Raw genomic sequence first — 576,716 nt, forward strand, 5'->3', positions numbered from 1 at the left:
TATAGGTTTTGATTTGGCAAAACCTAAGAACAATAAAGATATGCAAAACAAACAAAAACAGGTAGACTTTGAATGGCTTTGAAATACAGCATAAAATACAGTATATATACACCTATAGTGAAACATTCCAGCCAAGAGCTCGGCACATGGCTGAACGAGTGAGCTTCATCAGAGTGTTGAGCTCCTGTCTCGTCAGGAGAAAGCCCCTCCTCCTTTCTCAGTGCCATTGTAATGGAAACTCTCTGTCAGGCCCTTATATTTTTAGGAAAGGTTATTATTGTTCTGTTGTTGCTTGCATGCCCCAGGACGTGTTCCCCCGAACAAGGTCAAAATTCCTGTTTTGTCATTCTACCAGAGAATAGGCGACTCACCCACAATGCTCTCTGTTCGCTGTGGTTCCTGGTACTTGTTTGTCTTCCATGGATACAAATAGACCTGAAATGGCATTCGGCCGAAGCTGAGTAAGGCTATTGTGACAGAGACTAGTTTGAATTCAGTTTGAACGCAGCTGGAAATTATGCTGAAGTCATTTTCTATAGGTGGACCAGGCTTCCAGACGACACAAGTTCATCCTTGAAGACCCAATTCTGAATATTCTAGATAATATTTCAGTTGCCTGTAGTTTTACACATAGTCAACCATCACACAAGCGGTTCCGATGGTGGATACTGAGGCCTTAAAGGTCCAGTGTGTGGGATTAAGTGGCATCTAAAGGTGAGGTTGCAGATTGCAAACAAGATTCCGCACGCTCTATAGGCCGCACGATGCGGAGGCTATGCGGAAGACAGTCGAGTCATGCCGGCTTTATGCACCGATGAGCAGCTTTCACAGAAATCAGTGGGACTGCCTCTGTGGCTGTGTCCAGGTATAATTATAACGTCATGGTGGCGGACTCCGTGGAAGAAGAACTGCTCCTGAGATATAAATGGCTCATTCTAAGGTCACGAAAAGGCAAAAAAATGAAAAATGTCAAGGTTTGATGTGTGTGTGGTCAATTTATATTTCCCAGATTTCTTCAAGGTCTGCTCCCCTCTGACACACCTGTAACACAGTCAGTTAGGCAAATATGTTGTTTTGCAGTAATTTGATTAAAAATATCCAATATCTTTAAGTAAACGCCATACACTTCTAATTAAGCTTCACGTTTTAAAGACTTTTCTTTAACAGGCTTTGGATGCTGTGTAAGAGCCTCTCTCAGTGAAATGGCACAGGGATTAAGGGAACATTTAAATTAATACTTCTTTTGTACCTCCCTGCTAATGAGATGTAAGTATGCCTTCACAAAAGTTTTTTTTAAAGAAAAACCTCTGGGCTGGGATGTTTCTGAGGCTGCTGGGACCGCTGAAGCTTGATACTATGGGACAGCTGCTGCGGCTCCTCCGTCCCCCTGCTGTGAGGGAGCCAGCCGGACCTATTGTCTTTTCCCAAGAATGACCAGAGAATGTGGCAACTCCTCGGGTCACATAGTCTTTACTTCTGTTTGTGTGTGTTGGTGACTGGGGTGAGGGGTAGGATGTGGCTGTGGCCCTGTCATTCACATCTCTATGGGAGCGCATGCCATCAGAGCTAATTACCTGCCTGGAAGGACCAATTAAGATTCCCTCTAATGCCCCCAAACAAGAGGGCTACAGTAGTGAGGGGAGTATGTGCAGCGATGAACGTACGTGCAGGACAGTCGCATGAACATCAACTCCAGACAGCTTCTTTTCTTATTCTGATTCAGACAAATCTCTTGTTGAGAGCTTTATGTTTAGTGAATGTACAGTAAGAGTAAATCCATTGTGTTTTGGCCCTTTCCTCTGGACCTGCTGTAAAACCCAACACTTTGTTTGAACTGTGCTGCCTTTATCTTTTCCCTAACTGTATGAGAGACGCAGTCGCAGCTGGACTCCAGCGGCACTGTGAGATAATTATGATAAGACATGGCCGAGTCGTTCTATGAACAAACATGGCCACCGAGGCCAGAGGAAGGGAAGAACAATGGAGGCAATTTGCAGCAGATTGGAGGTGTCAGCAGTCCGTCATTACAGTTGCAGCAACGGTTGTTGGCTTACTGCAAATGAGCTCTCTGTTGACCTTCCTTAAACAGTGCGTTGAAGAGCTTCTGCACGTTCAGATGATTAATTTCTTGTCCAAATATCTGGTACAAATATTTGTTCGTTGTCCAGGTGAAAACCCTCATTATCAACTCCGAGGGATAAACCCCAAACATTTTATCCTTGACTGACTGCACTATGGAGCATTTGTACCTCACCATGTGTTCGGTCATTCATGTCTTTCTATTGCAGCTTTTTCAACTAAATTTCTTTCGATAAAAAACTAGTATATATAGTTAGAGGTCTGGCCAAGCACTGCAGACACTTATGCACTTGTTTTCATGCTGTTCTATACCATTTATGTACATTGTCTTGCTTTATACTGCATTGCTTACTTAACTGAGATTATCCTCTGTTTTTTATTGCTTTACACATTATATTTACTTATTCATTATTTCCATATTGGAGCCTCTCAGACAAAGAATTTCACATGAGTGTAATAGTACAACAGGAGTAACAATATCTTGAATCTTGAGATACAGTATAGTCAAATAACAGTGATCGTAGAATCAAGATCCGGGCGATCCCATATTATATTAAATGATTTGCTGGAGATAAACACGCTGATCTTTTCTGGATTGGTGAAAACAAACTAAAAAATATGAGAAAACCAATAAACAAATAAGATGCCTCCAAAATGTATCAAATAAAAGCGAATCAGTTTCATTTTCAGCTTTGTATTTAATCATGTAATGCCCAGTAACATAAAGATCATTTCCACTCAACATTAAATGCAACATCACATGCGAGGGGTGCAACGAAACGCCTCTCTGAGTGACAAATGTGGCTGTTTATTGGGGTTCAGATGAAGTTAGACTGCAGCATATTGTCAACACGCCGCACGACTAATTCTGTAAAGAGGAACATTTGGCCTCGAGCAACCTGGTTGGAATCTGTTTATCCACGAATCCAAGAGCTGTATTTCACCTTAATAACCCCATCAGTGCCCTCCCCTGACATCAGCAGGGGAGGGAGGTTTAATGTGGTTTTGGAAGGTGGAATAGTGCTTTAAGGTTTGCGCTTGTGTTAGAGTCACACATGACCACCTGCCAGACACACTGGTGCTTTATCCAAGAAAGAGAAGAAAGGTAGATGAAGAGCACTTTCATTTGCTCTTGTAAGGCTGTTTTCTATTTCTCATTTATGATATAGAAACCTATGATGAGGAGTGTGAAATGTCAGACTGACTGTTGGCAATGTCGGTTTCTGCACCACGGATATGTTGCAATCTTACTTTTTTTATAATCAATTTTAAATTCTGTGTTGTGGCAACACTGTGATCTTTCAATGTGCAACTACATAGAAACACTGATTACTGTTATTTCAAATGGTTTGATTAACTTTCAATGTTTTTCAAGGCCAATTATGAGAAATGCAAGTCCCACATTTTATATCCAATTTGCTATTGAGGTGACACTAAAATTACAGTGATTGCAAAATGAGATAATTGCCACTATTATCATCATAGATCATTTTATGAGTCAGTTTGAAAAACATGAATATTACCTGGGCGAGGCTACATGAGAACATCACAGCATTTATTCAGTATGAAACTGTTGTCTGCAGAGAGCTAATAAAAGAGATTAAAAAAGCCCAAAAAACAAATTATATTTTCATTTATCAGTTTTCCAATCTGATAAATTCGTTAGCATTGAGCCTTTCTCACCAGACCAATAAAAAGGTGCCTATAAAAATGACTCATCGATATATGAACAGGCTATTCGCAAACAAACAAGTTACATAAATTCAATCGCAAACAGAAAATGAGACAGAAAATCACTTAATATGAATTGAATTTACTCCGGTGGAATCAAAAACCTGATACCTATTTGTTTTGTTCTATTATAATCTAATGAATTCCGCATGTGAATAATGAAAAACCCTCTGACGGATCGATTGAAATGAAATTGAGTTGACCTCCAGGCTGAGGTCAGAAGACCCAAATGCCGCTTCAGCCAAACTTAACCTCTGCCTGAACGCCCTGCGTGTCCTCTATCCGGTCTGACAGCAGCCGTTGTTTCTGGGGAAGGGAGGGAGGAACTCGTGTCCCCTGATGGCTCACTCGAGGGTGACGGTTTGGAAAGTCCACTTTGACCTTTGACGTCGGGCCTTCAGGAGTGGACAGTCATTGCGCCCCCCTCCTCCACCCTCTCAGAGGCTCGTCTCTGGCTGGTCGACCTTTCCGATGACCTCTGAACACTGTCCGTGTCAGTCATGTTTCGGCTGTTTGGCGTGTTTGACTTTGAACAGCAGCGAGATCTGCAGCTAAACACTAACATCAGGTTTATCTCAGTTCGAGACAAAAAAGACAGATGAGATTTCTGCGTTTGATGCCGCGGTGCAGCTGCTCTCTGGTCACTGCCGTGGGGAAACTGGTGTTCAGATTTGACCCGCTCTTGAAGGACGTCAAAAAAAAAAAAAAAAAAAAAGATGTTAAATGTTTAGATAAGGATGGTGGTTATGCCACTAAATACCCCACATTTGAATGAAAAACGTAAGATGCTTAGCGACACTGAAGTCATGCAACCAAAGTCATGCAACCGAAAGTAGTTAGCTTTTTACCTCTGGCGATTGCATCTATGCTCAAAAAAATCACAATCTTGCTCAGCAGAACGCGTAAATATCATAAACTTGTGTTTGCTGCAATGATCCAAAATCCAACTCAATATCCGATAGGCTTTGTGCTGAGGGAACCATGGCAATGCTAACTTCCTGGTTAGCACACGTGCACAGAGCTATGTGGAAACGAGGTGTTAGTCTTGCCAAATTATTCTCACTACAACTACAACTTTAATATCTTTAGCCTACATCCTGCTCTATAATTATCATGTGGCTTTCAATGTCAAGTTCAGGAACCCCTCAAGGAGTCCCAAGATAAATCTATGGGGTGACATGATGATTAAAAATAATCATATTTTTAAAAAAAAAGACTTTTGTTTCACTGATGTTTGTGTTACAGTCCCCCTAATAAATATTGGATACTTCAGGCCTCTAAAAAGTCCTTCACATAAAACAATCTGAGCAGGAAGGAAACACTGCTCACGAGCCAGATCCGCACTGTGGTGATTTTCTGTGACAAAGAAGACGAAAGTAGACGTTGCTTCGTTTCAAAGAGGCCACAAGACAAAAAAGGTTGTTTTTTAAACACAAAGCAAAACCCAGCAGGGATTACATTTACTTCTCAGAAAACAATGTGAAAGCTCTTGTCCTCCATTTAAAGTAAAACATTAGTATTAACTCTGCAATGAGAACGTTACTCAAGGATTCAAGTTAGAAGTGGGTTTTGGAATACATGATATATTTTACAGGCACATAGCGCCCTCTAAAGCTAAAGGGCATGAAGACTGTTCAGTCTCATGTAGATGGATTTGTTTAACTGATTTCAACACTATCATTACCTGTATTTTGATTTCACATTCTGTAAATTGGTATTGATTATTTACACATTAAAACTACAACATGGATTGTGTGCATTATCAGTCAAAGGGAGACGAAGCACAAAGAAATGCATCATTTAAAAGTGAACAATGATAGAGAAAAAGAATCCAGCCATTTTATTAATGCAAACTTTTGATGTTTTTTTTTTTTTTTTATTCTCCAATGAAAAAATTACAAAGCTTTTTTTTCTCAAAAACAAAAAACTATTACAGGTTCAGAAGAATTGCAATATATTTACATATGTTCAGCACTGCACAAAGCTACCACAGAACAAGTGACAGATATACAACCTTTTGTTGAAGCTCTCAAAAACAGGAGCGTTCTGATATGCATATCAGGGATCTTTTACAGAGACAAAGCAAAAGCAGAGTAATAAGTAAAGTCAGTCCATGTTCACCATCTGGAGGTGACTCTGGAAACTGCACAGAAATCCCTGCACTGTCTGCACACCAGACCAATGAAAAATAATGGATTTATTCTTTGGAATGTTTCACATGATCTCTAAAAAATATAAATGAAAGAACATTTTCTATCCAGATGAAATGTGTAACACAACTGAACATGACTTGATTAACACTGATTTGTGATGTAGCTGCAACAGAATATGACTGTAGTAGAAAGTGATCAGATTTCCTGTAGTCTAATAATTTGTTGTACTTTGATGGAAGTCAGTTATTTCTAACAAAATGCACAAACACAAAATGTGAATTGCTAACAGATGAAGATTCATTTTAAGGACACTATATAAAGTGGAAAAAACATCACATAATGCTGAATGTGGAAGAAAAAACAGACTGAGAAAATGTACACTATATTGTTTTTATTTAAAAAAAATGGAAAAGTCATTTAATAGATTTGGAAGTTTTCTTAATTTTACAACATTTGTACAAAAGAGTTTGATTATGAACAAATCAACATCCCTGGTCTCAACAGAGCAAATTTTGGTGAATCTTTTTGACGATCTTCGTCAATTGATTCTTGCCTGGACTGAACGATGAAACGATCTCCTCGATCTGTTGGATCCTGGAAATAGAAGAAAACATCCAATATCACTGTTTTGTTACTATTAGCTTTTTTTCCATCTAGCGCTTAAATATTTCCAGCCATGATATCATTGTGCTGCCTCAACACTGTTGCTCAAGTGCTTTTAAATTGGCAGTTCTCTCCTCCCAAAAAGCAAAGAAAGCACTGTTGTGCTCATTTTAAAAGGTGAAGTTGAGTGAAGCTTACGTTGTTCCTCCAATCATGTTTTTGAAGTTCTGCACTTGAAGGACACAGAGCTGGTCAGCCAAAGTGACGGAGAAGATCACCTCAAACTTGGAAAGTTTCTTGAGACTGCTGAAGATGATGTGCACTCTACAGGAAGAAAAAGAAGAATGTATATATAATGGTGTTTTTAATTACTTAATTTAATAATGACAGATCATACACATTTTGTTTCTCCAATGTCAACAAATTGCATCACCAACCATCATGTCAGGGTAGTTTGTGTCAGAAGACCCAAATTTCCTTTTAATGCGGAATTTGAAGCCACTTCGTCGGCTTTGTATGAACAATGTCCAGGCAACTGTGCAATGTTTATTAAAAAGGGGAAACACGGGCGCGCTGGTAGTCAAGTGGTTAGAGCGCATGCTACAAACGCAGTGGACCCTGGTTCGAATCCAGCCGGAGGACCTGTACTGCAAGTCACACCCCCATCTCTCTCCCCTTTCTAATCTATCCACTGTCAAATAAAAGGTGTCTATGCCTCAAAAAAATCTTTAAAAAAACAAAAGGGGAAACACGACCCTGGTGCTTTAAATCGAGATGTGCTTGATGATATTATAACAATTTTGAATGCTCATCCTTAAATCTTAAATTTAAAGGTTATTTTCAACAAAATGCAATACTGATTTTGGACAAATAATCTATTCATGGTTTGCGGGTTAGTATAAAGTTATGTATAGTTTGTGTGTTCCCATGCAGGGGTAGAATTTTATGAATTAATCCTTATCTATAATATAATCTATATTTTGCCAACTGGTAGGTGCAAGTATGAAGTAAAAAGCCTGAGTTAGGTTTAAAGATTCTTAACATTAGAAAAGTAGACACTGACATTGATTGATACATTAAATCAGATAAAAATGTCCGAAAAATCCCTCACAAATTCATATTTAAGACTTCTAAGGTCCAATATTTTTCGAATTGAATTTAAAACATATCAACACTTCAAAGGAGCTGCACACACCCTCTAAATTATTTATAGAGTTGCCTCAAAAATGGTTCAATCGAAGGAAAGAGTTCTTACTGAGTGTCCACACAGCTAAGGTCAAGAATACCGAGCCTTAGCCCTCCCCACATGTTCAGCAGACGCAATTCTTCTCCCAGCAGACGACAGCGACCCACCACCAGGCCCACGTCGTGGAGCAGCTGCATACAATAGGAGGAAAAACACTTTAGATGCAAAATTTCCGAGTATCTGGGCAAAACAGTTATTCCCACCATGGCAGGAAAACAAATTGAGGAGGCACAAGGATGAAAATGTTTTCTGTTAGCATTTCCCATTGTAAAATTCAGTATCTGGACTGGATCTACTGACTGAAAGAACTTTAAGTAAGATTAGTACAACATGCAGCTAATCATGTGTCAATCTCTTAACCGAGGACACAGATCTCCAGTCACACCTACCTTTGGAACATGTCTGCATGTCGGATACTTCTTCACCCAGTCAGCTTTTCCATCGATGTACTGAGAGAGTAGCTTGTGAACAAGGCAGGCATGACCCTGTGACTTCTCATCTAGTTAGAAAACAAAATGTACAGCAGTCAATTACAGTCACAAGAATGTTCATCATACTTAAGATGCTGATGGATATATGTGTACAGTTAATTCATTATACTGCAATATTTGAATCCTTTTTCTCACCATCAAGCTGATGTTTGAATGTGATGTGTGATATTTTCCTCTCAGACTGATTATCAGCTTCATTTCCTTAAAAAAACAATCAGAAGGTAAATCATTATTTGTCAAAAAAAAGAGGAAAATAATTTAATAACGCAGATAAGTCTTAGGCATTTTAGGCAGCATCCGAGGCATGTCCAAAACTGGTATCAGTATCAGAACAACCCTTGTTCTGACATAAGTGTGGCCAAAAATTCAATATGGTTGCTGACAATAACAATGCTTTTTTTCTTTTATTTGTCTGTGCATGCAGATGCACATCTTAAAATCTAATACATCCGGGGCTGCAAGATATGTTCAAAAAGTGATACTGTGATTGCAATATAAATCATGATTATTATGGATGACTACATTTTTCATCACAATTTCCACTGTCATTAAAAAATTTGTAAAATCATGAGGATGTGGCATTTCTCCCAGTCTCTGTCAAACAAACATGTTTTATTACTTCTGGAGAACAAACTTTGTGGACCAGAGCATCTCTGCAGTACTACAAAATTTCATTAAAACACTGTTTTGTGTCATATTTTACCTTCATAAAATAATTACGCTCTTGTGTTTTGATATTGCACTTAGTCATATTGCAATTTTGATTATTCTGATTCTGATTAACTGTGCAGCCCTACATACCGTGGTCTGTTAAAAAAAATATATATATAAAATAAAAAACTAAATAAATCAATTACCATTTGATTTTTCAAACACCAACTGTAGATGGAAGGTCTCATGGAGGAAAGTGTAGACCATGCACTGGTCTTTCTTCTCTGCAAACTTCCATTCATTCACCCTGAGGAGGTAAAATTTGTTTTAAAAAAATAACAATAAGGTTATCACTTTATTTAAGTACAAAAGCTATTTTTGTCAATAGACTAAGAAAGAGTTAGGGGCATACAAGGGGACACAAACTTTAAATTAGTAAAATGAAAGTGGAAATGGTTCAGCATAAGCAGGTTTTGAAATTAAGACTTTTGCCTTAAGAAAATTGATGAATTCATAAAAAAACAAAGACTTACAAATGAAGCGCAGTGATGTGCCTCTCAAGGTTCATTGTCTCAGCTTTCAGCCTGTTCCGTTTATTTGAATTCTGCTTCTTCTGCATCTCCAGTTCAGTTATCTCTCTGCATTAAGAAAGAGAAAAGACTAAGAAACAGAAGAAACCTTTTCTATATTTATAATAGCTAAACATGAAAAAGATACTTATAAATGTTCTCAACTCACCGCTCATTATTCACCAAAGCCTCAGTGACTTTCTGCATTTCTGTAAAAAATAAATGAATAATTCCGTTCAAGTACATAAAAATAAAAAATATAACACAATTAATTTATATTACGAGTTACCTTCCTGACGTGACTTCAGACTTGATTTGTCGTCAACGCCTTTTTCTTCAACTGCAGCAACTTCTAAACCAAGGAAAAACAGAGGTCTTACAGCCATTTCACCTTTTGCTCTGCCTGTCCCTTGTGACAATACAACCTCACCAACACAGCCCACAGTTGCCATACCTGTTTCTAATTCACGAATACAGTCATCCAAACTTTTTATCATCTCATCTGCTTCCTCAATTGTTCCTCTCAACCTCTGTTGCTCCTCCTGAAAAAAAAGTCCAATAACCATTTGTATTCTCAAAAGATCATAATGTTGTAATTGAGTATTTCTGTTTGAAGACTCTCACCAGATTTGCCTGCACAAGGTTTGAGTACAGCACCTCCTTCATTTCATGTGACTGAACTTTGCTCGTCTTTCTGAACAAGTTGTTTCTCTCTTTTAATTTTGCACCAAAAGATTTGAGCTGTGAAATAAAACAAACACACAATGAGGGTGAGGAGTAAACATCATATGCCCAACTGATGCTCTTCCTATTCAAGTTAAGGTTAGTCAGGAAAAAAGATATCTGTACTGTCCTTTTAGAGTTCAAACTGCCCATACAAACTGCAGTTTGATTAACACATTGAGATTTTAATACCTCTTTCTCTGAAGAATTTCTTATTTCTTCCCACAGAGGTCCATTGACAATTTTCAGGGGTCTGTCTAGATCCCGCATTCGCTCCTTCAACCTAAGAAGAGGTCAAAACAGATATTCAATCAAAATATTAAAATTTCAGGCAACAAACACTTCATTTAAACTTCTTACATCACTCTCTATGCCACTATCAAACGAGATATGATGTTTTTCATAATACGAAGCTGTCAATCAAGGTTTAAGTGAGATTAGAGAGGTTTTAAGGACACTGGTTTGAACCCAATAGCCATGAACACTTCTCATGGAGGAAAAATCACAATGTTAACTGTAAAAACAAACAAATAGAAAGCACTAATACATGTATACTTAAAGGTTTTGTGAAATCTGAAGCGTACATACCCCTCCACCTTCTCTGTAAGGTTCAGGACATCTGTCTGATACACCACCTGTTTAGGACGGTTGATATGCCTTTCTTTTAATGAATCCATCGATGTCCGATCGGAGTCTGACAAAAGCTACAACAAAAATAAAATAAAAAGTCACATCACTACATTTGGCTGTTGTTTTTCGTATAGCTTTTAAAAATTATATATATATATATATATATATATATATATATATATATGACAATATACTTACTCTCCCAGGGAGGACACTCTGCCGAGGATTATGGATGACAAAGTCTATGTTGAAGAGTTTAAAGAACTCCAACACTGTGATGGTGCCATCATCTACTTTCTGTAACCAAAATATTGAAGGCAATAAATAACTGATCTGGAAGAAAAAAAGTATATTTAAATTATAAAATATAAAAATTAATTCATAAAACATGTCAACAATATACCCTCTGCATATCACTGGCATAGTCTTCGAGCTGGGATTCAAAAAGACTTTGTCGGAAAGCTGAAAAGACAAAAATATCATAACAAAATCAAAATAAAAACACAATGACATCAGGAAAACATCACAATATAAGGACCCTCATGACTCTCAAACTACATGAATTGATCACAACTTACTTGATTCAAAAGTAGCTTCACATTTGATTGTGGCCGTGTGACTGCTGTTGGAGTCATCTGTGGTCTGTGTGTTTATGCATGAAGCTGTAGTAATGTTACTATCACACTCTACAGGATGAGACTGTGTTTCCTGGCAACGAATTAAACAAAGAAAGGAACAGAAAAGCAAATGAAGAATGCCTTCATAAACACACAAACAATATAATAAACTGTAACATAACGTATATTTTAATTTCCAGAGTTCCAATCCTTTCAGAACAGCCATGTCATAATCACCAATCTGTTACTTTTGAATAGTCTCAACTAATTAAGTCCAATGGCATCTAATAAGCAGTTTTTCTAAAAAAAATTCCAATGGATGTTCAATTTAAGAGCTGAGATAGCTTTGATAAGCTTTTAATGTGAACCAATGGTACAGGAAGTATCATCTTTCAAACTTAACCACAATCAAAAAATCGTTAAATGGAAAAAAATGAAAGAAGTTGGGTATTTAAACTGTATTTGTACTTGGAGAAGAATAACTCAGAGCAGCAGAGATATGAGGATAATGTGTAGAGTTGCAAAAATGTGTCGTTAAGTTGTGTATTATATCAACTGCCAATTGTGATAATGGATTGATCCATATGAGAAATTTAAAAAAGTACTTTCAGCTTCTTAGATGTGAATATTTTCTGATTGTGGACAATTTGAGGACAGTATCTTCTGTTTTAAGAAACGATGATTAACATTTTTGACCATTTTCTGATATGTTATAGACCAAACGACTGATCTTTTTATCTAAAAAAAAAAAAAAAAAAAAAATCAACAATGAAAATAATTGGTAACTGTGGTCCCAATAACTGTACTTTCTGTACTAATAGGATCAGTAAAATGTACATTTTACATTACATTTACATTAACAGGAATGTATAACAAGAGAACATCAGGAAATCTATCATTATCATCATGATAGATATACTAATAGAATCAGGAAGATTATAATTTAAGAACGGTCTCTCATATAAACCTGGTTCAATAAGTTAAATTGAATAAAGATCTTGTTTTGAGAATTTGCAGTACTACAATCTGACCTACCAGTTCGTGGGTGGCAGTCTCACTGGATCCTCTCATTCTCTTCTCAGCCTCCGTATCATTTTCATCTACTGGCAAAGGTCTCTTTTGGCCTTGGACATCTCTCATAAACTCCTCTTCGAATACATTATCCTCTAAAGGCCCATCCATGTAGAACTCCCTGGAAGGACTCACTTTTTCCTGGGCTCTTCGGGGACTCCTTGTGTCCAGTATTTCTGACATATCTTCAATGCTACCAAGCTCTTCATCATAAATGTCGCTCACATCATCGACAAAGTCGTTCAGTTGATTAGTGACGTTGACAGTGACTGTTCTTGTACGTTCTCCAACTGAATTCACTTTGTTTGGCTCGTCTGGCTTGCTTCTTTGGGGGAGTTTTGGCTTAAAGCCTCCCACTGAGAGTCTTGACATAAGTTGTTTAGTCTTCAAGTTGAATGGAGTTGTGGAAGTAGTCGAGGGTTGCTCTTCTTCCATAAGACATTGATCTTGTGCATCTTCTTCAGTGTCTACCGAGCCCATTTCCAGTTTAGGCTCCATTACAGGTAGGGATTGAAATTTGTCTTGGTCGTGTTCTAGCTGAGGCAAAGATGCTGTGCAGCTTTCCATGGCAATAGTATCAGGAACTGTGTTTATCATGTGGCTCAAACGCCTTATTTTAGAATGGAGATCGGCAAAACTCTTTCGTCTAGACTTCTGTGAAGGCACTGTATCGCCATCATCATCATGGTGAATAGCACTGGGTGAACAAGTTTGATCTGTAGGTTCAACTTTCTTCCCATTATCAGTTTCATTTAAGTCAAGAGAAACTGAATGAGTTGTGATTTCCACACCTTCTGGGCTGGATGATCCCAATGCTCCATTTCTTTGTGGTGAAGTCATCTCTGTTTTAATCAAATGGTCAGAATTAACAGACAAGTCCTGTGTGGAAGAAAGGCCTGTACATGTTTGTCCTATAATGTGGCCTGTTTGAACTTCAGTCATAGTCATGCTTAGATCATCCCCCGTCATGGTTTTATCTTTTGGACTCTCCAAGACAGCTGAAACAGAACCTGGAGCATTTTCAGTATTGACATCAGATTTCTGTGTTTTAAGTTGGTCCAGGATGCCATTTGAGTCTTCAGTTTCTGGAGGGGTCAGTGCGTTAGGAGCCACTGCTTTGGTGTTCACGGGATTAGCCCAGGGACCACTCATCCTGAATTGGGAGTTTTTAAATCCTGGATCCAAAGTTTGAGCTGATGAAGATCGGTTTCTACGTGGACGACAATTCTCGCTCTCTCTTTTCTTCACAGATAAAGAAAAATCCACATTTTCATTAGCGGATAAAATGTTAAAATCTCGGTGTGGAAGAACTGAATAGGACTGCACTGTTTTTTCTCCACATGTAGGTATAAAGTTCTCATTTTTATGTGACTGTTGGTTGAAATCAGTGGCAATGTTAACAGTGTGACTTCTGGTCACATCCATGGATCCATCATTTGCAGTGAAACTCACTGTCTTCTCTTCACAAGCAGGCAACATGCTGCGATTGGGATGAAACTGTGGGTCGAAGTCAGTCACAATATTTACAGTGTGACATTGCGTCACATCCATGGCTGCATCATTAGCAGTGAACCTCACTGTCTTTTCTTCACAAGGCGGTTGAAAGTCCAGATTTTTATGTGACCTTGGATCGAAGTCAGTGGCAATGTTGACAGTGTGACTTCTCGTCACATCCATGGCTGCATCATTAGCAGTGAACCTCACTGTCTTTTCTCCACAAGGCGGATGAAAGTCCAGATTTTTATGTGACCTTGGATCGAAGTCAGTGGCGATGTTGACAGTGTGACTTCTCGTCACATCCATGGCTGCATCATTTGCAGTGAATCTCACCGTCTTCTCTCCACAAGCAGGTACAGGGTCCACATTTTGATGTGATTGTGGGCTGAAATTAGTGACGATGTTTACAGTGTGACTTTGTGTCACATCCATTGCAGCATTGTTTGCATTGAATCTTACTGTCTTCTCTCCATAAGCAGACACAAGGTCCACGTTTTGATGTGACTGTGGGTCAAGGCCAGTGACGATGTTTACAGTGTGACTTTGTGTCACATCCATGGCTGCATCGTTTGCGTTGAATCTTACCGTCTTCTGTCCAAAAGCAGACACAAGGTCCACGTTTTGACGTGACCGTGGGTCAAAATCAGTGACGATATTTACAGTATGACTTTGTGTCACATCCATTGCGGCATCATTGGCAGTGAACCTCACTGTCTTCTCTCCACAGTCAGGTAGAAAGTCCACATTTTTTTGTGAATGCAGTTCTAAATCAGTGGCAATGTTTACTGTGTGACTTCGTGTCACATCCATACATGCATCATCTGCAGAAAACCTGACAGTTTTCTCTCTGTAGTCATCTTCAGCATCAAATTTGCCCTGTGGAAAGGAAAAAAAAAACAATCACTGTCAGTGTACAGTCATAGAAAACATCAATGTTAAGAAAGACATGTTAAATTAGCATTACTAATAGTTACCATTTCACCAGATTAGAGTAACTATTAGAAAGTATGCTATTTTTTTTCAAAAAGAAATAAATGCTTTGATTAAATCACTGTGACTGGAATAACTTTACAAATGTGTTTATTTCAGATGAAACAATATGTAGCATGGTACATAGCAAACACCGCTCTAAAATTCTGTTAACTTTATTTTAAATAAACAGTATTCAGTGCAGTTGGGTTGTATATTAATTTAGTGAAGTTTTAAGCTCACCTGATGTCTTAGTAACTTTGTCTTTAAGGATGGCTTCAATGAGGTTTCCAGACCTGTGGAGAAGGGGAATTAATAGAAAAACTCATTTGAAAAAACAGTCAGACCCTAATTACCCTACTTAAAAAATTATAAAGGGAACCAATATATACAGGGTGTCCCAAAAAAATGTATACACACTTTAGCAGCTGATAACTCAATTGTTTGTTTTTTCTTTGCAGATTAAACCCATTGGAATTAATGATGGCAGCCAGACTAAACTTTGAAGAAAGGAACTTCATTCTAAAATGCTACTGGAAGTGTGAAAACGCAAAGACAACACAAAGTGCAAAGACAATTTAGGCAGAAGTTTCGAAAAGAACCATCAACACGAGTTACCATCATTCGAATTTGAGATAAGTTTGAAGCTGATGGAACTGTTCAGAACGTCCACGAGAAGCGTTCCGGAAGACCGGACGTCAGTTTGAGAACAGGCAGTGACAAAACAATAAAATTATATTTGTAAATTCTATCACATTTTGAAAATTAAATGAATTTCAATAAACAGCAACTTGACAATTATTTAAAGTGTGTATACATTTATGTTGTAATATGTTTATTTATTTATTCTATAAATTATCATATTACCAAAATTATTAAAATGTCACATTTATGGTTTACTTTCATAATTGTCATAAGTTTCTTATTTGGGTGACTCTCACTTTAGATTATTCGGTCAACATTTGAGGCAAGAAACAAACAAACAAATAAATCAATTAAATAAAAGTCAAACTTGAAGGTTTGTGGTTTCTATACCTGTATGTTTAGATGATCCAAGTGCTTCACTGTTATTTGGCTCCAAAGTCATCTCTGCTGTGGGGTACATGTCTGTGGGAATAGACTGAAAAAGATCCTCTGAGCTAACGAATCCTTCAATCTGGCCTGTTTGAGCCTCAGTCAGATCCATGCTGACATCATTTTCAGGACGGATTGTACCCACATTAAACAGCTCTCCAAAGCTCCTGGCTGTATTCAGTGATCGATTTTCTTTACCAACATCAGTTTTAGGCTGTGACAGGAAGCTGTTTGGGTTTACAGTTCCCTTTGCAACTGCTGTAGCAGGAGGAACCATTCTGGCATTCACAGGGTTACTACTTGTAGCACTTGTTTTGGAGAGACCTGAAAGGAAGTGTTGAAATCCTTGATCCAAACCATTGGCTGACGAGCCGGGCAAACCACAAGTCTCACGTTTTCTCCCAACCAGCGTTGAAGCATTGTCCACTTTTCCACTGATGCAATTTTGCTTTGGAGGAGCTAATGAACCACTGTCAATGTTTACCGTGTGACTCTGAGTCATGTCCATGAACTCATTACCTGCAGTGAACACTATTGTTTTCTCTATGCAGTCATCTTTTGTCTCAAGGTTGACCTGAAGGAGAAAAGATAAAGAGTACATTATCCCATACTCATGGGAAACTCGTGAAAACCAGCTCTAAACAGACCTTTCCGTGCTGTCATTAGTTTTCAGAATGTCAGTACAGTACAAAGGATTATTTACAGACTTAAAACAAGATCAGAAATTAACATGACACTTATTACACAACCCCCAATAATTACCAAGTAACATATTTGAAATTTCTTTGAAATTACCCTCCAAAATTAAGACCATAATTACCGCATCATGATTTGATAATTACACAGTTACCATGAAATTTCTGGGCCTGTGTTACAAAATTAATTCTAACAGCGAAGTAAATTAATCACAAACTCACCTTGTGTTTTTGATGAGAAGCATGTAGAGAAGGATTCGTCATGGATGTCATACCTAAAATTGAAATGTATTAAGATGCTATTTCAACTGTATTCAATTCAGTTGTGAAAATTTTAAAATACATTTTTCAAAAAGTGACCTGATTTAGTTAATCTATGAATGAATTATTTGTTTCAAAATGCAATACCTTTAGGGTTGAATGATGCTAGCATTCCACTGCTCTGCATTTGTTTGGACACTGCTGTCTGTGAGATTCTGCTTTCAGGCTGGGAGTACGCTTCTTGCATGGGAAGATGACACTGAAATGGACCATCATCATCAGCAAATCCCCGAATGCAGCCTGTCTGCGCTTCAGTCAAATCCATGTCATCCGTTGGACAGAGGGGACTTCCGTAAGATAATTCACCAATCTTCCTGGATGTGTTTAGTGATTTCTCCATCACAGCAGAAACAGACATTGGGGCCTGATTCTCTTTATCCACATCAGATTGTTGTGTTTTAATCTGGGCCAGGGAACTGTTTGTTTCTTTAGTGGTTGTTCCTGCAGGATTAATACTTGTGCCATTTGGTTTAAAGAGGCTGGCAAGGAAGTTTTCAAATCCAGCATCCAAACAAGGCACTGATGACGATATGTTTCTGTTCTCTGTACTTAAATCCATGTTTCTGCTAGTGGGAAGTGATACTAACCCACTTGTCATGTTCATAGTATGACTTAAGGTCATATCCATGGATCCCTCATCTGCAGAGAACATCACTGTTTTGTCTCTGCTAGTGGGTAAAATGTCGAAGTTTTGAAGGGAAATGTCTGCAAGTATGTCTGCATCATTGGCAATGTTTATAGTGTGACTTTGGGTCATGTCCATGAATGCATCATCAGTCGAAAACATCACTGTCTTCTCCCCAAAGTCATTCCCAATACCAAAGTTGACCTGGTGAAGATGAGTAGCTTTATGTTAATTAACAGTCACTGAATATCAGGTATTCATTGATGAACATTTTAATGATATATTATAACAATAACAAAGAAACTAAACCATTTTGTGGCAGTGGCAGTTGTAGGAAACAGAGCAAAGATAAAACAGCAAAGCAAAACAGACTTCCTGCTCACCGTATCCCTTTGTTGAGAAGCATGTAGAGGAGCATTCAAGAGGGTTTCCATTCCTAAGTTTGAAAAGTTGAATTTTGTATTAGTCATCTTACACTGTGACAGACGACTAATGCACATAGTAACTTGGTTGTTTTATATTTGAAAAACGAAATATCCCTACCTGTAATTTGTTGAATCCCATCTTCAATGACCGCAACCTGGGCCCTTATGAAAGAAGACGATTTTGATGTTGTTAGCACAGACAAAAAATAACCAGTTCTGTGAGACTGTAAGTATAAGATTATATAAAATACAGTTTAATGTGTCGATTTTGAAAGGATCAATTCCCTTTACCTATTTTGTGTGGCTGCCGCTGCTGTGAAACAACACAGGGCAAAATTACAAAGTTGCTTAAAGTATGTAAACATTTTTTAAAATCTTTTTTTAAATGAACATACTTGTACATATAACATACTTACTGAATGGTGTTAAATCCTGTAAAGGACTTCGGGCAGGAGAGGCATTTTTCACATCGCTGTAAAGAGAAAATACAGATTATGTTGACGTGTCAGTGTTCTTGTGGAAAACTAAACCTTTTTTTTTCTTCTAGTGTCTCACTTTGAGAACAGGAGAACATCATTGGCAGGGGCAAAGCTGACTCTTCTTGAATTCCTCTTCTCCACTGGTTTGGCACACTCCACCTTAGTGAAAATAAAATGTATGTCTCTGTCCTTAAAACCAAAATCTCCACTTTTACACACAAACAAAGCAAGGGAAAAATTGTAAATCAAGCAAGCCAATTACCACACACTCCTGTTGCACTGGGTCAGGGAATATGATCGATTTCCGAGGTGCTTTTAAAATCTGAAAATGATAAATTGCATAGAATAATGATTCAGGCTCTGTACACGAGAAAAAATAAAAATATATACATTTGTCCAGAACATTATTTGCAGCACTAACCGAGGAAATGCGCCGCTTCGAGAATCCACTGCTTTCACTGTAACACAAGACATTAAAACACAGTAATATTCAGTTCTGGTGTATGTGCATGTAGGATTTTTTTTATTTATCCATTGTATAAAATGCAAATACAGTCTTACCACATGTAAATGCTAATGCCAGGTGCAAAGCTGGCTTTCAGGAAATGTTTAGACAGTTGCTTAGAGATGCAGGTACACAGCACGCATGACCACCTTTCTTCAATAACATCATTTTACTCACTCATTCCTAGGAGGATCCAGAGGCTCCATTTTCACCTGTAAACAAATGAAAACAGGACTTGTTGATACAGTAAATTATTACATTTAAGTTGCTAAGGCATTAACATTTCAGTGACACATATGCAAAATTTCCTTTTCTTTTCATTGGTATGCCATAGTAATGGCCATCTTTAGCTTGAGCATTAAATATATAACCAAACATATTATGTTTTGGGTGGAAAGACATGCAACTCAGGCGAGACACAATGCTTTTCTTTACAGCTCAGGGATTTAACTTGATCCTGTATTTGGGACATTACGGTAACTACTCAGGGCGGCGTAAACTGGGTATGGATATCCCCTTTGTCAACATACGCTTCATATGTTATCACAAAACACCTTCGCCAAAACCATTAAATGCAGAAAGCAAACACATTACTACTGATTTCTAGCAAAGACATAAACATTTATATTAATTCCCTTTTTTAAGCTAACGCTAACGTCTGTGTGCTATTCACAACATGGAGAAAATAACTAATCATCATAGAAACAATACAGCACTTAAATTTACCTTGTTGTTCTTCTTGTTAACTAATTCCTCACGTTTTAAAACGTATACGGCTGTGTTATTACAGCTAAACTAACACAAAACTGTTTTCATGTCGTTTATTTTGTCTGGGTCGACACACGAACCTGCAAACAGCAGCTAACGTCAACGAGCCTCGATGCTAACGTCTGGAGTTTTGAATTTAGCCGCCTCCACGCATGCGCAGTGGACTCTATACAACGGGCTCGTCTACTTCCTCGATTCTTCTGAGGATTTTTTTCGGTTACTGTTGTAACTGTTATCAGTTATATTGTTCATATAAGAGATAACTGAACATAATCAAAAACTAAAAAAAAAACCCTGACTCCCAGAAATGGCGAAAACTAGTCTTATCTATACAGGAAGTGACATAACACACCGGAATTGACCATAGAGGGCGGGACGTTTTTGAATTCGTCCAGCTCAGTTTTTGACTGTTGACAAATCTCGTTTTTAACGTTTCCGTAAAGGTAAGCATTTGTTGTGTTATTACCCATGTCAAGAATATGAGCATTTCTCAGCTAACAGCTATTTTGAACGCCAAACTTGCACCTAAGCTAAGCTAACGCCGCTTGTCTTGCTAGTTTTTGAAGTTCGTGTTGTATTTGGAAAATCGCATCAAACTCCATTCAAAATCTATCAAACTCTACGTTCCGCGTAATAGCTATGAAATGGAACCAGTTATTGAATATTTTAAACACATACTAGCAGAACATGTATACGAAGAGTTTACCTTGTTGAATTATAGATAAACAGTGTGTTCAGTGAGGATGTCCATGACGGACTAAACGTGGTTATATTAATTATTTCTTCATACAGGTGCCTTTGCCAATAACGTTACAGCAATGTCTTCTAAAATACCAAGAGGTGAGAGTATTCCATTGCATTTCTGCACTTTGTTGGCGATTAGTGTGTATTTAACTTTCATGCAATCAAACAAGGCCAACATCGTATTAACAATATTATGTGTTTTCCAGGTGTGCAGCTACCTCCAGAAACGAAGAAAACGGCTCATAAAGACACAGCAACTGTGTCTGCGACAGCAAATGCTGCCCAAAAGTCAGACGGCATCCTTAAATCTCAAAAAGAAAATGTGCCAAGGTGAGAAATTGCTAATCAACCTCATTGAGTATAAAACGGCATATAACAAGTCAGAATAATGTGGTAAACTGCTGGATAGTCCAACAAAACCACCTAGGTTTCATGGTACTCCACACTACTCCTCTGCCACAGATGTGACAATGTTCAGGGTAAAACACAGCCGCATTATTGTCTTGAACTGATCTACAGAAGGGCAAAGGGATGAACAGAAGTCATGGGAGTCATTACTTAAGAGTTAAATACAAACTAAAGTCATCGAGTTCTCCATCCACAGACAACTCTTTAGCATCTTTTTGGTGTAAAGCATCACAAACTCCTGATACCGAGCCTCTGAATGTTTGCTTTTACGTCTGTGAACTTAAGTTATTTCAATGATATGTTTCAGAAAAAATGCTGCTCCTAAAGTGCACAAGGGGTAAGTCATCATCAGTTTCTTTCCTGAGGATGTGAGACTACTCAATTCATCCTCCACATTAGCCCACATCCATTGTTTTTAACTTCATGACTTATTTCTGAAAACATTTTCTTTTATATCTTTGTCGTATAATATTGCACATCCTGAACATGCAATGGCCTCCAGCCTTTACTTTATGTTGATTCTTTTCATAGGATCTCCACCAGGTATGGGCAACAGGCAGAGCTCAAGGAGCAAAATCAGCATTTGATTGCTACCAATGAGGAGCTGCAGAAAAACCTCACAGACACACAGGTGCAGGAAGTACTTTTAATGAAGTATTTAGAAGGTTGCACTATAACCAAGTGTTCCTGATCCATGTCACTTGGCTGTTGTCAACTACAATTGAACATAACTGATGTCCTTTTTCACTATACGCCATTAGAATCTGTGTTGCTTTGTTAAATTCTGTTCTATATTGCAGCAAAGAGTAGCTGAGTTGGAGCTGCAGTTCACTGACCTTGAAAAGGAGAACGTGGGGTTACAGAAAAACCTGAAGGACTGTCATGTTCTCCTTGTCGGAGCCAAAATAGATCCGGGTGAATATGTGTCCTCATTTTCAAAATGTGTTTTTCTAAGCCTAATGTATGCTCTGGTGCTCAGTAGAAAGTAACAGAAGATCATTTTGATTCTAAGTTTTAGGAGAAAGAGTTGGAGAAGCTGCACAACAAAATGAAGATCAAAGAAAAGAAGTCATGGTAATTATACATATATATTTTATTAGAGTTTACGTGATGATATAAGTAGGGTTATTAGTTATGTACTTTATCAGACTTCAAATCAAAACACAACACAAACTCACAAATAACTACGAGGATGCACAATATGGATTACCTATAATGACCTGCTTGTGCTGGCCGATACTGATGAGATAACCAGTAATTTCCTTAAGTTTGGTACATGTACACCTAAGGGGAGAAATGCTCAGATGTAGTGAGCACAGAATGATCATTTAATATTCCATAGCGCTAATAAGATTTTTTTTTCGTTCAAACTCATTGACTTTTTGCCTTTGGTACCATTGCCGATCATCTATTTCTTGTTATACTTGTTGTTGTTCATCTGTGATCACTGGCAGATTGTAAAACAACTGTGCATAGCCATCACTTACTCTATTGGAATGTCTAGATGCTGCGCTTGTTAAGTACATGAAAGCAATTTCTCTTCATGTTATCTTCGCAATGTATCAGCTGAAAAATCATTTCAATTTCCCAATATCGGCCCAATAAACATATTGTGCATGCCGATAACTACAAACTGGGAAGCAGGTGAAATTACAGTAGAAACACATACATTTAATAGTTTGTTCAAGAAATGTGAAAAAATATTTTCCTTTTTTTAGTTTTTTATTATTAATTCAAATCTACTCTATACTTGTATTGTAACATACATGGTTAAATGCAATCCTCAACATCTCTATTTCAGAGTGTCTCCACAGACCTGCTGCATGAATTAAAAGCATTTAGAGACGTTGCATCGCAGCAACGTGCTCAACTAGAGGTGAGTCAAACATGTTGAAAACTTCATATTGAATAATGTAGACCTTGGTGTAGTTGATTTGAGTAATCATTGGAGTGTAATTTAAATGTCGCTAATTTCACACTCTTATAGGAAATCCAAACAGCGATGACAGAACTCACGAAAGCACGGGAACATATGATGCAGGAGAGGGAGAACTTTTCCCTGGAGGCTGCTGAAATGGAAAAAGCTCTCAAGGAAGCAGAAGCTCTCTTGTTGTAAAAATGTATAATTAGACCGTGACAAAAATGTGTATATTCGTGCATAATATTTTTTTTTTTACCCAATGTTAATTAATGAAACTGAATAAAATATTCTTATTTCTTGGTGTCCCTAATCTCGACATATTTCATTCAAAGCAAGCTTTTTCACTAGGTTCCCTGGGTTGAAGAGATGTACAATATTTTAGCCACCTCTTTTACACTTATCCACATCCTGTTTGAGAGGAAAGTTATTGTTAAGAGTCTATCCACAACATAAGATACTTTTTATATACAGTCGGTTATATAAAGGTTTAAAGTCATTAAAACACACCTTTTTTTCTGATTGTAACTGAGTGAACTTGCAAACAAAAGTCTGGTCCTAACCTAAACGATTTTTCATACCCACTAATAACTATCAAGACACAACAGTTATTTCTTTGTACTTGCTTGTAGTACCTGCTTCAAGTTGGCCATTTACTCTCAACAGTGGTGGAACATAGGTCAGTACTTTTACTGAAGTTCTGTACGATGTAAAGTCCAATTTTGGGGTACTTGTTCTTCAGTATTCCCTTTTTATGCCTTATTGTGCTTCAATTCTGTGACATTTTAGAAGCCAATAATGTACGTTTTCCTCCTCAACATTAGTTAGCAGTTAATTTACAGATTTCGATGAATGATACAAAATATATTAATATCTTTATTATAATCCAGTGGCATGAAATGGACACTAGAGCTTAAAAGCCATTTAACTTTTTGTAATTTAAGTAAAAGACCTCAGTACTTCTTCCACCACCCTTTCTTTCATTGTCCAAGGATTTATTTTTTCTTTGGTGTGTTCAAGTAGGGGTTGTCGAAGATGTCCAGGTTGGTTTTCAGAGTGGCGGTGCTGCTGCTGCTGGTAGTGTTGGCTGAGTTTTTACCGGCCGCTCCCTCCCCTGAGTGGCTGGTGTTGTAGTAATAGATGAACAGGAAGAAACCTGCCGGGCAAAGAAAGATGACCAGCATTTAATCAATCAAATGTATTTTAGTTTATCTTTACACTTGCTCATGTAACAAATACAGTAGATTGTCCATTCTTTTAATATGACACTTTAGTGAGCCTGTGGGAGAATAGTATAAGACTGTCATTAGATGTCCTAATATTTCTCCATGTTTTAGCCAAAGCTAAACAAAAAGAGATGGTACAGACGTCTAATTTGGGTCAAATAATTGGAATTTGTTTGTACGTGTTACTGCTGTGATTGGTGTGGTATTAACAAACGTGAGAAGAGTGGAGAATTACTTTTATGAACGGGTAGTGCACTAAAATCACACCCAACCGTGCCTAAAAAACCCATAAATTTTTCTATTTTCTGATGAGAAAGTTGTTCCTATTTAAAATAAAGAAATCCCACTGACATATATATCTCAAAACATCAGCAGACACAATCTGAACTAGATAGATTACAAGTGAACTTGATGAACTGACGCTTTAACTATAAAAATATTGTAAATACAGTTATAACCACTAGATTAGCTGAATTAGTATTAGTTTGCTTTGGTCGAACCATAAAAAGGTTTTTATTGTGCAGTAAGCAATTATGTTATTGGTTCTCCATTAGTTAAAACTGCATGGGGAATTTAGCCTGATTAGCACTGTCCTAAGGACCCCCTAATGAAAATATCACTCTCTTCAGTACTGATGTGCAAATTGATACAGAAATACAGATACACCAAATTCCAAATATGTCTGTTCTTGGATCAATTTGCATATTAAAAGATTGATTCAGCCAAATTCAGTTTAAGCCCTGACCCTTCCTGTTACAGATACGGATACAGATTATTTAGTTGTTTTAAACAGGTAGAAATAATTGTGATGATTGCCCATTCCTAGTAAACACCTACCTCCATGAGCAGGAGTATAAAACAGGATAAACACATAAAAATAAATTGAAACATTATAATTTAGAGCTGCTGGATCCCAGTTGCGAATACCTTGGAAAGAATTAAGGGCCGTGAAAATGTAGTAGGAGGGGATCCGGAAGACACCGTAGGCGAAGAAGGCAAAACCCCATGTGATACCCAGCATGCAGCACAGTCCCAGGATGGTAATGATGCTTTTGCCACTTCTGCTATCTTGCGCGTTGCCTACGGCGGCTCTCTTCCAACAGAAGAGCCAGGACAGTACGATGATGAAGGTAGTGAGGGTGAAGATGAAGACCAGCGCATAGTAGCCTATGTTGACAATGTAGTGGGTGTCACTGTCGGTTATCCAGCACCTTGGAACAGAAAAAAACATCTCAGTAAAGGAAAGGAAACATAGCTCTGCTGTATGATTGGTTATAGATAAAGAGTATGTTTTGGCTTAGCAGGTAAAATGAAGATCCCATTTTAAAAAAGGGAGTAAATAAGGTGTGCTCTATTAAATCTGGGGTCTCAGGGTGGAGCTACACTGGACAAAACACTGGATGGAACCATTTCGTTTTTATTTAGAGTCATATTTTTAAAAGAAGTCCCCAGCTACAGCTACAGTTGTTCAGCAGAATGCTGCGATTCTGTTTTGCTGTAAACCTCCACAAATATCCATGGACTATGAAACTTCCCTCAACTCTCCATCTGCAAGAGGGTGAGTAGTGGTCATAAATGTTTGTCTGTTTTAAATATCCCTGTTTTACTTGTGTGAGTGAGAGTGTGTTTGTGTGATTGGTTGCAGGTGTGTCTGTGATCATAGGTTGTCCCTGGGAGCTGAGTCCCCTTCCTGCCTGAAGACAAGAGCTTAAAGGCCGGCTCTGCCCAGTTCCTGGGGGCTCTCCTCTGTTGTCCCAGACTGCCAGCAATGCATGACTGTGAAAAATGTGTTTGTTTTGAATGAACTATGTTAAAAACGCTCGCTGCTGGTGGTGTTTGGAGGATGGGAAGAGGGGAGTCTCATTCTCTTGTTGCACCAGGGTTTCCCCTAGGCCCTGGTCGTAACAACCTCCACAAATATCCATGGACTATGAAACGTCCCTCAACTCTCCATCAGCAAGAGGGTGAGTAGAAAATGACTTTTGTCCTCGCCAACTCACATGGCCACGTTTTCCTCAGTGTCAGAAGTGGAGATGACTTGTTCACCGTATTTTCCGACGGCCAGCAGGATGATCCCAATGACACTCGGCAGCACTGGAAAATGGAGAGGGAAAACAACAGAACTTAAAAACTTCTCGTCCATGATCAGCTCAGACAAATGAGTGACGTGTACTCACCCCAGCTGATGATGCAAACTTTGAGAATGTAGCGACGGATCATGATTTTGCCTTCCATGTACAGCTGAAGGCAGAGGTGGAAGGCCTGCACTGCGAACCAAGTGAACGTGGCCAACATGAAGTAGTGCATGACGGCCGCCATGATCTTACAACCCACAGTGTGCTTTATTTTTGCCACGTAGTTGTTGACAAGGAAACTGAGGTTAAGCAAGAACATGGCTGTCACGAGTTGGATGAGAATCCTTGTGGATTTACTGGCCTTGGCCCTCCTGTGGGGAGAGATGAACAGATAGTTCATATTCTGTGACGAAAAATTATGCAAACTTCAAACTGTGTGCATTTACATTCATCATCACTCATTTGGCCACGACACAGTTTTTAGATGCAAAGTGAAGTCCAACAGTCCAGCATGTGCCTGTGAGTGCTCATACAAGATAGGGAAACGGGCAGATGGGAGGTTGTGTCATTTCCATGGCAGTCGAACAATGATGCTTCTATTCGACAGTCTCATTTCCCTGACGAAAATATCCTGGAGAAATACATACGCGGTGCTCTGCTATTCTGGACGACAGTTATCTTCATAAACATCAACAACGTTAGCGACTGTTTTTTTTCTGTTTTGTTTTTTTCCAGTCTGAATGACAGTGATCATTTATACGATGCTTCCTTTTATGATGATGATGATGATGATGATGATGCTTGTAACTGTGTCTGTGTAGGCCTCTCGGATGGCTGAAATGTAACTTATGATGGATCTATCGGTCGTGAATGAGTTGGCCGAGAGCCTCTTTTTTTTTCATGCAACATACTGTTAGTAACCTCTGGATACGTTTCACTTAAATGCAGACCCACGGATAGTGACATGTTTGTATGCTGTGCTGGTCGCCAACAGACGAAAAATTGTTCATTGTAAATATCACAACACATAATGTTTGATGTTTTATTTTACATTATTAAAGGTTTTTTATGTGAAACATAATGTAGAACTATGGTATTCTGAAAATTGTGAGGGTTTAGTAGAATTACACTGAATAGTTTAAGCAATACATGAATACACGTAACAATCAAAGGTAAAATCATTGGTTCCTTTGGCTGAATTGTAAAAGCCAGAAGTGGCGCTAAATGAAGAAGAGATTCCCCATCATTTTAATTATGTGTTTTCTCTTATTTATTAATGTTTTTGTATTGTTTACTGTAAAGCACATTCAGTTTGCCTGTGCGTTAAATGTCCTATCCTAATAAAGTTTACTTGACTTTTCTTTACTTGATAAACAGTTGAGATAAAGACCTGTGCACCTTTTTCTTTGCTCAATGCGCTGGTAGCTGTGAATCGATTTTACCAGCTGCTTTCATCTGCTTTTATTTCTTCTGTCCTGGTTTTGGGTTTCAGTTAAGTTGTTTCCTGTGTATTCTATTTTAAGGTTTCACTTTCCACCTCCTATCTTCGTTGTTTTCCCACCGGTTTTCTGTGTACGCCTGTGTTCTGTTAGTCAGATCCCTTGTATTTAAGTCTGTGTTTTACACCACTCTTTTTTGGTTTGTCTGGGTTTCACATTTGTTCCCCGGTCCTGTGTCCCCCCACGTTTGGCGTTTGGACTGGTCTGTTTAGTTTTTGATTCCTATTTCTTCTCCAGATTTTTATTGCCAGTGTTTTGTTTTTGTAGACATCATCTTGATTTCATTAAAGCCCACAATCAGAAATACTTTACTGAATGGATAAATTAGGGCCTCCCAATTTATCAATATTATATCGTTATCGGTTATTCATAAAAAATTTCATTATGTTAATATTTTGGGAAAGTACCACTAGTGATCCCTTCAGTATTGCCCAATATCGATATTGAGGTATTTAGACAAAATTATTGTGATGTGTGATTTACTTGTCAAAATCACTAGATATTTTTATGTCTTGATAGAGCGTAAAATGTATGCATTATTTAAGGCCATATCCTCCAGCCCTAAGATAAGTTATTTAGTCATTTCACACTGGGATATTATTCTTACCTCTGTGGAGAAGGCTCGGAACGAAATTGCCACCTTTTATTTTGGAAAGTATCGCTTTATTCTACATGCATGTTATTTCCTGATAATTTCTCTGGAATTTTTCAAAGCTGTGTCATCCTTACCTCAGTAGGAAGTGCATGAAGAGGACTATGCCAAGGAAGAACATGGACAACCCGCAGCCAACTTGGGTGATGATGGTGAGCTTGTAAAGGTCAGAACTAGAAATGGTTTCGTTAAGAGGAGTCTGCAAAGAGCAAGAACACTTATAAGCATTTTTCCCCCAGGAATCAGGATGGCTTTATTACAATTTGGAGGAAATTTAAAATGAGGTCTCTACAGTACACAGTGCAATCAGTTTAGAGGGTCATATAGAGGAATGTCCAAATATTTTTATTCCACCTTGAGTGCACAACATTGAAATATTACAAAAGAAGTTAAACGTACCAACAAGATGGCAAAGAATGTCAAATGTGAACACTGGCATGTTATGTTGTTTCCAACTTGTAATGTCTCACATCCCTTGTCGGTCCAGTTTGGTCGGCTTCCTAAAAGACAGGAACATGTGTCTGGTGAAATGCTTAAACTGGAGGGTTTTTAAGTTCATCTCAAGTGTCAATGTTCCAGCGAGTCAAGGTTAATCCAATTTGCCCCAGTGTCACCCAGAATTTAGCTGCGGAAATGTCTGAGTAATGACAGTAATCAATCCACTTGCAATTTGCAAGTGGGGAAAAAATACCTTCACCATTCCATGATTGACAAGACGCATTTCCTTCCTGTAAACAAAACAACAGAACTGCATTAAAAACATGCGCTTGGTTGGCAAAGAAACTAATGTTGATGCGTTTGTCGTTTTACTCACAAATTTCATATTACGAAAGCTGACAGATATTTTGTCTGTGAGATTCCTGATTGTGGTGCCCATTTCAACGGCTATAACTTCATTACCTAAAATAGTGCTGTTGTTCTCATCCTGGAAAAAAAAAAAAAAAAAAAAAGAAACAATCACAAAATTACAACATGTTGTAATACATGTATGGTGTCTCTGCAGTGTCATTGAAGGTGAAACTGAAATATTTGATTTTCTTACCTTGGTCATATTGAGGAATCGGAACATGGCTGCGAATGGTACACTAACATTCATGTCGAGAGACTGCAGAAACGCTTCTTTTGGCACTGCAATAGATCTCGAAAATACATCCAGTTTATCTTTGTCATCTACCATCTGAAGGGAAGAGCATAACGAGTTTGGTGTTATAGTCAGGTGCATGTACAGTTTGAATCCCAATCGCAAGGATATAATGTAAGCAGTTAACCTCTGTAAACAACAGATACTGAAATGGTTAATATGTGCATCAAACTTCATATGCTTATTAGCCAACTTTTCCGGGGGGGGGGGGGGGGGGCGTCATAACATGCCAATGAGGCTGACCGCAGTTCAAGTTACACCTGCGTACATTTCCAGCTGTTCTTGTAGAGACAAAACAGTTTTTCACAGGAATTCAAATGCAAATTTGGACCCTCTCCATTTATGATCGTGGCCACCAAAGCAGCTATTATACACCTAACAATAATGCTTTCCTAACCCCAAGCCAAGTGATTTCTATGTGGAAATATAACCAGGGCATAAGCACAGCGTTTTGACAAAAGAGATATTGAAGAAGCGTGCTTGGCTAACATTTACTCTGGTGACTGGGTTGACAGTTTGTACAATTACGAAACTATTCACTTTAACTGGGTCCTATCAAAATCCAAGAAATGACATAGTAGTACGGATATTACTCTTGCCATTTTCCTAAAAATATAACTACATTATGTGACCAGTTTTAAAGAATAACATTTTCCAGCCAAAGATGTAGAGAGTTGGTACCTCCTGTTCTCGTACCTCCATCAGCAATATTGGAACAGGCAAAGCTACCAATTCCAGCAGTACAGAACAGGTCAAATAAAAAAAGCTTGAAAAGAAAAGAAAGCTACCTCAAAGAAAGAAAGGACTAATGCAAGTGTGGAGACATAGACGGGGGGGAGGGGATTGCTGACTGCAGAACGGACAGGAAGTTAGCTAAAAACATTTTTTTACTGTTACAATACAAGTAGATAAGAGTAATGCACCTACATTTATGCTGGCGTTTGGAGACATGTAAGCAAAGAGGACTTCAGTTACGTCATCAGGCTCTGTTTCTCTCACTAAGACACCATCGACTCCTTCACCCAAGGTCAGTGCGGCTGAAGACCCGTTGATGGAGGAGGCAAGGTCAGACATTTTGGTCATGACTTCACTGTTGACAAATGGAAGAATATTTATTCCGTATTAATAAGGTACCATGCATGCATCAGTACATTTTTATTTAAAAAAAATGTAACAATTGTACATTCAAAACCTGAATATAAGCAATATCATGATGAACAGTTTAATAAGCCTAATACATTTTCTCTGTTCCAATTAAAAGAGAAGGGTTTATATAGTTTGCATGGAATAGTTTTAGTTTAAAGACCACTGCCACTCTCATGTCTGTGTGAAAAGTTTGGAGTTGGAAGACAGAGGCTAATAACGTTAGCTTATTTTAGCTAAAAGGCTAAAAATATAAGCAAACAGTGAGCCTTGGACAATCCAACATTTAAAAACATCTGCCTAATTCTCTACTTGCTTTGTATAGACTGTCAGTAGTATACCGTTCGTTTTTGTATATAGTACTTTTAACACTTTTGATCCTTAAGATAATTATGTACGTGTTTTAACTAGAGAGGTTAGCCTGTCAGCTAGCCAAGCAGGTGTTCTTAAAAGATTTACATGTACAAATAATGATAGGACCAGTCACCCTTCTATCTCATTTGTGATTTAAATCCCTTATCTAGCAAAAAGATCGGAACTGCTTGCTTTCACAAGACGGTGTATGTCAGTCACTTTTATTTTTAGCACCTCCTCCAATCACCGACTGTTAAACCGAGCCACAGCGACCTAATATTAGCGTGTGGAAGATGGAGGCGATTAATGGTAGCTTAGTTTAGCTCAAAGGAGAATAGTGTGTATATTAAAGGGTGTATATTCGGGTGTATATTATACAACAACAATACATCAAAGCTACAGCTAACATTAGCGTAGTTACATTAGCTATAAACAAACTACATTACAGTCGTATGACTTCGACATCACCACTACTAAGCATCCATACACTTTTTTTGTCTTTTTTTACAATAAATTGAATAACTTAAAGATGAAAAGTGAGAGTTTGAATACTTTGCATTACACTAAAGACAGAATAATGGGTAGAGGAATCTTGACCTGATGTGACCTTTTTTTTTTTTTCAAACTAGTGGGTTTTTCAGAATAGTGGGATTCAGTTTAGCTCCACAGTGGTATCAGTCTTCTCATCTGATTTTTGTGAAGACAGCAAATAAATACAGATTATTTTATTTCATGTATTTATCAGGGACTAGGTCCAACATACATTAATTTCACAAACATGTTTCCCCATATTACTAACTACCCCTTTAATAGATTAATGGAGCAATTCTTACTTAGCTTGGTCAGAGCGGATTCCTCCTCCGTCTGTGAGGTTGAATGATATGTTGATAGCTTCTTTGAGAGCTTCAGCGTTAAATTCCTTTTCAGGCTTCTTCACTGGATTATTACAGTTGATACAGCACGAGTTCTGTGCTGCTGTTATGTTGATGAAGTACAGGTTATTTCGACCTGAAAGAAAGAGACACCCAGTTTTATCTCAAACTAGCAATTTTAACAATTTGAAGACATTTCACTCTTGTTAGTTTAGCATATTTGCTAGTTTTAGCATATTTGCTAAACTAACAAACATTATTTTACAGGTCTTTTTTCAGTGGGATAGCGCCAGATCCGTGCAAAATGCAGCCGCGAAACTTGATCTTGACTTGTGATTTTCATCTTTTTTAATACCTTTTCTGTGTTAAAGTGATGGTCATGTTGGTGTTGGAGACACATATTGAGCAGGTCAATATAGTTAGTATAGCGGTTTTATCAAAAAATAAATTGCTCTACTGTTTTTTTTTTTCTTCTTAGTCATTGTACTTCAATAGCAAACATCTGTAAGGTCAGGTATAGTGTGTAACAGTTCCTAACACTTAAAGGAGACCTATTATGCCTAAGTGTGTTTTATAGATTCTTGTGCATCCAAAAGGTCTTGAAAACTAAAAAGGCCAAAGTCTGCAACAACAGAAGTTCCTTCCTCCCACAGGAAACACTGTTCCTGAAGAGCCTCAGACACCTCGTCAGCAGTCCTACCTGTATCACTGTGACTTTGTGACATCCCATTACATCACCATGTAACATATTTGTAAAATTGAAACCTATATTTACAGAAGAATTGAAGCTAACTTGAAGCTGAAAATGCAACAGAGCCGACCGGAGATAGGGTGTCCGGTGCTGGCTCAAGCGTGTGTACGCTGACCAATCGGAGCAGACTATAAAGCTAAAAGAATGAGCATGATATGTCTCCTTTGAAGCCCATGCCCACAGCATAAATAACATAATATGCAATATTTGAAAAAAATAATAATCCAGAAACGGTAGAAGTTTGAAGATCTGCACAAGCAACAGTTACATGCTTTCTTTGCTTACCTGGAAAGAACTCATTGTCGTCGTTGCAGAGTTGTTGATCGTAAGAAGATCTTTTACATGTTTCTGTTTTAAAACATGTAATCTGGCAAGAACCTATCAATGGTCAGAGTTTAGTGAGTAAAGAAGGAATACAATACCAAAGCATTAGATACAGAACATATGACTTCAGAAAGTGAATAGATACAATTATGTTACAGGGTCTTTTATATTATTCAAAGTTTACTACAAATATAATTATAATTTATTAGTCTGTTTCAGCCATCAATCAGTTTTTTCTGAGTAAAACTGTAAAAGAAATGGGCTTACCTTCGCTACTGATATGCTCAAATTCTGGTGTATAAGAGAAATTGAATTAACAAGAACAAATAATAAAGGTGAATAACTTTTCATTTTGTGTTTTACAAAATTTGAAAGATGACATTAAATGTTATGTAATATCACCTGTGAAGTTGGATAATGTGGTGTTGCACTGCCTCCCATGCAGGACATTCAGGTGCAAATTGTGGTTCACATGTTTCCTTAAAATCCTCAGAAGGTAAGGATAAGTACCATTATTTGTCTTCATACGAGGCCAATATCCAGACTGTTCTGTTAATTAAAAACAGAATTATGGTTTGAATTGTATGTTGTTGAAAACGTTCTGGAGTCCGTTAGTGTAACAAGTAGATTGTACTCACCTATTGCTGTTGTGTTGTGGTGCAGAAATACAAAACAACCAGTTGCTGGTGAGAGGAAAAAAATATTGTCTTTTTATGTTAGGTAGTAATTTCATTATACTCTTACATGTCTTGCACACTTTTACAGTAATTCTCCAAAAGCAGAATTACCTACAAACAAAGTGTAACATCTAATAATTCAGAATTATTTACAGAAGGTCAGTTAATGTGTGAGTTAAAAAAACTGAAACTTTAATTGTGAACCACCGGCCAAAAGCAAACACCTAATGTACAAAATCACTGCTACAAAAAACCAACACAAAAAAATGTTGATCATGTAGACTTTGTAATGACAGAGAGGAAGAGCCTTTGCATCTTTGCAAATATTGAGCTGGAGAAACTGGATGAAAACTGTCTCCAGATATGAAAAGCATTATTACTTTGTTTGGTCAAATAGTTTTACAGCTCAGTAAAAAAACAATTTGAATTTAGGGGCACTATGTAGTTTTTTGGGGAAGATGGTCAAAGTCGGAATTCAACATTTACAATATTAATGAGGTGATAACTGAATAAACAAGCTGTTCTCCAAGGAAAACAAGGTCCCCAGAACACTGTCAGTTAAATCATATGACCTGCTGAAGGGATCAATCTTCATTTCATTGTATGTTTTAATTTGATTGTATTTAAATGTATTCTTTAACATGCTTTTTGTGTTCTAGTGTCTTTTGTTGTTTTTTGTGAATATTGTATTGTATGTTGTCATATAGTCATGTGTTTATTTGTGTTTGCCTGGATCACAATAAATTGTTATTTAAAACAACAGCATAAAAAGAAACACCCATTGTATTTGGCCAACTTTTTGAGATGCAGTCAGTAAAGCATCCTTTGCTGACTGACTTCACTTTTCATGCCAAACTCATATTATGAAAAAATAATGAATAATTATTAGTGGTCCTACATACTTAAAGAGCGTTTTGATTAATTCACAAAAAAGCTCAAACAAAAAGAGATTTATATTTGCCACAGTGGTCAGCCCCGGTTTAACAGTCTACTGCAGGTCTAAAGTCAGCGTTTGCCTCATACAAACTAGTTGAAGCACATCCGAGTTCAGAAGTGTTTCCAGCCATTCACAATGACCATGATTCCTATAGCTTCCTATGATTTATAAAGCAACAACTACTGTTTATTATTGTTTTGACTTACTCTGATTCAAAAGGCTATCTGTCTTGATGATGCCTGTGAACTTATCAGGAACAACAAAAGTTGGTTGTTTATCCTTCAGACATTCTTTGACTCCTACTCCAGAGCTCGTTCCTGGAGGTAAGATACCACAAACAAATCAGATGAGAGGAACAATGGCGTTTTCTAACACAGCTTGGTTTTTTTTACACATTATAATAATCATAATAGATCTTTAAACGATTGCAGTTTTCAATATGCATGCTCAGAAAAATGTCCTTCATTCTCAAGAGAATTAAACAATGTGATATATAAGCACAACAGATGTTGTGATGCTGGGGTCCCACCAGCCTTTAGTACTGAGAGATTGTCTCTACTTACGAATCCACAGAAGGCCCACCAAAAGAATCCAACTCATCCAGTCCATGTTCCGTTGATGGCATTAAGTCACGGGCAGGGTGTTTGATCCAGTCCCCTATACACTAAATGAATATCAGGTATTATTCAAAAGCACTTTTTGTGGAAGAGAACTCCTACCCGTCCTTCTCTGGTTGAAGTGAAGTCGCAGCACTAGACATATGACAACTGAATCTGTTGACCTAACGAAAATGTTATTAAGCCAACTTTGCATAGCTTCCCGCATTGGAAAATTTTGTTTTGCAAATTCACTGTTCCTGAAAACAGCACAACACATGAATCCTTGTGCCACTATCATATGCAAAGCGGCCCATGTAACGTTACACTTGGGTGAAGTTCCAGTGATGATGTGACGGAGTGAGAGGTGGCTGTGACATTTGGACAACATGATTGTCAGCTTCGATAAAAAGAATAATTTAAATGTGTAAATACTAGTGATGGAAAGTACTGTGCTTTTCAGGTACTTTTACTTTACTTGAGTATCTCCATTTTCTGCTCCTTTATACTTCCACTCCCATTCATTTTGGAGACAAATACTGATATTTTACCAAACTAATGTTTTGTCATTTGTTTGTTTGTGTTTGTATCCATGCAGGAATATATGTTATATATAAGACAACACTCTTAACACTGGTAAAGGCCAAATAATTCAGAGGTTTGGGATGAGGATAACTTTTACGTGCACTTTTTTTTTTTTATTGTAAAGAGAAGTAAAAAGATTTTTAAATGTATGTTTGAAAGGATCTGGCAGACCCAGCCGATGAGATCTAGCTGTTGAACTATGTAAAGAGAGAAACGGGACAGGAATATTTTCTGGTTACATTTTCCATCACCTGTGGGCTCGCTTTTTGCATGGCTCACTGTGTTCATTTCACAAGCCGCAAACTGGTCTATTGCTGGAGACAGAAGAAAGGAGATAACATCTCTGCTCTGCTCAAATGTTTCAACTACGGCAGAACACAGCTAACATTTGATCATTGAAATTCTTGCTTGCCTGAATAAATGAATCATGAAACACTGAGAAAATAACATTGAACCACGCCGCTCTCATGTCTCAATTAGCTTCAAGCTTCATATTGAAAGGAAAATGTTTGACATTTTGAGAAGAGAGCTCATTCACATCAGGCTTATCATGCTTCTTTGTTGATCTGGAGCACCGAAGCTGTATTCACAGTATTGTGTTTTTAAAGAAGATTGAGTGACTATTTGCAATTCACAGTTACTTCATACACTAATTGATCAGTAATCAAATTAGCTGTATTTCAGTTACGCAGAACTTTCAAACCAATAATAAAAACATAAATACAGCTACATTGATAAACCTTTGTGTAGCTGAAATCCAGTCTACTGGATGCATGTCAACCTGACTTGGATGACACTAGATGAGCTTTATAGAACCATTTTACGCTTTTTTAATGTATTATTATTATTATTATCATTATTATTATTATTATTATTATTATTATTATTATTATTATTATTATTATTAACATTTTAGTCCCCATCTACTTCAGTTGTTTAAGAGAACACTGAAACGTCGTGAGTAGATTTTGACAGAAATGTTCTTTTTTGCGGTGAACTTTTCCTTTAACGTATTACTGGCGTGTCCTGCTCCGTCCTGAAGGGGGCAGCACTCTGGTGTGGTTACATTTGTTCTCGCTCAAATTACGTGAAGAAGTGCATGGCGGAAGAACAAGACACAGCAGCAGTCACCCTGCAGACCCTGAAACAGACAGAAAGCATGAATGCACGACATTGATCCACAGTGAGTAAACAACAGAAGAAACACAACACACGTTTGGGGGATTAGCGTTTAAAAGCTCTAATTTGACCTTGTGTGCACGTGTTAATGTTTTCACCACAAGGACTCAGTGTCTGTGAACAAGTTGAGACGTGCAGGACAACTTGTACAAAATGCCAATGAGCCTGATTGTGTATTAACTCAAATGATTGTTTCCAGAACGTTAAGGTAACATTAAACTCTGCCCGGATGACTGTGAACAGCTCTCTCGGTCAACTCCGGACCCGTGTCTGAAATCATACATTTTAATGTTGACATGTCAATTCCACATACATACATACATACATACATAATTTTTTTTTTTTTTTCAAGTGTCATGCACCCAAAGGTGGGCTTACCTTCATGGGCTTAAAAGACAATGCTCGCATGACCAACAGAGGCAAGAGAAAGCACGAAGAAAGCAAGACAACTTATGGGTGTTTGTGTCAACGAGATTATATTAGATTCAAACCCACCCCATTACACACAAACACTCTCTTGCATTGGTGGTGAGCATCTGGCAGAAACAGTTACGTATAAAGCTCGTGAAAATATGAAATATAAAATGATTGCCTGCTCTTAATCACATCTAGCGGCCCATTTGTCCCTTCTCTTCTCATCTAGGACATGTCTGCAGGTTGTCTGAGATGGATGCTAAGCCGAACAGTGAGGGTTGCGTGTGGCGGCGGCTCTGGCTACTGGACCCCGGCATCAAGACTTACTATATGCAGCGACAGATCTAACATCATTGCTTCCTCCTGGAGATGGTCTCCATTCTCCACCACTGTGGGAGACACAGGACAGGCTCCTGTGGCGAAGAAAAAAAAGAATCCTCATGGTGACGCCACAGTCGGCGCCGTTGGCCGCAAGATCCCACAGCAGCATATACAGGTGATAAGTGAAGCGGGAGAGAACTTGGGCAAAATGCACCGTGCAGATGTGATCAGAATCATGGACGAGAAGGGGCTCAAGCTGGTGTTGCTCAGTCAAAACAAAGATCCTCCCGTCTACAAGCTGATGAGCGGCAAACAGATCCATGAAGAGCAGCTGAGACTAAGGGAGAAACAGAAAGCAAAAGCAGGTAGGTGGTGTCCCTGCAGAGGTTTATATCAGAACTTCGATTTATACAGAGGTTCTCAACCTGGAGTCAGACATAGTTTCCTGTATTTCAGATCTGTGACTGTCTTACAATAATAAACTGTCTTTATTCTCTCTGCAGCCCCTACGCAAGTGAAAGAGCTCACCTTTTCATCTGGCATCGCAGCTCATGACCTTACTACTAAGCTGAAACAAGTGGAGAGCTGGCTGGAGAAGAAGCACCATGTTAGAATTACTCTGCGATCAGGACGAGGGGCCCCTGCAGTCGACATGGTGAGGAAGAACGTACTTTTCTCAAGGGCAGTAGGGAGATGAGGGATTCATGGTCAAAATCTCGTGCTTCTTTCTGTCATATCTTAAAAGATTTTTTGTTGTGTTTTTTTTTCCCATAGGACACATCTCTGGACCAGATGGTGCAACAAATGGGGATTATGGTAGGATTTGTTTCCAAACCGAAAGTCATACGTGACGGTCAGGCGGCCATGTGCATCCTGCGACCACCTTCAGCAAAAGAACTGTCACAAAAGAACAAGGCCGCAGCTGAGCTGTCAGCCGACTCCAGGTCGAAAACCTCTCAGAACAAACCTGAAAGCAAGACGGACACAACAGAAGAGACTACACAGCAGTGAACTGATGGAAATGAAACATTTTCACACAAAAAACCTTCACAGACTGGTTTTAATTCCTGATTCAGACTTGACTTGTAGAGTGCTGTTTTGGTTTTCAAGAAAGCTCAGGTGTGTTGTAATGACGCATCAAACAAAACAGCCATTAGAGATTAGTCCTCGGACAGTTTCATCTTTGTGAGCCATGTCGAGAGCTACACTGGTACCAAAAAGGTCTTGTGTATGTGCTGAGCTGATGAAGTTGGACTTCAGTTTGACTTTAGCTGTATTCATTTCTCACACATCTGTACTGGTTAGTATCTTAACCAGTCATCTGCTATATAAGCCATGGTGTGTTCTTAAGAATGTAACGTGTCAAGTCATTTTTATAATTTCATGAAGCCCGATATCACTATCTATAAACTATAAACTGTAACCGTTTTATGTCATTTAAAAGCCTGATATTGATCAGGTAATACAACTGGGGCATCTATGTAAAGCCCTTGAGGATCAGCCTTGATAAGCTTGATGATCTTCACAATAATGGGTCGAAATTGTTTGAAAGAGGGAGTCATTCTTGCCATCAACGCTGTGGGAAAGTGTTTCATATGAGATGAAAGTAACAACACCGCATATTTTTTCTCTGCTTTATTCAAGATTCATCTTTATGTTGTCTGTAAAAAATAAAAATAAAAGCAAATTTGGCGTACAGATACATTCACTTGTCACAGATAAACGTGTTTGTTTGACTCAAGTGTCAGTCCCACACTTTATCAACCCCTTTCTCTTCAAACAGCAGAGATACTGTCCTGGAGATTTTTATTTATAAACGAAATTCAATATTTCCCTATACATAAAAAAAGAAATAAAAAAAAAAAAAGAGAGAAAGAACTTAAAAACATAAAACCACCTTAAGGCCCAAAAAAATAAAAATCTTTCCTAGATTGTGTTAGAAAACAAAATGAAACAAAAGCAGCTGAACTAGCATGCACGAACAGCATTTGTCAATATGCCTCGAGTACTTTGTAGGAGGAGAAAGGTTTAACAAAGTGATAGTCCAGGTTGCCGCAGTGAGGGCACTGCTGGACGTTGCTGTACTCGGAGAAATACTGCATCCCGACTCGAACGTCCACCACCGGCTTCCCGCAGTGTTTACAGTTGAGACGAGCCTGAGGACACACACAGGTCAATTACAACATACACGTTAAAGAGTAATTCCACTATTTTTTACACATTTAACTGCTGTTACAGGTCAGACTACTATAATAAAGCCTTTTGTGGCTCCAGAGGAAGGCTGCATGTGATCTGAAAAATGGAGTGATCACAGTCACTCATACCCTTTTCACACTGGCCAAAATACCCAGTTACATCTGGCTTTTGTGTTCAAAGTCAATGTGAATTATGATATCTGGATTTACTCCCTGGTCAATTCTCTCTGCAGTAGTCAGCGGTACATTTCACCTCCAGTTCAGTTCGTCACGGCAGTGGTGTGAACACAGCACCCGGGTGGACACGCTAATTTACTCTCCTTCTCAGTAGCAATGTTGTGACGTGTGTCGATGTTAGCGGCCGTTGGATCGTTAATACCTCTCCATCCGTCTCTTTAAAGCAGCACTCGGACAAAGTTCAGTCTGCACTGATAACAAAAAGAGGCGAGATGTCTCGCTGTTCACAATTTGAATGTTATTGTTTAAGACCAAAACAAGTTTAACGTCTTCCGGATGTAATCTGATGAGGTTTCTTATTCATTTTGCAGCCCTGACTGTAATGGAGTACAGCTCCACCAACTCCTGTGGGAAATATCTAATATCTCTTTAGCTCCTGAATGTTCCACTATGATCATCAGCTAGTTGCTAACTGTGTCTGCCTGCTCTTTGGTGGACAGGTGGCTTACAGGCTGGACACACTGGATGTGTGAGAAAGGCATGTGCGTGCCATTCCATCTTGCTTTTAATTTCGGCGTCCATGTTAACAGGGTTAATGGCGACATCATGTCCGATCGACATCATACCAGCGTTTCACTACAGTTTTAATGTCTGCATCTGTAGAATACGTCACAGACATGAAGAGACACAAAAAGTGAAGAGCAGTTTCTTTTTTCCTGCGCATTCTATCTTCTTCTCCCTCCCGCTTTCTTGCTCTTCCAGCAGGGGTAAATTAAAATCACATCATCATATTTATTGCTAATTATAAAAGTGCAGATCCCACGTAAACAGATGGCGGGCAGGAGCTGTGCTGCAGCAGCAACACAGCCTGTGTGAACACAAACACGCGAGCGAGCAGCAGCAGCAGCAGCAGGTCAGTAACGCAGCAGCCACGCACTACACAAGCATCCAGTGTGGCTGTTACAGCAGGTTTATGAGAGCTTTCCTTTCACTGAAAACAGATGCCTGCTGTGGGCGGAAACAGGTGGATAAGAAAGTCACACCGAATCCAAACAAGAAAAGAAAACCCAAAACAATGAGCTAAAAGACAATAAAACATTCCATTTCACTGAGGGTTAACGGTAGTTATTCCATCAACACGATCAGCCCCTCTCACTCAGTTGTTTGTTTTATTGCTAATCAGGGTTCCTACCTGGCAACACGGGGACGCGGCCAGTATATCGTAGGTGTACATGGTGCCCAGTTGGTGCCAGCTCCCGTCCCAGCGTGACTTGCACTTGATGCAGACGATCTTGTGGACACCTTCTAAACAGTCCACACAGATGGCGTAGAGGTGCATTAACCTGCCTGTTAGAAATGAAAATATATAATTAGGCATTATGTTTGCTAAATAGCAAGTCAGCTTGTCTTTAGGCTAAAATAACAAACTGCTGATCAATTTGTTTGCTCTTTATCAACGACTGGGCCACTGGACAGTCTGACTACGACTGATTATTACAGTGATGCCTGTCACTAGAATTAAACGTTCTCAGCTCTGCACAGCCTCCATGTGGAGGACTCTGCGGCCCAAAAATGCTCGGAAACGGTTGCAAGCCATGTTTTTTAATCCACGCTTTAAACCTCTTAAAACTGAAGTAACGGTGGAAATACAATGATTTCCAAAACTGGTCACAAGAGAGTTTGCGTGTTCTGGTGTGTTTTCAGTGAACTTGTGCTGGAAAACAAGTCCCTCAAAAATTGCTTGGTAAAGCAAACACATTCACTTCCATTTCCATCGCAATCAAAAAAAATCAACCACCGAATAAAGAACAAAAAACAATCTTGAGCAAAAACTTTGCGAGGAGCGTGATTTCACCATCTCTCTTTCCTCTGCATTTATATTCTGCCTGACGCAGAGGTCTGAACACTGGAACCAATAATCCTTTCGCTCTGATGCATATCAAGGACTATACATATCAAAGCTTGTGGGTCAGCACATCAAAGAGGCTCCGTGCAGCCGCTGTGCTAATTCACATTCATGTTGGACGGTGCAGAAGCCAGCAGAAAGCCTTTCATGTCACAGTATGGGCTCACTAACGGATTAACCGGTCATAATTTGTGTATACAGAAAGTAAACAGACACAATTTGAACACTTTTGCCAGGAATTGGATTTATGATTGAGCTAAATAATTGCACCAATAAATATGTCCTGTTTTTTTTTAGTGATTGGAAGCAATCCTGGCAGCTGAGTTCCTGGAGATTTATTCATCTTAGTCTTTTGTGAGTAACATAAAAGGATTAAACCACCGTGTCACAATACAATCGTGTGTCGTTTAATGATAACGTGAATTGAATCTTGAAATGAATGTACAAACTATTAGACATTGTTTTCAAGCTATGTTAGGTTTTTGTAAAACAATCTCACTTCTCATGCCATGATCTTCAAACCCGCTCTGACCTTGGAGGTGGCAGGGGACGTCGTACTCAATCTCGTCGTGGCGCGAGGGGCTGAGAAACAAAGTCCCGTCCACCAGGGGGAACTGTTCGAACACGGGCAGCGCTCGGTGGCACAGCGCACAGTTGACCACGTTCCTCTGGCTCGCACTGAGGGCTGACAGAATAAACCTACAGGACGCAATATGGATGACATATTTGAGACAACATTATTAAAGGGGAATTACAGTTTTTTTTTTTTTTTTTCAAACCTGGGCCCTTTTTTGACATATTTTGGTGTTTAAAGGACACAAAAAGTTTTGGAATTGTTCCAGTATATCGTCTCAGACGGCAGCCGCCACACAGGCTACAACGGCTGGAAAGTAATCCTTAACTGTGTCCACTAAAAGCGATTCTCTGTGCCAGTGAGGAGCTCAGATCGTTATTCTCAACAACATTCTGACAACATCATGGAAAGGATGCCGACAGAGACGAACCTAATCCTGTTTGTTTAGCCAGAAACAGCTGCCTTGTCGTTCTGGGGAAATCCACCAATCTCCATTCATAGAAACACTAATTTTATCATCATATAAACACAATTAATTCAAAGTTGAAAGACTCAGGAAAAAAAACAAAACAACGTCTTGGTTGTCTTTTCACTGTTCCAACAATCAGCAACTCTGTGTTAGATGTCAAACTCTTCCGCCTCTGCAGGCTGTATGTCTGCTGTCTGCCCTCCCTCCTGCTCCTGTCCTGTCCTGATCACTAACTGAGGGTTTATCACTGAGAGAAACCTCTTTTGCATAACATTTCATTAAAATGTAATTCATTGTTGTACAACATATTCAAAATAAGGTTCCCAGTGTTTATTGTCAGACCACTTCAGTACTTATTAACATGAGTTACTTTGGACTCTCTGACTTTTGTACAAAACAAGTTATTTGAATTTGAAATCTTTATTATTTTCTAACATATCAACAAAATGAAGTTGTTGGGGTTTTTTTTGTTGAATGAATGTGCTGCGGAGAGTGTGAAAAAAACAAGATGATTGGTACTACCAGGCTTCCCAGCATGCATTATGTGAGTGCTGCAACTCTCCAGAGACCCCACTGTATGGAAGTTTGAGAAGAATAGACTGGAAGGAAACCTGCTGTGTGTCTTTAACAAATGTTAGGTTAAGTCAGAGTTATTTCTTTTGGATATAATGAACTCAACGTGAGCCATGATGAAGGTCAGTACTGAATGCAGCCCGACCTCACAGCCGTATCACATTGTTTTAGACCAACTTTTGTGCACAAGTGATTCAACCGGCAGTATTTTCACAGTTTCTTTCTTTCAAGGTCGATACCAACTTTCAAACTGAGACAATGTTAAGTTAAAGTCAATCTGTCACGTTTGACGATAAAGTTGTTGAATCATCTTGCATCTTTAGCCTTTAAAACTTATTTTCTCTCATTTTCAGTTTAACATGTTGAAAAACTCGCCTTTGAGATGACATTAAACTAATCAATTTAAAGATCCCATATTTGTGCAAGGTGAGATATAAAGCATCTAGGTGCAATTTCACAAACAAGTAATAATCAAAAAAGAGGTTTGGAACTTAAAAGCATTTAAATATTTTTCGCAGACATCCTCAATAAAAATATGAACTGAGAATATGAACATAGTTTGGGACATTTAAGTTCAGTTTGAGGGCAAAAGAGAAATCACGGTTGAAGTGTTTGACAGTGCACCTGCGCAGCTCTTCTCCCTGGCCTGCCTGGGCGTCGTCCTCCATCCGGACGTGGTAGGTGTTGAGTTTGTGTCGAGGTACGTGGGTGAGGAGCTCCGAGAGGTCCAGCCTCCTCAGGAACTGCACTGGGTGAGTGTGGGTGCCATCGCCCACGCTGCCGGAGGTGAGCCGGTGGTGGAGCGGGAGGGCGAAGGACAGCGGCAGGGGGAGGACGGACCCCGAGTCGAGGTGAGCCCCGCCGCCGGGGGCTCCCATCGAGCAGCCACCGCCCCGACCCAGAGCGCCCCCCCCGATCAGGAGGTGCTTCCTCTGCGGGTCCATGTGGACGGCTGATTTGAGGAACTCTCCAAGCGGACGGGAACCTCGTAGTCCTGCTCCTCCGCCTCCTGGTCCGAGGGCAGCGGTGGGGGAGAAAGGGAAACCAGTTGGAGGAGACTGTCCAGGAGAGTCACAAGGAGACTTCTGAGGGGGCCCCAGACCAAAAGGCCCTCCTGCAGCAAATCCTCCTCCTGCTGCTCCTCTCTCTGAAGAGTTCTGACGGTCCACTGATTGTCTCCGAGGTAACTCCTGACTGGAGGCTCTGTGGGATAGTTTACCTCCTCCTACCGCTCCTCCTGGTAGCTTGCTTTTCTTGGGCTCCTCACAAAGTCCGTCCCCGGCCCCCACAGCCCCTCCAACGGCCCCGTTCCTGCCCGCGCTCCTCTCAGGCGGCTTCTTCTTGCGCTCGTCCTGCATGCGTTTCACCTGATACCAGTCGGTGTCTTTCTTTAGATGGCCCTGGCCGCATCGGCAGGAGCAGAACCTGAAGGCCAGGTCGTAGCCCTTCTTGGTCCACATGTTCTGCCGGCACTGCTTCTCGTTCCAGGACCGCGCTCGCCCAATGCAGTTGAACTGGACGAGGATGGAGCTCTCCCACTCGTAGAAGCACTGCAGATGCATCCAGTTGCCGTACGGGCAGAGCTCGTTGTTGCAGAGCACCCGCTGGTAGTCATCCTTCTCCAGGTCGATGGGACGGGCCAGGCTACAGCCGAGGGGGGTCGCACACTGGCCCTCTGGATCAGTAAAGACAAAAGGAGGGGAGAGAGGATTAAATGTCATGTTCGCATCACAAATTCCCACAAAAGCCTGATTTATTCACATACACGCTGTCCAATAATGGATTAATCCCTTCAGCACTAACAAATTTCACTTCACTTTCGGGTGAAGCGTCATCTCTCAAAGGGATATTCCGGCGTAAATTTAACCCATGGTCTAACACACCCTGACACCGAGTAAGACCCCCCCTCGAGAGATCAAGTTTTCCGACCGCTAGCTTATGTAGTTTTAGCGACCTCAGAAAAGACCGCACGATAACAATGCACTGCAGTCTATGCCTCCAACAAGAAACCGCCATTAAAAAGCCACTCCTAGCAACAAATAATGCTCAGAACAGCACCAAACCTCAGCAACAGTACAAATAGGGTCCCAGCACATAGTTCCAGGCATCAAACAGATGCTAGCTTTGCCGGATTTCTATTGAAAAGACAACACAACTCACCACTCTCCTGCAGCAGCTTGCTCATTGTGGGGAAGCCCTGACGAGTCCATTACTGAGTGCAGTTAGAAATGCTCAATTCCATTCTTTTCCCTGTCAGCTCTCAATAATAAGCAAGACACATATGAACTTTGATTGCATTTCCATGGAGTAATAATCATACATTTTGATCCTTGAGCTGCGGAACTCTACTCTTTTGATGGTGGTTTCTTGGTGGAGGCATAGACTGCAGTGTATTGTTATCGTGCGGTCTTTTCTGAGGTTGCTAAAACTACATAAGCTAGCGGTCAGAAAACTTGATCTCTTGAGGGGGGGTCTTACTCGGTGTCAGGGTGTGTTAGACCATGGATTGAATTTACACCGGAATATCCCTTCAACAGCACAGATTTAACTGAACAACGGAGAAACCAGCCCAAGTTATATTTTCTGCAAGATCCTCGTCATCATCAACTTGATGTGAGGTGAAAAAAAAAAGAAAAAATGTTAACGGAGAGATTCCGGTGTCCTCGCTGCCTCCTCGCCATCGATTTACGAAATTCAACTAGGCCACCGAAGCCTGTGAGCTGCTCTCTATTCAAGCACTGCCAATCAGTCTGGATGTGAATCAAGCAAATGTGGGCACACAGTCTACACAAGAAGTGGCTCATGATAATACACTGTGGGTGTGTGTGGTGGGGGCAGTTTCCTCTTTCCTTTTCCGGTACTGTCAATTCTTTTCTCTCTCTTTCTCTCTAAAGTCACCGCACAGGAGATAAAATATAGTTTCCCATTCATTTTTAGCTTGATGCCTCATGTCATTGGAGAAGTGATGTGTTGAGTCGACACAGAAACCCAGCAATAGGCAACAACTACATAAAGATACTGTCTCCAGAAGGGCAGTATGGATAAAGCACTTAAATTTCTACATCCATCCTTTCTTATGTCCTTGAATGACTATGGCTGTAATTTATATATGTGATGGAAGTTTGCCTTTCTAAATAAAGAGAGAATTATATATATAAAAAAAGATACTGTCTAAGTTGACATCACAACGCACTTTAATATTTTTTATGATCTTATAACATAACAATGGTAACACTTTATCATAATCTTCATTAATAAACGGTAAATATATATAATATATAAGATAGTTTAACTATTTTTGTGTATCTTGACATCACTGCAAATGAGGTAAATAAAGGTTTGAAATGTATAAATGTATAAACCATTTCTAAAATAACTATTTACTAAAGTTTAATTGAAGGTGAAATATTTCAGACTAAACAAATCGGGGCGGCATATCACGTGAGTAGCTAACTGCTACTAAATGTACTTGTTTATGACTGTACCTACTGTTAGCTAGTTAGCTCAATTAGTTGTATTGAATGTATACTATAAAAAAACAAATAGGGGCAGCATATGACCTGAGTTGCTAACTGTATTCTGTTTAAGACTTAGGATACTGTTAGCTCAGTTAGCTATATTGAGCTAAGTTAGCTATATTGGCCTTAAACTCCAAACTCCAGCAGAATATCACTAGAGCAGCTAACTGCTGCTAACTGTAATCTGTTTATGAATGTAGCTTTTAGCTTGTTAGCTCAGTTAGCTATTTTGAACTCATAATCCAAACAAATAGCAGCAGCATATCACCAGAGTCGCTAACTGCTGCTGTACTACTGTATTGTGTTTATGACTGAAGCTACTGTTAGCTTTTTAACGCAGTTAGCCATGCAGCTAGCAGCAGAGTTGATGTTCTCACAGCTAGCACAGGTACTTTGAACCGCTGGGAGAAGGAGGTTTTTAAGGCCTGGGGCTAGCTGGTTAGCATGCTAACTTCAGTAGGTTAACTCTACTTCTATTACTTCACTTTCTGGTGAAACTTTTCCTTAATTTGTGTATGCTTTAAGCTAAAATTCGTACATATTGCAGCTTTAACCATAAATTTACCATTCATTCATACATCATTCAGGTTTATTTTCTGAGTGTATTATTGATTCATCAATTAAATTCTAGTCAACATAATTTTGCTGTCCTACCAAGAGTATCAAACTCAAAGATAACTTGTTTTACTTTCATTTAAGACAAGAAAGAGCAGCATATCTAACATATTTTTACACATATTTATCACAATAACATATTTAAGAGGCTGGAAAAAATGCTTGAAAATGTAAATACCCAAAACAGTTGCTGATTAGTTGTTGTTCTTTTGGGTTAACTTAAGATAGATAGGGGGCACTATGTAGATTTGGAGAAAACATGGAAATATATACAGTATTAATCAGGTAATAATAAATAATACAAACTCATACATATGTATTCCATAACTAAATAAACAAGCTGTTCTCAGAGGAAAATAAGATCCCCAGAATACAGTTAGAAGTGAGAAAGGTGGCAGGGTCCGCCACATATAAACAAAGTAACACGGTATGAAACTGTGTTGTCCTTCAAGGTCAGTTTGTTTATTCAGTTTATTCAGTCATGGAAACAAAATAGTTCATTTATTTGGTTTGTTTAGGTATAAAAACTCAGTCAATGAAGATCTTTCTCTTCTGATAAAATATCAGCCCCAAAACTGCACAGTGCATCTTTAATGATTGACACATTACTGATTTAAACTTAACTTCACTGGAATGTTAACTACAATGACTAAAAAACACACTTTACAGTGCAGCTTTGCTTTTAAAGGTTTACTTGATAAATGTTATAACCATGTTATTAACTATAATGACAAATACACACGTGCATCTTTGCCTTTACAGTTTAATCCATGTTATAATAACGTAATTATACATCTATATTGCGACCTGATAGTACTTATCATAAAATATTGAACCTTTAATATCGAATATACTAACTAATATACCCTAATATTGTGCAATAACCTACACCTGATCTGAGATGCTGTTTTTCCACACAGACGTCCGACTCAAGCCACATTTGTCCCACATTTACAAAGTGCAAGAAGCCAAGCAGGACAACTTTTCCGGGCAGTTGTAAGTCTGTGTTGGCTGAAGTTAAACTTGAGTGCGCAGACAAGCGGTGAAAAGTCAGTATTACCCTTGAGGAAGGCCACAACCAACAACTGTGTGGACGAAGTGCGCGTTAGGAAAAGACAGCTGAGGCCTGCAGAGTAGCCTGCACAATAAACATAACAGTCATCTAGCATTAATGCAGATGTAATGACATTCACATGAGTGTTGCATTGTGCCATTAGCAGTCTCTGAGGCTGCACGTGACAACGAGGGATCTTTTTTTAGTGGGTTATAATCCCTTTCACAACTAGAGGATCTCGTGGCGCCAGCATCCATTCATAAATCTCACACATTTAAAGATGTCTTGCTTATCGTGCACAACTCAAACGTGTTACAACCAAAACTAAAGGCGGTTTACAATAATACACTACCTGTGCTACAATTCGGCTAACATCCGACACACCAAGCAACACCTGTTTCAGCAATATTTAAACTTTTCTCTTACTGTTCTTGCACCAAAACAAACCACAGTGGCCTTTCAAAAAAAAAAAAAAAAAAGAATCTGCGTAAAGCAATCACACGACCAGAGATTCCAGTCTAGGTGAGGACTAGCTCATTGCTGGTTCACAAATACACCCACGGCAAAAACAAAACCACTCTATTCATACAAGGCCTCAAGTCGTGATCGACCATCACAGCCAGTGCGCTCCGATAACAACAGAGCCCTTACATTGACACGTTTTCAAATAGAAGTTTGGTACAGCGGCGGAACGAGGTGGCGGGGGTACAGTGGCGTTTTGCAGCGTCCTAAGTGCACGTAAGTGACAGTCGCACAGACAAGACAGACAGAGCTTCCCCAGGCAGGAAAGGCAGCATCACCAAACTTCTACATCTGCGTCCGTTTCCTCTCTTACCACTCGAGCGCTCGTTTCTGGGTGCAGCAGCAGCCGCGGCCGCGCCTCCTGTTGCGGCCGCACAGGCTCCATTTTCCTGCTCATCTCCGCTACTGTTAGTGCGTTTGCTTTTCTTTCCCTTGTTGTTCTTCTGGTTGGGCATTGTACTGGATTCGGATGTCAGTGTTATTGTCGACCTCTATCAGCGGCTGCTGTCAACGCTGTGGGACATTTCTGTGGACTCCATGTCTGCAGTGTGTTTGCAGTGCTTCTCTCTTTGTGTTGTTGTTGTTTGGCTGTCCTCGTGCACCGACAGAAAGGCTTCGTGCAGCCCTGACAGCACCAGTTAGGAGGAATAAGCTGCTATAACCTTTAAGAGCGAAGGCGTGTCCGTCTCTTGTTTTGATTCCTGCTCCGCTGTTTTCTTCCACCCACTGACGTCACAGGACCCCGCCCCCAGCACTGGCCGTCAGCGAGTTATGCAGCGTTCCCGACGTGTGGGAAAGCTCGGATTTTCCCGCTTCAAGTGGATGTGTTACTATTTTAAACTTTAAAGGTGCACTAAGGAAAAGTTGTACTGTTTGGCTACTTGCACTTTCTAAATATGGAACAAATTTGAAACAGCATCTCAGATCACGTGTCGTTATTGCAGTTTAGTTATTAGTGGTTCAATATTTTAGGGTAAATAGTAACAGATCGCAATATAGATATTTAATAACATTGTTATAGCATTTATCAAGTAAACCTGTAAAAGCAAAGCTGCACTGTAAAGTGTGTTTTTTAGTCATTGTAGTTAACATTCCAATGAAGTAGAGTTCAAATCAATAATATATCAATTATTAAAGGTCCACTGTGTAGTTTTGGGGAATACATTTTGAACAGAAGAGAAAGATCTTCATTAACCAAATATTTTTTTATGTCTAAACAAACTAAATAAACAAACTCTCTTTGTTTTCATGCCTTAAAAGTGAATAAACAAACTGACCTCAAAGGACAATAAATTTCATACTGTGTTACTTTGTTTATATGTGGTGGACCCTGCCACCTTTCTAGCTTCAAACAGTGTTCTGGGGCCTTATTTTCCTTTTGAGAACAGCTTGTTCATTCAGTTAATAATGTAAATATTAAAATTCTGATATTGAATTTCTTCTCTAAATCTATATAGTCCCCCGTTAAAATTGATCAAAAGAAAACTACTCTGCAACCACTCTGGATATTTATTATAGTTACATCTGCAGTCAGGTAGAAATCACCAGAGATTCATAAGATGGATAGACTTAGTCTTCTACTAAGACTAAGCCATTATTTATTTCATATCGTCAAAATAGTTAACATATCAGTTTGAATTAAATGGCAGTTGGTTTGCCTTTCCCAACTCTTGGTACACTCCATATACAACTTATGTAGAGCTACAAAACGATGTGCTGTTGATCAATATATATGCAAATGTGACTGATAAAACTTAATCAGATCAAAATAAATTTAACCTGAAGGTGCCAAATCAGATAGTCCCACTGTACCTGAATGCAGCAGCAGACTCAGCACAAGTTGATAAGAAGTAATCAGTGTCACATACCTGCAGAGAGGCATCAGTGTCTTATTTAGCAGTAATGACAGCACATAGTTCATCAGTCTGGGTGTTGATAGTCCCAGGAATCTCTGTGAAGTAACTGAAGCTCCACATAATAACTGCACCAACAGGTTGTGTCTCAATCTACTGTAAGCAATCAATGCTATTTATATTTAATCTAATACTTTACCTCCAGAGTTTGTGAAAGGTCTGACCCTGAGGCGTTCGGGGCACCAAACTCCACTTGTAAATCTTACAATTTAGAGCACTCCTGTCTGTTACTGTTCAAAACTTGTTTAAAACATTACAGAAGAAATGTATCAAAACAGCAGTTGACTCACATCCAACACACTAAGTAACACCAGTCTAAGTAGTATTACAACTTAATGCGTTTCAAGATAACGAGTCATTAGAAAAAACACGCAGCAGAGCAGGTTCAAGGCTTCAAGTGTAAAGTTTTTATTCCTTGGAGTTCATCCCACAGTAACAGACACCTCTGTTCATTTTGGAATGTGTTATTGCCAATACAAAAAAAGACAGTAATGACGCACGTGAACACATAATGCAAGCATCCCACTAGTTCAGAAATGGCTCATGGTATTGGCACCGCTCTGATCATAATTTTCTCCTCTTGCTAAATGCTGACTTGTACTCAGTTTGCATTCATGTTCAGGACGCCATCTGAACTCACTCCAGTGCAACAACAGCAGGACAATACAAAATGACAGTGATGCAGGCAGCAGGTTTCTTTCTCACGCTTGCTTTTTTAACATGACTAGTCTCTTCTAGGCTACATTTCAGTTTCATTCATAACTAAAACATGATTATGCTCATTCAATTTTCCTGATTTTAACCCAGTTGTGCCACCAACGCCGTTTAGAGCACCATCACACAGTGAGTGAATGGCTTCATGGTTGAGGAAAAAAAAAAAGTCACACAGTTCAAGTCTAGGAGACAATACCTGAAACCTAAAAGATTAAGGTAGGTTGATATGACAGCAGTGAATGTAAAATGGTCTTATGAAACTTGCAGGTGAGGCATGTCAACTGAGTGAATAAGAAATAGTTTGATACTATACAGGCAAAGATTTGTGACGTTTGAGTGGCAAAATTGCATTATTACAATTATCAAATCAATTGTATGATTATAGACAGAATTTTAAATGCAACAAATACATCTTTAAAATGCCTCTTTTCACAATAACAGTTATTACCTTCATTTTGTTATTTTGTTTCAATTGTGCTTTTTCCCCCCAAAATGTTATTATTTCAAAAATGTATTTCCCCTGTGACCTATCAATGCCAGATTTCATGACAAAGTTTTACTAAACCAAGAAGATAAGGATGGAAAGACAAGGTTTGTGATTGGCTGTTAGCTTTGGGTCTGAATGAGTTAACAGCCAATCACATAGCTGGAACTGTCATGGCAAATTCGTTGTCATGAAGAAAAGCACTTTCAATTAAAATGGTCACTTGGAAAAATGGCATTTCGAAATAAATTATACTTCCAGGAAAAGGACATTTTGAAACAGCTGGAATTAAATAATAAATACCAAAATGTTGTTGTTACATTGTCATGTGTGATAAAAGCAAATGGTTTCAATCTAAGTTCAAGAACATTATTTAATAATGTTTGCCTATGTAATTATGTTGGATTTTATTCATATCACTATCTCATTTATGTAATTTCGCCCACTCTTAGCCTCTGTATGTAGCTGGGAGTGCTTGTTAAGGATATGTGGCCACACCTGATCTGCAAGTATCATTTCACCTACAGTTACGGAACAAAGAGTGGTAAAAACAAAACATTTCAAACTAATAAAACTATAAATGCACATCTTGTGTCGCAAGTAAGACACCTACCTTAAGCCACAGGACAATTATTAAACATATTTTGGTCGTGTCGATTTTTGGTCCTGAGAAACATTTGTAAATCCGTCTTCCGCATTTGGCACCAATCACCCTGTAATTACACACTAATAAAAATTGCACGAGAAATACATTCGCCATTTTCTCATTTACTTTTTCTTACGAAAAGGCAAGTTTTGGAGTTTGTTTAGCAGAAAGAAAAAAAAAATCAGTATTGACCACTTATAAAAAGATGGAATAAAAACTACTCTAGGAGATTGCAATGAGTACAAAAAGGTGCAAAAGTCTTTCTTAAAATGCACTTGTTGTTGTAGTTTTTATGAAGGAACTGTTCTTATTTTTCCACAAGCACTGGTCTAATAATGTCTTTTTACAAAGTCCACGAGAGGTAGTATAAATGGCTCATGTAAACGATGAATGGAACTGCCATTTGGTGACACTGTTGGTGGACACACACTACCCTTTGTCTTAAAGCTGCACTAGACTAAATGTGAAAAAACTCAATGCAATACATGATTCTAAGCCAACATGCCACGTGAGGCTGTTGCGGAGAGACTTTTCCTGGTGCAGCTTTAAAAACAAGAATCCATTACTTACTACTAGTATAGGTCAGAGTGTTCCAATTAAAAACCTTTAGAAGAAGTCTGTCAAAGTTGCTAAATGGAGACAGTATCTTGTTCTGTGCATCCTTTATCCTGACTCTGATACCACCAGGAGAGGCATTTGGTTGTGATAGTATTCCTATACTGTACTTTTTCCAGAAATCAACAATGAAATCAACGTTTTGTACAAATTATTACATTCCTGATTTGTGCGTTTATAGTCTTACAAGTGTATCAAAATGACATGTCAGACCCGTGGTTGAAAAAACAGCATCGCCTGAGAAAGACAGAACTTTTCCTTGTTGTTATGTGGCATTAATCAACCCCTGATTAATCTAAAATATTCTGAAATACCCCTGTGTGATTCTGCCTGACACAGTGAAATCAAGTGAAATCATAAGCAGACATGCCTGCTGGGTCCGTATGTGTACTGTTTGATCTAATCATCTCGGTCGTTATGTTGGAAAATACTGGAAACTTGGAAACGTCAAATACTGAGCCTTACTGTACATGAAGGAAGAGAACTGAAAACAGAAGCTCAGTGATAGAAGCTCAGTATTTGGAAGGACTTGGTATGACCCACAGCTGCTCGGAGCCCATCCAGTCCCCAACTTTGGCCTCATCCTTGGAGCAGGACAACTTCGACGTCATCGTGGACGCCTTGTAGAAGCATCTCGCCTTGGTAGTTGACAATATTCTTTCTCTTGGCTGCCCTCAGGGTGCCCACCAACGCCTCGAAGATGTTGGCGCAACGGTCGTCATTGAATAAGACTCCAAACTTCACGGTGACTTGGCCGTCAGCATCTGCAAATTTTTTTTTTTTTAAAAGTGGCACATATTGAGTCAGTTAGATGAAGAGTAGATGCCCGTTTTTATTTTTTATTTTTTTACTCAATGATGTCTTGAAGTTGCTTATTTCTTCCAACCAACTGTCCAGAATCTAAAGATTTTATGCAGTGATATACCACTGAGAAAAGCAACACACGCTGACATTTTAGAAGTCTTTAAAATTGTCAACAGATTGTGAAGAAATTACACATTTGATGTTGTGACGTATTGTCTGGCAGGGATATCTACTGATTTTAGCATGCTAACCAGCCCAAAGCTCCTGTGCTAGCAGCGTAAACGCCAACACTTCTTGCATATTGCACCCAAAACAATAGAGTATCCATTTTTGCCGGTCAGCAATCGACCAATTGTTTCAACACTAGGGGGCCTTGCAGTAATTTTGCATTCAATTGGTTGGCCAGCTGTAGTAGTGTAGTTGTTGGAAATTCCCCATGATCGTAAATGCAACATTAGAGTGCTAAAAGCTAGATGCCTTAAAAACAAACAAACAAAAAAAAAACTGATCAAAGTCCAATAACTGCATGAGAAACCAAAAGAGACACAGTTGGACAGAGAGACCTCCTTTGCTTTATAAGTAAATACAGGTTAAATGGATCTAAATACCTGTGTTCAAATCGGTAAGAAGTGAATGATCATATCTACTTTTGAGAGCTTGAATGCACCATTCCTGCTGTGGTACACCTGAGCCCTGAGATATAGAGGCTCAATTTCTGTACAGTGTCTGTACACCTTGAAACAGTGTAATCTGGTAGTCTATTTATGTTTTCATGAGCTAGATCATCACGTGATTGCATGTTTACTGTTCATCAGAATTCATGTCATGACCAGGACAGGTGTCAGTTTTGTCATGCACGCACTTCAAGATTAAAGAATAACACCATCTTCCAAAACCAAATCGTAGCATGAACTCACTTTTACTGCCGAGACGCTGAATCTCCTGCACCAGCAGTTCGACTTCATGAGCGACGTTCATTGTTGCTAGAAGGGAAGACAAAATCAAGACATGAATACACCCTAACAAAATCTACTTAATTCTTTCAAAGAGTCAAGTACATTGAGTTATAGTAATCCTGATGCCACATAACCAAACTCCGGTCAAAATTGTGTCATTTTCTTGTTCTGTTACTTCAAGGAAAAACGCAACAGCGTTCGTGGTGCAACGATATTGCAGGTATTTGGGTGGGAACATGAATTCCATTGCTGCTTAGCGAGGAACTGTATGCCGAATTTCTAACAAAAAAGCCCGTATGTCGGAAAAATTATGAACTTTTATTCCTCCTCACGATTACATTTGATTATCAGCAACGCAATTCTAATTTTGACAGATTGTTAAAGGGAATTCGGGGACTGAGATTCTCTCTCCTACAGGAAAGAGGGTGTTGTGGCTATTACGCTAATACAAATGCCATTTTTACTGGTCAAATATACACACGCACGAACAATACATTTGATAGGATTGGGATAAAATCGATTGTACAGCGTCCACATCAACGTAACAAGCTGCAACACGAACAGGGCGGACAATGCGGAAGTGGGATATTAGCACTCCATGCTAGCCATAGTAAAGCACAAATCCTTGTAATTCCTCCATTTCAGTGATGTGTAGTCGCCCTTAAATTTGGCTTGATATTCGCCATGCAGACATGTTTATATAACTTCAGATACAATAGAAAATATTCCAATGAGCAGCAGATATGAGCTCGCCGGCATCTTTAGCTAGGTCGTAGCGTTAAATGATGAGGGAGGAGGACCGAGCGCTTCCAGACGGCTGCACGGATTGAGTATGCGGCGGCAAAACGGACTAATAAAAAAGCGAACACAAAACCAGGTTGAATGTAACACTAACACATACCGGTTTAGCTTTTAATTCTTCTTGATTGCAAATAGCTGACAGGCGACTTACTGTTGAATCGGCTGCTGTGGAGAATGTCGCTGCGTTCAGTGTCCGCTCGGAAGTTACCGTTTTATGCGACTTTAAAACACAAGCGACCCAAGTGTACGGATTAAGACGATTTTATGTACTGGGAACAGAGGGTTTGATAGATATTGCATACAAGCTTTAATTCATTCTCTCATTCGTGTTGTGTATGATAATTTAAAGACAAGGAGAAAAATCTTTAAACACCGAACTGAAAATGTGACATTTGTAGGAAAAGATTGCAAGTATATGAGCAGCATTTGTTGTATAGCTTTAATGTGTAATAAGATAAACACACACATATATCAATACTTATTTTTTCATACACTGAGTGCAGGCTTTTTTGGATTACTATCATGACTTCTGTCATTCGTTGTCAAATTTCCCGTGACACTTCAAGGCACCATTGCAGCTCATCTGACTTCATCGTGACACAATGCGATACCTTCACGGTATGTGCTCCATATATGGCATGGAACAGGGATCCCCGTGTCTGTAATCTGCCCCTACAAACAATTTACCTCTACCAGTCCATCTCACAGTCGATACACAGGTGTTGAACTGGGAAAGAGTCAACATTCAACTGCTAGATACAAATATATTGTGTTTGCAGACTTTCAGAGGTGAGTCCATCACAGACGTTTTCCTTCACACAGAACATTTAGACGTTTGAAACCTCTATTGCCTCATTTATCTTTACACATTTCAAGGAAGGCCGCAACGACAGCTCTTAAAATGATTTGCTTGAGCCGAGAGCTTGTGGAAGTGGGGGCTTGTTCTGGTTAGATGAAGCTATGAATATTTAAATGAATTATCATTATTTATTACCATATTATTCAAGATTCAAGATGTGTTATTGTTTTGGGTCACACAGGTTGTACAAGCAGTCTTTGCTTGGAGACCCCACTACAGAAATGGTAAATAGTAGTTAGTAAATAAGTTGTATATAACAATAAAAGTAACAACATAAAAATAAAGACAGCAGAGATGAGGTGAATGTAAATGTACTATCTATGTGTGTACCTGAGACACAACTAATTACAGAATGTAATGGCAAACAGGGTGTATTGTTGTGCAAAGATAATATAAGTATAACATAAAGCTAAACGTTACAAAAACAGAACTAAAAGTGGTCAAGTGATCAAGATCATTTAAACACTTGAAGACAACAGTGAGACAGACGGAGGACAGTGTCAGAGTCTAGCGTCTGAAAAATACAGCCAATCACCGGCTGTGTTCTACAGTGCAGTAGGCTAACCTGTCCCATCTTGTGTCCGCGGAGCTTTTATTTTGAAATCCCTCATCCGGGTCCCTGCAGGCCAAGGAAGCTCGCGCTGACTCGGACGGTAGCCCTGTGACGACGCGAGACGTCAAGCTAGCCTTAAAAAACGTGACGGTGGGAGCAGAAGTGTGGTGAGTTCGTCTTCAGAACAAAAGCAGCAGTTATGTGTAACTGAATAAATGCTATGCTATCTATGATGATAGATTTAGTAATGTATATAAAAGCTTTTGTTGCATTCGAATTGTATTTATAGTTTGTATATTTAGATTTAATATTTCGGGGGACGGGGGTAATGATTTGATTGAATGGGATTTTATTTGCTCTTTCGAATGATGAAAACATATTACAAACACCCTCACCCAAAGAATCTTTCTTTGAAGAAGTAACTAACAACTGGATGTTGATCCATTATAGGCTACCAAAACTTTACAGAGAATTCATCATTATTAGTATTTTATCTATAAATAACAACATGACACCCTCTGTTGGATTACCTTGCCAGGGGGCCCCATTAACCTAATTTTCCTCCATCTGTCTGTACAATGTGAAGAGTTTTTGTATGCTGAAATACAGCTTTGACTGCTGTCAACTTTATGCAACCATAACCTTGGCCTATATCCCATTACAACTATGGACAGATTGACCCACTAGGGAGCTCTAAATTCAGCCTTCTCAAAGTTTCCACGGATTTTTTATCCAGGATGGTGACGTGTGATGACCAAGATAGGTTCTTGGTGATGGTTATTCGAAGGAACCTGTGACTGTTCCCCTGCTCAGTTGCAGCTCCACCGATGTAGACAGGGGCGTGTGTCTTCGCCTCCTTTATTTTCTAAAATCAACAATCAGCTCCTTGGGTTTGCTGACGTTGACCAGGAGATTGTTTTATGTGCACCACTCTGCAAGACAAATATCTTAAAATAGCTTGGGGGGCTTGAGAAAGGGTAAAAACATTGCCAGGATGTGAAGTTGAAGGGGTGTTTTAATTTGAAGAACCCTACCGGAAGTCACACTTTCACTCCGAGTGGCTTGACACTGGCGGTAGGAATGGCGGCTAAGATTACTAGAGGAAGGAACCCAAAGACCATGAAACTTTACTTCTAACGGCCCCGCAGAGGAATTTGTCTCTAGCGAAACGCAGAAACGCCATCCCACAACGGATTACAGGGAGAAGAAGTGCTATAACGTGAGGCTAACGCGGTAAACGACCGGGCTGAGGAAGTGGAGGCACTTTGCGACTTGCTAGTTAGCTTAACGTTGGTGCCACTGACTTTGATTCAAGGTAGCTGTTAGCTCGCAGTACCACTAGCCAGCTGTTGGCTACTTGGCTTGACTGGCCCAACAAGTTAACTAAGTGATTAACTGCATGAAGGCACTCCTGGTTTGGATCTTTGAATGGTGATCAGCTCTCTTTGATAGCGGACAGTGTTAGGGGTTTTTACCGAGAGTGGGATCGGGCGACAACAAGTCGACACGGCGCGTTGTGAACATTATTACAGCTAACCCTCAACGTTAGCTAGTACAGCAACGTTAGCTAAGTTGGGATCCTGAAGTCTCGCCCATTTTTTGGATCCTGCCCCAGCCATTGGCTAAGGGGCTAATCAACAGCCAAGTAGTCTGCTTTTCAGGTCCGATTGGCACTACGATGGAAAGTCTAACGTTGACCGATAACGAGCAGAAATATTACTCGGATTTGTTCGTTTACTGCGACACGGACAACACCAAAAAAGTGGCTTCCAATGGGAGAGTTCTTGACCTTTTCCGGGCGGCCCAGCTACCCAGCGAAGTTGTCCTGCAGGTAAGCTAGCGTTAGCGGGTGCCAAGCTTTTTAAAGTGTTATCACCAGACCCGTGAGGCTGGCCCCGAAACAAAGCCCTGTCATTCTACATTTTACTGACTTGCCTGGCTGTCAGAGCTGACCTGTCATCCAGTGAAGCTATAGTTGGCTAGCCTGGGTGGTTAGCAACGCTGCGCAGCAAGAGAGACACACCTTCTTCTGGCTAATGTTAGCCGTAGCCAGAGAGAGTGGGCAGACAAGTAACATTAGCTGTGGAATTTGGCACAAATGACCATCTGAAACATAAAGCACATGCTTGTATGTCTGCCCCCGTGAGGGTCTTTTCGTGGGCATGTGTCATAACGCTGGAGCAGATCATGTCCTCAGCAGCCCTTTGCCTCACATTGCTGCCCACTGTTTCCTGTCTCCCCACTCCATTAAAAATCTGTCATTTTGTTCGCCTCTGGGTTGAGCTGACACGGTGGAAAAGGCAGACACAATGTCACAGAGTCCACACGTCAACGTGATTTATAAAAGTTGTCACCCTAACCCAGACTGTCTGGGCAATACACGACTTGGGGGGGCGGGGGGTTTGTATCATCCAGTACCACAGTCCAGCCTTCACACAGAGCTCGTACATGTGTATTAACACTTGCCTCTTGTGGGATTATAGAATTCATGTGATGGTCACACCGTCCAGACTCTCTCCCTCTGCTCTGCCTGTTAACTATGACTTATGACGAGCAGCCAGTAAAATCTGCTCGCAAGCCCGTGTTGGTGACTCCAGATCTCCGAGCAGGCCAAGTGTTTGCAGTTTTGTCTGAGTCAGAATCTTTTTTTTTTTTCTTTCTTTCAAGGTCAACAAGAGGAGCTGAAGAATTAGGCAGTGTGGCAATCTTGGAAAAATGTACACACACTGTGGCGGGCTTGTGAGACACATCCACGGCTACAGTGTCCTGTTGTAACAGGCTGCTTTGTGTCCACACATACTCAGAATAAGTCCTTTGTCAGCGAGAAAGGGACCAGTCAGCTGTGGCGGCTCTCGGCACCAAAAAGGACTCACACTTGAGGAGTCGGCCTGATGTTGTGGGTGTTAATCGGCCACGGAAAATCGCTGTATCGGTGCGGTGTGCGTGTGTTTCTGTGGCCATTTTGAACATCTTGTAGCCTCTGTTTTGCTGCCTGATGTACCGTGTTGGACAAAGCCTGCTCAGCGTGACGTCAAGTGCAACAAAATATGTGATAATCAGGCTCAGTAATGGCGAGACCTACTGAACATCTGCCAATGAATGAAAAGAATAAATACGACTGTCGCTTGGGCTGTTTTTTGTGAAGTACAGGAGGTAAACTGCAGGGCTCCAGATCAGCTTTTTACATTGGCTGCACTGGTGCGCCTAACTTTTTAATTTACGTGCCTCCAGTAATGCATTTTTCGTTTCGTTTCTTAACACAGCTATGTCAATGATTGTAAACAGGAATACAGTTGCAAACACGTCTATTTTTATTTTTCAACAGTTTGCAATGATCTCACATTTCAGGCGAACCGTTCCAACCAGTGACAGTGTTTAGTCGCACCTGACAGATTTTTGTAAATGCACACTGGTGCCCTGAACTCCATCATTAAATATCAGTAGAACTTAAGTAGAATATAGCAAGTGTGTATATCAGTTCTAAAATGTTAGTTATATTTTCTTCTGCCAGTTATAAATTGTCAGATGAAAGCTTCTCTTCTCTTCTCTTCTCTTCTCTTCTCTTCTCTTCTCTTCTCTTCTCTTCTCTTCAGCGTTTCACATGAGTACAATGTTGTTAACTGTTCCTCCTTGTCCTTTGTGTGTGTGTGGTGGGGGTTTAGATCACAGAGCTGTGTGGAGCCACTCGGCTGGGTCACTTCGGGCGGAGCCAGTTCTACATCGCTCTGAAACTCATCGCCATCGCCCAGTCCGGTCTGCCCCTGAGGGTGGAGAGCCTCAACTCGGGTGAGTCCACCTTTCTGAACCCCCATCCCACACCAGTCAGCTTCTCAGACACTGGACTTCTCTCTTCTCCAGGCTGACCAAAATCTTTTTTCTATTTTGGAAGCCATAGTAAATTTAAAAGAGGTCACGTGACGGGACGCAAGGGTCAGGATAGAAAAGGAGAAGGCAGTCTGCGAAATGCTTTTATTCTCTGTGTCAGATGTAGGGATCCAGCAGTGAAACGATTTCACTATTAACCAATGATTAAAATGTTGCTGTAAAGGCTCAGCTCCGCCGAGTGCTTGTTTTCTACTCTCAGAAAAACTGCGATGTAAACTAAAAGACACAAAGCATGAAAAGGAGCATTTAAATGTTTCCTAAATTCATGCTCACCAAAACGGCATGTAATCTCCTGAAGGGCATAGCACCCACAAAAGAGTTGTTACCCATTTAACTAGTTAATTTCTACAAAAATTGCAATTTGACTTGACGTTTAGTTCTAAAATAACTAAAAACGCTCATACATCCATACTTTTGTGAGATAAATTGATTAATTATTATTGTCAAATTTGGTGTTTTTTCTCAGACTATAAACTTGCCATCAAAATGTAGGATAGTTGCATCCCTTGTTAGATGATTAAAACATGCATATTAAAATAAATAAATCACAGTTTTTCCTGTTGTACGAAGAGAGGGGCAGCCATAAATTGAAGTTGGTGGTTTGATTCCAACGTCCTTCTGTCTACATGTCAAAGTGTCCCTGAGCAGGATGTAGTTTCTCACTCTGTGCTCGTATGGCAAATACAGTTTATACAAAAAAATATGATATATGGTGACGCTATCAGAAATGATTAGATTCATGTTATGCCTGCCGTTCGGCACGGTCGGTGGCAGCAGCTCATTATTTGTGGAATCAGGTGGCTGACAGTAAGTGCTGTTTCTCCTCGCTTTCTATTTATCTTGACTAAATAGAGTCTGTAGTCGCAGCACTCGAGGGTTTAACTGCAAAACTGCATTTTTCTGTTTGTCTTTGGCGTGACTCCTCTCAAAGCGACATGATATCACATCCACCCGCTGCGTGAAATATTGCAACATGAAGTTGCTGTAATGATTTCATAATTTGATTTTAAAACGTATAAGGAAGCACAGAGGGGCCGCTTCCTCATAGCACTAAGACATCGTGTTTCAACGGGACGCTTGTATTAAATTTGGGGTTTTTGTAACTTGTACTCTTAAAGGAGCACTGTGTAGTTTTGGAGAAGAAATTCAAACTCATAATTGTAATATTTACAATACCAATGAGGCAATATTACAAACTAAGAAATGTTTATTTTTTTCCATAACTGAATAAACAAGCTGTTCTCATGAAAACAATGTTTATTGTCATGTGTATTTATTTTTAGGCATAAAAGAATCAGTCTGTTTAAAATTGCTTCCCCAAAACTACATAGTGCACCTTCAAAGGTAAATCCCAGAAGTTACCTGATGCGGCGAGTTAAAATGTTTGTCTACTTTGTGCTATCAGACAGTCACCTCGGTCATGCTGAGATATTGCAAAGAAAGGTATTTACTTAAACCAGCAGGAGATAAAGCTTCCCAAGGTGAATAGTGAGTTCAGAAAACATTTGACACGTAGGATATAAGTAGATTGTTGATTTGGTTGCTTTAGGTGCTTTCTATACGACTGTCAACAACACATATTGGTCCTGCGTTTTCTGTAACATGCATTCAGTTCTATTTGGAAACCACATATTGGCTTTTTTTTAATTTAGCTCCTGAGGTCTGTTGTTCACTTCGAAGAGAAGGATTTGAGTTAAGTTGAACACTTCAGTTGATTATTGCGAATTACTATTATTATTATTAATGTCTTGAAACGGCTGTCTAGCTCTCAAAGTCCTGCATAGTTTTCCAGATTACTTTGAATTACCACAAAGAGGGTGGAGCCTGCCTCTTTTCAGTCATTCCAAAATCCTAAACCTGTCATCATGGCTGACGGCCCGGCTTATCCATGGCATTCCCCCTCAAACAAGTTAAACCGGACGTGTGGAAATATATTCAATACGTCCAGTTTGCACACCTATCTCCGGTGGCACAATATTCTTTCTTTACAAAACACAAGGTCAAGTGATACAAGTATGTTTTAGTGCCATGTTAATCATATTTCATAATAATGGCGCAAATATTGCCAATTGCTATTATGTAGTTCAAGATAATAGTGATATGAGCGGAATGTAACAACCTTAAATCCCTTTTTTTTGGTGTTTTCCAAAACAGAAACATATTTGACCTGCCAGTATTTGTGGAAAAGACGAGCAGCAAATCCTCATATTTGAGATGCTGGAACAAGAAACTATTTTGCATTTTTGCTGAAAAAAAGGAAAGAAAGGATTTTCCATTATTGAAGTAGTTTGCAATCAGGTCAGTTTTTACATCAATATCAATGTCAGCATAAACAAAGCCGTATACACTGCAGTGGGTTCAGTATCTGCCAGCTTACACCTCGGCTCGCTTATGGCTAATTATGACAATCCAATAAAACATGCACCTCGTTTGTTTCTGTGCCAGCTCAGCTAGCGTTAAATCAAGAGATGAGCATGGCACTTCCAGGGAACATCTTATGGTGATGCACCTTGTGTGCGTTTTAAACGCTTTACAGATCAGATTTCTTTGTCATATTGCTGTTTTGATCATTTCTGTCTTATTTTGATTTTTATCTTTTCTTCGAAGCATTGGCTTAAATAAGTGCGACACAAACAAGACTTCTGAAACAGTAAAATTGTCTGGTTTTTTTTCAGAAGACCTATGGCGGAGGAAGATTATCTATTTTTGCCATTTTGTTCAGACTATTAACTTCATACAAACCCACTGTATAGGAGACAAACAGGCCATTTACTGCAGCCACAGAATATTCAACAGACCAGCAGTCAGAGCGTGTTTTATTTTGAGGAAGCAGCCTGACTCTCGTTGAAAGGGATACTGTCAAACTGTTGTTCTCATTGTACAGCTGTCACTCTCTCTCTCTCTGTAAACAACTATAAACCACAGCTCATTGCAGCAAGTTCGTGCTCCTTATCGAGGCATTCTGGGAAATGTAGGCAGTGAGTAATGGAAATGGAGGCAAGTGTGGCATAGTGAAGGAAAGTGGCTACACCAGAAAAACTCAACTGACAAGTTTAGTCAATGGGCACCGATTTTGGTCATCAAAGCAGCTGAAAATCAATATGAAACAAATCTGTCCTCTAATCCCGTGACTGGTTTGCTGTCTCACCAGTCAAGGACCTGCCGCTGCCCAGGTTCGTGGTGGGGAAGAACGAGGCGGAGGCGAGGCACGCAGCGTTGTACCAGGACACAGACAGTCAGGGGTTGTACCCCGCCTCAGCCACTGCAGTAATACCCCGACCACCAGGCAGGGGTCACCAGAACAAGAAAGGTCCTCCATCATCCACTTCACTTCCTGTCCACGAGGTCATCCAGCCCCTGGCACCCAGCATAGAGCCTCAGGTGAGTAAAGTTAGACACTTTTTTTTGTGTGTTTTATATCATCTGCACTGGCAATACGTTAAAGTATTGGGTTTGGCTTGGGGTTTAAAGGGAAAAGATGCTTACTTTTATCACAATTACTTAATTAATAACTGAATTAAAAGTGGATTTTTATGATATCAATCTTCTTATCATGGTACATTCATTTAATTTCCTTCTCCAGCTAAACCCAGTAGTTACTCGAAATATGCCACTTGAATACTGATGTTTTTCTCGTGCATGTTTGAATACTTGTAGCTTAAATTGCTCTCATGTTTCCTGCTGCTGACTTTCATTCAGCAGTGTGTTGCCTGTCAGTAATGTAGACCTGTTCCTCAACTCATATCTGTTTGCATCTGTTGTGAAATGTTCATTCACTGGTTGCTTGAACATGCCATATCTGTGATGAACAGATAAAAGGCTTTGAAGTGATATGTGTTGGCCTGCACTTGGCTCGGATGTGGCACATTGAAGGCGGAAATCTTTAGTTTTAAGATAGGATCTGAGCGTTAATACCCATAACCTGTGAAACCATAATGAGACTTCTGCACACTTCTGCTTCTTCGTTGTCACATTAAGATTTGAAAAGATTGCATGCCAGGAGACTGTCATTAGATCTTCAGTTGTTTATTGAATACATATTTCATGTGTTTGATTGTATTTACACGTGTTTCCAGCCCGAGCCGACGTCCCCGGTGGTCTCCCCTCACCAGTCTCCCCCCACCTCCCCTCCCTCGTGGAGGAAACACAAGCGGCAGCACAGCGGAGGAAACGCAGAAAGACAGCCGGTGGTGGCTGCAACCGGAGTTGTGTGGACGCAGTTCAGAGAACCACAATCAGGTATGATTTAGTTGACCAGGTAGCATGAAAGGGTGCCAGCATATGATATGGCATAGTGTTTCCTGGTTTGAAAGGCTGCATTGCAGTGAAGTGATGTAATTTTCTGAGCTTACCAGACTGTTCTACTTGTTCTCATACTCAATGTGTTGATAGTTTATGAAAGTATCAGCTGTCACCTCAGGGCTCCAGACTAACTTTTCCATTAGAGAAATCAGCGCTCCTGTGGACGAGAGACAGAGAGTTTGTACGATGTCAAACTAAGATCAGTATTACTCTACAATTATGATTTATCAGTTCGGTGTAAGAACTGAAGACTGGATGCTCTGACTCATATGAGCAGATGCAACGTGAGTTTTATGTGCATTGGTAGCTCCAGCTTGTATAGGCTACCTCTCCTGTGTGAGCTGCTGTGTAGTCACTACGCTGCATTTTTCTGAACTATGATAATCTGGTCTTGTTTCACCTCTCGTACCCATCGACGCACCGACTCACTCCCTCTTCCTCTCATTCGGAGAGAGAGAGGGGTGGATTCAGTTCTCATTACAATGAATGTATATACAGTAAGGAAGTGGATCAGATGGTTAATTCTGACATGTTTTGATTTCTTATTCGATTTTGTATTATTAATATTAGTGCTGTGGTGGCCACGGTAAAACGCTGCTCCTGGTGTTTCACATGATATGCAGTGAGCTCCTGTTGATAACATTTAAAGACGGACGTATGAAAATGGTTGCAAAATTTGAGGAGATTTTAAAATATTGTATCTATGCAGTGTATTGCAATATATTTAAAGATGTATTAGTTTAAGGCCATATTGCGCAGCCAAACATGTATCTTGGGTTGAAGCGGAGCTGCGGCAATCAATTGACAGTCAGTCTGTTTGAATTGTTTCTTTAAAGACAACAAAAGCCCAAATTCTTCCAATGTCTCATATCTCTTGCTTTTCCCTCTGTTGGTTAGTTTTATATGAGACCATCAGGATGTTTCACTATGACCTTTGTTGAGAAAACAACCACTAGATTAAATGATTCTGAAAGTACTGGTTTGCAGTAATTCCTTTTGTACTATTAAAGGAAAACACGCCTTGATTGTAGCAATGAAGAGGCAGAGTTTCACTTGTTGCGGGCCAGTGATGATAACAACAATAACAACAACAGTAATGAATGAAAATGTGACAGACTAGGCAGAAAAGTTGATACTAGTTGTGAGTTTGGTCAGACGGAGTCAGCACGGAGCAGATTGTAGTTGGTTGTGTTTGCGTTACTTCCTGGTGTTTGCAGCTTCTTCATAAACGATGTTTGCTGAGAACGGCAGTTACGGCTGTTAGTCATTATGGGAACAGGGAGGATGTCACTTGATCTGTGCTGCGCTTTCATCAGCACAAAATAACGATGTAAATGTTTAGAAAAAACAAGAATCCTTTGTAGAGCTGCAAAGGTGCATTATTCAGTCGATGGAGAGAAAATTAATCAGTAGCTGTTTTGATATCTGTTATCGTTATTTTTCAAGCAAAATACTGATTCCAGCTCTCAAACATCAGAGTTTAAGAATAAACTGAACATCTTTGGGTTTTAGGCTGATGGTTTCCTAAACAGTCTATAGAAATAAGTCACTTTTGGCTCTGTTTAACTGCCATTCTTCACTTTTTGGGGACCTATTATCAACAAAATGATACGTTGATTTGTAACCGTTAGTCGCCACTCTAATCCTTATAACACTTAACAGTTTATTTAATTGTAAATAATTGTCGTCACTGTACGTTCACTCTCCTCCTCCCTCCAGGTCCAGTGCCCGTTGAGGGAATGTGGTCGTCCCACTCGCCTCCTCCTCCAAGTCAGGAAAGTTGGGTCAGTTTCACGGCAGACACCCCGCCATCCAGCGCGCTCCCAGCAATGCATCCCTCATCAGTCCAGGTAGGGCAGCTTCTGTCAACGTCTGCGTATTAGAGCTCCTCAGACCTGCTGATTGACCCTCTGATAAATTACAATTATATTTTGTGCATCTCACCTGCTGGTGCATCAACGTGGCTTTGAATTCTTACGTAGGAAAGCAAATCCACTCTGACATCAGTTAATCATTATCATCACATGGTGGACCTCTTTAAAGGGATAGTTCGGGTTTTTTGAAGTGGATCATATAAAGTACCTATCTATAGTTGATCTGTTCCCTACCGTAATCACCGATCAGCGCAGCCTCAGTTTGGAGAAGTAGAGAGCCGCTCCAGCCCAGAGGCTCAGCTTTGTACTGCAGTGAACGGGGTCCAGCAAAAAAGCGAAATTAACCACCTAAAACAAGGCTCACGTAAAAAAATCTATATCAGGTCAAGTGTACGTTGTATAGGTAAAATTCACACCGCTTTACATCGCCGTCAGACCACGCTTTCTTTTGGCACTACATTTTCTCAACCACAGAACCTTCGTATCCCTAATGCACTAGCGTAACTGGGCAACAGCTGATCTGCGAGCGGCGGAATACAGCGCGAGGCCCAGTTGCTGGACGAGAGGTTTACTTTAGATAAAAACGAAACTGAACTCTCCGTATCCTTCAGTATTAGCGCTCATGCGTAGGGATACGGGGGTTCTGCGGTTGAGAAAATGTAGTGCCAAAAGAAAGCGTGGTCTGACAGCGATGTAAAGTGGTGTGAATTTAACCTATACAACGTACACTTGAACTGATGTAAAAAGTTTTTAGGTGAGCCTTGTTTTAGGTGGTTAATTTTGCTTTTTTGCTGGACCATGTTCACTGCAGTACAAAGCTGAGCATCTGGGCTGGAGCGGCTATCTACTTCTCCCAACTGAGGCTGCATTGATCGGTCATTACGGTAGGGAACAGATCGACCATAGATATGTACTTTATATGACCCCACTTCAAAAAACCCGAACTATCCCTTTAATCAGACGAAAATGCTGCATCACACATTGCAAGCATAATACGTGACATATCTTCCTAGCTACAATCGTGCGTAAAACAGGAGTCAGCAATTATATCAGTGCTTTATTATCTTCCAGCAGAGCAAGATACTTAAGCAATACATACTTAAATATACTTAAGCAACTTGAATGAGTTCACGCAGGAAAAGCTAAATAAAACATGATAAGGCCTCTGTATCCTGTGCCTTGTTTCAGGCCAACATCATGCTAATGTTGAGTAACAACAGCAGTAATTGTAATTCTGAGCTAAACAACATTATAATATGCTTCTGTCTGTCCCACTTTAAAATTATTAATGATGATAATGATAGTAAATTATCACATATCTAAACAAAGCTAGAGTGCTTAAAAGTAAAAACTGAATAATTTCAAAATTATGACAAATGCCACCAGTTAAGAAAAAGCCATTAGATAAGAATGTAGTTTTAAGAAGAGATTTAGAAGAGTTTGCCTGCATGCCACTAGGCCGGATTCCCAGAATATTGTGATTTATTTTTCTATTTAGTTTAAATGATTCCTCAAATGAATTTATGAGTTAAGGTATTTACAGTTATTGTCCAAAATTACATCAGTTCACTGAAACAATGCACTTCACAGGGAATTTGATAATTATAAATGAATCTAAGCATCTTTTTCTGCATTTTAATATTTTAAAAAAGTATCCATATCGGCTCTTATCGACCGATAAGCCATCACCAGTATATCTGTAATAGGCCAATATCAGCCAACTGTTATATTGGTTGGGCTCTAATGTTTTGATGAAATTATGTCTGTCCCTCTAATCCAAATTTTCAGAAAAATTTAAACATCTTGGTATAATGAAAGTATTTTTTCATGAATTAGAATTTCTTACAGTTTCAAAGTCCAAGACACCTACAGCACATGTAGCCACTGAAGAAACCACACTTGGATAAACATACTTTGTATTCGCACCTGCTCTACTTGATTATGTACGAGATTGTGTGTGTTCCTTTTAACCGGTGCTGCTCTCTTATCATTTTCTGTGAATGTCCCACGTGGTTTCCCGCAGGAAAGCACAACGATACGAACAGTGGCCTCAGCAGCAACGACCAATGAGATCCAGCGACAGTCCAGCGGTTACGATGATCCGTGGAAGATCACGGACGAGCAGAGACAGTATTATATTAACCAGTTCAAAACCATCCAGCCAGACCTCACGGGCTTCATACCCGGTAGGAAAATCCAGACACACAAACACTCGCCACACAAGACTTGTTAGAAAGTGGATTCTTTAATCATCTGTGTGTTTGTGTGTTTAAGGTTCAGCAGCAAAAGAGTTCTTCACCAAATCAAAACTACCGATTTTAGAGCTGTCACATATTTGGTGAGTCATCACCATAATCGTCTCTGCTGTTTATTTCGTGAAGCATGTAGATGTTTGAATAAGGGTCGTTTTCACCATCATTTGAAAAGTTAACCACTTCTTCTATGCGATGGGTTAGGGCGGGATAAAACTGTCATGGATGAGAAGTCAAAGTGATTTAAATGATATTGTCTACGTGAAGTCACACATGTTTCAGTTTGTGGTAGCAACTGGAGAAAATCAGTTTTTCTGGTAAATAAGAAGCGGTAGAAAGAAAAGTTTTGTCTTCTTTTATATAAATTAAAATGTCTCAGCGTCTAAACCCCAATCTAACAACCTGCCATTGTTTTTTAAGGGGAATAACATTTTCCTGGATCGTTGCTCAGTTAATTACTGCATATAAAAACCAGCTGTCAGCTGTTACGAGCCTTACAGGCACATTTGCGTAGGAGCAGGCCTTAATTTTGGTTGTCACAACTTGCTCTGAGTCGGGATTCAGCTCTAAATGTTGTGTTCAGCTCTTGAACTGGGCCTGTGTGTTCATACGGGCAACTGAAGCAACATCTGAAATAGCAAGAGCAGACTAATCTACCTGAGTGATCTGGGGAAGATAGAGTCAGATTGAAAGGCAGCACATCCATTTAGACAAACATCCCTGCTATCACTGTGACACAGTCTGTCAGGCTGGCAGACTCACCGATGTCTACTGTGTGTTTAAAGGGAGCTGTCAGACTTCGATAAAGACGGGGCTCTGACTCTGGATGAGTTCTGTGCTGCCTTTCACCTGGTCGTGGCCAGGAAGAACGGCTATGACCTCCCCGAGAAGCTACCTGAGAGCCTGATGCCAAAGCTGATTGACCTGGATGACTCAGCAGGTACGTGCTGTCAGTTCTTGGTGCCCTTTCTCTTAATTTCCCGACTTCAGGCCCCCCAAAACCTGTAAGGTGACTGCACTGCAGTGTGCAAAACCTGAATCGCAGTTGCTGATGGATATACTGTTTGTTTTAATTGCCCTTTTGATAAATAATAAAACATTTAAAAAATATATATATTATTAAGATTGTACTTTTAAGAGAAAAACATTAATATTTGTTTCTTTTGGAGGTTTCAAGTTCCATGTAAATATGTAAATATTTTTAGCCATTCATTATCCAACAACGTTTTCCCTACATTTGTGCAGGATTTAAGTGCTTTCCTCTGAGAAAATTTCAAATTTTCATAATTTTGGATTAATATTGGTATACATAGAATTGAGACAGCTTTAGCAAACCAAAAAGGGTGGGCTTTGGTGCTTCACCTAAGCCGTCTAGTGATAGGGTAATGACAACCCTGTATAATAATCAAGTTTATATTTATGAGGGTTTATTTTACTGATTAATAACTTTTACTACTAAACTTTAAAGATGCACACAAGATTTCCTTTGGTCAGTAAGCATAAAATCAATGACAGTAATATTTAATGCAACTTTCAAAAGACAGAAGCCTTAAAATAGCTGTGAAAATGAGATTTCTCAGACTATTCTATTTAGTTTAACATTTGGACTAGACCCCGAACTTTATATTAGTTGGCTGATATTGACGAGATGAAAACCTGTGTCTCACCTGTTCTATTCAGAAGTTCCAGAGCCGACTGCTGATGTCGGATACTCGGGCTCCCCGGTGGAGGTCACCCCCAACAAATCTCCCTCCATGCCTTCACTCAACCAGGCCTGGCCCGAGATGAACCAGAGCAGCGAGGTTCCAACATGCACACAACACACATGAATACTTAGTATATTTCCACACATACCGTGAGCTCTGTGTTTGTTTGCTTTTGCCTTGTGTGCATTTGTTTCATCATAATTAATTGATGAGGGTTAATTAGATGAAGTTGCTTTTTTCTTTATCCATCCATCATGATTTGATTGCCTCTTCATCCTCTTCATCATCAGACATAATTACTGATAATTCAGCACCCCTTCTCTCACTTCTCGGACTGTGGTGGTAGCCTGCTGTTCTGTTCGAAAGTCAGCGATGTCTGTTTTTGTCTCCGCACCTGCTGACGGTGTCGCGTCGCCACGTCGTCTGCTGCCGACGACTGGTGATGTCGCGTCACGTCAGAGGGTCAGGCTGATGATGTAAATGTGTGATGTCACTGCACTGGCTGACTGACATGTTTTTTCTCACTGTCTGTCTGTCTCCTGCAGCAGTGGGAGACGTTTAGCGAGCGCTCCTCCAGCTCACAAACTCTGACCCAATTTGACTCTAACATTGCACCAGCTGACCCTGTAAGTCAATCACTTAGTATGCATGGTTTCACCATTAATGGACAGACATTAACCCTCTCTGGATCTCTCTGCTTTCTCTCTCTCTCTCTCTGTCTATCTATATCTCTCTTCATCTATCTCTACCTCTCTCTATCTCTCTGTCTCTCTCTGTGCATGATGTTCTTTCAAAGTGCAGTCTGCTGCGTCAGCAGTGGTCAATGTGTTGTGATTTGGCTGGCTTAGCTTCTATTGGACATCACCTTTTTTTTCTACAGTGACATCCACCAATCACTAGTGCATTTGCAGATTGTGACAGATAATTTTTTTCCTTATATGGTCAATGCTGGAAGTACTTAAAAGTCGTGTGTGGTGTGCACTGTTGAACTGTCTGTCCTGAATTATTTTCTGTCCCTCTAGCAGATTTTCTTTTCCTTACAGCAGTAATTGGCTCTGCACAATTAATCAGGCATGCAGTGCAGTATCGACTACCATAATTGGCCTTTTTGCAGGAGTGTGCATCTTTTTTAGATTGGTTTTGGGCACGCTGAAATTGTGGGCAGCACAAATCACTGAGCAGAACCCTAAAAAACCCAATTTACTCAATTTGGAATGGCATAACGTTGAGCTGCACTTTAATGAAATATCACAGTCAGACATTTTACCATGAGGGTGGACATGCACAGAGTTAAAGAAATACTAGCACAAAAGGATAATGTACTTCGAGATACAATATGTAACATTTCCGCAAAAATGTCTTAAAAACAACCAGGACTTTATTTTGTATTTTCCCACAAAATCCTCCAGTGACAGCAAAGGCAGGAACATCTTGTAGACAAACAAGCATAAAGTATGATCAGCATAGTTTTACAATCAAAGTACATCAATAAAACTTTTCCAGTGGAAACAGCACAATAAAAAATCTACATAAATCATCCAACAAGTAGGCCAACGTGCGTATGAAGGTCAATGGCTGTGGGGCCGAATAAGTGTTTGTATCTGTTTGTCTTCACTGAGGGAGTCTGTAAATTCAAGGCATGCGTCAGAGAGTGAGGGAGGAAGTCAGTGAAGCGAACTACCTCAATAGCCAGTCTATTGTTTACCACAGTTTGTATTGCCCACAGGCAGTTGTAGTTATTTAATAGTGAAGACGACTCCCATGATCCCACGCCACTGCACAGCATCATAAAACTATTCCGTTGTTGTCTTTTGCTTTTATTTTGATCGAGAGACCCCCTAGTGACAGAAACAACATACTGTGCGTTTAAAGTGTCCAAAAAGGTACAAAGTAGTATAAAACGGAAATACTTTTAATTCGAAGTTTGACAAAGTTCTTGTATGAAGTTTTAGTTTTCGTTCAGTACCGTCCTCCAGAGGCCTGTGATTCATCTTATATCACAATGTCTTCATGTCTTCTTGTAAATTGATAACAGAAGAAAATCGTGAAAATAGGTCAGCACCAGTCAAAAAACTCTTGATGTGAATAAAGCAACGATAAAGTCAAGTGTTCACTTTGTTTGCATTTGATAAACAAGGCAGAGCTGTTGCATTGCAAACGGAGTCAACTGACAGATGGAGGCGAAGCCCGACAAAGTAAACTGTGAATGAAGTGTGGCGGTCTACAAACATGTCTCCTTCTATGAAACCATATAAATCCGTCTGTCTCACCTCATGTCCCCTCTGTCCTTCCCTCAGGACACGGCCATCGTCCACCCGGTGCCTATCCGGATGACGCCCAGTAAGATCCACATGCAGGAGATGGAGCTCAAGAGGACTGGCAGCGGTGAGACAACCTCTGGCTTTGTTTTTCCGCTGTTCATGGACTGTTACTTGAGCTTTAAATCACTTATGAGTTACAACCTACAATAGAAGCTGCAGCAGCACATTTTTCGAGACACAGTCCGATTTGAGTGGCTTACATACGAGTGCATGTTGAATGTTGAGTCCCTTGCTGAATTTGGTGTGTGGGAGAGGTAATTACAACCGGAGAGGCTGCCATTTGTTACGTGTAAACAGAAACATGTGATTAAACATAATCAGTCTTGATTTCATTATTCATAAACAGACAGTGGAAGTGCGCTGTGGTCTGGCTTATCATCAGTTTTTGAATCTTCTCATAAGGTTATTGTGGGATGAAAAATGAGTGCTCAACTGCGTGTAATTAACTGCAGTACAATTAAAACATCTGTCATTCCTGTTATTTGTCAAACCTTTAGACCACAACCACCCGACCAGTCCACTGCTGGCTAAACCCCCCGAACTGTCCGAAGAAGCCAAATTACCTGCCTCCATGAAGTTTGTAGCCGCCAACACCGTAGGTGAGTAAAGGATGGGCTGCCGTTTAAGAGTCCCCGCTTCAAAACGTTGTGTTTTGAACTGCACATTGTTTTGGTTTGTTGGTCACCAAGTTGATGTGATGTTTATGGGATTTTGTTGTGTCTACCATTGAAGGTGATGGTTACAGCAGCTCAGACTCCTTCACCTCAGACCAGGAGCCAATCACAAGACAAAGGTCGGTGATTTTGATGTTATTGTTGGCGTTTGTCAGACAAAACTGTGGTTATGTGTTTCATTTGTATTGCTAGAAATAAGAGATTATTTTTATGAATTGCTTATTCATCCGTTTATTTCAAATGTTGTTTTGTGAGCATGAAGGGACTACGTCAACCTGATTGTTTGTTGTTCAGGTCTCAGTCGGGTACGTCTCCAGAGGCTCTGAAGGTGGTGGCCCCCCCTCCGCCACCGCCCAGGCCCCACCCCTCTCACTCTCGCTCCTCGTCTCTCGACATGAACCGCACCTTCGCCGCCACAACTGCACCAGGACAACCTCAACCCTCTACGATAGCTTACCCGCCTGCTGTGCCACCTCGACCTCTGCCCACACAGGTGAGACAGACAAAATAAACTCTTAACAGCAGCAACAATGTGCCAGACACTGCCATGCAACGAAACATGAGGTCTAACTGCATCATCACCCCTCTCTCTCTCTAGACATCAGTACCACTCACTGGGCATCGTGCAGAGGCAGAGGGGGCTCCAGGAGGCGGAGCAGTACTCACCACCACCTCCCCCCAGCAAATTCCCCAACAACCCAATTTTGCCGACTTCAGTCAGTTTCAGGCCTTCGCTGCGTCCGAACAGCCTTCCAGCCTGCCAGAGGTCGATATACACAGTGAGCCTGGACAGGTGGGTTGTTACATGGAGTGTGTGTAGTTGTATTTCCAGGTAGTTCAATTGTAAATGATGATGAGTTTTCTTGCCTTTCTCCCCCTGAAAGCCTTTTCAGACAAGCACATTTACAGCTGTAGTTTTATTGACGATGCCATTCTGTGTTCAAAGCTTCCAAGAGTCATTGAGCAACAACATTAAGAAGTTGACTCTGAACAAAATAAAATGAGTATTGTAACTTTAGAAAACAGAAGCACTTTTTTTATCCAGTTGAAATTGTTCAGCAACTACTGAAAAGAAATCTGGCAACATCCACAGGTGATAAACATTTCTAAGTGACATCAAGCGACAGGATATCTTAGTTTATTCCATGGCGACATCAAACCTAGACTGTCGGGGCTTGACCTGTCGTGTTTTTGATCATGAGTTTTTTGTGTCTCTAGGCGGAGAAGCCGTCGGAGGGAGCCGGCCCTTTAAGAACAGTGAAGAGCGATGGCCAAGCAGACGAGAGAGTCTCAGCTACTGTGAACTCTGTGAGTCAACATCTTCTAGTTATTACGTCGAAATAAACTGAATACATGATGCTCATACTTAATTCAACACACAACTCAACAATATTAGAAACACGTTATAACCAGAATAACATTATAAGTCAGAATATAAAGATTTGGATTAATGTGACCAAGCTCAAGATAAGCCAAGGCTTAAGCTGCCAATCATTGACTAGGTTGATTTGTTTGTCTAGAAATGTCAGAAAAAGTGTTGATCCCATTTCCCCATTTTTAGACCAAACAACTAACCAACAATTTAGAGAAATTCAGTCAATAGACAATTAAAATGTATCAATTTGATCAATTATCCAAAAAGATTTCTGCTGAATTCCTGTTGATCAACTTAGCAATTAATTGACTTATGTTTCAATAAGCTCTAAACACATTTGATAATACCAAACCTTTACCTTGCAGATACAACATAAAGACACTTCCTCACGAACAATAAAAGGAGTTGAATCAATGTTTTTGTTGATTTTCTCCTGTTTTTTTCCATCAGGCGAAAGGTTCGTCCGGTCCCCTCGCCCCTCCTCCGAAACCTATACGCCGAAGGTTGAAGTCTGAAGACGAGCTCCGACCGGAGGACGAGCAACACGGTCCACAGAAATCAAACGTTATAGCTGCTGTCCTGGCCACTCAGCCCTCCATCCCCAGGTAGACAACTTGGTTGGTTAAAAGGAGAATTTAAGACTACCTTTGTATCATGCGTTACAAGACGTGTGTGTGTTTGTGTTTTCAGGTCAGTAGGAAAAGACAAAAAGGCGATTCAAGCTTCAATCAGAAGAAACAAGGAGACAAACACAGTGTTGGCACGACTTAACAGTGAACTTCAGCAACAGCTGAAGGTAGGCGGCTCGTACTCTTTAATCTTTTCCTCCTGACTTTTTCTCCCCTGGTTAAAAAAAAAAAAAAAAAAAGGGAAAAGTCACTCATAATGTTTAATTTTCCAGGACCTGCTTGAAGAGAGGATATCCCTGGAAGTCCAGCTGGAGCAGCTCCGACCTTTCTCTCACCTTTAACCAACGTGAAGAGGAAACCCTCAGCTGTATTTCACCTGAAGCGAGGCTGTGGCCCTCGCTGTGACCCTCCATCACTCCCTCCCTCCTTCCTTCCACCATCTCAGCTTTCCCTGGGGGCTCCGACCTGCCACAGGGCGCTCCGTTAAAACTGTTAAAACGCTCGTATCACACATGTATTAATCATAAACCGGAAGGACCCGAGAGTCTTAATTTGAGGAGGAGGTGACGGGAGCGAGGGGAGGTTTTACAAACTGGCACTTTTGAATTTTCTCTGAAGAGAGGTGAACGTGAGGATGACAGCGTGGTTAGGAGCGGCGGATAAGACGCTCTGAAGACAAACTGCTGGTGTCCAATAACTCTGACTGAAGAAGAAAGGCAGAGTGTGTTTGTCGTGTGTGTGTGATGGTTTGTGCATCTGTGCTCCTGTTTAGTGACTTACTTGAGGTTAGCACCAATATGTTTATTCTCTGTGTGGGTACAGACTCAGCCACACCAAACTCCTGTCAGAAAACTGGTAAATTTAAAGAAAGTTCAGTATTTTGGGATAATGCACATCTTTACTTTCTTCCTTAGAGATGAATGAGAAGATATATATTGGCCTCATGTGTTTTAAGTACAGAAATGGAGTCTGCGTTTCACTGAGCTTGGCAGAAAGACTGGAAGCAAGAGGAAACGGCTAGTGTGGCCCAAGTCTTAGCATGTCTTTAGTTAAAAACCTCACCTACCTGCACTTCAAAACTTCAGTAATTAACATGTCTTGTATTTGTTTAATCTGCACAAGAACAGAAAAGTCAACACAGTTAAGCATTTCAAAATGTTGAACTATTTTCTAATCGTCATCTCACTTATAGGCAAACCTAATTCTATACCGCTGTGAACACCGTAAAAAAATGTTTGGAAACATGACTTCAGGAATTCCTGAATGTCACCATTTTCAAAAATATCTGCTAAAAATAGGTAGCAGAGTCACGCTACAACATATAGAAGCTTAGACAACACGAGGAAGTCTACACCAGGAAATCTATGCTTGCTATTAAGGAAAGAATGTAAAATTGGCATTTTTTTGACTGGAGTTTGGTGTGGTCGGCCGCTCCTGAAAATAAACTGGGCTACTTCTGGACAGGACTTGGCGTGTGTGTGTGTGTGAGGCCTTTTAATGGCAAAAATCATCATGGTGAAGGCTTTTTTTTTTTCCCCTCATCCTGCGACATGAACTCACCTCGCTCTTCTAACTGCCCCTTGAAGTCTACGTGTGTGTGTGTGTGCGCCTGTGTGTTGTCACGATGCAGTGAATGAAAGAATGTGCTTTGTCGTCTTTCTCTATGTTACACAGTGTTTGGGGATTGATGTGACTGAATGGTTTAACTTTATGCCAAATGACTGAACTCTCTCACCTCGACTTGGGCTGTGTTTTAAAGGAAAAAAATGCGACTTCTTTTCCCTCCTCGAAGGTTTTCTTTCGGTTTGCTGCATTTATTTCCAGTCTTTAATTTTCACCTGGATGCGAAACCATTCAGTCAAAACAGACATTCACTTGAAGGGGTTCGAAGATATTCCAGCTGCTTGACTGCAGGAGGCGGCATTTATGAAGAATCGCGTTGTCGATTCCGGGAGAAGTTTTTCCTGTGATTTCCCGGTCGGCGAGCGCACAGATCCAAAACTGACGGTGCAGATGAGAGTTCTGTTTTTTCCAATCGGGCAGTCAGCACTATGCAAGTACGGGACGATACATCTTCAACTATACTTAGCTGTTTGTACTATTATAGTAGCAACTGTGTGAGCAGTATACTCTGTTTTTTTGTATCTTAGATCTTCCAAAAAAAAGACAAAAAAAACCCCCACCATCTACTGTATGTTTGTGATTCATTTTTGCCTTTTTTCTGTTTTGGTACTGGCAAGCAGTCCGCTTCCTCTCCGCGCCCCGGCTCCAGAGGGAAGTATACTCCAGATCAGTGTTTTATCAGGGCACTTTCACCCTAAAAATCTGCAAGATACGACCCTTAAGTGGTTGTAGATGAAGCTTAAACGGAGACCAGTCAACAGAATGGGAGACCTGAATGACCCAACTGCACTTTGAACTCCTTATTTTCTTTTTGTTTTTCTTTTCTTTCTTTCGTTTGTTTTTTTTGTTTTTTTATAAACTTGTCGTGTTCCTCTTTGCTTTCTTTTTAACCTGCATGTTGTTCTTGTCTTTCGCGTGTATTTAAAAAAAGAAAAAAGAAGATGCTTTAAGAAGAAAAAAAATAATGAACCACTTGAGTTTTATTTCTTCAGTACAACCTGGAAACTGTAAGGTTTTGTTTTTTTTGTGCCAGTACCCTAAACCATTCTGTCTTGTTTTGTTGGGTTAAATATCTTCTTTTTTTAAATGTAAATGTCTCGTCCCTGGAGCTTCCTGTGTGTGTGTGTGTGTGCAAAGAATCTGCCTTACTCCCCCCCCTCACCCCCCCAGACTGGCGTTCAGGTTTCCACGGTGGCTGACTGACCTCTCTTCCTTGTTGTATCAAGGCTCGCCTTCTTTTTTCTGCTGTTGAGGACGAGTGTGTGCGTGCGTGCGTGTGTGTGAGTGAGTGCGTGTGTTATATTGTTTCCAGACCTGGAACTAATACCATTTAAAACCCTATTAAAAACATTGATGTGGGATTGATTTATGTTTGCTAGCACAATAGCTCCCCCCTTTCGTCCCCCCCCCCCCCCCAACCCACGAGGCAATCCACGGCAGGCAGAAGCAATCAGTCGATAACAAAAAAAGTATTTGATGGGATTTTGAATGCTATTTGCTCCCAGATCTGTGTTGTATATTGTATATGATACACACTTTTGGACTCATATGTAAATTTGCATTAATTGCTGACTAACGGCGAAAGAATATTCTATTTAATTCCTTCTCTCTTGGCTGTGGGATCCTAGATGTTTAACTGCATGGATGTACTGTATCTCTGCAGAGTCAACTAGCAGCTGTGTGATTTTTACACAAAAATAAAAACGGCACAATATTTTAAATGCTGCTCTCTCTGCTGACTTCTTTGTCGTTCTGTAAGAATACGGTCCTGTCGAAACACACACGTCTCTGCTCAGGTCAGAATGGTTTTAATGACAAACTCAAACTTGCATTTTTGCCCGTGTAGCTGTTGATATGTAAAGGTGCACCATGTCGTATTGGACAAGAAATACAAACTCAGAATTTTAATGATTACAACATGAATGAGGTAATAATACATATAATATTTATCTGTTCCATAACTGAATAAACAAGCTCTTCTCAGAGGAAAATGAAGTTCCCAGAACACTGTTTGAAGCTACAAAGGTGGCAGGGTCCGCCATATATAAACAAAATAAAACAGTATGAAACTGTGTTATCCTTGAAGGTCAGTTTTTTATTCAGCCATGAAAACAAAGAGTTTGTTTATTTAGTTTAAGCATTAAAAAAGATTTTAATGGTTCCTCCCTAAAATTCATTTAAAGGTGTAAAGAAGTTGTGCGCAGATTGGCCTAAAAACTGAATGAAATCCAGCCTCTATCACATCTGTATCTCTCTATCAGAGCCATCCATAATTTCTTACAATGGAAACACAGAAAAAGGCTCTAGTGTGTAACCAGTGTTGATCCTAGAGTCTGTTGGGGTCTTAAATAATCAACCAAAATGTTAAACAACATTAAAACCAGGACGATTAAAATCTCATTTAATGACCTTACTATGTCTTTGTCACGCTGTAAATAACAACATTGATTTTCAGGCAGCAGTGCTCCACAGATTAAAGGGGGGTCGTAGCTGTACTTGTGAAATGTAAAATGTACAAAATGTATAAGTACCTCATCCAACCCCACATCAAAAACCCCCAACTATCACTTTAACTATCCATTCACACCTTGTTAAATCTCAAGAATGAAATCTATTTATCAAAGATTTTGAGACTTAAAAAAACTGTTTTAGTCTGTAGATTCCTGTCTTTAAGCACATGTGCATACAGGTTCAAAGGTTCAACACCTAAAACGTTTGGATTGAATGTGGCTTTTGGTAAACAAAGTTCTTGACCTCCATTTTGCAGCACAAATTCAGATAATTTGTCAACATAAATGACAGAGACACTCAGTGGATTCAAGCAGGCTTTATTACATCTCTATGTATTGCTTCAATGACAGGCTGCTGTACAGAGGGAGCCCAAAGAAATCCTGAACGTAATCAACTCCCACAGTATTTCACTTTCTCGACTTCAGTGAGTTCAACTCCAGCAAATCAACCACTTCAACCAACTCTGAAGAAATCGATCAGAGATCTTTAGAAGGGTCACCCAGGTCATCGAAGTCACTGAAAGAGCCTACGAACAGAGTTTTACAAATCTGTGTTATACTCAATCTTCCTGGAAGAAGTACCGGTTTAATCTTTGTGTGTTAAAAAAGCCTGAATGCAGAGAAAAAAACATTTTCAGAGTCGCATCAGTTAGGACTCAAGCATGAAAAGTGCAGCTCACATAATGTATAAGATGTTATGTTGGAGGTACTATAGACATGAGAAGGCCTGTTATCTACAGCTACTGAATATCTTCTCTTACAGCAGGACAAAGAGCTCTAGTGTAATGATATAAATCTCTGAGGTTAAACTGTGTCTTTTGCAAAAGCGGGACTCTTTTCAGATTTGCATCAGAATCAGTTGTTTGGTTTCAGGAGATTTTTCAGGTGAGTTTTGATGAATCCAGAACTTTCTCTGGTCAGCTGACAGTGCAGGGGGGGGGGGGGGAAGCCAACGGAGACTTTTATTTGACCATGCTGGAAAAACAAAGACAGGAAGAACAGAGAGTGTGAATTATTCTTCAGTATCATATTAATTTGTTAATTTTCATGTCATACACTTCATCTGGTGTTTCCTCGCATATTCAAAATCTGAGAGGACAGCAGGGACACTAGTCTTATTATTAACAGTAATCCAGGAGACAGATAATTAAACTGATACACATTTACAGGGAAAATAAAAATCTTAGTTTTAAAGCCGAGAATTTGGCATCTGAGCCAAAGTACCGCATTTTAAAATGTATTCATTTGATCAGCAATCACCAAAAACGGCGACAACAATAATCGGAGAAATGCTGGACCGATTATCGGCCTGGCTTTAATTTACACAACTGAATACATCTCTTTAGAACGCTCTCTCTCGATCTTTGTAACAATACAAGTCTGAAAAAAAACAACATTCCTCTCCTAACCCACTTACTAACTCTACCATATCAGAACTAACATATTTCTTCAAGGATTAGACACATGGTGGAAGCTTTTGATAAATCTAGTTTGTGGAGCTTGAATTAAAACATTTTTCCCGTCACTTTTCCTGATACTATTTCATGTTTTCACTGGAGGTCGAGGAAATTTTGACAACCGAGATTTCAAAACCAAATTCAAATTACACTTAAAGCAACTACTATTACATTTAGGTACAAAAACATTAGCAACTACTTTAATGACACAAATGTAGTTGAGTAAATTGGCATTTTCACGCGTGCAAGTGGTAAATATGAAGCTACAGCTAGCAGCTGGTTAGCTTAGCTTAGCATGCAGATCAGCAGTTCGGCCATTGATCAGCATTTGATCAGAAAAAAACAAGATAAAACATGTTGAGGACTGACTTTAGAATGCTAGAGGGCAGATTCTGTTAGCTTGCCCCCCATGTTTCCAGTCTCTATGCTAAGCTAAGCTAACCAGTTGCTGGCTGTAGCTTCGTATTAATCAATTTCACCCAACTCTCGGCAAGAAAGTGAATAAACATCTAATGCACCCCAAAACTATTTCTTTAACTGTCGGCCATTTTCCCTTCTGTCTGACACTCACACGCTGGTTTCCTTGTAGCGGTCCAGAGCCTTCTGAGCCACCACCTCGGAGAACTTGGGGTCGGTCCAGGGGATGTCGCCCGGCACGCTGACGTTCATCGGCGGAGAGTCAAAGACCTGCACAGACACGGCGGTTTCTTCGTGCTGCTTCTCCTCCCCAGCCGGCTTCTCCTCGGTGTCCTTGCAGAGCACCTGCACAGTTTTTCAGGGAAAAAGGTTAAACACATCTGCATGTAGTGGAAAGATACAACCTTTAACCTTAAAAGTAAGGCTGAAGGTCGCTTTAAAGGCGCAACATGTAAGAACTGATAACTGTGGCTAACTGTAGCCGCCGCTAGTTAGCTCAGGATAGGGCTGGGGCTAGTTGGTTAGCATGCTAACTTTGGTAAAAATCATGTGTAATCCTTATGCTAACTAAAAATACAAGAAAGCCTTGAATTTGAAATTCATCCTGAACGTTTACTCTCTACTTTTTATTGAAGATGCCCAAATTTGATGTCTTTTGGATTTCTTTTAATACAGACCCCCCCCCCCCCCCCCTAAAAGAAAGATGCAGCGCTACAGTGAATGAAATCTACGTACCGTCTGAACCTGGAAGATGTTGTCTTTGGTGTTATTGGCCAGAGACGACACCCAGCCGAACTGGCTGTTGAGCATGTCCAGGAGGGAGGAGGTGTTGACCATCTGCTCCTCGAACCTGGTCAGGAGGTTGTTGTACAGCTGTGTGAAGCGCTCGGCCATGGCCAAGGCCTCCTCCAGCTCCTCCTTCAGAGGGCCCTCCAGGGGTCTCTTCCCGGAGCAGTCTGAAAAGGACAACAGACAAACCACCTCTTCATGGAGCTCGGGTAAGGTTGGAATAATCCCTCGTGATATTGTCAGCTAGCTCCTGCTGTACTGTCAAATCAAACTTACTCTTAAAACTTGCTTTTGAACAGATTTTCCATCTTTCTATCTTTTTATTCCTTTTACTGCTCTTAAGTGTGTTTATCTTTTTAATTCCTCGCATGTGATGTCTTTTTTCTGACAGTCCTTTACTGCTTTGATGTATCTATACTTCCTGCTCTTATTCTGTCTTTTCTTAATTCCTCTCATGTGATGTCGTCTTATCGTCCTTCATTGATTTAAATATTTTATTCATCTCAATTTGTATACTTCTTTCTGGATACTTTTTACAGATACAGTTCTTTCTGGAGAACTGAGTGACCATAAGCCATTTTTAAGAAAGCATTTGAAAAACAACATGATTCAACGTTTTGGGGTCTCAATTTCAAACTTTTATTTGTGTGCAGGTGTTTTTTTTTTTAAATCTTCTTTTAATTTCATTTCATAGATTGCAACTGACATTATATACTTTTCCTCATTCTTTTTCTGTGATCTTGCCAGTTTTTTGGCTTTTATTCCTTTTACTTTTGCATTCCTACATTGTCTGTTTTGCCTTCTTGTTTTAACTCACCTTCGACTCGGCTTCCTCATGCTTGGCGCTTGTTGTTGAGTGTTTATTCTGTAATATTTTCTTCCCAAGTTTCCTGCTTTTGCTTGTTTTTCAAAGTCCTTCCTAAACTGGTTTTAAAAGTGCTATATATACCAAGTTTATTATTGTCATTATTATTATTATTATTGTTATTATAGGCTAATTCATTCTGGCTTCGTTCAGCCACAGCAGACACATGTTCTTAGACAAACAGCTTTACATCGAGCAAATTTGTGAAGCATAACACCTCCAGCTGACGTGGCAGGTGTCGTGTGAGTTTGTGTTGGTGTAGAACTGTATTAATGGGCCTACAAGTATAAAGACTTTCTGGCAGCATTTTGCAATTTCACGGAAAAAGACAACCTTCTCCGTTTTTAGAGGAGGACGCACGGAGAGGAGACACAAAGTGTTCCAGCTGCAGAATATTATCTGAAATCTAAAGATAGATTTCAGGCTGTGGTTGTTTATGGAAACAAGGCTGAGGCTGAAGTGATCCTCTGAACGTGAAATCAATGTGATACGTCTCCCGTTCATGCCAGAGGAACAAATAACATCAACACAAAGGGAGAGATAATTAAATGACACACTCTCTGCATCCGCTGGCCTTCATTTGAGCCTCTTCCTGTTTCCAGCGTTCACATGAATCATAATTGTGTCGCTCTAATTAAAACATTTCTGGATCGTCACCATCCAGCTCCTGCTGACAGGACACAGCCAGGACACAGCAGCTATTATCATTATTATTGTTTTATGACATCTTACATGACTTGTTTATTTATCAAGGTTGTTATTGATATTTTATTTTTTACAAAATATATTTTTTGCCTCAGTAAAGCTCATTTTGTCATGCCCCTCATCTCCATTATCATACACACATTTATGACTCATACTATTCGTCTCGATGCAAAATAAAAATTCAAACACTTCATCTCACCAATGTGCTGGATCTCTTTGCATTTCTGGCACTCTTCGCGGAACCTGAGGCAACCGGCTGAGTTGCGGCGGATCTCTCTGCAGGTCATCCTGCCGTTGCCAAAAGGTTTGGTGATGACCACGTCCTCATTCACGCTGCCGTCTGCGACCACACACAAACAGTCAGTCACACTTGGAAACTTTGACACTTTGGTGATTTTTAAAGAATGAAAATAATAGAATAAGTAAACTGTAAGTAACAAAAGTAACATTTTTATATCACACTTTGTTTCACTGTTAAAAATGAAGCATGTTAATGTTATTTTTTGCCCCCTGAAGAGTCTGTGCACACCACTGCTCCGTGGTCATCAGCCTCGCAATGACGATCAACAGGAAAATCGAAAAAAAAATTTGCATGCAAACTTTCCTTCAAACTTTCTGTAAGGAAGGGGAATTCTTCTATCCAGGAAGTCACTCACAAATCAACACAAAAATCAACTCAAATCTTGAATCCAGTTTCCAATTTGATTGCCCTTACATGACAACAAATGTGCAAAAGCATCTATAGTCATGGTTTAAGTAGAACATGTGATAAAACGTACCCTCATTCGGAGGTGTGTCTGAGTCCATGTCCATCATGGAGCCCATAGAGCTGAAGAAGTTCCTGCTCATGCCCGACATCGGGGAGAATAAGTTCTGGAAGCCGTGGAAAGGATCGCGGAACAGAGAGCGAATGCTTCGGGTCTGGCGAGCGTACGGTCCCAGGAAATTAGGAAGATAGAAGACTGGTGGGTTGTAGTGCACGTGATCCGCCACCTGAGGAACGCCAGAAGCACAGAGACAGAGCTGAGGATGCTGTGTTGTACTGACAGAGGGAAGTGAGTGTGCTGTCGTCGTTATTGTCAGGCATCTTTTGTAACTTATTGTAAAAGCAAGTGTCATCATCAAGAGAACGCAGTCATCACTTTACATCTGCGGCCTACAGTACCTTCATGCTGTCTGTGAATATGCTGTCCACACCGTCGGCCATCTCGGTGTATTTTTCCTCCAGGTTCCTGAACTCTTTGCTCTGTCGCTGTCCCTCCTGCTCCAGGACGTCGATCTTCTCCCCGTTGATCCAGATGGAGAACGGAGACGTTCTGTTCAGCACGTCCTCCAGCTGCGGGTGACAAAGGAGAACTTTTGACTTCGGATCAAACATTAAACATCTATACAAAGTGAGAGGGGAGGAAAGCAGAGAAAGTGAAGGGCTGAAGAGTAGCTGTCGTGAAATATTCGTGTTTCTGACTGTCATCGAGGGCTGATATTGATCCTGTCTGGAACAGCATTGCCAGAATATTGGTGACTTCATGTATCATTCAGTTTGACATTTTACATGCAACTGAATTTATTGTAAATGAGGTATTCTGCATAATACTCATAATCAGTGGTGGAGGAAGTACTCACATCATTGACTTAAGTAGAAGCACTAATACCACACCAAAAATACTGTTTTACAAGTAAAGATCCTGCATTGGAAGTGTTGAGTAAAAGTATGTGAGTATAGGACGATAGCAGGATTGTACTGTAGGCTGTTGAGGTGCGGCCCATTTTGAACTGCTTGGTTTGATACTGTAACTCGTGATAATTTGTAAAAAATCAGAAGATAGTGGCAGACAGTCCAAACCACCAAGTCAATTAAATAATTAAAAATCATTAGAATAGAAACAGCAGATACACACATTTGAGAATTTAATGTTTTTCATGAAAATATCTGTAAATCGATGACTCAACTATTGTTTTTTTACGCATCCGACTTGTACATTTTTATATGATTTGTGTGCAAAAACGTGTGCAAAAATCTTATGCTGTAAAGTCACTAGTGACTAAGAATGTTACATGGACATACATTTAGATATAACAATAATTCCCTTTAAAGTGTGTTGAAGTATAAGTAGAAGGAGAAGAAAATTGTGCCCAAAAATACCTAAATTACCATTAAAGAAACCCACAGTACTAAGTACAGTAGTTACATTCCAACACGGATAATAATTAACATTTTTTAGATACTTGTGTTAAAGAAAAGTTGCACTGCAGTCACTTTAGCTGAAGCAGCACTTCATTTGATTCTCAGAGCAGCATTTAATCAATAAAACTGCATTAAATCCTTCATAAAGCAGAACATTCACCAGTTAATATCTGGATTACAATCAGCCCCATATATATATAATTCAGTATGAAGTATAGGTGTGTGTGCACATGATGGTCTGACCTGACGTCCCACCAGTCCAGATCCGCTGCTGCAGGTTCGAGAGTAGTATTTAACGCAGGTGTTCTTCAGACAGGGCTTACACTCCTCCCATAGAGTCTTCATCGTCTCATTACAGACCTCCTCCTCCTGCTCCAGCTTGGTCTCCATCTCCTGAGCTGCACGCATCGCCTCCTGCAGCGAGACAAAGAGGTGAGCTTTTATTTTGGTAGGATCCTTAGAACTGAGGCATGGTTAGTAATGTTTACCTTTTTTTTAATAAATGTTTTTATTCATTCATTTGACAGACAAAAGTGCATACAATGAACAATAGGTACTTTTCTTTTTCAAGAACAATAACAATCTCTTATCCCCTCCTCCCTTCTCCCCCCTCCCAGTCCTACATAATCTTGTTACAGATCAGTCCAGATGAAAAATAAATAAATACATAATTTACACATCCTTCCTTTTAAGTAGATAAACAAAATAAATGAATATACAGAAAATAACTACATACAGAGGGGTTGCATTGTCAGTGGGTTAGAATAGAGGGAGATGGGATATGGTGAAAGGTTAATTGTCAGAGGTGAGCATTTCATTTGTCAGTAATGTTTACCTCAAGGACCAAATGTTGGTTATTAATCATTTTGAGATCATTAAATACACTGTTTTTATTAATTTATTCAGTTTTTGTTTTTGTTGTTGTCGTATGTATGTCACAGAGAAAGTGAATAATGTTGTTAGAGCTGATTCGACACCAGTAAACTTTTTAAAAGAAAAAGGCCGTATTAATCCATTTATCATCAAGAAGTTATAGAAACACAGCCTCATTGTGGCATCAGTGCTGATATCTGACACAAACAGTGCAGTCAGGCACCTCTTTTTGCTCCTTGGTCTTCTCCAGGGCATCCAGAAGCTTCTGGTGGTCCTCTGAAGATTTCTGCATCACAGTCTTCATCTCCTTCACTCCGTTAACGGCGTTTTCAATCTGTCGATCCAGATATTTCTCTCCCTGCAGGGAGATCTCTGTACAAACAGACACAGCACATATTCACTGCAAGTGTGGACGCCTGTATTTCTGACCAATATGAAATAATATTTCATTTTTTTATATCATGGTTGTTGTCTGGATAATCCACAGACTTCACTTTATACAGTTTCTTACTGGAAAACAAAATAAAATAGAGCTGCAACAATTAATTGATTTACCTATTAGTCGATTGAAAGAAAGTTAATTGCCAACAGGATAATCGATTAAAAGTTTCAGTTACAAGTTTAAAACATTTGCTGGTTCCAGGTCGCTCAATGTAACATTAAAGAATGTAAAAAAAGAGTTCTGGGGTTACTGACTGCTGGCCGGACAAAAGCAGCAACTTATAGACGTCTCTTTGGGCATTCTTCACATTTTATTTTAATTTCGTAGACTAAATGATGAATCAACTGATCATAAATATAATCAGTTGATTTATCAATAGAAAAAATACGGGCAGTCTTCAAATAAAATACCGACAAAAAATTAAAAACATGAAACAGTTTTTTGACCCTTTGAAATTCTGATGTGGGTGAAGTGAAACTCACGGTACAGGTCTTCTTTTGTTGGAAGCAGGACACCGTTGACCGTGGCCACCAGAAGGGCGACGACCGCCAGGATCTTGGACGCCTTCTTCTTCTTCATCATCATCATCATCATCAACATCCTCTCTGACTCTCACGGGGCCAGCAGGCAATGATGAGACAAAAAACCTGGGGGGGGGGGGGGGGGGGGGCAGAAAACATCAGATGTGAGAAGCCCTCCTGACTGTGTTGTAATGTTGTTGTACCGTCTTGTTGCGTCCACTAGAGGGCGACATGCGCTGCAAAGAAACCAGAGACCTACGCAGTGAAGAAATCATCATGCTTGCTCAGCAGTTTTATACCCCTAAAAATAACCGCACGGATCAATACTGATACATAATGCACACCGTCGCCTGCTGATGGATCGCTTTCCTCGTCTCCCCTTCATTGTCAGTCAGCAAGGTCGCAGAACTGACCTCAGATCAGTGTCTCAGAAGTGTTGCATAAAGAGAACAGCGAGCCCTTTCTCTGTTAACACATTTTTTTCTGCGCCATGTGCTCGCTCAATGACAGCTTCAACAGAGCGTGACTGTAGCCCCTGATGCTTTTTCTTCACGCTGTGATAAAGACAGAGGGAGAGTGTCATCACACACACGGACCACGCAGCCTCTTCTCTCTGCTGATCATTTCTGCAAGCCAGACATAACTCTCCCCCTTTCCTCCCAAACTATCTGTCGCTGAAAAGCAAAGTATAAACATTATTTCGATGTGCAAAACAGAGCCTCTATTCTTCTGGTTTTTATGCTCCCACCACATTTTGGTACCTGGCTGCAGGGATTTGTTCCCATTTGGCCTCAAAAGCATAAGTGAGGTCAGCTGATGTTGTTGGTTTATGAGGCCTGACTTGCAGAGTGTGTTCCAATTCTCGCCCAAAGTCATCAGATGGGGTTAAAGTCAGCGCGCTGTGCAGGACTGTGAAGGTCTTTCAGAAACTAAAGGCGACAGAGCCTTTGTCGTCATTGATCTGATCGTACCTGAGCTGCTGTTGATGATGTCTTTTAGTTGCCTTTTTTTATTTTAATGTTTTTTTAATCTATAATTGAGGAATTCTACTCATTGCTCTGTGAATAAAGTTTCTCCTTTTTTTTTTGTTCTTCGTCCTCTATTTTTTGAAAGTGAGCATAAAGTACAATCCCTTGGTCACTTGGGAGCAGCGGAAACTAGCTTCAAACACAACGCTGACACTGCAAGATTAAACTGATATGGGCGACTTGTTAGTTATCTTTGATTTACAGTCGTGTTTTTTGCCACCTGCCGCGATAATTACTCTCTTTTGGCTCTGTTTTTGGTCTCCACCGACTCCAAAACAGGATGTACCTGGCTCTTTAGCTGATGAATGCACCACTTCACTAGCTAATGTTTAATGTTGTCTGTCGTTTGATGCTAGGCAGTCAGCGTACGCTGGCGGCTCTCCTCTTTTCTTTGTATTAATTATTTAAGTTGCTCAAATGCACAGCGGGACTTCCTGCGCTTCACTGTTCGTTCTGACTTCGTTCCTTAATAAAATAAAATGAAACCAGACCGTAGGCTATAACAAAGCAGTGGACATATGATGCAGCTGGCCAAACAGACGTCATATTTGGCTTAGTATCTGTCACCTCGACTCCTCTCTCCTCGTGTCTTACTAGTGAACTTTAGTCGTATAGTTGAAGTTCAGTTAAAGCTAAATGGTCAGCAAAGAGCAAAGCTGACCCACGTTCCATAAAAAAAGTTTTGAGCTGTGTCTGCTGTCGGACCTGTACGTCTCTATCACGTTGTGAAAAACAGAATAAATCTTATGTAACTTGTTTTTTCAGACTTAAGAAGCACTTGTTCATCCTCTGCTCGCCCACCATCTCCTGTTCCTATGGTAACAAGCAGAGTACGCACGGCAGGTTGGTTTTGCATCATATTAGGTATAAAACTGTCCAGTCAACATGAATAACTCACAACTTTAGGATTCATTTCTTATTACAACAATGTTTCCACTTTTTTCCTAATGTTTCAGACACATAAAAAAAAAAGAAGACAAAAAAAAGAATCCAGACATTGTTCGTATCTTTGGAAACTTTTCTCACCTTTGAGGTAAAGCAACTTTTACTCAGCACAGTGCATTCTACAGAGGTTCTGGTGTCCGTTTTCATCGCGTTAAACTGAATGTACTGGTGGTTTGACCTCTCTAAATCTGTCTGCTTCAGTGAAAAACTGAACAAAATGTCCCCAACTGTTCCAAAGCCCAGCAGGCCTTGTAACGCACCTGGGAGCAAAACAAAAAAAAAAAAAAGAGAGAAAGAAAATGTCCCACTTTTCCGTCTCTCCATACGAGCTCACGTGTTTATGAGTTTAACATGAACAGAGCAGCGAACTGCGGACGCCTACGCAATGAGGTCACTGTTCATCTGACAATAAAGCCCCTCGCTCGCTTAATTACAGCATGCCAGTTACTGTGAGGTTTGTAAACAGGGACTGGCCGCATCCATTTTTTTTATTATTTTTTTTTCACGAGAACAAAACAGAATGAGTAAGTCTTGACGTGCAGAGGGGGGAAAGAATGAGCAACACATAAAGCCAGAGAGAGTTAAACAGGGAGAGAGAAAGAGAGAGTAAAACAAATAAAAAAAGGAAAAAGAGAGAAACGGGAAATCATTTTGTGAGGCTATTTGCCGAACAGCAGCTGCGGGGATCCTGGTTGCACAACTGAAAGAATGCAAGCTGACCAGTTGTCCACCGGTCCAGATGTTGCCTGCGAAGCCTTCCAGAAAGTTCAGTTTCAGTCTGACGGAGGGGAAATACGACATGTTTCACCGGCGATCATATCTGCATCAGATGCTGCGTATAAGTGTATCATTGCGTTATCGTTATGTTTTATGCCACGTCATCATCTTTTTCGTACATTTTCTTCTCAACTCACCGTTTTGATCACTTCCGACTCGACTTGACAGAAAATAAATGACTTGAGACTCGACTGAGACTTCAAAGTTGAAGACTCTTTTATTTTGATCTAAAAATAACAGCTTACAAATAATTGTAATGTCACAGCGACCGGTAATAAGTCGAATGGTGTCTCTGTCTCAGCCACTCGGGACACTACGTCACACACGGCTCCAACTATTAGTGATTTTGGTGACACTGGATCACATTTTTATGGCGGAAATGTTTTCTGGTTTTCTCTCTGATTGTCCTTCAGCTGCTCTGCCTCAACTTTTTTCCTGTGATTTACAGAGTTTCCTGAAAGCATCCTGTAACTGCTGCGTAGCGTAGCTGTAAGCTAGCTCTGCCCGCGGGGTTGACTCTGCTTGGAACTGGGCTTAACGGCTTCTTTGTACATTAGGACGGAGGTGAAGAGACCGGAGAGAACTTTGATGGGAATACAGAGAGAGAAAGAGAGAGAGTGACTGAAGAAGAGGGAAGAAACAAGAGACTCAGACCGGCTTTTAGTCGTTGGAGGCGGCTTTGCTAAATAAAAGACTGCATGATGCAAAGCTGGACTTGTTCGCCGCTCGATTGTGAGTATTATTAGCGGGCTTGCTAAGTTATGTGTTTTGTGTCATCGGACTTCATATTTGGCTGTGTTGGCAGAGTAGTCAACTTGCTAGTTTTTAAAGTGAGGGTGAGTCGGTCCAGTTTGAGAATGTTAGCTGGCGGCATGTTCCAGCCCGGTGTTATTGTCTTTGGTTCAGGTAATGTTAGCTTGGCGCGACGTCACTCTTCTGGGTAGACACTAGACACAAGTTTTTAAAACATACTCGGAAATGGTAAGGGGGCGCCAAATCACAAACACAAACTACTACGTACTGTTGCTTTAAAGACTCGTGAACTTGACTTCACTTGACACACGATGACTCAAATGACTTGTTTTTTGTATTTCTTATATTTTCACATTTGTAACAAGACACGTACTCAAACTTTCCCCTTTACAAAGACCTGATACTGTTTAACATGAGGCTGAAACAATTTGTCAGTTAATTGCTGAATTAATCAGGAGAAAATGAAGTGGGTTAGGGGTTAGGGTTAGGGTTAGGGGTTAGGGGGTTACCGGTTCCAGACTCCATTCTGTTTGTAATTTATTGTTTTGATAATATAATAAATTGAACATCTTTGGGTTTGGGAGGGTTTGTTGAAAAAAAAAAGAAGCAATAAGAAGACGTCTCCTTGGCATCAGGGTGACCGTGACTGTGCATCATTACTGCTGGGGCAGTACTACTGTTTGTTTTTTTTTAAAATAAATTCTTTGGACAAGTATTTGCACAATTTAATGATATTGTCTGATCCACTGTGATATCTGCCTGTATATGACTTTAGAACTAAAATGTATCTGTTTGTATCTGTATCGGAGCTGCTGTAACATATGAATATCCCTCCTGGGATCAGTAAAGTCTTATCCTGTCATATGTTTATGATCTGCCATGTCTAAACTATCAGCTGATAAGTGCACGTTGATCAATTCCCCATCTGTTAGGAGCTCAGGACTGCACAAACGACTTCCCCAGTGCCAGAATAAGAACAATGAACTAATCTGGATCATCTGGGCTACAACAAATGGGACACTGGCGCATGTGGCCTCATTTCAGCCTCATTTTAAGTGTTTGGGGATGTCTGCACCCAAAGGATTCACTTGTCATATGGTTATGTAGAAATCAGGGTCAGTCATTTGCATACATGTACTTCACTTGTATCACCAAATTGCATGTTTCTAACTCTATTTCGCAGTTACCGTTGCTTGAGTTTACAGCCTGAGGTGTATAAAAGTGAACCAAGCACAGGGTGACATCATCTACCCTTAATCCAGTTGTTTTGATCCAAAGATGGAGGTCACACCCATGAGTAAGCAATACAAACAGCAGTCACCTACTCAGTCTGCATGTAGAAAAACATCTGAAAGGACCAAAAATAAAATATAAACAGTAAAATCAAGACATATTTTGCAGCCGAATTTAAGTTAGAAAGGTTTATATGACATTTCATTAGCTAAACCTGGAAAACACACCCAATGTGTTGCACTTTTTTAAAAAGGTGTCATAATAACACTGTTTTTCCCGATGGACCATTGTCCTCTGAGCATCTCCGAGCTGCAGACTCTCAGATTGAAAAATAAATAAAAGCCCTCTGACTCACCTGTGTTTGTTTCCTGAGACTCCAGACCGTCTGAAGCTGCTCCAGTCTCTCTGCTGCTCGTATTTATAGCGGAGGATAACGGGGACGCTGCAGGCATGTGATTCACTGAGCAAGCACGCCGCCCGCCGCTGCTACCGTCGAGCTGCAGCCGAACAAGGAACAACTTCCTGTAGCGCCCTTCAAAATAAATCCTTAACGTTTCTTCAAGGGAAACATGACATCAGTAGGGGAAAACATCACCGTGTTCTCTCATGTGCAGTGTATACAATCTTTAAATGTCATTAAAAGCTCGTAAAGTTATCAAACAGTTGCACATTTTGGACAGTAGCTTCTATGCTAATCTGTAGGCTGTGGTGCTAAACTATTTTTGCGAGGGGCAGGTTAGCCTAAAGTTAGCTTTACTTTGAGAGAATAGAGGGGAACAGCTGTCTAGTGTCTAGTGTATTAATCGATACACATATTTTACCTTGTTTGATCAATGTGTTCAAATACCAAAGTGTAAAATTAGCTGGTTTTTGTGCCACACTAGCTAGCTAACCTTTAAAAACTAACAAACAAAAAAAAACTTTACCAAACATCAAATGAGAAAACAGGTGCTACAGGCGTCACACTCCAATATGATTCAAGTATAGGTTACCTTAACGACAAGAAAATAAACAAAACAAACAATGCAAACTATACACCAATAAATAGGCTAGCAACAGTAGCCCAACTGACATCGGTTGATATTATAGTTTATCACGGATACATTGGCATCAACAGAGCTGGGATAATTTATAATGATCAAATTCCCACTGAAGCTTAATATTTCCATGCACCAGTGTGCACCAATAAAGTTTATTGTTAAACTGTCAAATATTCTGCCTCTGTTACATATCTTCACTACAAGTGTTTAACATTTGAGGGATCAGTTAAAAAAATGTGTGTATCAGCTGATATAGAACTTTGTACTCCTTACTGTAGTATTGGCATGGGGCTCTATATGAACTTAACAATTAACTTTAAAGTCGAGTTTAATCAATACACAATACATAAACTTTGCTTGGCTTTGAGCCGTTGTTTCTCTTGTGACCTGATATAGCAGAGGTCCAGCAGGAGGTCTGTGACGTCCTACAGGTCAATCAACATCAGTCTCTAGAAGGATTTCATGACCACAGATGTCAGGGTGACGTCTGTAGTACCAGAATGTATCATTATCTTTCACCTCACATATGATCGTTACCTTTCCTTCTTGCATATTGTTACTACCCATCATTCACCTTACACATTGACACTATATTTTGACCATACTCCTTTGAATATGTGGAGTTTTGATCTGATCTGAACATGAACATGAGTAAGTGACAGTCTGACATGGGGTTAGCAGTGACCTCAGCTTTATGAGCACAGAATAGACATTGAGTTCTCAGGACACTTATCAGTTCAGTGTAGGCACCGAGATACTTTCAAGGCCATCTGATTTTTCACTCTGAGCCTCCATTTTTGCGTAATTATCATAGTATTCTATAAACTGTGACTGTCTCTGTAGCTCTGCGTCAGACTGAACGCCCTGGTGTGCAGAGTGCTTACCTTTCAGCTGAAATAGATTGACTCTGTTATTCTGTATTTTTCTATTTTACCATTTGTTAAGTAATACGAGACAATCATTCGCTGATTCATCGTTTATTTGTTCACTTCTCTACAAGGACAAGAGTCCTGTGACAGAAGATTTCTTGGATATAACGGTTACTTAATCTATTTGTCTCTTGTTATATATCACAGAGCATTGTGCAAGTGTGAAGGCCTCAAAAGCAGTGCCAGCGTGTCATTGAATTCTTTATAAAATGCATGACTTGCCCTGATGACACATTTTTGCAAAAACATCACAAAAAAATAAATACATTTTTGCTCTTGTTAGATATTTTATCTTATTCTGCTATCATAGGTTCTATGAAATATAGAAATAATACTGTCTTGGCCTTAGGTTTGTTCTCTGTCATTAGGAAACATATCATATTCATTCTCCTAATTCTATTACATTATTTATTTTGAATTTTTTAAAAGTTTCGCTTTTATTTTGAAATCCGACTGCCTCTTCCTGTCCTCCAGTCTTCCTCACTTGACGCTTGTTTGAGGACTTTTCCAGAAGTTCAGTAATTTATTGGCAGCAGCTTTCAGAGCTGCTGAGCGGAAAGACAAACATCTGATTCATCCCGAGCGTGACTCAACACTCGCGACTTCACCAACAAACATTATTCACAAAACGCGTTTATAGTAAAGGCCTCTGCAATAAATCTAAAATATGAGCAGCATCCAGAGAACAGGTAATAACACATGTCCTGCACTGATGGTATGTTATAAGAAATAGTAATAATAGCTCAGTTTACCTTTTCGATGCCACAGTCTGCATTTGTTTGTGGGTGTGTGTCCTGAAATATATGATGCCTTTTAAAGTCCAGTTGCAGCTGCAGCCAACTTTGAATTCATTTCAGCTTGATACACCTGTTCCTTCATCATTTTTATATACACTTCTCTTTAATTAACTGTTTTTAATCTAATTTTATTATTTTATATGTGGCGGACCCTGCCACCTTTCTAGCTTCAAACAGTGTACTGGGGACCTTATATTCCTCTGAGAACAACTTGTTGATTCAGTTATGGAAAAAAAACCATATCTGAGTTTGTATTACCTCATTAATATCGTAAATATTACAAGTCTGACTTTTAACTTATTCTCAAAAAACCTAAATTGTTTCCCTTTAGTCCCCTGTGTAGTCATACCTGTACTATATATGTCAGTAAAAGTCCCTCTCAAGTTTTTAAGGGATAATATGATACGTTTGTGAGACAACTAGTCAGGCATTAAACCACTACCCTGTAACTGGGGCCCCTGAATACAGTGCAAACATCTTTAATGCTATTGACTACATGTGCTTTTCCTGCTTCTACAGGCCAGATTGTTTGGTGAGAAAGTCGAAGGAGTCATTTTGTAATTAATAACTTTATTATTTTTTAAGAAAAGGAGAAACAAGAGTCTGTTTTTCTTCTTCTTAATTCTAGAGATAGATGTTTTTCACAGATCGGTGATGTGACGCAGAGTTGTGTCCAAACACCCGAGAAGTCCCTGAGGTCAGACCTGAGGTCAGACCTTTTGGATTGTTTTGATTGAAATCCAACCTGTGTTAACATTTACTGTAACTTTCTGTTAGGTTGAGGAGGCTTCTGGGAATTTAAAACAGCAAAAGGAGGAGGAGCACAACACCGAAAACTGACCGATTTTTTTATGCCTAAACAAACTAGATAAATAAACTCTCTTTGTTTTCATGAATGAATAAACCGAATAAACAAACTGACCTTAAAGGACAACACAGTTTCATACTGTTTTACTTTGGTTATATGTGGCGGATCATGCCACCTTTCATGTTCTGGGGACCTTATCGGTTATGGAAAAAAAAGACATTTCTGAGTTTGTGTTTGTACCTCATTGTTATTTAATAGTATAGTAGTAAATATAGTAAATATTAAGAAGTTTGATTTTCTTCTCCATAGCTACATTTTGCCCCTTAAAGCATCTTTAAACAAAACTGTGATCATTTAATGCAAAAAAAAAAAGAAAGAAAGAAAGAAATATGTCATCTCAGGGGATGGGTGTTCCAGTAAATCACACACACACACGCACACACACACACACACACACAGATTCCTGAGTTCTGTGTCAGCATCACTCTTCTCTCTGCAGAGTTGTTATTTGCTATTTTGCAGTTCACCGGCAGATGTTTTCACTGTAAACCTGTGGTTGTTAGATCGCAGGTTCTCTCGTTTGCTCAGCTGCATTCCTTCAGACTCTAACTTAGATCTCAGAATAATTGCTGTCTCATAGCACTAAGCCGCCTGTGCAAAAGAGTCAATAACACCCAAAATGTTAACCGCATGCAAGAAAACACATCAAGTCAGTCATTGTTTCCAACGACCTCAACATGGTTTTGCCGTCAGTACAAAAGATTTACTGGACGCACAAATAAGAAGAACACAGAGTCATAAAACTCTTCGGTGTGTCACAGGTTTTAGCTGAAGTGCCCTTACAGCCAACATTCATGATCTCCAACACAGACAACAGGTTGTGTGGCTGGTGATGATAGATGATAGAATGTTCGTTGGTTCAGATTTAGGGCAGAAAGGAGGAACTCAATCAGCATCCGATGACATCATCCCAAATTATCATGAATTTTTGCAAGTCAGGCCTCAGCACTACCCTCAGAAAGCTTACGGGAAGAGCTTCTCTCAGTGCAAGCCCCCAAATGCGACACTAGGTGGCAGTAAACCCTTTGTTGTACAGTACATTCTCCTCATCACGTCACTGGATGAACTCACCGGACCTGCCTCTTCTGACCCAGAACTTCTAAAAATATGATTTTCAGTGTTCAATTTTGTCTGATACCAGATGCGTGGACATCTAATCATATCTAAAAGTATTTCACAAACACATCGAGACGTAAATTAAGATTACAAAAACATAATTAATTAATAATTAATTGGATTTATCAGTATTCAATAAATTACATCGATTTGGAGATCAGATTCACCAAAGTCACACTGTGACACGAACAAACGAACAGATCAAGGCAGATCAGTAGACCGGCAACTCCTGTGTTCTGCGTGGTAAAAATGATGATGGAATCTGTTGGCTTTGGAGACAGCGATGTTGTGAAAAGTTTTGTCCGACAGCAAGGTGGTAAAGCGGGGAAAATAATAATAAATAATAATCTAAATATAGCGTGAACTGACATTGAGTTTTTAGATGGTTCAGATATGCCCCTGTCCACAGCAGGACGTGTCTCAGCTTCCTTCACAGGTTCGACACACTGGTCTATCCACAGTCCTGTGTCTGCTGTTGAAATCTGCAGGTTTTTTTGTGATCCACAGTGATCCAGGTGCCAGCTCAGGAAGTTCAACCCTGCCTCCGGAGCGCCTGATCCGCATCTATCTTCCTGAAACATCGACAGCCACGAATAAACAGAGTAAATTCCTTACATCAGTGCACATACTTGGCCAGTGAAGCTGGTTCTGTAAAAAAATAAAATAAAATAAAAGTCTTGTGAAATTCCAGCCGGTCGTGTCACGGCGTCTCTTATTTAACGACAGCTGCTGGCTTCAGTTGTTTTATTCTGCTAAACAAACTCTCTGTCCATCCAAAACTCAGCATGGAAATGTGACGGCATCTAAATCACACGGATCGTGTGGAGACGAGTGACACCGGGCAGATATCCTCCTGCCTCCTCTCTGGGCCAGATGTTCATTTTCATAGTGTTCCTGTCATTTGCTCCTCTCTATCCTTCCTTTTAAATTTATAGAGACGTATTTATTTCCTAAGTACTCCGGATGGAGCTTCATCAAACCAAGATGTTGTTGCAAAAGAACACATTGCTGTGAGATGACCGTGCTGAATATCGGAGTCTTAGAGCATCTTGCAGTGTTGATCCTTTATTTTAATTTACAGCCTCACTAAGCCACACACTCACAGCATTAAACATACTGAGAGATGCTTTTTATCATGTAAATGCAACACAAGAAGAACTTTAATGTGATTATTGTTACGTTATAGCTACTGTTATCCAATGGGACTACCGATATCTTTCTAAAAGATAGTTCTGGACAACACACCGACATTTGTTTTTAACACAAATATGGAAAAGAGTCCTCTGTGTCTTAAGCATAATGTATAATTAAAGGGGGATTCCAGTATTTTAAAACTTTGCCATGTAAATGATTCATACTTACCAAAAGTTTTGGAATCAGTCCAGTGGATCACCTCAGCTGGCACAGAGACAATGTGATCCTTTGGGGCAACTGCGACCATCAAAGTTGCGTCCACTAAAAGGGTTTATTCAAGCCCCTGACACACCGAGGTTGTTATTCTACATGTCGGCTAAAGTTGCGGAAGTGATTCCTACAGATTTTAGGCTGTTTATAACAGTCTTGTTCATACAGTTTTGCTCTGAAATCTCACAAAGTGAGCTGTTAGGGCTGCTGCTTCATCTAGATTCTCAAAATCAGTTAAATTTTCAGCCATGGCTTTGGTAAAAAAATACTGGAAATAGTGGGAATATTAAATATCTAACAAATCTAAGTCTAAGTTAGTTTTTCAAATTTTTCTTCTTCATGAGAGGAAAACTTAACGTGCGCTCAGAGCGCGGGCTTGCTGAAGCGTGCACTGCTGTGTCCTGCCCCATCCGGATGAAATACCAAGTTTTTCCCAAAGGAATTGTTGCTGTCATGTCATCAGATGCTTAGATAACAACCTCAGGCTGTCAGGACAACAAACAATTTTAATGGCCGTAACTTTGACAGTCGTAGTTGCCCCAAAGGATAATGATGGAGCCATTTCAGCTGAGTTGTTCCATTGGACTGACTCCTAAACCTGCAAATACAGGGCCCAGGATTCAAAATACAGGAATTCCCCTTAAAAATGGTGGGATTGTACATTCCTTCAATAGTGATGCTGACTAGTATTTCATTAGATTTACATCATATGCCATTTTCTGACAATAAATCCTGTACATTTGTCCTTAAGATCTTAGTCTACAGCTTCTGGCTCTATCTGTTACTGCTTCCTTTGTCGCAGTTGTTTCAAGTCTGACAAAAACATGTGGATGTTTAAAAAATGCTACACGGCAGAAACTTACATAAGTCAGATTTACAACATCACTCAGGCCAACAGTGCACATGTGGGACTGAAGTTCACTGGCCTAGAGGAACGCTCTGTGTTGACTGTTTACCGGCGGTAGATCCAGTGTGACTAAGCACATTATCTGTTGCGTGACACTTTGCAAACTTGTTTTTTTGCTCCACTTTGTCAGTATGCGTGTGTCTCTCTGTGTGTGCTCATCCAGATGGTTGTGAGGGTTAGGGTAGAGTGTCTGTGGATCATGTGCCAAGCTGCTCCACCTTTAAATTGGCCAAGTAGTGAATTGAACACACATGCCCGGAGAGAGCTCTGAGCGAGCCGCTCCGCTGGCCTCTAACACAAAACACAATTATCGCGAGGCTTAATTGGTCCCATTGGTGGTACTGAGCGACCCGTATCTGACAGGCCGCAGATTAACTTCAAACATTTGGAGCATTCTGGTATCAATTTAGTGGGAACTCTGTTCTCTGTGTGTGTGTGTGTGTTGGATGCGTGAGTATGAATGCGCTGGAATGTACGCGATCTGAGCTGATTAAGAAACTTCTGATCAAAGGCCGGCGGCTCAGTGATCAAGAACTTTGGTCATTAAATCCCCATTTTCACAAACTGTAGCATCCAACGCTCATAAAGGAAAAGACGGAAGAGAGGGATGAATTCAAAGCAATGTGAAGTAGTTCTTTAAAGGGACATTATTCAGGCTGTTTGGTGTTTTGCAGGAATGAAACGTCACGATAAGAGTATCTACAGTTGTTGTCGTGGTAGGAACATCCATCGTGGTATTTCTAAATACTTTTTCTTGATTGGTTAACCATGATGACACGGCTAATTTGGTAATTGTATATACTTTGTCCTGTTGACCCTTTAGGACTGAACGTTGCCTTGTCCATAAACTAAAGCTCGGGAGCACTGAAGAGTTTTTTTCTCTACAGGAGGAATCTTTCTCTCTCGTCACAATAATGTGCTTATACTCTGGTTAGGTTTAGGCATTACTATCAATTGGTTGTTGTTAGGAAAACATAATGGTGTGGCTTAAAAAACCTGTTTTGGCTGCCACAGTTCAGCTTAAAGGAGAACTTCGGTCGATTTAAACATGCAGCTTCATTGCTCAAGCTACCCTTGACTTGCCAGTACAGAAGACGCGAACACATTTGGTCCAGCCATTACAGAGCTCCGTGAACGGAGATTTAGCATTGACAGCTAACAGCATGGGGTCAGAACTTTACACTGTGTTTTAAGCGTCTTAACATGCTCCACATCTCACACCAAAAGTTATGCAATATCAGCAGACACCTTACAACACAGCACTGTAGCGTGTATGACTCAAAATAAATAAAAAACGCTCAACGGATTGACTAGTTTGGTCTAGCTACCGGAACACACGGATGTCAACAAACAGGTATGTGGCTTCTTGCACAAACACACTGTTTTAACTACTTTTTTATTCATTTTGAGTCATACACGCTACAGTGCTGTGTTGTAAGGTGTCTGCTGTTGTTGCATAACTTTTGGTGTGGGATGTGGAGCATGTTAAGACGCTTAAAACACAGTGTAAAGTTCTGACCCCATGCTGTTAGCTGTCAATGCTAAATCTCCGTTCATGGAGCTCTGTAATGGTTGGACCAAATGTGTTCGCGTCTTCTGTACTGGCAAGTCAAGGGTAGCTTGAGCAATGAAGCTGCATGTTTAAATCGACCGAAGTTCTCCTTTAAATGTATCCAGTAGTGTCACACTTAAAAATGTTGAAACGCCATAGTTGCTTGTCAGGAATATAGCTTGATTTTCATTATTCTTTGTCATTTAGTTGCTCGGTCTAATGATGCTTCTCAACATTTATATTTGAAAACTGGAACACAACAGCACATTATCCTCCTGATAACTGCAGCTGGTTATCAGATATGTTGTTTAACCTTGAAATATGGTCCCATGTCCAACTATTTTCACTAGTCATTGTCCTTTCAGTCACTGATCAGTCCAGAATGACTATGACTTCCCCGCTCGTTTATTGTATTTATCCCTCATTTCCTTTCTGCCCATATTTACCTGAGGAAGATGTGTTGCCAGGTTGTGAAAAACCACTTTGCCTGCTCCACCATATTGAGGTTAAAAAGAGTCATGACAATTTATGACTTATTTACTTAAAAAAATAAGACGTCCTATCTTCAGTTCATCGAACTATTAGTCATTTAGTGGAGATCTTGGTTTTCCCATTTTGTTAATCCATCAAATTTGTGTTGGTGAACATCATAAATTGTGACTGAAGCAGCCAAGTAAACTTGTGGAAACCTTGCGTGCCAAAAGTTCTCCCTGTTGATGTCTCATTACTGACTTATTTAAGATTTATATCAAAACCAAGTTGCGAGATTGTTACGGCTACACCATCACATCAAATGGACGTGTCTTCAGTGTTTTCCACAAGTTTTTCTCAGAATTCATCCTGACACATTTAGCACCTTTGGAAACATTTGCCTCTCAATGAGAATGTAAAATGAAGCTTGGCTGCATGTCATGAGTCTGTAATGACCGACCCGCCGGATTTAAGCATTATATAAGCTTCAGGAAAGACAGCATCACTTAAGTCTCTGAAAAATACACAGCAGCTGAGCGGTGTTTGTTGATGAGCATGAATATAACCCGCAGAAAAACCATAACATACACCCATCGCCTGCAGCAAGTCACCGTATTAAAGAGTCAAAGTGAGCGCAGGAGAGGGAAAAATGAGGGCGCTGAAAATCCACAGCCAGACAGCCACCGGAGCTGCCTCGTCAGCCGGACGGCCGGATGTGTGTGTTGGTGAGAGAATTACACCTGCTGTTAGTCTAACACACTGGTAGTCGAGGTGAGCTGGTGCCAGATAGGGATTATAGCTTCAGTGTGTGTATGTGTGTGTGTGTGTGTGTGTGTGTGTGAGTGTTAGGGAGAGTTTGTGTAGATGTGTGTTCACAGAAACTATTTTCCTTTCTCGCGAGCCAAGGCCAGAGATATTCAAGGTGCTCACTACGCAACGTTAAGACATTTGTTAGCAATTAGCCTCAGCCACAAAACTGACTTTCAACAAAACACATGGACCCTCCCTCCTTCTCCCTCTTCTTTTTTTTCACCCTGTCCCTTTTCCAGTCCCTCCCTCGCTTTCCAGCTCCTTTGTTCCCCTCCCATCTCTCTCTCTCTCTCTCTCTCTCTCTCTCTCTCTCTCCTTCTCTACCTCTCTCTGTCTTTCTTACCACCCTTCTTCCTTCTCTCCATCCCCTCTTGCTCCATTTCCTCCCTCCCTCCCTAAAGTTGCACATGGTTTCTGTCTGAAGGAGGTTCAGTTTCCTCCGGCACTGGATGGGAGAGGGAGGATGCCAGAGAGCTGCAGGCAAACATACATGTTCAAACCTTGAATGGGAGCGATGACCAGATTTCTTCAGATTTGCAAGAACATTTGAAAAAAAAACATACCTATAAATCAGACAGTTCTGTGGGTTGCAGAAGTGCAATTTTTTTTTTGCCCATATGGAATAACAATAATTGTTGTTTAAATTTTGTGGAAGTAAGACATTTTGGGACTTTCGTCTTCCTTTGGAAATCTGGAAAATATGTCCCAAATGAATCTGATGGCACCTCAAAGGTAAATTTGCCGAGTACTTTTGCTGATCCCGGACACTTCCTTTGCGGGGGGGGAGAAAAAGTGGTGAGGACTGCAACATCACGGCCATCAGGTTGAACATCAGCAAAGTAGACAACAAGTTGTTTATGAAGGATTCTTGAGCAAGGAATCATGAAAGGTAATTTATTTTAACATCTTCTGTGTTAACTCTGAACACCTCCTGTTTTCCTGTCATGCAACAAACTTTATTTAACCAGTGCCTGTTTGCATTTGCCAGTGCGAAAAACACTTACAAATGTAGACAGGAACAGTATCTGTCATTGTGGCATGCAGGCGAGCACCTGCACATGCGGCGGCGGCCACATATGCTTCTCATCTGCTGTGAAACTCGGCAGTGTGGATCCTGAGAAAGTGCCGGTTTGTTGTTCTTGGACGTGAGACTTTGATCAGTCAGCTTAAAACCTCTGTACGTGTGTGCGTGCACACCACAGCCCTGTTTCATAAAACATAAAGTGTTCTCTAGCCCGGCCAATCTGCCTGAGATTTACTTAATATCCCCTTTAAAAGAGGGCGAGTGAAAACACGGCGCATGAATTTGAGCTTTTTCACAACATGGCATGAAAGGGGAGCTGCCACTGGCTTTGAGGAGGGCAGAGGCTTGTACATGGTTCCCAGACGTACAGTATGAGGAGTGAAAGGCTGACAGAGATGAGAGAGGGAGAGGAGAGAGAGCAGGAAGGAATCCCACATGTGGGGAAGCAGCTTGGAAATATGTTAAGAGGTGCTGACATATTCATTACCAACAGTGACTGGCGTATAATGGATTCATTTCTGTATATTGTTGTCAAAATGTATGCTTTGCTCTGTTTTGATTATTATTATTATTATTTTGATTACTTTGGTGGTGGTGTTCCTTTGATGGATAATTTTTCTGATACTTCCACTCATAAATGAGCAACTGTACTGTTTAGAAATGTGGAGATCCAAACAGCCTTTTTTTCTGGTAACGTTAAAATATGAAGGCTAAGAAGCCAAAACATAGTAAAGTTACAACTACATAACAGTCTGGTCTTACATGTTTCCTTATCATACTTATTATTTTAGGACTAAGCATCTCTACACTGCAACAAAAGAACAATGCTGTTTTATTTATTCAGTGGTAGCTTTGATAGCTTAGCTGACACTAAAATATATAAGGAACTGTGATTTCAGTGAGCAAAATTGGTAGTTGCTAGCTAGAAATGGGAAGCACTGAATCAAAGAGCTAACATTATTATTATTATTATTATTATTATTATTATTATTATTATTATTTTAACTAAACCAAGGAGCTAATGTTTGGATATTTAACTAGCGAGACAGTCGATCAAAATCTGCTTTCAGCTTGCAAATTCAACGGTTGCTAGCTATAAATAAGAAGCAGTTAGCTGTACACTGCAACGAGAAAAATTCAGTGTATTTAACATTACTCGTCTTCTACACGGGTCATCTTTGTGTGAAGATGTGGACTTTTTGTGCAGTTAGCACGGTATCATGGGGCCACCAAGTTCACATTAAGGATCTGTTTTTCAGGGTTCACTTTTTCAAAACAAGTCGGCTAGAACAATTTAAATAGCCAGCTAAAGGCAAGTGTTAGTAATTAATTAAGGTGCCAAAGTTTGGTAATTTAGCTAGCGAGTTACAGCCGACAAAATCTGCTAGCAACAGTTGAAAAGCTGACGGTTGATGCCAGCTAAAATGAGTCATTTTTTTTCGTAATTTCATGTTGTAAATCTGCCACTGTCTTACGTGTCAGTGTTAACGTGTCATACAAGAATGGAGAGCAGGCAAAACCTGTGGGCAGACGAGAACGTTAGCAAATGGTCATCACATGCATTAAAAAACACAACATTTTGGTTCATTTTGCAAAAAGTTTCACATTAAAAACATTTGTGATAGGCTTTCATTACAATCAACATCAAACTCAAAGACAGTTGTGTTTTTGCCTCTGTCGAGCCTCGAGGAGAGAAGCAGCCCTGAAACACGAGACCATCTGACAAATTGACTCCAAGAACATTTACAGTACTCCCATCAGCCAAACGGTACAGGAGGTCTGTTAATGTGGTTTCCAGTCCTGCAGAAAAGCGGGTCCAGCCCAGCCCGACCAGAACAAAACATGCTGCCTCATACATTCCTACCAGTGCCGGAGAGGAGGGGGGAGTCGGAGGAGGTGAGGGGAGAGGGGGAGGACTGGAGCAGGTGTATGGCTGGCAGAGGAAAAGGAAAGAGTGACTGAAAGGAGGAGACGGAGGCACAGAAAGAGAGAGAACGTCTTGTTATTAGACATAGCAGCGGGGATACATTTACAGTCAAAGCATTTTGAATTTGGATTGAAAGGGGAACAAAGGAGACATAACAGCTGATTGCCATGTTGACTTGTTCTCTCTGTGACTCATGTGCACCTTTTCATTTATTTTTGCTCTCTCGGATCAATTTTCTGATTGTTTCTGCTGGACTTTTTCATGTTTTTACACCAACTCTCACAGCATAGGCCTGCACATAAAAAGTTGAATGTGCTGCAACTGGATCCTTAATGAAAAAGCTGATATGAGTCTGGATACAAGTAGCGGCTTATTAGTACTTCTGCACTTTTTTGATTGGTTTATAGATGTAATCTGAGGTTACGTGTTTTACTGTCTTGATATAATGTGAATATTATTAAGTTGAGATCATTTAACATCATTTTAGTGCATTACCTTTTTTAGGTTCAGTCTGAACAGCTTAGCAGACAAGCTAACGTCAGTTGATTCTGTTGGCTAACAGTTACATCAGTTTCCGGATGAACATTTTTCGTGACGATCATCTCACTTTACATTGTGTTGCAACCCCTTTTAAACTCAGTACTTGCACCAGGTAGTGTAACGTAAACGTTTTACGATACTTCCTGTATCAACCCTACTATGATTTTATTGTCTTAAAGTACAATTTGGGGTTGATTGTGTTATTTACAGCATTTTGATGCTTTACCTTTTCCATGCAGTCTGAACAGGTGATATATTAGCATAATAATGTTATTTTTGTCCGTTAATTCTGTTGATTCAGTTAGCTTCAGTTTTAGCCCTTGAAAACTGATGTTATAGCCTGTAAGGATAACTTTATTTATACGAACGCCTGGTTAATCGTGTCCAGATTCGTAATTTAGTTGTCTGCATACTTTCAACCATTTATTCTGACTTTCTTTTGGAAAGCTCATCTTGTTCTCACCTGTCTTTCTGCAAAGTTCCTACAAGGTGGTGATCATGTGAAATTTGAGGGCTAGTAAAGAAAAAAATACTGAGATTATTGAACACGCCCTTTGGCCTCGACGCCCTGTAAACCTAACCAGGCTTGTCTTTGTGTCTCTGCCTGGCTGTCCAAAGAGGTTTAGTCCTGAGAAAACACGATGCGTTCATGGGATCGTGACTCTGAAAATCTCCTGTTTCACTGCCGAGCCACAATAAAAGAACATTCTCATGTAATGGCTTGTCTATAACTTTGGCGTTTCGCAGTTTGAAGCAACACATTCCAGGCGTTTATAGTTTTTTGCGAGGAGACCACACATTCCAGTCAGAAGGCACCTAAACGGTTTGGATGTCAGCATAGGGTTTTGGAAAAGGACTCCTTTGGCTTTATGAGATGTGGTCAAGACCTCCACTCTGATCTGGAGCAGGGCCCATCTCGTGACTCCTGGTTTCATTTAAGGCTGGGAATTGCTGAAGTTCTTGAAGGGGATTTTCCGGTCAAAATGACTTAAATGAGACGATGAAAGAAAGGAAACAATCGCAAAAAAGCATTTTGGACCTCGTGTGGAGAGAGCTTTAATATCTGCATGGTAAATCGCATCATGGACTTTTTGATGAGGTTGCAGGACAAATCAGAACATGTTGCTCATAACATTTTGCACAATAGTGTGGTGAAAGTGAAGTGCAGAGGGGGACTGAAAAGAGGGAGTGGGTGGGGAAGGGGTTTGGAAAGTCCAAAACCCCCCCATGGGGAACCGCCACAGAGGAACCACAAACATGAAGTGGTGCTGACTCAAGTACAGGCCTGGCGCTGCGTTCACAAACACCAAAAGTCCGATGGTGAGAGAGGATGGAGGGAGGAGGGCTGAGTGACTCCATGTGGGTGGAGATCAACATGTTTTTATTCTATCATCAATTACAGTCAGTATTTCTGTATATTGACACCCACATTCACCTGTATCATGATGTGTGGCTTTTCTGTGTAATGGTAACGCTCGGAAAAAGTTTTACTTTGCAGCTTGCTCTGATGTTTTCATAGGTGTGGCAGCGGGACACTGAAGACCATCTGATTATCTTCAGTCAAGACTTCGGGCCTCGTGCAAGAAAAATTCGTCTAACTTTGTGATGTGAGATTCGCTGATGTGGGGGTTCTAAGTCCAATTCAAAAAAATCTCCATTAACTGCACAAACTTGTCTAATTTGTGAGTGAAAGTGATAGTTTGGGTCTTTAGATGTGAGGTTGTATGAGGAACTTAGCCCTAATCAGTGTATTACCCAAAGTATATGACCGCCAGCTCTCCTCTGAGTACTTAAACGTAAACCTAAAATTAAGTGGTATCCAAAAAATTCTTTGTTTCTCTCCATTCACTACCATACAGTGTTTTTTGGAAGTCAGGTCAAAGGGGGTCCATCGGAAGAGGCGCGTCTTCGGCGATCTATAGAGCATCCGGTGAATAATCAAAATGAAACACCCTGTTCAGACTCTTGATCGACAGCACAATGAAAGTCAAATATGTTTACTTCAAGATACAAGTTTTCAGCACTTAACATTGTTGAGGCATAATGAGTTTTGTTTGTATTTAGCACCGACATAATGTTGAACAAACTGTTACAGACCAGGGAGTTCTATTTACGACGGTGGTGTCGCGCCAAATTTCTACATAATGTTGCTTTAAACTCCAAATCAAATCAGATCACGGCGTTACAAATAGACGTCAACCAACTGAAAATGTTGACGCGTGTTAAAGTATAGATTTGTGGTGGTTATAAACAACATCCCCCATGCGTTTTAACTATATCAAGCCTTAAAGCTTAAACAGTGGGCTAAAGTTGTTCACATGAGGAAAATATTAGTATTCAGAGTGGCCCAAATTTCTTGTCCACATATTTTAGAGGCACCCTTGGTGGAGGAATGTTTTTCATGGTTTGAGCTCAGCTCCTTCGTCCCAACTAAGGGAAATGTTAATGTCAAGGAATCCATTTATATTCTGGACAGTAGTCTTCTTCCGACTTTGTGGCAGCAGTTTGAGGAAAGGCCTCTAGTTACTTTAAAATGGCAGTGCCCCCATGCGCAAAGTCAGGGCCAGGAAATGGTTAGAAGAGAAGAATTGGACCGGCTTACACAGAGCCTTGACCTCAACAGACCCTCTAACGCCGACGTTGAGCCAGGAATTAATGTGGAAGCCAACATCAGTGTTGGACCTCACTGATTCTCTTGTGGCTGAATGGGACCAGAATTTGTTGGAAAGCCTAGAACCAAATGAGTAGAGTCTGTTACAGCAGCAGACTAAGGCCCAGGGTTTTGGAAGATGATGTTAGGAGATCTAATGTGGGTGTAGTGTCAGGGTGTCCACATACTTATGGTCATGTAGGTAGTTAATATTTCATCAAAATTGGGTTCAAAAGCACCAACCATTAGTATTGTAGTCCATGGCTAACACTGGTATTATTCATTATTTTAAACGTCCAGTACCCTTGAGCAGTGCTGCTTTCCACGCTGATAACACAAAGGGACCAGGTGTCTAAGTAGCACTTAACAGCCGTATGATATAATTTGTCACAAGAACTATTCCTGGCAGAATAAAGACCTGTGGTCATTTCCCGACCTTGTTTTACTTTTATTAAATTACACAGCTTTTTTTTTTTTTTTTTACTGCTTTTCAGTGGGGGAAAACATTTGGAAATGTTTAGTTTCTTTGGATTTTCTTCAGCACATTTTTCATACAAACAGACATCCTTTAAAGTGTATTTACTTTTTTCACAACACAAAGTGCCTGCCGGGCTCTGAGTGTGTATTCAAACTGCAACCAAGCTTTTCCATCCGCCTGACTCACAGTCTGGACAAACAGGACCAGAAAGACCTTTTCCTATATGTCTATTTGGCAGAACACTATACCACCAATCATTTATTATTTAATCTCAAAAAGTAGTTGGATAGCCTGTCATTGACAATGCTGGTATTGATTTTTATATTTGTGATTTTGGAGACATAAGAGTACATTTCACCTTGCATCTTGTAATCCTTTTTTCTGTTCTGTTGTTTTAAATGTGTTTTATGCAGCAGATTTTCGTCCTAATCGAAATTTCCTCCAAACACAAAGTGAAGAGTTCAGTTCAAATTGAATTTGCCTTTTACCTTCAGGGTTGTTTGTTCCCCAAATAATGACAATCTGATGTGCGTCTTCAGTTATGAACATCTCTTATGTAAGTGACACTGAAAAACAAGTAGGGGCATGAGGAAAGAAGTGGCTCTATGTAGCGAGATGGAAAATAAGGTGGAAGGTGGATGGACATGTAATATACTGGACTTACGTTCCCCTCACCATCCATTAACTATACTTAATTTGCCATAACCACGATATTTCTCTAATCTTAACTATACTGTATATTCCATGTGCCAATATTGTAGAAAGCAATAATTTGGTAAACATAAACCACAATTTTAAAGAATTCTCGACTGTTTGTTAGTTCATCCAACAAATGTCCAACAAATAAGAAAGTCAAGGAAGTCAAGGAGATATCATTGAGCAAGTCCACCCAAGGAGGAGGTAGGGCTTAGATCGGTTTACCCCTAATCTTAACCTTAACCTAACCAAACCTTAGACAGATTGTCACATCATAAGAAGGGACAGTGATTAGTTACAACTTTGAAAGGCACCCTTCAGAAAACGCTTCCATGTGTTGTTCTAAAGGGCGAACAACGTTATATGTTGTTTAATCTAGAGGACTCGTTGCCCAACACGTCGCATGTTCTACCACTCGTGACCAATTAAAAATATGCATTGTGCTTTAATAATTTTAGAGCCCTGAAGAGGTCAAAGTAGCCAGTAATTCACAAGCATCAGAACAAGAGTGGCACGGCTTAAAACAAAATCTGGAGACAAAATTTTGCGGACAGAATTGTGTTTGTTTTTTTCCCCCGTGTTAATCATCTTGTGACCCCTCATGGGGCACCAGACTGTCAGGCTTTGAGTTTTATTGCTGTCACAACTTTGAAGGAATGCTTTGCTTGTTTCGAGGTCTGATCTGGTTGGACTGAGATCTTGCTGTGATGGTGGTTGTGAATGATCTGATCCCACTCAGGAAAATAGAGGGCATGCGATGAAGGGTTCACGCCGCTCCTCCTCGTTTATTTTCGTGTGGGAGTAAATGCTTTGCCGCACCAGATTTCGAAACGTTGAGGTTGTAAATTTGACAAAGGAAAGGCTGAACCAAACGCATTTTTTTTTTGTACAGCGCTCTGCCTCTGCCTGGTCAGTATAGGTGTGACCTGGGAGGCCTGTGTTGTGCTGCTGTCGGATCGGCTCAGTTCTGTTCTGTGTGTGTTGGACAGGTCGACTTCCTCGCTAACGAGACAGACATGAAGGATTTTTCCACAGAGAGCAGGGAAAACATGAGGAGACACACACACACACACACACACACACACACACACACACACACACACACACACACACAGGGAGATGCAGGAGGAGAAGCACACCCGAGGAGCAGACGGACACTTGAGGGTGGAAACTGATTGTGATCGATTGGAATTTGGAATAATGTGCTGGCATTCGAACATTTGAATCTGAAACCTTTCTCACACCACAGAAGTCCAGAAAATGACAAGAATTCAGTTTTAACCCATATTTTAATGAGTGTGGGAAAGGATTTAGACCAGTATGGGACATGAACCCCAGAATAATAATAGCATGCATACCGTATGATATTGTGACCATATGGGATATTACTGCCCCGAACATACTCTCACGACTTACGACCGCCATCAAGTTGAAGTCGTGACTTTACATTTATTTTTATGTCTTTGGAAAAATGGTCAATGGATTTTTGTGTTCCGTGTTTTAAAGGTCCAATTAGCAAAACAGGGCAAGTAGTTTGGGACGGCCACCAACCGAAGGCGCCAGTTGGGAACGAGACTGGACAATTGACTATCTTACAAATGTGACCTTTCAAGCAGTTAAACTTCCCTTTTTGGCCACTTGGGGTCAGCAGAACAAGCTGTAAAGAGTTGCATGTATTAACATTATAATGTTCATATACATGTGAGCAAACTGAGCAACATTAGCATTTGGTGTTATGTTTCTCGCATAAGGTAAATACTCGCTCCATCATATGTCAACAAAGGTAGACATCAGTCAGTCTAACCCTGGATGCAGGTCAGCCTTCCGTAAATCCTCATGAACTAAAGTGAAATACTTTGGCAACTGCAGAGCAACGATTGAGAACGCAAATGTTCTGCGTGGACATTCTTATATCTTTATTGTGTTCCTGTCTTTTAGTTGTTTGGAGGTGGCTGCCTCCCCCTGTCCTTCTGTTTCCCTCCCCCCTCTCTCCTCCCTCCATCATTATGTCATCCACACAGACCTGACCTCAGCTGTTCCACCGCTGACTGACATAAACATTCATCTCATCATGTTGTGTTGGCAGAGCGCTTGCAAAGTGCAATTTGGCTGAGACAATAAGCTCATTTGTGGAAAGCCTAACATTAAAACGTTCCCTTTCCCATAACGCTACGTGCGCATGTGTTATTTGCTTTTCGTAGTCAATGAAAGAAGGCATACTCTTCTCTCTTTAGAATTCATCATGAATATCCAGTTTTAGGTAATACATTTGCGCTAAAAAGGTGTCGTGTGGAAGTGCTAGCTACATGGGTAATGGTTTTCTATCTTTCCAAAATATACTTCATAAATAACAAATGATTTTGTTGACCCTCCGTCAAACAGTGTGTGCAGCTGCTCCTGGTTTTACTTTTTTCTCCACAGCCATTTTTCTCTCTCTTGTTCTCAACCAATGAGAGGCCAGACCTCTCTTCATGTTGAGCTGATTATGTGGTTAACCGCAGGGGTCGATCCTCAACAGACCCTTTGGTTTCAGATTTGCATCCTTTTGTTTTGGCTCCAGAAATGGAACAAAACAGAAAGGTCTTTTTACAACATGCAATAAACCATAAACAAGTGAATCCATCCTTACAATTTTTCAATTGCATAAAAAGTTCAGGATGCACAGTGGGAGAGAGACACAAACGCATCTGTCAATCGGCAAAAACCTGTGTTTTTTTAACCCATTACAAGATCCATTTTGAGTCTGAGCTAAAAAAAGAAAAAAATGTATAACAAGTGATCTAGTGGAAAAAAAACATGTTTTAAGGTCTTAAAAGTTAAAAGTCCACGCCAACAGGAGCTCCTTTCTCCCACAGAAAAAACTGCTCCTGAGGTGCGCTTAGATTCTGTGACTTTGTGACATCACACTACATCACCATGTCACAAATTTGCATCATATATTCACGGTTGAAGGGAAGCTAACCGGAAGCTGAAAACACGAAAGAGCTGACCGAAGACATGGTGTGTGTTGCTGGGTCAGGCGTGTGTGAGCTGACCAATCAGAGCAGACTGGTTCTTCAGGAGGAGGGGCCTTAAAGAGACAGGAGCTAAAACAGAGTGTTTAAGACAGAGGGGGAAAACAGTGAGTTTTCTTTTTTTTTGCATAAAACATGTATATCTATTCTAGTAGTAACCCAAAATAGAATCATGAACATGAAAATGAGCATAATATGTCTCATTTAAAAAAAGTGCATGTGCAGGGTACGTAAGATACTCAAAAGACGACAATGGATTCCGACCCAGTGACCCTCTAAGCCATCACAAACTTCCTGTGTGTTCCATTTCTAAGCCCCAGTTCACCAAAATATGCAAACACGGTTAGCTAGTTCCTCACTGTTTGAGTTTTGCCAGTGCCAAATGTAAACATAGTTCTGCCAGAGATGCATCAAGGACTTGACCATTTATGGCAAATGATAATATAACCAGAGGGCCCTGCTTTTTAGAGCCAATCCCTCGTCAGGAGGTCCCTAGTCAGCTGGCAGCGCACATGTCAGAGTCACCTTTAACTTACAGATGCATTTTTGTTGGACTGTTCCTTTAAATTACATCACATCTGTCTAGACTCAGTCAACACCTTTCCCACATTGCTGTAGTTGGAAACGCTGCAAAGTAGCTGCACACGTTTTTGAGGTGAACTGCTGAAGTAGGCCTGCAGTAACACAGCAATGTCTCAGCAGTCTGACAACTCAGTCTGACGACTCAGTCTGACACTGCTTGCATTCAGGCTAACTCCTCTGGTTGCAGAGTGTCTCTCTCCAGCTGGTCAACAACTTGCCAAACCCCTTTTTTCCCCTGTGTATGAGTGTGTATGAACATGTTTCCCAGCTCTTTCCCTTCAGAAACAGCCTCCCCTGCAGCCGCACTGAGTGTTTGCCTTCCTGTTAATCCACTGCCACACCCACAGTAACTAAAGTGTGGGGTTGGATACCAGATTGGGTGGTGTACACTTAATGACGTGTTATATAAAGTCCATTGCTATTACATTCAGTTATGAAAACACGAATGTGCTCTGGGACCTTGTCTGGTTTATTAGGCCCTCTGGTTGCAGTCTATGGAAGTCATGGGTCTTTTAGTTTGGTGCTTTCCAGCCAGAGTGTGTGATGACAGCCCCCTCAGACACATGTGCACACACATAACACAATACTCCCACCAGAACCAGCACACAAAACCAACAACTGTTCTCATACTTTGCACCACAATGGGGCTGATTTCTCCTGAGTGAGCAACAGCCCGGAGAAAACATTTCTTCTCTTTGTGCTGAGATAGCAGCCACATACTGAACGTACTCACAGGCTGTGGGGGATTGTGGGTCAGCTGGTTTGTGTGATGGATGAGAGGAGTAATAAAAGTTGTTGGTGGCTCCAGTGTAATTGGTTTCTGTCAGCATCATTTTGATGAAATGTATGTTTTTTGTGACTCTCTTTCTTCATTTCTTGGCAGATAACTATGGTGGATACGAGAACCAGCTCTTCAAAGGTAATGATGGAGGTTTTGTATTGTCCTGAGCTCAGAAACATACATGGCAACCAGTTCATGACCATCAGCCATGTGATAAATACAGTACTGTCAACCGAATTCAAAGTCTGTGGGTAAATTTGGGAGTGATGTATGATGGGAAACTATACTTCTGAATTTCCACAGTCAAGTAAGTATTTTGCTGCTCTTACAGCATGTATATGCTTACAAGAGGTGATAAGCAAAATGGACACCAAGAGGAGATTATCTGATTTAAGCATTACAACTGGAGCTAGCTAAATGATCCAACCGAAGCCTACAACTTTACATGCTTTATCTCCTTTGCTTAATTTTTGAATTTCTTTCAAAATAATGGGTCCGTTTGTAAGAAAAGTTCCCAACTCGACGGGTCGACCGCCATCCTAAAGTGCCGGCTTTGATGAGTTGAAACTCAAAGATCTTTTTTTTATTTTTATAAAGAGATTGGAGAGAGGCAGGCTAGCTGTTTCCTACTGTTTCCAGTCTTTAAGCTAAACTAAGCTAAGCTAATTGCCTCCTAGCTGTAGCTCATACATTTTAAATATGGCCAAAAAGCTTGTGGATAACTTGTGGATTTACTTCATTCTCGGGCATGGGACTTTACATTGTGATGACATCACAGGTTTTTAAAATTACTGTTCTCTTTCCGTAGATCCAAAATTCATAAAAAAGAAGTTATATTTGACCATGTTTATGGTTCTTGGTGTCCTGTCATCAGTTTTAAAGACATATCTATTGTCTTGGTGGTTTATGAGGAAGGAGTTTTCTGAGCCACAGGGGCCAATGGGCAATACTGATAAAGACTTGAAGCTAGAAAAGAAATGTTGTTGAGGGTGAAGGCAATGTATTTGCTGACCTGTGGAGAGAACCAGGTTAGAGCTTTCCTCATTGTTTCAGTCTTTATGCTAAGCTAATATAAAAGAAGCCTAGCTTTACGCCCCACATTTAAAGTAGAGAACCAAAGAAATATGACTCCTTTTATATAATTCTCAACAAGAAGGCAATTAAGTATACAGCATTTCCCAAAATGTCAGACTGTTCGTTGAAAACAAATACAACCCGCTGTTTACAGGGCTGGTTTAGTCCATAGAAAATGTTTCATGATCTGCAGACCTAATTTTTAGTTTGTTTGACATATTTTTGATTTAACTTGGAGTGTGTCACACTCTCATGATTTCTCTGTTATTTGTTCAGCAGTGGAACATAATGTTTGGTTTTCATGTTTGCATTTCTTCCTTGTTATGTTTTTCAGAGGAGGATTTCACTGGAGAGGAGGAAATGCCTTCATTTAGAGGTGGCGGCCACACACACGCATCACACACAAGTCTAACAGCAACAAACAATGGCGTCTGTATTAGCCTGTGTTGTGTCCATACGCATGACTTTTTTAAAAAAGTTTTCCTCCTAGAGTGTGACAACGATAGATACAGTTATAATCTGTTGATTTTGATTTGTCATGTGTATGCAGGTTTTCGCGCAAATTCAGCCGTTCACGTGTGCATTCGCCTGATGTCGTTGCAGGTCGAAGCAGAGGAGGCTGCTTGAGGTGCCAGCAGAGCCACTCTCTCCAGCTGGCGGTCAAAGTCCTCTATGGATTTGTTGCATTCCTCATCATTACCGTGGCGGTGCTGGCATCACTCGGTGAGCCCAGTTAGACTTTTTAATTCTTCTTTTTACAGTCAATGAATCCTGTCTCAAATAGGCACCACGGAGTCCCCCACCGAGATGCTAATCCCCAAAAGGTTGGATGCGGTCAGCGGTCAAAACAGCAGTTCTCAACAGTCTTGTGATTTATTAGGCAATTCAACTGATTAATGCCGACACTGTGCATCAAGAGTGAGAAGTAGACCGAACATGGGAAGAGATCAGACTTTTCCTGTTCCAATGTGCGTGTCTGTATAAAACAGTCCATTTGACTCCCACGGATCAAATGAATGTGGTCCTGACTCCTTCATGCCATGTTTTACCTGACAGCCGCTCAGCGTCCGCAGATGCTTTTCACATCAGCGTCACGTTTTATTGGGTTCGAAAGCCGTAAATCTTCATCTCTTACTGCCGTCCGGGGGGAGAGAGAGTGAGGTTTGGTAGAGTGATGTAAGCTCCCACAACACATATACAAGTTTGTTCACAGCTACACGTGCACAGAAACATAGTACAGTTCTGTTTTGTTCTGGGTCTGATCCGAATTTTTATTAAGTTACGCAAGTGCTGGACAGGTTCACTGAAGTTTTTACTCAGCCACCTGGAGTCACTGCCAATTTAATAGCATAAAAAAACAATACCGTATGTATTTTTAGCTTTTACAAGCCCAAATCTTTTTTTTTTTTTTTTTACAGTTAAGCACAATCAGCACACACCTCATTTACTCAGTAATATCATTAACTAACCTGTAACAAGGTGTTTTCCACATGTAGACACGTGTTGACTGCCTGAGTCACCGTTTGTCATTTTCATTCTCAATGCAGACGACCTGAAGCCACAGATCTCTTCCCTTACTGTACTTTGCTCTTTGGCGAACTAAATCAAATCTCCTGCTTCGGGAGTTTTTATTGTTTGATGTGAAAAATGCAACACAGCCGCTTTTAAACATGTACCCACCAGCTGGTTTCAATCTGGCGACAGCACTTTCACAGCGTTTGCTTTCAAAAGTCGGCGTGGTCGTTTTGGCAACAAGAAAGTGACGTATGGCTGCTCTTATCTATGAAAGCTCTGCCTCGTCCTGTTCCACTCTGCTGTGATTGGCTTGTGACTGCCGGTTAATGTTGTGAAATGGTCTATTTGAACATTAACTAAAACCTAACAACTACTTTCGATGCCTAAACCTAACCAAACTGCCACCATAAGGAAAAATACAGGTCAACCGCATCTAAAAATAATGAATAAAATTTGAATTTGAATTTGCCTCAAACATGACATGAACCTGGATCACCTGGGTGAACATCATCGTAACCCATTCATTCACTACAATCTTGTCTCAAAACTTGTCCCAACTGCCTTCATCTACACTGGCACTCACAGCAAAGTCAGGCTGGACTTGCACAGTGTTGTACTTAAGTACTTTGTACTTCAGTGGGAACGCAGCCATGGTTACAACAGGCATTTTGTCAGATCTGTGATGCTGAATTCTGTTAATAGTTTAGGAATATTGAATTAGTTAATCTGCAACGAGTTCACTGCTAACCTAGCTAGCCATTAGCCATAAAGGAGAAACTGAAGACATAAACACAGGACATAATAATTTAAAGATATAACCTGTCTTAACCCAACTGTAGCTTCACATTCACAGAATGTTAAAATACCGATTGCCCATTATTTAGATTTTCTGTATCTGCATCTTACTTCTCTTGACACTGACACTGTTCTGTACCTTGAGGGACAATGGGTGGCTCTCTTCAAACTATCTGGGTTTTGTAATAAGTGGCCTTCGGAACAATAGGCAGTCCCCAGCTATAGCAAGTAATTTGACCATGAATCTATATTTTTTTGTTAACTGTAAACAAGGGTATCATTTACACTTTTAAAAAACCTACTTTTAATAACCCTCACTTTAATTGTTTTAGGTTGGTTTTCTCAACTAAGTCTCCCTCAGCATCTGTGGATTCATAAAAATGTTATCACCTTGAGCTCAGCGCAAGAAGCTAAACCAGTGGCTGAACATAATTATCGCTGTAAATGTCTGTATTGAGGATTGGCAAAAAGAGATCAACATCCACTAAACAAATATTGTGTGCCAACACTCATTTAAACAGGCATGCTGTGCAGAATCGCTGCCCTACTTTAATGTTTTATGCACATAAACATGAAAAAAAAAAGAGATCTTAGTTCATGTTTGTTTCTACTTCCCGCGCAGCTGTACAACACCAGAGCCTTAAAAAAACTTGAGTATAAACAGAGCAGATATTGCACTTGGCTCCAACTCCCAACTGTGAGCGTGCACGAGGAAAAACAGAGAGCAGTAACCTTTGATTTTATGTTCCCTGCTGAACATCTGTTTCATGAAAAATAGATTCTGTAGAAAAAAAAAGAAAATCAGTTAAGTAACTAATTTGGAATGAATGAACACAGTTGTTTAGCTCTCTGTGACTACATGTGTATACATCAGCTGTGGTCGATATACAAAAAGGCTTTTATGTTTCTATAAAATGTATTTATTTCTTCTTGTATCATCGCTACAGCATATTTGCACTGACTGAATTTGGCCAAAACCCTGAGCCGTGTTCAGCGTCACTGTCACTGCAGCCGGTACAGTGGAGCAGCAGGTGGTGTGTGCAGAGTGCACGTGGAAGCATTTATATATGCAAACGCGCATACATGGAACAGGCATTCATTAACCCCCCCGAGTCGTGTCTTAGGATGCTGAACGCGCATAATACAAATTTACACGAATGTACACGTGTACACGCAAAAACTCGCACTCACTAAATTGTTGTTGCTCTCTTGGGAAATATGCTGGAGGAGCAGGACCTGCCCAGCTGGCTAAACCATCATTCATTAGTGTTTTGGTTACATTTGTGAGCTAATGAAAACTTTACGTGTTTCGTTGTCAGGGGCTTAAATTACTACTTCCTGTTTTTACTCCGGAACAGCAATACGTGCGTGTGTTATCTTGTTTTATTGAACATTTCCCTTCACTGAATCAACTTGACTGTGTCTCCAGTGTTCAAGAAGGTCGACAGCCTGTCTGAAGAGGAGTCGGTCTACCACACGAAGATCTCCAGGGTCCAGCAAGGAATCGAGGGTAAAGTAGCTGGACTGACGAAACACATTGTCACTTTTTGATACACGAAATGATAGTTGGGGACTTTTGATTTGGGGTTGTATGAGGTACTTATCCCTGTGTCAGTGTATTATAGACGAGTATTGTAGATGACCATCAGCTCTCCCCTGTGTGGCGAGGCAGCACAGACAGCCTCTGAGAGCCTAGAATTGCTGTTTTCTGCCACTATAAATAACTATGATAAGATAAAATAAGCCTTTATTAATCTCTGGAGGAAAATTCAGGTGTCAAAGCAACAACAACAGCAGTGAAAATGATTCAAAGCTCCTGCCAGCGACTAAATGGACCTTGTGGTGTGATTGTTTAGTTAACCATATAGACCCTGCATATGCACCAGGCGGTTTAGGGTCATTCATGTGGTGTGAAGCAGTACAGCTGATCGGGTTTAATGTCAGGGGAGGTCAACAGACGTTTTTTTTCTCTCCCAGAAAACACGCAGATGGATGCCAGACGCTTTCATTTACAGTGCATCATAAACAGACGTTTCTTATCTCCTCTCCTTTTCTTCCTCTGTTTTTTTTTTTTTCCTCACAGATCTGAGCTCCACCTCTAACTGCTCAGGCTGTCTGGATGTGACTCTGTACAGCGAGGAGATCAGCAGGCTGAAGAGAGAGTTTGAGGACATCCAGAGGATGATACTGGGACAGGAGCAGGTACTGAGACGTCCACAAATCGTTTGTTTTGTTCAGCCAACAGTCCAAAACCAAAAGATATTTAAGAAGCAAAGAAAAGGAGCAAATCGCCTTTAAACTGGGTTATAGACTGACTCCATCAATTTCTAATTGTCACTTGGATCGCTGTTCCCCTCCAGGTCCTGGACCAGGCCTCCCAGTCCCAGAACACCCTACAGGACACCAACAACCGGCTGACACGTGACATGCAAAACCACCTCATGTCGATCAAACTTCTCAATCAGTCACTGGAACGCTACCTGGATCGGGTGGAGGGCTGGAAGGAAGTGATCGAGGAAACTGAGGAGAAGATGAAGACTCTGACGGAGGATCAGTACAATGTCAAAGCTACAGCACAGCAAGTTAACACGACAGTGGCACTCAGGTGAACGAAAAGATGCAGCGCAGGAGACTGAACACATGAATTCTGTCTAGAAGCTTGAAGATACAGTCACATTTGCAGTTTTGGATGAAAAGGGACTATATAGACAGTCTCATTCAAGAAATAGAAGATACAAATAAAGCAGACTGTTTTAGAATAAGCTAAATAATTTGAATGCAGCTGATGTTTAATGTCCAGTTGTGTGTTTTCATCTTCTGCCCAGCACGATGTGGATAGACGCCCTGCAGAGAAAAGCCGACGAGGAGACTCTGGTCCTCCAGAAGTTGACCAGCGACTGGCAGAACTACAGCCGGGTTCTGAGCGCCATCAAGTCCAACATGAGCAGCACCACGCAAAACATGCGCTTCCTCCAGAACAACATCATATCTGACCACCAGAGAATCGCCATGTCCACTGACGTGTACTACGACCTCACCCAGCAGGTGACCCCGAGGAGGAAGAGTTATCGATGACCGGCCTTTGTATGAGAATGTCAGTGAGGTTCCTCACAGATAGAGCGAGTTGAACATCTGTTTGTATTTTCTTCAGGTGATGAACCTGCAGATGCAGCTCGACAACGTGACGTCTTTCATGGATGAACACGAAGAGAACATGCACGACCTTCACTACCATTCCAGGTAACACGCGAAACACACTAAGTTCACAGATTCAAAGATGAATCTAGATGTTTTGCTGCCGAGGCCCAACATTGCGTACAGACGTCCCTACACCTTGATGACTGAATAATGCACACACGCCTGACACACCTCTTTAGATACTACGAGAACCGGACGGGTGAGCGTTTCTCTGCTCTGGACGGTCGTCTGAACTCCATCTCGATGGAGATCGACACGATCTCCTCCAGCCTCAACGCCACCGTCAGCCACGTCCAGAGCATGTACAAGTACATCAACATCGAGAGCTCGTCCTGCCAGAGTCGCATGGGCCAACACAATGAAGATCTGCAGGTAGTGGCCACAGAGGAATTCATTCATCTTGCTCACCAATCTGTTGATATATATAATAGAAATAAGAAAACTCAAAGTCAGGTTGAATTCCTCTGTGATAAGACATTTTTCTTGACCTTCATCCTCACATCCCCCTTCTTACTTTTGTACAGAACCTGAACAACACAGTTTTGTTACTCCTCCACTTGGCCGACACACTGAGACAACAAAACATGTTGTTGAACGTGCGACTGGATGTGGATGTCAGGAACTTGTCCATGGTGATGGAGGAGATGAAGCTTGTGGACGTTCACCATACCCAGCTCATTAAGAACTTCACCATAGTAAAAGGTACAATAAATGTTTTCCTATTTAAAGATAAATCAGTATGTGTACACTTTATTGTTGATCGTCAACATACTATCTTCTCTCAACAGGTGCTCCTGGACCGCCAGGGCCCAAAGGGAACCGTGGTGAGACCGGCTCAAAAGGACCAGTGGGACTGACTGGGAGTAAAGGTGACCGAGGCCCGACAGGAAGCCGTGGTTCTGTTGGAGAGAAGGGTTCTCTTGGGCTTAAAGGAGCACCAGGTGAAACAGGTCCCAGTGGAAATAGAGGGTCTGTAGGAATCAAAGGAGCTAAAGGATCTATTGGTACTCCAGGACCGCGTGGTGAGAAGGGCCAGAAAGGAGACATAGGCCTCCCCGGTTTAGATGGCAACGACGGACCAGTCGGGCCTCCAGGAATCCAGGGTCAGACAGGAATACCGGGCTTCATTGGGCACCCGGGACCGAGGGGAAAACCAGGGCCCGTCGGGCCGCCTGGTCCACCAGGATACCCTGGAGCTCCAGGGTTGCCGTACCACCATGATCGAGTCAACAGCCAGCAGCAGTCTGTAACGCCTGCCACTGGGTCCAAGAGACAGTAGAAAGATGGACGAAGACATGGACTCAGAAAACGTTTGTACAAAGAGGCTTAATAATAAATGACAGACACAAACTGAAGGAAATCATCCAACGACTCTGAGATGCAATAATCCATTTCTTTTGTGTGTGCGCAAGACAATCAAGAACTTTATGAACGACAAATCAAATTCAAGATGGGGCTTTAAAGGAGGCATTATCCTGAACATATGACATGGCCACAACCAAGAGGAAGGTCTAAAAGATAGAGAGCAGGACTGCTGCCACAGACTGAACTGCTGTTGAGAAGAGAGAGGAGGCAAAGATGAACTTTTGTACAGTGGTATGTTGGAGAAAATAACCTTTACATTGTTCTCATGGGAGTGACACCAAAGACAAAGAAACCCCAAAACAAACAAGTCCCTTCCATTTATGAATAAAGTAAGATTTTTTCTCTGATAAAAAAGACAACTTCTCTTATATGTTGGAATTAATAGGAATAAAAAACATCTTGTCTTGTTGGATATACTGAAAGCAAAGACTGTTTGAGGTTGTTGTCAAACCACCAAAGCCTCATGGGGGGATAATAAATAGGAGGGCTGTTAACCACAGATTTGGAATTAAGTAGTGGTGTTTTCCCATCTGGACTACTTGAGGGTTCCCATTCCCATGCACTACTTTATATTATGGGCACAGAAAAAAAACAAAACTTTTTTTACATTACGTACACGTTGACACATCCTTTTCTGATGGATGGCACTGTTTGTAAATTTTCAAGCCAGTTTGCTTCTCTCTTGGCATTTCAGAGCAGGTACTCTGAAGACTTTCTCTCATCTACTGGGCAAAACAGAAGTGACGTTGCAGAATTTATGGCCTGTGCATTTCCATTCTCCTACACTTTTGTTTGGCATTGAATTAAACATTTGCTTTGATTGTTGCTCTTGTTGGACAAAAGAAGGTAAGATTGAAGAGAAATAACTCTTAATGACTCCTGTTGAAGTGTGAAAACATTATGGGAAATACACTCTTTCTTTCTGAGAGTCTGATAAGATGATCATTGTCAGTCAAGTGTTCGTGTGCAGGAGCTGGAGACAGGATGTCATTAGCCCAGCTTAGCATAAAGACTGGAAGCAGGGGGAAGGAGGTAGCCTGACTCTTTCCATAGATCAATCACTAACACATTGTATGTTGTGTTTTTTTAATATCCGTAGTTACCTGTCAGGAGGTTTTTAACCTAGCTTAGCATTAAGAGTGAAGCACAGGGAAGCAGCTAGCCTGAATCTTGACAAATAAACACGTTTTATGGTGTTTGCTGTAATCTGCAACCAGGTGGTTATTAGCCTAGCTTAGCATTACGGCTAGGAGCAGGACAAAACAGGTAGCCTGACTCTTTCCAAAGATTACTAACTGGTTGTATTTTCTTTGTTCAAATCCGTACAACAAAACAAAAAAAAAAGAAATGTGATTACTACATTAAGGGGAGTTTAGCGCTCTAATTAGTTCTTAAAAAAACAACAGTTTATCCATTCTCCACCAGAGCTGAAGACGCATTCAAGCTGTTGTTTGCTTATAACAACAGCACATAACTTCCCCGTGCATGATCTGATATTGCCATGTTGTTGTTATTGTTGTTGCTGTTGCTGGTGGACCATGGACATGGTTTTCGTAAAAAGCCAGAGCTTTGTCCCTGAGGGAAAAAGACCAAAAATACATACGTGGGAGAAGGTGTCCTTTGGAACACATGTTTACAGTTGTGAAAGGGTGTATTTAAACCCAAACCATGTTTTCCTAAACCCACTTAGTGTAATAATAAGTGAACAGGATAATATTATGTCCCAGCAGGATACGATCCCCACTCCTATGAGTGGGCGTCTTAAACTTCACTCAGCCACAATTGCTTGCTTGAAATTTGGTTTTTGTCGCTATTTGTAAGTTGAGATGATGGTCCTGGAGCAACATTAATCAGACGTTCGAGGAACAACACCAACACAGCAAAAAAAGATACTCTTTGCCCCTGCCTCCACTTTTTACACTAAGCTAAGCTAAGCTAAAATAATTGCCTCTGATTCCAGTTCTGTACCTTATGCAGAGATATAAGAGTGGTATCAACTAAGTGTCTTTCACAAATATTGAACAATTCCTTTAAGAGGCCCGAAAAGTCATCCAACACATCATGAATGATGTTCGTGAACGCGTCAATTCATGAAAAAGCGTTTGTTTTTCTGCGACAGGATTGTTTCCTTTCCCTCTTTCTACTTTTAACAATTGTGATATCAGAGACAGGACTTACAGGAGAGGTTTATGATACGTGCATAAGTAATCTTTTATATCTCAGAAAAAAAAAAAAAAAACTTTTACAAAAAGGCAAACCTACTATTTTTGTAAACCTGTGAGTTGTAATGAAATGCGACTGGCTTGCATCGAACTTCAATAAAGCTTTTTTTTTAACACTCTTATTCCTGTCGGTGTCCTGCTGCACTTCCACAGCAGAGTGCTATTGTTGCCCTGTGAGGGAAAAGGGAGCGGCCATTAATTCAAAACACATGTCAGCCCCTCCCATTAGATTTTTTAGGTTTGCTGCCACTGAACCGAAGATATTCGATTGGCTTGATTCACCCTGATGTTTAAACCTAGGTACAACTGTATCTAAAATCGGGCTTATTGTTGTGGAAAGGAGCTGAAAACCTCCCTGCAGCAGCCCTGATCTCCTGCTGAATTACATTATCACAGCGCTTCCCTCTTTTCCTCCATGCTGGAACATGACAGGCCTTGTGGGATGTTAGGAACCTGATATCCAACAAAAACTTCCTTCAAGAATCCACCCGGATCCCTCATTCCTGCAGTCTCCATGACTGTTCAATATGTGCACGGAACATTTGCTCTAAATCACTCGCTGCTTTCACCTCAGAAACCCGAAGAAAAAGAGCGCAACATCGGTGCTGTTTCCAATCTGTGAAGCAGGAAAAATGTGGCTGAGATTATTCTGATATATGTCTGCTTTATTCTCACGTCAGACATCCTTCAGTCTGACTAGCATGATTTCTCTTCTTTCGCAGCAGACTTGTGAGAGGGAGACCTCCTGCAGACTCCTGCGAATCTAAACTATTCCCACATGTGGAGCCATAAATCACCGGGACTGCTGCTAAACTGTTGGAAGGACAAATTTGCAGGGCACAGAGACACCGCATCCAGCCACAGAAGAGACACAGCGAGAAAGCAAAGGGACGAGGGAAGAAAGAGAAGGACTTCTAGATTAGCAATTCACTAAAGCTGACGCGGCTACAGTAAAATATTTCAGATTAAGATTTTACGAACAAAAAAACCCTGATAACTTTATACAGAACACATTTGAATAAACAAGAGGCTCACAAACCTTTTGTACTTTGACTTCTGACTGCAGAGGTGACATGTGTTAGTAACAGATTATTTTTACACTGTGGTATTGCCAGTGCTGTGATAAGTACCCAAAAGTAAATCCTGCGTAAAAGATACTGTGTTAAAATATGACTTTAGAAAAAGTGAAGGTAAAATAAGAAAGACTAAAAGTCGTAAAAGTATCTGATGTTAAATCAAAGCATTAAAAGTGATGAGTGAAAGTAATCTTTACATATATTTACGTGTGTATGCCATGGGTTGATTCATTCATTGTTGCGGTGACCACAATCTGTTGTTTGTCTTTGATTGTGGTTAAAAATCTCCTGTCCTAATTGGCTCTGATGCAGTTTGCAATTAGGAACGTAACTAGTAATTGAAGTTATCAAATAAAAGTACAGTATTCACCTCCAAAATGTAGTGGAGTGGTAGTAGAAAATAAAAATACTCAAGTAAAATACAAGTACATTAAAGCGTACACAAGTACTTGAGTAAATGTACTTCCATCCTTGGGTATTGCTTCACTTCAGTACTCCTTTCACCACCGGCGACTGGCAGTCGGAGCACGTCGAAGATAACATGTCATATATGTTATTTATTCACCAGAACACCACAGAATCACTGTGGGCGTCCTTTGTTGAGGGCCAAGGACTGAAGGCTCCAAATGAGTGCTTGCATTGCTCTGTGTCTTCTGGATGAACTTAGGAAATATAGCGAAAAGAGATGCTAATCGAATGTTACTTCTCTGCCACAGCTGGCCCTATCGCGGCCCTGTGTCCTGTACGTTCTGGTCCAGAATAGTGACAGCTATAGTTTAACAGCTCGAGTGTAAGTGGCTTATCGGCCCGTCACTGACTCGATCCAGTTTGCTTTGTGGGTCCTGAGTCTATAAATGCTAAACTGATTGATGCTGTCCATTCACCACAGATCACAACTACATCTTAATTCATCAAACATTTAAACTTTTATCCTTTTCAAAGTGTCTTTTCCAGCCTCGGCACCATCCAGACCTTCATATCAGATCAACATGCAGGGATTCATGTTTCAGGTCGTCGGTCGGCCACAGCCTCGATCAAACCGAGCTTCACTTGAGTAATATGGGAAAATCATCAGGGTAACCAAGGCCTGTTTAATCTGGCAGGACTCACTTGTTAATTTCGGTTCGCCCTGTACACCGCAGGCTTACTCGCAAGGTATTTTTGAGATCTTTTAAATGTCCGGAGGTCACTGGTGGGAGCTTAATTATTGTTTTGCTATTTATCTTAGTGGCTCAGCATCTCTAATCCGAGAGAAACAAACACCGCAAATCTAGTACAGTGTCATCTCTTCGGTGGCTCTGGTGACGCGGCATTGTTTTTATCGTTCTGCTCTGAGTTTATTCAGGGGGTGAAAAGGTATCATTAACCTGTGTAATGTTGTAGAACCACAGCAGAGAATTGAGTTCAAACACGTTCCATCTCCGATCTCCGACACGGACAGAAAGAGAGCGGCTTGAAGCAAATGCAGTGAAGTAAAGAGTGTGAGAGGAGGGCACGGCGTGCTATAGCTGAGGTGAAAAACACCACAGCGAGCCAGCATAAACCCTGCAGCCAGATGTGCTTTCTGGATCACTCTGCCAGGCTTCGGCTTTCCCAGGTGGAATATATTTCACTGCTTCGTGTGTGTGTAATTTTCTCACCTCACGGGGCTGAAAGCTCTAACTTTCATAATTTACCTGTTACTTGTGTTTCTGAACGTCATTAACGACCAGGATGTAACACCTCTCTCCCTCTTCCCACATGAACACTTCAGGCCTGATTGGCTGTGAAGTGGCTGTGATGTTCTGTAGTAATGGTTTGTTGCCTAATGGACCCCACAGGACCCGGTGCTTTCTGCTGACTCAGCGAGGTGATGTCATGGCTGAGATCAGATGGCTGAGCGCTGGATCTCTGAATTTCACACATGATGCTGATTTATGTATAAATAAAATCATCAGGGGCCGTTTGCCTTTAAACAAGCATGTCAGGACTAACATAGGGTTGTGATGTCACAACTATACAGTCATAAGCCTCAGCCATGACCCCAGCACAGCTGAGACAAAAAAAAATGGCAGCGCTGATTTGGAATCATGGCAGGACGTGCTTGCTCAGGCCTGTGGTAACTTGAACTCTTTGGTAAGAATCAAAGCAGCTAAGGCTTATTTATTTTTGTCAGAACCAAAATAGTTTTCACATCCTCATATATAAAATGTTCTTACACATCCAACACAAAGTTAAAAACGTAGGTTACGCGATGATAACCGAACTGTCTCTGGTAACCTTGATTGAAGATTTTTCCAAAGGACGAACTCTCACGCTCAGCTTTTACAGTGTTGTCACTCTCCATAGGTGACAATTAAGCTTCATCATCCCATCCCATATTGATTTTTCTTCACGTGCTCTTGCACACCATTATAGAAAAACACAATCTTTTTTACTTTGACTCTTGTTTCTGTAATGATTAATGATTAATCTATGGCTTATTTTGCTAACTTGCCTGTTAAAATGAAAGCAAACAACGTCAGTGTCACTTCAGAGGCCTTTTTCCCATTTCACAGACTCTAAAACACACATTTTGCAAAGCCGTACGACCTTTCAATTGGACATGTTTATACTTAATCATCACTGAGCACTTACATCATTATGAAGATCGACAGCGCTGGCGGCTGAACCCTTCACCTGCTCAGTGTTCGCGCCACTCATTAAAATAACAACCTTGTAATGCAAATCAATTCCTCTTCCAGCGTTTCTCTTTTGGGTAAAATTAAAATATACTGACCTCCTTGCGGACTTTCAGAATAAAATGATTCCTCTTGATATTCTCCTTTTAAATTGCATGCTTTTCCTCAGACTTCTGTCACTCTGATTCCCAGGTCAACTTGCGTAATTTCAGTCATTATGACATTAAATCTGCCAGAAGTGGGAGGTGGCACAGGGAGACATTACCTAACCTGGACCTGCACACACACACACACACACCTACACACACACACACACACACACACTTCAACATTTGCACATGCACGCCCACAATTTGAGACGTTAGCTAACCGTTGACTTGACAGGCCCCCATAGAGCTAATTATGGAGACAGCTGTAAAAACACACTTGGCCTTTCTCTCTGGCTCAGGTAACCATCATTCTCTGATTTTGTGTTGCTATGTGTGTGTGTGTGTGTGTGTGTGAGAGATAGAGAGAAAGGCTCACACCTGCTGCTGTGTGAGCAGTGAGTCAGCAAGTAATTCTGAGAGTAAATAAATAGATTTGTGAATAGATTGAAATGCACAAAAAAAGAGTTGAATTGTGATTGCAGCGGAGACGCTGCGCACAAACGAGACTGACGTTACTGATGGCTTAAAGACACTGAGTTGAAAAAAAAGGGACTCGGACAGGCCTTCTGAGCCCCTTGAGCTATCCGGATTGAAACTCTGTTTCCGTTGGCAGCGATCGCAGCGAGGAGGGCGGGAGGGCCGAGAGTGTCCGCAGAGTCAAGACAGGCCATGAGGAACAGTTTGAGCCCTTCCTTTGTCCCCACAAGTTGTTGTATCACGTTAGGGCGTATTAGATGTGTTATGTTTACGTGACCTCGTGGGAAGACAGATTAATACGCTTGTTTTTTCTGAAGTAATACACTTTGGGAAATACACTTATTCACTTTCTGTCAGAGACTGGGATGATCATGTAGATTACATGGGCTATGGAGCTGGAAGTGATTAGCTTTGACTAGCAGCTAGTCTATTTCAGCATAAAAACTGGATGTAGGGAGACACCAGCCAGCCTGGTTCTGTTCAAGGTCCCATCTTGGCGACATCAGCGTCCGCCAGCTACTTCAAATTGTACAACATTTGTGCTCTTGGCTTTATTAGTGACACGTGTTTAACCTTTGACAGAAAGTTCTTCGTCCATCAAATCCTGACAAGCCGGGCTGCCCCAGGGAGGAGGAGGGTCTAGCTGATCCAGTTTAGATTTAAGGCCGCTCCCGGCTAATGTCCAGTCGCAGGGAAATTAAATTAAAAATGTTTAATTCGACCAAGCTACGTGACATCAGACACTGTACTGTCTAAATCTTTACAGAGACTGTCTCCACCGCAGCATCCTGGATCAAGCTGCTGCACGTAATGGGCTGATTGATCATCGATACAGAAATCGCTGTAGAAAGAAAGCGATGATGAACGTTTGTGTAGTTGTGGTGTAACTTTGACTGCCATTAGCACAATGACAGAGGAGACAGACTATGGATTTATGACAGATGTAAAAACCCATTTTTTTTTTTTTAATCGGAAAGATTTCTGCTCTTCCCAAGACACGAGTCCAAGAGACTTTTTATTTTTTCAGATCAGATAATTTTACTTTCTTGCTGAACTGTGAAGTGCAGCAGCAGCAAGACTCTCCACTGGTCCCTGCCCGACCGCTGCCCTCCCAACGTTGAACCCTCTGTTGTGGGATGCCTCCCTGTTCGAGATCCGCTGCTTCGGGTCACGTCTGTTTGCTTTTGCAGAGTCCGCCATACATATGGAATATGCCGCCTGTGTGTGCATCTGGGCGGAAGGATAGTGTCAACATGATTGAGAGCAAAACCAACATACGTGCACAAAAAAAACCCTCATACATGACACACAGCAATTTCTTTGACCTCACACACCTGTTTACATGGAGCTACATTGAGTTATTTCAATAAGTAACCTACCATTTAATACAGAGCCTGAATTAAAGTGTTATACGTTTGTTTTCCTTGCGTGGAAGCAGAGGAAAAAGTGAGTTAATGCGCTATTGTAACCATGTGTTTGGAGTTTGCAGAGAAGCTGCAGCCAAATGAGGAAGATTAGTTTGCAGCCGCCGGCTGAAGAACGTCAACTGATTTATTTCCCTCTGTTTTATTTCCGGCACATTCAGGCACGCGTGTTCCGGATCCTTTTTTTTTTTAAATGCTTATTTTATTGGAGCTAATTCCAACACAAATGTTGCGTCCCAGCCTGCGGAGGCCTTGGGAGAAATGTTAATGAGCAATTCCTCGGATGCATAAATCAGCAAGTTACACAACACATGTGCAGCTGACTTACAGATACACATAAAAACGCGATACGAAAAACTCCTTTTATAGCAGCACAGTGAACTTTGTTTGCCATGTGGCCACTTGTGGACCGACTTTTCCGAGGTTGCGTTCTGTTTGTTAGTGGAAGAGCTTTAGGGATTTAGTCAAAAAGTTCGAAATTGGTCATGTGATCACCTCTTTTGCAATCTGAAAAGTCTTGTTTATGACCCACATGATCCATTATTTGCTCTCCAGTTTTGCCAAACAACCGATTTCACTGTAACAGCTCAGGCTCTTGATGGTCGTCATCGCAATTTAGCAGCGACATGACGGTGTTCTGGCCTCGCTGTGGGTTGGTGGGTTTTCTCTCATCGCTCCTCTTGCTTGGCAGAACGGGCCGGATCATGTACGAGTCATGTGCGGCCCACATGGCAGACAGCTGCGGTAACCCAGGCGAACGAACGAGACGGTTTCTCGACATTTAAAACCTGTCATTCGGTTATTGAAATAAAAACACATTTCTCCTCCGTTTTACCATCTTCGCCTCAGTCACAAACTGCTTCTGACAGTTCTCGGCACTCGTCGGCAAACAGTCAAAAGCAATTTGCTACACATCAGAGGTCATGCAAGTGGAAACAACTGTAGTGTATATCACAATCCCGCTCCACCTTTTAGTAATAAAAATGTTCCTGCGGTCCGTTGTGTTTCTCTTTGTGCTTCTTTTCCAAGTCACACGATTCAGGATCATCCCTATGTTCCCCGGGTCCTATGTTCCCCGCTGTTCACCCAAAGGGTTAGGGTTAGGGTTAGGGTTTATTAGTCTTTAAACATGAAAAGGGGAACATAGGACCCAGGGAACATCGGTACGCTCCCACAGATTCTAATGAGTTCAATAAGACCAAACGCTTCGAGAAGCAGCGGCTGCTTCATCCAAATCGATGCAGCAGCAGCAATCTTGAGCTGATGAAAGTTGCTGCTTTAATAAATCTGTGCTAATAAATAAACGCATTGACATTATCATTTGTTGTTTTATTTGTTTTCCTGAGATTCCAGGTTTTTTTTTTACTTGTCTATCGCGGAATGTTGTTTTTTCCCGAGATAATGGGATAATTATAATAATACTGTTGATAATACGACATAAATATGGACATTAGCGATCTTGAGGGGGGAAAAAATACAATATAACTTGTTGTCACAGTAAAACTGAGGAAACAGTATGTTTAATCCGTGACTGTTTAGGGCTTCTGTGCCTTCTAGGATCACACTGCTCATTTCAATGCGCTGATTTTGCACTTCATAGCTGAGAACAATAACACATCATATTGAACCGTAATGTACTGTTTCCATAGCAAAAATGTTAGACCATGCAATTAAAATGTCTGCAAACTACAGTTAATTACTGATGTGCATAAAGGCAAAATAACACACACTAAAAAACACCACCTGGTTTGTGATCTAGGTTGTTAACTCTCCAGTAAATGCTAACCTGCATACGATATCACATACAGTAATGGATGAGTGGACTACCTGCTGAAACATGCGTCAAATCCCAAAACACACTGTAGTCTCTCTCTTTAAAACACATGACCCTGTGCAGACACACAGTCAGACCCCTGGTTAACCTTCATCCAGTGTTTTTTGGGAGGAGCGGCAGTATAAAATCCTCTCTTCATTTCCCTCCCTGTGTTTAGAATAACAGGAGTGCAGCTGCTCCGAATGGAAACTACTGCTTTTTCAGATACTTCACTCTGCACTCTGCTCTCTGTTTTGTTTCAGAGCTCTGCGTTGATTCAGCACAGCGGCGCTGCCAGAGGAGGGATGTTGGCCATTACGCATTTAAATAACCTCTCCTCCGTGTTATGCAACTCTACATCTGTGTTTCTCCATACTGTAATCCTGCCCTTCCTACACACACTGATCGTAAACATTAGCGGACACACACACACACACACACACACACACATACACGTTTGAGAGGAGTTACTGGGCTTTCTGGGATTCATTTGCACACAGGAAAAGTGATTTTTGTTTTTTTTTGCCTAATAGCCTTTCCCCCCGTAGACCACCATTATAAAAGACATGTCAGCTAAACTTTCAACAGCATACAAACTACAGACACAATCAATTGTGACTGTAATCTATGTGGGAACAACATGTGATTTGCTCTGTGTTTTGTGCCATATCAATTTAAATTACAAAGTGAGAAGGTGCAGCACACAGTGGTGGAGCAGGAGTCATGCATTTGAAACCCTACTTAAAGGGTAAATATGTAGTTTTGGAGAAGAAATTCAAACTCAGAATCTGATTATTTATGATAATAGTGTGGTAATAATACAAACTAAAAAAATATGTATTTTTTCCATGACTGGATAAACAAGATGTTCTTTGAGGAAAATAAGGTCCCAAGAACAGTGAATGATGCTAGAAAGGTGGCAGGGTCCGCCAAATATAATATAATAATAATTTAAGGGGTAGCATATCACTAGAGTAATTGCCAACTGCTGCTAACTGTAGTTGCTGTTAGCTAGTTAGCTCAGTTAGCCTTGCAGCTAGCATTACGTAACTGGGAGTTCAGAGCTTCTGAAAATATTGTTTGTACCACTGTAGTTAGCATGCTAACCAGCTAGCCCCAGCCTGCCCTGGTACAAAGCTCCCTTTGCTACGACGGCAAACACCAACACTTGCTGAACTGCTAACAGAGCTAACTAGCTAGTTGTAGCCACAGTTAGCAGCAGTTACCTAATTCTTCGGCACCTTTAATCCTTCACTTTATCAGACAAAAATCTCATTCAAAATCACAACATTAGGGAACATTTGGTTTTCAAATTGTAATCTGAAAAGTAACTAAAGCTCTCAGACAAATGTAATGGAGTACAAGGAACATTTGCCTCTGAGATGTACTGGAGTAGATGTATAAAGATGCTTAAAACGGAACTACTAAAGTGAAAGCTCCTTGAATTTCCACTCATAGTAGTATCACAAAGTACTTTTCTTTAAAAAAAGCAAAGAACCAAAATTCTTGGCGCAGAGTCGACATGTTGAAATGTTACAAACAAGAGTCGTCTCATGAAAATAAACAAATTCGTCAACACAGATAATTATTTCCATGAGGAGCCCATTATGGTGAAGCTGTAAATGTGACAAGGGCCTCAAATGCCCCTGATAGCAGCTGTACCGCTGTGGGTTTGTAGGAGTCGGGGGGTCCCCGTGACAATCAGAGATAATTATGGCATGTTTATAACGTCACCGCCTGAAAAGCACAAACATGTACGCACACGCAATCACCCACCTCGACACATTCCTGCGCTCCCATGTAAACAGCAGAGAAAAGACACAAGAACGGAGTCAAAGCCTGGTTATTTGGAGATGGTTTTAGGGGTATTTAGGCGTAAGTCTGCCTGATTCTGAAGGGCTCAAAGTATTTACGTCCAGAAGAGCCTCTTATTCCACAGGATGATGGATTTCCACTGAAATTCTACTGTACTGAAAGGCTAATAGTAACCCGTACTTGGCCTTTCCTGCATGTAATTCTTTCTGTGTTGCATCACGGATCACAATTTCCTTCTTTATATTCAAACAGCCTTCTCTCGCTGTCCAAACATTCCTCTTACCGACTCGCAGGAACCTCTCCCCTCCATCAGCAGACCTGGCTCCCATTAGCGTTTGGAAACCACTCAGATATTTGGAGCTGTGATTGATAAGCTGGGCCTGCTGGGAAGTCACGAGTATAAACTGCTGACACTTCCGCTGCTCCTCGACTTGATGCTCCAGGGGGATTAAAAGAAATGTTGGCCACCGTCTTTGGCCCCTGCCTGACCCACGGGGGCTTTATTACGCTGTCAGGAAGATGTAGTAAATGAGCGATCAAGTGTCACACCTGTCATGACTGGGTGAAACACAAAAAAGATAATGTAGCCACAAATATGTGGAAAAAGAGAGAGGGGGAATAGTTTGGATTCAGGCCGCAGCCCTCAGGGTTCCAGTAAGAAGCCAGCACGGAAGTCCTGAAGGGTGAAGTTCTTCGAATGGCCACTTGAGGCAGGCTCCAAAAGCATTACAGCAGAACTAAGCATATTTAAAACCTGGTACAAAAAATCAGTTATAGTCTCCATATCTAATTTCCCCTCCAATGAAAACAGAAAGGGGATGAGTTTTTATATAACTTGCTCATTCAATTATTTGAAGGCTTAAATTTATGCACACTTAAGGGCGCAGCCGCTTTGAGTGGCAGCTAGCGAGCTGTTTGCAAGCTCAGCTAACGCTGTCATGTTTTTGGACCCATAAGCGAGACACAAAATAGAGGTTTAATGCGACCAAACCTGTATCGTGATCCAAAACTCAAAATCTGACAAAAAAGGCGGGCAAAAATTCTGGCAACAAAACGCAGAACTAAGTTGAGTACAAACCGGTGTGACGCAGGCAGCAAACACAGGTAAAACACGACGGGAAGACAGGAGTACGGGACAGACGGGAATACAGGAACACACAGACGGGAAGAAAACAGACAAATCAACAAAGAACGAGGGGAAAACAAGAGCTATGATAATCAGGGAGTGATTAACTATCTAATGGGACACAGATGAGCAGGAAAACAGACAAAGACCGGGATCGGAAAGTGAAACACATCACACACGAGGATGAAGAGAACAAAGACACATAACATGGCTTTGTGTCGGATTAAAGCCATATTGATTCATGAACATACAGGGAGAGGATGGGAAAAAGAAAAGACAAAGGAGGACAACACAAAGAAACAGAGAATCTGGTCAGGATCAAAACTAAACACAGACACACAAACGTCCCTGATGCCTGCTGTAGCTTGGTAACTTGTGGCTAATGTTGAAGGTACCTTGCTTGTTTCCACCTGCATATATAGAAAAATAAAAGTTGTGTTTTGCTGCAGCGACATCAACCTTGCAGGAGGAAACAAGGGATCAGCGGTAAATGTGGTTTCGATGTAACGTCTCCTCCATTGTCTCATTTGTTTAACATATTTACGTCAGTGTGTTGCGTTTAATTTGCCCTAATCCTAAACATCTCCCCCGGCACTCTTACCGTAAATAACCTTAAAATTAGAAACGGTATACGAAACTCGCGCAGGCCGATGAACACACGCAAACGCACAAACAGATGCCAGATTGAACAGCAGGAGAGCACATGCATGTGAAGAAAAGAAAAGAAAAGCAAGACCTCACTGCAGAGCATCACCTGGTGTGAGTTAGTGGCGCAGTCTTTATAAATCTGTCATAATTTGAACTAAATGGGGACCAGCGAGCTGGTAGAGCCACAGCAGTGAAGTGATACTTGAGGAATTCCATCTCTGTGAAGTTTATGAACTTTAATGGAAACACTGTTGACGGTTTACTTCTGTTTCGACTGTTTCAAAGGTCCAGTGTGCAGGATTTGGTGGCATCTCGCGTTGAGATTGCAGAGGGCGACCAATGAAATACCCCTCATCTCACCGATTGTTTTGTGCCTTCTGGGCTTCTGTAAGAACATGACGGACTTTGTGGAAGAGATTCAAAACTCATTCTAAGGAAAGAAAAACACAATGATTCTGAGTTTTCAGATGACTACACACTTATCAAAACAACTATATTTTGATTATTATTCTATATATACTGAATTCAAATACTGTTCTTGGAGCTCTGTAAATCCCACACACTGGACCTTTAAACTGTAGGCTGCTCCCTCAACTCAACACCAACACCATACTGGAAGAAGTAGCACGTTCTTAAAGTTGCTTTACTTTGAGACATTTTGAGACATGTCTAGTTATACCGTTTTTAAGGCTGCGACACACTTTGTTTGGAATCACGTCCGACTGGACCAAGAGGCATTAAGTTCAGTCCGGGCCAGTTCATGTTTGCAGCGGGAGGTTCAAATCTCAGCAATGATTCGATATGTTTTCTGAGCCAGTGTCCCGCTCTTCTTTTGAAGATTGTTTTAAAAATGTTGGATTTCTTTTACTGGAATCTGGTCCATCAAAATACAACAAGAGAGGAGTAGATAACGGAGACTTAATGTAAAAAAAAAAAATGGCCAGGAATAACAAGCAAAAGGTTACAAGGTTAAAAGTGCGGCATTAAGTGGGGAAATCTGTTTTATAATCGAGCTTGTCAGCAAGAGCTCAGCTGAAGTTTACTGCCTCAGTTTTCTGCTTTGGCGCAGGAATATGCGCAAAATTGTAGTTTTGCAGAATGTTACCTGATGATGTGACACTAACCATAGTCTGGTGACCATTTTTTTTTTTTGATGTGCAGCATGAAGTTTTTGTCTCTCAAAAGAATACTGCAGGATTCAGCTCTGCACTTTCATGCTCTGGATGGACAGTTAAAAGACAGGATCTGAATCAAAGCAGCAGAAGCGAACATGTCATCTTTTTCATTCTTCCTTGTGAAACCCTTGGGCATACATTACCCACAATGCAACTCCACGGCCAACGGTTTGGACAGAGATTCAGGTGTGTCACACTCAATGTAACCTTGAGCTGCTAGCCTCAAGCAGAGATGAGGAGCAGCTACAGAAGTCTGGTGAGCGCACGTCTTTTTAACTCCACATCTCTCGATCTTGACATTCTTAAACTAGGACTAGAGTGACATCACTTGAGGAATTTTTCCAGACTTCATGCAGTGCTCCTCTTGAAACCAAAAAGACAAACTCATCGTTCTCCCGAGAAGGATTGCTTTCCTCTCAGAGCAGTTAAAGAATTCAAAGAGACGTTTGAAAGCAACTGGTGCCTTTTTTTTTATCAAGTCACGAGATGTTCCGTAACATGTGTCCTCTGCCGGGCTGTTGAACTAATTGCTATTGTTGCCGGGCTGCAGACCTTTAATCTGTCTTTATGTGGACTGACATCATTTGGAAAAACTGGTGAAACCACGTCTTCACCAGCAGCTCACAGGCACAACATGCCGCCCTGCAGACATGCCTGAAACGAACGAGGGTCGCCCTTTAGGGGCCGTCGTGGGTGACTGGTCTGCATGCACAGTGAAGCATCACACACACACACGAATGCTTGCACACACACAGACACACACATACATACATACATACACACACAGATCTCTCTCTCTCTTTTTCATCTGCCATGTCTGTTTCATTATCCAACAAAAACAAACATGGCTGTTAAACACAGCTTGGTTAAGTGTGTGTGTGAACAGGAACATGTGACACTGTGCTCTGGTGTGAGGTCGGTCAATATGGCTGACACATGGGGTCAGAATGAATCATTTCGTTCTCGAAGTGTGAAGACAGTATATGCAGAACGACTAGTGGTGTCTGTGGCATTTTTGTGTGTTTGTGTGTGTGTGTGTTATCACAATGAGAGACACCGAAATGGTTCACTACCCTCCACATACATCTGTGTGTGTGAAGGTGTGTGTGTGGTCCTCATCTAACATTTTCAACCATCAGCAGATGTTAGAGTGACCACCACGGGGGTGGTAGATGCTATTTCCAGTGTGTGTGTGTGTGTATGTGTGTGTGTGTGTGTGTGTGTGTGTGTGTGTTTGACCACTCTACAAGGGTGGTAGAAGTTATTGTCACTGGACGCCTAGCAGATAAAACAACATGGCTGAGACCACCACAGACTCTTACCCACACACCACACACATACATATATACACGTTTGCATGCACACACACACACACACACACACACACACACACACACACACACACACACACACACACACACACACACACACACACACATGAGCTGTGTGTAGACCATTTGGCACCATGGGTAACTTTACTGTTTACCAGGACTAAATAGAAAAAAATGGTTCTTTTTCCTTTTAGTCTCTCATTTGTTGTCGGTGAGGGATGGACTGTGGTGACGATGACAACATATTTCCTATACACAGGGACACACACACAGCTATGACAGGGGAAAAAAAAAAAATAGAAGCAGAATTTAACATTAATAATAATCAAAAGGAACAAACTAATAAAAGATATAAATTAAGCAAAACAGGAAGTCCAAAAGAAGGAAAGAAGCCGATATTTCCAACATAACTGTTCCATATTGGACCCAGTCGAGCCAACACCCTCAACCACAGAATGAGACCTTTCTTCCTCGCTTGCTCAGGTGAAAGTCCTCACTAACAGACAGTTTCTGGCGTCCTGGATTAAAGGTTTTCCACTGGAGAGCGGCCATAGTGGTACACCAGACAGTGACCTCTGGCTGTGACTGTCGGCGGGTTTTAGAGGCCAAATACTGAAGATTTCTTCATTAGTTTTGGGAGGAGGTTCTGAGAGACGTCCCTACCTCTGACGTCAATGAGTCTGAATCGAATCAAACGTGGACGGCATTCACTTGTTTATAAACAATATTCCTGTGGTTAAGTAATGATGGATTTAAAATTGTGGGTCAATCGTTTCCAGATATTTTCCAATCATTTTGTACAAGTCGGTGAGAAGAAACCATCATTTGCAGAGGTGGCACGAGTACACACATTCTTTACTCAAGTAGAAGTACAGATTCTTGTTCAAAAAAAGGATGTGGTGAACACAGAAGTACTGATTCAACCCTTTCAGAGAAGTAAGAAAGTACCAGCTTTGAAATGTTCTGAAAGTATAAAAAGTTAAAAGCATCCCTCTGAAGCAGGGATGCTGAAAGTCAGTCACAGTCTGTGGTGCTGATAAGTCGGTCTGTGCAACGATGTTGTTTTATGTGGCAGATTAACCAGAGAATTGTCAAGTAACACTAGGCTTCACAATCAAGGGAAGTTTTTAATATCATGTGGACAATCAATTAAAGGGTTTTATAATGCTATTTAGACAATCTACCTCCTGTGTCCATGCTCTGAAGGACATTCCTATCTAGTCATTTCTGTGCAAAGGTAACTGAACATCATGTCATATTAATATAATTCAACGACTATGAAACTTCATAGAGAGTCAGTAGGATTTGGTTTGATGTTAGTAAACACACCAAAAAGAGAGATGATCATTGAGTCTCCTTTCTAGGACGTCAAATGAAGACAAATTCGGGTTGGTAATCAAAATAAATAGGCTGAAATCAGTCTTGTGTTGTTGGGAAGGCTGCGATAATTCCCCTGAAATGAGTTAAAACTGGAGGAGCAGCAAGGAGATGCATCCTACTAACAGTAAAGTATTCATTTAATAAATGGTTCACTTCACATTTAGCCTGAAGATTTGTTTTCCAGCACGCTTATGAGCAGGTGAGATGTTTTATTGTAACCGCAACAGCTGGAACATCCTGGATACTGACTCACGTTTTCTCAACCGGAGAGCAAATACAGCTTCAGCTATTTACAATAGATCCTCAGCATTTCTGCTGACCTTTTTCAGACTGACAGGTGGGTGGAGTTTGCTGCTTTAGGAGGATACAGCCAGAAACAAGCTGCTTAAGTCATGTAAAACTATGAGGAATCCATTTATGTTCAGGTTTAATTGACTGAAATCTTCCACAGCTATCAAAATATTGACTTTCGGAGCACATCAGTGCATAAGGTCATAACGAAAGTTCCTCCAGTGCACAGTGGGAAAAATAACTCTGAATAGGCAGAATAATACCTCCCTTTTAAGCCATTAAAATACTGGGAATGAAGCAGGGCCTGGCTGACTTTGGGCTCAAGTTAAAAGCTAAGCGACACATCCACATATTGAAGACATGAATTATGGGAACCATGGGTGTTTGGCAGGACATCTCGTCATTTTTACCTCATAAATATGAAATTAAATGTCAGTGACAGAGCTGGACCGGCTCCCTGCCGAGGAAGTCTGTCCTAATTTGTTCTGCCAGTTCACTCCGACGCTCCCACTGTCACTGCCAACACTTTTATTGTGGCTGATTGGGGCCACCCCTCTGCCCTCTTGCAAATTACAGTGTCTCTCACCAGTATTTTACTCTCCCATCGCTTTAGAAGCAGTAAGTCCTTTTCTGTCTCTTTCAGCCGTGTTACCACCTTTTACCATCACCTGACCTCCATGCCAACACAAAGATAAACCTGATAATAACACATATTATTTACGTTTGACATTTGGAAGAACGTGTCTATCTGCAAAGATGTGGAAGGTCCAAAAAACATATCAGCAATCACACAACAATTACATAACTTAAAGCCAAACATCTTTCTTTTACTCCAAACACTTCATGAGTCATTAGCTAAGATGTAAAATGCTTAAGTGACAAATATGCTTCACATATGCAGCTTGAAACAATGTGTGTATGTGTAAAAATATGGAAGAAATGGTCCAAAAATAATGTGGAAGAATAATAAATCGCTTCAGCATTCACACAAAAATTGCAGAATTAAAAGCCAGACCTCTGATGTGGTTTCACAGTATAAGTATGGATATATTGTCATTCCCACAGCTACAGTACAGAAACAACTATATAGCTTTGCAGCCTTTTATGACCTTGAAAACACTATTCCCGACATTTATTGTGGTAAGACCTTGCACATAAAGCGACTGCGCGACAGGAAGTGCTTCGGTTCTGATTTATTTTCCATGTGAGCGAGCCTGCAGACAGCTTCTAATTAGCCGGTGGATTCCACAGTTTGTCGGTCACAAACAAACTACAAAGCAAAACTTCACACACCAGTCAGACTTTAATATCCACAACAACTGGAGCTGAGCATTCTTATTCTGTGATGCAATATCAGAAACCGAGGCCTTTTTCCACAGCCAGACTGATTTGTTGAAAGCAACGAGGCAAAACACTGGGATTTTAGAGACAAGAACCCCCTTGACTGAAGTGGGAACTGAGCAAAATATAAACACTTAAGCAGACCTTTGCCGCAGGACAGTTTCTAGATAAGATGGCTGCTCCACCTAGTGTTGAAACAGCAGACTTCACATTCTGCATAACTGCATGCTTGGTGATCTCCTGTAGCCTCAATCATCCGCAAAACATGCAAGACTTATACACAGGAATAAAGTGAATTATTCATAAATTATTTTATTATGTTATTTTTTTTTATTCATGAATTAGTTAGTTAGTTGTCTCTACTGTCCCACCTCCAACAAAGGAACTTTGCACAGTCTTTCTGACGATTGCTGTTTACATCTTTGCTGGATTAAGAGTCTTCCAGTAAATGCTGACTCCTCATCACAAACGGAGCTGAGTCACAGACCAGATGGAGACTCTGAGAGGACATATAATGAGTGGAAACCTGGCTCAACCACAAATGTCTCTAACAAACACTGAGTCCTGCAAGAGAGGAATCAGTGTGTTGTCTATATTTGAGATTGAAGTGTGTAGTATGTTTGTGCCATGTCACAATATACCTGCAATGGATTTTGGTGTTGAAATCTAGATGTTATTTTTCGGTAACATTGACTGTTACACACTCAGTTATTTTAATTAATGAAACTAGTCATAGTTTTCTTTCATATCCACAATGTGCAGGAACCAATACTTTATTTTCCACTTCAGCAGCTAGTTGACAATCTTGACATATCTATATATCTATATCAATCTTGACTTTACAAATATATTGATTCTTTATTATTTAGTTCACAAAGTAGACCCTATGATGGGGCATCTGACCTCTGACCTTTTGAAAAGGGCTATACATCTATATTTGCAGTTATGGAATCTAAAGTAAATGTACTCAAGTACAGTTCTGAGGTACTTGTACTATACTTCAGTATTTCCATTGTCTGCTACTTTATATTTACACTACCATTTGGAGGCAGATAATGTACCCTAACCCTTTCACTCAAATATGACTGTTGGGTACTTTTTAAAAAACTGTATATTTGAGATGTTCATGACCTTTGAATTGTTCAATTAACATGTGGGACTGCAGAATCGAAACTTGTGAGCATTTATTAATGAATTAATTTATTATGAATGCCCACTCTTTTGCTCTTATTAGTGGCTTAGAAATTATCATATAAATTACACTTATTAAGCAATTTACTATGCATTACAAAAGCCTTTTGTTACAATTAAGAAAACACATTTTAAAGGGTGATTGAAGGTGACTCAAATTTCTTTGTGATCGTGTTAATCAATGTAGAATAGTCACAGCCTCAAATGCTGTAATTAAGTACCGTGCATTGGGACATCATGACTGTGATTGTTCTCCTTGCTGGTTGTTGCGTAGCAGATGTTCAGCCTGCAAAAACAAAGCAAAACTGCTGTATCAGTTTCCTCATTTTCAAAGAAGGCTCTCAAGTTTGTTAAAGAAGGTCTACTGTGTAAATACCAAAAAGTCGACAGGGTCCTCTGGTTTGATCTTGCTGCAGTCCAACATGGCCTTAGTGAGCGAGGGCATCACGTACTTCATCAGGTAGTTCCTCAGAGGAAGAGAGCGAGCTTCCAGCAGCTCGTACTCCTGTCTCTGCAGCTCTGACAAATTCTTCTGCTAATAAACAACAAAATATTCCAATTCCTTATCATTATTTACTCTCCATTACTCATTATGTCTGTACATCCTCTCTATAATGCTGGTATGACACACTTTTGTGGCTTCGTCTCTCCACTCACCCACTCTTCGTACTGTGAAACCATCTCAGCCAGTGCAGTTTCATTCCTCAGTTTCTTCTCAGCAGCTTCTGCAGCCAGTCTCTGCTTCCTCTCTTCCTCTTTCTTTCTGTCCTCCTCCTCCTGCTCCTCTGGACTCAGGCCGTAATTCTTGGGAGTCCCCACTGTCTCAGTGATCTTCTTCATAATGTCTGTGTACTCTGAATCACCTGTCGTGACCTCTGGAGAGGAATAAGTCATACTTATTGTAAAGAAATACTTACTACAAGCCTCTCTACTGAATGTTAGCGGAGTGGAGCAAAAAGCTGGTTAGCTTAGCTTAGCATGTAGCCTGGAATCAACAGTCTACTGTAGCTCTGTCTTAAGTTGACCTCTAACGCTAACTAATAAACATATATCTTGTTTGTGTAACCTATTAAATATGGAAATTGCCCAGCCCGAAACTCATCATAGAATGGCAAAATCCATACTTTCTTTGCTATAATTTCTTCAATATTCTGGTAATGCCTTGCCATTTATCCATCCTGCAGTAACCTTTGAACTTTGAGGTGTCTTTGAGGACAGTACCGATATGTTCTGGGTGAATCTCGAGCTCATCAAAGTAGTCCAGCAGAGTTTCCTCCGCAGTGCTGAGTTGTCTGTATCTCGTCAGACGAGCGACAAATTCCTCCTGGGTGTATCGCATTTTCTCGGCCACGCTCTGTGGAAGTCCCTGTGCTCTCTTTGTCAGGAAATCATCTGTCGCATCCAGGGCAAAAACATGTTCTGCAAAACACAAACAAGTGGAACAAGACGATGAAACTGACAGAATGTTTTGTATTAACAGAGGCATGAGCTAGTTTTAAGATCCTCTGCTGAAACAACTGATTGGTGGGTTTTCTATCTTTGTAAGAAGTACATCAACAACCTGGTGTTATCTTCTTGTTGTACACAGGCTTGAACATCCCCTTCTGGCTCTCTGTGCCCTCATCTGAATGATAGAAACGCCACATCAATATTAGTGTAATCAATGTAAATACACTTTACAGTAATTAAATGAATGGATCAAACATACCATAGAAAATCAGCTTTGCTTGCTCATAAGTCTTCGGGAATCCATCGAGGACAAATCCTTGGTTCCTGCATGGCTTTGAATTCAGCTTTTCTTGCATAATGTCAACAAGTAGATCATCAGCCAGTCGACCTAAAGGACCAAGGCAGTCGTTTAAAAACCTTTACAACCCTACTCCAAACAAGTTCTGTCTTATCTTAAAATGACCCCTGGCCCATAATACTGAGGTATTATTAAAAAGGTTAAATGAAATTAAAAACTTCACTTACATTTCAGGAATTTATTAAGTCAATATACACTATTGATCTCATCATGCTGACTCAACATCAGGCCTGTTACTGGTTGTCCTTTTCCCTGCTTTTATCAACAGTATAAGTTTGAAGTTTTCCAAAGACTGCCATAATCAAACATCCACGACTTTTGAAATGTTAATAAATAAATAATGTCTACTTTATGGCTTTCGGATGCAGGGAAGATGGTAGTTCTTGTGTACGGCTGCGGTTCTACAGTTTAACTAACCTGCATTCATTTCCATGCTTTTGTTGAGGTCTTCCAGTTGTTTCCTCGCAGCAGCTGCTACCTCTTCACTGGCATATTCAGGCTCAGCTTCATCCACCATCTCCTTCTGCAGGATAAGGGAAGAAGCATGACAAATGAACATGAACGTGTTTGTTGAGCATCATTGTTGCCATACAAGAGTCTCAAATTGCAAAATAGAACTTCCACAAGAGGGCAGCGCATTTCCTCCGAGACAAATATGAATAAAATGCAATTCTTTGATTCCACTGACCAGCTGTGTGATCTTTTCCTCTATGACCTCTTTGATCCTGATGTGGTGTATTTGGTAATGACTGCACAGCTTCTGTGCAACTGTGGTTTTACCCACAGCTGGAGGTCCAACCAGACAGATTCTGAATGGCTAGGGACACAAAACAGGAAAAAGAAATCAAACCATGGTAGACATGTAGATGAAGGATCTCAGTCATCCAGGTCATAGTAATGCTAAGTAGGCAAATGGACTTGTTTCAGTTTCTTGAAGACGTTTCATCTGTCATCCAGATAGTTAGAAGAGAACAAGCCTCTTGGATTAGTCAGCTCCAGTTCCCTATGATATTGCACTTTAAGCAAACCATGGTAGCTTTAAGCTGGTACCCAAATAGCTTTTACGCCCCAAATACATGTTTAATTTAAGGCATACTGTACACCAGAGTAACAGAAGGTTGTTGTTGAACACGTTTTTCAGTTTATCAGTGACTGCCTTTAAGCTGTGTGTGTATCTAGTATCAATTGGGTGTCAAAATTCAACTGTTTGTCAACCGTTTTGAATTTGAAGGAGCTGAAAACTCACAAATAGCTGCCGGGTGTCTTTGTATTCCTCCACGATGCTCTCCATGTTTTCTACCATCCCAGCTATAGACCTCCAGCGGAGACTGAAGGAGTCTTTGATGATAAAAGCATCTAGGCGGAGGTTGATACTGATGTAATCCAATTCCTCTGGCTGAAATGAAAACACAATATGTGTGATATTGAATATTTACTGGTAGAATATGCCATGGTGTGCCATAGAAGGCCAGTAACATCTTTATTACAACTGCAGGTTACATCAGGATGGATTACTGATCCTGTATCAAGAGCCACTGAAGATAGTTATGGCTCAGATGTGAATTAACGTGTGTGTTAAACAGACTTAAAATATATATTTGATATTTGAGTCAACGTTGTCATCCTAGACACATAAAATCTAGTGCTGCTTCATCTGTATCAAACAGTAGACATTTTTAAGAGGTAAAGTGTAACTCTCCATTTTAAACTGATAACAGTATGTTATATTACTGTTAAATTGATAATGTGGTATTTTTGTGCATGAGCATTTCTATGTTGGATTGCCAGGCTGAGAGAATTATTATTAAATGAATATTTGAAAAGTATTATCCTGTAATATTCCAGTTGAGATTCTACCTTATCTAAAAAATGGCATACTGTACCTTAAAAGCTTTCATGGCGATTGCTTCCTGTGCTGGTACTTTGTTCAGTTTTCCCGGCCCAAGTGAATCGCTTATCATCTGAAGGGTAAAGAGTCAGAGAACAACAGTAATTGTTATCATTATTTTGACGTGTCACTGAATGACTGATTGACTTGATTTGTCATTTTGTCTTTGCAGATTACAGTAGAAAAATTCAAAATAGATTAATAAGTAGGATTCATCAGCCAATTATTTTCACAATTCATCAAATAACACATTATCAGCCTGGCCAATTATCAGGGCTGATATTCAGCATTTTTCCAATTGCAGATAAAATTAATTAATCGAAAATATGCTATTTAGGCTTTTAGGAAGCATTCTTTGTCTGTATTCACCACCATGTGGTCTCACTCAATGTCCTGCCCACAGCAATATCTGATTGGTTATATGTCACAGGTAAGAGTCTTATAGTCTAACAATCTGAATCTTCAAAGTGACTAATGACTAAAACTGTTGAATAAATGTAGTGGAGTGGAAGTATGAAGCAGTAGAAAATGAATTATAAAAGTAAAGTCCCATAACAGTTCTAGAGTAAATTGCACTTTGTTACTTTCCATCACTGCCTTCAGATATCAGTTATCTGTCTCCTTGATAACTAATAATCATTATCATATCATATATATTGCTCGATCCCTAATTAATTAATTGATTATCAAAAAATGTACCAATTGATACAGCTCTAGTCATAAAAAAACACAAATGTATTGTCTATTTTCTTTCATGTCTTGCTTCATTCATGTTACCTTCACAATATCCTCTAAAGTGTTTTTGGAGTCATCAACAGCAAGAATGTACTTTGACTTTGGCTTGAGTTCAATGATATTTTGGAGAACTCTGAGAAAGAAACACAGTTTAGTCCTGCAGTAAACATCTCAAAACACAAACTGTATATACACGCAGAAGTACTGTAAATTAAAATCACCCTCCAAGGTCATAAACGTGGATCATTGGGATGTAATTTGTGCCCTCTCCAAAAATAGGAACTTTTGGAAACTGCATTAACCAAGACACCTGTTCAAAAATACAAAAACATTTCCTATAAGATGATATTGCAATTTAGTCATGCAGCACACACACACACACACACACACACACACACACACACACACACACACACACACACACACACACGCATGCACACAGTGTACTGAGGTATTATTGAATTAATATACTACCTTGAAAAAGTAGTGAAAGAGATTCTCTCCTTTTCCATACTGAAGACCGCTGGCTACAACATAACCAGTAAGTCTGGACCCCTTCTGTAAGGTTAGCAAGATAAAACATTTCATTCATTTTCCTATTATTTATTTCTACTCTAAAATCCTACCACTGTAGGAATATTCTTTGAGTGTGTTGTAAGTAATGTACGTACACCCCTGCCCAGTTTGAGCACAAGTTTCTCCAGATTATTGTGCATTTTGAAGTTGGGATGAGGCCTTCTTCTTCTGAACTCCTCCTCTGTTAGAAGAATGTCTATTTTATCCTGAAATGAGAAAATGACAATCACGTTGGTTGTGTTTTATTCACAGAACGACTCGGCAGTTGACAACACTTCCTGCAGGCTCACCAGATTCTGTGGCTTGGTCCTGGCCCATGTCATCACGGTGGAGACTAAGATGAACATTTTCCGAGACTTGAAGTTCTCCATCTCAGCATGAAGGACTGTTTTTAGAAGAAGGAAATAAAGTACAAGAACAATCAAGGAAACAGCTATAAGCTTACATTTTTTTCGGATCACCTAGTAATAATTCTACTTACTTCTTACCTGTGATTGCCCATGTTGCTTCTTCAAGCTGCTGCTGTGAGCCACTTTCTGAGATGTTGTATACAATGACATCACACTCCAGCAGTCTCTCAAGAAGCTCAGCCTGAGTTGGTGACTGCCAAAAGAGACCCAATGTACATATTGTCCATAATTTACATTGTCATCGTTACAGTTAGTGTAAGCGGTGGTAACAAGTTTACCAAGTACCAATGCAACAATATAAATTGCTCAATTACAAGTTAAAGTCCTGCATTTAAAATCTTAAAAGTGGTATTAGCAAAAAGTACTTCGCATTTTGAAAATTAAAACTACTCTTATGTAAAATAACTCAAAACAGTATCTTGTATCAAAATTGAACAGTATTGGATGGACAGTGTACTCGAAAGTCATACTTGAGCAAGCGTGAAGATATTTTGGTAAAAGTGAAAGTCACACATACAAATAGTATATAAATGAAAGTCTAAATACAAAATGTGGTACTCTGGCTCAGCATGCAATCTGCAAGGAAACCAAGTTATCAAACAAATGTAGTGGAGTGAAAGTGGAGTGTGATACAAAAGAAAATTCGGCCTTGTCATATTGATAACATTATTATGTAGCAAGACAAATCATTAAAAAATAATAGGCCCAATACATCTACAGAATTTATAGAAAGGTGCAGGATACACGTATCTCTTTTCCTTCAAAACATGAGTGAATTTTATTCTATATTACAAGTAAATGTATTTTGTTTCATTCTACCACTGACATTGGATTATTATTATTACTCATGCATTAACTAGTAAACAGCATTTTATGATGTACTTGGTCAATATGATGAGCCAATTTTAACTATGAATGATACTTTACGAGATAATCATGTGTTTTGTATGAAAAAGTAACCTGCAGAGTCGAGCAAAGTCAAGCTGTCAAGTATCTGGTGATAATTACAACATTTGGGGCGTGAAATGAAATGACATAAACTGAAGGTAGCACACCAAAACTGTATTTAAATGAAGTGCTAAACTAGATGTACTAAGTGACTCTCCAGTCTGGAAACGATAAACACCGCATTTCTCTAGACAAACCGAGGAACGTCAAGGGGTTTGAATGCCTGACTCACCGTATACTGTTCAAGCAGAGTGCTTTCTTTGTCACCTCTGGAGGAAGCAGAAACAGTTCCCACTATCTGAAAAGCAGGTTCACCTTCAGGGGAGGCCAGTGTCTGTTCCTCTTCCTCCTCCGAGTTCTCTCCGGCAGCGCAGGTCGATAAAAACTGTTCAGTGCAGTTAAGTCAGACAATAAACTGTAACGTTAGTAGACAAGCGAACAGAAAAGACTAGCTAGCTACTTTTTTAGCTAACATTACCTTGGCGATGTGTTCGGAGGAATACCTGTCGACGTTGTTGATAAAAATACGTTTTGGACGAGTTTTGTCCCCCATTTTGAAAAAGGGCGAGTATCTGCGTTTACAAATAGTTTGTGCTTTTTGTTTTAATAATTTACTCTATCACTAAAATAAGTGTTAAAGCTCTTGCTTACTAGTTGTCTATATTTGTGGTAATATCTGTTGAGTTGCGTTGTGGACCGTTGCTATGGGCTTGCTCCGGTTGCCATGGCTCAGCCAATGAGAGTGCGTGGAGTCAGTACGCTTTACTTCCGGGTACTTCACATTTACCCACAGGATCAAGTTACTGAAAAAGGGTGATTTTCATAAAAAACCGTGAATAAAAATATGACGAGTTTTTCATGAGAAATATATTTTTAATATAAAAAACCCAAAAAACCCAATAAAAAGAGGTTTGTCTCATTCAACCAGTACAGCTGAACCATAGTATACAGTAAATATTCACGTAAATATGTGTATTAATTAATTTCTACTTTTAATACCTTATTACATTTATTGCCATAAAAATACTTTTGAAACTTAAGTACACTTAAAATCAGTTTTTTTATGACTGTAAGACTACAGCATTCATTTGGGTGACTTTCACGTTGACCAAAGTAGTAATTTCACATCTTTATCTACACTCAGGTATTGCTTTTGGGTATATTTTAACAACTTCGTCAGAGTAATATTTAAATTTCTGCATGCCACTGTTGCACTGATGTGAGCCCATAAGGGAGAGGGTTGGTGTGTTTACTGTCTTTACCATGTTGCCCTTGATAAAACAGTATTCGAAGGGAAAGTGTAGCTTACTTTACATCTTTCAGAAATTTCATAAATGCAGCATTAAAATTACACTCTGTAGATTTATAGTTGTTCTACTGATATGAACTCTAAGTCCTATGATATAGGGAATTAAAATAAGTGTACTATGTTATATCAATTAACCTTTTCGTATCATTTTCCCATGGTGTCACTTAAGTATCCCTCTAATGCTGCTGTAACTCTCCTGAAGGGACTGCCAATTTAACACCCCCTCATGCAGCTCTCTATCTAACTCATAAGCCACACTCTCCTGTGGGCCTGCAGATCCCCTCATGGCAGGACAATGGAGCGCTGACATGGAAACTTTCAAAGCACCCCACATATTTATAGAGCTGACATTATCTGAGAAACTGCTGGCCGTGCTTGATGGTGTCTGCTCTACACAGGCCTCAGCACTCAGTAAAACACACCCTGTCATACATTGAAAGCACAGTGATATGGAAGGGAACTACATGGATGATTGGTAGTTTCTGGCCATGTATAGTAAACCTGTGATTCCTGATACTGAGAGGTGCATTCCAATCATGGGAATTCAAGGAATATGATCAGTTTCGTGGGGAAGTCAGAGAATATACAGGAATTTCCATAATTTCACGGTATTGGTCTCAAAAAGCAGTCGTGTTTTAGAGGGAATATGTTTAGGTGATGGCAACATTTGGAAAAGCCAATTTGGAAAAGCCAATTCCTCCTGTGCCCTTTCTCAACCTCACGTACCATATAATGATTTACAATTATAGCTGCTGATGTGATTTGTTCTGATTAACATGTCGACCAGCATGCAGTTTGTCAAACGCTGGTGAGCCGTCAGCTGTTTACAGCGGGCATGTGGCACATTACAATAACGGCTGTTGGTGCCAAGAACAGCACTGCTAGTTCATTGTCAGTGGACTGTTCACGATATTTACCCCTCTGCAGTGAGATTATTCGAAAAATTTTACTCAAAACCAAGCAAAAAAAAAAAGGACACTAAAACTACTGATATAAGACATTTAGTTATCTCTGTGTATAAGATAAAAACATTTTTTTGCTCAACTCAAAAAACTCCTAGAATATTTAAGGAATACATTTATCCATAGTGTTAAATTGTAACAAGTAAGCCACTTGGCCTGAAATCTGCTTGATTTAATTACTGATGATGATTTCTAGCATTTTTGTACAAGGTTGGATTCAGAGGTCTTTCAGCAACCAACATTGCAGTGAATGTAGCACAAAAAAATACTGTGTTCTTTCTTTTACCATTTAACAAAAACAAGTTTAACATTGTATTGCCAATTGTAAACAAACCACTGTCCAAGTAGGACTGACTGTTAAAAAGCAATTGTTGCCAGCAGCTGCTGAAGTATGTGCGTGTGTGTGTGTCTGTGTTTGAGGAGGTGGGGGGGCTGGGTGGAGAGCGGAGGGGGCAGCTGCCAGGACACACACCGTGGGCTTCCTACATGCCCTTATAAGGACGAATGTCTCTCAAAACCATGACCTATTAAAGACCAATCTGCCTTATCCTGATAAAGACCTGGTGATAAAGACGGAACTCTGCCAAAAAGTGCTTCGTCGACTTGAAGGCAGCTGTTGACAAAACACAGCGCCGGTTTCATCCAAAAGCTAACGTGATGTCTCTGACTTTTACTTTTTGCTCAACAATGTGAAGCAGTTATCCCTGAAAAAGAGAGTCTGCTAATCAAATACTTGAAACACTCTGTTATTTGTTCACTTTAACACAGTGTTGTACAAATGACCCAAAAGTCATATTTAAGTAAAAACAAATATATCATGTAAAATATTACTCTGGTGTAAGTGGAAGTCACCCATATGAATAGTAATTAATTAAAAAAGAAATGTTCTGACAATTTACCAGCATCAAAAGTACAAGTAAAAGTATATTATACTTGAGGAGTAACATTTTCAGTATTTGCCTCCAAAATGCAGTGGAGATGAAGTATAAAGTAGCAAAAATTGGAAATACAGAGCAGTAATGTACAAGTATGTAAAAACTGTACATACATCTAAGTACTTCCATTGCTGACATTTCCTCCCTTTTATTTTGATATGTTTGGTTGGTATAAATGTCACCAAATCATTAAGAATCATCCAATCCAGCTATTAGTGACACTAAACTACAGTTTTGAGAGCTTAACTTGACTCAAACTTTATTCGAGTATTTTAATTTCATTCTTTTATTTTTACATAGGAAACATTGGATCAGGTTATAAAATATGGTCACTTATGGCTCGGAAAAACCAATGTGGCGACGGCTGTTATGCCAAATTTGACACTTCAAAACAGTAGTACATAAAGTGGAAAATGTCACAGTGGGTTTACCCTTGTCAGACATGCATTAATAATACACAATGATCTCCTAATATAACAACATATGGACTCTTTTTTCGTTGTTGTTTAGCTGAAACTTCATGCAAATTCTCTGTTGACTATAGCGTAAAAAATATAATTACGCTATGCTCTATGTTGTTTTCTGTTTTTACATGTAATCTTATCCACTTATGTCTCATTACTCTACTTGTCTTTATTGTGAATGACAAAGTACATTTCTGAGCAACTGAGATCCCTGTAGAACTGAAACAATAAGTCAATGAATGTACTAGTAACTTAACAGAAGATTCATCAGGAACTATTTTGATAATTGATATAATTATAACTTTTCAAGCAAAACTGACAGCCAAGCTCCACTTTCTACTTCTATACTGCGAGGATTTACTGTTTTTTTTTCCACTTCATGGGAAAGTAAACTCAATATCCGATCATTGTGTCAGCTGTTTTTCACTTGACCAACCTAACAAGACACAAAAGTATTTTGCAGACTACGGTGATTCACAATAGAATCCACCCAAAACTGCATTTGGCAAAGATACAAGATGTAAAAGTAACTCAAGTCTCTGTTATATAAAAGCTCAAAATATAAATAGACAAGTAGGTTAGTAGCATCTCTCTCTGAGGTTCATTACAGCACATGGCTACAAATGGAATATTTCAATGTTGATGGTCGAAGTGGTATTTACATTCTCACCGCACTGCACGGAAGCCTGATAGGGCTCCAGCAGGGCGACGTAGGCACTGTGGGGGCAGTGCGAGGTGACGAATAAGGACCCTGAGCTCTCGCCTCGGTCTGTGGCGACAAGCAGCCACTGGCACCTGTTGACACACCATTCCCCTAAAAGGAAACACTGGAGCCAATCAGAGCTCAGAACGGCCCAGGCGATCCCAGGGATCTGTCATCTGCTGGAGGTCTGGACCCCAGCCTCAGCTCCCAACCTCCCTCCCCCTCAGCTGTCTGGCATGTTTATGGACCCCCCTTCCCTCCTCACACATGCCACGACACTGGCAAACAGTCGCAGGCAGGTCCCCTTGGACGGCTCCTTAACCAGACAACATCTCAGATATCCATTACACCCTGCAATCACCCACATCCCCAGTGCCCTGATTGAGCTTAGTCATATTAACACATCCTTTGGGATATGAAGGGCAGCTCCATAAAGTATGAGTGGGAGAAAGTTGCTGCTATATGAGGCAGAAGATGATAATGATGAAGTTGAGTGCCTCAATCTATCTGGCACATTAAATTTAAAGGGCTTATATTGATTCTTAACGTAACACATCATTCCAACATACTGTAGTTGAATAAATCTAATATAATGTACAAATCATATATATTTGTCTCAGTCGTTCATATTAAGAATGTCTTGGAGCTCATGAGTCGCTGAAACGAACCACCATCCAGGCAGCAAACCTCATAAAACTTCATACTCCTTCTTAATCTGTCCTTTGCCTTTAGTCTCCAAGACAACATCCCTCTAGTCTGGTGGTGTCCCTGACATGGGATCCACTTTACTGAACAATTTGCCAAGCAGCACTTAATTTGGGCTTGTGCGAACTCCTGAGCCCGCCCACCGGCCCCCAGCCTCAGGATGCAAGGACATATTTAAGGACGCCCTCGCACCGTCGGCCTTTGTCCCAGTGGAAACTCCAGTCTTGTGGTAACAACTTGGTGAGTCCCTTTTACAGCGTTCTTGCTTTGTTGGTGTTTGGACGGTAGGGGATCAGGGAGGATGATGGCCACAGCCACAACATGGATATATTTATTTTTTTTCCACCGTGATGATGTTTCTGTGATCAGAATTGATAACATGTTGGGGGAATGACGAGAGATGAGCATAAGAGAGAGGAAAGAAAGGAACATTGAAAAGTGGTGGTGATGAGGATTTCAGGAAGTGGGCTGCACTCTGGAGACTAGGACAGACTGAGGTTTAGGATGCAAGGATGATTGTGGTGGAGTGGCTGGCATGAACTTCTATCTTAGATAAGATACAACATAGGAAAACTTCATAAATTTAACAGACGGTGGCAAATCTTTATATTAAATAGAAAAAATGAATAAAAAAGTTTGAAAAGAACTACTAAATTCTGTTTCATGGAAATGCTCAATGTTTTATGAAGCTTAAAACTCTCGATCATCAAAGCCTAGTCTGCCTCTTCGGGCCAAGACACTCGTCCAAAAGAGATGTTTAATTCAACTTTGTTTTTTCTACACGTCTATAGCTATTTAAATGCAGGGTGGTACGCTATAGAAACTGGCCTCTGTTAAGTCATTACAATGACGTTATACTACCTTGAAATGACTATACTGAATTTGGTGTGATTAAATTAATAAATAAGATACGAAAATGTCTTCAAACTGAAGAATATTGGTCCGATGTGCATTCTTTGATTACTTTTAGGCTTTTCTAGTTAAAGGTGCACTATGTAGATTTCGGGAAGACATTTTAATCAGAAGAATAAGAGCTTGTATTTATGACTAAACAAACTAACTAATCACTCTCTCTTCATTGTCATGACTGAGTAAACATAATAAGCAAACTGACCTTAAAGGACAACACAGTTTCATAATGATTCACTTTGTTTATATGTGGCAGGCCCTGCCACCTTTTAGCTTCAAACAGTGTTCTGAGGACCGTATTTTCACCTCAGAAGAGCTTGTTTATTCAGAATTTGTATAATGACCTCATTAAAATCATAAATATCAAAATTATTAATATAGTACATAGTACAAAAGTATATAGTGCCCCTTTAACTGAGAATAAAAAGTTTAAAAAAGAATACAAATCTATTTTGGGGTATTACACTATTGAAACCACAGACTGGCCTCTCTGAAACCATTTTAAGGAAGTTGTACTAATCTGAAATTACTATACTGTCCAGAATTACAGTATTGATAATGCTGAGTTAAGTGTGATTAAATCAATGAATAAGATATGCGTTGCCTAATATGTCTGAGTCAGTCTTGTAGGACAACCTCAGAGGAAGGACAGGAGGTATACATGTTTGATTTTCCCTCTAAACGTTATGTTTGGCTCCATGCAAAAAAGCATTTCTTAGAAAGCTGCAGCAGCCATTTTACCTTAAACTCACAGATGTTGTTTTTGAAGCCTGTGTAAACAAGGGGATGCTGCCACTTGGGATGCAGACTGTGTCCAGAGATTCTGGAAGGATCCGAGCACATGGCCTGCCTCCAAACAGAGGAGTCCACTATGTGGCGACAGCTGAAGAGAGACCCAGGCGTCCGGTGCCACTTGTCAGAAGACACACCGCCTCAGCTGTTAACTGGCGCTGGCTTTACGATGAGATACAGTGGGGGGAGGCTTTGGGGGGGCGGAGGAGGGAGAGACAAGGGTCCCGAGGCCGAAAATAGACCTGTGAGAGTGAGTGTGTGGGGGGTCAAGCCATGTCCCGTTTTGGCTTTTCAGGCAGCTGTGAGACTCAGAGAGGAGATTAGGGCACTCAAAGGTGTCTTCATACTGAACATGGTGCTACATAGTTTCTCAGGTTGACTCAACAAAGTACTGTGGAAACTTAATTGAGCACATTGACAAAGAAAAACAATGAAAACAGCTCAGTGTCCTGACATCAGCAGTAATAGAAGCTCCTGATCCTGGCAAAATAGAACGTTTCTCCGAGCTAATGTTTTGCTTCCATCCCTTGTCTCATACAGAAGGCCAGCCCAAAAAAGACCAAACATGTGTGACGACGACGAGACCACCGCCCTCGTGTGCGACAACGGCTCCGGCCTGGTCAAGGCTGGGTTCGCCGGTGATGACGCTCCCCGCGCTGTCTTCCCATCCATCGTTGGACGCCCCCGTCACCAGGTACGAAAAGAGGACAAGAGTTTTGGAAAGATTTTTGTATGGTTCAGTTTCAGCGTCTGTCAGTGTTCCTACGATTCTGAGATGCCTTTGCTTCGTTCTCAGGGTGTGATGGTGGGTATGGGTCAGAAGGACAGCTATGTGGGGGACGAAGCCCAGAGCAAGAGGGGTATCCTGACTCTAAAGTACCCCATCGAGCACGGCATCATCACCAACTGGGATGACATGGAGAAGGTGAGATTGTACTTCTATATGTTGTTCTTTTGAGTCTTTTTACATATATGAAACTGAGTCCCTGACATACTCTCCCTCATTCCTCTTTCACAGATCTGGCACCACACCTTCTACAATGAGCTCCGTGTGGCCCCAGAGGAGCACCCCACCCTGCTGACTGAGGCCCCCCTCAACCCCAAGGCCAACAGAGAGAAGATGACCCAGATCATGTTTGAGACCTTCAACGTCCCCGCCATGTATGTGGCCATTCAGGCTGTTCTGTCCCTGTATGCCTCTGGTCGTACCACCGGTGAGTCTCTACCAAGGACTTAAAACTCCTTGACTGCGACATCGCAGGCAGATAAAAATGCACCCTTCACAGAACAAGTTCTGACAAACTGCTTTTTCTTGATAGGCATTGTGCTGGACTCCGGTGATGGTGTGACCCACAACGTGCCCATCTATGAGGGTTACGCTCTGCCCCACGCCATCATGCGTCTGGATCTGGCCGGTCGCGATCTGACCGACTACCTGATGAAGATCCTGACTGAGCGTGGCTACTCCTTCGTCACAACTGGTACGAAGACAAACCAAACACTATATCATTTTTAAGATGATTGATATAAAAAAAAAGGCCTGCAGGTTTTCTGGAGTTTGCCACAAATGACAAATTACAGGAGGTGGTAAAATGATTTATAATAAGTGACTCAAAATAAAATAATATTATTACAGTAAAATAATATTACAATAATGATAAAATAACATAGAAATATCCAGCTAAAGTTCGCCAATGTTGGGCAACGTTAGCCACCGTTGGCCAGGCATAGCAAACCCTAAGTTTATAAATTATAATATAGTGTGATTTATTCCTTATAAATGTAACTCTACATTTGGAAGAGTCAAGATTGGGGAAAAGTTAAGTTGAGGTATTTTTGTAGCATAATCGAGGTATTGAGCATAGGATTTCTGATGTTAGCTGATATTGCCATAATGAGCCAACTAACGTTAGCTTGCTGCTTATACTTGACCAAATTGTAATAGTTATAGTAGTAAATGGAGCAAGTGTATTATTTTGCATATATAATGTATGAATCCAACTTGTCATTATGTCTATTGATTTAAAAGTGTTAGAGTCTCACTCTGAGTTAAGCGTTAAGCTAACATCCACAAGCTAATGTCAGACTATTTGTCACGTCAAGAAGGCCTCAGCTACGCCATAAGAGTGAAAATCCCTCATTGAGTTTCTCATGAATACAAGTTTTCATTTTGAAGAGAAAGCATTATGTTAGTTTCATCTTTCAGTATAAACAGACATGGAAGATTTCAGATGATTTCATTAACATCGATATATGGATCAGAGAGATATCATAGACTAAACTGCGACATTTCCTCCTTCCAGCTGAGCGTGAGATCGTGCGTGACATCAAGGAGAAGCTGTGCTACGTTGCCCTGGACTTCGAGAATGAGATGGCCACCGCCGCCTCCTCCTCCTCCCTGGAGAAGAGCTACGAGCTGCCCGACGGTCAGGTCATCACCATCGGCAACGAGCGTTTCCGCTGCCCCGAGACCCTGTTCCAGCCTTCCTTCATCGGTGAGTCCTGAGAGCAGATACAGTTATTGTGATGGAACTCCATACAACCATGATTGTGTTTAATGTGGCTCTGAGACAGTTTATGTGACTGTACTCCATCTACTGGCTAAAGTCTGAGTTATCTCCTTTTCTAATTATCTAATGGCTGATAATTAGTATGATTCTAGCTTAACTTTGATTATAATAATGGGCATTGATTAATAACATGATTGAAATTTGTTTTATTTCTCACAAAAAATTATGTATGAGCTCTGACAAAAACAATAATTTGACAAAAAACTATTTAACTGTGTTTTTAAAAGGTACTATTTAATAAAGTATGGGAGAGGACTAGGGCTAGCGTAATCGCAGAATTCTGAGAAAAATATACTTAATTGTAACCAAAAAACAAAACACAAAAATCCCCCCCAATACTCTTTCGTAATAAAGAGATTACTATAATTATTATCATTATTATTATTTTAACACACATTTACCATCAGGCTCATAAACACTCACCTTTCTCCTCTCACCTGCTCAGGTATGGAGTCTGCTGGTATCCATGAGACTGCCTACAACAGCATCATGAAATGCGACATTGACATCCGTAAGGACCTGTACGCCAACAATGTGCTCTCCGGTGGTACCACCATGTACCCTGGTATTGCTGACCGTATGCAGAAGGAGATCACCGCTCTGGCCCCCAGCACCATGAAGATCAAGGTGAGCTCACTGACTGGTTACACCCAGTGAACAGGAAGTGTTTTCAGAAAAACAATCCTCTTACCAATCCGTACCTCTGCCTCTCCCCTTCAGATCATCGCTCCCCCTGAGAGGAAATACTCCGTCTGGATCGGTGGCTCCATCCTGGCCTCCCTGTCCACCTTCCAGCAGATGTGGATCAGCAAGCAGGAGTACGATGAGGCTGGCCCCTCCATCGTCCACAGGAAGTGCTTCTAAACCTCCAACCATCACCAAAACCCCCCACACCAACTGCACCAGCCCTCCTTCCATATCTATATTTCTACTGTTCCTTTTGCTGTATATACATGTACTGTTGTAATAAAAATAGTTTCTTTTAACAGTAACAATCTGGAGTCTTGGTGTTTTAATATATTCTAGCATGTAGTTTTTTGAAAAGCATGATTTATTTTATTAAATTGGTCGCCTAAATCAGGGCGCTGAGTTGATCCGTTGATAATACGTCTTTCTCTTTTTATATAAACCTTAAATGTGCCAGAAAACTTTACTTTAATGAAATCATACAGTAAACTGAAGGCCTCAAGACACAATTTAGATTTTATTTTGATCTTCAGACCATGTTAGATTAAAAAACAGTTTTATTTCCCACTTAACAAAAGGAATAAAAGATATAATCATTTCCTCTTTCAAAGAGAGTAAATAACTTCCATGAATGGCATACCATCAAGTGAATTCAGAATCTGCTGTATTGGCCAAGTATGTGTCAATATACAAGGAATTTGTCTTTGGTTGCTCTCAGTGTACTATACTAAATAGACTAGCTGCATTTACATGGACAGTATTTCTTCAATCTGATAAAATCATTCTAAATTATCATTCTTAAAAGTCCATTTTTCATTTTTAGCTTTATGACAATGCATTGTCTGGTTAATGTGAGAAGGTTTTTAAATTAAGGAGTAAAACACTTACTTACTCCTTCAGTTTATAACCAAAATTTGAGGTTATGTGTTCTTTAATGGACAGGGAAGGTATGAAACCCAACCTTGCACATACATAAAGTTATACAATGGATATAAGTGTGTACAGGTACCTTAAATGTCTACTAAATGTATTTAGTTTCTTTCTACCACTGTCCATCACCACCTGAAGCTGAAGTGACAGTTTCAAGTTGAAAGCTCATATCTACCACCTTCCTCGTGAGCCCTGAACACAGCACTTCAGGCCTCACTTCCTTGTCACCTGTGCCACAGGTGATATGGATGAGCATAATGAAGCCAGCCCCTTTCAATCACCAGTGGTTTTACCAAGAGACTGACAGAGATCATGGTTAAACTGTTTTGACAAGTCTCTAAGTGATATTTGAATCATGAAAGTCACAGACAGTAATGTGATCCGGTTTCACCTTCAAGTTCTTCATGGGATAACAGTGAGGAGCTTTGAGAAGAAGAAGGAGAGACTGTTTATCGGCGGGGCGAAGATCTTTGGTGTTCCTCTGGAGAATTTACCCCGGAGATACATCCCTGAGTTTGGACTGGTGCCGTGGTGAGTAGGACGTTTGTGATATCGCCCAGGAGCACAACAGCTCATAGATTAATGCTTTTTTTTTTTTTTTTTTTTAACATGTTGTGTCTCAGCTTTTTGGTGGAAGCTTGTTCGTTTCTTCTGGAGCGCATTGCGACTGTTGGCCTGTTCAGAAAACCAGGGTCTCTCCCTCGCATAAAGACCCTCAGGGTGAGATTTCATTCATGCTGTTTTGTCCTGAAGAAATGGTGCCAACTGTTGGATAATTTTACACTCTCTGTGTCTGTTCCAGGCCAAACTGAATAAAGGAGACGGGTGTCTGTCCACAGCCCTCCCCTACGACTTGGCCACTCTGATCAAACAGTTCTGCAGGGAGCTGCCAGAGTCTTTGTTCCCCTCGGAGCTCCATGCCGCTCTGCTCAAAGCTCAGGCGCTGCCCGACCTGGAGGACAGGACGTCAGCCCTCCAGCTGCTGTCCTGTTTGCTGCCTGCAAGGAGCTCCTCCAGTCTGCACTACCTGTTCAACTTCCTCTCCAAAGTCTCCCACAGGTTTGGAAAGAAACACATGTAGACAGAGAGCGTTTCTTTCTTTACAGCTTTCAGAAAGGGGATGTTACAAATCGTAGTCTTGCTGTTATCATGTGTTTTTTTTGGCCTTCATTCTCTTTGATGCTGTCAGATGCACCGAAAACTTGATGACCAGCACGAACCTCGCCACAGTCTTCGTCCCGTGTCTTTTACCTCCTCCCAACAAGACAGAGATGTCTGAAGGGCGACTTGAACTGAGGGTCCTGGTCCTTCATACCTTCATTGAAAATCCTCACATATTTGGTGAGAAGCTAATCCTCTCGTTGTGACACTGTACCTTCAATTAAGGGTATTGAACGTTCAGGTGTTGGTTGCCAGGTGTGATTCCTAAGGCGGTAATGGACAGTATGGAGTTTCTGATGAATTTTCCTCTCCTGAAAGACGCAAAGAGAGGACATAAAAAGAGACACAGTTTCAAAGGTAAAACTATAATGAAGCTGAAGTTTTCTCAACTTAAACCCTCTTGTGTGCCTTTTTTTTTATTTTCATTTTATTTTTTTTTTATATTTAAAGGGTTGCATTCAGTGAAGACGGTCCCCTTGAATCAAGGGAGGTCAAAGGTCAAACCTGCAGTCTCAGAGGTGGAGAAAGTGTCCACCTCAGGAGGCAGAAAACCACTAAGGAGGAGCCTCGGTCTGGATTCTTTCCCCGGTGTTCTGCTGTTTAGGACTTGTTTTGCAGGTAAACACAATACAAAGAAAAATGTTCTGCAATTGACGGGAATTCATTGAGAATGTAATGACATTAAAATCATTTACAGAACGTGGTGACAAACCTGCAGGGACTTTGTTGGATAGTCCCAGACCCACTCGCAAAGACTCATGCAAGGCCCCACAAGAGAAACAGAAAAGGTAAAAACAGAAAGATGTGAAAAATGTATAATGCAGATAAGCGGCACTCCAGAAGGCACTTTATCATGTTTTCTCTAGCGTAGGGGCATCCAAGAGAAAATGTGAGCAGAAAAAATCAACAAATGTTGCACTGTACAAGTAATCAAAAACTATTTGTATAATTGAGAGTGACCTCATAACACAAAACATTTTTCTCCACTATTTTGATCCCTTTTTTTTTTTTTAATTCTATCTTTATCTTTATCTTTATTCTATCTCTATTTTTTTAGAGATCTGCATTTGACTCATTTCCCGAGGTTCACCAGAAGTTTGGATGCAGGCAGTTCTCCTGTGCTCACTGGTGTTGGGAAACTGAGGCTCACACCGTGGGGAAGACGCACATCACTATAACGTGTTGAATATTAAATGCTCATGTGGGTCACCCCATATTTCTGTAGCATTCAGACTATAATCTCTGACAGTCCAGTTTGTATTTAAAAGGTGACTGAGGGTGGTTTAGGGTTTTCAGTCGGATGACAAAAGTTATGTTTTAACCTTCTAGATTTTAATGAATTTATGTAATTTATTTCACAACAAGACTGTTGTTTCAAGTGAATAAATGGTTTTGAATTTTTTTCAACATTTCTTCCCCTCGTGTCTTTTACTGAGTGGTTGTGGTGCAATGAGGCACTTCAGTTATCTTTGATTCAAGCGAACAATCAAAACTACTTTATTTTATTAGTTAGAATAGATTAAAAAGCCTTTATTGCCGCTGAATACCACAAAATTAGAAGCATTAGTCATGATCAGTGACAGACAGTATAAAACTCACAACAAACAAAAAACAAAACAAATATGGTAGAATACAAAAAATAGAAGTCTAGAATGGAGTTCTAATTCTTTTTATGTTAGATTAAACTTATTGAATTAGTGAGACTATTGAGGTCTATGAAAGCAAAAAAAAAAAGTTATACAATTGATGTTAACCCAGAAATGACCACAAAGCTAAGAAAAGAGAATTATAATATAAATGACATAATGGGCAGCGTATTACATCACCACCAGAGGTCACAAGTGACCCAATAAAGCCTCTAAACATTACAGTCAAGATGAAAGTGGTAATATACAGAGGATAAACAGGAATACATATACACAAAGTATTTACACAAGTTGGATTAAAAAAGGACAGAAACTTGACAGTTTGTGCTCAGATGTGTCTTAAATTGACCCTGGGTACATCAGCAGCATACAAAAGTCAAATACTTCATCACAATAACCATCTACTGAAGATGAAAGCGAGAAAAGATCTTTTTTTCTCAGAAATATAAACTGTTTTGATGGTCTTCATTATGATTTCAGCTGCTGCGCAGCACTAATAATTGGCACAATGTAACAGCCAATGAGAGGGGGGATTTTTGGTATCCTAGCAACTGCATCTGAGCCGTGAAGTGAGGCGGATCACATCCTTCAAGGTTGCGAAATGGGCAGCGGTGATGGAAACGGAAGTAAGGTGTTTATCCTTCAGAATAAAATGAAAGCAGAGGCTAAACGTTTAGGACAGTTATGTAAGAAAGCAAGGAAATCAGAAATCATGCTGAATTGGTTGAATTGGTTACAATACGTTTTCGCAAAATTTGCCAAGAAACAGGTTCTGAAATCACTTTTCGATCGTATTTTTGAGGCACAACTCTTATTTTGGAGACAGGAAATGTGTGTTGTATGCTAGCTAGCTTGACACAGGTCTCGCGCAGAAGGCAGGACACGGTAAGAAAATCAGCTCAGTTATTATTTTTCCAGATAATTTGTGATGTTTTCTCGCGTTAAAATAACAAATGTAGGTCTCTAAATCTAAAACATGTAAGTAGATACAGTTTGTTTTTATTATGAATGACGATGCTTTGCTGTTTCGTGGACATATGCTGGCTATAAATAGACTATTTACATCTACCCTGTGTTTACAGTGTGAGTGGCGCACCTCGGCTTTATTCAAATGACACAATGTAATTTAATGTCTCTGTTAACTATTTAAACATATAAAAGCGGAAAATCCTCTGAAATAATTTCCGTTATATCATATGTCCTTTTTAAAAAAATATATAATTAGCCTTTGGCGTGTCTGAAATGAACACGCAGCTGTGTTTGCACATTATAACACGCCCGAACCATCTTTTGTCCAGTGGAACCTGTTGTGACCGTGTGTTTTCCCCCATGTAGACGACAGAAATGGGTTCGGCTGTGCGGTTATCGTTGTTCGGCCTCCTCCTGTGCCTGCAGCTCGGCAGGGCTCCGGCCCGCAGCCCCCGCACGGCGGACCAGGTGTCTGAGGCCGACATCCAGCGCCTCCTGCACGGCGTCATGGAGCAGCTGGGCATCGCCCGGCCCAGGGTGGAGTATCCCGCACACCAGGCCACCAACATTGTCGGGCCTCAGAGCATACAGGGTATGTTGGGTGTATTTGTCACTGTAATGAAGTAAGTCGCATTTTAAGCGACGAACCACGTGACATAGAAATAGTGAATGTGACCCCCTGGTTTAGATACATTTCATATCAATGTTTCTAATATTTCACAAGTCCTCATCATAGTATTGGTTTATTTTTTTTAACAGGTTCATTTTTTCGATTTATTATATTGTCTAAAAAATAATCTTCAAACCTTCCTACTGCTTGTCTTATGTGACCAGCAGTCTGGAACTCAAAGATCTTCCATTTACTGTCATACATCATAAAAAAAGTGATGTAATTTTTTAAGTTTGTTTGCTTGAACCACAATATTTTGGGCAGTTTTGCTTGGAAAAGGAGTGAAATGATTAATTGAAGAGGAAAAGCAGATTCCCAGGTTTCAAAACAGAAAAGAAAAAGAACTAGTACGTTGTGACGTATGAGATATCTTCAGTATGACATTTCCAACAGTGTAAATACTGAAATGATGCGTATGTCTTTGTATTATGAAGCTTTTTCTCACTTGTGTTGCTGATCTATTTAATTAGCTTGTTTTATCAGACTAAAAACATCTAATCCTGGAGCCTGACAAGCTGAAAAAACACAGAGTTGTTGATTGGCAAAAAAATGATTAACAATTATTACATTTGCAAAATAGTTGCAGATTCATTAATGGTTTATTTAGGCCCATTCAAATATGTTACGCCAGTAATATCTTTGAGAATTTCTCTGGACAGAGATAATGCAATGTAATGTAAATTTGTCTCAGGTGAGGTTTCATCCTGTTCGGAAACAATTAATATGATTAATTTGTATGTAATTGTAGTGCTTGCTTTTCTCCACTAGGTGGTGCTCATGAAGGGCTGCAGCACCTCGGCCCTTTTGGCAACATCCCCAACATTGTGGCCGAGCTGACAGGCGACAACGTTCCCAAAGACTTCAGTGATGACCACGGATACCCAGACCCTCCAAACCCCTGTCCTCTGGGAAAGACCGGTAGAAACTCTTGTTCTTAGCACATTATTTACTATCATCACAATGTCCCAGAAGATCTTATTGCTGCCACAGAGCCGATTCTTTCTTTTCTTTGCTGTATTTATTTGCATCGTGCTTTTTTCATTGAAATGAATTTCTGAAAAACAAGATGATCTGAATCAGTAAATCAACCATTTTTTTCATTGCTGCTGGTGTGTCTTTACGTTCACAGCAGCAGACGGATGTTTGGAAAACGTCCCGGACACAGCCGAGTTCAGCAGAGAGTTTCAGAAACACCAGCACCTATTTGACCCGGAGCATGATTACCCAGCGCTGGCCAAGTGGGTGAGTACAGAGCAGGCCTGGAACAAATTATTTGTTTTATCACAGATCAATCAAACGGTGAAAATGCTGCTTACAATTCCCAGAGCTTTTGTTTTGTCCAAGCAAAAGTCCAAAACCCACAGATATTCAAACTACTATGCTGTAAACCATAGAAAAGCAGCTAATCCTCACATGTTAACCAAAAAGTGAAGGTGCAAACCAAGTGTTTAGAGATGTCTTTGAAAAGAAAAAGACATTTTATAATAGTCAGTGCTCTGATGTGGGGTTAAGTGGAGCAGTATGATAACAGATTACTCTAGTTCCAGTATCTCTCATCTTTCCCTCTGCACGTTGGGAACACGCATCCCAGCAGTCACAGCTTTGGCTTCTCGTGTTGGCAAAAGCTTACAGACAAAATGAAGACAAGACTTTTACCATTTACAAGATCAAACAAAACTTGTATCTTGGTTGGTCTGGCTTGAAGAAAATCGCCCCAAACGACATTCAGACAGTTTGTTGACTGTAATTTAAGGAACAAAGGGACTGGCTGTAAAGCAAAGGATATGTGATTTAATGTCTGAAAACTGTTTTTTTTTTCTGTGTTTCCTTTTAGAACAAGGAGCTTTTGTACCAAAAGCTTAAGGGAGGACCAAAAAGAAGAAAAAGGGTAGAGTATTTGTTTTATTTTTGTCTTTCTTTGTGGTATTATGTCTCAGAAACCACAACACCAGCCCTGAAATGTACCCCTGAAGGGAGGAATGTACTCTTAAACTCATTCTTTAGATGTGAACATGAATCTCACTTTTGAACTTTGGTGGGATGAACTTGACTTATTTTTATTCAGATGTTGTTCTGCGTGGTCAGACATGCTCACGCTGTGTATATTGATATTTTCCTCCGACTCCCTGCAGAGTGTCAACCCCTATCTGATGGGCCAGAGGCTGGACAACGTTGTCGCCAAAAAATCTGTTCCTCACTTCTCTGAGGAAGAGGAGGAGGAGGCACCGACCATCCCTGCTGCCAGCAAAACCACAGCTTAAACTCCTGCACTGGCAACACTCACTGTAATATTGAAGCCTACACTTTAAGATACAAGTTTTTAACGCTACATATTTCAGCATTTTGGTAAACAAGCACTGTAACTGTAATGGAAAGTATCGTTGTGCTTTTATGGTTATAAAGCAATTAAACCAGCAAGTATTTTTATAACTCATTATAGACATGGACATCACATTGAGTTTTAATTGTTATCATGCATTATGAGTGTTTATGAAGGCTTATAACTATAGGTGCACTATAAGGGTGCTTATACTGCATCATAGACACAGGAGTCCTAATGTTTGTCAACAAGATTATTGTTATAAGCACTCCGCAACATTCCTAATGCTTTATAGTGATAGGTGCATTTTAAGTATATAATGAGTTGTGATAATTGCAATAAAGCATCATAAATGTTTGAGTTTTTATAACCACAGGTGCATCATAATGCATTATAAGTATGTTTATAATGCATTATAGACATTAGTGTCATAATTTGTTGTGATTATACTCATAAATTATTATTAATGGTGAGTGAGTGCTCATAAACATGACTGTTTTATTGCTATGGGCGCATTATAACACATTATATTATGTTTAGAATGCATTATAGAAAAAGTCTCCAAAGAAAGTGTTGCCAGCATTTTTTGTTGTGCTTTTTTAATGTATTATAGAGATGTTAACCGGGCAAGATATTATCCCCCTATCAATTGCAATGTGCAGAGTTACCTTCATAGTAAGACAAATACCCATTAATGTGAGAGAAAACTCAAAATCAAGGCTATTTATAGGGGAAAAGTGATTCACTGTTAACTTACACCAAACAGTTTGAAGACATGTAGCACAGTAACATCACCTGCGATTCAGCCATTCAACCCCAAACTGCTTGAATACAATGTGTTAAAACACTTGCCTGTCATTGCACAGTATATCTCCAACTGTATTATAGTAAGAAGTTGTATAGAGATATTTTGATTCAAAGGAATGTTGAATCAGAACGTTATTATTGCCATGACTGTACAGATCTACTCGCTCTGAAGTTTAGTTTTTGTATGTCTTGATATAACCAGTTAATCACCTCTGTGTCTTTGAAGATTCAATACAGATCATATTCTCAAGAGTTCATTTCAAATGTGTCGTAGCTTTGCGTTGTCATGTAAGGGGTGACTGTCAACTGTTTCACTGTGGCATGGCAAATATTGTTAATCATATTCTGGTGAGTGTCTACTCACGTCTCCACAGGCAGCGCTCAATCCGTCCTGGGTCACTTCGTCTTGACAAAAACGCTTGTCTTGTGTTTTTCTTCTGTTGAGTTAAATAAACGATTTCTCTGCATTGACAAAGTTTTGAAGTTGAGTTGTTTCTCCTCTTCAGCCAGACAAAGTTTTTTTGGGGAGGGGGGGCGTGTTTTGCTGACGGTCTGAAGCTCAAGACAGTTTAGAAAAGCCCTCAGTGTGTCATTCATAACGCCACTGCAGAGGAGGAAGGAACAGAAGAAGGAGCAGTCTGACTTGACAGCGATTTCTCGTGAGGAAATTAAACAAACAACAGGTAAATCGATCTAAGAACTGCGGCTGTTCAACTCTTGGAATGTCATGTGTTTGGCGCGTAATGCGTGCGTAAACGCTGTGCGTAAAATCCTCTCCATTGCTGACCGACTTCTGCCTTTTTTTCCGACTCTAGCTTCAGCGATGAAGACACCGTCGGTGCTGATCTCCACAGCAGTTCTGGCGCTGCTGCTCAGCTCGCCGAGGAGTACGGACGCTGACACCTTTCAAGGCGCTATCCCTCACCCGAACAAGTACGACCCACAGGAACCGGATAGATGCCAACAACCAGCCATCGGTGGACTAATTTCCCGCGGAGCAGGGCCCGTGACCTCCACCGACGAGGTGCTGGAGTCCAGCCAGGAGGCGCTGCACGTCACGGAGCGTCGCTACCTGCGGCTGGACTGGTGCAAGACGCAGCCGCTGAAGCAGACCATCCGCGAGGAGGGCTGCCTGAGCCGCACCATCATCAACCGCTTCTGCTACGGACAGTGCAACTCCTTCTACATCCCGAGGCACAACTACCAGGACGGGGACGTCTTTCAGTCCTGCTCTGCGTGCAAACCCAAAACCTTCAGCACCGTCACGTACACCCTCTTCTGCCCGGGTCAGACGCCCAGCACCAGGAAGAAACGGATCCAGCGCGTAAAGCTGTGCCGCTGCACGACCATAGATACGGACTAGACGCGCCGAGGCCGATCAAATCCTTTCCCTTTGGAGGAAAGGTGCAGAAATCAAATAAAAAAGGAGAGTGTGTTGCTAAAAGGACACGTGGAAATAAAGAGGGAAGGTGAGGATGTTACCTTAGCCTTTTTTTAAAAACAAAACAAAACATTATAATGGAGAGAAAATGGCAGCATTGATCCCTCTGAGATGTCCAGATGTCTTGTAAATTATTAGCCATTGCTTCTACAAAGTCAGCTTCTATGTTCTTCTATGTCAGAAGACAGGCTGGTGTGTAACAATTTATAATGTCAGACCCCTCAGAAAGTGTGTAAGGATGCAGATGGATGTATTGTTTCCACTGTGTGGGATGTGAAGCTGAAGGTTTTCAATGATATAGACATTTCTTTTTACAACCTGCACTGCTAAATGCCACTTCATTTGACGACTCTGTGTATAATATGTGTGTCATGTGTTGTAAATAAAACAGTTTCCAAGCTACCAGATCACATTTTTTTTTTTTTCTAATCAGCGACTTTAATTGTGGAAAAAGTATTGAAAAGATTACATGTCAGAAAATCAACGCAGAAATGTCAGAATCTATACACAGTCCGAGCTATAAATGATGTCTACATATTGCACAAAAGATCTTCTTTAATCTCTTCAATTAAAATACATCGTTAAGGAGCAAGGTATGTTACATAAAGCTGTCAGTTGAAGCAGGGAGTATTGGTTTGGTATCGCGGTCCACATCCAATCGGGTCCAGCTCGTATCATTTTGGGACTGTAGCATCGTTACACCTCCCGGGTGTCTTAAGAAGACGACATGTTGACTTCTTTCTGGCGCAGTCGCTCTTTCTGTTGGGGGCAAATTATGATTGGACTCGTAAATAGAGTTGAAACTTCAATCAGAGCAGCAGGGCAGACTTTTCGAATGCGCATGCTGTCATCTGCATCGCTGCCAGTTCAAGACCAGGTTCAGGAAATGTCAGTTTTTACAGAAAGAGGCACGTACGCAGAGGGAAATCTCTTGACCTCTTTTAGTTTAGCGACTCAACTGAATCAACCCTGACTCACCAGACTGTTCGGGTTGATCCGCTTGGTCTCCACCTTCTTGTCTGCTGTGATCCTCTTCACTGACAGCTGAGCCTCTTTTAATCTGAAAAAACAAACAAACCCCAAAACAAAAAAACATTGGGTCAAGTTCATTGGTTTGATTGGTTTAATAAAACTTTGGCACATGTACGGAAAAAAAAGTTAGTTCTTAGTTAGTTCTAGTTTTTTAATCTTAAACCATTAATTAGTAGCAGATTTTTTTGTCAACATTTATAGAATTTAACACAAATGAATAAATAAAGTCAGTGTCAATAAAAGTTATGCTGTTCTTCAGACACTGACTGGGCTTTTTCAACAGCATTGGTTGATTTCTGGCATTTAATAAATACACAGATCAGCCAAAGCACAGACATTACACCATCTTTGTGGAAGTAATGACATGTTGACTCTTAAAACTCTTACAGTTAGGCTTGAGTAAGCCACATTTTCTTTTTTTTTCTGAACTGAAGCGTTTGCTGGACAGCAGTGGTGGTTCTGGAGATGTACGTGCAGAGGGCTGTCTGATACCTGTCTTTGGAGATGCTCTTGTTCTCCCTCTTCCATCTGGCCTTGAAGTCCGAACAAAACTCAAACCAGACCATGAAGAGATAATCAGGGGTCACCTCCTTCTCTCCCGTCTTGGGCTTCAGTCCAAAGTACAGAGCCAAATCCTGAAAGCTAAACACAAGCATAAAAAGAGGAGATTAAAAACACAAACAAAAAAAAATAAACAAGCTGGAGGATTTAATCTGCTAAGGCGCCATGTTAGTTCTTCTTCTTCCACCAGCAGTTTGTTTGCAGTTGTTGTTGTCTGACTTACGTAGTGGTTTAGCCAACTTGTTACGTCGGCCATTTTTTTTATTGTAAGTCTGTGTATACGAAAATATTGACAAGCATAGTACCATGCAAGAAGTGCTATCTTACACTGCTAGCTTACAATTATACTAGCTGTCTGAAGCTAATGTATAGCCCGCGGGTAATATAATACTGCTTTCTCACCAAAATTAGCTGGTCAACACATTTTGTTTAAACACAGGCCATTTGCTAAAACTCGCATATTAATCCCATTCCCCAAAATGTTATAGACAGCACCCCAAATTCAATTCTTATTTACACGCCACCAGCTGATGTTGACAAAGCGTCATCACTTCGCATGGCAGAATTTAGCGTGTTCACCCAGGTCTTACGTTTCGATCAAAGCCAAGCCGAGCCAAGGTGATAGAAACCCGGGTCTACTACAGAGTCTATTGACCCGGATGTAAATGCCCATTCCCATTGCACACAAAAGCCAGATCTTAACAGGTGGGATATTTGATCAGTAAAAAAGGGATATAACTTTACATTTAAAGCCCCCCTCTGGATGAAATCCAATATTTTCTCAGTCTTCCCCTGACAATGTTGATATGCAACACTTTTTGCCAAATGTTTTTTGCCAAATAACCACATTTTTTGCTCTTTGTCACTAAGTTTAAGCTGTTGCTAATATGAAATATGATCATAGTAGAATCTGGAAGTCATACGTCATTCCACAGTAGGGTTTTATATAAGCAGCGTGGTAGCTATAGATAGCTCTGTTGACTGTGTTCAGAGCAGACCGGTGTTAGCGACCGGAGCAGAGGGTAAAGTTTAACAGTAGAGTTGTCTTGTGGCTGTAAATGTGCGGGACAGGTTACAGCTTGACCAACACACAAGCCCCTCGACGCACAACAAAAGCTTCTGTTTGAGTGACAGCTAACACTATCCCCGCTAATAGCCGTGCTGCTTGCCCATGCTAATATCGATGCTATCGCTAATCCCCACCAGTGATGTTGATCTTGCTAGGAACAGCAGTCTGGTTGTGATGGTAATAACTACATATGACTATTACCCACAAGCCCATTCTTTGTTTGGGAAAGAATGTCGACTGTTCGGCAGGAAGAAACCCTGACTGGAAGCGGGCTATTTCACGTGGTGGCCATTTTCCTGTTTCCCCTTGCGCTGGTTTGTCAGTTCTGAACATGCTGTAAACATTTTTGTGGTTGGCACTGAATCTAAAAACCTAATTCTATAAGACTAGTAGTATGACCCACACAAAATGACAGCATTCCTTCATTCTCTAACCTTTTCTGTACAGTCATCAGCTGATAGGAAGCTTCTGCGTGTTCTTTCCGTGCTGAGAAAGAAAACAGACAAGGGAACAGTTTAATTGCATCCAGACTCCCCCAAAAAACACAGATTACAGTATATTCTGAACAGGCATAATCCCTGTGGAGACTCTGTTGATATAAATACTGATGATGACCATGTCAAATGGAGCCAGACAACCATTTGAGTCTCTTCAAAACAGCAATTACACAGTCAGTTATTCAACAATGGAGCCATTCTTTCATTCTCTGCCACTTTCAAAATTGCAATGCCATTATCACAAAATAACAGGCGCATGTACTACCTGTGTCTGCCTCCCCTGTGTAAATGTGGGATTTCTGCTTTAGCCTCCACGTAAATGTCCAGCTCACCAAAACGTGAACGTGGAAAAGCTAAAAAAACGTGGAGTGTGTCAGTCGGCTGGATGGATGTTTCCCAGTGCCTGTGTGTCTCAGGGCAGGAGTCCTTCAGTCACTGCCAAATCTGTGCGATCCCTATCTGGGTGTCTAGCCTCTACTCTGAGTTCATCCTATCTCCCTCACACACAGATACCAAAAAAACAGTCCGTGAAATAAGAAGAGGGACAAAGATATTCAAGCCAGTAGTAACAGGGTGAATGCAAAAGAATAGGTTAGATGGGAAATTGAATTAATGACATATATTCTGTAATGTTAAATATCACCTCCGAGTCTTTAAATGGTCACAGATGTCTTAACAAAGGTTTATTTCTTCACCAAGCACCAGCTCCAGAAAAAAAAAGAAATCTACGTTGTTTGAACATAGTCATCTAATGCCCCCTCTTGAAAGTTTAAAATCTGAAAGATACACGACTGTGAGTGCTCACCACTGAGAACAAAAGCCTCCATCTTGTCCTTAAACGGCTGCAGGTGTTCCTCGGGGGATTCTGAGCAAACTCTCTGCACGTCTTTCTCACATCCTGAAACAAAAGGGAACAAGAGAATAGCTCAAGAAAAGGGGGAAACCATGCGTGACCTTTCTTTTTTATGTGTCATATAGTTTAATCACCATAAACACTCTTTACATTTGCTGTAAACGCTGGACGTCAGAGAGGTCTTTCTACAGATACATTTATGCACAGTTATGTTTATGGCATGTTTGTACTAATCAGCAGCATCGGATGTTAAAAGATGAGCAGTGATAGAAACCAGTGGCTGGAAAGTCTACTTATGTGGGTGAAGTTTGGGACTCTTTCTGAATGTATAAAGAAAATCTAAGGAAGGGAGGCTTGACTGGTCAGATCTCTCACACAGAGGCAAAACATTTTAAACCTGCAATGGTTTCGCCAGAATGAGGGGATTTCGCTCCTCAGCAGCACTTTCAGAAGCAAGGCATGACTTGTTTATTGGTCTTGGAAAAACTGATTTTGAACTAAAATGGGTCAACGACAAGCTACAGTAGCAGTTTCGTGTGGCCGCACAATGCTAACATCAGCACACTAAAATACGATAGAAATGCTGAAATGACAATTTCTAGTAAAATGTTTTATTGTTTATTTTAGGATATTAGCATGCTAACATGCTAATAAGCTCTGAACACCAAGTACAGGGAGCTGAAGTCAGTCCTGTTTCTGTTTCCCTCATGGGACCTTATTTCAGAAAAACTTGTCATGGCTGTGAATGGAGAGACACACATTTTTGATCCTGTTGAATTGTGCCATCAATCACACATACGATGTTTGCCAAATTAAAAGAGCATGTTCCAAGTCAATAAATAAACTAGATGATATTTCACTTCAATCACGACTTTCTTGACCTTGAAAAATATCTTCCATCCAATAGAGGTTCAGACTTTTCACAAACAAAAAACACAAATTTCACCTTCATGATGTTGCTAAAGGAGACATCAGAAGATCATAGAGATTGATCTAAGATTCATCCTCTTGGGATCATGAATGCCAGTATAAAACTTGACTGGCTGACCGCCATTCTTAGATGGCACGGTTGAAACATTGGATCCTACATTTCCAAATAATGCTTCTTTTGTTACGGAGCCATTGGCGGCTTAACACCCACTTCTCCACACTCCACTGCTTGTAAAAGATTGTTAACGCTGCCTTGACATAATACATCTGTCCCCTAGCTCAACCTGATAACCCTGAGGACTTAACTGAGGTATCATCCGGGCTGTGTTCCTCCTTTAACTCCCTCCAAAGCCACTGAAGTTGATATACAACAGTTTGAACATGCTGTGCAGTACTTAATCATAACTAAACTTGATGCGGGAAATTGCCGGCGTGCCCCTTTAAACTGCACACGCCTTTGAACCATCACGTTTTAGAGTGTGGTGAATACATTTAAAGAGAAAATGTTGTTCTTTGGACAAAATCACTTATTCAGAGCTTTAACCTCCGACACGACGGCTTCAGAGAGACAGAGAGTGAGAGTTCTGGGTTAAACCAGCTCCACCTGTGCCCGAGCAGGAGGTTATCGGCACCGCTTCCTCTTCAGATACCGCTTATTGAGATTCACCCAGAGATGGCGACTGCTCGCTCCCTCTCCCTCTCTCTTCCCCTGCCAGTCGGTGGCTCCACGCCACTCTGCGTCCAATCAGTGGATCAGAGGAGCCAGTCTGCGGAGCCAGTCATAATAGAGGCTGCAGAGGGAGCCGAGCCCCTGCCACCCCCCACCCCCTCCCAGCCCCGACGCTCGATCAACATCTCCCAGATAAGATTACAAAAGAATACTGTTTTCATTCAGGATTTGTGTAAACTGTGGAGGCGGGTATCTCTCTCCCACTCCTTTCTCTCTTTTGTCGGCCTTTTGTTGTCCGACAGAGGTTTGCTTACTTCAGACCGAAGAGGGTTACAAGGCCTTCACATAAACAGAGCCGGCTGATGAGGAGTGCGGTGCGCTCACATGCGAGACTGAAGCTACGCAAACTTTAGCCAAGTCAGGGATTTGGTTTTCGTGGCGAGGGAATGAATGCTCTCTTAAAGGCAAGGTTTGGATGATGATATGTTTACATCAGTCGCCTCGCGAATAGCAACAATACTCCTGTTAGACTCCACAGTGACATTAATCAATCAAGGAAACCAAAGACAGGCTAAACCAGAGTGACAAGAAAGTCTTCAGGACATACTATGTCTTCATAATGAATAATTTATATTAAAAAAGCATAAATGTGCATAAAGGTATTGACTTTACCAATGATAAATATCTATGTAATGTCTATAACTGCAGCATAGTAAGTCCATACAGTATTTGATTATGTGGATTAAGGCCATATTTTAAGTGCAAATGTAATGAAAATGATACTGGAAATAGACTTCACCAATAGAGTCTCAGCAACAAGATGCAAAAAGTGTTGTAGTCTTTAAATGATTGGTATACCTCAAAATATAAACAAGACAGCCATGTTTACAGCAAGTTAGTAGTTCTCAACCTTTTTAAGTCAAGAACCCCGAAACTGATTTTTTTAGACCCCACATTCGATAAGTTTCGTACCAGAGCTTGAACCCCATGACCATGACAAAATAGTTACGCCTTGCCTACTTATAGATGGAATTATATTAAAGAATCACTATACTGTGATGTGTTCACTGTCATCACATCGGATCTGCGGGGCTGGGAGACTGCAAGGCTGATACAAGCCATAGATAAACAGGCCTAAAGAATACAGCCTCTACTTACATCTGTTTAATAATGGGGTTGAAAATGATTTCCAGCCTACATGATTTAAGTTGCATTTTGATAGAGAAATTGTTTTACACATTCACAATAATACAGTATTTTAGTTTTGCAGTCGGCAGTTGGGAAACTACAATGTTACATCTGTGCAATTCATTTTGGGTGATTAAATCAGTGAAGTTCATTTAAGTGTTAAGACAGTCTGCTTGAGGCCCGGAAACGGATAAATTGTGGGTTTTGACAGCTCTCAGCACTCCTAGACTCCGTGCAAGTCTAAAAGAGCAGGGCAGCCCAGACATTTGGATAAAGTCAGTGTCTTCAAAACGATAATTTTGATCTGATAATGGCGGCAGAGGACAAATTAAGGGATGACTGAAGTTGTTACAAGCCAGCCACATGGTGGCGCTATATGTAGGCAAAGTCAGTGCATCATCAAAGTGGACAGATTCATCTTCTGGGGACCGTGAATGTACGAGAGTTCATGTCAAGCCCTCAAATCACTGCTGAGATATAGAGCACTGCCACTAGTGTGGCTATAGGCTTATTTAGAGGAAGCTTATTTATGTTTATGTTTATGTTTATGTTTGTGTGTGTGTCAATACATCTTTGTAAATTCATTTGAACTCTCAATATAGACCTCAAAAAGATGTCCAGTCCGCTGTAGACGGTGCTAATGAAAACTTTTCACCGGCATCTCTGCGGATGAATCGAGAGTAACCGAGGCAGAGCCTCTAGAACTGGAACTTCTAAAAGCAATTCAAAATAAAGACAAAATTCTGTTCGCCTCCATTGTACTGGATTGGAGTAAGAACAGACAAATAAAACCAAATCTGCATGGCTAGATGCCGCTACAGATAAGTGAGAAAGACTGATTTTTGTAGTATTACAACATGGATGACTTAAGAGAAACTAAACTCCCTTTAACCGTGTTGGGAAACATGTCATTCCAACCAAACAGAAAACACAGGGATGAGGGCAGTTCAAACGGGCAGAACAAAAGGGACCCTGCGACGGGCAATCCAGATTGCACGGTGGTTTGGGTAGACGGGTAGATAAGACAACGCTGTGTTGAGAGGTAAAGAAAGCTATCTGCGGCACACATCTGGGGGCCACACTGGAGCCCAGGTGATACGGCCGAGCGGTCTAAGGATCCGTGCATCTTTGCAGGGGCCCGTGCTGATACGCTGCAGATACTGGAGGTCTGGAGATTACATAAGTGGGAAGCCATGGTCTCCCTGCGCCGGCGACAGGGGCACAAAGGCAGGAGATCTGATGGGCAGGAGGATTAGAAGCCAGATCTGAAAGGCGCCAGGCCAGTATCAGCAGCAAGACTCCTCGTCTCTGAATACACGCACAGTGAAACATGGGCAAAAACACATGTATACATCGGGATACAACAATGCAACTCACTCACAATCGTGCACATGTAAGAGTAAGCATTGTCCCTCGACATTACTCGTCTGGTTCGACCGACTGGCATGCTGAATGGCGTCATATGGGCACACTTAGAGAGGAGAACGGGCAAGAAATGAGAGGAAATCTTTTGTTCTGGTGCCTCAGCTAACTCGAGTCTGGTCAAAGAAGCAGGCCTTTAGCCGTAAGTATAAACAGTGACTGAATGGCTGGTGGGGCCGGGGATGGGAAACCAGGGTGCTGAGCTGTTGGAGGGTGTGTGTGTGTGTGTGGGGGGGTGTGCGTGTGTGTGAGGAAAAACGATGCCAGACCGGGTCGAGGTTTGTTCTGTGGGAACCTTAAAAAAATCAGAGTGATAGAGTTTCACAGCCTGGCTGAGGTTTTCAAACATAAAACACACAACAGAGTGACCGCGAGGAGACTCTTCCAGTCTCCCCGTCAACACGGATGCCGGAGCTCACCGTCTGCGTTACGAGGGGAATATGTGCAACCGTCAAACATCATGAGGGGGGAGAAGAGGATTGGCATCGATTACTCTAGAGGGGTGTTTTAGAGAGAAGGAGCTGGAGCAGATGAAGGCTGCAGCGGTGACTTCACGTACTTGTCAGGTCTCGTCCGAGTTGTCTGAGGTCTCTGTTGAGGTCGTCAAACTTGACCTGCGCTGCCAGGAAGACGTCCTGCGGTTCAGGAAGTGGGAACGTACTCTTGTCTGTGCCGGAGTTCTGGTGGAATGCAATCAAAAATAAAACATGACTGTCGAATCAGGGATGAGAGATGTGTTGTCTTTAATCTTTAGATTCAACATTTCAAAATGGACGTCGACACATTGTACATAGAATTTACAACAACAGCTTAAATCTATCCACGTGGATTTTTGCAGGTTATGTTTCGGCAAGTCCGAATAATATTCATCCAAAATAAAGATTATCGACTTCAACAAGAAATCCTCCTCTGTGGGGATTCAACAATAAAGAACAAAAGATAGAAATTCAGTTTGTTAAAAAAAAAAATTTGGTTTCTCAAACCTTTCCCGAGGAAACCCTCGCCTCAAGCAAATCCATAAAGGATCTTTGGCAATGTAACAAGTTTGAAATCATGACAGCTCTAGTTTACACTCAATATGCCACTCAACTTTGGATCCATTAACCACTACCAAGCAGGCGCAAGCACTTTTCCTCCATTAACTTGACAAATGCTCAAAGGAAAACAATATAAATACATCAGTTTTACGTAAATTAAAGCACACAAAGCCACAGAAATACTGTATGTCAATAAAAGAGCAATTAACTCATACCTTATCCACGTTGTGCAGATAATATGACACCACGTAGTCCACCAGGCTGATACGATTGTCCTGAGAAGAAGTGCAGGAAAATGACATCAGTGAAAAGTTTAACCTCAGTGTACAGGCGGGTAGCTCCCTGTCATAAGTCAGTTCCTTCAGCAGGACCATCTGATGGTGTGTTGTTTCTCTATAAAGATAATGTATTGCATAATATTCCGACTGTATGCAGTCAAGTGTAGATCAGACCAAATTTTTGACCACAAGTGAAAAGAACAAATCCAGCTTTTAAAAACTGATGAAAAATGTTGATGAGCTCGTGTAGTTCACTTTTCATTCATTTACATGAATGTCGTAGCAACGAGCTTCACAACCTTTAGAATGTGCTTCGTGGACTTTTATACCCAGGGTTTGGCCTCTCAGGCTACAAACCATAACCCTGTTATTGTCATAGTTTGAGGTTTTGTTATTCTAATGTTTTATTTTGAAGTTTTTGCCCTCATGTGTCTCATTTTTTTTTTCATTTTCTCCACAAAGTGCATCAAATAAAAAGACAGAATGAACATAAAACCAGGGATATAATGCCACAAATAATCTAAAGTAAGATAAAATAATAGTAAAACTAAGATACAAATGAGAGTAGAATACATCTAATACTACATATCTGAGGAAACTATACTATATATTATACTATAAGTAGATTCTGCAGGACTGAACCACAATGAACAGTACGGATCACATGGTCCGCTCCGCAGGCCTTACCCTGCTCTTCACATCCTTCAGTTTAGGCAGAATCTCCAGTCCAAAGCCGTCGGCCTGACCTCTGACCCTGCTGCCTCCGTTCATGTGGTTCCCCAGAGCCAACACCAGTCCCACCACTCTCCTCACGCCATCGCTCTCCAGCAGAGCCTCATAACAGAAAACACACCCAAGATCAACCACGAGTCATGGTTTCATACCGCAGGGATCACCTTGCTATCAAAGGTTAGATTGGGAATTCTTGAAATCTGACACGGTTCTCCTACCTCACAGACACTGGAGACGGTGTTGAGCTTGCGTTGGATGGTTGAGATCCCATCGATGAAGGCCGACTGGAAGATGATGCAGTGAGCTCTGCCTGCAAAGTCCGGGATCTGAGAGAGCTCATACAGGAACCTGAAACAGATTCACAGAGGACAACGTGATGAATGCTGTCCATCTGTCTTAGACCTGCCTAAACCCACTGAGCAGAAACATATCAAAAGACATCAAGTCAAGGTCTTTGATGGGTTTTAATGAAGGTCTTTTTTAGACGTCTTTCAACGTTCATGATCGATGTCTAAGTGACGTCCTTACAGGGTTCAGAATTAAGGTTTCCAATGTCATTATCGACGACTAAAGAACTTCAAAAAGTTTTTATGACAGCAAAATTTTTACTCCGTGCAGCAAAAGCTACAGGGAGGATTTGAACCCTGAGCCTCATCCTGTGTATATTGAATGAGGGATGCACTCTGCCAGGAGAGCTATTTGTCAGCTTTAATTCATATCATGCTTTGGTCACCCACCCTTCATCAGGTAGACTAATATTCCAATGATTGATCATCTAACATGAGGTTTTAAGCTAATAAATAGCTCACCCAGTAAAGTGCAGGCCTCGTGCAGGCTGCTGAGGTTCAAATGTTTGCTGAAGCTTTCACTGCATGTGGTAAAATTTGGCCATCATAAAAACTTTAATTTTGAACCACGAGAAGTTCTTTAGAAGTTGAAAAGAGATCATTTTGTTCACTTGGAGATGACTTGCGAACATTGAAAGGACGTCTAAAAAACACCAAATAACACTTTGATTCTGGCTCTCCGCTGGACGTTGCCTCGACGTTTTTTGGATATGTTTTTCACTCAGTGGGAAGAGGTTTTAGATTTCTCTCAGCAGGTGAGATACTGACTGTTCGGGTTTGTCCAGCAGTTTGACTTCCTCTTCCTCCGACGTCTCGTAGTGCTTCTTGATTGTCTCCAGTTCCTCCGGCTGTGCTCTCTGACACATTGACAGTGACATGTAAATAACGGGCTCATAATTGCACAATCGAACTTGTTAGTAAACCGCCGGGAAGTGTGCTGTAATGCCTACATTTTCATACAGCGCTTCAATGGTCTCCAAGTCCACCACGGAGTGATCCACTGTCAGTATGGCTAGAAGAAGAACAGATACACAACAGTTAATATAATTGGTTAACATGCATGAGGCGTCTTGTAGATCGTTCCAGGTAATATCCAGAGCAATGAGAGATAATCAAACAAAGAAAAATGACTTTTCAAAGAGAACTGTGCTCATTTTGAGGATGACTGAGGAAATACAGAATGGGTATTTTCTGGCAATCTCTCCTGTGAATTCCTGAAAAGAAAGATTTTTTTGAGTTTGGGATTAGCAATGCAGATTACTTCTCTGTGACCATCTTGCTGACAATGCGGTGAATGTTTTAAACCTTAATCCTACTTTAAATTCACCAGCAGCTCATGTTCAGAGTGAATTTCAGGCCAACTGCAGTGTGATGCCGAGGTTAAAGTTAGACAAGAGCAACGTTCAGGGAACTGCGGTTACCTGAATGTTTACAGATGAAGACTGCAGGCTCGAGTCCTCAGACTGGCTAGAAAACACTGCACTGTAATCTATCTTCTGTGATATATGTGAAGTTTGTTTGATTACACACACTTGATAATGATTAGCGTGATAGTCTAACTGCTGTTCCAGCAGGGGGAAAAAATGGTGGAAAAAATGTAATATAGCTACACAGCTAACAACAGCTCCAGCAGCTTCCGCCCTTAGTGTTGATGTCAGTACTGGCCAGTGGTGCAAGAAGGTTTTAGATCATTTAGTAGACATAGAAATGATGCAAGTAAGAAAAAAAATGCTCCTCTACATTCAAAACCTTACTTGAGCAAAAGCCACATCCATCAAAGTCCTCACTACGAAGCCAAAATAGAATGAAGCTGATATAGAGCTCATTTTAATCATTTCATATAATATAAGTTGCTACAATTTACTTTAATAACATTGCCTTTTGGTTTAGGTGCTCATTACAGATACAGGAAATTAGCCTTCCTTCCAGCTCAGGTGCATTTACGTTATTGTTTGAATTTTAATGAATATACATTATAAAGCAGTCAGATAAATGTAATGGACCGAAAATAACAATATCTCATGCTTAAATGTAGTAAAAAAGTAAAACATTGAAATACTTGATGATGATTGGCAGCTCTTTCATGTTACTGAATGTTCAGTTTGTATGTCGCAGCTGCAGCAGTCACTTCACAGTGAAACAACCCTAACTCATCATAAGCTTTGCTCACATACGGTACTGGAGACACTTAAAAAAAACAAAAACTTTATTCAGAGCTTTGTATTTATGAATTGATACTACAGCAAATGAGGCAATCATAGGTTTATTCTAACTTTAAGTATCGTTAAAAACCTTGACACAATTCATTTTGACAAAGTGTGATCAAGGAAATAGTACAAACAAGCATGCACATGATTCCTAGTGTCTTTCCTGTCGCAGTCCTTCCTAAAATCAGCAGCTGACAGGAAACACACAGCGACACGCGCCGTTTCCCAGCAGCACACCTCGATGGATGAAGCGCCCCGTGACTCACCTTGTTGAATGTCTTTCATCTCCAGGTGGAGGCTCGATATGAGGATGCCCACGGCCTGAGAGCGCTTCCCATCCAGCAGCTTAATGAGCTGAAACAAACACATTCAGACCACACACGCGGTTACTACGGCAACCTTTCCACCACAAACCATTAGCTAGTCATTAGTGGAGGGTCTAATGTGAAGAGATGGAGGAAAGTAAACACAATGCATCAGCTCTTCTTGTATTTGTAACCGGAGCTGTCGGGAATTAAGGATTTGATTTATCAGTGCAAACTTCAGTATTGTTTAAGTTATGTTATGTTTAAATAAATAGGATCTTATTTTGTCTTTTTAACTGAGTTCTATGTCACCTTCCTTCTCATTGTCTGTGCCTTTATTTTTAAGAGGTGCAACACAGCAAAAAAAAAAACTTGAAGCATTTATGTATTAACTGCAAAACACAATGAAATCCATTCAGGAATAAAAATGACTAAGCAGTCACCAAACAATGGAAACATATAATGTAAAGAGAGCTGAATCCAAAATTTTACACGTGAAGCTTTTTAAACTGATAGTTGTGTCTAAATCTGGATTATATGACGCTCCTAAAATACATTTATAACAATCTGACACCTGTAAACTCAGTGCTATCACCCCCTCTAGCGGACAAGCAACGTATTGCAAATAATACCACAAAACCTGACGTGTGTTTTGCATGTTTGTCAGGTTAATTTTGCACGTTACCTTCCTGGCCTTGGCTTTCTTCTCGTACACCTCTGACAGCGGCTTCCTCTTGGTCTGCGTGGTGGTTTTGGCGAAGAGATCCTCAAACTCGCTGGTGTTGATCAAGTTTGGCTCCTCCAGAATGTTCCACAGTATGTTGTTACTGAGAGAGAGAGAAACATGAGAAGAGAGAGAATCAGCTTCTGTTTTGATCTGTTGGTCTAATACACTCAACACAAATGTAGTCATGTAAATGTAAGAACAATGTAAAACTAGTCACAGGCACTTTTAATAAAGTTAGTCACAAGCCAGTGCAGGAGAACAGTGTTTGGTCTTCTTGTGCGTATTCTTCTTTCATGTGTGAACCTACTTGCTGTCCTGGATCTGGATCCTGGTCCAGTAGAGAGGCTTCATGGGTCGGGATGGCTCCACTGCTGGTTTCCTGGGAGGTTTATCGATCATGAAACCTCCACCTGGAGGAGGAGGTGGTGGGGGAGCTAAGCCCGGCGCGGATGGAGGAGGCGGAGGGGGCGGTGGTGGTGGAGGACCGTTTGAGGGGAGCATGTTGTTCAGGGGTGCAGATAAACATGGAGGAGGTGGAGGAGGAGGCGGAGGCAGATTGTGTGTTTTGGTTGGAGCAGGCGGTTGTTCAGACGGAGGAAGAAGGAGGTCGTGCGACGATGGAGTGTCGTCCCTCTGACCGGCCAGGCTGAGGCTGATAGAAGTCAGGTCCAGCTTTCTGGGGTTCACCTTCGTCTGCTGGGGGCTCGTTCCCTCTCCGCCCTCAGGAGTCTTAACAAAAGTCTCTCGGTCTGTCTGGATGCAGACTGTGCGGAAGGACTTGTGTATAAAATCGTCTCCGGTCGACACAGCGGCATCTTTGAGCTCCCCTCGACGACCGGTACCGGCCTGGGAGAGCTTGGCCTGCAGCTCTGCTAGACAGAACTCCAGACGGGCGACATTGTCCTCGTTTTCCACCCTCAGCCTGGAGAGCTGCTGTCCATAATCCTCCTGAAAACAGTATGATTACAACAGATTGGTTATTACTTGCATTTTTTAAGGTATTTCCAGAATATTCTCACTATCAGTATAAAAAAGTATTCCGTCCACTGCATGAGAAAAGGGCTTTATTTTGCTTTTATTATTATTTTTTCTATGAATCTGTTTAAATAAATGTATTATCTAGTAACTTCCTAGGTGTTTCCTGTACAGAATTGTGTCGTTTGTTACTATTTATAGGGCAAAAAGAAATGTCCTTGACAGAAAAGCTCAATCAAACCCAAGTAAATATAAAATACTTTTTATTGGAAGCTTTATTCATCGTATTTGTTGAATTGTTTTTAGCCTTTATTATTACTACTTTTTTAAAAGGGCCAGATTTGATAAAAGGTGAACTGCCAGAAGGCCAGATGTGTTCAACTTTAAGTGTGTTAAAACAGTGTACCTTTTCCTCTGTTTTGTCTATTAGTTTTCACAATTGAAAAAGGAACATAATACAAAACTACAGGAAAAAAACAAGGGACATTTTTAGGTTGTCAGCTTGATTCTTGCTTAAAAAAAAGCCTGTGTTAAACATATTAATGAGTATTGTTTACTTAGTAACAGACGTGATGGCCCATGGACGGACAGAACCAGGCTAGCTGTTTCCCTCTGATTTCAGTCTTTGTGCTAAGCTAGGCTAACTGTTTTACTGGCTTCAAGTTCACATGTTTTGTGCAGACATAAGAGTGGCATCAGTCCTATCATCCAACTCTCTGCAAGAGAGCACATGAGTATGTATACAGTAACAGCATTCATTTACAGGTGCACTGTGTAGTTTTGGGGAAGACATTTGAAAAAGAAGAGAAAGATCTTCATTGGCCTTTTTTACAAAACACAAACTAGATGACTAACGACTGAATGAACTAAATAAACAAACTGACCTTAAAGGACAACACGTTCATACTGTTTTACTTTGTTTACATGTGGCGGACCCTGCCACCTTTCTAGCTTCAAACAGCTTGTTTATTAAGCTATGCAAATAAAATAAAAACCTGGCTTTGAATTATTACCTCATTCATATTGTAAATATTACGATTCTGAGTTTGAATTCTTCTCCAAAAACTACGTAATGCCCCTTTAATATTTGAATTGCTTAAATTTGGCCTCACAAGGCAGCGCAGCTTGATTCAACTCCACAGCACATCCTCCATACTGACCTGTAGCTTCTCCAGCTCCTCTTTGCATTCTCTCTTCAGCTGCAGCAGAGCAGCCTGGTGCTCTGACAGGACACAGAGCAGGAGAACAATCAGTGAAAAAGCATTTTACAACCGCTTTGTGTTCTTTCTGGTTCCACAACAGATGTTCGTCATTACAGCTGTGGTGCCCCAAAGAACTTTCTCGTTCATGATGAGTGAATTAGTGTTGCGGCCGGACTGATTTTACAGAGCAAATCAAATTCACGTTTCACCACCGCATCATGCTGAGGGGTGTTTGAGGATACAGCGTAGTTGTCGGGGTCAAAAACAACACAAAGCCTGACCACATGCCAGCAGCAGAGGCTCCAATGTAAGAAAGACGATGTGGGATGTCGTATTTCAGCAAACATTTATTTGTTAATGGATGGCCGAACTTCGTTAGAAAGCGGATTTAGTGTTATCTTCCAGACTGTATTCACAGGAAGGTGCGTGTGTGCACACAGTGTTATAAAACACCCTTAAATAATCATGAAGATAAACAGAGGTAGACTTTCTGAGAATCCATCCATTAAAACACCAAAGGAAGACTTTTTTTAATAAAAAAAAAAATGGGAACTAACAATCCTAGCACCTTTTCATACAAGATAAAAATAAAGGATTACTGTGAAAATACATTATCTTTTCAAAATAAAAAAATACTAGTTAGAATCAGTGTAACTGGTGATAACACAAAAATGTGCATACAATTTTTGAACTTTCATTTAAAGTTATCATGTTTTTGATGTGATTATTGCCAATATTGTGGTGTACACTGAGTGTACACTTTTTCACAAAATGTGACCAATGCCTGAACATTGTCAACTTTATATTGGTTATATTTACGGCAGAGTTGTACCCACAGACAGTAAGCTGTCTGACATCATGCTGCCACTGGGTGGCGCCAAAGATTAAAAAAAAAAGTGGCTGTAGGCAAAAAAGAAAGTCTTCTCGGGATGTTTCTGTTTTCAATAAAATATAAATGGTTTTCTTGAAGGCACACCAGCCTCTTCCACGTGCGACCCTGTTAAATCCCTTCACACACTGAGGTGTCGCAGACTGAAGTTTTCTGCGGACACACACACACGCTGGGTGGAGTTGTGTTTACTGTGGCAGCAGAGCCTGATACAGCTGTCCAGCCACTGCATGACATCACAGAGCAAACACTCTGACTCCCTCTGCTGCTTTGTCTTGAATCAACATCTGACATGAATATTCAGCACATAGTGGTTCCGACAGGGTGGTGACATCTATGTCGTGAAGTGTGTATATATATATTTTCACCATGTCATGCCACCTGAAAGTAAGAGGTCGTCTTTAAGAGCTCAAAACACAAACTCATTTCCCTTCTGTCAGCTTGATATTTCACAACTTTTTTTTATTTTTGGTGAGATCAGTATTTGGATTTATCAAGGGGTTAGAAAAAAAAGGAAACACTGGTCATTTTTTCATTTTATTCTCATTATTTCTCCGCATGAGTCCGTGGAAAAACCAACCAATGAGGTCGGAAAAAGCAACCTCAAGAAAACACAAGGGCTTATTCCAATGGGGACAGTTAGATAGTTCTGTATGACCAATACATAAATACAACGCATAGTGTGTCAGTCGTACCTGCTTCTGTGTACTTCAGCCCGACTTTTTCCTCCTTAAGTGGAGGCCAGACGGCGTGAAGACGACCGGGGGTTCTTTCCTCTCCCTCTCCGGGGGTCGATGTTTCTGACTGGAAGGAAAAGAAAACAGTTTGGTACCTGATTAGTAACAGAATGAATCTTAAATCGAGCATCCTCATCCTTACATAGAGGATAATAATATAAAAATGGGTTCTGGTAAACCCAACAAATAACAAGAGATGTTTCAGATTCCATGTTTGATGCCTGATACACATTCATACTTTAAGGTCAGGGGAGTCTTTCTTCTCTGGCGTCTTATTGGCGGTCCTGTCAAAAAGCGCTCTCAGCGCGTCTTTATCCGCTCTGATCTTCTTCCTCACGGCCTCCAGGTCCACCTTGTCTGCTGGGTCCTTCTTCAGAGGCTTTGGGGTGAAAAATGCTTTGAACGCGTCGAATGCTGCCTCCGCACTGGACACAGAAGGTTTTCTACGCTCATTTGAAACCTCTGCACCCTCCTCTGTTCGGACTTCCTTACTCTCGCACTCTTCACCTTCTTCACCCTTCTCTCTGGTGTCGTCCTCATCTTCCTCAGCCCCCCCTTCCTTCTTCTCCTTGCTGAGGAGCTGGGAGATCTGCTCCAGGAAGCCCCCCTGGACTTTAGCATCCCCTTGCTTCTCAGGGGAAACGTCCCTCCTGATCGGGGCCACGGTGTCGTGCTCGGGCCCGACCACCCCCTTCCTCAGGACCCTCATCGCGCTGAAGAGGGCTGGGAGCTGGACCTGCTTATCTGTTGGGGAGCCTGGCGAGAAGGTGGCTCTGGTGAAGGTGGATCCAGTTGGAGGGTTATTACCTGCAGGTGTTATGACGATATTTGTGTCTTTAGGGATGGAAGGAAAGGGAAGTTGGGCGGAAGAGTCCGGGAATACGTCTCTTTTTTCGTTTTCTTCTTCTTCTTCATTTTCCTCTTCTGCACAGCTTTTCTCTTCTTCGTCATCATCTTTAAAACACGGAGGGCTGACAGTTTGCACCTCGACTCGAGCTCCTGTCTGAGTTGTTGTCATCACGACATGTTCGGCTTCGGATGGCCAACCTTTGGTTGATTTCCCAGGATCAGCACCCCAATCGGGATCAGGAACGATGAAATCTTCCTGGCAGTGATGATTGTCTTTTCCCGCTCTCTGGTTGGACTCCTCTGTGTCATCCTCCTCAACACCCATTGGTGCAACACAATCACAATCGTTACCTGTGCGCTCAGTTGAAACGTGTCGACACTCTGCTTGCCGGGATTCCTTCAAAGCGCATTCATCCGGCGATACGCTGCCGCCACTGTCACAGCACCTCTCTGAGACATTTTCATCGTTTGCGGCCTTGCGTTGCCGCTCCGTCAGGTTGACATTATTCCTCTCCTCATCTGTCATCTCTGTGTCATTTCCTAAACGTCCCACTGGGTTTGAGGTGATCTCCTCTTCTTCCAGAGGCGATATAAAGTACAATAAGGAGTCTCTACTGCTCTCCAGAGCATCTTCAAATCTCATATCCCCATTTTTCTTCAGATTGAAGCTCAGCTCCGTGTCTCCTTGCATTATGTCCTCATTTTGCTCCTCTGAGAGAGTCCGGAAAAATTTTAGGATGGCTTTTTGCTTCTCCATTTTCAGAAAATCAGAGTCTCCTCATTAATAAAGCTGCGATTGGAGCAGGAAGTTGGTGAAAAGGTTTTCCAACACTGTCAACATTACGGTTACCGTTCACACAGCTCGTATCTGCTTTCTCACATTGGAAAAAAAATGCAAGCCAAGAGGTTGTAATGGGTGTTAAGGCATCTGTATCGCATGCGGGAATTTGTATAAATGGCTCCAGGAGCATGCAGCAAATGAAAGCAAGAAAAGTCAATAGAGTCACATCACAACTTGAGAAAATCCGACCTGTTTCCGCTCCAGTTTGGTGAAAAGAAATGATCCTTTTCCTGCTACATCGCCTTCATGTCTTACCAGAGAACGAAACTTCCAAACCTAAAGCTGGAGGCAGCTGTTAGTCTCCCAGTCAGACCAATTACAGGAGAAAAAAATCCACAGAGTAATGGAAAAGTGCAGCCCGGCTCCATGCCTCTGCCGGCTACAGTGACTCAGCTCAACCACAGTTAAAATCAGATCCAAGTCGCAGCTTTCGCTTCCAAGTTCTGCCTCCTTCCTTTCCCCTCCGGCTCCTCTCTACACTCGCTGCGGCAGTTTACCAAGGCTGCGCTCCGGACGCCAACCTGCATACTGTCATAGTGTAATTGGAAGCAGATGGTGACTCCAGCCACCGTTTCTGACAACACCCTGACAGATCCGTGAGCCGTTAAGGCCGAGGAAGCCACCCACAGCAGATGGAGGGCCACCACACCCAGAGCTGACTGCCAGGGATCACTTGTTAAACGTTTGGCCTGTAAATCCACAGTGACAGGGAGTCTCTCTGCTCCCCTGCAGGCACTGAACAACAGCCGGCTAGTCTGAGAGTCTTAGCGGGTCTAACCCCACCTACACTGCAACGCTAATCAGCTGACATTCAAAAGAATACACAGTATGCTAATTTGACAAAGTGATTAAAATTCAATAAAAATTCAAATTCAAATTAAATAGCATTTTAATTAGCCTGATACTTTTCAATGCATTATGTAAAGTACCCTGAACAGCAGTTGTCAAATTTGGCTTTTGTTTTTGTATTTAGAATAAATAGATCAACATGCAGATTTTCAAAATAAAGCAACCAGTGATATCACATTCAAACTGGTGACACAGATCGCGATAGATAGATAGATAGACAGATAGATAGATAGATAGATAGATAGAAAGAAAATTTCAATGCAATGATCTCTGATGTTCTTAATAATCACTCAATAATTGATTTTATTGTCTTAAATCACATCAGTGCGCTCAACAGTAAACTTCACAGCTGATTCAATAATCATGAAATTCCCCCAAGCATCTTTTTCTGCATTTTATTATCTTATAAAAATAAGATATCAGATTTATGCATATAGGACCAACTTATATGCAGATATCGATATATCTGTGACTTTGAGGCTCTAAAGTGGTGTACAATAAAAACAAATGCAGTGTTGTGCAATGATTTAAAGGCGAGATTAGTGCGACACTTCATTGACATTAGAAAAAGAGGAGGGAAGCTACTGACTACAGGAAAAAGCATTAAACACTAAAGACATTTAAAACTGTTAACATGTGCACACATACAGGTGTTAAATGGTGTGTGTGTTGTGTTATGGATTCCTGAGTTTAAAACTCTAACCTTCCTCCTTCACCGCTTCATGATTGCGTATTTGTGTCTTAACTCTCGGGTTCCACCCTTGTTTGTTTTGTGTCACATTATCTTGGCCAGCAGCAGGTGAGCGACAGATCACCCCGGTGATAACGTTCCACTGCATATCATTACACTGTGTAACTTTCTCTGTCACTTATTGTATTCAGACCGGGCCGGACTCTGCAGTGACGCCTTAACCGGCTCCACTTAATCATATGAATGCTAATAAAGTGCTTTTGCATTCCCAGGGAGGGACACTGTAGCCTTTATGGGAGCTGCGTTTATGTAATAGGAATGGATCCAGATAATCCCATGAAATAGCATTAAGACCAAAGTGCATACCCACACACACACACACACACTCCTGAACAAACACACTGGACTTTATCCAGCACATGAGGCAGCAAAAATACAATGCGCTTTGTATAGTAGATCAATATACTGCAGTTAAGTGTAGCTGAAATAACATCATCTTTTCTGATGTTAAACAGACCTAAACTTGTAACTTACTTTTAAAATGAGAACTTCTGACTATTTGCTTCACTCAGTGTCCAGATTCCAGAATAATTCATATTCAGTTCATGTTTCTGCAAACAGAAACATCCAAGCTTCTACATGTCACAGACTTTGTGCTATATTGACATTTGGTGTTTGGTCACGTTCATATTACATTTTGACTATGTCGATTTCACAGCGGGAGGAGGAGCGGAGCGGATGGAGAGTTGGATGGTTTTTTAAAAAGACTTCGTTTTTTTTTTTGTGCCTAAACCTAACCAGCTGGTGTTGACAGAGGAAGCTAAGAAGAGAGAGTCATCGAGCAAGAGGCTAGATGTCGAACCCGACCTATAGCAACATTAGCTGGCTTGCTAAGTTTTATGTCCTGTGTTGTTGCACTTGCTTGATGTTTGGTTTTTTTTGTGTTACCAAGGTAGCTGACTTTCTAGTTTTTGATCATAAAGTCAGTCCATTTTGACCGAGCGTCCGCATGTAGCCTGTAGCCTGTAGCCTGTAGTCTGTAGCATGTTGTATTCAGGTGTTATTGTCTCCGGTTCAGGTTATGTTAGCTTGGCATGCTGCATTGAACCAGAAACCTGGGCTCTGTGTTTACAGAAGTGGTGTCACACTCCAAACAAACCAAACTAATTATACATAATGTTGCTTTAAAACTTGCTTTGCTGCGTTCAGAGTAGTTTAAAAATTGGAAAAGGATAAGGGAAGTCCAGATTCTTTACTTGTTTCTAATTTAACTGGGTCTAAAAATATACTATTTTTCATTTCGAAATGGTCAAAATATATGGAAATCATGTAAAGTCCAGGGACAGTCCAGGAAAACAACTCCACACTTGCATGTTCTGTACACAGAGGCAACGTGGCAGAGCTTAAGAGCTTTAAACCCAGAAAACTACTATTTCATGCTAATTCAGCTACCAGTGCTTATACAATGCACCTACAGAGCTGCTTTAAACCCCTCCTGTTACGTATCCACAAGGACCTCTTTGTCACACACTGTATTACTGTAACTGTAACTGTATGAGGCCAATTCGTTGGACCTGGATCAACAGGGCTGTGAGGCAATGATGGCCCCACAGAGACCGGACTCCACCGTCGTGTGAAAATGTGGGTCAGTGTCATGATGATGCAGCATTATCATCCTCGTTCAAGAAGCCACTCACCCTGAGCTCCGGCGGGAGAGGCGTGGCTGTCGGCGTGTCGGTGATGTCATCTTCCGGGGCCGTGATGCGCAGGAAGTCGATGAGCTTGGGTCTGGAGGGATGAGACAGCGACCTGCAGACGGACAGAGACTCCTCCACCTCCTGCTGCCAGATCTCCTCCTGCCTCTGCAGAGCCTCGTCTGGAGAAGAACGGGAGTCGAATCACAATTAGAGCTGAGGCTGCATCGATCTCAGACTGCGTGTTAAAGCGGCCCGCATCTGTCGTTTCCACGTGACACAGGTCCATTTCTTTAATGACCAGAGAAGCCACAATGAATCTGACATTTCCCACTAGATTCGGACAGCTTTTCAGTAAAGCATGTTGGCTATTTAACAGGAATACATACACAGGACTGTAAAAGACACATCACAACACACAGAGATTCAACACTATGTACGAAGGGTACACTGACAGGTAAAGTGCATAACAAGCACACATTTTAAAGGAGTGCTCACATCTTTTGCACAGTGAGCAATGTCATCCTCCCAAGGTGTAGAACAGAGGGGTATCAACATTGTTTTGCTCCAGCTAACAAGTTGTAGCGACATTATGCAGACCTTCGTTTTGTTCTCTTCTTTTACATATATCTTATTTTTATTAGCATACCTGTCCTTTATATTGTCTCTTTTGTTTTCTTGGTTTGTAGTTTGCCTATTCTTATGCTCTTGTTTCTTTACTTTATTGTGCAGCACGTTGCGCTATAGTCCCTTGCGTGAGAGGTGCTATAGACTATAAATAAAGTTTTTTTTTTAACATTATTATCATGTCATCATGTCTGTCTGTTGTCTGTGTTGTTTGTCAAATGTGTGTCAAGGATATAGATAATTATAAGATCTATAAGACAATATAGATAATTCCTCTGAATTCTTTCTCTAATCATGGAGGCAAACGGTCAAAATGCTCTCCACACGTGATACATGTTGAAGGTCAAGACTGTAAACTTGCCTTTATACAAACTAACCAACACAAGGATATTCAAAAGTCAGCAGTCAGCAGTAAACCTTGTGTGTTACAGTGTCACCATGAGGATGTGAGACAGAACTTCAGCTGAAAATAAACATTACTTACTCTCTTAGACGAAGACATCTCCAGCATTCTCGCTGTCACATCATCACACCCTAGTTTAATTAATTGTGTATTGAGCTGCTTCACTTTCCGATTTTGGGTCACAGCCAATGGGCACCTGTTGCACGTTGTCCTCTACAGCTGCACAACTAATCTAAATATAATCAAAATCGCGACATGGCTGTGTGCAGCATCATAATGGCAAGAAGCCGCAGTGACAGACGTGTGACAGAACAGCATTACAATGAAGTACTATGGTGCTGCGGAGACGTCCTGGTCTGTCAGCGGCAGAGTGACTTTGCAGACATTTATTGAAATAGCATTCATTTAAATGATTATTACTAGAGTAGTTATAATAAAGCAGCACGATCCCTGTCAGTTACACTCCACGATGTACACATTCATTCAAAGATGGCTGATTGATGCACTGTGTTGTGAAGGTGACAGCTACTGATCCCCGACCAAATGAGCTAATTAAAAAACTATTAGAGCTCAGACTGCAGGTTTTGAAGTGATCACACAGAAAATGTCAAACTAACTTGGATACATGTTTCAGTAATCAAACTATCTATTCCTGTACAGTGGGGTGTGAGGTAACTCGAGAGTTAGGGGTTTAACTCCCACTGCCATCAAGCCAAAACATGTTCTGTGTGCCCTGTTTGGGCTAATACCAGATGTGGTCAAAGGCAGCTCAACCTTGAAGAGTGGATTTTCCCTCTTAAATGCCGATCCAACTCTATCTTTCGGTACAGCTGTTCTACAGAAAATCTGTCCGTATCATTTCAGATAAAAGACGCCAACAATGACTTCAGCTGTGTAACTCTTCATGCAAGCGTCCTCAGAGCCAGGTTGAACAGCTTGTGGGAATGTGTTATCTGTCCCCGATTTGACCAGGGCGAGCAGAACAGTGCACTTTGAGAACAACAACACCCTCAGAGGGGCCCTGCATGCCTTTTCTTCCTCTCACTCTAATCATCGTCCTCTAAAGATGTGTTGTGTTTCACAAAGCTCAGAGCATTAATCCTATTTGGACAGCCGGGCGTCCCGCTGCACAGCCTGGTCGAGCCTCAGTTTCCTGAGAGGTGAGGATGAGACATCAGATTGCCTGCTGGACTAAAGCAATTATTTTTTTTTTTTATTGTCCCAAAAACAGGGACAATAAAAAAAGGAATGTTTAACTGGTTATAAAACATTCTCGAGTTATATGATTAACATTTAAATGTTGTTTCACCATCCTCATATTACTATACTACCTTACAACTATATTACAAATTGTATCTTTTAATAAGCGTGAAATAGTATATTGAATATTATGTCTCTTTGTTGATCTATATATCCTAACTATGTATAACTATATAATCCACATTATGGTGAAAATCAGTTTTATATTTGCATTACTCAAGAATTATTGGGTTTAGGGAGAGTTCATACACACAAAATGACACACAGATGTCACCAAGGCAACAATATTTCAATATGATCTACCATAAGAGGCATGATATCTTGGCATAGAGAGACATCAGCAGCTACAGTCCGTGCATACAACTTTTTTGCAGTTAAATTCAAGCACTTTTAACTGCGTCAATAATTGTTAAGTTCACATTTCAATTATTTGTCGAAATACAAGTGTGAAAAATGGCGTTTACAGAATTCCTTTGTAGCCACAGAAATCAATGCCTTTTTTTCTATTAAGTTAACTTATCATCCTCTTGACTTGTTGTCCATTCACTGGACGTCTCCCCACACAAACCCATCCATGCTTGACACCGTAAATCGGGAATAACAGCAGAATAAGAGGCCCACAGCAGGTGCGCATGAAGGAGAGAGTTGCATAAACTGGAGATTTTTGTTAATAATGTGAACCAGCCACTCCATAAATACAGATTTTTTTTACTCAGGTATCTGCATTTCTTACGTTTTGATCATCATCTAATTCTTGCCAATCCCAACACCAAGAGGCAACACAACACATGGGTCCTTAATTTTCAAATTCTAAAAGATGTCCGGCGTACGTGAGCGATTGTGTTCAAGCAACCCTGAAAAACGAAACGGTTAAAATTAAGCAGTTCCAAACTATCATGACTTTGTTCGAACCCAGACAACCTTTTTATTTCCATGCAATTGATTCGGTGTTCCTGTCACAGGCCTCTGTCCCAGGCTGTAGCGTCCTCTGGGTAGTGTCAGCTCACACACAGGAACACACACACACACATTTTCTGCTTGTCTGCTCTCGTGTCCCAGGTCAGCGCCAATGAAGGACAATGAGAGTATCCACATCAGGTGCTCAGCAGCACTTCATTCCTGAGTGAGCGCAGACACACACACAGAGACGTGGTGGTATGTCAAACCAGCACGGGGTCATTATTTACAGACTGCCACACATCCTTCAGCAGAGAGACGGACAGAGAGAGAGAGAGACGGAGAGACTACGGCGGAGAACGGGTCCAGACACCACCAGGCTGAGTCTTAATCGATGTGTATATCTGACAGTCAGGACTCAGCGTGCAGCGCCTCTGAAGCCGTCTGCTCTTTCTCCTCCGTTCACATCACCAACCAGTCACTAAAAGTCAGTGTCATGCTGTTCTGCTCTTCACGCTGATACATAGCTTAATCCACCGCACGCTCACTGACCATGGAGCACAAAATGAGACACACGATACAAACTACAGCTACAATCTTTTAAAATACCTATATTCATATAAATACCTACAGTTGAAAACCAAATATTAAAGTAAGTGATATAACGTCCTGTTAGGTTGAGTATCCTGCACAAATGTGTAAAATCAAGCCTTCCTTATACCTTACCGTACGATTATTGAAGAAAACTATACCAACAGTTCTCAAGTAGGTGTCACTGTCTTCTGGGCATCGGCCGTAACTTGTCAATAGCAGCACCGCGATCAAAAGCTATGAAATATATTCTCACTTGAGGTCATGTTTTCACCTGTGTACTGTTTATTTGTCCGTTGGTTTGTCAGCAGAATTACACAAAATCCACTGAGCGAATTACCACGAAATCTGGATGGATGATGGATCTCAGCCCAGAATAGACCCCATTAACTTTTGATGTGGATCCATGTATGTTTTGGCACTTTCCTGAACAGTGTAATATAGGGCATTTTTCAACATTTTCACCAATTTCTTAGGGAATCGTGCAAGAAAAGTGTGAGTGAGTACAAAGAGGATTGCTCTTGACTGGTCTTGGTGATGGTATGCATTCTACTTCATTCTTGACCATTCATTCATTCTGTGTTCGAGCAAAGTTTTGCTTTTAGAGCACTTTCGAGGCATCCAAGTCTTTAACATTCCATCTAAATTGTAAGCACTTTAACGACTTTCTCCTACATTCAGTCTTGAAAACATCTACTATGCATGGATTTAATAAAAAGTCTCAGAACAGCTACTAAATGGATCTTGAGGTTCTGGCTGATGCTTCCAAGGTCAATCATAAACTTTAAAGTTGAATTTTTAAGCTGACACGGGCAAGAAATTGATGAAGCGCTAAGAGAGCCAAAAGGAAATTCAACATCTTCAGTCCCATGACAACTGGTCAAACACAACCTGCTGATGAAGATCATGTGATGCGATCAATAGCTCTGGAGCAGCAGCTCGATAAACCTTCTTCCCTCACAGGTCAAAACTGATCTTTGACCCCCAGCTTAAGTTACTAGTTTACTTAGTTTTTAATTACAGATGCATAAGTTTTTTGTTGTTGCAAAATTAGCAATCTTACCTGACGAGAGCAGATCATCTTGATCGACTTCTGCCTCGCTGGTGCGTCTGGACGTCAACGTCTGATTCTCCAAAATCTTCCTAATATTCTTCTGATCATTTTCTGTCCCACCAGCGACTGTGGCTGCACTTTCACAGCCTTCATCCCCCCAAGGGAGTGAACTGGCCTCAGCTGAGCTCATCCACCTAATGTGGCGCTCAGAGACTTCTCTTTCATGCTGATCAGTCAGGCTCGCAGGCAGAGATTGCTTGCTGGACGTGAGTTGAGGTGACAGGATGGGAGACAAGCCTTCAAAGCCGCTGGACGTTCTCTGGGAAACATCTAGAATAGAAGAGTGAGTTGGCAAGGGAAGGGGGGAGGAATTCTTTGGCACAGTTGAGGTGAAGTGGTTAGAATTTGGTGACAGATTTCGAGGCCTTCTTGTTGATCCTACGAGGGTTTGCTTGTAAGAAGTCTTCTTTGTGTCTTTGAAGGCTTCCCTCTCTGCTTTTGTCCCCTCCATCTTGAGGACCTGACGCAGACTCTGGCTCAGAGCTTCACCCAGCGCGTGAAGCTCCTCAACCAGCAGAGGATTCTCCCCATCGCACCCCTTGTTCTGGATCTCCAACTGGGAACAGAATTCTCCTTCTCTCCCGTTGCCGCCTTCTCCGATCAAGTCCGAACTGGTGAGACTCACCCGACGTATGATGCCCTCCACCTCCTCAATCTTGCCGATCACTCGCTGCGCTGCAGCCTCCTTCCCCATCTCTTCATACCTCCGTTGAGAAGACTTCTCTTCAGCTTCTGCCTTCATTTCTTGATCTCTTTCTGCCTGTTTGATTTGAGCTTTTAGAGAATTCCTGGTTCTCCCATCTTCCGTCTTCGTTGAGAAGATATCATTGTCATATTCAGAGACGTCTGTGTCTGAGTCAGAGAGACAACATTCTTCCTTTACAGAGAAATCCTTTCTGCTTGCAGACGAAGAATCAGGAAGCCTCACTCTCCATGTTGGCTTTAGCTCCTGTAGGCTCTCTTTTGACACTGAAACTCTTTCTTTACCCATGACTCTCTTCCTCCTGGCTGCAGGAGTGCACATGATCGTGCGGTCTTCTTCCAAGTCCCACACCGGAAAGGTAGGAGAGTTAGTTATCCCGAGCTTTGTCAGCCTTCTCGTCTTCTGAGGCATCCGTGGAGTCCCGGGTGTCGTCTTGAGGTTGTGCTGAAAGCTGCCGGTGTAAACAAGCCCCTCCACTCGTCTTCTTTTCTTTCGAGGGATCTGAAACTTGGGGGATTTCGGTAAAGCATCTCGACTCTCAGAGTAACCGTAACAGTTCGGCTTTATCTTCGTGCCCTGTTGGTTGCCCATGCTCATGAAATCCTGGCACTCCAAACACGACGGTAACAACTCGAGGATCTCAGAGAAGTTGTCCAACGCTTTGAGGGTTTCTTTCAAGTCTGCCAGGCCTAATTTGTCTTTTTCAGCTGGACCCTCCGCCTCCTCACAGTTAGAGGTTAGCTGGGTCTTCAGTGGGGCTTCAAAGGGGGGAGATGGGCCCCTGCAGTGGGAGAGGGATGGACTCACACAGCTCCTCTCAGAGATCGGGATGTAGAGGTGTAAGGTTTTGTGAGTGCTCTCCATGATGTTATCTGATTACACAGATAAAGCTTTACAGCATGAATGGATCGCTCGGAGGGGTTAGACCACTGACTTCTTAGTGTCAACTGGACTCTGAAGTATCCTGCCACAGAAAGATATAAATGTGATTTTAAATGATTGTACTTGCATGTATCTAGAGAGGAGTAAAAACCTGAAAGCTGAGAACAAAAAGGGCATAAATTGATACTCACAAGCACTGATATGTCAAACTGATTGACAGTGCCTATTTACAATACTGGAATGTCAGAGCAAAGCGCAGCTTGTACTGGTGTATCGAAAAAACATCCATTTAAACACTTTCAAATATTCAGAACGGTGTATCGTTATTTTTTTATATATATATATTTGTATTTTTGACAGCAGTAGTCTACTATTTAGGTCTTTTCTTTATTTTAAAAAAATGCCCCAAATTCCATTAAGCCTCTCTTATGTAGATACTTGCTGGTTTTCTTAATCTTTGGTGAGATTAAACTGAATCTGTTTGGTCAGTAGATCAGCACAAGCAGTAAAAATATGTCATCTTGGGCATTGTAAAGTTGTGATACATGTTTTTTTTTTTTTTTTCATAATTTTCTGACATTTTATGTACCAAATGATCAATTGAGAAAATAATCAGCAATCAATTATTGGAAAAAAATAATTAGTTTAATCTTACACCAGCGGTGGAACGTTACTAAGTACATTTAGTCAGATATTGTACTTAAAGGTCCAAGTGTGTGGGATTTAGTGGCATCTAGTGGGGAAGTTGCAGACTGCAACCAACGAATTACCCCTAACTCCATCCTTCCTTATGGTGGAAGCCAGCTATGCAAAAAGCCCTCTCGATAGTCAGTGATTGGTTTGTCCGTTCAGGGCGACGCATCATAGATGTGTTTATGGTGTTTTTGCGACATTTTAACAATGTCGCCACTTAGTAGCTTTTATGCCACTTACTTTTTCTAAACTATAGTGACTTCTGCCTAATGTGGCGTCACGTGCATATTCGAGTTATCCGGTGAATATGTCTGTATTGTTCTCATGTCGTCCAATATATAGTGCAGCCTTCATTCTACGGTAATGAATGGTTCTTCGTGTCAGGTAACAAAACACTAATTAAAACATAATTATGAAAATTACATTGCATTTCTGTCAAACGATCCCTATAAATCCTGCACAGTGGATCTTCAATAAAAAACTTAAGGCAGGGTCCACTTGTACTTCACTTGAGTATTTTCTGTTATTATATACCTCTACTCCACTACGATCTGGAGACAAATACAATACTATTTACTCCACTACATAAGTTATAACCAATTTGCAGATTAAAATATGACTAAATATCTGCAAATAAATGATGATGTGTTATTATGGATTGAGCCACCCAGCATTGTATAAAATAACCTAAATCAGCAGCACCTTGATAAAGCTGCAACAGTGATGCTTACACATGGACGCAGCACTAGTCAAACTCCAAAACAATAATACATATTATTCTTTGAGAACTTTTACCGTGTTATTCATACTTCTGTACTTTCACTTTAAGTTTTGAATGCATGACTTCTGCATGTACCTGATTATATATGCACTGTGGTCCTGCTACTTCTGAGTACTTCCTCAGTAGTTCTTAGGCATCACAAACAGATAAACAGTGCAGGTTTGTGCAAAGATAATATGCATGTGAAAGAAATTCCTGGATGCCTTCACCCTGTTTGACAGTCATGGAATTTAAAGGTAATTTTATGGAAAGTTAATCCACTGAAAACACACGAGAAACTGTTTCTGTAGCTCCTGACTCTCATTCACAGCCTTTAAAAAACGTAAATAAATCAATTGTATAACTTCACTTTTGTTATTCTAGTTTCATTTGATAATTTTAGCATCCGTCAACACGTTAGCCTAATTTCTTAAACAGAAGGGCTCTTATAGAAGTCAGAATTGTTGACAATGAGACAGAATATTGACAAAACTTACAAAATAATTACTAATAATCACATTATTTTGAAACGTATTCATATAAATACACCAACAGCAACAGTAACATATGTATTTAATCGCCCACTCACTCGTTATAGCCTCATCCTTCTGTGTGGCAGCAGGTTTCTCCTCTGCCTCCCTGCAGAGACACTCAGGTGGCGGAGGACAACAGCCCGCCCACTGGAGCGACACACGCGGGTTCAAGCCAATCAGCGCTCTTTCGTGAGAGTTCCAGGGCCTCCTATTGGCTCCTCAAATAAGACTCACTACTACTAATCTGCGTGAGGGCTGACAGGTACTGAGGGGGGCACAAAAAACAAACAGACGGTATGAGGATTTGCTGCTAATAAAGCTAATCCTCTTGACAACCGTGGATAAGTGAATGAAGACAGAATGGACACCAGTGAATGTACTCTGTTTTCAAAAAGTAATCTTTATTACACAGGTTGAAATGTGGCAATAAAAAACAGTATTCGTTGTGGGGTTTTTTAACTTATATTTCTGTCGTTCTTGTTCCTAGTATTATTGTTAGGAGAGGCAGTTATGCCCTCACAATAAAAATATGTGCTGAAAAAGTATTTTAAGTACAGAATATAACTAAGTACATTTAATCAAATACTGAACACAATTTTGATGTACTTGTACTTTATTTGAGTACTTCCATTTCCTGTTACTCCACATCCTCAACATAATGGAGGCCGGTGTTTGACTTTTTGCTCAAGTACATTCATTTGATTACTTTTGTTAATAGTTACTTTCGGAGGGTGTGGGAGGGTGTGTGGGTATGGATCAGTTCAGCTTGATATGATGGTGCCAGGTTATGTAGGTTATGTTTTACTTGTACCTTTGATATTTGAGTACATTTAATCAGTTACATTAAGACGTTTACGCAACTGCTATTCGTAAGGGCGACTTTCAATTTGACCAAAGTAATGTTTTAACATGATATCTGTACTTTAACGCAAGGATGACTTTGAAGGTACTTTTTACACCACTGGATCTTTGAGGTAACTACTATGATCTAATGTAGCAAAAGTTCATAACACAGTGAACTAAAAGTATCCAAACTAAAACTAATTATAGAGCAGAATCACTCCCCTCAACTTTAATTCATACTATAATATTGCCCATTTATTACTTAAAGGTTTTGTCTGCTAAATATTAACATGTAAAGTGACTAATTCAGCATTTCTCTCTGAATTGTTGTGGATTTGAGATGAAATGTGACATAAAATGGAAATACTCAACTATACAGCAAAAACTTCCAAACTGTATAGAAGTACAGCACGGGAAAAACGTTTTTTAGTTACATGAAGTGACTGATTATCTTATCTGATATCCAGTATTATTCTGAGTGTGTGTGTTTCAAAACACATTTTCATTTGCAAGGTATCTAAAGTATCAAATACATGTAGTGGAGTAAAAAGAACACATTTATAGGAGGTATAAAGTAGCAGAACATGAAAATACTGAAGTAAAGCACATAACTTAAACCTTAAACTGCATTACTTTAGCAAATGTACTTACGCTCCAGCACCGCCTGAAATAAACACTGAGTTAAATCCCGTTTGCGGGTGTAATCTCTAAATGAACCTGAAACATGAAAGTCACATCTGTCCTCCTGCCACAATCTGACCATGGACTGTATTTGGGTCAGCTGTTGAGCTGCCCACCGGTTGGCGCGTGCAGCGGGCTAATCTGACCTACTGGCCAACTGTCTCCGATGGATTACAGAAGTTTAAAGAAAACAAGCAGCTGCTGATGTCACCGAAACCACAACAGTGGCACCTGTACAGAAAGTCTTTACAAAGAAGATGGACGAATATGCATTGCTTTACTCCAAAAATAGACTTCAGCAGAATGTTGTCAAATTTAGTTTATAGTTTTCATCACAGTTGTTGCCTGTGAAGTGTCTCCCATCATTTGATTACATGCTATAATCAGTTGGTGAAGATCTTTATCTTCTAATTTAACATTTCTCCACAAAACTACATAGAGCACCTTTACGGTTAATTAATCTTTTCATAAAAAAGTTTTCTTTTCTTTCTTTTTTTAGTGGCTTTTCCTTTAGTGCAAAGCAGATGACCCAGCCCACTGCACTGCAAGGGCTTAGCCTGAGAGGAGCTCTGGGAACCACACTATCAACACTTTAGTTAGTTTACGTTACATTTTGGTTAACAGGTAAAAGTGCATAAGTCAGGATCTATTAATGCTCACAATGCCTTTGTGTCTATAGATCCTGTAGCTGTAAAAGCATCTTTAGATACTTTTAAAGACTGTTAAAGCAACTAAAGTGTTACCCTGCATTTGAAAATTGTCTTTGAAAGAAGGAGAAGAAGGAACACGATAACAGATCAATAAGTAATCACATGAACAATTTTCCCCCAGAATACACAAAAATTGGCAGTGATACAGAAACGCAGCTCAAATGAGAGAGACGGACGCTGAACCGAACAACAAATCTGACAGTTTGAGTCAGGAAAAAATGTGTGAGTGTGACTTCCTTTGAGTGGGTTCTTACAATACTCTGTATAATGAAGGTCTCACTAGCTGATATTGTCAGGTTCTTTGGTTTTTATGAAATGGTTTGATGTACAAAAAGATGCACACAGGCCATAACATCATGCTGTAGGATGTGAAATATAGTGTACACAGTTTTATTGGAAGTTCACTCCATGACCACTAGATGTCAGCGATGTCTTGGCAGGAGTCATGATCCGCAGCAGGTTTCTCTCATGTGTCCTGTGAGTGGGACCATATGAAGGGCACATATGGACACCTGACGCATGCTCATTGGGCTTTGCTCTGTGTAGAAACTGATGTTGAAGGTAGAGACAATTAAATTAGATTATTTTGATAGTCTGGCCCTATTTGGAATCAAGAGCAACTTTCTTTCGGCATATCACTTATGATCATAGCTACAGAGTTTAAGTTTTAATTAAATATTTCAGATAACTTCTATACAATCCTAATGTCGTGTGACTTGATTGGGAAACTACAGTCGCTTAAAAATATCTTTGAAAAGAATAACAATAGGTTTGTATGTCTGTCAAACAACATTTTAAATCTAAGAAAGGTTTAAATGGAGTTGGATTGATGGCGTCAGAGTGGGAAGGTAGTTGCAATGCACCTGTTTCTAAGCAACACAGAGCTTTACGGTTAACAGGGAGACACTGTGTTAGACAAAATATCTAAAAAAAATAAAATAAAAACAAAAACCCACCTGAATTTGAGTTTACAATCTTTTTATCACTTTAATTTCTGTCAAAATAATATGCAAACCAAGAAGGTGTAAACAAAGAAAGTGTGTTGGCATATGAGGCTGAGGATAAAAGTAGCAAGTGCATAAATAGATAGCAGTCATTAGTCTAGCATGTGTTTTAACGAGCAAACAACAAGACAAACTGTTGCTTCTGCATCAGAGGTGGAGGAAGTATTCTGATCCTTTACTTATGTAAAAGTGGCAATACCAGATTGTGAAAATACTCTTTATTAAGTACAAGAACCTGAATATTGTCAGCAAAATGTATCACACAGGAAGAATAATGCTGTAAAATGAGCCCTTTGTGTTTTAGCAGTATATGTTGGATGCATGTGTGTGGTTGAGGTGAAGCTGATTGAATATACACTCAAATATATTTTATATTTGATAGTTTGACATATTTTATGTGCAAAATATATGATGAACACATAAACACATAAAACTTAATGCCTTGTTTTCATATGTTGTATATAAACCAAATAGCCTAGCTGAAGATAAATGAAGTAAAAACATAGATTACCCTCTGAGTTACTGTGGAGTAAGTTATAACTAAAGTTATCATATAAATGTAGTGGAGTAAAAGGTATATAATATCTGCCTCCAAAATGGAGTGGAGTGGACCTATACATTGGCAGAAAATGCAGAGTGAAGGACAACTATATAATAATTCATAACCCATAATTGTACTTAAGTGATGTACTTGAGTAAATTAACTTAGTTACATTCCATCACAGCATATGGTATGGTACAATATGTAGTACAAGTACAAGTTCCTCAAATGTGTACTTAATGGTGCATTATGTAGTTTTAAGGACGAAATTCTTATCAGAGGAGAAATATCTTCATTGACTGATTTTTTTTTCTGCCTAAACAAACTCTCTTTCTCTACATGAGTGAATAAACCGAATAACAAAGTGACCTTAAAGGACCACACAGTTTCATGCGGTGTTACTTTGTTTATATGTGGTGGACCCTGCCACACCTGTCTCGTCTCACACAGTGTTCTGAGGACCTTATTTTCCCCTGAGAGCAGCTTGTTTATTCACTTATAGATTAAATAAAACATTTATGAGTTTGTATCATTACATCATTAATATCGTAAATATTTATTTTTTGTTTTATTTTCTTCTCCAAAAACTACATAGTGCCCCTTTAATTGGGGTAACTGAGTTATACATTCCACCTGTTTCCAGCCATTCATAACTTTACATTCAGGTCTGCCTCCTGGCCACCATGCGACACTGAGGGAGGGAGGGGAGGCGTTCAAAACTGCTGACTCAGCTGGCTGAGGCATTTTAAAATTGTTGCTCCCGAGCTTCATCAGCACCACCATCAACATCATCATCATCACCAGCCGCCGGCACCAGCATCACCATCTCCAGGGCAGCTCGCCCTCTGATGCCCCGTCTACTGGTCCGCACTAATGCTGCTGCTGCTGAGAGAGGAGGGGGGAAGGAAGGGTGGATGAGGGGGTAGGTAGGTGGTGGAGGGGGAGGAAGAGAGGAGAGGAGGAGGAGGAGGGGAGGGGGCTCGGCCGGGCTGCCCTATATGGCTGTGGATGAGCTCCATGCTAATATCGGCTTGAGAGGAGCAGCATCGCGTTTCTGCCGGCAGTCAGTGGTGGCTTCCAGAGTCTGAGCAGGCTCCTTCACAGCCATGGCTGAGGGCGGAGAAGCGGAAGATGAGATCCAGTTCTTGAGAACTGTAAGTAAACATTATTCCGCTTCTGCTTCCTTGTCGCCAATTAACGCTTTCAGAGGGCGGCACGCGGTGCAGCCAATTAACCCGAGCAGCCGCCCCCCCCCCCCCCCATAAAAAAGTGGCTCATGGTGGGGGGGAAGTTTGGCGGAGTTGAAATGTCAATTCCGGCTTTTCTTTTTTCCCCCTTGTTTTTCGCGTGTGCACGAGCGGTGTTTGGGTGGAAGTTGCCGCTGGTTTGCGCGGCGCACCTGTCGACGGGACTCCTGATGTGCGGAATCTCAATGAGACTCAGCCCCGCCGCTGGTGCAAGGGCAGCAATGACTCCACACCGTCTCCCTCTCCTCCTCCTCCACCCTCCACCGCCGCTCTCTGTTTATTACCTATCCTCCCGTGTGTGTCTGCCCGGTGTGGATGTATGGACGGTCCTCCCCGGGGAGAGGAGTTTCAGCAAGTTGCGCTCGCACGTCAGCCCGCCCCTCGGTCTGCGGTGACTATTTTAGTTGTTTGACGCAGATTGCTTACGGCGAGCCTCGCTCTTGCTCTGCGTGGTTATGCACAGTGCTTATCTTTGTAAACGATATGACAGCTTGTATGTTGGTGCGGTGGGAATATCTGTGGCGGTGGAGGCTGGCGCACGTCCTCCTCGGTTGCCTCGTGAAGCTGTGTGACCCAGGTGTTGCATGAGGAGCCATGACACAGGCGACATGCCCAGCAGGGCTGTCTACCTGCTTTCACACCGGATGAGTCTGAAAGACACTTTTGTTTCTACCCTGGGTCTCATCAGTCCTGTGAATATGTGATGTTCTTGGGGGTGATTCCTGGTGTTTATGAGCCCCTTGAAACCTCATCCAGGACTCCTGGAGTGCCCTGCCCCTCAGATTTTATCGCCATGGATTTTCAAAACACAACTTTTCTCATTTCATGCCAGTTTCCTTTCACTTTTTTCAGTGGTTGACATCTGTTCCTGTCCAATTAAGTAGCTTGATTCAATGATATATAGTTTTACCATGACAAACTAGACATTTTGCATATTCAAGCCCTTTTGATAGATGATTTACATCCCAAATACACATTCTGTAAACAATGCTCCTATGATATAAAAAAAATAAATAAAAGTGGATTTACAGTATTTCACTCAAGCAACCATTGACTTCAATTTATTAATGTCTGTCCCAATAGGGTTAGACCTTTAGTCCACACTTCAGACTTTCTTTCTTGACTTGTTAAATCCATCACAGTCACAGTCAACCACTAGTGACACCGATGCAGTGAGGAATTAAAGGTCCAGTGTGTAAGATTTAGTTGGATCTATTGGCAAAAATGAAGTATCTTCTCAACTCAAAGTCAACTTTATTGTCAGTAATGCCATATGTACAGGACATGCAGAGGATTTAAGTGTCATTCCCTCAGACCCACGGTGTGAAGAGAAAAATATAAGAAAAATATATATAATGTAACCTAGCAAGTGGGCCAGGATCTATCAGGGACTATGTTTCTGTTGCTGTTCAATCACCTGAAAGATGTTTTTGTTACCTTCTTCAGAACAAGAGGGACTCTCTTCCTCAAAGTCTGCCCAACAGTAGCCCAGAGCAGACGAAATCAATGCTGTCTCTTCAAAGGACCTTCTAGTGTTTTGGATTTTTAGTGCCCAGCATAGGGAACAGTGAGGCGAGGTGCATTCAGTTGGTTGCAATCTGCAGTCTTGCTGCTGGACGTCCCTAAGTCCTACACATGGGACCTTTTTTTTTAACTGCATTATCTCAATAAAGTGACGTTGACCAGATATGTCAACAGACACCTGTTCAACTGTGACGGAATACATACCTCAAGTGGAAAAAGAACAGGGAACAGTCTAAGTCAGCAGATCATTTACCTACAAATTTAAAGTCTAAAAAGTCTTAATGTTCTAAATTAGACATCTCTGAGAATGTAGGCGTGGTTACAATTTAAACATCTTTTTACCTTTATGTTTAAGCACTGCCTGGAGAGAGACGGATAGAAAAAAAGTCTTTGACCAACCTCCTTAACTTCAACCCACGTCATGGCATCAGAAAATTGGCATGTCCGCGTGGGTGTTTTCCTCACAGCCAATTAGAGCCGCGGCCAATAAATAGTTGTGACCACTGCAGAGCTATTTGACACGGGAGTAAATGCCAGTGGTACTCATTTACATGGAAGACAAAAGCCGGAACCTGTTGGGTGTTACTTATCTTTTTGTCCAGTGAGAATAGGGTTATTTTAAACTTTCCACAGGTAGCGCGTAATGCGAGCTTTGTGTTCAATATTTGAAGCATTGGCTGAGACCAACCTGATGACATCATAGGGGTTATTTTCATAAGACTGCCTTTCGAGCCAAAGAACATAAATATATTTGCCGTTTTCCCAGACTGAGAATACCTCACGACAAAGACACGTCAAAGTTGCAGACAGGCTGGTTTGGTCCGTCTCATTAACATTCAGTGAAGTGTCGTTGTCTTTATTTTGGTTTGATTGATGTCCATTCGGCAGGAAGTCCAACGGTGTCACGGCTTTGGGATGTTGATGTATACAGTAGTATTATTCTATATGTAACCGCCCCCCCGCAGGCTCGGCTTGTTGTTAGTGGCAGGTGGGACCCTGTACTTAACAGCCTCTACTATTTGTGATGCCAGTGATATGCTGACCCATGCCTCTCAGATTCTACTGTCACACTGGCATCCTGGTTATCTGATGACAACAGCGATTTGAGAGGGTGGATGGGTGAGAGGGGCTTCCCCTGGGGGTCCACAGTAAGCCACAGCAAGCCTTAAAATAAGAGTGCTAATGGAAATACACTGCTTTTACACGCTGTTGTACATTATGGTATAAGCCTCTGTGCAATTGTTATGTCTTTATTGGAGGAGGGATTTATTTTGTCAGGACCTGCAATTGCAATGTTGTTTTTGTGTGGTTGTGTTGGAATTTGCAGCTGTTGTGATCCCCCCCCCCCCCAATATTTACATTGAATTGTTTAAGTACCCCGCTATTGGATACGACTGTCAGATTTCGGTGGCGACAGAGGTCTCAGACATTGTGATTTGATTTCAGCTCGGACGCAGTCTCACCTTGCTGTTGATGTGTAACGTTGGGAAAGCTGGCAGCGATGAAAGCTCCTTCATCAAAGGGAACGGCAATGAAAAGCAACCGAGAGGAGGCAAATAGTTAGACCTCTACAGCTGAAATTTTACAGACCCACACTGAAGCTCTCCGCCTGCGTTGACGGTGGCAAAACTTTAAATTAAATTCGTTGAAGTTTTGTACTTACTTATTGTGAATTACTTTTTCGTGGACAGCTTGTTGACTCTCCAGTGATTTAGCTCTGGGGTGGCAGGAATGGCGTTCAGTACACACATGCAGAGAAAGCAGTATTTATCTTAGGGGGTTTTGTCTTCAGAAAATGATCACTGCACTGCTGGAGACTGTTTTGGCTTTTTTATTCATGGGCCAGACAGAGTATTTGCAAGTCATTTCCACAGCCCTCTGACTGCAGCGGTAAAAGAATGTGATAGTTGCCGTGCCATCAGATAATTATGTGCAGTCACCCATTTTATTTGTGGTATTGTTGCTTATTGAGTGTGTTGCTGTGTGAGGCTAGATAAAGGAGAGGTATTAACTTAAATGAAAATGACGCTAGACATTGTCAGGCTGAATGTCAGGTTTCATTGGAAACTGTAGAATTTCCTTCTATTTTTTTGGTCTAGAAATGACTCTTCCAGTCATGGTGTAGAAGACATAACCAGGCATGCTAGGTCTGTCATGTTTTGGATTTTAGTTTTAAGTCTTTTAAGACCTTGATTTATTGTGTTGGAATTAGAAATATAGCTGTTCTTGATAATCTAGCACAGTTATATGATACTCTGTGTCCTTAAGAGGGGTGAAATATGGATATCCTTTATCAACATAGTTTTATGTATGAGGAGTAAAATAAAAGATTATTATGTGTGATTTACACGTTGATTTAATTTCTATTTTGTTTTTGGAACATTCTTTTTGAAGTCTGCCATTAGTGACATTAATTTGTGTACACGAAGTAAGATCTAGTCTTTTCTTACTTTTTTACAGTTGCTACAGTTTTAAAGTTGCTTCTCATCAGGATGTTGATGAAAGGCTAATTATGAAGGAAGGAATGGATTAAACAGTGTGTTTGTTTGCTCTCTTGAAAACTATGTTAGCATGTCTGGCTAACTTACTTGCAAGGTTACTTATAGACCTAGAAATGAAGCCCTAGCCTACATCTGAAGATAAAATTAGCGGTTAATCAACTAAGTAGGTCTCACGTTGCAGATTACTTTTAAAAAAGCCTTGTTTATGACTTGCACATCCACTTTGTAACCTAATATTTCCCCACTGTGTGGAGCCTGGTCCTGAATGATGCTAGCACCCTTGTCCCAACCTTACTAGATTTGGGGAAATGTACAATCCAGATTTTACCAAAATAGTGTTTGTTGCGATAGGGTGTGACAGATTAGTACTTATCCTGGCAGCCTTGTTTTGTTGTAACATTTTAAGTGAAAATATTGAATGAACAACTAAGGTAGCCTAGCTAAGGAGCAAAGTTGTTAGCTTACGGTAAAATAAAATATGATCTGATCACATTTTGTCTTTTCATATGTTTAAAGGAGTCATCACCCGGAAATCGCAATTTCTCTCGTTAAATCATGCATATTGGTGTTGGACCTCTGTTGAAACTTGCCTGAAAAGCTGGAGTTTGAAAGTGGCTTATTTTTTTCGCTTTGGCTCTTTTTCCGAACAGGAATAGCGCACAGTCGTGCGCGTTCCTAAAGCATGAGATTTTGACTCTGCTCCGGTGGTGACGTTACCACAGGAGGCTACTTGCATATTAAGCATCGGCTCACAGCCGTCCTCAGCCAGACTTTCTGAGTGAGCACGCCGAATCTGCTTATTTCTCTGTCATTTTCACGCCATACATCGTGACCGCCAGCATTGAAACTCAGGTCTTACATGTAAAACACGAGTGTGAAAAGTAAGAAGGAAAAAACAAAGAATTTACCATTCAGAGACGTCCTGCTGTAAACGTGTCTCTTCCACCGTCTCTGCCTCTTCACTCTCCTGTTCGGTTTCCGACTCCGGCTCGTACAAAAATGGCTGAATTCCGTAAGGTTCGTCATTTAGTGTGTGCGCCATGACAGGGGGCTGTTTATGTTGTTGAGTCCGTGTGTGCATGCAGGCTCGCCCCCCATTCCGTTTCTGTCCTTCCTGCGGCCAATCAACGCGCACCTCATTACATATTAATACAATGCACATCCGGACCGGTCAAAACCTCGCGCATAATCTCGCGTGAGAAAGTCGCGGTATGAAAAAGGGTCAGAACAAGCTCTATGTTTGGTTTTTAAAATTTTTTTTTTTTCTAATAAGTTTCAAGAATTGATCCAAAGCGATCCAAGAGGGACTGGATATGTAAAAAACCAGGTGATGACTCCTTTAAGTCAAGGACCAATGAGCTCCACTCTTAAATAGAAGAACAATGCTGTTTCTTCACTTTTTGCATGAGACACGTTAGCTTTGTCCAAGTTCGTATTAAGACCTTTTTCCAGTTAATTTTTCTGTTGGTAGGAGTAGAGTTGGCTAAAAACATTTTTAAAATCCACTGTAGTTAACTTTTTCAACCAGCTGATGGAGCTGAAGTTAGCTTAATTGGCTAGCTAGCTACAGGTGGTAAAATCTGTTTGAGAAAGTTGCTGACAAAATTGACTGGTGCCAGCTAAAAATTAGTCTGCTTTTGTTTTCATCTGACTCATTGTTTCTGAAATTACTGAGAATTTTGGGGCATTAAATTTCCACCATTGTCATTGTTGACTGCATACGTTTGCTGCGTGAGAATGACAAGCTTGACAGGCTTAGCTATGGTAAAGTTTGGCTCAAAGTCAATGGAGAAACTTTATAGAGATATGACATATACCTGTAGAAGTTTAATTTGAACCAAGCTGTCAAGGTGAGCCACTGTTTACACCTTTTTTAAAACCAGGTGAGCAGGCCTTGCAGCTCATGAGTAGCCTAGCTCTTCTGGGCTTATTTGGAGTTTATGTTGTTCTGGAAGCCTTCTGCATACCAAGGCGAGGACTCTGGGGGTTTAAATTTAGCCTTTTTAAAGATGATGCTTCCACAGCACATACAGCTCTGCTCCCCTGGCACTAACCTACACCAGGGCCAGCGCTCAAGTCAGGGCAGCACCAGACCAGTGACACTTTAACACCATTTTTATAGGGATAAAGTAGCATTTGGAAATGAAATGCTTGATACCACACGCTCATATACAACATTTTGTAAAGCTTAATATGTCAAAGTAATGGACAGTGTCACTGAGCTTTTGAAATGGAGCGCAGCAAGTGTTGCACTAAAATAGTGTGGTACAACTTGGAAGATGTCTAGTGTGCTTGGCACTGACAGATATGACTGTCTGTTCAGATTGTTTATGTCAGTTGTTAGTTTAGTTTGATGTTAGTTAAATACCTTTTGCTTGGTGTTGGATTTATTATGTGAGTTTTAACAGATAGCCTCATTGTTTATCACATACAGAACATCCAGTAATTTTGTCATGCAGATTGCCAGAAAAGTGCATTTTGCAGGTATTTAACCGAGGGAATCTGTAGTTGAATGGTTTAGAGTTCTTGTTCAAACTGTTCAAAGTGAAAGAATCATAGATTTTTTGCGAACCAGTACCAGGGGATGACGAGCGAAATCGCATGAATGATGCAATCTGCTGAAGGGTTGTCAAGGTATGAAAGAGTGGGGGTCAGGTATGAGTGAAAATAGGTGTTTTTTTCCCATTTCCATCTGCAGGTGTTAGATAATTGTCTGGAAGCACTGTGCAATGAAACACTGTGAGACACTGTGTTGAGACTTGCAATGAAATAATGAAGAAAGGAAGCTGAAAAACAAAACCAGAAGGGCCCTAATGGTTCTGATAATGATCTTTGTTGACAACCCTGTCTCTGTCAAATTATAATATATTTTTGACTAAACTTGGTGATGTTGAGGTCCCACCAAATGATATTTTAGGGGAAAAAAAGTGACAAAATAATCTCACCTCAAGGTGGTTTGTTTTTTTTCCACAGCTGTTCGTGGGATTTTGTCTGTAGGATCAATTTTTTTGTTGTTATTGAATTGTAGATGTTTCTTTTCTTGTCCATGTTGGCTTCAATCAATTGTTCTTAAAGCAACATTTTGTAGGATTTGGCCTTTTTATTTGTGATTTTCCTTTTTAGTTGCTTCCCCACTTATTGTTTATGATTGATTACATTTGTGGGGTGAGGGCATGAACTGTTTTCGTTTTCTGAAAGGAGCCATGACGGAAAAGTTTGAGAACCACTGGCTCAAAGAAAATGTAACTAACTCATCCCCCATTTTGTCAAAAACAGACGTCTCAGGTTGGCGTCCAGCCCGGGCTGCCAACCCAATGAATCAATATTTGACAACCTGAGGGTGAGACTCAACAATTGGCTATCTTTCTCCAGGAAGTTGCATTTGTTGCTTTAAAGTTCAACTTTTAAAGTTTATTCCCTCAATGTGAAAAATGGGGCAAAACAATTTCACTTCAACGTCCATTTAATAGCTTTTCTGTTGCTTTGGGTTAAATGACATGACATGATTTTAATAACTAGGAAGTTTTTGGTGATAATGTTCAGTGTAAGTGACTGAAAAATATCAACTTGACAGCATCTCATGTCTCCCAAAGTCTGTCAGAATAGTTTTCATATCAAGTCTGAGATGAAGAATTCACTGTGGATGTCTGAATGTTTGCATGTGGCTTGTTTTTGATTGATGACTCGAAACATGCCGACACCCTGCAGACACAACCCGGAATAGTACGAAGACAGGATCACAATGCACTCCTCTCTCTTTCCGTGTGAAAAGGAAATCTATACCATCTCATTGTCATTGAGTCATCATTCCAACACTCTGTGCTGCATTTCCTATATTGCTCTCGTTGATGCCCTTGCAAAGTTTGCCTCTTCAGTGAGAGTTGGACAGAGAGAGAGAGAGGCAGCCTCGGGTGAACCTCCCCCGGCTTGATTCAAATTGAATGAGAAGGATTTCCTCTGTATTGATTGGGCGGGCTGTGATGGCAGAGCAACAGCGTGTTCTTTGGCAGCTCCGGCTCTCTTCCAGTCATCAGTGCTGAAGGACAGCGAGTCTGCTGGCGGCTGCCATCCCCATCATTTACACAGCCCCGATGTGGAAGGTGGCAGGACCTCAGCTCACTGAAGTAGCTCTCATGCTTTTAATTTGGAAATGAGGTGTGATTGGTTTGACTTAAGTGGCTCTGTTTAGTTAAATAAAAGACTAATTGATCATTTAAGATGACGTTTCTGACAGTTTAGTTTGGAGTTGGAAGATTTGTTTTAGAAGAACGTTGACAACTTTTAATAGTTTTTATTCATCTTTGGCTGCTCTTGCATGGAGAGCACCTCCTGTATCATTCAGCTCTTTTGTTTTGCAACAACAAAAGCTGTCTTATTTTTGCATTGTTCCATCTTCAGCCTTGAACTGTTGTTTTGAAGCTTATGAAACGCCCATTAATTATGGAAGTGGTGAGAAGAGGCTCTTTGTCATTTGGCCAGTGGGTGACCTCAGGTACGCCTTCACCTGCAAGCTTTTTTAAGAGCATTCACTCCTAAAATTCTCTTTTCCAGGAGGCTAAAACTAAAACTCTTCACCTGAAATATAATCTATTAGCCTGTAATATTAAGCATATACGTGACCTACAGTTACATATATCTCTGCTTTGCATGTGGATTATGTTGCCTCGACCTTGGCCTCCTTGTCACTGTCTCATAACTGATTTAATTAGCAAAACATTATACAATCAAAATCAATACCTCCTTTTGAGTTATTGGCCTGAAATGCACTTAATGAACAGTGTCATTTTATACTGTGAGCATCAAGCTTCATACCACAGCCAAAAATACAAATTGGTTTAACTTGATATTGATATTTCAGAGGAGCGATTGCATCGTACGTTTCTGTGGTGGTCCAAGCAAAGACAGCAGTAAGATCCAAGCCAGAGGAGCTGCAGCAGTGTGAGTGGACTCTCAAGTAAAATAATTAGCTCCATTAATCAACCAGGGACTGGAAAAGGTGCAGACGGTGAGCTTCTTACCGTTTCGAGTGTCCCTCAGGTCACTCGGTTCATTTTCACTTAATTCCAGCATGGTTCAGTTTGTCAGCTCTGTCTCCATAAGGCCATTTAGCCTTTTTTTCATAGGCTTCTATAATCCACCTTAAAGGCCTTGATTATTGATTTCCTCACTCAGCTTCTTATACTACTTTTCTTGTCTCGCTTCACATGAGAAATTAATTTATCTTTCCATTTGTGCCCCTTTCGCTGCTTTGAAGTGGGCAGCCCTCAGTTGGAAATGTTGCTGATGTCACTTACCTCCATGCACTAATCAGAGTTAAGCAACATTTGCATCGGAGAGCAGTTTGTGCGTTGTTTTAGTTTGGAAACCAGATGAATCTACAAGCTCATGTTTCATTTGCTCTGGCAATTACGCTTGGCCCAACTCCCATTTAGACAGATCTCCCTGTGACTTGGTCAGTAACCAGCCAGTCTCTGTTTCTATGATATGGGGCAGGTTTGATACGGTGCCTGACAGAGTGGCAGTGTCACGTGTCTAGATTTGAGTCAAGTGCATTGACTGATGTCTGACTGAGGTTTTTCCAATTGCGTCCAGTCTGCAAGTCTATCCCTCGTAACGCACCAGTTCAAACACATTTTATTGTACTTTATATGTTTTAATTTGAGAAAGTTTGAGACCCTGTCGCTACGTGATACGTCTGTGCCACATCACATGTTTGGTTGCTCCGATTGGTCTAATATCAACAGTGGTGCTGTAACTCTGTTAACTAACACTCTTTCAACATGTTACTTTGGCTTGCTCGTAAATCTTAGACCAACATGAGTTAACGTGTACAGAAGACTTGTGTTGAATTGGTTATTGGAGGTCAGCTACCAATGATGGACTCGGACAGGCAAAAACTCACAAGTTTTAACCTCTTAATAAATTCTACACTCTTCTAAATTGTACATTGTTGCTAATTTAGTTAGGAATACTTTCCTCTCTTGTAGCTCTGTTTTTGGTCTCCACCGACTCCTGAGGGAGATATTTGACTTTTTAGCTGCTTAATGCTGCATTATATTCACCAGCTTGTTGGTAATAGTATCTGTCTGTCCACAGTGTTTTGTTTTTTTTTTAGAGTTTTTTTTTTGTAAAATAAAATGGCGCAGCGAGAGTGGAGAAAATCAACCAACTCATTAAAGTCAGGACCCAGACAGCTAAACAACTGTAGCCAAGTTTTTTCAGGGGCTTTAAAGCGCTTGTAAAGGAATGACTTACTATATACTGTAGTCAATGAAGAGCTCAGGCAGTGCATTTAGGTGTGAAGTGCCATGCTTTAGGGCACATCATAGTAATTACAAGGGGGGAGGGGGATCAAGACCTGAATTACTTCCAAAACCAATCTTAAGTGTGTAATGCTTAAAAGATCCAGTGCTTGAATTACTAGAGATAGGACTGAAGGGTGTTTCACTTTGAGTAAACATGATTTTATTTGTCATTTTGCTAATAAGTCTCTTATCTTTAATTTTTCAGTAAGACCACCGACATCCTAGATATACCGTTTTTCTATTTGCCGTGTGCATCCAACCGTGGCAGCAGCAGTCTCAAGATGACATCTTGTAGCCTGATGGATTTGGAAACCATTTCCAGCCCCTTGTATGGAGGGAGGTTTACCTTGTCACAGACCGCTTCTGATCTATTGTGAAACACTTAGATGCTCGTTGAATTCATCTCTTGTCGCGACCTCTATTGACCTGTAGCTATTCGGTCTGTCTGAGGAATGAATATTTGGCCTCTGTGAAATCCATTCCAAAAGAAAAAAGTGCTTGCCTTATCGCGCCGCTGTCTTCTGAGGCTTAGAGCTGAAAATCATCTAATGTGTGCGTTAGATTTGGCGCGCACACAGAACTGACGGGGTGGAGGGTGAAATAAGTGTGGGCCTCGGTCAGGGGCTGAGAGCTTAGAGGGAGAAAAGAAGACTCAAGCTGGCTTCAGGTGAATGTCCTCACTTCACCTGACCTCTTCATTCTCTTTCAGACACACTCACACACACTCTCTCACACACACAGACACACACACACACACTCTTGCCTGTGTCCGCTCGGTCTCATCAGACAGGATGATGGACTTTACAGAGGCTCCAGCCTCGTCCCTGACTGGAGGCCCTCCATTTCTCAGCGTTTCTGCTGAGCCTGACGCCTCGGCCTTGCACGCATGGTGGGCCTCTATTATTTGAAGCCGCTCTAAAGCAATATGCATACAAACTAAGCCAAGAAAATCCAATTTGTTATAGGAACACAATATAAATCTTGGAGTCTGTGATCCATGGCATTGTACTGTGGGGCAAAAGTCGCTTGACTGCAGAATTTTATCTCATTTTTTTCCCTTAACATAGAGCTCAGATGCACAGTGCATTATTCATTTTGACCCATGATGGTCACACTATGCATTATGTTTACACACAACATGTGACGGTGACCGGATGATGTTTAACTGCCACTTCAGTAACAAAACTCTGTAAAGTCAGAAAGGAGAGAAGAGCTACACTGATTCTGAATATGAATGTGAAAGGAGTTGCATTGTGAACCATATATCTTCTTCTTGGTACCCATTTCATCATTTTCAGCTGCAAACTGAGCTGAGGGCTTTAGCGAGGCCGGGTCATTGGCGCACACTCACCTCTGCCCCTGGGTTGAGTTGCCAGGTGCCACGACATGCATATTCCGCACAAACACGAAGACCATCCCATTTGATTTGTATCACTATGAAATCTTTAGGAGCAGGAATCGGGAGTGTTGGCAGGTCCCTAATGTGTCTCATTTGCATCTGGGAAAAGCACGCATTAATGTCATTAAACATCCTGTAATAAAGTTGTTTTTTTGTTACACAAATTGTCATTTTCTGCTGACACTGCAGCTTCATTGTTTCTACTGTGGAGCTGAATGGCTGTTTGGTTAAGACGAGTCTCGTTCATTTAAACATCTCATTAATCAGTTCTGATGGAAAGCCCAGTGGAGCTGCTGCTGCTGCTGCTGCTGCTGCTGCTGCTGCTGCTGCTCACTCCGCTAACTCTCGTCTACAGTTACAGTTACTATAGTTACTGGAGTGCTAAGAGTTTCCTTGGAAGTTTAAACATAACCTCTCTTTAGTCCAAAGATGCAAATATTTGAATCCAAATTAATTTCTAGCTGGCAAAGTTTCATAGTGATTATAACTTCTGGTAACAATAGAACTTAACGTTTTTACATGACAATGAAATTCCTACTTGTATTCAATGACCAAGACGGTCACAGTGTTTAAAGTTTCCAGCTTTTCAGCGTCTGCCTACGCTGTTCTTAATCACTGAGTAGTGACTTGTATGCTTTTATTTTTTAGCCCCGCAGAGAAATGCTCAATACTTTTTTGTGTTCAGAGAAATGTGTTTCATAGTTCACCTGTCGTCATGCCATTTATTCATTTGCCGCATTTACTGAAGCTTTTTAAATTAGTTGTCGGACTGTGTGTAAAACTGTAAACGACCAGTGATACAACTGGAACAAATCGTATTCATGAAATATGAAAGACATTTGCTTCAAACCTTTTTTTAGGATGTTACAGAGGTGTTGACTCTGTGTCCCCTCAGAGAGACGGAGCAGTAAAATAAAGGCTGATATGGATTTTAGTGCTACGGAACCCCCTCACGATTCTTGCAGTCAAATCACTTTTGATCATTTTTTATCCCAAGCATGACTTAAAGCCCCTGTACGGAGTTTTTAACTGGATATAGAAAAGTCTCTGGTTTCTGCTGATGTGTCTCTGTTACCTACAACAGCAAATGAGCCCATCAGCGTGAAGATACGCTATTTCTAAGTAGTCTAATTCTATACCTCTGAAAGGCCTTGGTCGGGTCGGACCACTGACGAAACGATTTACGGCAGTCAGACCGGAACTGACGACATTCAGGATACGGCATAGCTGTTTTGTTGCTACGCTAGCCAGTGCTAACCGAGCTAAAACTTTTGTCATGGCTGATAATGAGACAAAGAAAAGAAAAAGAATTCGTTCGTTCGTTCATTTCAGCTGTATGATCAGCCCAGCCGACCTGCAACGATGCATCGGTAATATCCCCTGTCATTATAAATGATTCAGTTTCTTACTTAGAACAAAACATCCATCACAATCACTGTGACTTTGCTGTAACGCTAGCTCTGTAGCATCGTGGGTAATATATATAGCTGGGAAATTGCAGTGCAACAGCAGCATTACTTTGTTTCACCGGCGGCATATTATATTAAGTAGAAATACAAATAGACACATTACCTCGTCCATATGCACGCTGCAGGTAGCTGCTAAAAAAAAAAGTTTTCAAAGCAAGTCCCGTCGTCTTTCCGACGTTTCCAAAACAAATCTACACGCGCCGGCCAGACAAACGTCTTCACGACAGTGGGCGCCAGAGCTCATGGGAAATGCAGTCTCCATTCCGGCAAAACACTACCGCTTTCGTCCAGCGGGGCCGCCAAAATCAACACTAAATGAAAAGTCTGTACTGGGGCTTTAAGCACAAACGCATGGATAACTAGTCAATATTAAATCCTAACTTTAATGCAGAAATGATCTTATCTCCATGATATCTACTTGACTCAAGTGATTTTTCTTTAACTTGAACTTTCATGACATTATTGGACTATGTGCCGCAGCGACAAACTCCAAGCTTTGTGTTCTGCTATGTTTGTCAACCCACTGTTTAGTCCAGCAAATAATACACAATCCATGGCGTAGTTGTGCTGCTTCAGTCTCCTCTCCCATCACCCTCATTTTTGGTGCTTTGTTTCTGTTTTGACTATGTATTCAACACGTGGCCAGTTCTTACATACTGCACCTTTTTTTTTTTTTTTAAGCATATCGTCTGAAATGATCTTGAGATGAAGTTAAAGTACAAATCTAATCTCTCTCTCACCCGACAGGCTTACAATACAGCACTTAGATTTTAGAACCTTCATCAACATTTTTTATAAATGAGCCTCCTGAATAGAGATTTTCAGATTTTCTTTTTAAAGCTATTTTTGGGAACCAATCAGACACTCTGACCAAATGTACCCAGCATATAAATAGAGGTCTGTTTCATCCCTGTTTCTGTTCAGGCCGATAAGAATATGAAGTAGCTGCAGGTGCAATCAATGCAGCTGACTGTGTCTGTAGTCAGACCTGATGCTGCTCGGACGTAGACGAGAAACACTAAACTGTGGAGCTAAAAACAAATCCTCAGTCTTCCTCTCCTTCTCTCCTCTTTCTGTTTCTCGTTTACACCCTCGCCTGTTTCTGTTTTGGTCTGTGCCTCACTGCGGCTGGCTGCACTGTGTCAGGCTCTGCACCGCCTCCTAATCATTTTCTTACACTGTCACCATTTCCTCCCGTTTCCTACGGCTCGACGAGTTTTTTTTTGTTTTTTTTTAAATTCAGCGCAAGGCTGGAACGTTGTGAATGATAACTAAATTATTCACCGTCAGGTGCTTGGCAGATGATTTTGTGAGCGCAGAGATCCTCCAGATGAGTCTCGGCTGTGATACTCTCTATTATTATTTTATTATTATTATTTCACCATTTTCTCGATGCGAGCTCTCATTGGTGCTCCGATACGCACCGACTTCGGCCCTTCTCTGGCTTATCAGGTTGTAGTTCTCACACATCTACACTGTATCTACTTTGGTCTCCATGCTGTTAGCTAAGCTTCACTAAAACACGTAGCTCAACCTGTACTTAGCGCCCTGCCTGACATTTATGAGAAACACGACGCCTGAGCGGTCACAGCAATTGAGACAGACTACACACTGAGACAGTGTGAACAAGGAGACAAACGTGCTGGAAGTTTCTTAATTCCCTTCACTTTTTAAACCCCCTTCTGTCTGCCTTTTTTTTTTTTTTCACCCCCCCTCTGTAAGTCTGCCTGTTGATCTCGAGTGAGCATGTGCAAAGCATGCGTGTGAAAATAGCAGCGCTGAGGGATTGAACAGATTCACCTTTTCTCAAGTTCACATTGGTGGCAGCGCCGGGTGAGTTTGCGGGAGTTTATTTGGCACGCTGGAGCATCTGCGGCTCTCGGGTTTCGGTCGGTGGATGCATCGGGCAGCTCGCACACATACACCTGTCGCTGTCTGTTACGGGCGCACAGAGGCCTGGCCGCTTGGCGAGCGAAGTGGAGGAAGAGAGGGAAGTGGAGAGTGGGGAAACACTGAGTAAGGTCCGTTGAGACCGCAGTGCCGGCGGTCATTTAACTGAAGAACCAAGAGTGACGAACTTTCATTCCTTTTCTAAAGCAGACAAGTGTCAAATCTGCAGGATCCAGAGGGATATGGAGGGGTAGCAATGACGGGTGGGGTCGGGTTGGGAGAGGGCAGGGTCAAGTTCCCGCTCTGCACTTGGAAGCTGGGTGAAGCAGCCACCCAACCCCTCGCTTGCCTCCTCCCGCTGCAGGCCAAGGCCCTATACATAGTACTGATGCTGCTCTTTAGCTGTCTAGCAGATGGTCACACTGCTGCTGCGAGGATCACTTTGCCTCAGATTCACCAGATTCTCTGGCTGGCGATCAAGTCAGGGGTACTGAGAGAGACGGAAAGCGTCTTGGGAAAACGTCTTGGCCGTGGCGACACATTACTATTTCCTTAGATTTTGAGATCCGATCACAGCGATGGGATTTTTATAGGAGGACGTCCACCATGTATATATCCTTGACATTAAACCAGTGTCTCCTGTGGTTGTATTTATTAAGAGCCGTGTTGGCATTATCATCCATTCTGCTCTTCCTCCCGTCGCTTCACTCCGCTCAAATAACTGGATGGCATCCAGTCTATGCAGAGTTTTGATCCCCAGTGCAACTCGGACCACTTCTTCCTATGAAGCTGCACTATCAGAGCGGGCAGAAATCAATGTTTCTGAGGCTTTCGCTGCACTTGTCAACTCTGAACAAGTTCGAGTATGCATGAATCATTGCGTGGCTTTCGGCGTAGCGTTCGAGTGTTGGGTTTTAATCGCTGCTCTCAAGGATTTTCCATAAAACATTTCATAAAATTACTCACATTTGCAGGCAAATGTGGCACTAAAGATCACCTGTTGCATGCCACATGCACCCATAGCGTGTCGCTAACGTTGCCAGCCTGGCTGGTTTCGTAAGGCCACTAGAATCCCAAACAGCTGAAGAGAAAGAGTCACATTTACTCGATTTTAAAGAGGTGACAAGTCTTTGGTCATCCTGTGGCCATATTGAGTTTCCCCGTCTGTAGCCTGAAACAACAAGCTGTGTTTCCTCCATCACACAGCTACCCAGAAAGCAGCAGCAGCAGCGATTCGGAGCCAATATTGATGTTTTTCTACGATCTGTAATCACCTCCCTGAAGCCCAAAGTCGAGTCGTGGGGTGTTTTAAAACGCTCCTGGAACGTACTGCCGTACCAGCTCGGCCTCTCTTTCACTTCGCCTTGACATTTAACTCTTTATTACTTTTTTATACCCCGCAGCATAAACTGACCAAAGCATATCCTCGGCATGGCCACTAATGCACTTCACAGACCCAGACACTTTGCCTTTTTGTTGGATGTGCTCTAATTAGCTTTCAGTGCTAATTAGCTGCTGTATAAATCACTCCATGCCTCTTTGACCATAATTTGTTTATTCATCAATGTCACTCACTTTTTCCTCTTCCGGCGATGTTTCCGCAGCACAGTGTTGATCACGTCTATCAGACAGAAATTATAATCTGTACAGTGAGTTAATGTTTAACATACAGCCTCAGGCAGCTAAAAATAGCTTTTTGTTCTAAAATGTTTAATAACTTTTGAACCGGTAATCCTTCCATACTTCAAAAACTCGATTGATTCATCCAGGAAACCCATATAGTGTCTTCCTCTGGGCCAACCGGCAGTGATTGTACCCAAGCTGTTTTTTTTTTTTTTTTGGTTTATGTTCAATAGATATAACATTTCACTTCTGCTTCCATGCCCTCTGTTATGATTGAATCACTTTTCTAATTAATCTTCTACCTCTTTCGGGCACTTCTTACATGGTCAGTAAATGAAATAAAGCAGTGGTTCTGAAACTTTTAACACCGTGTGCCGCCTCAGAAAATATCAGGCTGTCTGAGGTCTCTGCAGGGCTGCCTGAAATATTCTCCTCCTGTTCTGCACTTCTCATCCTGAGATCCGGTTTGAAGTGTGTTTTGAATCTTTTTAAATTTTAACCTCTGCTGACTATCTCGCCATCATGAGTTTTTAAGTTTTGCTCGCTTATGCGCACAAAACACGCATGAATTTTTGATTTCACGCACGCCTTTTAACTATTTAAAATGACAGTTCATCTGAAGGAGTCAAACTATAAATTCTCATAGTTTTACACAATTTTTTTTTTTTTTTTTTTTTTTACTTCAAAAACACATTTTGTTGATTCCTCAGGGAACCACTACAGGGAGTTTGCATACTCACTATTCTCACAGTTGGAAACACAGTGGAAATATACACAGTCCAAAGAATCCAAGTGCATTTTTTAATAAAATAAAAAAAAACAATCCTAAACCTCCTGAGGCTCTGTCAAAATACACAATATTTAAAAAAGTCTAGTCCATTCATCCATTCTCAGACAGAGCAAATTAAAATTGAGACTTTAAAGGGGCTCTGTGTGACAAATGTTATCAATTTACATGAGTTAATCATTTTTTATTGGCAATGTGTGAGCTTACTGTAATATGACATGAAAAATTAGACTTTTCCCCGTCTCTCTTGCTTGACTACACGCGCCTGTGGATGATTTGTTGTAGTTGTTTATTGCTGCTGGACTGTTGATTTCTTTGTGAAGGATTTGGGTTGGATTTTTCCTCGATAGTCCAAAAGATGTGACTTGATGCATGCTCTCGAGTGCCTTGTCGGGTGAAGGAGAGAAACAGCAACGAAATGTCGGATAAGAACTAGAGTCTGCATACGTGAACCTACGACCGGCTTCCAGCACAACACACAGTCACACATATCCCTTTTCAAAGGGACACTATGTAGTTTAGGGGAAGAAATTCACACTCACACCCAGTTTCAATGGTTACCATATTATGAGGTAATAATACAAACTCAACAAAATGTATCTTTTCCATTATGTTCTGAAAGGAAAATGAGGTCCCCAGAACACTGTTTGAAGCTAGAAAGGTGGCAGGGTCCGCCACTTATAAACATAGTAAATCAGTACGAGAGCACAAAACATCAGTCAATGAAGATCTTTCTCTTCTGATCAAGAATTGTACCCCAAAACTGCGTACTGCACCTTTTTTGAATGAGTCAGACCAAAATTTTATGTTCTCCTGAATCAGATGATGTAAGACACTTGATGCTGAGCACTAACATAGGGTAGGAAAAACAAAATAAATACAGTAGCGTTGGGCGGACCAAAGATTGTTCTCTATCCGTGAGGGAATATTTTTTGTTGTGTAGGATTTTACAGCTTTGTGCTGCTCTGTTAATGAATTCAATGTGTGTGTGTTATTGTCAAGAGACAAGACAGTCCAGTCAGTATCCTTTTTTTTTCTTTTGACTGTGAACACCTCCCACATATACAAACCAATACATTATGGAACAGCTCACACTAAATATGAAGCACACAGATCAACTTTAGGCCTCCCACGATGTCTGTTTGAACCTCTACATCTGCTGAAAGAGGAGGGAAACCTGTTCCGCATTTTGCTTGACACCTTTTCTCTCTCCTGCATTTCATTTCATTTCCATCCGTACAGCAGTGCGAAATTACAAATTAGACACATTTCAGTCTGTCATTATTTTTGGAAACAGGAGATGGCTGCGTGCTGGGAGAAGCCCTCTCAAATGATTCCCTTCACATGAGTCTGACCGTGTGGGGACTCTAAATCTTTCTCGTTTTGGGTCCAGGGTGCCATTGTCTTTTTTGATTTTTTTTGGAAATATTGTCAGGCTTTGTTATCTTGCCTCCTGAGTCTGTGGGTGCTGTGCAGCCTGTAACTAGATCTATTGAATTAATACTGCTGTGAAGGAGGTGGGAGCCAGAACCATGGCAACCATCAGCTCAGATTAGTGTGGGACGTTAGCTGGCAGGAGGCGCGCACACACACACACACACACACACACACACACACACACACACACACACACACACACACATATTGATTTGTTTGTGTACTTGAGGTGTGTGTCCGAGAGTGTGTGTGTGTGTGTGTGTTGCCAAATAGAGCCCGACCCTCTCGACCCTGACAGATACAGATGTTCATTTATCGGTTTCGCTGATTGAATCGAGGTTTTCCTGTGACTCCCACAGAGATCTCGGAGGTTTAGAAATGATATTACTCAAAGCCGCTTTGCCGTCACTGCTATTGATTCATATAGTTTTTGTTCTTGTACTTTCCTGCTGCTGAAACGCTTGTTTGTTCTAATTTGGCAACAACACGTTTTCCTTGCATTTCCTTTTTAACCGATTTTCCTCATCAGTCAGCCCGAACCCAATGCAGCAAAATCTATGTTTTCCTAACTGTCAGATATCCGTTGGTATATTTTGATTCTGAGTGCGAGAAGCAACCAAACGGAGCCAATATAGATTATTTCCTTCTTGTCTGGTCTTGTTTACTTTTGATAGGTCGCTGTCAAACAATTTTTTGGCTTTAATAATGCTCCTCTCTCTTCTCCTGGCAGGATGATGAGGTGGTGCTCCAGTGTGTGGCCACCATCCAGAAGGAGCATCGCAAGTTCTGCCTGGGAGCCGAGGGACTCGGAAACCGTCTGTGTTACCTGGAACCCACATCTGAAGCAAAGGTGAGGAGTGGCACACAGCGGTGTTGAATTTAAGATTCAAGGCAGGAGTGGACATTATGAAGAAATGGCAAGTAAGCTGCAGTTTGGCACGAGACGAGCAGCTATAGCAACTGCAACGACAAAGTGTAATGACCTTTAAGATGGGGAAGAGCTGTGGAGACGTTTGCTTCTGAAAATACTTTGGCTGAAAACTAGTTTGTACCGCTCTCTTCTTAAACTGAAAGTGCATAGATTTTTGGTCTCAGTGAATTGATCCAAACCTTTTTTTCCCACTTCTATATCCTCCAGCTTTCCCTGACACCTCCCATCATCCACTCACTGTGTTTATTCTGACTTACTTTAATGTGGACTGTATTTATTACTAAGATGCAGAAGAGAATTAAGGCCAAATGTGAAAGCATGTAATTGAGTTCTCACTAAGAAGTCAGAATTCTGACTTTTCTCAGATCTCTCTCTCTCTCTCTCTCTCTCTCTCTCTCTCTCTCTCTCTCTCTCTATCTATCTATATCTATGTATCTCTATCTCTCTATCTCTATCTCTCTCTCTCTCTCTCTCTCTCTCTCTATCTATATCTATATCTGTATCTCTATATCTCTATATCTCTATCTCTCTCTCTCTCTCTCTCTCTCTCTCTCTTCTCTCTCTCTCTATCTATATATATATATATATTCTGTATGTATGTATGTGTGTAATTATATATATATATCCATATATATATTATATCTATATATATAATATATATATTAATATATATATATATAGATAGTAGATTCTAATATATATTATATGTAATGAGTATGTATGTATTATGTTGTATGTATAATTGAGATATATAATATATATATTATATATATATATATATAGGTATATATAATATATTATATTATTAATATAGGTGCTGTATAAGCTATATATAATATTTTTTATATATATATCTATATATATATTATAATATATATATATATAATATATATATATATAGGTCAGACCACAGATGTGTGTATATATATGTATTTTTAAGTGGCCTGAATCCTCCTCTGCAGCACACTATAATTACTTTTAGATAGCTACATGAACCATTTAGGCTACCTGACTGTGAGCAGACTAGTTCAGTTGTTTATCCATGGGTGTTAGCTAACTATTCAAACTGTTTATTCATCAGCCCATTTCAACCTTCTAACTTCCTTTTAGCTAACTTGTGGCTAACTATCTCAACAGTTTACTTCAACCATTTGTCTGTTACTTTTAATTTTATTTAAGTTGTTTATCCTCTTACTTTTAACTTAACCATTTAGCCGATCCAGCTCACCATGTCGACCAGACCTCCTTATGTTAAACTAAACATTTAATCTGTTTACTTTAACTTTAGCCCACATTTATCCTAATATTTAGCGACTAATTAATGTGATTAAACTTGACTAACTATTTGAACCACTGATCCTTACTTTGAGCTAACTATTTCAATTGTTTATTTATTTGTTTCGGCTAACTATTTGTACTGTTATTACTTTAATTAACTATGCTGACCATTTACTCTTACTTCTAGCCTATTTTAACCTATTAGCCTGCTTATAGCCAACTATTTCTATGTTTACTTTAAACTTTGAACCCTTTATTCTTATCATTTATCAAGCATTTTGAATTGTTTATACATTGGTTTAAGGTAATTGTAATGCTATTAATTTAATCAACTACTTTGCTTATATCTAACTGTTTATAATGTCTTTTTATTTTAATTTTATTGTAGCCATTTTAGCGTTCAGCTAATGTTAAGTAAGTCAACATCTCCACACTTGCTTAGTAAAGGTATGCACCTTTAAACTTTGGAATTATGCAGGTGTCACAGGACACTATTTATATTATTATTATTATTTAATTTTTTTAAATGTTCAAGTTAGTTGAGCCTCTCAATAGTTGGTGCAACAGCACCAAGTCGGGTATCAGTTTCAGTAGCCCTTGTTGGAAAGCGCTGTTGCTGGACATCCAGCAGGTTGATGAAGGGAAGCTGCTTATAAAATGACAGAATGAGGATTTACTTAATCTAATATCCAGCAGAGGCATTCCTGAAATATAATTAACTGAGTGCCGCTTACTCAACGTCTTTCTTTCAAATTGGCCCAGATATTAATATTCAGAGATTAAATTTTGTGAAAACTACACATGTTCTTATTCATTTTTTAGCAGATGAGTTTCCTAAATCTGGAGGACTGTTAATTGTAAGGAAGTGTGACAACAGAAAGAGTTGGAGCTGTATTAGTATCTCTGTTGACTTGTCATGTCTCCTCTCAGGAAATTAATTATCTTGCAGTAATTAGATCCTTGAACAGTTAAATTCAAACCTTTTACAATACTTGGAAAAAGCATGTTCAGACAGCCTTGATGCACAGAATCAGGTTGCATCCAAAGAAAAAAAAAAGGCTGCAGCCTAGTTTCTCTCTTGGCAGTCTCTTTGACTGATAGAGTGTAAATCAAGGAACACTTGTGATTTCCTTCCCTGGAACCCATCTGTTTATCCTCTCTTTCCCTCCTTCCTGCTCTTATTGAGATGAGCTTTCATGTCAAATAATGGGGATGAATTAGAAAGTGCACTTCCTGCTCAGGCCCTGTAGTGCAAAGTACAACTACTTAAGATGGAAACAATCTCAAAATGGGTGTCTCGGTGGTGCAGAGATAAAAATGTATCCCCTCCTCTGCAGAGATTGAGATGCACTTCCCGGCTGTGGTGCTTATGGTTTGGCCTGGACTCCCAACAAACACAACTGACACTTTTTATTGGGGACAGTTATGGATCCTGTTTCTGCACCAGTGCATCCCAGGGGTCGGTCATCAAGACATGGGCACACAAGACGACAACAACAACAAATCTGATATAGGAGGATGGTTTCAACCACTTTTCATTTTTATTTTGGAGTGACGTCTCTCATTCTAACTGTGTGTAACAAATTGGTATTTTGCTTCCTGTGGTGTTGTAGCAATACAACAGAGCTGTCAGCGCTGTGTTTACACGCTTCATTAATTTTCTTTTTGACAAGATGTACTGTATGGTCTTCAAAGAGACATCTGAATCAAAGCAGATTCTGGAGAATATGCGTCTCAATAGGAAACATGATTGTTGTATATCATCACGTGCATCATTTGTCACAACGTTTTCAGTGATATTTCTAACAACTCGACGGGGAGAGCAAGTTTGTTGTCAGTCAGTAATGCAGACATACATTGGATAGACAACGCAGTCTATAATGTCAACCAATGATGTCATTACTGTGACTGAGAGTGATAATCTCGTGATCACAACTGCCTGTTCAGGATGTTGTTATGTTATCATACATGCATATCATGCATGTAAAACCTGTTTTTTTAATTGGACCACCAAGCAACAACCCATTTTAAGATGGGAAGGTTATTTCTGTTCACCCACCTCTCTCTCCTCTCACCTTCACACCGGTGACAATGCTCCGGGCCTCCTTGGGTGTGAAATGTGGCTGAATGTCGAGGGCGACGGCTGTGGTTTGGCACGAGGGGAGGGGCCGTCATCTGCTGGCTGATCTTAGGTGTTGACACCTCATTTCCTAGGATCTAACGAAGCCTGGCAGCCGGTTGTGCTGGTAGAGAGAAAAAAGACAGAGTGAAACATAAGATTTGATTAAAGAAAAATTCTGGGTACAGCGTTTTTTGCCTCAAATATGTACCGCCATGGAATATCACACACATTATTGCCATTATGGTGGAGTCATTCATGCATAAATCTGAATCTTCAAGAGGAAAAATACCATTATAAAATCCTCTTCTTTAAACAATTTAATACATTTCAAAGTCTGTACCAACAGAAACATTTATGCCCAGCGGCTCGAACTGATTGAGCACAGCTGCTCTGTTGTTGTTGTTTTGTCCTGCTGGCTCAGGCATTTGTGAGTTGACCAATCAGATCTGTCTGGGTATTCGAGAGGAGGGGTCTTAAAGAGACGGCAATCAAAACAGAGCATCTCAGACAGAGGGGGCAAAATACAGTGTTGCAGCACTGGATATTATGAGGAAACTGCTTTTGAGCACTAAAGCCTGTAAACCTATTCGAATAGTAACCTAAAATATAATTATGAACCTAAAAATTGGCACAACATGTCTCCTTCAAAGCAGAAGGCTGCATTAATCCACATTCTTTTTACTGTCAACAAATCCCATAAAAAGTTTATTTTCTCTATAACTTCTTCAACTTTCCCAATTTAAAATGATGAATGTCAACTTAATTTTTAGTGACTGTCACTCAAATGTTTGAATAAAGTAAATTTTATTGCGGATTGATACACATTTGGTGCACTAGTGAGCATTTAGGAGGGAGGAGTGGCTGAGACAGAGACACCATTCACCATATTACAAGACACTGAACCATCAAGATGATGTTGAAGCTGCTATTTTAAGGTTAAAAAGTTGCATAATGTTGCTTTAATAGCTTTGGTTCTGGACAACTATGGAGGCTACACAAAAGATATTTGTCAGTAGGATGAGTTCATTGTTGGGATTGGTTGATGATAAAAAAAAAATATATTAAACATCACCATACTTATATTTGAATGTGAAACAGTTCTATTAAATCTATTCAGCTTTTTGTTCGGGAACAAAAGGAGGTAAATGGGATTTCCAACAGCAGGCGACCTTGGGAAGATGGAATAATTCATCTTATTTCACTCCGTTTGAGCTCTTTTAGGACAGCTTGCATATGATGTAATACTCCAGATTGTCAAATAATACTGTTTGATCTTTCGAACGATGATATTACTAATTCTTCCAGCTCATGAAATTGTATTGAATCAAGCCCCCTACTGAGTGTGCAAAACTGAGACTTTCTAAAGGTCAGTGTGTCCACTGAGAGTCTTTTTCTATTTCCAGACAAGAGAGAATGTTCAGTATGTCTGCCCAACCCTGGACGAAGTATGATAATTGGAAAATTGATGGTGAATAATTCATGAGAAGTGTAAGGTCTGCAGCAGGTTGCGAATTATCACCAAAGAAGGTCGTATGGCACCACAGGTGTAGCTGTGTCATGGCACGTTGCGTCCTCTCGCAGGCAAAAGTAAATAATCAGCCAACCCTGTCTGAAAGTTTTGGCAGAGAGTTTTGGCACCGCTAGCCTTTTTCTTTTTTATAAGTCTCTTATCCCGTTATATTTCCTGTATTCTTCGTCACTTATCTGAGTCTAAATGATGAATATCTGAGTGGACAACATTAATTGGTTGGAGGAGCACATCGGAGTTGGAGACAACCCCGTGAATGTTTGTGTTGAGTTACAGGGCAGCGCCGTCCTCATTATCACCCGGCAGCCCTCCCCCCCGCTCACATTTCTCACCTCACTGCAGAGGTTAGGGGTCGGCCGGTTGTGTTACCGAGCCGGGGCAGGCTTCCAACACCTTTTTAAATAATTCCTCTTCTGTGTTGGAGAGAGACGGGGTAGTGCGTGTCATGTGAAGCTGGCCAGGGTTACGAAAAAGAGATGAACAGTAATAATTAATTTAGGATCATTCAATCATATGAAGTCGGGGATATGACCTCATATGCGGGTATGGGAGTAATTTGTTTACCTGTTGTTGTTTGCACGTCATGTCCGCGGTGTAATGTTAATCAACAGTGCCATCTAGCACGTAACAAAGTAAATTAATTTACATAGTTTGACGAGCAGATTCAGGTAATGAACATGTCCCCAGTCCACCTCTGAACAGCTCCGACTGCATCATATAATGTGTCACTCCTTCTTTTTACTTCGGCTGCTTGAATGAACTTCTGCTTTCTTTATTTTTCATCTGAGTAACACACACACCCCCCGGCTGTGGACTCTCTTATTCCTGAATAATTTATTAGCGTCGGTTATTACTGAGTTTATTGAATGCTGGCAGCCAATGCTTTGAAAGTTTAAAGACAAACTTCAACACTCTGCTGAGAGTAGAAATCAACATCTGAAGCCCACTGCAGAGGGGAGCCAAACGGCCATGTGTGCTTAGGAATAAGGCCCAGCCAAACTAATTATTGGCCGTCGCCGACGCGGTCTGCGCACCTTTTTAAAGTCCCCAGCCACTCGTTAGCGAAGAGTAATTATGACTTGCAGAGAGGGTTTATCATTTTTAGTTGGTCTCTTGTCTCAGATCAAAGCCTGCAATTTATTTATCATCCACTATCTGCTGTATTATTAAAAGATGTTCTAAATATGAGAAAGTAGATGGTGTTATATGCATATGTGTTTGAGTACTTCAACATGTTGCAGTGCATCTTCTTTCTGTTATTAACACATTTCCTTAAGATGCATAAAGGATGAAACGTTAACTGTTCATAAATGTACAATACATTTTTTTATTTATCCTGTCAAAACAACAAAAAAAGCTTAAGATGTAACAATAACATAATAGAGTGCTGCAAGGGTGACGTATTTTTGCATTCTAACCCGGAAGTGATTGTCACCCTGGTTCATCAATAAATAGTCTTTGGGATTTTTCAATTGGATTTTGGAATGCTGCAAAAAATAAGCTCTGCGGTACACATGTTTATGGTACTTACAGGTTTTGTTCAGCAAGCTAATCCTCACAAATTTGTCTGACGTCAGCTCGAGAAGTTTTGTCAATTTTTTTTTAAAATATATATTTATATATTTATGGGGACATAACGGGCCAGAGTTGGGAGCTACTTTAGTTCAACACTGCAATTTTTATTTAGGTCAGCGACTGCCTGTCACGGCCCATCAGATGGCTCGGATGGGATGTCAGCTTTTATAATGTCAATACATTTTGATAAAATTATACATATTGAAGACTCTCTCACTTTGAGTTCCTAAGTTTAAAACTTCGAGAGAAGCTTTATCAGTTTTCAGTATGTTGAGTCTGTCATGTCATGTTTGGTGCAGCTTCTTTCCTTGAGGCTTTACAGGAAACATAAAAAGGCAAATGCACAGGTACACAGTCAAGGAATTTCAAGGAGAACGAACTCCTGGCACGCTGTTTTCGTACCCAGGAGAGGAGCCTGTTTTTGCTTTAAAAAAAAAAAACACTTGTCATTCCCTCTTCAACTAATGTTTCTTTCCCTCCTGTCTCCCCCCTTCTCCCCTTTCACTTCCTTGTCCCTCCCTCCTCTCGTCCTGCAGTCTGTTCCTCCGGACCTATGTATTTGTAACTTTGTGTTGGAGCAGTCCCTGTCAGTGCGGGCCCTGCAGGAGATGCTTGCGAACACTGGGCAGAACAGCGAGGGGGTGAGTATTTCCCTCCTCCTCCTCCTCATTGAATCCCCACCGCTCTGTGTGTCTCGACACAAACGCACTCACTCACGTACACAAATCAATCTGTAGTCTACTAGCGGCGCAAGATGCCCTTGAGGGTTTTTTACAGAAGTTGGATGTCTCACGCTCTATTTCTGTGATATTGCTTTTTATATGCACTGGGGCCTGCGAGGAATGTAACAACAGAATAAAGCTCTTCACAACTCTTTTTGTTAACATAATTAAAGTGAAAGGGATATTTATTGAGTGAAGAAAAGCCTTCGCTGGCCGAGCAAATACAGCAACACTGACTCTGTGTAGAAGGCTCAGAGCTTTTTAAAGGCCACCCAATCAAAGCATGGTTGAGCCACGGTGCATTCAAATGCTGTCAGACTTTTTGCAGAAGAGGGCAACATTTCAAACCTCCTCTAATGTCAGACTGGGATGTCAAATATTCTGTAGTTGGAAATGATTTGTGAGGGTGAAAATCTTTGCCATGATAGATGCCCCAGTTCACCGCTTGGACAAAAGTGAATCTGACGTCCACATGAATGTTTCATGAACCCACCATAAGTGAGTCGTTTTGAATTCAAAAACTCAAAATTTAAAAAAATATGATAATTTTACACATTAAAGTGTGTTTGCAGGTCAGGAGGAGAACTACTGCATATGTGAAAAAAGTAGTATAAAGCCTTTTGAGGCTCCAGAAAAAGCTTAATGCAATCTGATAAATTGCCTCCAGTTAAGAAATCCGATGGGGCACTCATTTTTGGGGAAGAAATTTTGACCAGAAGATAAAAATCTTCATTGACTGATTTTAGTTTTATGCCTAACACACTCTCTTTTGTTTTCTTGCTGGAATAAATAAGCTGACATTAAAGGACAACACTTTCATACTGTTTCACTTTGAGCTAGGAAGGTGGCAGGGTCCGCCACATAAACAAACAGTGTTCTGGGGACCTTATTTTCCTCTGAGAACAGCTTGTTCATACAGTAATGGAAAACATTTCTATTTCTGAATTTGTATTATTACATCATGAATATTGTAAATAGAGTTTTTGAATTTCTACTCCAAAACTATGTAGTGCCCCTTTAAGACTTTGCTTACCTTAAATATCAACTTTTTTTTTACTAGAAGTAACTTTCGAGTACTTTGAAGTTTCAAACTTAATCAACTAGACTACCAAAAGTGTAAGGTATCACAACATAAAGAGATATGGTCGACATAAAGTTTGACTTTTTTTCTCTGAGGGAAAAATAGTTTTTTTTTTAATTTTTTTTTTTGAAAGCAACATCATCTGTTGGCATTCCCTCTGTATGGGGGGGGGGGGGCTTTTATTTTGAAGGTTTGGCCAGTAAGGTGTTTTTTAGCTTGTGTAAAAAAAAAAAGAAAAAGTAAAAAGTAAAACACTTTGTCAGGGAGGAAGTAACAGAGAACATCTTTGACAACTGTATTTGTGTAATTACTGTATTGGCTCTAAGTACTCTAATGTATTGCCCATACAAAAATGCATGTGAAGGAAGAATTTAACAACCAGAAACAGGCTCCCTTTCAAGCTCAGCACTGCACAAGGTTGCCAGAGCCAAGATGTCTAAATGGACAAATGCTTAATTACTCTGTTTCAGCAGTAAAGTTCGATTTTGATAAGTGAATACATTAAATATCAATAAGTGGGTTGGATCAAATCCCAGCAGCGTTCCAAGCCAGCCGACGGACTACACCCCCCAATACTCTGAGCCGCTTCTAACACCAAGAACTGCGATTTGAATCCTGAATAGGAGCTGTCTCTTTTCATTCCCTGTAACACATCCCCTGTTCTGCGGGAAAGAGATCCGAAGGCCTTGATTATGAAAGGCCGCCGGGGGGTCAAAGGAAGGAGGGAAATTATCTGTGAGTGCTCTGCTGCATCCACTGCCTCCTTCCCCCCCCCGTCCCTCCCTCCCTCCACCTCTGCTTTCTTGATTTACGCTAAACAGTTCGAGCCCCCTCCATCCCGGCTCCGCTCCAGCTCACTTGGCACGTTTATTAGAGCAGGTAAGTAATCTTTGATCAGGCAGACGCTCCGCAGTGCCCGGGGGTGGGGTGGTGGGTGTCATCGACAGCAAATGAAGCCAATCCGGCTGACTACGTGTGGTCTGTAAACCACTGTCAGACGCTCACATTCACTCATGCTGCTGCGCTCTAACAGTCATTTCATGTGTCATTTAATTTCATCACGCAGCACTTCTACACCCAGAGGGGACAGTCGAGACATGGGGGGAGGGGGCGGGGGGGGGGAAATCATCACTCCTGTTTGGATGAAATGTTGAGCCCTTTCCTTCGCATAAGTTTTGGGGAAAAACTAAGAGAAAACAGCGCTTTACTCTTGAATAGATCCTAGCGTTAGATTTGGATAAAACGAGCCGCCACGTATGAGAAATTGCTCGCCAGCGGTGACGTTTTCTCATCACTGTTCCTAGTGGTCTGTCCTTTCGAAAGGATTCCTCAATGAATTGGCGCTGACAGACCACTGATGTCTAGGAACAGAGATGACATGGTAGCATGAGTCATTGCGGAGTACAGCTGCAGCCCGAGCACCGCACAGCGTCACGGCGCTATCTGCAAGATGAATTGAGTACAAAGTCCCACAGTGCTGATGCAAGATGGCCCCAGTTGTGTGCGTGTTGTGCCGGGTGTCTCTGGCTACTGCTGTACTTCTTATGCACAACACAGCCTTCTGGCACAGATGGTCCTTTAAGTGTCTTATTTTGTGTACCGCTTGGGTCCCCCTCACTGGTGATTCAGGCCCTGCTTTTCTTATTAGCCTGGGTAGCAGATTTGTTTTGTGCTCAACAGTGCAACATTGTTGGCTGGCCTCGTTTGGCGAGACAGCATGATGTTGGCTAGAATACAAACTCTCTGGTAGCGAGGCTATAAATCATCCTCCTCTTTTCGATTTTTTCCACTGAAAGGGGGACCATTTCTACGGTGGCCCTGGGAGCTCAACGCGCTGCGACCACAAGGAAACGCACGCAAACAGTCGAAACACAGGCAAATTAAAGGAAGCATCTTCATCAATTTTACAACACATTAGGTAGCACTTTAAAAACAGGCTGCCAATACTGATGACGCAACACATAAAGCACAGCAAATGCAGAAAAAGACAACAGAGGCGTTTCCAGAGTGCTGAACACAGCGTCCACACACTTGTTGTTGCTACTGTGTGTCAAAGGTGATGTTATCTCATGATCAATAACTAATACAAAGATGGATGACATGTCTCCAGTTCCACTTACAAAATAGAAACATCATTTGGAGCCAGATTCTGCAGTGTATCTGACCTTTTACTTAGCGGTTTAAGCTCCACCCATGTCCCATCCACCAACATTACAGATGCAGGAATTATGCTCTATACCGCAGTCGACCAGCAGGGGGCAGTCACCGTCACATCTTGTCAGTCTACTTTATATATATTAATTCTCATAATTGTTACAATGCTTGGCCTAATGTTGTCAATACAGAAATGAAAACATGTTACCTCAGGACATTTCTGGTTTAACTAGAGAGGCACTCAGTAGAGTGTAACCTCAATTTGGCCTAAAAGTCCCCTATGGCTAATCCAATATGAGACGAAACATAATTATACGTACTTACAGATACCAGCCACCAAAATACGCCTGATGTTCTCCATGAAGACCTGTGGATTAATCCCTGAGAAATAAATGAAAATGTAATTTATCTAGAACTGCACCAGAAGTTAATGGGAGACCGACCCTCCATGCAAGTTTAGTGGAAATCTGTGCAGTAGTTTTTGTGTATTCCTGCTGACAAACCAGCTTAACCAACAAATGGACACGGGCGAAACACATCCTCATTGGCGAAAGTTATAATGTCGATGGGTTTACTTTGCAGGCTACAGGTTGTAAAGTAGCAAGTAAGATTAACATATTTCACTAAATGCCCTCAGAAATCATCGTAATGACGGATACAGTGCTTCTTTTTGGCTCTGTAAAGTCGATCAGTAGCAGAAGTCGGTACAGGACATAAACTTAAAAGAGTGATGCTTAAAACCACCTGCAATTAGTTCATGTGTTACAAACCTCGGTAACAAATTTTTTTTCAGCGTTGTTCAGCACTCCTCTGAAAACACGTCCATTGTCTTTTTCTGTATTTCTATATTGTGTTGTGTTGTCTGTATTTGCAGTGTTTTCCCCTGTGCTGCCATTTGTGTTGCCAAATGGAGGATTTGCTTGCGTTCCGTCTAATTGCGCGTTTTCTTAAGCTGCAGTGTGTCGAGCTCTCGGGGCCGCCAAACAATCCCTCCCTTCTGTTGCTCTCAGATTTGTGTAATTGACTTCCTTACTACCCAATAACACATTCTTTTCATCTGTATTTGTGTGTTACAAGGGTGCCGACCATGAAAAATGGGTAGGTCCGTCAGTTCGTTCATCCATCATGTTGTCAGTGTGCATGACAAACTGCCAAACGAAAGGGTTGTACTTTCACACTTTCACTTGAAGTGACGCCCATTTCTCGGTTGCCATAAAAAGCTGCATTTACGGCGTGTGCATCGTTCAGTTTAAAAGTCAGAGGCCGTTACTGCATTGTGGGAGAGATATTAAGCTAATGGTGATACATTTCAATTTTTCTACCTCACCACATTTTGTGAAAATGGATATTGAAAAATACATTTATCTCTGTGTGGGCTTCCTCTGGATAGTAAATTAGGCATTCACCTCACCATAGCTCAACTTTATTCTCTTTCAAATAGCCTGTCACAGATGTCTCTGAGCTTTAAATTATGGCAATCTTGAAATAGACATTCATTGGTGCCGTCACCGTGTGCACGAGTCAAATGTTTTGCCTCGCCTCTAAAGACTACTATGTGTGCAAGCACTTTCAAGTGATGGTGTCTGCGTCTCATCCGCTTAAGCTATTCATTATCCCCCCCCCCCCCCCTTTTTTTCTTTTTTGCTTTTAATGCAATGAGATTCGAGCCTTAGTCAGTTACCTAAGATAGTAATGAGCTCTCATCAATCATCTGATTTACGGATTCGAGATAAAAGGATCTAAAAAACCCCACACGTTGGCAGGAAACTCACTTTGTGGTTTGGGTGTGCTGCTCTGTTTTCTCTGGGTTTGGTCTCTAACAATCAATTTGTTTTTAAGGGTATTGACACGAGGAAATGTCCTGAAATCAGTCCTGATTTCAGAGTGTTCACATGCACATACAGTTGAGCAAAGCTGCCGCAGACGATCCGAGGATTATTTATCTTTTGACTGCCAACATCCTAAACTTTTAAATGTGTGTGTGTGTGTGTGTGTGTGTGTGTTTTAAACATCCTCCACCTTTTTAGTTTGGATTTTTTGAAAAACATGGCCGAAAGGATGGATGGTGACGGTTTTCTTCTCTTCCAGCTGTCACATATTACACATCGTCATATGTTGGATTGTTGTGAGGCTAATGTAAAGCATACGGAGCACAATCTCTGTCTCATTAAGCAAATTATTTGGGGGACAGGACATTAAATATGTACATGAAAATCAATTTATCAGATGGTACTTAGCAAATGAGTCTGGCATCACTCCCTCCTTCATGGCCCTGGAAGAATGATTAGTGTGCTCTTTTGCATGCTCGGGCTGTTCTATATAAGATAAGCTACTGAATATGTAATATGGACATTTAGTTAGATTACCTAGTCATGGTTTGGTGTAATGGCTCTGTAAAGGCGTTGGCTGAGAGGAAACAAGACGAGCAGGCAGGGAAGTTAAAGACCAGCCACCAAAATCATCCAAGTGTTTGGAATAATTTGTATTTTACACTGCTCTCAAGGCTCTCAAAGTATATTGTGGTATGTGGTATTGAAAATTATCATACTTTGTACGTTTGCTTATCTACTGTATTGAATTTGGCTGTATAAATATGATTTAAAAAAAACAAAACAAAACAATTTTTCAGGTTCTTATCAAGTTTCAAGTCCGTCGGGACAAAATATTTCGTGAAAAAGTATAATAGCATGTGTTTACCCAATATACTCATATGTTGTCATCCTCTTAAGAGTCATTGTAACTGATCATGATTATGATAATAACAAATGGCGTTATACTGTATGCAGTGATATTATTCAAGGTGGTTATCATCGTTTTACAGCTCTAGAAACTCTTATCTCCTTGGTCTTTGATGAATATAAGGCGATTATCAATAAGTCAAGTTTTTTTTATTTTACAGTACATATAATTGAAAATAATAAATGGTTGCATTATCAGCTTATTAGCTTAGGTTAATGTGGTAGTTGCACTCCGGTTACAGTTGCAATGGAGTTGACTTGTTGTCAGTGGTGGAAGGCAATCAAGTACATTAAAGTGCATCAAAGTTTAGATTGAGGCTACTTTCTCCAACTTTATACTTCTATTCCATGAAAATTAAGAGGTGTAAATACTGTACCTTCGAATCCACTATATTTGTTTGACAACTTTGAGTTACTAGTTACATTAAGGATTGAGAATAGTCCTACAAAGTCCAATCACTAAAAGATTTTTGATGTGTTATAGGTTAAGATAGTTATTTATCCCTGGGGATGGATTCAAGGGCTAACCAGACAGAGGTAAAAATGGGCTCTTCACTCTAAATAGTACTTTATAATATTAACACTATTGATGAGGTAATAAAAATAGCTTAAATATTTTTTTTTTCCATATCTGAACAAACAAGCTGTTCTCAAAGGAAAATAAGGTGTTAGAAGCTAGAAAGGTGGCAGGGTCTGCCAAATATAAACAGTAAAACGGTATGAAACTGTGTTGTCCTTCAAGATCAGTTTGTTTATTCAGTCATGAAAACAAAAGAGTTTGTTTATCCAGTTGATTTAAACAAAAGATTCAGTCAATGACGATTGACTCAACTTTTCTCTTCTGATTAAAATGTTGTCCCCAAAACGACATAGTGCAGCTTTAAAGTTCAAACAGCGGACAAGATAACAGCTGCGTCAAGATGGCTGACAGTGACACTAGGATAGTGTCAAGCATCTGTAATATCTAACTTGTATTAAATCGACCTATAACTTGACTTGATTACAGGTAAATTAAACCCATAAAAAATGTGTTAAAATCAAAGATGGCGCATGATCAATGCTGTAGTTCATCTTACTTTCAGGTCTGGAAGTTGGTATATTGGTCTGTAAAGCTTCATATGTAAAATTTTAGTTTTTCTCTTTTTGAGCGGCGCAACCTTATGCTAATCTATCAGTCATACTTGTATTGATATAGCAACTTTCACACGAATCAAAATGCAAATCGAAGAGCTTTAAAAGAGAGTGAAAAACAAATGATATATGAAGAAAACAAAAACAAGTTCAGAGACGGATGCACACCACTTGCAATAAAATGAATAGTTGGAATAATAAAAGATAAAGAACAAAACATAAAACAAGCAATAACATAAAAGGCAAAGATAAGATATTACATGTAGAGCGGTTTTCGATACTTCTTCAAGCTGCCCTCGATGATGTAAATGGGAAAGTGAGAAGGAAGTTTATTAGGTAGTGTTGCACCTATTTATAGTTGGGTGTAGCTAACCTAAACTGGCAGCAGCGAGAGCTCCAGCCGTCAATCACTTCTCATTAATTTGTCGCTGAGACGTTTACAGCCACCTGCCTGTCCTCTGGTGCTTTCGTTTTCTGAATGTTTGCTCTGACAGTTTATGATGGCTGCTTCTCTCTTACTTAAAAGCATAAATATGACATAATGCTGGTCGGGGCTTTCGTCTTTATGACTTAACTTTGCTTTCATGCAAATATCAGGTTATTCAGGGTCTGCGAGAGTGTCGGGGCCAGAAATCCTACCAGGACACAAGGGATGATTTTGGTGTCTGGCCATAACAGCTGATGATGTTGACGTCTGAGCCCATTAAACTTCCCGGAAACCTGCAGTATTTATCCGAGACACAACTTATTGTACACGCGTACGCAAACGTCTCCTGTCTTTTGTTTTCTGACTCGTGTGCGCTCCAAGTACAAAGCTGTTTGCGATGCAGTGCTTAAAGCTGGGAGGGCAGCACACCAAAGGTCACAGCTCCTGGCAGTGATGTGTCAGCACGACAGCAGGCCTGAAATACAGGCTGGCTCTCTCTCTCTCTCTCCGTAACCCCTCCCTCGCTCCCAGCTGTTGCGGGATACTCTTCTCATTTTTCTTTTTGATCGACCCCTGTTTCCTTTTTTGTCTGTCCATCTGGGAGAGACACTGCAGCCAAAAGAGAGGGAGGGAGGGGGGTGTTGTGTTCAGGAGACAGTCGGGAGTTCCCTTGCGGGTCAGTTTAAAAGCGACCTCGCGAGCAAACACACAAATTAACACTGACAACCAGACAAGAAAGAGGATAGCCTCCGTGTATTGCTTATTGGATAAACACTGCAGTGTGCGTCACGCCTCACGTCCTGGCCCGGTCTCAGCTGTTCGTATGAGGAGTTTAGATATTATTCATCACCTCAAAAGACATTAGTGGTTAATGGGAAACTCAAAATGAGCTGTAGGTGAAGACAGAGTGTACTCAGTGTTTAAAGCCATAATGATGAAATATCCACCGTGACTATCAGAAATATGTACGATGATTAGTGATGTTCCCTAATGACTTTAAAGGAAGTTTGAACTATAATAATTAAGAAGTAAAGGTGATAACAGACTGAGTACAGTTTAATCTTTACGGTTAACCATATGTAATGTTTAAAACATTGTGTATATTACCTCTTAGATGTAGTTTACAGTCGTTATTATCACTAGCATATTTTCCTCCGAGAACAGCTTGTTTATTCACTTTTGGAAACAATAAATATGTTTTTACCTCACTCATATTTTCCTAGTTTGATTTTCCTCTCTAAAACTACATAGTGCCCCTTTTTTAATAAATAATAATGATAAGTGTACCCAACTAGTATTTCTGGTGCTGACAAGCAAAAAAAGGAACATTTAATCAACACGACTACCTGCTAGGACTCAATAAATCCAAAGTTCAAACGGATTAAAAATGAACAAATCTTTCAATCAGAAATGTATTAGAGCCTTCTAATAGAAAGAACGAGTGATACACGGACTAAATTAAGGTTGTTTCGATTTTGATTTTATATGAGCTTCAGCGGCCCTACAGCTGTATGTAACAGATTTTTCTTTTTTTACCACACAACTAGCCAATATTCATAATGATATATAGTAAGTGTCTTGTCACTATTTTATGCACTAGTATTAGACTGGTACTCGGTGCAGGTCTTGATACATCTTTCGACTCGATTGTGAGTCTTTACGGTCCACTGATGGGATCTGCCAAAACCTGATCAAACTGCTGATGCAGGGATAGTTGAGACTTATTTTACCCTCTCTTTTTTTTTCCTTCTGCCGCTAGAGGTTGATTAAAAAGGTAAGTAAGGTTTTCTTCATTCACCACAGTGGTGGAGAAGAAATCACATCTTTATTCTTTTTTTTTTGCTTCTGTCACATTTCCTCATTGTGATCCAGTGCGACACAATTATTCTTGTCTGTCACAAGAATGTCTTTTGAGTGTGGTACTGTACATGTATGTGTTTGTTGGGTTTGTTGGATGGTGTGTGTGTGTTATTGTGTGTTTCCTTTCCACTTTCTCTGTCTGTCTGCTGCCTGCACTTGGAATGGAGATCCCCAAGTTGTCCATTCAGTCCCGTGTGTTTCACCCGCAGGGTCAAAAGCAGAGGAAACGCATCTTAACTGAAACTTAACTGAATATCTGAAATAGAGGTTACTTACTCAGACTATAGATACCACATGTCAAACCTGACAGTGTCCAGAGGTCAAGGATACCTTATGTTCAAAAAGTGATGTTGATCTGTGTATTCCCTGACAGGCGGGTCAGGGGGGTGGACACCGGACCCTGCTCTACGGTCACGCCATCCTCCTTCGCCACTCCTTCAGTGACATGGTAAGTACCATCAACGCAGTTTGATGATTGTCTGGTAAAGGTGTGCTTAGTGAGATTTGTGAAATAACACGCGTTAATTCAATTTGATAACTGGATAAAACGTAGAAAAGCTGCAGATCTTCACATTTTGAGGAACTGAAACTAAGTAATGTTTGGTATGCTTAGGTAAACGTAGGAGAACAATCTTTAACTGCTTATGAAACCGTCTCAGTTTAGTACCGATGCCTCTATATGACCTACATGAGCAATCGAGACCCTCAGCAAGATGACTGGCTGTTTCTACATAGTTGTTCTTGATGCCTGTCACCGGATCCGATTCTGCAAATTAAACCAGCTTTTTATGGAGGATTTCTGTTCTCGGCTTGTGTGAGACACTGACTCATGTTTCACTCTCCAGTACCTGACCTGTTTGAAGACTTCAAGGTCTCTGACAGACAAGCTGTCGTTCGACGTCGGACTACAAGAAGATTCAGTCGGTACGGTATGACTAACGGGGCACTTTACAGAGTTCACTCTGCTTTCTGCTGCTTTTTAATCAAAGTCAGTCCTCCTGAGTGGCCACTTCAGGTCGGCCTGACCTTGACACGGAATCAATGGCGAATGGAAAAAGCACTGCTAACTGTGTTCTGTGCTGCGTTTGACATATGAACTACAGAATCGCTTGGGGGCGTTTATCAAGTGGAAACTTTAACTGCTACTTCCGTCTCTCTCAGATGATGGCTATTTTTATGCTTTTTGCCACTCGGAGTAGCTTTAAAAACCATGAGGATTGTCTGTGTTGGACTGTAGAACCTTCCCAGATGTGTTCCACTTCATCATTAATGTACGAGTAATGTGTTCGTGTCAACAGGTGAGTCCTGCTGGTGGACCATCCACCCTGCGTCCAAGCAGAGATCTGAGGGAGAGAAAGTCCGCATCGGAGACGACCTGATCCTTGTCAGTGTGTCGACGGAGAGATACCTGGTAGGTCGAGTCCAGCAAAGCCGATCCTCTCAAACGGACCTAAAACCGAAAAGAGAATGAGATGGTGAGATGGTTAAATCAATATTTTTTGTTGCCGCAAAAGAGTTTTGGTGCAAAGATTTGCACGCCACCATGCTCTAGAAACAAGATGCATTTTTTAGAAGACGATGGGCTAATTGCATCTCAGACCATTTTCATTAAATCAGCAGCCCTCCACTTGCTCTCATTTCCAGATAAGAGTTTTTTTTTTTTCCTCTTATGAATATTTACAATTTTGCAGACGGTCTGAATACATCAAGATACATCCTCTCGCCTCTGATGCTCGCTGTATCATCTCTCATTTCCCTTTGTCTGGTTTGCTCGTCAGATCTCGCTTTATTCAGATTTTCCCTGCTGTTGTTTTGAGGGCTTTTTTTTTTTTTATTTCTCTGCCAAATGCTTTCATGTCAGAACAGAATAGTTTGCCCCTAAACTCGCTGGAGTTCAGAGGCAGACAACGGAGCACATTTGGGAGATTATGCGCCCCACATAGCTGGAGTCATCTGCCTCGTTTCACCTTCTGTCTCAAAAAGCCACTCTGGGAAAGTTTCACAGCCGTCGGATAGCTCTGATACCTGTCTCACTCCAGCCATCTCCAGAGTGACACGGCAGTTCAAGGGGAAACCTTTGAAACTTTACGCCGCTATCTGTAATGGAAATCTGATTACTCGTAAAGCCCTCCTGTGCAGTTGTCTTTTTTGAAAATTATTTTTTTGGCAAGGCATCCATCTGACTGATGAGCTTTGAGTTAATGCCGTCTCCACTATGCAGAGCTATACTCCCGACCTCAATTAACTTACTAGGTATAGTGAGGGGAGAGGGAGAGGGAGAAATGGGAGAGGGGAGGGGACAGGGGCGTGCCACGCATCGGCGAGTGAGCCACGCTGTCTGCTTGTAGCTACTCCGGCCCTTCAGGGAGGGAAATGTGCAATTAAAGCAAAGCTGGCAAAGAGCCAGACTTCCATCTCCCCCGATGGGAAGTCTTCACCTGATTCGGCCCGACAGAACCGCAGCTTTTAAGGGATGAGACATATCAGAAATTCAGGCAAAAAGCAATCAGTGTTCCATCACTGTGAACAATCATAGAGGCAGTGAAACAGTCCTGTTAGGGCCGAGGCGTTTGTTGCTTGTGTGATTTTGACCAGCTAGGCTGAAATGTGTCAGCAGTTTCCCTTTGCTCTGCATCAGGTTTTAAGTAGAGATGCAACTAACTATTACCTTAAAGGAGACTTACTACGCTATTTTGCTTTTTTTCCTTTCTGTTACAGAGAAACTAGTGCATGTAAAAGATCTTGAAATTTAAAAAGCAGGAGCTTGCGTCAGATCTTTGCATATTTTATTCCTAGCAGCTACTTTGGCACCTAAGAATTAATTCAGCAAAGCCGCTCTGTTGTTGTTAGGGGTGCCGGTTCAGGCGTGTGCGCTGACCAATCAGTGCAGACTTGGTATTAAAGAGGACCTTAAAGAAACGGGGGCTGAAACAGAGTGTTTCAGACAGAGGGGGGAATGAAGAGCTGTAATGCTCGACAGTATGAGGAATTTGATGTGCTTTTTGAGCATTAAAGCATGTAAACCTATTGTAGTAGTAACTCGAAACACAATTATGAACCTGAAAATGTTTCTTTTAATTGTTTATGAATCTTTCGATTATTTTCTTGATTTATTAGTTATCAGGGCTATGAAATGTCATAGAATGGTGAAAAATGTCATTAAGTGTTCCCCGAACTTCAGGAAGATGTATGTGAATGTATTTTTTTTTTTTTGTCATAACTGTTGTAGAGGAGTAAGGAAACCAGAAACTCTGAATTGATTAACACATTGATGAATGATAAAATGGCTCATATTTAGGAGAGCTGGTGCAAAACGATCAGGACTGTGGTAAGAATGCTCCTTTTTGCATTTAGATTCACTGAAAAAATTAAAAAAAAATTCATAATGTGATTTTTGCTGGGGTTTGTACCAAATGAGCATGTTTCCATACGTCTGGGGACGATGATTTGTAGGCCCGGGGGCATTTCAGTAACGCAGCAGTGCTTCATTTATAATGGTATGTTGTGACACATTTAAACTTTATCAAAAAATTGCCGCTCCTGCAGAGTTGGATATTACACTTGCCCATGTTGTGATTTCAATAACGCTTTTGATTGATTGTTCAGCCCAGCTCCGTGCAGATTTAATCCACACAATATTCTTTATGCACCACTCTCCATCAGTCCGTATCATCTGTCAACACACAGGGAAGGTTTCACCCAATTACTTTGTATTCCAGACATTTTTTGAAACACCAATGCGGACTAATAAAAAACACTAAATGGATGGTTATATTTGGCCTCTGTAATTATGTTAATTACATATTTTGTTAGGCGAGTTCAGTGAGTTGAAACGAGATGTACCACATTAACATGTATCTGAGAGGATGTAGCTGAAGGCTCGGATCATTTGGAGCTTTCACTCGACTCTGAATCCCGCCTGCAGGGACACAGAGCCGCTCCACGTCCTGTCTGCTGGAAGGAAGTACTGTAGAGGATTATCTGGACATTGCCGCATAGAGAAACATTGGTGCAGCTGTGGTTTTTCGCCCTCAGCGTTAAACACTGTTTGGCAGCTGCAGAGGACCGACACAACAAAGTTGTTTTAATCTCTTTCCAATCCCAACACTGGGACATCTCCATTCTCTCTGCAATACTGCTGAAGCCCTACGTTTGCCTACATTTCCCTCTCGCTAACGCTTTACTGTCTAAAGCCACGTTGTAACCTGCTTCTCTCTTTGCAGCACCTCTCCATCGCTAATGGCAGCTCTCAGGTGGATGCCTCCTTCATGCAGACCCTGTGGAACATCCAGCCTACCTGCTCTTCAGGCAACATGGCTGTAGGCAAGTTCATGACCGCAGGAACCAAAATACCAAACTCCTAACATCCAACTTTTTTTTTTAAAGACACTTGAATGCATTTTAAAAATTGTTTTCATAAGATAGTATGACTCCCCTCTGGCCGGTTTAAGTCTGAACGCAGTGATGAAAAAACCCAACTAAGTTAAAGATGAAACTCGCATGATGATATTTGCAGAGAATAGTTACCAAGTGTTCTGGATGCTGTAGTTTTTTATATGATTCCATGACATCAACAAAAAGAGAAACACGTTGATGCTCTTGTAACACAGTGTTTGTCGTCGTGTGTTATCTTTAGGGTTCTTGACTGGTGGACACGTGATGCGTCTTTGTCACGGTCATGACGAGAGCTTGACCATCCCGGGAGCAGACAAGAATGAGGAGGAGCAGAGGTTGGTGTATCTCAGTAGTTCCAAGATCATGTCTTGATAATTTCATCAAAACTCTATCTATTTTGTGTGAGAGTAGACATTGAAGTGCACTTGTAACGAGAACTAGCAGGGTTTACAGACGCACACAGGCAACAATTAAAAAAAGATGTCGGCTTGAATGTGTGGACGCTTCTCAATAAGCTGTGTTACAGCACACTGACGGCAGAAAAGTGCAGAAGACGTAGTTGCAGGCAGCGTAAAATAGCCAGTCAGTCAATATGGAGGATGAACGTGGTATAAGAATGCGCTGGAACCCTGGTCAGATCCTTTCAGTGTCAACTTCTGCAGGAATTGGGTTTAGTAAGCAAACAGCTCATCCTTCAGTGTGAAATGCTTAAATAACCTCGAACTCCTCCAATCTTAAGAAGTGTTGTTTTAAGCTGACTATGACCTCTGACCCCCCCCTGTCTGTTTTGTTTTCTCCTTCCAGAATCAGTAAAACAAAAAAACAAATGATGTCTTCTCTCAGACTAAGAGATGAAGTATTTGAAATGCATACAGTTTGTACTAGATCCCATGTGATATGGGAGCAGTGAGACTTCATCAAAATGAATGGTATTCCCTGTGTCAGAAATGTAGCAGGAGCAGATTCTCTTCAAGCATTTTATTCCCTGTGTGACCTCAAAGACTCAGAAATAACAGAAGTCTCCTCCCGTGTCTTTTCTTTCCCTTCAGGATAGTAAACTATGAAGCGGGGAAAGGAGCGTCAAAAGCCCGCTCGCTCTGGAGAGTGGAGCCGCTCAGGATCAGGTGAGATCAGACCCAAATGCGTGCACAGTGAATACATACACTTACACACCGCGCCAGCAATGTAAAACCCAGACATAGATTCCCCCCAGAAACACAGGAGAGGAGCCGTCTTCGAGGGGGGATCTCTTCATGACGAGTAGCGAGGAAATGTCACAGCTACTATACTGTAGGTTATATATAAACCTCCCCTCCCTCCGCTCCGAACTGTCACTGCCAATTAGTCTGCAGAGTCCTTCAGCAGGTGAGCTTCTGTTTACCATCCCTTTCGATCTGCTTCCCTGTCTCTGTCTATCACCCTCCCTCTGCCTCCCTCTCCTCACCCGGCCACCCACACAATTTTCTCTCCCGTCACATCGTCTGCCGTCTCTCACTGGGACTGCCTGTCAAAGTCTGTACACTTTGAAATGGCACAGGTGCATCTATTAAGGCTCATGTTCTCCTTCCAAGCTCAAGGGGGGGAATTTTAAACAGTATTTCCACACTGCGTCACCCGTGTGAGTGGAGGCTGAGCTCCGCCGACAGTGAGGATGTCGAACCGCTGACGTTCTTATTTTACTTGCAGATTGGTTTAACAGACTTTTCTAAAATATTCCAATCTGCTGATTTAATCTGCAATGCAAAGTGAACAGTTTATTTTTAGCCATAAATCAACCTAATTGCTAATCGGTATAGTACATTTTTTTAAAAAAAAGGTACATTTTTTTATTTACCTGCATTCATCGGTAATGGTAAATGCTACATCACTTGTCACAGTCACACACATTCACACAGTGATGGCGGAGGCTGCCATGCAAGGCGGGGTTCAGTGTCTTGCTTGAGGATACTTCGACATGAAGGGATTCGAACCAGTGACCTTCCAGTTACTGACAACCCTGCTCTACCCCGCTCTACCTCCTACTGTATTTTCTGTACTGTATCTTCCATTCTTATCAAATAATGCAGTTAAAGGTGTCTATGAAGCTCACACCATGATGAAGGTGCACTAACTTTCACTAAGGACAGGGCAGTTTTGAGTAATGACATGCATCATTTTTCCGAAATAAAGAGGTTGAAGATGATTTAGGACTCAGTGTAGCAAATTAACACAGAGGTTATTTATGAGTGATGGCTTTATAAAGGAAAATGTACCGATGTTCCATTCTGCATTTTACAGGGAAAACAAAACCTCTCTGTCTTGAAGCTGCCGTAAGAAAGGTGTGAATGACAAATTTCAATCAGTACAAAGAAAACAAACAAAATAATCCAGGGTTCTGATGACCAGTCCTACTCTGGAGCAGCTCTAAACCTCAGTAAGAGTTTGCCAGAGTGAAACTACAGACTCTTTTGCATTTAAAAGACAAAAAACTATCTTCTCTTCAATAAAGTGCCATTAAAAAGCCAGAGAAGTCTGATGATATTGAGGGTTAAATCCATCGGTGACGCCACTTCTCTGTGCTCAGCTGGAGCGGTAGCCACATTCGCTGGGGTCAGGCCTTCCGACTACGCCACCTCTCCACGGGCCATTACCTGGCCCGGACTGAGGACCGCGGACTGGTCCTGCAGGACAGGGAGAAGTCCGACACCGCAGCCACAGCCTTCTGCTTCAGGCCCTCCAAGGTCAGTACTCACCAACTTTGTGCTTGCGTGATTTATTTCATCTATTTTTAAAAAACAGCTGTGATGTGCCCCTTGAGCAAGGCAGCCTCGCCCACCTGTAAGCCGCTCCGGGTGTTGATGTAAATAAATGCTCTTAGTCAACTAACCTCATTAGAAGGGAACTCAAAATATCTTCCCCCTGACTGCTTCATCAAAGACTGCCGACATGGGTCTGTAAGCTCTTAATGAGCTCATGGCTCGCCACGATGAATTGACCTTTTCACAGCTGCTGAGTAGACGGCACTGTAAATGTTGTCATGTTGTCTGCTGGCCTAACAACCGGCCGGGATGAAGCCATTTCCGATGAGGAAGTGTAATAACATCCGGTGTGATGCATTGGGCTGCATTTTCAGAGTGGCTTTGTATTCCTTTATTTGCCTTCAGCCTATTTCTGTTCCTCAATTACAAACCCTCTTTTATCCCACGCTTTGTTTTGAACGCTACCTCAATGCGAGGGCTCGTTAGTTCTTTTGTTTTAATGACGCGCTCCAGAAATAGCCCCACCGCCAAAAATAAGCCAAAGAGAGAGGCACGTGGCTTAGTTAAAATTCCAACTGAAAGCATGTGTTCCGGTGTTGTCGTTCAATCGTCCAGTGGTGCTCAGATATGTAGATGTAGAGTTTGTCACAGGAGTGAGGAGGAGTTTTTAATTTCCTGCTGTCTCATTTTGATTTCTCATCTCTTTTAAAGCAAAAAAAAAGCATTATTCTATTCGGATAACAGTTTTAAGAGCACGCACCTAAATACATCATCGATCCTGATGAGAGCTGGATACTGTCGGGCCGGGGTACCGATGCTGAATTCACATATTTTAAGCTTGATTCAACAAAAAAACATGGACACTTACGACCAATTATTTTCATTATCAGTTAAACTGCACATTTTTTCAAGATAAAAACTGCTTCCACTGAGGAGGTAAATGTTGGACTGTCAGGACTTTCTCCTCGTCACCTCTAACATTTAGCGATGGGGCTTTTCGACATTTTTGTTAATTCCTCGGGGAATAACGCATGGATCGTGATGGAAAAAGTAATCAGCCATTTTTAGGTGACTGGTATCTGTGAGTCTGATTTGGTGCGGCTCATCCAGATATGGATGGTTTAAATATTTAGAGTGACGCGGGGTTATCTGAGTTTGATGTCAGATTAGGCTCGATGGAATTAAAGGGGACTGTAGGGCGCCGGAGGAGCTAAGTGCCATTCTAGTTGATTAATAGTCCAAATAGTGAGAAATGCTCATCACATTTTCCCAGAGCCCGTCTTCATATTGCTTCTTCTGTCCTATCAACTGTCCAACCACCAGAGACTCTTCATTTACTATCAGAAATGATAAAAACAGCCAAAATGATTAGTTGATTATCAAACTTGTTGGTTCTGTCGGTAAGTCGGCGTAAGATGTCCCACTTCATCATCCTGTTATGGCTGCTGCCACACAAACAGCACAGTGCCGTGAGTCACCTTCACAGAGTACCACTGCGTCACTGTAGATGTCCTTTTTATCTACAGTAGATATGAAATCCTCCTGAGCGCTGCCCACTCTGGAGGCTTTAATTTTCCAAGCCACTCCCCTGCTGACAACACAGTGTAATTGTCCTCAGTAATCGCTATTCCTGCGGGACGCGCAGGCTTTCTACTGCGAGTTCATGCTGCTTTGGAAGAACACATACAGAAAGAGACCCTTATTTTGTATCCACTTCTTCATCCACACTCACACTTTCAACGCCCGTGTACTCGTGTGTATAAACACACACGAGTACACGGGCGTTAAAATATGACAAACGGAGATATATTACGACGTATGTGTATGCTTTTCTCTTCCTCTCTGTTTTCTATTTGGTAATGCGAGTCTGCGCTTCTCAATGTCAACACAACAGGAAAAGGGCGACCTGGGCCCGAAGAGGGACATCGACGGCATGGGAGTGCCAGAGATCAAGTACGGAGACTCCGTCTGCTTTGTCATGCACGTGGCGACGGGGCTCTGGCTGTCCTACCTGGCGCCTGATGCCAAATCGTCTCGTCTGGGACCCCTGAAGAGAAGGGTAAATAGGATGCGACTCTTCTTCCACAGCTCACATTTTACTGAATCATTCCACATTATAATGAAAGGACTTTCCCCTCAGCTGTTATATGAGTGTTATTTTAAATGGAAGACAGTTAGTGAAAGATGAACGCTGTATATCTCTGCTGGTCTTGCAGTTTTTGGGGGTTTTGTGCTCAGATAGTTCCTTGTTTTGTAATTTACCTACAATGAGGGCTACAGGTGAATACACATAGCTTCCTTTTTAAAGCTGCTTCCTTTATCGTACTTTAATTTAAATACACTGTACGTACAGTGTGAACAAGCAACAGTGGCAACAAGGGTTGGGCTGTAACTCTAGATCACGTTGAATTGTCGTTTGGTGTAGTTGCATTGTTACAAAATGTCACAATCAGAGTGGAAGTTGATGTTCCGTCCAACTTAATGATTGCAAGCAAACGGCTACAGTAATGCGAGTTGTAGACTTTCCTTCTGCTCATAAGAGTTTACGTCGGACAAAATAATCAAATAAAACCAACATTATCTATATGATACATGGCATGTTGATATTGAAATTACTGTGTATTTGCAGTAGCTGCGGTCCAGGTCCACGCAGGCGTCCATGCGTTTACGTGCACACAACCTCAATGAGTAAAAAAAAAGGGAAAATGGTGTCTCTCTGCATAGTTTGGTTGTGCTACGTGAATCCATTTAGAAGTTACACGCCTTTTTGTTGTTTTGATATCACATCCCCTTTTGGCCGTATGGCATGAACGGCTTATCAGCTGTCCGTTGGCTTGGGATCAACCTTTCCGCAAAATCTTGTGCATCTCTTTAAATCCTTTTTTGTGATAAGCCCTTCTTATGGCCACGCCCCCTTTCTATCCAGTTGGCATGAGCACAAACACACACCTTCACACACGTGACCTCCGTGCCAGATTTTATCCTCATAGCGGGGTGGGGACATTTTTGTGTCGTTGTTAATATCCGCGATCATTATTATTATTCATTCTCACACAGTTTGTTGTGGCGTTTAGGACATATTTGGAACATGTTGCGGGCAAATAGCTGAAAGCGGCTGTCGCGTCACTTTGAGTCAATCATTGCACCGATGCATAGTGATACAAATAACTATGTATATGGCCATATACATAGTTATTTGTATCACTATGCATCGGTGCATAGTGGTGTACCATGGTATCTGGCGTCTGTCTACCTGTTTACAGTAAGATCCCGAACGCCTGCCATAGCTCATCTCCAACACCTCTGAGTCCATGTTCACAGCAGCGAATCACACATACTCAAACCGGGGTGTACTCCCCAACCCCCCACCCCACCCGGACCAACATTAATTTTCCACTCATTGTCTACCCGGATACTCTTGACGCCTCTCCCCGACACCCACCGCCTGCTCACTAAAATGTGATAATGGGCGGCGTGGAGGGTGACAGTTAGTTTTGGGTGAGACAGGGGGGATTAGGGCGGCACACGAACGCTGCTCATCGCTGGGCACGCCTCCAGGGTCATCAAAACGCCAGCTCGTTCTGGCGCCAGGCAGTCCCTGCAGCTCTGGCAGCGTGCCAGTGTGCCTGATATGTTGGAGGTGATGGTCAGTCTGCACGGAGGACCCCTACCCACCTCCTCCTCCTCCTCCTCCGTCTTCTTGATTATGCCGTTTGATTACAGCGAGTCAGGTTTCAGTGAGCTGTCGTGGTGTAAACTCACACTTAGTCACTACGCACTTAAATAGCTTCTCATATAGCCTCATGATCAATGTCTGTTATATCATTACAGTTATGGATGATTACAGATTAATGCAGAGATACTGGTGTGATTGTGTGTCTATGCATCTTTCATTAACTCTAATAGCAGTTTAAGTTGTACATCCATCTTTTCCTAACTAAATCATACAATATATAGGTCCATTTTCAAAACTGGCCTCACAGATATGGGTTTGTGGGTCCAGTTGTAGCGATGAAATGCATGTTTTTGTGCATGTTTCCTGGTCTTAGGCCTGCCTGCATACTGAGGGCCACATGGACGACGGGCTCATCCTGCAGCGCTGTCAGCACGAGGAGTCTCGGGCTGCCCGCATCATCCGCAACACCACGTTCCTCTTCACCAACTTCATCAAGTAATTACAAAGAGGGCCATTCACAAGCACATCCGCCTTCTCTGTCGAACACGTTTTACACTTTTGTCTCTTTCGTGTCCTTCCCTCAGGGCTTTGGACAGCACCATGGAGAGTGAGTCCACGGAGGTGGCCAGGCATGTTGAAGAGGTGCTGCAGACGCTGAACGACCTGATCGAGTACTTCAAACAGCCCGACTCAGAGCTGGAGCACGAGGTGAAGCAGTGTCTTCTCCGTTCGCTCATCAAACGTCAAGACCTCTTCAAAGAGGAGGTGAGAGTGGATGATGTGGAGCTTTAAACTTTAGATTGAGTGAATAGTTTAACTGCTCAGTAAACCAAAGTGCATTTCTTTTACCCAGTCGAGCAGCTTCAGTTTTGGTGTATCATAATGGTATTTTGAACCATTTAACATATGTCATATATTGCTCTGAATAGCTTTTGTTTGGTTGAAATTTAAATTGCCACTTTTTTTAAACTCAAGAAGGTCGTTTTGCATCTTTAATGCTATGTTTATAATAAACAGAAGTAATTAAATCACAGTATAAAGGTCTGCTGAAAAAGATTTCACTGGACAGTTTGGGAGTCCAGAGATGGCAAGAAGTGATTGGAAAGATGCAGAATGAAATGCAACAAAGGTGCTTGACCAGACCTGTTGAAACCCATGGTCGGGGTCCCAAAACGAGAAGAAATCTAATTGCAAAAAAGCTTTTCCCAGACTAATTTAAAAAAAAGATAATATATGATTATCATTGTGCCCTTTGTGCACTGTGGCCTTCTTTTATTACGTGCAGGCAAATGTATCCCTTTGGTAATAAAAATCTTAATAATTAATATTAGGGTCAGATTGAGACCAGAGAGTTGTTAAAGTAATTAAAATTAACCTGGAGCCTAAATTTAGCTCCTGTACAGCTCTCAGCTTTAACTGTTTCCTACATTTTCTTCACCAGTATTTGTAATGAGTTTCTATATAAGCTGTGTGCACGCTTGTGTAAACAGAAAAGCAAGGAGTCCTAGGAAGTGGACCCAGATGCAGTCACAAGAGGCAGAGCTGAGGCAGTTCAATAATTTAATGAAGAAAAAAAACAAAAGACTTACAGGAATGAAGCAGGGAGTTGTCATAAGTCAATAAAGGCAAGCACATCAAAGTCCAAGATAACCAAGATCCAAAACAGTCAGACTTAAAGAGATAAAGAGCTGGAGCACTCGATTCACAAGGTACTCGAGTATTGAAAAACTAATAAGGGACCTCAAATGCTGAATACATTTGGGAGGGACAATTAACAATGAACATTTGGAAATAACCAGGGCATTCAGAAAGGTGAGAGAAAAAAGACAAAGGCAAGAAACAGCATGACACGTTAGAAAATATAACAGGAAATGGCTAAAACACAAAACCAAGTGAATTTGTTACCAATCTCAATGACATCCTTTGTCATTACTTTTTTTACATCATGTTATAAAAAGAAAGTACTTTCTCTGTCATGAGGTGAATCACAGATCATTCATGACCTTTTTTCATAGGGCATGCTGACCCTCCTGTCCAAATGCATCGACCGGATGAACCTGTACGACAGTGCCGCCCACTTTGGAGAGATGGCTGGGGAGGAGGCGGGCGCGGCTTGGAAGGACATTCTCAACCTCCTCTATGAGCTCTTGGGTAAGGATGCCTGAGTGATGGATCATAGCAAATATCCACATCTTCTGTCAGCTCCTGTCAGCTGTTGACCCTGGGTAGACGCGCGGCATCAATCTTCCCCCACTGTCTTCGCCAAATCCTGCTCCTCGTCTTCACACTTCAGCTGACACTTCTTACGTCGCCTGTTTTTTTTATCTCTCCTCCTTCCCTCCTTTGACTTCTATAAACCAACCCCACCCTGCTGTTGTTTTCCTGTATCTGGAGTTCACAGCTGGTGATAGTCTTTACACGACATTTATATATAATTATTTGTGACAAGGGAGCGGTGACGGAAGCAGGGGCAGATTTTCTCCTATATTCTTCTCTCACAAGCTGTCCTGACTTCTACCGAGGTCACATCCTTCTCTGAGATCAGTGCGAGCCCATTATGAAGCATTCAGCGCCATATTTGATGAAATGATGGCATCGTTAGCGAAATGCCAGCCATCACAGGTGCTGGCATTATCCCATTCTCTCAGGGGCCTGTATTGGGTTGTGAATGCTAAAAGCTATGACCCTGAGAAGTTTTGATTTTCATGAACTTTTTCTTGGGTAGTTTGTTTTGCTGTCATTGGAGCTTTCTCGTCAACAGCTTCCCCTCGGCTAACCTTGACTGCCCTGATATTCATCATCACCTCCCCAGCATGTACTCCCACATACACACATTAAAAACACGCGCTCAAAAACCCACATCTGAACACACTCCAGTCTTGCCCACTGAGAGGTCACCCCCAAGGATGTGAAGGCAGTCTGGTGAAGCAGGTTTTGCATGATGAATTGCGCAGTGACCTTGTTTGTCTTGACCTTCTCCTGTTTCCATAGTAACTCTGTCGGAATACACCTAGTTCTAAGTTAAAGGGGGATTATGGTATTTTTGAACCTGCACCCTGGGTTTCCATATTTTGGTCTGTTATTGGCTAATGGGTACAAAACTCGCCCCTGATGAATAAAACAAGACCAAGGACGTGCACGTCGCCCGGATCGGCGTCACCGGGGCCCCACCCTGGAGCCAGGCCTGGGGTTGGGGCTCGCAGGCGAGCGCCTGGTGGCCGGGTCTCTGCCCACGGGACCCGGCCGGGCGCAGCCCGAACGAGCAACGTGGGCCCGCCCTCCCGTGGGCTCACCACTCGCGGGAGGGTTCAGAATGGGCCGGTGCAGAGGGATATGGGTGGCGGTCGTGGGCGGGGGCCCCGGCGGCCCGGTCCCCGGATGGTGACTCTAGCCATGGGGACATGGAATGTCACCTCACTGGGGGGGAAAGAGCCTGAGCTGGTGCGGGAGGTTGAGCGGTACCGGCTAGAAATAGTCGGGCTCACCTCCACACACAGCCTGGGCTCTGGAACCCAACTCCTTGAAAGAGGCTGGACTCTCTTCTACTCTGGAGTTGCCCGCGGCGAGAGGCGGCGAGCTGGTGTGGGCTTGCTTATAGCCCCCCAGCTCAGCCGCCATGTGTTGGAGTTCTCCCCGGTGAACGAGAGGGTCGTTTCCCTGCGCCTTCGGGTCGGGGATAGGACTCTCACCGTTGTCTCGGCTTATGGGCCGAACAGCGGTGCAGAGTACCCGGCCTTCTTGGAGTCCCTGGGAGGGGTACTGGAGAGTGCTCCAACCGGGGACTCCGTCGTTCTCCTGGGGGACTTCAACGCCCACGTGGGCGATGACAGTGTTACCTGGAGGGGTGTGATTGGGAGGAACGGCCTCCCCGATCTGAACCCGAGTGGTGTTTTGTTACTGGACTTCTGTGCTAGTCACAGTTTGTCCATAACAAACACCATGTTCAAGCATAAGGGTGTCCAATTGTGCACGTGACACCAGGACACCCTAGGCCGGAGATCAATGATCGACTTTGTGGTCGTGTCATCTGACCTCCGGCCGTATGTCTTGGACACTCGGGTGAAGAGAGGGGCTGAGCTGTCAACTGATCACCACCTGGTGGTGAGTTGGATCCGCTGGCGGGGGAGGAAGCTGGACAGACCTGGCAGACCCAAACGTATCGTGAGGGTCTGCTGGGAACGTCTGGCAGAACCCTCTGCCAGGGAGATCTTTAACTCCCACCTCCGGGAGAGCTTTGACCAGATCCCGAGGGAGGCTGGGGACATTGAGTCCGAATGGACCATGTTCTCCACCTCCATTGTTGACGCGGCTGTCCGGAGCTGTGGCCGTAAGGTCTCCGGTGCCTGTCGCGGCGGCAATCCCCGAACCCGGTGGTGGACCCCGGAAGTAAGGGTTGCTGTCAAGCTGAAGAAGGAGTCTTACCGGGCCTGGCTGGCCCGGGGGACTCCTGAGGCAGCTGACGGGTACCGGCAGGCCAAGCGTGCGGCAGCACGGGCAGTCTCGGAAGCAAAAACTCGGGTCTGGGAAGAGTTCGGGGAGGCCATGGAGGAGGACTACCGGTCGGCCTCGAAGAAATTCTGGCAAACCATCCGGCGCCTCAGGAGGGGGAAGCAGTCCTCCACCAACACTGTTTACAGTGGAGGTGGGGAGCTGTTGACCTCGACTGGGGACATCGTCGGGCGGTGGAAGGAATACTTCGAGGATCTCCTCAATCCCGCTGACACGCCTTCCATAGAGGAAGCAGAGGCTGGGGACTCAGAGGTTGACCCATCCATCACCCAAGCCGAAGTCACTGAGGTAGTCCGTAAGCTCCTCAGTGGCAAAGCACCAAGGGTGGATGAGATCCGCCCTGAGTACCTCAAGTCTCTGGATGTTGTGGGGCTGTCTTGGCTGACACGTCTCTGCAGCATCGCGTGGCAGTCGGGGACAGTGCCTCTGGACTGGCAGACCGGGGTGGTGGTCCCCCTATTTAAAAAGGGGGACCGGAGGGTGTGTTCCAACTATCGGGGGATAGCACTCCTCAGCCTCCCCGGGAAAGTCTATTCCAGGGTACTGGAGAGGAGAATTCGGCCGATAGTCGAACCTCGGATCCAGGAGGAACAATGCGGTTTCCGTCCTGGCCGTGGAACACTGGACCAGCTCTATACCCTCCGCAGGGTGCTCGAGGGTTCATGGGAGTTTGCCCAACCAGTCCACATGTGTTTTGTGGACTTGGAGAAGGCATTCGACCGTGTCCCTCGTGGCATACTGTGGGGGGTGCTCCGGGAGTACGGGGTCGGGGGCCCTCTGTTAAGGGCCGTACGGTCCCTGTACTGCCGGAGCAGGAGCTTGGTTCGCATTGCCGGCAGTAAGTCAGACCTGTTCCCAGTACATGTTGGACTCCGGCAGGGCTGCCCTTTGTCACCGGTTCTGTTCATTACTTTTATGGACAGAATTTCTAGGCGCAGCCACGGGCCGGAGGGGATCTGGTTCGGGAGCCAATGGATCTCATCTCTGCTTTTCGCGGATGATGTGGTCTTGTTGGCTCCTTCGAGCCGGGACCTCCAGCATGTCCTGGGGCGGTTTGCAGCCGAGTGCGAAGCGGCTGGGATGAGAATCAGCACCTCCAAATCCGAGGCCATGGTTCTCGACCGGAAAAAGGTGGCCTGCTCCCTCCAGGTGGGAGGAGAGTTCCTGCCTCAAGTGGAGGAGTTTAAGTATCTTGGGGTCTTGTTCACGAGTGAGGGAAGGATGGAGCGTGAGATTGACAGACGGATCGGTGCAGCGGCCGCAGTAATGCGGTCTTTGTATCGGTCCGTCGTGGTGAAGAGAGAGCTGAGCCGAAAGGCGAAGCTCTCGATTTACCAGTCAATCTACGTTCCGACCCTCACCTATGGCCATGAACTTTGGGTCATGACCGAAAGAATAAGATCCCGGATACAAGCGGCCGAAATGAGTTTCCTCCGCAGGGTGGCAGGGCGCTCCCTTAGAGATAGGGTGAAGAGCTCTGTCACCCGGGAGGAGCTCAGAGTAGAGCCGCTGCTCCTCCACATCGAGAGGAGCCAGCTGAGGTGGCTCGGGCATCTGTTTCGGATGCCCCCGGGACGCCTCCCTCGGGAGGTGTTCCTGGCATGTCCCTCCGGGAGGAGACCCCGAGGAAGACCCAGGACACGCTGGTGTGACTATGTCGCCCAGCTGGCCTGGGAACGCCTTGGGGTCCTCCCGGAAGAGCTGGAGGCAGTATCCGGGGAGAGGGAAGTCTGGGTGTCCCTGCTCAGGCAGCTGCCCCCGCGACCCGGCCCCGGATAAGCGGATGAAAATGGATGGATGGATGGATGGGTACAAAACGTTTTGGAATTAGTCCAGTAGATCACCTCAGCCATCAGCCAAGACACGGGCCATGCAGTGACGCCAATGCAGCTTCGACTGTCAAAAATGCGTTCTTTTAAAGTGCTTTTTTTGCCACTTTAATAAAACTGCCGCTTTTATTGTTAGTGTAAGTGTCTGACAATACTTTCACAACAATCCCTAAAGAAATTACCTTTGTAGAAACTAAAATCCCTGTTGTTTAACAGGTAACGTCCACTATGTCACTCTCACAAAAGCCGTCAGATTCAATTTACAAACTTAATTCAAACATTTCAGAAACAATAAAATGCACAGAAACCATATTGGTTTCTCCACCTTTAATTAGAGAGGACAAAGAGAGAGATTAGAGATGCACTGTAGGCGAACAGTGTGATTACGGATCCCACATCTTTTCTTGCAAGACCAGCAAGGTTGGTTATCAGCCTGTCTGCTCTGCCAAGCCCAGAGACCCTGCTGCTGCGACAGCCGAAGAGGTCAATGTGTTTACCAGGGAAACTATCCCAGAAGATTGTGAGCAGTAGTTTCAGTTGAATCGCTTTTCTCACCTTCTCCTGTCCAGAAACATGCTGGATATTTTTTAGCATGGAGTACCAGGATCACGTAGCCATCAAGGCTGTCGTCATACAGAAATGGGTGTTTTATTGTATAAAAATGACATACACAAGCCAGTAGGGATGATCTTGCAAGAAAAGCACTGAGATCCATTATAATGCTGGAGAATATCTTGTAGAGGCGGAGTATTTTCATAACGAACTTGGGGAATTAAGAGGTTATTTTAGGGATGATTTTGAGCAAACCACAGATGGTGACTGTTGGAAATGTGAACAAGGAAGGTTTTGGTGAGTTTCAATTTGTTTCTGCTAAGTTTGAATGAACTGTACGATAAAATAGCCGTTTCTGTAAATGGAGGCTGGTGGATTTGGCAGGAGCAACACTTTCAGCAGCTGTTTCTGGGTTGACAAAAAGGAACTGACTCTTCAACAAAAGGTTAGTTTCTGTAGGGATCCTCTCCAAAATGTCGTCAGACACTTTAGAAAACAAGCTGTCACTAGCCAAAAATAAGCGCCTTTGGTGGACTTACTTTAATTGTTGAAGTTGCACTCAAGGATTACACTGCAGCCTGTGTTCAGGCTGCCAGCTGAGGCAATCTACTGGACCGATTCCAAAACTTTTCTTTTTACTAATTTACACACCAAATATGTAAACATTTGGCCGAGGTTTCAACATACTGCAACTCCACTTTAACTGTCCAGGTGGTCACCCTGTTGTATAATGAGGACATGGACATTAAAAGCGTCCCTCATAGTAAATCATTAGAAAATAGAACAAATGGCTTTACAGGCTCTTCAGTTGCTAAAATAATCTATTTATCGTATGTGCAGAACATGATCAAATGTGGAAATCGCAATTAAAAAACATTCTGGTCTTAAGAGAAGTACAACTTGGAAGTGCTGGAAGTGACAGGATCTCTTTCAAATTGAAATGTTGTCATCAGTATTACCGTCACTAGAAGCTCAGTCTTTCCTACTTGATATAATAGTAATTGCTCTCCATATCATTTAATATAGAGTATGCTAATATACGCATCATGTGCAGCCTCAGGTTCCTCTTTTCTCTCTTTCCAACTTGGAAGTGCTGGAAGTGACAGGATCTCTTTCAAATTGAAATGTTGTCATCAGTATTACCGTCACTAGAAGCTCAGTCTTTCCTACTTGATATAATAGTAATTGCTCTCCATATCATTTAATATAGAGTATGCTAATATACGCATCATGTGCAGCCTCAGGTTCCTCTTTTCTCTGTTTCTAACTTTTAATTTCACATTCACATCATTCACGGTGAACATCCCTACCCTCGCCGCGTGATGTGGCTCACCCCATGTGTTCGTACTGAGCGATAGCTTTCCGGTAAAGGCAGAATTAAAAGAGATTAGACGCCCATCAGTATTCCTTTGGCACAAAGTGCTGTTAAATTGTTTCACGGGCATTATCAGTCCAGCGTCCCTGAATCCTAATGGTGAAAAATGAGACGGTAAAGTAATAAGGAGACTTCTTAATGTCGCCACGTGGCAGAGAAAGGGCGCAAAGGGATCACACCTCAAACTTTCTAGAAAGCAAAGAGCGCCTTGAATTCACAGTCGCTTCAAAACCTCTTCCATGTATTTTCCATCAGAAAGACTTCATGAGATCAGGTGTCAGGTGATTTCACGGATTTAGTGAATTTTGATATCTACCTGCGGACTTGAGATGTCAGACATCGACTTTATGTTCACAGGAAAGCGGCTGATGATTTTTCTTTAGAAGTCAGACCGTCTGAAACATCCGCTCCTCTTCAAGTCCGCTGCTCGGATTTAATTTTACACCTTTAACCATATTGTTCGTGTCTTTACTAAACCTTGTGTGCTCTTTCATTCAACCTTGTGAAAACGTTGTCCTTTGTTCAGCCTCACTGATCCGTGGGAACAGGAACAACTGCACCCAGTTTTCCCGCAAATTGGACTGGCTGGTCAGCAAACTGGACAGACTGGAATCTTCATCAGGTATTACATACTTATATAAAGCATAACAGTGAGTTTAAGGAAACTAGTTTTGCTGGTCCTAAGATGTGATCTATTCCGTCAGCACATGGGTGAAACGTTGATGTGAATTGGTGCCATACAAATAAAGATGGATGGATGGATGTTTTGTTTGACCTCTCAGGGATCCTGGAAGTCCTCCACTGTATCTTGGTAGAAAGTCCAGAGGCTCTGAACATCATCCAGAGAGCTCACATCAAATCCATAATCTCTTTGCTCTACAAGCATGGACGCAACCACAAGGTGATTCATTGATTGATCGACTGACTGATGGATTGATTTTTATTTCGAACATGAAACAGGGTTTTGATTTCAGCTCATACAACCTCAGTTCTCACTGAACAGAAGCAACAAGTTAGAGCTCTGAACAATGTGATATTATCTTTGTCACGGCTGACTGAAGCCTCATATTAAATGACATTCTTGTGTTTTTATGACATTCCAACCATGTGCTTTACATGCAGTGATCACATGCCTCAGTCTCTTACTGTTTTCCTTGTAAATTATAACAGGCCTCGTAAACAACAGCTGCTGATCATTCCGACACTCTAAGGTCCTTTTATACAGTGCGTGCATGTGGAACAAGTGCTGCAGCATGCAGAGACTGAGAAATGAGCAGTTGATTTTCAGCTCGGGGTGTTTGAATGCACTTTATTTATTCATTTGTGCAACCCATTTATTCTCTCCACTAGATTCTGGATGTCCTGTGTTCCCTCTGTGTTTGTAACGGGGTGGCAGTGAGAGCCAATCAGAATCTGATCTGTGACAACCTGCTTCCCAAGAGGGACCTGCTGCTTCAGACTCGACTGGTTAATGATGTTCAGAGGTAATGAAGGAGAAAAGCTTTTGTTAGTTTGAGATTTTTTTTCACAATAAGACACAAGCATGTTTACTGAATTACACAAAGTGTTCTCCGTCAGCTGGGTGAAAGTTGGGGAAGTGTGGCTTTTTCAGTATTATGTCCTTCAATGATTTTTATCATTTTTTTAATATCAGCTGTTTGACTAGAAGCTACTTTCTCTCTCATCACTTCCAGTATGAGGCCGAACATCTTCCTGGGCGTGGCTGAAGGCTCAGCTCAGTATAAAAAGTGGTATTTTGAGCTGGTGATCGACCAGGTGGACCACTTTGTAACCGGGGAGCCGACCCACCTGAGGGTGGGCTGGGCCAACACTACGGGCTACGCTCCGTACCCCGGCGGAGGAGAGGGATGGGGCGGCAACGGCGTTGGAGATGACCTGTACTCCTACAGCTTCGACGGACTTCATCTCTGGTCAGGTGGGTCATCTAACACCAACCTCACCTAAGATAAGCACTTAAATTCTTACGTGCCTTTTATGAAAGTAATAGACTGGAAACCTTTTGAGGTTGTGATAATGCAGTCAGTTAATTGTTTTGAGCAGTGAGATGTTGCACGAATACACTATTTTCTCACAGTTTTTGTTATTTCACAACCGACATTAGTGTTTTATCCTTGTTTTCCTCACTGGATTCAAGTAGACGTTGCTCAATTAGAGACGGATGACCTAAAATCTGATCCAATCACTCAGAATATAGCTACATTTGAACCCACACAGTCCTGATGTGTGTGTTTTTGAGATCGTTGGAACTGATGTTAGAAAGAAACGTTTAAGAGCTGAAACTAAGTCTTTAAGGACAATATGTGTTTTCAGTTATTCTCCCAATTCATCGATTGGTTGTTTTGTGTATGAAATGTCAGAAAACACTGAAACGTGTGTGTTCTATGTGTCCCAAAAGCCCAAGATGAAATTTTGTCCATTTTTAATGAGTGGATTATGATTTTCAGTTGACAACTGACCGATTGATTGATGCAGTTGTACTGAAATTCGAAACGTTCCAAGTTTCTTATGTGGCAAACCAACAAATACAAGTAAAAGTGTGTTGTGTTACTTCTGATTTATTTTGTCTCTTTTACATTTAAGACAAACTGGTAAAATCTTTCAATACCAGTCTGCGCCTCTGCAGTGAAGTAACTCCAAGTCCGTTATGGTGCTCAGAAGCCAAAAGTCTTGTGGAACTTACTGTGAATAATGCAGCAGCCTGCTGTCCCGTCTCCAGGCTGCTCTTTTCACTTTTTGACAAAAGTCACAGTGCAGACAGTGGTATAAAAATCCCACCACACAAACTCCACCTTAGACCTTTCTCTAGGACTTTAATACGCATGCCTCACATCTTAAAGCCCACAGCTGAAGCCCTGCTGATTTCAGGTATGCAGGTAGGCTCTCCGTCTGTATAAGAGAAGATAACCTGTCTGAATTTTGTGTTCACCTAGCCAACCCTCGGCTTTGTGCTTTGGGGCTTTCAGTCCTTTGAATGCCCCCTCTCTCTCCTCTGCTGTCATCCTAAAAGCACAACACCTTTTTCACCTCTCTTCCCTTCCAAAACCACTAAAAGACCCATCACCTCCTCCCTCGTCCATTTCATCCCATCCCTTTTTAAAGCACTCATCAGACGTCTCTCCACCTCTCTGCTCCCCTCTCCTCTCCTCGCCCATCATCCTGCCCTACATTCGCAATGACTTTGCAGCCCTAACAGCCATCCATCCTCCCTCTCTCTGTCTCCGCCCGCCGTTGTCTAGGCCGAATCCCGAGGGCCGTGGCCTCCATTAACCAGCACCTGCTGAACTCGGACGACGTGGTCAGCTGCTGTCTGGATCTGGGCGCTCCCAGCATGTCCTTCAGGATCAACGGGCAGCCTGTCCAGGGCATGTTCGAGGACTTCAACACAGAGGGATTCTTCTTCCCCGTCGTCAGCTTCTCGGCAGGTGTCAAGTAAGACTCCACGTTTATGATTGGGGAAATGGTGGCAAATGATCTGAATTGGCACTCCCAAGAGAGGTGCTGGTATTTATTTTTTATTGAGATGCAGTTACAGCTCCTCAGCCCACGTCTGCTTTATGTATATAAAGCATCCATGCAGTTTAAAAGCCACAATCTTCTTTACTTGAAATATATTGATACCAAGTGTAAAGTGAATTTGGAGCAGAAAGATTTATGAGGGAGGAGATAATCCCCGCCTTTGGGTGGCTTTACTTCACCCCTGGTATTAAGTGAAGGCAGAGGTGTGCAGCGCCATTTGCTGAATTGTATATTTTTTTTTCAAAGTCATTGGCAAAGTAAGTAAAGAGAAACTTTTAGAATACCCTTGGCGTCAGTGTGATTGCGTAACGTCACACAGTGTTATGTAACGCTCCCACTCAGGGTCCGCTTCCTGTTGGGTGGACGCCACGGAGATTTCAAGTTCCTGCCGCCCGCCGGTTACTCCCCGTGCTACGAGGCGCTGCTGCCCAAGGAGAAGATGCACGTCGAGCCTGTGAAGGATTATAAGAGGGACCACGAGGGGGTCCGCGACCTGCTGGGAACCACCCAGTTCCTCTCTCAGGCTTCCTACATCCCCACTCCTGTGGACACCAGCCAGGTGAGGACTTGTACCATCAGGGTACAATGGTAGCAGTTGCTGCTGCGTCAGTAAATTCAAGAAACAGCAAAGAAAATGAATGAATGTTTGTATGCAATTACCATAATATGGAAAATGGGCATATGGGTTACACTATGTAATAAGTTGAAATATATCAAGAGAAATGTTTTTAGGTGTATTTACAAGAAATATTAAGCGTACTGTTTAATGAAAGCATTTTCTTTACATTTGTAATTTGTGACAATGTAATCAGTTTTATTATTATTAAGCTCTTAGAGACATTTTTTGTTGGAAATGACTTTCCGTGCTTGAATTTAGAAGAACCAACTTTCTAATTTAGATTAAATTGAGTTTAAACTCACACCCAGAGGAAGTCTAAAAGTGCTTACATTATTCAGAGTTGCTGTTACTTTACTAACTTACTTACTAACAAATTCAAAAGCAGATACAATATTTACTAGCTAGCGTCAACACTTCTGGTTCTCTCCACACTGTTGCTGGACTGATGCTCCTTTTTTTTTTTTTCAAAGATTGTTTGGAAAGAGAATGAATCTCATACGTTTTCGAAGCCTTTGGGAGGTCCCAGTAATCTCTCATAGGAGATGAATCCAGCCAGTGTTTACACACCTGTTATATAATATTCAGTTCTGCAGAGGCCCTGAAGCAAAAAGGGCAAATAAATGCAGTCTTGCAACGTCAGTGTAGCAGAGCCAAAATAATGTGAACATCTCTACAATCCCCAGGAATCTAACAATTGCATGGTCAGGAGAAAAAAAGACGAGAACTGTTTTCATTTGTCGTTCCTTTGGCATCTATTTATCATCCAACTTGCACCATCTGTTCCCCCCCGTCTCTCTCTCTGCAGATCGTTCTGCCCCCTCACCTGGACAACGTCCGGGACAAGCTGGCAGAAAACATCCACGAACTGTGGGGGATGAACAAGATCGAGCTGGGCTGGACCTATGGCAAGGTAAAGCTGCTATCTGTCATCACACGTAACACACAAATGCAGCCTGGGTCTGTTTTGGATATACACACAAGGTCAACTCCAGCCTACTTCAGTTAAAATGCTTGTAAATGGTCCATTATCGTTGATATCTCAGGACACGACAGCAGCTTACTGAGGCTGGAGGATATCAGGGTGTTCTGTGATGGAGAAAGTAACAAATCCTTTGGCTTAACACATTTACATCTTTTCAAGTATTCAAATTACTTGATATGAAGACGGATTAGATCACAGTTTGCCTGTAAGAGTTCTGCAAAGTATATTTTTTAGTGCTGATAAAATGTAAACACGAATTTCTATATTTTGATCCCATTCTGCCTTCTTTCTCATCATCAAAATGTATTTATATTCTAGGTTAAACCCAAAAAACAACAATAATGACCCGTCTTTCTTCCATTTATTTAACCGTTGTTAAACCAGGAGAATCCCACTGAGATTAAGAATTTCTTTTTCAGAGGAGCTTTAGCAGCGACAGTCCGGATCATGAAATCTAATTACAGGCAGAAAACACGAAAGTAGTTACAAACACAGGGAGCACGCATTTCCAAAAGAGACATTTGTAGGAGTCAGTCACATAACCCTGATGAAATCTGCCTCTCAGTTTTCCATTTTGGGTTTAAAAGCATTTCACAAGATTGATACTAAAGCAGAAATGTCCTTTTTTTCCCAATTTATGTCCGGGCATTTCAGACAGCGAGCATAAAGAAAGTCCAGAAAATGCGAAAAGGTGCTGTCTGGCACTTTTTCCTGCTATGATAATAGGTGTTGTGGGAGCAGGCCAAAGGATTGCCTTTTTATCTATGGAGGTTCACAAATGTAAGAGCCTACGAGTGGCCAGAGCGGACCGTCCTGCCCTGGAGTGTAACTCACAGTGGTGAGTCAGAGCCTTACTGTTTGAAGTGAAAATAATTGGCTTCTAAAAAACCTTTTTGAAACCTAGGGCGTTTTCCTTTTTTCAAACGTCAGAGAGGACCGCAACCGACCAGCATTGCGGATAAATCCTCTTTTGTGCTGTGGCGGTTATCACAGGATCTTTTCCCGCTGAGGCCCGTCGCCACTGCGCCCCGTTTAACAAACTTAATGAGTGTCTCACCTTCCAAGACCATGACATCTACATTAATTAAGACTGGGAGAACTGCTCCTCTCATGGGGAGAGAACTCAGGTCTTACAGCTTATTAAGGACAACATTTAGGTCCAAACAGCTGCTTGGTATTTAATTGTGTTGCCGTAACAAGCCTCAATGAGCTCAAAGTGACATTGCGCCAAATCCAAGACGGGAAGCAGATACTTGGCAGGAAGGACGGTGATGAAGTCGGTTACGGCCTCATTGTTTTGTATCCGAGTGCTTGGCCTCACTGTGTGGTGCTTAAACATTTTGTGCTCCTCAGCTCTGTTTAACCTTTATTCACTGAAGACCGTTGGAGAAAGAGTAACTGGTGGGGTCTCACTGGGGGTAAAACTCTCTCCGTCGACTCCCTCACAGACAGCCAAGCGTCCTCTTTGGAGCTGATTCAGGCTTTATCTCTGCTTCATTAAAAAATCAACACCTGAGGCTTGAGTCGGTCCCAAGTGGGACGCAAACAACAATGCGTCTGCCAGCGTCCGCTGCAGATAAATCCAGCTGCAGTCCAGTTCTTTTTCTGGATACCGAGCCATGTTTGATCATATTCTCCTTCGGGGTGTTGTTGCAGTTGTGGACAGGCAGGCTCACGCACTAAAATAAGGATGGAGAGATACCAGGTTTGTTGCTGAAACATAATGAACCCCGGCTGCTTCCTCTCTAGGTCCGTGACGACAACAAGCGGCAGCACCCTTGCCTCGTGGACTTCGCCAAGCTGCCCGAAACCGAAAGGAACTACAACGTGCAGATGTCCAGTGAAACGCTGAAGTAAGGCCGAGCGAGTTTGCCGAGTAATCCAATTGACCTAATCACGGAACTGCCTCCACTCTCCGCTGAATGCTGTGCAAGAGCAGATTAGGGCCTCAGATTGAATTGGTGCTTGTGATGACTCTCATCTCCTGAGTGAATTTGAGTATTGATTTTTAAGGAACGTTGGATTCCATATATTTGAGCCAAATACTGAGTCATCTGACTGTAAAAACATTTGGCTTGGCTCAGTAATGCGATCTCCTGTTGCAGTGAGCTTCAATAAGGTCTGCAGTCAATTACATAGTGTTGGAGCCCCAGCTGCCAAAATCAGGCTACTACTCGCATCACAGCGTCGATCCAGCGAGATGTATACAAGTCTAATGAGCTGTGTTAAAAATCTAGAAGTCTGTCAGCGGATTGAAAATTGGACATGCTCCTCTAAGAGAGCATAATGGAGCTTGAGTGTAAAGATCATTCCTGGGTCTTTATGGTTGATTTCTCCTCTGTCCTCAGGACCTTGTTGGCTCTTGGATGCCACGTTGCTCAGGTCAACGTTCACGCTGAGGAGGATCTGAAGAAAATCAAACTTCCCAAAGAGTAAGTCTCCTTTTCTATTCTTTCTCTTTTTCAGGGAACACAAGCGCAATGCATTTTAGAGTTAGACTTCTACCGAGAAAAACTTTATGTCCTCCGAGAGGCAATCTGTGGTGCAGCACCAAACATTTACACACAGCAAGAAGGTCAAGTAAATGATACACTGATAGAATAGGTTTTGTGAAAAACATGAAAGTTGATTTAGGCAATTGAGACATTGTTACTGACTCTAATTAATCTTTTCTTTTAAGATTACAATCATCTTGTCGGTCAAAATTGACATAATTTCAGACCTTCTCTTTTTGAATGATCTCATTACAAGAGCCTTGGAAAACACTGACAAATAATTTTTTAATTGTTAGTGTTTTCAATCCCTAAACCACTAAGAAAGCACTTACTTTGTAGTGGTTGTATTTATTTAGAAAAATATTCTGTCATTCCCTCGTCTTTTATTCAAGCTGTCATGTCTGATCGTTTAACATTTGTGATGTTACTAAAGATGGAAAATAAATGTAATTCATATGATTTTACACACAACACAATGCTGTGCTTTTACCTCTCTGGTGTTTCCCTCTGCAGCTACGTGATGTCTAATGGATATAAGCCTGCGCCACTGGAGCTCTCTGACGTGAAACTGACTGCGGGTCAGGAGGTTCTGGTTGATAAACTGGCCGAGAACGCACACAACGTGTGGGCCAAAGACAGAATTAAACAAGGATGGACCTATGGCATCCAGCAGGTGAACATCGCACCTCCTCTCAGTTTGAAAGGAATTGGCAACACATCAGTGTGGTCATGAAGTTTAAGCATATTTAATGATAAAGGTTTTTATTGGACATTTCTGCTGAAACACTGTTTCGTCAAATAGAATGCAAAAGATATAAGCTCGTTGATTTTTCTTTACTTGTAGTGTATGCTTGTCTTTATTTTGCTGGCATATTTAATCTATTTTCCTCTATCTTCTTGTGTGTGTATGTCAGGATGTGAAGAGCAGGCGTAATCCTCGCCTGGTGCCGTATGCTTTACTTGATGAGCGCACTAAGAAATCTAACAGAGACAGTCTGAGAGAGGCCATCAGGACTATGGTTGGGTATGGATACGACATAGACCCCCCAGACCAGGAGGGTGAGAACATGTTGATATCTCTTGTATACATTTGTTTTTGGGGGGGGGGAGTAAAAAACCGAGTGTCTTGAGTGTTAGAAGCAGATGATTCAGTAAATCCTGCATATTGTGCAGCTCTACAATCACCTACACATAACAAGAAGATAAAAATTATGTTAAGGTGGAACAATTTAAGGAAATGTTGAGTATTAAAGTGCAATATCCAAATCACAGCAGCTTGCAGTATTTTGATGAGCGGTGTCACAGGCGGAAGGGAACGTGATTGTTTGATAGACCGCAGCAATTTCACTTTGAAAATGTTGCATGCTGGTGTGTCGAAATGTATTCTTCACCGAGTTGTGTGTTGGGATATCGTACGCACTAATTATCATGATATCGCACTGAAAAGCACGTCGTATTTTCACACTGAGTGGCAGAACCAGTTAACTTTCCCTGTATTTGTAACCGATGCTGAAAATGTTGCCAAAAAATGAGCATCACTTGTCAGTTGTTATCGAGCATCTTTATGTAATCCCTCTCTCCGTCCCTAGCCCCCCAGTTTGCGGATGACCAGACCATCGAGACCATCCGCCTCTTCCGTGTGGAGCAGACATACGCGCTGAAGACAGGGAAGTGGTACTTTGAGTTCGAGGCCCTGAGTGGAGGCGACATGAGGGTCGGCTGGGCCAGGCCAGGCTGCAGGCCCGATGTGGAGCTGGGAGTGGACGACCAGGCCTTCGTCTTCGATGGATACAGGGTAAAAACACTCTGTAGGGATGTATTGTGTTATTTTACTTCGACAGCAGCTTGTTCTGTCGCCATCCTTGCTATATGACGACTGTGTAGGTGATGCTACTGTTGTTGAGTTTTAAAAGATACAAATCTGTCTTTTTTTTTTCAATACGGAACTATTTATTGATTCCAGCATATCCTGGCAGCTTGTACATAAGCTCCACTTTTAAATTAACAGTTCACTATCTATCAGTGTCATCACTTCATCTATGCTGCAAAAACCTCAAGTTTTTTTGTTTCTTCCCCAGGGTCGACGCATGCACGCCGGCAGCCGCTACTTCGGACATGCCTGGAAAAAAGGAGACGTGGTCGGCTGCATGATCAACATGGAGGACAAGTCCATGATTTTCACCCTGAACGGAGAGCTCCTGATCACCGGAAAGGGCTCCGAGCTTTGCTTCTGCGACTTTGAGACGGAGGATGGTGAGGGCTCCGCCGGCTCCACTGTGAACTTAAGTGCTAATTCATTCATTTATTCTGCGTGCGTTTCCTCCACAGCATCTCTGGAGGTAGGGTCAGGGTTTGTTTGGCAGTTAGCATGAAAAACCCAAAACAGTACAAAATGCAAATGATGTTGCGTTTTAATGAATCCATTGTGGCACTGGCTCTGTGCTCTGCAAATGAGCCTCCCCTCAGGACAAGACCGGAGAAAGAGAGACCTGCTGGAATGTAGTTGAATGATTTAAAATGAAGTGTTATAGCTAACATACATGACAGTATACTGACTTTATCAAGGATTATAAAGACAGACATTTAAAAACAATAGTGCGTGTTAAAAATTAAGTTTCAGCATTGTTATTAATAAAAGGCACATTTCCCAATTTTGGATGTCCAGAGAGTTTTTGGTCAAGGTTATTAAGTCTCTGGACTAATTAAATGTAGCTCCTGAGGGCAGGGAGACAGATCGCATCATTAGTGGAAGGGAGGCGTCAGAGTAAGTTTTTAATTAAATCTGAAAAAGAGGGTTCTAAAACTTAGTTCACACTGAACGAGGAGTGACATGACTGACAGACCAATATTGTCCCTGGCTAACCCACAAATGTCCCTTCACCCTCCCTGCAGGTTTCATCCCTGTGTGCAGTCTGGGCATGTCTGAGGTCGGACGTATGAACCTGGGCAAGGACGCCAGCACTTTCAAGTACTACACCATGTGCGGCCTCCAGGAAGGCTTCGAGCCCTTCGCCGTCAACATGAACAGAGACATCACCATGTGGTTCAGCAAGCGCCTTCCCACCTTTGTCATCGTACCATCGTACCACCCGCACATTGAGGTAAAGATGTAGTTTCATCATTGCTGTTTGTTGTTGTTTCTAGAATCTTCTTTTTCTTCTAGAATATTCTACTTCTAGAATCTACTTCTTCTTCCTCTAGAATATTCTTCTACTTCTTCTAGAATCTCCTTCTACTTCTTCAAAAATCTTCTTCTTCATCTTCTTCTAGAGTCATCTTTTTCTTCTTCTTCTAGAATCTTCTTCTTCATCTTCCTCTAGAATCATCTTCTTCTTCTAGAGTCATCTTCTTCTTCTTCTAGAATCTTCTTTTTCATCTTCCTCTAGAATCATCTTCTTCTTCGAGAGTCATCTTCTTCTTCTAGAGTCATCTTCTTCTACTTCTTCTAGAATCTTCTTCTTCTTCTAGAGTCTTCTTCTTCTTCTAGAGTCATCTTCTTCTTCTAGAGTCATCTTCTTCTACTTCTTCTAGAATCTTCTTCTTCTAGAGTCTTCTTCTAGTTATTCTAGAATCTTCTTCTTCTTCTAGAGTCTTCTTCTAGAATCTTCTTCTTCTAGAGTCTTCTTCTAGTTATTCTAGAATCTTCTTCTTCTAGAGTCTTCTTCTTCTAGAATCTTCCTCTTCTTCACATTTGAGTTGGAATCTCTGATAGAGGGATTTAAGGTATAAGGGGTTTTGTCAATGTAACTGCTTAAAGCTGCGTGTAAATGACCATCTGAGTCAGGCTGTAACTGGAATCTAACTGATTCGCAGCCTGCTCTAAGCAGACCGGCATAGATAATACGTCACACCGAGGTTGTGTACTGACTTCCCTCTCTGGATTTTTGACTCCTCAGGTGACGAGGATTGACGGAACGGTGGACAGCCCCCCCTGCCTCAAGGTCACACACAAGACGTTCGGCACACAGAACAGCAACAACGACATGGTCTACTGTAGACTGAGCATGCCTGTGGAGTTCTACTCTGCAGACAGGTTACTGGACGAATCACTGAAACTCAGGTCAGACACACACCGGAGCAGCAGCCGAGAACAATGTTGTGGTGCAAATTAGGATATGATTAAGAGGGAGCAGCAGTGGAGTTGTCTAAATCTACACTCATTTTGTCTGTCTAGTAAACACTTTGTTACTTTTATGACCTGCAGCTGTGTTTCTGTCTCCGCAGCCATCCTCCAAAAGAAGATGGAACTGTCGACTACGGAAGCATCACAACTGTAAATCAACACAAATTCACACAACTGAAAATGATCGTTATGCTCCCTGTCCACTGAGTGTAATCCATTGTTCTCTGTTATTTTATGGCAGTATTACCACTCGGTGAGAGTGTTCGCTGGACAGGACCCTGCGTCAGTGTGGGTGGGCTGGGTCTCACCTGACTATCACTACCACAGCAAGAACTTCAGCCTCAGCAAGACGCGGACGGTCACCGTCACGCTGGGAGACGAGAGGGGTCGGGTTCACGAGAGGCAAGCTCCATTTCTTTTTATATCTGAAGAAAAGCTTGAGACATTAAGAGAGGGAGAGTCAGCAGGATGCGCTGGGTTCTCTGAGGAAATCGGGCTGTATCTGGGAATTTCCAACCTCAAAGTAATTCGGGGAAGGTCATCCAATATTGTTTAAGAGCCTCTGTGTGGATCAAGTTCAGCACAGAACCCCTCAGGACACTGTGTGAAATGTGTCTTCAGTTTTCTTCCTTTCTTTCCCTTGCATCACTTCTTGCTTTCCCACTACACTAACTAACACTCCTCTCCAAACTTCTCATTTTGTTAGCGTGCTAAAGGCCACGTTCGAAGTAAAATTCATTACATTGAAGCACTGTAGAAGACGAGCGCTGGGTGTTGCAAGAGAATGTAATAAGCGGAAAAATACATCAATGGGAATGAAATTGTATTGTTGGGGAATACAGTTACAGACACCAGAAACTTTTGCAATTAATAAATTACTGGCAATGAACGAAACAAACTTAGCCAGATGGAAACAGCAAACCACAGTTTCACAAGTTAGATTAGTTTTGTTTTTAGACTTCATGAAAGCAAAAATCAGTCTTCCTCCGAACACTTCTAAATGACTTCACATTGCACATTAGGTGAGCTGCTCACACCATTAACCACGACATTAACACCTCTGACAGGTGAAGTGAATAACCTTGGAACATCATCTTGTTGCAGTGCAGTTCTTCGCTGGGAAACTTTGCATGCATATTTATTTGGATAAATTTGGATGCCACAATGACTTGCGCCACCAAGCTGAATGCCGTTGTGGACCCAATGGCAGCAGTCCCCCCCAGCAGGACAGCGTACCCTCCCGCACCTCAAAAACTACCTAGAAATAAGCCAAGGAACGTGATTATGAGCTCAAAGTGCTGACATGGCCTCAAAATTCCCCAGATGCCAATCTGATCAGGCATCTTTAGTATGTTCCAGGCCAAATCCAACCCATGTATGCCCCACCGTGGATCGGTGTTTTCCGTCACCAGGGCATTGGCAGTGCCTTCATAGATTGGACTGATGTCCCACTGAGGCTCAATCTGATTGGGACCTGGGCATTTTGGAGGCCAGGTCACCCCCTCAAAGCTCCTTGTCACATCCCTTGGGTCATTCCCGCTGCCAGTTGAGAGTGCCGTTGCCATGTTGGGTGCACTTGGTCTCCATTGGTGTTCGTCTGGTGGTACCTGGGAAGGGTGACATCCACATGAATGCCAGGGCCCACAGTTCCCCAACAGAACATTGCATTGTAACTGGTTGATCAATGTTAATCACTTCATCTGTCAAGGTTTTTAATATTGTGGCTGACTGATTTGCAGTGTTTAGTTTATTATTTATTTGAAATAGAAGGGGCCGAAACAATACCTAGATCATCCTAATTAGAATAATTAGAAAGAATTTCCTATAAGCTAACGAGAGTGTAAGCTTACACTTGCAACTTTCCTTCAGGAGAATTGAAAGTAGGCGAGAGCCTCTGTGTGGAAACAGAATGAATGCGAATGAGGAAAGAGTCACAAGTTTAACACAGATCGATGAACACATCACATAACGAGGAGACATTGTGTTTATCTTTCTTTTTCAGTCGCCTCCGTCGCCCTGTGACAAGCTCATTTTCTGCTTTTTGTTCCCGCAGCGTCCAGAGGAGCAACTGCTACATGGTGTGCGGAGCGGACGCGGTCGGCCCGTCTTCCTCCAGCCGCTCCAACTCTGACCTGGAGATCGGCTGTCTGATCGACCTGGCCACCGGCCTCGTCTCCTTCACCGCTAACGGCAAGGAGCTGTCCACAACATATCAGGTGAATTACAATCACACCGCTGGGACTAACGCAGGGCAGCCTGCCTCATTAACTGCACTATGTGCCTGTCATTATTTTCTCCTCCTATCGAGTATTTTGGGTCCCTGCTCCTCAACACTCAGCTCCTTAACCATAACATGGAGAGATTGAGAACTTGTGAATGATAAATAAATGTAATAGATCTTCAGGATGATGGTGCGCCAACATATTTGTATTGCTTGCACGCATGTGAACGATCTTCGCTGCTATCGCCCCCTCAGGTAACGTTAACAAATTTGCACTGCAGTAAAATTATCCTGCAGGGAGGCGGTCGGTGTTTGAAATCGGATGAGAATTCAACTGTATAATTTCCCAGAGTCTTAACAAAGACAGACATCTGTTTAGTAATCCTCTTCTCGCCTCGCTGATCTCAGGTTTTTAACGGATCGCATTGAATACTCGACGGCCAAATGATGCCTTGAGCAGCCTTTCATCGCTCAAGTCTTTTTCTCCCTCTTTATCTTTGCCATTGTCATCCGTTTTCTGTCTTGTTTTGTTTCCAACTCCTTGATTTGGTCGTGAATTGGTGATTTTTGGAAGGGGAGGCTTTCTGAGGGAATCGAGAGGCTTTTAACCTGATGAAAAGGATCTCGTCCTGTTACGGCTTTAGAGCCGTGGCTGTTTGTCCTCTCTCTTTGTGTTGATCTTTCGTGTCTGATGTCTGTCATCAATACACCAACTGATACTCGCTGAGCTGATTTAACAGCTAATCCACCGGCTTAGAGTATAAAAGCCTTTGATGTTCTTTAACCCTGTCGACCCTGTAACACCCGTCATCTTAATATCACTCCCAGTGTATCCAACGTGTAAAACACAGTCCTGAGCTTTGTATAGTTGATACTTTAGGTTGAAATCAACTTCAGTAAACACTGGGACATGTCACGCTCTCACTGCCAGAGATTGACCATATTTTTCGAGGGGAAAGGCATACAAGGGGGAAGGGAATATAGCTGAAAACCCTCTTTTTTTTAACCCTATTCACCATTTTTAGTATAGATTTGTATGGAAATGTCACAGTATATATCTTTAAAGGCTGTTATCTTAAAATGTGTTTTACTCATACTCTTAACAAAAGATCTCCACCTCAGTTTCAACAACATGCACCAAACTTTCCTGTTTCATTCATATCTGCTGTATCCTCTGAAGCTTATTACACAAGATCATTGATGGCCTGATTTATGATTTTTGTTTTCCTAAAATCATGTTTTTCTTTAAATTTTTTTTAATGGCTGTTGACAGTTTTTGTGATTCACAGAGTGATTAAGAAAATAGATTCAAAGTTCTCTCTGTAAAAAACAAAACAAAAAACTTTGACCCCTATATGTCAACAATATTATACAAGAATTTTGGACCCGGCTTTATCCAGCGTTCAGACGTTCTTTAACTTCATGCAAACCAGTGCACTTCAGCTAGATACTGCCTCATTCACATTCTTAATCATGAAGTTTAAACATTTGTCCTAATGTTCGTTATCAACTGGGGAAGTTCCGTGGTCATGTCTAAGAGTTAAAAATGTTACCTTTTTCATATGTAGTGTCTCCATTTAAGTTGGCAAAGATACAGCCCACAACAAGACCATTGTGAGGGTGACAAACATGTTCGAGGTTAAAGGTTTTTTGCTTCACATCACACGATCACCCTCATTAAACATCGGGACATGTCTGGCTCTCACTGCTTGGGACAGACGCTGTCTGTGAGTCAGCAGGGAGGACTGTCCAGGTCCGATTCTTTTCCCCACATAAGTCATAAGCCTACAATACTGTTTCATTCCGTTTCATTTCGGTGCATAACTGAATCCCATCCTATCTCTGATGTCCATGACCGAGCTTTGTTTACTTTCAGGTGGAGCCAAATACAAAGCTGTTCCCGGCTGTGTTTGTACGTCCCACCAGTGCAAACCTCTTCCAGTTTGAATTTGTCAAGATCAAGGTTTGTCTCTTTTCAAATCCAACAATGTGCTTGAATACAACACAGTGTTTAAACGTGGATGTTGGTTTTGTTAGAGCAAATGGTACATTTACTAGTACAACAGCACACCTAATCTTGTTGACAGGAGTGAATAGATGACCATGAACACTATTTTGCATTCTTTGATTTTTAATATCACTCATCCCCAAATAGTCACACACTGGTCAAGAGAGCTAAATCATGACTTTATGACCCACATTGGAAGATACTGCTGTCGTTTAGTATTCAGCTCTGTCTGCATTTGAAATAGTTGTGGTTGGAATTAAACTATGATTAAATAAATAATGATAAAAATCCATATTGTTGTATACACACACGCCTTGGAATGATCTAGGGATAATAGCTGAAGATGAAATATAAACTCATCTCTTGTCTGCTCACGGATCCCTCAGGCGCCACACGTTTTTAAATTACTTTGAGGTGTTTATAGAATCAAAATGAAAGAAAAGCACAATATTGATACCTAAAGCACGTCCTTTTTAATTAATGTTGTTTTCCTTCTGTCAGTATTATCCATCACTTCAATCTCCATCTCTCCCTCTGCTCACAGGATGCGATGCCGCTCTCATCTGCCATATTTAAAAGCGAGCACAGGAACCCGGTGCCACAGTGCCCGCCCCGCCTGGACGTGCAGACCATCGTGGCTGTGCTGTGGAGCCGGATGCCGAACACCTTCCTCAACGTGGAGACCGCCCGGGTCAGCGAGAGGCACGGCTGGGTGGTCCAGTGTCTGGAGCCGCTGCAGATGATGGCGGTGCATATACCTGAGGAGAACAGGTGGGCAACGAGAGTGTGACGTAGACAGACTGGTGTCAAACACCATCAGCCGCAGCACATGACTGGTTCACTCCTGCAGTGGCTACAGGAAGTAGTCTGAGCTCAGCCATGTAGTCAGTGGGACATTTAACGACATAACGACCACATTTCCCATAAACTCTCTTGCTCGTATGTTATGGTCTGATTTTACGATCTGATGTTTCATTTTCGGATTGATGAGTGTTGACAATAAGAAACGCTCAATGCCAAAATTCATAGGGTGAGTTTCTTGCTTTTAGTAGTGCGCGCTATGGATAAAATCATCAGTCATCCATCATTCAGTTGTAAGCAGACCTTCAGTCTGGACTGCTCTGTGGAAGCTTCCAGTGTTTTTTTTTTTCTTTTTTAATGCTGTTATCTCGAGTTCACAAGTTAATTATTCCTTCAGCTTGAGATAACAAAGCTGTTTTTTTCTCTTGATAACGGGTTAATTAATCTCGTTATCTGGAGGAAACAAAAGGCAGACTTTTCATGATGACGAGATAATTTATCATGGGATCAATAAGATTCATAAGAGTCGAGCTAAACACTGTTCTGCAGGGCGGGTTTGGGACTTTCAGAGCAAACCATGTTAACATTTTATGAACATTTACATTCACAACATTTGTAATAATGTTTTGAATAGTGATTTGTAAGGAATAGGTTTACATACAGTGGTCCATGTATAGCAGATGTGTTACTGTCCAGTAGGCTACAACCAAAACAATTCTCAATTCAAGTAAGGAAGTTTGAATGGTATAAGAATACAGTCTGAAGCATTGAGCAACAATGGGTACTCGATCTTTACCTCAACATTTTCATCTTACATCAGTAGTCAAGACACCATCTGTGCTTGCCGCCATGCTGCTCTTGATCTCTGATAAACACAACAGGAAACAAGCTTTTTGTTTTCTTCTAATAAAAAGTGTATTATCTTGCCATCAAAACCCTGTTTCTCTGCTCATGTAGATTTCTGTCAGCCTTCCATATATAAATTACCAGCCGGGAGTGTTCTGTTGTTTTCGTCTGATAAAGTGAATCAAATACCCGAAAGATTTAGAAACAGAAAAAAAAAATCACAAAAAATTATACTTAAATCTAAAACATTGACCAAAAACACCAACAAAACATTAAATGGTCCAGCTGATATAGTGTACTGTAAAACGTTTAAGAAGTAGAGCTAAGACGATTAATGGATTAGTTGTCACTTGACTGTAATCAGCAACTATTTGTTGATTGATTGAAAGGTTTGAGTCATCTCTTTTAGAATAAGAAAGTCAAAAATTATCCGATTAGATTCTTGAATGTGAATATTTTCTGGTATCTTTGGTCCTCTGTGACAGTGACTGAAGATCATTGGTTTGAGGATGTCATCATTGGCTTTGGGAAACACTGAATAACATTTTTTCACAATTTTCTGACACTTGATTTATTATTTTTTTGGTCTATGAAATAAGAAAATAATCAAAGGGGTTCATTGTCAATTTAAAATAATCTTTATTTGTAGCCCAACTAGCAACATCTATGGAATTAAACACTTTTTTAATGATCTAATCAGCGTATTCTTACTATAGTTTGTAGTATATTTACAGTTCTGTTGCAGTGTTAAATGTCCCTCTTGTTTCTCCATCACCTTATTCTTTTCCTCCGTTCTTCCAGGTGTCTGGACATCCTGGAGTTATCCGAGCATGAAGACTTGAGAAAGTTCCACTACCACACGCTGAAGCTGTACTGCGCCCTCTGCGCCCTGGGGAACACCCGCGTCGGTCACGCCCTCTGCAGCCACCTGGACCAATCGCAGCTCCTCTACACCATCGACAACCAGTACCTGTCTGGCATGCTGAGAGAGGGCTTCTACAACGTCCTTATCAGGTGTGGCAGTTTAGTTTGAATACATAATGTTATGAGATTGCTGATTATTTGTGTGATTGAACTTTAATTCATCGTTGCCCTCCTGCAGTTTGGTTAATTGAAGAAATTCCATCGAAAATAATGTATTAACGTTGCTGTCACTGATAGAAAATGAAAGTCTTCGATGCCGCGGCTCCAAATGAACTTTTAACCAACTTTTTGTGCACGGAGAGGAAAGAAGTTGGCCAATTTCTACTCATCAGAGAATCTAATGATGATCCATGATGGAATGATGACTTATTACAACATCAACTGCAGCACCATTAGCGGTTTAAAGTGATGGAGCGGCGCGCGAGGCCACGAAGTGAATTTGTCATGATAAACCCTACTAATAATGCCTCTGTGATGTATTTGCTCTGCCTGCGCACATCCCCTGTAATTGAATCTCTCTTTTTCTCACACACAACATCGATACATTCTCAGCTCGCCCACGCGGATTGACATAATCAGGACAAATCGTGCGTTGTGAATGTCACCTGCTTCTTTCCAGACATTGTGTTTGCCTCCATTATAACTGAAAATGCAATTGTAAGTGGAGGGTGTTTGCAGCCCTGTGGGTGGAGAGCTCTGTTTTGTGAACTGTGACTACGGGCCACAAATAGTTTTGAGAACTCAGCCTCTCAGCAGCGAGTCAGGTAATTGCTGAGTCATTGGTATTGATCAACAACCCAGTCACCTCCCCCAGATATATTATGGTAATTTTGTGCCGCGGGGGCTGTAGAAGTCTCATAAGTTTGCACATTTATACCACTTAGAGAAAGCTATTTTTAAACCCAGACCTAGAATGCTTATTTCCTGATAAGTATAATGGCCCGGTGCCTCCAGGTGTGAGATGATTGAACTGATTCTCCCTCTAATCGCCAGCATCCATCTTGAGACCGCGAAGGAGGCCCGCCTAATGATGAACAACGAGTTCATCATCCCTGTCACGGACGAGACGCGCTCCATCAAGCTGTTCCCCGACGAGTCCAAGCGGCACTCGCTGCCCGGCGTGGGCCTGAGCACCTCCCTCAAACCTCGGGTCAACTTCTCCCCAGTCGGCATCATCAACATGAAGCGCCATCAGTTTCTCCACAGCCCTCAGATCCCCCTGGGCATCCTGAAGGAGAAGGCCATCAGCATGCTCACGGAGGCCGTGCAGGGCGGAGGCGTGCACATCCGGGATCCGGTAGGCGGCAGCGTGGAGTACCAGTTCGTCCCCATCCTGAAGCTGATCGGGACGCTGCTGATCATGGGAGTCCTTACCAGCGAGGAGGTGAGGCTGATCCTCCTCCTGATCGACCCCAACGTGTTCGGAGAGCCCAAGGAGGGCGACGAGGTGAAGGGGGACGAGGTGGCCGTGGCCGGAGAGAAGGAGGAGGTGAGCAAGAACGAGGAGAAGGCCGTGGAAGCGGGAGAGGAGGAGACGAAGGAGAGTAAATCGCCGGTTAAAGGTCTACTGGAGAAGTCGCTCCCAGAGTCTGTCAAACACCAGGTGATGAAACTGATGACACACATTTCAGTGATTAGATAAAGTCCATCAATTCATACGCCAGGGTTTTAATTAAAAATTTTATTTTACCAATCTTATGTGCCTTCATCAGATGTGGTACACTAATTCCCCCATTTGTCAGCAATTCAAGGCTTTTATGATTTATCTCTTACTGAGAAGTGAGCGCATGAGTGCAGAGGAAGGCAGCGGTTGAATACTAATGCTGCCGCCAGTGACTCCACAGTACTGTTCAACATTCAACCTTAAACACAACTGTAATCTCTTTATAATGGAGACGGAGGCAGATAATCTCTCGGAATTGGTGACAATATACGAGGTTTCTCTCTGTTCAACAAACAAAGACTGTTCAGTCAGTTGATACGAAAGTTATCTTATTCAGAAACGGCATCAAATAACACACACACACACACACACACACACACACACACACACACACACACACACACAGAAAGAGAAACTTCTAAGTATCCTCTTGACTTTCAATTCCTCTGACTTAATGTCTCGGGTACGGGGCTTCTGTTGTTTTCAGATGTGCGAGCTGCTGCACTACTTCTGCGACTGCGAGCTGAAGCACCGCATCGAATCCATCGTCTCTTTCTCCGACAACTTTGTGTCCAAGCTGCAGTTCAACCAGAAGTTCCGCTACAACGAGCTGATGCTGGCGCTCAACATGTCCGCCGCCGTCACGGCCAAGAAGACTAAAGAGTTTCGGTCTCCCCCGCAGGAGCAGGTGCAGTATACAAGGAATTGTTTACATCCTGCTTGAGATGCGATTCATGTTCAAGGTTGTTTGAGGTGTTGAGACACTCGAGCAAAAGACCAGATTGATCACTTGAGCCTTGGGGTGAAGAAAATCAATGACCTGGGTTTTTGTAGCTCTCTGAGTGGCTTCTTATTTTTGTCTGTTTCTGAACTTTATTTTCAGCTGGTATTCCCGGAGGCTCGATTGGGCCATATGTGAGGCTAAATTGAACTTGGAATGAGTTGAATGTGCGTTGAGAGTTAAACGGCTGGCATTTTACAAGTAGAAAATAGCTACGAGTCCCGAAGGAGGGGAACGTACATAATGCTGTGTTCAACTTTTTAAAAATTTCAAATAAGTTTAAAAGTCAAGATGCTTTGTGAAAAACTGTAGAAAAAGCATCAATTCAATAGAGGTCATCCTTGCATGGCTTGCAGGGTTTGTCAAAGGATGTCAAACCAAAAAAAGCAGCTGATTGAACAGCACATTGATGCTGCTTGGAGGCCTAAATCGAAGCAGCAGACACAGCAGTCCGTGCCATCCGACCCTTTTGGACTAAAATACCCCCCTGAGGGTTTTTAATTCAGTCTCTCAACAGATGTCGAAGCGATCGGCCTTTTTAACTTTTGAGAGATCAGACTCGGGTTTCGCTTGCCAATCGGGGCAGTGGTCAGTCCGGGGGCAGACTGGACCGGGTCGCCCTTTATTGTTTATTTGTATTTAATGTTACTGTGGTAACAGCGACTCCTCATAAGGTCCAAAATTGGCATTGAATCGTAATGACTGTCATAATGAATAAGATAGTATTGGCAGATAAATCGGTCTAGCTATTATAAAGTCATGTGTAGATGCTAGAAATAAAAGGAATGGCTGAATTATCTCACATTCATGTTGTGATTAACTGTTGGATGTCTGAGACATGCGTTTTAGTTTAAAATCAAAGAGTTTGTTTACATGTGCACGAGTATCCTGTCGTTGGTATGGCGTTGACATTGAACATACGTGATCGTAACAATATCAAGGTTTCTGATCGTCTGCTTGCAGGTGAGTTTTTGATCTCTCATCAGCTCAACCGCTCTGTTCTGTATGTTCAGGTGTCTACATGCCACAGGGTACCATTTTCGTGGAGCGCTCCACGTAGCACGGCCTTGTCCAGGTTTCTGAAACTAGGATATGACTTTTAGGCCGGGTGGCACCAACGAGGATTCCTTTAAACGTTGTTTTTACTTGAGACTATATTCACCAAACTTCAAAACTATCTTTAAATGAAGAAATGTAGTTCGTTTAGTGTTGTGCAACAGAGCTCTGGTACATTTTAAATGTGGATTTCATCATTTTGAAAAATAGTTTTCTTCAAATCGGATTAGAACTAATCTTGAATCAAATGCATCTTTGTAAGGGCCCTTATAGTTCACCTGGTAGATCAGGTGGCCCATGTACGGAGGCTGGGTCCTCAACAGCAACCTGGGTTTGATTCCAACCTTTGCTGCATGTCTTCCCCCACTCTCGACGTTCTCCCGTCACTCTCTAAACTGTCCTATTAAATAAAAAGAAAAAAATCATCTTTTGTCAGTGCAGCCCGATCTTAAATGCGTAAAACAAAAGGAGTATACAAGCTCATGAGTTAAATAACGACTCATTTTAGTTTCGACACAGCACATGAACAAGCAGCTGAACTTTTATGTAGAGGCCTTGTGATTAAGTATTGGATCTGGCTGCCTGGTGACTCACTATAACACAAACCACAGCACATTCGTGGCTCTCGGTTGTGCTGTCCCCAACACCAGCTCAGTGGTGTTATAACTGCGTCAGCACACTGAAGTGCCGGGGGCTCAGATCTGTGTAGCTAATGAGAAGTTCCCTTTCAGCATCCATTCCTCCTCCACTGTGTCTCAGAACCAGAGAAGAGAGGAAGGGAGAGGTGCGACATTCTTCTTCCTGTCCAGTAGCCAGAAAGTTCCCCTCATTTTCTTTTCTGTTTTCATTCAGATCACTTGCTTTTTTGTGCCCAGTAGAGTTCCTCGCAGACGAGGCGGCAGCGAGCCAAAAGTTTTAGATCCAGCGCGGCTGCAGAGATTTCTCTTCTCAGAATGTTTAATTGCATTTTTCCTCTGAGCGGGAAAAAACGTGCAGATAAGCAACAGCCTGACAGCCGCACTCTGATCCCTGATGATTCAGTAAGTGTAGCGGTCAGCAGCAGGTGTAGACGGGAGGCCAGCCCTCTCCGCATGTTCCTCCCATGGTTTATTAAAAAGCTCTGCCAGGAATAGACATCAGAATAGCCTAAACCGGACTCTGCATTTGCTTAGCCTCGAAGAAGCAGCTCGTGTATATTTAGTCTGTTTTATAGTTGGAGTTTGACACACGGCGAACGCGGCAGATTTGAGATAAACTATTTGATCAAGATTTGATTTTAAAGGGTTTTTTCGTTTGCCGGACGACTCCACTCTGCACTGATCACACAGATACTATCTGAAAAGCCCACATGAACCCTCACTGCAGGAGAGACTACATGACTAATTCTGCTGTTGAGTGTGACTCAGTGATAATGGTGCTGTTCTCTCCATATGCCACCCTCCGTTTATTCATTCTTTCACACCCTTTGCGCCTGTTTGCTTATTTATCCTTCCCTCTCCTCATTTCTCCATCTCACGTCCCCACTCTCTCCGTTCTTCTGGCCTTATTGTTTTGTTTATCTCCTCCCCGCAGATCAACATCCTGTTGAACTTCAGCGCCGGGGAGGACTGCCCCTGTCCAGAGGAGATCCAGGAAGAGCTCAACTCCTTCCATGAGGAACTGCGACTGCACTGCGGTAGAGTCCGCCTGCTCCTTTGGTTCTTTTACAAATTGTATTGATTGTGGTTCATAGATGATCAAACTTTGTTCAAGGCTCATGTGAAGGTATTTTCTCACACAAACAGATTCTACTAAGCCATTGTCTGATGGTTCAATGGGTTGGTTGCAAAAAATCATAAGCACTCGTCCGATGCTATCTGCCATCAGAAATAACGACCGTGTTCAGACCTGCTGTTAAAATCCGTCACAAGCTCTCGGCCCGTCTCGTCACACATGGCGCTTTAATGTCTCTCGAGTAACCACTTGTGATCTGACATCACTTCTCTTCACTATATACAAGGAAACACGTACATCGTGACACAATATTTTTAATACAACATTTGCAGAATTTGCAAGAAGCCCAGAATAATTAAGAATTAGTCATAGGGAGTATTTCAGAGAGTTTATGAAGTACCTCGGAGCAAAATTCTTCGGGTTTTCTTCAGGGATGACAAAAAAAGTGGCCTATTTGTAAAATTTGACATTTACTGTCTGATGGTAAAACCTTTTACTGTCAATAAAATGTGGTCTTCCTTCAGAAATGTTGTGGTGAAATCAGTTAATCCAGTGTGCTAGAACAGCTCCACTGTAGATAGACAAGTAGCACACAGGCTGGCACACTGATGCCACGACAATCTGATACTCTTTTAGGAAAAGAGAGAAAAAACTAAACACACTGCATTAAAAGGTGACTTTGTATGAATTTGCTGTAGTTGTTTCGCAATAAAGTTTATAAAGTTTCATCTCACTCAACAGTTCTCACAAATTGGCTGGAGATATTAAATGTACTTAAATTGAAGGGCAGGCAGGCAGTGTGTTTAGAACAATTAATTACATTTCGTTACAGTGAACCTCAATACATTCTCAATGCATCTTTGGGGCATTCACACCTGTACTGTACCAGTAAAACACCAACATATCTGGTGTCTTAACATACAACACTTTACCTTTTAACTTTGTTGCACCTTTTAAGCACTTGATACAAACTGCTTCTCACGGCAGTGTGTTTCTCCTTGCAGGAATTCCCGTAGAGGAGGAGGAGGAAGAGCAGGACACCTCGATAAAAGGCCGTCTCCTCTCTCTGCTCTACAAAATCAAAGGTCCACCTCAGAAGACAGAGGAGGAGCCGACAGAGAAGGAGCAGGCTGCCCCCAGTAAGTAACTCTGAACACCAAAAAGTAAAGAAAGTTAAAAAAATGGCCTCGTAGCTTGAAAGTTTCAGCATGTTAAGATGCACTGGTGATCTAAGCGATGCAGTTCGCAAGAGTATCAGATACAGACGGATTCATGTCTGAAGTCTTTTGAAAAACATTCGGATAGAAAACCCTTGAAAAAGCTCCAGATCTTTCCACCATGAATTATATAAAACACGAGACGCCGCCCGGCTGCTAATTTAACAAGTTCTCTCCCTCTCTACCTGAAGTCAGTGGATTCGGTGCTCGTTCTGCCGCCCCTTTGCTGAGAGCATGGTTATGTTCTGTTTCAAATAATAGAAAAAGACTAATGGACAGCCACTACAAGACTCTGTGCTATAAATTTTAATGGCCCGCTCCAGCCTCCCACACCTAGCCTGCATTATTGAAAAGCTTCATAAGTGGACAGATGATGTGATTCAAGGTGATTCTGACGGGCCTGGATCACATCCCCCGCGTCGTATCTGCAGCATATTGAAGCAGGCACGTGAAATGATGGGCGAGGCGAAAGGCTGCTCCTAGCCACTCTATTATACTTTTAATATCCAAAGGTCCCATATTATGCTAATATCCAGGTTCATGCTTGTATTTTTGGGCGTCTGCTAAAATACGTTTACATGCTTTAATGTCTCTTGTTCTGCTTTTTAAGTAAGTGAGCACATCTGACTACGTGTCATCACTTGCAGATTAGCCTGCAGACCGGGTATTTATTTTTTTGTGTTGGTGGCGACTCCCCTGTGAGCCACTGTTTGAGACGACGCAGAGCAGATGTGAATCTGTAAGATGGTCACCTTCAGGGTAGCTCGCTCCCTCTCTCTCCCTGCCCATCTCTCGCTGTGCATCCGTCTCGTCGCTCATTAGGATTCTGCCCGAAGCTGACCCTTTGTTTGCTACAGATGTTGCGCCGTTTGACTTAAACACTCAAAGTTCAGAGATAGCTTTCGGAATAACAATGTTATCTGTCTTTTCGGAGAGGCGCGGCGTTGAGCTACAGCCCCCACATTTATCTCAGCGGGTCACCGAGTTCCTCTGTAGCTGTGCTTTGCTTTATTGTCGTCTGTAAGATTAAAAGTTTGATCAGACCTCAAAGTAAAGTTTCAGCGGTTCACCCTGACTGCACCACTTTAAACTGTAGCCCAGGAGGGTCATTTTTAAAAATCTTCATCTATTCCTATATATTTATCATGTGAAGTGGACCCGTGTCGTTCCCTTTTCTTAATGAAAAAACATTTTGATGCGTCTGGGGAGCAGTCGGAGCCCACAACTGCTTCTCAACAGTCTTTGGAAACAGTTTCGGATGTTTTCTTCCAAGGTACTCTCTCTGGAGACTGAAGTTTGGAGGACAAGCAAAAGTCAATAACATCCCTAACCTTTCACAAGTCAACTTACTGCGGGAAAGGAAAACGTTGAGAGCGGTAGAAGCTGTTGCTGCACGAGCCCTATAAAGAATCATTATCTTCCAATCCATATGTTTTGGAGTCGAGGTTTGTTCACGGATCAGTGGAAGTTGGTAGAGTTGTCATAAAGCACGGCAGCATTATTTTAGATTGTGCTGTTTGCTGAATGCAAAAAAATTTATAAATGACAGTTCTTCTGACAGTCAGTGAGCTGCCCTGAGGCTTCTGAACAAATAACGCAAGTTTTATTAGTGCGCAGCAAGAACCTGTGTGATGTTTTAATCTGGCATCTGGTACATTACTTAAGTTTGACTTAAAAAACAATTACTTTTCACTTCTACACAGGTGACAGGATGCACATATACAAAGCAAAGAATTGCAGAACATTGGACTTCATTAGGAATGTGCAATTAGTATAGTATACTTATACATATAGTATGTGCAAGTATTTGTGTCATGTTGTTAAAACTTCCAATGAAATAGCCCGAAAGAAAATACAGCAGTTCTCAGAAAGGCTGGATGTTGATACTGAATAGTAAAGTAAAATGCACACATATACTTGACCTGAAATTGTTGCTGAACTTCGGGATTAAATGATATATTTTTTCCTATTAAGGATGAGCTAACCACTGTTTGAAGGTATACAATAGGATTCCTGATGCTGCATATAGTGGAACCTGGAGCTGAGCATCCACATTTTGTTTTCACTCCCAAAAATAATCTATTTTTCTGGTAACTATACACCAGCTGCTGTGGTGTTTGAATCATAAGCTGCTATTCCACAGGTTCCATGTCCACAGGTTCTATTTCATTCTTCCTGACCGCCAGAGGGCGGTGCTTCAGCACTGGATATCTCCATCTCGCACATGTGCAGGTCGAGTTATTATACCAACAAAGTCACCTGTGACCGTGTGATGACGTAGGGCGCACGCCCCAGTATAAAACCCCCACGTCATCACGCAATCTGTTCCTTCTATCTTCTCGCGATTGAGGAAAATCTGATAGCAGGTCAATTGGCTCGCCGCTGGTAGTCTCGCAACCTGAAGGTTGGTGCTTCGGATATTTCGTCCACCAGAGACTGCGGCAAGTCGCTCATTTCTTCAAGTCTGTTCTTCGGACGAATAGCGGTGATCTCGCCGTAACGATTCGTACTGAATTACTGCAGACAGGTAAGTAAGCTAAGTTTCCTTAGTTGTTAGCCGTTAGCCGATGCTAAGAGCCGGCGGCTCGCCGGACTCGTATTTGTTTTGAAGAGCGGTGTTTTCGCCGCTTGTTATGTTACACGCTACATTGCTTGACTCTCTGTTTTCGGTGGGTTGTAGCGGCAGTAAGCACGCCATTAGGCGGGACAGTCAGGAATCGTACTTTAAGTTGTCGGGCAGTGCTGAGTGCACCGACTTGTTTAAATATATATATATATATATATATTTTTTTTCTCTCTCGAGGCACGCTCCGGTCCGGACGCGTTTGAATCTTATTGTTGTCTTGGTGAGCAGCACAGTGTGTCCGCTGTGACTGCTTTAACAACTGTGCAGCATAGTATTGACTGCATTATTCTTTCGTTCGCCCTTTCTGGAAACTGTCCTACTTAATGACATGTTGGGCTCGCCTGTCTGTAACGCTTGTATGGCCCCCCTCCAAACGGAGGACGGCCACGATCAGTGCCCGGCCTGTCTCGGGGTTGAGCACCTGAGGACAGGTATGTCTGACAACCCATGCATGAACTGTAGGTTTATGCCACTGGCGGTCAGAAGGGCTAGACTGGCAGCGGTGGAAGGAGATGCTGCGCTGCTACCTGTTAGCGGGAGCGCAGTCCCGAGGGCACCTAAGGGACGTGGACGCAGACGCAGTACTGCATCACATGGCCCTCCGGGGAAAGTTAAGAAGGTGGACACTTTAGCTCTCAAAGTGGACACTCTTTCATCTGAGTTTGCCCAGATTAAGGAGCTTCTGCTCAATCTGCAGCCTGACGATAGGGGACCAGTTGTCAGTGGTGACTCCGCCACGAGGGGCTCGCCTGTTCGGGACATTGATGTGCTGTCAACTGCAGCTTCCTGCAGTTTGTTTGATGATGAAGGGGAAGGACAGGACGAGGATAAAGACTCAGCCCTTCCAGCCTCTGACGCCTTGTCTCAAGGGTCGGATGGGTCATTGCGTGGATCAGAAGCTGGCCATGCCACACTGAAACCAGCAATTCGGATGGCCTTGGCACGCCTTGGGCTGGATGACGCTCCCGCCACAGCAGCTCCGTCAAGTGCCTTTTTTAGGCAGACACCGCAGCCTGCAGCTTTTTCAGTCCCGCCTTCAAAACCCTATATTGAAGAGCTCCAGCGCTGCTGGGGAGATCCGAAGCTGTTGTCCCATCACACCAGTGATAGCAGGAATTTGGCGGCCATGCAGGAGGCAGGCAGCTATGGGCTGGATCGTATGGCTCCAGTTGATCCTACCATTGCCTCCTTGATAGTCTCACCCGATGAGGCTCTCAGACCTGATGCCCGCTGCCCCCGTCCTCAGTGCCGGATGACCGATGATCTCCTGGTTAGGGCTTATAATATAGCAGCACGCATGGGCCGGATTGGTAACTCCTTTTCCCACCTTATCCTGGGCCTGTCTCAGGTCCTGCAGGAATCTGGTGTGGACTCCTCTGCCCAGACCCTCAGTGATGCATCCCTTCAGACTTTTGCATTCATGTCTAGGGAGCTTGGAAGACTGATGTCAACAGTGACACTGGCACGCCGCCAAGTCTGGCTGGCACAGTCCTCTCTATCAGAAGGGTGTCGCCGTACTCTCCGTTCTCTCCCTGTGGTCCCAGGTCACATGTTTGGGCCAGCTGCTCAGCTGGCGCTAGAGCGCAGTGCTCAAGTGGACCAGGCCAGGCAGCGGTTTGCTGGCCTGCGTCGGGGCTCGGCTCAGGCCCCAAGGCAGATGGGTCTCTTGCCACCTGCTCCCAGCCGCTCCTATCCACCTGCTCGCCCAGGTTTACAGCCGAGGTCCTCTCACTATTCAGGGCATTATGATCAGCGCCGCCGGTCTTTCTCACGGCCATTTTTCCAAGTGCCAAGGGGACCAGCCCCCAGTAGTCGCCCCCCCAAAGGCTCCAGGGGGCGGGGGGGGCGGACCTGAGGCTCAAAGGGCCGGCGTCGGGCGCTTCACTCAGCAGCATATCAGCTACTGGGAGAGGGAGACCACAGACCCTTGGGTGGTATCCACGCTGTCCAAGGGATACACACTGCAGTTCCGACGCCGGCCACCGACCTTCTGTGGGGTCAAAATGTCTGTGGTCAGAGATCCCACGAAATCCCTCGCCCTCAGCAGGGAGCTGGCGTCCCTTTTAGACAAGGACGCCATCGAGCCTGTCGTAGGGCATACACGGCTCAATGGGTTTTATTCAGTGTATTTTTTAATCCCGAAGAAGGACGGCGGGTTCCGCCCGATCCTGGATCTGCGGGGGCTGAACAGGTTTTTAAAGGTCCTGCCATTCCGTATGTTGCGGATGGCAGACGTTCTCCAGTCAGTGGCACAGGGGGCATGGTTTGTGTCAATAGATCTCAAAGATGCCTATTTTCATGTGCCTATTGCTCCACACCACAGGCAGTTCCTGCGATTCGCATTTCAGGGCCGAGCTTACCAATTCAAAGTGATGCCCTTCGGTCTCTCACTGGCCCCTCGCATATTTACAAGGTGTGTGGCAGCGGCACTTGCCCCCATACAAGCCAGGGGGTTGGCGGTTTTGCCATACCTGGACGATTGGCTAATTGTCTCCCCAACGGCAGAGCAGGCAGTCAGAGACACTGCTGTGCTCCTTGGACATGTGAACCAGCTGGGCCTCACAGTCAACTACTCCAAGAGCAGTCTCACACCCAGTCAAAAGGTAGATTACCTGGGCATGACTCTCGACTCGCGGTTAATGAGAGCCTTCCTTTCTCGGAAAAGGGTGGAGAACATTTTGCAACTCATAGGTTGCTTCCAGAGAGGCAGAGTGTTGAGATACGGCCTCTTTCTCAAACTGCTGGGTATGCTGACTGCAGCATCCATGGTGATCCCACTAGGTCTCCTTTCCTTACGGCCCCTTCAAGTCTGGGTCAACACACTTCACTTAGATCCCAAGTGGCACAGAGGCAGGAGAGTCAGGGTATCCAGCCCCTGCTGTCGAGCCCTGAAGCCATGGAGGAGGAGGGGGTATCTGGTTGGGGGGGTTCCCCTTGGAGTGATCCCGGCCCGCCGAGAAGTGGTGGAGACGGATGCCTCTCTGTTAGGCTGGGGTGCAGTCTGGCAGCACAGGACCATCAACGGCAGATGGAGCACACAACACAGGTGGGAACATATAAATGTGCTCGAGCTCAGAGCAATTTTTTTCGCACTGCAGCATTTTCTCCCAGTTTTGAAAGGGCGGCATGTTCTCATCCGCACAGACAGCACCTCAGCAGTATACCACATAAATCATCAGGGTGGCACCAGGTCCAAGCTGGGTCTGCAGGTGTCAGAGCAGCTCCTTACGTGGGCATTTCCCCACTTCCTAAGCCTCAGGGCCGTACACCTCCCAGGAGTACAGAACAATGTAGCGGATGTTCTCTCCCGCCAAGGGCCGCCACAGGGCGACTGGAGACTCCACCCCGAGGTGGTGGAAATGATTTGGAGCCGCTATGGCAGAGCAGAGGTGGACGTTTTTGCCTCAGAAACATCCACACATTGTCCCCTCTGGTACTCACTGATGGAGGGGACCAGCCCTCTGGGACAGGATGCCTTGGCTCATGCCTGGCCAGCCCACCTTCTATATGCCTTTCCTCCAATTCCGCTCATTCGAGCGACACTGGAAAGAGTGCAACGGAACGACCACAGACTGCTACTGGTGGCCCCCAACTGGCCAGGGCGGCCATGGTTTCCAGTACTGCTGAAACTACTCCAGGGGGAGCCATGGCGCCTCCCAAGGAGACCGGACCTTCTCTCTCAGCTGGAGGGACGCATATGGCATCCGAATCCGGACCGCCTTCAGCTTTGGATCTGGCCATTGGGGGCCAGGAACCACTCCTGGCATCCTGTGACCAGTCAGTAATTGATACGGTGTTAAGTGCTAGGGCTCCCTCCACCAGATTACTCTATGCTAATCGGTGGAAGCTGTTCTCCCAGTGGTGCCAGGCACAGGGTGAACTACCGGAGAACAGCTCAGTGGCCACCATTCTGCGTTTCCTGCAGTCGTTATTGGACGCAGGCAGATGTGCATCAACCCTAAAGGTGTATGCAGCGGCCATTTCAGCAGGGCATGTCAGAGTGAACAACCAGACAGTGGGGTCACACTATTTGGTTAGTCAGTTTTTGAAGGGCGCACAGAGGCGTAGGCCATCAAGGGTCACTGTAGTGCCGTCATGGGACTTGACATTGGTGTTGAGGTCAGTGTGTCGGCCCCCGTTCGAACCCATAGGAGAAGCAGAACTTAGGTGGCTGTCTGCAAAGACTGCATTTCTGCTGGCAATCACATCAGCAAAGCGAGTGGGTGAACTCCACGCCCTGTCAGTGAGCCAGATGTGTATGCGTTGGTATCCGGACGGGTCAGGGGTCACTCTCCTACCCAACCCCTCCTTCCTGCCAAAGAGGGGGCCTTCCTCACATGTAAACCAGGCAATTGAGTTAGCAGCATTCAGTTCACCCAGCTCATCGCAGCAAGCAACAGAGCGGTCAGAGCGGCTTTGCCCTGTTCGGACTCTCAAGGCGTATGTGGCTGCTACAGCCCCTTTTCGTAAATCTGACAAACTGTTTGTCTGTTATGGGGGTTGTGGGAAAGGTCAACCTCTGTCAAAACAGAGGCTTTCTAAGTGGATTGTTGAGGTGATTTTACATGCTTATAGATCGCAGGGCCTACCCGCACCTAGTAACGTTCGGTGCCACTCTACTCGTAGTGTGTCTACATCATGGGCAGCCTTGAAGGGGGTCTCCTTGCAGGACATCTGTGCTGCGGCAACCTGGGAATCCTCATGTACCTTTGCTCGCTATTATCGGGTCAATGTGGCTGCTCAACAGGCTGTGGCGACGGCTGTCCTAGCAACAGCTTCCACGCCTTAAGGCGGTAAGCACTCCTCGTGACCTTGTTGGCATGAGTCATCCAGTGCTGAAGCACCGCCCTCTGGCGGTCAGGAAGAATGAAATAGAACGAGAGTTACGAATGTAACTACGGTTCTATGAATTCTGGATGACCGCCAGAGCTGTCTGTCACTCGGAATCTGGGCGAGAAGATTCTGTAGGAACAGATTGCGTGATGACGTGGGGGTTTTATACTGGGGCGTGCGCCCTACGTCATCACACGGTCACAGGTGACTTTGTTGGTATAATAACTCGACCTGCACATGTGCGAGATGGAGATATCCAGTGCTGAAGCACCGCCCTCTGGCGGTCATCCAGAATTCATAGAACCGTAGTTACATTCGTAACTCTCGTTTTACCATCTTCTGTGCGGCTGTAAGGCTGTGCTTGTCTTGTGTGTGCGTATGTAAGAGAGTGTGTATCTGTGTGTTCGCTGATGAATAAGGAGGATAAACTAACAGCCCAGCTACAGTTCCTTGTTTACATTATATTTTGAATTAAATTGAACAGTTAGAGTTGAATAGATAATAGATAATAATAACGTCATGCATCAGGAAAATGAAAATGAAAAACATCATGCTTGTCAAAGCGTTAATATTTTTCTGATAACAGTGTGAGGTGTTGCTCCTCCATATCTATCACACCAAATGTCTGCCTTTTCTCTGTTTGCACCGAGTCTCTGCTAATCATCTCATCGCTTGTATGGCGTTGTTTTCTACCACAGCGGGCCTCTGTTATTTGCATAAAAGCTCTGAAAATCCCCCACTGTATTCTACATGCTCAGTAGTATTTAAAGCAGTATTTAAAGTAGTATTTAAAGGCAAAAGAGCCAAATATTTGTCATAAGAGTTGGCTGGAGTCCAAAAAAAAAACAAAGCAAAGAAGAGAGATTATTATTCATATTCACCAGGTGGCCAGAAATGAGTGACAATGTTGCTTCATAACTGCTGGATGTGAACCGCTATCACATCACCAACTTAGATGGTGATGATGGATCACTGTTTGGGCTGCCCCCAAGTGGCCAAAAAAATTCAGTTATTACAGCAAAAGTCACAGAGGAGACGCACAGAACACTCGCTTCCTGCTCCTCAAGAGACAGTAAGTGTTTCAACCTGAAACATTTTTTGTCCTTTCCTGAGCATTATTATCAGATAAAGAGACTCTTTCTGATTTGTCCCTAATGATTCACCCCTTTTTTGTCAGATGCGTCTTTTTTGCTGGGGGAAAACAAAACAAAACTGAGAACTATATTGTCACTTTTTTTTGCTCCCTATGTTGCTGCAATCCGACGAAGCTGTTCTCAAATTGTGTCAAAAACAAGCTATAATTAATAATAATACCCCCAGGATCACACCACAGATTTTTTTTAACTACCTTTTTATATTATTATTCACCGTGCGGCTGTTTTTAATTTTTACTTCTCCAGCGAACCTGAAGGAGCTGATCTCCCAGACCATAACCAGCTGGGCTCAGGAGACTCATATCCAGGACCCGGAACTGGTCAGAGTGATGTTCAGCCTGCTGAGGAGGCAGTACGACGGCATCGGGGAGCTGCTCCGGGCCATGAAGAAATCCTACACCATCAGTGCCGCCTCGGTGCAGGATGCCATTAACCTGTTGGCGTCTCTGGGTCAGATCAGGTCTCTGCTGTCGGTACGCATGGGCAAGGAGGAGGAGAAGCTCATGATTGATGGACTGGGGTAAGAAAATACGCCTCAGTAAACACAGTGACGACTATACGACAGCGATCGCCCAGTCGTTCTACAGATTACATATGCATTCACACGTCATCTTCTTGTGCTCCCAGTGACATCATGAACAACAAGGTTTTCTACCAACATCCCAACCTGATGAGAGTGCTGGGAATGCACGAGACCGTCATGGAGGTCATGGTCAACGTGCTGGGAGGAGACAAGTCACAGGTACAATGGCGTGACCTCGTAAGGACTTCCTGTACTGACTGTGGTCTGTCGAACCCATCTCAGCCCAAGATCTACTTATGATCAGCAGAGTTCGTAGAGCTGTAGTTGAACCGTTGATCCTCCGTGCCAATTTTTCATGATTCCCAGCACCTCTATGACATTGATCAAACATTCTCAGTGACCTTTAGAAACATCGTGAACTCAGATAAATGTCTCACTAATGGCCCATATGTCCTTTAACAATCCTTGTACAGTTGGGTTAAAAAAGGTGCGAGAGGTCTTCAAACACACAAGAAGTATTGAAAATATCTGATGAAAATCAGGAGCACACGGTAGTTACTGAGGAGACAACGCGGGGGAGCGTTCCATCTTTGTCACGGTTTTGTAATCTTCTCTCAAATCACACAAGAGCGGCACTACAGGCTGCTGGAAAAGGTTACAGCACTTGAGCCCAATTTATGCCGGCGCTCTCGACTTTTGCCGAGTGTCGCTCGACAGAAATTAAAGCGACTTTTCAATCTGTGCTTCTGGTGAAAGGTTCCAGTCATCTCCATGGTAACCGGACACTATCCTCCAGCAGCCAATCAGATTGCGCGATAAACATATTAAGGTGCTCGCAACAGAACAAAAGTTCTTCCAAGGAATCACAGAACTTCACTCGATCGCTCTACCAAACATCCTGACCAGTCATCTCCAAACATCTTCAAACGTACTGCACATCTGTGTTTGTCTGTTTTTGTTGGGGAATGTTTGAGAACAGTTCAAGCTTGAATAAATAGTAGTTTGTGCTGAATTCAAATCTTGCGAGTATCAGCTTGATCTCAAAGTGTGATGTAAATAATCCAAATATATAAATTGGAATAAAATGCATTGAACACTCTTTGTTTGGAGCTGTTCATTTATAATAAATCACCACAGGGCCACTTTAAAGCTGCATTTGGAACTAAAACATGGGTCCAATTTTATGTTTCTCCCCCTTAAGAAGTTCTGACTCCCAAGTCTTTAAACAACATATAAAGTACAAATCTCTCACTTTGAAATCAGTTATAAGTCAGATCGTCTCGCCATTTGTTTCTGATTTCGATCCAGAGTTTGCGGATTCCTTGACTGAGAAGCCCTGACATATGCTCTTTACGCTGGATAGGTTGTATACTGATCTCAAGAAAAAACAAATTTACTCCTGAGATGGTGAAGTACGCCAAGATCAGCAGCCCTAATACCCAGAAAAACCACAGGGGTAATGGAGAGGGCAGAGGAGTAAAGTGGGCCTGGGGGGGCGAGAGAGGGAGTGCCTCTCAAGCCTGTCTGTCCTTTTTGGGCAGTGCTGACAGAAGCTGGGAGAGACGGTGGTGATTTAATAGCGCGGCCAGTGCCAAGCATGAATTGAACCTCAGACATAAAGACCTCAGGGAAACATTCAGGCCTTCACATCTGACTCTGGCAGTCTGATCACGCAGTCCCACACATAAATTCCGGACCGGTTTACTGCCACTTGATATGTGCCCTTCACTCGCTGTGGCCATATAAAGTGGCATTAGCACGGCTTGTTTATCAGGTTTGCGATATTTACTCCTTAATTACCTCAAATGTTGTTTAAGTCGTGACATGGTGTCTCGCTGAGCCGTGATTTTAGTTTGCGAAAGCATTTTCTGGTCACGTCTTTGACCGACACATGTACAAGATATGGCTAAGACTTAAAATCAACATGCTAAAGACTTGAAGGGTTCTCTATGTCTCAACACGGACTTTAATAAGATGTTGATTCCCGGTCGTGCACAGCATCGTAAACGCATAGCATTTACTGATATTTTTTTCCCACAAGGCAGAAAGGTGAAATAGCTTCAGCTGTCAGAAAACGAATGAATCTGCTCCTGTAGGTGAAAACATTTGGCTTGATTGAAAGTTTAACGTTCAGGGGTAAGATGAGTATTTCCCTCCCTCTGTTATCCATTCTTCCCCTCCGGCAATTTACCTTCATCTCCGGTGTGGGCTAAAATAACTCCGCTCTTAGATTCATGCATCGAATGAGCCAAACTACAGCTCGCAAAACCGAGCATGACACGGAGGTAACAGCATTTTAAATGCAAAAGGGCTCTGAATGTGAAAGGATTTTCAAGTCGTTGTGTTCCGAGCGGAAAAAATCTATTGTGTTAATTGATGACACTTTGAGCTTTTATCAGAGCCAAACACATAAGACTGTGCATCCTTTAGACGCATCAAAATAGATTAAAATCCGGCCGAGCTGCTGCCGCGGGAGCTTCCTTGGGGAAAAGGTCAGATATCATCTTTTAAGAAATGTTTTCCTGTCTCTCCTGTTAACGTCGGCTCGGCTCATACAGTATGTCATGGAGAATATTTAAGAGTTTCAGATTCACATGAAATCCCAGAGAGTCCGAATCTCCACAATCTACTCTACTGCCTGCAAAAAATTAAAATGGAATAAAGAATCAGGCCTGGAGATATCTGAGGATGGTTGGAATGATGCATTATTAAGTCTAGCTTCTTGGAATAGAATTTGATCGTCACATTATACCTGAACAAAATCCCAGGTGAGCTCATGACTCGACCGAATATCTGTTTAAAACTGCTCTTGGCTGCTGGACGGAGAGCCGTCGCATGGAAATGACTGCTGCCAGAGCACGTGAGCGGAGCGCGAGTGGAAAGATTTTGGACCGAGCCGTATTGGAATTTTTCCATCCTCCACTCTCTAATTTTGCTCTGGACTGAGAGGAGTCTGAAAGAGACACTGGAGAGAGAAAATCTGTAAAAGCTTTTAACTAATTAAAAATAAATAAGACAAGATGCAATAAGATTAAAAATCCAAACTCATGCATTGTTCCCTGAGAAATTCAGATTCATGCTAAATGTTTCATGGAAATCTGTACAGTAGTTTTCCTTGTATCGTGCTGACGAACTAATCGACCAACAAACACGGGAGAAAAGTCCATGATGGAGGCTAAAACGTGCACAGTTAAAAGACCCTGCTAAAAGAAGCTTTAAATCTAATGTTTGAGTTAATGTAATTTAAGTCTTAAAATAAGTTAAATAAGTCTTAACTTATTTCAATGAAATAACGTGTTGTGAAAGTAGCCTGGGAAGGAACTGGGTGAATGGATAGCATTTAGGATGAAAATTAGAAATTACAAATGTTTTGCTTTTTCGAGTTGAACAGGTTGAAATCTGAGATGCTTTCCACACTGCCTTCAGCCGCAGGCCAAGAAAAGCTTTCACACCTTCCAAAGAGGGCTTACCCTGACTTTAAGCCTAGGGGCTCGCTGGCCCTGCTCCAGAGCAGGGTTAGCCCAGAGTTTGTGGGGTTATTCCGTTTTTGAGTTGAGTGCAGAGTGATGTCGTGCAGAGTTGCTTTGAGCGGGGTTGCAGAGGGAGGGACGAGCTCTGTGAGCGAGAAGAGGAAACGCTAACATGCTCTGACTGCAGCCAAACTCTGTGGAGAATCTACTGAATCTGACTGTGATCTGATCAATATGAAAAACACTGTATAGAATGGACATCATATACAGTATGTGTAGAGTGCAGTGTATAAGTCCCTTATTCCTGCCTCAGAATAATAATAAGAATAAATATGGGTGCACATCTTTATGTTTGTGCTTCCATTTTTGTGTCCACAGGAGATCGCCTTCCCCAAGATGGTGGCCAGCTGCTGTCGCTTCCTGTGCTACTTCTGTCGCATTAGCCGCCAGAACCAGAAAGCCATGTTCGACCACCTGAGCTACCTGCTGGAGAACAGCAGCGTGGGGCTGGGTACGGGCTGGTCTCCTCTCCCTTTTATCCACTTACGTTTCTTTTATAGTTAATGTATATCGCTTTGACAGGAGGACGGAGCTTTAAGAAATTTATGACCAGAAGGTACTGGAGAAAAAGAAGCAAGATTTCTCAGAGGGTGGGGGGGGGGAGCGAGATGGTGAGAGGAAGCGAGAGGGTGTCGTAGCAGGAGGATTCCTTGACATTTAGAAGTTCTACGAGTAGTTACCGCACAGTAGAAAGTGAAGAGTTGGCTGCTTACTGCCTCCAGGATGATGCAGAAATGTTCACTGAAGCCAATAGCTGCCACGTGCTGGAAGACTTTTCCAGCTAATTAAGTGTGACTCAAACTTTAGTGCCCGCGTTAAGCCAGGTTATCAGTTTGAGAGGGAGAGCGACAGAGAAGCAGAGGGAGGGAGAGAGAGAGAGAGAGAAGAATGGCAGAGAGGGAAGGCAGGAAGATGAGGGACGAGGGTGTTTTTAGGCATGCAGGGCTGGACTGATGAGTCACCGGGCTCTGGCCGCTGCAGCTCCTGTAAAATAAAGCAAAGGCTCGTGAAAGAGGAGAGGTTCACATGGTGCGGAGAGGACCGGTGAATATAAACACAGCTGTTTGTTTTGCCTGACGTAAAATATTTGATCCGCTCGCTCATAAATCACAGACGTCATTGTGAAGGTGTCGGGAGACTTCTGCTTTCTGTTGGGAAATGGGTGTTTGTTTCTGGACTCACTGTCCCAAATGATAAGTTCGCCCTATTACCAATCTTTTTTTTTTTTTTCTTTTTTTTTTCTTTATCTTAATTGCCCAGCAGCTGTGTGCGCAATTAGTATTTTTTTTTTAATTATGCTCAGATTATGCGTCCCATGGGAATGTAACCGTTTCTGTAGGCAGGCAGTGTTTGTGCACAGTCAGTCCCAGAGGATGTGTTAATATCTGCACAACATCAGAGTTTTTCTGTGACTGCTGTGATCAAAATGTTGTATTAGCTGCGTATTAAAAGATGCATCGATTAAAATATTTGTAGGCTTCGCAGTAGAGTAAAAATGACGCTGCTCATCGAGGAAAGACTTCATCTTTAAGAATATTTTGTAAAGATTTTCTGAAATTCAGAATTATGTTTAAGTTTAATTCTGAAGTTTAAGTTCAGAGCCGGTTGTTTTCTTAAAACGCTCCGAAGCACTTTTAGTAAATGAGAGAGAATCTGTTAGCTTAGCTTTAAAAGTCAGTATCATAAAAAATCAGCACGTCTTGTGGATTAAGATATCCTCCTTTTGTTTAAATGTCAGATGTCGACTTGAACTGAAAACTTTAAGCGCACCTGCTCCTCTGACCTGCAGGAGAGAGAAAGCAGAGCGTGGCACATGTAGATAGACTGCCCCCTGTTGTTCAGTACAGAGCAAATGTAAAGTTGGCTGTGCTCATAATAATTTGTGTGTGTGTGTTTAGCCTCTGAAGCTATGCGAGGCTCTACTCCGCTGGATGTTGCAGCATCTTCAGTGATGGACAACAACGGCCTGGCTCTGGCCCTGGAGGAGCCCGATCTGGAGAAGGTGTGTCAATTAGTGATGAGAGGTTTGACTGAAGGTAATGACTGAGGGAGAACTTCGCATTAACCCTCATGCAACTAATGAAAAATACAAAAATAAATAGTTATTTTTCGGACCACGTGTAGTGCAAACAGTGTTCCATGTCTGGGGCACCCCGGTAGCTCTGTTGATGGAGCGTGCGTCCCACATACAGCGGCTTCGACCTCGCTGCGGCACCCCGGGGTTCAAGTCTAACCTGCTGCCTCCCTGCTGTCTGTGACGCCCCCCTCTGTCCCATCCCGCTTCCTGTCATCTCTCTAAGCTGTCCTATGAAAAGGCCCAAAAATACATAAACAAACTGCCATAAAAATACAATTTATTGATATTATTTTCAACTTTCACCGGGTTTTCAACCATCATCAGTCCTGATGATAAATACCAGCTTGTTTACTTGTCCGCTGTTTTTTTTTTTAAATGGGAAAAAAAACACAGCTAAAACACAGCTTAATTAAAAAATATGACATATATAGATAGAGAGATAGAGAGAGAGAGAGAGAGAGAGAGAGAGAGAGAGAGAGATCTTATTTTTTAGTTAAGGATCACAGAATGAAAGATGCATGGTTTTCTGCTGTGATGACAGTGGGTTGAAAATAGTAGTTTTAATTGTATGTAATATGTAGATATGACAGTTTTAGCTGTCTGTAATATAAACAGTGTATTATAAACACATCACATGGGCTGAGCTGAACAAACACCTTTGCCAAAATGTGTGCAATATGCATTAACAGAGTCAAAATGATGATGTATCAACAGTTGCATGAAGGTCGAGTATCATTTTGGTAGAAATTAGTACAGAAAGCTTATTTCCTGCATTTACATGCAACATGGCTGTACCGCAACTCAGCGGTCACCCAATTTCAGGCTAATTAGTTCAGCAGGCCATGTTTATTTCTTCCAGTGTGACCAGTGTGTGTATTTGAATCCTGTTACATGATATACTTTCTTTAGTGAATGTAAGTGAGTCGTAAACTCTATTTCAGGCTCTGTAAAGTTGTGAATTTGCATCAAATTTAATGTAACGAGCAGCGATGAGAGAACCAGATACTTTTGCAATAAGACTAAATTTAGTTATACATATGTCAGTGAGTTGAATCAGCACGTCAGTCAATGTGTAGATGTACTGGGGCAGTGAGGGGAATTTATTTTTGATGGTGTTACATATTTCAAATGATGATCTGCATTTTCTGTGATACATCAGCAACAGATTCTTTTTTATGCATTTTTTAATTGCAGAGATGATTTCTTATTAAAACTATTCACTGCTGACGTGTGGTCGCTGAAAGTAAGTCGGCTAAAAATAGAAAACGTTGTGCCACCCAGGTTTTCTCCCTGAAAATTTGACGTATGGTTTTAGAGCCACAAGCTGACTCAGCAAATGTTTCTAAGCCGTCGGTGTTACTGACGCTGACAGTGAAGAAGACAGAGTGTGCCATTAGAACACACAGGGGTAAAACCAAGTGTGTGTGTGTGTGTATGTGTGTGTGTGTGTGTGTTTGTAGGTGGTGACATACCTGGCAGGCTGTGGTCTTCAGAGCTGCGCCATGCTGGTTGCTAAGGGTTACCCTGACCTCGGCTGGAACCCCATAGAGGGAGAGCGTTACCTGTCCTTCCTGAGGTTCGCCGTCTTCTGCAACGGTATGTCAGCATTCATTATCGGTGCGCGGGGTCAGTGGAGTAGACACTTGTGGCGCTCTGCAGGCTCTCCATGTTTTGTTTTGTTTGTGTCACATGTTCCCCATCAACAGCTGGTGGTGGCGATGTGCTGTGAAAGGCAGCGAGGTAGCAATAAGGCCGAGACGAGCTATTGAAACTAATAAAAAGTGTCTAAAAAAGATCCTTCACATGTTTTTTTGGCGATTAAAATAGAGTGTAAACGAAACTTTTATTGGATGATGTTATTGTGACACAAATTGAAATAATTCTGCATGAAGGCAACGATCGGGACTTCCAGGAGACAACCTGAGTCTGCTGTAAGTCGTCTTTAGGGATCACTTAAAATAACACTGTCCGTTTCCCTGCGTTATATACCAGGGGAGAGTGTGGAGGAAAATGCCAACGTGGTGGTGAAGCTTCTGATCAGACGCCCGGAGTGTTTCGGCCCCGCCCTGAGAGGAGAGGGAGGTCAGGGTCTGTTGGCCGCCATGAATGAGGCCATCAAGATCTCTGAGGATCCTGCCCTGGACCTGCCCAAGACTCCTGCTGGCGTGCCTACCGGGTAGGAATCCACGGCAGTTCTAACATAATTTAACTTCTAGTTGGGCTTGAAAAAGCCTTAGAATTAGCATTTAGATCATCATGAGACACTCTTGAAAGTCTGATGAAGTCTCATTATCTGTATATTTGTGGTGAATTGTTGCATTTAATTAGATTTGCCCTTGTGTTCCATGAGCTCTGCTTAAGCAGCATTATTCTAGTTAATACGCTTCTTGATAGCGCTGCATTGTTTGCACTGATATATTGTTCATGCACATTAATGGGAGATTTAAGTGTACTTCGTTGTGTAAGCCTGCACAAAGGAACTGGAAAGAAATGAGTTTGTTACCCTCATTTTTGAAGTTTAATCATCATCACTTCACTAGAAAGTCCAAAACCATGTCAGTTCAAATTCAGATGAATCCTCTCCAGACACGTTTTAAGATGTATTAAAAGTTCATCACAAATCTTGTCATTCCCCCTCACACACACATGAATATGCAATCGTGATTCCTTTTAAACCTTTAATTGCTGTATAAAAGACGTCTCCTACTTTGCTATCCGGTCTGTACTCAGTGTAAGTTTCTACATCGAAATTGCACAATTTGGCATGATTGGCTTCCAAACGTGCAGGTGCACATATTTAACGGAGATTCAAGGTGACCACGGAGAGACTTTCCCCTTCTTCAGCAGATGAATGTTGAATCAGCCCTCCAGTGTCGGACCCAGCCATTCATCATTCTGCACAGTGAAGCCCAAATATCCCAAGGAAAATAACAAAAAGGCAGAACACATTTTTGAGTCTTTAAAATGTCCCTGTGATGGTGGACAGAATGCAAAACTTTGTCTTTTCCAGTGCCGAAATGGTGGAAATCAACTCGTTTTAAGAACTTTCGAGGACTAGGTGATTCTTTTTCAAGATACAGTGCACATTTTTAAAAGCTTCCTCGAAAAAACAACATGATTTGAGCATAAAGATACAAGATCTGGATACTTTGTGCAGATATATTTGGTTAAAGGTTTAAGAGAAAAGAATATAGCTGCCTCGATGTTGAAGCTGTGGCCAGTTTGTGTTGGTGCCTGCCTGCTCACATCAGTATGCAGCGGCTGTAATACAATGGCTGCATTTTAATGGAGAAGGATATAATTGCACGGAGTCAGAAGAGGGAGTGGGAAGTGGTTCAAAATCAATATGTATAACACAGTAGCCTGTTCGTAGATCATGTAATATGACAAAACGTTGTTATAAATGGAGACACAATTGCCCATCCGTTGCTCCTCTGGTGCCCATCTTCCTCTCAGATTACCTTGTGGAGAACTTGTGACTCTATGGTCACTGGGTTTCTTGTGTTTGTGTGTCTCAGGTCTGGCGAGGAGGAGGGAGAGGTTATTCACATGGGCAACGCCATCATGTCTTTCTACTCGGCCCTTATTGACCTGCTGGGACGCTGCGCTCCAGAGATGCATGTGAGGCTCCCTTTACAGTTTGTTACTCTTCAACTCAGGTTGTAGAGTGAACAGTAACCACTTAGAATGAGTGTGGGGGGGATGGGGCGTATCCATCGGACCAGAGCGAGCTTAACGATAACCTCAGATTTGTAAGTAGAGGTGTGAAATGGGTAGAATTTGTAATTACATGACTGTCAAATGGACGTGGAAGGGCCTCTGAACCTGAAATAATTTTAATGACCACTCCGCTGGTTTCAAAATGTCCAATTGCATGGAAGCTTATGAAAAAATGACCCTACGTCTCACTGGAGAAACAGCTTCGTAACGAGTTGACAGTCTCAATTGTTCGTTTGAAGCCTTCTTCAGGAGAGAACTATTATGTACATGTTATATTTGAGCCCAACAATTAGTTGGGCACAAAAATAGAGTCATGGGTCAAACATTATTAGGATTATTTCCTCAGAGAATAACAAATGTTTGTTTTCATGAGCTAACGAGATGATTCCCACGAGATAAGCTGATAATGTTTGACTTTATAAGAATCAAACTGACAACAAACTTTGCAAACATTTGAAAAGATAAAAAAAAAAAAAAAAGGGGTGTATAGGTTTTTGCTTTCCTTTTGTATAATGTTTATTTTGCTATCGTGGGAAGTGACGAGCCAACCTCAGAAGAAGAAAAAGGTACATTGTTTTACATATTTCGGGAATGTAAAAGTCTGGCCCCCATCAAATTCTGCTGTCATAAACTTACAACAGACTTACTTCCATGTTATTGAGGAACAACAGAGCGCGCTGAGATGAAACGGCAGAATGTTTGTGTCTCTTGCAGCTTATCAATGCGGGCAAAGGTGAGGCGCTGCGTATCCGGGCCATCCTGCGCTCTCTGGTTCCCACTACGGACCTGGTGGGCGTCATCAGCATCCCCCTCATAATGCCTGTTGTCAATAAAGGTATGTTGGTATTTTCATGACCAGTGTCTTACTCGTTTTTATTGTATCCAGATGGTGATTGTTTAAAAGCAGCAGTTGAAACAGAAATACAGTAAATAAGAAAAAAATAACACAGATTTGAACTGGTAGTGAGGGAAATAATCTCTAATAGTATATAATAGTAGAAGAAGTGACTAAGAAAAGCGTTCGACTGAAGCAGAATAATGATCCTTCGACCGGATTCGAGGCTGAAACAGTAAAACTTAAAACTAATGTGTACAATTACAAGCTACAGTGTATAAGAATGACAAGTTCTCTGCTGCCTAACATGCCACATTTACAGAGTGGAGTCAGAAAAAGAGTTGATTTTGATAAATCTCGCTGCCAGATCAAGACAACTGAAATAATTTCATATCTGTGCACTTTGAGAGTCATCTCCCCTCTGCCAGCCAGAGGTAGATAATGTAAATGACTGTGTCACACAGCCAGGCTTCATTCAGGAGGGGAGGGTTTACTTCTCTCTCTGGGTTTCTGCTGTGGGAGGAAATTGGGGCCTGCGGGGCGTTTCTAATACCTTTGTAGTTACGGCATCGATTCGAAATCGCACATTAAAAATAGCTCACCAACACAAAAATTAACTTTCCCTCCAATTTTCCTTATCTAATGAGAGCAAGCTGCGTCTTAAATGGCTGAACTCACTTATAACAAGTTTCAAAACCCCCAATTTTCATGCCTTGAATTACTTTTACTTTGAATGTAACCTCAGCACTCATGATGTCTGCTGTGAAAATGTTTTTCTTATTATTTTGGTTATAAATTATGTAAAATTTCAAACTGCATTTAAAGATAAGTTCATGTTTGTATCAGATAAGATACAATGATAGGTACGATGTTAACGATGGTATGCTTCGATAGAAACGGGACATTAACCTCCAGCTTTTTACCCCTTCAATACGTTCGATTTCAGATGGCACAGTGACGGAGCCCGACATGGCAGCCTGCTTCTGTCCGGACCACAAGACCTCAATGGTGCTCTTCCTGGAGCGAGTGTACGGCATCGAGGACCAGGCCTTCCTGCTCCACATGTTAGAGGTCGGCTTCCTGCCCGACCTCCAAGCCTCGGCTACTCTGGACACAGTGAGTCAAGGTTTTTGCATACATATGGTAAACTGCAGCATCATTGCCACCAACCATCACCACAAAAAGGCAAATTTACCTCTAAAGGCACTAAGAAAACTTTTTAAAAGACAATCTTGTTCAGTCTGAGATCCTTTCAGTCTTTTTTATAAATGGTTAAATGAACCCAAAATGGGAATCCTTTAATCATCAAAGACAGTTCAATTCTTTCAACTCCACTTCGTCTTTCTCTTTGTTATCTGTCACAGGAGGTGTTGAGCACCACAGAGACGGCGTTGGCCATGAACAGATACATCGGCTCTGCCCTGCTGCCTCTGCTGACCCGCTGTGCCGCTCTCTTTGCTGGCACGGAGCACTACGCGCATCTCGTCGACTCCACGCTGCAGACCATCTACCGGCTGTCCAAAGGCCGCTCGCTCACCAAGGCCCAAAGGGACGCTATCGAGGAGTGTCTGCTGGCTATCTGCAAGTAAGGCGCGCCGAGCGGAGCCATTAGAGGGGGAGCTGGAGATTTAGAGGCTGCACGTTGTTATTTTTCAAACAGTGCTGCTGTCAAACGGCTTGTCCCAGGCTTTAGTGCAACACTTATTGACAAGTCTGTTGTTCCACTTTAGTAGGTCTGCTCCCAGCAAACCACAGTCCAATGTAGTTCAAGTCATACTAACATGAGACTGAATTTAACCAAGATTTTGTGTAAGTTCTAGAATTATTCTTAGGTAAGAGTGTGCCCGTTTATCATGTTGAAGCTGCATTTATTGTATCTACTTCCTTTTATGACATCAAGGGAAGCCACTGCTTTTGATTTTGATTTTTGATTTTTCAATCTAAATAATGTAATTCTTACATTTCACAGGCATCTGCGTCCATCAATGATGCAGCAGCTGCTCAGGCGGCTGGTGTTCGACGTCCCTATGCTCGCCGATTACTGCAAGATACCTCTCCGGGTGAGACATTTGACTCTTGTCGCTGCCGCGCTTGATTTATGAGCTGGAAGAGTAATGGGACAATTATAACAAGCAATCATGTTGCACAACCCATTTATCCTCGCTGGGTGCTGAGCACCGAGACACATGATTGTTTCCTCCACAGACCATTTCTATGACATCAGGTTGACATCAGGCATGTTACAGTGATTCCTTACTCTCTGTTCAGTGATATGACAGGAATTTGAGGACTTAAGCTGAAATGATGTTCTCTTGTGTCCCTCATGTCTAGCTTCTGACCAACCACTATGAGCAGAACTGGAAGTACTACTGCCTACCCTCGGGTATGGGCAGCTTTGGCACTGCCTCCGAGGAGGAGCTCCTCCTAACCAAGAAACTCTTCTGGGGAACCTTTGACTCCCTGTCTCACAAGGTACAACCAGAAACTAAGACGTGATTTATGATTTTGGAAAGCTGCAAAACCTCTTATCGGTTTCTTTATCTGCTCTTCTTCTTGCTCATTATCAGTGGATCCGAGGTGTCAGGAGGCACGGCGCTATGTTCCTCAAATCTCTCAGTTTTGCATTACAAAATGTTCATAACCCAGTGGTGTGTGCCCTCGTGAAGCTTTCCCCCCATCTGCTGTTGTTATTTTTTAAATATCCTGTTTTCAGAAAATGTCGATTTTTCAGCACCTAAGTGTGCCTCCCATGAGAGAAAAAAGTTCTCGGTAGTCAGAGGTAGTGAAGCGAAAGCTCAATGAAGGGCTTGTGAGCAGTGCAGCTGAGGCAGAACCAAAACAGATGAATCATGTATCAGTTTGTGACAGGCCATCGCTTGGTGCAGACTCCTCCAGCTCCCTGCCTTTCATGTTGCCTCTCTCCATTTTTCTTCCCATGACTTTGCTCTGCTCAGTCTGTCAATCTAACGGCTAATCAGGCGTGTCCTCATTGCAGAGAAAATGGTGAGTAAACCCCGGTTTGTAACCCTCCCTCCCGCTGTGTCTGTCTCCTCTGTAGAAGTATGATGCCGAACTTTTCAAAAGCGCCAAGTCATGCCTGTGCGCCATCGCTGGAGCCCTGCCGCCCGACTTTGTGGATGCCAGTCTTGGAGCAACCCTGGAGAAACAGGTTTCAGTGGACGCACAGGGCAACTTCGATCCCAAACCCATTAACACTGCCAAGTGAGTGGTCTGAAGAGTCAAGGAGGCACGATGTTCAAATCTGAATCCAACATTTAGTGACTGATACCGATTTCCACTGCTGTCCTGGATTGTTTGCCCGCGAAATTGAACTTGCTCAATATACAAGTAGAATTGACTTTGGAATGATAATAAATATTTAAACATTGTCTCCACTTTCTAGTATCTCCCTTCCTGAAAAACTTGAGTACATTGCCAACAAATATGCAGAGCATTCCCATGACAAGTGGTCCTCAGAGAAGGTCAGTCCCTGCCCAAATGGTTTAAAAAAAAAAATATCCTGCCTTGTGCATTTAATTTAACTTGTAACGTATTCAACATCGCCTGTTTTTAGCATGCATTTTTTTTACTTCTGAGTTCGTATACTAAGTGGCCTTAAAAAAAACTGTTGTTGCAGGTGTCAGCGGGCTGGAAACATGGAGACAGTGTGGACGAGCAGGCCAAATCTCATCCACTGCTGAAGCCTTACAAAGCTCTGAGCGAGAAGGTACTTACAGCACACACTGGCACACACCATGACTGCTGTTTGTCCATCAAAAATAAGTAATATACATGCTTTTTAAAGAAGGAAATCTTTTAGCCAGAGTTTCCTCAGTGGCAAAGCTAGTGTGAAGACGGGCATGATTGTGTTGAGTCAGGGTGCAAAACCAGTGTCCCAGTGTCTTTTTAGAGCTCAAGGTAATGTTTGCCAGCTCAAACAGTTTTTATTTCGAGATCGGATGTACGTGTCCGACTCGCGTAACTGTCTGGTGGGGGCGCGGTCCTGTATCAGTTGTTCAGCCCAAAACGGTAACTGTCTGAACCCCTGTTTGTGTTCGACGTGTAGGAAAGAGAAACGTACCGCTGGCCAGTGAGGGAGTCACTGAAGAGCATGCTGGCTATGGGCTGGAACATTGAGAGGACCAAGGAGGGAGAAGCCATGTTCCAACAACGAGAGAGCGAAAAACAGCGGAAGACGTCCGAGTCTCAGGTAGAACATCCCGATGTGGGACCAGCTCGATGTGTAATACTTTACGTCTCACATTTACAAGATTCTCCTTGTTTTCCAAGTTGTCTTAGTCCTTTAGTAAGCATTTGCTCACCTCTTGCTGTGGTTGCATTGTGTACAGGAGATAATTTACAGCAGGGCCCCATTAACAGATTAAATGGGAGGATCACGCCCTCGTACGCGCAGAGCAGCAAAACTAATGGCTTGTATCGGTAATGGTATCACTTTAACATCCTGCGTCATTCATCAGAGAAGTGCATTTTTTCATTTGCTATTAAAGTTTTTGGGCGAGACAAATAAAAAAAAAAACCTGAATGTCGTCTGAGACTAAGAAGTCGCTGCTGCAGTTTTAAAGTGAGTCGGCGGTGAAACTGCCGACAGAAAAAAAAGTATTAGTGCATTCACATCTCTTCCGACTTTTGCCTGTTAGTGAGATTTTAGGTCATAACAAGGAAATAACGTTTAAGCCACAGAGAAGATTTATTCTCTTACATGGTGATTTTGTCCAAGGCTTGGTGGGACGCCAGAGCCTTCGCTAAAACCACTAAAATAGTGACTTATATAGATAAGTCACTCTACAACAGAAACTAAAACACTGACATGCAATACATGCTGCTAGCTATCAGAATGATTGGAATTGATGATCGAGACAGTTATCCGTTAAATCACAGCTGGATTGTTTAAGTTGATAAAAGATGGTAATATATACATCGATTTTAAGGGACATTTTGTTGAACACCTCTGACTTTTGTGCTTGTGTCGTGTCTGTCTGCCCGTGTAGATGAATGGATTCAGTCCCAGTCCGATGGACTTGCACAACGTCACTTTGTCAAGAGAGTTACAGGTTTGTATTAGTTTGACTTTTCACAATACATTAATTGTTTCAGTTGTTACGTTTGCCCTCGGGAGATTCAGCTTGAGAATTGTCCTTGTCACACAAATCCACCATGAAAGTGTTTGTATTTGGTGACATTGCCGTATCTGCAGGGCATGGTGGAGGTGGTTGCAGAAAATTACCACAACATCTGGGCCAAGAAGAAGAAAACTGAACTCGTTAGCAAAGGTGCGTAGTGTTTCTGACTAGTGATTTGTGTAAAATGCAGTTGAAATGACCCTTTGAATTTGGTTTGACGCGTCAGGAGGAGGGACCCACCCGCTGCTGGTTCCCTATGACACCCTGACAGCTAAAGAGAAGTACAGAGACAGAGAGAAGGCCCAGGACCTCTTCAAGTTCCTGCAGATCAGTGGCTACGTCATCTCGAGGTTACTTTCCCTCTCCAGTTGACTCTCCATTAAAGAAATACATTTTTTTTAAAAATCTAAAAAGTTTATTGTCACAAGAGCTCAAGCTAATTTAAAAGTCTAACTGAGACGAGACATTAACTTGAGCTTACGTCTCCAGATAAACTGATTTACAGAAAGATAGGGAATGCTGGAAACAAACAAACAAACAACAAACAAACAAACAAAGCAGAAAAGGACTCTTATGTAATTTGTGGTCATTTCATCTGACAGAGGTCTGAAGGACATGGAGCAGGAGTCATCATCCATGGAGAAGCGTTTCTCCTACAAGTTCCTCAAGAGACTGCTGAAGTACATCGACTCTGCCCAGGAGTTCATTGCCCATCTTGGTCAGTGTGTTGCATTTTAAACCCACTCTGACTGAGCACTAACGGGTGCTTTACATTGATTCAGAATTCCCCACACTGACCTTGCCACTCATTTTTGTTGTTGATCCAGAGGCCATGGCCACCAGTGGGAAGACGGACAAATCACCTCACGACCAGGAAATCAAGTTCTTTGCGAAGGTCTGGAAGTCCGTTAACACCACTTGCAACTGAATACTGAAACGTTGATACATTGACTTTGAGTCTCATAGCTGCATTTCTTCTCTTCAGGTGTTGCTTCCTCTGACAGATCAAACTTTTAAGAACCACTGTCTCTACTTCCTGTCCACACCCAGCAAGAACCTGAGCATCTGCGGCTGTGCCGCCAACAAAGAGAAGGAGATGGTTACCAGGTACGAAAACAATCTGTGAAATCATTTTTTTCCGTTGTCAGGTTTTTCCTGTTCAGAGGTTTGTCCTCTTTATCTCAGTGAAGAGTGCAGAATTCGTCTTTCATGTTTTCCCTCAGACTTTTTCTTATTTCCTTGCTTACTTTGCTTATTTCCCCTCATCTTTGTTCTCTCTGAAGCTTTTTTGTTTAATTCTTTTCTTGCCGTCTTTCTTTCCCAGCCTGTTCTGTAAGCTGGCAGCTCTTGTCAGACACAGGATTTCTCTCTTTGGTAAGGTTTGCTTTGCCTCTCTCTGTGTATGCTCGTCTGCCTCTTTGATTCCAATCTCTGTCCACATCTACCGCAAATGTTTCTCTTCCAGGAAGTGACTCTGCAATGATGGTCAGCTGCCTGGACATCCTCACTCACTCCCTCGACACCAGGTGAGCACACATTGCCGTCTGCGTTTGCACAGCGATCCATAAAGCGCTCAGTTTCGTCCTGTGCACGTCAGCCCCTGTGTCCCCTCCCCTCTGTTAGAACGGTGATGAAGTCGGGCGCGGAGCTCGTCAAAGCCGGGCTCCGGACTTTCTTTGAGAACGCGGCGGAGGACCTGGAGAAGCTGTCGGAGATGCTGAAACTGGGGAAGTTCATGCAGTCCCGCGCTCAGATGAAGAGCGTCAGCCAGAGCATCAACTACGTGACCGTGGCGCTGCTGCCCATCCTCACCGCCCTGTTCGAGCACATCAGGACGTACGAGTTTGCGGTGGACCTGCTGTGTGAGTTTGCGTTTCCACACCCACCATCGTCAGTTTTCTTATTTTTGTTTGATTTAAACTGCTCTTTGAATTGAAGCAACAATATATAACTTAATGCTACGTCTGACACCTGTCACAGGTTTGTATTTATGACAGTGGTCAGTTGTACGAAATGGTATCAGTGTCATCCTGGTTCTTAAAATTAGGTTATCATAGCAGCAGGTACATTCAAGTACAAATACAATCCAATATAGGGACAAATATATAAATGGTAAGAAACAATGAATATGCAAAAAACAATAAAGTACTATATACAGTAAAATGCTCAAGCGGTTACAAAATAAGATAAAATACTGAGGGAAATAAAATAAAAATGAACTTAAGTGGAACTTAAGGTGCAAGAGAAAGAAGGTGCAGTTCTATTTACAGGGATAAGAATTTAAAGCGCAGTAAATTATTTGTGTGTTTTTGAATGAGCGTTGCACCAGGCAGGAATGATTTCCTGTGCTGTTCCTTAAGGCAGCGGGGTTGAATGAGTCTGTTGCTGAAGTTGCTCTTATGATTATTTAAGATGTGACTGCAGTCTTCTGGTTCTTCCAAAACATCAGGTATTACGTATCTTGCTCATGGACACTTCGACATGCAGCTCAGCTCAGCCAATGGGAGCTGGGATTCAAACCAGCCACATATGTTTGTGGCACCGAATAAATAGACCCGATATTATCGCTTTCAATACCAGAGAGTTAATCTCATCAGCAATTTTCACTTTTAATTTGTCTTTCTCTTACTGTCGTGTTAAGTATTAACAGAAGTGCGGGTTTGGTGTTGAATATAAACTAGATATGTGCCTGATGAGTGTTTTTTATCCGTTGCAGTGGATGACGTGCAGCTGTCCTGCTACCGAATCCTCACCTGTCTCTACTCTCTGGGAACGGGAAAGAACATCTTTGTGGAGAGGTGAGGATGTAAAATGGCTTTTTGTTCCACCCGTGAGCAGAGCTGTATATTTGATCATTAAGTTGAAGAATTCTTGCGGAATGCTCGCTATAATATTCATGATTTTCACAATTGGTATCAATGAACTGTGAAATAGCACCCCATAAACTACATTATGCAGGGCAGTGTTAATTAGGACACGGCTGATAAGCTTTTTTGGCGTGTAGGATGATTTATGTTCTCTTATTAAAAGCTACTATGATGCATATGCAACAGTTTTGTGCCACAGTATCTTTTACAACACGAGGGACAGATGTTTGGATCTTGGCCCGACAGAGTAACGATCGTATTTTATGAAAATCTATCACGAGAAAAAATATTTCACGGCCCAGGAGGAGAGGACACGACAGAAACGCGCTTTGCGGTGAAATGTCCTTTATTAAAATCATCATTCTATGTCGTTATTTCCTGACCTGCTGTTACACGCCAAAGAAACCTCCTAAAACTGTTGTAGAAAAGATAGCTTGCCACCTTGAGCCGACTCCTAAATGAATCCTGATGCCAGCTCTGTGTGCTGGCGAACAGAGTGCTTGAAGCCATGTTGTATGTGTCATTAAATGGATTTGCCCATGTGCTGCTTTTTCTAACTTTCTGCAGACATCTTCCAGCGCTGGGGGAGAGTCTGGCGACCCTGGTGGGTGCCATGCCTGTGGCGTTCCTGGAGCCCGACCTGAACGCCCACAACCCGCTGTCTGTGTTCAACACCAAAACCCCTCGAGAGAGAGCCAGTGAGTGAATTGCGACATTGCCGTGAATATGCTTCGGAGCTTCCTGAAAGATGCAGATTTTTTTTCAAATGTCGTCTTGACGTTTTTGTCTTCCAGTCCTCAGTATGCCCGACACAGTGGAGGAGATGTGTCCAGAGATGCCTCGTCTCGACAGACTCTTGAAGGACGTCAACGATGTCTCCGAGTCCGGTGCTCGCTACAGCGACATGCCACAGGTCTGAAGGGCAGATTGTATGCTACTGAGTTGAATCAGGGGGCGGGATCCACACTTTATACGGGGGACTAAAAATTGAGGATATCTAAGCCTCTACTCAGGCAACAGTTTTCTCCGTGGGAGGCTGAAATTGGGCAGGGAGGTCAAGTGAGTGTGTAAATGTGTATTTGTGTACTTTACTAATACAGAGTGTGGTGATGGGATGTGCCAATCACAAAAAAAGGGAACATAACTCACAGCATGATTTAATGGAGCATTGTCGTGGTCTCAAGGGGACACCTGCTGGTGTGTAACTTTTAAACAGATTCACTTAACATGACCAGACTTTGTACACACACACAGACACACACACACCAATTTGCCATGTCTGTGAGGCATTTTAATGCAAAGCGTCGCAGCTACGGCAAAGTCGTCACGCTTGTTTAAACATCTTGTGAATTGCCAAATTACCAAATAGTTGGAGTCGCCCTTTTGTTAAATATCCTTTTAAAAAAAAGACAATGTTTAAGATGATATCATTTTGATTTTGTGCTGACAGCGGAATATTATGTCATAACCCAGTCTCAATGAGGAGAACTTTCTGAAGTGATATCGCTCCTTTTAAACAGTTTAGAGACACAATTGCATGAATAAAGTGTGCACATGCAGTTGGAGTGTATCACTGAAGGTATACTAAACTTAATCGTAGATCAATTTATAGATTTAACCTCAAATCAAATGTGACTGTAACTACAGTGACCTAAATGTAACAGTTATATTAGACATTATCAGCGTCTGTTGCACAATTGAGAGTCACATGATAAAAGTAAAAATCTTGCGTGGGCTTAAAAAGCAGCAGTGGCGTAAAGTCTCAGATGTACGATAATGTCACTCAGAACTTGGCTCAGTGTTCCGTTCTTCCATCGTCCTGAAGTTTCACCTTCACCTCGTCACCTGCAGGTCATCGAGGTGATCCTCCCCATGCTGTGTAACTATCTGTCCTACTGGTGGGAGAAGGGTCCGGAGAACTCGCCTCCGAATGCCGACTGCTGCACGATGGTGACCTCTGAACACCTCAGCATCATCCTGGGAAACATCCTCAAGATCCTCAACAACAACCTGGGCATCGACGACGCACCCTGGATGAAGAGGATTGCAGGTAAGTGCCAGGCTCACGGCAGAATATGTAGGATTTTATGAAGGGCTTCCCGCTGGTCGGACTGTGATTTTTCTAGGCTTGAATGGTTCTCTTGGCCACAGCAGAGGCATTCATTTGCATTTAATTAGGTGGTGAGCTCTGTTGATTTTTCTCAACAGAAGTTGAAACTACCCTGCTCGCCCCTCCTTTCCCTCTGAAAACCATTAACAACAAGCAGAGTGTCGTTGGGTTCAGATTTTAGCATACTAACAGATATTTAAATCAGGAAACCCGTGTGGGATCCTCAGATTAATACAATAACTTTTAATTTTTTTGACAGCATTTGCATTTCCAGTGCACACTCCTCAGTGGGAGTTCAGGAAAGGCCAGACAGCGTAATTGGCTGCCGTGGTGCCGAACAGTCTGCGGCACTTTCTGACTTTATAAAACTATATTTGAATATTGCTCAGCCAACAAACAAGGACATTAAGCAAGAAGAAAAAAAATCAGGTTTAATATCTAACACATTTTTGTCTAATATTTTCGAGAGAAGGATAAAAAGTGAAATTGCTGATCTGGCTTAAAAAACTTGTTGTCCTCAAAAATAGTTGGACAGTTGTGACAGCTGACACCAGAGCTCAGTTATTCCCGGGGCCAGAGGAAAGACTTCGACTTCTATGTTCTGCACAGACTCTTCCAGATTCCTGTCTTATTCTTGTCAGCGTCCGTTCCTCTGTTCCACGTGCCCAGAATATATTATCCGTTTTGTCTCTGTCTCCAGTCTACTCTCAGCCAATCATCTGCAAGGCCGGAGCAGACCTGCTGAGGTCCCACTTCCTGCCCACGCTGGACAAACTGAGGAAGAAGACGGTGAAGGTGAGAGCTTAAGATACGCCCTATGTAGTATTACTGCAGCATCCACACGGTAGATTTTTCGCTGACGCCATCGCGAGCTGCTGAACCCGTATCGCCAGTAGGCAGAAGAGCATGATTGCCATTCACATCACCTACTGGGACTGAATATACCTCCGTCACTTAATAAGAGAGGACGCAGGGAGGAGGTTGTTACTACTGAGTTGGACTGGGTCGTGTGAGGACACTGACACTAATGAATTGATTTGCCAGAGATGAGTTGTTGATGTGCTGCAAACGCAGGTCGTGGCCGAGGAGGAGCTGCTGAAGGCCGACAGCAAAGGTGACAACCAGGAGGCCGAGCTGCTCATCCTGGATGAGTTCGCCGTGCTCTGCAGAGACCTCTACGCCTTCTACCCCATGCTCATCCGTTACGTGGACATCAACAGGTACAATATATGGAAGGATTTCTTTGATTTGCACGCATGAGTTTGTCCCGTTCTTCCTGCATTTTTGCAGTTCCTCCACATTTTTTTCTGATGGGGCAACACTGCAGGTGGAGAGTGTAACACCTTTAACTGATGGCTACAGTATAACCATGAAACTTACATTCAGTAAATTTTAGTTTTATTGAATGTCATGTTTATTTCATGTTTATGCAAATCAGGCATTCTTGAATTAAATATGTCCTAATTTGCACACATTTACAGAAAATTGTATAAAGCTGCGTTCAGGGAATTGTTGATTTTTCTTTTTATCACTTCATAAATCAGAGCAAAAACAGTAAACAGTCATTAATATGATACATTTTGTCCTTGCTAGAAGGAGTAAAAGTGTTATATAAATCAGATTAGATTGGAATAAAACTGAAACATTTTCTTTATGTAAATGCTCCTAACATGGAATTTTAGGTTAGTTTGGGTTACTTTATTATTTTTGTTTATTGTTCTTTATAATAAACTCTTTTTCAGTGAAGTTCATTCATTTGGCATGACAATACCAAACAGGATAGAAAGAAATGACACTTCAACAAATCCCAAATTAACACCAATCATGTTGTCAGGAATCCACAGATCCCTTGAAACATGAAACTTGAACAGCCTTCACAATAAACACGAGATATATCACTTTCTGGCTTGGTGTATGAGAAAGAAATCAACTGAGTAAACGGCCTTATGAGATACATATTGTAATGTTCAGGCACTGAAGGTGTAGAGGGGAAAAATAGTCAATAGTCATCATAGTCATCATAGTCATCACCATGAAAGTCTGCACAATTTGATTACTTAGATTAATTTACCTGATATTATTTTGAAATATGTAAATGAGGCATCATCTAACTGAAACAAGTTTAAATGACAAGATGTCGTGGAATCATCATAGACTGACGTTTTCACTCGTAGTGTCTCTCTGCAGTTTATGATAATGTTGTGTGTAAATGAGTGGAAAATATCCTCGGGATCATCTCCGTTTCAGGTCCAGGTGGCTGAAGGAGCCGGATGCGGACTCCACCGAGCTCTTCAGGATGGTGGCCGAGATCTTCATCCTCTGGTGCAAGTCCCACGTAAGTCTGACGCCTGAGGTCTGACAGCAGGCTGCAGGCCTGAGAGTATTTATTTTTTTTCTGGTTTAACTTCTTTTCTTTGTCTTCTGAACGCAGAACTTTAAGCGTGAGGAGCAAAACTTCGTGGTTCAAAATGAGATCAACAATTTGGGCTTCCTGACAGGAGAGGGCCAGACCAAGATGTCCAAGGTAAATATGTCAGATATCGCATATGATGAGGGTGGATACAATAAACTGATAAACTGTCCTGTTGCAGTAAATCATCACACAAACCTCAAATGTGTATTCATTTGGACTTCAAATAGACTGTATTAGATTAACATTATATTTATGATCTATTAAGTAAACGTCTTCAGTGAGAACAAATAGCCGTTGGGCTGAATACCACAAAAGTCAAAAAGTATTGAAAGACTGACTAAAACATTGGAATTTTCCTGGGATTTGTTGAAGAAAAACAAGGTTAAAAGCATTATCCTATAAATAATTGAAGAAAACACTTAAATGAAACTGGCATTGAGCGATGAGTTTCCTTGAGGGGAACGCTGAGAATCAACATTGACAAATCTCTGGGCCGAGAAATCCTCAAGTTATTTATGTTGATCTAACGATTATCAGACAGTAAACATCTTATTTTAAGCCCCTTTTTATATTTGAAATGTTACAGCGGGTTTATTTTATTCAAGTTGACCCACAGGCTTCCAAAATCTTTTCCTGGAGAAGGACCTCGTCATTCTGTAAGACGTCTGTCCTGCTGGAACGGGCCCAGGAGATGGAGCACAGCACATCTCAGTCCTCTCTGGGTTTAATTTGGACTTATCGCTCCTCTTCCTCATGTCAGCACTTTGGAAAAGCACAGCCTGAATTCTTCTTGTGAATCCCTCGAGCTCCAGCTCTATCTACTGTATTTCATCAGCATTTGAAAGGAAAAGTCTCTATAAGCACTTTTCCTGTGTTCTTGATAGATCCCCTGTCAGGTGCTGGACACCCTGAATACGTAGACGTGAGGCGCTTGTACGAGTTCACGCCTCTTAAAATCAGCTCTGCACAGAGGGTTTACGACATACGACATTTCACGCTGATATTTGTCGCACCAAAGCCGGGTCGTATATCTGGACGTTGACGGCTCGGCTGAACCGGCTGTCGCTGCGAGGGCTTGTTGTTTATCTGTTTTGGCAGAGGCGGACACGTTTATTTCTTTGCACTATTTTGGTGTTTTGACACGTTTTGCTCAAGTGGAGAGGAGCTCCTCAGCTCTTCATCCTGGAGGACTCCACTGCCTTTTTTTCACGATTTACTTTTTAGCTCCTGACTCTAGGATTCACCTTAATTTGGGGTTTGAAGGTGACACACACTTTTTGTACTCTGGCAGAAACAGTCAGTGGTCATTAGATCTCACATTTGAAATACAATGATAAAGAAATGGGTAAATCCTTTAGAGTTGCCAAATGGGTACACGGGGAGGATGGCGTAGAACTTAATTAGACGATTTGACGACTTTCATTATAAGAGCAGTAATGATGAACAATTTTTATACAATTTTACAATACAAAACCAGTAAAGGAGTAAACAGTGTTTAAAAAGATGTTTGAAGATCTAATCTCAGCTCATCTGCTTTCTCTCTGTAGTCGGGAGGAGACCAGGAAAGGAAACACAAGCGGCGTCGTGGCGAGTACTACTCCATCCAGACCTCCCTGATCGTGGCCGCCCTGAAGAAGATGCTGCCCATCGGCCTCAACATGTGCACCCCCGGAGACCAGGAGCTCATCTCCGTCGCCAAGATACGCTACAGTCTGGTAAGCTGAGCAACTAAACACTGGCGTGGGTCACGCACGATGTCCAGCATGTGCTCTGCGTCTCATCACTCTGTCCTTATATTCAGGCTTATCTTATGTCACTTCAGTTCTGATGAACCTTTAGATCGTTTTAATGAAGTTGGAAGTTTTTAATTAAGTTAATCATTAGAAGCTCCCAGAGTGCAACTTTTCTAAATCCCTCATCAAAGACACATTTTCCGTATACTGCAAGACTGAGTGTGGCTTCTTGACCCGACTTGTGTAACTGTGGCTGTAACTTCGACAGCAGTTCAGTAACTCTCCAGACAGAGTTGAAAACATGAAGACATCATTTTGTCTGGATGCAAATTAAAGCTGTTAACAAACTTAAAATTCAGTCTTTGCTGCCGTAGAGATATGGTGTAACTATTTTGTCAAGTTTAGTCCATTGTGATGACTTTACATGCACATAATCACCCTGTCCATTAGCGATAGTATAATAACACTTAATTGTACTGTTCTCTCTATAGAAAGACACAGATGATGAGGTGAAGGAGCACTTGCGTCAGAATCTCCACCTCCAGGATAAGGTACGATGTCAATCTGTGTGTTTTAATATCACCAGAGTTCAGTGCAATGCCGCTGTTTAGTTACTGATTTGATTGTTTTTGTGCTGTAGTCCGATGACCCGGCGGTCCAGTGGCAGATGAACCTGTACAAAGACGTGGTGGTGAAGAGCGAGGAGCCCGCGGACCCGGAGCACACGGTGGACCGAGTGCAGAGCATCTCTGCTGCCGTCTTCCACCTGGAGCAGGTGAGCACATGCAGAGGTCTTACTTTCACTTATACTCTCCTGGCATTTATACCATCACAGCACATAAAATATCTATATTTGTTTATCTTCTCTCATATCTTTTTAGACATGAGTGTAGATCACAGATACATCTACCCTGTTGATACTGGGCTGGCCACTAATGTGACACAAGGCACTGAAGACTTGTCAGGTTATCAAACAATCGTCAGGATTGTTCAGAAAACAATTTTGATAATGAAATCACACATTTTCACTGAGGATTTTCTTTTTTCAGTTTTCATTGGAGACAAACAAGCAATCCTGAGAGTTAGCTTGTGCCCTGGTGAACTGTGAGGGGCGTTTTTTAACTTAGTTTAGTATTTTGCAAACTAAACATTTCATTTTTTAGGGCCAACCAGATTAAGTGACAATGTCAATAATGGTTTGTTACAGCAAATTAAAGCTGTAACATAATCCAGTACCATGATAATGATTATAACAATCTAGATCATTTGTCAAGATGACATTGAGAATCAGGAAAAGCTACCCCAGTGTCTTCTTTTTATTACATTTTTATAAAATTGCTTTCTTTTGTTTACTCTACAAATTTCCATTCTTTGTCTTTTATCTGTTTTGATTTTCTCTTTACTCCATTTAGTCAAAGCTTAATTTTGGAAAGAGCTATATAAATTCATGTTATTGTTGTTATTATTATCATTACATCATTATTGTCGCTACATATTTGTTGTAACTACAGGACTGTTCCTCCACTTTGCGTTCCTCCTCTCCTCTCACAGGTGGAGCAGCCTCTGAGGAATAAGAAGGCTGTGTGGCACAAGCTGCTGTCTAAACAGCGCAAGCGTGCCGTGGTGGCCTGTTTCCGTATGGCCCCGCTCTACAATCTGCCCAGGTGAGTCTTGTTGACACCCGTCACACCTGTGGAACTGATTTAGAATGTCAATAATTAGATTTTGACATTAACTATTTTGAAAGGGAAAAAAAAACAATTGCTTTGTCTCAATCTAACAGTACATAACAACAATTCTCAAGTAGTTGTGGGGGGGCGGGGCTTTCTTTTCTTGACTGTGTGCCCGTGTAAACCCCTCTTCACCTCCCTAATGACATTCTCTCCTCTGTGTTGTTTTCCTGCATAACACTACCTCATCCTCCCTCAGATACAAAAATAATAATTACTTCCTGAATGGCTATCGGGAGGTTTGGCTGGAAAGGGCGTTCAAAGCCTCCAGCTTTGACCGCCTGTTCTCCCTGCTGACGGTAAAGTGAAACTACGGGGCGAATGCTTCATCTGTTCAACCCCCCCCTTCATCTGCCAGGCTGCGGACCGATCTCTGCCTAGCAACCAATTGTTTCTGCACTGTTGATTCTGATTGGTCAGCTAGAATGAGGCCAAGAATTGACTGAAACAAACTTTATTTGGAAAGAGGAAACACGCAGCGAGCTGCGGGCCTTTGTCTCATTTCAGGTGTACCCTGAAGGAAGGAATGAAGAAAGGAAAGAAGAAGAAAGACAGAAATCTATTGAATACAGTTTTGACTTTCACTAGTTGGCTAACTGGTTTACAAAAGTATGCTTGGTAACAGTAAGATACAGTCTAAAAGTTGTTTCATGTTATTTTGCTTCCTGCTCTTATGATGATTTAAAGATTTTTTATTTCATTTTGCCAAAAGTTGTGCAGTTTTACAACACATCCGTGGATCTTTGTTAAGGCAGAAATAGACAACTTTACAAAGCAAAGCCTTTTTCCTGCGTCATAACTGTTTGCGTCACCGCCGCAAAGACAGCTGTTAGCAGCCTGGCTACTGTCCAAAGCAAAAAACAACCATGAGAACCCCAATTTCATGTGGAAACCCTGATCTCAGAGCTGTAAGGAGGCAGAGTAAAACACCTACCTTATTAATAAGTAGCAGATTTTGTTACTGACCTGGTAGGAAGAATGCCACCGGTGAGGGGGAACAAATACGGGCAACGATACAGATTTTGTCACAATACCAGTGCGCTACATCGAGTGAATACCAATCCGTTCCCTTTTGTTTTATGTCAGTTTCTATCGCTCTCCCTCTCCACCTTCTTTGTCTTCTGCAGTGTAGCGTTTCCACAGTTGTTCCAGTTGTTCTATGCAATGACAGATTTACTTCCTCTGATTCTAAATTCCACCTTTGTTTATCAAGGAAAAATGGAACCTGGTTGCCGAACGAATATCATGGTGAAAGCGATGGTTTATAGGGGACCAATCTAAACGTGGATGGTGTCATATTTCTACGCCCTTTACACTGTGCACTCAGTATTTACCTCAGAATTAAAGATTAAAGCAAAAAAGTTGTCTATTCCCTGTGTAAGTAAAATATAGATCTAATAAGTCCAAGAAAACAGGTTGTGTTGGATCCATCGATGTGTTGGAAAACTGCATACCTCCCCTAAAGTGTGCATGCTCCTCTAATGAATTTTACCAACCTGTGGAAGTGACTGCAGTTATTTTAGAGACCAAACGTGACCAGTCAGAAGAGCCAGTGGGTCCCACATTGACCAATCACCACCCTGCCTGAAATGCACTACCTGTAATCCCTTCCTCCCCCCGACATCTCTCCTTCCTGTCTCCTCCAAAAACTCACCAGAGCCCGCCCTAATGCCACTGTACCTCCCTCCCCACTCCCTTCCATTCCTCCCCACCTCCCCTCACCTCCCCCCTCCCCAGGCATCGCGCTATCAACTTCTTCATCCCGGCCTATCAGAGACTTTGGATAGAGGCAGAGGAGTACTCCTTTGAGGAGAAGCTAGTTCAGGATCTGGCAGTAAGTACTGGGCTCGCCTTGCCCTTGCCCCACGTGCCCTGCGTTGGCACCCCTCTGCCAGTCCTGTCTGCTGAATGCTTCTTTAGCTCCGCGCCTGTCGAGCCTTGGGAGCGCGCCCGGGTGGAGACCTCGCCCAAAGCACCCAGGGGCCCTCGCTGTAGGCGCGCAAAACCCTTCAAACAGAGATCCGTCAGGGGTCAGAGGCTGCATGACCAACTCAGGAGACACAGGGCCAGCTCCGGCGCTCACAGCTCTAAAAAAGCAGGCTATGCCTTTCTGACAGCAGTGGTAAGGAGGGCCTTTCACTAGGAGTCACTAGCTGTTTGGCTGTCAGATCTGGATCCAACCCATCAGTTGTCTTTTCGCTGTACTCTGTAAGTCTGTAGTGTGAGTGACGTTACAGTGCGTTCTGTGACGTGGCGTCAGTGGCATGCTCGCGTAGTCATGTGAAGGTCACATTTCATATTAGATCTCTGTATGCAGATGTGCAGCAAATTCATCAAGACACCGAAACTGTTGAAGCAGATTAAAGTACAGCTACGCAAGATTACTCGCTGCTCTTGTTGGGGAAGAGTATTTTTTTTTTTTATCACCAGTTTAATTCTATAAATCTGTCAGATTAGTTTGGACTCTTGGAGATCTGTGTAGTCGTGACAGTCCCTCTTTGTCAGGCTCCTGTACAGTCAGCGTCATCCTTCATGTTCAAAGTCATACCACCAAATGGCTTACTGCTTGCATCTGTTTGCTGTAACATGCATGGATTTGAAAACTGGTTCCAACACTGTTCATCGTCCGCTCTTAACTCTCCTCGTCCTGTCCCTTCCACGGATCACCCGGGACATGACAAAAGACTCATCTGCATGCCGGCGCTAGTTGAATGTTACTGACTCACATCAGTGTGTGTTTTTTTTTTTTTTTTTCGATCAATGTGTGAATGAGGTACTGTTGTCGCCGTTTGTCGGTCAGTTGAAGCCGTGCTGGGATGATGTTTCATGAGAGGGGGTGATGAATGATGACATGAGACCTGGGCAGATCTAACTGTTCACACCTGTGCACTCCTGCAGAAAACCCCGATGAAAATTGTGGAGGAGGAGGAAGAGGAGGTGGCTGAGATCCAGCCAGACCCTCTCCACCAACTTATTCTTCACTTCAGCCACAACGCTCTGACAGAGAGAAGGTGAGAGAGTGGAATGTGGGTCTGTGTTAAGCCGAGTTTCCACAGGGACGAGGAGCCTTTGGAGGAATTCACAGAGTTTCCAGTGCAACAAGAGTCCCCCCCTTTTGCTTTATTTTTTGAGTTACCACTTTTTAAAAGCGAAATTTGTCAAAGATGTCCTAAAAATAACTTAAAGAAACAAATTAATGAATTCTGATGCGATCATTATACATTTTTCTCCTCTGTATTTATCTACTCTGACCTCATCGATCCCATATTGCCTGAAATCGTTTGTTTTCTTAAGACAATTGAAATATGTTTGGGGTTTTTTTCATCTGAGCTCCCCTACCACTTTTCAACACAAAGTGAAGCCCCTGAATTCAGCCACCATCTCAAAACAATCTCCAGCTATAAACCTTGAATACATTTACAATGACTCACAGAAGAAAGCATGTGTCACATGGACACATAACGACATAATTCACTTAAACCTTTCGCATCTTTAGACCGCGGAGGGACCTTTTTTTTTCCTTAAAAGTATTCCTAGGATGCAATGTTCCTGGTGCTTTACAAGCGCGCATGCTTTGTAAATTAATTCATATTTCAGCTCTTTAATGTTAAGAAGTAATTTCCTCGTTGATTAATTTTTTCAGGTATCTGACTTCACAGTGATTTACTTCACAATAATATTGTTTTAATGCAGATTTATTGAATGAGGACTCCATATTTAGGTTATATGGTCTTGTTACATCTGCACGTATAAGATATATTTTTGTGTGACTTTGCTCCTTTTCAGTTACTTGGAAGAAGATCCTTTGTATATTGCCTATGCAGACATGATGGCAAAGGTAGATCGACCTTTAAGTCATTTTTTTGTACATAAAAAATGTCTGTTAGGACTCGTGCATATAATAACATGAAAAAAATGAGCTTTGAATGTTGACCTTTGTGTCCTCAGAGCTGCGCGGAGGACGATGAGGAGGAAGAAGAGGAAGAAGGGAAAGAAAAGACGTTTGAGGTACGCTCATTCAGGCAGAGATCCTCCTCACAGAACTACTGAAATACAATAAACTAATGACCCTGTGGCCAGTAACCTTTGTTACAATAAAATGTACGTGTGTGATAACTGTTTTGTGTGTGTGTGTGTGTGTGTGTGTGTGTGTGTGTGTGTGGTTGTGTGTGTTGCTCTTCAGGAAAAAGAGATGGAAAAGCAGAAGATTCTGTATCAGCAGGCGAGGCTGCACGCCCGTGGGGCCGCTGAGATGGTGCTGCAGATGATCAGCGCCAGTAAAGGTGACGTCCAGCTGATCGCTCCTCACTCACACATTTGCGCAGTAAATTGATTGATCTACTAAATTAAAATACCGTACACAAATGTGTGCATGGTAATTAATTTCATTGGGATATCGCAATAAAGTCACAAGACTTATTTCCCTTTTCGCCGTGGTGTCTTAGCGGTGGGGCAGGCAGGGAGAAGGGACTGACATTTATATGTTACTAATATATTCTGTAACCTTTCTGCTGGTTTACAAGCACAGACGGAGTAATAGGGGAGTTCTTTGTGGGCCACTGCTACATAAAAACAGACATTTAATTTTTTTTTTTTTTTTATGGCCATAGTATATCAGAATTCCCCCCTGCTGATGAAATGTGGTGAAGAGCTCGGCCTTAAACAACTGCAAGTTTATTTTTCACCTCAGATGAGGTCTGAAGGCATTTAAGAGGTTTTATGAGGGAAACATTGAACATCTATGACCTGATCTTTGCGGTCAAAGTGTCTCAAGACACCAAAAGCTTTCTTTTTACAGAAGCGATTTTTAATCTTTTCAAGTCGAACCCCCCGAAAAAATTAGGTTGGAGTTTGAAAACCCCAAGCACTCTGGCTTTTAACTCACAATCACCTCAATTACCAGACAGCCCCGTTTCTGTCCTCCTTTTATCTTCCATTTTTTTTTATCTTTCTCACCAGGTCGTCTGGGCCCCATGGTGACCTGCACCCTCAAATTGGGAATCTCCATCCTGAATGGAGGCAACGTGCAAGTTCAGCAGGTCAGATTACCCCGCTCAGATATTCAACTGTGTTCACAATTTGTCTTACTCATGAATCACTCCTATGTCTCTGTCCATATATCTGTACGGCATGTTTAGAGGCTACACTGGGGCAGCGTTTTGGTTTGCACAGTAGGAAGTTTGATGCCTTTCTCTTCTCTTCTCTCAGAAAATGCTTGATTACCTGAAAGAGAAAAGAGATGCAGGCTTTTTCAAGAGTCTCTCAGGACTGATGCAGTCCTGCAGGTACTGATGTATCATCCATACGGCAAAACAGGAACTTCTGCGCCGGCTGAAAGTGCTCGTGTTTGACTTTTTTGAGTTTCTTCCCTCAGTGTCCTGGACTTGAATGCATTTGAGAGGCAGAACAAAGCAGAAGGACTCGGTATGGTGACAGAAGAAGGTTCAAGTAAGTGAATACAGGTCTTATGAGATGGGAAATTAGATTTTCTTCCTTTAGTCATTTCAAGAAACAAATTTTTTTGCCTCATAGTTCGGTAGATCAGTGCTGTTGACTCACCTGTTAATTACCAAACAACAAAATATCCTTTTCCCTTCACAAGGCTAATGCTGAACCATGACAACTTACTTCATAACCTTAATGTCTTTTCAGAGCTGTCAATAAAAAAAAAAATGGTAGTTCCTAATCAGTAGTTGCTGTCTGGCCATTGTAGAGGAAATAATCAAAATTGCATTGTTATCGATGTGAATTTTGATTAACACAAGTAGTTTGCTGCTTGCGCTACAGTCTTGAAGTCACTGAGGTCGTCACTGTGGTGTCTTTAATGTCTTCTTTTTTGCAGTAGACAAGAGTTTAGTCTTGAGTTTAGGCAGGTAGGAATGTGTCCTAGCGTCCGTCTCAGAGCGGCGGTCTGTCAGCAGTCCAGGTATCGTTTTAGAGGACATGGTCCAGCATTAAAAACGCCACCCCCTCTCCCCCCCGCCCCCCCCGCCTCTCTCCAGCGCTCACAACACAGACACTCTTCACTCGACGCTTCTCACATCAAACTATGTCCGTCTCTCCATCATTCAGTCCTCTGCTAAACATTTCAACTGAGTTCTGTGTTTAACAATTCACCGTTACTACTCGTGTCTCCGTTTACTGCTCTGAATTTTTTCCGCCATGACCGATTTCTTATTTGGAGCTCATCCCGTTAGACGCAACGTAGACACAACCCAGGCCTATGACTCTCTCTCTCTCTCTCTCTCTCCCCCCCCCCCTCGCCCTTTCCTCCTCCCTCGTCTAAAAACTATTCTTTTTTTAACTGCATGACTTTGTTTTTCACTCGTAGCCGATATATTCATATCTCTTCGTACTGTAACTCAATGTCCTCTCTTTTTGCTTATGTCTTCGTGTATTGTTTGTCTCCTTCCTCTCATTTTAAAAACCCATCGATGGCAGTCCACACTCAGCGGGGTAAATAGCAAATTTAGATCATCCTGATATGGCTATGCTTCCACCTTGAATGTCTCTCCTCCATATCTGTGGTCCATACTCTCCCTGCTTTATTTGGTACCCAGCCTCTCCCTCCCTCAGATGTCTGTAGGGACACACTGTGCATGCAGACTGTTAAGAGTGTACACAGAACGTGGATCTTCAGAATCCATTGCCTGTCCTTTTTTTGTGTGTGTGTTATCTGTTCCCATTCCCCTTTCATGTTAACATGTACTAACGCAAATCCTATTACTGATGCTCCAATCTGCCGTTCTATCAGTGCCACCTCTGAAGGGGTTGACTGGAGGTTTGTGGACTCTTCCACAGCCTAAGCAAAGCTTTGGCTTGCTTTGGACTTGGGGCCTATTTCACAAAGCTGGTTTCCATACAAGATGTCTAACTTTCACATGGTTTTATCTGCGCTCAGAAATGTATTTTTGCTCATTTCTTTTCTTTTAATTTTTTTTCTTAGCTCTGTTGACTGGACCATAAAATGAATAATGTAACCGCGTCTGTCCGCTGCTTCTTTTCTGAAATGACGCCCTTCATCAGGCCCAACGACGGCCTGCATGTGAAAGTTATCAGGCTTCCTCCAGCTTATGTAAATGTCCTAGCGTTTTACTTAATACAAGAGCATTTTTACCAAAAAAACCCCAATCTCTTTGGATTCAGTTTTGAACCTGCAATCTAAAGGCCCTGGACTTCAAAAAATGTTTTTGAACATGCTTGCCTCATTAATTGCTTCGGAGGGGAGTTTCACATGTTATTCAACCTCCTTATTTTTGCGTAAGTAAAGATTAAAATTCTTTCATGAGAAGTCACAGTTGTCGTCACCAACATGTCCTTTCCTCTAAGGTTCCAAGGTGCTACAGAATGATGAGTTTACCAAAGATCTGTTCCGCTTTTTGCAACTCCTGTGCGAGGGCCACAATGGAGGTGAGGCTGCTTCGCTTCGTATAAGTCGTTTGTACACTGCTGCTCCGTGAAGCCTCAGCGATCCATAACAAGAACATATTTCCTTCCATCAGATTTCCAGAACTTCCTGAGAACCCAGACTGGAAACACAACCACAGTCAACATCATTATCAGCACTGTGGACTATCTGCTCCGACTCCAGGTGTGTGAAGCACAAATACAAAGCTGCAGAATGCACACACACACTCTACCGTCTTCAGTGTCGGCTAATGTGATCCTGTTCTTTAGGAATCAATCAGTGACTTCTACTGGTACTACTCCGGCAAAGATGTCATCGATGAGACCGGAAAGCTCAACTTCTCCAAAGCTTTATCTGTTGCCAAGCAGATTTTCAACTCACTGACTGAGTATATTCAGGTAAGAAGAAGAAGAAGATCCCTCAGTCAACACTGTTAGACATATGCAGTATCAAGACTCGATTTACTTTCATCATATATTAATGTTTCCTGTCACCTCTCTGTCCTTTAGGGCCCGTGTATTGGGAACCAGCAGAGTTTAGCTCACAGCAGACTGTGGGACGCGGTTGTTGGCTTCTTGCATGTATTCGCCAACATGCAGATGAAGCTGTCTCAGGTATGATAAATCATGTTCTTATTCTTATTCTACTACTACATCTTCTTTTTAAGAATATAAAGAAATTCAGCTTGAAAGAATACAACAACAATGCAGAGATTTCTTGTCCTGAAGTGGATTGATTGATAATGAATTAATAACCCACAAAGGCTACAACAGTGTGTTGAAATGAGAATGTTTTAGCACTAACTTATACTTCATTGTCATCATTGTATCATTTCATTTCCATACTTACTGTAGTCTACATTACAATTTTGTAATACTTTATAGTAGCCATCATTTGTAAACGGTACATTTTTTAGTTAATTAAACTGTAGGTTATAGTTATTTTACAGCAATCAAACAACAAAATGCTTTATAAACCCAGATTGAATAAAATAAGATAGAACTGTATTAATCCCAAAGGAAATTCTTCTTGCCAGACGATGCCTAAACATTAGAATAATAAACAAAAACACAATAGACTAGTAATTAAAAGGAGTAAATGCTGACGTCAGTGCCAAATAGAATAATGATACATATTAGATACATTTAGGAAACACAACCACAATAACAATTACAATAGAAAAAGGTAGTTTATACAATGATAAAAGCAGTTAAAGGTATTTTTGCACCTGTAGTAGTATTGTGAATTATATTGAGAAGTGAAAAAGTAATACTGCACGAGTTGGTGTTTAAAAATTGTCAAAAAATAAAGTTGCAATGGATGTTTCCAAAGTATTACAAACATCATTTGCAAGGGCTTAACACATGTTTTGAAAAGCATTTCACTGTTTAACAGTGGAAAAACAATACATTTACCATTTATTAATTAATTAATTACAAAGTGTTAGATGTTATTCATAATAACTGTCCTCATTTATCTCAGTAGATTTGTTCATTTGGTGTCACAAACTTATTTTGGCCCGTGACAGCTGAAAATTAGGTAAAATCTCTGACCGCAGTCTGCTGTGGACACAAGTCATAAGCAGTTAAATTGTTTAGGCCTGAGGAAATACGGTATAAGTAATATATAAATATAGATAAATATATCTTTATACCTGTCGATGTGTCCTTAACCTCAAGCTGGGAACTCTGTGTTTTAAGAACTTTTATTGAGCCTCTATTTAATAATGATCTTGTAGTTGAGACACATTTGAGTCTGAACAACTCTGCGTTCTCGATTTTGGAAAACTCCCCCAGAGCAAAGCTTTAACAAAAACAAATCTTTTTGTAGGACGCCAGTCAGATCGAGCTGTTGAAGGAGCTGATGGACTTACAGAAGGACATGGTTGTCATGATGCTGTCTCTGCTAGAGGGTAAGAGCCTGACGCTGTCAATCAAAGTCAAAGACATGACATGAGATGTCTCAAAATATTTGTAAGACAAACATGTGGATACAGTTCTAGTACATGTCTGTGTTATGTTTGTGTATAATTACTCAAATGCATGTGCTCCGTCATTAGGCAATGTGGTGAACGGAACAATTGGGAAGCAGATGGTCGACACCCTGATGGAGTCTTCTAACAACGTGGAGATGATCCTGAAGTTCTTCGACATGTTCCTCAAACTGAAGGACCTGACGACCTCGGACAACTTCAAGGAGTACGATCCTGAGTATAAAGGCATTATCTCAAAGAAGGACTTCCAGAAGTCAATGGAGAGCCAGAAGCAGTACAGCCAGTCTGAGATCGAGTTCCTGCTCTCGTGTGCGGAGGCCGACGAGAATGACATGTTCAATTACACAGAGTTTGTGGAGCGGTTCCACGAGCCGGCCAAAGACATCGGCTTCAACGTGGCTGTGCTGCTCACCAACCTGTCTGAGCACATGCCGCACGACTCCAGGCTCGCCACCTTCTTGGACCTGGCGGAGAGCGTGCTCAGCTACTTCGAGCCCTACCTGGGTCGCATTGAGATCATGGGCAGCGCGAAGCGGATCGAGCGGGTGTACTTCGAGATCAGCGAGTCGAGCCGCGAGCAGTGGGAGAAGCCGCAGGTCAAAGAGTCCAAGCGTCAGTTCATCTTCGACGTGGTCAACGAGGGCGCGGAGAGCGAGAAGATGGAGATGTTTGTGAATTTCTGCGAGGACACCATTTTTGAGATGCAGCTGGCCTCGCAGATCTCCGAGCCGGATGTGGTCGAACAGCCTGAGGAGGAGGAAGAGGAGGAGCCACACAGCCTCCTGGACGAGCTGTCTGGAGAGGAAGAGGGCGCCCTGGAGTCCGCCTCTGCCTTCTCCACCGCATGCCACTCGGTGAAGAAGAAGTTCGCCAGCGTCCGCCAAATCTTTTCAGTTAAGAACGTGCGCAAGCAGTTCAAGAAGTTCAAGAAGCTGAGCATCAGGGAGATCATCACAGGCTTCTTCTCCTTCTTCTGGATGCTCTTCACCGGCTTCTTCAAGGGCATCTACAGCCTCATATTTGGCTTCTTCCACGTCATCTGGTCCTCCATGTTTGGCGGCGGCCTGGTCGAAGGAGCCAAGAACATGAAGGTGACGGACATCCTCGGAAACATGCCGGACCCGACCCAGTTTGGTATCCACGGAGATGTGATCGAAGGAGAGAAAGTGGAGACGGTAGAGTCGGCGGGAAGCTTAGACACAGCCATGACACCAGCGGGCGATATAGCAGAGGTCGACATGATGCTGGAGATGCTGACAAACCCCAAGAGGGAGGGCGGGAAACACGTGGAGCCAGGCCTGGGTGATGTTTCTGAGTTATCAGGAGAGACCTCTACCACCGATCAGAAGAAGGTGCGCAGTTCAATAACTTCCTCTGTCTGACTAACACTTTGAAACCCTGTAGCTATCTCCTTTCATCGTCGCTCACATTCCACCTCAGCTCATGAAAATGTATTACTCCTCTCGCAGAAAGCTGCTGCCAAACCGGTCGAAACCAACGAGAGCGAACCAGAGAAGGCAGAGTGAGTAAAATTAAGTGAGAGAGGAAGATTCAATGCCATCATACAAAATAAAATGAACTGTTTTGCATACAGCTCAGAGAACCAGGAGAAGGAGGATAAGCCGAAGGAGGAGGAGGCGAAGGAGCCGGTGGTGGAGGAGAAGCCCAAACCCAAATCGAGTCAGCCTAAAGAGGCGGCCCCGGCCTTCATGTCCAGTGTCTTTGCTCTTCTGGATGTCTACATGACCAAGATGCTGGTGAGCGCCCCACACCACATGTTAATACCCTTCAGTATTGTTCAGCTCAGCTCTCATCCCCTGTTCTGTCATTTGTTTTGGAAACGTGGATATGCAATTAGAAGGCAGTCAGCAGGTGATTTTGCTGTTAACCAAACCTTTTCTTTACAGAACTACCTGGCCCGTAACTTCTACAACATGCGTTTCCTGGCTCTGTTTGTGTGTTTCGCCATCAACTTCATTCTGCTCTTCTACAAGGTAACTCGAGTAAAACTCCTGTCCCAATGTAGCTCACATTTTAACTGAAATTCCACAGATGTTTTTAAAAGAAAACACAAATAAATGTGCATTTCTTTCTGCTACTATTATTTAAACACTGGGAGTTGAATGCACTGAGATAAAGAGTTGATCACACACATTTTTCCAGTCTTCAGTTTTAGTCTCTTCAGAGGGACAGAAGGTTGAGGAAGATTTCATTGCACTCTTGCACAAGTTTTTCACCCTCACCGAGTCTACAAACATTCTTTTTCCAACTTTTGACTTTCTTTTTACCCTGTGCATGTGGTGTTTTAATTCAAGTCCGCTCAAATTGAAAACTAATTTAAAAATGGGCTCGACTCAGGCCTGGAAACACACTTTGAGTTACAAAAGCCAAAAGTAAGTCCTGCTTTTTAAAGTTACAAGCAGGCTTTCCACGTTAAAATGTCTTAAAACAACTAGAAATCTGGTCTACATTTGGTTGAGTTTTGTATTTAAATCATCCAAAATGTTTTGAACGATCTTCAAACACAGAGAAATCCGTACCTCTGTTCAAGGTGATAATGCCTTTCAACAGCTAAACCCAAAACTGGGAGCAGCTGTAATAACTCTGGAGTGGAACCACTTCATTGCACATGTGGTATATAAACTCTATGCTCTGTAGGTCACTGGTGAAGGTGAAGAGGAAGATGATGATGAAAACGGCTGGGGTGGCGAGGAGGACGAGGATGACGAGAACACGCTCTTCGATATGGATGAGTTCGTCCTGCAGGAGAGCACCGGCTACATGGCACCAGCTCTGCGCTTCCTGTCTGTATTCCACACTGTCATCTCACTCCTCTGCTTGTTTGGGTACTACTGTCTGAAGGTAGGCGCAGTCATGAGACTCACATGTCTTTAATTAGCCGCGAATCATTTCTTTGCAGACGATCCCACGGTGTACGTCAAAGTTTTTTTGTAAGTTGGGCATCTTTAACATTTGCCCTCTAGGTCCCTTTGGTGGTGTTCAAGAGGGAGAAGGAGATCGCCAGGGAGCTTGAATTTGATGGTCTTTACATCACTGAACAGCCGTCCGACGATGACATCAAGGGCCAGTGGGATCGCCTCGTCATCAACACGCCGTGAGTCCGAGGACTCGCTCACACCTGGCATCAGCAGCAGTGTCAAATCTGGATTTATCACCCTGTCTTCATGGAGAAAGAAACACTTATTTTCCCTAACTTAGCCATTAGAACCATGAAGATCTGTATTTGACAAGTATAATTATCTGTCTCATGCCTTGTTGACCAACGTGAGAAAGTTTGGAGTGGCGATTAGTGGGAATGATTTGGCAGTAATTTGTCAAATAAAAAAGCTAAACATTTGTAGGTTACGGCTTCCTAATTAAAGCATGAGGGGCATAAATAAACTGCACAAGTTTATTTTTGACCTGCATATTCTCATTTTAAACAACTTAAAAACTTTACCTGGTGGATTTATTTAAAAATAGAAGCTTAATGAATCAATATTTAAGATAGTCATTACGTGAAGCTTGACTAGAAACTATACAATATGCGAACTTTGACAGAAATTAAATTGAAACTTCGTGCAAAATGTGTCAGCTGGGGGTGCTCAGGGATTATTTTGGCCCCATCAGCAACAGAGTACCATATTAAGAGTTTTGGAAGTGAATTTATTTAAAGAGTCTGTAAATGATGTATTTTATCAAACTATTTGTATCGCAGGTCTTTCCCCAACAACTACTGGGACAAGTTCATCAAGCGAAAGGTGAGTCTGTACAGTCTGTATCTGTACTTGTCTATGTAAATGATGTACTTGTGTGGTGTAAGTGTTACATGTAAAAACCACTTACTGTAGCATCGCTGTCGCTCTCTGATGCTACACTGTCTCTAAGACAGGCTGACCTCGTCTGTCACTGCTGTCCTCCCTATGTAATGTGTAGGTGATCAACAAATACGGAGACATGTACGGAGCTGAACGCATCGCTGAGCTCTTAGGCCTGGATAAGAGCGCCCTGGACTTTGACCCCACAGTGGAGACTGTAGAGAAGGAGGCTTCCCTGCTCTCCTGGTGAGGACCCAACCCCTGTTTTCCTTTTTGTAACATCTCTGTAAAGGCTGGACAATCCTCAATACAGACTCCAATAATGATTTGTTGTTTAAATATTATTATTGTTGTTATTATTATTGCATTGTGTGTCTGCATAGGAGAACATGTTTTACACATATACAGTCTGGGTTTTTAGTCTTTGGGGTGTTTTTGTTCAAAGCCATGGATTTTAGCACTAACCCAAGTGATCATTGACTAATTGCTTGTAACAAGTACGCCTATTTGCAACCACTGAATACCGAAAATAGGTAACTTTGTCTTAAGGGGTTGTTGAATATTGTGCTCAAATGAATTTAAATTAAGGCGCGACTTGGGCTTTAAGTTAAAACAATACCTCACCTGTTGTTTGACCCACGACCTCAACACATACAATCCAGTTTCTTCATATTTTTAAATACTTGGATAAAATGTCTTAAATGTCACAGTAGCTATAGTTGTTTTTTTGCTTGCAAGTCAGCTATCAGCTGCTCCGCTACTCTGATTTAACATTGTGTTTTCTCATCCACAGGCTGAGCTCCATCGATACGAAGTACCACATCTGGAAACTGGGCGTTGTTTTGACTGACAATGTAAGTCCAGTTAATGTTGATCAAGTGGATTCACACTTCAGTGGGAGAAATAAAACCATAAAAATGTTTGTCTTGTAATCAGGGATTTGTTTGACGACATTATTCTGTAACTCATTACCATTTTCTGAATCGGCGTTAATCGCGTCAGTCTGGAGTGCAACATTTACCTTGACTGGTTACCAAGGAGAAGTCTAGTTAAACATAAGTCTGAGAGAAGATTAACCCAGAAAACAACTTGGATGTGATTGTTTTTTAATGTGTTTTGGTTGTGAAATCTGAAGTTAAATGCACATTGGGAGAGTTGAAAGGCTGTGCTTACCTAGAATAATACGATTTTAAAAAAGAGTATCAATTAAAACATAATATAAATGAGGAATATATTATGTATATTATCAAGTGGCTGTTGAAATGTGAAATCTACTATGTCAAACCCTACAATGAACTGTCGTATATGCTCAACGATTTCAGTACTTTCATTCAAACCATTTTGATTTGTTGCCGCAGAACTTCCTGTATCTGATCTGGTACACCGTCATGTCCATTTTTGGCCACTTCAACAACTTCTTCTTTGCCGCCCATCTGCTGGACATCGCCATGGGCTTCAAGACGCTCCGCACCATCCTGTCTTCTGTCACACACAACGGCAAGCAGGTGAGTGGTTCGACCAGCAGAGGGAGACTGAGTACAGGCAAGGAGATCAACAATAGTTACTCCATGCTCGAAAAGCTTTCCCTTTTCCAAGCATCTAATTTGAACCTGTGAGCCTTAAAATTAAGGCAAATGTTTATGGGTGTTTTGAATTGTCTCAAGTTCAGACCAGTTTTTAGGAATATCGCGCTGCTGTCAGGCTAAACTGTTATTTTAGGACCTCATTTTACATTGACATACTTGTTAATCTAATCTGCATCTACATGTGGTCCGTCATAGATAATGGGTTGCAATGAATAGCATCATGATTCATACCGGGCAGCAACATAATTAAATGAAGAAATTATCCTCTGGAAAGAATGACAGAGCTTTGAAATAGAAAGGCTTTGTTTATGCGGAGTCACAGTCCTTGAGGACACAGGATGTCTAGAAATAAACACGAGTAGTAAATTAATGGAATTAACTACAAATAAAAAGACAAAGGCGACAGGATTTGTTGATTTGCTCTTGAGGATGTTTTGCAGCTCATCACGAGGCTTATTTCACGTCTTCTGACTTGTAGGGTCATTCACACTTGAGAGAAACTGGGAAGGGAAGTTATGTTACGTGGTAACTTTAATTTAATATCTTTCCAAGTTTCAATTAAAGATGACATAGATTTTAATTTCCTTCATACTGTTGCTGCTGATGTGTTGTCATAAATTTAATGAAGGCAAAAGACTCAGCAGCCAAGTGGCTGGTAGCTTTGCTGCATCCACCAGCCAACAGAACTCGATGTTAAACTAATGAGTTGCTGGTAAAATCTGAGCATTCATTACCTTTTTTGCTTTTGGACAAAGATTTTAATTTTGCACCATGGTTAGAGTGTTGCCAGGGACTTGGACGGATTGTGGAATAGCTCAGAGTTAATGAGAACTAGTTTGCATATGAGCAGGGAAATGTTATCTAACAGTTTTAGCAACCTTTTCCAGCAATGCACAATAAATTATTAAACAGCTTTGTGTAATGGAAAAGTGGTTGAAATAATGACCTAAAGGTAAACTAAGAAATGATTGAAATTGAATTAGTTAAAACCATCTTGAAATAATGGGTAAACAATAGGAATAGCTAAAAGTAATGGATACAAATCAAAATTTTCTAGCTAACTTTTAACCTCAGCTAGTTATTTTAACTGTTCACCAACTGTTCATTTGTTGTCATGTTTTAACACCCTGGTTTATTTATTGCTTTTAGCTTAAAGGTAGTGGATAAACAAATGAAATGAAGTTAATTACAAGTCACGGATAAATAGTTAAACTAGCTAGCTAGCTAACTCAAACGTTTAGCTGGCCAATTTAATTCATCCATTACTTTTACTTCACCTCTTTGTCCCAATGTATCCATTACGTTTAGCCTGAAGCTAAGGGACAAATAATTAAAATAGTTAAGTTAAAGTAATGGATAAAACTGGCTAGCTAACTGAAACATTTAGCTATCTATTTCAACTTTATCCCGGTCAGTAATGAATAAACAAATAGTTAACTAAAAGTAATGAATGCCAGATTGTTAACTAATGGATAAACACTTAAAAGAGCTAGCGGGCTAAAGCTCAAGCTAGGTATTAATAACTGTTGATCCATTAGCATTACATTGAGCACAATGCTTTGAATACAGTACAACTGTTAAACCCAATGTATCAGTTATTCTCAGCCCTAAAAGTAGTGGAAAAACAACTGAAATGGTCAATTAAAAGTAAGGGGTAAACTGCTGGAATAGTTTGCTAATGGATATGTGATGGATAAATCATGAAAAAGCTAGCAGTTAATGGATGGTCGGAATTGATAAAAGTAGCCTCACGGATAGACACTTTAGCTAAACATAAATTCAGTTGTGTTAATGCTATAATATACAGTTTTATCCAATCAGTAGTTTTAAATAACATCCATTTTAACATCTGTTTTAGATTAACTAATAGTAGGCCTGCATGCAACAAGCAGTATGTATATTTTTAAAAATGCAGAATAAGAAACATGTAACGTCATCTATGGGGCATGATGAAGTTCTGTAATGGCGTGGATAGGATTTTTGTTATTTCAAAGTCTTTATATACTGAAAATCTCCACCATGAAATCCTCGGTTGAGCTGTAGAGGCCTCGAAAAAATTGCAGTTCTTTTGTGCTCAACTTTCCCCACTTAAAGACCTCCACTGACATCAACAAGTTCTCCGACAAAAGCTACAAGTGTTAAAATTTACATTTAAACAAGAAAAAGATTCTTCTTTGGAGGTTGCTGCCGCCCTTGACTCTCAGCTCAGATTGTTACCGGTGAATAAAGGTCAAATTAAATGTTTTCATGCATGTACCACATTTTAATGAACCGTCTCTGCTTCCAGCTTGTTCTGACTGTGGGTCTGCTGGCCGTGGTCGTGTACCTATACACCGTGGTAGCCTTCAACTTCTTCAGGAAGTTCTACAACAAGAGCGAGGACGAAGACGAGCCCGACATGAAGTGTGACGACATGATGACAGTACGTCGGACCACCTTTTTAATATCTGTGCATTTATGAACAGTTTGTGGGAATAGAAAATGGCTTCATTTTGTAAGTAAAAAGGCCGTATCATTTGGCAAGGGCAAATGTTTGCACATGAAAAAGATAACCTAGGCTTTTATTTGATGAGCTTAATGGCCTTCATCAGCGTGTGAATGAATGCAGGAGGTGACCACGGGGCAGTGCAAAGTATTTTTTCATTTGTGAGCTTTGTGACTTTTTCATCGGCACACGTAGTAGAGCATGGAAATGAATCCTTTTCAAGCTATTTATTGTATAGCACAGATTTCAAAGTACATTACATTTTCCTAACTTTTTATTTTAATATCTTTTGCTTCTTTAGGGCTTTCATGATTTTTGTCTTGCAGCGATAGACGATGCCACAGAGTGCACTTGATTTAGTTTATTTTAATCTGGAATGTAGGATGAGAGAAAGATACTCCGGATTTCATTTTCCATCCCTAGCTGCCGCAGAATAAGATTCAGCTGCCTTTAGTTGAAAAAAAAAATAAATGTGTGAAATGACTCTGAAGGTCTAAGATCTTCACCCGTTCTTCTCTTTGGCAGTGCTATTTGTTCCACATGTACGTGGGTGTGAGAGCTGGAGGTGGTATTGGAGACGAGTTGGAGGACCCAGCTGGAGACCCATACGAGCTCTACCGCATCCTGTTCGACATCACCTTCTTCTTCTTTGTCATTGTCATCCTGCTGGCCATCATTCAGGGTACACTATCTTTATACTTCTTCATTTTGCTGTCTGTGGTCAACTTAAAGTGATTCTTCCTCTTTTTTTTAACCACAGACCCCAGCCTTGTCATGTGTTCATATCCTCCTGTTAGATGTGTTTATAAGATAAGTCATACGGATTATTGTGACCACACTCTTTCAGGTTTGATCATTGATGCCTTTGGTGAGCTGAGAGACCAGCAGGAGCAGGTGAAGGAGGACATGGAGGTGAGACTTGGGGCCACAATGTTCTTTTCCATGAGTTATAAACTGTTGCAAAAGTGTACAGGAAAGTACTGAACACAGCTGCTCAAAGTCGAACCTTCACGTGTTTGTCTGGTTATTGCGGTTCATTTGAGCACGTGTGGGGTTTAGTCTTACTCGGGTTCAGACTAAACCGCTCGCTCAAGACCGCCTGACTTCAGCAAATGTCTGATTTTTATCAAATGAATTTAAAAGCTAAAGTATGAATAAGTCCTGCTCATAGTTGAGGTGTCACTCAGGAGGAAATGACAGTCGGTAAAGACCTTTTTAGGAGCTGAGGCACAAGCAAACCTTTTTAGTGGTTAAAAACTGTTAAATGCAAGAATGTGTTTTTTCCTTTTCTTTAGTGTTGTAAAGGTTCCTGTTCAGGTAAAAGATCTTGAAAGTTAAAAGTTAAAAAGTCAGAGTCCGCGCCAACAGAAGCTCCTCTCTCCCACAGAAAACACTGCTCCTAAAATGCCTCATCAGTAGTCCCGCCTTTAATTCCGTGACTTTGTGACATCACGCTGTCACCAAGTCAGATGTTTGCGTAATTTATGTCTTATGGTAAGAATTGATTTAGCAACAGTTGCTCTGTCGTTGTTAGCGGTGCCGGCTCAGGCATGTGTGAGCTGACCAGTCAGAGCAGACAGATTATTCTGGAGGCGGGGCTTTAAAGTGAAAGTGTTTCAGAGAGAGGGTGCTGCAGCAGTAGCAGCAGAGCATTAAAGCATTTAAACGTATTCTAGTAGTAACCCAAAATAAAATTATAAAACTGAAAATGAGCATAAAATGTCTCCTTTAAATTAAGAATAAACGTGTCATTGAATGAAAGAATGAATCAATGAAATAAATATAAATGTGACAATCAACTTTGGTCTTTGCTTTTATTTAATAACCACTAATAAATGAAACTATTTGTATAGGGGCAAGTAAAAATGGACTTGGATCAAGTAGATTGAACCCCACGTGTTCTCCTGTAACATTACAGTGAAAGACGAATTAAAAAACGAGTTACAGTCCCGACTAATCACACACCTAATTAGCCGTCCCATTGTGAGTGATTTGCGACACCACAGAAGATAAATCAACACATTAGTGTCAGTTAAGTGCAGCATAATTAGCCATCAATCAGCAGAGTATGATTTCCTTCCGTCGGTCAAATGCGGCGATTATGATGCAGGATGACAAGTTGCTGAAACTTTCAAATCAGAGTAACCTGTCCGTCTGAGACTTTATGCTGACACCTCAGCGTAAACAATGTCTCTGAACCAAGTTACAGCGAAACACATACAGCATGAACGAGTGCAATGAATGAGCTGAATCAAAATGTAAACACCCCCTTGTTCTTCTTTCAGACCAAATGCTTCATATGTGGCATTGGGAACGACTACTTTGACCGAACGCCTCATGGGTTCGAGACCCACACCTTACAAGAGCACAACCTAGCTAACTACCTGTGAGTGCAGCAACAAACGTAAAATAATGTTTCAAGTGTTACTGATTGTCAGCAATGACACCGTTCCCTCCTCCTGTGTGCAGGTTTTTCCTGATGTACCTGATCAACAAGGACGAGACTGAACACACGGGTCAGGTATGTGTCGAGATTTCCACAGCCGATGTTTTACCCTCAGTTCACTTCTCTTTAACATTTTCTACTTAGATGCTGTTTCTTGTCTGATCAATCTCAAGACAACAGAGCAAGGTTACAGAAACTTCAGTAGGTTTCACTTGTGCAACATTTCAACCCACTTATGTTGCATAAGTGCAGCTAAGCAGGAGGAACAAGCAACGCGTGGGCTCACTTTGACTTTTTTGGTATTAGCTTGTTATTGTCGTACACCTGAGAGATATTTGATGTGTATGCTCTGTTCTTATGTCACAAATTTAGCCTAAGAAGGTTGTTGCAGGTCGTCCATGCTGCAAAAAGAATCACATTGGAGCTACTTGCAGCGATCACAAACCTTAGGTCTTAATTGACAGATGAAGTGTCCTTCTTACAAGTAGTACCAATGCTGCATATCGCCGTAGGATGCATGTTTGTATGCAGCCTTTTTTCACCGTTCAAAATATGCAACATGTAAGCTGCAAATTAGCATTATGAAGTAATAACTGCACAATACAACTATATAAAAACACACAGTATGGATGCAAGTCACTCATACTTCCCTGATCAGGTGTACATTTCTTGGCTGTTGCCTCGTCCACAGGCTTAAAGAGCTGCACAACATTATACAGGGGTTGGGGAAGTAACGCTGCATATGTGAAAGACCCTGTTGTGGCTCCAGGTGCAAAAACCTGGTGCGCTACCTCAAGTGATGTCACCTGAGTCAGCATTTGTTACGTCTGAAGAGTGTGAGTTTAAAAAAAATGGAAAAAGAAACCTGGAGGCGTCTCCGAAACTCTGTAGCCCGCTCCTCATCTCGGCCTAACAATAGCAGCTTGAGGCTACATTAGTCGCAACTAGCATAACACACCCTAATCACTTACCAAACTGTTAGCGGTTGAGTTGCATTCTGGGTTATGTATGCACCAGGTCAAAAAGAGAAAAGGACCGTTCATCATCAATGCTGAATCTGCAGCGTGAAACGACGTTAACTGTAGGAGTTTTTGCCAACTTTGTATTTAAATTTGGTTAAATGTACAGTCAGCTGTTTGATTCATTTCCCTTAAACAAATAACATCTTTTTAATTGGACACCGGGGCCCCATATTCAGCTCTTTCCCAGTTATGGGTATAAGTGCATCCTGTGTCTGTTTGCTGATAGATGCATTAAATTAAAAATATGCTACTTAGGCTGTCAATTTCAGATCAGAAAGGATGTTGCATCAGAGCCAATCAACACTTAAGAATCTGAATCTGCAAAGTATCCAGTAACTTAAATGATCAAATAAATGTAGTGGAGGGAATGAATGAGGTAGCAGAAAATGGACATGCTCGTGGAAAGTACCTCAAAATTGTTCTAGAGCAAATTATAGTTAGTTAAAGTCCATTACTGGTTACTCTAGATTTTGACACAGATTCTTATTGAAATTGCAAATGTATATCATTAATTGTGCACAGCCCTGTCAATTAAGTAAGCTGATCCAAAATGGATGAAGTGCCCTTTAAATCTTTATAACCTGCTTTCACATCATCAGATTTGTTTTCTTTCCCCTCCAGGAGTCCTTTGTGTGGAAGATGTACCAGGAGAGATGCTGGGACTTCTTCCCTACTGGAGACTGCTTCCGTAAGCAGTATGAGGACCAGTTGGGTTAGAGAGGGCGGCCTCGCCCGCCGCCCGAACACCCCTCTCTACTTTACTTTCCTTCTATCTGAAAAAGACTCTGAACTTGACTTCACCCTGTTAACACAACCTGGACACTCGCTGGACTTTCTCTGCTGCCATGGTGTCGAAAAAATGTGAAGAGAAAAAAAAACGAAAAAAAAAAAATTCTGAATTTAATAACGAAACACGATTTGGAGAAAATGATTTTCAAGACGAACGACTGACGATTGGACATTTTCGGCTTCGTGCATCCAAGTCCTCTTCCTCGTTACCGAAAAGTAGTCACTTGCCATGACGCTTCTTTTATGCAAATTCTTCTTTTGATTCTGATTCACATTGCCTTTTCACTTGCTTAACCCCAACCTGTTGCACAATTTGTTGTGTGTAGACATTTGATACACGTGAAGGGTTACAGCATGACAACTGAATGTCTGAATATGCACAATTTCTAGATTAACGCCAGGATGTTAGTGTCACTAACTACCAAACCAACTGAATGGATGTGTGCTGCTACTATTGATCCAGTTCAACATCACATGACATGAGTGAGACCTGATCTGCCTTTTCAAATCTGTCAAATGAAATGAGGAGTTACAGGAGATGGTTCTTCCAGGACCGGAGACGACTCACTTTAGGTGTTTATCAAGTGCCGACGTGCCTTATGAGAAACTATGCAAAAAAAAAGTTATTAATCATTTTTGTTCCTCCTGACACAAGCAGTGCGTTCTAGTTCCGGATTAGTTACAAGCAGATTTAGCTCGAGCTAGTTTTGTGGCTTTAAAATACATTTAAAAAAAAAAAAAAAGAGAGAGAGAGAAAACATTTGTTGTATAAAATCTAGATGATCCTTGTGTAAATGTTGCTTAGTTTGGTTTTGTTTTCGAAGCTGTGGTGTCCTGCCCGCCTGCACTTCTTTCCACAGTAGAAGAGCCCCACAACAAAATGGATGAAAAAAAAAACACAAAAAACACATCTTGGTTCAAGGATTTATTGACGACAGAATGGTTAACTGCTATTGTATGGCCATTTGTATGTATGTAGTAGCTTTGGTAAACTGCATTTCTTTTGATGAGGGGGGGAGGAAATGAATAAAGTAATTGACGCAATAAACCAAACGTGTTGTCCGTCCGTCCGTTCGGCAGCTCTGATTTCTCCGATGGCGACACTCCTGCGGTGCGTAACTTTCACAGTCTCACCAGGAACAGAGAATGATTTCTGTGAAACGTGAAGTACAGAGGGAACATCATGACATGTAACGAATGTTCAAGACGTGCTGTCCCGTCTGTACACCTCTTAACATATTATGTGTCGTTCAGCCTCAAGAACCAGAAAAACAAATAACTTGACCAACCGCTTTTTTCAAAAAGGCCTTTAGAAATGTCTGTCCACTGTAAACTTTGTGCTCAGCTCTCAGGCTGAATGTTTAAAGTTCTGCCAAGTTTTGACATGCTTTTTAAAGGACGGAAGCTGAAATACAGAATTTGAAACCAAAGTCCGGTTTCCTTCACACAACTCCTCAGTCTTTCTTAAGTGGTTGACCATCAGGAGATCATGCTGTCCAGCCAGTCCTCCAGATCCTCCTCTGTCACTTCCTTCTTGACGGAAGCACACTTGGATGGTGTGACATCCTTCATCTTCTCCACCTTCTCTTCTGTCTCCTCCTTCACTTCCTCATATACTGCAGATTTAAAGAACAGAGTTAAAACTTATGCCATCATAAGTTTTGAACTTTAATGCTGAAGTTTATTTTTTCAATTTGCTCATCATGTGAGATTATTCAATTTCTGAGTTTTGTGCATGTTCAGCTAAAGTTTGACATTTGGGTAATGTGATTATAAAATTTCTGGCAGATTCAGACAACAACATTGGTATTACTCATGTCTGTACAGTAAACATTGAAGGGGAACTCTAATATTTTTAAACCTGACCCGTATCTTTACATGTTTTCAAGTGTAAATGATTCATACTTATTCTTTGGAATCGATCCAGTAGATCACCTCAGCTGGCAGTAACGCAATCCTTTGGGGCAACTCCGACATTCAAATGATGTCAACTAAAAGTGCTTATTATTGCCACTGACGGGCTGAGGTTGTTGTTCTAAGTGTCAAACAAACATCAGGGAAACAATCTTTTGGAGATGGCCCTCTTTGTTAAATAAATTGCAAGGTGAGCTGTCACAGTTGGCATTTGACACTTGGAATCACAACCTCACCCTTTCAGTGGCAAAAACAGTTTTAGTGGATGTTACTTTGCAGCATAGTCCTCTGGTACAACGCTGACCACGTCTTGGCTGCCAGCTGAGGTGATGTACTGGACCGCTTCCAGAACTTTTGGTAAATATGAATAACTTACACACCAAAACCATACTGGAAACAGCTACTGTACCATCGCGCTGTAACCAATTCAGTCTCCAAATATCTAAAGCTCTCTGATGATAAACATGTTACCTGTCACAACAAAAAAAACTTTTTATTTTATTTTTTTATATCAAATGACAATACACCATTTTACAGGGGTTTTGGGCTGTTTCTTAAAATAGCAAATTGTCGTTCTTACACTTCAGTTTAAGTACGGATTAAACAAACAAGACACAAAGTGTTAAGTGGTAAATTTTCAGGTTGCTGGTAGATCTACAATCTTTAAGATAAACTAAGCAGCTGTTAGCTCTAGTCTCATGTTTAATCTGCAGATATGAGAGTGCCACAACCTGAATAAGCACATTTCCCATAAAATGATGCAATACTCCTTTTTAAGTTGGGAACATATACAGGGAGCTCAGATAAAGCACGCTGAATACACTCACCTGTCTCTGGAACTGCACTCTCGTCTGCGACACTGACAGACTGGTTTCCTGAAACACCCAGGACTGGTTTCTGTAAACTGAGCAGCTGGTCCAGCTCTTCATCATCATCTTCAGCTCCAGCAGCAGCAGCAGCCACTGGTGGAGGCCCTGCAGCACTCGAGGAAACGTGTGAGTCTGTGACCGTCATTGAGTTTGTATCCACAGGGGCTTTCTGGTTGGTGCTGAGGGCTTTTAGAGCTGCGGACGGAGGAGTGAATGCGGCCGCTTTGGGCATCTCCTGTTTAGGTGCGAGGTTCATAGAGGGCAGCTCTACTGGTGTCGACACCTGAAACAGGAGAAGTGGGAAAAAATTGGCCGCTGTGAGATTCTAAACATGAATAATTTCCAAAGTCTGTAAACGGTTAGATAAAAGTTTTTGTTTAAAGTGCAGGAGATGTAGTCAGACAACTCACCTGAACCAGCTCGGCCTCCAGATTGAGTCTCTGATGGAGAGGCACTTGTTGGAGGCTCTGTGCGAGCGCTGGAAGGTCAACGAACACTGCAGACATCTAAAGAGGAAACAGGAAAAAAAACCATTGTAAAAGCAGTCACGAATTTGATGTCCCTGCTTTCTATTTCATTGCTTCTCAATCTGATGCAGCAGTGCTAAAAATTTAGAGAAAACTGAGCCGTGATGTAAAAAAAAACTGTTGAGCGCAACATGTTAAATCTTTTGTAATCATTATAAGTAGCCTGCTAGTGTGGGTCAGTACTCTTTTGTTCTTGCACAGGAGTGAAACAAAACACTGTAGCACTGACTGTACACAAGAAGTAGAAAGAGTTCAGGAACCGTTATGTAATCTGACTGTTGGATGCACTGCTTTGTATACACAGACACAGATAAGTGCAGATTGAGGGAGGGTAAATGATGACAAATTCAAAAGCTGTCAAATTTAAGATTATAGAGAGATTTGTGTTGAAATCCGCAATTAGTACATTAATTTAATGGTTGCCAAATTGGTGGTGCCACTGACAGACCAATGGTTGTGAGCTAAGAAAGGGTCGTTTCACACCTGAAAGTCCAAGCCAAGGTTTGTGTTTTTGTTCCTGTGAGTGCAGGTAAGAACTATACACAACATATCTACATCTAATCATAACATACAAGAGCCGCGACTTTCTTTACTTGCACTTGATTGGTTTGTAGACGGGCGTGCGTCTGACATCAGCGTGTTGTCAATTGGGCTTTTTCAGTTTAAATGAATTAATTTAGTTAATATTATCATGACATTATTACCAGCACCTCAAAAAGAGAAACATCAAGGGCAGTCCTAAGTTTAAAAGCCTTTCTTCAGAAGGCTATTTCACAGTGAAATTCTTATAAACATAGACAATGCCTGCTAAAAATAATCCGAGTTTCAGCCCACGTGTAGCAGCACAAACGGCTTTTCAGGGTGCTACCAGCAGCACCATCTTCAAGCCTATTACTGGAGACTGGTTCAAATTCTGCAGCTTGTTATGTTGTTCTTCAGGAATGCATGATACAGACTCATCTCAGTTGTTAACGATGAAAGATAATTAGATTTTCACGGGGCTCGATTTTTGTATTTTTGGTGCCTAAGCTGTAGTTCATGCACACCTGAGGGATGATTTAATACTCCACAGCTTCGATAGGATTTGCTGTGTCACATCAGTTTTGCGCTGAAACATTCATGAGTTACTGGCTCGTGACATACCTGCTTTTATTTTGTAAGGCTCTGTTAGCAGGCTAAAAAGGCTTTTGAAGCGGTAACTTTAAAAGAATCTTTTAATGTGTATGACCAAACTGTTATTTTAGACATCGGTATCGGTGCTTCCCTCAGCCGAATGCATCAATAGCATTTTCTGTTTTCTAACTCCTTAATACCTCAAATACAGACGTAATGTCAGCTTGAGGGATCCATACTTCACAGAGGGGGTTAAATCCATGAAAGACAGAGAAACAAGGCAGAGTTGCTGCAGGTTGGGTGGGCAGGATATAGATTTACCTGACTGGCTGCAAATGAGTCCATCTCCCAGTTCTTCTCCTCTGAAAACCGGAATTGAGTGAAGGAATCCCCTGAGAAAGACACAGACAGAGAATTTGACATAAACTGCTGTAGTCAACTCCCCGTAGGGCTGCTGGTAACCAGAACAGTCTGTTTTAGTTCACCTCAAAACAACACATCTTCACTCCTCTTATTCGTTTCAAATACCGAGACAACTCCAGGCTGTGCGCGAGCGAACAAGTTGCAGAGCGAGTGGCCTTCACACCTCGGATGTCTGAAATGCCAAACCAGTGTTTCTCTGGAAAGCAGTCAATAGCTTTGTGTAAACTGTTGATCGGTTCGAGAGCCTAAGCAGGACGAGCATATGACGCCACTCTGCTTCCAAAACACATCAACCGGCTGAGGGCTCTTGTAACTACAAAGGCACTGAGGTTGTGTTATTAATAAGCACATACAGCAGCGGAGCCGCACATTCATCAGAGGGGTAGAGACGGTTAACAGAGCAGTCTGCCGTTTGATGAAGAAAACAGATGAACAAAGAGAGAAAACCACCCAGATGTAACTTGTGTAGTGTGAGAGAGGTACAGAGGGGAGACCATGTATAAGGAGCGCTGAGTCAAAACACAACATCCAACACAACCACTCAGCGAGAACACACAGTGTCAGGTGTGAAGCACCACTATTAAAACTCCTCGTGTTGTGGATGTTTTCACCTAGCGCGAGTACGTATAATTATGGGTGGAAGAACGGGATGGTTTTGAATAATTTTGGATGAAATGTTCGTCTTTGTTCCAACATGGTAACCTTAGCCGTTCCTTTCACATACCGACTTTACACAGAGATTAGCGCCTCTATGCATGTTGTTTTTTTAAACAGCAGTAAACCCACTCAAAATAGGTGACTTGCATCTTTCCCAGTGCCAGTGGATGAGTTGTGTCACCATCAACATCACAAATGCACCAGAAAGCAGGGATCAGTGGAAAGCAGCAGCATGCAAACCACCCACAATTTGACAGTTTTTTTTTCTGTATCTTTTTATGCTTCAGTTTCTATTTTAAACCTAACGCCGACTGCACAAAGTTTATGCACCGCTCCCACGAAGATGGAAGGAAATCTGTTTTTGCACCAATGCCACAGCAACACACTGGAAAAGGAACGTAAATGAGCATGTACGCCTGGGTGTCCATCATAGCAGGAGCCAATAACTACGACTACTGCAGAGTCATTTGACCTGGAAATGAATGCTGATTGTACTTTCCCAATGAAGACCAACAGCCCGACAGATATCAATATATTTGTCGATGTACAATTTTTTTGCAATGATCCCTGGATATTTTCCTTTTTTTAAATTATGGCAGCAAACATGGTTGGAACTGGACTGCCGGTGTCAAGCATTTAAAAAGAGACACACAAAGGTCTGAGCTCTAAACACTGAGTGAATTGAACAAATAAACTAAATTCCAGTAACAAAGTAGTGAATTATTAACAGGCGCCCGAGGCAACTCAGCCTTGAAAATGTTAGTGAATTTAAAAATTAGGGCTGAAACACCCACTTGCTACTAAATATTTTTTTTGTGGGTGTACCCGAGGCTGTAGGCACACAAAATAATCGCAGTATCCAAGGTCTCTACTATAAGATGTCAAAAACAGGCAAAAATGCCCCAAAAACCTTCTGAAATATTTTTTTTTCCAAGCAGCTTCGTATTTAGAGCTCAATACTGACCTTTAAAAATGCTCAAACAGTATGAATGGGTCTTCTGCAGGCACATAACATTCTTTTTTAGTGTGTTTGGTTTTAAAACAAGCAGAAAATTAAAGCAGCCTGAAACTGTAGAAATGATTGTGAAACACCAATTGAAAGAAAACAAATTTAATAACCAACAAGGTAAACCGTTGCTACAGAATTCACTTGCTCTGATTAAAGCACTCTGATGCTGAACAGTGCGACTTTTTAAGCTGCAGAGTCACAAACGGATCAGACTGATGTCGGTGTGTCACACACAGATGGGCGGTCAGTGGGAGACCTGACAGCCGGTCGCAGCCTCTCGTTTTGTTCCTCTGCTCTCTGCACATTATATTACAAACACTGTGCCCTTCGGGCGGGATACTCGGCACCATCTGCAGTTGTCCTTGATTGCTTGGGTGTACGGAAAGTGACGGGGGTCAAGAAGGAGAAGCTGCAGGAGGGCTTTCTGTCTGCAGGCCGAGTCCCTGCTGTCAAACAGGCGGAGAAACGATGATTTATGAATAGAAGCATTATAGAGGTTACAATGACTGCGAGGCGGATGGATCAGAAGGGAATGGGAATGTCAGCTTTATGTGACGGCTGAGAGGCTGGTTTCCTTTATGTTGAGCCACACGGGCGTCTTATCTGTCGCATCAACTGATTTTCACCCTCACAGGAAACAATCTGGGTGGATAAAACCTGGCTTTGGTGGACGTAAAATCGAAAATGTTAAACCTATTTCACAAAACTGTCCTATCCCAGGCAGATTAAACATTATTTGCTAACGATATTCTTAGCATCTCACCTTTAAAAAAAAAAAAAAAATGAGGAACCACTATTCAAGAAGGATCCCATCACCTATCTTAAAAGGTCCACTGTGTTAAGAATTAGAAGGAATTTGTGGGATCTATTGGCAGAAATTGGATATTCATAATTATGCTTTCATTTAGGTTAAAACACCCGAAACTAAGAATCATTTTTTTGTTACCTTGGAATTTGGAACTGGTACACTTCTACCATGTTGCAGTGCAATGTTTCTACAGTGGCCCAGAACAGACTGGTGCATTTTTCCTCAAGTGATACTGAAACGGTAGACGGTTGCTGCATGTCCTAAGGGGTTCTGGATGGTTCATAAGGCAAGAACATGTCTGAGATGTATTTCAGTCCGGAGCCATGGAGTGAACAGGGTTTTGAAGACAGTTCTCTGAGTAACCATCCTTAAGCCAGTGTAAGGATTGTAGAATAGACATATTATGGACAAATGTCTTAGTTTAGCAGTATTCTGAATCAGTTGGGGTCGACAAAGTGCTCTTTTTGGAGAGCCCTGTGAATAAAACATTACAGTAATCAAACTGACTCGAAATAAAAGCATGGGTTTGTTTTTCCAGACCGTGCTTCAGCATTATTCCTCTGATTGCCATGTTAGTCGTGACCATCAGTCAAAAGGGAGTCTTTTGACTGACGAGGGCTTGATTTAGAAGCATGTCAGAGAGTTTCAAGTACAAAAAAGGCATTTTGATAGTTTTAAAAGAGAGTGCCTTTCTGTGTGTTTTATGTCTACATGTCTCCCAACACAAAGAGCACCTCTAACAGACTTCATTTAAGCCCAGGAGGCGCTGCTACCCTTACATTTTTGATATTACTGGCTGACATTTTGGTATACGATACATGTATGTTGGTAGATTAAAAAAATTAAACTGCAGTGAAGTTAACAATATTTTTGTTTTTAGTTAACAAGAATATTCACCCTGAAATTGTCAGATTTGTATTACTCTCAAATCTGAGTGTCGGTCTGAGCCTGAAACACTCCACTTCTTCCTGAGCTCTAATGGAAGCACAGAATGATCCATTAAAGAGTCACTTTCTCATTTAGGCCATCATTTATGATTCATCATGAAGTGCAGGGAAACCTGTATGATCATGTGGTTCAAATGTTATTATGTCCACTTCAGTGTTAATGGAACAGCTTCAGGATTTAGTGTGCGACTTCCCTCTGGTGCATCGGTTCATTCCTTTGGTATTGTTGTTGTTCCAAATGATGGTAAAAATTAAAATCTGTAATGAAGGGAAAATTAAAAAAAATCACCCTTCAACAGTGGCGACAGTGAAATACCTCTCACTCTCATTTTTACTCTCTTTCCGGCTACTGCTCCACTCTGTTTAATATCTACACAGACCCTAATCCTCCTCTTCTTCCTCCACCATCACCTCCTCCTCCTCCTCCTCCTGCTGCTGCTCTGTCTCCGTCAGTCTGTCTCCAGCACACAGAACTGCTGACACCAGTGAACTGCCTCCCTCCTACACCTCAGAGCTCGGTGCCATCCTGATCTGTGTCCATGGAAATACCATCCCAGGTAGTTCGGAGGCACTGACACAACCATGGCAACAACTGCCAGTGAGGATGAGAGAAACTTGTGTCAAACCTCCAGAAGAGAGAAAGAGAAGAGGATTGGAGGAGGAGGAGGAGGGGTGTGAAGGGAATGAAGAAAAATGAAAGAGCAGAGCAGACTCTTCATTTCTGCACGTTTAAACAGAACAGGAGACTTAAATCCCCTCTCTGCTCTCGGCTGACACTGTTTTAAGTGCATAGTTACACTTGTAGTCTCAAATCTGTCACCCGGTTGAGTGAAAAACAGGCGGTTTCCGATATGCATTTGTGTCAAACTGCACTCCGCTAAATAAACACTGTTACGTGGGCTTAGTTCGTGCAAAAGACCTTAATGTCTTGGCTGGATTTGAAGATCACCGGCTGGCGCTTGAGTTAAATGATGAGTCTTGGAGACAATCAGTAAAAAACTGATCAACTACTATGGTGAAAATGTTTCTCATTTTAAACTAAATATATTTGGGTCTCTGATCTCTCATTAAAGATGTCCCCTTTGGCTTTAGGTAATCTTAACAGGTATTTTAGTTAAAATATAGGAAGTGAATGGAAATGAGAACGTGGCATGGTCCTTTATTTCAAGATGGGTCTTCAGGTCAGCTAGAGGCACAATTTACATTTCTTATCAATTAATATGTAGCTGACTGTTTTGGATTACTGGTTCACTGGTGGGTAAGGCTCAGAAGGCAGAACGAGTCATCCTCTAATCGTTTGACTGGTTGGTGGTTATATTTCTGTCTCTTCTGTCATTTTAAGTGTCCTCGGGCAAGATACTGACCCTGAAACTGCTTCTGATGGCTGTTCCATTGGTTTGTATGTGGGCGTTTGGGGTTAGGTTGATTTGATTTGATTTTCTACGGGGTCATGCCATTTTTGGACTATCACATCCGTTTTTGTGAGGATCAACACATCATTGATTTGATGCACTGAAACAACCGTCATTTAAGTTTTCAAATTCTTCTTGTTTTTACAACAACAGCTTGACTTTATTCTGGTGTTTTGTTTTTCAAGGTTAGTCAAGTTCAAATAACATTCACTAAAAATTGCGTTTCTAGAGTCAGGGTTAGAATTGAACAATAAACAAAAGTAGAAGCTCGGTTTGTTACTAAAATAGGTTTCTCAGATCTATCATGAGTAGACAGTCTTCCTCAAGAAATCTATAAAGGATCTCTGAACACAAAAATAAACATCCAGCCAGTCATTTGATCATCGTCTAGTCTGGTGTATTTGGTTTAGTAATTTTAGTGCAGAATTCATACATATTACATCTCTAATGATGTAGATACAATTAATTTTAGCTGTTGTAACTACTTTCCTCCATATCGTAAAGGATAAACTGGGAGAACAACTGGATTTTAGACTGATTCATCATTTCAAATATCAGAAATCTGAAATATTGCCAATCATACATTTTCAGAACCAAAGATGCCTTTTTAAGGTTTTTAATTTAGTCCAAATGTCAGTCCAAAAGCAAAAACCTTCAGAACCAGAACGTATTAAGCATTTAGTTTTTAAAGATGATTTAAACGACCAATTGAACAACAAAATGTTGTCGATCAACCCATGATCACTTGATCAGAAGACGTGTGGACTCAAAGACCTACAACTACATCCAACAGGTTTTTTTCATTTAGCTTCAACAGCATTTCTTCAGAATTCCAGACATTTTATTTACATGACGGAATTATTCAAATTCACCTGGAAACTATCAACTTAACTTAAGACTTAAGACTTTTTTCCATCCTGTGTGAGTCCTTTGCAAAATATTACTGTGGTGATGATAATAAAACCTTCCAATAAAGCTCCCGAATTCACTGCAAGCAGCACTGAAGATCGATTCATAGTTCAAATGATTGTCTGAGTGTGTCAGTTGGGCCGGTGGACCTCGGTGAGATATTCCACAGTGAATAAACACTGCATTACTCATGCTGCGTGCTAAGTGGCTCGGCTGGCATTGTGTAACTTCTGTATAATGTGGTATCCTGTCTCTTGACATCTTGCTGGCTGAACCCCATATTAACAAATGTGGCTTTCTGCTTGCAACCCTGGCTTCGCTGAGCTATCTATGGCTCGCTAATGCCGAATCCCGCTCTCATCTTTTATATTTGGGATGTGATGTGGCCTTGCGGCTGCCTTTCTGTTCCGCTCTACTCTTTTCCTGCTCCACTCAACGCTACTCTGCTTTCACCTCGTTGTGCTCTGTGAGACTGTCGAGCACTGGCACTGAGTCAGGATGAAGATAAGACAGGCTGTATGTGTATTGCTTTCAAGGATCAAGGATTTGCATATGCGCTAAAACAGACAGGATAACATCTACTTCTTATTATCCTCAATGAGTCCTATGTTTTGAGCTGAGACAACCTTTCAGATGTCGTCCAAGCTAAAAATGTCAAATTTTGGCTAGTTTAAGCTTCCTTAATGTGCTGCCTTTTTCCATTTAAAATGTTTGGTATTTGGACTGTTTGTCAGCGCAAACAAGCAAATTGAACACAAATCTGTAAATGACTCCATACTGAAATCTATCTTTAGTTCCAGCCCTGTAGCTCACAGCTGTTTCTAAAAGGCTTTATGATTTTACATCTTCAATCCAACCACACTCCCATGTGGCTCCACTATAACTAAAACATGAATCAAAGCTTTGTTCAAACCCCCAAAACTTTATTTTGAAGTCGAGTAAAGATGCCAAAGTTTGCATAGATAGCAAATACGTCAGGCTGAATGTTGATATCTGTATAACATTTGTGCGTATGTAAAAAGATGCATGCATCAAAAAAGAAAATTGCATCTCGGGTGTTAATAATTTATTTGCTCCTGACCCACTGCTTCACTCACAAACAAGCAGACACAGAATATAAATGAGATGCTATCCATAAAGATCTTTCCTTCCTATTTTTAAAGATAAATAAGGGAATTTAGCTAATGCAATAAGTCTATTAATCAATTCTGTGATTAGTCATGCGGAAAAAAATGAATGTGCAACTCCTTTGATCCAGTCACGTAACTGCTTAAAGGAAAAATGCCAAAGAGTTGCTGGTTTAAGACTCTAATATGCTTCTTCTTTAGGGGTCTGACATTACTGTTAACACAATATTTGTTTTGTTATTTGAAGAAAAAAACATTAGATAAAGTCAAATTGGGCTTAAGAATATAGCTATATATTCTTATATTGTTATATTTCTTTGTTTTTCATTTAAAAAAAGGTCTGTGCCATTTGTGATGCAAAAATATATTTGTTTCCTCAAAGAAATATATGGTTAAAATTTTAATGATTTTTGTGATAATATCATGAATCAGCATTGGGCCCAGGTATCAACGCCTAGAGAAAGAGTCTTGAATGTCATGTCATATTTAAAAAAATAAATAAATCATAAAGTTGGTATTGAAAAAGTGATGTTTAAGAACCATTACCTAATTATTAATGTTTTAAACTAAATAAAATTATCTGACATAAATCACAGATTGCTATGGTTGAAGGCTTCCATCTCTCATTGATTTTCCTTTTTATGTCAATTTGTCAGACGTAATGTAAGTACCAACTGCAAACAAAACTACGTCATAACAATGTTATGTCTAGAAAACATTATGTAACACTGTGATCCTGAGAGATCATGAGATCACCCTATCACAAGGTACAGTGCCTTCAAGGGGATTTTGAAGTTGTTATTTTAGGGTCGAAAAGTTTACATAATGTTCCTTTAATGTGCATACAAATAAAATTGTAAAAAATTGTATGTCAGATTGCGTGTCCCTGCAGACTCTCTAATCCTGTTTGCTGTAGCATGCCGCTGTTTCCCTCTTGGCTGCAGTGCAGACAACGTTACATCACAGATGCACACCTATGTTGACTAGGCCACACCTTTAGTGTACAGCTCGCTCTATAAGGCAGCAGCATGGACTTAACCTTGATTAGCCCTCTTTCTTGCAGCGGTGACTGCTTGAATAGAAACAGGAGGGACATTTAAGGAGCAGCTTTACCGCTGCTCAGTCTCCACTAACACCTGTGGTGAAATGTTGACATTTTATCTGACTAGAAGAGGAATACACACATTCCCCACACCGCCTTCCTCCTCCATTTGCTACTAGAGTAATGGCGTGTGATCAGTGAATGATTACTTCTTTTTTAAACCAGCTGTCGTGGCAGATCCTCACTTGATAAGAGAGAGCAGATGGAACGGCGCGTCTCATAGAAAACTAAGGAGTGATCGAGTGTTATTACTATCATGACAAAGCTCATCTGATGTGTGTTTGGTCACACTAAGAGGTGGGACAGGATGGAAAGATTGGGAGAGATTAGAATGGTTGTACCAAAGGTCACTGTTTTACAGTCAAAGCTTCTATTCAGGTTTCTGGATGAAGCTACAAAGGTCTGTTTTCATATTTTCTGTCATCATCAATCTGAGAGATTCATCATCAGCAATCTTAAAATGCCTCCAAACTAAAAAAAAAAAATCTCAGTTTTAACAACTTTTTAAATGTACTATAATAGTGTTTGAGCAGAAGTAATTATTTGTAGAGCACTGATAGCCGACCCAACCCCAGCCAAGGTTCGGATAGAAATATAGAAATGAGTTCCAGTCAAGTTTTGACACTCACATAGGTGAGTGTTTTCAAGTTCTTCTAGTGAGAATATAGTGTCAAATTAAAAATATTTTGTGCAAAAAATAAATGATAACTGACAATAAATGATGGGACTTCTGTCTCTGTTGGGATTATATCTCCTGTTAAGTGCATGGGTTTGTTATTTACATGACGACTTTGAACACAATACAGAGGCTAAATGTTTGCGGCAAACATTCATGTAGTTTTAGCGAGCTAAGGATGGAGAATTCAAAACTTGACATCATGAAGTTTGAAACAACTGAAAACCATGTGGGGAAAGGGAGACATTTTCAGCGCAGTACTAACGAAGCAGTATCTGATGTAAAATGTAAAAAAAATCTGCTGGAGCCGTACTCAATGCTAGACCGCCCTGTCAATACAGGTGCGTGCTTCCCTTTTTGTCCCGCAAGTGGTAGAGCAAACATTTTTTTGACAGCATTGAAAATGTTGTTTTTGGAAGGCTTAACAACAACAAATGGGGCTTAATTTGACCCGGATCCTGTTCCGGCAGGATCCAGGACCTCCCAGATTGCAACAGCACCTATTTGATTGAACCCTGCACCTCCTTTTGTCTCTATGAAAACAGTTACTGTTATCTATTCTGTTCTTCTTTTAATTCCCACCGAGGTTACTCATTGCTGACAGGGAAGTGAAGGGACAGTCAAGGAAAGAGGGAGGCAGCTGTTTTTACACATCTGTCCCTGCTGATTTTGGTTGATTATCTGAATACTCTGATCAATAAATGTAAATAAATAATATTCTGTTTGTGATGACCGTGTTTTTCCTTGTCTTAAGGAGTTGTCCAATGTGGATTTTTAGTGCGTCTCGTGACTTTTTTTCTGTTCCAATGTATTACTTTTTACTTTACAACATTCTCATTTTTTGGGAAATGTTTGGATCACATGAGTCGAAAACAGGGACACAGGGAAGTCAGTCACAGTTAAGGGTGCTGAAGGGTCAGTCTATATAAGAACGTCATAGTAAATGGTGCGTTTTATGGGATAACTTGTATCAAATCATTATTAACAATAATTTCTAACTGGGATTAACAATCATTTGCAACATTTTGACCATGTTGTCAACTACAGCAGACAGCAAACTTGAGCACCAACTTATTATAGGTCAAAGCAGCCACATCAACTACAGTCCAAAAAAAAGCAAGGAGATGAAAAAAATTAAAATAAAATAATAATAATAATTCTGACAAGCCTTATAGCCTCGTTTTAGGGGGTGCTGCCGCCCTCTCAGCAACCGCTAGTTCTCATAGGTATGTCGAGAACTATAGCTATGAGAACTATAGCCCCCCCCCCCTTGAAAAATTTATTCAAACTGAATGAACAGACGTGCAAAAAGCAAGCTTGGCAGCATCTGGCTTTGTGTTGTACGAAATATAGAAACGTAAATGCATAGTTTTTGAATATTTGAAATGGTTTCAAAACTCATTTTTTGCAGTATCCAGTTTATAGCTGCGTTTCCTCTCCAACAGTAAGTTGACACAAGTAAATTAACTTAAATGCTGTTTTACTTAACACACACACACTACAAAAGCCTTGTTACATTCATCTCTTGATAAAAATTCAATTAAAATTTTTCTTGTGGTATTGAATATCAATGTTTTTCAAAGTGTTGTATGGTTAAGTTAGAAACTGTCACCACTATGAATGAAGCTTGGAAGCATTAAACTTATCTGTACGGCTCTGAAGATAAAAAAAAAAGATGAAAGGAAGGAGCCATGGAAAAAATAAATCAAGATTCAGACTCGCACCAAGACTGTTCAGAGGAACTTGTTGTTGCGATCTAGAGCCACAGTACTTCCAGCGTCCCCCCGTCACGCCTTTTTAACCAAACCAATTAGCCTAACACAACACAGCGCTGAAACTCACTACGCGTCAATAAATCACTGTCTGCGCTAATTGCAATTAAAATCCCAAACAAACCAGGCGAGACAATAAAGAGGGCTGAAGCTATTTACTCTTAACTTTTAATGGTGATTGTGTGAGGCTGTGTTTATGTCAAAGTCATATCAGAAGAGCTCGAATCCACTCGAGGCCTCCTTCTCATTAGGGCATGTGTTTTACTGCGTCTGGAGGTGAGCGGCTGCAGCTCACGCTCTGCCTAACTGGGATCTAATCAATCATTTTCGAATAGGTGACTTACCCCGACGTCCAGGCTAATTTTCCAATTAAGCTCTTTGTTGGATGTTATTAGGCAACAATAGGTGCTGTTTTTCCATGTTTTATACGGAACTAAGAACAGCTGAGATCGATAGCGTCAGGAAGAAATATGTGGTCTACCTAATAATCCTCCTGGGGGAGCATACACGTCAATACACATCCTAGTTTATAGTGTAAGAAGCACTTCAATACTGTCGTGGTTTCATATTGTGATGACAAAACAGAGAATTGTCATTGTAATATAATTATGAAGGGTAATACTGACAGAAGGAAAAATATATAAATGCTCTTAAAAGTTACCGATTTTAAGTACACCAGCAAAAATCCACTGATAATTATACATTTATATTCACATTTATTTTTTGCAGTTTTCCCACACAGGCTGGCAGTTTACTTGCGTTGCTAAGTGAAGGTGAGGGGTTAAAATAATGTGGTTGTATTTTGGCAACATTACAGCGTCTGTGAATCAACTGAATCTCACATTTGCTCCTGTGAAATTGTCCCTCCGTTATAAATAGTGATGTGTAAATTTGGCTGCTCTTACTTGGAGCTTCTCCTGATTACACTCATCTTATTATGCAACTTCAAAAAGGCAACTGACTGCACCAGTGATGACATGTGTGGATGTGTTATAGGTAATAAAGTGAATCATTGTGTAATCAATGATTTAGTTTTTTCTTAAATGTAATTAATGTAGATCAATCAGTGGAGATTTCTTTCTTAAATTCTGGTTTCCAACATTAAGAGTCTACAGTTGACATGAAGCACATCGGCCCAAAAAGTCTACAGACTTTTAATTGTGAAAGAAGCATCTGTAAAACAGTGGATGCATGTTTTTAGGCATCACAACCCCCGCAAAATGACTCATTTCGTTATCAGAATTTGATCCATTCTGTCCAATATCATTTGGAGAGTCTAGAAGAGCTACACCAGAAAAGAAAATATTCAACCCCATTCAAGTTATTGTATGGCTAAACCGGAAGTTGGCTGGCTCAGCTGGCAGGAGTCTCTGGTGTTTGGCTTTGTGCTCCACCGAGCAACTTTCACAGGAATGAACGAGTCCATGCCTCCAAGCTGTATCCAGCACTCTTTAATACATCCGTGGGCTGTACTGAGGCACAGTGGTAACCAGGGTAACCCTCGTCTTGCATGGCAAGACTTATGCGAGCACTAGAGAAAGGTCTGGCTGCAAGTCCTTGTAAAATTATAAGTGGTAGCTGCTAGCTTGTTTATGTTCATGGTAACTTGCCATTTTCAGTGCGTAAGTTAAAAACTTGGAGGTTGCAGTTGTTGTTTCACTAACGATTGGGATTTTGATAACAATATCTGCAGATAGGGGACAGAAGAGCGACCATAACAATAACATCAGCATGCTAACATTTGTATATATTTTTTTCCCCCGTTTTTTAGCTTCCTACAAACAATATAAAACATTGGTTACAGAGTTAAAAAGCACACAAGATATCCCCTCTTGATGTCTGACAATGCTAAATTCTGTACAATCAAATTGCGGATTGGGAGAATACTATTGGTCAGTCAATTAATAAAACACTAAGTAATGTATCAACCAACATTTAAAGGGCCTTTTCAAGAACGACCAGGAGTTCATTGCAAACTTAACCTTAACATGCTAATTTGTACACTATGACAATGCTAACATTGAACTAGCAGTAATGTTAACCATGTTTATTATGTTTACCATGTTTATTATTTGCTAACTAGTAACAATTTCACCGTAATATTCGGTAGGGTTAAGCTAATAATGGTGACAAACAAAACACAACTGTTTTGTCTTGATCATTGTTATTATGGAGCCACATTTTTATGATCTTTTAAAATGTTCTTGTTATTCAACCATCTTTTGTGTGCAAGTGGAATTAAAGTAAAACGGTGTGTGTCTCATTGATCCCCTGAATTTAATTCAATCAAAACTGTATCATGATTTGCAAAAATCTAATTGTTTTCTATATAATCGATGAAATATTGTGATGGAACTCACACCCCAATAACAACGTAATAATTAACAAAAATACCTTTATTTAAAATGATTGAGGCAGCTCTTGGGCATAAAACAAACCTGACATGACAGCAGTCAAGGGGGCAAACTATGCAGCAAATTGGAAAACAATCAATAAAAACAGCCCATAAATTCTTCCTGTATAGGACCTGAATATCTTTTTTTACAAAAGCTGTCATTGCTTTTGCTCTAGACCAATCAGACTTTCAGGTTAGAATGAGTGTTTCAAGCTCACATGTAGCCTCCCAGCACTCGTCCCTGTGGATGAAATAACCATCTGTCTGAGAGTGCGGGGACATCTGGGTCCCTAATTATTAAGATGCAAGGAGCCTCAGCTATTAGGACAGTGGAATAGACAAGTAAACAGTTCATACTGATTAACAGTGAGTGAAAAATAAATCGATATAACCAAGCAGGTTACACTTAGTCTGATGTGAAAACACAGATGTATCGCCGCCCATCAGGACGTTTAAGTTGTCCAGCTGCTTCAATTAATTAACAATATTTACCTTGCAATGTGCGAGAAGAAAATGAGACATTTGACAGAATCGCTGAGAAATTGCTATGCATACCACTGACTGTCAACCTGATCCATCCCATTTGTTAAATTGATGAGAAAAAAATGATTTTTCTCTCTGCCAAAGGCGAAGCATCACCAGTGTTTCTTCTCTTTTCATAAGAAGGTTTCAAAGTCCACAGGAAGAAAAGAACAATGCACCCACTGGCAGCTAAATAAAGGCCGGTGGATCGCCTTAAATAAGCACCAAACTGCCAGAAGAAAGCATGAAATGTTTCAATCCTTCATAGACTTGAGCGGATGAAATTTGACACACACCAAAGCACTACAACCGAGGGAGCTGGTCTGGAAGTCTTGTTTGGATTGATCTATTCACTCCAGAAATCTCAAGTTCCTCTATCCATGTAGCAAATTCATCAGTAGACACTCATAACTCTCTGAGTCTGACTGAATCATAATGCTGCACTCTCAAAGACACCAAACACACACCGCCACCTGCACTCTGTAAAGACACATTTACAGACCGAGACTAATACAGTCTGTAGGATCATTCATTGTGCTTGTGGCTACACAAACACGATGTGTAAGAGTTCTTCTCATTGGCAAGGCATCTTTTTAGTGAATGAACAAAATATTGTTGGCCAAGCCTTCAGTCTTCATGTGTGTTCTATGTTGATAAGCTCTAGCCTTTATAGTGCTGCAACAAATAGTATCAAGCAGTAGTCAATTAATATGTTGATTAAACTGTGATGAAATCAACCAAAGTCCAAAATCAAAAGAGAGCTGAAGATTAAATTCATAATGCTGTCAAAATAATCATCAAATTCTCTCATTTAGGTGGATCAACCCTTTGAAAGATTGATGTTTTTGCTTGATAAATTACCAAAAACAATTGATTAATGAATTGGTAATTTTCTTGTTATGGATTAAAGGGATATTCCAGTGTAAATTTAATCCATGGTCTAACACACCGTGAAACTGTGTTAGACTCCCTCTCGAGAGATCAAGTTAGCAGACCGCTAATTTACGGAGTTTTATCAACCTCAGAAACGGCCGCACAACAACAATACACTGCAGTAAATGGATCCAAATATAAACCGCCACCAAAAAGCCACAAATAATGCTCAGAACAGCACCAAACTTCAGCAACAGTACAAATAGGGTGTCAGCACACAGTCCAGGGCATCTAACCTCCGCTAGCTTAGCTGGATTTCTACTGAAAAGCTGACAAAATTTACCACTCTTCTGCAGCAGCTTCCTGTTGACGGGAAGTCCCGACGACTCGATTACCGAGTGCAGTAGAGTTCCACGGCTCATGGATGAAAATGTATGATTATGACTCCATGGAAAAGCAATCAAAGTTCATATGTCTTACCTGCCAGTTTATAAAAGTTATTATCGAGAGCGGACAGGGAAAAGAACTGAATTGAGCATTTCTAACCGCACCGAGTTAAATCTGTTTTTAGCTTCCCTATAGAAATACAGCTAAGCTAGCGGAGGTTAGATGCCCCAGACTATGTGCTGAGACCCTATTTGTACTGTTGCTGAAGTTTGGTGCTGTTCTGAGCATTATTTGTGGCTTTTTGGTGGCAGTTTATATTTGGATCCATTTACTGCAGTGTATTGTTGTCGTGCGGTCGTTTCTGAGGTTGATAAAACTCTGTAAACTAACTTGATCTCTCGAGAGGGAGTCTAACACATTTCATGGTGATTTAGACCATGGATTAAACTTACACCGGAATATCCCTTTAACAAACTAAATGTTCCAGCACTAGCCTGTATAAATAAACTTAAGCTAGAATAAAGGGCTGTACGACAACTATAATTGTAACTATAAAGATAATGATGTGGGCATCAACACTGATGAACGCTGACATTCTGTCAACAGTGATGTCAAGCACGCACAGTGCATTCTGGCGTTGTCTGCTGCTTAGAACAATGGATACTGGTGACATGCTGTATGCTGTAAACAAACGAAAACCACAGAAGGATGTGGCTGGATGGAAGTGGTGACGAGAAACCAACAGACTGTTACACAAGTTGACATTGTTGGAAGACTGACTCAGAGCCTTTTTCCCCCAATTAGCACAAATGTCCACATGGAATCAAAGATGAACTGATTAGAATTTGGGTGACAAATCCTTCTCCCTCATTAATGTTATCAGGTTCAATATAAACATTGCAATTAAATCTGAAACAGGCGCTTTTGCTTTTCACTTAGCAACAACTCCTCCGGGATTGTCTTGGCGATCTACTGTCCTTACTCATGGTATGTGACTCCAGCTACTCTCTACTGCAACCCTGCTGCTAGCTCTGCAAAGAAGACAAGTTTGTGATCCTAACGGCTGTCGTTTGATTTGAAAAGTAAAATGAGAGTGGGGGGATTGGCAACTAATGTAATTGGTGTATGACCACCATGCAACCATGGCAGGCCTAAGACAAGGTCATTAAAAAAACTACCTGAAACAACATACTGTATACCAACAAAGCAATCCTATGCATCGTTTAAACACAGGGCTGATGTCCACTTAAAGTAATTCATTCTTACTTAGTGGCTGACATGCGCCCAGATACAAGTATATCTACAATCACAGCCACTTAAATCAGCAACTGGACTGCAGTAAGTACGATTTCAGCAACAATGTACACCAACAAAGTGTGAAATGTCTTTTAGCAAAGTTGAATTAAATGCCTTGAAAATCTGTGCACAGGTGGACAGTTCAAAAAAAGTGTTATGCTCCTTTTGGATTTTTGACTGAAAGGCTGCAACTTACAAAAATTACTGGTCGAAATAAAAATTAGCTTGGAAGTGATCCAGAGCCTCTTACACATGCAGAGAGGACGCATCATGGAAATCAGCACCTTGAGACAAAAGGTCCACAGGGAAGCAGCAGTTCACTAAACACAGTCTCATGCGATCAAGAACCAGAGTCACAAACACCAGTATGATACTGACATCAATCGATAGCTTAAAATCCATCCAACATTGATGTGAGAAACCATTTCCTCACATTGATTCATGAAGGAATTAGAAGAATCACTGTGTTCATGAGGCATTAACAGATTTATTTACACGCCCACAAAGTACAAGCAGCCACTGGTCAGCCAGGAGGGGTCGAAAAGGTTTATGGCAATGAATAAAAGACCATAAATGTAGACGTAAACAGCAACTATCTACGGTGGCCATCTTTATCTTTCTTTGGAAAGTAAGATTGCCATGAGGAGATCAATAGATTAAAGTGGCTGCTGCCTTCCTTTACCCTCAGGACGGTCTCAGCAAGATGCTCTGAATCACAAATCAACAGTCAACTCTGCTTTTGTTTCAGCTGGAGCTTTTCAATGGCTGTCGTTCATCTATGTTCCATAAATTGCAGACCGAGGTTAAAACATATTCAAAGGCAGACTCTCAGGTTTATCAAACATTATTGATCCTTTATTACAATATCCTGTCAGATATAGATATCAGATATTACCAGTATTTACATTGGAGGTATTAATCTGAAGTAGTAAAAACTCAATTGCTTCTTGAAGAAATGGTCATCTTGCAATAACTGCTGACAGATGATTGGGCGGTTTGATGTGTAAACTTCATTTGACTGGTCACAACCGTTATGTTTGGTTGGTCTGAGCTAATGAGCAGCCTGAGCTAATATTAAATGCCAAAAATGTTCCAGCAGGAGGATGATGACAGCCGAAGGCTTTTGGAAGCCATGCATCTGGTGGAAAGCTTTATGTGTCATTATTATCAGCAACGCTATTGTTATTTACCACATGACAAGCAACACAGTGTGGGAGGCGTGAAGCACACAAAGCAATTATCTTTAATTGAGGTAGAGAATCACACCATTAAATGACTAATTTGATTTTTCTTTCAAAACCACAATCTTTTTAAATAATTGACCCGCTTTGAGAATTAAAGGTTATTTGACAATGTTGCATGGACACAATTATGTCTCATCTCTGGGAGGAAAAAAACCAATGGTCACCCTCAATATCAATATTTAGACAGCTTGAAAGTCTGTGCACAGATAACAAGAGTAACCTAGATTTCCTTGATACATTATGTTACAGGTTTAAGGGGAGTTTTTCTTTTACCAGTTTCGCACAATTTTGAACAGCCAAATCGAATGTACCGCAGTGCTGCTAACTGATTGTTCCACAACCAGAAGGAGGCCACATTTTCACTCTTGAATCTGAGGTTCAACAACTGGTCAGAGCCTTCTTTCCACTTCCTAGCATGAGCTTTTCTTGGGAGAATAAGCAGTGTGACTCACTGAAAGTCCTTACAAAAAGAACAAAAAGCTTCTACCCCTCCGACTTCTTTCTTTTCTCCCTTGACAAATTAAAAGAATTCGAAAATGCAAATTACATTTCAACTGAAAGATCTTGGTCCTTATACTTTATAAGTTAGTAAATACAGCTCACAAAGAAATTGGTATATTGTTCTGTCATCAATCCTGGAGGGCTACGAGAACTTCTGTTCAGAATAACAGTGATGGTTAACAGCACTGTGACAAAGAGCAGGTGTCACCTGGGGTCACCTGTGTGGTTGGCGGTGCCCAATGGGCAATCACCATATATCTGTGTGCCTCATTACATGAACTCCCTGAGGTATACATTAGACATGCCTCATATCTTTTGTATTTTATTCTCCTGATAATCAATAGCAAGCCTGCAGCTTAGGGGTCGGCGGGAACATGCATGATATATTCACATGAAAGAGAAACTGTTTCAAAGAAACTCAACCGTTCAAGTACAGAGCGCGAGGATGAAACAGCTGCGGTCCTTTCAGGGCGCTCAGGCAAAATGTGAATTCTGAAGGAGCCAGAAAAATGGTGGTGCTTCAATGGGTCCTCCTGTAGGCTGGCGGGGCGTGAAGATGATGAGCAACCATCTCTAAATGCTCCATTATAAAAACTGACAAATGCGGTGATGATTTTCAATGCCAATATCTTTGTCGTAGTCAAAATGCTGACTTTGTGTGTGGATGACGTTTCGCAATGCTCACAATTACATAACTCAGGGAGTAAAACTACACAAAAAAGAGCTAACTTTCTGCCGTGAAATATTGTGATTTGTTTGGCTTCTTTTTCAGATCCGATCAGGATGTCCTCCAGCTCCACCCTCTCGTTTGAATATGGGCACTTCTGGCTTCAAAAAGCAAGATGGTGATGGCCATAACACCAAACACGAGGCTATAAAACAGTTCACCACAAACTTGCTCACAACCCATTTTTATTTTCATTCACCGAAATCAATGGAATGAGAACGCCAGGCTTCCACGTATGTTTCTGCAACAGCAACAACAACCACAATCCCATTTTTGGTGCAGAACTCTTGCCCCTGTACAACATGAGAACACGTATAGGTGCAGTTTGAATAATGTTTAAAAGATATCATTTCTGAATGCTCAATTTGAAGCTTCCATATTTTGCAGTAGTCAGTCTGCAAAGATTAACTCAGATTCTAGAAGCAACAATGTCATAACTCCAGCCTCTTAACCATGACTGCTCACCTGTGAGACGCTTCATGTGATCACACGTGTGGTAGTGAGTGCTGATGGCATGCTACACAACACGTGACAGTGTGTTAGTCTCATTGCGTCAACAGCAGTCACCAAGCTGTTCTCAGCTTGAGTGGACGCTGCCTACAATATGAAGAGCTGCTCATGAGTCCAGCAACAAGCAGGAAACAGATGAGCTTTCTTAACTGTTGGGCTTTGCAGTCCTATAAGATCATATCCTTATCGAACACATTGCTTGGCTTTACCAACAGGAGGTTTAAAGGTGGTCTTGGAAACCAAATGCAACAAAAAGCCAAATGCATTCATTCAAAGCATGTTAAGGAGCTATTATCTTAGACAGGCTTATTGTCAATAATAGATCAATATCTTTCTACATCATTTTCATGTTTCTCCTCATCTATATAATGATGCTTCTACTCTACTCATACTATTGATGCCACATGGCTCTGGGGGAAGCTTAAGTCAGTGATACTGATTGTAGGTGATATTTCCAGCCCTAAGTGGACGAAAATGACAATAAAACCATCTTAGCATGTCTACAAAAGCAGTTTAAAGATTAGAACTAGATCGATAAAATCAGCCACTGTGATATTGGCTGATATCTGTGTTCATTTCAGCCATTACCTAACAAGTTGCGCTACAGAAATGCCAGACTGTTTAAGGCCATTTAGAAACAGTATTTTCATCACGACTGTCCACCACAGAGGCTACATGTACATTTTTCAGTTGAAAATAATTTCAGTCACATTGACTGAATAAATATGGACAACACAGCTCCCTAAAAGTTAAGCCAAAACACCTGAATCGCAGATGGGACATGGGCAAAACTCGCGTTAGACCCACGTATCCCCACTCATCCAGACTCATTTGACCTCCTGCTTTTGTTTTTTCTCACTGCAACACGTTATTACAGCAAGTTGTTGCTCCATGCTTATCCTCTATTTTGTCTACATCTGCTTCCCCTGAGATCATGTGAGAGGGATCACATGTTAGCCCAGGTGAAGTCACACCCCTGCCGCTGCATATAGCAGGGTTTGGTGTTTGATCAAGATTTATTAATATCGAACGTGTCCTGTGTCCAAATTACACAAAATGCGAAACTGCACTTCCTTGGGTCATGAGCAACAAACGTCCCAAGTGTGACGTAGATCAGATAAACGGCTCTTGAGATACGCGAAAAACATGGAATGACCAACAGATTACTTGCTTTATAGTTAGTTGTGTTTATGTTTTACCAGATTGCTTTTCAGATTTTTTAACTGCAGTTTCAGAATCAGCTGTATCAAGGAAATCAGTTGTTTGGTTTCTCTTTAGTTATGGACTGTATATCTACAGAAAGAAGCTTCTCTGAACAGTAACAACAAAAAACACAGAAAGTGCGCATTTAAAGACTGTACCAATCACCACTGACTGCTTCCGTATCCACTCACCCTGCTTAAAAGAGGGCACACGGTCAGACACATCAGGGATTAACCAAGTCACCATGAAGTGGGACGTATGAGGCTGTTTGAAGAGCCAGCAGTTGCGTGAATACATTTCCTCTCTGATGAAGACATACAGCTGCAGATGCAAAGGCAAACAGTCGGCCTTGTCTGAACTGCTGCTGACACCCACACCGACTCCTCCTCTGGCTCCTCCTCCTTCTCTGCTTCATCCTACTCCTCCACCTCCTCACCGCGTCCTCCCTTCTCCTACATGTTGCTCAGTGCTCTGTGCAGGATGAGGCGTCCAGCCATGTGGGAATTTCTCCTAACAGTGGCTCATGGTTGAAATCTGCGTGCTGGTGAGGAAGAGCAGCGTGCATCAGAACAGCTCCATCAGAGGCAGCAAACAGAAGCCTGGTAGGAAGCAAAAAGTATTTCTCTCCGTGCAGCCTTGAGGATTGGAAAAGCTTTACTCAGCTTTCCTTGCCAGTGGAGTTACTCAAACTTTGCAGAAAGAGCGAGGAATTGCAAATTTTGCTGCTTTCATTGATTCTTCTGAATTTGTCAAGCTCACAAGATTATCTTCAGGGCAAAAGATCATGAGCCCCTCTTTTAATTAGCGCTTCAGAGGACCAGGAGCCGTTTCCAGTAATTCACTCTTCTATGAAAAGGGTCTGAACAGGTCCAACAAGGCACCTCAATTGCTCTGTCACATGGACATTGACACTGAACAGCTGTTGCATTCACCATCTCAGAAAGAGATCGGACAATTCAGGAGCTATACGGCACTACACGACGATGCTGGAAAAACTTGTTCGCATCAAAGCACCTCGTACTTAGCAACTGGTGAGGATGAGAGACGGTGTGATGACCTACCTGTATTTGACAAGTGTGTTTTTCACCTCGTTGGAGAGAGGAGCACAGAGGGAAAAAAGTCAGCGAGAGGGAGCAGGGGAGGGGAAGAGTGAGCCAGTGAGGGAAGGTGTGAAGGAAACGCTGTGAGAGGGAAGACGGTCGGAGCTGAGAAAGACAGGGAGGAGAAACTGACAAAACTCAGCCATACTGAAGCAGGAGTAAAGGAAAAACTGCATATCAAAGATCTGCCAAACGCTCCTTTAATGCTGGAGGATTGTGTTTTGTCTGAGCCAAACAGGGTGAGTATGTATTCTGTTTGATGTGCAGGAAATTGTACAGTCCACAGGAGCAGCTGTCAACTCTGTAAAACCAGCAAATGCGTATAATAAATTCTAACATTATAAATTTTTTATTACTGAACAGTTTGCGCAGCCCGAGTTACTATATCAAATGAACCCTGGAACAAGTGCTGGGGTTCATCAGTTGTCAGCAGTGCTTTTATAGCTCAGACTCGAAGCTCTGCCGAACACGCTGTACAACGTGGATTTAAAAGAGAGCCTTTTGAGACCCAGAAAAGGTTATAAAATTGATCCTGAAGCTTCAAATATAACTCAATAAGTTTGTTTATAGGTGTGTAACAGTGCTCTGTGTGTATGTGTGTGTTTTACTCAGGAATAAGTGGGAGGTACATGGAGTAAGATGATTTGATTTAAGGCATCATTAAAAACCATGGGGATGAAGTCACATGACTGGCATCCCAATGATTGTAGGACTGTATGCCACGAGACATAAACACGATGCGCTTTGTGCAAATAAGTTTTAAACTGAACAAAGGCTGAACCAACAAGTAAGCAGTGGCCAGAAAGTTGATCGGTGAATATTCATTTGGGCAATATTTCAAGAGACAATGCCAAAAATGTAATTGTTCAAATGATAAGATTTGCTGTTCTTCTTCAAAAATGTAAACCATCGCTTGGTTTGCTTGTCAATAGTTTAAAACAACAGAAAACTGTGAAAATTGTCCACGACAGAAATTCTCACATTTGAGATGCTTAAACCATCCAAACAAATGTTGGAAACTTACTTCATTAATTAATTCCGTAACAAATTTTTATAGTTAAAATTTTATAGATAAACTAGGATGGCACTCAGAGAGCATACCTCCGCCAAGGCCCAACACCCTTTATTACGGTCAACCTTTATCTAAAATAAAACCAATTAAAACCTGCTAGTTAATCTGCTTTTATTTGATCTGTATCAAATAGTACTCACTCATAGATACCAGCCACCCAAATATGCTTTTTTAAATCAAGATCCATGCATTTTTCCCTGAGAAATTAACTAAAAATCTGGATCCATGCCAAAAGTTAACAGGATCTATTATGGGCCGAGACCCATCTTCCATCCAAGTTTGGTGGAAATCTGTTGAGCAGTTTTTTTGGTAATCCTGCTCGCAAACCAACCAACAACCAACTGGACACAGTTGAAAACATAATGATGAGAAATGTATAATGGTCAACTCCAGCTCTGGGAAACCACGACTAGCATATTTTACTGTTAGCTAAAACATTCTGAATGAATCAGTTAATTGTTTAATCGAGAAAAACAATAGCAGTATAATCAATAATGGAGATAATTGTCAGTTGCAGTGAGTTATTGTGTTTCAAGCACAATGTGCTGCTTTTCTCTATTGTTCATGTAGAGTCTGACTGATATTTTTGAATTGGAATTTTATATTCCCAGTGAAGCTGGCCGATTCAGTGCATTGATGTAATTTTAAACAATACATTTTATCAAGTTTGTCAACAATAAAATATCAGGCCCCAGGCAGAGTGCCAGGATTTGAAGCCAACTTCCATAGTGGCCAAACCGTTTCATTACATGATGCCCTGTGGTAAAGCGGTTGATTATATTATATATATATATATATATATATATATATATATATATATATATATATATATATATATATATATATATATATATATATATATATATATATCTATATATATATATATATATATATATATATATATATATATATATATATATATATATATATATATATATATATATATATATATATATATATACACACATATACACACACACATACATACATATATAGATAGATAGATATACAGATATATAGATAGAGAGAGAGAAAACCCTAACCCATTTTTTTTTCACAACCTCCGCAAAATGACTTGTTTCACTTTCACAATTTGAGCCATAAGGTCCTATAACATTTGGAAAGTCGAGAAGAGCCACAAGAATAGCTAATTTAATATCCGTTCAAGTTAGCCAGGCGCGAAACCCCAAGTTAGCCATTTCGGTCGACGGAAGTATTTTTATACCCATGAAGTCGAGCTTTATTGGCTTCATGCACCACTGAGCAGCTTTCATGGAATGAATGCCATCTCCAATGCTGTATCCAGATATCAGAATTTTCCGAAATGTTTTATTTCCTAATATCAGTATTGGCATTGGCCCCAAAAGTTGAGTACCGGTGAGGGTCGCTTAGGTTGGCTCTGGGCATCTTTCATGATTTCCTGACATTTTATAAACTCAAGCGATTAACTGGTTAATTGAGAAGGCACACTGCATTTTAAGGGGTAATGAATATAGCCCTAGAATGTGACCTCATATGTTCACATTAACATACTGATATTCAAACAATGTAACAGGTATTCAAGAACGAAAGTGGGTAGACCGTTCTGAGGGATGATTTTTATTTGGCCTCACAGAACATCCTCCACTGGCTTAATCATAATCAGCAATCGCAAGGCAACGAACCAAGCACCTGTGATGTTTTGTTTCATATTTTACCCCAGCAAACAGTACATAACCAACCTCATTCCTCTGCTTTGACGCCAGTCCCCTCCAGTCCACAATAGATGTCTAATCAAGTATCCATAACGACACCGGAACATATAAATTAATGCCATGATTGGGACTATTCATTTCAGTTAGGAAAACGTCCTTGTGTTTGTCAATCTAGTTAGTTGAATCATTGAAGCTTTAATGCGATTTCCTTTTGTCTCATTATGATTGAGCCTTGATAGGTGCCCATTAGCAGCCCTTGTAAACTACGGCTGCGGGGGAGGAGGATTGATCCCTGCGTTAATGTGTACAGATAGATGACCGTGTTAGGATGTAAATAACTGGCCAGCAATTCCCTCAAGTCATACAGGCACATTGACACACACAAACACACAGAACAAGAGGATTGCACCACCCATAGCAACGGCACAATCAACCCCCAGCGATGCAAGGAATGAGACAAGACAAAATGAAAAAGCCTCCGGGTTACAAAACAGTCGACGAGCAATTCATTCAGTAAGGCTTTGTAGCACCATGATGTGTTTTAATTCTATCAATACAGCTGCCATTCACCAAAGTTTTCTCTCTGCTTTGTGACTCTCAAATTCTCAAGGCGATGAAAATCTATCTGCACAAAAGCTGCTTTTAAGCTGAAAATATTTCAGGTATCAAAAGCGCCAAGGTTCTCATCATGAAGAGCAACTTCAGCACGGACGTCATGAAATAAGGTTTGCCAGCGTCCTCGCCTTCTGACACGGTGAATTCTAAGCACTGAATGTTATAATAAAAAGGTGTAATCACAGTCAATCAAAACACATGAATGCTAAAAGCACTTGGGATGTTTGGACAAGCGGTGGTGCTACATAATAGCCATCCAGGAGGCCAAAAAACAACAGAAATCAACATGACCTTCAATTAAATCAAACAGTCTGTTTACATAATTTCCCTGTCAGGCTGCATTTTTCCCAATCACACTGAGTACAGTAGAGCTTTCAATAGAGCTTTTGCAAATAGAAAATACGCCACTGTATGCCCCCATGACTTAATTATATATATATATTTATAGACTATCATGGTGAGGCAAATTCACTGAAAGTCTTTATAGAACTTATCCTTTAAATTCCCACTCGATAATGGAACATTTTGTGCATTAATACATGTAGAGATAACCTGCAGCAGCAAATGCATCTTGATAGATTTAACAGAGGAAATAGTCAAATTGAAATATAAACTGAGATTATATAAACCACAGTGAATGGTTTTGCACTAGAACAGGTAGAAGAGTCTTGTTAATTCAGTGAGTTACATCACTTTACTGTAATGCAGTCTTTAAAAGCAGGAAAAGACAACATGCAAGTCATACAATGATAAAAAGCAAAATACATCGCGTATATTGCCCAGCCCCAGAATGACAGAATGAAAAGAATGGGATGTCTAAGTGCAGTTATTGTACTGAACATTACATATTATACTGCCAGCTGTGTGAAAAGTACAGGTCTTTTACTAAAAGTAGCAATACTATAGTGAGGTAAAACTACATAACTATTAAATATAGCCTAATTTTTATTATTTATATTTTATTATTTATTATATTACCAGAATATACTTAAAGTACCAAAAGAGCTGTGATTATTAGAATGTCCCTTTTCAGAATATTGTATCGTTTGATAATGATTATTGACGGATTAATGAATGGAGTCAATGGATTCAAAGTTGCAGCTGGTAAAGGTACTTTATAAAGCTGTGGGGTAGGTTGTGAATTCCCCCTGGAGTAATTTGAAATTATTAAATTCCCAATTAAGTTTGCTGTTTCACTGCCCTGATGTTATTTCATACAATAATTAATATTTAATAATAAATAATTTATTGTCAAACTGTAAAGTCTGCTGCCTTGATTAAATATGTATCCATCCAGTGTTTGACAACAACATTTGAGGGATTATTGCAAAAAGGTGTATGTAAAATTGCGTGCGCATTCCGTGTGTTTAAGAAGATCGGTCGAAGTAGATTTTCGCTGTCAGTGTCAGACCCAAACATCCAACATCAGTCGGGCTCGAAAAATAATTAATCCTCATTAAACCACATTTGTAACTTAAATTGTCAAATAAATGTAGTAGAACAAAAGTACAATTACAGAGTAGAATTATTTTGTAGCTTAAAAAGTACCTCAAAGTACACAACTACAGGAAATGCACTAAGTTACTTTCCATCACTATTTAGTATAGGCCACAGCAGCAGAATGTACAAAGAAAAAGTTGTCATGAGATAGTATCTAAATATAACATATGTACTGAAAATGCAAGTATAAAGACACCAGAATTACACAACATTTACTTGTGTTTGAATTCTGCCCAATAACATTTATATAATTTCAAATGTTGATGAAAAATGTTCATCATTCCACATCGTTTTTATGGAACTTTAAAAGACATCTTGTAAAGATATAAACTTTGTTGATTTGACTCACAGTATATGTTGGCTCATATCTTAACATTTATGATTATATTAGAATCACAATTTTTAAATTTAAGTGTTGAACATGAAATCGTGATTTTTAGATGATTAACAGCTTTGTTTATAATTATTCCTGGCCAACTGCTGAGCCAAAAAAAAAATCACTGCCTCTCTCCATCTGTTACGCCTGGCACTGGAGTTGTGAAGAAACAGTAGCTCTTGCCAGTCAAAAGGGAACTTGAAGATATTCTCTGTGTCACAGTAGATAATCTCCCCTCTCTAATTTTACACTTTAAAGCCTGGACAAAATCAGAGATGCAGGCATTGATTCAGAAGTCTTGACCAAGGCTACTGTTCAAGATGTTGACAGGTGTATTTCAACTCTCCTGGGCAAAAAGAGAAGCTAATGATATTGAAGTTTTTTTTCAGCTTTATTTCCAGCTCTATGCCAGAACCAGAAACCCTGAACAAATCAGCTCTATTGGTGCAGTAACAAGAACATGTGCCTGTCATGTGGTAAAGCAATAAATTGTGCCAAATCTGACCCAACTGCAACCAGAATAGAAAGAGTAGCATAAAGACCTATCTATCATGATCTATATTTACGTTTGTTTTGAGGCAGCGACCTCCAGTGGCTGTTGTAATCATTGCAGCCGCAAAGGAGGAATTTAGGCAAAGTAGCATAAAAAGTGATACATAGGGAGAAGGTCAGGAAGGGATGTTTGGTCAAATGAGTGCTAGACTTTCAACCGGCAGACAGACTGTTGTTTGTGTCCAGTGAGAAAGTGTAAGTCAACAGTCAGTTATTTTAACATACCAACTACTTCAAAGTTATGTCATTTACATTATGCAACTGAAGCATTGTACATAAAATAATTTCCATTGTAACTGAAGTTATATAAGTAACAGTATTTTTATCCAAACCACAATGTTTCCTAAACCCAACAAATTAGTCTGAGTGCCTAAACCTGATCAAAGACCATATCACAAAGATCCAGTACCCCGGTCACTGAAACCCGACAACGGTCATGCTGTTTTGGGAACGGTGTTTTTGAAGTGACTGGAAATCGACCTACTCAGCCGTTAAGATATTAGAACGTGATGAAACATGACATTTGAGGGCATCGTTTGCGTCTTTGGGAAAATCAAGTATTCTGAACACAACATTAGCAACATTAGCAAGATGTACCACAGTGAATATATTTATTTGGAAAAATGTTTTAAAAGAAAATGTAATATAAGTAACATTAAGGAATGGAATCCTGGATTTAAATCAGTAAAGGGAACCTGAGATTCTAGACTATTTTTGCATCTTAACAATAAAATATAATGGGTGCTTGTTTTAAACCTAACTTTGTTTATCTTTGTTTGATCTGAATAACAGTCCAGAACATAAATATATTCAGTTTAATATCGTGGAAAACAAAGATGAAAGGTTATCAATTATCTGTCAATCAATTAATTGACTGGTTTCAGTTGTAAAGCTTCTCCTTTTAAAGTTAGATGGTCTCACTTTAACAAAACTTAAATCCTTTCTGCCCCTTAATGTCAGAAACAAAACAATCCCAGCCCACTCAGATATATATTTAAACAGTCTTGTTTTAGGTTGCTCGTATGTGCTTCAGCTGCAACAACAATGAATAGCAGCATTATCAGATAAAGTGACTCCTTATGAGAGACGGCACCCTTGTAGTTTGATGTAGTCTTTGTGTCACAGGTAAAACATTTTACCTTTAATTAAAATCTTGTGAAATCAGCCCATAGTCTCACTCACGTCTAACGCCTCCAACACTGTAGGTATAGCTCTGCTCTAAAAGTCTCTGCTCTGGGATTCTAAATCCCATAAGAATTGCTGCTCTAGGCCATTTCTATCCTGAAATACATAACATCAGCACATACTTGTGACCTGTACATCCTGTCCAATCAAACAAAACAAACTGAATACCCCGACACTTCAACACCTTGGATACAAAAAGTGATGGTGATATAAGCTCCACAATAAGAAGTATTCTATAATACAATAAGGGAGATTTCTGTGGCAGATTCCTGAATTCACGGCTACCTTAATTGGCCAGAAAAAACTACTCTTGAAAGCATCGACTCCCACGTACAATTAAGTATCCTCTAGAGAGCGGCAGCCTCTTGCTGCACGGCATGACTAATCTGACAATGTGGGCAAAACACAGAGAGTCAAACAACTCACAGGAGAACCTTTGGCATTTACGCTACAAGAGAAGAGAGACACGCCGCTGCAAAACTCTCTGGCTCTCTAATGGCGTGAGAAAAAAAACAACCCAAAAAACCTATAAAAACAGTCAGCAGCTTCACATACTCATCCTGTGTTAAAATGGCATCATAACTTCCTCCAAAGACACAAGCAAGCCAAAGTCCTGCACAGATTGTGAAGGTCAGCTCCTTGACATTTAGCTAAAACCTCATCAAGCCACGCCAATCAAAGACATCTGATCAGACTTTATGCTGAATAACATCAAGTTCTTGCTCAGGGAGTATGTAATAGCATATTGAATTCAACAAATCTGAGTTTTGTACTAAACATAGCCTGACAAGTGTGGTTTTCCATGAATAAAACTGATGTTTGAAGACATAAGTTGCTAATAAATTATATTTAAATTGACTCCTCAATATCTTGTAAATGTTTACATTGTAATGCCAGACATTTAAAAGTAGATCCTCTTAGAATTGTGTTATGTTTCTATGCACTCAAATTGTTTTATGTGTTACACGTTTTCTGAAATTGTATGTTTGATTATGCAAATTAGGTATAATCGAATTAAAAATGTGCTTATTTCAACACATTTCAAGAACAGAAATCTCAATATTGTACAAAGCTGTGTTAAAATTTCTTGATTAATTTTTGTCGTCTTATTAGAGTCTAAAGTTTTGTATTTTTAGGGCATTTAATGGTTTTACTTGATAGGACAGTTTAGAGTGGTGACAAGAAATGGGATGATAGAGAGGGAGGATGACATGAGGTAAAGGGCCAAAGATTGAGGATGCAGACTCAGTACATGGGGCGCATGCTTTACCAACTGATAACTCAGACTATAAAATACACATGAACAAGCCTCCATATAAAAATCTACAGAGTATAGATGTGAATAAAATCAGTAAGTTTGGTATATGTAAGAACTACTGACGTGGAAGTTTCTGTCTCAGGAGCAAAACAGCCCAGAATCCCAACCAGTGCATTAAATAACTATGATTTTTGCCTGCTGAGTCTGGACTTAACTGTTGTTTTTGCCACTTGGAGGCGACATGATAAGATGTAAACAGAACAGCCACATATTATCACCTTTGAAGTGGAAATGGCAAACATGTTTGTAATTCAGTGTAGAGCAACATGAGCATTCAATTCGAGTTGTTTTTAATGACCACCTGATGAACGCAAGTCCAATATTCATTCCAACTTTGCAGCTATTGAGGGAAATATCTGGCTGTTGAGGTGCTAAATGCTCCACTATTTTTATCAGATGGTCACTAACTTTGGCTGTTTAGTGTTGGATGGGTAGGTTGTTGAAGTTTCTTCATGGCTGCTAGTCGCAGCTGAAAATAACCCTGCAGAAAGTTGTGAGACTGAACCAAATCAGTAAACAACAAAGAGCAGAAGAACACTTAAATACACCACAGGGCTGGCGGCAACTGTAGAGTCGGCTGATAATTTTCAATATGTATGTAACTGTGAGCGACCACATTAAACATAGTCATCATCGGTCCGATCCCACATATTAAAATATTTAAATTGCAGCTTTAAACCATTATGAAAATATGAAAACTTCAGCCCACAACAACAACCTTTTAAAAAGAACCAATTTACCAAAAAATAAATGGATGATGAAAAAAAAGGTCTAATTTACATACTTTTCAGTTCATTTACATGCCATTGTTGGAAAAACTGAAACCAAATCACATCACTAAAACGCAGAATCACAGGTTAATGTTGGTTAATTACAACAAGGCTAATGTTGGGGTGACCCTTGTTTAAATAACGGTATCTTAATACCCAGATCACATCCTGTTTATTTATAAAATTCAAATGAGCCGACATGATGATACAAAACCAAGCATTTTAAAACTTTCAAACCACAACAACACTTATTTGTATAGTGACGTACTACTATCTGTAGTCGTATGTCAAGACTGAGAGAGGGATCATTACGTGACACAAGATTTGTCCTTTTTCATCAAAATGTTTGAGCATTGCTGCCATAATGACTGTATTGTAATAAATAACCTAAACTGTTCCTTATAACAATTGTTTTTGCTCATTGATCATTGCTTTTCAGCCTCTTAAACATATACACTTGCTGCTTTTCTACCTATGTCATCGTAAAGTGAACATTTTTGCTAACGGATTAATTAATAAAATAAATCTTGATTCTGAATGCAAAAACATTTAACACCCACTTCTAGATTTAGTGTGACTTACACTTTTAAAGGATATCATTATCTCTGATGATCATAGTAAATAAACTGCAGAAAAGACTGAATAAATACACTCCTTTAAATATTTTAGAACTCCCTTAAAGAATCATCACATTTTTAAGTTTTCTTTCATAAATAAGCAGTCTTGCAAAAGTTCAGTTCATACGTGGATACATTTTAAAATGGAATGGCTAATAGATAATTTGGCATACTTTTAATTGGGAAAATTTGCAAAATTAAACAAATGCTAAAAAAACTGGGGCTCAAGTAGTAGTCCTAGGTCAACTCACCCCAAATAGTGAGAAATGTAAGTCCACAACTGTGAGCATGATTACCCCAAAACAGAAGTAAGACAAAGCCATCAATAAAATCCAGTGATTAGCACTTTTTTTGACATTGCTAAGGCTCTGAATGTCCATTCGACATGGTTCCTATCCCTGGAATACTACCACTCTCCTCTCCATGTCTATACCTTTTCACCCGTACAGGCCAGTGAAGCTATGTTTTTCTCCTTCTAAATCTAGTAAGAAGTTACTCTTAAACAATTGCTAGAAAGCCAAAAGTCCAGGGCACCAACGTGCTACTTTGGCTGCCCATGCACCCAAATATCTGTCAAGTGCCACCCAACATTTTTTATGGTCCTGAAAGTTAGTAAAACAAGAAAAACAAGCATTTGCACCTTTATTCCCATTGACAATAATTTACATAATGTGTTAAGATATATTAAAATGTGAGTTACTTTTTGACTCATGTGAGCCATATGTAATGATCTCACATTGAGGTTGTTATATGAATAAATCTCTCTCTGCTCTAAAAACATAGCGCTGAGCTTGTTTACTTTACTTTACTTTTTCCATTGGGGACACGAATATCAACAGGATGAGACCACCTAGGCTGAAATCAGGAAGCAATGCAGCCAGCTGAGAGCAGTGTCCACAAGCAGGACAGCAGGAAATTATTTTTTAACTAATTAAGATACAGAGAACAAATCATAACAATATGATTAGACTGAGTGGAGTATTTCCATGTCATATACCAGAAAGGCACACATTTAAAAATCGACTCAAAGGTATAATCCCTCTGTACTGTTCCTTTAATCAAGTGATGGGGTCATCATTACTGGCACCACGAGCCAACCCTTTTTTAGGCAAACTGAAGCCAGATGGTGGAGGAAACTGGCTTCATTTCTTTGTCTCGTGCTTACTCTTTCAATTCCCAGAAACTGACTGAAGACGTCCAAAAATTCAATCGCCTACTGGTTTGACATTTTCCCACACGGCCGTTGTCGAATTACCATGCTGATTTACAAAATTCTCCATTTAAGTACACAAATCTAAGCCCAAAAAACTAAGCATCATAAGAGTACTTCAAGTGGTTTTGATAAGTTGAGATGCCTGACTTGTCTCTCCTGCTACAGGCCGATCGAGCACTACAGGCTCTGCTAGCAAAACAAACACAACCTTCTCAAACGTGTCAAGACCAGACCTTACCTGCTGACTCCAGCAGTACGTGGTAGTCTGTTCCTCTCTGAGAAGGCATGTCATCATCAGGCTCCTGTCTCTCTGACTCCGCATAGCGGTCCCAGTTTGACTCCAGTTTCCTCCTGGAAAACACCTCCATCCTTTCATCTTCCTCCTGAAAGTTGTCCCCTTCATCTCGATCCTAAAACAGAGCACAACGGCGAATGTTTGATTCATTAAAGTGATACCAGGAGTGGTTTTCATATGTCACATGCTGAGTTCAGAGTTTCAAGGTCTCAGGCTGCTTCAAAACAAACTAGATCATGTGAAGTTGTCATATCATGGTTAAAGGTTAAGTTCACCCAGCCTCACTGAATAGAATCACAATGAAGTTTCATTTCGAGGTGAACACATCCTTGTTTCAAATGCACATACTGCAGAGATAGAGGGACGAGACATAACGAATCGTACAAATTCATTCGCTATTTCGGACATCCCCTCCTCAAAGGCGTTTGTGGCATTTAGTTGTGTGAAGGATAAATAGAACGCCTGAGATAAAAGTTAAAACGCTGCCTATTCTGATTTCCCTCAGGGGGTTTCAGACACTTTTAGACGGTCCAATAAACACTTTATTTTTTTGTGTACTGAGGCCTTTAGCTTTAATCCGCTTTACTCCGCCATGTCAATTTAATCAATTTTCTTGGAGCTTCAGTAAGTGAAGCACAAGCAAAACAAAACACAACTAAATACTTTAAGACAGAAATAAGCTGTATTTTGGAAATAGCTTGCATCCATAATTCAACAATTTCCAGTGTGAAACAAGATGTTGGGATAGAAAGACACTTGGCAACTATTTTGATAATCAGATAATAATTTTGTTAACTTTTACATGAGAATTTGTTGTTTCCAAATCATTAAAGTGAGAATAGACAGCTAGCGTTTCCATGTGGCATTACTGTTAGCATCATTACTGTTGCAAAGACAAACAAGTCACTTTCCATTTTCATCAGAGTAGCTACTACCGAGGACACGGGACAAAACATTTAGTTTATTTATTCATTCAATATGGAGACGTGAAAGCAGATAGAAATAGCACCAGGCTGCAAGGCTGACTGGATTGCCAGTAAGCCTTCATTTTTTCCCAGGAGAGTTAGTGTCCAGTGGCAGACAAAATTGCAGAGTTATTGCATTTCCCTGGTGGCGATACGTTAAAGCAAAAACAATTTCTTCACCTTCTGTTGTGATATTTTCTTAATTTCTGAATGTTTTCAAAGATAATGTTTACTTAATGCACCCTTAAAGATGTCCACTATGGCGCTGGAAAAATGAGATAGTCATTTTATAAAGCAACTAATAATAATTTAGGAGTTAATCAGCAGATTAATGGATGATGAAAATGATCATCAGTTGCAGCACTAGAACACGGCACAAAAACGTACGCTTGCAAGTAACAGGAGGCGTGTCCACATCCCAATGATGAACAACAAGACACTGCAGCTCCCAATTCTTATGTTATTCTACATGTATGTTTGGACCACACACAGTCCTCTATAGTCCTTATGAGACAAGTGTGCAGGTTTTATTTTTATTTTTTACATCTCCTTCTTTTCTACCTTTTTCCTATTGACGACATCACCTTAAAAGATGTATAACAGCATATCATATGAAGAGGTGAAGAACAGGACTGTTCAAAAAATCTGTCCTAGAACTGTTTGTTGTGCACCAACTGTTCCATCATTACAGCACATGTGAAATGTGAAATCTTTCCAGGAACAAACTGTATTATAATATTAAATTCATTGGTATCAGTCAGCTGGTTTTAGATCACAACATGCTGAATCAGTAGATTTATGGGAAAAAGTGACTCAAGACATCTTTTCTTCATTTCCACAACGGATTACCAAGGACCCCTCAACTGGCCGTTAACATGTAGCTTTTATTCATGATTGGTTGCTAAGCATAACAAAAGAGTTAAGTGGCATGTCACACTGTATGACGAAGAATTGACGTATGTGCCAAAGCTGAACTCATTAAATTCGTCTGAGTCATATATTTCTTCACAAAAGCTGCACAAACATTGAACAATGTTGCCATGGAAATGTGCAACAGGAGACGTGTTAGTCAGAAGGACAAGGATTTTTTCTGGTCCCTTGTCAAAACTCACAAAGACAACATAGTCAAAGACCCCATGGTAGCTACGGATGCACCAAAGGAGATTTGTATGATTGCAATCAAGGAGCCCCGAAGTACCAAAGGAGATTCGTATGATTGCAATCAAAGAGCCCCCATTGTTTCCCTTCTTGTTCTGTAGTTAACATGGAGCAAACATCTACTGACTGAAAATCCTGGTGGAAATTAAGCTGAACTCTCTAGTGTCATATCCGAGGCCCATATCATACGAGGATAGTGTTACAGTGCCGTGGAAGACATTCCAATCGTATTCCCGATGATGATACACCGAAAAAGGCTTCATCCTTCTGTCGGTCCAAAGCCACGTTTCCACAGAGGGACTAGGAACCTTTTCAGGAAGTCAGTGTGTATTTTCAGCACAGGGTCCAGGGTCTAAATTAAGTTTTGGGGACATTAGTCCCTGCTCAGGGTGTAGTACTTTCTAAAAGTACAGGAACTTTGGTGTGAGATGAGCAGCACTGAACATTTCTGATTTCTTTACTTATTTCAGCCACCATTTTCAAGATTTGTAGCCACAAAGCAGTTGTTTTTTTGTTCGTTGCACTTTGACACATCAACATGGAGTTATAGTAGAAAGCCTATAACAGACGGAGCGATGATGACTTGCAGGTCAGATAATCTATAATAGCATGAAGGGATGGAACAATAAAAGATTTTATCACAGATCGCGGTATCAAACACTCTGGACAAGTTTATCGTTTTCAATTTCATGTATCAAGATACCCGTTATATACTTATAAGAGTGGCTTAAAAAGCTTTTCTGATGTACAGTCCTACAATATCCTGACTTCTGTTTGTTTTAAAAGATCTTAACTAAAATGTGTTGTATCTATCTGAGATGCAACCAAAATACTTCTTTCTTAAAAAGATGTAAGGTAAAGTGATTCCTGTCCATGTTTTAGTGCCACTTTATGTTGAGTTTTTGGCATTTTAAATAGATATGGGGATAATATCATGGATCACAATAATTTTGGCCAGAATAATCATGACTTGACATTCTTATTATGTTCCATGCTTGGTCAAAAATGATGTGTAACAACAACAGACATCACAAATCAATCATAAGGGGTTTTCAGACAGGGAAATACAGACGACAAGGTTCTTTTTAACTTCTTGGAAAATGGGTACTTCGGGTAGGAACACAGCTGAGCTCTATACATACTGACAGAGTCTCATTATGTGCATTATGCAGGTATAGAAGAGAAGTGTGAATGTGATGATGCAGAGACAAACCCACAGCAGTCAACCAGTGTCACGGCACTGTGGCTATCTGTGCTGGGCAAACCCGTCACATCAGGCTCTGCTTGTAACAAAACTCGTTGCCAGTTCCTACCGAGTATTTTGGTGCTGTCAGCTACATAGAAAGCTGTACTAATCACGCCGAACTAAAGAGTGAGTTCTACAAAGTTTAACATCATCGTCCAAGAATTACGAATACGCTTTCTTAGTGGCGCCGGTACAAAACGACTGCTGGAAACGTTTTTTTCAATGCGGCTTGGCAGAGCGGGATAACGGGGCCGCCTGTGGTACCCAAATCCCATTATGCTGTCTTTACCCGATGGAAGAACTCCCCAGCATGGGCGCCTCCCCCGCGTCCACGTCCGCGGTAGTGGTCTCTCTTCCCCCGGCCGCGGTGGTGGCCGCCTCTGCCTCTGCCGCGGTGTTCACTGCCATGACTGTCGCTGTCGTTTCCACCCCGGCCACCTCTTTTCCAGCTGCCTCCTCTGCCTCTGTTCGGTCTGCCCTCCATTGCTGTCAACTCTGTGGCAGGACAGCTTAGCATGTGACACCAAACAGTCGAATGGAATGAGCGCACCATTGAATGGTGTCCTACGACAAAATGGCGTCCGATAGTTCCGGGTCCCATTTAGAAACAAATTACTACTTATCTGTGAACATTTTAAAAGTTTTTAATTGGGAAAGCAAATGATTCTATGAATAACACAACAATTCAAGATATGTAATATGACCTAAACCACAGGACAATACATCACGGGTCTATTCCGTTAGGAATATAAATACGTGTGAATTAAATTCCAATAAATAAATACATTTGAAATTTATTTTTTTTTAAATGCAGAGCTACTTACAAAACAGATGTTAAAATCTATATGTGCAAAATGAATCAATAAATCAAAATTTAATACAGTTTTGAGGAATTTCATTTTGATTTAAACACAAAGATGCAAATAATGTAAACATTTCAAATAATTCAGTACATTTATATGTATTTGTTTATTCACATCTTTAGAGACCTTTCCCTGCATTAATGCATATCCTGTGCCTGTGTTTGTGAAACTGAATTTCCCAGTAAAGGGATTAATATCCTCCTCCTCTTCTTCTTCTTCTTGTGCCACATTTTTTGCAATTTTCTCAAATAAAGTGGATTCATTTATAAAACGGCTTATTTCTTTTGTTTTCAAACATGTTGATGGAAGACTTAAACACATTTAGAGTAACTAAATATTACTACTACTGCTGCTGCTACATCAATATTAGTGTATATGGCAGCATTTTTTTCGGACTCCTTGAAAATGAGAGGATATACCTAAAAGTGTTCATTCTGATGTAAGAATTTGACAAAAAATTACTTTGTGCAAATGTGTCTCATAGATATTTTTCTTTTTATTTCAGGAAAACTAATGGAGCCACAAGAGATCATCTGTCTTTGACCTGCGAGCAGTAACACAGATAACACAGCACCATGAGTTTCGATCCTCCGAACGGCACTTTTTCCAACACATCAGTCGAGCTGGCTGCTCCCCACAGCCTTCTGGAGGCTATAACCATCGCCACAGTGTCCGCCATCGTCAGCCTGATAACTATTGTTGGTAACGTGCTGGTGTTGCTGTCCTTTAAAGTCAACAGCCAGCTGAAGACTGTGAACAACTACTACCTACTGAGTTTGGCTTTTGCTGATCTCATTATAGGAGTGTTGTCCATGAACTTATACACTACCTACATCCTGATGGGTTACTGGTCCTTGGGAAATCTTGCTTGTGATCTCTGGCTTGCAGTGGATTATGTAGCCAGCAATGCTTCAGTTATGAACTTACTTGTCATCAGCTTCGACAGGTACTTCTCCATCACAAGGCCGCTGACTTACAGGGCTAAAAGGACCCCAAAGAGAGCGGCCATCATGATTGGCCTCGCATGGCTGGTGTCTTTTGTCCTCTGGGCGCCACCCATCCTGTGCTGGCAGTATTTCGTAGGAGAACGAAAAGTGGGTCCCGGCGAGTGCCAGATCCAGTTTTTAAAAGTGCCTGTGATCACATTTGGGACGGCCATTGCTGCTTTCTACATCCCTGTCTCCGTCATGACCATCCTGTACTGTCGGATCTACAAGGAGACACAGAAAAGGACCAAAGATCTGGCAGAGCTGCAAGGGCTCGCAACAGAGAATGTTCTGGAGGGGACTAAACCGCAGAAAACTATCATTCATTCTTGCTTTCATTTCACCAGAGAGAGGAGAGACCAGAGTCAGGCCTCCTGGTCCTCATCGAACCAAAGCAATGCCACTAAAACTACCACAAGATCAGATGACGCATGGGTGAAAGCAGATCAGATAACTTCCTTTAACAGCTACACCTCATCTGATGAGGAGGAGCATCACGTTTCAATAGATACCCCGCAGGGATCTTTCAAAGAGCAAGGTAGCGGACAGAGTAATAAGAACGGGCAGGTGGCAGATTATACGGAAGATCGGTACTTTGCCACTCCTCAAAAGAAGAACAGTAAAAAGCACATTTCGTATAAGTTCAAGCCTGGCTCGAAGGGTAAAAACGGCAATCCTACGATCGCAATGCCATGCCCGCCCGAAGTAGAACAGCCAGCCAAAAACGCCTCCCCTTCCTCCTCCTCCACCACCTCCAAACCCATGGACCCGGTCCTGAAGAACCAGATCACCAAGAGGAAGAGGAACGTGCTGGTGAAGGAGAAGAAGGCGGCCCAGACTCTCAGCGCCATCCTCTTGGCCTTCATCCTCACATGGACGCCCTACAACATCATGGTTCTCATCTCCACTTTCTGTGCCGACTGCATCCCCATGTCCCTGTGGCACCTGGGCTACTGGCTGTGCTACGTCAACAGCACCATCAACCCCATGTGCTACGCCCTCTGCAACAAGACCTTTCAGAAGACCTTCCGCATGCTTCTGCTGTGCCAGTGGAGGAGGAGGCGGAGAGGCGAGGACAAGCTGTACTGGTGTGGACAAAACCAAAATGTCAACAACAAAATGACTTGATGTGGCGGTGCAGTGTCAGAGCAGACTTACTGCTTCTGCCCACATGTGGATTTTCTTGATATGTAATGTCGTCGATGGTCATCTTCAGCATGAAGTGCTGCATGTGATTGTTGTGTTGAAGTACAAAATGTTGGCGGAAAATGAGCCGAGCTGATGCAGCTGTTCTAGATAGTGCTGCAACTGTTCAATCAATTATTAATCTCAAACTATTTTGCTAATCAATTAATTGATCATAATTCTCTGATTCCAGCTGATTAAATATTAATATTATCTGGTTTCTTTAATAAACTGATTTTCTGTTTGGTTTTGGACAAAGAAAGAAGTCATCTTGGGCCTTTTGGAAACACTGATCAACATTTCTTTTTACCACTTTCTGACATTTTATAAACCAAACTAACGAAATGATTAATCAAGATAGACAGATTAAAAAAACGGTGAAAATATTTGTTAGTTGCAGCTCCATCCCAAGTTATTACATAAAATAAACCTCATGAAGGTGGCTAGACATTCTTACAGAGGTTAAAGGTCAAAGGAGGGGTTCAGATTTCCCCAAGTCCATCTTGAAGGGGGAACTCCACTAGTTGTACGCATCAAAGTCAGGATGACAGGTTCTCGGATTACTACTGCGCACAAAAAAGTTTTATTTAGTCCTTTGAGGCTCATCATCTCTGCTTGAGGCTAGTGGCTCCAGGCTACATTAGCTGCTACTAGCATGACACACCTGTATCTCCAACTGAACTCTCAGTGGTACAGTGGCATTATGGGTGAGGCCCACGTAAGAGCCAAATATGTTATAGGTGGAGTATGGGTGGAGTACTCTTTCAATAGAATATTCACAAACAGTAACATTCTTTTAACCTTTATGTATGCAGGGGAGTTTCCCTGAGAGCAGTGCTCTATTGTCAGGAACACCCTAATCACATTAAAGAATAACTCCACCAATTTTTTACACATTAAAGTGTGTTCACAGGTCTTAGGGAGTACTATGAAAAAATAGTATAAAGCCTTAAGTATCTGTAGAGGAAGCTGCTGGAATCTAATAAATGGTCTTCAGTGATGTCTCTCAGTGGCTAAGTTGCATTGTGGGTAATGTCGGCACCCTGTTTTCGAAAAGGAAGCAGAATGCGTGGACTAATATAGGTGATAACTCTGGTTTCTGCTGTACTGATTTTGATTATTTGTTTATAACTGTCCATGATGCGCCAACAGTGTTGCAGTAATCAGTGGACTGCTTTTCATAAGTTGGTGCCAACATTACCCACAATGCACTTGACATGACATCATCTATTTAACAGATTACATGCAGCTTCTTCGGGAGCCACAACAGGCTCTATACTACTTTTCACACACATGCTGTAGTACTCCCCAAGACCTATAAACACTTAAATGTATAAACATTGGTGGAGGAACCCTTTAACTGAGAATCACACCTGGAAGCTGCTCAGTACAACACAAATCTGTTTTGCCAGCCACTGATGCAGTTTTAAGGTAACAAATACTGTGGGTTTTGTCCCAAATCTCTCTAATACTGGAGCCACAATATGAAAGAGTCTCTTTGGGCTAATGTGTACAGGAGGGATGAATACAGGAACTAGTAACATGTACCACAGGCAGGTGAAACCTCTGAACCTGTCCTTTAAACCTCGCATAATCCTCCTTTACTCTATTTCTCACTTGCACTGTATATAAAGGATATACTGTAGGCTTACACATGTCAAAGTTTAGTTTCTTTATAGTACAAAGAAAATATTTCACAGATTTTACACTTCACAGATGGTAAATGTAAATTGCTTAGTGTACATCAGTGTTTAGTGAATGTTTTCGATCTTAGCTCTTGCAGTCGATATTTGATCTTGTGTTCAAGGGCTAATCTGTACATTTCTGTGCTTTTACAGCTGCATTAGTTTCACAGCTATAACAAGATATAATGAGATTGTTTATGGATCACACTCCTCTATTTCTGTCAATATTCATATAACTCTTAAAGAAAAAACTTGGACACATGATATTTGACGTTGACCTCCCTCTGATGGATGAGTGACGCTGTTGTAAATTATTGCACCTCTGTCTCTTTTAACAATGTAACGTCGAAAATGTTCCCCCCTCTAAACTTTGTGCCTTTTGTTCTGCTCAGAGGCAAACGTGCTTTGTGGATGAATCCGTGCTCTTTGTGTGTCCGTGCAGTTCTGTGACGGTGAGTCTGTGTGTGACCAGTGAAATACAAACTCGAAGGCAGAATATTATGTTTTGTCAGCATGAACATTTCTAACGTCAAATGTGTTGAATCTGATCTGATTTGTACTTGTAAATCAATTTTTTTGAGTGATGACGCAAATCATTACCCGCTCCAACAGCTGAGTAATAAAACTAATGTGCCATGGATGACATTTACAACTAGCGTGAGTGTTGCAGAACAGACTTCCCAGAGGTCATAAGAAGTCTGACAGGTCTTTGTTGGTGTCTGCGTTCAAACAACCTGACGTGACTCAATTCGGATAAGTCCGGTGATCTATATGTTTCTTATCAAGCCATGAAAAGACCAAAACAAACAATGAATTGATCGTACGATCGAGCACCGACTTGTAGTCAAAGTTTGACAGAAATCATTAGTTAATGTCATAAAACTCCATTGTTGTCCATAAACTTAAAGGTAGTTTTTGCAGAAGAAATTCAAACTCAGAATTGTAATGTTTACATTATCAATGAGCTAATAACACAAACTCAGAAACATTCATTTATTCCATAACCGAATAACAAGCTGTTCTCTGAGTAAGTTATTTTTGAAGATAGAAAGGTGACAGAGTCCGCCACATAGAAACAAAGTAAACAGTACGGAACTGTGATGTCCTTCAACATCAGCTTGTTTATTTGGTCAAGAAAACAAAGAGTTTATCTAGTTTGATAAGGCATAACATATCAGTAAATGAAGATCATTCTATTTACTTTGTAGTGCACCTCTAAGATTAAACCACTGGATGGCGTGTTTCTTCATTGTGATTTATGTGGTAGTTTGTTATGAGACAATCCCATGAACACTGTCTTGCGGCCACCAGCACACAAAATCTGCAGTTTTAAAATCACCCTGATAAAGACTTACATTTTCTCATGTTTGATTAGCATTTGCTATAAAGTACAGTTCCCAGGTGTTTGAGTAAATCATTGAGATTTATTTTTAAATACAAGGGTGTATTTAGAGGTGTGGCACCATGAAACCTTTGGATCATTTCATAACTTACATTAAGGTTTTTAATATATGAAAATGATAAATGATTAAATATGAGCCAAGTTGTGTACATTTGATCAAGCCAAGTTAAAAATCATTACAGGAATAAAATGTTAATAAATCACAATATGAATGACATACAAGCAAAGCCCTCTATAAATACTCCTACAATATACTCTTTCAAATTATTGATAGCAATATTACTGCAAAGTTAGGTGCAGGCAATGCAGTGTGAAGATTTCTTGCTCAGCGTACACGACAAATACAAGAGAAATATTTTAAAACAAGAAATATGCATATCTAATTAATATGCACTTTTTGCATACATTTCCTAAGGCCTAAATGTTTGTTTTAGATTTCTTTTCTTTCCACTAGTCTGGAAGCAAAATAACCCACAATCTCAAAATTGACTATTGCAAGACAAATGTTTTCACTTGTACTATCTCCCTTTAAAGTTTATTTTCATAAGATGTTCTTTTTCCATCATGTATAGACTGGGATGTGGCTGAGAGCTAAAGGTAAGCTGGTGAAGTTTGAAATATTTAGAAACAGACAAACACATCGTTGGATTTGGTCTTCTCATAGGTTTTTTTCATCTTATGATAATCTTCAACCGTGATCCTTCAAGCAGTGGTGCCCAAACTTCTCAAAGGTTACTGCCTTGTGCAACTGATGAAAATCAGTCAGGTCGAATCATTGATCTGTAAAATTGAATCTAATGAGCTATAGGGTACAGATCTTGAGCGCGTGAGGCTGCGTTTGGACTGACAGAAATGTCTTTCTGAACAAGGCCTTTCTGAGGACATCAGTCGGGAGCAAATCAACTTAAGTGTTTTCTCAGACCATTTTTAAGTCTCACTCCCAACTTGTCAAATACTGATGCGTTGAGAATGTAGGTCAGGCCGCCCACCATCCCAATGCGTCAGTATTTGACAAGTGGGAGGCCAAAATCATGAGTAATCTAAGAGTTGGGAATGAGACTCAAATAAAATCAACTTTTCTTACAAAAAGGACCCTTAAAGAACTTCTAGAATGAAACGTTTTTCTTATCCCTTTCATCATCTTGTAACCACTCAGATCTGGGAAGCACTGCTGTAAAGCAACACAAGTCATTATTTGTCTTTAAATAGCGAAAACAAAAACTAAATCCCAAATTAAAACCAATTTACTAGTTTCTTCCTGAGATTTCAACACATCATTATCACACAGAGTTTGCTCAGTTGTCATGAGATGTCACTGGTGACATGTGAGCTCAGTAGAAGTTTAAGGAACTCTGTTAAAACCTAACTCTTACACCAAAATACAACAGAAATCTCTGGAGAAAAGCTAGAAACTTGACTTTCAGTTGGGATCGTTCTGTCAAATGTTGTTACTGAATATAACCCATCATTACGCCAGTTCAGCAACTATGATGGACTCATCAAGAACTGAGGACATTATCACAAACAAACTTTAATATAGACTTGACTGTCCGCTTTATTAAAAGTAAAGCCAGTTACACTCTAGAGATCTCGAAAAGCAACCACACAGCTCTTTCATCCTTTTAACTGCCAATGATTTTCAATTTTAATTTATACACCTTTAGGCACGTAATGTACAGTGTGTGAATTCTGGCCAAACGGTATGACACACAATAATTCAAAACATGATGAAGGCCATGTGTTCACTCTAAAACAAATAAGATAGTCTGAAATAAAAACACAGTTGTTATATAGCATTGCAATTTATTTATCTAGACTTTTTAGTTAAATAAGAATTCATCAGTCTTAAAATTCAATTAATCTTCATTCACAGTCATATCACTGAAATTGAAAAAAAAAACAAAAAAAAAGAAGAAAATCTCTGTATATATGTTCTCTTTCAGGTAGTGGAATTAGCAGCAGTGGGAAAATGCACACTGTAGGGTTAGCACAGAAAAGATGGATGACTAGTAGAGCCACATGTTGAAAGTAAAGAGCAAATGAAGGATAACAGCTTCTGCAGGGTTTAAGAAATTTTTATCAGTGCAGTATGAAAAAAAATCTTATTTTTTCTCAGTTTTCAATAGCATATTAGAAATCAAGATGTGCTTAAAACATCTATCAATAAAGAAAACTGTACAATAGACCCAGAGGGGGAAAAAACATGACACTTAAAAATCTTGCTTCCATGGCGTAACTCAAGCTTCGTTAGGCAGACTGAGCAGACGTGTATAGTACTACCTCCTCTTGGCAGCCGGCCTCGTGCCCTTGCTGCTGCCACCTGCCTTGCTGGAGCCCTTGGAGCCGGAGAAGAATTTGGTGACGAGCTCGGAGACGTCTGGAAGCTCGGGGTTGGGGCTCAGCATGTGCATGGACTGCTCAATTTCCTGTGAGGATGGCAGTGAAATGAAAACAGTGAGAAAACAGCAGAACTGAAGGCTGGGGACCGACGCTAGAGAGTGATTTTAACAATTCCAACACAAAATCATTTGCTCGGAGTTATGATGTCTTCTCGCAAGACAAAGGAAGGACAGGCTACCATACATTTAAGGTGTTCCTTTGACATTATAAACTATTCTTTCAGGAACTTGCTGGTAAATACATTTGTATTCAACAGATCGGAGTGTATCCAAGAGAAAGATGAGAAACTGCATAATGACGTCAATGTGCATACAATATTTATAAAATAACCCTTTAGGCTATAAAGGATTCCTCACCTTTCTCATCTCCGGGTCATTTGTGTTGACCACCTTGGGCAGCAGAACTATGATCAGCAGGGGCAGAACCATCATCATAACCTGCACAAGCAACAAAAACAGTGAATTTCAACAAACGAGCAAGAAGCAAACGTGAGTTAATTGTTTCAAACATTTGTTTAGGAAAAGTGTTAAAAGTTTGTTGGTTCCAGCTTCTTAAATGTTTTGGTCACATGTGATTTAACGTTCCCTTTTGTCACAGATTTAGCAGATCTTTTTTTTAACAAATACGTTTATCAACATATCTTGTTTGTGGTGCGGAGATTTAAATGACGGAAAGCATGCATTTGCACCTTTATTCCTGTTAATAATTGTTAAGAAATTCAAATCAAAATGCATTATTGGTATCAACGAAATGAAAATACAAGGCGCACCATTGCAATCGGGTGAAAAATTAGTCTTGAACCCTGCGTCAGACATATTTGTCAAGCTCAGTGCAACCTCATCTACTTTCTTTACCATTGGGTTCATGAGGAAGTCTGTCCAGCCCCAGGTTTCTCTCTTCATGAAGTAGGTGTGAGGGCCATTCGCCCTGATTTGAAGAGGATACTGTTGACGGATGACTTCTGATGTCTTGATGTAGTTCACAAGACGCGCCCTGTGAAGTGACACATGGTTACTTGACTTTAATAAAGGCGGACTCAATTGAAATGAAACATTTGTGTGTGTGCCTTGTTTTCTGTCTTCTCACCAATAGTAAGAGCTTACCTCATTTTGCCCTTTGATGTGATATCGACACGTACTGGCTCAAATCTGTAATTAGGGCTAACAACTTCCACAACATAGGATCCTGAGGGGACGTCATTCACAGCAAAACTGCCATCAGTTCTGAAAGAAGAGAATGTAAAAATGACAAAACAGTCAGATAAGTGAAACGGGGGTGTTGAGTCAGCTTTATGGAAATTCTCTCTCTCTCTCTATCCATCTATCTATCTATCTATCTATCTATATATATATATATATATATATATATATATATATATATATATATATATATATATATATATATAATATTCCATATATATATATATACACACTGAAATGTGTTATTTGTCCACCCCATTCATATCAATGGGGGCAGACAGCTGTCAGTGAAAGACAATTTAACTCTGTTGAGATAGAAGTATATAATAAACAATAAGTTTGATTGGCTTTATCCAGATCAACTGTGAGGATTTGCTGAAGAAAAATGTGCAATTAAATAACTCTGAAGTAGTACATCTTCATCTATATGATGTAGAGGAGCAATGATCAATGAATTAGTTGCTCAAAAGAAAATGAATTGCCAGCTACTATCCTAGTCGATTAATCATTTCAGTCATTTTTCAAGCAATTTTCCCACTTGTACAAAAGTAATAATTTGCTGCTTTTCTTCATCATTTATGACAGTAGATCAAACATCCGTGCGTTGAGGACTATTTGGTTTGACAAAATAACCAATTTAAAGGAATCAACAAAATTGTGATAAGGATTTTTTATTTTCATGACTATGGAATTGATTAAAAAGCCTAATATGGTTGAAAAGGGTTGAATTCGGTGGAAAACTTTCTTATATAAAGGCAATTCAAATATGTGCTTTTATCTCAGCCAAATTCACACATTTACATAGGTGACTGTAAACAACTGTAACACATGAATGGTTGCGATGTTGCGTGTGAAGCCTTTGATTTAAATGTGCTACCACCTACACATCAGTGGTTGTTATTGCAGTAACAGGCACGTCTCTTGTGGCCACGGCTTGTTTTGGTTACAGCCGCTGCGAGATAAAGGCCTGGTTGAGCTTATAATGACGTTAACATCACAGTTCAGTGAAGGACAGGTAACAATGAAATAACCATGCTCTTGCCCTGGCTGGCATGAGTTACAAACACATAATTATTAAGCTGTAAATTAGCCAGGACAGTCAGAAGCTGCCATCTGCCAACTGCAGCTGCCGTGCGGTTACCAGAAGTAGCACGTCAGGCTACCCTTTAAGCTAGCTGACTATGCTACTGCTACTTAGCTTCGCTAACAGGTTAGCTAGCTAGCTAGCTAGCGGGTATAACGTTAACTTGGGCTGTTCCTTACCTGAAAAATCCCACGTATTCTTCACCTTCCACTAAGATTCTGGCCGCGGAGACCCAGTCTTGTGTTTTAACCCCCGGAACTATCGCTCTGCCCTCGATTTTGAACCTATCTCCGTTCGGCTGTGTCGATACACCTGCGCCAGGCCCCGTTTCCATGTCGGTGAAACACCACGCCACGACGAGCACAGCCTGAATAAAAAGCCATAACAGCGGTACTCTGTCCCTGTGCAACATGTCGTCTGTCTTTATCGAATTAAAACCAGGTCTGACTGTCTGTGCGTCAACATGTATTCAGGAGCAGTTCGGAGAAGGAGCGGAAGGCTCGGCACATCAGCTGGCTCTGCGGAAAATGACGTCACGTACAAAAAAAACTTTATTGTACCAACGGACAATCACAAACACGTCGCCGCCATCTTGGTTGGGTCTCCTCACTCTAGGCTCGCACCAGAGTCCATCCGAGTAAACGGAGAGCGAGCAACTATGCCCGTATTTTGTGCAGCTTACGGTTGCAACAACCGGCGCAGTATTGTCACCAGATCGCGTGGGATTACCTTTCACAAGTAAGAATGAACAATAATTTTGGTTATTTTACCATTTATAATATTATTATGTCATCGTAACTAACGTTACTTACGTGTAACGTTATTACAGCAGGAACTGGTACTCTCTCTCTCATTGTCTCTTGCTGTTTTTTTTTCTTCTTAACATTTTGAAGGTTTTCCCAGTGATACAAGCTTGAGGAGGCAATGGGAAGTTGCTGTAAGACGGGAGGCTTTTGGTGCAGTCGTCAAAGCTCTGTAGTGAGCACTTCAAGCCTGATGATTTTGACAGGACGGGTCAGATTGTCAGGCTTAGAGATGGTGCGACCCCATCTGTCTTCAACTTACCATGTCACCTCCAAAGAGTAGGTGTATTTTTACTCTACATGCTAACAGAGATGTCTATGATTCATATGTAAAACAAAAGTTAATATCACACTTTGCTAAACATGTTTAGCAAGTGTTTTTTTTTTTTTTTACTGTTAGTTCTTTCTGCATGTTTAGGAATTAGTGATGTATTGTGTATTACAATACACTGTGGGATACTAAAACCTTTTCAAGTGTTTTTAATGAAGTTGTTTTTAAGTATTATGTTTTTTGTATTTTAGCCTGTAGTGACAAGGAACACAAAAACTTCAAGGAAAGCTGAAGAGAGCCTACCAGTGGACCTTTCTCAGCATTTCCCTGAAAGTGAACCTCAGCCCAATGATGTGAGTATTTGTAGGCTATTTGACATGTCCCATACAGCTGTGAGCATCATGGCTCTGGTCATATCAAAATCTCTCCCTTGCTTTCTGCAACTCTTTTCAGACATACTCACATATACACTTTTTATATGTTATAACTAGATAAATACACACGTGAACACATACACACCCTCATTCACTGACACGCTCTCTCACATTACGCATCCTTTCTCTCTTTCCCATACTCATGGTGCTGGCAGTGATATTACGGGTAAGAAATTAAGAATGTGTGCCTGCACATGTGCAGTGCTATGCACCAAACAACTGTGAGTGGTATGATATAAACATCACTGAAAATATTTTCATCCTTCTTTCTACTAGGACCACTCCTATGCATTGCCCAATTCTCCTACTCGTCTTAAGGCCAGACTCGGTGAAGCTTTGGCTAGAGTGGAGAGTCTAGAGCGGGAGATGCAAAATGCAAAGGCCCGAGAACGGAGAGCAAAGAAAACCGTACAGAGTCTTCTGGAAGATCTGAAGGAGAAGAACCTTATAAATATAAATGAGGAGTTGTGTCCTTACTTGGGGAGCACATTGCAGAAACCCAATTTGGAATTGAGAACCATCATTTCTTGCTTATTTCATTTGTGGTGTCTGAATTTCACAAAGTAAGGCTGCACCACATCGCCAAATTAACTACCCTGGAGTTACAGAGTGCCAGCATACACAAGTACCTGTGCAAAACAGTTTTTAAAGGGTTTTAGCTCCCCAGCCCCAGTTGCAAGTCTGACAGGGTAGTGTAAAACGCTGGAATGACCTGGAATTGTAACGTTTACTTTTCCAGGCCGTTAAAAAGATGTACTAAGCTGCTACAGTATGGCGGTTGCGCTGATATGTCAGCTCCAATAGGCAGCGTCAGCCTATGAGGCATCTACGTGCATTATGTCTATGTGTCTGATGTTGATGTACAGTACTTACATATTTGATAAACTTTCTCAAATGACACCTTTAAAAGAGTCTATCCCGGTTTATTTTTGATGACTCTGATATATGTATATTTGTATGTGTATATATGTATATGACATATATACATATTAAAATATATTTATTGGTAAAAAATGTACTGTAACACTTAACAGTTACATGAAATTATTTTGTTGATCATTTTTTACCACTTATCATATCCATAAAGCCAGATTTAGCAACTCTAAACTTTTATTCATCGTGTTTTGAAACACTATAACACCATAGACTTAACACGATATAAACTGTTTTTTTCTTTGGAAAAAAGGAGGCTGCAAAAACTAATCTTTTTATTTCAGAACTCTCCCTGGCTCTGTGCTTGTTTGTCTGCTATATTAGAGGTGCATTATGTAGTTTTGGAGAAGACATTTTCATCGTCATTGAACTAATTTGTTTATGCCCAAAAACACTAAATAGACAAAATGTCTTGGTTTTCCAGTACTGAATAAACAAACTGACAACACAAGCCCTTTTCACACAGAGTGGCCACATTATGGCCGCAGCAGCGGTTCGCCAGTTCTCTGCCGTTGTTTGTTCACACAGACACATGCAGCTCCAGTGCATAATTCACACAGCAAGCCAGCTCTGCGGATCCAAAAGAGGTGTGGCAGTATTCATGACGTCTGTGAGTGTGTTTTTAGTGTGTTTCCCCAGGGTTCCCCCTTTCAATCTAAACATATAGCCACTGACTGTTTATAATCTTATAGATGCAGTTATAATGTGTTGTGCTTGCCCACCAAAAATCCTGGAAAGTGACAAAGTAAAATTTTTTGCATAAATTACATTATTACATAATCACCATCAGTAAACTTGACGCTGTCACTGGTTTGGGAGGGAGGCTGTTTTCTTCTGTGGGAAAGTTCACTGAATTCTCAGTTGGGAGGGCTGACCATCACAGTGATTATTTTCAAGACATTAATTACAACCACACAATTGTGGGAAGAGACAAACACTTGCTGAGTATGAGTCTTTTTGCTGGGGACAGAGGCTGGTTTTTGGGGAGAAATGTGATGAAGAGCTGGTAGGACAGACAGGATGATAGACACTTCTCCACCTATTACTGCGGTATTTTTCATATATGTTGCCTAAGACACTACCGGTTACTACATTACTGTTGTTTGGTCATGTAACATTGCTTTGTGGGTCATTACTCTTAATCTTTTTGAGTGAAGGATCTGTTTAGTTATCACAGTGTGAACATCATCAGACTGACACTCCTGATGTTCACACTGTGATAACTAACCAGGTCCCAGAATGTGTCATATTGTATCGTTAATTTTATGTTAAACCATTATGTATTGTGTTGCAGAGATATCTGTGGAAATTAGCATGCTAACCAGCTAGCCCCAGGCCTGAAAACCTTTCTCCCAGTGGTCAAAACCTCCTGTGCTAGTGGTATAAACACTAACACTCTTGAAGTAGTGTGGCTAGCTGCGCGGCTAATGCCCCTATCACAGGGACTCGTTCCAACAGGCAAACCCTGTTTTGACAAAACGACCTGGCGCAAACATAGTTCACCTTAAAAAGACCACTAGAATAGTGTGACACGCAGCACAAGAGAGAAGCGTCGCCAGTTGGCCGTTCCATAGTAAAAAAAAAATGTTTTGCTGGCGAAAATCTCATTCTTGTATAGGGAGGGGGAAAAAAATTTGGCCTGGCTTCTTTGCATGTCTTTAAATTAATCACATTCGTTTTAGGCGCTTAACCCAGGATGCACCTATGAAGCCCCTGAAAAGAAGTGTTAGAGGAGGCTTGGTTTGCACATGGTAAGGTGAACCCTGGCATTAAGATGGCTGAATCCATGCAATAGAAAAGGTAACAGTGGCTAGCTTTTATGTTTGTGCCATTAGCCAACTAGCAAGATTCAGCATGTAGGCTGCTAGCTCGGAGGCTGTCATCGTTTCACTCAGCAACTCAACTCAAATGACATGCTTCATGCAGAGTCTACATCCAGTGAGTCAAAGTATGTACCTCTAACATCAGCTACAGCTAGGGTTGCCACCTGTCCAGTTTTTCCCAGAATTGTGCTATTCATTTATTTATTTTTTATAAATCAGCTGTCTGTGAAAATATAAATCTCTCCCACAATTTGTCCCATTTTTTAAGGGGAAAATGCAAACACAAAAGGAGAGGCAGGAGACGTGGTCCAACACAGTCCAGAAGAAAGCCAAAGAGCAGCTGCAGAGCCACCTAACAGCTGTGAAAAACTCCAGCAAACACTGATGGAGAGGAAGCATGAGTGGTCCATAAGGAGCGCAAAATGGGATCATGGATTAAACTGTTTTAAAGCTCTGGGTCTTTGCCGGGTGCTCTGGTTCGGACGTTCACACAGATGCGGACAGTTGGTGCTGGATCCCTGCACTCAAAGGGCAGTGTGAGTGGGGCTAGTTTCACACAGTTTTTTTTTTTTTTTACATTTTAAAACCAGCGACCATCCACCTCAGTTGTTCAGGTGAATGCCGAGACATTTCTTTGCTGGAAAACTCCAGAAATGTTATGCGACCTACTCAAAGCACGGGGTTGAGTAGATAATGACATTTGTACGAAATCTTCCTTTAAGCTCATTTCTCCTGAAATGTAAAAGTCCATTCTTACACCATTCTTCTTCATTTATACAAAAACATAAGAGATGACATTTGATTTATCAAATTTATTTAAAAGAAGATTAAAAGAATCACCTGTTTTTACATTATACAGTCAAATGTCATATGAAGAGGCAAAATAAAAAAAAAAAAACAAGGAGGTCTAATAATTTAAGACTGTTGCAGATTCAAGTTCCTGATTCCGGTGGACCCAGGCGCAAAACATCAACACAAAGGAGCATTCAATACATCCACAAGTGCATTTGCATTCAATGGCAAAGAGTGGTGTAGTGAGAGACAAAGAGCTTGGCACTTCATAGAGCGACATTACGCCCAGTCTCATGGAGGTCCACTTAATATGCCCCTTCACAAGACGGTCCACTTCAATGTGAAGCAGTCATTTGCTGTGTGTTTTTTTTACATGTAGAAAGGCTCCTCAGCCCTCCCTAAGAGTCTCCAGCTCTAACCGAGGGAGACGTCTGAATTGTCAAGTTCAGTCCCAGTGAGAGGTTTAAGTGGCCAAAAGAACCAGTCCATTTCTCTGGCATGATTATCAGTTCAAAACACAGCCATGATCCCGCAGTAGTGGTCACATCCTCAGAGTGCTACATTGACAACTGTCAGGGCAGCTGTGACAGATAAGCCTCAATGGCCTGTAACATGAAGAAAAGATAACACAATAGTTGTTGTTACAGCCACTGAAATAGTGTGCATACTTTAAATATAACTTTGTGTTACACACCAACGGTTCATAAATCTGGGTTCAAACCCACACAAGATACTGGAATATTACCGACTATGAGAAGGAATGTTTCAGTTGACAGTAAATTTACTCCCTTTTAAAATAGCTGATGAAAGGCCTCTTTTATTGTTTGATGCTTTCCCCCCTTGTAATAGGGTGTGTAGATGGAAACAAATGAACCACAACCCAAATACAGACTCAACTATTGTTACAAATGATCACAGTGAACCTAGAGTTTTTTTTAGGATGGTAGTGGTTAAGTGTCCACCCAAAATCAACATAGCGTGCGGGGAAAAAAAGGAAGCGGAACCTGTATGTATCTATGTGACAAAATGTTAATTTAGTTGATTCAACTCTATTTTAAGTATTTAAGCTTTGTCCATAACAGAAAGAAAAAAATGTGTGCTTTAGTTAAAAGAAAAATTTTAAAAACACTTTCACTAAACTTTGAGTAACCACTGAACAGCTGAATACTCCAATGTCTAAATGGACTACTTATTTCTTTTTTTAAAAATTTTTTCTGTGATTTTCCACATCCAGACAGCTAACCTCGATAAGTACTATGATAAAAATGGTATCTTACCTTTGCCAATTCTCCCGTGGATCCTGGAACCAAACATAACCGGGCACCATCCTTCCACAAGTCCTTCAGCCGCTGCTTCATGACTTCAATATTCCTGCCATAAATGTAAAACATTACATTACTAATATTTAGTGAGTTCACACAGGAACACAGACAGTGACAGGAGAAACCAAAAACACCCTCTCACATAGCACTGCAGAGAGCTAGGGCTGAAAATTCATCAAAATTGCATCGAAATTGTGATAGGAACAAATGCAATATCCAAATGACAGGAGCTGTGATTATTTGATAAATATAAAACGCATCATAAATAGAACATTGTGGTCCTAAAGAGATGCCCTAGCCTACAAATCCTGTTCTCGAGAGATAAGGGAATATGCTTGTTTGGTAGAGACCTTAGCAAAAATCATAATTTATTAATTTTTTTCCCCAACTGAAATTAAATGTAAAATAACCATTCCCACCAGCACCCTGACTAATATCACAATGTATCCATCTGTCACAATAATGCCAACATGACCCACTGAAGTTCAAAACTTCAGTCAGAGGTGTATGTGTCTATTACTTACACATTACCTCCGACTTAGAAACTCCATAAATGTTATGCTAACTTCATCTGCACTACTGTCAGCTCCTACTAGAAAAACCTGACAAATGTTTTATTTACTGCATATCAACTACTATAAAAATCTCATTTGTTAATAAGCAAATTGGGCAGGGGTCAAACTACAAGACAGAAAAACGAAACACTTAATAAAATATTGAGTCTGTTCTGTTTGGAATAGTGCAATATTATTAAATATTGTACAGTGGTTGTCCAGTAGTTGTCATTGAGGGACTAAGGTTTTACTGAAGCATGCACTGCCCACCTGTCTTCTGAACGACTGTCCCGCAGTCTTTTCTCATTCTTTGAAAGTTCTGGCCACCACTTCTTGATGACGGATTGAACCCAGTGTAAACCAACATTTAACTGTCTGCAATAAAAACAGAAAGTTATGCAGATGAGTTTTTAAAGAATTAAATCAAAAAGGTGAAAATTCTGTTACCCAGGTCATTAGATACAAGTGCTAAGTCAAAGACATTTCATCAGTTGTCCAAAAGGATTCATTAGTTATTCATCAGACTGGCTGAAGCTTTTTTGATGAGAAGTGAATCATCTTAAAACTAAAAAAAAACAAACAAATATCATCTCTAAATCTAATGTCAAAGAGACAGATAATTAAACATACATGCAATTTCACAGTTACACTTACTCTTCATATTTGCTGGCAAGAATCACTTTTACTTGGGGCATGAGGTCAACGCAGCAGCCCAGTGACAAACATGGTGCTTCAGTCTGAAGGCTGAAACAAGAAAACATAAAAAGAAGGAAAGAAAATGAACTGATAATCAGAATTGTTGGCAATAACAGAGGGAGGAAAGAAAACAGCCACTAGATGATCAATCATGAGTTCTCAAGAGAATAACAGGACTGAGGATACATCTTCTAGATTATAACTAACCTAACAAATGTGCATGGACTGTTGTTTAAAACCATATGGCACTTTTCAAAAAAAAAAAAAAAAAAAAAAACTACTTCATGATATTTTTCACATGTTCAGATCAAATGAAGAACAGATACATGGCTTGATCGAAAACCATTAGTTGCAGCCCCAGTGATGCTACAGGTTGGCTCTATTGTGCAGTCCAGTCATTATAAGTGAAGCTGAATTATCAAAGAAGCGAAAATGCAAAAAAACACCCAGTTGACACTCACTCGTTTGTTAAGACAGGTAAGCAGTCAAGCAGCACCCCTGTGTCTTGAATTCTGGGAAAGCATAAAATGATTGAAGATGAAGAATGTTATGTAATCGAGGAATGAAGACAAACCACCAAAATGCAGTTTTAGCTGCAGGAGTTTTACCTTATTAAGTAGGCCACTAATTCACTGGCGTTTCTTCGCCATAATGTTTGGGCTACTTTTAGTCGTAGATTCCTTCCGAAAAGGACATGAGTCATAGCTTCATGGTCCTTTGATAGCTGTGTGAACAGACAGACAATGCACAAAGGGAATTCAAATTAAGATTATTGAATTTGCAGCATAAAAGAGCACTAGTTTTAACTGTGACACTCACCTCTGTAAAGTCGCTGTACTTGGAGCTGGCCCCTGCCATCTTGGAGGCCTCTGCAGAGTTCACAGGGAGCCCACAGTTGTCATTGTAGTACATGCCCCGCACATCATCGGAGCACGTCAGCTCATTTTCTTTGTTGGCCATGCCGCGGTCACTGGCACGGCCTACATCTGATGTTTTGCGGTGCAGCTTCGAGCCCACCTCCGCCACTGGACAACCCTTCCTCTTCGCAGATGTCAGTCGCTTCGCTTTGCCTGGGTTTTGTGCTCCGTAGTGGACTTGAAATCTGCCGAGTGGAAAGTCAACACGATCAGATTCGAAGCCGTATTTGTTTGGAAAACCATTCAAATAAAAAGCCACAGAGATGGTGAGAATGCTTATGGAAAGGTGCCTTAATGCTCCAGTGACTGAGTGGGATGATCTGTGGAACACCGATAATGAGAGTGATCATAATAAGATGAATCCCACAGGTGTGGATCAGAGACTCACCTTTCTTTATCTAATTCTTCCTTATTTCTAATATCCACCTAAAACAAAAGGATAAGGGATGAGGCCACTACAACTACAATACCACTGAACTGTACTTCACAGTCACCAGGATATAACAGACAAGTGGACCACTATTTACACAATAAGCCGTCGTGTTTGCTTTCATATCACCATACCTGCTTCATGTTCTTTTCAGCAGAAAGGTGCAGGCAGGTTCGCAGAATGCCATTGGATTTATCCCGGTTGATGTTAAAGACTTCCCGTTACCGGACATGCTAGACAGGCCATGCTTACCAGCTGCCACAACACGGGAAACTGTTGGACAAACAATTGTGGAACAGTTATTGGTGAATCTGTCTCAGTTGCAAGAGTCACAGTCAATTGTCATGGCCTAACAACTTACGGGTTGGCTAGCTGGACACCCAACATGCGGTCTAAAATTGCAGCAGTGTGTCTAAAACGACCAAAAGCGAAGCATTCAAATGAGATAAACAACACAAAAAAGGCTAAGTTTGACTTATAAAGGCGTTGGCCCCCGCTGTAAAAGCACTGACGTTAGCTAGGTGAGCTGCAACAAGTCACAAATGTTGCTCTACATTAGACACAAGTTAAGGCAGCGTGCTTTCTTAAAAACAAGACAACAGATGTTTGTAGGAGAGCAATGCCGCGTTTCATTACGCACCTGGGCTAAAAGTTAGCTTATGTTCCAAGCTAGCGCAGAGCTACCGTTAGCTCTGACGCTAGCTCACAGCTCAACTATCAAGGATACACGGAGACGTTGAAAGTGAGTATCTGGGCCGCTAGTAGCGAGCTAACGCTAACGTTAGCTAGCTAGCCTTCCCAAACTCAGACAACATATGGCTTCAAAGATGACAGTTCGTAGATTACTTTCACCACCGAAACATTAAAGTTGAAAACCAACCGGGTCATTCTGTGGGGTGTCACGAAGTCTCGCCAGGTATGCAAATCCAAAACGTGAAAAACTGGTTAAACTTCACAGCTGCTCCTCTGTAGTGTAGGTTCGCTAGCGTTTAACAGTTTTACCATTCAAATGAATACACCGCCGGTGTGTGGGGATTGTGGGATTGATTTTGGAAAAGAAATGCTGAAGACTTAGCGACGCCTGCTGGACATTAAGGAGCAAAGTTAAACCCTAATGTTGCTATGGCGCCGCCCAGTGCCATGTAGTCTTTACTGCAGGAGGAAGGAGGAGGAGGAGTAAGAAGAAGAGGAAGAAAAGGAAGAGGAAGAAGAAAAGGAAGAAGAAGAAGAAGAAGAGGAGGAGTAATAAGGAGAAGAAGAGGAAGAAGAAGATGAGGAGGAAGAAGAAGAAGAAGAACAGGAAGATGATGAAGAAGAGGAAGAAGAAGAAAGGAAGAGGACAAAGAAGAGGAAGAAGAAGAAAAGAGAGAAGAAGAGGCATACTAAAAGGGAAAAGAAGAATAAGAGGAAGAAGAAGATAAAGAAAAGGAAGAAGAAGAGGAGGAGTAAGAAGAAGAAGAAGAGAAGGAAGAAGAAGAGAAGTAAGAAGAAGAAGAAGAAGAGGAAGAAGAAGAAGAAGAGGAGAAGTAAGAAGAAGAAAAGGAAGAAGAAGAAGAAAAGGAAGAGGATGAAGAAGAGGAAGAAGAAGATGAGGAATAGGATGAAGAAGAGGAAGAAGAAGAAAAGAGAGAAGAAAAGAGAGAAGAAAAGGAACACTAAAAGGGAAAAGAAGAAGGAGAAGATGTTTTTACAGATTGTTTAGATTACTACTGCCTTTTGGAAGCTTGAGAATTTTTTCCCTACTGATCAAAAAAAGTCTTATCGAGCTAATGATAACACAATTTATGTGTTCATTATATTTTCTATTATCATTCTATTTGTCATACTAATGCAGTGGAGTAAAAAAGTACAACATTTGCCTCTGAAATATGGTGAAGTAGTAAAGTAGAGTCGCAGTAGAAAGTGATAGAAAGTTTTCTCAAACAAACCCCTCAAAATTCCTAAAATATTTTTTTTGAGAATGTAATATATATTTAAATGTATCAATTTCTATGATCGTGTGATCTCGTGTTTGACCTGTTGAATGAGATAGATAAATTAATAGTCATATTGCATATGAGTTATGCATACAACTATTTCCAGCCATTCTGGACTTATAAGACACAGATAATTGATTAAAAAACAATAGACCTAACACTGATATCATTTAAATCTGATATGAAAAATCATACAAAGGCTCTTTGAAAGAACATCCTGTTGTTTTTCAGGCTTTAGAGGCAAAGTTGGCAAATTTAAACTTATCCTCATCAACCAACCAGTCAAATGTGTAAATGTATGTACGGCAGAAGATCTCAAGGCCATTTCATGAAGAAATGAAGCTACATTCCCCTTCGTTCCCCTGAATGCTTTTAAATCTGGAATAAGCCAGCTGCATTTTATGATTCAATGCCATGGTTTTTATTATGATTTATCTGAAATAGAATAAAATATTAAAAAAACTACCCTTTTTCATAAAGATATTGTGCTGCAGCGAGGAGTCGAATTTCAGAATGATCCAAGTTAATGTAACCAGCCACCATCTTGACTTATACCTTCCTCTTTGTCCTCAAAACACTCCTCAGAAGAAAGCAGTCGCTGTCATTATAGTGAATAACCACTCTACATCTTTAGTCTTGTGTATAATAGCTTCCTGACCTCCTGTAGAAGACCGGTTAGAGCAAAACATATAAAATGAATGAAATAAATCAACATTGAGACAGTGTTGCATAACTTAACATTTTTGGAAGAAGAGTGGCAGCAGAAAAGAAAAGTGCAGGAGTAGGGCCAGGGCTGTAAACCTTGAATGATAATCTTACGACGACGTTAGGATTTAAATTGACCTCGGGTGTACCTGCCTTTACAACCCCACCTGCTTATTGTCACACACGCAAAATTGAATCTCTGCTGTTGACATAAGTTTTTCCATTCAAATCGTTCATTCTTTTCGTGCCTCACAATTGAATCATTCAGTCCTTTGGTCACGATACATAACCCTGAGCAGTGTTCCGTCACGAAAAGGAAACAGAATCACGGGTTACAGAAGAGACGGAGCCGAGATAACGACATATTTTAATCACCTCCGATGTGCTCCGCTCTGTCTTGCTTTCCCTGAAACAACGAAAAGATAAAGAATAAAAATGCGGGATGACATGAGTTTATCTGTTTACATGGAAAAATGACCACAGATCTGTTGCGTATTCCACTTCAGAGTTCATTAGAGAGCGTTCTTGTACAAGTAGTGTATGTCTCACAGTATTAGACATTAGCTTCAACCCGCTATGATACAGTACTCTTCTCTTCTTTTTCTCACCACCCAACCATTCAATGAATTGTTCAAACAATATCTAAACTGTTTATGAGAGTGAGTGCGTAACAAAAACCTTCTGTTTCTTCTCATTTGTACATGTGGCACAAAATAATCGAATGGATAACATTCATTTTTGCGAAGCTGGACAAAACTGGCTATCCGAAGGTGAATTTGATTTATTTTGTTTAGTTTGAGTTCAGTCTGCTGTAGCTGTATTTTGTTTTGGAAATATTCAGTCAGGTCTCATTCACAGCTTTCTGGCCCCTGATAGAACACACCTGCTCGGCCACGCACCGTCGCAAAATGGATTATGTGAAGACTTTTGCTCATGCAAGTCCTCCACGTGCCGTATGCAGAGCATACATGAGCATACGCACATGAATACAAGTGTATGACATTTTTCTTTAATTTATCTGATTCTCAGTAATAAACAATACTGGCAGCAGCGCACATGACAAAACAAATGACAAAAACATTTGTCATTATTTTTCTCATATCTGTTCAACCTTTGATGAGAGTTGCACATGTACATTACTTAACGGGCAGGGGGTAGCCAATCAGAGGCAGAGTAAGGCAGGTCATACAGAGCAGGGTAGTGTGATCTAAAATAACTCCACTACACAGCTGCAGTACAGCCATATGTGTTTTATAATATATATATAAACATGTAACGCCTGTTACATAGTGACTCACATAAGTTATGGAAGTGTTGACTCCAAATCAGGCGTTTCAGGCCGTGCAGGAGTGTTTTCTGTGGGAGAGAGTAACTCTCTTTGGTGTGGATTTTGGTTTTTCACTTTCCGGACCTTTTACAGGCACAGCAATGCTTCATAACACAATAAAGAAAAGGCAAAACCCAAAAGCGCAAAATATGACCTCTTTAAAGAGGCTTAAAACAGACCTCGCCTCGGATGAACTGAAGTTCTCTAAGGACAGAATGTTGTCTATCACCACAGACGTCAGCTACACACCCATGATCACGCACTTGAGCATCTCTTTCACAATATCTTTTATTTCAGAAGGGTGGGTGAGTGGTTTTGGCAGCTCTGTTGAGTTACAAAGATGGGAAAATTTTCCTGGCCCATCTGAAACTGTGCGGGCAACATAAATGCCAAAAAATACAAAGCAACTGTGAGCTTCATCGCTATCCTGATGGAAGCTGAAACTCCATGAGATGAGATTGTCTTGAGTGGTCATTGAAAGGATGGATGAAAATGAAAACAATGTGAATCACTCACTGCGGTTGGCGCTGTCACCACCTCTAAACTTAATTCAGAATTTTGGGAAGGCAATGGAAACAGCATGCTTCGCAATTACAAGCAAACCACTGAAAAATAGGATTTTCTAAGGTGTTAATGCATTTTTTTCAAATTGTAGAGTCTACGCCAAAGCACAGAGAAGGACTTTATAGTGGTCCAACACCATATTAAAAGATTTTATGTTCCTTTATTTTGGCATTTACCTGCAATTACCTTTAGTCAAATCATGGCTGTCTCCCCAGACAGCCACAAAAATTAAAATGCCTGGCGGCTGTTTCTATTTGTCATGTCCAAGAAGCTGAGTGCAGCTGCAAGTACCAACCTAAACATACCAACTCGTGCAGATACACGTGGGGAAACAAATGAAAATAAATGAAAATGAAACATCCCCCCCAGAAAAGAAATGTTTCAGTGGTTTAATGGAAGGATAAGTTGATTTTGGTAACTCTGTGGTAAATACTGTTGTTCAGTGGCAGGCTTAAAAACTTTAATTACATTCTACCCACCATCCAATCTGGGACGGCAGTGTTTTTATAGGCATGTTGCTAAATATTCAGACAGTTAATGGTGCAGCAGTACAGGTCAAATACAGATCAGCAGGATTCAGAGCGTGCAAGCAGCTCTGTGAGGCTGCACTTGGGAATAGTGGTGCTTTGAGCTAAATGTTAATATCAGAATCCAAACATGCTCACAATGACAATGATAACGTGCAAATTTGATGCTGATCTCGGTCACAGTCTGAGTTTATTGTTACCATGCTACCATTTGCTAATTAGCACCGGCATAGGTTGGTTAAAACTGAGGCTGATGGGAATGTGATTTTGCAGATATTTATTGATTTATCTATGGTCTAATACATTTTTGACCTGATCATGCTGCTAGAAGATAAGTTAGAGGATCACCAAGTTATCACAATGCATACTGAGGAAAACATGGATTCCTTTGCTAATTTTGTGATGATCCATCCAGTGGCTGATATTTTAGTCAGCTCCAAAATTCCATTCCATTCCATCTCTAGAGCCATGCAATAATGACAAAAAATGTAGAAAACCTTCTTGGTAACCTGCAGATGTGCTATTATGTCACCTGAAACACGACGGGAGATATCCTGCCTGATTCGTTTTGTCACAAAAACATGTAAAATTATCCTGAGGTGTCTTTAAGATTATCCAGTTATGCCACACTTACAAATGTTCAAATGTAGTCTCACACTTCGGTCACCCGCCTCCATCCCCACCACCATCCACTTCACCTCATGGGATGAAAGTCAGGTCATAAACGGTGTGATGTGAACATGATGTGACACCTTTAGTAGAAATGTCAATACAGTATGTAAGTACAAATGTGCACATAGCTGGTCTGTGGTTTTTCTCATATCAGCCACAGTCTGTCATTCAAGGTATTTAAAGGGGTGCTATGTAGTTTTCAAACTCAGATTTTTTAATATTTACATCATCAATGGGGTAATAATACAAACTTAAAGGTACTTATTTTTTCCATAACTGAATAAACAAGCTGTTCTCAGAGGAAAATAAGGTGTTTGAAGGTAGAAAGGTGGCAGGGTCCGCCACATATAAACAAAGTGAAACTGTCTTTGCGTTTTCCTTTAAGGTCAGTTTGTTTATTCAGTCATGAAATCAAATCGAGTTTCTCTATTCATTCGTTTAGCTATAAAAAGTTAATGAAGATCTTTCTTTTCTGATTAAAATTTCATAGTGCACTTTAAACCCAAATTTTATGGATATAGCGCGTTATTGTCAATGCACAGTGTTTGTAACTCTCACCACACCAACACTGCAATCACACAATGTAAACTCTCATAAAGTCATAAACCATCTTTAGAAAACACACATAATGGAATCCATCCAAGTGTTCATGATATTGTGTCCACCCCTTGTGTACTTCACAGTGGTGGTTCTGTAACATATAGCAGCAGGGCAGTCTCCTGAGCACATGCTAGCCATTACAGAGTGCATCATTTTGCCTTGAAACAAATCAGCATACAGATGTTTCATCTTAGAAGTTGAGACAGATTTAATTATCATAACTGAGTTATGCAATTTTCTCAGTTTAACCCTCAGCATGTTAGGAGGGGCAGCCTCTCTGGAGTGGAGAACATTCAAATATTATGTACAAGCAAAAGGCAATAAAATTGATAAGATTACAGGTAAATTCCAATACGCACATTAGAACATTGGTCATACTTTATCGTCCATTTGACATTGATTTTTTATGCATCTGGCCAAGTTGAGATCACCCAGATTGCCAGTTATGCATTTCCTTTTTGATAACCGGACAATCTGTTCACGCACACATTTTACAGCCTGCAGTGTATCCGATGAGTTCAAACTGATTATCTTTAGGCCTGAATCAGCTCCCAGAGAGAATTCAACAAGTCACAGACTGAGTTTATTCCAGTCCCCTGGGTCTTTTTGTTAACATATTTCCTTTCTTAAAATGAGTTAGAGATAAACATGGACAGCTAAATCAGATTTTCTTGAAACAAAAGCAGCCACCTACAAAGACCCTAAGAGTATGAGGGGATTTACATTATCGAGGAAGGATTTAGAGGACAAGGTTTCCTGCGGATCATAAAGGGCTGGCTGGAGTCTCTTTAGGGTGCACTTATTTCTCACAAGCAGCATGACTTAAAATGACATATTCTTTGCAGTGAAATGTGAATGGAGCTGTGTTGTCCAGTCACTTTTTACACGCTAATGGAACAAACGTAACCAGTCCAGTTCTATGGGGCATGAAAAATCAAGACCTCTTGCTATCTCGTTAGCATTAACACACTTAATAACCATGTAGAATCCCCATAGAAGTGTGAAAATGGAAACATTTGGCAGTAATTAGAAGTGGTGGATATTGAATTTTATGATATGTTAACCCCAGCGAGAGCAGAAATGAGCTAAAATGACATAATTAAAATGATGTGACCAACTAAATAAACTCATCTCTCCTCACATTTTTGATTATTGGGTAATATGAGAAGTAGTTTATACTCGATACATTTGGTCCCTGTCTGCCTGCATCAAACATTTTACCTAGGTCATCTCCATCAGCAGTTTAATTTATCAAAACCTGCACTCACTTAGCCTGTGGAAGCATTTCATCATCCTCAGGTCTGCTGATGGTCTTCTATGTCAAATGCCAAAGTTGTCTTTGAGAATAAATCAATCCTGATTTATTGTAAGTGACACGCAAAAGAACAATAAAATGTGTTAGCTTGTAGCTTGAGGCCATGACAGAAGGTTTTTTTATCCAGACTTTGGTGAGCTGTACTCTCTTGTCTCGCTGCTGGCAGGTCAAAGTTTTAACATATCTGGTGAAATATCTCAACATCTGCAAGCTGGACTGGCACAACATTTGGTACAGATGGAAAGGAAAGGAAAGCAGATTATTTTTTAGTAATAACAGACTGATTGTACGAATGTATATAACTATATGATAACAAATCCTGATATACATCCAAATTGTTATTGTGTGCATGTTAGCATTTAAGTAAAAGGAATGCTTTGCTTCAAGTACAACCTGACAGAGCTGCTAGCACTTTTTAGGCCCAGTCCCAATACACTCCTCTACTCCCCTACTACTTAGCCCTACTACTCCGTTTTGTGCATTCATGCACGAGTAGTAAGTCCCAATTCCTTTTTGGATAAAGGGCGAAGTGTTAGGCTGCTGTTAAATTGATATTTGCTTAGAACTGCATCATTTTTGCACGTTTATCTGTTGCAATCCCCCTCTTTGACAGCATATGACGCCTGAAATTGAACTAAAGTCCATCAGTGAAGCTGCTGCACTTGCTAGCATCGCTCTATAAAGCACCGCTTGCGGCCAGGTAATGAAACAGTGTGAATGATGATTGGAACAGAAAATACCACAGCTAAATACGCCATATTAGAAATGTCCCATTGTTTCTGTTTACTTAATGCCGTCGATGACTACTGATGGTGTATGAGGACACTGAATGTGTTATTTCATAGGCGGAGATTTCAACCACCAATACTTGTAGCTCTGTTCTGGGGCAAAAAATTGTCTTATCAATTAATCCAAGGACACTATCAAAATGACACATTCTCAAATTTGTGCTGCTATGTGATTCATCTATTATTAAATAAAGTCCTCTCTGTACTGTCATATCTGAAGTTATTACAATGCACAGTGTCAAAACAATTGAAGCCATTGACAAGTTGAAGCCCAGAGCTCTTTCCCTTGGGCCCGAAAACAAACAAGGAAACTAATCTGCTACTTTCTTTTATCAAGAGACGGAGGGGACTGAACTTGCTAAAGCTAATCAACCTGGCTCCCTAATCTGTCTTTTCCTGTCCCCCCGTGTCCCTTCCCCTTCCATAAAAACTCTCACATCAGGGAGCCTGTTTTTCCTCGAATGTACTCGTAGCCACTAGAGCTTAATGTGGGTAATTGTGTTGATGTTACGTAAGGCTGTTTGGAGAGCCGCTTCACACACAGCGCCTCTGTTCGATGAATTACGCGGGGTCCTCGCCGGCAGACCGCAAACCAAATACAATCAAAGGTACGGCGAAGATGTCAGGAAGGGAGAGGTGGCAACAATTTGAGCCTTCCTGTCGTACGGTGCCCAGGATTTCTCAAACCGGGCTTTTTTTTGACTCATCGGGCCTTGGGTGAAGTTCCCTGGGGATTCACGTAATGACCCATGCAACCCATAGAACTGCATCGCAGCTGAGCGTCTCTACAAGTCTACATCAGCCACTTCAGATCCTGTGATCATTATCGTCCTCTTCTCACGGGGCAGGACCAGCAGGAGACATGCTGATGTAATTTTACTGTACTAATGATGTCAAACACACATCAGCTGTATGGCTGACTGCAGGAATGTTCCCATACTTTGTCAAGTAATAAAGGACTACGGGGAATCACTTGATTGAGGCTGTTTGGATTCAGATGTTATCTCTCTGCTCGTCTCAAGCAGCAGCACTAAAGCATTACTCCATTTTTTTTTGTGCACAGTTTTTGTTTCCTCGGGGCGAAGAAGAAGAGGAGGAAGGTTTCTTCTCAAATCTGCGCTTGGTTTGTTTCGTTTACAGCGTTTTTATCTGAGAGATCGATTTCTTCGTTTACTGGTGAACTGAAGCCTTCCGCCAACCACAGTCCTTCACAAAGAAACTGAACACAGGACGGCACAGGTGGCATGTTTATTCCGAGCTGTATGAGTGGCTCGTCATCCGGCCCGCGTGGATCTGTTTTCTGCCAAGTTTGTTTGCAGTTTCAAGCCGAAGCGCTGATTTATTTGAGCCTCCAGTCGGCCGGGGAGGCACGTTTGAGATGAGTGGGAGATCCCTTTCAGTCGAGTCCTACAGATCTCCATGTAGGTGGCCTTTTACAGCAAACAGATGCTGAAGGCCATGCGCTCTCAAAGTGTGGCGTTCCGACACCAGATGGCAGTGTGAGTCTGCAGCTTCTGGACATCTGGCTGGGTGTCTAGACAGAGGGCTTTGCTGCCAGCGGCTGTGGGATCTAGAAGTTTAGTCCACCTCGGATAGTCTCACAAAGAGTTTTATACAGTCGCGGGGCTGCCAAAGTCTTTCCCTGCAAGAAGCCCACAAAGATTATGCAAAGACGGTCACACAGTGTGCAGAGTGAAGGAAGAAGCTGCACACAGACATGGCAGGGAAGAGGCGGTGGTGTGGTTTGTTCTCTCACGGGCCCTTAAGATTCTTCATGAGGTTTAAACACATCTTAAGGCATCCAACGTGCCGCCTAGGACAAACTTTGATGGTCAGATGGTTTAAAGTGGGAAATGTATCACCACCAGCTTCAAGACTTTTGAACTACACAGTTGGGAAGCACACATAGACATGGTACAGTGTGATTACTATGTTTACTGTAGGTGAGTTGACTAATTGCAAATCAAGCATTTTTAGAGGCCCTGCCTGCTCCGTTCTCTATTTGAGTTTGGTTTCAGGTTGACGTCTGGGGAAGTTATGCAATGATATGCAAACAGCCTGTACTATTAAGAATGGATAAGGACAGGGAAACCTGTTTAGAAGTGCGGGTGGCACATATGGGTGCAGGTATGAAACAACAAGTACTATACTTAAGTAGATCTTCCAGGTATTTGTACTTTACTTGAGTATTCATTTTTTTGACAACTTCTGAACACAAACATCTGAATCTTTCACTGCCTACATTTTCAAAACAGGCTTGTTACTTTAGTTTCAATGCACTTGAGGGGGATTATCCATTATTTTTATTTTGTGTCTCTGCACGCCGCCTTCCAAGCATCAGTGCATATCATGCGTGGCAGATGTAGCGAGACGAAAACGATGTAACAAGACAGAAACAGACAGAGAGGGAGACTCGAACAGGGAGAAAAGCGCGTTACTGTCTCGTCTCTGCAGGGACCCTGCAGCCCTCAGCCTGGATTTTCTCATTTCCTCAAGTTTTTGCTGTGCTCGGAACGCTTCGCCAGCCCAAAATGTCTTTGGGTCCTTGGGGGTCAGACTCGACAATACACTCAAACCTTCTGGTGCGTTTACGAACAGCTCGGTCAAATCCTACTGATTCTACCTTTAAGTTTAATAGTCTTTGAATTATATGTATATGATATGATGTTCAGTTCAGGCCTTTAGAAATAACTTTAATACTTTGAGTACGTTTTAGAGTGTGTACCTTCTCACTATTACTTGAGTAAAGGAGTTTAACAGTACTTCTACTCACACACACATATCTGTAGAGAACGTGTACTTTTTGCGATCTCTGTTGACAATAGATCAAATGACTACATGTAATAGGTGTAGCTATAAATATACACAACGGTTTGCTAACAAGTCCATCACATCAACTTGATTAATGACCATGTATTTATTTTGTGTACAAGCCTTAATAAATTCCCCCCTAAGTGACCACAAATAATGAATGCAGGTTTGAATACATTCTGCTGATGAACTGCATGCGTTGCCAGTGTTGGCTACACTTTGCACTTCTCAGAATCAGGAGGACTAAGAAACCATCGTGGCATCCGTGAAATGTGCCACAGGATATGGATGTTTTCCATTATCGTTTACAACCAGGGCAAAGGTTTCAGTAATTCAATTACGCCACAACAAAACAAATCACACGAAACACACGCGAGCATCTCCTGACAAGCGATAACTCAGAGCCCAACCTCCGTCACACCATCACAGGCCCGCTGACTCTCACATAGCAACCTGAAATCTCAGCTGCCCCCTTCACTCTTGACCTCTGACCCTGACTCAAGCCTCTTTTACTCTCAGTAGTAATTTCATATTTTTAAGAGCCCCCTTGCCCGAGCGCTACTGGGGTGTAGGCCTACAACATCATCAAACGCCTACATTAGTCACAATAACCATTTAAATTCAGGATGTTAAAACTCAGGCCCGGCCAGTATAAATACACTTGTGTAACTTTGCAGCATGTGTGCGGACCAAATGATGATAAAGTGCTCTCACGCTGAAGACTGCAAACCACATTTCTTAGCATGAATGGAACACATGGCTGCAGTGAGGCTCTCCTTATATTTGTATTTTTTTTGTTTTTTTCAGCCAGAGATTTATAGATTGAATTTGTTGAATGTATGTCTTGGCTTGCAGTCTCTGGAAATCTTCTGTGCTCTGGTCGTTCACAGCACAGAGCATGAAATTGACGGGAAATGCATGCATCTATGCGCTGCACCTCTCAGGCAGGAATGTCTGGATAGGGCAGCTCTATTTGTACTGCAGGATGACCCTCCAGCTTGGACATCTTGTTTAGAGCAATGCCCCGGGTTGTGTTATATGTAGCAGGACATACAGTATATGCACTTTATCAAATGTACCGCACGGCTTGTGTTTTCATACCCTTGGTGATTAGTTCTAATGGCAACAACAACATTGCACTCAAGAAATAATTGCTCCAATCTTGGATTGCAGCAAAATCGCTAAAGTGAACACGTGTGGCCAGTCGATCAAACAGGTTCTAAAAAAACCCAAAAAACCCAGGTTAATTAAACTATTACTGTCCATTCCAGTTTACTGAACAAGCACCGACATGGTTCTCTCAGGTTTCCTGTGCAGTGCGGACGTTAGGGTTACGTAACGGGTGCATTAAATCCTGTTTTTTGTAGCTTTCTGCCAGTGTTCGCTCGATAGAATTACTTGAAAAATATTGATATTCAACACCACTGGGTAACACTATCTAAAAAAAAACCCCACCTGCTTAGGCTTGACAGGCAGCCAATCTTGCAGCACACTGGTGGAAACCTGAATGTCTGTGTGTCAACTCACTTTGGAGAGGAAAGCTAGAAAACGATGCTGGTACCTACGTATCAATAGTGAAGCGAAGAGCATTTAAAACGGTTTTGAAATATTCTGAGTTGATATGGAAAAAAGAACGTTAAGTTCTTTTGGGGCACTCTGTGAAATAGCTGTTTTCTTGGGAGGACCATCTGAAATATATCCAGAAGTCACGGACAGATGTTGAGGATGGCATGCTACACTTTCTATGTCAAAAGATATGATGATGCAGCTAAATTTCACTTTTCAACATGTATTCCTCATAAAATGAATTAAATCAATAAAAAAAAAAAAAATAATATAAAATGAAATAAAAAGGAATGTGCTGATGAACAGATTCAACAAATGTGATCTTCTGGCTGATGGCGCCAACACATTACCTTTTAATTCACTGGGGCCATTCTGTCCTTGACCTCGGTATTGACCTGTCACTTGACACACACTTGCTTCACACTTCTGAACTTGGCAGCAGTGAAAGTTGCGCCTTAGGCTCTACAGAAACTGACAAGAGCAGTGCAATCATTAACCCCTTTGCGAATGGCTCCCTGTCATGCCGTCTGTTCTGGGAACCCCAGGATCCCAACACCCCAACCTACAGGCCATAGGAGACATGCAAGAGTGGCCCCATACAGGAGGTTAGTTATTCTATTCCCAGCAGACAGAGATGAAGTCAGTATTCCACAGTTATATACAGCTGACTGCATGTGTGGATGAATAAACATTACTAGATTCCCCTGAAGTGACCACTGACTACACCGCACAGTCTGTACTTAAAATTTAGGACAGGAAGAGGGCGTCGGACTGTGTGACACTGGTGGTTTTTGTTGGTTCGCCAGTCGGGATTTTCCTTTTCACATGTGGCTTTGGATGATCGTGATGCATATACACAAACACACAACAGGGAGTTGTGGATAGAAGAAGGAAAAAACCTTACCTTTCAACAAAAAACCTTTAGGTCGGACAAACCATTGCAATGAGCGCACGCAATGTCCCCAAATCTGCCTTACTCAATGCCATGGAGGTCCTGTACACAGGAGGAAGGTGCAGGATCATGCGGTCAAATTGCTCTCAGTTGTTATCTAACTGTGTCATTCTGATTCTCCAGACAGGTTATGAATATTATATTCATATTATACTAATAACATATCCTCATACCTAAATGAATGAGTAGGTTGATTGCCAGTGCCTGTCAAAATCATTGCAGCGCTGGGCAATAATTTGGATATATTTAAGTTTGGTTGTTTGTCTGGACAGAATAGACATTTAAGGGTTAGTTTCCGTTTAGTTTAAACAATGAATCAATTAATTAAGCAGATATAATCTCGGGATACGTCGCAAAAATAATCACTCAACTGTTTAAATCAAATCATTTTTAAAACCTGACAGAAAGTATGTGTGTTTGAGTCTTACCATGTCAACAACACACTGTATGAGTTTGCATATGCTGTGGACGATAGCTATGTTTGGCTGGATAATTTGCTGTGAGTGGAGGTATGTAAAAGCGACAAAGATTCATGTTTGAATGGCTTGAGACGTCTAAGCAGAACCTACTACATTGCAGAGGTCTCACCTCTATGAAACACTACACCCTCTTCCATGTGGTCCAAGTGAGTGTGTGTGTGTGTGTGTGTGTGTTTCACTCACAAAACTTTGCAAGCCGGGAGGGGAACAATCTCATTTGGCTACCTTCGTGTCTTGCCTGACAGCTCCATGGGGTCTCTGGAGGGAGCTACCACCCGCAGATGCTAATCTCTTTGGCTGAGTTTTGTCTCACATCCAAGTAAGGCTGATATACAAAACTGTCCTACCAGTCTGTCAACTCCTCAACCTGATGGAAAATCACTTCACGACAGAAGAAAAAACACATATGTATATCATGTTCTATTGTAACGTTTCTAATCAGCTTAAGGAGGAAGATGCTGTTCGGGGGTCTGGAAAAATTACCTCAGAACTGTTTTATACCTTCAAGATGTGATGTTGCACAATGTTCTTGTGTAACATCTCAATTTAAGCTTTGTAATAAAACACAGTCTCCTCTTAAAAACATTAACCGTAGCTTTATTGCTTATTTATTCGAGGCAAGTCAGTCAGTTAAAGTCCGTCATCCTTGAAATCCCTGAAATTTAGTGAAACATCGCTGGTAATGACACATGTTGTAATTTTAGACAAAAAACGTGGCTAACTTGACCCTAGCCTTAAAAATTAAGTTAGCGTTGACTAAAAGAAAATAACCTCTGAATCTCAATTTAACAATGATACATTAACCGAATGACTGTGTAATGGACAGTAAAAATCTGTAGGGACATTGAGCTATAATTTAGAGTAAAACAGCTTCACATATCAATCACATCTTAGGTATATTCATTTAAACCTGGAAGTGAAACTAACTAAATGTAATCAAGTGCTAGCCTAATGCTACCTAGGAAGTGGTTAGTGACATGCTAGTGGCGAAAGTTGGACAGCTAACAGTTAAAGCCCTGATAGGTTTCTTTTAGGAGGGGTGAAATTACTATTGATTTACTATTGATTAGTAATTAATTGTGGTACACCCCAAAAATATAGTGACCACTTGTGGTGTTTCTCTAAGTTGAAAGATGATGGTAAGAATTTCTTGGGTGTAATATTCTGCCAAATAATATGGTGAACCCTCTAATTATTTCATTTTTCATGTGTGACAAATATGTGTGGGAAATGTTAGCAGCAAACAGGTGGAACATGTAAGACAGGAACTATTGTGCCCCAGGTTGTTTCGGGGGGGACCTCCCGCACGTACCTCAGATGCAACCTGGATGACGAACGATTAACATGTGTCTTCATTGCTGCTGATCTTTATCTGTATTTTACAGACATCTCTTTTGTTACTTCGGTACCAATCCTGGGACCCGTAACAAATTGTGGGGGCTCGTCCGGGATCTCTCTCCATCCAACACATCAAGGGGAGCAGATCCAGTGATAACAGAACCACAGAGCCAAGGTGAGAGGGTGTGGCTACAGTCCTGACAACAGCTGGTGGGTGTCCACGAGGGGAGATCAGAGCCTGAGGACGGTCTTCATTCTCCCAAGGGAACCGCACTGCTGCTGCATCAGATCAACGCACACCATGTCCACAGCACGCAAAGAGCTCGTATGGGGCATCAAAAAGAACTTGTTCAAGCTTACTGGCATTGAAGCATACCAGCTGGCAAAGGAGATTGCTACTGATAGTGAAGGTGCAGCCAACCTGCAGTCTACAGATGAAGAAGGTTGCGTGGACTATATCCTTAACTATATGCAATCTGATAAGTTACTTAGCTCTGAAGATGAAGGAATGAGTCAGTTGTTATCATTGAATGACCTTGTATGCAGTCTCATTAATGGTCCTGATACAGTTGTCATCACAAATGGAGTAGCACAGGAACACAACACACTCACAACCCTGCCTACAAGTGTAGCGAATCACACCACGCTAGCACATGATAACGATGACACATTGAATACTGGAGATGGTATTTCTATTCCAGCTGCTGCTGCTGTAATTGATGTTACACAACAGTACACAAACACAGACATGACAAGTGTAGACCATCTCCAAGTAGTGCATGAAGAGCTGGGCAAGAAGCTACAATATTACAAAGAGAGGACAAATCATTCAGACAGTAGACACCACGGCCCTGCTGAGTCTACACCAGCTCAACTTCCATGTCAAACGCGATCTATTGGTGATCCAGAGAAGATGGTTACCTTAAAGGACCTCTCATATCTCCAACGGAGGGAATTTAAAGTACATGGGGGGCAGATTGGGGACCAAAACTCTGATATCACGTACAACACTATTTACAAACAGATGGAAGAAGGAGTCAGGGAGGGCTTCACAGAGACAGAGATCATTCGAGGTGTGCTGAGGATTGTTAAGCCAGGTGCCTTTAAGGACATGCTCTCTCATAAAGATGAAATAACAATCTGTGAACTCAAGGGCTTCCTGAGGTCCCATCTTGGTGAGAAAGCCAGTACAGAACTGTTCCAAGAATGAATGTGTGCGAAGCAAAACGACCAGGAACCCCCTCAGCAGTTCCTCTATCGCATGATTGGACTCAAACAGAAGATCCTCTTCCAGTCGAAACAAGTCATCTCAGACATTCGCTATGACCCCAAAACCGTCCAGGAGATTTTCCTCCACACCATCTACCAGGGTCTGGGATCCAAACACACAGACATCAGACAGCAGTTGAGGCCTCTTCTCTCTAACAGCAAGGTCACTGATGAGGAAGTAGTCAGCAAGGTCATGAAGATAATCAGTGATGAAAATGAACACCAGAGGAGACTAGGCTATCTCCCACGACAGAAAGCAATGCACACACATAGTGTCCAAGCGGAAGGCGGAGAACAAGTTGTAAATAAGAAAGAAAATCAGACACTCAACAACTCAGAGCTCAAGTGGAAACGTTAACGAGCATGGTTGCTGCCTTGATGGACCAGCACCAAGCAGCCACACACGCAGTCCACCCAAAGACCCTGTCTCAAGCTCAACCCCCTCCCACATCTATTCCAAGCCAAGTAACTCCTCCCACAGCAGGCCCACTTCTCACGAGGAAAGGTAAACCACCCGCCTGTACTAACTGTTCACAACAAGGCTTGGAGAACTGTAACCACTGTTTTGTGTGTGGAGATCCAGGTCATCGGGCCATTGGCTGTTTAAAAAGAGCTAGATTGCAGGGAAACGGGAGTCGGTCTCTGCTGAGGGGCAACCAGAGGCCGTTCAACAGCTCCAGTCCCACCCAGTAAGAACCACACAAAAGCAGCGACCCTCAAAACAACAGAAGTATCACAAAAGAGAGTCTGACCTATGCTCTCAAAAGAAATTGACAACCCCTGAAAATATAACACGCACAGCACAATTGATTGGAAAAAAAAGTCTGCTCAAATGCTTCATTAGTGGTTATGCAGCCACAGCATTATTTGACACCGGCTCACAAGTAAGCATCATTGACAGGTCCTGGAAAGAGACATTTGTCCCCAATCTCCAGGTACGATCATTGGGAGAGCTCCTTGATCCGGGGGAGAGCCTTGACCTCTATGCGGCCAATGGGGAACCACTCCCATATGATGGATGGGTGGAGCTAATGGTCAATCTCACAGGAAATGATAACCCAAACCTTGAAATACAGGTCCCCTTCCTTGTCAGTCAGGTCCCGTTCACACAGCCGCTACTGGGTTCTAATATTCTCCGAGAGATGATGAAAGGGCAAGCATCCTCTGAATCTGCACCGCTCATGCTTGTCAATCTCCTCCAAAAGGCACTCGGTGTAAAAGTAGAACAAGCGGAAGCAATGGTCCACTTCATTCAAGCCCAAAAAACATCAGCACACAGCATGGCAACGATCAGAGTGGGAAAAGAGAATGTAACTATCCCTGCTGGAAAGACAATACATGTGCAGTGTAGAGTACCACCCAGCTTTGACACTTCAGACCCTGTTGTCCTATATGAACCCTCAGAAAACAGCACAACCTTAGAACAGCTCAGTGTTGGGGAAGGACTCTTGGAGCTCAGTAAGAGCAGGTGGCCACGTATCCACGTGCCCATTTCCAACCACACTAAGCATGAAATCATCCTCCCCAAGAGGACCTCATTGGGCTCCATCCAGCATATAGCCAAATTCATTGAGATGAAAAAGACAGAAACACAACATGCTGAGACACCACTGACGACACTTAGAGCTGACGTCAACAATGTTATCACCCCTAAAACACCCCCAACCGAGTCCTGGAAACCACCGGTTGACCTTAGTCATCTCACTCAAGAACAACAAGAGATAGTTGAGAAAATGCTGTCTGAGGAGTCTGCAGCATTTGCCCGTGATGGTAGTGACATTGGCTGTATTCCCTCTCTCCAAATGCCAATCAGACTCCGAGATGATATCTCCGTTCAAAAGGCTTATGCTTCCATTCCAAAGCCGCTGTACAAGGAAGTAAAAGAGTACATTCAGGAGTTGTTACTGAAAGGATGGATTGTGAAGTCACAGTCACCATATGCTGCACCTATTGTTTGTGTAAGGAAGAAAGATGGTTCATTACGTCTTTGTATCGACTACAGATTACTCAACAAAAAGACTGTGCCAGACAAACATCCCCTCCCCCGCATACAGGACTTGCTTGACTCGCTTGGAGGCTACAGCTGGTTTTCCATCCTTGACCAGGGTAAAGCGTACCACCAAGGCTTCATTGCCGAAGGTTCCAGGCATGTGACAGCCTTCACAACCCCTTGGGGTCTATATGAATGGGTTAGAATACCCTTTGGGTTGTCAAATGCACCAGCGGCCTTCCAAAGAAGCATGGAGGAAATGCTTGACACACTGAGGGATGAGTGTTGTATTCCTTATTTAGATGATGTTCTCTGTTACTCCAGATCTTTTGAAGAGCATGTTGAAGTCCTGCGTCGCGTCCTTCAAGCCTTACAGCACCACGGGGTGAGGTTGAGACCGGAGAAGTGCGAGTTTTTTCGCAAAGAAGTGAGATATGTTGGTCGGCTTGTGTCTGCAGATGGAGTGAGGGTGGACCCGAAGGATGTCGAGGCAGTGCAGGCTTTGAAAGAGAAAACTCCACAGACAGTCGGAGATGTTAGGAGACTGCTGGGTTTTCTCAGCTATTACCGAGCATATGTGCAAGATTTCTCACGAATAGCACGACCGCTGTACAAGCTGCTTGAGGTGGGACCCAGCCCGCCACAGCCAAAACCTGCCAACAGACCAGCAAAGGGGCCCCAACTGCCTTCACGCACCCCAGTAGAGTGGAACAGTGAACATCAACAGATTCTCGAGCGCCTCATAAACATTCTAACTAACCCACCAGTGTTGGCATATCCAGACTTTGAACGTCCCTTCATACTCCACACCGATGCCTCTCAACAGGGCCTCGGAGCAGTCCTATATCAAAATCAGGATGGAAAGATGAGGGTGATCGGCTATGGTTCCCGCACGTTAACACCGGCAGAACAGAGTTACCATCTTCATAGTGGAAAGCTGGAGTTCCTGGCCTTAAAGTGGGCAGTATGTGACAAATTCAGGGACTACCTGTTTTACGCCCCTCATTTTGTTGTTTACACTGACAACAATCCACTGACATATGTAATGAGCACAGCCAAGCTGAATGCAGTAGGCCATCGCTGGGTGGGGCAGCTGGCTGACTTCCACTTTGAGCTAAGGTACAAACCAGGCAAACTGAATGTCGACGCAGACACCCTTTCTCGTTGCCCCCTTGACATAAACACCTACATGAGTGAGTGCTCAGAAAGATGGTCAGAGGAGGCAGTGTGTGCCACCTGGGAAGGAAGCAGAACTGCCCAGCAGGGTGAAGTAGCATGGGTGGCAGCCCTGAACATTGCAACCCACCAGCAAACCCACACAGAACCTTTTCCTGCAATTGACCACAATGAGCTTGTAAGTGAGCAAAGGAAAGATCCTGTCATTGGAAAAATCTTGGAGTTAAAGGAAAATGTCACAGAAATGACTGAGGAGAAACGTAAGACAATGGACAAATACACCAGGAAACTGTCAAGAGAGTGGAGCAGGCTGTACATCGAGGATGGACTTCTGTATAGACAAGCCCTTGGTCGCAAGCAGCTAGTCTTGCCTGCCACCTATAAACAGACAGCTCTCACCTACTTACACAACAAAATGGGACATGTGGGTGTAGAAAGAGTTCTGAACCTGGCAAGAGAACGATTTTACTGGCCTTTCATGAAAAGGGACATTGAAGAATACATCACTAGAAAGTGCCATTGTATAAAGCAGAAAAAGCCAGCTTCGCATGACAGAGCACCGATGGGGAGTCTCACATCAAGTTCACCACTTGAGCTTGTCTGCATTGATTTTCTTCATCTTGAGACCAGCCGCGGTGGGTATGAGTATATTCTGGTGGTAGTTGATCACTTCACGAGGTTTGCTCAAGCTTACCCCACCAGAAACAAGGCAGGAAAAACTGCTGCTGACAAGATTTTGAATGACTTTGTTCCCCGCTTTGGATACCCGGCCAAGCTCCATCACGATCAGGGCCGTGAGTTCGAAAATGAGTTGTTCAGAGCTCTCAGGCAGTACTCTGGTGTGAACCATTCCAGGACATCCCCTTACCATCCCCAAGGCAATCCGGTGGAAAGGTTCAACCGGACCCTGCTGCAAATGCTGAGAACACTAGGAGAGAAAGAGAGAGAAAATTGGAAAGATCACCTGTCTCATGTCATTCATGCTTACAATTGTACCAAGCATGAGTCAACAGGTTACTCGCCATATTACCTGCTTTATGGTCACCATCCACGACTCCCTGTCGACCTCCTCTTCGGGTTGGTTGCCAAAGAAGAAACAACCACCGCAAGAGGATACGCAGAAAAATGGGCTGAGAAAATGACAGAGGCATACAGAATAGCAAGCACTAACAGCCAACAGTCGAGTGCCAAAGGCAAACATTATTATGACAAAAGAAACAAAGGTGTGACTCTTCAGCCAGGGGACAGAGTCCTTGTCCGTAACGTTGCTGAAAGAGGAGGTCCTTGTAAACTCAAGCCCTATTGGGAAAAGGTCATCTATATTGTCAGAGAGCAGCTTGGAGATAACCCGGTCTACAAGGTGAGCCCTGAGACTGGCAGTCGTCCCACCCGCACTCTCCATCGAAACTTGTTGCTCCAAGTAAATGATTTACCCACTGAGCCACCAGAACCAAATGCGCCTGAAAAGTTACAAAAGAGAGATTTGAGGTCAACAAAACCGATCAGAACAACTGAACAGACACAGAACGATGACTCAAGTGACTCAGATGAAGAGGAGAGTCAACCACGATATTGGCTGCGGATACCAAGGGAAACCCCAAGAGTTGATAATCCGGTACCATACCAAAGAGTTACCTGTGAGACACAAAATCATCCTGAGTGGACAGGAGCCTGCTTTGGAGAAACAGCCCCCGTTGAACCTGCATCTGAGAGAGAAGGTGTTAATATGGAGGAACTAGAGAGACAAAGTGAAAGCACACCAGGCCCTGGTGAACCCCAGCTTTATGATGAACAGGAGCTGTCTCAGGCTAATGACTCACGCAAAGACATCCAAGAGACTAAGCTTGACACCCAACCCACATTAAGGAGATCTACCAGAGACAGACACCCTGGCCAGATGTTCACTTACCCCTCACTTGGTCAACCGACCTACCAGCCACGTCTCATGGTGGGTGCCATAGGAACTCAGCCCCCTGTTTACTCTCACCAGTATCCCCCGTCCTTCTTTCACTCATTCCAGCCCATGCCCATTATCCATCCCACATACCAGCCCGTAGCTTTTCCCTTGCATTGCTACTGACTGCTTACAACACATTGTGCACATGCATGGTTAGCGAGTAACATGCTTTAGAATTTTGGGTGCCCCACAGAAATTTGTATGATATTATTGAGACTTTGTATTGCTAAGTGGGAGTTTTCAGTTGAATTACTAAGTGTCGGGAGCCACTTTTGTTAGTGGGGGAGTGTGTGGTACACCCCAAAAATATAGTGACCACTTGTGGTGTTTCTCTAAGTTGAAAGATGATGGTAAGATGAAAAGTAATATCCTTTAATTTCTTGGGTGTAATATTCTGCCAAATAATATGGTGAACCCTCTAATTATTTCATTTTTCATGTGTGACAAATATGTGTGGGAAATGTTAGCAGCAAACAGGTGGAACATGTGAGACAGGAACTATTGTGCCCCAGGTTGTTTCGGGGGGGACCTCCCGCACGTACCTCAGATGCAACCTGGATGACGAACGATTAACATGTGTCTTCATTGCTGCTGATCTTTATCTGTATTTTACAGACATCTCTTTTGTTACTTCGGTACCAATCCTGGGACCCGTAACATAATCAATTATTTATTAAAGCTGCAGTTGGTAAAAAATGTAGAAACCAGCAAGAGCAAGCTACATTTTTATAGTATCTGACCCCCAATCCTTCCTTCATACCCACACTGACTACACCAACTGCCCCATAACGTTAGCTCACCCCGGCTAGCAGGGATATGCGTTAGCAGCTAGTTTGCTACATTCAGCGTGCTATTTTAGCTTTTTTAGACAAATAAATACATGAACAAACAACTCTGTTTGATATCGAAATGCCAAATCCAGTAAACACAAGCAAAAAAGCTGTCATAAACGTACCTCAGTCTGAAAATGCTACCGAGCGCAACAGATGTGCTGTGTTAGTGTGTGCTTTATGCTAACATTAGCTGCTATGGTCCAAATGAAAACTAGACGGGCTCAATTGAGACCTGCAAAAGCCACAATTGCAGGATTTATTTCACCTTTCATTTGTCAGAACATTTCATTCGTTAATTTCTGTTGAGATGTTAGGAAATGTTTATATAACAGAAATGCCATTGGAATAACTTTCCAACCCACACCTTCCGACTAAATTGTCCAAAAAGAATACATAAAGGTGCATGATCAGAATCCAATGTCACGGCTTTAAATTGCTTGTTTTGTCTGACTTTCTCTTTGAATGATTATAAAAGTTGAAAATCCTCACATTTCGAGCACATAACATCAGATGCTTGCCATTTTTTCAAGGATAAATTACTTTTAATCACTCATTTTCTTCCAATTACCCTTCTTGACCAATTAGATTAACTAATTATTTCAGCTTCAGGAAAACATGTTCATGAAAAGAAAGCATTCCAGGTGAGAAAATAAAGTTTTTAGAGGAAAAGTGCATTTAAATTTTCCAACACCTGTCAGCAAGACTTTGACACAAGTCATGCTGCATATTATCTGTTTATCATTGGAGGCTCCAAACTGGTCTGACAGATGACGACTCACAAACATTCCAGCATCCCGCATCTTCCTCCTCCTGTTGTAGCACTGTACCGCCCAGACACAGCTGGACTATAACAAGATTTCCACTGCGCTCTCATTCACCCTTCAATTCTCAATGAGGAGTAATTGGACACACCTGGGTAGAGCATGAATCGCGGATCACTTACAGTAACAACAAAATATCTGAGTGGGATTTGAACCAAGAGGCAGAGATAAAGTGACTAAACAGCTGAGGGGGAGAGGAGGCATATACACATATCCAAGCACGCTTCAACTTCCCATGCAGAGCTAAACAGCTCTGTCAATGAGCCACGCAGAAATATGAGGAACAGGCCGCAGATGTACTTGGGCTGAATGGCGTGTTGAGTGTGGGGATGTATGTATTTGAACACGTGTGGGCCGAGATCCTGTCTTCTCCATTTGACCAATTCTCCAGCACATTTCGCTGGGTCTCCTCCGAGCGCTGTCACCACCGGCTACTGGTCAGCCCAGCCTCCTGCTGGCTCCGAAGACACGGCAACATGCTGAGCAGATGTGAGAAATCGCCTGTGGCTGGAATAACACACGGCACGTCAACACACGCCATGTGGAGAAGAAAAAAAAAAAAACACGCTCTGATCACGTTCTCCGCAGCATGCCGAGCTCCCGTCTCACGGGGTGGAGAGGTCAGCCGTAGAGAAAATCAGACTGAGGTACTGAAAGCACCTGGCTGCTCCTGTTGACCCTGATCCTCTACAAGCAGAATGCCAAGTTCCTCCTGGATTGAAATGACCTGGCCTGACTACAGCGTTTTGAAGATGGTGCTCCATTCATTCACGTGAGAAAGGCTCATTGGGCACATGTCACAAAAATGTCTCTGAGGTTATCTCAGTGGAAATTGTGAACAGTGGCACTGGCATTGAATTTGCACAATATGCGACAGGGACTTCACCCACTGGAAATTCAGGTCATAGGTGATGGGAACAAGTCAGCTAAAAAAAAACCCCTTACTGCTACACAGAGTTAATTACCCGAAGGAAAAACCTCCAGTGGCTAAAGACTCTGTCATGTTTCACTGACTGGGACATTTTTTCACACTGTAGGTGACCCAGTATAGAATAACAAACATGCGACTCTTTGAACTGTTGCACGAGTTAATCTCTCAGCACGGAAACGCGAGGAGGCAAACAGACCACCTATGTGTAGGGTTTGTCAGCATGTGTATTTGCATCCCGGCTGGTTAGTGACTACGCGACCGCGCTCCCGTCCAGATGTTTCTAAACAACACCCCTGATGAAAATATTAAGACGGTGATGCAAATCTTGTAGGGACACAGAAGATTTCCTCTAAATTGACTTTTATAAAGTGACAAAACAGTTTTAAACACAGGGCTCTGATTCTGATGATGAGTTTAACGAGACACCCCCGTGCATCAGCGCCGCGTCAGCCTTCAAATTTAACATATTCGCATCTTTCCATATCTCCTCAAACTGTAGCTGCACTACATTCCTGCTGGCTCTGATTAGTCACTAAGCCTTTCGCTCTGTTATTATTGCAAGAGTGTCTCAGGTCATGAGACTTAAACACCAGCAAATTCCTGCCCTCTGGACCCCCCCTGTCGCCCCGATAGATTCTGCCCATTAATGCTGGGAATTACAGAGCGATCCCAAGCATGAGAAGAATGGACACCCAGATGTTGGCTTGTTGACAGGCTGTAGTTCCTGCTCAGTCTCCTTTGAAATAATAAATCAATGTGTAATGCGAAAATGTTACACCTGAATTGGGATATTTTAAAAAAATGTTTAGCCGTCAGTTAAGTTCAAGAACTTGTTTACGGCCTTCCAAATTCCTCCCCGTGCAATTATCTGTCCTTGTAAGTCAATCCTTTAATTACGATAATTATAATTTTGTTCCTTAACTGGGAAAGATTGGCTGACAGGATGATTGTGCACACTGACAGCTCCTTATTGTTGCCTCAGCCAGATGCTACAGGCTTGCAAAGCACATGCGAAAGAAAAAAGAAAACGCTGTAAATCGCGGATATCAAGCGAACTGCGCAGTATCGGCACTGAGGACGACGGTGTTCCTCTGATAAGCTCTTAAAATACTGGAGAATGGGCTCATAGTGAGCTATCGTGGCTCTAATCAACACAGCAGATCTCATGTTACTCTTGCCCCCATGGGTCTTTGGGTTGAAAACACACGTGACTTAATCAGTGACATTCATGGAGCCAGGATCTTTGGAGTCAGAGGATCACATTACCCAGGTAAGGCCCAGAGGAATGTGGCACATACTGTACACGTTATCAACTCATGACCAGAAGCCGATGAAAGGTCGACCCTTTTGGTGATTATACATGATGTAAGTGACGACGGTGACGGTTCGGAGGCCATGTGATGGCGGAGATGCGAAGGTGGCGGATGGAGCCACCTGGTAGCTGAAGAGTAAGGCCTTGTTCCCCACACAAACTGGAAAGTATCCTGGTTCTAGAGCCCTGAATCATCAGCATCAAGTGCTCCAAACAGTCACCAGTACAGCTTTCGTCTCGACTGAAATAGATATCAGTGGGATGGATGTGTCACAGGCTATGGTTTGTGTTTAACAAGACAACAAAATCAGCTGACATGAGCAGGTTGAATTAATGAAGAGAGACAAAATGATCATTCAATCACATTATAATATAACATTGTCTGGCAACTACAAACATGGGAGGATTTTGTCCGTTCATATTTACATGATAAAGTTCAAGATGCAGAAAAAACAAGCGTGTGTGTATATATATATATAATATACTATATATATATATATATATATATATATATATATATATATATATATATATATATATATATATATATATATAATATACATATATAATCTTGATGTTGAATAGATATTACACGTGTTTCCAATAATGTATTTGCATGCACATCTACAGGTGGACTTCCTTGACTTGGCAAACTGTCTTTTAAATTGTCCAACATATGTGTAGTTCATGGCACAACTCTAGCGGCATCAGAAAAGGATTTGTCTCTCGTCATTCACTACCATACAAAGTTTTTCTGAATTGAAGTCCCACGAAGTCCACCAGAAGGGGGCGTGACTTCGGCGTGACTTCCTGCACAACGGAGCCCGTGCCGACCTTTGTCTGACACAACTACATTGTGCGTAGCCTAACTTATTCATTCCATTTTCTTACAAATTTTAGTTGGAAGTGGAATGGATGGAAACAGCTCAGTTAACGAGAAGTCACTATTACACATGTTTTAATAGTATTTATTTGTGTTGTTTTTTTTATGGAAAATAGTTTAAACACTTTAAGCCTGTTTTTTTTTTTTTTTTTTTTTTTTTAATGGAGTTTCCGCTTTGTATAGCATGATATTCTATACTAAAACACACAAAGGCAACATTTGACTCGCTCTGTCTAAAAGTAGCATGTTACCCTCTGAGCCAAACATTGACTGATCCTCCCATGGAGCCCCATGGAGGAGCCCCTGGCCCCCGTGCCACTGAGGAGGCCTTGTGAGAGGACATCTCCCCTCGTCGCTCACTGTCTGCAGGTCTAATCTTCTCTGTCTGCGCCTGAATCAACTCAGAGCCTGCCTTATTAGCCGGCTTCTGCTGGTTACCTTACATCAGAGATTCAACCTGCGTCGGCAAAACTTGCACAACCGGCTGATCAAAGAGTCCCTTAAAACTCCAGGATGATCACACGGACATGATGCTTTTGAAGGGTTTTTTCTTGTGTAAACATTCTCGTTCAGTGGTCTTGTTTAGTTAACTCCCAAGTAACTGCGTCCATTCATACAGTTGAAAAAGCATGTAATGAAATGTTGTTTATTTGTTGTTGTAGACGAGGCAGGTTTAAGAACATTTTTAAATGTTTTTACTATTTGCATGTTTAAATCGTCACTTAATATTGTTGATCGGTCTAGTATTATCTAATCGCAGATGCCAGTATCAGTGTAGCTACATTGCTGGATACACCGATAATGCTAAAGATATGTTAGATAAAATAGACAATTAAAGGAAATTAAACAACTCTGAAGTCATCAGCACACAAGCAAAAATGCTCATTTATATTGTCAGTTTAAAAAATAAAAAATAAAATCACGTGGTGTTTCGTTGTGAATATACCTTATATGTGCATTGAAACACAGTGAGGTGTCGGTGCAGTCACCCATGAGTTTTTGGTGACTCTTTGATCAGCTGGTCGTGCAACCTTTATCGATGCAGGTTGAACCTCTGATAGTTTGTGATCAGCGAAATCTTGAAAATGAGGATCCAATGTTACAGTCATGCTTTTGGTTTTAGGTGAATACTAACATTAATATGCTTGCATGATCACAATGAGGATATAACACGCTGATGCAATTGTTGTTATCTCTATCCAGACAGGAGTGGTGAAAACTATGAAAATCGCACATGCATTTTATAAGATATTCTGCGTTTTGTGTCATCAGCCAGTGCAGCGACCCACTCAGAAAAAGAAAATCATCCTTATTCATCCGGAGCTGTAAACCACCACTGCAAAATAAAGTTTTATTTTAAGAGTAGGTTTCCCTGTTCCGTTAGGGCAAAGATTTATTTTTGCACCGTTTGCACTAAAAGCAGCATTCATGGTTATTTGTTGTTTTTTTCGCGGTAAAGTTTTATTTTGCACGTATCGTTCAAAAATTGCTCACACCTGCAGCTGTTTTTCTTTGCCACCTCGTGTGACCGCACCTTACATAACGCTTCCGCTAAACAGAGTCGATCATGAAGAGTTTGGCTCTAAATTAATAGCGTCGTTATAAGAACAAAAAAAAACATTTACGCTGAATTAGCATGCATTATTCACATACTTCATTTGATATTTGTTATCCAAATATTGCTTTATGTAAATGGAAAAAAAGCACCAAGAGAGACTGCTGGGAAGGCCCGAGCATTCCTCCTCACAGAATCCCACAGCTTGTTTCAGCCACAGGCACAGCAGAGGAAACTGAGAAAGAGAATATTGTGGAAAGTCTGACATATTTTCACGCCATCCACAGAAGATGTTCACAGTCGTTTCTTTTTCGCGAGCAAATGTGAGCGGCGACTGTCCGGGCTGAGTCACTGTGGTCAGGCTGCAGTGTTTACAGTCGACTGAAACACCCAAAAAGGACTGATATAGATCTGTAGCTCTATGTATAGTCAGCGCATTCATGGCTATGACATGAGCTCAGTTAGATGTCAGATGAGTATATTTTGGTTGATTGTTAAATCTATCAAACTTTCACACTTTTTTCTATTCAAACAGTGGTTTCAGATGTTGGACTCCAACCGCTTTTGGACTCTTGCAGGAATTTCTCACTTGACGTCGATGTTGCAACCTCGCTGCGGTAATTACTGCGCAAAGATCGAAAGACAGTGAAAGTCAGACGGTCCAGCGGACACCAGAGTGAGCCTCATCTGTCTCCAAGACTCCTGCCTTCCAGATCTAACGTGGTTTTGATCATTTTTGCTTTATTTCTTAAACAAAAAGCTCTTTTTGGCACACTGTGACAAAACAGAGCAATGTGTGTACTACCATGTGTGAGAGGGGGGGAAAGTAAACTGATTAGTAGAGAGAGGCCTCTAAAAGGGTCACTCACATTCATCCATTTGGCACCTCGGCTCTCAGTCATTTTTGCCAGGAGCTCGCCATGGACGGCAGGTTGGAAAATGTTTCATTTGTGTCGGAGTGAGAGGGAAAAAAAAAAAAAGTCTTATAACTCTGCACATATGCGTATGGTTTCTGTTGAAGCTATCGAATTCTTGTTTTCTCGCTTTTATTCCCAGACCTCCAGATGCAAGTCAACTCACAGCTGCTGAGGAAAACAGACAGCGGTGGCCGAGTTCATGTGACAATTTCAATATCGCTCGAATGAAAACGACTAATATCACGAAGGCCAAACTCGTGGCTCACAGCTTTGCAATGGGATTTTAAATGCTCCCTCTTTGATTCCCCGAGCATCACGAGCTAACCCACAGATTGCCAGGTGACGTGATGTAATCCTGCCGGGATCAGCCAGACGGTTTTGTCACTGGCTCGCAGTCACCGTCTTGCATCGTCTGGCTTCGGAGCTTCTGTGGCTCTCTGTCTAAACCCAAGATTTGTAAAGTGCTGCGTAAATTCTAAATATTGGATTTCCAAGAGGACAAGTTTAACTGTCAAAATTCAGCCCGGGCTCCCTGATGGAAATGAACAAATAGGTAAGGTGCTCGGTTTTCTTCCACTTGCCCAGGAGTCTGTCTCGCTCTTTCAGGTTTTCCAAAACAGGAAAGGAAATCTTTCCAAAACCAATTAAAGTGATCGGTTACAGTGTCACTTAGGCAGGTCGGTGGTCTGGGGAAGCAGCTGTTTACTTAAAATGGAGGAGAGGGGAGAGTTAGACAAGAGAGATTGACTCACAGTGAAGGGGAACATGAAGGGTGAAGTTAAAGACAGGATGCAGAGGGCTTTGTCGAGGAGACAGACTGGAATACGAAGGGAAACGGAGAAGGAAGACGGCGAAGCGCTTCAAACGAGGCCTCATTTCCAGGTTTATTTAATATTGAATTAATGTTATCTTGTGTAATGAAGAGAAGCCAGACGTCGAGGTACAGTACGAGGGGGAGCAGGAGGGTGTCGGGTGGTGCGGGTTTGAGCGAGTCCACTCATACAATGCCCCTCTCTGTCTGGACCACTCAAGCAGCTATGGTCCGATACTCCCTCACATACCCCGTCACCACCCCCTTTACCACCAGATATGCTCCAGGGCTACAGAAACAGGGGGGGGGGGGGGCTCTGCATATTTCTTTTTTCAAGCTGAACTTGGTCTACTCAGAGAAAAAAAGGCCCGTCTGGTGACCTTGTGGTCAAATCTGCTTTTCCTGCTCTGGCAAACTGAGTTACATCCTTCCAAGAATGAACATTATCCACCTGTGCTTGGCGCATGGAATTGCATGAAGTGCACATGCATGCTCGCTCGGACACACATGGTCACATGCTGTGGTCGTATAGGCACTCACACCGAGACAGTGGGCGACTGATAAGCCCCTCTCATACGTGCAGCTTATCCCTGAAACGTTCAGGAACATTTCTGGCCACAGGAGACTGGGCGCTGGGATCAATATTTAGGGAAATCCGCACCGCAAATCTCACCTCACGCCCCCGGTCGCTCTGCAGTGACATTTACAGGGACATACAGGGTCCGTCTGACGAAAGACACTTTCATGGAGCAAGCAAACCAATCAGAAGACCCTACTAAAGTCTTGACGTTATTTGCTTTTTGAAATATAAATACTTAGCCTAAAGATGGACGGGAGCGGGGCCAGCAGCAGAGTCGCAGGAGTCACATTTCACATTGTGACGGAACGAGAGTAAGGAGAGCTGACTGATGAGACGATGGTAGAGGATTCGTTGTCAAAGTGAAAAGCAAAAGCGCCTATTTGAGAAAATGTATTGAACTCCAATAGTACAAAGCTTGATAATGCTAAAGAGGGAACGTTTACTTGACCTCACTGAGAAGCTGGAGGTGTGCAGCCTGTCTAACAACTCCAATGCAGAGAAATGACTTTTGCTCTGTAGCTGCAGTTTTTGATGAACAGTAGCCGTCTCAAGCTCACTGAGCACATTTCACTTCCTGTGACTAGCCTACTTCACCAGTTTCACCAGTTAAATGCTTTAAACGTGCTGCTGCGAAAGTAGGAAATGTTCAATTTTCTAAAGCAGTAAGTTAAAGATAGTGAGCATCTCTTCTTGTTATTTTTATTTACCGGTAAAAAAACCCCAAAAAAACAGTGTGCCTAGTGTTGCCGGTGTTGTCACAAGTGTATTAGCCAGTGAAAAGATTTCACCACCATGGCAGCCCCAATCTAAAGTACTTGGCTAAAGTACTTCGACTTGGGTTGACATGGTGTGCTGACTTACTGTCATTCCAAGCGACACAACGCGGCTGTGGAGAAAGTGGGCATGGCATCATGGGATTCTGAAGGCTTCTTTAAATCTCTCTTCTCTCTTATGATGTCAGAGCCAGAGAAGCTGGCTGACGGTATAAAGCCACATCAACTATTGCTGGGCTACATCTGCAGGTGTGCAAACGTATTTCACACGCGGTCAGGTGATCATACTGCAGATATTGTAATCCCTAATTGCCGTGTCCAAATGTGTTTGCAAAAGGCTGAGAGTAAGCGTCGCAACAGGTTTTAGGTGAATTTCCCTTGTGTGTTTGATCATGGCGGGATCATTTGATGGAGCCGTTCCAGGGACATCCATCAGTGTCCACTGGAGGAGCGGCAGAGCTCCTCGGTAAAAGGACCGTCACAGTGAGCATCTGTTGAGCTGTTACATAACTTTTAATGAGGCCGTGGTTTTAAGGGTTTGGCTCCACAGCGGTGATGTGCTGAGGACGGAGGAGGAGGAGGAGGAGGAGGTGAGAGCTGGCCTGTCAGTCCTCCATGCGTGTCTTTCCGTAGCTCTCTGTGACAGATGTGCAAACCAAAGGCACAGCAGCCACACACTGTTATCATACATGCCTAAAAAAAAATACCCCCCCGAATTTCCAAACGTGTCAGTCAAACCAACGGATGTATTCTCATCTTAGCTCCTCTGACCGTTTTATTACTGTTTTATCTTCTGCCCTTTCCCCCGCTCCCAGCTCTCTCCTACTCTCGGAGTGTTAACAGATTTCCTGTTTGGTCGAGGACAGCCTCATCCTTGGAGCGGAGACTGGCAGATAACAGTGCGTCTGGCTGGTCCTGGTCTCTGCTCCCTGGGGTGCCGTCGCCGGCACACGGCCTTCCCAAGTTAGTCGGGAGGAGCGTCCTCTCGCTCCGGTCAGACAGCGAACGGACACCACAACATGGCTGTGAAATGCCTGCGGACTTTGTGTGACCTTTCTGTGTAGACCTGTATAAAGTATTTCATACAGTCAGGGTGGACACATTTGAAGAAGTCCAGAAAGAGCCACAGGGAAGGGATCCCTCTCCCAGGACAGACAGACATGCAATAGATGTTGCAAGTACAAAACATCACACTTCACAGATTGCATGCGTGTCGATTGCTGCAGTATCCTCTTTCTTCTCCTTATTTTGTCCGTCCAGCCACGGTGGGTGTTGAAATAGTAACAAAAAGTGAAAAGCTGCACACATCATTGTGTGAAGACGCCACAGCTGTCACCACCGTGTAAAATGTGACATACAAACTGTGTAGGTTTATTGTAAACAGCTTCGAAGTGCGAGGCGTCACACTCAGCGCTGTGATGCGTCTATGAGCTGAGTTAAAGGTGCGCGCTACTGTTTACGCTCATGACAAAAGACGGAGAGGACAGCCTAACACCGGGGTGCGATAAGCTGCTGAACAATGTCAAATAACACAAAGAAAAGCCAACGAGGACCACTGACTGCACTCATCTGCACTCTCCTGATTTACACCTCCAGAAAAGCCGACCCCTCCAGTGTGTGTTAGTGTGTATATGTCACGTGTGCGCTCGACCCCTGCAGCTCTGAAAACAGACTCCGGAGGTGGCCGTCTGAGAGGGTGGAAAAACAAACGTGACAGACCCAAACACCGGACTCTTCACAATTAAATGATCAGTGCTGGGAAAGTTCTGCCTCTTCTTCATCCGTTTATCAGAACCAGTAGGCTGTAGCGCACATTCCTGAAGTAACTGAGCACATTCCCTCATTCTTAAGTCAAAACAGAAGGCGATAATAACTAACTAGGCACTCAAGAAGTGCATGCAGCATGCAATACGGAGCCTTCGACCAGCGTGTGGAAGGTCTCTTGATTATGTAGAAGAGAGGGGATTTCCTTCACCATTCTTCACACCTTCAGTGTTTCTGCTTACATTTTCTGTGTCAGCCTTGATTCCTTTTCAGATGTATAAAGAAAAGACAAGACGTTAATGTTTTGTTCTGGCTGGTTTCTGTTCTCTTGGAGAACAAAATAGAGCTAAAAGGATAGTGAATGTTGGATTGACATACACCACTATAACACAAACAAGTGTGTCCTCATCACAAAAACAACCTTTTAGGTCGAAGTTACTAAGGTAACATAGGTACATTTGTAACGAAAGCTACACGAGTAATTAAGGTATTTTAAACTAGACCACAATGTTTTCCTAAACCTAACCAACTTGTTCTGTTGCGTAAAGCGAACCAACTGTGACCATACCACGAAGGTCCGGTAATTGTTTTGGGTGATGCATTCGATCAAACCGCTCAGTCGTTTAGGCATCAGATGTGTTGACACAAACACGACTTTAAATAAATGCTTATAGCCAAGCAACTGTTCGCTAAAAACATCCGTCACATTGACTTTACAAGATGATAAAATGCCCAAGTTGTGTTTGCAGCTTGTGATCTATGTGATGTTACAAGGCAGTCGAAAAGAAAGATGAAAAAGCTGCTCTGTTACAGTATGAGTGTTTGCGCCTGTCAGAGGAAAGTTAAATTATTATTTTTTTTTTACATTAAAATCGCATGCCATTCTGTTATCCGCTGTCCCTCAGTACCTCTCCTGACAGGGTGAGGGTTCAGGGAACAGAGGCCGGCCTTCAGGCTTCAGCTGGGTCGTGACTCCCTCCCTCTCTCTCTCTCTCTCTCTCTCTCTCTCTCTCTCTCTCTCTCTCTCTGGAGGCCCTCTGGCCCACTGCTCTCTTTTCCTCCTTCCCAAACGAAGTGGGTAAAGTCAACACATTCGGAGGGAGGAGGAGGAGGAGGAGGAGGAGGCAAAGGCTGCGGGAGAGAGCTGTGAGACAGGCCTGTGGTTGTCAGCGGGCAGGGGGACGGTTGCCAGAGAGCTGCATGGTGTGAGCGAGCGACTCACTGAGTGTGTCTGTGTGGAGCAGAGAGGGTGTTGTGGCAGTCGGGAGGCTTCGTCTGCTCTGATAAGACGCAAATATTTGCAGCTCACTTGTGCCAGATAACACATACTGCCGGGTGTAAGCTTTGACCCAGTGCCTCAGTCTTCTTTGTAGGCTACAAGACTTACAGACCAAGTGATCCAGACTTGACATTGGCCCTAGTTAAGGATGAAGAAGGGGACTGTTGGTGTGTTTCCGTGTGTATGCACATATGCCCTGGCTCAGTACCAGTTGGCAAATACGACAGAGCGATATGAGCCACAGTGACGGTGCTGCTGACACAGATCCGAACACAGAAAAGCCTCACAAGTATTTCATCTAAATTCATATGCTGTTCATGCCAAACGCAGGAAGGGGATGTGAAGAACTGGGTCGGTGCCACACCGCAAGGATGTGATCGTCTGCTCTGACTCAACTCAAATCGGATGAAATGGGTCTCTTCAGTTCAGCTGAAGAGATGAAACACGAAACAATTTTTACTAATTACAGCAAAAATAAATGTGATTGTCTGAGGAACATAGTGCTGGGTCAGACTGATACAGCAGTTTGCTGAAATACTGGGCTGATTTTTAAATGTGTCCTGGCCATTAATCGTCGTGGCCAACCTTTGGCATGAGAGAAAATTCCTCTATGACCACAGCATATTTTATTAATTTGATTGTTAAGTAATCATGTTGGAGTAGTGCATCAGCCTACGTCAAGGAAACAATGACCCAAATGAAATAATTCTTTCATCCAATTTAGGTTTTCAATCGGTGGTCTAAGTTAAGGCTATCCTGGAAAGATGGCGAGGTTTATCTGACAAGATCTTGGCATAGAATGGCCAAACTTGCCAGGATTTCAATCTGAAGATGTCAGTTTTACCAGCTACAACCAGCTGTAAAGTAACAGCAGCAAACATGTTGTCCTTAACACCAAAAGTCAGGTAAACAGGCACATGAGGTTTTGAAGGCTTTAGCAGATCATTTGATCTCAAGAGTCCATCCTGCCAGGCTTCAAGTCATGCTTGCATGTCCAAACCAGCGTAGGTTGGACCAATCGGCATCCTATGAGGAACTACTGGCATCTACAGGCGCTGTTTACCTGTGACAACCAGCCAGAGAAGTGACAGTGCGTTTGGAAATAACTATGGCAGCTCTTAAAGAGTTTAGCAAAGTTGGCGAGTGTTAGATGGTGACCGACCGTCCAATAACCTTATAATATAACCATATATCTTTTGTGCCAGCCCCTTTCGGAACAGTTTTTTCAGTCACTTATGTCTCGTTCGCCGACTTCCCTATCCTAGAAATAGCAACAGGTGACCAGTATATCACAAAGGACTAGTTGTTTTTAAACATTTTGATGCAGAATTTCTATATATTAGTAAGTAACATAAAACAAATTAACAGTCACTTACAAGGTCTCTTTTTAACATTGGTTGCTTCTGTGTTGCCTCTGGTTGAAATGTAAAAATGTCAACAGCTGACCGAGGGCATGAAGGTGACCGGCCTATAAACACCTCGGCCCACAAGAACAAACCTTGTGCCAGAAGACCAATACGAGCACCTTTACACGTGTTTATCGTCGCTCTCACTGTTTCTCTTGTGTTCACTTGAAAGCATTCAACGATGATAATGCTCACAGTTTGATATGTGAATAAACATGAACAACATCGTCACTGTCAAGGAAACAAGCAATGTTGACAAAGAGGATGAAGGTAATGTTGTGGTTCCTGTTCACACCAACTGCAATAATAAATTCTGTCCTCATGCTCTCAACAGTCTCCCGTGTGTTATTTGGTCAATATTGTGTGAGATTACACTACTACACTACTACTGAGCTAATGATTTGACAGGGAATAGAGGCTGAAAGGCGAAAGTCTTTCAGTGAAGGCTAATGTCGTAGCAGCTCTGCGGGCAGGACAGGCCTGCAACATGTCAAACATCAATTACCCAACACAGGGAAGGCCCGCTCGGCTTTTATGCACATCTGAACGGAAACTCTACACCCTCCTCCTCCCTAAGTTATCAGTCCCCCTCTGAGACTTGGCCTCAGCTGATGCGGGCGTGTAGTGCTGCAAGCAGCTGCTGCTGTTTGACAGTTGCGCAGCTTGTTCAGAGGCACTATGACCCTTCACAGACAGCCCTGGAGGTCTTACTCCGAGCATGTCATACCTGAGGCTGACCGGAAACACCTACCTGCAGTGCACAGCCCGTTGCACAAATCTACTGTTGATGCATGAGGGTCAGACGTCACTGGAAAGGGTGGACGTTTGATTTTAAGATAAAAAAAAATGGTTTTGCTGTTGCGATTCCAGTCAGTGAAGAAAATGTATGCATTCTCCTTTTGCAGCCATCTGCAAAGACATCCTGCAATTTTATATGAAAGGTCCCTGTGTTCTCATTACACTGTCCAGTCCCATTTTGTATCATTTGCTTTAATGTGGAAAATCTTCCATTGAAGTAATTGCGAGCAGTGCATGACTAGTTTCTCATTTCCCTGTTGGATACAGAGAGGGGACTTGCTCTTAAGTTGTATCAGCATCTGCTAAACCTAATGTTCTAGCATCCAGCACATGAATGGATATTAGCGACTGTGACGACATCGAGCAAGTATGTTGGCACCCTCAGTGTTTTTGGCACTCTCGCAGTCTCTGAAACTTGGAGACACAGTAGATCACGCTCCCGCCGTCCTCTGCCTTGTTTTAATGAGGTAAACGTGAGAGATTTTAACTGCAGATCAAAACAAGGACCAGACACTAGAGTTGATCTATCTATCTATCTATCTGTCTATCTATCTATCGACACTGATGTGTCCTGTTTATGTTGCTGGCTGGAACGATTCCAAGAAAGTGATGAACTGACCATTCACGTAAATCCCTCCAAACAGCAACTGTCAAATCATAGCTTAGCAACCATGACTGGGCCAGTCTGTTGAGCTCCATATGCCAAAGCTTGCAGCATGTGGTAAAAGCATAGGATTGTTGTAGATGTGATAATGAGTTTGTGGTTTGGACAGTAGCGTCTTGTTTCTGGCCTTTCCAAACCAACATTTTTTGCCCCTCATTGTATTTGGACTTGCAGGAAAGGATGATGGCATGTAACCTTTGCCGTTATGGTAACAGTACAACTGCAGTTAAACGCTGTGATGCGGGCATAGTTTAGATAGGTTTGACAACAAATGTGCTTGGTTGGGCTTCCAAAAGGATCACGGTTTGTGTTAAAATATGTAAGTAATGTCAATTAAGTTGGTGGCTGGTGTGAATTTTCAAAACAAGAAATAACGGGCCGAAGGAGCAGTGGGTGTTTGTTTTCGGATTAACGGGGCTGGAGCAATGGGAACGTTTTTTGGATTATGGGATCCACCAGTATCACACACGCCTCATGAAGACGTTGTGCCAGTTTCTTCAGAAAGGCATAGTATTGATCGTATGTGTGCTGTCTGGGTTTTGGCATAAAGGGCCATCAGAACATTGGCCTTGCACCAGCCAGCATGGAAGTTTGTCCTAGATGCAACACATCCTCACATATAAACGACTGAATATGCTGATGTCCAATGACTGCCAAAAGGACATTTTAAGTACCATTGTTCCCAAAACAACACGACCATTGTTACGTACCGGTGTCAGGGCGACCGTTGTTTCATTATGTAACGTATGTGACATCATATAACTACATTAGTACGTTGAAATAACTCACACTTGAATTTTGTTTTTCACACTGGACATGAAAAGTGGTCTGCTAGATGAAGGTCCTGTGTAATAATTACTTCGATCACTAGAGGTCACTGCCTTCAACACATGTAAATATGGGTAGTAATAAGCTGCTTTCACAATCAACCATTATGGCTGTTTTCTTGATTAGGACAGGCAGCCTGCTATATGCCACTGCTATACTATATTTGGTCAGTAGTTATGTCCTGCTCTTGATGTGACTTTATGAAGTCTATCCAGCAACCGTAATAATTAAAAAGGTTAGCAAGGGTTTTTTTTTTACAAGCTACTGCTTTAAATAACTGAAATCAGCATATGTTTGTTTAATAAGCTAGCTACTGTACACACAGCTGTAACTGTAAACTGCACATATGCCAGTGGTAACCACAATGCTTGACAGACATAGCAGAAATAACTAAGGGAAGTAACTGTTTGCATATCGAAGGGAAAACGAAAACAGCAAGTGAGTGAATGTGTAGAGAACGTGGATCAAGTTCTTTCACTCGCTTTACCAAATAAAAACACAATATTTTTCTTCTTACTTTATTGATTACATTTTTTCTTTGCAAAAACAGAAACAAACAATTGTGTATGCCCTCCTGCGGCCTGACTTAAGATGCTTAAAATATGCCACGTTTGTCAATATTTTGATGTAAATTTGGATGTTCGGACAAACAGACAAGAAAGCTTGCAGCGATGGTGCAGTGCAAAGTCCGATCCAAGGTGAAGTTAATTTGTGGTGAGACACTGCTGATCTGAATTTCACGTCTCATACCACACAGTTTCACCACACAGGGCCGGGCTGTTTCGGGTTAGTGTGGGGCTTTCTTGAAATATCACAAGCATCTGTGTTCGCTCCTTTTTTTAAGAAAAGGAACAATACCACTTCCTTTGACTTAAATAACCTCAGATTTAACAAAATGCTGCCTTATGCAACTATGCTAATCTTCACACACAAAGACTGACTTTATATCTACAGTACAGGCGTTTTGAGCTTACTGGTGGGCAAAGAAAATAAACCATGTCAGACAGGTTTTCACCAAGTCTTATGGGTGGTATTAAAGGATTTCTACCAGCTGGAGCCCAAAAATGGAACCTGCTTATAAAAAAAGAGAGTTTCTGAATGTTGTGCACAAAGCTTGAACTTCTTCTTCTGCTTTGAGGAATAATTCCCAGCAGCTTTTACCATCCTGGTTCATTACTTTGTTTTGTTTCATCTACTGGCAAAACAACATTGCTCTTCAGATCTCTGAGCAGAAAATATCCAGTATGTTCATTTGTGAGTAATCTTTTAACCAAGAAAATAACACCAAGTATTCAAAAGTTCAAGCCTCTCAAATGGAAGAAATGGCTGATTTGCTCTCTCTCTCTTACTTGTGCATTGAAAATACGGGGGAATCAGACAAAACGAGCAGTTTGATTATGTTAACTTGAGATCTCACTTCAGATTCTGCTCTGATCTGGATCCGTTTACCGACAGGAGGAGAGCTCAAAGATCACTTTTAAATTTCTGTGATTATAAAGTGTTTTTTTCTTCACTCTGTTTATCAACCTGACTGCAGCACTGTTGATGTATACACCATTAAACAACCAACACTGATGAAAATCTATCTGATGTGACTCAGGCATGGATGAGGTAATGTTCTAAATTGTATTCACCTTAAATCTAGTCTGGTTCGCGGACTTCCCTGTCCAGGAAATAGCGGCGGCTATGAGCAAACTTGTAGATTTCTCTGGGTTTGGACATTATACACCACTCAACAAAATATTTTAAAAGTCGTTTTTAGACATGTTTAATGCTGAATAAAGCTCTGAATGCAGATGCCGTTAACAGCATCTGCATTCAGAGCTTTGGATGGGAAAACAATGTTTTTGCCAGAAAGGAACAAGTCATGTGACTTTTGTCATTATAGTAACAAAACAAGTAGTTAACATGAAAACAGCTGCAGTTTAGTTTTGAAACAAAAACTACTTGGTTTGGCTCAGGAAAAGATTATGGTTTGGATGAAATACGAGATGCAATTGAAATGTGTTGCTAGTGTTAACTTACTAACTTAATATTAAATAAGTCAGTGTTGACTTTTGGTCTCACATGGAAAGTGAACACTCATCTTATTGATGAAAATCCTGTTTCAGGACATTCTTTGTTGTACGCCACCTGATATTTATTGCTTTTTTGCGTTAAATGACACGTGAAAAGGAAAAACATGCAGTGTGGTAACATGCAAAAATTGCTAAAAACACTGGTGTCTCCTCAACATGCCGTTTGGTGAGACCAGGCCCTAACAGGGTTCAGACAAAAAGTCTTCATCTGGAACCCAAAAACTGTTGCCTGGGGATGAACCACGACTTTTGTGTACATGATGGAGATCTATTTGGACATTTGTGCCCCTTTTGTTTTAACCATGGCATGTGCTGGACAAAGGAAGAGAAAGAGCCTTCAGACATTTGTGGCTTCGCAGAAATGCAGGGGACAGTTTGTGGCGGGATAGAGGTGGATGTTACTGCTATTGGTAGCACTAATATTTACATTCATCCACTTTGTTACAGTAATTACAGATTTTCCAGTAAATGTGATGGGAAAGAGTGCTTGCACATTGTGTCCCTTGGGATTTCAGCTGTTGAAGCACACATCAGTGCTGAGCTAAAATACCTTTCCCCACCAAACTCGCCTTCACAAAAATTCTGAGGCTGGAAAAGTTTGATCGGCCTGTGAGAGAGGATGAAAGAGGAGGAAATGAAGATAGGAATAGAAAGAAGGAGAAGAGAAAGGAAAGAGGAACATAAGAGACATAAAACAGACAGATAGTAAGTTGGTGGCAGGGAGAAGTGGGTCTGCAGGAGCTCCAGTCCAGCACAGTATCAGTCTGTTCCACACATCCCGCTATCACAAAGATACTCTTATGCAGACTGTAAATTCATGGGCTCAGGGGAGAGGGAGAGGCCAGACAGCCGACACGGCATGAACCCACTGATCCAGACAGAGGAAGAGTCCCCGTCACTGTACAGACATCCCAGTGTGCTCCAGTAACGCAGACATCATTAGGTGTTCTTTTATCGTGGAATGTGTTGCATCTGAATACTAACAAGGTGCTGCAAGAGTGAAGGGAAGCGGACATCCTGCAGAGAATCGGCAGCTGACGCTGACGCTTAACGTTCACAGAAATTATCTGTGACATTTTCATAGAAACTTTACCTTTCGTTGCTCATTACGTAACGCTAATCACATCCAGCCCTCGAGCTCTTTAACATTTATTATTCTAAACCTCTAGCGTCTGGTGCTTAAACCTTCTGGCACGGGGAAGATACGCATATACGTGGTGGCTTTCCAAAACAACAGAATGAACATGTCGGGATGGGGCAGTTTTCTTATTCTTATAAATGCTATTCATTTGGTATATTGTTTCAACATGTTCACTGAGCGGTGGCAGTGTTTTCACAAGACTCTCTGGTCTAATTTCGGACCCACTGACTGTAAAATTAGTGGATAGAGCCACAGTAGCATCAGCCATCTGTTTCTGAACAGCCGGGAGAAAGCTCCATGTGGGTGGTACAGCACTCGCCATCTTATCAGAAGTAGCAACTCACAGTTGTAGAGGGATTTTGATCACAGGACCATTCTTGTTATTTTGAGTTACTTGCGTGAGTTTAGTCTCGGGCTTAATTGACCCAACCAGTCAATTACCTTACACTACGTGAGCTGTAAAATAACAAGCAACAACTGGAGTATCTGTATTTGTGTTCAGTTTTATCACAAAGTTAGCTCTCACCAGAAACTACTGTTCTACCTGTTAGCCACCAGTCACCAGCCACCTGTTCTTTTTCCCATCTCCTCTTTGTACAGTAATAATTCACATTTCCCCTCCATTCAGCAGGCAAATGATATAGAAGTACAGTATATTACAGTGGATTTCAGCAGCTCCACGGCTCATTTGTTTAAAAAAACAAAGTCTGTTCTCTCCTCGACTCAGAGTGTTTATTCCTCCAGAAGCTTCAGGCTCTCACCATGGCTGTCTCCTCCAAGGCTCACCATCTCCGACAGCTTCATCATATTTGTATAAATGCTGCTAATTTAATCAAAAAACTGATTTCATCAAGCAAAAAACTTTATTTTATTTAACGTAATCCATGGAGCAGTTGAATTTCCTTCTTAACACGTCGGGGGAAAAATGTAGTGTGTCTATTTAATTTTCACAAAGGTCACAGACACGGTTAGGTTTATTTTACAATGTGACTGGTCAATCAAAAGCTACGTCTTCCATTAGTCAAACACCATGGTGAGAGTGGGGAAGGTGAACAAGCTGATATGTTTGAAGAAAAGGAAGAAAAAGAGCAGCAGCAGAGAGAGAAAGAGAACTAAATGTGGCCTGTAGTTGGAGTTGTGCAACAACGTGTTGACCTTTTCCAGTTTAAATATTTATATTATCATGAGAAAAATTCACATTTTTGGAGTGCAGTTAGGGAACAAGTTATTGATTTGGCAAAGCAGAGATTTCCTGAGGTTAAGACAAGCGCTGTAAATCCATGTTTTTATGGTGCTACTGTTACTACGTCAACCAGGATAACTTACTCAAACAAAACACTAAAATCTCACACACACGCTGAATCGTAAGACAGATTCTCTGGGCTGCAGCCTCTCACCTGTGGGTCCCACTGTGGCCCTCATAATACATTTTACATTTCCAGTTGCAGCATCAGTAAATCGATGGATACAAATATAACAGAAACAAGCAGGAGGGCTGATTTGTGTGTGGGTGGAAAAAAGGAAGAATGCTTCAGAAACTCCCAGTATACAAAATAGACATTAGTGTCGTTTCACACTGAGAAATGATTTCTTGGACGTTCGGTGAGAAAAAAAAAAAGAAAACAAACATTTTAACACATTTTAAAAGCCAAAGACAGCTTCTCAGATGACCAACAGTTAGATAAATTTTGTAAACGGGTTCATCCACTAGGTTTATCAAAGTTAAATGAATCAGAACATGTCCAAAAATTCCATCCCTGGAACAAAAAACACAGAGCATTATTGTGATGTGTGATGGTGCTGACAACACAGAACAATTAATCCCTCATAATATTAGTTTACCCTGCGTTCCTGGTGAATAGGACTAGCTGGACCAGACTGCAGATCAGCCTCTGCAGGTTTAGCCTGATCCCCAAATGGATCAATCAAATCCCAGCATTCCAGCAGGAGCTGTTCCCCAGTGCTCAGGAGGAATCCCTGCTCGGGTCCCGGAGGAGGGGGCCCACCACTCAGGAATGTCCTGGGACATCTTATCTGATGGGCCCTGGGTCTGTAACAGTGGTGCATGGTAAACTGACCCAAGTTGGCCCCTGAAGCCTCATCGGCCCTGAGGCCCCTGGTCCCAGCATCAGTCATAGATCGATAGCCATCAGACGGTCTCGACAACATGAACGATTCACAGAGAGAATTCCCCCTGGCAGAGCTGGCTCCTGTTACGTAACTCAACGTTTCTCTCTTTGTCGCTCAGAACAGCAAGGGTGCCATTAACCTGCATGGCTGCAGGTGACCAGGAGCTTCAACCAATCATTTTATCATTAACTGACAACTGAAACCATAGAATCGAATAATATGAAAAATTCTACACTTCTGTGAATGCTCTGTGTAGCGTTTTAGCTTTCTTTCAGCTCATTGTTTTGGTTTTACAGTCTGCAGATTTAAAGACATAATAGTTCTTCTCTCGACTGGCTGCGGTAATGGTTTAATTTCTAGACGGTGTTAGACAGATGGTTTGTCCAGTCACTTGAAAACTATTTTTGAAAGTGTTGGCCCTTTTCCAAATGGTTTCTAGCTGCACATTTCTAAGTGTCTTTCTTTTCATTCTTTCGTTCTTACCTTAATCAAGTTTTGGGTACACAGTTTACACTTTCCTTGAAAATGATCAAGTTCTTCAAAATTTGGACCATCGATGACTGTGCGAGCTTCCCTGTTTTCTTTGCAGACTAGTACATCCAAGACAAGAACTACACCACTAAAGCTCTCTCAGTGAAAACCCTACCAGGGCATCATGACCTTTGCTGCAAACTCAGAGCAGAGAAAGACTGCACATTTTCCTCTTCAGTTTTGATTACATGGTGAAAATGCATGTAAAATGTGAAACACTACTAAATTTACATTGACGTTTTACATTTATAAATGCCAGTCCAAGAACTGGAAGCAGAACAGAGATGGAAACGGATCCAAGTGAACCACAGAGAGCAGAGCAGCCAGAGGCTTGTGACAAAAATACAGAAAAAAAGAAAAAGAAAAAGAAAACCTTTGGAACCGGTTGCACTTCAACTCAGTGCATATGGTGTGCAAATGATTTTGGCATTGATAGATCCTTTTTCCATTTCTGACTATACTTTCACTCCTTCATCTGTCATTTCATTATGTAACATACGAAAGCCAGTCCTGTAAAAAGAAACGCCCAGCTCAGCGGGTGCCAAAGCAAATGTACAGTAAGTGGCCCGAGCAGGTAAATGCAATTGAAATGCACTTCCTCTTAATTTTAACACAAGAAATGACTACATCAGTCAAGAGAAGGGTGGATTAGCATGATTTAAAAACACATTTCCTATGGGTTAAGACAAATAAGTACAAGGGTGATGATCGTCACATGGACTTTCGGGGGCCCAGGTAAGAGCCATTCCTCTCGTGCCTGGATATGATGAAGCGTTTGCATGAAAGACTAGCCGAGGGGCCAGGAAAGTGCACCAAGCGCTGAACTCTCCCGCACAAAGGCTCCATTCTGCGGTGGAAGAGAGAGAAAAAGCAACACCCAAGGAAAGTATGACACTGGAAGTCCAGGTAAACATTTCTAAGGCAGCTAAGTTTACAATTGCATGTCAGCTGCTGTGCGTTCTTCCTCCCCTCTCCTCTTCATCCCTAATGCCCTCTCACTGGAGGAGATTTGAGCGCCGGGCGTTGCTATATGGTAGTTTATTTTCCCACTGTGTAAAAACATTGGAGGCGAGCGTGAAAGCAGACGAAAGATTGGGAATGAGAGAGAATTAAAGGGATTGCAGGGCGTTGGGGAGGCACGAGAGACAAAGAAAGAGCGAGTGTGCAGTTGGTGGTATGTATAAGGGGATGGGGGGCACGGACACGGGGCGACAAGCCAGCACGGGTAGACCGCGAGCGCTCCCTTTGCAAACAGACAGCTATGTGTTCAACGGGAATGGCAGCGGGGGCCCCCCTTGCCCATGAAAGCTGCTTCATAAATTTGTAAACCTAGAAGAGCGGCCGTTTTTCCCCCCACAGTGCTTTTTTTCTCATTCCGATACCTTAATGATGAAACGGGCAGAGGGCAAACATTACGCACACAGACATCTCTTTATGAGGCTGATGCACACCTGCAGAGGAGACATACTGTCCATCAGGGGAAGTAGGTGGAGGAGACTGGGGTCAACATCCCGCCACAGTGGACCTGTATTCCCCTCACTGGAGGACACAGGGGGAGCTACTGTATACTCAGGCCCAGGTGCTGCTCAGTGATGGACAACGTTCAGTTTACGAGGTGAATCAAAAGCTCAGTAGAAACCCTCAAATGAAAAGGTATTGTTCATCGTAGCTCAGCAGGTCTGTCAAACTCTCAATGTTGCTTTTGTGTGAATTGACAATTGACCGGGCCCAACCTCCAATTCAGGGCCTGTTTAAGATCGGCAAATTTAAATTTAAAACCGACAAAGCCACCTAGGTATAAGAGCCTAGGACTCTTTTAAAAACACACAGGTTCTTCTAAATCGGGGGGAGCAGAGTTAAAAGACCATCCAGAGAATAACATTCATTTAAAAAGATTTATTACAATAAAAAGAGATGGTACCACCTAAAACAATACTAAAAATAGAAAGGAAAACCACTGTTGTGGTGATGCCTGAACAGACTGTAATTGTCCATAAAATACGGCGTCCCTGGTGTCACAGCGCCTGCTGCCCCCTGGCGTTCCCGGCGCTAACCGTTCTGGGTGTCCGCTGTCCCGGCATCGACGTCCTTGGTGTCCCGGTGCCCGACCTGGCGTTCCCGGCACTAACCATTCTCGGCGTCCACTGTCCCACCATTGGCGTCCTCGGTATCATGGTGCCCGCCCTGGCGTTCCCGGCGCTAACCGCTCTCGGCATCCGCTGTCCCACCATTGGTGTCCTCAGTATCATGGCGCCCGCCCTGGCGTTCCTGGCGCTAACCGTTCTCGGCATGTTGACGTCCTCGGTATCCTGGCGCCCACTGTCTCAGGCCTCCCCGGCGCCCACCGCCGTCTGCTGTCCTAGCATTGACGTCCTTGGTATCATGGCGCCCACCGTCTCAGCATCCACCGTTCCTGACATCCGCTGTCCTGGCGCTGACATCCTCGGGATCCCGGCGCCTGGCACCCGCCATCCTGGCGACCTCTCCTCTCCTCTCTTATCCGTCTCCCTGTCACAATCCATCTCTCAAATTAAAAAGGGTCACCTGTGCTCGCCATCACCTGTGGCTCGTTGCACTAATTAGTCTGCTGGTGAGTCCGTGTAATGTTCAGGGTCAGTGCGTAAAAAGGAACTACATGCAAATCAACTGTAAAAACAAAACACAACATGTGACAAAAACATTAAATCACAATCAAAATGAAGTAATAAAACATGCAACCCACAAAAACATCCATATGTTGGTGTCATGTTTTTGGGGTTTTAAGTAATTGCTCGTTTTATTTTGTAGGTTCTCTCCTCTTGCTTTACACTTTCTGTCTTTTTCTTTTTCCTGCCGTATTCCCTGTTCACCTGGTCTTCATTTATTAATTCTTCAATTATTAATAATTCAACGATTTTTTGATGAACTAAATACCCAAAAAGCATTGATACAAGATGCAATCACAAGATGCTCGTAATGAAGTGACTTGAAGTCAGTTTCTTCGACTGAAAGAAGGGATTAACTTCTGCTGGCTGGGTGACGACTCTTCTAGTTCTCACTAGAGGAGAAGGATCTGCTTTCCTCCCAGAGTCATCCTCAAGAGATTGATGCATCTTCTCCAGAGAAGCTTCAACAACAGAGTAAGAGATGATGATGACTTATTTCATCTGGCAAAGCCCAACTCACATGAAGTCACTTTCAGCTGTTTGTTTCTCAGCTGTAAATCATATTTACTTTGCGGGCTAGCATTAAACAGCGTCTAAAATGCACATTCATTCAATAAATATCACTTAAACATCTGCTCTAATAGCCCGAGCAGATCATTTTTAACAGAGATGCTTGTGCGCGATTTGACTTTATTATGGATTAATTGAAGAAGAAATTGTTTTCACAGCCCAATAACTCAAAATGAGTTATATTTTAATATTTTTGTGGGTGGTTAATATGCATGTTTATCAATATCAGTGACTCAACAAATACTTTAGCAGGCCTAGATAATTTCCGGCCTGTAGAGAAAAAGAGATTTTCCAGGCTTTCTTCTGTTTTGGAACAAAAATTCATTACCATCTGGAGGTTGATGGGCATCGCGACAGAAAGCTCTGTCCAACATTTTGAATCGGCTATTTTGATGCTCCACTTTCAGTCAAGATGGAGGAGTTCCAGATCAAACAGCCTGGAAAGCAAACTAGAATGATTAATTAACAGCTAACATGGTAGAGGAAACAGAAGAGGAAATTGACAATATTTCCTCCAGGCAGCATCTTTCAGTTGAGTCCTTTGACTGCTGGGAATTCAAGCACTGAAATATTAACTTGGTGGCTGAAGTTACATCGTGACAGTGACTGAGAATCAGTCGAAGTTCGGCACATTAAAAGGATCAGGCTTGTTCTACTCTACAGTTATTTCATGTTCCCTTGAAAAGAGCGAAACCAACAATAAATTGATCCTACTCTTAACTATTGCCCGATACAGCCACCTGTGTGTTACTCAACTGTGCCACGCCGCCACAAACTTGAAAAGCGTCTGTTAGTGGGACTCAGCAGGGAGAAGGAGATGCCGGAGCAAGATGCAGCAATTCAGCTGAATTTAGCACAGAGCCGACAGGAAGTCAAGCGCCAAAATAACAAACTATAGCCGGTTACTTTTCAAAATAAAACACTCTGTGTTGCCATTAGCACACGTCGTGAGGCCAGCTGTCTAGGTACTGCGCCGTTGCGGACTCAAACCGCAACCGGTGGGGATTGCCGGATGGCGGAGCAAAACCGGATCGGAGCCGCAACGCAGCGGACCCCTATCCAGTGTAAATTGGGCCGACTCATTAGCCATTCTCATGGCTAAAAACAACACACAAAGAAGCTAACGTTAGCATTGGGCTAATACGAGCTACAAACGTAGCCAAGTTGGCAAACCTCACATATTTCATGAAAATAACAAATCTGCCTGAAACAAAACAAAAAATTACCTGTCCAACAGAAAGAGAGCAACCTCTGCATCACTTTTCAAGCCCTTCACATGCCCCAGTTGTCCACCGCTCAAACGCTGCACCAATGTTGACTCGGTCCGACTTCTTTCTTTATCTAGAGCCTTTTTCGTCGCAGCCTTTCCTGCCTCAGGCTTTCGTTTCCTTACCTTTTTAGCGGGGTGAGCTGTTACAAGTATGCTGGCTGCATTTTCTCTGCCACTGTAACCAAATGAACATCTTCTCCTGTAACTCGTATTTCTGTAGAGGAGTGTGCTGAATATTTACGGCATCAGTGAAACGTAACGTGTGCGCGGACGGCAGGGATTGGTCAGATTTTTCTCAGTCCTACAGCTGCCACAGAGGTCCGATTATTTTCGTTCCTTTTTCTGAATACATAATGTATTGACTACTCTCAGGATAGCAGGATCATTTCACCCAGTATAACAAAATGTATTCTGAACAACATTACAGACCCTAGCTTTAAAGGCATTCCACTATAAACACACTATTTGACATAGTTAAAATACAGTGCCCACCTGTCTTGGGCAATCAGTCTCAGCCATTTTAAATGTAAGCTTCATCTTCAGTTAGAACTGGCTGAATGCCTGCTGGCTCCTGCATCGTGAACACCATGTGCATTAGTTTAGCGCAAAGTAGATTCAACTGTTGTTCTACACCTGTCCTCACCTTGCACGCTTGGCTCAGACTACAAGTTTTCCCAGGATGCAATAGCATAAAATAGGCGTTAAAGTACATCATAGCGCGTCCCTCAGTGGCATTTTTCAATGACTCATTTATTACCACTGCGGTCAGTGTGCTAATGATGTGTGTGCTTATACAGTAATTCCGGGACCAAAATGTTGCCTGTAATTCATACAGATGAGACAAACTTATTCTCCATCATGGAACAAACATTCATACATATGCTTCTATGTTTCTGTTTGAAATCTGCAAATCTGGATTGAATTGAATTAGTAAAGTCAAACACACACACACACACACACACACCCACACACACACACACACACACACATACACACACACACATTAGATTAAACGTGCCACAGCATGTGATTTGAGGCCACAGGATCAAATGGTCTCGCTCAGCATCGAAACATGATCTTCTTTTATCGATTTTCCTCACAGGAAAATTACTCAAGTGTATAGCTTCAGCATGCCCCAGCTGCCTTCCCAGTGGCATGAATTAATAAAAAACAGTAGCCAAAAAAACGAATGCTATACTTTAAAAAAGTAAACGACCTACCTCTATGTGAGGCAGGAAATGAAGAGAGAATGGAGGAGAGAAAAGATGGCAGACAACTGAAGGTTCTAAACATAGCGGACTGAGTCTCAGCCAATACAAAGAGCAAGAGAACTGCTTTCAGATTAGTGTTTTAAGTGTCGGGGGATGATAATGGGAGCAGACAACAGGAGTAGTACGTCTCGTTGAATGGATCTGTTTTTTGCTGGGCGACTTGTTTCCTTATGTGGAGCTCAAAAACCGGTGAATGAGAACTTCTGTGGGACCACTCACAGGAAACAGGTCAAACCTCACATATCCATATGGAAATTCAATTTGTCCGGTGCTTCCCCCCCCCCCCAACACCCAGGAAGACCTCCCACAGGTAACATCGCAGACTCAACCTTTTAGGGCTCCACAGAGAGGTTCTGATCCGGTTCTGGGGGAGGGGAAAGACCTGACACAGAGGGGTTTTTCAGGCCCAGAACTGGAGGTCCAACGCGAGACATGTCTTTGGCTGTGGACTCCTGGCAGAGCGCACAGGAACTGCTGATGGATGTGGGCGCCGAGGCGATGCTGTAAAGCCAAAGAAACCTGAATACAGGGAGGTTGTGTTTCGTTTGGTGAGATGCAACAGAAGAACTGCACACTCACTGTACCTGGAGAGGGACACAGCCTGCTGTATCACAGCAAGAGTGTGAAAGATTGATCAGCTGTAGAGATACTTTGTGTAAAGTCAAACATAGCTAAAGGCAAAGTTGACAGCTCTCCCACGGAATAAAAAAAAAAAGAAAAGTTTCTTGACTCCCTCTTTCTGTCTTTATCATTTTCTTTTTTGCTCCACTGGTTTATTTTCACGTCATGCCGACTTCTAGCTCGACCATCCCACTCACTGCTTCTTTGACTTCTTCTTTGCAAGAGGTGACAGCCTGTAACTGAGGGAAAGAAACCACAAGTTCCAACATTCACTCCTTCAGCAGAAATTTAACAACTATTTCTACCACAGGAACTTGTCAAAGGGACCAGAAACCATTTCAGGAGCTCTGCAACTTTAAGCTGTGTTTCTACCAAGTATAAACCCACTGTGACATTGGTTTGTGGACTATTAGGTCAAAGCCACCAGTGGGCACAGGACCTGCTCTCTTGGTGCCAGAAGTGACCATATTTGAATGAGATGGTGACGCTGGGGAGGATATGATTTGATGGTAGTAACTTTTCAATCACAAGGTAGCCACACCTTAATTCATGCCCTGCTTTATTGTCGATTTCTCTCAAAATGGGACCGTAATTGACGAATTGAACATCTTTCTGTATGGAAAAAGCGATTTAGATCACAGTTTACTGAGGTAATCAAGTGAGAAGTAGGGTCATTTGCTCATAAGTTTACACATAATCTAACCCCTTTTTGCAACCACTGCAGTTGCCTCCTGAAAGCACTTTCGATTGTTTTTAACTGGATAAACCTTAAATTTGCTCCTTTAGCTACAGCTCTCAGTGCCCGGAGCACAATCTGGACAGAGTTCGCAGTGCTAAAAGTAGCTGATTGGTCAAGCCTCATTGCTACTACAACTTGTGCACTTGTTCCCATTAGCAATATTAGGATGAGTTGCAGGTAAAGTTATGTTCTTGAGAGAAAAGATAAAGAGAGACACAGGTAAGACTCAATGAGCTAAGAGTTTATGTGAATGATAAACAAAATGAGAGGGATTGTTGAGACGGAACTAGGAAATGGACGAAACGAGACTTGTGAAAACCTAATATATCCGATAGCCACAGCTCATCAGATGTGGTGAAAGCACAAACAAGAATGTCAGATGGGGACTTTTCAGTGCTTAGTTATGTTCTTGTGGTTTCATAGTTCCTGGACCTTTTTGGTCACGAAGACTATTATTAAATCAAAGATACAGTGAATGCTTGACTCTTTCTTTTCTATGCCTTTATCAATTTCTTGACGCTTTGATTGCTTTGAGTTTTCTTTGCCCGTTTCCCAGAAAGTGACAGTTCAGCCACCTGTAACTGAGATAAAGAACAAACCCGAAAACCTCATCCTTTACCCATTTGTCGGAAGGTACTCCCCACATTTCCGGAGTGACATGGTTAGGTGTGTCTCCCTGATGCTCTTACGCTATGCTAAATGACAGCAGGTGACCGGGATTAAACAAAGAGTGACACCTTTTTACTAAAAACAATGTATGTGCTGTATCATATTGAGTTGGCATAGAGCCGTCATTCCCCTGGGGCACATGGAAGACTATGGCCAGACATTCATTACTTTCAGATTGCTGTTGTAAATAAATACTCCTTGCTGCAGGGCTACTTCTTCATGCTAAGTTCATACTAAGGCTGACTATGTTAAAGAAGAATGTCTATCCACAAAATAGAATAAATAACATATACTGTATGTTTGATGGCTGGAAGGTAGCCGCTGCACATGCAGGATAATCTAGTTGTATCAGATCATGTTTTCTGTCGAGGTTAACCTGCTCTTGGCCTCCATGTCATGCATTATTTTCAATATCTGCGTGGCTCCATGTGGATTATGTGGACGATGTCCCCTCAGGGCAGGCAAGGAGGTATTTTTTTCCTGGTATGTCTAGATGTTTTTTTTTTTATTTCACTTAGGTCATTTAAAATTAAAAATTTTACTTGTTGCCTGGAGTTAATTAATGTACACAGGTACTTATATGAATGCCTCATTATTTAATAGCATCTCAGACCAGAGGGAGATGTCTGTAAGATGTTATTCAGCAGTAACCTCAGTCGCACACTATCAAGTCTGTCCTCCGGAGACCGAACGTTGGGCAGGTAAATCCAGTGCCCAGTCCGACGCACAGGCCCCTCTCTCTGCAGCTCATGGAAAGTATTTTGCTAACCTTCGGCAACTGTTTTAAGTAAACATCTATTTCCAGTTAGCAAAGCGTCTCTTCACATCTCACAACGATCGCTCTGTCCTTATCGACAGGATGCTAAATACAAACATGCCACATTTCACAGTTTGTAGATTTCGCTAAGGTGCTTTGGAGTGATTAAGGTGTACATATACTGTCTGGGTAAATCCTGCTATAAGATGAATGAGTCAGCAGAGAACCTACATCAAGTGCTGCCTGTCAAGAGCCAAATTTCATTCATGGCCGACTGTAAATGTAAGTTTAGGACAGTAATGTTAGTTAGGGCTTCTAAAACTCTTTTAAAGATCCAGTGTGTAGGATTTAGCTTTACCTCCGTCAATGTTTTCACTAGTGTCTGTTGGATGGTTGGTTTGTCTGCAGGATTAGGCAAATCTGGATAAAAAGGATGGATCCAGGAGTTTCCTCCCCACTTTCTTTAACAGTGCGAGATCTTGGTTTAAAACTATTCCTTAATCAATTTTAAATTGTAGTAAACTGAACATAGAGAGGGCCTTTTGCATTTTTTGCTACTCTCACTTTTAAGGATTCGCTGCCCTTCTTCCTATGTGATATGATAGTAAATTCACAGTAAATTGAATCGGGGCAAATATACAATGTAGGTCTATTAGATAATAAATATCTAATTAACTTAAAAAAAACAAAAACGTATTAGTTATTAGAAAAATACAGTTAGGAGATGGCTTAACAACTACATGGCTAGGACAATTCTAACTTAAAACATTGCCTGGGCATGGTCAATAGACTTTGGTTGAGTTGGATGGGTAGTGGAAGGTGAACAACAGCAATTTCAACACATGTATCAACAAAGTTTGATTGCAATGATTTGGAAAGGGATAGGTTTGGAAATGGAGCCCCCGTTTGGACGGCACAACGCTTAACTTTTGGGCAAAGAAAGTCAGTCTCTCACATATGCAGTATTCCAGAGATATTTAACGTCGGTGAGTTATGCTGCACACGGAATCATCGACCTCAGAGTTTGCTTCTAGTGTCCAGCATGTCCGATCGTTCTCATCAGTCCAGCTCAACAGTTGGTGGTGGGACAGACTTGTGCATGCAGCTATCCTGGAGAAGCTCGACTGCAGTGTATTGTCAGATAATGTTACATTAGGCATCACATTCATTTTTCATTTGCCTGATCGGACAACTATATGAGGCGTCCCGCATGCACAAACCGAGTCTACTTGCCCTGGGAAAGTCTGCAAGTGTGAATGTCAGTGTTGATTTTGGTCTATTGGTTGGATATGACACCTCCTGCTTTACAAAATTGTGATGGGAAAATTGATTTTGAGGCCTGAAGTGGCTCAATTACTCTTTATCTCACATAAAAACAGGTATTTTTCTTATTTGTTGTGTTAGTGATCATCCCAGAACCCCTCAGATGTATCTACTGACCCCATGAACCGTCAAACACTCACTTTTGGGACACTTTTTCACTTCATGATATCTAGCTGAAAGATACAACACAGCAACTGTTTCCATGTTGAGCTATTCATTTCAGACCTTAGACTCAATGTGCTTGTTGTTGTGACAGCTTCATACATTGCAACTGACAGTGTGATGGTGTTGAAGCAGACACACATTCTCACATGGACGGAAAAATGACTCACCATGACAATAAATAAGAGTGAGGCTGAGAACTTGCTAACTGAGACTGTTCAGACTGTGAAAAGAAAACTGTGACATCACCACAGTATGTCATTTCAGTAACTTTCAGACTTCTTGTGTTGTCAGTCCAGTTCATGCAGCATCATCTGATCTTCTGTTATCACTAAGTGGGAGCAACAGTGTCCATGCGGAGATAAGACAGAGAAGCCGAGTGGTTGCAAAATAACAAATTCTCCATGAGATTCAAACACAAAAGGAAGGCTGGGAATGTTTAATTCAACATCTGGATTCCATTCATCAATTTCTTATTGATGGTAATTACTGCAGCGAGAGGATAACCTGTATCATATGCAGCCACGCTGACAAAGCAAGGCCTTATTTCACCAGTTGTTTTCTCTCTCAAAAGTGTTTTTGTGTGAGGAGACTTCGGTTGTCCTGAAGGCTTTTTTTTTCTTTTTGGGAAAACATTTCACCGCCGTCCTGGAGGGATAGTGTCGATGGAAGATGCTTTTGCCAACAGACTTTCTGTCATTTCTATCTCATCAGCAGAGTCAAAGGTGACACGTGAATGCTGAGCACATATACATTTACATAAATGATCTGAGTGAAAAAAAATGTTTGAGAGAAAAAATTATCACACTGATAGCAAAAATAATAATATTTGAGACTAAAAAAGTATTTTCTCATAGAACATAAAAAATATAAATTTGACATTTTTTAAATTATTTCTGAGAAAAAAAATCTGTCTCAATACTTTTTTAAACTCTCAAATATATATGTTTTGTACGGAAGAGGATTAGGGCCACACATGAATTTTTTTTGTAGTTCTGACTTTAAAGTCAGAATTCTGAGATTAAAGTCAGAATTCTGAGAAAAAAGTCAGAATTCTGAGATTAAAGTCAGAATTCTGAGATTAAAGTCAGAATTCTGACTTTTTTCTCAGAATTCTGAGATTAAAGTCAGAATTCTGAGATTAAAGTCAGAATTCTGAGAAAAAAGTCAGAATTCTGAGAAAAAAGTCAGAATTCTGACTTTTTTCTCAGAATTCTGAGATTAAAGTCAGAATTCTGACTTTAAAGTCAGAATTCTGAGAAAAAAGTCAGAATTCTGAGAATAAAGTCAGAAGTCTGCACATGTAAATTTTTTTTGAGTTCTGACTTTAATCTCAGAATTCTGAGAAAAAAGTCAGAATTCTGACTTTAATCTCAGAATTCTGAGAAAAAAGTCAGAATTCTGACTTTAATCTCAGAATTCTGACTTTAAAGTCAGAACTAAAAAAAAAATTCACATGTGGCCCTAATCCTCTTCCGTAGTTTTGCTATCAGTGTGAAAACATTTTCTCTCTCAAAAAAATGTGTTTCTCTCAAACGTTTTTCTTCTCTCTCTCAAAACCTAAGTCTTTGCTCTCGATGCAGTTTCTTGCTCTCATGTCAGGATTTTGCTCTCGCTGTGAAAATAGTGTCATGGGCGGGGCCATGTTCCTATTGGCCAGTCGGGTGGCCGGCAGAGATTCAACGGAATAGATGCGCTGCCTTAGTAGATCGGAGACTCCAATGTTTGGGTAAGATGATGACACACACAACTCGATGGGTAGCTAGCTGAGCAAGTTGGTAATCAAAATCATTCCCATCATAAGAATGACTGTCTAGCCCTAACAGATTAGAGAGTATTAAAGGATGTTTAACTGGTTAGTAATGTGGAGTTCAGCTCAGCTAACATCGCTGAAGATTAAACATTAAATAGGCTATCCTAACTGTAAGCTAGTTTGTTATTACTGATGTGTTTGTCAGATTGTCATGGACAAAGAACAGCACTCATATTCATGAATGTGTATTATATTATTAGCATGCTAATCGCTAGTAAAGCTAATCGCTAATTAGCCATCATGCTAGGTAAACTTACTACCTTTTTTCATCATATACAACCTCCTGTACAGTTTTACTCCATGGACTCAGAATAAACTATTTTGTTTTGATGAACAAGCAGTTACTCTTCAGGTGCTTTGAGGCTAGGTAGAAACTAGCTCACTACTCATTAAATAATTAGCGATTAGCAAAAAATATATATTTGAGAGTTTAAAAAAGTATTGAGACATTTTTTTTTCTCAGAAATAATTTTAAAAATTTCAAATTTACATTTTTTATGTTCTATGAGAAAATACTTTCTCTCAAAACTTTTTTTAGTCTCAAATATTATTATTTTTTGCTATCAGTTTGATAATTTTTTCTCTCAAACATTGTTTTTCCTCTCAGATCATTTATTTTCTCGCATGTAAAAAAGACACAAATCTAACTCCATATTTAGATCAGCAAAAATAAATGCTTTTTGAAGAAAGGCACAAAAATGTGAATGCTTGGTCAATTGACCCATGGAAAATTACAGTAAAATTACAAGATCCCCTTAAGTGGCATGCAACGATAGACAAATGGTCATTGGTGGTTGAATAATTGGCTGTAAGTCTAATATGTCAGCCACTATTATTCACAATTAAAATAGCAAAACAGCGAAGCCATTTAAAGTCTTAAAGAGGTTATACTTTTAGTGACCATATACAGATGGCTTTTTAGCCTGCCTAGCCTTGGTTCCATACATTTACATTTGCATTATTGTCTCATTCACCTTGTTTCCAGACAGCAGGCAGATTTTTTTTCATTAAGAAAGCTTTAAAAACCCACTCCACACTACTTGTGGAGATAGCTGGATCAGGAGCTGGTGGAGACCAAAGTAGAGCAAAAAATAGAGTTAATATTTATCACATTACTCCAAATCAATGCTAATCTTGCTCTGGGTCTATAGATGTATAAGTAGGAAGCTGTTGGCGACAATGTTCACCATATCAAATCTTGTGTTAATGAAGGGTCTTTTTTCTTTCTTGATCTTACTTTCCTTACACTGATACATAAAACAAACATAAATGTGTGGTTTCTCCACTGTTCTTCACATTTTGATGTTCAACTTGCACTCTTCCAATTACATTATTTTGTCAAGAGTTTCTTCTACTCCAATGGAATAATGGTTTTGCAATTAGAACAGCATTATAGGTGTAATTTTGTTCAAGAATTCAAATGTAGCTCCAAAAACAAGGGGATAGTATATCACCACAGTAACCAACAACCGCTGCTCTTTGAAAGCTATCCTTGGCTGTAGTTGGCTACCCTTAGCTAATTAGCTCATGGCTCAGTTAGTTGTGAAGCCAGCGGCCCTAGAGCTTGTCTTGACGGACCACAGGTGGTTTCACTATAGGTGACGGGGCCTGGTCACCTGGATTTAGCCACCTGACGTGACAGTATGTATGACTGGGACTGAACAAAGCTTCCAAGGCTGACAAAGATGTCTTTTTGACAGAAGCTGATACAGCAGCTTAAACCAAGACTATGACTTTGGCATATATCTGCCAGCTGACACAAGCAGGGCTATTGGACTATCACCTCTTGCTGGCACAGAGTGGTATTATGAGGCAGGGTGGGTCCCGGCTAGCTGGCCAATCCTTAGCATGCCAACTTCAGTAAACATCTCTGTAACAAAATACACAGACGTCTATGACTGATAATGATCAACACTGTTGTTTCTTCACGCTCTGTTGATAATGTCAGTTCATTTTATGAATGTTTTTAACTAAAATTTTGGCCATATCTTACACATTGCTCCTTTGAAGAAATGCTTTGACATTTAGTACAATAGGCTTTGCCTTTTTAATGGAAGTTAGATGAGAATGAGCTAAGCGAACCAGCTGCTAGTAGAAGCCTCACATTTCCTGCGCAGACATTATAGCAGTATCAATCTTTCTCATCTAAGTCTTAATTGTGTCTTTCCTAAAATGTGGAACTATCCATAGATAGTTATGAATAGTAAAACACAGACAGATAGATAGAATGTATAGATCTCTAAATTGATAGCCACAGAGCTTGAAAAATGGAATAGAAATGAGTCACTGACACTTTTTTTAGAAAGCTTTAAGTCTATCTTTCACATTTCTAAAGACAAAGATACTGTAACTGCTTGAACTTTGGTGGTTTTAAGAATTTATGAAGTGTGGACTCATGAGAGCCTCTTCAACTGTATTAGCTACTGGGCAGAGACCCTACTCTGTAATAAATTCTTTCCACAGTTCCCTTTCCTCCACATGTCAGGGTTCAAACATCTTAAGGCATGAGGATTTCCATGCATCTGTTCTGTCTCTGCATCTCCTAAATTATACCCCTGCTCTGCTTTGTCTTCATCTTAAAACAATAGGATGAGGCACTGGCCTCATAAAGTTACTGGCTCATCCCTCCCCAGTCGTCCCCTCCCCCCCAGGTCTTCCTAATGGGAACCTGCTGCATGTTCAAAGAGGAGGATAGAGAGCCCCGCCTGGGCAGATTCCTCAGGAAAGCCCTGACTTTACTATCAAAAGACAGCAGCGGGGCGAGTAGGTGTCATCACAATTGTCTCATCAACATTGGATCAGGCCAGAGCCACTGAAAAACAAGGAGGAAGAAAGGTCTTACGCTTCTGACATCTTCTCTAAAACATCTTCCTCTCAGGTTTACGAGGCCGAGGAGAGAGATCGGAGGGAGTGGGACTCATGTGGCCACAAACTGGCTTTGATCGCCCCTGCCGCCCTGGCTTTGAACTGTTTAACACACGGAAAACACTGTCCGTCATCAAAGTAGTGCTTCCAAGGAGAGAGAACACGGGAGGCACTGTAGGTGAGAGGAAAATGACTGAGGAGGCAAGCTTGGAAACTGCATACAGTGTCCTTTTATGACCGAGAATATTGACTTTGATTTATAAATGAGATGAAGGAGCACTAAGCAGGGGTAAGGTGCACTTCTCTACAGAGGTGTGAATGCCAGAAACTGGTGATGTGTGGTATGATCTAGCTGGCCTGAAAATTCTTCCCAATAAAATGCTCTCGAAAGTTGCAGTTAAATCATTACGGTGGCATTAAATTCAGCAAATTTGATGTTTTTTCGTGGTTTCTGTCAAATAAAAAACCCTGCCTTTTTTTCTGAACAACTTTGTAACTAATGCTAATAGCATTTTTACTTGAACTTTTCTCGTGAACCTTGCTGGCATAATCCAGAAGTAGGCCCAACATGAAAAAAATGATGACCTCCTCTCACAGGCGTGTATATGCATTTGTTTGTGACACGCGCTACCAATCAAATGCATTTACAAAAATCCTGCCATATATATCCCCACTCTAGTCCACCATTATATATTTTTTTATTGATTTAAATGGCGTGGAAGATCTTCAAAAGCAGAGGTCTGTCTGGGAGGACTGTTAAAGGCTTTACTGCTAATAAAATCCAATATGGAGCTCATATAGACTCCCAGTTCCTGAAGTTAGATGCGGTAGATGGACCGGGCAGCCAGAGGGTGATAGTGATAGCCACAGGGAGGTTGTAAATCATGCAAGTTTTATCTACATGTACGGAAGCAGACTGCAGACCAGGAGTGTTTTTCTTTTTCCGAACTAATCTGGATAAAAGGCATATTGACATACTGGTACCAATTTCTAGTAAATTCTTTTTCAGCAATTGTTTCTATAACATCCATAAAGCATCAACATGGTGTTAATTCTTCAGTATTGAAATGGCCAGAGCTTCTTTCTGAATCTACTGCTTAGTGAATCCAATTGAAACGTCAAATATGAACTTGGAGTTTCGAAAACCATGTCCCTATTCCCAAATGACAGAAATGTCAATTTGCCAATGACTCTTAAAACAACATGATATAAGTTACATATGTTCATAAAATGGCACTTTTGTGAGTTGAATGTTATGTTGTTATTGTTGTGACACGGTCACAGTGTGGTTAGGTTTAGGCAACAATATTGCAATATAACAATATAGTGTCATATGACGTTCTCATTACATGTTAATGACCTGACTGTGATATCGGAAGCTGGATGGGATGATGATGGAGTTGACTGTTGTAGGTGTGAAAGCAGTGAATATTTTGAAAGAGACCTCGGGCGATTTCCAGCTGTGTTTGAGGTGAAAATAAAATCAAACAGATATTTTGGGTGACAGGTTGAGACATCTCCAGACATGTTTTAAGGTTTTAAGGTTAATATCTTAAATTAGATATTGTCACAAGATGAAACAGAGAAAAGGGAATCTAAAAAAACGTGAAGGTTTGACAAAAACTTGACTGCTGATTTTGGTTGGACTGCATGCTAATGGGGACGCACGTGTGTGCATGATAAAACAGATGGTGTGAAACACATTCCTGCCAGCTGCAGTGGGTGGTAATGCTAATGTGTGGAGCAGAAGAGCCATAAAACCGCAAGAAGACAAAATAGTCTCTGTCTTGCATCTCGTTTCACCTGTTAAGTCACATTGGTCAGTGTGAGAGCGGCCATATCTAACACACGGAAAACACTGTCCGTCATCAAGACAGTGCTTCCAAGGAGAGAGGACACGGGACGCACTGTAGCTGAGAGGAAAAAGACTGTCAGGCAGGAGGCAAGCTTGATGACCCTCACTTTCATGCTGTGCTACTGATCAACAGCTGTGGTGGTGAGACTTTTAACAGTGAGCAAATCTGTGTACTTTTAAGGAAAGGTTCAAGAATATTTGCCTTGTTGTTAGTCATTTAAAATTGCATCAGAAGCAGCTTGGCCTGAATGTAAAGAGAAATTTCATTAATTTAAATTATAAGCCAAGTGAATCTGAAGAGCTAAAGCTTGAGATACTCCTGAGTCCTGAGTAATGCACTATTCCAGGAAAACAACAATGAATTAGTTCTGATTTAGAAAATGTTAGTGTGTGAGTGAAAAAATTAGCCAGCGCGTGAGTGGCTCAGGTTTTGATGTTATTGGTATGACTCACTTCCAAATACAACCTGTAAAAAGAGAGTTCGAGACAGCCCATCAGTGTAATCATTTCCCAGGAGTTAAGCTGGTTACATGCTTGAGGTAGCATTGCTTGACTGCTGTCTCACAGGGAAAATACTGCTCGTGCCAATTATGATCACGCTGTGTGTCAGTGTGGAAGTCGCCGTTAGACTGTCAGTTTCTGTCTGACTCAGCTGTCGGGAATGTGAACCCCTGCTGCAACAGAAACAGTGACATGACAGCAAAGCTCTGTGTAGCATGTTTACCTGTGACACTGTGTTTTCACATTTTTGTGGAATCTTATCTAAATCGTGTCTCAGTGCTGACTGTCATGCTAGGTGTTTTCCAGAGAAGAAGCACATTCATTAATCATTGTGAAATTCAACTGTACGCACTGATTTCATTTTTGACAGGTTGAGTCTGACCGAGCTTGAATTTACTTTGTATACTGTGGACAGTCAAAGTCCCTCAGCATTACTTACTGTAAGTTGTAACTCTACTTTCAAGTACAATAGTTTGGAAAAGTCTCATCACGTCTAATTTCAAAGGCTTCGCATCTCTAAAAGTAACATAATGTTTGAATCTTACTTATCTCATCTTTCCACGGATTGATTGCCTGAACCAAAACAAACTGGTGTCACAGACAGCAAAGTGAGCACTGTGAGATCTAGTGGTGATGTGGACGTCCTTGCCGAGCAGAGCTACTGCTGACCTAATCAGCCCGGGTATCGTATCATTCTGTATTTCTCAATATATTTTGCAATGCCAACTTCTGCATACGGATGGCAAGAAGTTGAAGTTGAAGTTGGGCCAAAAAATGGTTAAAACTAGAGCTGCATAAGTAATCAAAATTGAATCAAAATTCGGATTGTAGAGGATGGAATTGTTTAATACAATACAATACAATACAATGGTGCTTTATTGTCCCCTTGGGGAAATTTTATAATATAATCAAGGTACAAAGATGTCTTGGTTTACAAATCTTGTTAGACGTAAGGAAACGTGTCTGGTACAAACCCAGATTAAAGTCACATCATCATGATTTTAAAGGAGACATATTATGCTCAATATCAGGTTCATAATTGTATTTTTTGGTTTCTACTAGAACAGGTTTACATGCTTTATTACTTAAAAACACATCAGTGTTCTCATACTGTCCAGTGCTGCAGCACTCTGAGACACTCTGTTGCAGCTCCTGTCTCTCTAAGGCCCACCCTACCGAATACCCAGTCTGCTCTGATTGGTCAGCTCACACACACACCTGAGCCGGCACCACTCAGCTTGTCTCTGGTCGGCTCTGTCGTGTTTTCAGCTTCTATTAAGCTTTACTTCTGCCTAAACATAGTCATAAATTATCCAAATGCCTGACGTGTTGATGTAGTGTGTGATGTCACAAAGTCATGCAAAATAAGGCGGGGCTAATGATGAGGCTTTTCTGAAGCAGAGTTTTCTGTTGGAGAGAGGAGCCTCTGTAGGTGAGGACTTTGGGCTTTTAAAGGCTTTCAGGACCCTTTACATACAGAAAAGACTAAAATAAAGGACTAATCATCAAAGAATTTTCTTTTTCAGGAAAAATGAATAAATGGATGATACATGTTGCAAAAATGATCATTCCCTGAATACTGAACAGACAGAAAGACAAATTGAAAATAAAACAGCTGTACTTGAGCAGATGGGGATGACTGGAACTGGGTTACACTGACCTGCAACTTAAAATGTGAAACAGCTAATCACCAACAATGAATTTCGATGTTTTTCAATTTCATGAATTCCACAACCTTACACTATTATAAAGTGGCCAGATGTATAATCTAATGTAATGGTAACACTGCAGCAACAGCTAAAATATTTAAAGGTCTTATTTTTTTTAGAAAAGTAGATTTTTGAGTTTCATTCCCAACTCTACTGATGGTGGTATTGTAGGTCGGGTTGACCTCCATCCCAAAGTGTCAGTATTTGATGAGTTGGGATTAAGACTCAACAATCTACTTTTCTTACAAACAGGACCTTTAAATATTAAGATAAAATAAAACATATATTCATACTGCGTAAGCTCCTCCATCATTTGATGGTTCCAGCTTCTTAAATATAACAATTAGCAAATTTTTTTCTTATTTTGCATTTTAGTACCTAAAATGTCTTTGTCTCTTTTGGAAACAGCCAACAGAACGAATATCATTTACATAATCAATCATAATACAATAATCTTGGCTCTTATAATTTTTTTGACTGTTGTTCTGAGGCTTTACAGACCAAATGATTCATCTGTTGATGGAGGAAATGTCAGAATTGAATAATTTCCAAAGTGCTGCTTTATCAGAGACACAAGTACATTCAGAAAGAGAAAGAAAGAGGAAGAGTGTTCATTTAATAAACTGATCACACCAACACTCATTATTTAGATCTACTAAATACAAACATTTATGTCTGACTAAATGAAAAACAATGTTTTTGATCATCATCACCAATAAAATTACAAGCACATGTTCACTTAAATAACACCACAACACAGAGACGGTGTTTTGGAATGCAGCTTTATTCAGCAGGATAGTTTTCACTATCAAGCAATTTTACTTTTTTCAACATCAATGTGAGCTGTGACTAAAATCTCTACATCTCAAGAGCTTCATGTTTATTCATACAATTATTTCTTGCTTTGCAAAGCACAAAGATATAGCTCAAACTGTATCTTCAAAATCAAGAACAGACTCAGTCTTCATAGTATCTCATCAGTTTATCTTTGGCCACTTCATCTTGGATTCTTTCCCGTCTGAGTCTATACCAAGTTAGAGATGGGGGAACAAAAGAGAGGAATCAGTAACATTATCAACAGAGGTCGATCAACAGAATCTCAATTGAGACATATTTTAATAATTGAATATTTTTTACATAATATTCAGACATACAGTAAATGACAGAAATTCACTGATTCCAGCTTCTGAAATGTGTCGACTTGCTTCTTTGCCCTCTATTATATCATCGTGAATTTAAATGGGTTTGACAAAATTAGGTAGTTGAAGACATCAACATGGAATCTGGTTAATACTGATGCTTGCTTGGGTATTTTGGGTATTTCACAAAGTGTTTTTAATTTACTTTATTATTTGTCTGTTTGAAATCAACAGTAAATCTTTAGTAATACTTACAATTTCCCTCGAGGTCCTACAGGGATAAAAAGATGAAAATTAGTCAAATAAACATCAGTATATTATTATCACATCTGAAAATCTTTGCATGTAGAACATTAATGATGCTCTGTTTACTTAGATTCTGGTTAATTATCTGAGATACCAGGATTTAATACAGATTCTAGCCAAACACAGAACTAAATGAAGTTGTATGTAGTAAGTTAGTACAGTCATGTGTGGTTTGTTGATCTCAGACTAAAGTAGCCTGCTGTTTGTGTAAATCAGAGGTCAATCTGTTAACATTAACTCAGTATGTATGAACTGAGACTTACGGCACGGGACACACGAAGGTGGATATTGACTCTCCCCGGGTTCAGCCATGATGACGACCAGCGTCAACACCAGAAAGATCATAACACACTTCATCCTGAGGAACAAATCACAGTGGCCACATCCAGAATTGTTCACTGCCTTCATTCACCAGTGTCAAAGCTCATCACATCTCGTCTAAAAGACTATGCATTAAAGTAACATCAGGATTAAATTGACTTCTCACCTTTCCACAGCTTGTTTGTCAGAACCAAAGAAAAAACTGGTGTCACAGACAGCAAAGTGAGCACTGTGAGATCTAGAGGTGATGAGGACGTCTCTGCTGAGCAGTCGTGAGTTACCCGTCTCTTTATAAGGATGGAGATGGAATCATCTTATCCAGTCATTCTGTATTTCTCAATGTGTTTTGCAATGTCGAGTTCTGCACATGGATGACAAGATGTTGATCTAATCTCACTTTGTCATGACGGGACATTTCACTGTCCTAACGGGTTTTTTTTTTTAATGAATGTTTTGATGATGCCTGATGAAAACAAAAAGATATCACAAAGTGCAATTCTTTTTTTAAACAAAATTTAAATATTCATTGATATGTTGTTGAAAACACTTGCCTTTAGCAAAACAATTATGCTAAAGGCATTAATTTACATTTTATTTATATTTTGCGACATTTTTAAAATAGCTTTCTGTCATTTTCAATGAAATTATCAACATATAGATTAATTCGATACCATTTTATGTATACTTATATTTTTAACATAAAATAAATACTGCCTGGACAGAAAATATTCATGTTTTGTGAGCCTCACGTGTTTGTAATGACAATGCTTGATGTTTCCTAAGAAAGGAAGTGATTTATCAGTTTTATCAGCAAAAGAAGAACAAACAAGGTATTTCAAAACTAAGGTAAAAAAAAAGTCAACTTCCTCTTTGTAAAGTTAAAAGAAATATACAGTATATAAGTTTATTGTTAAGTCTTGTAACATAACAGTACATTCTGAAATTGAATGTAAACTAGACACCGTCTTGTACGGGTGCCGACAAGGGCAAACGCGCAGCAATGGCCAAATGTTGCAAATACATAAAAGATGCAGAACCAAAGACACACAAAACACATGCAACAACAAAATGCTGCAAACAACAAAATGCTGCAAACAAAGAAACGATGCAGAACAAAAACGACACAAACCCCAAAACACATGCAATCCACCTTATTCCTGACTTTGTGAGTTTACCCATGGTTCATAGCGGTATTCGGTTATGCTCTTCCGGTTGAACTGGCTGACCTCAGTGTTTACGTGAACGTAGCTGTCATGCTCGCTCTGAAACCGGCTTTTAACACAAAGAAAGCGACAGAATGGATAAAAATCGGCGGTGGATACACAGTACAGATGTTTTAATAAGTCGTGAGGACAGTTCTCACAGTGCCTCACCCGTCAGTTCTCACGGAGTAGGCAGATGACATGAAGCATTAGCCCGACGTTAGCGATGTAGCTAACGTCGGGCTAATGCTTATCTTATATTTTCTGAAGATGTTGACGGCGGAGAATTACGCAGTTACAAAAACACAGAAAGCATACAACTACCTGCACAGTAACAACATAGGGAAAGTACTGTTGAAGAAACACAGCGAGTTATTTCTGAAGGCAGTAGCGCCCAGCCAGAGTGTCAATCAAGCTAAACATACAGCATGGATAATGCTGAAGGAAAGTGAAGCCGTGGAGACAGGCGGCTGCTCGGACGTTGCCGGGTTAGGAAAGTCATGCAGCAGCTATTCTGTGGAAGATATTCATAAACCCAAATATGTATTTTAGTGTCAAAGCCGCGAGCCGCGCTAGTCTCCGTTCCTCCTTCCTCAGCATGGCGTGTAGGGCGCAGGGCACGGACAAGTTTGTCTCAGTGGTTGATGTACTACACGAGACGTTACTGAAAAAAACTTCAATTTTCATGAATTGTTGTGGCAACCAACAACGGCACATGTTGTACCTGAGCTCATTTTAAAAACAATTTAGCTCTTATGACCTAACGCTAGTTGTTTAGGGCTAGCTTAGCGGCAGCGGCCATCATGCAGTTGCAAGGCAACCGGAAACAGAAAACCGCCGGCGGAAGTAGTTATCTGTCATGGCAGCCCCCATAGGCTCCCGAGGAAACAGGTGGATAGAGAAATGCTGCATTTTGAGTTAACAAAACGGAAGTGTCAACACAACGGAAGTATTAATCTTTTTGAACTGTTATTGTTATATTATTGTAAACACTTAGGCTACACCTACTAAAACTGATCGTGGGTGCAAAATCCAGCTGCTGGCTCTCCGCTCCACTATCACACAACGGACCCCCCACTCTTTTTTGTTTTAAAAATGTATATGTGCAAGAACTTTGTTGAATAAAAAAATGCAATACTGCTGTTACATGACTTTTCCTAAAAGTGTCTGTATTTTAATTTTGAATATACATACATATATATATATATATATATATATATATATATATATATATATAAGCGGTCGTATTGACCGCACATTTTGCAGGGTCTCATTAACAACGAGACTCCACATTTATTGTGCTTCTTTGCGAATTTACTTGCAAGTTAATTTATCTATAGTTGTATTATATAGCCTGGTTGGCACCATGCGCAAACATAAGCAGGAGCTCCCTCTCCTTGAAACAGCGAGCGGAGCTGTTTGGTGCTGAAGTGATGCGATTCTGACTGTGTACCAGGGTAAGCTAAGGAAGAATGTCTGCATCCTGAGCACCGTGCACACAGGTGTGGGCACCTTTAGTGGGGCGAAGGCAAAACCAGAGTCTGTGATGTACTATAACAACACCAATACTGTGTGGACGTCCCGCACCAGATGGCGAGGGCGTACTCCGTCAAAGGCGGTACGGAAGATGGCCAGTGGCGGTCTTCTATGACATCCTCGACTTGGCTGGGATCAATGCCCGCATCTTATTCAAGGAGCACCAGCAGCAGGAGAGCCCGGAGTAAAGTCCTGCAGCAGCGAGCAGAGGAGCTGAGGTCAGAATACATGGAGGGGAAAGGGGCCGCGGCAGTCGGCACAAGGTGGGCAGCAGCGGAAGCAACCGCAGCAGCAGCAGCAGACACGGAGACGGAGGCAGTGCCGGTCCAAAGAGCTGCAAATGGAACCAAACCTCGGACACTTGAAATGCCACAAGCCCGTGTGTGGTGACTGTGAGGAGAGCGGAGGTAATCTGACTGTGACCAGTGATCACAACGGCTCTTTTTTGTTTTATATCAGCTCTTTTTTCTATTATTATTATTGTTGTTTCAAGTGTTAAAATAAGATGTTTCATAATCAAATAAGTTATTTTTAAATGATAATTTTCTTGTTCTGAGTTTTCTCTATTAAAATCTTCTGTAAATATATGCAATAATTACGGTTTACTATGTGCATGATATGAATATTGATAAATGTATAATTAAGCATGTTAAAATGTACATATTGGTGTTATTTCGTTTTTTAAAACAATATCATGACACAATGAATGCATTCGTCACTCAGTTGGGTATTTACATGAGAGATTATAGAGTTTAATATCTAGCGGTCACAATGACCGCTTATGGCCGTTCTAGTAGTGTTGGAGTTCAGGCCCTTCCACTAGATATATTATATAGGGGTTTGTGTCGTTTTTGTTCTGCATCATTTCTTTGTTTGCAGCATTTTGTTGTTGCAGCATTTTGTTGTTTGCAGCATTTTGTTGTTTGCAGCATTTGTTGTTGCATATGTTTTGTGTGTCTCTGGTTCTGCATCGTTTCTTTGTTTGCAGCATTTTGTTGTTGCAGCATTTTGTTGTTTGCAGCATTTTATTGTTGCATGCGTTTTGTGTGTCTTTGGTTCTGCATCGTTTACGTATTTGCAACGTTTGGCCGTTACTGCGCGTTTGCCCTTGTCGGCCACCGTAGTAATCTTGTGATGGCAGGCCTGTAAACATGATCACGTTCTGACCCATGACTACTCAGTAGTGATTACTACATTGTCACGGGAGTACTCAGTACTGTCATAGCTACAGATAAATAACTACAATTGTGCAGTATGTCAGTCAGTAGTATTAGTAATGTAAAGGTGAATGTGTGAGCAGTATAAGGTGTGCAGTGTTGGAGAAAAAAGCCCAGAAACCAAACAAAGCAAAGGCGTGTGGATGGTGTCTGGGTCCGGACCAAGTCAGAGAGAACTCAGAGCAGGGCTGGGCTTTTATCATGTGGGAGCGCTTAGCCCAGGTGCTCCACAACTGGCTGGCTACTGCTACGTCCTCCACAAGCACCTTCAAAGACAGACAGTACCACACAGTAAGTTACTGTAACTTACTTTTGACATTTAAAGCTCTGCATAATCTATCCTACCTTATCTCACGGACCTGCTTCCAACCTACACCCCCTCTCGCTTCCTGCGATCTTCATCAGCAGGTTAACTGGCACCACCAGTCATCAAACTCAGCACAATAAGTGCCAGGGCTTTCTCCCATGCTGCACCCAAACTCTGGAACTCCCTCCCGCCTCACATCCACTTACTGGACTCCATTACAAAATTCAAAACTGCTCTTAAAGCACATCTTTTTAAACTAGCCTACTCACTCTCACTGCATCAACTGCACCTTATGTTTGTTTCTAAATGTCAATCTTAACTCTTTACTTAGCTCTGCTCTATCAAATGGTTTTATTGTTGACTATGCTGCTGTTTTCATTAATGCTTGTTGTTAATTGATTGTTTTTGTACTTGATGTAAGACGACCTTGACTGCCGTGAAAGGCGCCATCAAATAAAATATATTATTATTATTATTATTATTATTACAGAGAGACATACAGACATACCTCTTACCATTAAGATAATGACAACAATACATTCTTACTGCTTAAGCTCTTCTAACATTTTATGGTTCCAGCTTCTCAATTGTAGATATTAGTTCATTTCTTTTTCCTCATTTCACTGTTGGACGGTTGGCCGTATCCAAAAGAGACATTTACATAATGATCATCTTGGCTCTTATAAAAAATATTATTTTGACAGTTGTTCTGATGCTTTATAGACCAAGTAATTCATCTGTTGATGGAGGAAATGTCAGAATTGAATCATTTCCAACGTGTTGCTTTATCAGAGACACAAGTACATTCAGAAAGAGAAAGAAATAGGAAGAGTGTTCATTTATAAACTGATCACACCAACACACTCATTATTTAAATCTACTTAATACAAACATTTACCTCAGACTTAATAAAAACAATGTTCTTGATCATCATCACCAATAAAATTACAAGCACATGTTCACTTAAATAACACCACAACACAGAGACGGTCTTTTGGAATGCAGCTTTATTCAGCAGGATAGTTTTCACTATCAAGCAATTTTACTTTTTTCAACATCAGTTGGAGCTGTGACTAAAATCACTACATCTCAAAAGCTTCATGTTTACTCATCCAATTATTTCTTGCTTTGCAGAGCACAAAGACATAGCTGAAACTATATCTTCAAAACCAAGAACAGACTCAGTCTTCATAGTATCGCCTCAGTCTTTCTTCGGCCACTTCATCTTGGGATCTTCCCCATCTGCGTCTATACCAAGTTAGAGAAGGCGGAACAAAAGAGAGCTATCAGTCAAATTATCAACAGAGGTCGATCAACAGAATCTGAATTTCCACATATTTTAATAATTAAATGTTGTTTACGTAATATTCAATATTCAATAAATGACAGAAATCCACTGATTCCAGCTTCTGAAATGTGTCGACTTGCTTCTTTACCCTCTATTATATCACCGTGAATTTAAATGTGTTGGACAAAATAAGGTTCTTGAAGACATCAACTTGGGATCTGGTTAATACTGATACTTGCTTGGGTATTTGGGATATTTCACAAAGTGTTTTTAATTTACTTATTAGTCTGTTTGAAATCAACAGAAAATCTTCACAAATACTTACTGTCTCCATGGAGGTCCTACAGGGACAAAAAGATGAAAATTAGTTAAATAAACATCAGTATATTATTATCACATTTGAAATTCTTTGCATGAAGAACATTAATGATGCTCTCTTTACTTAGTTTTAGGTTTATTATCTGAGATACCAGGTCTTAATGAAGATTGTAGCTAAATACAGAACTAAATGAAGTTGTATGTAGTAAGTTAGTACAGTCACGTGTGATTTTTTGACATTAACTCTGTTTGTATGAACACTTGTGACTTACTGCATGGGGGCCGCACGCAGACAATATCATGTGGATTATGACTCTCCTCAGGTTCAGCCATGATGACGACCAGCGTCAACAGCAGAAAGATCATAACACCCTTCATCCTGAGGAACAGATCACAGTGGCCACATCCAGAATCATTCACTGCCTTCATTCACCAGTGTCAAAGCTCAGCACATCTCATCTAAAAGACTTTGCATTTATTAAACATTCATTAAACATCAGGATTAAATTGACTTCTCACCTTTCCGCAGCTTGTTTGTCGGAACAAGGAAAAAACTGGTGTCACAGACAGCAAAGTGAGCACTGTGAGATCTAGAGGTGATGTGGACGTCTCTGCTGAGCAGTCGTGAGTTACCCGTCTCTTTATAAGGATGGAGATGGAATCATCTTATCCAGTCATTCTGTATTTCTCAATGTGTTTTGCAATGCTTTTTTTTTTAATGTGATGATGACGGATGAAAACAAAGATATGTGCAAGTGCAATTCTTTTTTTAAATGATGTCATAAAAACCGTTGATGTTGTTGAAAACACTTAAACAGTCATACTGAAAGCATTAATTTACGTTTGAATTACATTTTGCTTCATTTTTAAAGATTTTTTCCCAACATAGACACCTTTATTAAGCAGTACACAGATAGGAAATATGGGAGAGAGAGGGAGATATGACATGCAGCAAAGGACCTCTGGCCGGAATCGAACCGAGGTCAGCTGCGTATGTAGCATGCGCTCTAACCACTCGACCACCTGCTCACCTATTTCGCTTCATTTTTGAAATAGTTTTCTGTCAAATGACATCATCAACATTTAGATTTATTAGTTAATAGGAAGAGAGTTTATTCAATAAACTGATCACACCAACACACTTATTATTTAGATCTACTTAATATAAACATTGACCTCCGAATTGATGAAAAACAATGTTCTTGATCATCATCACCAGTAAAATTACAAACATATGTTCACTTAAATAACACCACAACACACAGACGGTCTTTTGGAATGCAGCTTTATTCAACAGGATAGTTTTCACTATCAGTTGTAGCTGTGACTAAAATCACTACATCTCAAGAGCTTCATGTTTACACATCCAATTATTTCTTGCTTTGCAAAGCACAAAGATATAGCTCAAACTATATCTTCAAAATCAAGAACAGACTCAGTTTTCATAGTATCGCCTCAGTTTATCGTTGGCCACTTCATCTTGAGATGCTCCAAATCTGATATACCTAGTACGAGAAGGGGGAACAAAGGAGAGAAATCAGTTTGTTTAATTATCAACAGAATCTTAGTTGACACATATTTCAAAAAGAAATGCACTGATTCCAGCATCTGGAATGTGTCAGCTTGCTTCTTTGCCCTCTATTATATCATCGTGAATTTAAATGGGTTGGACAAAATAAGGTATTTGAAGACATCAACTTTGGATCTGGTTAATACTGATGCTTGCTATGTTTGATAGGGTTGAGGTATTTCAAAAAGTCTATTTATTTCTTTTATTTGTCTGTTTGAAATCACCAGAAATATTCAGTAGTACTTACAGTCCAGGTATGGCTACTAAAGGGAAACAGAGACAAAAATGAGTTAAAAAAACGCATCTGTATGTTATTATCACATTTGAAAATCTTTGCATTTAGAACATTAAAGATGCTCTTTTTACTTAGATTTAGGTTTATTATCTGAGATACCAGGACTTAATAAAGATTTTAGATAGACACAGAACTAAATGAAGTTGTATGTAATAAGTTAGTACAGTCAAGTTTGATTTGTTGATCTCAGACTACCATAGGCTGCTGTTTGTGTAAATCAGAGATCAATCTGTTAACATCAACTCAGTTTGTATGAACACTTTGTATGACTTACTGCGCCGGGGCGGCAGGCGGACACCATCATTTTGAGGACGACTCTCCTCAGCATCAACCATGATGACGACCAGCATCAACACCAGAAAGATCATAACACCCTTCATCCTGAGGAACAAATCACAGTGGCCACATTCAGAATCATTCACTGCCTTCATTCACCAGTGTCAAAGCTCATCACATCTTGTCTAAAAGACTTTGCATTTCTCAAAGTAACATCAGGTTTAAATTGGCTTCTCACCTTTCCACAGCTTGTTTGTCAGAACCCTAAAAAACTGGTGTCAAAGACAGCAAAGTGAGCACTGTGAGATCTAGAGGTGATGTGGACGTCTCTGCTGAGCAGTCGTGAGTTACCCGTCTCTTTATAAGGATGGAGATGGAATCATCTTATCCAGTCATTCTGTATTTCTCAATGTGTTTTGCAATGCTTAATTTTTTTTAATGTGATGATGACGGATGAAAACAAAAAGATATGTGCAAGTGCAATTCTTTTTTTAAATGATGTCATAAAAACCATTGATGTTGTCGAAAACACTTAAACAGTCATACTGAAAGCATTAATTTACGTTTGAATTACATTTTGCTTCATTTTTGAAATAGTTTTCTGTCATTTTCAATGACATCATCAACATTTAGATTTATTAGATATAATTGTTACATATACTTATATTTCTAACATCAAATAAATACCCTCTGGACAGAAAATGTTCATGTTTTGTGTTTAAGCCTCACGTGTTTGTAATGTCAGTGCTTGATGTTTCCTAACTAAGGAGGTGTGTTTTGCAATGTTGAGTTCTGCACATGGATGACAAGATGTTGATCTAATCTCACTTTGTCATGACGGGACATTTCACTGTCCTCACAGTCACTCAAAGTTACACAGCACTACTTATCATTCCCCGGCTCTGTGGCCTCACAAAATGTGACCATTAGAAGTTTTGTCCTATAACTGTTCATATGAATAAAAAGACAATTTGTGATGTTTTTGCTGAGACGAGAAGGAATTTATCTGTTACATCAGCAAAATATCATCATGTAAAACAACAGGCACAAAACAGAGACAGACTTTTTTAATGCACCTTTTTATTCAGCAGGAATGTTTTGAACATCAAGCAATTTTACATTTTACTAAATCAATGGGAGCTGTTCCTGAGATCTCAAGGCACATCTCAAGGTCTTCATGTTCATTGATCCAATTATTTCTTCATTTGCGAAGCACAAAGATATAGCTTAATCATTATTTTAAAAAAGAACACTGTTCACTTAAAAGAGCTGTCATCATGACGCTGAGACTGATCATTGTTCACTGTAGGTGGGAGTCTTTCCACTCTACTTTCCCAAGTTAGAGAAGAGAGAAACAAAACATTAGATTTGTAAAAAGTAGTCACGTTATCAACAGAAAGAGTCAAAATACAGCTTGATGCTTTAATTAAAAGTCACAGTGACACTGACTAATAGTCAGACAACAGCAGCCTGACACACAGCACAAAAACACAGGACTGCACAATTTTAAAGCCACTGCATATGTTTTAATGTTGCTTCATTGGACCTCCTTTATAACCAGTGTGGACGTGTAAAACCTGACTGACACCTCCCTCATCCTCCTGTTTGGCTGGGACAACTTTCCCCGTGGTAATTTTTAGTAGCACATTAAGTTCAACCCCCGCAAGACAGCTGGACCAGACAACATCCCTGGACAGGCTCTCAGAGCATGCGCCAGTGAGCTGGCTGATGTTCTTACCTCCATCTTCAACCTTTCCCTCAGCCACTGCATCGTTCTCTCCTGCTTTAACACCACAACCATCATCCCCCATCCCAAGAAGAGTCCACCCACCTACCTGAATGATTACAGACCAGTAGCACTCACTCCAATCATCATGAAGTGTTTTGAGAGAGTGGTGCTGACCCACATTCAGAGCAGCATACCGGACCCCCTGGACCCCCTGCAATACGCCTACCAGCCCAACAGGTCCGCCTTAGATGCTATAGCTGCTGTTCTCCACTATTCTCTCTCCCACCTGGAAAACAAAAACTCCTGCATCAGGACGCTCTTTGTGAACTACAGCTCTGCCTTCAATACCGTCATCCCCTACAAACTCACCCACAAATTGTCTACACTTGGTCTGCACCCCACCCTCTGTGACTGGCTCCTAGACTTTCTGACTGGCAGGCCCCAGTCTGTCAGGATCGGAGACAGGACTTCAGCCAGCATTATCACAAACACTGGCACTCCACAGGGATGTGTCCTCAGCCCCATCCTCTACACCAGGGGTACTCAAATACAAATCTTAAAGGGCCGCAAAGATTTTTTTCAATAACTCAAAGGTCCATGTATTGAGGTCGGTCAGGCCACATGCAATAATACTGTAATATTCAAAACAAAATGTCCTTTTCATTCTAAACAACAAAATACGAACTAAAATAAAATGTAATTTCCATTTTAACATAAATTAAAATACATAGTTGAATATTTCCTCTTTTTGTTTGCCTTCAAACATTGTATCCATCACTTCTGTCATGCATTATTTTATTTCATTGTGACATAGATGTGACAAGCATCCTGCTTGCAGCTTGATATGACGATTTCAGTGCATTTATTGGTGTTGTGCTTATCGCTGAATTTTGAGGAAATGTCTCTTCAAAATTCCTATGCTTCGTCTCATAATGCCGTCAAATTAGAAATATTCATCACAGCTTCTCCTGGCATATTGTAACGACCCTTGTGGACTGTGGCGCAATGACTCTTGGGTATTCTGTTGGTGTTGGTGTAATTATGGTTCGTGAATGTGTTTGTGAATAAGATGATATGTAAAATGATTGTGGGTTAATTCACGTCATTTGTTCTTTGATTAACTGGTGTTGAGTTTTAACAAGGATGATAAACATTTTGGCACTGTGAGTGAAAGGGTGTTTGCCGGGAGGAACTCCCCGTCCGTTACAATATTTGTGTGTTTGAAAATAAATGATGAGACGGAGAAGAATTAGTTAAACTACGTCTGGCCTCTGTTACCACTGTCAGATACGTGGGGCTTGTCCTGTCAGAGGGAGAATGAATGCAAATTTTAAATCCCTATTTCTCTGAGTTGCGGATTTTCACTGTTCACTTTGTAATAGCAATTTACTTGGAAACACGCCATTTTCAATCTTTTACCACCGGCAAAATGTGAATACGCGAACTGCTGCGAAAACGAAAGTGAAAGTTAAAAGTTGCGCTCGCAGCGGTGAGTGACCCAGCTGTCTCTGTATCGTTGGCATGGAGACAAGTCCTGGTGCACACGTGCTGACCCAACCAAAACACATGGTGAAGGAATAAAAGTTTGGGGGCCACAAACAGGAGGCCGGTGGGCCGAATGCGGCCCGGGGGCCGCCTATTGAGGATCGCTGCTCTACACCCTGTTCACCTACGACTGTGTTGCCTCCCACAAAGACAGACAACACCATCCTAAAGTCTCGTACGACACCACAGTGATAGGATGCATCACTGGTGGACACAAAGCCGCCTACAGGAAGGAGGTGGCCAGTCTGGTGTCATGGTGTGACGACAAGAACCTCACCCTCAACACAGACAAGACGAAGGAGATGCTAGTGGACATGAGGAGAAGAGGAGACCTCGTCGGCCACTGTTTATCCGGGAGCTTGAACTAGAGAGGGTGAGCAGCTTTAAATACCTGGGCGTCCACATCAGCGACGACCTCACTTGGTCACTCAGCACCACACAGCTGGTAAAGAGAGCCCAACAGCGGTTTTTCTGAGGAGGCTGAGGAAGTTTGGTATGTTGCCAGCGATCCTCAGCAACTTCTACAGCTGCATTGTTGAGAGCATCTTGACCGGCAGTATCACCGTGTGGTATGGCAGCACTTCTGCTGTGGACCGCAAACGCCTACAGAGAGTGTTAAAGACTGCGGAGAAGATCACCAGGACTCCCCTGCCCTCTTTGCAGAGCATCTACCACCGCAGAGTCCACAGGAGAGCTGCCTCCACCCTCAAAGACCCCACCCACCCCATCACGGTCTGTTCACACTTTTGCCCTCAGGCTGGAGGTATAGAAGTTTTAAATCCAAGACCACCAGACTAAAAAATTATTTCTTTCCAACTGCCATCAGACTCCTTAACAACAGATAAGTGTTTACAATCAAGTATTCTACCTACCATTGCTTTTTCTAATTGAGCACATTATATGCCTTGCAAAAGTGTTTTACTTTGTTTATTTTGGTTGTATATATATATATTTTTTTTTATTGTTGCAGACGGCAAAGGAAGGATTTCATTGTATGGAGAAACATGTTTGCACGTTTCCATTTACATAATGATCATCTTGGCTTTTATAAATGTTTTATTTTGACTGTCCTTTGACTGTTCTGATGAGCCTGCTGTTTGTGTAAATCAGAGGTCATCTGTTAACTTCAGCTCAGTTTGTATGAAAGCTTGTGACTTACACCCCCAGGTTCAGCCATGATGACGACCAGCAATAACACCAGAAAGATCATAACACACTTCATCCTGAGGAACAAATCACAGTGGCCACATCCAGAATCATTCACTGCCTTCATTCACCAGTGTCAAAGCTCATCACATCTAATCTACAAGACTTTGCATTTATTAGTAACATAAGGATTAAATTGACTTCTCACCTTTCCACAGCTTGTTTGTCAGAACCAAAAAAAAAACTGGTGTCACAGACAGCAGGTGAGCACTGTGAGATCTAGAGGTGATGTGGATGTCTCTGCTGAGCAGTCGTGAGTTACCCGTCTCTTTATAAGGATGGAGATGGAACAATCTTATCCAGTCATTCTGTATTTCTCAATGTGTTTTGCAATGCTTTTTTTTTTTTTTTACTGAATGTGACGATGACAGATGAAAACAAAAATACATTACTAAGTGCAATTCTTTTTTTAAACAATATCATAAAAATCATTGATGGTGTTGAAAACACACAATTATGCTAAAGGCATTAATTTACATTTTATTTATTTTGGTACATTTTTAAAATAGTTTTCTGTCATTTTCAATGACATCATCAACATATAGATTCACTCCATACAATTTTCATATGAACTCACATTTTTATCATAAAATAAATACACCCTGGACACTGGACTACTTTTTTCAAGTAGATCAAGCCCCATATTTTTATCAGTGTAGCAGCATTTTATCGAGCTGGAATATATTCTTTGTGTTTCGTTTGGGTGGCAATGCATGGTATGGGCATTTAGCTGAGTTTCTCCCGTCATTTCAGAATGCGACATGTTGTGATTGGTGCTACCTAGCAAGCACAGAGGTCATCTATGCAGCACGCATCTCACGCTGCCCCCTGTTCAGTGGCCTTGTATTTCGGAACTCTGAAGTCGGCGCTGTCTATCACCTGCGGCTGGGCTCGCTCTGTCCGCTGCTGCGGCTCGGCGGCTAACAGGCAGAGCTAACTTACCAGCCTACAGCCAACGCTGTGACCAAATACCGGCGACCCACACCCAGACACACACGGCCGACTTACGGCTAAAACCCTTCGCTAATGGTTAACACCACACAGGTGTGTTCTGCATGCAGCCGAAAACGCGGCGCCGTCTGATTAAGCCTGTGATAATAACAATAAAAATTGTCTCTTGACATGAATGTATCAAGTTGTGAATTAGTCTACGTTTGTTCAAAACACAAGTCATTTTGAATTTTTTCCCTAACAAGCTGTATGTAAGTGGCTCAACAAATCTTCTTATGCAGAACCACACCACACACAATTTGCTCGCTGTATTTACTCTGCTCCAACTGCGCCCCGTGTAGTGCATTCTGGTAACTTTTGGGCATTCTGGGTACTTTGCGCCAACCATCTGGGCACCGACAGGGATGTGTTGTTCTTTTTTTAATGTAACGTTAATTATGTTACAATTACATATTCTAAGATTTATTTTTTTTCAGTGTATATTATTATCACATTTGAAAATCTTTGCATGTAGAACATTAATGATGCTCTCTTTACTAAGTTTTAGGTTTATTAGCCGAGATGCCAGGGCAGAATATGTACTTTTTTTGTGTGTTTTAGCCTCACATGTTTGTACTTGATGTTTCCTAAGAAAGGAAGTGATTTATCAGTTTTATCAGCAAAAGAAGAACAAACAAGGTATTTAAAAACTCAAACACGATGGCTGATCGAGCACTTGTTTCTTTGATAGGAGAGAACAAAGAAACAATGGTGATATCACAGGCTGTGTGTGTTTGCGTGTCACGTGATGCCAAGTTAGAGAAGATGGTTAGTTGCATACGAAGACCCTTTGTGAGTCTGTATGACGCATAATTCAACTGACGTCAAATTTGCCATGTAGCAAAGCAAACTCCCAATAACCTGACTACACAGAGATCACAATAACACACAAACGGTGAACAAACACATAGATTAAACCCATTTTAATTACATCAACAAGAGTTAAAAAGTCCTGTGCTTAGCCATGCTATGCTACGCTGTGTGCTATCTATCTCGGGGGTCTGACAACCTGACCATACTGAGTATGCACCTAAGTGTGAGGACTAGGGAATTTTGGAAAACTGAATTAGGTTCAGAGTCCATTCTAAATTCCACAATGAACGACTTCATCTGTGGGTCCTAACATAAGCTGAGGTGCCAGGACAGAAAATTTCCTTTTTTTTGTTTGCGCCTCGTGTGTTTTAATGACAATGCTTGGTGTTTCCTAAGAAGGAAGTGATTTATCAATTTTATCAGCAAAAGAAGAACAAACAAGGTATTTCAAAACTAATGTAAAAAAAAAGTCAACTTCCTCTTTGTAAATGTTAAAAGAATATACAATATATAAGTTCATGATTAAGTCTTGTAAAATAACAGTAAATTCTGAAATTAAATAAAAGGCTACAGACCATCTTGCGATAGCAGGCCAATAAACATGTTCACATTCCAGGGTTCTCCCCAGAAATTTTTAGTGTAGCGGCGCACCATCTGTCCGGGGGGGGGGGGCGAACGCTCGTCACCGTCTGTCCGGGGGGGGGAGACACGGACGGACGCTCATCACTGTCACGCGCGGAGTATAGCAGCACAGCGCCGCTGTTCCACCGTCTGGGGAGAAGCCTGCGTTCCGACCCATGACCACTCAACAGTCATCGCTACATTATCACATGAGTACTCAGTACTCTTACTCGGACCACATTCATCTTTGATCTAGCCTTCAGTGTACTCTCATGTATGCTCAGGAGTTATATTACTGCATGTCACACAGTTGTGATGCTATCGTGTTGGCAATGTCTGCCCACAGACAGACAGACAGACAGACGTGGTGAAATCAATTAAAGTTGCACTTGAGCAGACGAGGATGATTAGAGATGAATGGGGTTAAAAAAATGGCCCTGGCATTTGCAACAGAAGGGCCCCAATTTCTAACACAACGACACAACTCCAACCAAATATTTACATAAAAAGCTTTAGATAAAGTGATAAAGACAAAGTGTAATTAAGAAAACAACACTGATCACTAGGGCTGGGCGATATGGCCTCAAATCAATATCACGATATATTGAGCAACTCACCTCGATAACCATAAATGAACGATAAGTAAACCCCACCCCCCGCACCTAAAAAAAAAGAAAAATAATTCTGTGTATTTACAGAAATGCCACTTTAAAAGACTGTAAAAGTACATTGTAGTTAAGATTTATATTATTTATTTAGTAGTTAAGAACAACTGATAAGCACACGATTGAACCGCTGAAAAGCACAGATTACTTGAAATGACAACAACTGAACAAGTTTAAAAGTATAAAATATACAGTCCCTTATAAACAAATTCTAAGCTTCTCGCTTTTTTTATTTCTTCGAATTGAATCACGTGGTTGTACTGCAGGTGGTGGAAGAGGCTGGATGTAAATAAATAAACATTTTGAGGACTTCAGAATCAGAATCTAAGACATGAGACAAAATAGTAGAGAAGTTGACATTGCTGCTTAATAATATGTTAACCTCTTGAGCATTAGAGAACTTTTTTTTACCATTATTTTCTTTATCATTATATATTTTTGATAGACACAGAATCTGTTTCAGAGGTCAGAGGATCACATGACATGGAAGCTATTGAGAAAAAAAATCATGATTTCTGCATATTAATATTCATATAAAATAGAGGAAGCACTAAAGTACAATAAACACAGCTGTGTCTCATTCGTCCAGTTTACTAATACAATCTGCTGCTGGAGTCACTGGGCCTCATGACACAGAAGATATTTAAAGAACTACAATTATTTTGTATTAATATATTTATGCTAAGTTATTTGATGACAGTCCCTAAATCAGTTTCCAGCGATTCAGTGCCATGTTCTGGGAGGTGAGCTAACCGTCCTCCCGCTGCTCACACTGGGTGAACCTCAGTAAAGTCGCGGCTGGACCCGAGTAGAGCTTAGAATCAAGCCCGACCCGAGCCCGTGCACATTGTGTCCGAGCCCGGCCCGACACATTAAATGTAATAATGAGCCCGAGACCAATTTAAACCCGACAACTGTTTAATACGTGGGCTGTTATAACTGCCATTCTCGACTACTATTGCGAGTTGTTTGAACTACAGAAATCTTAATGAATAATGCAACAAGTGCCGCACTTAATGCACTCGACAAAGCCGACAAATGTTATTATCACGGCCCACGACTTGTTTAACATGGGTCCACAACTCCAACTTGCCTCCAAACTTGCTCAAAGTTAATTCTACTGTTTTTTCTTTTTTTCTTTACATCTTCATGTTCCATGTTGCACTTAAGCTACACAATCAGTGATGCCGGTAACGCGTTACTAGTTTTGTCATTTTCCTTAGTAAAAAATATATATTTTTGCTTTCTTCTTGCGTCTCGGGGAGTTACGTCACGTACGCGAGAAGTCACGTTTTCCAGCATGAGGACACTCACGTGTCAGACCACGCAGAGACACAAATGCAAACAACAATGGAGGGAGGAGAGAGATGCGCGTTTTCTAGCTGGAAATACAGTCATTATTTTGAGTGAATAAAAAACAAAACACAAATGTTTGATCAATGGACCGGCCCGTCGGAAGACAGTGGCCTGTTGCAGCCTTTGAACGCAGCATCATTACACAAACTGTCCGCGACTCACAGCGAGAGTGGGTTCACTTGATAACTAACCTGGCATAGCTGGTGTTGCATCAGCGGGCGGAGTTTGCCATCAAATTAATGTAAAATAAGCACATCGGTATACGCCGGGGTAGATTAATCAAGTGGACCTAACATGTCCCCTGTCCCTAGTGGATGTTATGCCTATGACACCAAATATACCGACATGGCCAAAATTACGTCGGTTATCGTCGTAAATTTCGGTATCGGTAAGTTTTCGGTTTATCGCCCAGGCCTACTGATCACACACTCAATGACACACACAATCACTACAGTCACTGATGTACACTGACAACTATTCAATCCAATCTGAGCGCAGCAGAATGTTAGATGCTACAACATGACATACTCAACTGAGGCACATTCAGCACAGATACATAGGCTCCAGGCTAGAAGTGCAATATGCAGGCATTTTAGCTGAAAACATCCAAAGATTAACTATGGATCAACAGAATGCGATGTTGTTCAATGTTAATGTCATGTCAAAGAAGTCTAAACATAGCCCCCAGCATGGTTCCCCCACAACCTCTCACTTGAAAACCTCCTCCTTCCTGTAGTCCGAATCTCATGCAAGTGTTATAAAATACAACGCACCCCTGGTGCTCCGACAGAATGTCAGCTGATAGTACTGCTAGCTGCATTTGCTAACTGAAATAAGTAGCTATCAGCAGTTAGTGGTTCCTCTAGTAATAAACTGCCACAAATCTATTGATCTTACATATTGCCCCTTTAAAATGAAACTCCCGCCAAAATGCTATCTAGGCGAATGTGATGTAACATGGAAGTAAGTTAAGGTGAACCATTCCTAAAGCTTAGTTCCATATAAATGCACGGATAATTTGTTGTTTTGTCGTTAGCGAAAAACAATATTGACCTTGAAGTTGAAAAAGGAGCCTCATATAAGAAACAATACTAAAATAAAAAGCTGGAAAAGTCACGTGAGATATCGCATGTATAGTTGCCGGAAGACAGTACTGTTCCATGTTAACTCCCCTGAAAGTTACGTCGCATTCAGAGATTGATGCTTCTCTGTTCCCATGACGACTGCGAGTGGAACAAGCTGCCTCTACGGTGAGTTGTTAGAAAAACGTTCCTTTTAGCAAACTCTGTGTAAAGCCTAGGTTGCATTTTGGTGAGAGTTTCACAGGCTTCAAGCTTTACCAGAATATAGTGGTGTAGGGTTGGCACATTTTTGTATATTAAAACCAGAAGTTAGCATCACCCTGGTTCCCTCAGCAAAAAGATGATTAAATTGGATTTTGAATTATTGCAGAAAATAAGCTCTGTGGCCAACACAACTTTATGATACTCCCACTTTCTGTTCAGCAAGATAGTCTTCACAGATGAACACCACTTCAAAGAGTAAATTAATTTGCTATAAGCAAAAAGATAATGTTAGGCTTTAGGCATTGTGGATGCATGACTTAAATGTCACCACCAATAAGCATCTCTAGACATGTTTCCTCTATATTTATCAATCAGCAAGTTGTAAAGTTAGAGTTGTGAAGTTTACAGCTAAAGTCCACCTGTGAAGACAGACTGGTGAGTAGATGAGTGTCCGTGTTCGTCATGATGATGTTTGATGTCTGTTTTCATGAGCCAAGAAAAACAGATATGTTTTCAGCATTTGTCAGATGATTCATTGGCTTTCTAAATCATTTGTTTGGCTTGAGAAAGAGGATAATTGTTTCTTCTCATTAAGGAGCACTCACTTCACTTTTTATCGAAAAGTTAATTGGTTTTCACTGGACAGTGATGAAAGTAGTAGACACAGCCACAGTATATAATATAAAAATAATAAATGTGTCTACCTCATGTAATTAACATGCTGAAAGAGTCCGCTCTCTTCTGCTCGACCAATTATGTCCTCAGTCATTAATGTCTCTTTCTCCATCCAGCATCAGCATGTTTTTGAAATAAGAATCCAAGCAGTGCATTTATACAATTCCTGATTGAAAAAACAACAAAGCTGCAAAAGCTCTTCATGTGTGCTCCTTATGTTATGTATACATTTGAGAACTCCCCCTTATTCTGTTCTTAAAGGAGCCATCACCCGGAAATCGCAATTTCTCTCATTACATCATGCATATTGGTGTTGGACCTCTATTGAAACTTGCCTGAAAAGCTGGAGTTTGAAAGTGGCTGATTTTTTTCGCTTTGGCTCTTTTTCCGAACAGGAATAGCGTACAACAGTGCGCATTCCTAAAGCACGAGATTTTGACTCTGCTCCTGTGGTGATGTTAACACAGGAGGCTACTTGCATAAGTTCGCATAAGCATCGGCTCACAGCCGTCCTCAGCCAGACTTTCTGAGTGAGCATGCCGAATCTGCCTATTTCTCTGTCATTTTCACGCCACACATCGTGACCGCCAGCATTAAAACTCAGGTCTTACATGTAAAACATGAGTGTGAAAAGTAAGAAGGAAAAAAAAAAGAATTTACCATTCAGAGACATCCTGCTGTAAACGTGTCTCTTCCACCGTCTCTGCCTCTTCACTCTCCCGTTCGGGTTCCGAATCCGGCTCGTACATAAATGCCTGAATTGTAAGGTTCGTCATTTAGTGTGTGCGCCATGACAGGGGGCTGTTTATGTTTTGGAGTCTGTGTGCATGCAGGCTAGCCCCCGATTCCGGCTCTGTCCTTCCTGCGGCCAATCAACGCGCGCCTCATTACATATTAGGCGAGTTCAAGATCACGCAGTGCTGCGCAGCGCTGCGCAGCGCTGCATAAATCGTGATGCATGCTGGTTAAAATGTGTCCACGATGACCTGGATGGGAGTGGTTTCTGCTCTGCATCTGATGTCACATGACCTTAAGTTATCGCGGGAGCGAGGCTGCTGCAGAGCAGTTGCTCTCCAGGTACTGCGCGACCACAGACCCACCTTCATGACGTCAGGACTTTGCCCTTATTGGCTGTCATCTACGCTGACGTATATGACGTGTGTTTCGATGAATTTCCATATCCATAAGGCCTCTGCCTCTTTTCTACTCAAATATCAAATACTTTCAGTTAAGTAGCAGCCGTGTGGCTGCACCTATGGGATAGTCACCATGAATAAACCTATAAAATCCTTCATGTAACGCAACAACCCTGAAAGATGTCATCAATAAACTGCTCAGTTCTGTCAGCTTAGGGTGATGATGGAGAAGTGGTTAACTGCTGTGTCCAGTGTTATCTGTACTATCCACTCTTATTAATTAACCCTTTCTGTTCCCGTCACATTAACATTACAAAGAATTATCCTGAGCTATTCTGCGTGTGATGAGATGGCGCAGCGGGACAAGGCATCTGATTCAGTCATTTGTTCTGATTATTGTATTTCATTCATTCAGTGAAATGTATTTAATTCATTGTGATGTTGCTATGAGAAAATGCTTCATCGTATGTGTCTATAGTTATGCTTATTTGTTAAATGTAGTCAGCAAATTCCCCTCAGCTGTGATTTAATCATGATGCATCTAAGCACAGTTGTCATCATAATAATGAATAACTGTTGTAATTGTATTGTTAAGACTTACTATAATGTACCAGATAGACAAAGTTCAAATGTATTTAAGGGTGACATTACAAGGAAAACAGAACATGATCATTTACAGTAAGACAACATTTAGGCTCTACTCTTGATGCGCCACTGTGTGACCGTTTGAAGTGAAGTAATTACAAAGTATCCAAATTTGAAGTTGTTATTGTGACAAAGCTGTCACATTCTGTTGTCTCTAAATATGAACTGTATATATATATATATATATATATATATATATATATATATATATATATATATATATATATATATATATATATATATATATATATATATATGTAACCCCTTTTTCCCTTAGTGCTTAAAATCTGCACTGAGGTCACATCCAAATAAAAATAAAACAGGTCCTAGGTTCTCAGCTAAAGATGATGAATTCGCTTGGGGTTCTTAATTAAGCAAGGGACTTTATCACTTGAGTACAAACAATGGAAAATAATTAGCGCGGTGCCTCCACTGAAAACTTGCTATGCTTTGTGTTAGCAAACTTATGCAAGTCCTCAGAACTCAAATACAGTTTTTAGTCTTAAAGAATATTAAACAACAATATGTAAAAGGTAAGACACAAATATTTATTTTGTTAAACCTTTTAAGATCTTTGGAATAATACCCTTCAAAAGGAGAAATGCTCTAGAAATAGATAAGAAAAATAAAAACAACAAACAAAACACTTCCTGTACATTTAAATCAAGACAGTAATGCCTGAAGCATCAAAATGTTTTTCTTTTTACCCTTTTTAAATCAATAGCACAGTTGTTTCCTTCAACCAACCAATAATGAAAGGTGTATGTGTGTATGTCTGATCTTTTAATCAAAAACTTAACCCTTTTTGTTCTCTCACATCAATGAAATGAATTTAACTTGAGCTCAAACTTAACCTTTTTAAATGAAAATAAACCTATGAAATTAGATTTTTAGCTTGTTTGTAACTTAATCAAATAGTGGTTCTCTTTTTATAAACCATTCACTCATGAAATTATGAGATGTGTTCTTAATATTTTAACTGTATTCACACCTATTAAATGTTCAGAATATGAATTCAATAACACAAATGCATAGAAATATCAAACCAAAATGCATTTGTGTACTCAAAACACAATAACAGTACTCACACCTGTACCATTGTATTTTTCAGTCCACATAGAAACAAAAACAAATGATAATGACCATGAAAAGTCTAACCCAAGCGCTTGGATAATTTCCCTAACCGTTGGGGCCCATTTGAAGCGTTGGTGCACATGAAGTTTTATCCAGTTAGAAGAAGTTAAACTCTGAAACCAGGACAGTTCACACAGTCTCGTGTCTCTATCCTGCCCTCGGCTCCGTTCCAATGTCAAGTACTCACGCAACCTCTCGTCGTAGATGCAATATGGCGTTGCAGCCAGCAAGGCCGTAGAGTGATGTCCAGACAGCCCCGCGCCGACTCCTGTAGCACCGGCTACCTGCGACACGTCCTCGTTCTCTGCTGTCACCTCGTCCGCCGTCCGCTCCGTCTGTACCGTCCGTACGTATGTCGCGTGGAGGCTTTCTCGTGTCCGTGTGGTGAAACAGTCTGATTCTCTGCCACCCAGCTAACTCACAGCGCTCTGCTGGCTAATGTCGGAGCTAGTGACGGAGACCACGCTGTGGCGGCTCGGAAAACTTCACCGTCGTGTAAACTACACACACTCGACTGAGATAAGTGAAAAGAGTTTCTTTTCTGACCAAATAAGTCTCTCTGGGCAGGGCAATATCTGGGCCAACATTGAGTTCAAGTCTCCAAAATACTGACTTTCTCTTTTCTCTGCCGAGGGAAAAAAAAAAACCACCGCCCGCTCGCCACTGTCCAAAGGAACTCTGGGATACTTCCTCCCGCGGAAATAAAAAAAAATAGTTTTTATCAAACAGGAAAAACTTAACCTTTACCATTTTCAAAGACCATAGAATACTTTCAAACAACATAAAACATGAATTACAGAGTTAATATATTAACAGTATTAATTTTAACATGACTATGGCAAAAATAGGAAGAACCAGAGGATTTTGGGAAATGAAGTCCTACTCTACTCCGTCTTCTTGAAGCAATATAAAAGGGATAACCTGCATATTTTTACCATCACTAAAATTATAGAAACACAATAAAATAAAAAATTAATGTTTTTACACATTTTTAGAGAGCCCTACACACTCCCCCCACCAAATATCAGCATGCCCCCATGCTGTCCTATACCACCACTCAATGAGAAACAAAATGTATATTACATACAGTAATTTGGGGTTAGAGCATTTTAAGTGCAAGGCAAGAGTTTTGGTAAACTCACACAAATTTTACATAAAGCTTGAGGTGTACACCACCACACATGTGAGCTATTGTAACGATCAGGAAACAGGATACTACCCACGTACACTGAATGTACACTAGAACTTTTAGGGGCAGTCACAACTTCTTTGATGGGTTCTCCTAAAGTATCATAGGTAAACCTTTCTGCAGGTTTTCTATCTCTCTCTGACCTTCTGAGTACACACGGGGACTCAAGACCTACATTGGTTACCTCTGGGGACACATCATTCTGAACTCTTTCCGTGTCTTCTACAGGTTCAGTATGATTTACTTCAACATCAGATACTGCCGGTAGGTCAACAGGAGACTCAGACTCTCTTGGTACATCAGTATGTTCAGACAATATCACTGACAAATCAGCAACTGGCTCAGTCTCCACTACTGATAGGTCAACACCTGACTCCATGTTCGGCTCATCACGCTCTAAAGACACCAACTCTTGAGCAGTTTGTTTCTCTATCTCAATCATGTTCACATCTTCAAAATAGCATCCAAACTCAGAATCTGAGTCTGAAGAACACCACTCTCTCTGCGGTTCATCAGATGCAAGGTCTACAACTTGAGCAGAGGTTTTACTCTTTTCTTTAGCCTTCCTTCGCCTCATAGCTCTTGGAGAACAAGCAGGCTTTGGAATGTCTCCAGCATTCAGTCTAACATCTTGTCCTAAGGGCAGGATGTGATTTCGATGCATCACCTTGATTGGTCCATTGCCATCCACAGGTCTTAGTCGATACACTGGGAGATCTGACATCTGGCTATCAACCAGGTAAGGATTCGCACTCCAGCGATCAGCCAACTTTTGCTTTCCTTTTAGTCCAAGATTACGGATTAGCACTCTATCTTCAGGATTCAAACAGTGATATCTCACCTTTTGATCATACCTGTCTTTGTTTCCTTGGTTCATCTTGTCAGCATTGCTCTGGGCCAACTGATATGCTGCATGAAGCTCCTTTTTCATCTTGGATACATACTTGGTATGTGAGGCCGTTGATGTACCATCTGCAGACACACCAAAACAAACATCCACGGGCAGTCTTGCTTCTCTTCCAAACATAAGAAAGTATGGGGAGAACCCAGTGGCTTCGTTTGGAGTACAGTTATAAGCGTGCACAAGGTGGGCTACATGCTGACTCCACTTCTGCTTTTGACTCGGATCCAAGGTGCCTAACATATCCAAAAGTGTCCGGTTAAACCTTTCTGGTTGTGGATCACCTTGGGGATGGTAAGGAGAAGTTCGAGATTTCTTTACACCCAACATTGTCAACATTTCTTTTACCAGCTGACTTTCAAAATCCCTCCCCTGATCCGAATGTATGCGGGCAGGAAGACCATAATGGATGAAGTACCTCTCCCACAATGTTTTTGCTACGGTTATGGCTTTCTGATCACGTGTCGGGAAAGCTTGTGCATACCGTGTAAAGTGATCTGTTACAACTAAAACATTACACACATTCCTGCTGTCAGGTTCAATGGATAAAAAATCAATGCATACAAGATCAAGGGGACCTGAACTGTGCATGTGAGACAGTGGTGCAGCTTTTTGTGGCAAGGTCTTCCTCTTTATGCACCGCTCACATGTCTTACAGTGAGATTCTACGTCCACTTTCATGCGCGGCCAGAAAAATCTGTCGCGAACTAGAGCATATGTCTTATCACAACCTAAATGTCCAGTCTGATCATGCAAGGAGTTCAGAACAAAACTGTGAAACTGTTTAGGAAGTACAAGCTGCTTTCTGATACGTCCATCAGACAACTTCAACGTTCGGTACAGGAGCTCTTGCTCAACTGACAACTTATCCCATTCTCTTTTGAAAAGTCTGAGGTCAGGATGATCTAACTGAATGCTATCTGCAGTTCTACGCTGCTGTACAGCAAACAACACCTCTCGCATGCAAGGATCATTTTTCTGAGCAGCTAGCAGTTCACTTGGACTGAACTTTGGCAATTGATCTGTCACTACAGCTGCGGTCTGACAAAACGCTTTGGGCAAAGCGGAGACATGAGCACCTATCTGCTGAATGACACAAGGATAAGAGAGATCGCTTGCTCCTTTCTCTGTTGAGGCAGACTGACAAAGTGCTCGCACTCCAGGAACAGGTATCTCATGCCATTCACCAGCATCAGACAAGCTTTGATGGGGACGCCTGGATAGCGAGTCTGCATCGATGTTATTTCGCCCTGGCCTATATTTAAGACTGAAGTTGTAAGTGGACAAAGCCGATAACCATCTGTGTCCGGTGGCATCAAGTTTTGCTGACGTCAGAATATAGGTCAAGGGATTGTTGTCAGTTCTCACTTCAAACTCCACACCATACAAGTAGTCATGTAGTCTGTCCACCACGGCCCACTTTAGAGCTAAGAACTCTAGTTTATGCGCGGGATAGTTTTTCTCAGAGGGTGACAGGCTTCGGCTAATGAACGCAACCGGTCGTAGTCCTTCCTCATATTGCTGATACAACACACCACCAAGACCATCTGTACTAGCATCAACATGCAAAACGTATGATCTCTGAGGGTCGGCAAAAGCTAATACGGGTGCCTGTGTCAACCGGGTCTTAAGCTCTTGGAAAACACTTTCACAGCGCTCACTCCACCTGGCCCCGAAAGGTTCTGAGGGTTTGAAAAAGGACTTGTGACTGTCTGGCTGCCCAGCTTTCACATTCTTTGCTCGGTAACTAGGTGGATACCCTTGGAGCAACTCATTGAGAGGTCGACACAGTTTGGAAAAATCTCTCACGAAACGGCGATAGTAGCCACAAAACCCTAAAAAGGATCTGAGCTCTGTCACTGTCTTGGGTCTGGGCCAGGAAACAACGGCCTCTATCTTAGATGGATCAGTGGCAATTCCGTCTTTTGACACTATGTGCCCCACGTAAGTGACTGATGTTCTGCCGAACTGGCACTTATCCAACGACAGTTTTAGACCCTCTTCTTTCAGTCTGTCAAGGACTTTTAACAACCTCTCTTCATGTTCCTCAATGGTTTTACCAAAAACGATCAAATCATCCAGATACACTAGAACCTCCAGAAAGTTCATATCTCCGATGGTTCTTTCCATCACTCTCTGGAAGGTTGCAGGTGCTCCCGAGATTCCTTGAGGCATGCGTTCGAATTGATAAAAGCCAAGGGGACATATAAAGGCTGTCTTTTCCTTGTCGGCCTCACTCATTGGGATCTGGTAGTATCCGCTCCTCAAGTCTAAGACACTGAACCATTTGCTTCCAGACAATGAGTGGAGCGCATCTTCAACTCTGGGAACGGTATACTGGTCTGGGATAGTTCGCTGGTTCAAAGTTCGATAATCGACACACATTCTTACTTTCCCAGTCTTCTTGCGAACCACCACGATCGGGGACGCGTAGGGACTTCGGGACTCGGAGATGATGCCGTTTGCTTGAAGTTCCTGCAGATGTTTGCGTACATCCTCCAGATCAGCAAGTGGCAAGCGCCGAGATCTTTCTCTGAAGGGTCTTGTGTCTGTTAATCTAATGTCATGTTTTGTGTTCTTAGAACAGCCCACGTCCCACTCATGACATGAAAAAACATCTTTCCTCTCCAACATTTTATGGCAGAGACGATTTCTAGCATCTTCGGGCATCGGAGAATTGCCAAAATCGAACGAGGAAACGGTGAGTGCGTTAGGTGATTCCTTTACTGCCCTGGTGGCCACTTGTGGAACCATCGCAACTGGAAAAACATGAGCCAGCGGAGTTCCCCGCTTCAGAACAATCTCCTCGGCTGAAGTGTTTTTGAGAGTCACTGTGATGCGTTTGTTGTACACAACGGATGCTGGGTGTACTTCAGGTCTCACCTGGAGCTTCCCATCTGACGATTCCTTAGGTTGCTCTACAAGTGCTAACTTGTCATTAAATTCACCAGGGAACTTGGCTATGCCGGTAACATGTAACTGTTTTCCTGGTTGAAGAGTCAATGGCCTATGCTGCATAAACCACACAGTTCCATGCTTTTCAGTCTCCTCAAGGGAAACATCTGTATTTGCAAGCGACTGATAAGCGTCTCTGATCAATGGATGAATGTGTAACGTGCTCATGAATCTGTCACCTGCTTCCTGTTTACAGGAGTCAAACAACTGTCTCACTAGACTGGTGTTGGTGCCTACAAGAAGGGCTATGCTTTCATCTTTTACAGGGTCTGGACACACCAAGGCCAATGTGTCAACAGTCTGGGGCACGCCAGCCACGCTTTCAGTAAACTCAAGCCTGATTGGTAGGTAACCATCGTAAGGGTATTTGTGAGAACTTAACCCCCATATCTCAAGATTCTCGACAGGCTGAACTGCTAAATGTTTCAAGTAAGTGTTATAAAAGCTCCTGTACAATATAGTGACTTGTGACCCACTATCTAACAACGCTTTTGCATACACTCCCTCTATCAACACAGGTACAACAGAGGTGGGTCCTACCAAGCCTTGTGGCATGTTGGAAGTTACAGCAGGTGAACAGTTTGTGGAACGAATTTCCTTTGGAGCCCCGTGCCGTTCCTTCACCGAGCTCCGGCAGAGTTTCCCTGTTTCTTATGCATTCTCAGCAGCTTCTGATTTACTTTTCTCAAGTCCTCGTAACCTTGGCATTCCCTCCTTGTATGCCCATCTTCACCGCACTTATAGCAAAAGATGTCTGATGTAGGGTACTTAGAGGTCTTGATTTTAGGTGAGGTACTCTGAGCAGCAACCTCTGACACATGCATATTAGACCCCGTCTTGGACACATCAGGGCTAGACGTCACAGTAGCTACACTCAGTAGTCTAGACACCTGTGAAGACAGCTCTTTGACTTCTTGTTTCAGACTGTCTAATCCAGAAACTGCAGATGTATCAGGAACAGTTGAAGTGTTAACTTTAGCTCTTGTTTTCACACTCTCTCGACCACTTATCCAGTTCTCCTCTTCTCTCACTTCTTTCATCAGTTGAGAAAAAGAAGGAGGGTTCTGTAGAGTGTGGCTCATTCTAACACGTAACGCAACCATGTCAGTGGTCAAAGCACCTCTAATCAGCTGCTCCATTCTTGCTCTGTTCATGCCTACAGACTCAATGCCACCTTTCAGTAAGGCTCGATGGAGTAGCTTATCCAACCGATACAGGAAGACAGATAGTTTTTCTCCCTCTTCTTGATAAGTATGCCTGAACCTAGCCATGAGATCTGGCCCACTCTCCGTAGTGCCATAGGCTGTCTCGAGTGCAACTAAATAGTCTGTGGCGGTAGCAGAAGGATTGCTAACCTTCAGAAACCTTACAATATCAGCAGCAGGTCCCTTCAAACTTTCAACAATGCGCTGCTTCTTAGCTGCATCACTACACTGCCACTCACTAATCATTTGAGTGGCCTGCTCCATCCAGGCATCGTATTCTTCTTCGCCTGGTGGAACAGGTTTCAAACCAGAAAACAATCTCAGCTTTCTGTAACCCAGACCATCAGCCGGCCCCTGACAACACTTGTCTACCAGCCTACCAATAGCATTCACTAAATCTGTGTTCAGATCTGATTTTGGAGGTGGTCCTTCAGGCACAATGGACCTGATGTCCTCCAGGGTTTTACCTTCTTGGTGTAGTAGGGCCAGCAACTTCGACTGAAAGTCTGCATCAGGACCCTGAACAACAAGACTCTGGACTAAGTGCACAGTCCAAGGCCCAGCTTCTCCCTCAATGCCTATTTCAGGGGGTACACTATCAGGATCTATGTCAGTTCTAGTCTCCACTAGTATGAACAGCTTGAGACCGGTGGTGTCTCCACGGCGTCCACAAATCTTAGTGCGCCCGAAAACCTTCACTGTGTCCAACACTTTCACAATGGTATCATCCACTACATCTATGGGTACATTACTCAATACAATGGCGTGGGATAAGCTGATATTCACTTCCCTGCTCCACTCCACAGCCTTATTGAGCTCCATGTTTGAAACAATGCAAGCACCCGACAATAAGATCACACAAAAAAACTTCACCGTTATCAGTAAACTCACTGTTAAACACACTGTCCCTCGCGTAGTAAAAAAAAAAAAACCCGATCCCAGCGGTGCCTCCAAAATGTAACCCCTTTTTCCCTTAGTGCTTAAAATCTGCACTGAGGTCACATCCAAATAAAAATAAAACAGGTCCTAGGTTCTCAGCTAAAGATGATGAATTCGCTTGGGGTTCTTAATTAAGCAAGGGACTTTATCACTTGAGTACAAACAATGGAAAATAATTAGCGCGGTGCCTCCACTGAAAACTTGCTATGCTTTGTGTTAGCAAACTTATGCAAGTCCTCAGAACTCAAATACAGTTTTTAGTCTTAAAGAATATTAAACAACAATATGTAAAAGGTAAGACACAAATATTTATTTTGTTAAACCTTTTAAGATCTTTGGAATAATACCCTTCAAAAGGAGAAATGCTCTAGAAATAGATAAGAAAAATAAAAACAACAAACAAAACACTTCCTGTACATTTAAATCAAGACAGTAATGCCTGAAGCATCAAAATGTTTTTCTTTTTACCCTTTTTAAATCAATAGCACAGCTGTTTCCTTCAACCAACCAATAATGAAAGGTGTATGTGTGTATGTCTGATCTTTTAATCAAAAACTTAACCCTTTTTGTTCTCTCACATCAATTAAATGAATTTAACTTGAGCTCAAACTTAACCCTTTTAAATGAAAATAAACCTATGAAATTAGATTTTTAGCTTGTTTGTAACTTAATCAAATAGTGGTTCTCTTTTTATAAACCATTCACTCATGAAATTATGAGATGTGTTCTTAATATTTTAACTGTATTCACACCTATTAAATGTTCAGAATATGAATTCAATAACACAAATGCATAGAAATATCAAACCAAAATGCATTTGTGTACTCAAAACACAATAACAGTACTCACACCTGTACCATTGTATTTTTCAGTCCACATAGAAACAAAAACAAATGATAATGACCATGAAAAGTCTAACCCAAGCGCTTGGATAATTTCCCTAACCGTTGGGGCCCATTTGAAGCGTTGGTGCACATGAAGTTTTATCCAGTTAGAAGAAGTTAAACTCTGAAACCAGGACAGTTCACACAGTCTCGTGTCTCTATCCTGCCCTCGGCTCCGTTCCAATGTCAAGTACTCACGCAACCTCTCGTCGTAGATGCAATATGGCGTTGCAGCCAGCAAGGCCGTAGAGTGATGTCCAGACAGCCCCGCGCCGACTCCTGTAGCACCGGCTACCTGCGACACGTCCTCGTTCTCTGCTGTCACCTCGTCCGCCGTCCGCTCCGTCTGTACCGTCCGTACGTATGTCGCGTGGAGGCTTTCTCGTGTCCGTGTGGTGAAACAGTCTGATTCTCTGCCACCCAGCTAACTCACAGCGCTCTGCTGGCTAATGTCGGAGCTAGTGACGGAGACCACGCTGTGGCGGCTCGGAAAACTTCACCGTCGTGTAAACTACACACACTCGACTGAGATAAGTGAAAAGAGTTTCTTTTCTGACCAAATAAGTCTCTCTGGGCAGGGCAATATCTGGGCCAACATTGAGTTCAAGTCTCCAAAATACTGACTTTCTCTTTTCTCTGCCGAGGGAAAAAAAAAAAACCACCGCCCGCTCGCCACTGTCCCAAGGAACTCTGGGATACTTCCTCCCGCGGAAATAAAAAAAAATAGTTTTTATCAAACAGGAAAAACTTAACCTTTACCATTTTCAAAGACCATAGAATACTTTCAAACAACATAAAACATGAATTACAGAGTTAATATATTAACAGTATTAATTTTAACATGACTATGGCAAAAATAGGAAGAACCAGAGGATTTTGGGAAATGAAGTCCTACTCTACTCCGTCTTCTTGAAGCAATATAAAAGGGATAACCTGCATATTTTTACCATCACTAAAATTATAGAAACACAATAAAATAAAAAATTAATGTTTTTACACATTTTTAGAGAGCCCTACATATATATATATATATATATATATATATATATATATATATATTTATATGAATAAAAGTAATCAGATGAACACATCCTCTGCAAAAATACAGGCTTGACACATGGGTCTTGAACCCCGGTCGTTTGCATGCAACACAGCTGCAGTTCCACTGCTCTATTCCCTCAGCCCAAATGTTTTCGGTCAAAACCTCGTGCATAATCTCCTGTGAGAAAGTCGCGGTATGAAAAAGTGTCAGGACAAGCTCTATGTTTTATTTTATTTTTTTCTAATATGTTTTAAGAATTGATCCAAAGCGATCCAAGAGGGACTGGATATGTAAAAGAACAGGTGATGACTCCTTTTCGTGCTTTTATCTGTTTCAGCTGAAGGAAGGATGGACTCTCAGGTAAGTCTTCTAATTATCAAATCTCTGATCTGTGTAAACACATTTGCGGCAACCAAAAAGGTTTTTCGTATTATAACAACATATTCATATCTACAGGCTACACCGCCCAGTACTGCACTTATACCACTATGGAAAATGAGTCCAAGGACATCATCAGTGTTGTCACTGTGGACAAGAGACAAACCAGCCATAACAGTGTGATCATGGAGAAGCATGCCTTCATACAGACGTTTGACAGCCTTCTGGAGGACCTGAACATCAAACAAACAATCTGCATCAAGCCATTAGTTATATCTGTTCTGCCAAGGTAGAGTTGAAAATAATAATTTAAAATAATTAATAATGATTTTATTATGCAGCATTGGTATGTGTTTTAACGCGACTGTTCTCTTTTCTCCATAATGGCCTCAGCTACATGATCCAGAGATGTGAGCAAGAAAAGAGTGAAGACAAGGCCATATTGTTTACCACACATTTATTTTATTATGAACATGTAAAAAAATACAAAATAAACCTATGTACATAATACAAATTTGAATAATTCTTATATAAATATAAACATTTATATTGCACACAAATAGTTTTTTTTTTTGGATGAAAGTGGAATCTTTGGCTAAAAATGTTATTTTTTTGTGGCAGACGTATCGTTAGACCTGGGCATTTGGGGCTATAGCTCCGGATGTTTTGGGAATAGCCCTGGATCTCTGTGCCTTAAAAAATAAGGGAACAAAGAAATTAAATATAATTGCCTAATGATGAAAATAGCCCCAGAGGTTTTTATGTGGTTGCATATCGAATGACCAGCAGTCACAAATGCAACATTGTCACCAGCACAAATTGCGCAAAAGCTGACATGGCTTTCCTTATGGCATATGTCCATATATGGGCAGAGTCAGAATAATTTGTAGCAAATTCAACATCAGTGTTATTCTTTCCCCCTCTATGCATCACTGATATTACCAGAGCCCGTCTATTAGCCTACTGTTTAGTACTATTGCAGCGTCTATAGTAGTTAGTTATTATGGATACACAGAGGTTCTTTGGAAAAAAAAGTTGCAGCCAGAGCAAGAAGACGTGGAGAGTGAGACATCATCTTCCCAAACCACTGATAATACTTTAATCAGCTCAGGTTCGTGAAAAATTGAATGGTGGTCGTAAGTGTAGTCTGGGTGTGTAGTCTCTGTTAAATGATGACTTTTTTTCTCTTAATACCCTACTGAACAATGAAGCGAAGAAATTATAATAGGGAATGTTCTACATGCTCTGATAGCCTATGCACACAGCACATGTCTTTTTACAGGCCACAATATCTTTAACATAAACATTACTCAGTAGGCCTCTAGTGAGGGAAAATTAGCTTTATTCGTGATTAAAATATGATGCTGAGGACCCCAACGATCAAAATCTAAGTTGAAATTGCTTCTTTAACAGCCCAATTTTCAAATTTCACCCCCGGCAATTCAAATATTTCTCCCCGGGACCCCCGATAAAAAAAGACTATCTGCTGGCAGTGATGTCGCTTAGGCGTAACTCTAATCTGACCACTTTTTTCACTAACGAGTAATCTAACACGTTAATATTTCCAAACCAGTAATCAGATTAAAATTACATATTCAAGACACTGTGAGTTACTATTATTTTTGTCATTTTCCTTATTAAAAATATAAATTTTAGCTTTCTCCTTGCATCTCGGGGAGTGATGTACGGAAGAGCATTAGGGCCACATGTGAATTTTTTTTTTAGTTCTGATTTTAAAGTCAGAATTCTGAGATTAAAGTCAGAATTCTGACTTTTTTCTCAGAATTCTGACTTTTTTCTCAGAATTCTGAGATTAAAGTCAGCATTCTGACTTTTTTCCTCAGAATTCTGACTTTTTTCTCAGAATTCTGACTTTAAAGTCAGAACTATAAAAAAAATTCACATGTGGCCCTAATCCTCTTCCGTAGTGATGTCACGTATGCAACAAGTTGCATTTTCAGCATGTGGACAACATACGAGTAAAACCAAGCAGCGACACAAACATGAACAACAACGGAGGGAGGAGAGAGATGAACGTTTTCTAGCTGGAAATACAGTCATTATTTTGAGTTAGTGTCAGCTAAAGATAAGAATATTAATATCGTTGTACACTCTGTGCTGGCAACAAAGTACTATGAAGCTTCAAAAACAACGTCAAATTTGAAGAAACATTTGGAGTTGCAGCACAGTTAATTTACAGAGCAAGTCCCAGCAGGTGGTGTTAAGTAGAGAGCTGCGAGCAAAGTGAGTATTGGTAAAACTGTTTGTCATTCTTGTATCGAGGTGGCAGGGGTGTTGTTGGCAGCTGCTGAATGTAACTAATAAAGTAACTTGTAATCTAATTTAGTTGCTTTTAAAAACAAGTAATCAGTTAAGTAACTAAGTTACCTTTTAAACTAGTAATCAGTAATCAGATTACTTTTACAATGTAACTGAGGCAACATTGTCTGCGGGGCTAAAGCCCCAGATGTTTTGCACTCCTAGCGACGCCCCTGTTTTGAGGTTTTGTGGTCACTTTTAAACAAAACAGTTGAAAATATCAGTCTGGCACCCTAAATGGAGCTTCCTTGTACCCTGTGTAGTTCGCAAAAGGGTTAGGGAATTTGGCCCGGATGCGTAGAATACAGCAGCTTGGTATCAGCCTCCAGTTCCCTCTCCCCAGACGCCCATTCTGCCAGATTGTAAATTGCCGGTAGGCAGCAAACCAAAACTCTCTGTTATCGGTGCCCACATCTTGGCTGTCCTCCAGAGCAAAGATGTCATTCCACGTCATCCTAACCAGACGCAGTGTACCCTCATCCAGTACAGTACATCTCCAGGTGGGCACTTCTGCTCACTGACACTGGTCCGGAGCCTGTCGACAGAACAAGCTCTCCATTTGGGTTGGCATTCGTCGGCAGTTCAGGCAGGTGCACCACGCAGGCTGCCCTCTGCCTGGAACATGTGGTCCTGGTGTCTGTTGCCAGAACTCCAGGATGTCCAGCAGCACCCCTGGTAGGCAGGTCACCACTGACTGGAGAATGACATCCCTCTCCTCCTGGCTCAGATGTTGTAAAGCCGTCTATAAATTGATCAAGAAAATAGGTTTACATGGTTAGATTAATATTTCAAGCCTGTGTGTTCTTTCACTCATTCATTTAAACAAAATTTTTTAAACCAAATTGCTATAACCAACCTGCATCTCAGCTATACTGGCAGCTCTAAGCTGTGCCAGCTGAATTCTGTCCTCCTCCCTGAGAACTCCAGTGCGCTGCTTGCCCCGCGCCCTGGTGCTCTGGAAGGAGCTCTGGACTGCAACCTGCTGCCTTCACCCCTTGACCGTGTCCTTCCTCGACCTTCGACCTCTTCCTTTCACTTTACCTCACCCGCCTTTGCCTTTACCCCTTGTCTCACACTTTCCCATGACTCATCAGAGTCTGGGGCAGGCTGAGGCACATACGCCTCCTCTAAAGTTTCCTCCATGTGTGCCACTCCTCCCAGAGTCAATTCCAAATCCTGAAACAAAAACAATGAGAACAATAATAATAAGTATAACTCTATTAATCCTCAAACGGATGTTATGATTTTATTTGATGTTATTTTTATTCTGATTCAACTTAGTGTAATACCACTTATGACATATTGACATTTCTGTTTTGCTTGTATTTATTTGTTATGGCGCAGTGCTATTCATACCATTCATATTGTCTTCTACTAGTAATGGTTTCACAAATTATCTCAGTGGCACTGGAACATAACACTTGGCTTGAGACATTAAATCATACTATTGCTGTTACATGATAATGACTGCACACTTATGTCAGCTTGTTAGCTAGCTTTATCCAATGTTATAAATATTTGCTGTAGGTAATAACCACAGTCAGAAATAAGGTGCAGCCACAAAGCCAATTGCTCGTAAAATACCATAACATTAGTGGCCGGCACATTAGCTTCACTCACAAGTCACAAAACAATGGTTATCGCTAGAGTGGCTGGTGAAATTTGAACTTTAGTAACCATTTGGCCACTGTAAGGTAAACTTACTTTACATTACCACTGTCATTTTGCTGAATGAATGTGCTAATGGTGTCAAAGAAATATACTAAAGTTACAGTATGTATATATACAGTATATAAATATACTAAAGGGGGGTCAGATTCATAGACATCCTCCTGTATGTAATATTAATTAGCTGCATGTTTCTAATTAATGCTCTTTTATTCATTTCAGTTTCTGTTGCACCTACTTCTGGAGACATTCAGCAGAATTTCCCCTACAACACTGGAGTGGACAGTTCATGGATCCCCCCTGCAAAACTAGAATCGACTGATTTGAATAGCTAGATGATAGTGATGATCTGTTCTATGGAGCAGATGACATTTTCATCGCCAGCATACCAGATGCCACCCTAGCAGTCTTTGAATACTCCCTTCCACTCTCAGCAGCCCCTTTTAGATAGAAAAGGCGGCAAATTTGTGACAAGGTAAAGGTGGTAATGTGCTGCCCTGTTATTGTAAAAGGGAGGTGTAATATTCCTCCTTTTCCAAAAGCCGCCACTTGGCTGCCACTGGGGTAGGCGTAAACATGTGACATGGCGTGAAGCACGGAGTTGGGCAGTGAACAGTGACAACAAATTTGTCTTCAAAATAAGAGCTTCACATTGCACCCCATTGGAGTTTAGAACTGGGTTCTTAGCAGGAGGCTTTTAATTTGAAAGTAGTGACTGTTCGTAGCTTGCCGCTAAAACAACAAGCAAACACAACCAAACAGCTCAAGAGACTGAGGAGACGCTAGCATCTCCTGGATCTCAGCGGCTTTCCAGTTGCTCATCATGATGTCCGCAGATGAAGTAATGGACTGGCTGCTGTGATCAGCTGTTTCCTGGATATAAAACACCCTGGCTGCGAGTCGCACGACAGTGCACATCATCGACACCTCCGCCCATCTCACGCAACTGCCGGCACATTGACGTCTCGATTTAGATAGCAATGGAAGCGGAAATAAGTGTACCCTCGGAGGCGGCAAATTGGCGGACAACAACAGACTACTGTTTATCATTTCAGGTTAGGCTCACCCTTAAGTATTTGGTGTCGTTTGGGTAAATAAATTTCCCTTATTTTGGACATCTGTTTGTTTTGGTGATACATTCTTGTGAGTGTGGAAAAGAGAGATATCACTATGTTATGTTTGGTATCCCCTAAGATGGGGCATAACACCTACACACATTATCAAAGTTTATTCCTGTATACATGATAACACTGCAAGTAAAATCCCAAGAAATATCGATTCCTACTTTGTTTTCAGCAGACTGGCTTTCAACATTAGGATGCTACAGTGGGATCATTCTGAAATATCTTTGCTGTTTTAGGCGACTGGTTATCCAAATAAACAAGCCAATGAGTCTAAATTAGTGCCTCATATCCAGACAAAATAACATGTTTTATGTGCATCAAAACATCAAAACACTCTCATTGTTAATACTGCAGTCTGTCAGAGAGAAGTGTGTTAATCAATCATGCAAATGCCTGTGTGGTACTAGTATGAGTATGAAATAAGGAAAAAAACATATTGACACATTTTCATATGATGTTGATAAATGTAAAGCCATTTTATCATAGTGAGTCCAATAGGGTCAATATTGCTTCAATTATAAGTGAAAAGTATCATTGTTATCATAACATTGTGCTATAAAATAGACGTTAAGGTCGTTTGCCTAAGTATGACCGATTGTATTTTGTGGGCAATGCTAAGGCAGAATAAGTAACTTCAGAAAAAGGGTCAAAGAGTTTCACACTCTGGAGGGTTAAGGTCTTTTGCCTTAGTAGGGCAGAACTGACCCTCAACTTAAAATGGGAAACAGTTACTCACCAACAATGACTTTTGATGTTTTCTATTTCATAAATTCCACAACCTCACCTTTGTAAAGTGGCCAGTTGTGACATCTAATGTAATGGTCGCACTGCAGCAACAGTTGATAGATTTAAAAGTCCCATTTGTAAGGAAGTAGACTTTTGAGTCTCATTCAGTACTCAAATTCTAATGCTTTTGGGATCGTAGGTCGGGTTGAACTCCATCCCAAAGTGTCAATATTTGACAAATTGGGATTAAGACTCAACAATCTACTTTTCTTACAAATAAGATTTTTAAAGATAATGACAAAAAATGAATTCTTACTGCTAATGTTCCTCCCAACATTTGATGGTTCCAGTTTCTCACTTGTGGGTATTTGCTCATTTTACATTTTAATACCTTGAATGTCTTTATCTCTTCTGGAAAAAGCCAACAGAACAAATGTCATTTACATAATGATCATCTTGGCTCTTATACATTTGACTGTTGTTCTGATGCTTTATAGACCAAATGATTCATCCGTTGATGGAGGAAATGTCAGAATTAAATCATTTTCAAAGTGCTGCTTTACAAGAGACACAAGTACATTCAGAAAGAGAAAGAAATAAGAAGAAAGTTGATTTAATAAACTGATCACATCAACACACATTATTTAGATCTACTTAATGCAAACATTTACTTCTGACTTAATAAAAAATCACCAATGAAATTACAAGCACATATTCACTTAAATAACACCACAACACACAGACGGTCTTTTGGAATGCAGCTTTATTCAGCAGGATAGTTTTCACTATCAAGCAATTTTACATCTTTCAACATCAATTGGAGCTGTGACTAAAATCACTTCATCTCAAGAGCTTCATGTTTACTCATCTAATTATCTGTTGCTTTGCAGAGCACAAAGATATAGCTGAAACTATATCTTCAAAATGAAGAACAGACTCAGTCTTCATAGTATCTCCTCAATTTATCATCAGCCACTTTGTCTTGGGATCTTCCCCATCCTCCAAGTCTATACCAAGTTAGAGATGGGGGAAACCAAAGAGAGGAATCAGTCAAATTATCAACAGAGGTCGATTAACAGAATCTTAATTGACATACTTTAATAAGAAATTCACTGATTCCAGCTTCTGAAATGTGTCGACTTGCTTCTTTGCCCTCTATTATATCATCGTGAATTTAAATAGGTTGGAAAAAAAAGGTACTTGAAGACATCAACTTTTTATTTTTTTTCATTTGTCTGTTCGAAATCAACAGAAATATTCAGTAATACATACAATCCAGGTCTGCCTCCTAAGGGGACAAATAGATAAAAATGAGTTAAATAAATATCTTTGCATTTAGAAACCTGCATCCAGTAACCTGCATTGGGACTGCGGCTGAAATTTAGCAGCTATGCTAAGTCTGGCACATTTACGCTGATGTTTAACGCATCAATGTTAATGAATGTGCATTGTCCCAACTAAATAAATAAATAAATTAGAATAAAAATAAAAGAACATTACTGATGCTCTCTTTACTTAGTCTTAGGTTTATTATCTGAGATACCAGGACAAAATAAAGATTTTAGGTAAACAGAAATAAATGAAGTTGTTTGTAGTAAGTTAGTACAATCTAGTGGGATTTGTTGATCTCAGACTAAAGTAGCCTGCTGTTTGTGTAAATTAGAGGTCAATCTGTTAACGTCATTTCAGTATGTATGAAAGCTAGTGACCTACCGCATGGGTGCCTGAAGCATCTAGGTCGACCAGGTCGATAACGACTTTCCCCAGGTTCAGCCATGATGACGACCAACGTCAACACCAGAAAGATCATAACACCCTTCATCCTGAGGAACAAATCACAGTGGCCACATCCAGAATCATTCATTGCCTTCATTCACCAGTGTCAAAGCTCATCACATCTCATCTAAAAGACTTTGCATGTATTAAAGTAAGAGCAGGATTTAATTGACTTCTCACCTTTCCACAGCTTGTTTGTCAGAACCAAATAAAAAACTGGTGTTACAGAAAGCAAAGTGAGCACTGTGAGATCTAGAGGTGATGTGGACGTCTCTGCTGAGCAGTCGTGAGTTACCGTCTCTTTATAAGGATGGAGATGGAATAATCTTATCCAGTCATTCTGTATTTCTCAATGTGTTTTGCAATGTTGAGTTCTGCACATGGATGATAAGATGTTCATCTAATCTCTTTGTAATGACATAAATTTCACTGTTCTAATGTCCACTCAAAGTTACACAACACCACTTATCATTCCCCCCGGCTCTGTGGCCTCAAAAAAATGTGACCATTAAAGGTTCTGTCCTCAAACTATTTACAAGAATAAAAAGACAATGTATTATCTCCTAAAAAGACTCTTGAAAAGAAGAACACCATGGCTAGCAGTGCTGACAAAATACAATATGGGGGCTCAGAGACAGTAGAGGCCAAACTACTGAGCCCAGCGATGACCAATGCCATGGCTGCAATTACAGCTAATATCTCATAGGTGATCGAAACTAAGTTTGAGTCCTTCCTAAATAAAGTTGGAAATATTGTGAAGGAACGACAAGACACGACAAAGCATGTTACCCAAGTTGATCAACGTATTACAGCTGTGGAGGACACAAATGTTCAGACAGAGAAGCGTACTTCATACCTTGAAGAAGCTTTGGCCCTGCTGCAGGAGCATCTTGTTGACCAGGAGGACTGAGCCAGAGGGAAAAATCTCTGGAAAGCCAGCATGCCAGAATATTCAGCTTGTAGGCCTTACCCCTAGTCGTGATTGTGAGGTTTCACCACTTTGGCGACTGGGCTTGAGTGCTGGTGGCAGACAGACGGACGGAGAGTGTCCATTTTGAAGGTAATGGGATGTTCTTCCTCCAGGACCATTCCAACAGCACTCTGAGAAAACGCTAGGCTTTAGATGAGGCCATGAAAAACTTTAATCCATCGGGATATGGAGTCATGGCTTGAATTATCCTACGACTCAGGATCACTGCGAACAACACTACCATGTCTTTTGATAAGCCCGACGAGGTGATGACATTCTTAAACACTATGAAGGGGGAGGACAATATACCTGGCGGATGGGGGTAAGTAGATTAGAGGTTATTACTCAGGTCTCAATGAGCTGAGAAATTAAGCTGATATAACGTTAATAAATGGTCAGATAATTTTGGGGTATATGGCTTACGTGTCTAATAATACTGGCCAAATGCCATAACTAAGTTTATAGTTTAAGTGGGCTAATGTTAAGTGCTAGAAGCCAGTTTCATCATAATGTTAATACTCTCATGCATTTTCCCCCTTCTTTCATTTTTGCATGAAAGCAGAATGACATAACCCTCTATATTTCATTATTTAGCTCTCACGCCGATTGCACCACTTGGTGGTAACAGAGACTTACTAATGCTTTGTTTTTGGTGAACTGCTCTTCGTAAGCAGACATTCTCCCTCTTCTGCTGTGCATTAATTTTGTTTACTTTCTGTTCTTGTGGATTCATATTAGATGATTAAGTTATTTTTGCCTCTCCCATCAGGATGCTCCAAGTAATTTATTTTAAGGCATGAGTCATCCAGAGTGTGGTTAATAGACCCTGGCTGTAAGGGTTTCTCTGCTGATGATGGGGTCTTCACCCTATATGTTACTGCCAGTTGTGTCTTTTACTTGTTAATGGGGGAACAACGTGTGTATATAGTTATCGTTGTGTTTAGGGTTCCGGCTGAAGGTTGGGTCGGATAAGCACCGCAATTTTGGTTACTCATTACCAGGTTTGATACAAGAAGGAACTTAGGTTATGGATAGTAAAATGGACACAGACTTATGACAACAACTTCTCCTAGCAACATTTAACATGTACTATGTGTACAATTTTGGAGGGGCTGTGTGGAGTAGGGGTTTAAATCTGAAAAATCTGTGCATACTGTGTATGATGTAACTGATGTTTGATTGTTAATCAGAAAGACAGTGCATAGTGTTTTTGTGAAGAAAATAAGTAATTTATCTTTTATTTCAGCAAAAATATCGTTTGAAATAACAGACACAAAACAGAGACAGCCTTTTACTATTGCAGGTTCATATCATCATAACACACATCTCAAGAGCTTCATGTTTACTCATCCAATTACTTCTTGCTTTGCAAAGCACAAAGATATAGCTAAATCAGCATTTTCAAAAAGAACACTATTCACTCAAACGAGCCATCATCATGACTCTGAGACCGATCGTTGTTCACTGTAGGTGGGATTCTTTCCACTCTTCTTTACCAAGTTAGAGAAGAGAGAAACAAAACATTTGATTTGATAAAAGTAGTCAAATGATCAACAGAGAGTCAAAAAATACAGCTTGATGCTTTAGTTAAAAGGCAGTGACACTGACTAACAGCCAGACAACAGCAGCCTGACACACAACACAAAATCACAGGACTGCAGGACTTTAAAGCCACTGCATGTGTTTTAATGTTGCTTAATTGGACCTCCTTTCAAACCAGTGTGGACTTGTACAACCTGAATGACACCTCCCTCGTCCTCTTGTTGGGTTGGGACAACTTTCCATTTGATCATTTTTATTAGCACATTAAGTTCTGAGGAGATCTTAGAAGTCATCTTACACCTGACTGAAGATCTTATCAAGCACATCAATTAGAGACAACTGTGTGGATGGACAAAGAGTGTCATCTGTTCTAGAGCTGCAGAGATTAGCTGGTTACTCACCGCTGAGTTTTATATCATAATTTTTTGCCAATTTTAAAGCAAAAATACCATTTTTTTAAACCAAAATTTGATGATTCCAGCTTCATAAATGAATAAATTAGCTAATTTTACTAGATTTTACACTTTAATACCTTGAATGTCTTTGGCTGTTTTGGAAACAGCCAACAACACAAATGTCATTTACATAATGATCCTCTTAGCTCTTATAAATGTGTTATTTTAACTGTTGTTCTGATGCTTTATAGACCAAATTGTTCATCTGTTGTGTGTGTTGTGTGTGCTATCTGTGAAATATCAGAATTGAACCATTTCCAAAGTGCTGCTTTACCAGAGACACAAGTACATTCAGAAATAGGAAGAGTGTTCAATTGATAAACTGATCACACCTACACACACATTAATTCAATTTTATATACTATTTTAATCCCAAATTGGGAAATTCTTTTTTCCACTCACATTACACACAGGTGCGCACACATGTAGTATAGAGGAGATGAGTGAAGGGGCTGCCACGGCACCCAACGAGCAGTGTTAGGGGTTGATGCCTTGCTCAAGGGCACCTTGGCAATGCCCAGGATGTGAAACAGCATTCTCCAACTGCCGGCGCACATCACTCTTTTTTTGGTCCGGGTGGGACTTGAATCGGCGACCTTTAAGTCCCACAGCCAAGTTCCTACGGACTGAGCTATTGCCGCCCCGAATTTAGATCTACTTAATATAAACATTTACGTCTGGCTTAATGAAAACAATGTTTTTGATCATCATCACCAATAAAATTACAAGCACATGTTCACTTAAATAACACCACAACACCGAAACCGTCTTTTGGAATGCAGCTTTAGTCAACAGGTTAGTTTTTCCACTGTCAAGCTATTTTATTTTTTTCATCATCAGTTGGAGCTGTGACTAAAATCACTACATCGCAAGAACTTCATGTTTGCTCATCCAGTTATTTCTTGCTTTGCAAAGCACAAAGATATAGCTCAAACTATATCTTCAAAATGAAGAACAGACTCAGTCTTCATGGTATCGCCTCAGTTTATCTTCGGCCACTTCATCTTGGAATGTTCCAAATCTGATAAACCTAGTTAGAGAAGGGGGAACCAAAGAGAGGAATCAGTTAGTTAAAATATCAATAGAGGTCAATCAACATAATCTTAATTAACAAATATTTCAATAAAAAATTCACTGGTTCAAGCTTCTGAAATGTGTCGACTTGTTTCTTTGCCCTCTATTATATCATCACAGATTCAAATGGGTTGGACAAAATAAGGTACTTGAAGACATCAACTTGTGATCTGGTTAATACTGATGCTTGCTATGTTTGATAGGTTTTAGGAATTTCACATAGTCTTTTTATTTATTTATTCGTCTGTTTGAAATATTCAGTAAAACTTACGGTGCAGGGGGAAAATCTAGAAAGATGAAAATGACATACATAAACGTTAGTATATTGTTATCACATTTGAAACTCTTTGCATGTAGAACATTAATGATGCTGTCTTTATTTAGTTTTAGGTTTATTTTCTGAGAAACCAGGACTAAATAATAGATTTTAGATAAACACAGAACTAAATGACGTTGTATGTAGGGTTAGGGTTAGTATGGAGGACTAAACCTGACTTAAGTATAAATAAATAAATAAATGCTGAAATAAATAAATAAATAAATAAATGCATCCATGAATAAATGTATGAATAAATACAGGAATAAATAAATACATGCATAAATAAATGAATAAATAAATAAACGCTTTGCCACAGCTGACTGACCTCACGCTGAGTTCGGGCTGGATGTCAACGTACTCTGCAGACTGTTTGACGAGCAGGCTGTATGACAGTGTATACAGTTTTCACACCGACTTGGCTTCAGCTTAATAACGATGTATGCGGCTCAGAACGATGGCTTTAAGTAACCATTTGAACACAGTGTGGAATGAAAGAAATACTCGATGGTAACAGTTGTCACAAGTTAACCTGGACGCTGCTCTCGAGCTGCTCGGCGTGAACAAATGCCTCAGACTGTTCCACCCATGAGTTGTTTGAGAGTACAGACATTCACAACAAAGATATGAGACCTACAACATGCACTTTTGGACGATTTGTGCTCTGTAGTGCTCATCTAACAGTGGTTTGCAGGTCACAGACTCTGGCATCTCCTTGTGAATAGAAGTGTTCAAGCCACGTCAAAACGAATACATATATACATGACTTGGATCGATGAGCAGAATGTTTTTCCTGGTTAGCCGAGGACCCCTCTCCAAACGGGATTCTCAAATCACACCTCCAGCACATCTGTGTCCCTCGCCAGTAAGTTGAACACCAGTCAATTTCATTACTAAACCAGAGCTACATAAATATCAAATGTCAACAACTGCAGCTAACGGTTAGCTGAACGGGCTTGCTGGTAGCCAGCAACATTCCTATACAGGAATCAGCACCACTAGTAAGGCAGAAGTAGTAGACCATAAACGAGCACACTCCTGTAACCAATCATGCTCTTGACTGAGGTTAGGACCTCCTACCTCATTAACATATGGACACAGAAATACAGAAATAAATAAATGTAGGTGAGCAGAAATGTATTATTTTATTTATACTTTTATTTATTATTGCATTTATTTATGCATTTATTTATTTATTTATTCATTTATTTATACATTTATTCATGCAATTATTTATTTATGCATTTATTTAACCATGTATTTATTCATTTTTTATTTATACATTTATTTATTGATTTTTTAAATTTTCTTATTTATACATTTATTTATGCATTTATTTATTCATACTTAAGTCAGGTTTAGTCCTCCATAAGTTAGTACAGTCAGGTGTGATTTGTTGATCTCAGACTAAAGTAACCTGTTTGTGTAAATCAGAGGTCAATCTGTTAACGTCAGCTCAGTTTGTATGAACACTTGTGACTTACTGCAGGAGGGGCACGGATTACGAGGTGGAGGACGACTCTCCAAGCGGCTGACTCCGGGTTCAGCCATGAGGACGACCAACGTCAACACCAGAAAGATCATAACACCCTTCATCCTGAGGAACAAATCACAGTGGCCACATCCAGAATCATTCACTCACCAGAGTCAAAGCTCAGCACATCTCATCTAAAAGACTTTGCATTTATTAAAGTAACATCAGGATTAAATTGACTTCTCACCTTTCCACAGCTTGTTTGTTAGAACAAAAAAAAACTGGTGTCACAGACAGCAAAGTGAGCACTGTGAGATCTAGAGGTGATGTGGACGTCTCTGCTGAGCAGTCGTGAGTTACCCGTCTCTTTATAAGTATGGAGATGGAATCATCTTATCCAGTCATTCTGTATTTCTCAATGTGTTTTGCATTGTCGAGTTCTGCACATGGATGATAAGATGTTGATCTAATCTCACTTTGTAATGACGGGACATTTCACTGTTCTCACAGTCACTCAAAGTTACACAGCACTACTTATCGTTCCCAGGCTCTGTGGCCTCACAAACTGTTTATATGAATAAAAAGACAATGTGTGATGTTTTTGCTCAGACAAGAAGTCATACATCTGTTATACCAGCAAAATATGATCATATTAAAACAACAGGCACAAAACAGAGACAGACTTTAATGCACCTTTTTATTCAGCAGGAATGTTTTCAACATCAAACAATTTAACATTTTTCTAAATCAATGGGAGCTGTTCCTGAGATCACAACACACATCTCAAGGTCTTCATGTTTACCCATCCAATTACTTCTTGCTTTGCAAAGCACAAAGATATAGCTGAATCAGTACTTTCAAAAAGAACACTGACTCAAAAGAGCCATCATTATGACGCTGAGACTGATTGTTGTCCACTTTAGGTGGGAGTCTTTCCACTCTGCCAAGTTTGAGAAGAGAGAAAGAAAACATTCCATTTAAAAAAGTAGTCAAATTATCATCTGAGAGTGTCAAAATACAGCTTGATGCTTTAGTTAGAAGTCACAGTTACACTAACAGCCAGACAACAGCAGCCTGACACACAACACAAAAACAAAGTAATGCACGACTTTAAAGACACTGCATGTGTTTTAATGTTGCATAATTGGAACTCCTTTATAACCAGTGTGGACGTGTACAACCTGACTGACTCCTCAGACGTCCTCCTGTTAGGTTGGGACAACTTTCCCTGTGATCATTTTAATCAGCACATTACGTTCTGAGGACATCATAGAAGTCAACTAATACCTGACTGACTGCCAATTTTCAAGCAAAATGCCAAAAATGTGGTGATTCCAGCTTCATAAATGAGACTTCAGAAATTAGTTGATTTTTCCACATTTTACATTTTAGTACCCTAAATGTCTTTGGCTGTTGGACTTTTGGCCGCATCCAAAACAGACATTTAAACAATGATCATCTTGGCTGTTATAAAATTGTTATTTTGACACCAAATGATTCATCTGTTGATGGAAGAAAAGGTCAGAATTGAATCATTTCCAAAGTGCTGCTTTACCAGAGACACAAGTACATTAAGAAAGAGAAAGAAATAGGAAGAAGAAAGGAAATGATTTATCAGTTTTATCAGCAAAAGAAGAACAAACAAGGTATTCAAAAGTCAGGGTTAAAAAGGTCAACATCCTCTTTTGTAAAGTTAAAAGAAATAAACAGTATATACGTTTATTGTTAAGTCTTGTAAGACAGACAGACAGAAAGTTAGACAGACAGAGTGAAATCAATAACCATTGCACTTGAGCAGACAGGGATGATCAGAGACAGACGCGGATCAAACAATGGCCCTGGCATTTCCATCAGACCGGCCCGATTTTCTAAACCAACAACACAAACTCCAACCAAATGTTCACATAAAACGCCTTAGATAAAATGATACAGACTGAGTATTGGTACATACAGTCACTGATGGAAACTGACAACTATCCATCACAATGTGCAATCACCTGCAGAGGGTGGTGAGGACAGCGGAGAGAAAATCCTCAGGAACTCTCTTCCTCCCATCCAGGACATTGCAAAAAAATAAAACATAAAAACGCTGCCTGACCAGGGCTTACAATATCAGGAGAGACACCTCCTACTCCCACCATAGACAGTTCTCGCTGATGGACTCTGGGAAGGGGCTCCCGGATTTCGCAGCAGAACAGCCAGGTTCCATAACAGCTTCTTCCCACATGCCTTAAAACTGTTAAACACAAAATAACCATCCCTCCCTCCTCCCTCACAAACCCACATACACCCACTCAGGACTACTTCACTTGACTGCACAATAAAGAATACACGAGTGCAATATATTGTCTATTTTAAATAGTATTTATGTTTAAACTTTTCAACTATATATTTTTATCTAAATACATGCTACTGTTTTTTCATCCTGCACTATGCTGAGCCATTTGCAGCAACATTTCGTTCCCATTGCACTACAAGGCGAAATTTAAATGACAATAAAGAACAGCTAAGTTTAAGTCAAAGTCTCTCTCTAAAAGAGCTGATGGGGTTTTTAAATTGGATTGTGATCATTGCAGAAAATGAGCTCTGTGGCCAACACAACTTCATGATACTCCCAGGTTCTGTTATCAAGATAATCCTCACAGATGAGCACCACTTTTGTATGGAGCCCCAGACATGACATGGTCAAAAAAAAAATTTGAATGGCCATGAAATAAGTATAAATTGTGCAGGAAATACTAATTTGTGGCCACGAAGTAGGTACAATGTGCGCACGAAATACCAATTAATAATATTAATATCATTCCTGGATAGCTGGGTAAGCAAATCGAGTGCACCTTCTCTAGAACCTGCAATAGCCTACGTGATGTCCTTAAGGTGAGCGTCTCTTCTTATTCTGTTCTCATCAATATCTTGTTATCCAGCATTTAGGCAGTGCCTTTCACTGACCATCTCCTTTGAAAGTAGCATCATGTGTGTCAGACTCTCAGCTGAGGCTATATGAGCCGCAGCGTTTAATGATGCCACCGCAAGCAGCCAAGCAGTTACAGTAGCGCTCACTGTATGTATCGCGTTGCCAAGGGGACCTAAAGCCTATCAGTGATCAGAATCTAGTTTGTATTGATTTGCAGGTTGTTGTTGCTCTGACTGAACTACTGAAGGTGTCTGTAGTGTTCTCTGGACATTTGTCCTTCAATAAAATCACAGAAGATTAAAAGTTCACTATATTATAGGCCTAATTAAATAACTGCCTAAATGCGGGATAACAAGATATTGACTAGAACAGAATAAGAAAAGAAATTCACCTTAAGGACATCAAGTAGGCTATTGCAATTTCTAGAGAGGGTGCACTCGCTTTGCTTACCCAGCTGTCCAGGAATTATATTAATATTTTTAATTAGTATTTCGTGCGCACATTATACCTACTTCGTGGCCACAAATTAGTATTTCGTGCACACATTATAGCTATATTGTGGCCACAGTTACATTTTTTTTTTTAACCATGTCATGTCTGGGGCTCCGTACTTTTGTGATATTCGAAGAGTAAATTCATTTGCTATGAGCGAAAAAGCTGATGTCCTTTTGTTGATTGAATGTTTTGATGATGACGGACAAAAACAAAAAGATATCGCAGAGTGCAAATGTATTTTAAACAATATCATTAAATGCATTGGCATGTTGTTTAAAACATGTTTTTATTTTCATTGCATTTTATGTACAGAATATGTCCACATATTGATTGAGTCAATATAATTTTATTTATACTTATATTTTTAACATAAAATAAATACCCCCTGGACAGAAAATGTTTATGTTTTGTGTTTGAACCTCACGTATTTGTAATGACAATGCTTGATATTTCCTAAGACAGGAAGTGATTTATCAGTTTTATCAGCAGAAGAAGAACAAACAAGGTATTTCAGAAGTCAGAGGTAAAAAGGTCAACTTCCTCTTTGTACAGTTAAAAGAAATATTAAGTAGGGGTGCACCGATCCGATATTAAGATCGGATATCGGCTCCGACATTGACAAAACGGCCGGTTCGGAGATCGGTAAAATGAAACAGATCCACGGGCCGATCCAGTTTTTTTTTTTTTTCTCCATCGTAGCACATCCTACGTCATTCTTCAGCGTTAGTGTGTCGCATGCTGGAAGAGCGCAAGTTGTTGTTTGACCAACTCTTTATTAGTTTATTCTTAGGTTCAGCTGCTACGTTTTATTTTGTATTCCTGTTTGCAGGACTTTACACTTACTCATGTCACATTTCTCCGCTGATTAGCTGGTAGCCCCGCCATCAGTTGTTAGCCTCACCGATCAGCTGTTAGCCTAGCAACGCTAACTTTCAAACCGACGTACTCAATACTCTGTGGGCTGTCCATCGTTGCTCTGTTGGTCCTCCCTCCATCACAACCTCAGGGTTATTCACCGCTGGGCTGCTTTGTCTCATCCTCTGCTGCTGCGGTCTCCCCGGCTCGCAGCGATGCTGGATGGTCGCCCCAGCTGTGTGCACGGAGCCTCCAGACGCTAGTTTGTTTACGGACGGTGCTACTGACTTCGGTGCTAGTTTTTCCTCCGTGCCGACTGACAGGCGCTACATTCATTCTTTGTTTTGTTTGTTCCACTTTGTTACGTGCGTCCTTGGGTACCCTGACAGGCGCTATATAAATTAAATGTATTATTATTATTATTATTATTAATGTTACACATGTTTACAATGTTCGGGAACTGTTTGATTATTTTGTCTTAGTTAGGAAAGTCTGGTGCCTTTAGTCCCTTTCACATGGTGGAAGGTATACAGTTTATTATTAATTCAACAACGGTATTGGACCGGTATCGGGTATCGGCCGATACGCTCAGTCCAGGTATCGGGATTGGTTCTGAAAAAACTGGATCGGTGCATCTCTAATATTAAGTAAATAAGTTCATTAAGTCTTGTAACATAATAGTACATTCTGAAATTAATTGTAAACTAGAGACCATCTTGTGATGGCAGACCTGTAAACTTGATCACATTCTGACCCATGACTACTCAGTAGTAATATGGCTGTCTACTGCTACGTCCTCCTCAAGCACATTTAAAGACAAACAGTACCACACAGTAACACAGGGGCCGTCACAGCACTCGTGGCTTGGACCACATCCATCTTTGAACTCGGCCTTCATTTTGTTCTCATCTGCACACCTGAGAAGTTTCATGACTGCATCTAACACAAACTTGTTGTGGCAAACTTTAACTGTGCAAAATCATGTAAACAATACCGACAATACTCTGTAACTTTTGATTTATCTCCGTCTTGAAAGTGCCGAGCTCGTTCTTGAAGTCCAGCGATTCCTGCTTGAGCTCCATTTTCAGGTTTTGTATATCTCTGCCCTTTCGAAATTTAAAATACTGGCAACACATATGCATATCTTGCTGTCCAAAATGTATCAACATGACACACACACACACACACACACACACACACACAGAAACACGCACACACACACACACACACACACACACACACACACACAGGTCTTGTACTCATTGCTGTCTTTGGGAACTCATCAACAGGTAACAGATTAAAAAGTAACAGGCCTGTTTTGAACAAACTTGGCCCATGATACAAAGCTGTGTGTCTTTCTATAGTTATAAACATTACGTGAACTATCAGCTCTCAAGCAGACAGGTACTTCAGTGTAGACATTACTCCTTGAAATGTCCAACAGTATCCTCAACAATACAGCCAGATAAATGCTGCATTATTGATAACCATATTTCACCTCAAATTCATTTTGTCAAGCTGTTTTGTATATCTCAACCTCCTGACCTCAGCTATGCTGAACTTATAGGAGCTTTTAGACGCCAGTATACCGTCCATTTCTGTGCGTAGTTCTCGGTAGGAAGCAGTGGTGGCTGGCCAATAGGGGGCACTAGGGCGCCGCCCTCCCTGATGGACAGTGATTTTATAATTTTTTTTATTTTTAATTTTTTCCCCAAAAATTGTTCACAATAAATAATTACTGCTCATTCTACAAATAAATGTGTTTTTAATTATCAAGAACGAGCCATATATATACATCATTTGCGTCAATGGTCATCTCCCCACTCGCCTGGGGCTCTAGAAAAGTCGCCCCAGCCCTGCAGCAGCTCAGCCAATGGTAGACTGTTGCTGAGACAAAAAAAACAAAAACATAGCAACAGACAATTTAGCCAATTAGCGTCATTAAATTTGATAAGCTTGGGGCGCTGAAAACATTGCCCCAAGCCTATTGTTTAAGTATCATACCAACCAGAGACAAGAGTGGGAAATCGAGATGATGGCTTCAAGTAGACAAGAACAAGAACACACATGGCTTCAGTTACCCATAAATTCTGTACAACCTCTCTTGCTAAACCCCTTCGGAAGGAGAACTTAAGCGGAAAAACTTTGGGTTAAAGAACTGGATCTGAGAAACCCGGTCTGAATTTAACACAGCAGACATGTGAGAAAGGTAAAGTGCACCAGAGGAGCTTCCCTCTGAATTGGTACTACAGGAAGTCCTGGCTAACTGGATGTAGTTTTGCAACTAAACTTACTTTTTAAAATGCAGAGGACACATACTACATGGACATGTAACAGGAGTTAGAGACGTAAAACATCTGTCAGAGCTCATTAAAAACATGAATGCTCGAAGGTACACATGAACAACGCTGTCAAACTAGCCATGCTAGGCAGGACTAGCATAGCTGCGCAGCTGAATGAAGGACACAGGATTGAGATGAGAAAACACAATGAAAAGGTGGCCATGAACAGACATATTTTATCGAAGATCATTGATTGTGTGAAATTCTGTGGAGCTTTTGAGCTGGCATTGCAAAGCCACGATGAGATTGCATCCTCCGTCAACCCCGGCATTTTTTGGGGATTAGTCAATCTTGTGGCGTCGCTGGAGTGTGTGTTAGAGGAGCACCTGAAGACCACCACTGTCTTTAAAGGCACCTCAAAGACAGTTCAAAATGAACTTTTGGACTGCGTGCTGTCAGTTCTTCGAGACTGCTTTCTGGAAGATTTAAAAACAGCAGATTATCTAGCTATCCAAGCAGATGAAACAACAGACACTGCCACTCATTGTTAGTGGGTGCTTGTGCTACGTTACATTGACAGCCTGAATAAAGTCCAACAGCATTTTTACGCGATCATCTAGCTTCCAAACGTGACAGCTGACAGAGTTGCCACTGCGGTGTTGGAGAGGCTGAAGACTATTCTTCTTGAGGTACAACGGGGAGGTGTATGATGCCCAGGTGTATGACGGAGCAGCCGTAATGAGAGGAGCCCCAGGTGGCATGCAGCGCAAGGTTCAAGACGTTTATGGGAGTGACCACTACGTACACTGTTATGCTCATCAGTTGAACCTGATAATGCAGCAGGCAACATCCCACATCACCAAGGTTGGCACTTTTTTTTCAGATCTGGGTGGATGTACTGCATTTTTCTCCAGGCCATCCAAGCGAACAGCTGTGCTTGAAAAAGTGGTGGCACACAGACTTCCTGGAGCTTCAACAACAAGGTGGAACTTTCACAGTTGGGCTATTAACACCATTTATGAGCACAAGGATGACCTCCTGAAGTGTTTTGAGACCATCAGAGAGAAAGGTGAATTTGATGCAACAACTGTGAGAGAGGCTGGGGGTTTTGAGAGAACGCTGGAAATTGAAGATTTTTGTTTTTTCCTGGCATTTTTCCACACGATCATGTAGACATGTAGTTTAACCAGCTGCAGAAGAGGAGAAAATTATTCGCCCAGGTAGAGTTGGGATTAAGACTCAATAAAATACTTTTCTTAAAATGGGATTTTTAAAGATAATGATAAAAATAGATTCTTACTGCTTATGTTCCTCCCAACGGATTTTATTATAATTCATTTTACAAAATAGTACGTTGAATGTCTTTGTCTGTTTTGGAAACAGCTAACAGAACAAATTCCATTTCCACAATGATCATCTTGGCTCTTTTAAAATTATTATTTTGACTGTTGTTCTGATGCTTTATAGAACAAATGATTCATCTGTTGATGGAGGAAATGTCGGAATTAAATCATTTCAAAAGTGCTGCTTTACCAGAGACACAAGCACATTCAGAAAGAGAAAGAAATAGGAGGAGTGTTCATTTAATAAACTGATCACACCAACACACTCATTATTTAGATCTACTTAAAGGAACTTAGGGCAGGATCAAGAAATAAGACTCATATAGCGATACGACGGCCGTTTGGGTAACTGCAGCCATCAGCCAAGCCGGCGCGGGAGCGCACATGAACTCTTCACAGCAGTGCAGTTGATGCTGTGACACGGTTATTTGTTTGCTCGCTGTTCACGCGACCGTTTACTGCAAGACTTGCTCGCATACCTCCGCGGAACCACCTTGGTAGCCTACATCAGTGAACAGCATGATGTCAAGAGACGAAGTAAGTAAAGTAAGTGTTTATTTTAGTGCAGCTTTAGTATATTCCTTTGACAACATTAGCGCATCAATTCAGCAAAACGACAGTTGTAATGTAAAGTACGCTTACCTTACACTGGCCAAATGGTTACTAAAGTTCAAATTTCACCAGCCACGGTGAATAACGAGCTAGCGATAACCATTGTTTTGTGACTGAAGCTAATGTGACTGCTAACAATGTTATGGTGTTTGACGAGCATTTGGCTTGTGGCTGCAGCTAATTTCTGACTGTGGTAATTACCAACATAGCTAATATTTATAACATTGGATAAAGCTTGCTAACAAGCTGACATTAGTGTGCAGTCATTATCATGTAACAGCAATAGTATGATTCAATATCTCAAGCCACGTGTTATGTGCCAGTGCCACTGAGATAATTTGTGAAATCATTTCCATTATAAGACAATATAAATGGTATGAATAGCACTGCGCCATAACAAAGTAAATACAAGGAAAACACAAATGTTATTAAGTCATAACTGGTATTATACTAAGTTGAATCAGAATAAAAATAACATCAAATAAAATCAAAACATCACTTTGAGGATTACTAAAGTTATTCTTAATAGTATTGTTCTCAGTGTTTATTGTTTCAGGATTTGGAATTGACTCTGGAAGGAGTGGCACATGTGTACTGCCTGGATGAGGGTACACTGCGTCTGGTTAGGATGATGTGGAACAACATCTTTGCTCTGGAGGACAGCCAAGATGTGGGCAGCGATAACTGAGAGTTTCGGTTTGCTGCCTATCGGCGATTTACGATCTGGCAGGATGGGCGTCAGAGAAGAGGGAACTGAAGGCCGATACCGAGCTGCTGTGTTCTTCGTATCCGGTTAAACTTCTCTGACCCCTTTGCAAACTACACAGGTTACAAAGAAGCTCCATTTAGGGTGCCTGACTGATATTTTCTACTGTTTTGTGTCCCTGTGACCACAATACCTAAAAAAAACAACATTTCTTAGCCAAAGATTCCACTTTCATCCAAAAATAAAAACTATTTATGTACATTATATATTTTTATATTTATTTTCAAAGTTTACAGTATTTTTCAAATTTGCAGTATGTACAATGTTTTATTTTGTATTTTTTTACATGTTTATAATAAAATAAATGTGTGGTAAACAAGACGATCTTGTCTTCTCTCTTTTCTTGCTCACGTCTCTGGATCATGTAGCTGAGGCCTTTATGGAGAGAAGAGAACAGTAGTGTGAGTAGTGAACAGAAAAGTGTATTCCTATAAAAAAGTGGGAGGTTAAGGAGCTTTTTCATGGATGGCCAAATGAGGCTGTGTTTGAAGGTGGGACGTCAGGGATATTTAGGTTTGTTGTGAAATCCGATATTCCAGGGTATAATTGGCTTTTTTTGACTATTTTTGATTTAAAAACTATTTACTTGGTGTCATTATTTTCAGCACAACCTCACATGTGTGACTGTACAGTTATTCTTTTTATTTTGACATACTGTATTAACACAATGGACCTAAAATCACAAAAAAAAACATGAAATCCGAGTAGAAAAAGTTAGATTTTTTTAGTGTGAAAACCACAAATATGTTTAAAAAACCTTTTTTTTTTATAATGCAAATATAAATTGTTGTTTATCTAAATGTGTGCATACATTTAAAAAAATTACAAAGTTATATGTAACTATTTACATTTAAATGCAGGCAATGCTCAGGTCTGCCTGAGCTCCTTCCAGCTGAATGAAGAGTTTTGATGCACAGAACAGAACAGACCAAACCGCCGGCAAAATCCAGGTCCAGCTCGTGCCGCTGCAGGTATAAATCTGCTTGTTTCTTAAAGTGGGGGGTCGCGGTGGGCTCTGCAGTGATTGGCTCTGGTGTGCGCGTGGCCACGGTGTGCAGTGATTGGCTCTGGTGCGCACGTGGCCACAGTGTGCACAGATTGGCTCTGGTGTGCACGTGACTGTAGTGGCTCCGGTGGACAATGCTCGTGGAATTTGTAAAGCATTTATGAAATAATTTATTAACGGTATCATTCCAGTCCAAACAAATCAGACGTTGCACACCCTTGAACCACGCAGCAGCCATGTTGAAACTCTCAGGTCAGTCTGATCCTGATTCGCAGAGATATTTGAGGAATACACACACACACACACACACAGACAGACAGACAGACAGAGGTTATTTGCTTTTTTAGAGAGATTATAACATTTTACAGTGTTTTGTCTATATTCTGAAAAGATGAAATTCCTAATGACCAAAACTTAGAAAGTGAAAACATACTTACCCCTCAGACACTGGTTCAATTGGTGATAATCGATGACAGAGTTTAGCAGCTGTTTGCTTGCTAGCGGCTAATATGACTACACAGACCCAAACAAACCGTTAGCCTGCTGCTGCAGCCAGCTGCTAACGTCACCTCCCGGATAAAAGTTGGGCTTTCGGTCCCATATATAAAAGGGCATATTTCTAACTATTCGATTTCAGACTGAAGGACCGTGAAAAAAAGGGCAGTCTGTAACTTCTCAGTGTTACAAGCAGTGGACTAAGTTACATGTTTGCCGTTAGCCACGTTGCACGTTAGTGGCTAGCGCTACGTTAGAAGCTGACGCTACTTTGCACTTTAGCTCACTCCGAGTCCTATATTCTTATCTGGTTACAAGGAAATTAGCCATGTCAGCATCTGTTTTCAGTCCCAGTTCAAGCTGAAGCTGCCTCCATGAGTCGAAGGCATATCCAATGTATATTCGCGTGTCAGCCCGGCTTTAGTCATAACTTCTTTTAGACTCACGACTTGCTACTGATGAAAACCTTCGTTTTCTTCTTCGTATGACTTTTTAGAGGACTTTGTGCGGTGGTGGGTCGTTTCCTGGCCGTGGCAGAGTCCATAGCAACACAAACAGTATTTCCGGTCCACCGCGCTTGTCTTCTTCCGGTCTCCAAGCCATCGAGGATGCACATTCAGCGTCAATTAATGTCATCACCAATAAAATTACAAGCACATGTTCACTTAAATAACACCACAACACAGAGACGGTCTTTTGTAATGCAGCTTTATTCAGCAGGACAGTTTTCACTATCAAGCAGTTTGACTTTTTTCAACATCAATTGGAGCTGTGACTAAAATCACTACATCTTAAGAACTTCATGTTTATTCATCCAATTATTTCTTGCTTTGCAAAGCACAAAGATACAGCTCAAACTATATCTTCAAAATTAAGAACAGACTCAGTCTTCATAGTATTGCCTCAGTCTGTCTGCGGCCACTTCATCTTGGGGTGTTTTAAGATACCTAGTTAGAGAAGGGGGAACAAAAGAGGGGAATCAGTTTGTTTGATTATCAACAGAGGTCGATCAACAGAATCTTAATCAACAAATATTGTAATGACATGATATTTTTGCAATAATATTTTAATTTAAAAAATGAGAGAAATTCACTGATTTCAGCTTCTGAAAGGTGTTGACTTGCTTCTTTACCCTCTATTATATCATCTTGAATTTAAATGGTTTGGACAAAGTAAGGTACTTGAAGACATCAACTTGGGATCTGGTTAATACTGATGCTTGCTGTGTTTGATAGGTTTGAGACATTTCACAAAGTCTATTTGTTTTACTTTATTTGTCTTTTTGAAATCAACAGAAAATGTTCAGTAAAACTTACCTTATACCTCCAAGTATTAAAGGGAAGAAAAACATGACAATGAGTTCAATAAACATCAGTATATTATTATCACATTTGAAAATCTTTGCATTTAGAACATTAATGATGCTCTCTTTACTTAATTTAAGGTTTATTATCTGAGATACCAGGAATAAATAAAGATTTTGGATAAACACAGAACTAAATGAAGTTGTATGTAGTAAGTTAGTACAGTCAGGTGTGATTTGTTGATCTCAGACTAAAGTAGCCTGCTGTTTGTGTAAATCAAAGGTCAGTCTGTTAACATTAATTCAGTTTGTATGATCACTTGTGACTTACGGTATGGGAGTCTTATACGTCGAGGACGACTCTCCTCGGTTTCATCCATGAGGACGACATTGGAGAGCGTCAACAGCAGGAAGATCATAACACACTTCATTCTGAGGAACAAATCACAGTGGCCACATCCAGAATCATTCACTGCCTTCATTCACCAATGTCAAAACTTATCATATCTCATCTAAAAGACTTTATTAAAGTAACGTCAGGATTAAATTGACTTCTCACCTTTCCACAGCTTGTTTGTCAGAACCAACAAAAAAACTGGTGTCACAGACAGCAAAGCGAGCACTGTGAGATCTAGAGGTGATGTGGACGTCTCTGCTGAGCAGTCGTGAGTTACCCGTCTCTTTATAAGGATGGAGATGGAATCATCTTATCCAGTCATTCTGTATTTCTCAATGTGTTTTGCAATGTAGAGGTCTGCGCATGGTTGACAAGCTGTTGATCTAATCTCACTTTGTAATGACGGAAATTTCACATTTCTCAGTCACTCAAATTTACACAGCACTACTTATCATTCCCCGGCTCTGTGGCCTCACAAAATGTGACCATTAGAAGTTCTGTCCTATAACTGTTTATATGAATAAAAAGACAATGTGTGATGTTTTTGCTCAGATGAGAAGTCATTTATCTGTTATATCAGCAAAATATCATCATTTAAAACAACAGGCACAAAACAGAGACAGACATTTTTAATGCACCTTTTTATTCAGCTGGAATGTTTTCAACATCAAGCAATTTTACATTTTTCTAAATCAATGGGAGCTGTTCCTGAGATCACAACACACATCTGTTATGCTCGGTCTAGGGAGTCGAGCCCAACATAAATAACCAACACAAAACACAGCGTAAGTTGAGAGAAATGCAATTTAATACAATAATACTAACCGACAGAAAAGGTGCAATTATGTACAGTGATAGGTGCGGTATATACAAGTGATGAAGCGTGGCTTCAGGGTGTGCTTGGGCTTAAAACAACAAACTAAGCACTGATCTAAACTCTGGAGTCTGAAACTTCCTAGTCCCTACAGAAAAGAAAAGAAACAAAAAGACAAGTGCTGATCCTAACTCCCCAACCTAATCAAAAAATAGGAGAAAACAGAAATAAAGAAAAAGGCAGCTGACCCCTACTGCTCCCCTAAACACAAACACGCTTGCTCTGGTATAACCCAGAGCACATGTACACTCAAACACTCTAGCACTCAGACCAACAAACACACTCTAATATAGTCAAACAACAATTTTCCACAGTACAATTTCCAAGTTTATATCTAGGTAGATGCCTTGCAGTCTTGCTTTGCAAAGCACAAAGATGTAGCGGAATCAATATTTTCAAAGATAACACCGTTTACTCAGAAGAGCCGTCATCGTGACGCTGAGACTGATCGTTGTCCACTGTAGGTGGGAGTCTTTCCACTCTACTTTACCAAGTTAGAGAAGAGAGAAGCAAAACATTAGATCTGAAGAAAAAGTAGTCAGTGTCACTGTGACTTTTAACTAAAGCATCAAGCTGTATTTTTGACTCTCTGTTGATAATTTGACTAACAGCCAGACAACAGCAGCCTGACAACCACGACAAAAACACAGGACTGCACGACTTTAAAGACACTGCATGTGTTTTAATGTTGCTTCATTGGACCTCCTTTATAACCAGTGTAGACGTGTAAAACCTGACTGACACCTCCCTCGTCCTCCTGTTAGGTTGGGACAACTTTCCCTGTGATCATTTTTATTAGCACATTAAGTTCTAAGGACATCATAGAAGTCAACTTACACCTGACTGAAGGTCTTATCAAGCACATCAATTAGAGACAACCGTGTGGATGGACAAAGTGTGTCATCTGTCAAGTGTCATCATAAAGTTCTGAAGAACATCAACTCCTGCAAAGCAGCTGGACCAGACAACATCCCTAGATGGGCTCTCAAAGCATGTGCCAGTGAGCTGGCTGATGTTCTTACCACCATCTTCAACCTTTCCCTCAGCCACTGCACCGTTCCTTCCTGCTTTAAGACCACAATCATCATCCCCCTTCCCAAGAAGAGTCCACCCACCTGCCTGAATGATTACAGACCAGTAGCACTCACTCCCATCATCATGAAGTGTTTTGAGAGAGTGGTGCTGACCCACATTCAGAGCACAGCATACTGGACCGCCTGCAATACGCCTACCAGCCCAACAAGTCCACCTCAGACTCAGAGTTTACTAAAAACAAAGTTTTTTAACAACTCACCTTAGCAGTTGCTTGTTCCGCTAGCCGCTGCCAGTGTCGAGTGCAACGTAACATGGAGGACAGTTAAGGTGGAATGCTCCTAAAGCTTAGTTCCATATAAATGAATGGATAATTTGTTCTTTTTTCGTTATTGAAAAACAATATTGACCTATATTGAGGTTTCATATAAGAAACAATACTAAAATCAAAAGCCAAGTGAGATATCGTGTGGATAGTCTTTGCCGGAAGACAGTAACAAAGACAGAGCAAAGTTTCATCTTGTTTCGAGCCTTCTTAGTGTCTTAAAAATAGCCAATTTTGATGCTACTGTAGAAGTGCCCATAGCATTCCCATTGAAAATGAGTTTGACCCAAAAACGAAAATACGGTAAATTTTAAAAGTGCCTCTTTTATCGTAATTATGCTTTTACACAAAGTTTGACTCATATACATTCACAAAAAAACAAAGACTAGGTTGCATTTTGGCAAGAGTTTCACTTTAAGAAAGACAATGAAGTAGGAAGAGTGCTCAGACAGATTGAAAACAATAAAAACTGTACTTTAGTAGACAGGGTTGTCTGGAACTGGGTTACACTGACCCGCAACTTAAAATGCTCGACAACGATGCTCAATATGCTCAAGTACACTTGTTTTTATTTTCAATATGTCTGTCTGTCTGTCTGCCTGTTTGTGTTTATGTCTGTCTTTCTGTCTCTGAATTTAAATGGGATGGACAAAATAAGGTATTTGAAGATGTCAACTTGGGATTTGGTTCATACAATGCTTTCTGTTTGAAAGGTTTGAGGCATTAATACTTATGGTGGAGCTGGAGGTCATCCAGGGACAAAAAGATCAAAGTGACATACATAAACATCAGTATATTATCATCACATTTGAAAATCTTTGCATTTAGAACGTTAATGATGCTCTCTTTACTAGGTTTTAGGTTTATCAGCTGAGATGCCAGGACAGAATATGTTCTTTTTTTGTGTTTGAGCCTCACATGTTAATGATAATGCTTGATGTTTCCTAAGAAAGGAAGTGATCAGTTGTATTAGCAGAAGAAGAACAAACAAGGCATTTCAAAACTCAGGGGTAAAAGGTCAACATCCTCTTTCCTAAAGCTAAAAGAAATATACAGTATATAAGTTTATTGTTAAGTCTTGTAAGACTTGGTGAAATCAAGCAGTCCAGGAGGCAGGGTCCAGAGCCGTGTTAACGGAGCAGACGAGGGGAGCAGGTCCAGAGTGTCAGGGGCTGCAGAGCAGAGCAGGGACTGGGAAAGGACAATTATCCCCTGGAAGTAGAGGGAGTGGCTGAGGCAGATGTAACAGTACCACCTCCTCTACGGGCGCCACCTGGCACTCGACCTGGCCTGTCTGGGTGTTTGCTGTGGAACTCACGAATGAGGGTGGGGTCCAAGATGAGACGACGGGGAACCCAGCAGCGCTTCTCAGGGCCATATGCTCCCAGTCCACTAGGTACTGAAAGCCACGTCCACGATGCGGCACATCCAAAAGTCACCGGACAGTATAAGCAGGGTGGTCATCGATCAACTGAGGAGGAGGAGGAGCTGCTGCTGGGGGGACAGGACACTAGAGTGGACAGGTTTAATCTGGGACACATGAAAGGTAGGATGGACACAGAGGGAAGCCGGAAGCTTCAGCCGGACAGCAGAGGGGTTCAGAACACGATCAATGACAAATGGCCCAATGAAACATGGAGAAAGTTTTTTGGGCTGAGATGCAGAGGCAGTTGTGGGAGATAGACGAAGTGAAGTTGAAGGTGTAATGGCAGAGGCTACAATAACTGTTTTCTACCTTCGATGCTCACGGAGAGGATTGACGATACGGATGGCCAGGGAGATGAGTTCATTTAGTCTGTCAGGCTCCTTGTGTGACACCAGCTCATCCTTCATGTTCTCATTTAGAGCACGGTGAAACACACCTTGAAGCGCTTCATCATTCCAGCCGCTCTCAGCACCGAGACCAGTGTCGTCATTAGGCCTAAAAGATTCTTAAGCCCCCCTAAATAATTTGGTGTTTTTATAAAAAAAACAAAAAATATTTATCTATTTATTTTTTATTTTTTTTTACAAAAAAGTGCTGACAAATTCAACATAAAGTGGCCAGAATATGAGTTTAAATAAATAATCATATAACTTGTCATCATTCACTTAAATATGATCATAAATCTGTCAGTTTCCCTTCACTTCATAGTGTAAGGTAGAGAGAGCCCCTTCAGTGCGTCGTTATCCAATCCATTCCACTTGTTCATATAGAAAACGCCCACATCACTAAAAATCCAGTCCACGTTTTCCCTACGACCTTGCTTGCACTCACTTGCAGCGTGTGTGTACCTTGAAGCACACGGAGCGTCTTGAACAGCATGAGGAGAAGAACATGAATGAAGAAGAATGGATATAAGAACGTTTTTCAAGAAAGTAAGTATTCATCACTGCTTGTAGTAACAATTAGTTAGTTCCAGCTCCCAGCTAACAGCAGAAAGTCCCATGTGATTAATGAACCAAGTGCTCCCTGTTTGACAAATAAAAACCTAGCTTGCACATTATAGACAATCTCACGTCTCACCTTTGTTGTTTTGCGGTCAAAAGTTACATTCCAGCTCACTAGTTATTCTGAACTGCATTGTGAAGGCCCTGGTTGTTTATAGAGGGGAGGGCCAAAGTCCAAATGAAGCTGGGAGGGTGGCGGCGAAGGAGGCTGACGGCAGGGGCGAAGGCTGAGACCCTCAGGAAAGCGAAGGCTGAAACCCTCAGGAGGTCGACGGCGGGGGCGACATAGGCTTGGACCCACTGGAGGCCAAACTGCTGACTGGGAAACCCTCCTGGACCTTGGCAGGGCCACCAACGGAGGACCACTGGGAGCTGTCGGCAAGGGAGCCGACGGAGGACCAATGGGATCTGTCGGCAAGGGAGCTTACCTTTGTTGTTTCGCGGTGAAAAGTTACATTCTAGCTCTAAAAGAACGCTGCTACTTTGCTAGCTAGTTAGTCTGAACTGCATTGTGAAGGCTCTGGTTTTTTATAGAGTTAAGTGTGCACTCTTTTTACCATATAGTATCTTGGGGTGACTTCCTTCCAGAGCATCAGCTGTGTTTCTCACTTTACGCATGGATGCACATCATGAAACAGGAGCTGAGCTCATTCACGTATGATTAACATCAGTGGATAATAATAATAATACACTAACAATAATCACTCCACCACTCCTATTGACCTGTAGGAGTCAGGGCAGAGGAGCACAGGGAGTGAGAGGGGAAAGACCTTCACTGGAAAGGTGAGTCTAAAGGATTTCACAGGATAGAGTCATTTGTGATGCAGACAGTCTTGGAATTTTATGGAAATATGAACATGAATATGAAATATGAAACATTTCAGTCAAGGTGCACCATATGAGACTTATTTAACTTGAGCTTTTATTGAGGAGAGTTATGATTAGAAAGTGGAGAAAGCCATGATATATATATAAAAAACAAATTAGCCTGAACTGTATTAGAACTGTATTTAAAAAAAAAAAAACAGACTGAAATGATAATAATATATAATTTCTCAGTCTGTGTTAGCTGTTTGTGAAATTTTGTGCTTGCGCGCTACATTCGCTCACATCCTGTGCATCTCTTGGGGGCTAAGCCTCCTCTGTCCTTAAAACCTAGTGATGCCCCTGAGCGAGATTAATGGCAAACTCATCAACAGAGCGTGGTCCTTGATGGAGGGAAAACAGTCTCTTAGCGGCATCCTTGCCGCGAACAGAGTGATCAAAAATCTTACCTCATCTCCCTCGTGAAATCAAGCTATAAGAACACAATCAGAGCTTATTTCTCCCACACCGCCATAGCCCAGCTGCAGAACCCCAGAGGCAGCCAATCAGGTAAGCTACTTTAGCTCTGTCAGTGGAAGTACGGTGTTGTCAAAAGTATTTGACCTACAACCCTCGTCATGGTGTCATGTCATGCCCCTATGAATACACATACAGGAAAATAAAAATGTTTTTTTCTCCCAGACCAAAGAAGACTGTAAATATTCAGTTTGAAAGGTGCATCTGTGCATTTATTTAGTTAACCGAACATGCAGAGCAGCCATCACAGTATTACAAAGAGATGTGCATCCTCAAAAATCAGAACCACTGAATGCTGGTAAGTTCATTGAAATTAACAAAAACAGCCCTTAGCAAGAAGTAGTTTATTCAAGTGTTCAACAAGTTTACTTATTTTATACTAAAACTGAGTCAGTATACTTCAAGTGTACTTTTTATATACTATATTTTATATACTCAAGAATAGTCAAGTGAAGTATACTTGGCTTATACTGAAAAGTATAAAGAATAGTCTAAAACTAAGTACATTAATACTTAGACTTACACTTATACTAAAGCTTATGCTTATACTTTAGTATACTGTAACGCCCCTTGTGTACTGTGGCGCAAAGACTCTTGGGTATTCTGTTGTTGTTGGTGTAATTATCGTTCGTGAATGTGTTTGTGAATAAGATGATGTGTAAGACGGTTGTGGGTTAATTCACATTCTTGCTCTGGTTAAATTGTGTCGAGTTAACAAAGATGATAAAAATGTTGGCACCGTGAGTGAAGGGGTGTTTTCTGGCAGAGACTTCCCGTCTGTTAAACTATCAGTCTATGTGGTAATAAATTGTGAACTTCTGGCTAGCACTTGCTAAATTACAAGTACTAATACTTAGTATATCTTGATCTAAGTGCATATTAAGGTCAAGTCATTGACGTGTGCGTTCATTTAACCCTTGTATTATGTTCGTTTCTCCCCCCTTACTTTAATCATTTACCAAATGTTATTTAACACCCTTTGATGCTGTAAACAATGTTTCCAACTAGTTGTGAACATGCATAACTGCAGTGAATATACAAAGAATAGACACTGAAAATTATAATAATAATCAAAACGGAGACCAAATTCTCAAAACATCAGAAAATCAACATGAATAGTCATCTGTGTGTGTGTGTGTGTGTGTGTGTGTGTGTGTGTGTGTGTGTGTGTGCGCCTCTGTCTCAACCCAAAATGTATGCTTCTGGGTGAATTTTGATAACATTTCCGTATTCTTTTGTAAATCCATCAATAGCTGTTTTTCTCAGTGTGAAATACCCCCACCCATTGTCTAGCCTTTGAAATTGAAAACATAAACTGGAGGAACGCTCACCAGCCTTGGAATAGGACACAGGAGTGGCATTGTACAATCAGGTTGGCGTGTGCCTTGCAAACATAGGCATCACATTTGTAGCTAACTTGTTTTATTTATACTCTCTTGGAGGTCTACCTGGTCCAACTCTCTCCATGTGTCCCCAAACACACACTTCCCCCCCAGGTTTGTTATGTCCAGTACAATTCCCTCCATGGACTCTGGTAAAAAGAGTTGGAAGCTGGACTTGATGTCATCCACACGAGATATTACGTATCGTGTTGGCCATGGCGTCATCCTTACAATGTTTTCCACTCTTGCTCTGCCTCCTCTGTCCTGGGAGGAAGAATACCAGAGCAAGTTGCCACCCTTGGACTGGAATGTCACCTCAGGTGCCTCTTCTTCTCGTGCCTCTTCTCCATGTGCCTCTTCTTCTGGAGCCTCTTCATCTGTTGACTGGTCAGTCTCATAAAGGTCTGGATCAAAATCAGGATGGATGTTGTCTTCCATTACAGACACATCTTCCTCTATCTCCAGTTAAACTCTCCAGAGCCTCTGTTACAGTAAATTTCCTACTCATAGTGGTCACAGAGTCAAATGACAGAAAGGCACAAATAAAGTTTTATACAGGTTGTCTATGAGAAGATAGTCTATTCTGTAAAGTGTGGTTCACGTGTAGGGATGTGCACATAAGCATGGGAAAGAGATCGTTTCCTATAACAAACACCTAATTGTTGAGTTTGAAATGTGTAAATCGGTATATATTGGGCCTTTGAACAGGTATGATACATTGTTAGGTCTGGAGAGTGTGTGTGGCTCCCAAGTGGGCATATAAGCGCGAGAAAGAAACAGTTTCCCATAAATTACATCTAATTCTTCAGTCTGGAATGTGTGGTACGCGTGGGGGAATATATACTGTATATGTGTGTGTGTGTGTGTGTGTGTGTGTGTGTGTGTGTGTGTGAGGGTGGGATGATGTTTGTGGTTGTGGATGTAGATGTGTGGGTGTACATGGGGATGTTTTCCATCTAAGGAATGAACATAATCTAGTATTACCCATTCATTTCATATGCCGATCAATTTTGACCGGGAACACCATGGGTGTTACAAAATTGATTAGATGACTCAAAATTCGTTGAAAGTGCTGATCAGAAATGTTATATGTTCAAATGCCTAGTGTCGAGGATATCATAAAGCCTCGAGAGAATCAGAAGAAAAATAAAAGGTTTAGGATATTATGAAGTTGTAAATCGGTCAGATTTGACCGGAACATCATAGGAGGGTTAAGTTAATAGAATAAAGATGTTTTTTGCTATACACATTTACATTGAGGTATTACCCCTATTATAAATTTGTTAATAAACTAAAATGTGGACTAGAAGTGTATACTTAGTACACTAGTAGTATATAGATGAGTGTACTTGTTGTATACTTGAAAGTGTACTTCTGTAAACTTAAAATGACCTTATAAAGTATACTTAAAGTATACTTTTATAAACTTAAGATGTTCCAGTTTAGTCCGAAGAAGTATTAAATTAGCATACTTCTTAGTAAGCTACAAGTACATGGTCTATAGTATACTTGCTATAGTTATACTCAAGCATACTTAATAAAATGAACTTCAATTATACTACTTTTTGCTAAGGGAGGTCTTTTATGTTATTGATACATGAATTATTGGAAATTAAAATGTTGCCACCGTCATGTTAAAATGGCTTTACCTCAGTGTAGTTTGAATGCATCTCATGTGACAAAATAAGTGAAGGCACAAATGTACACACACATACGCACACACACACACACACACACACACACACACACACACACACACACAGGTCTTGTACTCATTGCTGTTTTTGGGAACTCATCGACAGGTAACAGAATGAAAAGTAACAGGCCTGTTTTGAACAAACTTGGCACATGATACAAAGCTGTGTGTCCTTCTATAGTTATAAACATTACGTGAACCTCCAGCTCTCAAGCAGACAGGAAGCAGTGGCGGCTAATCATTTAAAATAAATAATCACTGCTCATTCTACGAATAAATGTGCTTTTAGTTATCGAGAACGAGCCATATATATACATCATTTGCGTCAATGGTCATCTCCCCACTCGCCTGGGGCTCTAGAAAAGTCGCCCCTGCACTGCGGCACCTCAGCCAATGGTAGACTGTTGCTGAGACAAAAAAAAACATAGCAACAGACAATTTAGCTAATTAGCGTCATTAAATAATATTGATAAGCTTGGGGTGCTGAAAACATTGCCCCAAGCCTATTGTTTAAGTATCATACCAACCAGAGACAAGAGTGGGAAATCGAGATGATGGCTTCAAGTAGACAAGAACAAGAACACACATGGCTTCAGTTACCCATAAATTCTGTACAACCTCTCTTGCTAAACCCCTTCGAAAGGAGAACTTAAGCGGAAAAACTTTGGGTTAAAGAACTTGGACCTGAGAAACCCGGTCTGAATTTAACACAGCAGACATGTGAGAAAGGTAAAGTGCACCAGAGGAGCTTCCCTCTGAATTGGTACTACAGGAAGCCCTGGCTAACTGGATGTAGTTTTTCAACTAAACTTACTTTTCAAAATGCAGAGGCAAGATACTACATGGACATGTAACAGGAGTTAGAGACATAAAACATCTGTCAGAGCACATAGCACTAGCGTAGCTGCGCAGCTGAATGAAGGACACAGGATTGCGATGAGAAAACACAATGGAAAGGTGGCCATGAACAGACATATTTTATTGAAGATCGTGGATTGTGTGAAATTCTGTGGAGCTTTTGAGCTGGCATTGCAAAGCCACGATGAGACCGCATCCTCCAACAACCCCGGCATTAATCGGGATTAGTCGATCTTGTGGCGTCGCTGGAGTGTGTGTTAGAGGAGCACCTGAAGACCGCCACTGTCTTTAAAGGCACCTCAAAGACAGTTCAAAATAAACTTTTGGACCGCATGCTGTCAATTCTTCAAGCCTGCATTTGGGAGGATGTAAAAAAGACACACTGACAGTCTGAATAAAGTCCAAGAGCGTTTTTACGAGTTCATCTAGCTTCCAAATGCGACAGCAGACACAGTGGGCACTGCATTGTTGGAAAGGCTGAAGACTAATGTTCCTCTCAACATTTGATGGATCCAGCTTCTCACTTGTGGGTATTTCAATTGAACTCATTTTACAAAACAGTACCTTGAATGTCTTCGTCTGTTTTGTAAACAGCCAACAGAACACATGACACATGATGATTATTGGCTCTTAAATAAGTTATTTTGACTGTTGTTCTGATGCTTTATTGACCAAATGATTCATCTGTTGATGGAGGAAATGTCAGAATTGAATCATTTCCAAAGTGCTGCTTTACCAGAGACCAGGGTGGGAATTTCGTCATTTTAGGGGCAAGGCCATTTGGCCCTCACTTTTAATTTTTTTCAGGGGCACCAAGGCCACATGACAGGGCACAAAGGCCATAGAGTAAAATTTGATGATTTACCTTTCAGACTGATACCATAACATCCTCATTTATAATAAGACATGGATTATGTATTAATAAAATAAAAAAAAACAACAAAACAATATCAAGTTAATGTTACATTAGAAAACAGTTTTTTTATAGGGTTGTGCTTAGGTGATTTTGGTGACACTACACTGAATATTAGTGTTATTGAATATTTCTCCCAATAGACATTCCCCAAAATTATGGCAAAGCACATTTTTTCCAAAGAAAATATTGTAGAACTGATGTGTGGAGTGATTTTGGTGACGCTACAGTGAATAATAGTGAAGTTATTGAATATTTATTGTAGAATCTCTTTTCGGCGTTGCATTTTGTGGAGCTTGTTTTGATAAAAATATGGTTGTTACTCGTTGTCTACCTTACTACTATGGTAGTTAAGAGTCGTCGTTTGTGTTTTAACAATGTTTCGCTTATGAGTTATTGATCCGGGAGGTTTGAATCTGTGCCATAGCTGCCGTGAAATTCCCACCCTGCCAGAGACACAAGTACATTCAGAAAAAGAAAGAAATAGGAAGAGTGTTCATTTAATAAACTGATCAAACCAACACACTCAATTATTTCAATCTACCTAATACAAACATTTACCTCTGACTTAATAAAAACAATGTTCTTGATCATCATCACCAATAAAATGACAGGCACATGTTCACTTAAAACACACCACAACACACAGACGGTCTTTTGGAATGCAGCTTTATTCAGCTGGATAGTCTTTAACTATCAAGCAATTTTACATCTTTCAACATCAATTGGAGCTGTGACTAAAATCACTTCATCTCAAGAGCTTCATGTTTACTCATCCAATTATTTCTTGCTTTGCAGAGCACAAAGATATCGCTCAAACTATATCTTCAAAATCAAGAACAGACTCAGTCTTCATAGTATCGCCTCAATCTATCTTCATCCACTTTATCTTGGGTTTTCCCAATTCTCCCTCTGCATCCGAATCTATGCCAATTTAGAGAGGGGGGAAATAGAGAGAAATCAGTTGAAAATCAACAGTGACAGAAATTCACTGATTCCAGCTTCTGAAATGTGTCGACATGCTTCTTTACCCTCTATTATATCATTGTAGATTTAAATGGGTTGGACAAAATAAGGTACTTAAAGACAACAACTACCAATCTGGTTAATACTGATACGTGCTATGTTTGATAGCTTTAAGGCATTTCACAAAGTCTCTTTGTCTTATTTTATTTGTCTTTTTGAAATCAACAGAAAATGTTCAGTAAAACTTACCTTATACCTCCGAGTACTAACAGGAAAAGAAAAGATGAAAATGAGTTGAATAAACATCCGTATACTATTATCACATTTGAAAATCTTTGCATTTAGAACATTAATGATGCTCCCTTTACTTCATTTTAGGTTTATAATCTGTAATACCAGGACTAAATATAAGATTTTTGCTAAAAACAGAACTAAATGAAGTTGTATGTTGTAAGTTAGTACAGTAAGTTATCTCAGATTAAGTAGCCTGCTGTTTGTGTAAGTCAAAGGTCAATCTGTTAATGTCAACTCAGTATGAACACTTGTGACTTACCGCATCGGAATCCAGGACGTGGAGGACGACTCTCTTCGGGTTCTTCCATTAGGACGACATTGGCGAGCGTCAACACCAGAAAGATCATAACACCCTTCATCCTGAGGAACAAATCACAGTGGCCACATCCAGAATCATTCACTGCCTTCATTCACCAGTGACAAAGCTCATCACATCTCATCTAAAAGACTTTGCATTTATTAACCATCAGGTTAAAGTTGACTTCTCACCTTTCCACAGCTTGTTTGTCAGAACCAAAAAAAAAACTGGTGTCACAGACAGCAAAGTGAGCACTGTGAGATCTAGAGGTGATGTGGACGTCTCTGCTGAGCAGTCGTGAGTTACCCATCTCTTTATAAGGATGGAGATGGAATCATCTTATCCAGTCATTCTGTATTTCTCAATGTGTTTTGCAATGTAGAGGTCTGCGCATGGTTGACAAGCTGTTGATCTAATCTCACTTTGTAATGACGGAAATTTCACATTTCTCAGTCACTCAAATTTACACAGCACTACTTATCATTCCCCGGCTCTGTGGCCTCACAAAATGTGACCATTAGAAGTTCTGTCATATAACAGTTTATCTGAATAAAAAGACAATGTGTGATGTTTTTGCTCGGATGAGAAGTCATTTATCTGTTATATCAGCAAAATATCATCATATAAAACAACAGGCACAAAACAGAGACAGACTTTTTTAATCCACCTTTTTATTTAGCAGGAATGTTTTCAACATCAAGCAATTTTACATTTTACTAAATCAGCTGTGGGAGCTGTTCCTGAGAACCAAACGCACATCTTAAGGTCTTCATGTTCATTCATATAATTATTTCTTCCTTTGCAAAGCACAAAGATATAGCTGGATAAATATTTTTAAAAGAACACTGTTCACTCAAAAGAGCCGTCATTTTGACGCTAAGACTGATCATTGTTCACTGTAGGTGGGATACTTTCAACTCTTCTTTACCAAGTTAGAATAGAGAGAAACAAAACATTAGATTTGAAAAAAAATAGTCAAGTTATCAACAGAGAGTGTCAAAATACAGCTTGTTACTTTAGTTAAAAGTCACAGTGACACTGACTAACAGCCAGACAACAGCAGCCTGACACACAACACAAAAACACAGGACTGCAGGACTTTAAAACCACTGCATATGTTTTAATGTTGCTTAATTTGATCTCCTTTCAAACCACTGTGGATGTGTACAACCTGACTGACACCTCCCTCGACTTCCTGTTAGGTTGGGACAACTTTCCCTGTGATCATTTTTATTAGCACATTAAGTTCTGGGGACATCATAGAAGTCAACTTACACCTGACTGAAAGTCTTATCAAGCACATCAATTAGAGACACCCGTGTGGATGGACAAAGTGTGTCATCTGTCAAGTGTCATCATAAAGTTCTGAGGAACATCAACCCCCGCAAAGCAGCTGGACCAGACAACATCCCTGGACAGGCTCTCAGAGCATGTGCCAGTGAGCTGGCTGATGTTCTTACCTCCATCTTCAACCCTCAGCCACTGCATCGTTCCCTCCTGCTTTAAGACTGAAACCATCGTCCCCCTTAAGACTAGCCCAGCCATCAGCCTGAATGATTACAGACCAGTAGCACTCACTCCCATCATCATGAAGTGTTTTGAGAGAGTGGTGCTGACCCACATTCAGAGCACAGCATACTGGACCGCCTGCAATATGCCTACCAGCCCAACAAGTCCACCTCAGACTCAGAGTTTACTAAAAACAAAGTTTTTGAACAACTCACCTTCGCAGTTGCTTGTTCCGTTAGCCGCCGTCCTGCCAGTGTTGATTTCCAAATACAACGTATCATGGAGGACAGTTAAGGTGGAACGCTCCTAAAGCTTAGTTCCATATAAATGAATGGATAATTTGTTGTTTTGTCATTAGTGAAAAACAATTTTGACCTTGAAGGTTTCATAGCTACTCTCCTCAGCCACTGCATCGTTCCATCCTGCTTTAAGACCACAACCATCATCACCTGGTGTCATGGTGTGACGACAAGAACCTCACCCTCAACGCAGACAAGACGAAGGAGATGATAGTGGACATGAGGAAGAAAAGACCTCGTTGGCCACTGTTCATCCAGGAGCTTGAACCAGAGAGAATGAGCAGCTTTAAATACCTGGGCTTCCACATCAGCGACAACCTCACTTGGTCACTCAGCACCACACAGCTGGTAAAGAGAGCCCAACAGCGGTTTTTCTGAGGAGGCTGAGGAAGTCTGGCATGTCACCAGAGATCCTCAGCAACTTCTACAGCTGCATTGTTGAGAGCATCTTGACCGGCTGTATCACCGTGTGGTATGGCAGCACTTCTGCTGTGCACCACGAATGCCTGCAGCGAGTGTGAAAGACTGCGGAGAATATCACCAGGACTCCAATGCCCTCTCTGCAGAGCATCTACCACCGCAGAGTCTACAGGAGAGCTGCCTTTATCCTCAAAGACCCCACCCATCCCCAGCACGGTCTGTTCATACTTCTACCGTCAGGCCGGAGGTACAGAAGTGTTAAATCCAAGACCACCAGACTAAAAAACTCTTTCTTTCCCACTACCATCAGACTCCTTAACAATCGCCATTTTTTACATACTCATGTCTTGTACTTTAACGAATTCCTACAGATTTAACATCACTGTCTTCAAATTCAGTCAGTATCATCCTCAGACTTTGATGATGAAAAGTCATCAAAAGCTTTCGCCTACGTCATACCTGGTGGCCGTAGTTGTGCGGTCCATTTTCATGCTTCGCCATGAAGGATCAAGTCCTTATAACTCCAACATACAATTTCCCATCTACACCAAATTGCTGTAGAGGGTGTCACCCTGCATGCATCTCTTAATCAATACTAAGTGGCCCATTTTGATTTCCCCCCCCCCCCACACACACACACACACAGACACCGTCAGGGCCCCTTGAAGGAAGAAGAAGAAAAAAAACAGCTGTCCAGAACTGATACAGGCCCTTTTTTGTGAATGAAATATCTGGGGGCGGGTCGGCAAGGTAACGCTGAGTGGCCTTGATGCCTGTCAGTCATGATGAGTCACCTCTCGTCACCTCTCCGCTGTGTCTGCAGCTGAGCACTGTGATATGTCTCTCTCCCCGGCCGGGAGAGTTATCATACCGTAAAATACCAAATAATAGTCGGGGCATTTATTTGTTTCAATCACTGAACAGACCAGGCACAGGCATCTTATTCCTTCCTCACAAAAATCCAGGATGAAAATGTCACAAATTTCTCCAGCTTCTCGGTGAATTCTCTAACATCCTTCTGCCAGTGAAGTTGTTGCGGTGGAGGAAACGATTCAGTCAACCAGCACTCGCTGCAAACTCCTCATCTCTGCTGTCACTCACGGTGGCGGACATCTGTTTCTCCGTCGCCCTGATCATTTTGCGGGACACTCTCTCGTGGCGTGCCCGTTTGCTGATAACTCATCCCCACATGTTTATCTCCAGCTCCTCGCTAGCCTTCTTCCTCCCTCCAGCAGGCAGCCTGGCCCTGTTGCTGTCCTCCTCGGACAGACGCTAAAGCTCACTTTGATTATTTCACCATCTCTCCCTCTCTTGGGGTCGACAGAGAAACGTCTAGCGGCTGCTTCCTCTGCATATTTTACGACAGAAAGTTTGAATTTGAAGTCGTACTTTTTATTTTGTGCTGCACCGGAGCCATGGCGATCATCAATGTGATACTGACTGACAGGAAAGAAGCACAATATGTGAATAAGGCGAAGAAGAAAAACGTGCAGTGTCAGTGGTCACGTCTTCTTCCTTGATTAAAAAAAAAAAAAAAATGAATTAGACCCGGCATTTATTTGGTTATTTATCAAAATATACACCTGCATCCGGCGGGTCCCTGCGGTTAATCAAACCCCGGCTATTATTTGGCAATATAAGTTACATTTACACCCCGCTCTGTACGCCAGGGCGGGGACGGCGGCGGCCATGCGCATCCTGGACGCGGAATGGTGCGTGTCTCCTCTCTGCTCTGACTGCAGGCTGGACTGCTGCGCAAGGCTACTGAGAGACTGACCGCCTGTGAGTGCTTTTGGACGGGGGAGGGATTCACGGCAGTATCCGCTGCTCGTTGAGCACAGTGACTGCAGAGTGATAAGTGCTTTCAAGTCAGAGTCTCCAAACACCACAAAAGTCTCCAATAACACCAGTAAAAGATAGATTTGTCGGTAGTCGCTTTTGACAAAAAAAAAGTCGTCAGAAGGATGATTTGTTTGTGTGTTATAATAGTCCAACTACTTGCATTTCGACATGGAGGGAATTTTCATGATTATTATTATTTATTTATTTTTTTTTCCAGATTTTTTTTTTCTTCTCCCATCCTGTAGCCTACTCGTGCCCCCCGGGAGAGTGTCCGCGCCCCCCCAGGGGGGCGGGCCCCACCGGTTAAGAACCACTGATCTAGAGGGTGTCACCCTGAATATACGCCTTAAATGCCTCCCATCTAACACAGGTGTCATTCTGATCAAGATTGATTTCAAAATAATTATTGATGTGTTCATCAATAAATGTGGAACTCTCAGCTCAACAGGAAATCTCCATTTCCTAGAGTTGTTAACAAGTGTGTTTATATGCAAATATATTGAGGTTGCAAAGCTGCATGATCACTTATGACTATACTATCATACCAGCATTCTTACATTTTTAAAAGAAGTCCAAAGGAAGCCAAAAAATAGTCAATTCACGAGTGGGTGAGATATGTACTTGACTAACAGGAGTATTCAATGCTATCAGGTTGCAGTTCCATCCATATTTCGACCAGGTTGAAATCTTTACAAAACTGCAGCAATATTTTCCTTGTCTGTACACAAGCATAGTCGAGGTTAGTTGAGTGATCTTTTGTGGGCACCAAATTGCAATTAAAATCACCACCGATAATGCACGTCGCAGGGTAGACAGAGATTTAGACAAAAACTTGGATTGCCATCATTTGGACCATAAATGCAAACAAGGTTCAGTTTATGTGTGGATATGCTGTAGCTTCTCAAGTTCTTCCTCTCCTGCAGCCACTCGGCCCTCCGCTTCATCGATGCGTTTAGTATGTTCCGATACGTCCTGTTTAACTTCAGCCACCTTTCCCTCTACCATGGTTATGGCGTTGGTCACATCTGCAAGACTGCAATGCTGTCTAGCTTTAGTCCAAACTCAGAGCGGAGCGACGTTAGCTCTGTTAGCACATCTGCTACGTCAGCCATCTTGCTGGTGTCCACATGTTCAGGTGTTGAGGCCCTCTTTGAGATGTGAACAGTTGATTTATGAGCTCGGGTAAAAATTTCGCACTCCTTTGCTGTGTGAGATTTTGACATAATTGACCTGATGTGGGGAATATGAATTCACAGCCACTATCCATGAAATAAAGGGATTTTTGTGCACGGTTAACCAGAGCCATCTTTGTTGGTTCACGTGACCTCCCCCAGAGTGCTTTACTTTGTATATTTTGGTTGTATATATTTCTTTTTCTAAACAGCAAATGAATACTTTTATTGTACAGAGGAACATGTTTCCATTGTGCATATGACAATAAACACTTTGGATCTGAATCTTGAATCTGTTCTAGAGCTGCAGAGATTAACTGTCACCACTGAGTTTTATATCTTAATATGTTGCCAAATTTCAGGTAAAAATGCCAAAAAGGAAAATTGTAATACCTTGAAAGTCTTTGTCTATTTTCGATACAGCCAACAGTACAAATTACATTTCCACAATGATCATCTTGGCTTTTATAAAATTGTATTTTGACAGTTGTTCTGATGCTTTATAGACCAAATGATTCATCTGTTGATGGAGGAAATGTCAGAATTGAATCATTTCCAAAGTGCTGCTTTACCAGAGACACAAGGATATTCAGAAATAGAAAGAATTAGGAGGAGATTTCATTTAATGAACTGATCACACCAACACACTCATGATTTAGATTTACTTAATATAAACATTTACCTCTGACTGGTTAATTTAGCAGAGTCAGGTGTGTTTTTTGATCTCAGACTAAAGTAGCCTGCTGTTTGAGTAAATCAGATCAATCTGTTAACATCAACTCAGTATTTATGAACAGTCGTGACTTACTTGTTCTTGGGTGTAATATTGGGCCTCTATGATTCCTAGGCCGGGTATAAAAATAACAACAACAATGCAATGTAATGACAATTTAATGACAGTGCTCGATGTTTCCTAACTAAGGAAGTGATTTAGCAGTTTCATCAGCAACTGAAGCACAAACATGTTATTTCAGAAGTCAGAGGTAAAAAGGTCAACTTCCTCTTTGTAGAATTAAAAGACTTATACAGTATATAAGTTTATTGTTAATTCTTCTAACATAACAATACATTCTGAAATTAAATGTAAACTAGAGACCATCTAGTGATTGCAGGCCCGTGAACCTGATCACGTTCTGACCCATGACTACTCACTAGTGATATGGCTGGCTACTGCTACGTCCTCCTCAAGCACCTTCAAAGACAAACAGTACCACACAGTAACTTGTCCACTTCACCCAAATATCACACAGTTAGACAGAGGCCGTCACAGCACTCGTGGCTTGGACCACATCTATCTTTGAACTCGGCCTTCATGGTGTTCTCATCTACACACCTGAGAAGTTTCATGACTGCATCTAACACAGTTGTCATGCTTTTGTGTTGGCAAAGTCTGCCAACAGACACACACACAGACAGACAGACAGACAGACACACAAGCAGACAGGTAGATACTTGAGCAGACGGTGATGACTGGAACTGGGTTACACTGACCCACGACTTAAAATTTGAAACAGTTTATCACCAACAATGACTTTTGATGTTTTCTATTTCATGAATTCCACAATCTCACACTATTATAAAGTGGCCCATTGTATTATCTAATGTAAAGGTAACACTGCAGCAACAGTTAAAATATTTATAGGTCTTATTTTTAAAAAAAAGTATATTTTTGAGTCTCAATCCCAACTCGTCAACTACTGACGCTGGGATCGTAGGGCAGGTTGACCTCCATCCCAAAGTGTCAGTATCTGACGAGTTGGGAGTGAGACTCTGTTGTTCTGATGCTTTATAGACCAAATGATTCATCTGTTGATGGAGGAAATGTCAGAATTGAATCATTTCCAAAGTGCTGCTTTATCAGAGACACAAGTATATTCAGAAAGAGAAAGAAATATGAAGAGGGTTCATTTAATAAACTGATCACACCAACACACACATTATTTCGATCTACTTAATACAAACCTCTGACTTATTAAAAACAATGTTCTTGATCATCATCACCAATAAAATCACAAGCACATGTTCACTCAAATAACACTACAACACACAGACGGTCTTTTGGAATGCAGCTTTATTAAGCAGGATAGTTTTCACTATCAAGCAATTTTACTTTTTTCATCATCAATTGGAGCTGTGACTAAAATCACTACATCTCAAGAGCTTCATGTTTACTCATCCAATTATTTCTTGCTTTGCAGAGCACAAAGATATAGCTCAAACTATATCTTCAAAATCAAGAACAGACTCAGTCTTCATAGTATCGCCTCAATTTATCATTCGCCACTTCATCTTGGGATCTTCGCCCTATGGGTCTGCATCCTCTATACCAAGTTAGAGAAGGGGGAACAAAAGAGAGGATTCAGTTTGTTTAATTATCAACAGAGGTCGATCAACAGAATCTTAATCGACAAATATTGTAATGATATGATATTTTTGCAACAATTATTTAATTAAAAAAATGACAGAAATTCACTAAATTCATTAAATAGTCAAACATCTCCATAATGCACTCGGCCTAGAGATTGACCTTTCTCCCAAATGTATGCTATTAAATGATGATTCTGGGCAAAACCTTAACCATATGCAAAGGCTGCTGTGGCTCTCTGCATGTATAGTGGCTAAAAAGATGTTAGCAGTTAGGTGGCAACCACCGCACTCGCTTTCTATGCTTCAATGGACTTATTCTTTAATAGAGTTGTTATCCCTGGAGCTCTCTGTTGCCAAGATGAATGGAGCAGGTCAGAGGGTGCTCAATGCAAGGAGGGAGGCACTCGAGGTAGCTAGAGCTATGATTTAACCTTTTATTATTATTATTCAATATTCTTAAGTATTTACCTGAAATATCCAGCATGGTCTGAAAATTAGAGAAAGATCTGTGCGAGGGGGTTGGGGAGGGTCAAGGGACTATAAAATGTGCAGGTGTTGTGTGTTATTTATATATTTATTATTATTATTATTATTATTATTATTATTATTGTTATTTTTTTCCCCCTTTTTTCATTGTTTGAGTTATGATTATGAATTATTAGTTATGATTTTGATTTGTCTCTGCCAATTGTATATAGTAATGATATCACTTTATCTAAATGGTTTGAGTGTTCGAGCTTATATGTATAATTACTGTTATTTATCTATATATGTATATATACATACATATATTATTTGACTATATTCTTTGTCTGTAATGTTGATTTGCACCTGTATTAACCCTTTGATGCAAAACATGGGTCAAAAGTGACCCGGCAGAGTTTTAATTTTCTATATCTTTGCAATGAATTACTTTCATCATTCAGTATTCAAGGTATTCCTCAATTAGCTTGTTTTTGATCATCATACATCTTTATTTTATTTTTTCCTTTCTTACTTTTAGAATAAAAACCCCTTTTGTATCAGTACCCCTCTAATGCACAACATGGGTAAAAAATGACCCATATTCATTTTCTATGCTATTTCATCGATTGCTGAGTGTTTCTATGATATTTCTTTGAAAAAAAAAATAATTGTATCATTTATTATTCCAAGTATGCAGTAAATATCTTGTTTGTGTTTCACACAAATCATATTTTTTCTTTTTTCTTTCTTACTTTATGAACAAGCACAGCTTTTGTATTTCTACATCAACTTCACACACATGGGTCAGAAACGACCCACATAAGTTTGCTATATAATTTGGTGTAAACTGTGCTTGTGAAATTTGCTCCCTGTGTAAGTATTGTCAATATTTTTCAATTGTTCTAACATCACCTTTGAAAATATTTGATGACAACTGTGAAAGATAACTGTACGTAACATGTTTACCTTGAGAGTGGGTACATTACTTGACAGAAAGTTAAAAGTAATTACTATGAGCTAGTTAGCGAGCTGTTGACATATTCTATTTTAGTTAGCTAATTCTACCATAGTTAGTTACTATTGTAGTTAGTCCAGCTAACTAGATGAATTTCAGACACTTTGAGTCGAAATCGCTTGAAAAAGCAGTTCTCATTCAAATACAACTTACTGCACTGTAAGTGGTAGAAACAGGCTCCAATCGCTCTGAAAACCTCAAATTGACAAGCAAAGACTTCTGACTGAAAGTAATGACTAAAATCATGTTTGCAATGCTACAGTTAGTTCATACACTTTGAGTGGAATCCAACTTGAAAAAGTAGTTTGGAGTGAAATATTACTTAATCTGTCACAAAGGGCAAAAACATGCGTCTTTCGTTCTGAAAAGCTAAAAATTGCAAGAAAAGGCTCCTGACTGAAACTAATGACAGAACAACTAATTCTGATGATGATGACCCAGAATATTTGCCACAGGGTCAAGCTGGAGTTGTGGGTGTGTCTGGGGATCCAGCTCTCCTACATGAAGACTCCTCTGATGATAAAGATGACTCGTCTGATGAGTCCTCAGAGGACGAATCTCAGACTCAGTCCAGTAGACTGAGTAAAAACGGGTCTTACTAGAATGAGAATCCCCCCACCCAGAGGAAAATTTTACTGCTCAAAGCTTGCTCCTTTATGGCTATGGAGCCGTAAAGGAGCTCAATGAGAGTTCTCATTTCAGTCTCGTTGTAGTCTTTTTTGGTCTCAAACATTTCTCATTTGTTTCTCCTAAAATTCCTTAGGAGCAATAGGTGAGACTTGAGACTTTACCGCTTAAACCTGGCTCCTTTCCAGCACTGGGGAGACATTCTGAAACTTCATTGAGAGCTTGATGAGATCTCCTTTGAAACTTACAGGGAGCCCAAGTTGAGCTTTTCTGCACCTGTTTCTTAGGAGAAACAATTGAGAAACAGGGAAATCATCCACAGCCTCACTTTGGTCTCACATAGATCTCATAGTTGTCTAGGAGAAATGAATGAGACGCTACTGAGATCTCTTTCCCAATTTTCGTTTCCTCTGGGTACTCATGGCAGAACAAGAAGCCATAATATTCTGAGGAGCTGCCCAGGCCCAGGTGGCAATTCTCGCTCTAGTTATGTGTTAAGTTGTATTTTATTTTATTAGGTCACATTTCACCAGTTTACAGTTCAGTTCAATAGCTGTGTTATCTGTTATCAGAGGTATGTGTCATGGTTGTGTTATTTAGTTCCTGTTTTATTTTGTAGTAGTTTTTCTCTTGTGTTCTGTTTCTTATTTACTTCCTGTCTTTTTCTTTGCTCACACCTGTCATTTTGTGCCACACCTGTGTCTTGTTGTATCAATTGTTGATCCCTGCCTCCTAGTGTCCTACCCACCAATCTGTGTTCTCCTCATTCCTCCCCTTTTTTGGATTTTTCCTGTACTCTTTTTTTGTTTATATAACCAATGCTTTATTCAAACTGTCTCGGCTTATGGTCTCTGCATTTGGGTCCACCCACTTCACCACCCCCAAAACCTGACAGTGTGTGTATGTGTTACAAAATGACAATGTTGCAAATATCATGTACAGTAAGTAAGTAAATAGGTGTTTGTCCCCCCTCACTGATAAAGTAATTACTTGAAACAAATTATTATTATTATTATTATAGTATTAAGTCTTTTAATTATAAATCACACTTGGATGAATGGGTCATTTTTGACCCATGTGTGTAAATTTGATGTAGTAATATAAAAACAATTTTTGTGCATAAAGTATGACAGGAAAAATTGAAAAAATGATTAGTGGTAATCAAAAACATGATATTTAAAGCATACTTGGAATATTAAATCATAATATTAATTAATTTCAAAAGATAGAACAAAGAAAAACTCAGGCAGCATGAAATAACATGGAAAATGAATGCGGGTCATTTTTGACCCATGTTGTGCATTAGAAGGGGTGCGCATATGTTGTGCATCAAAGGGTTAATAAAAAAATAAATAAAAATAAAAAATTACAGAAATTCACTGATTCCAGCTTCAAAAATGTGTCGACTTGCTTTTTTGCTCTCTATTACATCATTGTGAATTTAAATGGGTTGGACAAAATAAGGTTCTTGAAGACATCAACTTGGGATCTGGTTAATGCTGATGCTTGCTATGTTTGATACACTGTAAAAAAAATTCTGTAGAATTTACGGTAAAATACTGGCAGCTGTGGTTGCCAGAACTTTACCGTAGAAAATACGGTCACAATGTTACTGTAAATTTCACATTAGAGAACTGTTATTTGTTTACGGTAATTTGCTGTAAAAATAACAGTTATCATATAAACCTGTTTACGGTAAATTCTTTTAAAAATAACACATATAATGTAAAACTAATTACAGTCCATCAGTGAAAAAACAAGGTAAAACTGTAAGATATATTACGGTATTTTATTGCAAAGTTCAACTACGGTAAAATACTGGCAGCTGTGGTTGCCAGAATTTCACCGTAAAAAATATGGTACAACACACATGGAATTACAGTTTGTTGGCGTAGATTTTACAGTCAGCAAATGCAAATGGTAAATTATTAAGGAAATAACCAATTAAGCCCATTGTAAACCAAAGTACAGACTATAATTGATAAACTTTAAGAACATCTCTTTGCATATACACATTCTCTTTGAAAAACAGAACTTGTCCAGTATACTCACAAGGCAGTGTTGACATCTTCAAAAGACAGTGTGTGTCCATACATATGAAGGATAGTCCATGGTAGAAGAAATAAACGTCATGAAAAAAGGAGCCACTTGCCCTGTGTTGATCAACACTAATGAGTCACTGAGTCCAGACTTGGCTGAAGAGGGCTCTTAACATGGAGATGGTGTTCAAGAAACTGGAACTTAAAGCATTCAGCAGTCACCAGTTCTGCTTGAAGACTCATGTGTTGTCCATCTGGTGTCCACTGTAGACTGGCATGATCCTCTCTGCAGCCAGAAAAAAGAAACAAAGCAAAGGTTAGATTGATGCAGTGCCTGAGCATGATGCCTACAGAGATAAATTCAGCCTTCTGCTGTTAAACTGAGCTCCAATGAGCTATACATAGAATGAAACCAGTACTCTGGAATATAGTTTTGCAGGTCATCAGGAGTATTTCATTTATTTTATTGTATTAGTGTGAAAAGTAGAAACAGTCACTTTTTTTAGGACTAAGTGATCATCACTATTTGTTTCACCCTTGTCGAATTGCAGCCTAAATCCTGAATCCTGTCCATAATACTGATTTTTTTTTTTTCTACTGTATGTTTGTATGAAGCTGTTGGCACCGTTCACTTGAGGGAGATCGATTGAGTGTAGTTTGAGTGCTTGCATCTACTCATTTGCTACATTGACATAAACCATAGCTTACCTCTAATTAGCCTTGACAAGACTGGTGTTTGAGTCATTGGGTCCAGACTTGACTGAAGACAGGTGGGACAGAGTCTCATACAGACATGTTACAATGTTAAGGAAACTGGAACTTTGGGCAGGTGTTGTCATCATTCCTGCTTGAAAATTCACCAGCAGTCTTCAATCAGGTGTTTACTGTGGACTGGCATGAATCTCACTGCAACCAGACAAAGAAAGACAACAAAGAAAACATTGTTAATGATAATAATGATAATTATTATTATATAGCACTTACACTGTTGCAAAGTGCTTCCCGCAACAACAACAACAAAAAACAAAACATTAATTAAAGAAGTTGGAACAGAAAAAAAATTAAATGGTGAATGAAGAGTAGGTTTAAAAAATCTCATAAAAAGGCCATCCTATAAATATGATTTCAGGAGGCGCTTAAAACGGTTAACAGATTTAGCAGATCTAATAGATTGAGAGAGACTGAGGGAGAAACTGTGGAGAGTGACTACAGCTGAAAACACACAATCCTTTGGATTTGACATCAAATCAGTGATTTTGATTTTTTTAAGGATAGTTCCGAGGATTTACCCTTAAGGAACTCCAGATAACAGGGTAGTAGACATATATGGGAGACATAATTATTGATGTGGCCATGTAAGTATTTGACAGGTATGAAGAAACAAAAACATTTAATGGCAGCACCAGTTCAGAAGCCAATCTATTTAAATGTACTCACTGAAGCTGAGTGCTGATAACGATGACGACGAATCAGAGTACTGGCCATACCGCATTCCTGCAAAGTTGATTGCCTTACATTATCCAGCTGCACCGTGCTGTGGAGAAGGTGAAATTATTTGTTAAAAAAAATGTATGTCTAAGGTGTTAAAGGGATCATTCTCACTTGTTATGTTATCTTTGAATTCGCCTAGATCAAGTGTCAATAAATGTTTCCTTCGTAATACATCCAAGTCTCCTTGTATCATCTTTCATTAAGAGTAAACCAGTTTCTCCATTATCAAAGTCTTAACCGACTTGCTACAGAAGTTACAGCTAAACATTTTTCTAGCATTAGCAACGTTAGCTGTAACGTTAGCGACTTCTCAGAGCCCTTAAGTGACTCTTTTATTCGGCAAAAAGCAGATAGTGACATGTCCAGCAACCTTTAAGATATAGCTACCTGAACTCCTCTGCTTGAAAGTCAACAAATAAGAGCTAACGTGGCTCTGCGGCTAGCTAACGTTAATCAGACAGTCTCAATGAGCTGTGAATGTGCTTACCTGAAGAAGAGACTCTGCTCCTGTGGGCGCGAAGAAATGGCGGTGACCTGAAATTTCAAGCTTCCGTTAACTCGCGGTCCTCTCTCTCTCTCTCTCTCTCTCTCTCTCTTCTCTGTCTGTCTGTCTGTCTGTCTTGTCTGTCTGTATCTATCTATCTATCTATCTATCTAGCTATCTAGCTGTGTGTCTGTGTGTCTGTCTCTCTGTCACAACAACAAACACTGCTCCTGTGGGCGCGAAGCAATGGCGGTGAACTGAAATTCAAAATTTCTAGCTTCCGTTAACTCAGCGGTCATCTCTCTCTCTCTCTCTCTCTCTCTCTCTCTTTCTCTCTCTCTCTCTGTCTTTCTCTGTGTCTCTCTCCTCTATTCAATAAAGCTTTATTGACACGAACAACTACAAACACAACAACGTTTTCATTGTCATGTTTTACATATAATAAAAAAAGGACATGTACAAGAATAAAATAAAAATAGAAATCGTGTTTTCACTATACAAAAGAAAGATATAAAATAAAATATACTATTTTTTTATGGAAGCCCATTTCCGCCAATTGACAAAAATTATGAGATACTTTGACTTAGCTATCTCATAATTTTGACTTAGTATCTCATAATTTTTTTTCATCAAGTGGCGGAAATGGACTTCCATATTATTCAAAAAGGATGTGTTCACAATGCTGCAATAAAACTCTATATGATAAACTCTAACGATTGTTGTAGGCCTATGTTTTCCTGTGGGACAATAAAGTTAATCTTATCTTAATTCACTGTGTTTTGACAATAATACAACATTTATAGTTTTCTATTGCATTTAGTGCTTTGTGTCGGCCCGAACAATGCCCCTTAACTGTGATATAATAAGCACATACCACGGCCTGTCATGATGTATTGCTTAAATATACCATACTTTTTAACATTCTACTTTCTATACAAATGATGGTATGATTTAATGGTTGTGTACCGTAAATTTAAACGTAAACATCAGCAAAATCTGTAATTCAGACAGAATGATACCGTCAATTTTAGGGTAATTACACGCTTGTGACATTATGGTATTTTACCGTGAATTTAGCAAACTTTTTATAACATTCACAGTAAATTCCATATTTTCTACTTAGTAAGGCCGTAAAATTTAAGTTATTTACTGTTTCTTGATTTACGGTAATTCTTTGTGTAAATACATTTCTTTAATGTATTTACTACAGTGATATACAATTTTTTATTTTACGGTATTTTACTGTTGCTATTGACAGTTTTTTACCGTAATTTCTACAGACATTTTTTACAGTGTAGGTTTGAGGCATTTCTCAAAGTCTTTTTATTTATTTTATTCATCTGATTGAAATCAACAGAAAATATTCAGTAATACTTACGGTTCATTTCTGAATCCTAAAGGGAAAAAGAGATGAAAGTCAGATACATAAACATCAGTATATTATTATCACATTTGAAAACCTTTGCATTTAGAACATTAATGATGCTCTCTTTACTTAGTTTTAGGTTTATTATCTGAGATACCAGGACAAGATTTTAGCTAAACACAGAAGTAACTGAAGCTGTATGTGGTAAGTCAGTACAGTGAAGTGTGATTTGTTGATCTCAGACTAAAGTAGGCTGCTGTTTGTGTAAATCAGAGGTCAATCTCTTAAAGTCAACTCAGTTTGAATGAACACATGAGACTTACCGCATATTGGCCTGTAGAATGGTGGAGACATACTCTCCCCCAGTTCAGCCATGATGACGACCAGCGTCAACACCAGAAAGATCATAACACACTTCATCCTGAGGAACATGTAGCCCAGGCTCTAAAATGACATCCCTTTAACATTAGAACTCTCCCTTTTAAATAATTCATTTAAATTGTGAATAAACAATTCAATGAAAAGACAGTAAAAATCCTTAAAACAATTCATTTTATTTTGAAATAAATAAATAATTCAGTTTATTTTGAAATAAATAAATAATTCAGTTTATTTTGAAATGAATAGGTAATTCATTGAAGTTGATTTTATATGCACCAAAAAAACGATTAAAAGTGGTTTAAAAGTGTTTTAAAATGAAGAAAGGAAGACAAAAGAAAACCTGCAGAACGGGTTTCCAACCTAGCCAATCAGTGAACCCCGTGAGCCCCAGGTGATCAGCCCCGTAGTTTTACTTCCTGTCATTACTTCCTGGTTACGGACGCTGATACACTTGCCGCCTCGGGTGCTGTCCGATCCATGTGTAGATAAAACCGTTGTCATCCACTGGGTAAGACATGAAAATAATCTCTTAAACGGAGTTGTATTAATTCATGATGATGTTAAACAGCTGCTGATTGCTATATTGTTACATTTAAACTTTATAGACCAGCGTGAGAGAAGATTTGATTTTCGCCGATCTGGCGAGGTGAAATGCTGTAAAGATCATTCATTGACTGATCCCTCGGTGAGTGAAAACACTCTTTAATCTGTTCGGTTGATTGTAATGCACTTAATATTAATGTTTAACCTGTTTGTGTAATTATAAGACAGCTGATATTCATGTAATTGCCGAAGATGGCTATGAAAAAGGTGCTAATGGTGCTAGCCACCTGAGACTATGTTTTGTCATGCTAACGGCCTAGTGGTTAGAGTTTGACCACTTAGCTGGCATGGCTATTTGGTTTCATATGTTAACTATTGAGAATTTTTATTATCTTATTTGTTGTTTACAAATGAATATGTTATTTTCCTAAACTGTTGTTTATTAGAGATGTTGGAAAAAAAGATATTTGTGAGATTATTTGTATTTTATGCCTGTGGTAATTGAAGAGGTCAATTTTTAGTGCATTCTCTCACTGTTACCGGTGCAAGGAGGGATAGTTAAGCACGTTAAGCCTTAATGCTTCTAAATTACTGTGAATGTTTACTGCACTTAATGCAAATTTCTCCACCAGATTAAAGGAGCACTATATAATATTTTTCATTTCTGTAAAATAATCTGGTGTTGGTTACTAATGTAAATTCAGTTCTTTGAGATGGTTATTAATGTAGTCACAGTTCTCTGAATACTTGAACATAATTATAAGAAGCACTTTGAATGTATTTATAGTTTCACAACTGCAAATGAACACTTGAACTAAAGTTAGATTTTTTGTTGTACAACTAAACTTTTTGAGAACATGATTTGAGCCAGCTAATACAAAGGAGTATTATTGATTGGTAAGAGTTCATGGAAAATAAGAGAGTGGATATGATTTACATCGATAAGGTGTGAATCTAACAAGCTATTTGGATCTCCCTTGACCTGTCTATAGGTCAGGTTTTTTGTGATATCATCAAATGAGGTTCCAGCCACGTCCCAATGTCCATTGGAGTGCTTCCTGCTGGTTTCGTGTGAGGTTTCCAGAGATCCAGAGATTGTTTCCTGATCCCAAGATCTATAGATTCCCAGTGTGAGCTGGGTGGCGAGCTACATCGAATCTACTGGTATTGAACTGTGAGAGTGGTGAAGGATTTTCCAGATTCCCCTTCTTCACGGACTGTGTGGTAGGACAAAACAAACACTGATTCTCTGACCTTGAGTGGAAAAAGGGCCCCAACGTCAACTTTGGGACCAGAGGGTTTTATTTCTGCCGGCTTTATTATTTTAGTTTGTTATTTTTCATTGAATGTTTTGAAACAAACTGATGTATTTTCACTGTGTTATTCATTTATAATAACAAGTGGCCACACAAACTCAAACCATTGTTGCCTGTGTCTTTTGAGTATTCACAATATAAGGGCTCTTACAAACTTAAAGTCTTCTGATACTGGGGCAGATATTAGTATTGATTATTACTTACCTGTGCTCTGTTATTACATTGTAACAAGGGTTACAAACAGATCACAGTGGCCACATCCAGAATCATTCACTGCCTTCATTCACCAGTGTCAAAGCGCAGCACATCTCATCTAAAAGACTTTGCATTTATTAAAGTAACATCAGGATTAAATTGACTTCTCACCTTTCCACAGCTTGTTTGTCAGAACAAAAAAAAAACTGGTGTCAAAGACAGCAAAGTGAGCACTGTGAGATCTAGAGGTGATGTGGACGTCTCTGCTGAGCAGTCGTGAGTTACCCGTCTCTTTATAAGGATGGAGATGGAATCATCTTATCCAGTCATTCTGTATTTCTCAATGTGTTTTTCAATGTTGAGTTCTGCACATGGATGATAAGAGGTTGATCTAATCTAATTTTGTCATGACAGACATTTCACTGTCCTCAGGGTAACACAAAGTTGCACAGCACTACTTATTGTTCCCCGTACATAGAGCCTGCCCTCATACACACATGGAAGACCGTGCAGGACGGAATGATGGAGTAGCTTAGTCAGCAGCAGAGTGTTATCCTCGGTGGCGACTTTAGGGCTGACTTACCAGGTATACAAGACTTTCTGATACATTTTAGTCTAATGTTTTTGTTCAGAGAAGTGGTTACTATGAAGTCCAACAAAGTGATATGTAAAATGTAATTTTTGTGAAATTATACATTTACTTTTGAAGGCCACTCTGCAAAGTGTGGCAGTTATTCAATGATGGACCTGAGGAGCAACACTAGTGTTGACATACAACTGGTTCAGGTGAGTTCAAAGGTGGGATCTATATTCAAGTACTAATCTGTGTTTAATGACCGCTTTTAAAAATCATATTGTTTAATAGACTTTTATGTTCTGTTTTTGTGTTTTTCTGATCAGAGCAACGAAGACGCTGGAAGTTATCACACGGAAAAAGAAGGTCTGAAGAGGAACCTTGTTGTCTTGGAGGCACGTGGTGTTCCACTGGACAGCAGTGTCACAGACCGTCACCCACAGGTCCAGAAGTTCCTGAGGGAGGCCAATGTGACACAGTTCTACGATGTCTGGCACATGGAAAAAATGTATTCATTACTGTGTTTGTGTGCTAGAGGGGGAAAATCAGGATAAAATGCCCTTGCTCACAGGTCCACACAGTATATTTTCCTATTATCATAATTACTAATGTGTTACATGGGTTAGGTTTAGAGTTATTTCGTATTCAACATAAACTGTTAATCTGAAAGTGACTGAAATATTGTTTTTTTAGGACTGTCCAAGAAACTGGTCAAGACAGCCCAGAACAAAGATTGCAGCATAAAGAACTATGTGTACTGGACAGCAGCCTCCTCTACGTCAGGGCCAGAGAGAGTGGCTAAGTGGACCTCCATTCTTAACCATGTCCAAGATGTCCACACACATCAAGATCCTGCTTTCCTCCAGCGCTGCGCACCTCAAGGGACAAAAGCAAATGGTTGACAGCAGGTAGATACACAAACACACCTGTGTGTAAAATGTGCGTTTTTATATATATTTATCTAAAGATCTTTAAACAGTATGAATTCATGTGATTTATTTCATGAACACCAGCTTTATGCAGGCTATAAAGGCATCGACTAATAAGAGAATTCTGAAAGATGTGGAAAAGCTCAGTCCTCACTATCAGACCTCATCACTGGAGGCATTTCACAGCATCATTCTGCGGTTTGCACCCAAGAATGTTGTCTTCCCATACCTTGGAATGTTATGCAGGTGAATAAACCATCACTATCTGTTTAGTTCAGTATAGTTTAGTGTGCTTGCTATCATTTTTAAAGTACTATTTTTCCACCCAAGACTCTACCTGGCTGCCCTGCATTACAATGAAAATGCTGGCCGACCACAGGCAACATTTTCCTGTAAACACAAATTTTTGTTTATTGCACTGCAGACTAGGTTGAGGCACTGTTGGACCTGATGTTCTAGAAGGTTTTCCAGGACCCCATATGTGAATGAGGTGCTGAAACTCAAAATCCCTGAAGACTCGTGGCTCAGTATGTTAGACCCGACAAGCTGGAATTATAGCCAGTAATGTGTCAAGGTTCAACCAAGAACAGGTCTGAACCCAACATACTGTCCTTCTGCGTCAGGGAACTCTGCACAAATCCTCAGCACCACGCAGGCAGGCAGCACAACTCTCCCTCTCCGCCCCAGAGAGCCCCAGCACCAGCTTACAAAGCTTCTGTAGACTATGTTGGCTGGACCCAATTCAATATAAAGTCAGCACTGAATGTTCACATCCATGGCACCTAGATACTTTCTTATTACTTTCATATTGATATTGAAGTTAATATACAAAGTTCAACTATTCCACTTTAGATATTTATTTTCCTATTATTATTAGTATTATTATTATTATTTATTTTTTACAAATGTTTCTTATCAAATCCATCATAATACTTTAGCGATACATTAATTGTATTTATGTGACTAAAAGCTTACTGCACTATTCCCCTCAGACGTTAAGGTCCATAGTCTGCCCGATAAATGTTCAGTGCATTCTGCAGTGAAAACACATTCAGGCAGACAGGTTCTCAGCCAGGACGGTCCACCATGCATGATGGTGACTCGGGAAGCTGCTGTAGTCTTTGTGTAACCTAGAAATTATGAAAGGTACAGCAAAATGACAACCATGTTTGCCTAGTGTTTACAGTCACTTGTGGTATTTCCATACAGCAGATATTCTCGGGTTCACAGAAACACCTGTTATTCAGCAGAATTTTTATTATTCATTGGAAACTACGATAGCTAAGCAATCATGTCGCGTTCTTCCTATTGTAATATTTATTTAAAGTTTATAAACTGTTGTAACCGGTAGAATCCAATACTGCTGGTAGAAAGGTTATCGGAGCCAACTGTGGTTTATTGAAAACTACAGTTGTTGAAAATTGCTGGTTGTCACTAATTACAGGTCGTCATTGCAAATAAGAAGAGGCTCTCAATTGACTTGGCTACATAAAGGTAAACTAAAAAGAATAAGTAAATGTGGGGTTACGCTTTTCTCTTGTAACGGCAATTGCTAGATTGCGTCCGTGTTACTGCAAATGGACAGCAGTAAATAAGTAAATATCAGCCGAGATTTGGCTAAGCTCTATAATGTAAACGCTCGATGCAGGAGAAGGGGGTTGTTATCTCTAACAACATGGGGGAGATGGCCAGTAAGCCTGTAAAACTTTCATTAGTCTATGCAGTAACACAAAAGTAATGTCGAGGTAACAAACTTAACTAGTAACCGCCGAGAAACATCCATGTTCATCCTTGGCTGCTGACTTTCTTCTGGAGCTTCTTCTTGTTCTGGGTCAAACTCTGGCTCGAACATGTACGGTTGCATCACAGTTTGTTTTCCAACAGCCATTTCACCCCAAAGCTCAACCATTGCCATGGTCACCCCAGGAAGAGGTAGGCGGTGCAAGTACCATCTTTGGGCGGTGTGCGCAATAGCTCATTAGCATTTAAAGGGAAAGGCACTCAAACCGGCTGTTTACACCAGGGCTGTGAAACTGATGTGTAAAGAACCTTGCTGTGCTCTGTCCTAGGCTTTTGTTTCGAACAAAGCATGTTACTAACATTCCATTTAGACATTAAGGAACCATATCAACAGCAGAAATTAGCATAATATGTCACCTTTAAGTTCTCTGAACATCATAGAAGTCAACTTACGCCTGTCATCTGTTCAAGAGCTGCTGAAATATATATATATATTTTTTTACCAATTTTCAAGTAAAAATGTCAAAAATGTGATGATTCCAGTTTCATAAATGAAGAAATGATCTAATTTAACGGCATTTTACATTTTAATACCTTGAATGTCTTTGTCTGTTTTGGAAACAGCCAACAGTACAAATTCCATTTACACAATAATCATCTTGGCTCCTTTAAAATTGTTATTTTGACTGTTGTTCTGATGCTTTATAGACCGAATCATTCATCTGTTGATGGATGTCAGAATTGAATCATTTCCAACGTGCTGCTTTACCAGACACACAAATACATTCAGAAAGAGACAGAAATAGAAAGGGTGTTCAGTTAATAAACTGATCACACCAACACAGTCATTATTTAGGTCTACCTAATACAAACATTTACCTCTGACTTAATAAAAACAATGTTCTTGATCATCATCACCAATAAAATTATAAGCACATGTTCACTTAAATAACACCACAACACAGAGACGGTCTTTTGGAATGCAGCTTTATTCAGCAGGATAGTTTTCACTCTCAAGCAATTTGACTTTTTTCAACATCAGTTGGAGCTGTGACTAAAATCACTACATTTCAAGAGCTTCATGTTTACTCATCTAATCATTTCTTGCTTTGTAGAGCACAAAGATATAGCTCAAACTATATCTTCAAAACCAAGAACAGACTCAGTCTTCATAGTATCGCTTCAGTTTATCGCTGTTCCATTTACCTGGGCCTCTTCCCCTGCTCAGTCTGCATCCTCTATACCAAGTAAGAGAAGAGGGGAATAGAGAGAAAACAGTGAGTTAAATTATCAACAGAATCTTAATATTTCGATATTTCAGTAAGAAATTCACTGATTTCAGCTTCAAAAAATGTGTTGTCTTGCTTCTTTACCCTTTATTATATCATTGTGAATTTAAATGGGTTGGACAAAATAAGGTACTTGAAGACATCAACTAGGGATCTGGTTAATACTGATGCTTGCTGTGTTTGATAGGTTTGAGGAATTTCACAGTCTTTCAGTCTTCACAGTTCAGTCTTTTTGTTTATTTTATTCGTCTGTTTGGAATAAACAAAAAATATTCAATAATACTTACGGTGGATCTGGAGGTCGTAAGAGGACAAAAAAGATGAAAATGAGATAAACATCAGTATATTATCATCGCATTTTAATATCTTTTCATTTAGAACATTAATGATGCTCTCTTTACTTAGTTTTAGGTTTCTTATCTGAGATACCAGGACTTAAAATATTTTAACAAAATACAGAACTAAATAAAGTTATGTGTAGGAAGTTAGTACAGCTAAGTGTGATTTATTCATCTCAGTCTAAAGTAGCCTGCTGTTTGTGTCAATCTGTTAACGTCAACTCAGTTTGTATAAACACTTGTGACTTACGGTACCAGGGCGGCAGGTGGATAATATCAGGTCGAGGACTACTCTCCCCGGGTTCAGCCATGATGAGGACCAGCGTCAACACCAGAAAGATCATAACACCCTTCATCCTGAGGAACAAATCACAGTGGCCACATCCAGAATCATTCACTGCCTTCATTCACCAGTGTCAAAGCTCATCACATCTCATCTAAAAGACTTTGCATTTATCAAAGTAACGTCAGGATTAAATTGACTTCTCACCTTTCCACAGCTTGTTTGTCAGAACAAAAAAAAAACTGGTGTCAAAGACAGCAAAGTGAGCACTGTGAGATCTAGAGGTGATGTGGACGTCTCTGCTGGGCAGTCGTGAGTTACCCGTCTCTTTATAAGGATGGAGATGGAATCATCTTATCATGTCATTCTGTATTTCTCAATGTGTTTTGCAATGTCGAGTTCTGCGCATGGTTGACAAGATGCTGATCTAATCTCACTTTGTCATGACGGTCATTTCACTGTTCTCACGGTAACACAACGTTACACATCACTACTTATCGTTCCCCGGCTCTTTTGCCTCACAAAATTTGACCATTAGATGTCCTAGAGTTTTTTTAATGCACCTTTTTATTCAGCAGGAATGTTTTCAACATCAAGCAATTTGACATTTTACTAAATCAATGGGAGCTGTTTCTGAGATCACAATGCACATCTCAAGGTCTTCATGTTTACTCATCTAGTTATTTCTTGCTTTGCAAAGCACAAAGATATAGCTGAATCAGTATTTTTAAAACGAACACTGTTCACTCGACCGGTCATCATGACACTAAGACTGGTCGTTGTGACTGCAGGACTTTAAAGCCACTGCATATGTTTTAATGTTGCTTCATTGGATCTCCTTTCAAACCAGTGTGGACGTGTACAACCTGACTGACTCCTCCCTTGTACTCCCGTTAGGTTGGGACAACTTTCCCTGTGATCATTTTAATAAGCACATTAAGTTCTGAGGACATCGTAGAAGTCAACTTACACCTGACTGAAGGTCTTATCCAGCACATCAATTAGAGACACCTGTGTGGATGGACAAGAGTTTCATCATCGTTCCCTCCTGCTTTAAGACCACAATCATCGTCCCCCTTCCCAAGAAGAGTCCACCCACCCACCTGAATGATTACAGACCAGTAGCACTCACTCCAATCATCATGAAGTGTTTTGAGAGAGTGGTGCTGACCCACATTCAGAGCAGCATACCGGACCCCCTGGACCAACTGCAATACGCCTACCAGCCCAACAGGTCCGCCTTAGATGCTATAGCTGCTGTTCTCCACTATTCCCTCTTCCATCTGGAAAACAAAGACTCCTACATCAGGATGCACTTTGTGAACTACAGCTCTGCCTTCAATACTGTTATCCCCTACAAACTCACCCACAAATTGTCTACACTTGGTCTGCACCCCACCCTCTGTGACTGGCTCCTAGACTTTCTGACTGGCAGGCCCCAGTCTGTCAGGATTGGAGACAGGACTTCAGCCAACATTATCACAAACACTGGCACTCCACAGGGATGTGTCCTCAGCCCCATCCTCTACACCCTGTTAACCTAGGACTGTGTTGCCTCCCACAAAGACAACACCATCCTAAAGTCTCGTACGACACCACAGTGATAGGATGCATCACTGGTGGCGACAAAGCCGCCTACAGGAAGGAGGTGGCCAGTCTGGTGTCATGGTGTGACGACAACAACCTCACCCTCAACGCAGACAAGCTGAAGGAGATGATAGTGGACATGAGGAAGAAGAGGAGACCTTGTCGGCCACTGTTCATCCAGGAGCTTGAACCAGAGAGGGTGAGCAGCTTTAAATACCTGGGCTTCCACATCAGCGACGACCTCACTTGGTCACTCAGAACCACACAGCTGGTAAAGAGAGCCCAACAGCGTTTTTTCTGAGGAGGCTGAGGAAGTTTGGCATGTCACCAGAGATCCTCAGCAACTTGACTGGCTGTATCACGGTGTGGTATGGCAGCACTTCTGCTGTGGATCACGAACGCCTGTAGAGAGTGTTAAAGACTGCGGAGAAGATCACCAGAACTCCACTGCCCTCTCTGCAGAGCATCTACCACCGCAGAGTCCACAGGAGAGCTGCCTCCACCCTCAAAGACCCCACCCACCCCCAGCACGATCTGTTCACACACTGCCATCAGACTCCTTAACAGCAGTTTACAATCACGTACTCAGCTTCATAACTGTTCTTAGTTTACATTTTACATTTTGCACATGCACAATTGCACTCACAGATTTGCAATGTTTTATTATTATCATTATTGTTGTCATTGTTTTTTCTTATTAAGCACATTTTGTGCCTTGCAAAAGTGCTTTACTTTGTATATTTTGGTTGTATATATTTCTTTTTATGTTGTTGGCATTCTGCAGACAGCAAAGGAAGAATTTCATTGTACAGAGAAACATATTTCCATTGTGCATTTGACAATAGACTTTGAATCTTGAATATGAATCTGTTCTAGAGCTGCAGAGATTAACTGCTTACTCACCACTGAGTTTTATATTTTAATAATTTGCTAAATTCAAGCTAAAATGCAGAAAAAGAAAGCAATTAAGATAATTTGTCCTGAGTATATATTTTATTACCTTGAATGTCTTTGTCTCTTTTGGAAACAGCCAACAGAACAAATGTCATTTACATAATGATAATCTTGGCTCTTATAAAATTGTTATTTTGACTGTTGTTCTGATGCTTTATAGACCAAATGATTCATCTGTTGATGGAGGAAATGTCAGAATTGAATCATTTCCAAAGTGCTGCTTTATCAGAGACACAAGTACATCCAGAAAGAGACAGAAATAGGAAGAGAGTTTATTTGATAAACTGATAACACCAACACACTCATTATCCAGATCTACTTAATATAAACATTTACCTCAGACTTAATAAAATCAATGTTCTTGATCATCATTACCAATAAAATTACAAGCGCACTAAAATAACACCACAACACAGAGACGGTCTTTTGTAATACAGCTTTATTCAGCAGGATAGTTTTCACTATCAAGCTATTTTACTTTTTTCAACATCATTTGGAGCTGTGACTAAAATCACTAAATCTCAAGAGCTTCATGTTTACTCATCCAATTATGTGTTGCTTTGCAGAGCACAAAGATATAGCTCAAACTATATCTTCAAAATCAAGAACAGACTCAGTCTTCATAGTATCGCCTCAGGTTATCGTTGTCGACTTTATCTTGGGATCTTTCCTGTCCACATCCAAATCTATGCCAAGTTAGAGAAGGCGGAAGATTAGAGAGGAACCAGTCAAATTATCAACAGAGGTCAATCCACAGAATCTTAATTGAGACATATTCTAATAATTCAACATTTTTGCAATGATTTTTTAGACAAAAATGACAGAGTAACTGATTCCAGCTTCTGAAATATGTGAACTTGCTTCTTTGCCCTCTATTAGATCATCGTGAATTGAAATGGGTTGGACAAAATAAGGTACTTGGAGACAACAACTTATACTGATTAATACTGATGCTTGCTTTGTTTGATAGGTTTGAGGTATTACACAAAGTCTTTTTACTTCTTTTTTATTCTTCTTTTTGAAATCAACAGAAAATATTCAGTAAAACTTACGCTCTAGGTGTCAATCCTAAAGGGACAAAAAGATGAAAATGAGTTAAATAAACATCAGTATATCGTTATCCCATTTACAAATGTTTGCATGCAGAACATTAATGATGCTCTCTTTACTTAGTTTTAGGTTTATTATCTGAGATACCAGGTCTTAATAAAGATTTTAGCTAAACACAGAACTAAATGAAGTTGTATGTAGTAAATTAGTACAGTCAAGTGTGATTTGTTGATCTCAGACTAAAGTAGCCTGCTGTTTGTGTAAATCAGAGGTCAATGTGTTAAGATCAACTCAGTTTGTATGAACACTTGCGACTTACTGCATGGGATTCCTCGACGTGGAGAACGACTCTCCCCAGGTTCAGCCATGAGGACGACCAGCGTCAACACCAGAAAGATCATAACACCCTTCATCCTGAGGAACAAATCACGGTGGCCACATTCAGAATCATTCACTGCCTTCATTCACCAGTGTCAAAGCTCAGCACATCTCATCTCATCTAAAAGACTTTGCATTTATTTAGGTAACATCTGGATTAAATTGACTTCTCACCTTTCCACAGCTTGTTTGTCAGAACCAAAACGAAACAGACAGCAAAGTGAGCACTGTGAGATCTAGAGGTGATGTGGACGTCTCTGCTGAGCAGTCGTGAGTTACCCGTCTCTTTATAAGGATGGAGATGGAATAATCTTATCCAGTCATTCTGTATTTCTCAATGCGTTTTGCAATGTAGAGGTCTGTGCATGGATGATAAGATGTTGATCTAATCTCACTTTGTAATGACGGTACATTTCAGTGTCCTCACACTCACACTGTCCTCATTCATAGTTACACAGCACTACTTATCGTTCCCCGGCTCTGTGGCCTCACAAAATGTGACCATTAGAAGTTCTGTCCTATAACTGTTTATATGAATAAAAAGACAAATGTGTGATGTTTTCTGTTATATCAGCAAAATATCATAAATACAGCTTGATGCTTTAGTTAAAAGTCACAGTGACACTAACAGCCAGACAACAGCAGCCTGACACACAACACAAAAACACATGACTGCAGGACTATAAATACACTGCATATGTGGATGGACCAAGAGTAGGGCTGGGCGATATGGCCTGAAAATGTAATCTCTCATTTTTTCACACCAAACTCGATTTACGATTTTACTAGATTTTTATTTCCTTCTTTAAAACAAACTTCAAATGACAAAGAAATTGTTACAAGCATTGCATTTATTTTGATACTTTTGTTTGGAACAAATTTGCCCTGCCATTGTAAACAGTGCCACCTCTGAAAAATATGTAAAAATGCATCCTTTTGAAAAGAATGTGTCCCTTTTTCAAAAAAAGCTTTTGTAAAGAATAATTTACCATGTCAGATTGCTTGCTATTATAAAAAAAGATCAGTTTCCATATTGGTATTGATGAAGTGTTAACATAACTTTCATTAAATACTTTATTTTGCAAAAGGTGCCTTTTATGTACAAAAAATATTTTATATCCCTGCAGATATGTAAACTAAATTAAACATCTGCATGAATCTCATAGTAAACATCACATGTTGGTAGATGTACAGGACATGAGGTGTGTGCTGGCTGTCTTTTTTTTTTTTTTAAATAAATTGTTGGCGAGGAAGACGAGCCTTTCTGCTTCATCTTGCTTGAGACAGAACACAAACCTGGAGTCAAACATTTTCAGCATGTGGATGAACCTTCGGCTTTTCCACTGTATATATGAGCACCATATTTTTAGCGATATGCAACATGACTGCATCCATAAACTGTCCACCGGGACCCTTTCTTCTCACACGAGACACAATGATTAAATGATTCTGCTAGTTTTGGCTGCTTTTTAGTGGGTGTTTGTGGGCTGCCGCAGTCTTGTGCATCTCGTACTGAACAACAAGTGTCCCACTATGATACATGCGTCTGTTTGAGATGCTGAAATAAATGTGTCAGTCTTGGTCTTTTCTTTTCTTTTCTTTTTTTTTTTTGTAATATATTTTATTGATTTTACAAAGAACAAACAACGAACCATACAGCACAGATACAGCCAGCCTGCAAAACAAAAATACTCTAATTCACATACATGAATTGCACATCATACAACATACAAAAAAAAGTTTACATGGGGACTATACTGAGAAAAGGAAAAGAGAAAGAAAATAAAAGCATTCTATGACTTATTGGTGAAGGCAAAATGTGATCGCCCTTTCTGCAGCAAATCGGCAAGATCAGCAGTAAGGTAATTCAGGAAAGGTTGCCAGACACTATACAACAAATCGTCATTGCCCTTTAATGTAGCACTGAGGTGTTCCATAGGAAAAAACATGAATATTTCCCTGTATCACTGTGTGAGTGAGGGTTTTTTTCTTTTATCCATTGAAACAGAACACATCTCCTCGCCAAAAGAAGAAGTTTACCCATAAATATCAGCTGTCCTGCAGATAAGAGCTGTCCCATAGGTATGTTCAGAAGAAATAACACTGGTTCCAGCTTTACTGTTTTGTGAAAGATTGAGCTGAGCTCCTTAGTGATATTTTTCCAATATCTGGCTATCAAGGGGCACTGCCAAATACAGTGATATTATGTCCCTACCTCTTTTTTGCACTTCAATCTTTACAGATTTAAAGGTGTCTGACCATGCGTTGGCATCAAGGTCAACCTCCAAGTCCCTTCCCCATGACTCCATATACCTGCTGGCAATAACAGGATTAACAGAATATAGGTTCGCATAAAACAGGGAAATAAATGTTCTACTGTTCATGGCAGTTAAATTAAAATTAAGAGGGAAGCTATCAACTGGGCTAACTATTGGTTGGTCTGTTGGGAATATAAGATTAGTTTTTACAAGTGTCTCACCTGGAGAAAACCAAAAAAGTAAACCCCGCCCATCTACTGGTAATTGTAGAGTCTTCATTTTTAGCCTAGGTTTCTTTCCATGCCATATAAAATTTCAATGTTCGGAGGGTCAGCGGTACGATCCCCGCCCTTGCCACTTGTTTCATGGTCGCTGTGTCCTTGGGCAAGACCCTTCACCCACCTTGCCTTGTGTAAATGTGTCTGACTGCTGTATGTTTGAGGTGGTGGTCGGAGGCGCCGCAGGCACTGAATGGCAGCCACGCTTTCGTCAATTTGCCCCAGGGCAGCTATGGCTACTTTAATAGTTTACCACCACCAGTATGACTGTGTGTGAATAAATGAAACCTGGAACCCTGTTAGGTGATTTGGGTGTCTTGAAAAGCACCGTACAAATCCAATCCATTATTATCCATGACACAGGGAGATCAAACCATCTGTTAAGATCACTTTTTACTGCTGCCAGGGTTGGTGTTGAGTTTAGTTTATGCAGCTCTTAAATATTTGCTGATACTCTGATGCCCAGGTAAGTAAAGCCCGATGGTGACCATCTGAAAGGGAAATTAACCAGGGTTGCCCGGTCCCCAAAGTCGTCCAATGGCATGGCTTCCGACTTGCTATAATTCATTTATGTACCCTGAAATCTGACCAAAACTGACTAAGGATTGATAACAAGATAGGGAGAGAACTCTCTGGGTTAGTAATAAACAGCAAAACATCATCAGCATAGAGTGAAATTCTATATCATTGGCTCCCAATAAAACCCCAGACATACCATGGTGGCTCCTAATAGTTTGGGCCAATGGCTCCAGTGCAAGTGCAAATAATAGTGGTGAGAGGGGGCAGCCTTGTTGTGTACCTCTACTCAGGGCAAAAATATCAGACATAGAGCCATTTACAAGAACTCTAGCAGTAGGAGATCAAGTAGCGTTAGTAGAAGTTTAATCTATTCAATACAACTCAAGCCCAAGCCAAATCTCTAGAGAATATCAAAAAGATACTCCCACTCTACGTGATCAAACACTTTTACAGCATCTAATGAAACTGCAAGGACCTTTTTCTTTGTACTATGTTAAAATTGTATTTCAATCTGGAGCCTGCGAACATTGGAATAAGAACATCTATTTTTTTTTTTATATATATATATATTTTTGGCCTTTATGGCTTTATTGACAGTACAGCTGAAGATATGACAGGAAACAGGGAGAGAGAGGGGGAGTGACATGCAGCAAAAGGACCGGGCCGGGAGTCGAACCCAGGTCTGCTGCAGAGCCTCGGCACATGGGACGCGCGCGCTCTACCAACTGAGCTAAACGACACCCCGAATATCTATTTTTTAACAAACCCTGTCTGGTCTGGCTTAACTTAAACGAAAACGATTCAATAAACATATTGGTCAGAGGTCCCACCACTGACTTTGCCATCCTCTTATAAAATTCGGGGCCAAACCCGTCAGGGCCAGGAGCTTTCCCTCTCTGTAAAGATTTGATGGTCTCCATGACTTCCTCTGCTGTAACTGGTCGCCACAGATCATTTTTACATTCTTCGGATAATGTGGGAAGGTTTATTCTATCAAGAAAAAGTTTCCTTTGCTCTGAAGTGTTTTGACACTCTGGAGAGTATAGTTCCTGATAAAAATCATTCATTGTTTTACATATAGTTTTAGTTTCAAAGTGTTCTGTGCCAGTTCTGTCCCTAAGTGATGGTATTGCATAAAGCCCTGTGCGGCCCCTGGCCAAACGCGCAAGGAGCCTACAAGGTTTACTACCAGATTAAAAAAATCTATGTTTAGCAAAGGATATTGCTGATTCTGCTTTTTGGGTTAGAAGTTGATCAAGAGCAGATTGTGCCGCTTCTAATCTTTTAAAAACAGATATTGAAGAGGTAGCTTTAAACTCTCTATCTAGTGTTGTAATTTGCTGTTCATGTTCTATTTGTTTTGCTAATGTATTTTCTTTCTTTGCAACTGTGTACGATATTATGGCACCTCTCAGGAAGGCTTTACCTGTTTCCCATAAGGTTGAAGCAGAGACGTCAGGCATATCGTTTGTGTAGGCTGAGATCAGAACAGAGCTCCCTTGTGTCCCTAGCCATCTTGGAGAGAGGTAAGGCACTATGTGGGCTATGATCCATCCCTGGGGCCAAAAGACAATTAAAATCTCCTCCAGTTATTACTAGTGAAGGACAAATAGAAGAGATATTAGCAAATAACTGTGAGTTAAAAGAGCTGTCAAAAGTGTTGGGGGCATAGATGCTTCCTATAAGAATATGTTCACCATACAGACACCCAGTTATGACCACAAACTTTCCCTCTGTATCGCGTATGACTTTATCTAGTTTAAATGCCACATGTTTATTGATAAGTATTGCTACCCCCCTACTCTTAGAGTTAAAAGAAGAATAGTATATTTGGCCAACCCAATCATGTTTTAATTTTAAGCGCTCAAGATCAGTTAGGTGGGTCTCTTGGTGGTAATAATGCCACTCGTATCTTATCTTTTTTAAGCATAGAAAGTATTTTACATCTCTTCACCACATGATTAATACCTTTGACGTTCAGTGTAACAAATTTTATGTTACTCATAGTATAGATTACTCTCTGGTGATAAAGGAAAATGATCCGATTCAAACAGGTATAGCCCATGACAGGAACTATGCAATTCACAACTGTTTGGCAAATAAACTGTGCTGATATAAACATCTCCTACACATGGGGAAACAAGAACCTTCCCCATGCTCACAAAAAATACAAATATGAAAATAGCATGAGCATGAGAATTCAGGAAAAAAAAAAAAAAAAAATTTAATGGTGAATTTTAATGTGGCTTTTAGTCTCGGGGCTCGCCGTCAAGCCAAGTACAGTAGGCAGCCAGGATTCAAAAAACTGTATTGGACGTTTTCCCTCCATACCTTCTTCCAGATTAAGGACACAAATATTGTCCCGTCTGCTTTGGTTCACTATATCATCCATGCCATCAGCCATTTGCTTGATTTTCTTTTCTGCTATGGCGAGCCTGGTCTCCAGGTCGGTCACCACGTCCTCCACATGCGGGACACATGCGGGACTCGCTGAAACTTTGAGTTATCTCGTGAATCAGAGCTATGGTCTCCATAGTTGGTGAAGCCTTGTCAACTCATGGTGGAGAGTTTGTTCCTTGGCTAGCATTAGCAGCTGCAGCGTTAGCCCATTTTCGTGACTGAATTTTCGTTTGTTTCAACATTGTAAATTAACAAAACATCACTTTTCTTCCTGTTACTAGATATGTCAGCACAGTATTGGACATTGTACAGGTCCGGGAAGGAGCAGGCCCGTATTAACCCCATTTGGTGCCCCTGGGCACTATACCTCATATGCCCCCCCCCCCCACAACTGCTGACTCTCTGCTCTGCTACCACACAACGGATATCTCTCTCTCTCTGTCTCTCTCAGTATTGTTTTGTGGCATATAAATATCTAGTTAAAACAGATCTATTACTTTGCATAAGCAAAATGGTTCTTGTTAATGAGGATCATCTCTCTCTCTCACCGCTGTCCGCAGTGCTGCGCATCACTACCTGCTAGACTTGTAGTTGTAGTTCCGGTCTCGAGACCACTTTTTTGTGGTCTTGGTCTTGTCACGGCCTCGACAGTCTTTGGTCTCGGCCTCGGGTCTCTCGGTCTCGCAATGTTTCGGACTGGCCGAGCCGTCTCGAAGGGATTTGTAACCTATAATATCCAGGCAGGCACAGTTTTTTTTTTAATATCATTGTACGCCCCCTTTAAGTGGTACCAATCACATGCATTTTGTGACACAGACGCCGTTGGCGCTAGTCCTCTCATGAGTTAGTTGGCTGACAGGAGGAGCATGCATAGTGCTGCAGTTATGCAAAAAGATGAAGTCAAATACAGAGATGATTTGTTAATCTGTCATACTGGATTGGATTTGGATTTATAATGCAAAGACCTGATGTTTAGACTGTACACTTAATTTTCATATCACTTGCGTTCACACAAGACATGCACTGTATCTGTATTATTGTGCCTGTAGTTGAAATAATACAATCTCATATTTATACTAAGCAGCTGAACCCAGTATGGTGCTTATGTTCTACAACTCCTCATATACGCGAGCAACTCCTTCAATATCTCGAGCGGCATTTTCGTACTTCTCCAACTGATCCCTCTGCGATGCCACATACCAATGCAGTGACTCCAAAAGACATTCTGCGGTGTCCAAGGTTATGTCATGCTTTTGCAAAGTCTCAGTAGTGGCCTTGAACCTGGTTAGTATGTTGTCCCATACATTTGCCATGATCGCAGTCTCCGCAGTCGCGCAGAGTGATGTGGCCTCACGTATGATGTCACCCTTATCCTCCGGATCGGTGGAAAATCTGCCTAAAGCCTCTCTGATGGCCTTGTAGTTTTCCCTCAATGCCTTGGTCGAGTCTGCTCTGCATGTCCACCTGGTATTGGATAGGGGTTTAAGAGTCCTGATCACATCTGTGTTGCAAAATATTTTATCCCAGCGGTGTGTGGATTTAGCACAAAACACATAAAGAGACCGAAGCAAGTCAAAAACATTTCTTGCATCTGGGCAACTGTCCTCTATGCTGTTCAACGCCACAAGATTCAGTGAATGTGCAGCACAGGGCACATAATGAATCAGGGGATTTATTTTTTTTAGATGACCCTGAAGGCCATTTAGTCCAGTTGGGTAGCGCACAAATTACACAATACCGTTACCGAGGTGATAAAAGCACCAAATTTTACATGAAGCTTCTTTAGGACCTCTTGAATGATTTCAGCCTAGGAGCCCAGCTGAAATATTGAAATTTAGTGTCAAATCACTCACAAAACAATATCCAAGAAAAACGTTTTTTTGTTTTTTTCCTCTCGAGTAAAACTTTCATGGTAATGGCCATTTAAGACCACTGAATAAGCATCCTTTTGTTAATTTGTGCTCTGGCCAGTAGATCTTCCAAATTATAAGTGTAAAATAGAGTACCAAGACATCTAAGACCCCAAAAAACCTCAAAAGCTTAATTGCTTAAATGTTAAGAGATCTGAGTTTTCCCTTTTATTTTTTAATTCAACTTTAGGCTATTCATATAGCCATCTACTGAGTTCATAGTTTGGCCATTAGTTCTGCATCACATCACATTAAATCCTATTTGTGTGTGACAGTACATAGCTAGACGCACTGCTGTTGAATCTGGAGGGGGAAAGCCGATGTAATGATGAAATGCAATGACTGGATATTCCCAAGTGCTTCTTCTGTGTAAGATGTAGTGCCTCTTCCCTTTTGACCGTACTTCTCCAAGTGCTCTTTTAAGAAGGGATCAAACTCGGCAATGAGTTCCAACAGTCTGAGGTATCATTACTTGATGAGCCAAGAAGTTCATCATCACCTCTAAATGCTAGACCTCTCACACTCAAGAATTTGATGACAGCCACAACACGCTGCAAAACCTCTCTCCAATACTTTTCCACATCATCTCTGTGTTGCCCAAGTAAGGTGTCCACTGTGCACACATTCCTTGATCTCCTTAGAAAGGCTAGCATACTTCCACGATGGCTTGCACTCTTTTCATGAGCCGAAATTCGCTCAGGATGTTTCCAGTCAGAATAGCCAGATGTAAAAGCATTTTGCTGCAAGGATAGCAATTTGCAAGCAAAGCAATAAACCATGCCTGTTGAAGGCGAGTAAATTAGCCAGTCTCAAGACACCACCTGTTTGTTTGGGAGGCAGCATTGCAAAAGATCATTTGAAAGAAATCACTTTTTGCCTCCAATACCTGCATCCCATGCAGATGCTGGGTATTTAGGTGCCGGTTATGAAAAGCGGCAGGACCTTTAGCAATAGCCAGTTCTCTCGTTAGCTCTGTTAGATCTCCCCATAGTGCAGGATCCGTTGTGATGGTAGCGTTAAAATGATCCCCTGGCTTTGACTGCACATCTGGCCTGGAGGTGACATCTCCAACGTCCTCTTCCCCTACATCTTCCTCACCACTGTCTCCTTGGAGGGCAGTCTCATAAGTGACTTCTTCGACAGTATCGCCAATGTTCTCTTCCTTGCTGCTATCTCCAGCATGGAGTGTACCCTCGTCCTGGTGGTTATCGCCGACATTAGCAGCTGTAGCAGCAGCAGCAGCAGCAGCACTGAGGGCTGTAGCATCTCCCCTGCTTACGGTACCGTCTCCACAGTCAGCTTCGGCTTCGTCGGCACTGCACCTGCTGCTAGTGATAGCAATTCCTCCTCCTCCTAATGATCTTCTCCTCACAAAAAAATGTTCAATGCCTGGAACATTTTGAATGGAGGCTATACGTCTTTGTTCCTTGTCCTTTTTAATCTTTTTTTTTAGCAGAACCGCTCAACTGATGTCTCTCCAATTTGAAATTTACTGTAAGCGAATAAATTATACATTTGCGCGCTCACTGCTTTGTGGACCAACTCAACTCTGACCGATTGGGGGGGGGGTGATGGGGTCATGTAATCTTGATTTATTCTTATTGTTGTTGTTATTTTTGTTAAATAAACATTCATAAATGAGTAAAGTATGTTCTTTCAACAATTTCCAGTAAATAATATAAACATTTACGTAAAAGATTTTTAAAGCTTGTATCATGAGGTGCCCCCCTACTGGTTGTCAATGGTTGGTGCCCCTGGGCACTTGCCCAATCCAGTGTATGGATAATCCGGCCTTGGGAAGGAGCACTAACTTACAGATAAAAATTAAATAAAATCACGTGGGAGCAGGAGCTCAGCGTAAACATGTCTTCAGTCAGCCATGATCGCTTGACCTTCGGTCTTGGTCTTTTCTTGGAGTTATAAACTAGTGTGTTCATATACAAATGTATTGATACAGGTGCATGATCGCTTTTGACTACACTATGATACCAGCATTCTTTAATTTTTGATAGAAGTCCAAAGGAAACCAAAAAATTGTCAATTCGTGAGTGGGTGCCATGTGTACTTGAGTCACAGGAGTATTCAACACTATCTGGGTGCATTTCCCTCCATATTTCGACCAGGTTCAAATCTTTACAAAACTGCAGCAATATTTTCCTTGTATAGTCGAGGTTAGTTGAGCAATCTTCTGTGGGCACCTAAGTGCAATTAAAATCACCACTGATAATGCACCTAGGTTGCAGGGTAGACAGAGTAAGGAAGAGATTCTGGAAAAAACTTGGATTGTCATCATTTGGACCATGGATGCAAACCAGGTTCAGTTTATGCATGTATGTTACCCTGAACAATGATTTATCTTCCATATTGATCACAAATGACATTAGCAACTTGAAACAGTACAGATTTATGTAGAAATACGAGCACACCTCTGGTATGATTACTGTATGGATCACACAAAACCTGTTCTGGCCACCTTTTTTGTAATCGATCAATTTCTGCTCTCAGGTGTGTCTCCTGTTGGAAAACCATTTGGGGCTTAAGTTGTCTGATTCTGTTTAACACCTGCTCCAGTTTTGCTATTTCTCTCAACCCCCAACCCAAAATTCCAGCTGGTCATTTTTACTTAATTTTGGTTTTGTTGTAGCTCTGTCCAGTCAGAGAAACCAAATAAGAAAATAAAGACATTGCTGTTAACAGCCCTGTTGACATAGAAAGGAATCAAAAAGAAACTGATGCCAGATATCTCCCTCCCCCCTTACCCCAAGCACCTCCTCAACTGAGGTGCTTTAAACCTGAACATTGTTCCCCCTATTCCCAAAGTTTCACAAAATACTGAGGAGCACTGATCCACATACATGAGAAGCAGTCTACGTGAGCCTTCAAACGGAAATCCTGACCTACCCCCAACCGTGCAAAACACGTCCTCCATCAATAACTATTATTTTCCCTGAATATTCTAAAGAAACAGATTGGCCTTAAATAATATTGATAATGTTAATAATAATATTACCCCTGTTTTCCGATGTCTTTATCAACCTGTAAAGAGCAACTTAACTTTAATAAAGAAAATAGCTGAAGGTTTGCAGTTTATCTTTACAATACTGATAATGTCTCTATCAAACATGGAATTCAATATGCAGGGGGTAATAAGAAGGCCTATTTCTCACTCCATACAGATTGTTCATTATTAATAACATATAGAACTTTTAAAACATGTTTTATACATGTATGTATATGCTTGTATATTCATTAGAAGACAAACAAAACAACAAAAAGTGTGCCGGGTCATTTTAACATTGACATTGCCAGTCCCGTTAGTCCATCTAACGGGAAAGAGTCAGTTTTTGTCTCCAGGTTTGTCAGCCGTTTTACAGTTGAAGCAAATTCCACCTGTAGTTCTTCCTCTGATGCAGCCGCTTGGTCCTCCGCTTCATCGATGCATTTAGTATGTTCTGACATGTCCTGTTTAACTTCAGCCACCTTGCACTTTAGCGCAGTTATGGCAAGACTGTTGTCAATGCTGTCTAGCTTTAGTCCAAACCATCTTGCTGGTGTCCGCATCTTCAGGTGTTGAGGCCCTCTTCAAGTTGTGAGCAGACGATTTACGAGCTCGGGTAAAAATGTCGCACTCCTGAGATTTTGACATAATTGACCTGACATGGGAAATATGAATTCACAGCCACTATCTGGGGAATAAAGGGATTTTTGTGCACGGTTAACCGGAGCCATCTTTGTTTGGTCACGTGACCTCCCCCAAAGTGCTTTACTTTATATATTTTGGATGTATATATTTCTTTTTCTATTGTTGGCATTCTGCAGACAGCAAATGAAGACTTAATTGTACAGAGGAACATGTTTCCATTGTGCATGACAATAAACACTTTGGATCTGAATCTTGAATCTGTTTCAGTGCTGCAGAGATTAACTGTCACCACTGAGTTTTATATCTTAATATTTTGCCAAATTTCAGGCAAAAATTCCAAAAGGAAAATTTTAATACCTTGAAAGTCTCTGTCTATTTTGGAAACAGCAAACAGAACAAATGTCATTTACATAATGATCATCTTGGCTCTCATAAAATTGTTATTTTGACTGTTGTTCTGATGCTTTATAGACCAAATGATTCATCATTTGATGGAGGAAATGTCAGAATTGAATCATTTCAAAAGTGCTACTTTACCAGAGACACAAGTACATTCAGAAAGAGAAAGAAATTGGAAGAGTGTTCATTTAATAAACTGATCACACCAACACACTCATTATTTAGATCTACTTAATACAAACATTTACCTCTGACTTTGTTGATGTCAGATTAAGTAGCCTGCTGTTTGTGTAACTCAGATCAATCTGCTAACATCAACTCATTTTGTATGAACAGTTGTGACTTAATTGTTCTTGGGTGTAATATTGGTTAGGATTCCTGGGCCGGGTATGAAAATAACGACAATAATGTAATATAATGCAATGTAATGACAATGCTCAATGTTTCCTAACTGAGGAAGTGATTTATCAGTTTCATCAGCAACTGAAGCACAAACATGTTATTTCAGAAGTCAGAGGTAAAAAGGTCAACTTCCTCTTTGTAGAATTAAAAGAAATATACAGTATATAAGTTTATTGTTAAGTCTTGTAACATAACAGTACATTCTGAAATTAAATGTAAACTAGAGACCATCTTGTGATGGCAGGACTGTAAACCTGATCACGTTATGACCCATGACTACTCACTAGTGATATTGCTGGCTAGGACAAATACTGGATGGACACAACAGATGAATGAGAATCAAACAGCACCACACAGTAACTTGTCCACTACACCCAAATATCACACAGTTTGA

General features: G+C 41.1%; 20 protein-coding genes and 9 long non-coding RNA genes across 62 annotated transcripts; 14 read left to right on the top strand and 15 right to left on the bottom strand.

Moving 5' to 3' along the window:
* Positions 1-6,334: 6,334 nt before the first annotated feature.
* Positions 6,335-20,060, bottom strand: knl1 (kinetochore scaffold 1). Of its 4 annotated transcripts, none has more exons than XM_030404832.1 (30): positions 20,003-20,060; positions 19,332-19,366; positions 19,071-19,107; positions 18,912-18,971; positions 18,726-18,808; positions 18,587-18,642; positions 18,462-18,483; positions 18,289-18,332; positions 18,129-18,181; positions 17,208-17,949; positions 17,022-17,074; positions 16,066-16,678; positions 15,274-15,326; positions 12,529-14,937; positions 11,455-11,584; positions 11,280-11,338; positions 11,075-11,173; positions 10,835-10,950; positions 10,439-10,529; positions 10,148-10,264; positions 9,978-10,065; positions 9,813-9,875; positions 9,693-9,732; positions 9,488-9,592; positions 9,161-9,261; positions 8,439-8,504; positions 8,202-8,311; positions 7,822-7,943; positions 6,765-6,890; positions 6,340-6,557 (listed from the first exon to the last, which is right to left on the bottom strand). In XM_030404832.1, the coding sequence occupies exons 2-30, from the start codon at positions 19,358-19,360 to the stop codon at positions 6,461-6,463; spliced, it is 5,784 nt and encodes a 1,927-aa protein (XP_030260692.1). In that variant the 5' UTR covers positions 19,361-19,366; positions 20,003-20,060; the 3' UTR covers positions 6,340-6,460. The 4 variants fall into 4 exon arrangements, with proteins under 4 accessions (XP_030260694.1, XP_030260692.1, XP_030260693.1 ...); XM_030404833.1 differs by having other exon boundaries at positions 9,813-9,872; positions 19,881-20,060; XM_030404831.1 differs by having other exon boundaries at positions 19,881-20,060.
* Positions 20,061-20,101: 41 nt separating this feature from the next.
* Positions 20,102-23,305, top strand: knstrn (kinetochore localized astrin (SPAG5) binding protein). Its single transcript, XM_030404846.1, has 9 exons — positions 20,102-20,365; positions 20,715-20,762; positions 20,873-20,996; positions 21,382-21,411; positions 21,606-21,705; positions 21,875-21,989; positions 22,087-22,148; positions 22,876-22,950; positions 23,062-23,305. The coding sequence occupies exons 2-9, from the start codon at positions 20,741-20,743 to the stop codon at positions 23,188-23,190; spliced, it is 657 nt and encodes a 218-aa protein (XP_030260706.1). The 5' UTR covers positions 20,102-20,365; positions 20,715-20,740; the 3' UTR covers positions 23,191-23,305.
* On the bottom strand, positions 22,150-36,636 carry LOC115573825 (adhesion G-protein coupled receptor G2-like). The gene is made up of 17 exons (XM_030404835.1): positions 35,207-36,636; positions 34,850-34,960; positions 33,668-33,712; positions 33,432-33,578; positions 33,297-33,320; positions 32,991-33,083; positions 31,916-32,090; positions 30,513-30,675; positions 29,487-29,621; positions 29,259-29,369; positions 29,136-29,172; positions 28,844-28,944; positions 28,522-28,643; positions 26,396-26,664; positions 26,219-26,312; positions 25,146-25,429; positions 22,150-24,148 (listed from the first exon to the last, which is right to left on the bottom strand). Exons 1-17 carry the CDS (start codon positions 35,250-35,252, stop codon positions 23,988-23,990), a joined length of 2,118 nt encoding a protein of 705 aa, XP_030260695.1. The 5' UTR covers positions 35,253-36,636; the 3' UTR covers positions 22,150-23,987.
* Positions 36,637-36,878: 242 nt separating this feature from the next.
* On the top strand, positions 36,879-39,442 carry mtif3 (mitochondrial translational initiation factor 3). 3 transcript variants are annotated; one of them, XM_030404844.1, is made up of 5 exons: positions 36,879-37,007; positions 37,647-38,103; positions 38,242-38,393; positions 38,513-38,750; positions 39,031-39,442. In XM_030404844.1, the coding sequence occupies exons 2-4, from the start codon at positions 37,650-37,652 to the stop codon at positions 38,747-38,749; spliced, it is 843 nt and encodes a 280-aa protein (XP_030260704.1). In that variant the 5' UTR covers positions 36,879-37,007; positions 37,647-37,649; the 3' UTR covers position 38,750; positions 39,031-39,442. The 3 variants fall into 3 exon arrangements, with proteins under 3 accessions (XP_030260704.1, XP_030260703.1, XP_030260705.1); XM_030404845.1 differs by adding an exon at positions 37,356-37,531 and having other exon boundaries at positions 36,915-37,007; positions 38,513-39,442; XM_030404843.1 differs by having other exon boundaries at positions 38,513-39,442.
* On the bottom strand, positions 39,359-50,083 carry heca (hdc homolog, cell cycle regulator). Of its 6 annotated transcripts, none has more exons than XM_030404839.1 (5): positions 49,655-50,083; positions 44,257-45,307; positions 42,549-42,715; positions 41,303-41,457; positions 39,359-39,894 (listed from the first exon to the last, which is right to left on the bottom strand). In XM_030404839.1, exons 1-5 carry the CDS (start codon positions 49,794-49,796, stop codon positions 39,730-39,732), a joined length of 1,680 nt encoding a protein of 559 aa, XP_030260699.1. In that variant the 5' UTR covers positions 49,797-50,083; the 3' UTR covers positions 39,359-39,729. The 6 variants fall into 6 exon arrangements, with proteins under 6 accessions (XP_030260699.1, XP_030260697.1, XP_030260698.1 ...); XM_030404837.1 differs by having other exon boundaries at positions 42,516-42,715; XM_030404838.1 differs by having other exon boundaries at positions 44,257-45,313.
* A 1,555-nt stretch (positions 50,084-51,638) lies between these two features.
* Positions 51,639-56,500, bottom strand: abracl (ABRA C-terminal like). 2 transcript variants are annotated; one of them, XM_030405884.1, is made up of 3 exons: positions 56,426-56,500; positions 55,435-55,500; positions 51,639-54,477 (listed from the first exon to the last, which is right to left on the bottom strand). In XM_030405884.1, exons 2-3 carry the CDS (start codon positions 55,493-55,495, stop codon positions 54,293-54,295), a joined length of 246 nt encoding a protein of 81 aa, XP_030261744.1. In that variant the 5' UTR covers positions 55,496-55,500; positions 56,426-56,500; the 3' UTR covers positions 51,639-54,292. The 2 variants fall into 2 exon arrangements, with proteins under 2 accessions (XP_030261744.1, XP_030261745.1); XM_030405885.1 differs by having other exon boundaries at positions 56,375-56,465.
* A 2,223-nt stretch (positions 56,501-58,723) lies between these two features.
* Positions 58,724-80,048, top strand: reps1 (RALBP1 associated Eps domain containing 1). 2 transcript variants are annotated; one of them, XM_030405608.1, is made up of 19 exons: positions 58,725-59,517; positions 61,349-61,472; positions 64,723-64,952; positions 65,648-65,810; positions 67,593-67,723; positions 69,771-69,933; positions 70,022-70,085; positions 70,785-70,939; positions 71,680-71,801; positions 72,251-72,331; positions 74,003-74,090; positions 74,524-74,625; positions 74,759-74,819; positions 74,995-75,193; positions 75,299-75,493; positions 75,919-76,008; positions 76,526-76,680; positions 76,766-76,871; positions 76,977-80,048. In XM_030405608.1, exons 1-19 carry the CDS (start codon positions 59,365-59,367, stop codon positions 77,043-77,045), a joined length of 2,451 nt encoding a protein of 816 aa, XP_030261468.1. In that variant the 5' UTR covers positions 58,725-59,364; the 3' UTR covers positions 77,046-80,048. The 2 variants fall into 2 exon arrangements, with proteins under 2 accessions (XP_030261470.1, XP_030261468.1); XM_030405610.1 differs by lacking the exon at positions 72,251-72,331 and having other exon boundaries at positions 58,724-59,517.
* A 1,090-nt stretch (positions 80,049-81,138) lies between these two features.
* On the bottom strand, positions 81,139-94,326 carry clu (clusterin). Of its 2 annotated transcripts, XM_030406035.1 has the most exons (10): positions 94,181-94,303; positions 89,053-89,216; positions 88,352-88,500; positions 87,499-87,669; positions 86,236-86,406; positions 85,850-86,063; positions 85,270-85,410; positions 83,447-83,667; positions 82,866-83,056; positions 81,139-81,812 (listed from the first exon to the last, which is right to left on the bottom strand). In XM_030406035.1, exons 2-10 carry the CDS (start codon positions 89,168-89,170, stop codon positions 81,800-81,802), a joined length of 1,389 nt encoding a protein of 462 aa, XP_030261895.1. In that variant the 5' UTR covers positions 89,171-89,216; positions 94,181-94,303; the 3' UTR covers positions 81,139-81,799. The 2 variants fall into 2 exon arrangements, with proteins under 2 accessions (XP_030261895.1, XP_030261896.1); XM_030406036.1 differs by lacking the exon at positions 81,139-81,812 and having other exon boundaries at positions 82,862-83,056; positions 89,053-89,217; positions 94,183-94,326.
* Positions 94,327-104,092: 9,766 nt separating this feature from the next.
* scara3 (scavenger receptor class A, member 3) lies at positions 104,093-125,704 on the top strand. The gene is made up of 12 exons (XM_030405829.1): positions 104,093-104,610; positions 115,516-115,551; positions 116,822-116,863; positions 117,091-117,210; positions 120,227-120,307; positions 120,881-120,999; positions 121,158-121,402; positions 121,623-121,842; positions 121,949-122,037; positions 122,175-122,367; positions 122,520-122,697; positions 122,784-125,704. The coding sequence occupies exons 1-12, from the start codon at positions 104,604-104,606 to the stop codon at positions 123,272-123,274; spliced, it is 1,821 nt and encodes a 606-aa protein (XP_030261689.1). The 5' UTR covers positions 104,093-104,603; the 3' UTR covers positions 123,275-125,704.
* A 5,242-nt stretch (positions 125,705-130,946) lies between these two features.
* LOC115574342 (adenylate kinase 7-like) lies at positions 130,947-150,545 on the bottom strand. 6 transcript variants are annotated; one of them, XM_030405825.1, is made up of 19 exons: positions 150,322-150,545; positions 150,076-150,228; positions 148,974-149,088; positions 148,776-148,870; positions 148,581-148,691; positions 148,384-148,467; positions 148,131-148,219; positions 147,952-148,042; positions 147,170-147,247; positions 146,533-146,682; positions 145,975-146,103; positions 145,704-145,809; positions 145,188-145,316; positions 145,041-145,103; positions 144,701-144,898; positions 144,137-144,354; positions 143,856-144,014; positions 143,701-143,765; positions 130,947-131,174 (listed from the first exon to the last, which is right to left on the bottom strand). In XM_030405825.1, exons 1-18 carry the CDS (start codon positions 150,394-150,396, stop codon positions 143,715-143,717), a joined length of 2,094 nt encoding a protein of 697 aa, XP_030261685.1. In that variant the 5' UTR covers positions 150,397-150,545; the 3' UTR covers positions 130,947-131,174; positions 143,701-143,714. The 6 variants fall into 6 exon arrangements, with proteins under 6 accessions (XP_030261685.1, XP_030261687.1, XP_030261684.1 ...); XM_030405827.1 differs by lacking the exon at positions 130,947-131,174 and adding an exon at positions 142,232-142,762; XM_030405824.1 differs by lacking the exon at positions 130,947-131,174 and adding an exon at positions 142,232-142,787.
* Positions 150,546-155,011: 4,466 nt separating this feature from the next.
* Positions 155,012-172,635, top strand: actc1a (actin alpha cardiac muscle 1a). 2 transcript variants are annotated; one of them, XM_030405175.1, is made up of 9 exons: positions 155,012-155,161; positions 157,163-157,316; positions 157,419-157,547; positions 157,641-157,836; positions 157,942-158,103; positions 158,926-159,117; positions 159,638-159,819; positions 167,671-167,673; positions 172,623-172,635. In XM_030405175.1, the coding sequence occupies exons 2-9, from the start codon at positions 157,188-157,190 to the stop codon at positions 172,623-172,625; spliced, it is 996 nt and encodes a 331-aa protein (XP_030261035.1). In that variant the 5' UTR covers positions 155,012-155,161; positions 157,163-157,187; the 3' UTR covers positions 172,626-172,635. The 2 variants fall into 2 exon arrangements, with proteins under 2 accessions (XP_030261035.1, XP_030261034.1); XM_030405174.1 differs by lacking the exons at positions 167,671-167,673; positions 172,623-172,635 and adding an exon at positions 159,913-160,076 and having other exon boundaries at positions 155,013-155,161.
* Positions 161,119-163,379, top strand: LOC115573993 (rho GTPase-activating protein 11A). The gene is made up of 8 exons (XM_030405173.1): positions 161,119-161,340; positions 161,433-161,529; positions 161,612-161,868; positions 161,999-162,150; positions 162,226-162,327; positions 162,421-162,588; positions 162,668-162,758; positions 163,028-163,379. Exons 1-8 carry the CDS (start codon positions 161,165-161,167, stop codon positions 163,146-163,148), a joined length of 1,164 nt encoding a protein of 387 aa, XP_030261033.1. The 5' UTR covers positions 161,119-161,164; the 3' UTR covers positions 163,149-163,379.
* Positions 164,447-168,857, top strand: scg5 (secretogranin V). Of its 2 annotated transcripts, none has more exons than XM_030405176.1 (6): positions 164,447-164,501; positions 164,952-165,177; positions 166,024-166,173; positions 166,385-166,497; positions 167,090-167,143; positions 167,388-168,857. In XM_030405176.1, the coding sequence occupies exons 1-6, from the start codon at positions 164,457-164,459 to the stop codon at positions 167,514-167,516; spliced, it is 717 nt and encodes a 238-aa protein (XP_030261036.1). In that variant the 5' UTR covers positions 164,447-164,456; the 3' UTR covers positions 167,517-168,857. The 2 variants fall into 2 exon arrangements, with proteins under 2 accessions (XP_030261036.1, XP_030261037.1); XM_030405177.1 differs by lacking the exon at positions 164,447-164,501 and adding an exon at positions 164,507-164,594.
* On the top strand, positions 168,983-170,230 carry grem1a (gremlin 1a, DAN family BMP antagonist). Its single transcript, XM_030405179.1, has 2 exons — positions 168,983-169,065; positions 169,198-170,230. Exon 2 carries the CDS (start codon positions 169,206-169,208, stop codon positions 169,743-169,745), a length of 540 nt encoding a protein of 179 aa, XP_030261039.1. The 5' UTR covers positions 168,983-169,065; positions 169,198-169,205; the 3' UTR covers positions 169,746-170,230.
* On the bottom strand, positions 170,231-200,958 carry fmn1 (formin 1). Of its 2 annotated transcripts, XM_030405171.1 has the most exons (19): positions 200,925-200,958; positions 197,247-198,964; positions 192,409-192,587; positions 187,440-187,548; positions 185,814-185,875; positions 183,986-184,626; positions 183,637-183,778; positions 182,913-183,000; positions 181,390-181,451; positions 181,208-181,296; positions 180,311-180,440; positions 180,048-180,194; positions 179,298-179,357; positions 178,605-178,725; positions 173,788-173,880; positions 172,920-172,971; positions 171,348-171,497; positions 170,802-170,883; positions 170,231-170,582 (listed from the first exon to the last, which is right to left on the bottom strand). In XM_030405171.1, exons 2-19 carry the CDS (start codon positions 198,862-198,864, stop codon positions 170,538-170,540), a joined length of 3,870 nt encoding a protein of 1,289 aa, XP_030261031.1. In that variant the 5' UTR covers positions 198,865-198,964; positions 200,925-200,958; the 3' UTR covers positions 170,231-170,537. The 2 variants fall into 2 exon arrangements, with proteins under 2 accessions (XP_030261031.1, XP_030261032.1); XM_030405172.1 differs by lacking the exons at positions 192,409-192,587; positions 197,247-198,964; positions 200,925-200,958 and adding an exon at positions 187,720-189,883.
* A 4,647-nt stretch (positions 200,959-205,605) lies between these two features.
* Positions 205,606-344,130, top strand: ryr3 (ryanodine receptor 3). Of its 11 annotated transcripts, none has more exons than XM_030404939.1 (108): positions 205,606-205,801; positions 225,560-225,679; positions 232,800-232,904; positions 237,298-237,318; positions 242,276-242,290; positions 242,750-242,824; positions 243,222-243,300; positions 243,675-243,787; positions 246,600-246,699; positions 247,013-247,106; positions 247,821-247,895; positions 249,335-249,491; positions 251,404-251,568; positions 253,559-253,680; positions 253,770-253,950; positions 255,201-255,336; positions 261,977-262,072; positions 262,233-262,351; positions 262,801-262,934; positions 263,145-263,386; positions 264,708-264,900; positions 265,330-265,546; positions 266,412-266,516; positions 268,338-268,441; positions 268,937-269,020; positions 269,597-269,756; positions 269,998-270,142; positions 270,673-270,878; positions 271,162-271,336; positions 271,976-272,184; positions 272,980-273,143; positions 273,308-273,356; positions 273,448-273,608; positions 275,260-275,422; positions 277,304-277,390; positions 277,980-278,206; positions 279,884-280,096; positions 281,000-281,609; positions 282,157-282,357; positions 285,079-285,181; positions 286,224-286,358; positions 295,296-295,569; positions 295,677-295,791; positions 299,421-299,553; positions 301,001-301,104; positions 302,640-302,775; positions 303,172-303,355; positions 304,698-304,800; positions 305,614-305,734; positions 306,681-306,850; positions 307,099-307,319; positions 307,704-307,794; positions 308,066-308,206; positions 308,793-308,956; positions 309,138-309,216; positions 309,372-309,461; positions 309,801-309,944; positions 310,744-310,806; positions 310,950-311,025; positions 311,102-311,225; positions 311,478-311,593; positions 311,703-311,770; positions 311,861-311,982; positions 312,200-312,249; positions 312,341-312,401; positions 312,499-312,737; positions 313,592-313,673; positions 314,310-314,440; positions 314,537-314,655; positions 315,594-315,792; positions 316,553-316,647; positions 316,927-317,072; positions 318,100-318,187; positions 318,284-318,376; positions 319,813-319,980; positions 320,490-320,549; positions 320,639-320,773; positions 321,550-321,662; positions 323,466-323,850; positions 324,627-324,739; positions 325,515-325,566; positions 325,677-325,736; positions 325,912-326,011; positions 326,688-326,767; positions 326,937-327,013; positions 327,103-327,176; positions 328,170-328,184; positions 329,058-329,138; positions 329,231-329,319; positions 329,406-329,534; positions 329,646-329,750; positions 330,967-331,048; positions 331,196-332,481; positions 332,599-332,651; positions 332,724-332,886; positions 333,037-333,123; positions 333,788-333,991; positions 334,114-334,244; positions 334,848-334,890; positions 335,066-335,193; positions 335,741-335,801; positions 336,306-336,452; positions 338,821-338,955; positions 339,544-339,700; positions 339,866-339,930; positions 341,304-341,404; positions 341,488-341,539; positions 343,108-344,130. In XM_030404939.1, exons 1-108 carry the CDS (start codon positions 205,754-205,756, stop codon positions 343,201-343,203), a joined length of 14,877 nt encoding a protein of 4,958 aa, XP_030260799.1. In that variant the 5' UTR covers positions 205,606-205,753; the 3' UTR covers positions 343,204-344,130. The 11 variants fall into 11 exon arrangements, with proteins under 11 accessions (XP_030260799.1, XP_030260800.1, XP_030260801.1 ...); XM_030404940.1 differs by lacking the exon at positions 323,466-323,850 and adding an exon at positions 321,928-322,027 and having other exon boundaries at positions 205,607-205,801; XM_030404941.1 differs by lacking the exons at positions 323,466-323,850; positions 328,170-328,184 and adding an exon at positions 321,928-322,027 and having other exon boundaries at positions 205,607-205,801.
* Positions 344,131-344,187: 57 nt separating this feature from the next.
* On the bottom strand, positions 344,188-384,441 carry aven (apoptosis, caspase activation inhibitor). Its single transcript, XM_030404952.1, has 6 exons — positions 384,164-384,441; positions 380,449-380,620; positions 348,020-348,090; positions 346,469-346,564; positions 346,017-346,341; positions 344,188-344,891 (listed from the first exon to the last, which is right to left on the bottom strand). The coding sequence occupies exons 1-6, from the start codon at positions 384,425-384,427 to the stop codon at positions 344,755-344,757; spliced, it is 1,065 nt and encodes a 354-aa protein (XP_030260812.1). The 5' UTR covers positions 384,428-384,441; the 3' UTR covers positions 344,188-344,754.
* Positions 368,463-389,837, top strand: chrm5b (cholinergic receptor, muscarinic 5b). The gene is made up of 2 exons (XM_030404951.1): positions 368,463-369,537; positions 385,243-389,837. Exon 2 carries the CDS (start codon positions 385,313-385,315, stop codon positions 386,849-386,851), a length of 1,539 nt encoding a protein of 512 aa, XP_030260811.1. The 5' UTR covers positions 368,463-369,537; positions 385,243-385,312; the 3' UTR covers positions 386,852-389,837.
* A 1,695-nt stretch (positions 389,838-391,532) lies between these two features.
* Positions 391,533-395,237, bottom strand: emc7b (ER membrane protein complex subunit 7b). The gene is made up of 5 exons (XM_030404955.1): positions 394,858-395,237; positions 393,499-393,618; positions 393,250-393,388; positions 392,752-392,832; positions 391,533-392,421 (listed from the first exon to the last, which is right to left on the bottom strand). The coding sequence occupies exons 1-5, from the start codon at positions 395,088-395,090 to the stop codon at positions 392,272-392,274; spliced, it is 723 nt and encodes a 240-aa protein (XP_030260815.1). The 5' UTR covers positions 395,091-395,237; the 3' UTR covers positions 391,533-392,271.
* An 8-nt stretch (positions 395,238-395,245) lies between these two features.
* Positions 395,246-399,516, top strand: LOC115573886 (uncharacterized). Of its 2 annotated transcripts, none has more exons than XR_003982367.1 (5): positions 395,246-395,416; positions 395,572-395,760; positions 396,004-396,105; positions 396,463-397,729; positions 399,211-399,516. It is a non-coding gene; the product is annotated as an uncharacterized LOC115573886 (long non-coding RNA). The 2 variants fall into 2 exon arrangements; XR_003982368.1 differs by having other exon boundaries at positions 396,463-397,706.
* Positions 399,517-399,840: 324 nt separating this feature from the next.
* katnbl1 (katanin p80 subunit B-like 1) lies at positions 399,841-404,801 on the bottom strand. Of its 2 annotated transcripts, XM_030404953.1 has the most exons (10): positions 404,534-404,794; positions 403,788-403,926; positions 403,612-403,649; positions 403,126-403,408; positions 402,915-403,030; positions 402,768-402,818; positions 402,265-402,354; positions 401,881-401,985; positions 401,012-401,105; positions 399,841-400,339 (listed from the first exon to the last, which is right to left on the bottom strand). In XM_030404953.1, exons 2-10 carry the CDS (start codon positions 403,794-403,796, stop codon positions 400,307-400,309), a joined length of 819 nt encoding a protein of 272 aa, XP_030260813.1. In that variant the 5' UTR covers positions 403,797-403,926; positions 404,534-404,794; the 3' UTR covers positions 399,841-400,306. The 2 variants fall into 2 exon arrangements, with proteins under 2 accessions (XP_030260813.1, XP_030260814.1); XM_030404954.1 differs by lacking the exon at positions 402,768-402,818 and having other exon boundaries at positions 404,534-404,801.
* A 54,492-nt stretch (positions 404,802-459,293) lies between these two features.
* LOC115573537 (uncharacterized) lies at positions 459,294-462,806 on the top strand. The gene is made up of 3 exons (XR_003982298.1): positions 459,294-459,456; positions 462,129-462,303; positions 462,419-462,806. It is a non-coding gene; the product is annotated as an uncharacterized LOC115573537 (long non-coding RNA).
* A 4,429-nt stretch (positions 462,807-467,235) lies between these two features.
* Positions 467,236-468,523, bottom strand: LOC115574360 (uncharacterized). The gene is made up of 4 exons (XR_003982472.1): positions 468,403-468,523; positions 468,179-468,273; positions 467,865-467,880; positions 467,236-467,494 (listed from the first exon to the last, which is right to left on the bottom strand). It is a non-coding gene; the product is annotated as an uncharacterized LOC115574360 (long non-coding RNA).
* Positions 468,524-473,487: 4,964 nt separating this feature from the next.
* LOC115574426 (uncharacterized) lies at positions 473,488-474,795 on the bottom strand. Its single transcript, XR_003982487.1, has 4 exons — positions 474,624-474,795; positions 474,377-474,483; positions 474,112-474,127; positions 473,488-473,746 (listed from the first exon to the last, which is right to left on the bottom strand). It is a non-coding gene; the product is annotated as an uncharacterized LOC115574426 (long non-coding RNA).
* Positions 474,796-486,396: 11,601 nt separating this feature from the next.
* LOC115573623 (uncharacterized) lies at positions 486,397-499,989 on the top strand. Its single transcript, XR_003982315.1, has 4 exons — positions 486,397-486,420; positions 499,499-499,521; positions 499,618-499,828; positions 499,933-499,989. It is a non-coding gene; the product is annotated as an uncharacterized LOC115573623 (long non-coding RNA).
* A 6,132-nt stretch (positions 499,990-506,121) lies between these two features.
* LOC115574545 (uncharacterized) lies at positions 506,122-507,427 on the bottom strand. Its single transcript, XR_003982509.1, has 3 exons — positions 507,333-507,427; positions 507,090-507,199; positions 506,122-506,383 (listed from the first exon to the last, which is right to left on the bottom strand). It is a non-coding gene; the product is annotated as an uncharacterized LOC115574545 (long non-coding RNA).
* Positions 507,428-510,885: 3,458 nt separating this feature from the next.
* LOC115573726 (uncharacterized) lies at positions 510,886-513,346 on the bottom strand. The gene is made up of 4 exons (XR_003982342.1): positions 513,231-513,346; positions 512,994-513,106; positions 511,465-511,480; positions 510,886-511,149 (listed from the first exon to the last, which is right to left on the bottom strand). It is a non-coding gene; the product is annotated as an uncharacterized LOC115573726 (long non-coding RNA).
* A 23,608-nt stretch (positions 513,347-536,954) lies between these two features.
* Positions 536,955-538,139, bottom strand: LOC115574453 (uncharacterized). The gene is made up of 4 exons (XR_003982490.1): positions 538,052-538,139; positions 537,822-537,922; positions 537,518-537,533; positions 536,955-537,226 (listed from the first exon to the last, which is right to left on the bottom strand). It is a non-coding gene; the product is annotated as an uncharacterized LOC115574453 (long non-coding RNA).
* A 15,600-nt stretch (positions 538,140-553,739) lies between these two features.
* LOC115574452 (uncharacterized) lies at positions 553,740-557,935 on the top strand. Its single transcript, XR_003982489.1, has 8 exons — positions 553,740-553,845; positions 553,943-554,022; positions 554,873-555,977; positions 556,101-556,177; positions 556,292-556,536; positions 556,659-556,873; positions 556,979-557,140; positions 557,319-557,935. It is a non-coding gene; the product is annotated as an uncharacterized LOC115574452 (long non-coding RNA).
* Positions 557,936-576,716: the final 18,781 nt, after the last annotated feature.

This window comes from Sparus aurata, chromosome 22 (assembly GCF_900880675.1).
Source record: "Sparus aurata chromosome 22, fSpaAur1.1, whole genome shotgun sequence".
Classification (NCBI taxonomy): Eukaryota; Metazoa; Chordata; class Actinopteri; order Spariformes; family Sparidae; genus Sparus; species Sparus aurata.

What these genes read in the sequence shown, in the direction of transcription:
- knl1 (XM_030404832.1), bottom strand. Translation starts at nt 19,360, where the DNA reads ATGGAGCCTCTGGATCCTCCTAGGAATGA. An exon ending in TGAAGCTACTTTTGAATCAA is followed by an intron (nt 11,339 to 11,454) that starts GTAAGTTGTGAT and finishes TTGTCTTTTCAG; the next exon opens with CTTTCCGACAAAGTCTTTTT. An exon ending in ACCTTGTGCAGGCAAATCTG is followed by an intron (nt 10,066 to 10,147) that starts GTGAGAGTCTTC and finishes CTTTTTTTTCAG; the next exon opens with GAGGAGCAACAGAGGTTGAG.
- knstrn (XM_030404846.1), top strand. Translation starts at nt 20,741, where the DNA reads ATGTCTTCTAAAATACCAAGAG. An exon ending in CAAAAAGAAAATGTGCCAAG is followed by an intron (nt 20,997 to 21,381) that starts GTGAGAAATTGC and finishes GATATGTTTCAG; the next exon opens with AAAAAATGCTGCTCCTAAAG. An exon ending in CGGAGCCAAAATAGATCCGG is followed by an intron (nt 21,990 to 22,086) that starts GTGAATATGTGT and finishes TTTGATTCTAAG; the next exon opens with TTTTAGGAGAAAGAGTTGGA.
- LOC115573825 (XM_030404835.1), bottom strand. Translation starts at nt 35,252, where the DNA reads ATGGACTGGATGAGTTGGATTCTTTTGGTGGGCCTTCTGTGGATTC. An exon ending in TTCATGCACTTCCTACTGAG is followed by an intron (nt 26,665 to 28,521) that starts GTAAGGATGACA and finishes CTCTCCCCACAG; the next exon opens with GAGGGCCAAGGCCAGTAAAT. An exon ending in ACTGAGGAAAACGTGGCCAT is followed by an intron (nt 25,430 to 26,218) that starts GTGAGTTGGCGA and finishes TTCTGTTCCAAG; the next exon opens with GTGCTGGATAACCGACAGTG.
- mtif3 (XM_030404843.1), top strand. Translation starts at nt 37,650, where the DNA reads ATGTCTGCAGGTTGTCTGAGATGGATGCTAAGCCGAACAGTGAGGGTT. An exon ending in GAAACAGAAAGCAAAAGCAG is followed by an intron (nt 38,104 to 38,241) that starts GTAGGTGGTGTC and finishes TTCTCTCTGCAG; the next exon opens with CCCCTACGCAAGTGAAAGAG. An exon ending in GGGCCCCTGCAGTCGACATG is followed by an intron (nt 38,394 to 38,512) that starts GTGAGGAAGAAC and finishes TTTTTCCCATAG; the next exon opens with GACACATCTCTGGACCAGAT.
- heca (XM_030404836.1), bottom strand. Translation starts at nt 49,796, where the DNA reads ATGCCCAACCAGAAGAACAACAAGGGAAAGAAAAGCAAACGCACTAAC. An exon ending in CAGGGAGAAGAGCTGCGCAG is followed by an intron (nt 42,716 to 44,256) that starts GTGCACTGTCAA and finishes TGCGTCCTGTAG; the next exon opens with GTTTATTCTGTCAGCCCTCA. An exon ending in CCGCGTCCCCGTGTTGCCAG is followed by an intron (nt 39,895 to 41,302) that starts GTAGGAACCCTG and finishes GTGTGTCCTCAG; the next exon opens with GCTCGTCTCAACTGTAAACA.
- abracl (XM_030405884.1), bottom strand. Translation starts at nt 55,495, where the DNA reads ATGAACGTCGCTCATGAAGTCGAACTGCTGGTGCAGGAGATTCAGCGT. An exon ending in TCAGCGTCTCGGCAGTAAAA is followed by an intron (nt 54,478 to 55,434) that starts GTGAGTTCATGC and finishes AAAAATTTGCAG; the next exon opens with ATGCTGACGGCCAAGTCACC.
- reps1 (XM_030405608.1), top strand. Translation starts at nt 59,365, where the DNA reads ATGGAAAGTCTAACGTTGACCGATAACGAGCAGAAATATTACTCGGAT. An exon ending in TGACCTGGATGACTCAGCAG is followed by an intron (nt 70,940 to 71,679) that starts GTACGTGCTGTC and finishes TGTTCTATTCAG; the next exon opens with AAGTTCCAGAGCCGACTGCT. An exon ending in TGTAGCCGCCAACACCGTAG is followed by an intron (nt 74,626 to 74,758) that starts GTGAGTAAAGGA and finishes CTACCATTGAAG; the next exon opens with GTGATGGTTACAGCAGCTCA.
- clu (XM_030406035.1), bottom strand. Translation starts at nt 89,170, where the DNA reads ATGTTGATGATGATGATGATGATGAAGAAGAAGAAGGCGTCCAAGATC. An exon ending in AACAAAAGAAGACCTGTACC is followed by an intron (nt 88,501 to 89,052) that starts GTGAGTTTCACT and finishes CTGTTTGTACAG; the next exon opens with AGATCTCCCTGCAGGGAGAG. An exon ending in AGACCAAGGAGCAAAAAGAG is followed by an intron (nt 87,670 to 88,351) that starts GTGCCTGACTGC and finishes GTCTCGCTGCAG; the next exon opens with GAGGCGATGCGTGCAGCTCA.
- scara3 (XM_030405829.1), top strand. An exon ending in CGAGAACCAGCTCTTCAAAG is followed by an intron (nt 115,552 to 116,821) that starts GTAATGATGGAG and finishes TATGTTTTTCAG; the next exon opens with AGGAGGATTTCACTGGAGAG. An exon ending in GGTCCAGCAAGGAATCGAGG is followed by an intron (nt 120,308 to 120,880) that starts GTAAAGTAGCTG and finishes TTTTCCTCACAG; the next exon opens with ATCTGAGCTCCACCTCTAAC.
- LOC115574342 (XM_030405825.1), bottom strand. Translation starts at nt 150,396, where the DNA reads ATGGGGGACAAAACTCGTCCAAAACGTATTTTTATCAACAACGTCGAC. An exon ending in GGACCAAGCCACAGAATCTG is followed by an intron (nt 148,692 to 148,775) that starts GTGAGCCTGCAG and finishes TTCTCATTTCAG; the next exon opens with GATAAAATAGACATTCTTCT. An exon ending in TTTCACAGTACGAAGAGTGG is followed by an intron (nt 144,015 to 144,136) that starts GTGAGTGGAGAG and finishes GTTGTTTATTAG; the next exon opens with CAGAAGAATTTGTCAGAGCT.
- actc1a (XM_030405174.1), top strand. Translation starts at nt 157,188, where the DNA reads ATGTGTGACGACGACGAGACCACCGCCCTCGTGTGCGACAACGGCTCC. An exon ending in TTGGACGCCCCCGTCACCAG is followed by an intron (nt 157,317 to 157,418) that starts GTACGAAAAGAG and finishes CTTCGTTCTCAG; the next exon opens with GGTGTGATGGTGGGTATGGG. An exon ending in CTACTCCTTCGTCACAACTG is followed by an intron (nt 158,104 to 158,925) that starts GTACGAAGACAA and finishes TCCTCCTTCCAG; the next exon opens with CTGAGCGTGAGATCGTGCGT.
- LOC115573993 (XM_030405173.1), top strand. Translation starts at nt 161,165, where the DNA reads ATGAAAGTCACAGACAGTAATGTGATCCGGTTTCACCTTCAAGTTCTT. An exon ending in GAGTTTGGACTGGTGCCGTG is followed by an intron (nt 161,341 to 161,432) that starts GTGAGTAGGACG and finishes GTTGTGTCTCAG; the next exon opens with CTTTTTGGTGGAAGCTTGTT. An exon ending in CCACAAGAGAAACAGAAAAG is followed by an intron (nt 162,759 to 163,027) that starts GTAAAAACAGAA and finishes CTATTTTTTTAG; the next exon opens with AGATCTGCATTTGACTCATT.
- scg5 (XM_030405176.1), top strand. Translation starts at nt 164,457, where the DNA reads ATGCTAGCTAGCTTGACACAGGTCTCGCGCAGAAGGCAGGACACG. An exon ending in CGGGCCTCAGAGCATACAGG is followed by an intron (nt 165,178 to 166,023) that starts GTATGTTGGGTG and finishes TTTCTCCACTAG; the next exon opens with GTGGTGCTCATGAAGGGCTG. An exon ending in ACCCAGCGCTGGCCAAGTGG is followed by an intron (nt 166,498 to 167,089) that starts GTGAGTACAGAG and finishes GTTTCCTTTTAG; the next exon opens with AACAAGGAGCTTTTGTACCA.
- grem1a (XM_030405179.1), top strand. Translation starts at nt 169,206, where the DNA reads ATGAAGACACCGTCGGTGCTGATCTCCACAGCAGTTCTGGCGCTGCTG.
- fmn1 (XM_030405171.1), bottom strand. Translation starts at nt 198,864, where the DNA reads ATGGAGAGCACTCACAAAACCTTACACCTCTACATCCCGATCTCTGAG. An exon ending in AGAAAGCCAAGGCCAGGAAG is followed by an intron (nt 183,001 to 183,636) that starts GTAACGTGCAAA and finishes TGTTTGTTTCAG; the next exon opens with CTCATTAAGCTGCTGGATGG. An exon ending in CCGTCTCCAGTGTCTGTGAG is followed by an intron (nt 180,195 to 180,310) that starts GTAGGAGAACCG and finishes TTCTGTTATGAG; the next exon opens with GCTCTGCTGGAGAGCGATGG.
- ryr3 (XM_030404939.1), top strand. Translation starts at nt 205,754, where the DNA reads ATGGCTGAGGGCGGAGAAGCGGAAGATGAGATCCAGTTCTTGAGAACT. An exon ending in TGTCTGCTGGCTATCTGCAA is followed by an intron (nt 307,320 to 307,703) that starts GTAAGGCGCGCC and finishes TACATTTCACAG; the next exon opens with GCATCTGCGTCCATCAATGA. An exon ending in TTGACTCCCTGTCTCACAAG is followed by an intron (nt 308,207 to 308,792) that starts GTACAACCAGAA and finishes TCTCCTCTGTAG; the next exon opens with AAGTATGATGCCGAACTTTT.
- aven (XM_030404952.1), bottom strand. Translation starts at nt 384,427, where the DNA reads ATGGTGCGCTCATTCCATTCGACTGTTTGGTGTCACATGCTAAGCTGT. An exon ending in CGTACTGCTGGAGTCAGCAG is followed by an intron (nt 348,091 to 380,448) that starts GTAAGGTCTGGT and finishes TGTCTTTCTCAG; the next exon opens with GGGATTCCTTCACTCAATTC. An exon ending in GAGTGCAGTTCCAGAGACAG is followed by an intron (nt 344,892 to 346,016) that starts GTGAGTGTATTC and finishes TTAAATCTGCAG; the next exon opens with TATATGAGGAAGTGAAGGAG.
- chrm5b (XM_030404951.1), top strand. Translation starts at nt 385,313, where the DNA reads ATGAGTTTCGATCCTCCGAACGGCACTTTTTCCAACACATCAGTCGAG.
- emc7b (XM_030404955.1), bottom strand. Translation starts at nt 395,090, where the DNA reads ATGTTGCACAGGGACAGAGTACCGCTGTTATGGCTTTTTATTCAGGCT. An exon ending in GAATACGTGGGATTTTTCAG is followed by an intron (nt 393,619 to 394,857) that starts GTAAGGAACAGC and finishes CTCTTCTTTCAG; the next exon opens with AACTGATGGCAGTTTTGCTG. An exon ending in ACATCAAAGGGCAAAATGAG is followed by an intron (nt 393,389 to 393,498) that starts GTAAGCTCTTAC and finishes GTCACTTCACAG; the next exon opens with GGCGCGTCTTGTGAACTACA.
- katnbl1 (XM_030404953.1), bottom strand. An exon ending in TTAGTGGCCTACTTAATAAG is followed by an intron (nt 402,819 to 402,914) that starts GTAAAACTCCTG and finishes ATGCTTTCCCAG; the next exon opens with AATTCAAGACACAGGGGTGC. An exon ending in GACAGTCGTTCAGAAGACAG is followed by an intron (nt 401,106 to 401,880) that starts GTGGGCAGTGCA and finishes CATTTATGGCAG; the next exon opens with GAATATTGAAGTCATGAAGC.